A 576,716-nucleotide genomic window follows, 5' to 3' on the forward strand; every position below is an offset into this window, starting at 1 on the left:
TAATTACAGAGTAAAAAGAAAAGGGATGCTTAAAGGGATAGTTCACCCAAAAATACAAATTCTCTCATTTACTCACCACCATGCCATCCCAGATGTGTTAGACTTTCTTCTGTTGAACACAAAGATTTTTAGAAGAATATCTCAGCTCTGTTGGTACATTCAATGCAAGTGAATGGTGGTCAAAGATTAAGGTGGCATAAAGTAATCCATATGACTCCAGTGGTTGAATCCATGTCTTCAGAAGTTATATGATAAGTGTGGTTGAGAAACAGATCAATATTTAAGTCCTTTTTTACTATCAATCTCCACTTTCACTTTCATATTTGTCTTCACATTCTTTGTGCATTTCACCACCTACTGGGCAGGGAGGAAAATTCATATTAAAAATGACTTAAATATTGATGTTTCTCACCCACACCTATAATTTTGCTTCTGAAGATATGAATTAAACCACTGGAGTCGTATTCATATCTTTAATGCTACCTTTGTGTGCTTTTTGTCACCATTCACTTGCATTGTGAGGACCTACAGAAATAAAATATTCTCCTAAAAATCTTAGTTTGTGTTCTGCAGAAGAAAGAAAGTCATACACATCTGGGATGGCATGAGGGTGAGTAAACGATGAGAGAATTTTCATTTGAAGCACACAGCTATTCAACCACTGTACCAAATGCATACATTTATATGAATGTCAGCGGATATGTTAAAATGGTGCTATTTAAATATGAATCTCATCCAAATGTGTTTCCTACCTTTTTGGTTTTTTTTGCCTTGAAAACCTCTGATGACTCTTCTTTCAGTTATAGTTGTAGACCTGCCAGGACTATAATTTAAATGACCCTATCCTGTTAGACAAAAAAAAAAAAAAAAAAAAAAAAAAAAATAGTATAATTGTAACTGACAAGATAAGCAACATTTATGGCTAGTTCACATTTAAGATTCATGACGAGACAATTTTCAGCCACTGCAAACCCTGCTACATATTGCAGCAGTATTATACTTATAACACTGTGTAACACAATTTTTGTTCCTGGGTAGTAAGTGTTATTTCCTAATTGCTCATGCCTCAAAAGTATAGAAAATGGCTATTGTTCCCGACAAACTTTTTTTCTTTTTGACCAGGACAGTGATATTTCGAAATTTACCTATTTCCAATGAGAAAACAGGCAAATTTTTGTTTTTTCGTTCACATAAAGTCAGAAAAAAACAACATATGAATCCAAATTAACATGTATTTATAATAAAGTAATACAAAAATGACTACAAAAGATTTAGAAGTGAGTAGTTTTTTGAGATTTACGATTATACTGTAAATCACTTTCACGAATCAGCCCCCGAATGTACTCATCATAATTCAAGGCATCCAGCAAGGTCTTGATGCTGTTGTGATCCTCTTTGAGGTGCACCGAGTGTGCCAGGGGAAGAAATTTAAAATTTTAAAAATTAACAAATTTTATATCATAAAATTCTGAGCAACAGTTGTCCATCTTAACTTCCAGAGTTTTTTTGCAGTGCTCGCAGGTGAAATGAGGTGCCTAGGGTTTGTCTTGATCCCCGACAGGCATGCCGAAATATGCCTTGTAGGCCTCAAACATCTTAGCAGATGTTTCCACGGAGTACTTTTTCGCTCTTGTCTTGATGAATTGGCCGCAGATATAGCAAAATGCGTCTGCCGGATGCTTGCAGCCTCTTGATGCCATCTCAGAAAAATGCAGATATGTATCCATTTAGGCAGCTGGAACTAAACTGAACTGGTGGGCTTAAGGCCCCTGTATTTATACTACTATTTATATTACTGGAAAGTTCTATAAAGTTCTAGAAGTTACTTCAAGTTTACTAAGCACTGAATCTATCTGGAATGTTCTGGAAAATAGGTAAAAGCAAAAGTTTGTGGGGACGAATAGCCATTTTCTATACTTTTGAAGCATAAGCAATTAGGAAATAACACTTATTACCCAGGAACCCCCCCCCCCCCCACCCCCAAACCAACTTACACATATTGATATCAGGGTGTCTCCTTGAGGCAAACGAAAAATTATAATTCTCTTATCATTTATGCAGTCTTATGCCATGTCAAACTCATTTGACTTTCTTCAGGGGCCGGTTGCACCAGCTGTGCGTAAGTTAAAACTTAGCCTAGCTGTGGCGTAAATGGGCACTAAGTCACAATTTACGCACTACTAAATATTTGAGCTTTGCACCATTAAACTTAGGTAGAACGTAACCCTACGTATAAACTAAATATTTATGGCAGACCTGGAGTAACAAATGGAATAAAAACGCAGACTAATATTTTATGACATCAATGAGCTTATGTTTTGCGTGACAGGCATCAATCCTTTCGACATACATTATGATGTTGACATTTACACTCGTTTACATTTACGAGAGAGAAAAAAATACTTACGGTGCAGTTTTCAGGGTGTGTCGCCCGGTGTCAAGTTTCAACACATTCAAAATATATATAGGATATTAAAATGAAGAAATGTCTATTTTTCCAGCCTGTTGTGTAAGTATTTATTTATTGTCCCTGATTCATATTAGATACAGTTATTGAATATTGTTATTTACATAAGCTAAATATATCATTAATGAAATCTTGTTTTATTACGTATCGTACTTTGATGGGGATGTAATTTATTACAGCTGACAGTTATGTGAGCAAACAAGATTTGAAAAATTTCTGTTGCACTTTATTCTATTTTGAATACTATTATGATGCTAGTGATACTTTGTAATACAGCACTTTTTATACCACTGTCTCCTAAGATGATTCGCTTATGTTTTCCTCTCTTGTAAGTCGCTTTGGATAAAAGCATCTGCCAAATGAATAAATGTAAATGTAAATTGAAATTCACGGCTTATTTAACAGTTCTGTGTACAAATTTGTAGGCTGTTTATTGGATAGATACAGGTAAACATCATATTATGCGACTACACATCACTTTACGGAGAGCTTACGACCTACTAGATAAGTCTTGCCTTAAGAACAGATGGTGCAACCAAATTAAGCACGGACTTAACTACAAACTAACTAGTAGTTACTAAGCCCTTAGTGCGAACTTTACGTCCTAACTTACGTGAGATCTTGCGCCCAGCTGGTGCAACCCTACCCAGGAGAACACAAACAAAAAATGTTGAAGGATAAATGATGTGTGTTTGTCCATATAATGGAAGTCAGTGAGGTTAAAACATTTCAAGATCCATAAAGGCAGCATCAATGTAATCCATATGACTTTTTGGTTTGTGTTCCACAGAAGACAGAAAGTCATACGAGTTTGAGAAGGCATAAGGGGTGAGAAGGCCAAATGACAAGAGAAATAGCATTTTTGGGTGAACTACTGAAATCATTTGATTAAGCTGAAAAGTGAACATAAAGGTTTTCCTTTAAGACGAAGGGGTTCCCTATCTGTCACTCACTCGACGTTGGTGTCGATGTAGTGACACTAGGGGTCACTCTTGGGAGCCCGAGACACCTCTGGTCTTTGATAAAAGGCCAATGAAAATTGGCGAGTGGTATTTGCATGCCACTCCCCCGAACATATGGGTATAAAAGGAGCTGGTATGCAACCACTCATTCAGATTTTCTCTTCGGAGCCGAACGGTCATGCTCATTGAGCTGAATACTACTGTTCATTCACCTGCTGGATCTGACGGCGCATTTCAGCGGCTTCTCCCTCCTCTGCACTGGTGCACTGCAGAGAACGCCCCTGGGCGCTTCGGCAGAAAAACTAGAGAGTATATTTTCTGAAAGAGCATTTTTCCCCTCTAAAAGAGTATATATTTCTCTAAAAGAGCGCACACACGGAACGTCTTTTTAAAGACGCGTCTTTTTAAAGATGCTTTTCCGATTGTGTGTTATTCCTGGTTGTGCTCGTTATCTCTCGCCTTCTAACGGTCACGATCACTGTCTTTCGTGTCTGGGCACTGCTCACGCGGAGACAGCGTTCGTGGATGGTCACATTCTCATTGCGAGAATGTGTCCATGGCAACGTTGCGGTCGCGGCTCGCCTTCGTAAGGAAGCGAGCCACCCCAGAGGCTCCCGCCTCGGTCCTTTTACCCACGGGTTTGAGGCCAGCGCGGCTAGCACTGGGGGCGATTTGGGGACCCCAATGGGACCGCCTCCGCCGGGTATCCCCCCGCGGAACTCCCATCCCCCAGCACGCTCGTCTGCCCCGATCGGGCTTCCGGGTGAGTCCGCCGGCTCGTCTCACGGCGAGTTCGACCTCTTATTCGGAGCCCGCGAAAGTGATGAGCTCTCGAGCGCAGCATCGGAGAGCGGGCTCGTCCAGTCGGAAGCCTCGGCTGGGCTCCTCCCTTCGGGGTCGATCGCCCAGTCACAGGCTGACGCGGAGATGATGACATGCTTTCCCGGACAGCCGCGAGCGTCGGTTAGAGTGGATTTCACCGCTCTTCCCTGAACCCTCGCGGCTCTGTGATTGGTTCCTGGGCTCGCGGCGCCGCTCAAAGCCACGCCCCGCCCCGTTCCTTTCTTCCCGGAAGTGCATGAAGAGCTGACAAGATCGCGGGAGGCACCTTTTACTGCCCGGTCCCGATCTTTTCAGCTTCCCCGCTCTCACTACCCTCGATGGTGGGGCGGCCAAGGGTTATTCGGCAATCCCCCGGTGGATAAAGGCGCTCGCGGTGCACCTATGCCCGCAGAGCGCTGCCACCTGGCGTGGGTGCCCAAAGCCCCCGTCCAAGGCCTGTAGGTTTACGTCGTCTCTGACGGTCAAAGCCTACGGCGCTGCTGGACAAGCCGCCTCCGCCCTGCACGCCATGGCTCTCCTGCAAGTCTGCCAAGGCGCTAAAGGAACTGCACGAGGGTAGTTCCGCCCCGGGATTGATGCAGGAACTGCGCTCGACGACCGACCTCGCTCTCCGAGCGACGGAGGTCACGGCATGGTCTCCCGGGCGGACGATGGCCACACTAGTGGTCCAGGAGCGCCACCTTTGGCTCAACCTGGTCAAGATGGGTGAGGCCAACAGGACACGATCCCTTGCTGCCCCCATTTTCCAGGCGGGCCTATTCGGCGACACTGTCGAGGACTTTGCCCAGCAGTTCTCGATGGTAGAGCAGTAGATGGATGCTAGCCGGCTTGTCCTGCCCCGGCGTGGCTCAAGATCCCCCCATCTACTCATCGCCGAGGGCGTCCCCCTGCGGTGACTGCACCGGCTCCGCCGCAGCCCGCCCCTCCGGCCCGGCCCCGGCGTGGAGCCCACCGCAGGAAGCCGACGCCACCCGTCTCACAGCCGGCACCGAAGAACCCACGGAGGTCTTCGAAGCGCCCCTGAGACGGGCGACCCAGGGACAACGAAACCCGCTGCTCTGGAGCTGGTAAGCAGATCTTCTTTTTGTTACCTTTTGCATTTAATTGCGCTGCATGCCCAAGTGGCTGCAGTACTCAAGAGCTCCGCAAGAGTGGTTTCCTTGTTCCCTGGGTCACATATTCGGTGTGTACGGCTAGCATCACGACCACCGTCCACCACTCCATTTGGCAGGTTGGCGCTCCAGCGGCGGTCTCCCGCCCTGAGCGCCCAGCTGTGGCACAAATCCGCCCCCGATGTGACAGTCTCCACGGGTCATGAGGACAGGCCTCTTCCTCCCCCGTCCCAGGCTGTTCCGGGGGTGGTCACAAGGAGCCAGGTAAGTGCTTCGATGTCCTCTGACTCAGCACGGCCACGATGGGGTGTGGCACCTCAAGCTCCGCCCCGCCGCGAGGCCCCACCCGCCGGTACATCCGATGACGTTGTCCCTTTGGTCCCCCTTGTGCGGAACTCGGGTGCATGGCTTGCGCTTTCCAGTCCGTCGCGAGGGCTGGTCCGGACCGTCCGACTCGGCTGCACGATTCACTTCGCTGGGATCCGCCCAGGTCCAGCGGTGTCCACTTCACCTTGGTGAAAGATGGAAACGCTGCTACCTTGCGCGGAGATCGCTACCCTCCTACGGAAGGACGCGATAGAACCTGTCCCTCCAGCCGAGATGAAGAGGGGGTTTTACAGCCCCTACTTCATTGTACCGAAAAAAGGCGGTGGGTTGCGGCCAATCTTGGACCTGCGAGTACTGAACCGGGCCTTACACAGACTCCCGTTCAAGATGCTGACGCAAAGACGCATTCTAGCGAGCGTCCGGCATCAAGATTGGTTCGCGGCGGTAGACCCGAAGGATGCGTACTTTCACGTCTCGATCCTTCCTCGACACAGACCCTTCCTGCGGTTTGCGTTTGAGGGTCAGGCGTATCGGTACAAGTCCTCCTTTCGGCCTGTCCCTGTCTCCTCGCGTCTTTACGAAGATCGCAGAGGCTGCCCTTGCCCCGTTAAGGGAGGTGGGCATTCGCATTCTCAACTATCTCGACGACTGGCTAATCCTAGCTCACTCTCGAGACGGGTTATGCGCACACAGGGACCTGGTGCTCTCACACCTCAGCCGACTAGGGCTTCGGGTCAGCTGGGAAAAGAGCAAGCTCCTCCCGGTTCAGAGCATCTCTTTTCTCGGTTTGGAGTTGGACTCAGTCTCCTTGACGGCGCAGCTTATGAACAAGCGCGCCCAGTCGGTGCTGGCCTGTTTGAAGGCGTTCAAACAGAAAACAGCGGTTCCACTGAAACATTTTCAGAGGCTCCTGGGGCATATGGCGTCCTCGGCGGTGGCCACCCCGCTCGGGTTGTTGCATATGAGGCCGCTTCAGCACTGGCTCCAGACTCGAGTCCCGAGACGGGCATGGCGCCACGGGACACACCGCGTGGCCATTACGTCGGTCTGTCACCGTCTTTTCAGCCCTTGGACCGACCTCTCGTTTCCACGAGCAGGTGTTCCGCTAGAACTGGTCTCCAGGCGGGTCGTGGTCACGACAGACGCCTCCAAAATGGGCTGGGGCGCTGTTGGCAATGGGCACGCAGCTGCCGGCCTCTAGACGGGTCCGCAGCTGCGTTGGCACATCAACTGCCTCGAGTTACTGGCAATTCTGCTCGCCCTGTGGAGGTTCCGGCCGTTGATCCAGGGCAAGCACGTGCTAGTTCGGACAGACAGCACGGCAGCGGTAGCATATGTCAACCGCCAAGGCGGTCTGCGCTCCCGCTGTATGTCATAACTCGCCCGCCGTCTCCTCCAACGGAGTTAGCAGCACCAAGTCGCTGCAAGCCACTCACATCCCGGGCAACCTCAACACTTCGGCGGACGCGCCGTAACAACAGGTTACCCTCAAGGGAGAGTGGAGACTCCACCTTCAGGTGGTCCAGCTGATTTGGAGTCGATTCAGTCAGGCACAGGTGCACCTGTTCGCCTCCCAAGAATCCTCCCACTGCCCGCTCTGGTACGCCCTCACCGAGGCCTTCCTCGGCATAGACGCGCTGGCACAGCTGGTCCCCTGGCATTCGCAAATATGCGTTTTCCCCAGTGAGCCTGCTCGCACAGACCCTGTGCAAGGTCAGGGAGGACGAGGAGAAGGTCGTCCTGGTAAGCACCCTACTGGCCCGCCCAGACGTGGTGCTCGGACCTCACGCTCCTCGTGACAGCTCCCCCGGGCAAATTCCCCTGAGAAAGGCCCTTCTTTCTCAGGGAAGGGGCACCATCCGGCACCCGCGCCCAGACCTCTGGAATCTCCATGTCTGGCCCCTGGACGGGACGCGGAAGACCTAAGCCGTCTCCCACCTGCGGTGGTAGACACATTCACTCAGGCTAGGGCTCCCTCTACGAGGCGCCTGTATGCCTTTAAGTGGTGTCTGTTCGCTAAGTGGTGTTCTTCCCATCAGGAAGACCCCCAGAGGTGCGCAGTCAGATCAGTGCTTTCCTTCCTGCAAGAGAGGTTGGAAGGGAGGCTGTCCCCTTCCACCTTGAAGGTGTACGTTGCTGCCATAGCAGCACACCATGACGCAGTCGACGGTGAGTCCTTAGGGAAGCATGATCTGATCATCAGGTTCCTAAGAGGCGCCAGGAGGCTGAATCCCTCCAGGCCACGCCTTGTTCCCTCATCGGACCTCTGTAGTTTTTCAGGGTCTACAGAGAGCCCCCTTTGAGTTTTGCAGTCAGCCGGGCTTAAGGCACTCTCCTTGAAGACTGCCCTCCTGACTGCGCTCACTTCCATCAAGAGGGTAGGTGACCTGCAAGCGTTCTCTGTCAGCGAAATGTGCCTGGAGTTCGGTCCGGGCTATTCTCACGTGATCCTGAGACCCCCGACCGGGCTATGTGCCCAAGGTTCCCACCACTCCTTTTAGAGACCAGGTGGTGAACCTGCAAGCACTGCCCCAGGAGGAGGCAGACCCAGCCCTGGCGTTGCTGTGTCCGGTGCGCGCTTTGCGCATCTATTTGGATCGCACGCAGAGCTTTAGACTCTCTGAGCAGCTCTTTGTCTGCTTCGGTGCACAGCGGAAAGGAAGTGCTGTCTCCAAGCAGAGGATCGCCCACTGGCTCATTGACGCCATAACTATGGCATGTCTCGCCCAAAACATGCCGCCCCCGGTAGGGCTACGAGCCCATTCTACTCGTGGTGTAGCGGCTTCTTGGGCCCTGGCCAGAGGTGCCTCTCTAACAGACATTGCAGAGCAGCGGGCTGGGCAACACCCAACACCTTTGCAAGGTTCTACAACCTCCGGGTGGAACCGGTTTCGTCCCAGGTAGTGGCACGCAACACAAGCGGATAAGCCCGGGATAGCCGGCCGGGTGTATCGCTTGCACATAGCGCCTTCCACCTCCTTTTGAGCTGAAGACGTGCGCTGTTAATTCCCAGTAGTGTTCACAAAGGTTGTTCCCTGGTTGACTTCCTCCGAGCCCTGTGGCAGTCGAGTTTTCGGAGAGACTCGCTGCCGGCCCAGTACACGCGCTAACTAAGAGCCCGGTTCTGGGGTAGGTGCTCCACATGTGGCGGTTCCCTGTAAGGCTAACCCCATGCGATCTATATCTTCCGCTAGTTCGTTTCCCTACTGGCAAACTGCGTCTTCCTTGGGCAGAGCCCCTCAGTCTCCATGTTGTAGTAACTCCTCCCCCATTGGGTAGGATCTACCTTGAAGGCTCTCCACATGGTTGGAAAGACCATGTGATGTATTCTTCCACTTAAATATCCCCCCTCTCTTGGGGCGAGGTGTGGTCTCCGCGGTGTCCTCCCCTTGGGAGGGACACCCCCCGACTAGACCTGGCGGCCCAGTCGGATAATCCCCCTTCTTTTTTAGGGAGTGGAAAAAGAGAAGGGGAAAGAGGCCATGACTGGGTTAAGCCTGTCTCTATCTCTGGGTAGTCGACTTGTCCCCAAAAAGGGCCGTTCGACACTCATAACTGTGTTGGGGGAGGTTACGTGTCGACCTGGTGTGCTGGCTATGAGGCACACAGCAAGTCTGCCCACCACACACCGCCAGTTCACGTAACACAGTTCAGCCTTGTGGCGTTTTGTATAGGGACCCCTAGTGTCACTACATCGACACCAACGTCGAGTGAGTGACAGATAGGGAACGTCATGGTTACTGGTGTAACCTCCGTTCCCTGATGGAGGGAACGAGACGTTGGTCCCTCCTGCCACAACGCTGAACTACCCGCTGAAATGGCCGGACCTTATATCGGCTCCTCAGCGTAAAACCTGAATGAGTGGTTGCATACCAGCTCCTTTTATACCCGTATGTTCGGGGGAGTGGCATGCAAATACCACTCGCCAATTTTCATTGGCCTTTTATCAAAGACCAGAGGTGTCTCGGGCTCCCAAGAGTGACCCCTAGTGTCACTACATCGACACCAACGTCTCGTTCCCTCCATCAGGGAACGGAGGTTACACCAGTAACCATGACGTTCAATGAGACATTTGCACTGAAACATGTAGAAAAGCGATTTGCTTGTTGGCGTTACCCGTTGCCTGACAAATGTTTAATATACTGTAGATTTGCAAACAAAACGTAACGTAAGTTAACAACTTCTTTAAGCAAATAGAAACTTGAATACACAGAAAATTGATAGCAAAAAAAATAAAAAAATAAAAATAAAAACTGATTTCACACTATGTTTAAAGTAATTTACCTTTGAACTTTTTGGCAAAAACTTAATGTTGTCCACCATGAGCTCTCCTCATCCAAAATGGCAGCCAGCCCCAAATATGCTTGCTTAATATCACATTCTGCATCATGTGGTTTCCCATGGAATCTTAAAAAATTAGGCTGGATTTACTAAACTTCAGATTATTGTTGCTTCACTCAAAATAATAAGCAACATTTCTTTATTATTATGAGTACAGCATAATCTCAATATCTTGTGTCACAAATATAGCATATAATTAAGGAAAGCTGACAGCATTACGTTTTCAGTAAAATCTGTTTATTTTAATGAGCAATATTTGCTGAAGCAAGGAATCTTTTTTTTTTTTTTTTTCAGTGTATGTTTATTATGTAGTTGGCCACATGAGGCAACCTACTCCATGTGACAGCTTCTATTAGACTACTGATATGACTAGAATCTTCATCTTATGTGAATGTACATGAATTTTAAATAAAGTACCGTAAATTCATTTTTTGGAAAACTTTTTTTTAATGAGGAAAATATTTCTGAGTGCACCTTTACTTAATGTACTCTTACTCATATGTGACATGTCATGTGCTTTAGAAACTACATGTTAATAGTGTTGACAAAAAGTAAGGTGTTTGCAAGCTTCGGTGTGTCACTTGAAAGTGACTTTCTTTTCCACCTAAAAGCTTCAGTTCTAGTACTGGGGATGGAAGCCACTTGTATGTCTTTCCTGATATCATCTTTGTAACACAGTGATAGAGATGCTGTGAAGACCATTTTCCACAGGTACAGAAACAGTATCATGAAGAGACCTGATTTGCTTTTCTTTCTCGCCAACAGATGATGTCAGTACTTGTTTTTCTCTGGGACAAAATGTCGACACATTATGTGCTATTGTTGTCCCCTCAATAATTCACAATTCACATTCAGTCATCCTTCCCCAGTTTAAGAATCACCATCAGGCTCTCCTCCCCTCTCATCAGCATGAACTATTAGCCTTGTATGTAATTGTGATGAGGATGAGGGCGTGGCCAGGCCGTGAGGGTGCATGGCCGGTGCTGAGTCAACGATCAATGGGAGAGCAAGATAAAGGGTAGCCAGAGACGCCAGTTCGAGAGAGAGAGAGACACATGCAGCAGCTCTGTGTATGTGTGTTTGTGTGTGTGTGCGTGTGCGGTTTACATTGCCAGGTAGGGTTGCACCAGCTGTGCGTAAGGTCTCATGTAAGTTAGGACGTAAAGTTCACACTTAGGGCTTAGTAACTACTAGTTAGTTTGTAGTTAAGTCTGTGCTTAATTCGGTTGCACTGCCTCTTCTTAATGCAAGACTTAACTAGTAGGTCGTAAGCTCTATGTAAAGTAATGCGTAGTCACATAATATGACGTTTACCTGTATTGATCCAATAAACAGCCTTCAAATTTGTACACAGAAGTATTAAAAATCCGTGAACTTCAATTTAATCTTGTTATGGTTGATGTTCAAACCTTGTTTGCTCACATAACTGTCAGCTTTAATAAATTATATCCCCATTAAAATACGAAACATAATAAAAGTAGATTTGATAAACAGTATATTTGCCCTGTGTAAATAACAATATATAGGAACTGTATCTAAAATAAATAAGGGGTGATAAATAAATGCTAATACAACAGGCTGGAAAAACAGATATTTATTCATATGAATATCCTATTTGAATGTGTTGAAACTTGACACTGGGTGACGCACCCTAAAAACTGCACCGTTTGAACAGTTTCATGCTAAAGAGCAGCTTAAAAGTACGTTTTTTCTCTCTCTCGTAAATGTAAACGAGTGTAAATGTCAACATCATACTGTATGTCGAAATGATTGATGCCTGTCATGCAAAACATGAGCTCATTGATGTCATTAAATATCAGTCTGCTTTTTATTCCAACCGTTACTCCTTGTCGGAGTCTTCCGTAAATATTTACTTCATGCATAGGGTTACGTCCAGCCTAAATTTAATGGTGCAACACTCAAATATTTAGTAGTGCATAAATTGTGACTTAGTGCCCAATTACGCCATAACTAGGCTAAGTTGTAACTTACGTATAGCTGGTGCAACCGGCCCCCGGTTCCCGCCTTCTCCTTGCCCACCTTACCCATTACAGTAATGCATCAATAGCCTTAATTTCAAAGGAATAAGTGTAACAGAGTCAAACTTGAAATGTTGGGTTACATAAGCAACAAAGGCTTTTTATAATGTTGATGATTTTGGCAGTGCTTCTTTAGACCCTCAGAAAAAAAAGACCAGTAGTTTTACTATAGACAGTTCTTTCTTGCCACATGTGCGGGTAAACCAGCATTTTAGTTTCAGTTTGCGTACAGAACAGGTAAACTTAAATACAATTTTTTTTAATTAAACAAAATCAGCACTGACAAATGGCACTGTGAAGGAGCATTTATATGTACATTTTTAAATTTAATTCAATAGGACAATTAAGAACAAATGTTTTTGTCATGGTGTTTTATGAATAGTAAAACACCCAAAAATGAAAATTCTGTCATTTACTCACCCTCATGTTGTTCCGAACCCATATGTTTTTTGTTTTTTATTTGTTTTTTTTATGGAACACAAAAGGTGATGTTTAGTAGTCTCATTTACTATTTTCATTCCATTGTTTTAACATGTAATAAAAGTGAATGGAGATTGAGGCTAACATTCTGCCTAAAATCTCTTTTTGTGTTCCACAGTGTGAACTGCACTTTAAATACTCATTCAAAGGGCAGTTCTGGCACATTTAGCACCTGATTAAACTGGATTGTGAGTTGTTAATGAATAAAACATATAGTTGCACTAAAAATGAAAGCAAAAGTAGCACAACTGTTTTAGTGCATTTGCCCCATTGTGTTACATTTTCAACTGGTTTAAAAATGTCTAACAATTCCATATTGCTCTGTGTTGTGGTTATTAACCATGTCTACACTCTGCTGAGTGGTTGCATTTCCACCCCACACTTTAACCTGTGAGAATTCCAATTCCCCAAGAACAATAATGTGGAGGAAAAATCATCAGTGGGCTTGATGTGGAAAATGTTTTATTCTCTGGAGCTCAGACAGATGTGAATGCATAAATCTGCTTTAGTGCTTTGTATCTGCTAAGAATGCAATCATGCACAAAGACAACATAGAATTAAAAATATAAACACTTACCTCTTATTTGCAGTCAGGAGCATTGTCTGAGAGCTCCGGTTCTCGCTCTATAATTATTACAAATGTACATGTTAAATGGTTAAGTGATAATCAAATTCTAGTGAGTTTTATGCTTGCCTGCAAATAATGGCAGCTCAGGTTGTAGTGTGATGGAAAAGGCCATTAACACAAAACACTTTTTTTCCAAATTGACTGGTGGATGGACTACAAGTTGTATTGGCAGTGAAAATTATGAAATATTATATATGCAATGGACCTCATTAAAATTATATTACAGTTTTAACCTTTCTCGTGCTTTTGAGAAAGACCTTTCTCAAAGCAAACCTTTTTTTATGAACCTGAAGTGTACGCAAAATAAAGTTTTCAAGTTTCCACCCACATTGTAATCAAATTTAATACAGATAGCAAAGAGGAAATGTATGATGTTGCGGGGAAGATAGCAATTTTAGTAAGTTAATGGTTTAAAGATAAGGAGAAACTGCTACATTATTTCATTGCTATTACATTGTAGTTACACAGCATTGTTGAACAGCTCTAGAGACAAACGCAGCAAAAACAGTTCTGAATATCTGACCATCAATCTCTCTCAGCCTTATTTGCCTAGAAATTGCTCCTCTCTCCTTTCCTGTTTGAGATCATCTCTCTCAAGGCTGCCGTCTACTCCAACATATTGACGACTGGTTTGCCTCCCCAGACGAATGCATTAGTAATCTGCAGACGAGGCCATGTGGTGGAGGGGAAGAAAGCATCTCATTGCACTGTGCAAACATCAACAGGCATGTACAATATTCATTGACCTTATCAGAGTAGTGCTCATCAGGGCCTGGGCTCTTATGCCCCTTAGCCTGGCTCCAGCAATCCCGCTCTTCCATATTAGAGTGCTGGTGAGGCCTCCTTATCACCATGGCAATCTGCTGCTCATAAACAATGCAGCAGTCATGGGAGATCCAACTGGACCAGAGGAGACAGAGAGAATGAGGCATGTATAACATGGACTATGAAGCATGTAAGATTCTACACTCACTAATATACATGCACAGATCACATTGTCTGATCCTCAGACAAATCATCGAAAAGAAGGGACAATCTTGCATTATTCCTTTTTTGCTTTGATCCACATATGAAACCAGTTTGGAAGGCTATGTTCACACTGCAGCAGTATACAGTTGTCAGTTCTGTCTGGCATGTTTAATGGTTATGTCATACACAGTTTGGGTATGAAAAAGAGTGACAACTGCATTCTCCAGCTGAAGTGACTCAATACTGAATTTTTAGAGCAAGATCAATTGATATGTGTTGTATAAACATAACTGCAGTCAACATCTAAGTAGTTATCTGTCACATCATGTGTATGGCTGGGCAAGGCTTAGCCTTCCCCTGGCCAGTAAACTGTATCAGTTCCCCCACCTCATATAGCCTTCAAACTTTAACAAACATCTTAACATTTTACAAACTAGCGGGAAGGGAATGCTGACTCTAGATCAGTGGCCGTGACCAAATTCATCATAAAACGTAAATCGCTTGAGTTACTGCGTGGGTTGTCTTTATTTCTGAAAATGAAAATGTAACATTTTAAAACAAATATAAAATAACTTAGTGCAATTCTTACATTAATACATATTTATTAGATTATAGTTGCATTGAAACGAGTGTATCTGCATTTGTAACATTCCATTCCTTGCATCCATTCACATTTAAATCAATAGCCTAAGCGTCCAATCAAACTCGAAATGATCCAGCATGGAGATGACTGAACATATTTTCATCATTGTTCCTTGAGCTTGTGAAGAAGACTCTCTCCACTGGATTTTATTTTAATTTCCAAAACTTTAAATCAACTGCATGACACAAGCCTATACTGTAGGTGCGGGACCACTTTTAATAGCGTATACAGGTCCATGCTGCGATAGCAAAGAGTGCTTACTAAATAGTATTTAATTTGCTATTATGCCAATAAAATAAATTGTGCATATTCTGTATTCTGTAGCCTAATATTGAGTCGCTAAAATAATTAATAAAATGAGTAGCCTACTGGCATCAGTGTAAACAACAATAATTACCATTTATTCATATGGAAGTTTTTGTATGGAGTGTGAACATATACAGTTGGTAGTAGATGCCATTTAATAAAATATGTTGTCTTGAATGCAGGGGTTAAATTGAGATTTCAGAGGTGGTGAACCTTAAAATCGTGTGATTGCTGTTATAACATCCATTCAATTAAAAATATGAGTGTCTAAATATGTATATTCATAGGCCTGTATGTGTCACACTTTTAGTCTATCTCCCTCATGTCTTCCTAGGACTCTTATTTTGAAGTTTTCCCCTGGACTACATCTCCCATAGTTCACTTCCTTCATCACTTCCATCTGCTCCTCATCATCCTCACCTGTATTCCATTCCCTCATTTAGCTCCTTGTGTATAAATACCCTCTAGTTTTGTTCATTCGATTGTCAGTTCTTGAAGTGTTACGTTGTGTTGATGAAGTGTTACATTGTGTTGTTATTTTGTGATGTTAAGCTTTATAGTTTGTTGCACTCCAACGTTTGTTCCACTCCTGCGTTTACTATTAAAACATTGAAAAGTATCTACTCCTGCATCTCCTCTCTTTCACTCCAAGTACCCAACGTTACAGTATGGTATTTCATAGAATATATATATATTATAGCCACTTCCCATTTTGTGAAGCTCAACAACCTTTTGCCGCACATCAGAACTATATTCTTTAGACTAACCCACTGGCTATGTCTCATTTCGAAGGCTGCATGCTAGGTAGGACACGTCCTTTGAAGGCTGCAGTATACTGAGTGTCCTCCTTTAAACAAGCCTCGTTTAAACGAGACGGCCTTTGTAGGACAAATGGAAACGGAATGTAACATGGTTGCTATTACAGCAAGCCACTCTTTAACAAGCGTGAGCGAGAAGGGAACAAAGTCCCTCTGGAAGGGAATGCACGAGGTACATTTTAGGAGAGTTATAGTGATGGAAAGAGAAAAGAAAATAGATTTTACAGGTGTACTTTCAGTCTAATACTTTATTTTAATTATATATTAATATAATTATACATATTAATATATTCTGCACCCATCTACTGAGGTATTTCAACTTGGGAATTAACATTCCTTGCGTTTGAACATCATATTTACGGGCAAATTGGTGTCATTTGTTTTAGACATTTCCGTTGAAGCAAAGAATTGTGGTTTGTGAGTGCCCACAAAGGATACACCTCATGCATCCTCCGAATTCCCGTGAAAGAAGGTCACATTCAAAGGTTGCATTCGAAGTGTCCTATTCGCTTTTCTGAAACGAGACAGCCTCGATGACGTATTCGGCCGACAAATGCGATCTCCGGAGGACGCAGCCTTCCAAACGAGACACAGCCAATGTGATTGATGATTAAGGGAATTTGGCCTGTGTGTTACCTCATATTTATACCCCCTGTGAAACAGGAAGTAATGGCTGAACAATTTTATGTTCCTAGTCACCCAGGTGCACTAAAAATGTAAAATATGAATGGGAATATACTTCAGATATATTTTACTCATAAGAATTTCTAGGGGTGCCAATAATTATGACCAATGTGTTTGGAGAAAAATATTTATTTAATAATGAGATATTTCCCCAATTCAATTGGTTTACTTCAATTAAAGGCTAGATTTTTGTGAATTTTTTGAATGAGAGATCAAAAGTATAAACAACAAAGACATATTTTTCACAGCCTTCTTTGCTCATATTTACCAATGGTGCCAATATTTTTGGCCACTACTGTGTATGTATATATATATATATATTCTCACATGAATCTCTTTGACTGGGGTTCTGTTATATAATTTGTCTGTCATTATTTAACTTAATTGTGAACAGTTTTTGATTTAGTATTTTACATTAAATGACTAATATATATATATATATATATTATTGTTTTTATTTAAATAATGATGTCAGATGTATTTTATGCATTTTATAAAAATCAGATGACTCCTGAAAGAGATTCACTAAAGTACAGGGGTTTCAGTACAGCCACGCACATGGGACGCATCTGAGGGTGTGGCCATGACACCCTTTCCAAAAATGAAACAACAACAACAACAACAAAAAACAAACATTGCAGGTCAATGCACATGTGCAGAATAGCGCTTCTTCCCGCGGGCTTTTCAGATCAGCGATTGACGATGAAGTGTAAACTGTCGTGGAACAGCGATGGACAATCAAGGATAAAACAGGGATATCGGTAACAGAGGCAGACGATTTCGTTAAAGATGTGGTAGCATTTTAACATAAAAAACGAGTAATGATAAATCATCTGTTTTTACCATTTGTGATATATGCATATGAATGCAGCTAAATAGAGTGAACAGACATACTAAAAAGGACAATGTAGACTAAAGTACTGAACCACATTAATGAATATGCTCTGGTTGATGTTTCCCACCAGACTGGCTTCCGTCATCTTTTCAAATGTGTACATCTTCAGAAGAGTACATCACAGGCATAGTTTCCTCAGAAGAAGAGCTGAAAATCCTTCTGTAAAGGATTTCTAGAAAATCCTTCTTGACCACTTTGTATGAAATATGAGCAAGTAAAAACAAGGGAATGTGCAATGATAAGTATTAAATGCCTTTAATTTTCTTTTATTTATTATTTCCTGGTGACAGGTCTGATGACAGTCAAAAAAAACTAAAAGTGACTCCCCGATTTCTATGGAAAGTGGAAGACTATTCAGATCACATTCCTCTTTCTGTGAAGATTGATATATGCTTGCCAGCATGAAAAAAAAAAAAAAAAAAAAAAGACACCCAAAAGAGATGATTTGGTATGTTCCAAAGTCTTAACACATTTTCATGAGCTTAATGTATGTTGTGTGAAAGTGGCAAATTTACTACTAGACAAAAGTTTAGGCACACCTGTTTTTATTTTATTTTTATTAGTACTATTTTTTACATTTTAGATTAATATTGAAGACACAAATGGAAGTATAGAATTATGTAGTGACCAAAAAATAAATAAATAAATAAATAAATAAATAAAAATAAAAATAAAAAAATAAACAAATAAAAATTATGTACCCTTTGTCTAGATTCCAGCTCTGCACACACTGTTCATTCACAAGCAATGTAATGAGGCTCATCCTGATATGCATTTTAAACCTTGTTGACTACTTTTCCTAATCTATCTGGTGCAAATCCTCCATTTCGAAAAATGATTTAAAAAAAGTTTAGTTTTGTAAAGAATACAGTTAAAATACACTACAAAACAAATTTCAAGAGTTAATGTATAAACGTTTAGTTCGGAAGGTTTTTAAGAACACGTGAAACAAAATCAGTTAGCAGGGTACCCACGGTCATGGAAACCCTGGAAATATAAAGGAATTTTGAAATTGTGATTTCCAGGCTTTAATAAAAAATAAAAAAAAAAGCACAAAAAAAAAAAAAAAAAGCATGTCCTGTAGCGAATATGACATTTCAGGATATGCATTTCTCTGACAGGGCTTAACATTAAGTTTTCATGGTTGATGTCCCAGGCAGGTCAGTAGTTCATACATCAGTTATTTTAAATTTTCAGCACATTCTTACTGATGACTCTAAGAATAACAAAAATTATTCTCACAGTTTCAACAAATACTTAATTATGTTAGCCAGCTAGATAATGTTACCTTGGGGATAATTAAAAAATAAGCAGATTTTGCAACAAGTTCAACACATTATGGAAATCCATATGTTTATATTGGAAGACACAGAAACACATTTACAAGATCAACGAATGCAACACTTAGCAAAAACGCAGCAGTGACAGTTCCCTCAACCAGCCTAAAACTCTCAAACTAGCCCTGGGCTAGTGGTCCATACTAATTGTTGAGCCCTTTCTGAAATATTACATCAGCTAAATTGCTCTTTGTGAGTGTATTCACTTAAAAAAATATTTTTAAATACTCCTTAACCAGTAATCACAAATGACATAAAAATGTCATGGGAATTAATTTGTCAAAAGGTCAGTCAATTGTGTCCAAACTTTTGTCAGGTAGTAAAAATACTTCCAGAATTTATTGGATCCAATGTAAATGGGTGCTTAACTTTTGAGATAAAGTTGGAAGAATAAGTGAAAGAATAAAAAGCACATCTGCTATAGCATATATGCTATATGACAATGTTTGTTCAGTCCCAAATTAATATTTGTGGCCTGAATTAGTGCCTGGCCCTAGAAATAAAAAGTAGTTTAAGATTTATTGGCTCTCAATCTGCAGCATACTGAACGTGAATATATCAGCTGAAGAAGATTTCACATTCAAAGCAGCAAAAAAGTCGAATGCCCAGCAAAACTATATGTCAGATATATATTAAGGTAAATATGACATTGTCATGGACCATAATGAATGCACACAATATGTAATGTTATACATAGAGACAGGAATTACCCATATTTCAAAAGAGATTCAGGTGTGCCAAAACAAAGGTCAATTCTCATTTAAATTTGTGCACACTATTAAGGTCATTTCTAATATTTAATATTTAGAATACAAATATCTGCTCAACTTTGTGCAGTGGCTCTCAGATGGTTTTGCTTAAGGGCCCAGTTTATACATTTGACATCAAGTGGTGGTGTATCATCCTGACTACATTAGGTTACATCAACCAAAGTAATTTTAAGGGTACGATCATGGTAGGGGTGGGCGATATGACTAAAATCTTATGATATGAGTCATTTTATTTCACGATAATGATATATATCACGACATAGTTAAATTTTTCAGAAAATACAATAAAAATTGGTTTATATATTAAATATCCATATTGCAATGCATATTTTCCGATAATCCAGTCAGTGAATTAAATACTTTAAAAACTAAAATTAAACTTTCTCTAAACATAGTTTTAAAATCAATTATAATGCTAAATTATGTATAATGCCACATTTCAGTCTGGAGTTGTTGACCATGTCTGTTGTTGAGTCTCATGTGAAGTACTGACCACTGAACGATTCATAAACGCCACAAATATCATAGTTAAACTGAACTCTTTGATCATGTTTTATTTGTATAGCGGTTTTCACAATTGACATCATTTCAAAGTAACTTTACAGAAAATCAAGTTGTAAAGTCTTAGAAGTCTTACATTTTATATTTATCAGTTTCATTAAAAAAAAAACATTGTCAGAGATAAAGTTATTTGAAACATTTTGTCTTCCCTTTTAAAAGTTAATAAGCCTTATTTACTTTGCTTTTCTAAATATGCTCAATTATGTGGTTAGTTTCATTAGGGGTTCAAGCCCGAAGTGCTGAAACCCTATTGTATTTGTTAGGATTTTTTTATTACGGGTTCAAGCCGAAGGGCTGAAACCCTTTTGTATTTGTTAGGATTATTATTATTATTATTATTATTATTATTATTATTAGGGTTTGAAGCCCGAAATGTTGAAGCCCTATTGTATTGTTAGGATTTTTATTAATATTAGGGGTCAAGCACCGAAGGTGCATAGGCATCTATTGTGTTTGTTAGTGTTCTTTTTAGGGGCCAAGCACCAAAGGTGCCTAGGCACCTATTGTTTCTGTTAGTGTTCTTTTTATTATTATTATTAGGGGTTCAAGCCCGAAGGGCTGAAACCCTATTGTATTTGTTAGGATTTTTAGGGCCCAAGCACTGATAGTGCCTATTGTTCTTCTAAGGATTATTATTAGGGCCCAAGCACTGAAAGTGCAGAGACACTATTGTTCTTCTAAGGATTATGAATAGGGCCCAAGCACTGAAAGTGCGGAGGCCCTATTGTTCTTCTAAGGATTATTAGGTCCCAAGCACTGAAAGTGCAGAGACCCTATTGTTCTTCTAAGGATAATTTTTTTATTTAGGCCCAAGGCACTGAAAGTGCAGAGCCCATATTGTTCATCTAAGGATTATTATTATTATTATTATTATTAGGGGTTCAAGCCCAAAGGGCTGAAACCCTATTGTATTTGTTAGGATTTTTAGGGCCCTAGCACTGAAAGTGCGGAGACCCTATTGTTCTTCTAAGGATTATCATTAGGCTCCAAGCACTGAAAGTGCGTAGTAATTATTGTTCTTCTAAGGATTATTATTAGAGCCCAAGTACTGAAAGTGCGGAGGGTCTATTGTTCCTCTAAGGAGTATTAGGGCCCAAGCACTGAAAGTGCATAGGCTCTATTGTTCTTCTAAGGATTATTCTTTATTTAGGGCCAAGGCACTGAAAGTGCAGAAGCCATATTGTTCATCTAAGGATTATTATTAATATTATTAGGGCACAAGCACTGAAAGTATGGAGACCCTGTTGTTCTTCTAAGGATTCACTGTCTAAATAAATGAAGTACATTAACTAAAGGTTTTCGGTACTTTTAGGGTACTTAACATGCGTGAAAACCTTTGAAAGTTTGCACACACATCAGAGTTGTCAGCCATTAGGGCTGGGCAAAGTTGCAGGGGGGCTCTGTAGTGCCACCTAGAAGATGGGCATGATCGAGAGGTCTCTGTAGCACATCCTTTTTGAGCTACAGTTACCAAACTTTGTACACATATAGATCTCATCAAGCCAGACAACTTTCACGCTGACAGTCATAAGTTCCGCCCAACAGGAAGTCGGCCATTTTGGATTGTTTGAAAAATGCATGCTCTGGAATTTGAAATACTCCTCCTAGGGATTTCATGTTACAGGTACCAAATGTGGCCGACATCATGCCAAGACATTGACGATGCTAAATTGCGAACATATTTTTAACATATCGAATGGTGTTGCTATGGCGACATGATAAATTAACTTCAAAAAATGGGAGAAAGTAAGTACCCCATATCTTCTGTGTGCATCGTGTGATTTACATAAAAATTGAGCCAAATGTTTGGCCTTGCGGGCTGATTACATTGATGTGGCTATTGTGGGTAACGGTTGTAGTGCCACCAACTGGTGGAAGTGTGACACTTTTAACAGAATTTGAAATATCCCTCTTATGTTTACCTTAATTGCTTCAAATTTTGTTTGAAGTGTTGCCATGGCAACACACTTATTGTGTTTAACAAGCTGTCCCCAAAATGGACTTCTACACCAGACGGACACAACAAAAGCAAATCACTATCGTTAATGATGCTGTCTACACTTGATATGTTACTTGCGCCGAGCCGACAGTAAATGGATGCCCTGATCTATTTTGCGCTGTGTCTGCTGGCACTACTCCTGACAGCAAGAGAAATGGACCGGTTTAGAATGTTCTCTTCTATGCATCCAGTGTCAACAGGGTGTAATGTTCCATTCTTTCTGCATCACCTACTTTCATCAAAGTAATGTGTTCTTTTGTTTTTCAGTGGTGGTGTAGGGTCTATGTGCCACAAGGATTCTCTGTGGCAGTTACCACCAACAATGGAGCTGAGGCAATCAATAAATCATTGAAGAGCTTCTACCTCAAATTTTCTGGAACAGAAAGTCTTTCATCTCTGCTTGAAACTATGGTATGCGAGTTCATCCCAGAACAGTTGCTATCCTACAGTAGACTCAACTTCATCTACAGTAGTGAATACAAGACATACAATCCAGATATTCCAACATTCCTGAGAGACAGACCCAGGAGTTTTGTCAAACATTGCTTAAACAGTATCCAAGTGGCTTCCATCTATTCAAAAGAGCATGTGAAGGTACTTGGAAAGGAATCTTTTAAGGTAAAGAGTGAGACAACCTCTGCATGGTACAAAGTAGAACTTGGTGACTCTGAAAGGTACCCATCTTGTGATGTGTCCTCTTCAAAACAACGTTCTTACCATGCAAACATTTCTTTGCTGTTTTCAGGCACACTGACAAAACATGGGGAGACCTTAGTCCAGTGTACTGTCAAAGCCCATATATAACTCTGGATTTCAGTGCTGCTCTAACAAAAGATTCACAAATCACTGAAAACAGCACTCAAGAAGACCTTGCTACTGATTTTTGTGTAAGTCCTCTGCCTTGCCCAAGGAAGCAGACACTCAGCAGTGAGCCACAGTCAACTGGTATAGCAGCTGAACAGTGGCGTCTTCGCGAAGAGCTCAAACATTTACATGATGCCTCGTATATGTGCACTGACAAGGAGGCTATCCAGAATGCATCTTGTGTTGTTTCTTGACCATTGTGAAACACTCAAATCCTGTTTACCCAAGGATCATGGCCTTGTTCTCCAGCAGCAAAAAGCTGTCAAGCAAAAACTTAGGGCTTTACCAAGTCACTGTAAGAAGGCCAAACAAAAAAACTGTCAGAAAATGCAAAATGAGAGTGATGCCAGTTGCAAACTAAGGTTTGTTTTATTACAAAGAAATGGTAAAATATTAATGTAAATTAAAAAGTACTTTTTTGCACTTTTGTTATCTTGTAGCAACACAGTGCAATACAATGTTTGCCAAAGTGTACTTTTTGTAAATGATGTACTATTTACTTTCCTGTTTTTTTGACCTATGTCAACTTTTTGTCATGCCTTGTGTTGGTATTTGGTAACCTTTTAAAGTTCATTGCTGAAAATGGCTGTATGTGCTATACAAATGCTGTGTTTTCTCATGTTACTATGATGCTTCGTTTTATTTATTCTATTTCATATAATTCTGTTCATTTCCTTTTCAGAGGATGGGTATTTCCATAAAAAGTCAATAAAGACAGAGAGGACAGAAGACACAGAGATGGACAAAGACTTGCTTCAGGTAATATACAGTTACTATCCTATCATTAATGAATCTGTTAATAATGCATGAAATCAAAGTTGTTTGTGTCAGACTCCACTGCCACGTGTCACTGAGAGATGATGACAAACTATAGCCAGTGCTAGCCAGACATCACTTCAGTTTTTTGATGAACTGATGCCAACTCCAACTGTAAGACATCGGATACTTCATATGCCACTGCCTGAACCTTGGACTTAAGATGGACCCCACCGAACCTCACCAAAATGACCTGCAGGTTGAACTGCGATGCACCTCATTTATCTCTGCCTGCATCATCGGTGTCTATTGATGGACTACACATTTTTTTTGGGGGGGGGGGATTTTTCCCCTTTTTCTCCCAATTTTGGAATGCCCAATTCCCAATGCGCTGTCATGGTCACATAGTGATTCGCCTCAGTCCGGGTGGCGGAGGACGAATCCCAGTTGCCTCTGCGTCTGAGACAGTCAACCTGCGCATCTTATCACGTGGCTTGTTGAGCGCATTGCCACGGAGACATAGCGCGTGTGGAGGCTTCACACCATACACCGCGGCAACCACGCTCAATTCACCATGCGCCCCACCGAGAACAAACCACATTATAGCGACCACGAGGAGGTTACCCCATGTGACTCTACCCTCCCTAGCAACCGGGCCAATTTGGTTGCTTAAGAGACCTGGCTGGAGTCACTCAGCACGCCCTGGGATTCGAACTAGCGAACTCCAGGGGTGGTAGCCAGCGTATTTTACCACTGAGCTACCCAGGCCCCCGATGGACTACACTCTTGAAATGGAATATATAGACTATCATTTAATTGCCAACAAAAGCCTTCATCAGTCAACTAACAAAAGACAATGCATCAATGTGAACTTCTGCAGTTAATCCAGGATGGACTTCAAAGACATTAGTCATTAATCTTATAGTTCATAAAAAACGTTTTTTTTTTTTTTTTTTTTTTTTTTAAACACTGGACCTTAACACTTACTTAATTTACCAATTTAAAACCATGACTTGCACTGCACACCATTAACTAATACTGGCATTATATTCATGTTGTTTATCCAGAGGAGAACTGGCCCCCACAGAGAGCCTGGTTTCTCCCAAGGTTATTTTTCTCCATTAGCCAACATCTTATGGAGTTTTGTGTTCCTTGCCACAGTCGACTTCAGCTTGCTCACAATTGTATTGTTCTAAATACAATTATTATTTAATTATTTAATTTCTATACATATTTTACAATCATATTTAATCAAACTACACAATGATCACTGTAAGACATTTTAGATATTGCAGTTTCATTTTTTGTTAATGCATGATTTCCTGTAAAGCTGCTTTGAAACAATGTGTGTTGTGAAAAGCACTATACAAATAAATATGACTTGACTTGCTTTTCTCTTCAGCTAAAACAGGCATGTGGTGTGGATGTCTCTGTGGAAGAAACAAGGAAAGCAACCACATTGATACACACTGACAAAAGTTATCTTGTGAACTATAGTGAAAACTTACCCAGGTTAACAGAGGTGAACTAATATGTGATCGTGAAATAAAATAATGTGTTCTGCCAATGAAGTCTGACCACTGAGCAAGATTATTTTAGCTTGATTATTTGTATGTTGCAAATATGTACAGGACATGGCATCAAAGGCGTGACGTATTCTGGAAAAAGATAATCCGAACATGGTGAAAAGCACAGCTTTCAAACTATGCATTAGACAGAGCAACCTGGCAACGCTGGTGGAGGGTTGCTGGATCAGTGACATGGTAAGAATGAAAGTGGACATGAGATCAAAAATTACCCTAATTCACATTCTTTGGCTTATTTTGAATGATTGTTCAGTAACATTTTTGTTTTCTCAAAAAAAAAAAAAAAAAAAGAACGAAAGAAATGTTTGTGTTCACAATGAATCAAAATGTAATGTGCTTTATGTCTGAAGTGGCTTTCCTTTTTGGATGACTGCACAAATTGCGCTTACTTTTTCAACCCCTCCCCTCTGACCAACTTCCATCCCATTTAGGTACATGACTTTTCATGATCCAATCAATTCCTGATGGATAAAATCAGGTCCTGCTCTACATTTTTTTTCCTGTTTAAATAATTTTTTTCTTTCTTTCTTTTTTTTTTTTTTTTTCAGAAAAGTCAATTTATAGAAGTAAAATTGGTTGTAAATGGGTATTATTCACATTGACTTTAGTTCATCCAGCATACTTATTTTAGTATACTTGTCTTGCTTTTGATGGTGCAATAAATTGGGAAATAAAATTTGGCTAATAATTATTACTGATAATATTATGGCCAATAATCTTTATTATGGCCTACATTATAAATCTACACTGTTTTGCTCATTTGCATTAAAAGCCCACAGACATCAAAACGATGTACAGTAGAAATAAATTTGATGTATTGTGAACAGTTGAATTGGACAAAATAATCCCTGATTTATTATCTGTTTAAATATTGGTATTGGTCTGATTAATCTGATAATTTAAAACAGCTCTAATGTTGGCTGTCATGGATATATTATGTATCCCTAGTCATGAATATTTTTACTCATATGTTCTCAAGGTTATCAACTTCTATTTGTCCCTGCAAATGAAGAGGAGCAATGATCAGCAGGAAGGCATTAAGGTCTACTCTTTAAGCACATTCTTCTTCCCAAAGCTTCAGAGTGGTGACAGACAGACAGATTTTGCAGGCCATACAGCAGTAAAGATATGGACAAAAACATCAAAGTTTGTCTGTACATACTTTACATATCTAGTTCATGATTGCTCTCTCTTTCTATGTAGTGTGACATTCCACTCTTAAGAAAGGTGATGGTGTGGGAGATGATGATGTAAAGATGATATCCTGAGAAATCAAAAGCTGAAGTCCTGCCTTCACTTATTCTGCCTTTTGTCAACATTTGATCTTTCTATTTGAATAAAGTTGAATATGAACACCTAGTTGTCAGTTTGTTTCTTAGAATGGATCAACAGTGGAAACAAGTTAGTAAGTACCAAGGTTTAACTGCAGATTTTAGTTGTAATTCTCCTAGAACTTGTGTAAAGTCTGTGAGCTAATCAAAGTTAAGCAGGACTTTTGTAGCTGTATAATTTTATTCTAACATGAAACCCCTGTAAACACAGACAGGTATTTGATGTACATGTAATTCACTGGGAATGGGTATCTCACATGAAACCCCTGTAAATACAGACAGGTGTCACTTTATCAACTGACAAAATACATTTAGCTAATTACCTGTCTTTTTATTTTAGCTAAATAAGAAACAGGCAAATATCAGTGAAAGCAGGTGCAACACTTTTATTTATATTGGATTACATGAACAGATCTCTGGGGTGAAAAATATTTTTGGTGAATAGAGAAAGATCAGAGAATTGATGTTTCTGGAGAGTTCATCCACTCTTACTATTACTGCTTAATTCAACAATACTGTTTTCTTTTTTGAAAGTGTGATTGCGGATTTTTAAGTGTTCCAAGAATTCAAATGCTTATGACGTAAGACTCCTTTAAATGGCGCGAGTGTGTGATATTTCAGCGTGTGACTTTGAATTCATTTACTTTAACAAATTGACATTCAATTTCAACATCTGCTGCTATTAGTGGCAACAAACTGATTAAAGAAAACACCGTGATGGGTTATCCTCATACACTCCACATGATCGGTGACCTATGCAAATTCTGAATTAAGAGAACGCCTACTCCATGACATCACATTTGTTACGCTGTACTGGAACCCCTGGAAATAAGTGACTGTCACAGCTGGAACAAGTTTATCTTCTTCTTGCCCGAGGTAAGGCGTCATCTTGCCTTTGAACATGCTAAAGTATCCACTTATTTTACAATTTAAATGTAGGCTAAATGCACATTCATAAGGGGTATACAGTTTTGAAATAAACTAAGCAAAATTGCTACTGCATATTGATCTCAGAAATGGGTGAACAGTTGATCGGAGCCGGAATGTCTGAAATGTGTCAAACAAATACAGTGTCGGAGCATAAAATAAATAATATAGTCTGACAAACAAGTAAAGGTGCCAACCTTTGCAGGCCAATTTAAGCCCTGATTGAATGTATGGCTCCAGATGGCAATAACTGTACTTTAATTTATTATTATTATTATTATTATTATTATTATTATTATAATTATTATTATTAATTGTATTATTATTATTATAAGCCTATAATAAGCCCATTATTATAACTCAAAGTTTTTTCTCATAAAGTAAGGGGGGAGGGAAGGGGGGGGGGGCCCTTAACCTTACCCTTACCCTTACTATTACCCTGCAGTTCGTTCACCCTCACGTTCGCCTATATGTACAATGGCATGTCGCATACTCTTCGTGTTGCTGAATAACTAAAGTTAGGACTGTCAACAGGATATGGAATTAACCTTTTTGCCCACCAGACACAATGGCTGGTGAATTCCTAATTTTACCAGCCATTTTGATTTTTCATATACAGTCTCCTGAGACCCGAGTGTGACTGCTGTGTGCATTTTTCATTTCCCTTTTTGATTTGTAACTAGTAGCACCTAATAAACATGCAACAAACAAAAGTTCTAGAGAAAATAGTTTTCCTAAAAATTGATGGCAATATATATGTGGACAGTTGTGACATTTTAAATGCTATAGGAAGTACGATTTTTTTTTAAATCAAAATTGTTTATCATGTATCCAGGAGTGTTGGTTTTCATATTTTTTAGATGTTACAGACATTACATCAGAAATGGGCTTAATTAATTCTGATTCAGAGTAATGTCCAGCATCACCCAATCACTGCCAACCATGTTAAAATAAAATTATACATTATAAATTCTGAATCTATGTACTGATTACCATTATCCCATGTCTGCCAAACATCTTGGGTGGTCCAAACATCATCTGCAGCCTGAAACTGGACTTTTGATAGAAAGTTTGTACTGAATGCACTTACCTCCATAGAGAGCTATAGGATGCTTCCTTGCTCCCTATTAAGTGAATGACTTAACCTCCCGTGTTCTGTCTGTCTGCACTGGTCTCAGAATAGTTCAAAATGCACCTTATTGTCATCCTAACTCCATATAAAGCCCCTGAAAACAACATTTTTCAGCTTTTGGATGAACCCATTGATTCTCAATAATGCACTGTAAATATAGAATTTCTAAGGAGAAGATGCACTAAAGTACACATTAGTGTATATTGTGTTTAGCAATGTGGCGTTTTACAATGAATCGTTAATTTTAAAAATGGCATATCGGATGAAACTAGAGACTAATCTTTCGACTCAAAAAGGGTTCAATGTAAAAACTTAATTATGTTTCTTACCAGATGTAGTTTTGTTGGCTTTTCTCCCAAAGACCAACTGTGCTGTGGTCAGCGCCATGTTGTTTTGTCACATGACTCAGTACATCAAAAGTTTAACCCTTTACTGACAGTGTTTAAATTAATTTAAATTATGCGTTGCATATAGCAAAGCCAAAATACAATGTCCACGCATGTGTACGTGGGGTCGCACAAGGTTAAATTGTTTTTTCTACTATATGTATAAGCTATATATAGATATTAACATATATACTGTAGAACACAGTGGCGGGCCGTCCATTTAAAGTCTAGGCCTTCAGTATGATTCATGGCATTAAGAAAACAGTTTCACAATGAATAAGACACCCTATGCCTTTGGGAATCATACATTATGTTGCAGCTAACTAATAATACCAATTTACATTTTAAAACACGTCCACGCGCAAAAGCCAGAACCTGAAATGACACTTAAAGCTCAAGCAAGCCTAATTTTAACTGCAGCATGACTGTTTGTGAAATGAACGTCTCCCGAACAGACATTCAAAAATCATAATTTTTCATATGAATCTACCAAGGAGGTCTATAATACCTGGAAAAATCTATCTAATAATATTTGTGATTTAAATGTTGCTTGCAATAAATTTTGTTTCGTCAGGGTACATGGTTATGCTGCGTTCCATTCAAGTTGGATGAGGATATACCTACTTGATATCTCCGACCATAAATGCATTCCATTCCCCAATACTCGGAACTGCAATGCTCCCGTTAGCTTAGCAGGGGTTTGACTCTCATTAGAGATGTCTCCTAGCAACCCAACTGATAAACAATCCTGCAGCACTAGCATTTGTTCTTCAGGTGTACGATTATAAAAAGAGATTATAATTTACCACGTTTTATACACCTGTTTCTGCAGCAGGCATTTGTTAAACAAGCTTTAATATCATGCAATGTGGAAACAAACTAATTTATCGATATTATTTAATAAAGTGAATGTTTATTACTTTGTATATCTCCCTGAGTGTCGACATGTTTGTGTGACATCATGCCCCTGCATTTCGGCGAAATCAGAGTTGAGAATGTCTGCACGAGCCTACAAGTTGTAATTCTGACTTCAAGATGCATTCCATTGCACTTTTCCTAGTAGGAAGTTGAAAAATCAGACATCATTGAATGTAACGCAGCACTACTTTTCAAAACTTGATCCAACACTGAATGCTCAAGCAGCCTAATTTAAACTTAGAAAAACCCTGATGTTGCTATAACAATGCAAAAAGCACTTACCAATTTGCTTGAAGTGAAAATCAGTCCTCCTTTCCTGTTTAATAAATTAAGTAATCACACGGTCATGTAGAACATCTCGTGTTTTTAAATCCATAAGGATCTCTTTCTCAACGGCAATACCAGCAGTGATGACAGCCGAATCATCAGCATCTCGTGCTCTTCACTTTCAAATATTTTAGTTTTTTTCCGCTTTCAAATAACGTACATTGCATAAAGCGTGATTGCATCACTCAAGGCCAGCTAGAGGGCCTCGACCAAGACATATCCTAAAGACCACACACACCAAGAACAAATAAATCAAGCTGATTGGCTGATGAATCTGACAATCTGACATTAGACGCGCATTAATTTGGACTGTTGAAGGATTCTGAAGAAATTCTGATGGTCTGATGTGGTGGAGCTCAGACTCATGTGCTGCTTCGGATTCGGGCATGCAATTTGTGAAACAGTTGTCACACTTCACTTGTAAGCATCAAGGAATAAATTCTGACTGGATAAACTTTTCGTTTTTCTCTATTTGTTAAGTGATTAAAAATACATAGGAAAAAGGTGATCGAGAATGAAAGGATGAAAAATAGAAAGTTTTGCTTTTCAAAGCAGAAAAGGCTTTGCTGGCCCTGAGAATTCGCCACTGGTAGAACATGTATATATGAGCATATATAACACATAATGATACCATAATACTATCATTACCATAATGATGAATTTGCAACACACACATAGAGGCTAAAGATCAGAGTAAGCTCTAAAGAAAAACTTCTTGTTCAAGAACCATTTCTGAGGCTGAATTGATTTATGACAACACATGAAAATTCACCTGAAGTCCCAAAGTCGCTGCATGTCCTTTGATTTGTACAGTAATGTATACAGCCACAAATACCTGGAATAATTGAATTATAATGTCAAAATACAGTGAATCTGAGATTTGCCTTCACAATACATGTAAAACAGAAACAGATCTGTAGATAATAATGCAAACTAAACTTTAGGAGTTCCTGAGATGGTCAGAGATAATTTGCAGCATTCAACTTCACATGTACGACACTTTCCTTGCAAACTTAAAGAGAAGAAAGAGTAAAAACTCTCTCACGTGATTGTTCAGCGAGAAGCGCTCACGCTGTGAACGTGAGCGGCAGAGTGCCACTGAACCTCTGAAGAAACAGCTAATCAGACATACACAATGACAGCTTTTGCGAATCAGACATACGCAATCAGGGTTACTATCAGAAATAATTAATAATTATTTCTGTAGTTATTAATCAATATTTAAATTAATTAATTGGATCTAACTCATTAAAACCTCATATGGGACTCCAGTAAATGTAGTGTGCTACGTTTAGGAGCAAGTTTGGTTATTAGCAATAATTAATAATTATCAAAGATAATTATTAATTATTAAAATCAATAGAACATTGATGAGAATCAATGTTAGCTTTTTTTAATCCTTTAAATCAACAGTTATCAAAGATAATCGTTAATTGTTAACATCGATGAAACATTAAAATTAACACTAGCTCAAATTCAATCAAAGATAATTATCAATTATCAAAAATCAATAGAATATTAATAAGGATTAACACTGACGGGGCACCACCCTGAAATCAGGGACTAATAACCGAATATTAAAACAGTCTCAATATTAGATTGTTTTCTTAGGAAAATCGACATCCGAAGAATATCGATTTTCGAATAAAAAAACAATGAATGAAGGTTTGAATCCGAGCACTGACATCCCGTCAGCATGACACAGGCATATGCAAAACAAACTAAAACACTTCTCTTTGTAATATAAACAAAGATTATTTATGCAGTAATATCAATTAATAATTAATACAATGCAGTCAATAAACTTCCGACTTACAACTACAAACTAAACAGTGATATGATTAGATATGGAAATAAAATAATCCTATAACACATAAGGTGTGTGTGTGTCAGTGTGGTTAGTGTGAGAGAGAGAGAGAGAGAGAGATTATTCAGTGACAGCCCGAAAGCTGATTTCGCAATAGCTGGAGATAAAGCAGCCGCGTTCATCACTCAGAGACGCGGTTTTACGAGCGGGGCTCATAAAAGTCCCTTGTTATTTGACTCTTTAATGGATGAACTCAGTTGCTGTCTCACCCGCGATGGCGAAAATGCACAACAGTCCAATCTGGTTGGACCACAATACAGCAAACAAATTCGTGATAATTAATACCCTGAGTATTAATAATGAGTGGACATGGCGATCCGTAAACTGTACAAGCAAAAACCTTGAAACACAAGAATAACACGCTATAATATTCTATCTCTGCCCAGACGTAAACCTCTTACTTGAATCGCATGAGGACACAGGTAGAATGTGTTTTCCTCCGTCCTTTAACTTTGACCTTGTTCCTTGAGGCTCGGGTGATGACGGGCCGTTTCCTCGCGCTGTCGGCGGCCGGTACGGCTGTTGATTCTCGGCGGGCTGGCGGAGAACTCAGAAATGTCGACTTGATTGAAGATGGAAGAAATCTTTAATCTCTTCACTTCTGTAGGCCAACGGATGAAGATGTGAATTGCTCGGCGGTCTCCTTCGGATCCGTTAGTGTGTTCGGTCGAACACAGAGTAATCTCAACTCGTCCAGCGAGATGGAGATTGTATGGCTACAGTTTCAAGTTGGACATTACTTCCTTATGCCACGAGGTTGCACCGGAGAGCAGCAAAAAGCTACGTCCGTATTCGGTGAACGAAGTCGCCGGAAGCAACTTTGGAAGCATTTTCAGAATTATTTGAAGTCCGGATGATGTCATGTTTGAGGGACGTTCTGTTGTGTGCCTCATCCAATAGGAGTTGAGAGCTCAATCCTTTAGAGGGCAAGGCTTCATGGATCTGTAGTCTGTTTTGGACTCCCTTTGTTTGATTTTGGCGCGATTTTTATCAGTAAGATTTACGACTTAGAAGGAGGGTCTTGAGGAATGTTTTTGACTGTTAGGCCTGCCTTTGTCTTCTATCTGAATACATGAGGCCCAACAACAACTTTTCCTTCGTCCGTTTTTCAAAATACAGTCAAGTGTGTTTGTTCAAGTGCAAGTCTGTGTGTCTAAAGGCATTTCTTGTCATATATCACTCCGAGATGTCCAACAGGTCACCCGCCACAGTGGCGGGCAGATGACCAAAATTACCCAAAAAAGTGCCCACATGTGGCATGTGCTAATTTCATAACCTCGCTATCAAACTCTCTCAGGTTATGAAAATTGGCAGTGTATAGGGGTATTGTATGGTCTGAGATTGAGGCACAACTCTTGTTAAGTGTTTTGGTGGTGGAGAATGAAAAACATTAAGTTTTTGGCTGCATATCTGAGAAGATGAAAGCAGCTGGAGCTGCCTGAAATAGTTTAGACCAGGTCCATAACCACCATAGGTATTAAGGAGGACAGATGACAGATTCTTTAACTTTTACATTTGGTAACCTTCAAACTTGAATATTTTGTAACATCCTTGTTTCGAAATAAAAATGTAACCATGAAAGATGCAATATAAAGTCTTGATATTTAGTATTGTTATCTGTCAAGTAAATAATTTGCTAAATATACAGTAAGTGAAATGTTTCATGCTGTTACTTTATGTTTGTGTGTTTGTAATAAATAGTTTCTAATAAATAATTCTGACAGAGACTGAGAAATCAATCTGTTTGTCGAAATCTATTTGCATTCCAGTAGTCGTCAATCTCAGAGGAAATCCAGAGTGGCATCCAAACAAAGCTCCATGCTGAGCCATATCTGGGCTGTGGAACGTACATCACTGAACTCACACGTGTGATGTGTTCTGCTTCCCACACTCTTTCATGCCGCTCCGCCTTTAAAAGCTGCCCACATCAAAGTATAAGTGTGTAGCAGTGGCTGCCATAAACACTCTGATGAAACACTGCACAAAGCTAGATGATTCCACAGTGACTCTAATACCAGTTCTAACAGAAACTGTGCCTGCAGGAGAGTTCTTGTTTCCAGAACCTTTTCCTCTTTCTCTCTTCTTTCTCCCGTGACAGATGGATATGTGTGGTCTCTACTTTTAAGTTTCCTTTGTCTTTAGTGTTTTATTTTGCCTCATATATTTAATGGGACGCTCCGCTGTGCATCAGCCCTGACCTCACAGAAGTGCTGACTGGACAGTGATGGAGGGTTGACATGGGTCACCAATGCCTCTATCAGCATCTGACGCCTTTTGTCTGGCCAATGGATGGGAAGAACGAGAAAACAGAGAGCAGAACAGAAAGAATTGTGGCACAACACTAATTTTAATACCTTAAGTTACTCATTTGCCTGAGTAGTCAATGTCTCTTCACACAGATGGGCAGTTTCAGTAGTTGACCACAGTGTCAAGGAAAAAACGAATGACTCCGACAGAGAAGGAAAAATCAATCTGTTTGCAGTGAATTAATCTGCATTACCACTGCAGCAGATCCCACGGCAACCAGGAGGATCATCCATTATCTTTTGTGTGAGGGACTCTGTTATTCGCTAAGTAAAATAATGTATTGACTGTTAAAAGAAGCAGCGTGCATGGTTAGCACTACACTCAGAATACCGTAGCTAGCTGGTCTCACTCGGCGGACCAAGCGGATATTCGGCTTTCCTTCCTTTCGAACTACCCTGCTGAAATCGAAATCCCACTGCTCCAAGTGCATATGCTGACCACAGCTATTGGTTTATACATTATTTGTAGAAAACAGAAATTGGAAGAAAGGCACGCAGGTCAAACCCCATTTCTGGAGTGCTAAAATCTGCACATTACGTCCGCATTTCCTTAATTTGAATTGATCTGTCTCAAATATTTCCTTGCACGCTGAGAGGAAAAATGGGAAAAAACAGATGGCAAGAGGTAATAGACCCAACGCAATATCCTTTTAGTTCTGGATGGTTTATTTAGCGAGAACATTAATACTCAGGATTAGAATCATATTCAGAGAGGCCACAGTATGCAGGCAGATAGACATTTTCTACAGATCTATTGTGAATAAGTGACCAGCTTTCTCTGGCTCCACAGAAGTATGCAGCAATTACAATCTGAGTGGCTAGCATCAAGCTCTCTAAATGGCTTTTTTTTTTCATTATCCAGCTGAAAATGCTGTGTGTTTGAAATGAATAATTTAATTAACTGTGTTTGTAATTTAAATCGCTCAGACACTTGTGCCAATGAAAAGCCAAAGTGATGATATCGCCACATCACCACTAGAACCCTTAAGCCGTTAAATGCCAGTGACCTGAGAAAATTCATTTACTCTGTATTGCTACTACTAAAACATTAGTGCATCTCTTGTATTTACATGCTTTTTATTTGAACCTTCAGTGCTTCTAAATAATTAACAACCCGAGCTTAGTGTTCTCCACATCATTAATGCAGCCGCTCATTCATAATAAGCCGTTACTCAGTTCTGGACCGGTCCCTTTCGTCCATGTTTAATGGCTCAACTGCTCTCTGTCACACCCTCATTACCCCCCCCCGCATCTCTGATCTCCTGAATGGATGGCTAAATCACTCTCGAACAGCTTACGTCCTCCTGAAACCACATTCGGTTTTACATCCATTCCATTGAGGCTGGGAGATGGATGGGAGAGGAGCATTAAAATGCTGAGTTCAAGGCTTGCTCTCTTCCCCTCTCCCATCGAGTCCAGCAGTGGAAATCTAATTACAGAATCTGGACAGAGGTAAAGGGCCAATAATGAATGTTAATGTGCAGTATTTCAGCTGTACTGGCATTGTACGCCTCTCAACCATGTGTGCGTGTTTTTGCATGCATGTGTGTTTAGGGGGTTTTGTCTACGCCGTGGAGACCAAATATGGCCACAAGGATAGTAAAACTTGAAATAGCCTACATTTTATGGACCAGCCAATGGTAAACCGCTTAACCCTCCTATTGTCTGAAGAAACTGGACCCTCCTTTTGCCCTCTGGGTCATTGTTGAGCCATATTGAAAACTATTCAAAATACTTGAATACTTGATTACTGTACAACGCCACTAAAGACCCCCCTTAAAGAAAATCTGTTTTGTTGTGGTCCCAAAATGTTCAATGATTGGAAAAAAAAGACTACATTCCAGTGGCGGACTGGCCATTGGGAGAACCGGGACTTTTCCCGGTGGGCTGGCTGCGAAATGGGGCCGCATGGGGCTCCACATTATGCAGAATGCGCCACAAAACGGCGCTGCGATACGCGGAAGGGGGGCAGCGATATGCCTCGCTCAACAACTTTTGGGCCAGTTTCTATGTAAAATCCTGGGCCAAATTTTCTTCCTAGTCCGCCCATGCTACATTCTGAATATTAATGAATTAACATAATTTTAAAAGAATAAAAAAATAAAGTTAAAAAACTTGGCAAAGATGTCTCAATTTATGTTTATTTTAATAAACATACTAAACCTGTATGACTTTCTTTCTTCTGTGAACATAAAAGGAAATGTTTGGCAGGAATACAGTCTCAGTCACTATTCACTTTTATTGTATGGAAAAAGACACATTGTGCTGAACACCTCCTTTTGTGTTTCCCCAGAGAAAAAAAAGTCTTACAGGTTTGGAATGACATTAGAGTGGTAAAGTGTGCCAAAAGTTTTATTTTTTGATGGACTATCCCTTTTTTAAACATTAAATAATGTCCTAATGGGACTGTAAAAATGCAAAAAGTCTTGTTTGAGGGTTAGGTTTAGGGATAGGGGTAAAGGGCTAGAGGATTGGAAACAATAGAAGTCAATGGAGAGCAACTATCATGTATCGTGTCTTCAGAGAAATCCACCTTGTCTAGAATGACATGACAATGTGCCTGGCATTCGCCCTGGCACATCTGATGAAGGTCACACAGTGGCAGTGACAACAATGAATGCAGCCCCACTGATTTTGCTCTAAGTCAGGTGATTAAGAGAAGTTTAAATAAGGTTTGGCTTGGTTTGCAGTGGAGTCTGCAAAGTCGCTCTTTATGCAGAGAGCAGCAGTATTAAAGAGCTGTTCTGCAAATGTCCTCAGGGTCCTTTGTAAGGAATGATGAAAAATGAAAATGAATCTTTCATGAGATTTGGCGCAGTCAACTGGACCATATATTTTGTTGTGATTTGCAATAACAAAAGAGCAGAGTGACATTTTCCTGCCTTGCAGTGAAACTATTTATATTGTGATTAAAAAAAGGTATATAGATTTTCTTTGCCTTGTGTTGCTGAAGATCAAAGACCATTATAATGGCATGAGGCCTGATAAATGTCTTCAGTGGGTCAAAATGGCATTAACCTTTAGAAGCAGAGCAGTCCACATCTCCTCCCTTTCTTCTATGCAAATGCCATGAAACGACTGACTGAGAGCAACAGACACAAAGAGGCTAATTAAAGGAGGGAGGGGGAGACAATATGGAATTTCTGAGCGCTGTCAGAAAAGATGAATTTTTCATTCTGACAGTGTATGATGCTTGTAACACAGAGTTCAGGGCTTTGGTTGATGTACTGTAGCAGTACCATATGAAATGCTCTGCAGTGCCAATCAAATATAAAAAATGGTCCCGTAACTTTGCTTGCTACACCTTTATTTTTATATAGCCCTTCACCACCCCTCAAAAGACTATCGCTGAGTGTTAGAATGAGCAACAAACCTGGATTATTAAAGTTTATTATTTTGTATTTAGTTTCATTTCTATTTTATTTTCAATTTGCATTCAGTTTAGTTTGGTTTTTGTTAGTTTTTACTGATTGTTAATTTTAGTTTTTAAGTATTTCCTAGTTTCAGTTTTAGCTTTTCAGTATCTTATTTTTGTATTTTAGTTTAGTATTTTAGGGCTGCCAGTTAAAGCTTTAACTGATATCATTTAGATATATTTAATGGTGTTCAATTTCTCAGGGGCTTCTAGTGTCATTCATCTAGTGGCATGTTTAATATATGCAGGTTTTACTATATTACTAGGTATTACTGAAATTAAATAAATATTTAAATAAATAATAAAATACAAAATTAAATGATTAAAAACAATAAAATCACTAAATTAATCATATCACTAAATACATGTATAAATGTCCCTTGTATTTCATTTTAGCACCACTTTCATTGAAAATTAAAATGAAAAGGTATAAAACTCATGCTTAAATGAAAAACCAACCCTAAGATAATACTAAAATGAAAATGGACACAAACTAGTGCCAAAATAAAATACAAGGGGCATTTATTGATTTATTTAGTGATATAATGATGAATATAATGGTTTTGTATTTTTTTTTAATGATTTCATTATGTATTTAATTATTTATTTACATATTAACTACCATATTAAATACCAAATCATTTAATGATTTAATTTTGAGTAATTTAGCCCTCCATAAGCAGGTTATAGGATTCACATTAAAAAATATACTGTGTATTAAAAACTAAAGTTGATTTTTAGTTTAGTCATAAAATTATTTAAATTTTGTTTCAGTTTTTTCCAATTATGTTTTATGTTTGTTAGCAATTTTTTTTCTTTTAGTTTTCGTTAACAAAAACCACACAAGCAACAAATAAATAAAAATCAACATCGCTTAGTTCCTCTTCTAGGGTGATGTGAACAAAGACTACGAGAGTAAATTCAATATGTACATTTTGTTTCAATAATTTTAATATGTATTTTTTGTTGGAAGTCATTGAGTTTGTTCAAGAGACCAGTGAGGCATGTAAAAACCATTTCCCATTAATCCAGTGTCAGAAAAAGCCCCGGGCCGATAAGAGCTGACCTGCGGACCATAAATCCTCACTCTCCTCCAGCCGGACTCCATGTTTAGGCTAATTGCTCTGGCTGCATTATCACCCTCTGGCTTGAAGCTGACCACCCAAACAGCATTACTTTGAATCTTTTCCTTCTCGTATTGGATGTGAATCTACCGTGTGCCTTTTCCATGTGTGAGTGTGTTGTGTTACATGCATGGGTGGTTTGGCCCTGCACTCCAGCTCTTTATTTTGCTGACGGTGCAGTGTTGTGGAGATGGGGCTCCTTACCAGTGGGACAGTGGCAAAATTACTGCTGTCATTCCTGCATTGGCTGACTGGCGCTGAATTTGTGATGGTACAGAAAAATGATGTGATAGATTTATTCTCAGACAGTGTGCGCAGCCATTATGGTGCATACCAATCAGATAGCTTCTCAGTTTGAAGAATAAATCTGTCAATATGGCCTGTGCATAAATAAATGGCTTTTTAAATGCGTTTCAGTGTGGCCCACTATTTCTGCTGTCCAACATACATTTCTGTTGTTTGGCATAAGGGCATGGATGCATGAATATGAAATCAATAAAAGATATTTAAGTCCATGTAAACCCCCTAATATCTTATACAAAAACAACACCCCTTGTTCATTTTGTCTTATCTTATCCAGTGTAGCTAACCTAAATGGATGGAATTGCAATATCACTTGCCAAAAGACAGGACAGCTGAGAGCATTTTGAGGGAAATTGCCATCATTTTGCTCTCAACCCTTGCACATGGAAAGTGGAGGTCAGAGGAGTAATTTGTAGAAATTGGCAGACTCTGTCAGGTGCTGCTGTATATGCTGTATATGTTCCTCATACCAGCCAGAGGTAGCACCAACAAACCCTGCTTTATTGACTGCTGTGTTCTCCTTCCAGACTTGTATTTAACAATATGGGCTTGCTTTTTAAGTGCCATGTTCTCCTTGTTTGCATTAATTCTATTAGAAATTATGGAGACACCAATCTTTGGGGGGTGTCAACAAAGACAACAAACAGCACATCAACATAGGATGATGGTCTGATCTGACTTCTCTGCTAACTCTGGCACTATAAAAGATTAATTACCAATGAGCATCAAATGCTGTCTGAGCCAAGCCAGACAATTAAGAACCTCCCAACGTAATGATAGTGTCCAAAAGCATAATGCAAGAATCATGATCAACTTGTTCATCAATTCAGGAGTAAAAGGGGTTTCCAAGTAAGTGTGCATCATCTTTTGGCATACATGTTTGAGTGAGTGTTTGTTTACATGTGTGAGTATGTGCGTGTGGACAGGCAGTAATTTGGCTTTTATTCAAAGCCGACCACTTCCAATTCTAGCATGCTTCAGGGAACAAGGGAGAGAAATTACTTCATAGAACAATAACAGATGTAAGCAAGGGTATTGTTAAAGGTTCATCATGCACTAAAGAGGTTTGTGGCCCGCTGCACAGAGTGCTGATGCAGAGCGTGGAGCGAGTTGTGGTCGTTGCTCTGTGTTTAAAGAGCAGGCGACGAGTGCCTCAGGATAAACTCACAGCAGACTGACATCACTCAAAGCCAACACTGCCATTTCTCAACTGTGAGATGCATATTAGAGCTGAGGCTGGTCCACAGGGAAATGCACAGTATAATCTAATCTGCAACATTGAGCATATTCTGATATGGTTCAGTTCATGCATTTGTCTTGTTTAATGCAACATTTGTGTACGGTGCATCCATGTTAATATGTAGATTTAAATCCAAAGAAATGAGTGAGGGTTTACCGTGGGTTAAAAAATCCACATCCAATTATAGTAGGATCATATGATGTAGTATCGTACACATATGTGGCCTGAATGGGTAGTGTTGGGAACCGAGAATAAGAACCAGTTCCATTTAAAAAATAAATAAATAAATACTGGAACTGTATGAATTTTCATTCTTGAATGTGCATTTTTTCTGCTGATGTGGACATAACAGCATACTAAAATACTCTGACCATGTTCTTACTGCACTCTTTTTAGGGAATTTGACTTCCACTTGAAATGAACCAAGGACTGTTACCATGCTATGTAATGTTTAAATGGAAAGTTCACCCAAAAATGAAAATTCTCTCTTCGTTTACTCACCCTTATGCTATCCCAGTTGTGTATGACTTTCTTCTGCTGAACACAACGATTTTTAGAAGAATATTTTAGCTCTGTAGGTCCATACAATACAAGTGAATGGTGTCCAGAACTTTGAAGGTCCAAAAAGCACATAAAGGCAGCATAAAAGTAATCAGTTCGACTCCAGTGGTTAAATCCATGTATTCAGAAGCGATATGATATGTGTGGGTGAAAAACAGATCAATATTCAAATTTTTACTATAAATCTCCACTTTCACATTCTTCTTCTTTTGTTTTTAGCGATTCACATTTTTTGTGCATATCACCACCTACTGGGCAGAGAGGAGAATTTATAGTAAAAAAAAGGACTTAAATATTGACATTTTTCTCACCTCATATCTCATATCGCTTCTGAAGATTTGGATTTAACCACTGGAGTCGTATAGATGACTTTTATGCTGCCTTTATATGCTTTTTGGACCTTCAAAGTTCTGGGAACCACTCGCTTGCATTGTGAGGACCTACAGAGCTGAGAGATTCTTCTAAGTAAGGAAGTCATACACGTCTGGGATGGCATGAGGGTGAGTAAATGATGAAAGAATTTCTATTTTGGGGTGAACTATACATTTAAGGCTCCCAACACATGAATCAGGCAGTGCAGTTACTGAGTGGTTGTTCAGATGACAGTGTGTTGTTAAAGATAGGCCTATACATTACAAGCTTTGTTGTAATTAGTGGAATTAAAAAAAAAAAAAAAAAATACATGAATGAATGAAATACAGTATGTTAGCACGTTTTTGTTTGTTTAAATTCTTTGCTGCATATACTCTGTAGGTACAGTAGGACCAATTATTTGATTGAATTTATGCCCCTATAAAGTGTTTGAAAGGTAATTTAAAATTCTGTATAAATATGTCTTTTGCCAGAATTGTATTGCATTTATTTTTGATAAATTCCTAATGATTCCCATTTATATGAATGGGTCATATTTATATACAGTGGGGTTCAAAAGTTTAATCTATTCAAAATCTAATTTAAACCTGGAAATTAACAAAGTTTAAGACTTTTTTGTCTGTAAAATGAAGAAATTAAAAAAAAAAAAAAACATGAGACTCTGCACTTTCTAGGTCACTACTCACTATAGAGTATATGTGACACTGACCATAAAGCACACAAGATGCTCTTTGGAAAATTCTCATATCATGCTTGAATAACATGGATCATCACTCAATCTTGTGTAGTTCATGCCAGCTGGAGTACATGCTGTCATAGCACATACTGGACCAAAATCTAAGAAATTCTGAAATTGATGATAATATACACTATTTTAGAAAATTAGAGGCATTTTCACAAATGGGTGCAGACTTTTAAACCTCATTGTTTGCATTCCCTACATTTTCAGATATTTGTGAGCAAATATTGTGTCTGAAAACATCTTTAATGGAAGCTCAGGCAGCTGGTGGTTGGTATTTTCAAAGCTCTGACCACTGAACGTCATGATTACTGGTGTAACCTCCGTTCCCTGATGGAGGGAACGAGACGTTGGTGTCGATGTAGTGACACTAGGGGTCACTCTTGGGAGCCCGAGACACCTCTGGTCTTTGATAAAAGGCCAATGAAAATTGGCGAGTGGTATTTGCATGCCACTCCCCCAGACATACGGGTATAAAAGGAGCTGGTATGCAACCACTCATTCAGGTTTTATGCTGAGGAGCCGATATAAGGTCCGGCCATTTCAGCGGGTAGTTCAGCGTTGTGGCAGGAGGGACCAACGTCTTGTTCCCTCCATCAGGGAATGGAGGTTACACCAGTAACCATGACGTTCCCTATCTGTCACTCACTCGATGTTGGTGTCGATGTAGTGACACTAGGAGTCCCTATACAAAACGCCACAAGGCTGAATGGTGTTACGTGAACTGGCGGTGTGTGGTGGGCGGACTTGCTGTGTGCCTCATAGCCAGCAAACCAGGTTGACACGTAACCTCCCTCAACACAGTTATGAGTGTCGAACAGCCCTTTTTGGGGACAAGTCGACTACCCAAAGATAGAGACAGGCTTAACCCAGTCGTGGCCTCTTTTCCCCTTCTCTTTTTCCACTCCCTAAAAAAGAAGGGGGATTATCCGACTGGGCCGCCAGGTCTAGTCGGGGGGTGTCCCTCCCAAGGGGAGGACACCGCGGAGACCACACCTCGCCCCAAGAGAGGGGGGGAAAATGTCTTTCCAACCATGTGGAGAGCCTTCAAGGTAGATCCTGCCCAGTGGGGGAGGAGTTACTACAAACATGGAGACTGGGGCAGAGGGGCTCTGCCCAAGGAAGACGCAGTTTGCCAGCAGGGAAACGAACTAGCGGAAGATATAGATCGCATGGGGTTTAGCCTTACAGGGAACCACCACATGCGGAGCACCTACCCCAGAACAGGGCTCTTAGTTAGCGCGTGTACTGGGCCGACAGTGAGTCTCTCCGAAAACTCGACTGCCACAGGGCTCGGAGGAAGTCAACCAGGGAACACATTTTTTGAACACTACTGGGAATTAACGGCACACGTCTTCAGCTCAAAAGGAGGTAGATGGTGCTATGTGCAAGTGATACACCCGGCCGGCTATCCCGGGCTTATCCGCTTGTGTTGCGTGCCACTACCTGGGATGAAACCAGTTCCACCCGGAGGTTGTAGAACCTTGCAAAGGTGTTGGGTGTTGCCAAGCCCACTGCTCTGCAAATGTCTGTTGGAGAGGCACCTCTGGCCAGGGCCCAAGAAGCCGCTACACCACGGGTAGAATGGGCTCGTAGCCCTACCGGGGGCAGCATGTTTTGGGCGAGATATGCCATGGTTATGGCGTCAACAAGCCAGTGGGCAATCCTCTGCTTGGAGACAGCGCTTCCTTTCAGCTGTGCACCAAAGCAGACAAAGAGCTGCTCAGAGACTCTAAAGCTCTGCTTGCGATACAAATAGATGCGTAAAGCGTGCACCGGACACAGCAACGACAGGGCTGGATCTGCCTCCTCCTGGGGCAGCACTTGCAGGTTCACCACCTGGTCCCTAAAAGGAGTGGTGGGAACCTTGGGCACATAGCCTGGTCGGGGTCTCAGGATCACGTGAGAATAGCCCGGACCGAACTCCAGGCACGTTTCGCTGACAGAGAACGCTTGCAGGTCACCTACCCTCTTGATGGAAGTGAGCGCAGTCAGGAGGGCAGTCTTTAAGGAGAGTGCCTTAAGCTTGGCTGACTGCAAAGGCTCAAAGGGGGCTCTCTGTATACCCTGAAGAACTATGGAGAGATCCCATGAGGGAACGAGGGGTGGTCTGGAGGGATTCAGCCTCCTGGCGCCTCTTAGGAACCTGATGATCAGGTCGTGCTTCCCTAAGGACTTACCGTCAACTGCGTCGTGGTGTGCTGCTATGGCAGCAACGTACACCTTCAAGGTGGAAGGGGACAGCCTCCTTTCCAGCCTCTCCTGCAGGAAGGAAAGCACTGATCCGACTGCGCATCTCTGGGGGTCTTCGTGTCGAGAAGAACACCACTTAGCGAATAGACGGCACTTAAAGGCATACAGGCGCCTCGTAGAGGGGGCCCTAGCCTGAGTGATCATGTCTACCACCACGGGTGGTAGGCCACTTAGGTCTTCTGCATCCGTCCAGGGACCAGACATGGAGATTCCAGAGGTCTGGGCGCGGGAGCCAGAGGGTGCCCCGTCCCTGAGAAAGAAGGTCCTTCCTCAGGGGAATTTGCCAGGGGGAAGCTGTTGCGAGGAGCGTGAGGTCCGAGAACCACGTCTGGGTGGGCCAGTAGGGTGCTACCAGGATGACCTGCTCCTCGTCCTCCCTGACCTTGCACAGGGTCTGTGCAAGTAGGCGCACTGGGGGAAACGCATATTTGTGAATGCCAGGGGGCCAGCTGTGTGCCAGCGCGTCTATGCCGAGGGGAGCCTCGGTGAGGGCGTACCAGAGCGGGCAGTGGGAGGATTCTTGGGAGGCGAACAGGTCCACCTGTGCCCGACCGAATCGACTCCAAATCAGCTGGACCACCTGAGGGTGGAGTCTCCACTCTCCCCTGAGGGAAACCTGCCATGACAGCGTGTCCGCTGTAGTGTTGAGGTTGCCCGGGATGTGAGTGGCTCGCAGCGAATTGAGGTGCTGCTGACTCCGGAGGAGGAGACAGCGGGCGAGTTGTGACATACAGCGAGAGCGCAGACTGCCTTGGCGGTTGACATATGCTACCGCTGCCGTTCTGTCTGTCTGAACTGGCACGTGCTTGCCCTGGATCAACGGCCGGAACCTCCGCAGGGCGAGCAGAATTGCCAGTAACTCGAGGCAGTTGATGTGCCAACACAGTCGCGGACACGTCCAGAGGCCGGTGGCTGCGTGACCATTGCAAACAGCTCCCCAGCCCGTTTTGGAGGCGTCTGTCGTGACCACGACGCTCCTGGAGACCAGTTCTAGGGGAACACCTGCTCGTAGAAACGAGAGGTTGGTCCAAAGGCTGAAAAGACGGTGACAGACCGACGTAATGGCCACGCGGTGTGTCCCGTGGTGCCATGCCCGTCTCGGGACTCGAGTCTGGAGCCAGTGCTGAAGCGGCCTCATATGCATCAACCCAAGCGGGGTGGCCACCGCCGAGGATGCCATATGCCCCAGGAGCCTCTGAAAATGTTTCAGTGGAACCGCTGTTTTCTGTTTGAACACCTTCAAACAGGCCAGCACCGACTGGGCACGCTCGTTCGTAAGGCGCGCCATCAAGGAGACTGAGTCCAACTCCAAACTGAGAAAAGAGATGCTCTGAACCGGGAGGAGCTTGCTCTTTTGCCAGTTGACCCGAAGCCCTAGTCGGCTGAGGTGTGAAAGCACCAGGTCCCTGTGTGTGCATAACCCATCTCGAGAGTGAGCTAAGATTAGACAGTCGTTGAGATAGTTGAGAATGCGAATGCCCACCTCCCTTAACGGGGCAAGGGCAGCCTCTGCGATCTTCGTAAAGACGCGAGGAGACAGGGACAGGCCGAAAGGGAGGACTTTGTACTGATACGCCTGACCCTCGAACGCGAACCGCAGGAAGGGTGTGTGTCGAGGAAGGATCGAGACGTGAAAGTACGCATCCTTCGGGTCTACCGCCGCGAACCAATCTTGATGCCGGATGCTCGCTAGAATGCGTCTTTGCGTCAGCATCTTGAAAGGGAGTCTGTGTAAAGCCCGGTTCAGTACTTGCAGGTCCAAGATTGGCCACAACCCACCACCTTTTTTCGGTACAATGAAGTAGGGGCTGTAAAACCCTTTCTTCATCTCAGCTAGAGGGACAGGTTCTATCGCACCCTTCCGTAGGAGGGTAGCGATCTCCGCACGCAGGGTAACAGCGTTTTCGCCCTTGACCAAGGTGAAGTGTATACCGCTGAACCTGGGCGGGCGCCTGGTGAACTGAATCGTGTAGCCAAGTCGGACGGTCCGGACCAGCCACCGCGATGGATTGGGAAGCGCAAGCCATGCGTCCAAATTCCGCGTGAGGGGGACCAAGGGGACAACGTCGTCAGACGTATCGGCAGGTGGGGCCTCGCGGCGGGGCGGAGCGCGAGGTGCCACAGCATGTCGTGGCCGTGCTGAGTCTAGGGACATCGAAGCACTTACCTGGCTCCTTGTGACCACCCCCGGAACAGCCTGAGATGGGGAGGAAGAGGCCTGTCCTCGTAACCCGTGGAGGCTGCCACATCGGGGGCGGCTGTGTGCCACAGCTGGGCGCTCAGGGGCGGAAAGGGCACCGCTGGAGTGCTAATCCTGCAAGAAAAAGCCCGTGGACGGTAGTCCTGGTGACAACCGTACACACTGGGTATGTGACCCAGGGAGGAAGGAAGCCGCTCTTTTGCTGAACTGTTGGGTACTGCAGCCACTTGGGTGTGCGGCAAAATCAAACAAAAAGGCAACAATAGATTTTCCACCCAGTCCTCCACCGGGGGATGGAGTGGTCTTTCTACCAGCTCCACGTGAGTGGGTTCCCTCGTCCCTGGGTTGCCCGTCTCAGGGGCACTTCGAGGACCTCCGTGGGTTCTTTGGTGCCGGCTGTGAGACAGGTGGCGTCGGCTTCCTGTGGTGGGCTCCACGCCGGGGCTGGGCCGGAGGGGCAGGCTGCGGCGGAGCCGGTGCAGTCACCACAGGGGGACGCCCTTGGCGACGAGCAGATGGGGTGCAGGATCTTGAGCCGCGCTGGGGCAGGATGTGCCGGATTGCTTCCATCTGCTGCTTTACCGTCAAGAACTGCTGGGCAAAGTCCTCAACGGTGTCGCCGAATAGGCCCGCCTGGGAAATGGGGGTAGCAAGGAACCGTGTCTTGTTGGCCTCGCCCATCTCAACCAGGTTGAGCCACAGGTGGCGCTCCTGGACCACTAGTGTGGCCATCGTCCGCCCGAGAGTCCGCGCCGTGACCTTCGTTGCCCGGAGGGCGAGGTCGGTCGCCGAGCGCAGTTCCTGTATCAAATCTGGGGCGGAACTACCCTCGTGCAGTTCTTTCAGCACCTTGGCTTAGTGGACCGCAGGAGAGCCATGGCGTGCAGGGCAGAGGCGGCTTGTCCAGCAGCGCTGTAGGCCTTAGCCGTCAGGGACGACGTGAGCCTACAGGGCTTGGACGGGAACTTAGGGTGTCCACGCCAGGTGGCGGCGCTCTGTGGGCATAAGTGCACCGTGAGCGCCCTATCCACCAGGGGAATCGCCGTATAGCCCCTGGCCGCCCCGCCATTGAGGGCAGTGAGAGCGGGGGAACTGCGGAGTCGGGGTCGGGCAGTAAAAGGTGCCTCCCACGACTTCGTCAGCTCCTCATGCACCTCCAGGAAGAATGGCACTGGAGCGTGGTGCGGCTGTTTTGAGCGGTGCCGCGAGCCCAGAAACCAATCATCAAGCTGCGAGGTTTCAGGGGAGAGCGGAGGGTTCCACTCTAGCCCGATGCTCGCGGCCGCCCGGGAAAGCATGTCCGTCATTTCGGCATCGGCCTGTGACTGGGCGACCGTCCCCGAAGGGGGAAGCCCAGCTGAGGCTTCTGCGTCCGACTGGACAAGCCCGCTCTCCGATGCTGCGCTCGAGAGCTCATCATCTTCGTGGCCCCCAAACAAGAAGCCAGACTCGCCGTGCGATGAGCCGGCGAACTCATCCGGAAGCCCGATTGGGGCAGACGAGCGTGCTGGGGAATGGGAGGTCCGCGGGGGGATACCCAGCGGAGGCGATCCCATTGAGGTCCCCAAATCGCCCCCAGTGCTAGCCGCGCTGACCTCATACCCGTAGGTAGGAGGACCGAGGCGGGGAGCCGCTGGGTTGTCATGGTCATGTTCTCGCAGTGAGAACATGAACCATTCATAAATGCTGCCTCCGTATGGGTCACGCCCAGACACGAAAGACAGCGATCATGACCATCCGAAGTTGAGAGAAAACGACCGCAACCAGGAATAACACACGATCGGAAAGGCATCTTTAGAAAGACGCGTCTTTAAAAAGACGTTCCATGTGTGCGCTCTTTTAGAGAAATATACTCTTTTAGAGGGGAAAAACGCTCTTTCAGAAGATATACTCTCTAGTTTTTCTGCCGAAGCGCCCAGGGGCGTTCTCTGCAGTGCACCAGTGCAGAGGAGGGAGAAGCCACTGAAATGCGCCGTCAGATCCAGCAGATGTGAATGAACAGTGCTATTCAGCTCAATGAGCATGACCGTTTGGCTCCGAAGAGAAAATCTGAATGAGTGGTTGCATACCAGCTCCTTTTATACCCGTATATCTGGGGGAGTGGCATGCAAATACCACTCGCCAATTTTCATTGGCCTTTTATCAAAGGCCAGAGGTGTCTCGGGCTCCCAAGAGTGACCCCTAGTGTCACTACATCGACACCAACGTCGAGTGAGTGACAGATAGGGAACCATGTAACCTCTCTGTGAGCTCTGCCTTAGCTCTGTCCCAGATCACTCTCATCACTGAACTAGTTTCTAATCAATTAACTGGAAAAAGAATCACAGTCAGCAATGAAATCGACATGAAATTGTACCTACACATTTCTGCCCATGACTCCGGTCTGCATGTTCATGCCAAAATCAGCATTCACAGCTACTAGCCACCACTGCAGGATTTGGATCCACGCTTTCCCACACGTCGTTGCTTTTTAACTTTCATCTTGTGCATATTGTTGAATTAGATGTGCTCTGATCCATGCCATGACTAATGTAATAAGGTGGAGCCTGACACAAGAAAGAGAGGCATGATTAGATAAGCATTCAGAGCAACTGTACTGTGTCACACCCCGATACTCGATCTCAGCAGGAATCACGACTTGTGTGCCGTGACTATGAAGCGCCCCACCCTTTAATTTTTTTTCTTGATGTAACAGCTCATGAAATTGACACAAAACAGTGACAAGTGTGCTCACGAAATATGTGAAAGGGCCGTGAAGACATTACTCACTCGTGATGTCTTTATGCCCCAGTGCTTTGTAAGACATTCAGTTCCATTAGATGCAGGTCTGCCCTCGTAAAAGGACTTGGGTCTAATAGCACTGATAGGAAAGCTACGATTTACGCTGTTTATGTCACTGCCGCTGAAAGAGCGCTTAATTATTCACTGAGTTTTCAACTGCCAGGCGACTAAATGCTTGGCCAACTATGTGACAAACCACACACCAAATGATTATATACTAATGTATAATTATCTAACAGTGCCTACATGCAGTATACAGTGCTGTTTAAGTGTCCACATTGACAATCTGGGATTCAAAATCTAATTTAAACCTGAAAATAAACCAAACATTCAAAACCAAAAACATTATGACATAAAATGAATAAGAAATATATTTGATTCTGCACTATTTCTAGGTCACTAATCAAATGTAAGCATATTTGTGACAGTGATCATGTTAACTGCTTTGCACAAAAGGTCAGATTTTCTTGCACCCATTGAAGCACACAAGATGCTCTTTGCAATGTTTTCAAACCATGCTGGGATAACATGGATCATCAGGATTTGCACAAACCTGTGGAGTTCATGCCAGCTTGAATGTATGCTGCCAAGAAAAAGGTGAACATACAAAATATAATTCATATGGGGGTATTGTGGAAACATGAGGGCAGAGTGAGTTTGGTCCGTTTCAGAGAGTGTCTAAGAGGTACAGAATGTGTCAGTTTCTGAGGGAAAGTGGCAGACATTTATAGCTGTTGAGCGATTTATGTCAGGGACTGTGGGCTGCTTTGGGATAGCTAGGCTTCTCCAAAGCCTATGGGCATTTCAGTAATCAATGCAGTTAAAAAGGGAAGGATAAATGAGAGAAAAAATGAGGTAGCTAAAAAAAAAAGACCCTCACAACCGCAATCAAGTGACAAGTTTCATAAAGCTAGTTACTGAGATGTCATGGGGTGTACAGTGACAAAGCTCAGCCTAGATTTGTGTTTACTTTTCCATGTTCTTCTTTTTTAACTTTAAACTGATTTTCTTCTTAAGACGCTGAACTGACTCTGTCTTTCCCTCCGAACTGCCTACGCATGTTGACTCATTGCCTATGGCCAAACATTGACTCTACTCTGGGTTTGTGGCTTAAAAAAAAACACTTGTTTTGGAAAGTAAGCGAGATAGATTATAGTTAGTCAACTAGAAGATTATTAAAATATTTGTTGAAGGTTATCCTCTGGCCCTTAAAAACTCAGTTTTACACATGATTAGTGGATGCAACAAAAAGTCTGATTCTCTACTAAAGTCATTGTCCAGACAGATGGAAGTGCCACTCAGAGATGTCAGCATCACACCGCTAGACAGGGAGAAATGACTGATGGCAATTTAAATATTAGACAAGCACCCTGAATGTTTAACCATAATACTTTATTTGCTGCTCACATTTTATTAGCAATTAATTCTGCAAGGGAGCACAGCAACACAGGGTTGCCTCTAATGCATCGTTACTGATGTGTAAATTCTCTTTAATCTGAATAGCTTTATTAAAATGTCAGGGATGCTATTTTGTCTGACTTTGAAGTCCCGGGGTGGCATCCAGTCGGTTGGGGGGGGGGGTGTTAAGCTGTCTCCAAGATGCAAGCGGGGTCTGAGTTAAGCCGTCTCCAAGATGCAAGCGGGGTCTGAGTTGGGGTGGTAAAATAGAAGCTGAAAGTTTTTAATAGCAAAAATAGATAAACTGTATTTAGTTTCCTACGGTCTATTTTGTTAACCCTTAAATACATGGGAATTTCACCAAACACCCTTACATATTCGGGCCTTTAGAGACCCGGCACATACAGTATATCTATCACAAATGGATCTACAAAATGCCCAGATAGTGTCAAAATTTCAAAATATTTTCAAGACAATTAGAAAATAATAGAATAAAATATATTTTGATATATGTATATTTAAGTTTTATTTTTCACATATCCAAGAGAAAATAAAACAAATCAGGATGAATCTAGAACAGGATTCATTATTTTCACACTGAAATTTCCTGAGACACAACTGGCTGTCAAAAAAATATTGAGCTACACAGAAGAACACATAAGATACACATAAGCTACTCTCTCAGGCACTTACTGTGTATAAATAGATGATCAACTTTAATAGTCATATCAACTGTTCATGTGTTGTACTTGCTGTTGTTTACTTCCATGTTGTTTATTCATCAAAATAGCAATGTCAAATGTAAATCAAGTCAATCTCTGAAACAACAGTGCCAACCTGAGTAAGAAATAACATGTATAATATGTATCTGTACATGCAAATGGAATACTGATATATCACCATTGTTGTTAATTCATTGTTGCACAGGAAATCAAAGTGATATTGTATTTATTTGTATGAATATAGTACTAATTCCTCTTGTAATAAACAAAGAAATAGATATCCCGTGATAGTAATCTTATATAGATATGAAATAATCATAAAAATATAATTTATGGAAGTGCAAAAAAAAACAAAAAAACGACACTCTTTCATACCTAGGGTCTCCAATAACCCTATACATTTGGTACTTAAACTCTGGTGCATTTTTGGGATGCTGCACACTCACACTCAAATTGAAAAGATCACTATTCACACATATTTTGGACAATTTTTCAGAGAACCACTCAAATAATAATAATAAAAAAAGACTCTTATTCATAATATTGTATGTTTATAATCTAATGATAAGCAGAATAAAAAAAATGGACAATGTCCATTTTTTTGTTGGCCTAACTTTGTAAACATGTAATACTGGTTCTGTTCCCTCAACCTCACTTTGAAAGTGATTTTATTCCACTAGGTGGCAGAATGCACTAGAAAAGTTTTTTTTCTCTATCACATTCCATCACAATATACAGACCTGAAATGTAGGTGGCGCTCTAACGCATTTTAGCCCGCACAGGTGTGCTCGTCCATAGACATTTAGTATAATTTTCAGTTCAAGCACCGCCCTTGTTGTTTCATTAAATATCTAGTGCTCTGAGTGGACTATCATCAATAGACGAAAACATATTTTCTGATGATTTGTTTTGCATAATTTTCCTTCTGGATGGCATATTTTGTTCTGGATATAACAGATATAACATTGGATTATTCAGCCAATGGCTCATTTTTTAGAGAACTTCCTAAGGTAAAAGCAGATTAAATAAAGTTTTTATCTATTTGGGGCAACAAATTACAGCATCTATATTACATATTACAGCAGCAGTTATCGGGGCATAAAAGAGACATTTGTATTTGATGACTTACAGAAATCATATTTCAGTTCGGTTCGGTAGGCCTGTTCATTTCTTCATTAATTAAAAACCCGAACACGAAGTCCTACTTGAAAAACTGACTGAACCCAGCCCGAAACCCAATGGGTTCTCGGGTCCCATTGGGCCCGGTTTGGGTTGCAGACCTCTACTTAGCGATAAACAATGGCTTATTGTTTATTACAAACACACTGATAAATAAAAAAAATAAGAAATAAATGGTTTACTTATTCGTATTACTGCAGAGTGCAATACAGTTGGTGCTGCCACATCTTTTAGTAAAAGAAACATTGAAAAGCCTGCAGCATATTGTGAATGATTCACAAAAGGGTATGCTATAAAATGTGTTGAACAAACAAGTAATCGCGCAATGAAGCGATCAGACACGTCGTTAAAAATAAACTTAAGCCATTTATTCTGAACACTGGGATCCCTCTGTGCAGTTTCTCCACATCCAGGCACACAACAACATCTGATACTCGACATTCCCACCTGTCAGCAGTAACTTGAGCTATTCTCTCTCTAACAGAACACTCATGACAATGACGCATGTACATGCAAATGAGCAATGTCTTGTGATGTCATGAACACAGATTTCAAAATGAGATGTTTCAGCAGGGTGGTAAATATAAATGCTCTTTTTAGACAGTGGAGATTGTTTTGAGCTCTGAAACTTACAGTATGTTTTTTAAAGTACAGTTACCTTATATGTCTAAATATCAATGAAAATTTGATTCTCCATTTCATGACTGCTTAAAGCATATATAGGCCTAAATGGAAAATGTTTAGACTTCTGCTTTTGTTTATCATTTATTAACAACAATTACAGAACATTATCAATGTTTAACAACTTTTAATTTAAATAAACTTATGACAAACATCATACAACCCATTATAATACATTTTTGTGTAAATAAACTCCAGATGCTGTTTTGGCCAAGCATTGATCCCTCTTGTTTGAACAAGTGCTGTCTGTTACTGCTTGTGTCTTGCATCATTTCTGCATGGCAGGAGATGTGCGGAAGGAGAAGTAGTTCCTATCCTACGTAACTATTTGCTAGTATTTTATTTTTTTTTTTATTTCGAAGCTTGCGATATCTATTCATTTTCTTGCTAAATAAATAATAAAATCACTAGTTTAAAAAAAAAGAACTTTAGAATCGATATTTATATGTGAGGACTGATTCATTCGATACTACATCAGTATGGGCAGTGTCTTCTTTATGTCGAATATGTCGAAGCATCTGCACTGACCATTAAGCCACATTTTCGATATTATGTTTTTTATTTATTTTATTTTTTTTAGATTGATTAGAATGTAATACCAATTACTTAAATGTGACTGTATGCTAGTTATAATTCAAGCTCTCAGAAGTGTGACACCTGCAGCCAACATCCACCATCTATGACCTTGGAATTTCAGTAGCTTGAAGATGGATCTTGTTTCCATCACTTTCAGCCTGCGTGTGCATCCTTCATTTGCTGTCTAATTTTGACAAGACTATGAGGTGCGGGCCTTTGGCTGTCATGAGACATTATCTGTCACTCAAATGTGCTTGGACTCATTTCCTCTCTATATAGCTGGCTTTTGCTCTCTGTCTCTGATGACTTCATTAGATTTGGGCATCCTCTCTCAATCAAAACACCATACGGACATGTCAAGACTACAGTGCCACTCCCTTCCTGTTGTTTTTTCTGCTAAAATATATCCATCTTCTGACATAATCTCCAGCTTCTCTCAGGACATGGATCATCTGTGTTTGGTGGGCGATTTTTGATTTATAACACTTGTTAACCCATTCCTCTCCTGGCCTCTGGTCATTACGCTCACCTCATCTGTCCGGCACCTACACTCAGTCTGTTTGTGAACTCTCTTCCCCTCCTTGAGCCTTTTTGATTGCGGTGTTTAATGAGAGGCAGCCACCACAGAGAGAGAGAGACAGGAAATCCATAACCCAGAGAACAGTAAACCCTGCCAGCCATTAATCACTGACAGCAGCGCTACTCCATGGCCTTCACCGCTGACAAAACCCTCCCTTTTTTATCCTTCCTGGGAATGTGCACCAGTCCTGTATGCAACATGCAGCAGACTAGACACCCTTGGCCTGTTAAACACCCCACAACCAGTCAGCTTTACAAACATCCTCCACAACTAACCCATCCAATGCACATCTCTTAACCAACGCATCACAGACACACACAGCCCTGGAGGGACGTTCAAGCCCTGGTCCAGTCTTCAACAGTGAATGCAACTGACTCAGAGAGTTAGATCAATTCACTGAACTGTCCCTTAGCATGAGTCTCGGCATTCTATATGAACACAACTGATCCAGTAGACACCTCTGGAATGCCACTTGTGGCTGAATGTAGTTTAAAAGGTTCTAAATGTTGTGTAATGGTCTGAGATATATATATGTATGTACTCACTGAGCACTTTATTAGGAACACTATGGTCCTAATAAAGTGCCAGACGTGGTCTTCTGCTGTTGTAGCCCATCCGCCTCAAAGTTCAACGTGTAGTGCATTCTGAGATGGTATTCTGCACATTACAATTGTACATAGTGGTTATCTGAGTTACCATAGCCTTTGTCAGCTCGAGCCAGTCTGGCCATTCTCCACTGACCTCTCACCAACAATGCGTTTCTGTCTGCATGAATGCTGCTCACTCTATGTTTTTTGTTTTTCGCACCATTCTGAGTAAACTCTAGAGACTGTTGTGTGTGAAACTGCCAGGAGATCAGCAGTTCCAGAAATACTCAAACCAGCCCAACTGGCACCAGCAATCATGTCATGGTAGAAAAAACTGAGATCACATTTTTTTCCCATTCTGAATGTTGATGTTAACATTAACTGAAGCTTCTGACCCATATCTGCATGATTGTAAGCATTGCATTGCTGCCAAATGATATGGTGATTAGATAATAGCATGAATATGTACAGGTGTTCCTAATAAAGTGTTCAGTGTGTGTGTGTGTGTGTGTGTGTGTGTGTGTGTGTATATTATGTTGAGGAGTTCTGTGATTTTGGCCAGCCAGGTGAACTTTAACGAGGTCGCCCTCAAAGACATTTTTTGCTTTGGTTTAAGTGAGTCGATCTCCTACTTGATGCCTGGTGGTTGCAGTTCCCTCAGCCTGGTTCAATATATCGACCTCGCCCTACAGGTCATTGGTTCCACATTCACTGTGGGGGAGGCGGATGCCGAGCCAGAGTTCCACGACATGGCCGCCGCCGAGCCAGAGTTCCACGTCACAGCAACACCTCAGCCTGCTCCATGCCACGTCACAGCAACGCCTCAGCCTGCTCCATGCCACATCACAGCCACACCTGAGCAGTTGGACCTGGAGATGGTTCCCACCCTTATACCCACCCTTAGTTCTCCTGAGCAGGCAAGGGGAACTTTTGGCCCTCCGACCCCGCCTGGACCCTCTGAGCCCTGGATTTCACCTTAGCCTGTCGGTCCCTCGACATTGCCTCAGCTCTGCGTTCCCTCGGCTCCACTGCGGTCCTTCAGCCTGTCGGCTTTGCCGGGGTCCCTCGTCCCTCCGGCTCCTCCTTGGTCTGTCGGTCACCTGGCTCCGACTTGGCTCGCCGATCCTCTGGCTGAGCCTCATCCCTCCGATCTGTCAGCTCCACCGGGGACCTCCTTCCCTTCGGCTCCACCTTGGTCCTCAGTCCCACCGGCTCCACCTCAGTCTTCTGATCCCCCAGCTCCGCCTTGCTCCTCCGAGCCTCCAGCGCTGCCTTGGTCCTCCCTGCCATCGGCTCCACCCTGGCCCTTCGAGTCTTTGGCTACTCTCCGGGCATCAAGTTCCATGGCTCCGCCCCTCGAGCCTCTCATGGCTCCACCCCCCACGGACTCTGCCCTGGTCCCATGCCCCTCGCCCTTTCTCACCACGCCATGCCCCACACCTCAAGACACCCCCCCCCCCCACCACCCCAGCTCCCTATAGAACTTTGAATTTATGTCATGTTTTACGTGTTTTGTTTATGTGTTGGGGGATCGGGAGCCGCCCCTTAGTGGGGGATATGTCATGTGTATTTTGTTGATTCATGTCTTTTATTTTGAAATGTTTACTTCCTGTTTCCCTTATCATATGATTCCTGTTTTCCCTCTATGTTCATGTGTCATGTGTCATGTTTTCATTGGTTTCAATGGGGCAGACCATGGAAAATATGGAATCACTGTCATCGCCATAACCCAAGAAAACAGACAAGGTCAGTCTCATGAACATAGGCTAAATTTTTTGAAAATAGGCCAAATAATTCATGATTTTAGGCCACACTATAAGCAATAAAAGCTATTTTTCATATTTTCTTACCAGTATGTGGCACTGTTCTGAAACTGCTCAGGCACCATCAGGGCATGATGGCTGTCACATGTAACAAGTTTCGTTTTAATAGGCCAAAGCGTTGCCAAGATACAGCCTTGAGACCTGTTTGGTGTGCTCACAATGAAATTCACTGTTGATTGGCAATGGTGGCTATGTAGCTCAAGATATGTGACTGTGCACATGGTCAATGATGGAAAGTCTGACAAAGACGCTGCATGTCAATCGGACCAATGGTTCCGTAGTTAGAGCCATTTTCATGTTGTTTCTTGTTGTAGCGCCACCAAGTGGCCAAGCCCCGCAACTTTTTCAGTGTATTCTCAGATTGAGCCCTTATGTAAGTTTTTCAAATTTGGTGAAAATATCTAGTTCCGTTTAAGATTTACATCCATTTACGTAAAAGCAGAGACAGCTTTTAATTTCGTTGGCCTGTTTTTGGCACTTACAATCGAAATTTTGCCATGTTCCTTAATTCTTTAAAGAACTTGCTTAGAGAGATTTTACTGGTGGTGGTTTCGTTCTGATCGGACGAACGGCCTAGATGCAATTCGCTAAAGTAGTTTTTGGGACTTTTTTCAAAATGGCAAGAGGCCATAAGGTGAACCATTGCAAATGTGGTATCATTGTGCTCAGCAAGTCCTCACGAACATAACGAGACCAGTCTCGTTAAAATAGACCAACGTCTTCAAAAGTAATAAGCTCCTAAATTTATATAATTAAAATTTTTGGCCACTAGGTGGCGCCAGACCCAAACTTCTCAGGCACCTTCAGGGCATGGTGCTGATAACACATACAAAGTTTCGTAATGATACACCAATGCGTTCATAAAATACAGCATTTTATGACAAAATTAAAAATGGCCGACGCCAGAAATGGCCGACATGGGAAAATTGGGTATCGTTCGACTCGGTATGTCGCACTGAATCTAAAGAGACCAGGTTCATGATTTTTGGCCAAAGCGTTCAAGAGTTATAAGCCAAAAAATTATTTTGTCTCTAAGATTTACAGTTCAAAAGTTATTAGCGTAGACATGAGTGAAACTTTGACCTGTTGGTGGCGCTAAATGGTTTGAGCTTGACACTCCAAATTTGCTGTGTTATCAGTTTGACTGTCCTCTATCTGTGTGCAAAATTTCACAACTTTCCCACAAACAGTTCTATGGGCTGCCATAGACTTCCATGGCAGAAGAATAATAAGAAGAAGAAGAACACTAACAAACACAATAGGGGTCTTCGCCTTTTCAGGGCTTGACCCCTAATTAAATAATAAATCAATCTTTTACAACTTACATTACAAATCCCTACTTTACAACAGAGGTAATGGAGCTTCCCTCCGATTTGCCTAAATCTCACAGGTGCTCCACAGTCATGAGGAATGCTAATGGGGCTTGGAAGAATGTTACTTATAATTAGCTCATCTGTGCTGAGACACAAATAATCATGTCTCTTGAGATGCTTGACCCAAACTTTCAAAGACCTTTGAACCATGCAACAACACACAAGTGTTACACAACATGTGTCATTAGTTGATAAATTTACTGAAACTTCATTTGAGCATGTTTTTTTTATACATCTATAAACATGTATTTATTCTTCACCCTGTCATATTTATTCATAAATCTGTAAATACATATATATTTTTTCTTCCACAGTTTATTTGTACTGCTTCAAATCTGCTTAATCCTTTCACAATGGCCTACCTCACTGCAATACCTGTTCTTTGTACTTGCACAACATTATCTACTTATACATACTGCTGCATCACTTGTACATACAATAGCCATTAATTGTAAAAGGTCTGTTCTTATTGTTTCTGTGAAGCATTTTTATTATTGCCTGTGTTCACTGGTCATGAGTGTTAAGTGTCAACCTGTTAAGATTAAAGACCTTATATGTTAAATGTTTCCACGCTATCGATCAGGAGACTCTGTATTTTGTTTCTTTCCCTGCAACTCGTATATAAATTACAATAAATCATTTGACTTGAGTTGAAGATATCTTACATATCTTTCTGATACTATATATATATATATATATATATATATATATATATATATATATATATATATATATATATATATCGAATAATGCTGCTACATTACCTTACATCATATTACCTTACAATTTTTTAAACCAACTTGCACCCATTTAGAGACTGAAATGCTTTATGCGTACTGTACTTCCATTCCCTAACCTATTTTTCATCATACGAAAAGAGCTTAGATACTTTTAATCAGTCACAATCAAAGGAAAGTAGAAGTCAGCTAAAGAATAACTTTTGCTCTTTGTTCACAGTTCTAGCATAAGCAGTATCATTATGTAATCAGAGAGCTGGCATAGTAGAAAGGATGCCAGTCTTGTAGAAACAGGAAACATCTCCCCACTGCAGTCGCTGAGGGATCTCTGCCCAATCTGATTACTGCATTCGTCAACCTGCCACCCTGTTCTGCAAATGAACAAAGACAACATCATGTAAGACTCTGGCTTTTTCCTTCAGCATTGCTAGACAATTCCAAACAGATGTAAATCTACCCTCCCCCCTATATTCTACCTAAAACACAGAGAACACGTTCAAAAATAGCATGAGAGATTTCAATTCTGCTTATCTGATGGAAAGAAGACAAAGGTCTATATAAAAATCAAGCTCTAATGCATTGCATTACTGTACATATGCCACATCCTCAAAGGACTTTTGGTCACATCCCAGCGGGTGCGTAGCTTGGCCCTTAAAACCTGCAACTGTAGCTCAGTGTTTGTTGATTTTCCTATTACGAGACTGTCCTAGCTATTTATTTTTCAATTTGTTTTATTGCTGGTTCCTAAAGGATTAATTCAAGAGTAATTGTTGACAATGGTTCCTGAAGCCTGGACTTGGGCTTATACCAATATGTCTTGTAATACTCCAGTGAAAGTGCTATTGGGAGCTTACCAGTCTGGCATTCCTTAATAGAATTAATGGTGGTTCAAAATACATAGTTAATCGCAATTAATCACAGATTTTGAAAGTGCTGAAATTTGACACAATATATATTTATTTTCCTGTCAAAATGCATTTATTTCCATCTTAGGAAACAAAACAAAACAAAATGTAACAATCAGGATTGGGGAGTAACGAAATACATGTAACGGGATTACGTATTTAAAATACAAAATATAAGTAACTGTATTCCACAACAGTTACAATTTAAATAATTGGTATTTAGAATACAGTTACATTCAAAAAGTATTTTGATTACTGAAGAGATTACTTTGCATTTTATTGTCATTTGTTTCATTTAATATTTAGTCCTTTCAGATGGAAAAATGTATACATATAAATGATGCGATCCAAAGTGCATTTGAACAGCGGTGAAATACTTTCTTATGATGTGCTACATTCATACGAGCAGACAGAGAAATAAGTTTGGAGCACAAGAAACAGAAATAAACCTTGTGTAAATTGTCAGCTTTACGCTAAGCTAAAATGCTATTTCTAGCCATTTTACATGCACATGTTACCAGGCACGATCATATTTTTTATCAAGAAAATTCACGTTGGATCATAATTTCTTTTTTCTAGTAAGACCTTTGATATTAGGGCAAAAATCATATTCTTGATTTGATTTATCTTGTTTTAGAAACAACACTGAATAAGATATTATGGTTTTTCAGAGAATGTATTTTTAACATGTGTCTTACTATACTGGCAGAGTTTTTATAGTCAAAACAAGTGAAAAAATCTACCAGTGTATTCCAAAGTATTTAGAATACATTACCTTCCTTGAGTAATCTAATGAAATACATTATAAATGACATTTTACAGCATGTATTCTGTAATCTGTAGTGGAATACATTTCAAAAGTAACCCTCCCAACCCTGGTAACAATATAATGCTTTATTAACATCTTCCAAACAAAGCCTTCCACAGTATAAAGATAAAAATGCACTAAAATAGCACCAATTCAAGTAACATGAAACGTTTTCCAACGTCTAATTGGGAGTTTGACTAATTGAAATAACTAGTCTCCCCATAGGTTGCATATTCATTGCAATGGGCATTTAATCTCTTAAACTCTCATCCTCCACAATATTAATATGCCGGTAGACTGTGGCTATCTGCTTTCCTACAGCAATCGTGCAGCCGCATTCATAATTTGCATCAGGGTGGCAATGCCAGCGTCACTCCACATGAAAAGCGCTTGCAGACAAAATAGTCTCATTCTACGTTTTGGTGATAGACTTGACATGTTTCTGTTGTAATTTAAATGCACCTTACATGGGCTGAAAAATACTTGATTTCTATCATAAGTCCCATCTGGGCTTGTTTTGTACATCAGTAGCGTTCAGAGGTAATTTCCCCATCATTTTATCACTGACACTGAAGCGCTGTTGTGTGTGTGTGTGTGTGTGTGTGTGTGTGTGTGTGTGTGTGTTGTGAAGTGTGCGTCAATGTAATGACTCCGGGCTGACACATCGCAAAAGTTCCGTCCTTCAAACCAGTGTTTATGCTGGTTTATGCTGTATTAATGGTATATGCATTAATCACGATTAAGAAAAAGTAATGCATTAAACTTTAATTAATCGCATGCATTAACGTATTAATTCTGACAGCTCTAATTTTTACATTATCAAATGTCCTGAACTGATTAAATTCTCACACGTTTCAGGGTGCAAGTAGAGAAGTGTTGTAAATTCTTTCTTAGAAACTACTGATTATCCTGTAAATGGACTGCAGATAGGATTCTGTGTTATTCAGTTATTGTCGGTTGTCTTTGTGACTGATGTGCATGCCCACAAAAGATAAGAGTGTATTTCGAGCGGATATGAGCTCTTTTAAATTGAGATGTAATCAAGATTTTCATTTACATTGTAGTCCAAACCATGTCATCAAGGCAGTACCCATAGCAATGTTAAAACAGATTCCTCATAAATTAATAATATCCTGATTTTGAATGAGGACCACAATGCCAGTATTCAAAAGCAACATGATTTTAATCATACCATGAAGACAAATTAACAGCAGGGATCTAGTGTGGGCCTCTGTGACTCATTTTTTTGCATTTGACTGTTTGTGTTTACAATAATCAGACTTTCAGGAATTCTGTCTCATGTACCTTTAGAAGCCAGGAGTGTGAGGAGCATGAGGCTTTGGAAGAGGAAAGAACAGTCTGACTTGAATATGCCGCACATCTGTGGCAAAATAGTAAGGTTGTAAGTATGAAGTAGTTCACACTAAACATTTGGCATAGAAATATATAACTAAATGTAATGGTATGTGTTTTGTAATGATATGTGAGTGGAAGCCCCATTACAGTAAAATGCTATCTTATCATAATCTTGTATGGAGTAATGACTTTGAATTCTGAAAGTCTAAATGAGGAAATAATTACTTTGCTGAAATTGGAAAGAACTCTGGGGAACTCATAACATGGAATCAAGGCACAGTTCCACTAAAAGTTAATGGGATATTCAAAATATAATAAACAAAATAGTATATCTAAGTTACCATAATCATGAAGTTTCAATAAAAATGATAGCTTAAAACATTTCCCAGATGGCACAGAATTCCAAAACCTGATTTACTCTAACCTATTTCAAAAGAAACTGGTACGCTTGTAAATATTATCTTTTGTTTTTCCAACTAAAACAATGCATGCAACAATGATGATGCAGAAATGTATTTGAAAGAAAAACACAGAGCAAAGCTTTCTCATCACCCTCCCCAGAAAGCGTGGATGTCACCTCGTGCCTCAACATAAGCATCTAAGGAACTCGCACCTCACGTATTAAACAACCCCCAGTTTCACACGTCTAGCGATTGGGCCTGTTACCAATACGTTGTTTTGACGTGGAGGGACAAGTCATTGAACCGTGGAACTATTGAGTACAAAGCTGGAGGTTCCCAAGGGAGCTTTGGCCCACTTTTCTTGTCAAAAGATAATAGCTAACTGAGCAGAAGATGGGACATCGAACAGATTAGTCTCTGAATGTCCTGTTTAGTTTGCTTCTCTGAGTCTGAGCAATACTATACCCACAAGATGGTGCCCAAACTGCTATATACAGATGAATTTGAATAAATCAATATATATATATATATATATATATATATATATATATATATATATATATATATATATATATATATATATATATATATTAATAAATTAAAATATGTCAAATATTAAACAGTTTACTTGTTGACACACAGTATTTTAGCATGGAACTTGCCTTTATCATCAATATGGAACACATTAGAAAATGCATTTGGTATAATGAATTAACAATTAACATTATTTTATTACAATATTTATTAATCTTGGTTAATGTTAATTGGTAACACTTAACAATAAGGTTCTATTTGTTAACATTAGTAAATGTATTAGATATCATTAATTAACAATGAGCATTATTGTTTTACAACATTTATAATATAAGTTAATGTTAATTTATGAAAATATAATTGTTCATTAGTACATGTTAGTTCATAATGCATTGACTAAAGTTTACATATACGGTTTTTAATTTTAAAAATGTATATATGTTGATATTTAAACTACTAAGATTAATAAATGCTGCAGAAGGATTGTTTATTGGTAATTCATATTAACTAATGTAGTTAAGTAATTTTAACAAATAACCTTTTTGTAAAGTGTTACCTGTTAATATAAGTTCATGTAAGTTGCTAACACTAGCTAATGCATTATGAACTTACATGAACTTATATACTTATAACTTACATAACTTATATATATATATATATATATATATATAGTTATAGTTATGTATATGTTGAAATTAACCACCAAGATTAATGCTTGCTTTAAATGTAATGTTCCTTTTTAGTTCTTGTTAACTAATGTAGTTACCAATCTTAACGAATACAACCTTGTTCTAAATTGTTAACCAATCTCAGATATGTAAAACTATAAGCATTTTCATAATAACAATACAGTGTACAGTAACAATTTATATTACAGTGTCGACGTTACATATCGTGTTAGTGAAATGAATTAGCCTACATTGCAATACCAATTATTGCTTAATTGTTCAATTAAAAGCAGATGCACAAAATAAACTACACGAAGAACACGTAGTTCATTAAAACACTCCGTATTCACCTGATATTACCTAGGAACATATACATTGTAATGTAAAGTGCACTTTTTTTGTAATGACGCCGGACAGGATCTCTCGCGCAAGATCTGAATACCGTCTGATTATGGTCAGAAAGCGGATGAAGCCGTTGTTTCCCATCTGTATCTGGAGTTGCTAATACCGGTGAGCGCTGTCCAAGGTGCTGCAGCGCTCGCGCCCCGCCCGTCTCCATCAGACACTAACCGGGAGACACGTGACGCGATGTGCTGACAGTCCCTGGCAAAGCTCGCCTGAGAAACACATCGCACCTTGACTTGCACACAGAACAGGGAACGATATCTCTTCTTTTATACATTGACAAATGAAACCCTAACATTTACAAGGAAAAAATGCGTAAATATGAACATTTTAGTATTGAATCTTAATTGGTTGTTGGCTCCGTTCTGATTATTTATTTATTTATTTATTTATTTATTTTTAAAACCTATTGGGACTTTGGAGATCCGCATACGCAGTTTTATCGCTCCCATTTCTTCCGCTCATTCGACACCGATGCAGTGATTTTTTTTTCTTCTTATCAGACGAAAGCCTGAATCGATATGGAGGCAATCAACCAGGTCCATCGGTGAGGTTGACCTGTCAAGGGGCGCACAATGGTCCATTTCTCAAGGTAAAATGATAAAAAAAATCAAATCTACATTTAATTTGGAAACATATTTGAGGCGTTGTTCGCTGTGTTATGTTTGCTATTCACGCGCTCAATGCAGTCACGCGTAGGTGAGATGCTGCAGCTGGGCTTTGTTTCTGTTAAATTGTGCTTTCATTAGTGTTTTATTGCTGGCGTTTGCGCCATCTTAATTGATATTTGATGACTCCCTATATTTTTAGTCCTTACCATCATCGTATGGGTACAGGCGTAGCTACAAAAGAGGAACAAGGTGTCATTCTCTCTCACTGTGAATAGATGGTGCTTGATTATTGGTTATGCTTTGCGCATCTGAGTCATCTCCAATATTAATCAAGGGAAAGGAAAAAAAGCTAAATCGTTTTACTATTTTAAAGTTTAGATTTTAAAACGCAGGAGCGCACGTATATGCACCGTTGGATCCAGTTGTGAGATCCATTTAACTGTTAATCTTTTACGCGACGCTATTAGGGTGATACAGTGTATTGTTCCAGACCCCAGCTACTGATAGCAGGGTAATCGTTTCTCAAATACGGTATATAAGACTGCCTTCTGTACATTAATCGCGTATGATATGTTGTGTTAGATCCATCTATTAAAGGTGTCGGTTGTTATCTTGCTAAGTAGCCCCCGTATAAATCTGACAGTAAACACATAGGAATTCAAGCATGAAATGCTTGGTTGAGATCAGTTGACAGACAGCCCAGAGGCCAGACAATTGCAGTGTCATTAATGCTTAAGAGGCGCGAGATAAGCCCCCGCCCTGGGCTCATTTTTGGGAATGCAGGATTTGAACTGAGCGAGGTTCACTTAAATGAGATTTGCCCATTCCGCTGGCTCGATGCTGCTGGACGTTCGGACGTTTCGTCAGACACAGATCCTCTCTTATTAAATTACTGTAAAAACATGACTGCTAGGTCTAACTCGGCTACGTGGTTATGCAGCACCAGTAGCGTTTTATGATATTTAATTGGTCAAAAATACCCTTTCAAAATATAAAACAATAAAAAATAAAAAAATAATAAAATAAAATAAATAATAGCCTAAAAATTATATATTTACCTTGGTGTAAACACAATAATAGTAGATTTACTTTTTTCAAAATAAAGGTTCCAAAAAGGGTGTTTCACAGCAATGCCATAGAAGAACCGTTTTTGGTTCCCCAAAGGACCTTTCAGTGAAAGGTTCTCAAAAGAACCATTTTGAATAACCTTTTTCCAATCTAAAGAATCTTTTCCCATTACTAAATATAAGTTGTGCATTGGGAAGGTTCCATAGATGTTAACGGTTCTTTATGGAACCATGCGTGCTGATAAAGAACCTTTATTTTTAAGAATGGATATATATCATAGTGGTACTAAATGCACACCAAAAGGAAAAATAGCTTTTTTAAGATCACACAATGCATCAAGATCGAAAAAAAATATATATTTATTTTTATTGAATATTGATGGAGCAACATAATTTGTGTGAAAATAATTAATAACTGAAAGTTATTGTTTTGATTAAAATTCATTAAAAAAAAAAAAGTTGGTTAGGGAATCTTTTACCCCACATTTGGGGTAGAAGGCCCACACACTTGGGGTAAAAGGCCCCTATAGGGGGGTTAGATTGATATCAATAGTTATATTGATAAATTTGTCAACAAATGCAAATAATTTTGAGACAGCAAGAAGCTTTTTTTGAGGAACAAATAAAGATAATACTTAATACTATAACTACTTCAGAAAAGAGTGCACGATTTCCTGTTAATTTCAAACAGAAATGTTTTTTATAACATCTCAAGTGTTCTATAAAATGTTTTATCTCCATTGTTATTGGATAAGTCCATGTGAGCTTTCACTTATTAAAAAACTTTTGACCTTGAACAAAACTGAAAATCATAAATAAGTATTTTTTCTCAAAACATAAAAAAAAAAAAAAAAAATAGAGATAAAATTGCTTCTAAATCAATCTTTAGACACCACACGCAAAGATCTCATGTATCAGGAAATTTTTGCAGTGCATAGTGACAAACAGGTGTTTAGAAAAGTGCCGTTGACCTTTAGACCCGTTGTACCCTAATGTTTCAAAATGAGTATTTAAAGGGGGAAAACAATAATGGCACACCGTCTAATGGAATGCTTTGGATTCTAGAGGCCAGTTTTCTTTTTCTCAAAACATGCGCTGTAATCTTTGAGAATTACAGTGGAAAATGAGAATAAAAGAAAGAACTGTAATTGAAGATCAAAGAAATCAATATCACAGTGAAATCTGTTGTTCCAATATCACCGTGAGATTGTGGGTTTTTGAAATAATGATTGTGATGTGTGAATGCCATCTGTCTTTTAAAAAGAGGCCATCTCTTTTCATTTCTTTTCCTAATGAAGAAATTGAGATATTCTTTTCCAATTTTTTTTTTTTTTTTTCAGGTTATGGATCAATATGTCAAAACGGATGTGAATTGAAGGTTTGTGAACACTGAGGGCCCTATTCGGGCCTGCACGTTAACACTGCAAAGTTTGTATTTTTATCTACTTTCAGTTTAGTGCTGAGTATAGGCCTACACAATGACTTTTTTAACTAGACGTAAATGACCCTAAATTTAATGACACTCTACACCCCAGATGAACTCTATGCTTTAAAGCACCACACATGGCTGCAATTTATATAGATACTTTGATGACTCGGCCCCACTGTAGCACACCTGGATTCCACTGAAAGTTTTTAAAGTTAAATATTAGCCTTATTTTTTTTAGTAAACCATTGTTTTAGGCAAAATTTAATCACTTTATTGATCTGATTTGTATTCAGATTGTTCAGGTTACCTTTAACCTGAAAATAGTTGGCCGTAATACAGCCCTCTCCCTTTCTCAGTGAACAATGAATAAATTATCCCAAATGTATAGCAGTCCTGTATGCTATAGGTAGCTTTGTCACACTTTAGTAGCAGACAACTAAGAGAGCTGAACAACTGTAGTTTTTTTTATTAGTTCTGTTGTTAGTAACTTCCTTTCCTAATCACAATGAGCTTCTCAATGAGGAACGGCGCACATTTAATCTGGATAGGCCTGTTGGTTTGTTGCCTTGTTGATATGGGGGCTAGCATGGAGTTCACAGGTGCAGAAGGCCAGTGGGCGAGGTTTCCTATGTGGAATGCCTGCTGCGAGAGTGAAATGAGCTTCAACATGAAGACAAAAAGTGCTCATGGACTTTTAGTGTACTTTGACGATGAAGGATTCTGTGACTTCTTGGAACTGCTCATCCACAACGGTAGACTTAGTTTGCGTTTCTCCATCTTCTGCGCTGAGCCAGCAACAGTACTCTCTGACACTGCAGTCAATGACAGCCGCTGGCACGCTGTTACCTTGCGCAGGAATTTCAAAAACACTACACTAGTTGTGGATGAAGAAATCAAGTGGGTGGAGGTTAAGTCTAAAAGGAGGGACATGACAGTCTTCAGCCATTTATTCTTAGGAGGGATACCTCCTGAACTGCGATCTGTAGCACTACGCCTCACATCTTCAGCCATCAAAGATCAGGTCCCATACAAAGGATGGATAAACAATCTGAGAGTGAATGGTTCCGAGCCAGTGCTCGTTGGTAGTGAGGGAATCAACAGTGACATTTGCGAAGACGACCATATTTGCCTGAACGGAGGAGTCTGCAGTATCGTCAACGACAAGCCCATTTGCGACTGCTCTGAAACGGGATTCCAGGGAAAAGACTGCAGTGAAGGTAAGAGGCCTGGATTCGTCGTCTCCGTTGTTGAGGTGTTGAATTATCTTTACAAACATAGCCCTTTCACGTTTTTCTTTTGCACTAGTTCCTCAGAAGGAAGTGCATGCTACATCATGTCTGTTTCTGGCCTCCACTGTGGGCCCAGTACATTACATGATTAAATTACTGCTGATTTTGGTTAGAGAAAGCCATTGTTCTGAAGGAGAAGATTATTTAAATAGATTTTAGTGCCATCTATGGAGAGCGTCCACAAAAACCCATGTTTTTGATTACATGATGTCAGCATTGGCTCCTTGTTCCAGCCCCCTGGGAGGGTCAATCTCTTTTTTTATGCCAAATTAACTTAATAAACTCTTGACACTGCAATGGCATCACAATTACGTATGTAAATGTTCAGCTGAATACATGCATAGAAGCCCATGATTGAAGTGTCATGATTTGAATATCATTCTCCCTCTGAATTTAAGGGGTTGGATGCTCTAATTATGTAATTAGCCAGATGTTTCATAGAGTCAATGTAATGATCTAGGCAAAGTTGCAATTTCGATATCACAGAAAAATAATGATGTACTCAATATAGCATTCAGCAACCATTTGCTACACTATTACAAAGCATTTATTTATCTTGATTTTACAAGTAAACCTCCACTACTACACTTAAAATTATATTGTAACTAAAGAAGCGATTAACACTATTGACCATTTACTTCAATAAAGGGTGCTTATTCTGTTTATATCTTTTGAAAACAGATTTTTGTATACATATCACTTCAATCCAGATCTTCATGTAAAGTCTGTTTCCTTATTGAATATGTATGTTCTGGTTGGTTTTCTTGTTTGACTGACTCCCTTGGTGTCAAATTTCACTGTTTTATGTTCTTTCCATCTTTTTCTTCATTTTTACAATCGCCTATGTGAACTGATCTTGATGTTGATGTATATTGTCTGGGTTAGGCCTTAAAGAAACCATGTTGCCAAGGAAACTACATACCCACTGAGTAAATTTTGCCCTCCTAAGACAGTACATAGACAGTACATTTTACTGACAAATGTTCAAACTTGAAAAGAAGTGGGCATTGTGGTGTAGTGTTTGCTGGGATGTCAGCTATATGGATTGTCTAGTGAATCAGAGGTGGATTTGATGAGATTACGACAAAAGGGCAGGGCCCACAGATGCTCGGCAGCTTATTTAAAAGCAAGATTTGCCACTCTCTTGCTCCTGTGCTGGTAGCAATGCTCATCTCTACTTGGTGAGCCAGAAAAAAACCTGCCCACACAGCTCGGAATGGCCTCCATCACGCACTCCAGAATGACACATGAGGACATGTGGAGCCGGTGGAGGCCACGGGCCTTGTCGCTCTGAATCATTATTTATTTATCTAATATTGGAGGATCTCGAGTCTTGCAGTGTTATGCATTGGAGCTGGCTTTTTTTTTTTTTTTTTTTTGCAATTTCATATCAGACTAATTAGATTATTTTCTTGGTAAGTGAATAAATCAGATATTTAGATTTTCACCACATTAATTTGGAATTGGCTAGGTCTCTCACGTTGAACAGTAAACTAAATGTTAGCAGTATACAGTTATTGTCTGTGAAATTAAAGGAATAGTTCACCCAAAAAGGAAACTTCTGTCATAATTTACTCAAGCAATTTCAAACCCATATAAATCTCTTTCTTCCATCGAACACAAAAGCAGATGATTGACAGAATGTTAATTCTCAGTCACCTTTCACTTTAATCACATGGAGAAAAAAAAAAAAAGAAAAAAAGAAAAAATGCAATAACAGTGTATGTTGACAGAGGCAATCAATCCATAACTTTCTGCCCAATTGTGTTCCCAGGAACACTCAAAACATTGAGTCATTACCAAAATCATTACCCTTACTTAATTGAATTTGAGAGAGTTTTTACAAGCAATTTAATTTATTTTATTCAGATTAAGTCAGTTTCTTTCAGACAACATAATTTAGTTGGATTAGGTCAAATCAATGTACTATAGTAGTTTTAACTCAACTTTATTAGGTTCGTCAAACTACATTTATTAATGTTTAATTTAATTAATTTTCTTATGTTGGTAAAACTTAATTAATTGTATTAATCACTAGTATATGCCAGGTGAGCATATAAGGAAAGTGAAACTGTTGCACTGTCAACCAACAAAACAACACTCAAATCAAACGTCAGCATTACAGACACTTTTTAAATACCAATATATCAGAACATTAAACATAACAAATCTCCTCCTATTCTCATCTTGCTCAAAAATGCATAAAGTCACACTTATTTTCTGAATTTTTTTCATCCCATTCAGTCCCATGCAAATCATGCTGGGAAAAGGAAATCCCCTGCCCAGTTTCATCAATGCTACAAAAAGTATTAATGTAGTCCAAACTCAAATCAATTAAGTACTTAAATTTTTAATTTGATAGAATTAAATGAAATTAAGATGTGATGATAAAATGTCAACCTGCAAAATTCTTTTTTTTTTTTTTTTTTTTTTTTTTGTGAAGAACAAAAGTCATAATAGTTTTGGAACAAAAAAAATCCAGGGTCAGTGATATATATATTCGTTTTTTGTTTTGTTTTTTGTTTTTGTAAACTTTTATTTTATTAGATTAGGTGGGTTTTCCTACAAAACAGCATGGCAACAGCGCTCACAGCACAATGACCCCTCCCTCCCCTGTCAGAAATGGGCAGCTGACCTTTTAAAATTTTAACAATAACAAATCTCCAAATGGCAGCAGAAAGGACATGACTGCCATTACAAAGGCTTAATTCCTCAAATGAAACAGGGATACAGTGTAGTGTTCATTAAAACGACAGCATAGTTTTAAACTCCTCTTAGCCTAATTCTCTCCTTCCTTTATTAATGCAAATCTGGCACACAAAACTCCTGCTGAGGAGAAAGCAGGCTACTTCAACACATTCTGCATTAATACAGTCATTTTGTATGTTGTCAGCTTCATGACTGAGGTGATCTGTCAACTGACCACCAAAATCCTATGCCAATAAAATGTACTAGACTTGTTTTTCATTGAAAAATATTTGATTGCAGCACATTAAAATAGCTGATGTAAGAATTGCTAGCTTTTTCCTACATATCCTTTAGATACATGCATACATAAATACAGAACCTTTAGTGCTCACTATTCATGGAAAAATTCATTGTGGCATGCATGTGTGTACATGATTGCTGATTTAAGGGAGGAAAGGATGGCATGTGGATTAAATATGTCCTTTCTCTTTACACATCCACTCCGTCATTCTCTCGACAGGCAGTTGTGGTAATAACCTTCTTTAGCAAAGAAGGTGTGAGGCTCTCAGCGGGAAAGGCAGTGCACACTACAAAGAATAACAGTGCTACAGGTAATGAGATATTTTGCCCTGCTGGGGTTAGAGAAAGGGCCTTATTCTGTGTTATTATGGTTAATGCTCTGACAAGTCTGAACTGGAAAGCCATAAGGGTCTTACTTTGTATCAGCTTGGAGCCATAGATACCTTATCTTTAAGCTCTACTAACTGTATAATGTGCTCCATCTCCTTGGTTAAAGATGGCTGTAAGGGATCTGTAATTGACGGCCATATGGTTTTTGTATGCTTGAAGACAGCCAAAATCCCCCCCAAATCTACACCCATGCTTGGGGACTTTGATTGGAGAATTGGATTGTTTGGAAGGCTTGTTTACAACAGTGATTAGATTGTTTCACCTCATCTCTTATCTTTTGTGGTGGAGCTAACATTGCAAGAGTCAGTCCTTAGCTGTAGTTGTAATCAAAGCATTGTAGGTTTTCAGAGGTGCCATATTTTTACATTTGGCTTTTCTTTGTGGAGTTTAATGATTTAGTCATATACCCAGGCTTGTGCCTATTCAAATGAATGAGGGCAGTGTAGTGCGTTACAATATTTTGCTTTTTAATTGCCAATGGGCATTTACTAATGAAATAAAAGGCCTTAATTGAATACATACATGACTGATGTAATCATGGCACTAGGGACCTGTTTTAAAGATGACAAGATTTATAGTTTGAGGGTACGTTTACACGACAACAATGTACTAAAACCGGAAAAGTTTTCCTTTGCGTTTTTGAAAAGTTTCGGGTATAGACGACAACGTTGTCAAAATGATCCCCGTTCACACGGATCCGCAATTATGCATGCCAGGCCAGTAGTTGGCGATGTCACTTTGTAAAGAAACACTATGCACCTGCGCACATAAGCATTCTTCCACAGAGCGGTGAATACAAACAATGAAGATGGCGATCACTGGTCGTAGTATGCAGTAAATCTACACTTTGCTGGAGAAGCGTCAATAAACTTAAAATCTTGAGCAGCACAAACACAGTCCTGTAGTCCACCATTGTAGTTTTGAATGTCTCGCGCGTTGTTCTGAAGTACTTGCACGCATGCCTATAGACTGAACACGTAATACGCGTGCGCATGACGTCATCATTTTCACAAATTCGCATTTTTGTATGTTTACACGGAGATGATAACGGCATCGTTTTCAAAAACTTGCACTTTGAAACCCGTTTTCAAAAGTTTGCGTTTTCAGGCCCCAAAACGCTGTTGTCATGTAAACGAACAGCCAAAACACATAAAAGTTTTTTTTAGTTGAAAACGTTGTCGTGTAAACGGCCCCTGAGTCAAAAGATATGTATAAAATAGCTATTTATTTGCACTTGTAAACTCTGACAGTGTAGGTCAGATGCCAGAAATTGATTAAGTAATACTCTTCAGTATAAAATCTCTTGACTGTTGTAATAACAAAATGGGTTCACCCCATGGGTTCACCCCATGTTTGCAATCGACTTTCACCTTCCTTGATTTCACAATATTGCTTGATAATCTTGAATGAAGGGTGAGTCACCGTGTCAAATACACTGTATATTAAGAATTCCTCTATCAGTAGTGGATGAAGCCCTTTCCAGATGGACTAAGCTCTCTAATCTATCTGTAATGTAGATGACATGCTGTACAATGCTCCCTTTTGGGGAAATTTTAAACTAGATTTGGTGAAGAGGATTTAAATCCCCATCACTAGCACTGTGACAATACATCAATGAAGTAGCTTTATTTTAAGCAGGTTTTACAATTAGTTTCCTTGTTTTAGGGTATATTTATAATTTATGCTGCAACATTTTGGCAGAAATAGGCAAATGTGCCTCACAATAACCCTCTGGTGCATGGTGTCCACAACAGTAGACAGATCTTTAAAAGCCATTTCAACCATTCAGGGTATGATGTTACATCCCCACCACCATGGATGAGTACCTTTGACCCTTTTCCATACTTCTACACTTACCTTGCACTTTATAAGGAACACCTGTACACCCACTTATTCATGAGATTATCTAATCAGCCAATCGTGTGGCAGAAGTGCAATGCATAAAATTTAAATTTTTTTATTTTTTTTTACATTTTATGCATTTGGCAGATGATTTTATCCAAAGCGACTTATAGTGCCCTGATTACAGGGACAATCCCCCTGGAGCAACCTGGAGTTAAGTGCCTTGCTCAAGGACACAATGGTGGTGGCTGTGGGGATTGAAACAACAACCTTCCGCTTATCAGTTTAATGCTTTAGTCCACTACACCACCACCACTCCAATCATGCAGATATGTGTCATCAGCTTCAGTTAATGTTCACATCAACCATCAGAATGGGGAAAAAATGTGATCTCAGTGATTTCATCCGTGGCATGATTGTTGGTGCCAGACAGGCTGGTTTGAGTGTTTCTGTAACTGCTGATCTCCTGGGATTTTCACACACAACAGTCTCTAGAATTTACTCAGAATGGTGCTAAAAACAAAAAACATCCAGTGAGCAGCAGTTCTGCAGATGGAAATGCCTTGTTGATGAAAGAGGTCAACAGAGAATTGCCAGACTGCTTCGAGCTGACAGAAAGTCTACGGTAACTCCGATAACCACTCTGTACAATTGTAGTGAGCAGAATAGCAACTCAGAAAGCACAACACGTCCAACCTTGAGTGGACTACAACAGCAGAAGACCACATTGGGCACTTTATCTGCACCATTGTGTTCCTAATGAAGTGCTTAGTGAGTGAATATCACTGTCCTTTTCATATGTCACCTCAAGTTTAGTTATGACAGCATATATGGCGATGAAAGCGGTGATGCACCAAGTAAAAGGAGGATAACCATTCATTTCTATTTTAATGGACAGATGTGTAACTCAAAATTATTTAGGAAAAAATGGATGGTTATATTCTTGTTTTGATAATAAAAACATTAAGATATTTTTTCCTTTTTGACTGAAATATTAGTGCATCAGAGGGTTAATTCATTCTAGTTTGTGCTAATTTAATTGTTTTAGTCACATTTAAGGTTTTCTTTCATGTTAAGCATTTGTGGTGCGACATTTTAGTAGGAATGCAGTGGTTTCTGCTTGACTGCAGACATATATGCCTCAATACTTTAATTCTAGTTTACTGTGGTTTTCTTAGTCAAATGTAATTTGGATGTTACTTTAGGTGTTGCTTTTTGAATGTTACTTTCAAATGTTGTTAATGTTGTTTGGATGTTAATTTAAAAGTGTTAGATTGTTGTTAGAGTAATCGTTAACACTTTACAATAAGGTTCCATTTGTTAACATTAGTTAATAACAGTATGTAACATGGACTAACAATGAACAATACTTTTACAGCATTTATTATTCTTAGTTAATGTTAATTTCAACATATACTAATACATTTTTTAAATCAAACATTTTATTAGTTAACATTCGTTAATGAACTATGAACTAACATGAACTAAAAATGAACAATTGTATTTTTATTAACTAACATTAAAAAAGATTAATGAATGCTGTAAAATATATATATATTGTTAATTTTTTATTCATGATACCTAATGCATTAACTAATGTTAACAAATTGAAACTTATTGTAAAGTTTTACAGAGCAATCATTGTTTGAGGATACCTGTACCACACACATTCTCCCGGTTACAACCAAATGGTCATTATCATAGTTTATGATGTTTTATCCAATCGTTGTTGACAGCTACATCTTTACTGACTTTGCTGATGCGGCATGCCGTGCACAGCGGCACATATGCTCATTAGATGATCCCCTTTGGGTGTGCTCCACAGCAAATCTATGTATGTCTGTGTGTCTGAGAGTAACATACTTTGGCTTACTGAAAAACTGCTTTAAACGAGCATCTGGAGCTTCAGCCCTGTTTGCAAAGGGCTGCATGAGAGCGGGCGTCACATTGTATTTGCGCCCTGTGAATGTGTGTGTGTGTGTGTGTGTAGGTCATCCTCAATTTCTATCACTTATTCTCTGCCAAAATTGAGGCAGTGTGCAAGGCCAGCACTTAAAAGAAGCTGTCAGCTCGATGAAAGCTGCATGTCGCTGGCTCTGTGTGAGCTCTGCAGTGCTTAAGGAGAAGCTACATGATCCTGATCTGTCAGTTAGTGAAATGTAAATACAACCGATGTCCGGCCGTTCTGGCTCTTAGAACTACAAGGCTGTGTGTGTCCTCCTTTCAAATGTCTGCTGTGTCCACACACAGAGATATTTCTAAATTTCTTCCTTGTCCTGGCAGATTTAAAGGAGAGAATGTAATGAATATGTCTGTGCAATGCACAGGTTAGGTAGAAATACAAAATCAATAGAATGGGTCCTTTAAACTGCTGAAGAGCCTTACAGTAGCAGGGCCATAACAGCCATATATCATTATTATTTAGATTTGAGGTTGACCGATGTTGGTTTTGCAATGGTTGATGCTTAAATGATTACATTTGGACTCCCCCAGTCGTGAATATGTGGTTACATCCTTGCAGTACAGGTGGCCAGTTAGTATATTCTGATGGTTTATACAACCTAAACAGTTTAAAATCTGGTTTTGCCCTATTTTTTTTCACCCAGGCAAAGTTTTTTTTCTGTCAGTGGGATAAGTTTGCACATTTGTCATAGCAGTAGGGTTTGTCAGTCTCTTTATAAGCTGATAAGAAAGGATAGAAAATCACCTGCCATATATCACCGTGACACTAACAGCAAAATATTTCTTTGTCATATTTTCTGGCATGACATGCTTTTCTGTTTATCATTCTTTTTTATTATTATTCTTTTTTGTTTATTCATATATTCATCAGTTTTTTTGTTTTTGTGGCAGTAGTGGTGCATGCAATTTGTGTTCGGTCGGGTGGAGGAACCAGCTGCGGTAAGTCCTGGGTCATTATTTCCCTCAAGGTGCAAAACATGGAGGTAGGACTGGATGCTTTCACTTTAAGATAGCCAAGTCCATTTTAGGGGGTCTTGGGTGAGTTGATCCAGGGACTGAAACTGTCACCAGAAAAAGAGGTGTGTTGAATGAATGCATGAATGTGTAATTTCTCAAGGTAAGGTACTGCACCCTTTTTCAAAAATGAGTGCTGTTAAATGCAACAAAAAATAAATAATAAAAGGGGTAATTACATGCAAATGTGTGTATGAATTCAGGTATTGTATACTTAATTATTACTGACTTGAATGAATGAATTGTTTTCTCTTGGTAGGTTCATTTCATCTACTTGCATTTTTATTTCTAAACACTTGCATGCTTCACATAAACAGTACAGTAGCCTCCCTAATTTCCTCAACTACTTGCAACCATGAACGTCATCCAATAAAAAAAGTATTAATTAGAAATATAATTATCTGAACAGCGCTACAAAGCTATGGCCCATCTGAAGAATATTTCTTCATGTTTAAAAAAACATATTTTTGCTTGAAAGCAAGCAACATTTCAGTGCAAATTCTAGCTCTTAGGGGTACCACCCATTTCTCCTTGCCTTTAAGTTTACTTCTATTACTTAATTGTTTGCATGTTTGCGCATGCTCAGTGATAAAATGAAAAGAGTCAATTTCACTATGTGTTTTATCAGCTTTTGAATTACAGTACTTAATAAAGTGTTATCATCTCACACTATAGACTCAATGAGATAAGATCTTGATGAGGACAGAGGACACTTAAATCAAATAAACCCTCTGGTCTCTGCATTTTCCATGGTAATGAATTTTTGGCCTGGGCACAGGATGATAAGACGCATGGTAACCACGGTAATCCTCAAGGCTGGGCCAACTTCCAGTCTGCATGCTTCTTAATCAATGTCTCCTTCTCTCTCTCCACGCCTCGGCGCCCCTCCAGAAGAGGCCTATGTCGGAGGTGGGTAGAAGTTTTAACTCTCTGCCTATTTTCTTTTCATTCAACCCCTGTCCCTACTCATGTACTTCACTCTGTCTTCACATTTCAATCTGTTCTTTTATAAATATTCTGAATTTTGTTTTAATTTTGGAACTAAAACAGTAAGTGGAACTGGTCCTTTGCCAGTTTGAGACCGATGTACAACAAAGGTAAAAGGTATGCAACTTATTTTCCAGTTTTTATTACTGAGAGCAATAAGAAGTTGCCAACAAAAACATGGCTCAGTTCTGTGCACTCTACTAAGCAGAAACCATAGCAAAAGGAGTCTACCCTGTTTAAATGGCATCCACTTTAGAACATACTAAAGAATCAGACACATAATGAAGGTGGCCCCCATTATGAGAATTTAAAACCTCTTACTTCACCAAAATACTGTACATATAGACCTTGCTTTCATTGGTTTAACTCGATATACACTGAAAAAAATGACTAGTTCGATATATTTAATTTTTACGTTTTTGCACACAGTTAAAAAATCTACATAACTTTATGAAATAATGTAGATTAAAGTAAGTAAATTTAACTTAAACATTTGAGTAAATTCAGTAACTTTTACTTACGAATATGATATACATGGTACTTGAATTAACTCAGTAAAATGTCTTATCATTAATAAGACATATCACTAAATATCTTATTAGAACATGCTAAGTTTTGAATTACAAACAATTTTAATCATGTACCACATGACATATGGAAGCCTCCCACAGGGAAACTTAATGCATGCTATGTAGTCCATGAGTCAACTTCACTCTGCATTACTGTCAATATTAACAAGATATAGAGCTGCGGATGCAGAGCTCAACACTTGGTGCACAAAACACCATGACAGTGACAATCGACAAATAATTTTTATCATGAATGGGTATTTTGTGTAGAAAATGAACTTAAGACTGCACCAAACCAAAAGTTATCAACTGTATAAACAAAATTAACAATAAAAACAATGTACATATACTTGCAAACAGGGAAACCATGCAAGGCAATGGATTATTCAAGCCCAGCGCATGCTGGGAACACCAGCTTAGAAAGGTTAGGTAAAATGTACTTATTTTATTTACCAGTGAAACTTACTCAAATTAGCAAACAAATATTTACATTACTTTAGGATTAATACATGATGACACATTGTAAGAATAACAAACAATCATAAATAATATGTACTTATTAATTTTTATATGTTTAAATGTAGAGTTTACTTAATATTTTCAAGTTCACTCAAATTAACTTGTTCAGTGTAGATATTACTTAATCTTTTCTGCTATATTTACTACACCACAACATATATTTTATTTTCAGGGCATACTACATAATATTTGAGTGAACAAAATCAGTTATTTAGGTGTTACCACATTAAGTACATTTTGTAGGTTATTTGATAAAAAAATTATACAATAGAAGCATTTTTATGTACAGTGGAATGTCGCAAACACACTCACTGTAATGTATGCAATTGAAAATCCTGACAACCTTGAGGGTAAGTACTATTGACAATTTATATTTCACATTTCCCACTGACAGTTCAGAATACAGGATATAGCTCAGGCAAAATATATGTTCTCCATTTTGAGTCATCCTTTTGGAGGAATTGTATTTTTTATGTATAAACAAATGGGCGTGGCTCATTTGAATTTGCAGCTGATGGAACCTAAACAGACATGAAATGGGTAGTATTGATTTACAGTTTGCCCCATCTAAGAAGTTATAGTATTTGATGGATAGCCTTGTTTTTATTTATTTTTTTAATTGTATTTAAACATTTTTGTGACAAACCATTATTTGCATTCTTTATAAAACCATATGTATACCACACATAATTTTAAGATTCTGTCAACATATATGTATGTGTCCTGGTGTCCAGTCATGCTAATTATGCACTATGTTAAAATACCGTCATCTTCACCTTAGGGAAGGTTGACCAGACGGACCACATGTTTGATCTTTGGTGACAGCAAAGTGATTTTTTATAGATTTGTCTCTTTCAAGTGTGACCAATAAAGCATTGCAACCGCTTGGTTGAGGAAATGCTTTTTCAATGTTCCCTCAAACCCACACTCTTCCTCACCTCTTGACCCCCCCCCCCCTTCCCCCCACACTGCGGGCATCCTCCATTCAGACAATGCCCGCATGTCAATGTGACAGAAAACGTTCCCATGATCCCATTCTCTGTGCTGACTGTGCTCTTATCTTCCCTTAAGGTCTTGCACACCTGATGATGGGCGACCAAGGTATGACTTTTCTTTCTTAATCACCTTTTTGCCTCCATCAACCTCTCCCTCCTCCATCTTCTCTCTGCCTCTGTCTCACTGCCTTGTGCTGAATCTTCCTCACACCCCTTCACTGCTGGTAGGGATTTTCTTGGGCTGCGTTCTTTCCGGCTTGGCGTCAATGGATGGTTTGGTCTTTTCCATTACCCCCCCCCCCCCTTCTCTCTGTCTCTCTTTTATGTTTCAAATCCTCAAATTCCCTTCAACCCATCCATCATGCTTCTTCTTTTTCAGTTCTATTTTTTTTTTCTCTGTCATTCTCAACTGCCTGCTATGCCATCACTGCTTGCCAACTTCATTTTCATATAGAGGAAAAAAATACTTTCAACCGAGTGGATGATGTGAGTTACAGGGACATCTTTCAGGGGTTTGTTCGCTTTTTGTAAATGTGGTAGTCTGTATTCTCGGGATCCGAATCTGGAAAGCATTTGCCATCTGTTCGATATTCATGCATTCTCCCTAATCTCTCTCATCATCATGTTCTGGCATGCATTGCAACAGGAAGCTTCCATCTCCTCTGCCTGGCCTCTCTCTCTCTGTTTTCATAATGCATGAAGTCTCTTCGAACTAAACCTTTCATTTTCTGTCTCTGAATCTAACACACGGTCATGATTCTGACTGTTGCCTCTTTCCTCTCCTTTGTATTTCCCTGTGTCTCTCTGGACTTTCTCATCATGGAACCATTATATCAATATCATAGGGAAAAGAAAAGGTATATAATGTTTATTTCATACTATGTAATGATCTAGTTTAACTAGCTCTTTAAGCTGTCCATGTATATTCATGTATCTGTGGCTTTACACATCCATCTGTTTATTTGTGTGTTTGTGGATACTGAAGTCATACTGATTTTTGTATGTCACTGTGATCTTCCTACAAATATGAAGGGGCTGTAAGGTAGGTGTGATGTTATGAAAATGATTAAAAATCATTGTATGATGTGTTAGATATTGTAAAATATTGTTTTTCTGACCTAAAGTTCAGAAAGGAAATAGTACACTGATCAGCCACATATTAAAACCACCTGCCTAAAACTGTGTAGGTCCCTGTCGTGCCACCAAAACAGCGCCAACCCGCACTATTTTTCCCACCACAATTGTACGGAGCGGTTATCTGATTTACCGTAGACTTTGTCAGTTCGAACCAGTCTGGCCATTCTCTGCTGACTTCTCTCATCAACAAGGCATTTCCATCCACAGAACTGCCCCTCACTGGATGTTTTTTGTTTTTGGCACCATTCTGAGTAAATTCTAGAGACTGTTGTGTGTGAAAATCTCAGGAGATCAGCAGTTACAGAAATACTTAAACCAGCCCATCTGGCATCAACAATCATGCCGCGGTCCAAATCACTGAGATCACATTTTTTCCCCATTCTGATGGTTGATGTGAACATTAACTGAAGCTCCTGAACCGTATCTGCATGATTTAATGCACTGCACTGTTGCCACACGATTGGCTGACTATATAATCACATGGATGATTGTTGGTGCCAGGTGGGCTGGTTTGAGTACTTCTGTAGCTGCTGATCTCCTGGGATTTTCACGCACAACAGTCTCTAGAATGTACTCAGAATGGTGCCAAAAACAAAAAACATCCAGTAAGCAGCAGTTCTGTGGATGGAAATGCCTTGTTGATGAGAGAGGTCAACCGAGAATGGCCAGACTGATTCGAACTGACAAAATCTATGGTAACTCGGATAACCACTCTGTCCAATTGAGGTGAGAAGAATAGCGTCTCAGAATGGTTTTCTGTGATGCGGGTTGGCGCTGTTTTGGCGGCACGAGGGGGACCTACATAAAATTTTATATATATATATATATATATATATATATATATATATATATATATATATATATATATATTCTCCACAATAAAATATTTCGTCTACCATTAGTTGGTTACTTTATTAAAATTAACAACATGCACAAATTGTAGCACCAAGGACATCACTACTTTAATAACTGACATACATTTTATTTATAGAAAATGTCTACCATATTCACTCACACATATCTAAAGGCAACTAACCATAAGTGTTTTGTCATAATTTTCTTTAAATAACTGAGATTATGTCAAATAATCCACTAAAAGCAACCGTTATAGAAAGGCATATCTCAGAAATAGGCATATTAAAGTTCTCAACACAAAATCTGCATTAAATATTTACTGCATGAAGGACATTGACAAAAGCAAATGCAGATTTGAGACACTTTTACAAGCTCCAATAAAAAGCACTTAATAAAAAAAACGTGTTGTCAGATCATCACAAATAATCAGGTAAGAGCACTTCAAGTATTTGATTATAATGTTTGGATTTTATCACAACTTCCAATTCTGTCAGTTTTTATCTCTTTTACAACATTCCATATAGCCTTTACACACACTTTCAATTACATTTAGTAGCACTTTACTGCTATTTGATATTAAATTGCCATTTTGAAGAGCCCGGTGAGATCCAGCCAAGGTAAGTGTATGGCACCTGGCACTGTTACCACTGCAAACACTCACTTTCTGCTTCCGGCTCACAGACCACTGCATGCTGGTTTTCCACTGAACTATAAAAATGACAAGGGACTTCACACATAGACTGACTTGTTTACGCATCTTGGTTTGAAATATCATTGTTATGAGAGTGTGAACATGAGGAATCTGTGATTGGCGGAGCAGGTAGGTGTGCTTTCTATCTTCTCGCAGGTCTCTTGATTGTGAAAGGGTCATGCTCTTTAAGCCATCGACACCAGACCATCACACTATCCTGAATAGACTAATGCTCGCAGGAGATGCGGGGGCTTCAGTCTTCTCTTAGCTCATTTGAATACATTTTCAGTGGCATTTATATTTTCTCTCATTCCATTTTCTCATAGAAAATTGGTTTTCAGTTGTCTGTAAAATTGAATGAATTGGTGCGTGTGGCAGCTGACCTTGCCAGTGGGGTCACACTGGCTTTATCAAATGAATTTTGCATTGTGTTATTTTTCTGTGGGTATATGTTTGTGTGTACAGCAATGGAATGTATGTGTTGTTCAAGGACCACAGTTGTTATAGGGTAATGAAATTACATTTACATTTCTTGTTAAATTATATTCAGTTTATTGTTTGGGTAGCATCTGCCTAATTGCATGAATTTCGTTATATGCTTCAGTGAAGTCCTGAAATTATATTAAAACAATTACAACACAAATTTATTTCAGCCAAATTAATTACAAGGCAGCACATAATATAATCAGTTTTTCTTTTTTTTTTTTTTTTTTTTTGCTTTATGTTAACCATCACAATCCTTGTATTGGGATCTTCAATTCATCAAAATTTTACAACTCAATTATATAAATGTTTCAATATCTATTTTAACACTACCTTTATGTGCATGTTTATTTTAGATTAGAGAGCAGATCTAACTTTAGTGTCATATGCTGAGTACAAGTACAGAGCCAATTAAATAAAGTTTGCATCTAACCAAAAGTGCAAATAGCAATTTGTTATTACTTTAAATATTATTATATGAAGTATTATTAAGAATTAAGTATTATAGTCCAAGAGCAAATGTTATGAGGCACATTTGGTAGGAGGAGGCATGCTGTAAATAACAGAGTTTTAGTTGCAGTTTTAAATTTTAATTGGAATATGACTGATTTTGATAACTGAAATCATGAACAGAGGTTTTAGTATAAGCTGTACTGTTCTGTTTCTCCTTAAGTGCTTAAACTTGTGAAAATATTCTTAAGCAAAAAAAATAGGAAACACTCATCCATCTGCCTGCGATTTCACATTCTTGTCTTAGGATTCATCATAAAATTTTTGAGCTGGGTTTCACAAAGAGCCCTGCAAGATGTTACAAAAACAGTTCGACTAAAGAGCGGATTAGTTTCGTAAATTATATGCTAATACTGAGGAGAAAAGTTTGCACATTTAATAATAAAACATTGTGTAACATCTTATTACCATACCACTTATTTGATTGAGGTAATAATTGTAATTCTCTGATATGATAGTAAGTCATTTATTTAGAGACCTTTTAAGATAAAGGGCCAGTTTCGTTTGAACAGTGTCCTTGCTTTCAGCATTTGCGAACTCCGAGTCCTTTGAGTGAAGCAGACACCTTAAATAGAGTGTTTTATGTTTATATGTGTGTTTCCCTCTGGGAATGCATAAACCTATTTTATTTATTTATTTTTTTAATTGTAACATTAGCTGAAGCGAACATAAGTGCAAATATCTTATTAAAATATGTGCCGAACAGCATAGATGAAGTGTGTGTCTGTGAGATTGTGCTTGTCTGCTCTTTGCAGCTGTTTTACCGGTGGTGTTATGCTAAGTTGCTTTGGGGAGGATAAAAGAGGTGCAGTAATTCGGGTGGTGCATAGAAGGCCGGTGGGTTTAATTACTGTCATTTTGTACGAGGAGTCTGTGAAGCTGAATAGTTACTGCAGGCACTGTAAAGCCTGGTTCACAGGTGGGACTACACTGTATCCAAATCTGAATTCTTTAAGTCTAATTGACATAGCTGCATAAAAAAATGCCAACAGCTTGGGTATTTATAGTAAATCCTCTGGATTGTAACCTCCTGCACCTGTCTGAACAATATTATGGTAGAAGTGCAAAATTCTTTCTACTCAAGAGCAGTTTGTCATCTTAGTGCATTACCTTGATGCAAGCACAATAATGCAGCCAGCTTTAACAAACACAGGACTATGTTGCTATCATCTAATAAACAAACAAAAATGCTGTGCTAGCTGCTTACAGTATATTCTTTTTGTCTTCGCCAAGTAACACACCTCAGATAGCATCACTCACTTGTGTTATTGTCACAGATGACCCTGTGGCTGTGATAGGGAGAAGAAAGCCTGCTGTGACGTGTTGATCAATACGTATTTAAAATCCCATTACGCCTGCCGTTGCACATCGGATGCCTCGTTAATGTAATTACAAAAGTGGAACAGCCTCTTAAATTACTACAACCATAGCTCTGCTGACTTGCCATTGTCACATTTATTTATACACTGCGATGTATCAAATGTAGTGTAGAGAAAATAATGGAAGTAAGCGTTGGTGGAAAACAGGGTTCCTGTTGTGAAACTCCTGGTGGCAGCAATAAAATCTTACAAATTTGCTAGCTGAACCACAATGTCGATATTTTTATGTCAATAACTCCTCCCCACAGACACAGTTGATTAAAGATTTAAGGTTTGATTAAAGAAAGTTAATCTTCTCTGTTCAATGACCTTTGTAGAGCTGTTTGTATGAGACTGTGTACAGGTAAAAAAAAAAGAAAAAAAAAAAGTACAAATTCACCAACTTTATTATCTAATCGTAGCATAAGTGGCACAAGGTGACACATTCAAGATATAAGCACTTCCAATCTCCTAACAAATCTCTGCATCTTCTCATTAAACACTCACTGACACACACACACACAAAAAACTACTTTTTTAAAGTAAGAGAGATAGTATTTTAGGTATGCTGCCAGTTGTTACTGACGCTGCATTGTCTGAAATAAAAATAATAATAATAATTATAAAAATAAAAATAAATGTAAAGAAATAAAGAAAAGGAAGATTTTTTTTTTCAGAAAGAGGAATTTGTTGTGTTATTTATAGATATAATACTACCTCCAGACTGTTCATATCTATAAGACACCAGTCCTATGCTAGACCTTACCTCAAATTGGATGCACATTTCAGTCAAACACAGAGAGTTCACTTTGGATGATATTTCAATCTTGGGGAAAACATTAAAACATCAGTGTCAAGTGGCCACATTTTTGGTAACAGAAGAGTTTGGTTTGTGTGCTGGTATACTTCTCAGCTGCTTACTTTAGCTGGAAGCTGATTACCAGTCATTTAAATGGCAGAGGGGTTATTCTTTCTTAGCCATTTATGACACACTCTCCACATGTGCTTTATGCAGACCACTTAAGATTGAAACTAAGAATGGTGAAGGAGAAATAGGGATGATGCAAAAATCATAGCACACAAAATTCACAAGTGCTGTACTAGTGTTTTCAACAGATAATAAAACAATTTATGTTGGTGGTTATTTCACAACATTTATTCAATTGGAGCAGTCTGTAATGGAGGACAACTCATTTCATGGGGTTCAGAGGCATGGCTAACCCCATCATAGCAGCAGACATTTTAGGATTGTGTCTGGGCTAAAGGTGCTGAATACTCAGATGGTCAGATAACTGAATGATTTCACTGTCGCCATTTCTGTAGAGCCGATCATTGTTAATAAGATGATTTTCTCATTAAACTCCAATAATTAAATTAAAATGTAATCAGCAGATGTCATTCATGCATTTTTGGGATTGGGTTTTTCTTTGGGGAGGCAGACGGATTTCTTTATAGTTCAGTCTAGCCGTGGAGATACACTTTAATCTCGAATGCCATTATGCCAGACCAATTCAAGATATATTGCCCACCTCATCTAAATGGATTTAAACTGAGCACTGACATCAGTGGCCCCAATTTGCCAGTTTGCTTGCAGTGTACAGCAATCTATGAATATGATGTTCACCACTGATATTTAGAAAATCGTATAACATTTGCAGACAGCCCAGCTACAAGCTGCAATGCAAAAATTTTATTTTAATTAATTTTGTAGTATAACAAGTCTTTAGTTAAGAGGCTTTAGTCCTTGTTTTTCAGTTTACTTAAATTAAAGTGGATGTAACTTTTTCAGTGTTAAAATACGTTGTTCTATCCCAGCTTAATATGCCGAGACAACTATAAGTAAGCCATTCATATGTTAATTTTCTCGAAAACTGTAAGCACTATGTTTCTGTGGTGCTTTGATAATTGCTTTGTTTGTTTTGAGTGTCCCGCTTAGACCTGCCCCAACAACGTTACTCAACCAATGGCGTGAGTAAGGGGCAGGACTATCTCTTTGTTCAATCAATGGCATATATTATATGCCATATTATATATGGCATATAATATGGTGTTCAGCAAGCTGTTTTGAAAACAAAGTTTATTTTTGCAATTCCGTTTGGTGGCGCAGAAATTACACACTGCAGCTTTAAATTAAAGGTCTTTTTCCTCTTTCAGGAAGAAGTAAAGCATATATAAATGACACATGTATAAAGTAATTTAGCTGTGAGCCATGTCATAGCCGTCAAGTAATAGCTAGCAACATTTGGTTATTATACTGTATATAACTGCATGCATAATTATCTCTAATTGCATATTTATTTCAAGCAGTTTCATTCAGGTACACAGAGACCTAAATGACATCTCTGAACAGTGTGATAATACCAGATATTATAGCCATACATGTAACACTACAATGTGTTATATTGGAGTCATTAAGTAAAAAACAGGACAGAAAAGACTATATAATTAGGAGAAATAGATGGGCCCTGACTTTCTCTCCTTTTGAGTTAAAGCAATACTTTTATCTTGTTGAAGGAGAGGAACATACTGAGCATAATTTGCTAGAGCAATGTTTGTTGCTGGAAGTATTTTTCCATCAGGTCAAGCTATTTTGAAATACCCTCAAGGTGCGAGTGTGCTTGGAATCATTGTTGTGATGTGCCTGCCAGAATGTCATTACCAGCATTGGTAGTTGGGTTTTATCCTTGGCCAGTGCACTGCATGTTCATGTGTGCTGGTGTGAGCTGATCACTAATATACCTTTTGGAAGAAATGTAGGATACTGGCCTGTAAACATTTAACTGGTTGAACTATATCGCTTGTTTTCAACAGTGATTGTCTCTCTAGCTGCTAATAATCACATGATCACACAGAGAGTGTTTATGGGGAGTTAACACATAAAGTGGTAACACTTTACAATAAGGTTCCATTCGTTAACTAGTTAATGCATTAGGTATCATGAACTAACAATGAACAATATATTTTGAAAAGCATTTATTAATCTTTGTTAATGTTAGTTAATAAAAATAAAAAATGTCATTGTTTGTTCATGTTAGTTTATAGTGCATTAACTAATGATAACATATACAACTTTTGATTATAAAAATGTATTTATGTTGAAATGAACATTAAACAAGATTAATAAATGCTGTAAAAGTATTGTTCATTGTTAGTTCATGTTAACTAATGGAACCTTATTATAAAGTGCTACCCATAACTTGTTAATGTGATTTTCTTTTGATTTTTTTTTTATCAACATCAAGATTTTAGGTTAAAATGTATGAATGTAAAAGGGAAATTGTACATCTTAGGTCCTTTTTGCCCTCACTAGTTAATTTTAAATGATCCTGCAGTGCGACAAATTATTTTTTAACTCTCTGATGCATAAATTATTAAATTACAAAGGAAAAGAACATATCTTATTGCTTCTTTTTATGGAATAAAAAAATAATTTAATCATTCACATTTCATTTTTCACATGTATTTGGAGAGAGTCACACATCTGTCCATTAAAATAGAAGGCAATAGTAAATATTCCAGATTTATTTTGCCACATTGTCATGTTGTATTTATGTTGCCATAAATTTAAAAAAAAATGATGACATATAAACAGGTATCAGTCATATAGAATTATGGATAAGATTCAAAGGTAGGGTTGTCAAAATATCAGTAGCTGGTACCAATACTAGTGACATTTCTCAATTCTCGATACGAATTTCAATACCACAGCAAAAACTAATATAAACTCATTTGTTAAGTAAATGTTGTTTCATGTTCTCAAGTAATTATTAAAGATAAGTAAACAGCGTGTAATGAAATAAGAAGAAAGACACAGATTTTAAGCAATAGAACAAATAAAAACAATAGTACAAGCAGTGCTTGTAGTTGTTTAGGTAGGCCTCACTGCATTATCAAGTATTCAAGTAAATTTTTGAAATTGAAAAAAACAAAAAACAAAATAAAGAATTTAATGTAACATAAATCTGCTGAAATTACTGGTATAGTCTTCACAGAATGATTATTAGATATAATACATAGTTTTTTCAAGCTACTATAGTTATGCAGCAAAGAGCTTTGAGTGGTTTTCTCGTTTTCTTGTTAATTTTGTTTGATTAATATTAATAACATAAGAGACAGTAGGTGTACACTCAAAAAATAGCTTTTTGGTTGAACTTGATTCAAACGTGGACAGTGGTTCCACATGTTTAAATGAGTTTTCTTTACTTTAATGTTCTAAGCTATCTCAACACAAACACTTTACAGTATGTAGAAAGAACCTAGTTGAATTGGGTAAACCCAACAAAATTAGACGTCAATGTAACTCAAATAAATCTCTTATTTCTTTATGTGCTAACTAGTGAAAGATAATGTTAGCATGCTAAATACATGCTGGTTGGAAGCAATACAGAGTGTAGTTTAGTAACTATTCAGTGGTTAGCACAGCATTTGCTCAGTGAAGAAAGCAATAAATTTTATGTGAGCCATCTACCCGTCTTCATCGTTAGCTTAAGCTCCACTCTTCACCATAATGGTAACCCCCAAAACTCCAGCATAACAGAAACTCTTCTAAATCTCAACATAGCAAAACATTAAACACTAACAAGTATCCCCCTTTATTTTCATCTTGCACCAAACGCATAAAATACACTTCATTTGAACATTTACTCTCCCCATCGAGTCCCATTCAAAGCATCTTAGGAAATTGAAATCCCCTGCCCAGTTTCATTACTGCTACATTAACACCACAAAATGTATTTATGTAGTCCCAACTTAAATGGATTATGTAAACTTCCATTTTACATATTTAAATGGGTAGAACGCAATGAAATCAAGTTGTGACAAAATGTTCTAGAATTGTGTTGCTTTAGTCCATTTTAATAAAGTAAATTGAACAAGCAGCAAAAATCCTAATTTTGAGTGTATAGGCTGCATTTACACTGCAGGTCCTAATGCACAGATCTGATATTTCGATTCAAATCCGCTTTTTTGTCCCGCTGTTAACATTCAGTGGTCACATACATTTGACCATTTAGGTGCGTATCCGCATTAGCACGAACGCTTGCAGAGCACACATGCTCATAAACGTGCACAGAGAAAGAATCTGCCTGTCAGTCAAAGCGTGCGGATACCGAAATGAGTTAGAACTCTGTGCTATTGTTATTGCTGAAAGCTTGTATCGTTACATCTTTTACAATTTCATATTGACTTGGTACTGAAGTATTGGTACTTTTGACATCTTTAGTCAAAGGTAATCACTCCTTGAATTGTTAAGAACTGTCAATATTGTCATACAGTCATATGTTGTAATAGGTTCAAAGTATGTGTATATTTCATATAGTCTCTTAATTTGTTATACTGAATAACAATTATAAAAGAATTAGCAAAATGCTGTTTAAAATAGTTTTAGATGGTGGACATCATGTTACAGTTCAGGACATGTAGACTTCCCAAGAGAATATAATGTCATCTACCCTACATGCAACCTGAATAAGACATATCTGCCTTCACCTGGTCCTGCAGCCACAGGTCACTAACCAAAAGATAGACTTGCGTTTTTTAACTCTGCGTTAAAAATAAAAATTGAAAGTTGTTACAACCCTGTAAAGAAAGAGAAAACAAAAAAAGAAAGCAAAAAGAGAAATCATTGGCAACACAGATCAATACACAATGAACACAGAAAATCCCCAGGTGAGCAAGATGGTGATCAGACGTTGAATCAGTAGCCTGCAGTCAATAGATCCGAGTGACTGAGATGATGGAAAACTATCCCGGGCAGAAGAGTGAGGGCATTGTCCCTGAGGCATGGGGAGGGGAAGAGCATTAAGCCCTGAGCTGAGCTTGCATGACCGTTTCATTTTCAGCGGGAGTACATCCGACCTTGGTTATTTAAGATCAGCATAAATCTCTCTCGAGTAGAGCTGGCAGTATCTCACTCCCAGTTGTATCACTTATCTTCATTGAGCATCGTTTGCTAGCAGCCAAATTGTCAAGAGATTATTTTTTACTTTATTTATTCTTTTATACCTTAGAAGCAGATGTGATATTGTGATTTATTGTTGTTTCAGCAGGTTGGTGCCAGGAATAAATAAGAAAGCTTATCTAGATTCTAATTTCTGATAGAGCTCTTACAATGAAGCACTGTAGCTGCCTTGACCTTTGAAAGCGATTAAACAAGCAAATGGATGCATGCAGAAAATGAACCTTAAGCACAAACATGCACACGTTTTTATTTTAATTTATTTTAAACATAGCCACTGAAGTGATGGGTGATGACAGCTTGTGTATTGAAAATCTGTAAATATGCATGAGAAAGACTGCTAAACATTTTCCTCTTCACAGTCAGTGGATTGTGAAGAAAAATGTGGATTGTGTGACTCATATCTCATGAGTCATAAAGCTTATGCATTCATAGTCGTTCCTTTAAGTGCCATATGTGAACTTCAGATCTAGGCTGAATACGGCAAAAAATAAATAAATAAATAAATAAAACAGTCAGATCCCTGCGGTAAGTTGCCCTTAAAGGTTTGTGATGAAAACAGCCAGCCAGAGATTGACAGCTATTTTAATGAAATGATAAACGGCCCATTTTTGCCTCGCACAAAGTGCAAATCCGAGCTGTCCTCCTGAGGTAATTGTAATACCTTAATTAACAGAACACAAGAATGCATTAAAGGCCTCAGAAGGGAAAATGCATATTTAAATAACTCCGTTTAGCCCATTTTGATAAATTTAAAATTTCTCATACTGAAGGGATGTGGGGCACCCCTGTAGGAGAATGAGCTCTGCCATTTCCCCATTCCTCTTGACCTGCCAAATCTGTGGCGGCAGGGACCAGTCTGTCTCCCTTGGGGTGCTTGGCTACTCATTAATCTCCAACCTGCTGTCCCAAAGGGTGCAGAGTAATTGTTTAATAGTAGATACTGTGAGATCATGATTCTTTCCATTTGACATTTATGAGGTCATCAGTGCCTCTTTCATTAATACATTTATTTATTCGCATGATACAACTGACAAAGTAAAGTTTACAGATATCTAATGAAGCGCACAGCCAGCTGCACATAATAATGGTATTTGCTTGACATTTCTAATGAGGGTATAATTTACTAAACAAGGCAATTATATCACTGATATAATGATGGACTGTAATGATTGACACTGTGTGTACTTTAATAATAAACCGTTTACATACTCCAATAACATGTTTCTCCAAAGAAGAATGTTGTGTGTCTTGCCCTTGCTGATATTCCTTCTGTTTGCACAATTGGTTTGCTAATTATCTTGTAATGATATAATGGTTGCCACTCTATATGTCAACTCTAAAATTATGTTGCCATTTATATTTCTGACATGGCATTAAGCTCTCTGAATTTATTGTATTGAAGCATGTATTGCTAAATATACAGTAAATATACAAATATACTGCTAAATATTTCTGGACATGGACTGGCTGTAGTTAACCCCTTATTAAAATGGAACCTCTTGTCATTAAAACCTTCCAAGACAATTAAGCCAGAGCTCTGGCAGAGCTCAGGTTTCCTTTTAGGATGATTTTCCCACATCCTGCTTAATCGCTTCAGTCAAATAATGGATGCAGTCAGAACCACTGCAAAACCCAGTTCTCTTCATTCTGAAAGCACTGGTATTTCATGAATAACTTGTGAAAACCAAAACAGGGGAGATTGGGGAGTGTTTTAACATTTGTTTCAGCATCTGTAACTCAGTGGTTTTTGTGATATATTTCTCAAACTTGAATATACCAACCCAGTCTCATGACAAGGTGTAATAATTAGTAAGAGATGGCAAAATCATACATCGTAAACCCTAATAAGTTAGCAGAGCTCAAACCGTTTTAGACAATCTGTTACATAAATTAAAGTTAACAAACTCCCAATTTTAAGTTAATAGAACTTTCAGATTTTGATTTTGTTCTACACATGCATGTTAATTGCTCTTAACTTGAAATATTAAGTAAGTTAACTCATACATTTTAATGGTACTAAATGTTCAAATGGTACTTCAATTTAACACTTTGGCTGATTTAAAAATTACCATGTAAGCTCAACTTAAATACTAAGAACCTAACTATCTAGAACTAGCTGGTACAGTGAATGCTAGCATGCTGAAAGCATGCTAATTGGAAACACTTTGCTTTGATTAGCATAGCAATTTTTCAATGATTAAAGCAAAATACTGTAGAACTTATAAAAATAATACTATAAAAATCCTAAATTGTACCTGTCCTCAACCTAAGCTCAAGCTTCACTATTCACCATATAGGTAACCCCCAAAACATTAACATGACATAAACTCTTCTAAATAACTCAACAAAACATTAAACACTAACAAGTCTCACCCTTTACATTCATCTTGAACAAAGACACATTATATAACAATTAATTTTAACATTTACTCTTTCTGTCGAGTGCCATGAAAAGTATGCTGGGAAATAGAAATCCCCTGCCCAGTTTCAGTTAAATTTAATTTCCTGTAAATTTAAAGAGACAAGTTCATTAAACTTAAAACAAAATAAAACAATTCAGGTTCCTTAAAAGTTTTGGGAGCTCAAAAGAAAGAGAAAGTTCTAAATACTCATCAAGGCTCATTTATTTGAACAAATTTGTATAATTAAATTTTTCCCTACTCAAAACAATTAATTATTTTGTGCATTAGGGTTTACAGTGTACTATTTAATGAATGATGTTTCTGGTAACACTTTATAACAGTACATGAATAATCATGACTTAATAGCTGAATTAATAGTTATTTCTGCATTAATTAATGATGAGTTAAGGAATAGACTAAATTAACTACAACATAAGTCATATGAATTCATGCATTAATAATGGTCACCTTAATTACATTTTAGTACATGTTTGATAGTTAATGCATTAATTAACATTAGGAAATAAACTAAAACAAACAGGCTTTATAAGAAAGAATGTGAAGTACATCAACACTGAATTAAATGTGCAGAATTTAAAATGGTCATAATTTAAAAAATGTATAACTTTTAAAGTGACTTCAGGTTTGCCACAAACATCACTGGATGTCACAAGATTATTCTGCATAATTTACATGGATCATCCTTATCAAATGTTGAAACATTAAAAGAAGAGTTATCCCATCTTTTACTCACCCTCATGCCATTCCAGATACGTATGCCTTTGTTTCGTATGCAGAACACAAATGAAAATTTTTAGAAGAATATCTCAGCTCTGTAGGCCCATACAATGCATGAAGCAAGTGGATGGGGACCAAATTTTTGAAGTTCCAAAAAGCACATAAAACAGCATACAAGTAATCTGTATGACTCCAGTGGTTTAATACATGTCTTCGTAAATGATGCTATTGTTTTTGGTTGAGAATAAACCAAAATGTAACGTCCTGGTTACTTTCATAACCTCCATTCCCTGATGGAGGGAACGAGACGTTGTGTCGATGTATGGACACTAGGGGTCACTCTTGGGAGCCCAAAACACCTCTGATCTTTGAAAAAAGGCCAATGGGAATTGGCGAGTGGTATTTGCATACCACTCCCCCAAACAAACGGGTATAAAAGGAGCTGGTATGCAACCACTCATTCAGGTTTTGTGCTGAGGAGCCAAGACAAGATCCTGGCCATTTCAGCAGGTAGTCCAGCATTGTGGCAGGAGGGACACAACGTCTCGTTCCCTCCATCAGGGAACGGAAGTTACGAAAGTAACCAGGACGTTCCCTATCTGTCACTCACTCGACGTAGTGTCGATGTAGTGACACTAGGGGTCCTTATACGAAATGGCACAACTAGCTGAACTGTGTTACGTGAACTGGCAGTGCGAGACAGGCAGACCACTGTGTGCTTCGTAGCCAGTGCACCAGGCTGACACATAACCTCCCCCAACACTGTTATGAGCGTCGAATGGCCCTTCGGGGTCAAGTCAACTGCCCAAAAGATAGGGAAAGGCTAGCCCAGTCATGGCCTTTTATCCTCTTTTTTTTTTCTCTCCCCAAAAAAAGAGTGAAATTTGTTAACCGAGTGGGGCCAGCAGTGTCTATGTCGGGGGGGGGGGGGGGTATTTTGAATGGAAATACGTCACATGGTCTTGCCAAGCCTTGTCGGAAGTATGTCATGTGGAGAAGTCCCATGGTAGGTCCTACCCAATGGGGGAGGAGTATCTACAAACATGTTGACTGGGGCAGAGGGGCCTCTGCTCAAGGAAGATGCAGTTTACCAACAGGGAAACGAATTAGCAGAAGATATACGTCGCATGGGGTCACCTATGGGGAACCAATGCATGCGGAGCACCTACCCCAGTACAGGGCTTAGTTAGCACATGTACTGAGCCGGCAGCAAGTTTCTCCGCAAACTCGTCTGCCAAAGGGCTCGGAGGAAGTCATCCAGGGAACACACTTTGTGAACACTACTGGAAGTCAACAGCGCACGTCTTCAGCTCAGGGGAGGAGACGGCGGGTGAGTTGTGACATACAACGGGAGCGTAAACCGCCTTGACGGTTGATGTATGCCACCGTTGCCATGTTGTCTGTCCGAACTAACACATACTTGCCCTGGATCAAGTCCGAAACCTCCGCAGGGTGAGTAGAATTGCCAACAACTCGAGGCAGTTGATGTGCCAAAGTAGCCGCGGGCCCATCCAGGAGCCGGCGGATGCATGCCCATTGCATACAGCACCCCAGCCTGTTTTAGGGGCTTCTGTCGTAACCACGACGTGCCTGGAGACCTGCTCTAGGGGAACGCCTGCCCGTAGAAATGTGAGGTCGGTCCAAGGGCTGAAGAGGCGGCAACAGACCGGCGTGATGGCCACGCGATGTGTCCCGTGGCGCCATGCCCATCTCGGGACTCGAGTCTGGAGCCAGTGCTGAAGCGGTCTCATATGCATCAACCTGAGCGGAGTGGCCACCGCTGAGGATGCCATATGCCCCAGTAGCCTCTGAAACAGTTTCATTGGAACCGCTGTCTTCTGTTTGAACACTTTCAAACAGGTCAGCACCGACTGTGCGCGCTCGTTCGTGATGCGCGCCGTCATCGAGACCGAGTCGAACTCCAAGCCGAGAAAAGAGATGCTCTGAACTTGCTCGGGAGGAGCTTGCTCTTTTGCCAGTTGACCCGAAGCCCTAGTAGGCCGAGGTGCGAGAGCACTAGGTCCCTGTGCGCACACAACACATCCCGAGAGTGAGCTAGGATTAGCCAGTCGTCGAGATAGTTGAGGATGCGAATTCCCACTTCCCTTAAAGGGGCAAGGGCTGCCTCTGCGACCTTCGTGAAGACGCTAGGGGACAAGGACAGGCCGAAAGGGAGGACCTTGTACTGATACGCCCGACCCTCAAAAGCAAACCGCAGGAAGGGTGTGTGTTGAGGTAGAATCGGACGTGGAAGTATGCGTCCATCAGGTCTACCGCCACGAACCAATCTTGATGCCGGACACTCACTAGAATGCATTTTTGCATCAGCATCTTGAATGGGAGTCTGTGTAAAGCCCGGTTCAGTACTCGCAGGTCCAATATTGGCCGCAACCCACCGCCTTTCTTTGGTACAATGAAGTAGGGGCTGTAAAACCCCTTCTTCATCTTGGCCAGAGGGACAGGCTCTATCATAGCCTTCGATAGGAGGGTAGCGATTTCCACGCGCAAGGTAGCGGCATTCTCGCCCTTCACCGAGGGGCGGGGAGACCGCCACTGGAGCGCCAAACCTGCCGAAATGGAATGCTGGACGGTGGTCGTGATGACGGCCGTGCGCACCGGGTATGTGACCCAGGGAACAAGGAAATCGCTCTTTTTCTGAACTCTTGGGTACCGCAGCCACTTGGGCATGCGGCGAAATTAAATGAAAAGGTAACAAAAGATTCTCCTCCCGGCCCTCCACCGGGGGATGGAGTGGTCTGCTTACCAGCTCCAGAGCAGCGGGTTTCCTCGCCCCTGGTTCGCCCGTCTTAGGGGCGCTTCGAAGCCTTTCTCAGGTTTTTGGCGGCCGGCCGTGAGATGGGTGGCGTCTGCTTCCTGCAGTGGATTCCACGCCGGGGCCGGGCCACAGGGGCGGGCTGTGGTGGAGCCGGTGCAGTCACCTTAGGAGGACGCCCTTGGTGACGAGCAGACGGGGTGCAGTATCTTGAGCCACGCTGGGGCAGGATGTGTTGGATAGCTTCCGTCTGCTGCTTCACCGCCGAGAACTGCTGGGAAAAGTTCTCGACGGTGTCGCCGAACAGGCCAACCTGGGAAATGGGGGCAACAAGGAACCATGCCTTGTCGGCCTCTCCCATCACGACCAGGTTGAGCCAAAGGTGGTGCTCCTGGACCACCAAGGTGGACATCGCCTGCCCGAGAGACCGCGCCGTGACCTTTGTTGCCCGGAGGGCGAGATCGGTTGCCGAGCGCAGTTCCTGCATCAACCCCAGGGTGGAAATACCCTTGTGCAGTTCCTTTAGCGCCTTGGCTTGGTGGACTTGCAGGAGAGCCATGGAATGCAGGGCGGAGGCGGCTTGTCCAGCGGCACCGTAGGACTTGGCCATCAGGGATGACGTAAACCTACAGGCCCTGGACAGGAGCTTCGGGCGCCCCACCATCGAGGGTAGTGAGGGCGGGGGAGCTGAAAGATCAGGACCGGGCAGTAAAAGGTGCCTCCCACGACCTTGTCAGCTCCTCATGCACTTCCGGGAAGAAAGGAACTGGGGTGGGGCTGTGAGCGGCGCCGCGGGCCCAGGAACCAATTATTGAGCCACAAGGGTTCAGGGTAGAGTGGAGAGTGTAGGGTCCCACTCTAGCCCGACGCTCGCGGCTGCCAGGGAAAGCATGTCCGTCATCTCTGTGTCAGCCTGTGATTGGCCGACCGTACCCGAGGGGTACCCCTGCTTAGGCTTCTGCATCCGACTGGACGAGCCCGCTCTCCGATGCTGCGCTCGAGAGCTCATCACCTTCGCGGGCTCCGAACAAGAGGTCGAACTCGCCATGAGATGAGCCGGCGGACTCATCCAGAAACCCAATCGGAGCAGACGAGCGTGCTGGGGAATGGGAGGTCTGTGGGGGGATACCCAGCCAATGTGGTCCCATTGAGGTCCCCAAATCGCCCCCAGTGCTAGGCGCCCTGGCCTCATACCCGTAGGTAGAAGGACCGAGGCGGGGAGCCGCTGGGGTGGCTTGCTTTCTTACGAAGGCAAGCCGCAACTGCAACGTTGCCATGGTCATGTTCTCACAATGAGTACATGACCCATACATGAACGCTGTCTCCGTGTGGGTAGTGCCCAGACAAGAAAGACAGCGATCGTGACCGTCAGAAGGCGATAGATAACGACCGCAACCAGGAATATCACACAAACGGAAGGGCATCTTTAAAAAGACGTTCTGTGTGTGCCGCTCTTTTAGAGAAATATGCTCTATGCTTTTATTTGCTTTTAGAATATACTCTTTTATTTCTGCCGAAGTGCACAGGGGCATTCTCTGCAGTGCACCAGTGCAGAGGGGGAGAAGCCGCTGAAATGCGCCATCAGATCCAGCAGAGGTGAATGGACAGCCGTGATAATTCAGCTCAGTGAGCATCGACCGTTTGGCTCCGAAGAGAAAATCTGAATGAGTGGTTGCATACCAACTCCTTTTATACCCGTATGTTCAGGGGAATGGTATGCAAATACCACGCGCCAATTCCCATTGGCCTTTTTTCAAAGACCAGAGGTGTTTCGGGCTCCCAAGAGTGACCCCTAGTGTTACTACATCAACACAATGTCGAGTGAGTGACAGATAGGGAACTAATGTTTCACTGAACATCTTGCCATTGCAGTCTCTAGGCACAATCATGATTTCAAGTTCTATTACACTTTATAGTGCTTGACGCATGCACACAGTGCTGATAGCCAAGGGAATTTATTGTGAAAAAGGAGTTATATTTTGGTCTGATCTCACTGAATAGACAACTTTAGAAGACATGGATTAAACCACTGAAGTCATATGGATTACTTTAATGCTGCATTTATGTGCTTTTTGGAGCTTAAAAATGTTGGTCACTAATCACCATTTTATGGACCTACAGAGCTGAGATATTCTTCTAAAAATCTTTGTGTTCTGCAGAAGAAAAGAGAGTCACACACATCTGGAATCGCATGAGGGTGAATAAATGAGAGAAAAGTTTTGGGTGAACTTTTCCTTTAATGATTGCCACCAATAATTATTCTTAATAATAACTGATCTGAATCCCTTCTGTCTGATTCTCCATTCCTTTCCCCTCAAACTCACCCTACCACTGTCGGTCTTACCACTCAGTTTACTCGTCATTCATATGCAGGCCATGTCCGCATCCCAGCTTTAACGTCAAACCAAATGATGCTAAACAATATGTGATTTAACTGGGATGAATACTGGTGTAGTACATGTGTAGTTGATAGTAAGTTTATAATGTGCCCAATCAAGTAATGTCATGACATGCATTAACAAGTCATCTGTTGATGATAGCTCATGAGTAGTTAACAATGAGTTAATAATGATATGCCTGTCCAGGTAAAGTCATGACATGATGATGCATTAACAAGTCATGGATTCATGGGTAGCTAATAATGAGTTAGTAATGATACACATGCACTAAGGTAATCCTTACACTTTTGCACCAGTGAAAAGACCACGATTTTTTTAAAGATCTGCTTATTTGAAAATACAAATCCACCAGCATATATGACATTAAAAAACACAACATTTAAAACACCTTTAATGTGAAGAAAAAACAATACTGAAAGTCAAGTGTCAATCTTCCACCAAGATGCTTTAAATTAATGAAATCTCTTTTGAAACATATACAGACTCAAACATACCTGTTAAGACATACAAGACACTTTTAAATGATTTATAATGTGTGTTTTGTCTCTCTCTCTGTATCTCCTGTCAAATTGGAAATGCTCAAAATGCTAATGTTAGCACTTAATATGATAAATTCAAATAACAAAATTAATTCAAATACTGCACATAACATCATCAAAATTGATATTACGAACACTCTGATTTCAATCCTAATTCAATCTAACAAAACAACCAATAATTTTAGATTTAAAACGTCAGCATTTAAAATAGTGGCAAGCAGCCAGCCAGCTATGATGATGATGAGGAAGAAGATGATGATGATGATCCAATAATTCTCATAATTTTGAATTATGATTTTGAGTTCTGATGAAACTCACAATGTAACCAAGAAAGATATTGAGAAATATATATAACAAAAACAAATATTGATCCAGCAACAAAGACAACCTTTCTTGTTTCTATGGTCTGGATGACGAGTGAATTGAGTGGCAGGATGAGTATGAAATAAAAGGGATGAAGAATAATGTAAAATGGGTTGAGATCAAATTATTGTTGATCATAATAATTTTTGTGTTTTTCTACGTTTTTTATGTCCATTTAAAAAATGGCGGAATTATGCTGCGTCATTCAACGACGTTTGTGGCGAAACTGCAGACAGCAAATAGTATGAAATATATTTTAATTATGACAATATTAAATACAAATTTAATTAGAGTATAAATGTAATTAAGGTGGCTGTTATTAAAGTTATTAAAGCATGAATTCATATGAGTCATGTTGTAGTTAATCTTACCTTTCATCAAATAAAGTGGTAGATAGGAGGATAGCTACATTTTTATGCCTGTGTTATATCGATTTATAATTCTGTTTGCTGACTGGTTGGTCTCTGTGGGCATAAACCTTTTTGTATAAGTCGAGCCGTACAATATCTTACGATTTCGCATTTTGTACAAATTATTACATGTTACCATGAGACTATGTTAGATAAACAGTTATGTTTTAATTTATCTGCTAAAAATTTAAGTGGTATAGAAATCCAGCAAGATTTCCTTGGTCAACCATGGAAGATTCAACAGAAAGACCATGTGCAGTATAAATGCATAAAACATACTACAATTGAAAATCACCACTTGAAAGTCTTCAATAACCACCTCTTGAAAGTTTGTTTCTCAGGGACAGTTGCCAACTACACTAGCCCAGGAAATCGTTTAATACACCACAGTGTTTCCATTTCCAGTCTGCAGGTTCTGTTTTTGTGTTTTCTGTTCTTTTATATTTGCATCCTTCTCTGCTGTGATTTATGACCTAATGATCTTTGGCCCAGTTTCTCCAGAACAGAATGAGCACAAATTATTCCCATCCAAAACATCACATCCCCAGCCAGGGCTGATTTACTGCCCCCCTCTCTACACTAGACAAATGATCAGCCCCAGAGCCACTGTGGCGGTGAGCCCATCTTGTGTTTGCTATTAAAGATGTGATGGGCCATACATTTAGACTGAGACAGCCAATTCAAGAGGTCTCTCTGTTAAGTCAACCCAAATGAATTGGCCAGACAGTGGCACGTTGTTGCCTTCTCTTGACAGTCACAGTAAAATAGTGCTTCATTACAAAACTTGCAACTGTAGCTTTCGAAACGCAAACTTGCCATCACAGTTTCTAATGTAGCACATCTTTGATTAGTAAAAAACATCAACATTTTATTTTGTCTATAGAGAAGACAAGGAGGTGTATTTTTTCAATATTTATTTAACTAATTTTTGTTTTTAGCTTTTCTAATTAAAATGCTAAAAATAAAGCATCCATGTTTTCTTTTAGTGTGACAACCAACCCAGGACAGGAGAAGGTTGAAACAACAGCACTCATTGTACTAAACACTAATTTACTCAGTTTAGGGATAAACAGTAGTTAAGCCTATTGAGCTTGTTAACTAGCTTCTTAACTAAGTACAATGTTATGCTGGCAACCAGCATCCAAAACACAACATATTTACCCTCAGAAGGCCTTTGAGCATAATTTTATGATACAATGCCAGCGATACTACATACCTATTTATTCACCTTATTCTGCTTTTGTTCCCTTCACTAATGTTCTCCTTGAACTTTACACTCACTGGCAAGTGATAGATGCCTCTACCCTGTATATTTACCTTTTACAACTGTGCACTCCTGCTGTTATTGTTTTTATAGACAGAATATAATACACTTCTGTGTGTTTACGTGTAGCAATGTGCATATTTCACCCTAGTGAATGATATTAAGTTAATATGGTTTACTATCTTCTTCCAATTCTAGACATATTGATTTTGTTCTGTGCACTCTTAAGATCTATACAATAACCATCTATTAGCTTATTTTCGCTTCTGGAATCCCCTTTTTTTATTTTGGGTTGGAACATTCACAGTCAGCCAGATAGTGGGAAGATATGAAGCAAAGTTTTAGTGTGGGTTGTGTGTATAAAAGAGCTGTATGATACTCTAACAATACAAGACAAAAGATTTTAATAGAGAGGAGTTGTCCTGGTTACAAAAACGGTTTTAAACAATAGCCCGTGTTCTCCTTGTGACTGAAGAAAAGACTTGGTTACTGATGTCATACAGTGAATGGTTGCCTAGCAATGCTGAAGGAGCAGTTGTTTAGTTTGTTATTGAAGGCAGTACTATTAAAAGGGGGTAGCTAGTCATGTGCAAATGAAAAGCACTTTTGGATTTCTTCATAATCTTAGATATTTGGAGTCTCAGAGATGTAGTCATGTAAATGCTTGACAGAAATAAAGAACCTTGCATCTCTTGCTCCGTCTTTTTCCGTCTACTCGTGTATTCGCTGACAATGAGTCGAGGAGAGATTCTATGAAACAACTTGTATCTTTGTTTATTCTATTTCACAATTTGTCTGCTAATTGATTAAAAGGTGAATGCTGAAAGGTCTACCATGTTCTGGCTGCATTGCTTGGTCCGTCTGCCCTCTCGAAGTTCTAATTGCTTTTTAATTGAGTCTTTCCTCCTTTTAATTCATATCTCTGATTAATGCTTTTTAAAATGGAGGGCAAAGATTGTATAAGCAAGGCTGTTTTCTTTCATAAGATTTCCAATAATCCATATTCATGTCTGGTGTGGTGTTATGGTAATGAATTGGAGCTCTTTACGCTGTGTGGAAATGAGTTCTCTCTCTCTTCTTCGCTTCTCATGATAAGGACGAGCCATGCTGCGCTCGAGTTGAGAGCAAGCTCTGGAAGACATTTAGATTCCCACCACAAGAACAACCTGTCAAATTGGAAATATGGAAATATGACAGCTTATTGAATCTGAGGAAGTTTAATGAAGAATGATATTTGATAGGCAAAGCATTTTTGTCAAAAGCAATTATACAAATCATGCCTGTGCCAAGCCTAGCAAAACAGGCATGATTCCGATTTCTGTTTTGTGTGCATTCAAACCACAATTTTTAGCGAGAATCAGAGAAAGGGGGATGAAGAGAGCAAGCTGGCATCCACAGAATGTGCCAAAAAGCATCATTCCTTATACAGAAAGCACTTAGTGAACTGAGAAGAGGAAATGGGACCGAAGTCAAAAGAGCAACTTTGCTCTGTAGCCTTTGCTGGAACAGAGTAGGCCTCTTTCTAATATAACATGGCCAGCACTGACAAGGTTCATGTTGTGTTCTCTTCTCTTTTTCTCCTTTCTTTTAAATTGTGAATTAGCCTCTTGAAAACCAAGCTCTGCTGTAGTTGTTCAGCTCAGCTACCACTTGGAGTGGAAGAGAGCGAGCTTATACATCAAAACTGCAACGCTCGTCAAAGCTTTCAAATCTCAGTCTATTGGTCACTGGCTGTAATAATCTGCCACTTTTTACTCATTAATGCAATTACAGATGTCAGAAAACTTCAGTAAGATCTGAACTGGATGTATATTTACAAAAACATACCCTTTGAGGACTGGAAGCCGCTCTGCTGATGCAGTGTAATTACAAATGTGCCGCGGCCGATGTTTGCGTGAGTACGTACACATCTTAGGATGGCGGTTTAATCCCACTCTGTTCACCTCAAAAATAAGTGATTGTACAGTTCTACATGACCCATTCCTGATAATTCATTGGGGAAGGGGGCTAATTTGTCTTCCCAAATGTATTTAGTTTGTCATGGCTTTAACTAAATTGAAAGCAGAGAGGGGTGGCAGAGGTGTGGAAGAGGAAGAGAGGTAGAGAATGTATGTGCATATGTGCTAGAGAGAGAGGGAGAGGGTATCAGTTAAGGTGGCGCTGTTACTGCTGACAGACTCTGCTAAGGCTACTGGGATATTGCAGTCATTTTTAACTGCCACTGCGGCTGGAGGAGCCACAGGATGCAGAGCAGAGATGCCTGTGTTCTAGGCTATTAGGGACCTGGGCAACCACTGAGCCTAGGGGAGAAAACACTACACCTAGACACAGCCTGCAGCCAAAACACTGTGTGTGTGTGTGTGTGTGTGTGTGTGTGTGTGTGTGTGTGTGCCTATTCCTACAGCTGTTCATTATCGTGCTTGTGTACACAACACCTCAATATTTAATGTTTCTGTGATTGATTCATCTTCACCTCAGCACAGTCAATGCTGTGGGAGAGATGGGAGGTCACAGAACCTTCCATTCTTTTCCTTTACCTGCCAAGGATGTAATCCAAGGCTTTGGGATGTTGTCTCGCTTTACCATCCTCACTAGCTTTGTTATAATAGCGTAGAGCTGCAAGCTCATTTCCTGCGTTAAAATGGTCTGTGAGTGGCAGAGTATGGGAGGCCTGGCCTTACTGAGAGGTCTGTCAGCCGCATTAATAATAGAGGACTCAAATTGCTCAAACGAAGCTGCAGCAAAGAAAATCAATGTGGAAAATGATTGCTGGAAGCTACTCTGTAAAAAAGAAGACCTATAGTCTCATTGTTTGTCTCTCAACATTTTCAAACCTTGGCTTAACTATTGTGTTAAAATAGGGGCTCTGGCTATATACGGATACAAGTTCTCATTCACTAATAACTGTGTATGTAGAACAGATGAATAGATGGGTTACAATTATTTATCCTGAATTTAACTAACTTACTTCCAGAGATATAACAAGATATAACCTATTTTATTTGGTCAATCTAATTTTGTAGATCTTGGTGTAGACTGGGGGGGGGGGGGGGAGGTTTGCAGCATGAACCATTTACATATTTCCATTGATCATGGTATATATATTTGGGGGGGGGGGGTACTTGCTTGTTTTGATTATTGGGTTACCTCCCCCCATCCCCCCCTGGAATCTACGCCACTGCTAATTTTATTTTATCTTTTTCCATTGAATTAATTTATTTTGAATATATATGTGGGTAATAAAGTGATGTATTAACATTTATGTGCACATTTCATGTGTGTAGTGTAAATTGCCAATTGTGTTTAGGTATGCAATAATTAAGGTACTGCCCCATAAGCCCTGTTCTCACTCAGAAAGTTGAATCCACCATTTTTAGAGAAGCAGTTAATGCTGTTTTAAAAAGCGTGTAATTGCCGGTTTGGACCAAATTTGGAAAAAAATTACATCATAACACAGATTTGGGGAGTGCTAAGAGTGTTTAAACATTGTTTTTGTTGAAGTTGAGTTCAAAACTTATGTGTAAAAAGATGTTAATTAATGCTGTGTTGATAACTGATTAAGCTGAGTCACACACACAAACACTTGCTTAAACACTTGCTTTAATTAATGCATATTTTTAAAGAAATAAGAGTCTGTACATGAATATTTTTATGTTTAAACGTAATGGTTACTTTCATAACCTCCGTTCCCTGATGGAGGGAACGAGATGTTGTGTCGATGTAGTGACACTAGGGGTCACTCTTGGGAGCCCGAAACACCACTGATCTTTTGAAAAAAGGCCAATGAGAATTGGCGAGTGGAATTTGCATGCCACTCCCCCAGACATACGGGTATAAAAGGAGCTGGTATGCAACCACTCAATCAGGTTTTGTGCTGAGGAGCCGAGACAAGGTCCCGGCCATTTCAGCGGGTAGTTCAGTGTTGTGGCAAGAGGGACACAATGTCTCATTCCCTCCATCAGGGAACGGAGGTTACGAAAGTAACCATGACGTTCCCTATCTGTCATTCACTCGATGTTGTGTCGATGTAGTGACACAAGGGGTCCCTATACAAAACGCCACAACTTGCTGAACTGTGTTGCGTGAACTGGCGGTGTGTGATGGGCAGACTGCTGTGTGCCTCGTAGCCAGCACACCAGGCCATCACGTAACCTCCCCCAACGCTCTTATGGGCGTCGAACGGTCCATCAGGAACAAGTCGACTGCCCAACTATAGGGACACGCTAGCCCAGCCGAGGTCTCTTTCCCTCTTTTTTCTCCCCAAAAAGAGTGGAATTTTGTTAACAGACTGGGATCCGCGAGTGTCCACATCGGGGGGGTGTCACTCCCAAGGGGAAGACAGGAACTCTCAGGAAGTACTACAAGTACTTACCATATACTGCATCGTGATGAAATAGCGGCTACATACACCTTCAAGGTGGAGGGGGACAGCCACCCCTCCAACCTCTCCTGCAGGAAGGAAAGCACCGATCCAACTGCGCATATCTGGGGAAGAACACCACTTAGCGAACAGATGCCACTTCAAGGCATACAGACACCTCGTAGAGGGAGCCCTAGCCTGAGTGATCATGTCTACCACTGCGGGCGGTAGGGCACTTAAGTCCTCCACATCCCATCCAAGGGCCAGACGTGGAGATTCCGCATTTTCTCTTACGGAAAAAATGGTTCAAAATGAGCAAGCAGGAATGGCTCGAGAAAACCGAGACTGCTGAGTTTTTGTTATCAAATTGATCATTATAAGCTTTATCTCACTCACAATGCGTGGGAACCCCTGCCCGTAGAAATGCCAGGTCGGTCCAAGGGCTGAAGAGGCAGTGACAAATCGGTGTGATGGCCACGCTATGTGTCCCACGGAGCCATGCCCATCTTGGGACACAAGTCTGAAGCCAGTGCTGAAGCGGTTTCACATGCATCAATCCGAGCAGTGTGGCCACCGCTGAGGATGCCATATGCCCCAGGAGCCTCTGAAAAATTTCAGTAGAACCGCTGTCCTCCGTCTGAATGCCTTCAGACAGTTCAGCACCGACTGAGCATGTTCGTTCATGAGACACGCTGTCATCAAGACTGAGTCTAACTCCAGACCGAGAAAAGAGATGCTCTGAACCGTGGAGAGCTTGCTCTTTTCTCAGTTGACCCGAAGCCCCAGTCGGCTGTGGTATCGAAGCACGAGGTCCCTGTGTGCGCATAGCAACTCTCGAGAGTGAGCTAAGATCAGCTAGTCATCGAGACAGTTGAGAATGCGGATGCCCACTTCCCTTAGTGGGGCAAGGGCTGCCTCTGTGACCTTTGTGAAGATGTGAGGGGACCGGGACAGGCCGAAGGGGAGGACTTTGTACTGGTACACCCTGCCCTCAAAGGCAAACTGCAGGGAGGGTCTGTGTTGAGGTAGGACCGAGACGTGGAAGTACACGTCCTTCAGGTCTACCGCCGCGAACCAATCTAGATGTCGGACGCTCGCTAGAATGCGTTTTTGTGTCAGCATCTTGAACGGGAATCTGTGCGAGGCCCAGTTCAGTACTCGCAGTTCCAAGATTGGTCGCAACCCACCGCCTTTCTTTGGTACAATGAAGTAAGGGCTGTAGAACCCTTTCCTCATCTCGGCTGGAGGGACAGGCTCTATCACGCAGCCGAGAGTGGACATCGCCTGCCAGAGAGACCGTGCTGTGACCTTCGTCTCCCGGAGAGCGAGGTCGGTCGCCGAGCGCAGTTCCTGCATCAATCCTGGGTCAGAACTACCCTCGTGCAGTTCTTTTAGCGCCTTGGCTTGGTGTACTTGCAGGAGAGCCATGGCGTGTAGGGCGGAGGCGGCTTGTCCAGCGGCACCGTAGGCCTTAGCCATCAGAGATGACGTAAACCTACAGGCCTTGGATGGGAGCTTCGGGTGCCCACACCAGGTGGTGGCACTCTGCAGACACAAGTGCGCCACAAGCGCATTTTCCACCTAGGGGATCACCGAATACCCCCTGGCCGCTTCACCATCGAGGGTAGCGAGAGCGGGGGAGCTGAAAGATCGGGACCGGGCAGTAAAAGGTGCCTCCCACGACCTTGTCAGCTCCTCATGCACTTCCGGGAAGAATGGAACGGGGGCCCAGGAACCAATCGTCGAGCCACGAGGGTTCAGGGGAGAGTGGAGGGTTCCACTCTATTCCGACACTCGCGGCTGCCCAGGAAAGCATGTCCGTCATTTCCGTGTCGGCCTGAGACTGGGCGACCGTTCCCGAAGAAGGAAGCCCAGCCGAAGCCTCAGCGTCAGACCGGATGAGCCCGCTCTCCGATGCTGCACTCGATAACTCATCATCTTCTGGGGCACCAGACGATATGTCAAACCCGCCCTGAGACGAGCCGGCGATCTTTTCCGAGCACGCGATCGGGGCAAGCGAGCGTGCTGGGGAATGGGAGGTCCGTGGGGGGATACTCGGCGGAGGTGGTCCCATTGAGGTCCCCAAATCGCCCCCAGTGCTAACCGGCATGACCTCATACACGTAGGTAGAAGGAATGAGGCGGGGAGCCGCTGGGGTGGCTTGTTTTCTTATGAATGCAAGCCGCGACCGCAACGTTGCCATGGTCATGTTCTCGCAATGAGGACTTGTTCCATCCACGAATGATGTCTCCGCGTAGGCAGCGCCCAGACACGTAAGACAGCGATCGTGACCATCGGAAACGGAGAGATAATGACCGCAACCAGGAATAACACACAAACGGAAAGGCATCTTTAAAAAGACGCGTCTTTATAAAGACGTTCTGTGTGTGCCGCTCTTTCAGAAAGAAAATATACTCTTTTAGAATATACTCTTTTAAGTGCCCAGGGGCGTTCTCGGCAAACCACAGATGCAGAGGGGGAGAAGCCGCTGAAATGCGCCGTAAGATCCAGCAGAGAGAGGTGAATGAACTCGGCGGATGAATTCAGCTCAATGAATACAACCGCTCGGCTCTGAAGAGAAAATCTGAATGAGTGGTTGCATACCAGCTCCTTTTATACCCATATGTCTGGGGGAGTGGCATGCAAATTCCACTCACCAGTTCTCATTGGCCTTTTTTCAAAAGATCAGAGGTGTTTCGGGCTCCCAAGAGTGACCCCTAGTGTCACTACATCTACACAAGGTTGAGTGAGTGACAGATAGGGAACAGTTTATTTACGTTTTATAACGTAAACACTGTGAAGATGTTTTAATTGGGTTTACTGCCTACGATTGATTAAGAGTGACTCATGAGTCCATTTTGGATCTTTCCCATTCCATAAACCTGGAGTTGGATTGTTATACACGCCTTTCATATAGACCTAGACACACGTGTCTATTGGTTGCATTGTATGAAGAACCTATCCCAGATTGAGCTATAATGCATTTTTTTTTTACTCTGAGATAAGATTTATTGTCACTTAGTTATTCAATTTATAATAATAATAATAATGTGGGTTTAAATTGCTTTGGGCCTAAATGTTATGCTAAATTTGGAAGAAATTTTTTTTGCAAAAAGTGCAAACTTATTGATAATTGTGTGAAAATGTTCACACAACGGTTTTATGTAAAAATACATGTGTACGCAGTATTAGTTAATGAGACCCACTGATCTTGAAGAGGGGTAAATAATTCACCTTGGGCAGCTACTGTTGGCTTCTTGAACCTCTGAGATTCCCTTTTCAGATACAAATCTGAAAGAAAAAGCCAGTTGCTGTATATATTGCAATCACAACATATGGCGGATCCATTTATAGAAGACAGGAGTGCAATTGCTTTGAAGGTCTCAGAACCCTCCAGTTATTAACTCCAAATCCTCTGAAATTCTCTCTCTTGCCTTATGAGTTTCATCTCTACATGTATCGTTGTTTTAATGCTGTTATGGGCAAGTTACAGGAAAAGATTCTGACTCACCAAGATTTTCTTGTTTGAAGACCTTGTTGTCCTTTTCACTCTGGAGGTGAATCATAAGAAGTGTGTAGTGTGATGTATAAAAATGGTTGGTATGATTTTTCATAGGCTGACTGTTCATGTCAGCAGGAAGGAGAGGTCTGTGGGCTGCTGAAGCGGATTTCATCACAGGCTCCTGACTCCTACTTTTGTTGCCTAGACAAAAGCGCCTGACCAGAATTTTCTTGCAAGACGATGGCAATGATCATAATAAATTCTCTCAAAATGGCTGCCTCTTTATCATTCAGTGTTAATTCTAAATTCTCATTTTATGCAGTTAGTTCTCTTATGGAAAAAATGGTTCAAAATGAGCAAGCAGGAATGGCTCGAGAAAACCGAGACTGCTGAGTTTTTGTTATCAAATTGATCATTATAAGCTTTATCTCGCTCACAATGCGTCAGAGAAAACAAACGGTGCTGTCAGCCGCAGCACATCACCGATAATTCCTCGTCCCTTTTGCTCCATAAACAGTTGTTCCATCCACACCGACCTTGGTGAGAGAGATAAATAAGTGGAATTAATTTGTAGCTGGAGCGACAGGGAGGCGTAACGAAGAGCAGTGCCTGTTATTAATGTCCCTCCTGGCTCTGACCACACCCCCAAGGACCATAGGCACACTGCGAGGAGGTCAGGAGAGGGAGGGGTGGACCGGTCCAGTAGGCAGCATGGTGAAAAGGCTCTGGGTGATAGAATGTGCAAAGATGCCATGGAGAGCCTGAGGCAAAGACAGATGATCTGCCAGATTGACAGGAAATTAGACTGAAAGCTGGTAGATATGCCAACGGCGCTATCTCTCCGCAGAGTGCCGGCTTCGCGCTGTTCTGTTTTAGAGTGTTGTGTGGAAATCTTTTTGATAAGACCGGACTCATGATCCGCAAGGGTCTGTAACTAAGCATAAGGGGACGCATCAGTGTTTGCACGAAAAGTTATATGGTACGTAGGACAACCTTTTCTTTATTGTTTGGATTACAGATAAAAGCTTTACTGCAAAATGTTCCTTGCATCAGGCAAGTTGTAACATTAAGCTGAGCAATCTAGGCCTTGTTCCCGGTTCAGATAATTGAACCTGATGTGAGGTAGGGCAGTGTCGCGTAAATTGTGATTGACCTCGATAAATTTGAGGCAACCCTTGTGTGCGAGGGGAGGCCCAAGCAGAGACATTTCTATGCCAGCCAGTTTGCAGACCTGGTAATTAGGTTTAATTTCCTACCTTTATGGCTCGTCATTAAAATTAAGCCTCCCAGTAATGCATTTATTGCTCTTCTCAGGAATTGTAGATGTTCCAGCAAAAAGACGCCACTTAAGCAAGAATTTACATTTTAACGGTTGCCATTTTGGTGAAATGCCATGCACGCTCTTTGATTGTATGTATCTGTTTAAAAGAACATTGCTCCTGAATATGACCAGTTAGTGCAGTTACTGTATGGTAGTGAAGGCCCACACATGACCATCAGGACTGGCTTATGGTGAAGAGGATGGTTGGAGACAGAAATTATATCATTGCACCCACTTCTCTCAGAAGGAGGTATAAATCTTTATCCACTCTCAGAGGAAGTATTGTTTTGCACATACATTTCAAAGGATTACTCATTCCGGTAATTCAAGAAGAGACAGTGCATTATAGGGCTCCAGCAGGCCAAGTGATGATTAATTGCCGCTACTTTTGAAGATGCAGTGGGCATGGCTGCCTCACACTCATGTTTATATTTGGACCATGTCGTGATGGAATAGTTCACGCTCCCACTAAAACTTTGGCGATAAAAAAAACGAATTGTGATCTAAATTTCAGGGACATGTTTGAAAGTGAATTCATGCTTAGTTTTGCCAGGTTCTTTGTTCTTATATAAAAAGTGACTCGGTTATATACACTGAATGTGCAAAGAGTGCCCTGCTGAAAGTATAGTTTAGACCAGTGTGAATTTCCATGTTGGTCCAGGCTGGTTTATGCTGTTTGATGCTGGTAAAGCTGGTGGACCATCATAACCATGCTGTTTACCATCATAACTTAATTGGTGGAGCTGGTCAACCAAAACTGTGTTTCTGGTGAAGTTGGCTGAACAAGTCTCGCTGGTTAATCTATATAAAGGTATAGTTCATGAAAATTCTGTTGTCATTTACTTACCCTCATGTCTTTCCAAACCCTTATGACCCTTATGACTTTCATTGTATGACATAATGATGGTGACTGAGGCTGTCATTCTGCCTTACATCTACTTTTGTCTTTCACAGTGAATGAATAAATATAAATTTAAGAAGCCTGGTGGAGACACCAGAACACCAGCAAAACATGCTGGGGACCAGCATTCAAAACACAACACACAGTACTATATGCTGGTCTTTTCAGATAAGTATACTCTGTGCAAATTAAATAGAGAATTTTTTTATTTCCAGTACCACATCTATGAATAATTGGATGATGGATACTGTATTGGATTAACATGATAGGCTGTTTATGTATGTACAGCTTTTTATTTTTTTTATTTATTTATTTTTTCTCTCCAGTTTGGAATGACCAATTCCCAATGCTTAGAGCACATTTGTGCATAATTGGGCAGTCCTCGTGGTGGCGTAGTGACTCGCCTCAATCCGGGTCAATCCTATCACGTGGCTTGTTGAGTGCGTTACCGTGGAGACGTAGCATGTGTGGAGGTTTCACGCTGTTCTCCACGGCATCCACGCACAACTCACCACGTGCCCCACCGAGAGCGAGAACCACATTATAGTGACCACGAGGAAGTTACCCCATGTGACTCTACCCTCCCTAGCAACCGGGCCAATTTTGTTTGCTTAGGAGACCTGGCTGGAGTTACTCAGCACGCCCTGGATTCGAACTCACGACTCCAGGGGTAGTAGTCAGCGTCTTTACTCGCTGAGCTACCCAGGCCCCCTATGCATGTACAGCTTTTGTTGCTTAGTCTTTACAACCATAAATTTCTAGTACATTAATCCCTTTCTCCTCAATAGTTACTCTACGTAATGAGGGATGCATCTGAAATAAACTTTTGTTCAGATCCTCACGTATTGCTCGTACATCTGTTTCCTTTGTGAATGTTACCTTACCTGCAATGCCTTATGTGACACTATGGATCAATTCCAGACAACCTGGCAATTTGTCACAATAAAACAGTAAACTGAATGCAAGTCAAGGGATTGTATCTTGTATATTTATAACCCTTTTACTTTGGAGGGAAGAGAGATTCACTTCAGTACTCTCCCAAACTGTGCTGCGTTGATTTTTTTGTGAACTTGGCTGTGAGACTGAATTGGACTGAAGGTTAATATCTGGATAGTGCATACATTTGCATGCATTTGCATCCATTGACGGTAACGGGCCATCCATCTGGGTGTGGTTCAAGAGAGGGAGCAAAGGGTGATAGCCATGGACAGTGGGAGAGAAAGACAATGTGAATGAATCTGTGAGCATTCATATGAATGACCTCATAAGTGATTGATCATGTGCATGTGTAAGAGTGTGATCTCATAGGGTATTGTGTTACTGCAGACTGCCGTGCGTCACCTGTTCCATTCCAAAACTTAGTGATCTGCCTACCGAAGCAGCATTTTAAAGGATCATAGACACTCTCCTGATGCGAAAGCAGTTCCAAGGTAGGCAACTCAATTATGCTGTCTCCTAAGATACCTCGTTTTAAATTCTAAGGTAGAATTGCATGGATCCATCATGTAGAAAACAATCCCAGAATAAAATAAATCCATTAAGGTGGACGAAGCAAGAGAAATGTTGATTATAAAGAAACAGATATTTCATTCAATACTAAAAAGTAGGCTATTGATCAAAATTGTTCAGTGTAATTAGAATAGACTATTTTACCCAATGTTTGTGTGTGATGTTTATTTTTATGATATTAGAGAACTAAAATCAGGGGTTTTCAAGGGGGAGTGCGATTTTAATTTATCCAAAAACTCATGTCTTTTCAATTCATTCACCCAATGAGATTTATTCAGATTTGTTCACTGATGTGTTCAGTAGCCCTTTCTGTTGTTTATCTTTATGTCAGTGGGTGGCAACAAATGTGTGTAATCATTAAGTCATTGAATCATCGATTCAATTGATTTGTTAAAAGACATTTCCAGAGAGCCGTGTAATAACACTTCATAAAATACAGATACATCATGCTAAATAATAAAGCAGTGTGGCGGTGTATGTTCTGAGGTGCTGTAAATGACAGTTCAAAATCTGTGAAGGTAATACGACACTTACAAAATATACACCAGACTTTTAAAGATAATCTGGTTGACTTTCTTCACCATAAAGAGTCAGAGTTGGCAAACCAAAAACTAACAGTGACCAGCCAAACAACAGAGCGAAGCCATGTTTTCCATACTCATGTCAAAAGTAAGTACCGCTCATGTTTATTGACAGTGGACGATGATTTAAGACCGCGGACTGGCATGATGTGCTGTTAGAAACCTGCTCATAGTGAATAGCATGCAGAACTGTAGTTGTAATATTTAAATAGTATATAATGGGTAGTGGTCGACCAGTAAATCACAGAGGCTGATATTCAGAATTTTTTAATTATCGCATCGGCCAATACATTTTCCCATTTGGCCGATTTGTTTCTTGAGGGCGCTGAGAATCACCTGCTTGCATGTGAAGTGAGACATGTAAACGACCGGTCATGGTTCATTTTGTTGTTACGTGTCATCGTGTTACTAAAATAAGAGACCGGTGTGCAACACAGTCTCATTTAAATGGTCCGCATTTCAGAGCCGTGACAGACACGTTTGAGCTCATAATGTAAAAGTGCTCACCTGTTTCATTCTCCCTCTCTCTCCACAACAGTTCCTTGTGACTTTTAACTGTCCTGTTTAATGTTAAAAAGACAAATAAAAATAAAACTAATATCACATACCGTCTGCAAATATGTGCATATCTCGTTTAAACAGATGTAATAAACCAACCTCACACAACTTCAGCAGATCCAGCATCCTGTGGAACACCCATAAATCTTCCTCTGAAGCAGGTATTCTAGTAGTCTCTCCTCAACAGTTCCCTGTAACTTTTCTAATGATAAAAGGCAAATATCAATAAAACTTCTATTATATACCATCTTCAAATATGCAGATATCTCATTTATACAGATGTAATTCATGAACCTCATGAAAATCCAGCATTTTCTTCCCGTCGAGCACTCATCTAATACCTTCCTCTGAAGTGTTTATTCTATCAGCCAGAATCAAAACTTCAGGATCAGGATAAAAAGTTTGTCTTATTCACAAATCATGATGGTTACTCAGTGACAATCCAAGCAGTTGATCCAGGCCGTTTAAACTGTCAGGAGATTGCTGCTCGCGTTGGATCCGCACAAGCGCGTGAGTGCAACTTGAAAGTAAAAGTGCTTCACGTGTGCTATAAGTAAATGTCTTGTTCACTATGCACTGAATGTACAATTGATTCTGTAATTTTTTTTGAAAATGCGATTGCTAACATGGACATGCCATCCATGGTTGCTGGACTACTTTGTGTACTGTTATAAACAGAAATCAGAAGACATATTCCATTTAAAATAGAATATTATTTTTTTAGATTCATTTTGACAAAGTTAAAGTTTTGTGTGAGTAAATGTAGTGCTAAATAATAGTTTATTCATTTTTTTTTAGCGATTTTATGTTTGTTATTTACTATATTAAATTGTGTGATTATATCGGCATTGTACTGGCCTATTGGCCACCCTGCTCTCTGGATATCGGCATTGGCCATTAAAAAAACCCATATCGGTCGATCACTAGTAATGGGTGTTACCACACATTTCATTGTCAATGGATTTTGGGTGGAGGTGCATATTAGGCTCATCCTAGACAAATCAAGGAAGACGAATGTCCGAAAAGGTTGAAAACCCCTGTATTAGAGAATACCTAAGTGATGCCAAACTCAGTTGAAATCAAGTCTCCCTTGCACTTCAGTTTGATTGCAGACTTTGGTATTTTGGCAAATCTGAGCAGAATTTGAGACTTTGTTGGGGTTTTCTCTGAAACTCATGAGGAGACACATTTGAGATTAATTTTCTTTTAAGATTACTATTACTTTTTCTGAGAGAAAAATCTGAAAAGCAGGAGACTTAAGCAAGTCTCAATTTGTTCTCCATTTAAACTTATAGCTGTCTAGGAGAAACAATTGAGATACTCAAGGGATCACATCTGTGTTTTTTATTTCCTGTGGCTATGGGTATGTTGCCAGTAGGGCAGTTCACTATGAAACAGAGCCTGTGAATGAAAGTGGAATGGCAGACATAGAGTTTGATGCAGCACAGATGCTCATCTGATACTCACAGTGAACGAGTGAGAGAATGAACAAGGGAAGTGTAGAGTGGTTGAGGATAATGAAAGTGATGCTGGCCTAGTGACAGTGGGTGAGTGAGTGAATGGGTCATGGGCGTGATGTGTGCTGTGCTTGTGGTCACACCACCCTCCTTTGTCTCCGATGGGGGTCCTAGGTAGGCCCTGTCACCTGGCAACTCACTGAAATAGCCCTGGACAAGTCATGGGGGAAGAGGAGTACACTGTAATCAGGTTGCAAGGTCACAGTGAGAGAGGGAGAGAGAAAGAGTGAGAGAGGGAAATTCACCACTGCTGAATATAGAGATTCATGCTACTGGTTAAACTTCATTCATCAAGGTGTCTATTGAATGGGCATAGAGCAATGAGCAGGAAGTGGTAAAGGTTGTTGAAGCGTAGGGTGAATGGGAAGAAATCATGGCTTAGGAGAAGAGAAGCCCTCAGGAGTAATTGGATGGGGAAAAATTGGATGGGGAAAAAAAGATGTTCAGGACCAGTGGTGTCCAGTCCCCCCTTTTTTAGCATTAGACTGGACCCTGACAACAATTAATAATGTCAGGGACATGTACAGTGGGGTTGATCCTGAGGTGCCCCTCTGGGTGAAATCAATTATTTTACTTTTGTTCATTTATCAAGTGCTTTGAATGGGACTTATACATCATAAATGTATTATATGTGATTGTTTTGTGGTGTTTTAGTCTATGGGGTCCCATATGCCAGTGTTTAGGGTGTGAAATGAGTGTGTGTTGTGGTGCTTGCAATGCCATCAGTATTGTACATAGAATAGACTGGGAGGGTTGTCTATTGGCTCTAGGAAGAGAATGAAGTCAAAATTGACTTGCGAGTGGAATTAATTACAAACTTCAAGTCACTCTTGAGTAGAAATGTTGGAAACATTTTTTATTCACCACAGTCTAACCTTTTCTCCTCCCCTGATGAGATGCTGCTCTTTAATTAAGATAAATTAGACAGCGAAATATAGCAGAGAAACAGCCCATTCCCTTCCAATTTATTCATTTGTTTGGTTATTATTTTAACCCCAGCCTGTGACTGGGACTAACGAGCTATTGAAATACATTTGGGGAGGTGCCATGTTCGAGGTGGGGGGCAGGGAAGGATTCAGAGAGAAAACAAAGCGGAAAATGTGGGTTTAAATAATGATAAATCACCCTGACTGATAGAAGCGTAAGATTGCTTTTACTGATGGGAAGAGAAAATATTACGGCCTCTTCTCTGGGAAATTGAAAGGGTATAAATAAATTATATTATAAGAGAGGAAGGGAGGGAGTCAAAGAATATTGGAGAGAGAAAGTGGAAGAAAGTGAGAATGAGAGAGATATTGGAAGAGAGAGATGCAAACTGACATGGCCATTCTATGTTAAAAGGACATAGGAAGAAAGAGACAGAGATAGACAGATTAGCATGCTGATGATTGTAATATATACATATTAGTGCTATCAGTCGATTAAAAATGTACGCTATTAATCGCATAATTTTTCATTGTTAATCGTGATTAATCGCAGATTTTGAAAGTGCTGAAATTTGACTATATATACTTTTCTTGTGAAAATGCATTTGTTTATTTTTTTAGGAAAGAAAAAAAATATGTAACAATATAATGCTTTATTAACATTTTCCAAGCAAAGCCTTCCACAGTATAAAGAAGGCATGCATTAACGCATTAATTTTGACAGCTCTAATACGTATACATTTTATTTTGCATTTTTTTATTTTAGAGGGAAAAAAAAAAAAAAAAAAAATCGGAATTTCTTAGTATTTGCTATGACCTCATTTTGCTTTAATGACAGCATGCAGTTGAGCTGTAATCGAATCCACAATTTTGTGCCAAACCTGATGATATTTTATCCTTATCATTTAAGAGCATTCTGAAGAGCAACTTGTGTGCAAGGAATTCTGACCTTATGTACAAAGAAGTTAACATAGTCAGTGTCACACATTTTACAACATTTTTGTTTAGCGACCTAGAAATAGAAAAGTGTTTATGAGCGGACAATTGGCCTACTCGTGATTTGTATGAAAGTGAATAAAAGTCATTGCTGTTGTAGTGCCTCTAGTTTTTATTTCACCAGAAAACAGCAGCAATACAACAAACCACGTAAAAATAATTTTTCAAAAATATAGGTATAATATAGCCAGGGTTGGGAGGGTTACTTTTGAAATGTATTTCACTACAGATTACAGAATACATGCTCTAAAATGTCATTTGTAACGTATTCCGTTAGATTACTCAAGGTCAGTAACGTATTCTAAATACTTTGGATTACTTCTTCAGCACTGGTAGATTTTCTCACTTGTTTGATGACAAGTGAAAAAAATAGGATTGTGCCTGGTAACATGTGCATGTAAAATGGATAGAAATAGCATTTTAGCATAGTGTAAATTTGACAATTTACACAATGTTTATTTCTATTTCTTCTGCTCCAAACTTACTTCAAACGTACTTCTCTGTCTGCTCGTATGAATGTAACACATCGTAAGAGTGTTTCACCGCTGTTCAATGTAACGTTGTTGGAACTGCTGACAATGATGGCAATGACGAAGACGATGATGAGATGAAGAACCTAAGTGCAGTTTATTAAATATAACCAATAAACCCTAACTACAAACGTGAATCGTGAAACAAACATGGCTATGGCTATGGCTATGGCTATGGCTATGGCTATGGCTATGGCTATGGCTATGGCTATGGCTATGGCTATGGCTATGGCTATGGCTATGGCTATGGCGTACCAAACACATACCATCACATGCAATACTTGACAACTAGACAATGAAAACATGAGGGCTTAAATACAAGACATGGGAGAACATAAACCAATGAACAAACAGAACTCATAACAAGCTAATTAAACAATAACCCAATGAAAACATGACACAAGAACATGGAGGGAAAACAGAAATCACATGACAAGGGAAACAGGAACACATGACATGAACCAGGAACTAGAATTTCAAAATAAAAGACATGAATCAACACAATACACATGACATTCAAATGCACTTTGGATCACATCATTTATATGTATAAATGTTTTCCATCTGAAAGGACTAAATATTAAATGAAACAAATGACAATAAAATTCAAAATAATCTCTTCAGTAATCAAAATACTTTTTGAATGTAACTCTATTCTAAATACCAATGATTTAAATTGTAACTGTAGTGGAATACAGTTACTTATATTTTGTATTTTGGGTATGTAATCCCGTACATGTATTTCGTTACTCCCCAACCCTGTAAGGCATTCAACAAATGGTCTTCATATGAGATGGTATATGCTGTTACATTTGGAAGCACGCATCAATCCTGACATGCACTTTATATATTTTCCCAAGCATGCGATATATTTCCATGCATAACGTATTGGGCGTGTGGGGCATTTGCGCCATTGCGTTTTTCAGTGTAATTAAGTTCATAGTTCAGCTAAGATATGAGAGTGAGCATGTACGCACATCAAAAACAGTATTTGCTTTGCTTATTACATATGCATTTGAAACCCATACACTTTGGTATTGGTATACCACATTGCGATGTGCTGCCATTTCCAAAGCAACTGCATCTGTGTTTGAGGTGCGAACATGAATGGATAATGGGTTTCATTCATTACAGATAAAGGTAACTGAAGTTTCATCTCCATATTGTGTACAGATGTTGGTTGTGCTTTTTAAGTCATGATTGTGTTCAGGGCATTTTTGTCAGAGGTGCCAATCTTTTCATGTTTAGTGGGAAAATGATGGAACGCTTGGTCCTGGCTTTGTGGGATTTCTTAAGCTGACTGCAGAAGGAAAATGAAGGCTTGGGTAGAGCTGAGATATGAAAAATGCAACGTGGGCGGAAATGAATCCATGAAAAAAACATTGTGATGGAGGACGTGTGCGTGAGTGTGTTTGCAGCCAGCAATGCACATGGTGGCGAGTCTGCCATGATTGAAGTATTTTTTAATTTTGGATTTAGATACGATGTGGGTGTCTGGCTCTATCAGTATCCCCTCTGTTCCATTCGCTCCTTCTCTTCCTCCATCCGCCTCTCCCTTTATATCTCTCTGTGCCTTCACTTTCTCTCTTTCACATCTTCCTCTCTGCCCCCGTTTCCCCACTTTCTATTCCATATTCAATCAATTTTGCTTTCTGATAGACAGCAGTTGCTTTTGATCCTAAGCCTGTTATCTGTTTATACTATGTCCTCAACATGGTGGCTGATGAGATTTCAACACATTACTGTCAAACAGTCGCTGACAGCTTGCCGTCTGTAAGTGCGGTTATGTGTTTGTTGTCCACTGTGAGCACGATTGAGAGTATGATGCTGTTGGATTACTTTGTTTATACTGTATGATATCAGTGGCTTCAGGGTTTATTTACTTAGTCGACTGTACATAATGTTACTTTACCTCCGTCGAATGACTAAGATGATTATTACTTGCCTGCTGGGCTTCCAAACACTGCTCACATGAACGGAAACATGCTGTTTATGTAAATGCAAAGCTGTTCATTGCTTTTACAAGAGCAAGAATTTGTGAAAGTTGGGGTTGGGGTGTCAAAATATTGTGATATTTTAGCTCATGATACTGTATCGATATTCTCATGCCAAGAATCAATATTGTATTTATCACATGAATACTATTGGGGAAGAGGAGATTTTGTGAGAAGGCTTAACATCTCAGAATGAGCTAAGAATAAAATTGTTAAGCACTAAAGCATCCAATTCAGGTGAAAGTGAAATAAATGAGTGAAATAACGCAATATGTGGAAGTTTTAAATGATTATACATTAAAGAATCGCAGTATTATCGTACCTTGACCCAGATATCAAGATAATAGTATTGTATCAACATGCAGGTCCCTGCGAATTCCCACCCCTATTTTCTTGCAACTTGTTCAAATTCATGTTGGTTAGCTTATCGTTATGTATCTGTGCGCATTTAGAATGTGTGCTAATGGCAGACCATCTCTGCCACCTCTAAAAATAAGCTTGGCAGAAGCACAAGTGCATCAAACTGAATTGTGTATTCAGGAGGCACATCAATTAGTCATGATGGTCGAGGCTGCGAGAAGCATCCATCAAGATTTTGGGTATCACAGCTCTGACTCTCCTCCCTTTTCACTCCCCTTTCCTCTCACTTGCTGTCTCTTGCCAGACTCCCTCTCCATCTCCTCTTTTAGCTTCTCCCTCTATCTCTTTCTCTCTCCGTTCCCCACACCTCTTCTTTCTTGTTTTCATTTTACCTATCCATTTACCTATCTCTCCTCTCTTCATGTCAATCTCTTGACTATCACTAAATGATGCATTGCTGAGTCTGGGCAGGATGAGCACCAGCACTGATAAAGCAGTGTGCTGCCTCCGTTTCCTCCATCCTCCATTTTGATTCAGTAGAGCTATCCACGCAGATATGCACTGAGGCATGCACACCGACACAAGCCTGTGACTATACCAGCACACACACACAATCTGAGGTGCCGTGGTTGTCAAGCAACTTTAAATGTCTATCAGTCTTTCTCAGAAAGGCTCAGGCAAAGTCATCCTTAAAATAAAAGAAGATGAAAACGCACACTCATGTGACCATGCATAGAGCAAGATGGTGTGGATGGCTCTATTCCAAAACCTAGTGAGCAGCCCACATAGGCAGCAACTTTAGGCATCATAGGTGCGCTCCTCACACAAAGTATATTCTTAAAGTAGGTTCTTTTTAGCTTTCTAAAATACCTTCTTTTAGTCAGATTCTAAGGCAGAATCGCATACAGGTTTATACTTCACAGAAAAGAAAATGAGCTCAGTGAAAAAATCCATCCAAGATGGCGGATGAAGAGAGGGAGATGTTGATTATAAATATACCTGATTTTCATTTAATACTAAAAGGTATAAAAATAGTACTACAATCTAATTAAAAATGGACTAGTTTACCCACTATGTGCATATGCTATGCATTTTCGTGCTTATTAGAATATTGCATTGGTAGCTTAGCAACATGCTAATACCAAACTTGCTTCATGTAAAGAGTGCTTTTTGTATAATGCACAAAGTTGCAATCCAAATTGGTCACCTTTAAGGTTCCATTTCAAATAGGATGCTGCCTTGGAAGGCAGCTGCTTATTTAGACGGTAGACAGCAAGGCACCTAAATAGGTTTTGGAGCAGAGCCTTTGTGGAGATACAAACTGCCTTTTCCTTCATCATCGCAAATAAACAGTGGCATTTCAGGGTCATTATTTAGTGTAGGGCACAAACAATCACTTAATCAATTATTTAACCAATTTTTGAAACTGACGAATAATTATAATTCTGTCTGTCATTTTGACAGATAAAAAAGAAACAAGAAAAACATTTTAACCTAGTGCATCAGTTTTGACTTCACTCTTTGTCCCTCACATTCCCACTGTGCATGTGCCCTGTTTATTCCCTGGTATTAACATGCATATTAGATGCGTATTAACTGGCACCATCATCATTTACACCTGAAATTGTGCTTGTCTTTTGTGTTTAGATTTTGAATAGAGGGTATCTGATTTCATGTATCTGACCAGACTCAAACAAGGGGAGGCAAAAAATATATCATAAAAGCCTATCTACTGTCATGTATGTGCCATTATAATAGATACTACGACCCTCAATGCCCAAGTACTTATGAAATGAAAACAAGTATGACTGATAAAAATAGACCATGACAGAAATCCCTAATAATTTAATCTCAGCACAAAACACCACTAAGACGTGCACATCCACATCAAAAAAGCTCAAGTGACCATGAAAGTAAACCACAAATAGGCAAACCATCAAAGGGTGTGCGTATTATCTCACTAACTTGAATGAACAGCACAACAAAACTAATCAGAATGACAGACTCACAATATTTAGCAGTCATTGATATCTAATATAAACCAATGCACCAACAACACAACACCTCAATGCAATAGAATAAAATTCAATGAAATGATGAACAGTGCTTAACTAATCCAACCAACAGCACATTAGAAAACAATTAGCTTTTAAAACTTACCAGTGAAGTTCACTACGCAGGTCTGCAGTCAAGAGCATTAACTTCCGATGCTCATGTTAACAGCTGACATAAATATGATCAAAGCTTTTAATTGGCTCAGGGGCAAAGGCAAATTAGCCCCTCAGGCCATCATTAAATGCTCGTTACACATGCACGTGATGTTCTCCAGATCTCCGTTGATAAACATTGAGGACGAAGGGTTAACCCCACACATAGCAAATGAGAACGTTTAAATGGCTTTTACGCAACATACCTCAATAATAATAGAATTTCTCAAAAGAATATATACCTTTTTTCCTGTATAATGGACATAAAACACTTTTAGGTTATGGAAAATATATTATTTCTTAAAATAAATGTATGATAATACCATGCAATTTGCACAACAGCGCCACCTCTGGTGGGGCTTAGCCCCACTTGTCCCTAATGTAGAGACACATAAACAGATAAACAAATAATAGTAGAGACAAATAAACACTTAGACTGACTGTCTAATGGAGCCCTGTAGCTTTGGGTTGCTATAGAAACACTGGTACTTTCGAAGATGACCCAAATTAGTTTTCCAGCAGCCAAGCATGGATGTTCTCCCACCTGGGAGGGTGAAAGAAAGAAGGGAGATGAGGAGGAGAGAGCAGAATAGGTTAGTGAAAGAATATAATATACATTCACTGACATAGAGTTGAAATTTTGTTTGGTTTATTAAAAAATATTTTAAAGTAGGTTGTTTACACGGGACTACTCATATTAATAACAAGGATTATACCAGGCTGCTAGTAACAAAGATGTTGGCATTATTAGCATATACATATATATATACCTGTATATGTGCGCATTTCAGTTTTAACTTTTTATTTTTTGGGTCATGTCATATCTCGGCTAGGGCATATCACCACCACAGTTACCCCACCTCCAAAATCCCTATTATAAAATGGATATTTCCGGTTCAAAATTCTGATTAGATAAGCCAGGTTCAAAGCCATTGTAAAATTGCTATAAATGCACATCTGTGACTGCACTGTTGCTGCCTATGTAGAGCGTCACTTCTGAGGTTCCATTTCAGTTACGATGCTATGGTGCCGTTCACACTGAACACAGGTTTGTGTTCATTTGCACTCTTTTTTTTCCCATTGTTTTTCTATGTAAACAAGCTCTAAACGGATGTATTTGGCCGTTGAGCTGCATCCAGCTGTTTATTTTTTTATTTATTTTTTTTAGCATCTTGGGCAGGAGTGCCGTGTTTTTAGTCACCGTTTCTGGTAAAAAAAAAAAAAAAAAAGAATGTTGACTGTTAATAGCATGTCTCGAGAAACCTGTATTCTGTATTTTTATTTTATTTTTATTTTTTTTTAGCACAAGAACACATTTGGTCTGAATGGTCCCTTAGAATACAGCTACCTATGCATCCAGTTGAACAAACAAATGGAATGAATCAGAAGAGGGAGGCAGGAGGGGTTTAGACTGGAAAAAATAGACAGCAGAGGATGAAATCAGCAGGCGATAGACAGATGTGACTGGTGTACAGAGGAATGAAAGACACAGAAAAAAGCCTTGTGATTTGATATGGTATAGAATGTGTCAAAAAGGCATATGAAGGCAGAGATTAGGTTGTCTGTGAACACACTCCATCTTTAAAGGTCACTCTGAGGTGGTGGCGCTGACATCATTGGAGGCATTAAAACAGGAATGTTCAGAACTGTTAAAGCCTATTACAAGCCTACGGTCAGATTAGCCATACCGCACACCTCGCGCTAATCAGACCAGAAAATACAGCAAGGATTACATGCAAAACAAACTTCCCCCACAACAAAAGCAATTGTGAACATCGAATAACTTACTTAGAGCCTTCCCACAGCTTTTAACTTTGCAGAGTGAAACTTCAAGAGAATGAAAATTCTGTCATAATTTACTCATGTTCCAAACCTGTATGCATGGCCGGCCCATCCTACAGTCAAAACAGGTGGCCCATTAGGGCGAAAGCACTAACACGTGCAAAGTAAATGAACAAGTCATAAAATTAAGAAACATTGATGACTTTTATTTTGAAATTCTCCGCAGTACAAAGGTTTCTATCACGCACGCAGGAGAACTTGCAATGTGCGTAGACCTGATCATTTAACATAAAAATCACTATGACGGTGAAAACTAAAAACACATTTTTAAGTATAAAATAAGCTCTGAATAATCGCAAAAAGACAAATAACTGAAAGTTACAACAAATAAAATAACAGCAGTGTATCTAAAATCGTAAAGAAGTTAAGCAGTACACACTAAGCTGAATAATTTACTCATAACGCAAAGCATTGCTGAGAACTGGAGTATTTCCTTTTCACAGTATTATCAGACACAGATCGCACCTAGCTGAATAATGCACACGCCTGACAGAAACGCAGGAAATAAGTTATGAAAAATATTGAGGCTTATTTTGTGTAAAGGATAGCAGAAACAGCGCTTGACAAATCATTAGGGCTTTTCACATTTTCTAAAGGATAATCTGGTGAAGAAATTCAGACCCTGTCGATATACAGATGCAAAAATCTCACATAGAGTGAACATATGAGCAATTCATCTGGAAAATAACCAAACCATCCTATCTGCAAATATCTCTGCTCTCTAAGAGGTATGTGTTTATTCTTTACATTTGTTTACAAATATATATTTCGAGGTGTTGTGTTTATAGGCCCTGTTTAAAATATGTAATTTTATTTATACATAATCCCCCCTCCACCACCCACCCACCGCACCCCACATTGCTGTAGTTACCTGATTTTCCCTGATGTTTTAACTTTTATTCACTATTGCACACATTCTGGCCAACCTTTAGTTTTCATTGAATTTGTTGCTCTAAATAAACATTTACACATATTGAATTTCAAGCATTGTCAGCATTGTCCTATACTATTAAAACTATCTAAAACTATATTAAACAGCATTTTCTCATTTTGTTTTACTTTAATGAGCAACACTTATGGTTTTATTTCTTAACATTAAGTAACTACATTAGTTAACATGAACTAACAATGAACAATACTTAATAATCTTAGTTAATGTAAATTTCTACATATACTAGTCTATTTTTAACATTAAAATTTTATGAGTTAACATAAGTTAATACAATATGAACTAACATGAACAAACAATAAATAATTGTAGTTTTATAAATTGACATTAGCCAAGATTAATAAATGCTGTAAAACTGTATTATAAATTGTTAATAATACCTAATGCAAACCTTGACGTAAAATGTTACCCAGTAATTATCAGACTTGCAGTTTCCATAACCTCATATTAATAGAGACATTGGTTTATTTGTACTTTTAGAAAATGGTTGAAAGGCGATCAAAATAAGGCGATAAAATGGTGACTTGTCACAGCACCTAAAATACACATATTCCCTTATGCATGCATGTACATTTTAGCCAAAAAAAAAGGAAAAAAAAGCTATTGGACACATAATTTGTCATCTACTGAGCTATACAGTATAATGTTTCTTTCTTAGTGCTTTCTATTTAAAAAAATCTGCTCATCACGTTTGCAGTGGTTCTTTGATGTTTTAAAGTTATGACAATTTTTTCACCTGGGGGCCCATTTTCATGATTTCACCTAGGGCCCCACAAACCCCTGCCTGTGTGACTTTTTTTTTCTTCTGTTAAACACGAAAAGAGATGTTAGGCATAATGTTAGCTTCAGTCACCATGACTTGTGTTCTATGGAAGAAAGAAAGTCATATGGGTTATAACGACAAAAGGGTGAGTAAGTGATTTTTAAAGAATTAAAATGTTTTGGTAAACTCTTCCATTAACATCAGCCATCAAAGCCAAGGAAGCTTTAAAAGTTGTTGTCTGCTTTTGTATTAGGCTAACGTGTGTTCCATTATTGATTTAAGTATTTATAGACCAACCGTCTAAAGAAAACAGAATCACTGAAATTGATCCAGACATGTCAGTGGCTTGTCATGGGCCGAAGAATGTCACACCTGCTGAAAAGCAGGGCGAGGTAAAATCTAATAAGTCAATTAGCATGCAGGCCAATTTCTCAGTTGGACACATTCCTTCAGGTTCAAGAGAGAAGAATGTTGCCGAGCAACCGAGAAATGAATTAGTCGTTAGAGTCGTCCCTGGGTGTGTTTTGACACACATTTAATTCCTGACCTCTTTTTTTCACATCCATCTGTTTTAGTCCACACAACTGGTAAACAGTTGAAAGTCTGGCCCTTTGCACTTAATGAATTAATTGTATCTAATGTGAAAGAAATGCAACAGTAATGATCTACTTATAATGGCTCACCCATGTTTCTGGTTAGAATGTGTGCAGTTTGCAAGGTTTAAATAAAGCAATAAGCCATGAGAAAAAAGTGCTTTACAGTGATTTTAACATCGGTAAGTGGTGTTAAACACAACACATTGCTTATTGCTTTAATAAAGAGGTGGCAACATCAATATCATAAACTAATCAATGTTCAATAAACAGTTACATTTCCTATAAATAATTATCAGTCTTTTATAGTCATAAGTCTTTTGCCAAGTAATATAGTTCATGTTCAACTTGGTGCAATGATACAGAATGTGCAGTCACAGGTGTGCATTTATAACAACGGTTTCGAACGTGGATCTTCCAATCATACTTTAGAACCTGATCTATCTGTTTAATAATTGGAATTTTGGAGGTGTGAGAACTTTGTTAGTGATCCTGGTGCTGGTCTTGGTCCTGTTTAATTTGATCCTGCACCTTTTTAATTTGAAATTAAACTTATAGTCCTGAGACCTGAGAGTGACTGCTGAGTGACTTTTTGATTTGTAACTAGTAGCACCTAATAAACAAAAAACAAAACAAATAAACAAAAAAATATATATATATATATATATATATATATATATATATATATATATATATATATATATATATATATATATATATATATATATATATTAGCAAATAGTCTTCCTAAAAATGTATTGCAACATATGTGGACAGCTAGACTAAGTTATTACATTTCAAATAATACCAAGCTATAGAAATTGTATCAAATTGTTTTGAAACCTGCTATTTAACAAATGTAAGTAGTTGATGAGAATGTACATGACACTCTTCACTTGAAATTTTCATAATTCACAAAGAAAATTAAATATTATGTACATGTTAAGCCATCGCACCACTAATGTATACTTAAATGAAATCTGAATTTCAAACAGCTTTTATCTTGACCATGGCAAATAGAGCTGCAACTAACGATGATTTTGATAATTGATTAATCTAATGATTATTAGAACAATTAATCATTGGCAGGGGCAGTGGTAGCTCAGCAGTTAAGGCTCTGGGTTACTGATCAGAAGGTCGGGGGTTCAAGCCCCAGCACTGCCAAGATGCCACTGTTGGGCCCTTGAGCAAGGCCCTTGACCCTATCTGCTCCAGGGGTGCTGTATCATGGCTGACCCTGCACTCTGACCCCAGCCTAGCTGGGATATGTGAAAAAGAAGAATTTCACTGTATATGTGCAAATGTATAATGTGTGATGAATAAAGAAAATTATTAATAATCATGAGCTCTTAACCAATTATTCTGCTTGTGCCCTGACTTAAAAGGTTGTATTAAACATGCTTACTAACAATAAAGAGGACAAAATCATCTTTTAAAAATACCTGTAAATGTCATTCACTGAATTAAAAGGAGGAAAAAAGGAGTTTTAGATATTTATATTGGAAAACAATCCAAAACAAAAACAAATCAAAAATGTATTTTGTTGCAGTGTATAATGGGGCGAAGACTACCTCTCTCACTTTTTTGTTCACTTCAATCCATCTTTAACTCTCAAAAAAACAACAACTCTCTCTTATTAATAAAGCTGCATATTGCCAATTTTCTTCATGATAAGAAATGCACAGTAACATATATTATGATTCAATAAGTCGCGAGCCATCACGTTATAATCTAGCTGCATTAAGTGTGCACGTTCGATGGATGAGCGTCCCCGCGACAGAGTGTGCATCGGCCGGATGCAGTTTCAATCTCTCCCCCTTGGATCGGGACATTCGCGCAACTCATAGAAGAGGTGCTGACTGCACAGAGAAATACCAGTTTTGGAGTTTGTAGTTATTTACATGATCTGCTTCCATATTATTTGAATTTTAATAAAGCTATAACGTATTAAATATAACTACATTTAAGATGTAATGCCGGGGTGTTTCCTTTAAAGACACTCAACATGCAAGTTTTGCTTCAGAGGAGCGGCAGCACCAGCTCCACTTATTCCGCAACGAGAGTGCTTCTGTATTTACTTATTTGGTATTTTTGTATAATTCCCTCATACTTTGCAATCTACATCACCTGAAGCTGTTTGGAAAGTTTAGAGTGCATCTGGACTGTGAGCTGTGTAATTCTTCCTCTCCTCAGTCAGATGTGAACTACAGAGCTGCTCTCATGCATCATCATTAGAGTTTAATGTGATCTCATATTACGTTAAATGAGATCAAACGACTATACGACAACAAAAAAATGTGTTGACAATTTTTTATTGTCGACGTTGTCGATATTGTTGACTAATCGTTTCAGCCCTAATGGCAAAGTTAGCTGCACACAATAGAGACAAGGGAAGCTGCACGGTACAGATCTTCTGCTCCCTATTCGTTTCACGGGATCAAGACGATACCTGTTCACCATTGTCTTGTTTCAGTTTTCTTGGCATTTCTCCCAAAGACAAATTCTGCTGTGGTTGGCACCATGTTGTTTTGTCAAAAGTTTAAACATTTACTGACAGCATAGAGTCTTCTGAATTGAGATCAGTCAGTTTAAATTAATTTAAATTATGCATTGCATATAGAGAAGCAAAAATAAATGTCCATGCATGTGTACATGGGGTCACACAAGGTTATAATGTACAGGCATACGGTATATGTTTATAAGACCAAAATCTTTGTTACAGTACAGTATGTGTTGGTCTAGCCTGGTATAATCCTTGTTTTTAATATGATGATGCTGGGTTCAAAACCTGCTCGCTAGTACACATTTTTTAATAAAACAAGCAAAATTGCAACTGTATATCAGTGGATGTACAGTATATCTGGAAGTGGGTGCATTTGGTTGGATTTTATTTTTTGATTTCACTGGACCAGAGAGCGGGCTTTGGATGAGAAATAGAGCGCATCCAAGAGCTGTGTGCACTATAGAACAGTGCTGCTCTAGGCAAATGCTTCTGTCACTTACAGAGTCTGCCACTGACAAGAGGGAAGGATAATACTTACTGTAAAGAACTTTAAAGGTTTTTTTGAGCAAGTATTCTCATTAAATGGAGCTGCAATGTGTGTACTGTATCAAACAAAAACTGGAATGAAGCATATATGGAATGGGTTGTCAAACAAAACTGGCAGTTTTGATGATGGAATTTAGGTGATGGAACGCCATTCCGGACCTATTTAAATCCTGGCATATACTGCATATGATTCTCCAAGTATGTGGGTGTAGAGCGGCATGATTCTAGATAAATTGAGAATCAAATTTTTTTTGCTTAGAATAAAGATCACTATTCTCTCACGATTCTGAAGAAAAAAAATGCTTATGTGATTTACAATACCTGGACATAAGGGTACTAAACAAAGTAACGTAATGTACTAGAGGTTCTGACAAAATGTTCTCTACTTCAATCTATGCAAAAATGCAATAAAGTTGTAAATCAAATATATAAATTTTAAATGTCCTAAGTCCACAAGAAAGCGCAGCGAATACATTACAAACTAAACAGCACCTTGTTATTATTGCAAAATAAATAAATAAATTCAAAATAATAATTATGTTAAAAAAGTGCATAAAAAAAATAAATGAAATGATTTAGCCTGTTTCTCACATGCTAAGTAAAAAGCAAAACAAGCAGAAAAAAGCATTATTAACAGTTTTATGTCAACTTAGTTTTGCACTGGTAGGCAAATATGCACTAAAACACTGTTATTTTACTACTACTAATAAAAAATAAAAATTGTTATATATATATATATATATATATATATATATATATATATATATATATATATATATATATATATATATATTAACAGTTTAAATTAAAACAATGTGGCCTTCAATGTCTCTTGTAAAAATTGCTTCAAGCTTTTAAAGGAATTATTCAAGAGCCAGTAATTAAATGGATTACAGCGTAAACAGTGATATAAGTTTTTCAGCAACAGTAATTAAACATTAAAAAAATTATAATATAAAAACAGTAAAAAAGGTAATTTAATGCAAATGAAACTACTTGAATATCTGACACTCTTTACTGTGTGATAGATCTACATTATTACTGATTTGATGCAGTAAGAATGCCTGAAAGCCTATAATAGACAGCATGCAGCTTATATACATTTAGACATCACACAGATCTAACACTATGAAGAATTTGTTTGCTTATACAGTACTGTGCAAAAGTACTCAGTGGTGTGTGAGTGTGTGTGTGAATGGGTGAATGAATCACAGTGTAAAGCGCTTTGGAACCGCTAAGGTTAAAAAAGGCGCTATATAAGTGCAGACCATTTAAAAGTCTTAGGCACATAAGATGTTTCACAAGATGTTTTGCATTTGTCTTAAGATGGTTATTTATATCTTCAGCTTTAGTGTGTCAGTAGGAAATATAAATGTTATATAGTATAGTATAGTATAAATGACTCCCAAACATTACTTTTGCAAATAGAAAAGATTAGAATAGAAGAACAGGGAGCCCTGCAACAGATGTCATGGCCCCCACAAAGCCCCCCACTGAACATCATGTCAGTCTGAGATTACATAAAGAGACAGAAGCAGTTGAGACAGCCTAAATAGATAGAAGAACTGTGGTGAATTCTCCAAGAAGCTTGGAACATCCTATCTGCCAACAACCAAGAAAAACTGTGTCCAGGTGTACCTAGGAGAATTGGTGATTTTTTTTAAAGGCAAAGGTGGCCACACCGAATATTGATTTAGCTTTTTTATGTTTACTGGACATTGTATGACATTAAATGATAAATTAAAACTATTTATGTCATTATTTTTGGAGACATCCTCACTATGCAACTTTTTTCACAAGTGCCTAAAACTTTTGCACAGTACTGTACATTAACGTCTGTGTTTGCTTTAATATTTCGTCAAGACAGCGCAAATTTAATGCCATCTGTTTACACTCTTGTAATTCATTAACAGCTGTGTTTACATTAATATTGCCTAAAGAGGGGAATTTGATTAAGAACAGCGCAAAGTCTCATGCAGGAGCGCTGCATTCATCACGAGACACAAACGCATGGGCAGACACATGCATGTGAGCATTGGAAAGCAGCCGCCTGTAATCAAACAGCTCACGGGTAGCGAATTTAGTCAGATCTGGGTAATGTTGGTATTTTTTAGCATCGGTTGATGGCTATTAAAATATTGAATTGAGCAAAGATTCCGTGACACTCCTAGCTAATTGTGGCTGCACCCTGCAATTTGTAAACCACTATGCTGGACAAACGTCTTTGGCTGTTGCATTTTAGTTTATTCAGCGTCTCATGTAGGAGCTCTGTGTTTTGTAGATGCCATTTAAAGTTTAAAAGATCAACATTTAAACACGTCCTGAAGTGAATTACTCATTTATATTCGAACGCCTTACAAAGGCATACCACAGGAACGTTAATATACATTGCAGAATCATTGTCGTTTAGAAATGAGATTGCGTGGGTGACTGAATTGATATCGCAATCTTTTAACGATTAATCATGCAGCTCTAGTGTGGAGAAAGCAATGCTGATTCCCTGTAGTGGAGAGTGAGCCAACACAGTTATAAGTCTTGATGAATGTGAATGTGACCCGAACATGCCAAGAAAAAAAAAAGAAAAAAAAAAGAAAGAAGGCCACTCCATCCCTGCTGGAACTCTCTGGATATGTTAAACCCTTTATCTGTAGTGCACCATGAGCTGCGTAGGCCCCTCAGTGTGATATGTGTGCGAGTGTGTGCTTTGGATAAATATATTTGCCTTCATACTTTAGGAAGCGATGAGCTGATATCTATATTCACACAATGCAAGTGTCTATTTGAGATTTATGACTCACATGGACATGAAACTGATTTCTTCTAAAATGGGGGCACCTTGTGCAACCCCAACCTCACCAACATATGCAATCAAAGAGTGCAGTTAGTCTAGAAGGAAAAAGAGAGATAAACTCTTGGTGTTATGCTTTTAGATCTAAAGCAAAAGCTGTTATCCTCTTCTGTGCTGTGCGCTGTTTGCTGATATTAAACCTCTCATTAGATTCAAACACTTCCCCTTGAACACGATAAGCCCAAGGCAACACTTTCTAATTAGTTTATGTGGCCCGCTGGTGACTGAAATTGTTGTGTTCTTTTTCCTTTTTTGGCAACGAAGTGTCATTATCACTCGTGCTGATCTTTTTTGAAGCACTTGTGGCCTGGTTGGCTCCACTGTGTGTTGACGCACTTGTTAGTGAGAGGAATTGGCTTTGGAGGTATATCTAGGGGCTGGTAACAAAGTGGAGCATTGCTGATCACCAGCATACATTAAGTTTTCAATGCTTGTTCCCAGCATGAAACTGCCTTCTTAACTTGCTTAACCAGCAAAATTACCTTGATTAATCAGTTTCAACATAGAGGCTATGCTGGTCATCCTGCAAGTTTTGCTGATGAACTACATGGCTATGTTTGTGAACCATCTAGACAAGCATCAAACCAGCCCTATCCAGTGTTAACCAACCTGGACCAGCTTGGAAATTCATCCTGGTCTAAGTCCATCTTACATTTACATTTATGCATTTTGGCAGACGCTTTTATCCAAAGCAACTTACAGTGCCCTGATTACAGGGACAATCCCCCTGGAGCAACCTGGAGTTAAGTGCCTTGCTCAAGGACACAATGGTGGTGGCTGTGGGGATTGAACCAACAACCTTCTGCTTACCAGTTCAGTGCTTTAGTCCACTACACCACCACCACTCCATCTTTTCAGCAGGGGTGACAAAGGTCAGTTTCAAATCATGTTTTTTTTGGGCTGTCCAGAAGACCAAAATCTGCAAGCTACAAGCGAATACAGCTAAATTTCAACTGGAAGTGAAGAACAAGAGAACCCTTTACTGCTGAGCAGCTGCAGAACATTGACTGGGTGTCCCTTGTGAAGTCTCTGCCCTGACCTGACAGTCACGCTGGACGTCCACACTTGCACTGCAGTGCAGCATATGAGGCGGTGTGTAGGCGAGCAGCGACAGCGTTGGGGTTTGGAGGACCATTGGGGCAGCTACTTTTCCTAGCTGTGCTGACAGCTGGTCAATTGGCTTGCAAGAGCCGAGGTCGGTCTTGGCTTGCATGCAGAGTGGTCTCAGTGACCTTGGGCGTGCCCTGTGAGATTTGTTTTTTTGTGATGAATTAAATGTTTCCGGGTAGCTACTAAATATAAGGTTATCTAGCTGAGGTTAAGGTGAGGATTTGTTGAAGAATGTTGAGAATGACTTGTGATATTCTTTGAAGTACTAGTTAGAATGGGTAAAAAAAACGCAAGCATTCATTATGTTTCGCATTGTGTACCATCATTTTCTAGCAAAAGTGTGTTTTAAGAATTTATAGCTGTTATGGGATTACATTTATAGCAGTATCATTTTCAGCTATTATTGCTAATTATTTGTATTTATTGTAAAGAAAACAACATTTAATGGAAAAATTTTGGAGACATAAAAATACATTGCTAACATTTTTTGTTGCTGTCATTGTGGTGGGGCCAGTCGAATATGTTGGCAGAGCAAGGAGAAATCTCAACTACTGGCCTGACTGGACTAGCAGAATAGACCTTTACAGTTGAGCCTTGCGTTGTCTCACTCCAGAGCTTTTCTGTATCTCAACATATTTTTTTCTTTCGCCACATCAGAGATATTAGAGATTTTCCCATATCGCTCTCCCTTTTTTCACTCTCTCCCTTTTCTCCTCCATGCCCTACTGAGTCTGGGAGAGAATTTATCCTCCGGGAAGCCTGGCTCAGTGTCAACCTCCACATTCCTCCATAGCACTCCTGTTTACCTTTCAATGTGAGTTAATACTCTGTCTACACCATTAATCCCCAGCATAATAGGGAGCGTCCGCCAGCGTCCGCAGTGTTTACCAGGCTGCCGACATCTCCCCGAGATTGATTCACTGATGCTTTATGTCCAACAGTCTGATCTAATGACACGGCTGTAAAATCCCAGCATGGAAGGGCCATGGCTGCAGAAGCTAGTTGCTCTGAAGTTTGATCTTCTAGCCTGGGTTCATTCTTACATTTGTTTACTGTAATGCAGCATGTTTTAATATTAGGACCTGTTTAGCGCTTCCATGTTGTTAAGAGGGGGAGCGATTGTCACACGCAGACAGCTGATGTACTTTCATATTTTGTTTCTCACACGTTTGGCTCACTCTCTGCAGGATACTGACAAAAATGCACGTACATTTTCCTAAATGTGTATGTTTGTGTCTATGTGTGACAGAGAGAGAGAGAGAACATGTGTGGTTGTCTAAAATCACAATGACAGACAGCCGCAGGGATAAGTGTGTTGGTCTGTCAGACACACATTTGAGGTGTGTGTGTGTCTGTGTTTGTGTGTCTATAAATGGTCTTCTCTTTGGCGCTGAGAACTTCGATAAAAATAATCTCTTTCCATTTCTCCATGAAACTGGTTACCCCAATCCCTCTCAAACAAACTGCCAATTTGGGCCGTTGGGCCGTGTGACTCACGCACTACAAGCGCAGTCTGGGTCTAAATCTGGAGAGTCTGATAATGGACCAAGTTTGTCAGTCACATGCCCCACCATCCTCTGTATTTGCTGCATTTTTGTTACGATTCACCTACTTTTAGCATCTCTTCAATGAATACTATAGCTTTTTGTTTTGGATTATATTGACCAGTTTTTATAAATGATTATTTCTGTAGTATCATACATAAACTCTCTGAATACAAATTAGATTAGTTAAAAATAGATTAATTACAGTAACACTGTGTCCTAACTAGGCATGCAATAAGTTTCCAGCATGAAGAAGTCTGGTTATGTGTGGGAAGTGGGGCTACCAAGTTTGCCTTTACAGAAATATAAACCAAGCAATCGACAAAATTTGTTTTTTTATTATTATTTTTATTTAGCAATAAAAAAAAATAAACAAAATAATTATTGCCTTCGACATGTTCAGCATGTGACCACGCCAATAGGGCTGAGGATCGAGATTTCCAGATTGGATTTGATTCTGATTCACATGCTCTCAATTCGATTACATTTCAATTAGATTTGGTAAGATTACAATGAATTAATTTGGGTATATTTCAGTTAATGTCCATTTAGCTTACATATGAAAGCAATCTGAAAATGCGTAATACGAATTTCGACACCACAACAAAATACTAACTTATCTGAGAAAACATTGTTTTAAGTTTTCAAGTAATTATTCAAGGCAAGTAATAAGTAAGACAAAGAAACAAGTGACAAGCAATAGAACAAATACAACAAGAAAGAGTTTTTAACAGCAGTTAAAATATACAGCAGATCAATTATTCAAGTAAACATTCAGAAATTGAAAAAAGTAATGAAATGTCACATAAAACCACTTAAGTTACTGGACTTCACTGTATTATTATTATGCATGAATACATTTTAAAGCTACTAAAGTTATCCAGCCAAGATAGATGTTTTCTCGTTTTCTTATTATTGTTTGATTAATATTAACAGCATACTGTTCACATTAATAGCTCATTAATACCACATTACCACCACTCCGCAAGTACTCTTGGAGCACGTGCACATAAAGCACACACACATAAGCCTCCTGTCAGATGGTCAAACAGCGCATGGGTACCGAAATTAGTAAATAAAAAATAATCTTTAAGATTCTCATTAAAAAGGCTAGAACCACTTTATGCAAATAAACAGACACATATAAATGCATATATAAATGCACATACGACACATATAAATGCATATATAAATGCACATACGCATTTATATAAACATACATGTATATTCATGAACATACATATACATGAGGACATGTTTGTTGTTGATTGGGTTGATTGTTTTTATTATACATGCGTATTGCTGAATTTAAGGAAATTATATGAGGACCCAGTGTTAAATTCATCCTTTATCATGTCCTATTATGTGTTTTACTTAAAGTATATTTTAAGTTTAATTTACTATCAAAATAGCATAATAAACCCTTTTAAACTTTTATATATACACTACCGGTCAAAAGTTTTGAAACACTTAGTCATTCTTTATTATAATTTTTTTCACATTTTAGAATAAGAGTAAAGTCATCAAAACTATGGAATAACATAAATGGAACTATGGGAATTATGTTGTGACTAAACAAAATCCAAAATAAATCAAAACTGTGTTATATTTTAGCATCTTCAAAGTAGTCACCCTTTGCCTAGAATTTGCAGACATGTACACTTGACATTTTCTCAACCAGCTTCTTGAGGTATCAACCTGGGATGCTTTTTAAACAGTATTGAAGGAGTTCCCATCTATGTTGGGCACTTACTGGCTGCTTTTCTTTATTATTTGGTCCAAGTCATCAATTTAAAAAAAAATATATGTTTTTTTATTTTTTTTAATTACATTTTAGTTTTATAATGAAATAAATTAATATGGTGGCACAATTATATTTTTGTCTACAAAACTAATTTCAAACATTTAAGCATACGCCTTCAGATCAAAAGATTTATAAGATCATGAGAAACATTTCAGTCAAGTGTTTCAAAACTTTTGACCGGTAGTGTATACTGAGTGTACATTTATAACATTATGCTTTGTGTTATATTACCCTGGAATTATTTTTAAAAAACGAATTACCACAGCTGTGAGGGGGTTTCTATTACAGCTGCTGAGAGAGTGACAGTAAATTTTGCTTCTTCTCCCATCTGACTATTTTAATCCACCGCTTTCTGTTTTTTTTTTTTTTTCCCTCTTTGGGAAAGTCATTCAAACGTAATAGTGGATTTTTTCTTTTGGTCTTGAAGCAAATGGGTAAGTGAAAATAATATTTGCTGTGATCTCCCATTCACTCCCATTCACCACTGTCGAAGTTTACCCTGCAATCGTTTACTTCCGCATTCCAAAACCAGAGTGTGAAAAAGGTCTATTCACCAACTTGTTCATATTTAGCATAGTAGTGATAAAAATCTGTTATCACCTTTGGTGGGATGAAAATGGTGAATCTTAGATTTCTCTATCTCTCCCTTTTATTCTTTGAAGGACAATGTTGATCTTTGATAATGTACTATGATAAATGTCTGAGTTGCTCATTCTCCCCCCTTGCTAATATTAATGCAGTGATATTTGACTGACAGGCTGTCATGGTATTACACTTGCTGCTGCATGGTTCGCACGTCTGTGATGATTGCCGTCGAAATGACATGTTGAGATTTCCACATCAAGTGTTACTCAAGGTGGATGCCATTAAATCAGCCCCCCTTACCCCAACTCCTCCACCCCACATCTTGGCAGTGAAAACTTGCCTCAGGAGCCGCACCAAGATAATGGCTTTCCCATTACAAATACACCAATGTTTGTAAGACCGCTAACTTTACACAGACCTACAGGTACTGGGGTAGGAATTACATTTTCGTTCTTATTGGATACTATTTGAAGTATGCTGTGAGAGAGGACTTATATTTCTTTTCGCCCTGAAATCAGAAAGCAGTTTCTTTGGAGGCAAGTCAAATTCAACCAAGATTAATGTCAGATTTCGACTTGATCTTTGTCGAAGACCAATAACATGTCCATCCAACTGAAGTCTCAGATGTCTTTTAAACTCTGTTATATCTGAAAATGCATGGCTTTGGGTGTGTTGTATTTATTTATTTATTTTAGACATAGTAGACATGAGAGAACGGAAGAGCTGGAGAACTGTGGAAAAGGAGAGCGATTTTGTTAGCAGAGTAGCCATGCAGGATGAGATAAGTGAAGGGGGTCGTGCTCGTGTGTGTACCTTGAGCAGTGAAGCATGTGTTAGCTCAGTAGTCACTTTGGAAATGTGTGTGTTGCTGGGACTACGAGCTGGGTCACCTTCTGTCCCAAAGGATAGCTATGCAGTGCAGGTAGAGATGCAATGAGTTGGGTTTGGCAACTGCATCAAAGGTTTTGGTAACTGCTAGGCCACAATTCATGCTTTTCTTTCCTTTGTTAAAAATAAATATGTATATAAATACATACTTGGCAGCTGCGGTTGACAAATGCACCACAAAAAATACAGTGACCATGTTTCAGGCATTACGGGATGTCGTTTAGGTGCCTGTATATTTTACAGTTTACCATTTATAATAAATAAATTATATAATGTTCATATACCAAAACTACCGGTACAACAAGAAATCTGCTTTGCACTTGAAATGTACTTTTTAACCATTATAGTAACACAGGTGTTAAAAGGATCACCCAAAAATGAAAATTCTCTCATCATTTACTCACCCTCATGCCATCCCAGATGTTTATGACTTTAAGAATATGATTTTTAGAAGAATATTTCAGCTCTGTAGGTCCAGACAATGCAAGTGAATGATGACCAGAACTTTTAAGTTCCAAAAAGCACATAAAGGCAGCATTAAAGTAATCCATAAGACTCCAGTGGCTTAATCCATATCTTCAAAAGCGATATGATAGGTGTGGGTGAGAAATAGATTCATATTTATGTAATTCTTTGCTATAAATCTACACTTTCACTTTCTCATGTTTTTGGCAATTTGCATTCTTTGTGGATATAGCCACCTGCTGGGCAGGGAGGAGAATTTATAGTAAAAATGGACTTAAATGTTGATCTGTTTCTCACCCACACTTATCATATCGCTTCTGAAGATATGGATTTAACCACTGGAGTCTTGTGGATTACTTTTATGCTGCCTTTATATACTTTGTGGACCTTCTGCTCACCATTTACTTGCATTGTGTGGGACAACAGAGCTGAGATATTCTTCTAAAATACTTTGTGTTCTGCAGAATTAGGAAAATCATATACATCTGGGATGGAATGAGAGTTAGTAAATGAAAAGGGGATTTTTTGAACTATTCCTTTAAAACAAACATGATGACATAAATTTAATCAAGAGTGGTGCTTCCAAGAGCAATGGCCAGTAAATATGTGGAGACAGTGCACCTGGTCACCCACACAAACACAAAATGCCATCAGGGTAATACACCTGTCACTAAAATAATGCAAGAGATATTAATTAAACAACATAAAATGTAAAACACCCCAATGTACATTACTGATATAAAAAATAAGAAGAAACAAATATTTCAATAAAATATAATCAAATATCATGCAGGGAAATCTGGGAACGCCTAATTATTGTTTTTTTATTACTGTAATTTTGAAAATAGTTTACCATAAAAGTACATGCATATTGTCTTGTTAAACATAATAAACATTTTCACCATGAACTATAAGGTAAATCATACTTTTTACTTCTAATTTTTTGTTACAATATTTTACCATTAAATGCATGTATTAACTTGTTAAATAAAATATAATTCATCATGGTACACTGTAAGGTTACCATTTAACCAATTAACAGTTTTTACTGAAGCATTTATACATTCTTTTTTTTTTTTTTTTTTTTTTTAAATAATTAAAAAAAAAAAGTACACTGCATAAATATATGAAAATGCTGTTAATTTGATGGTAGTCACGTTAGTAATCCTCTTCTTCTTATAAAATGTAACTGTAATTTGATTACTTCCTTTTTAATGGATTCTCTTTATTTGTATCCTGATTACTAAATGCCTTTCCACATATTCCGTCACTCCCCAAGCCTGGTTGACAGCCATGCTGAGATGCTCCACAAATTACTTCAGTGAGCAATATAAAAAAAAAGAAATGAGATGGCTGAGAGAAAATTAAAGACAAGGAGGCAGAGACTGAGAGAATTAAAGACAGAGAAGCTCCAGTCTCTTCTTTAACTTATACTGTATAAATACATAAACACTTGAGGCATGAAATGAACAATTGGATATTTCAGAACGGACTAATTATGAAGATGAACTGAGGGTAGACGGAAGGGGAGCTTATCAGAGAACGGCAGGGTTGCTCCCTCAGCTCGTCTTGGGGTGTGTGCGTATTTACGGATCAGGAGTCATTCACTGTGTGTGTTTATGTCTGTGGATTTTTAGGAGGAGGAACTCAACGCCAAAGTAAGTCTGAGCCTCCACATAGGGAAGGTGTAGCTTTCATTGCCTCATGCTGGTGTTTAGTCTTCCTGCCAAGCTAAACAGTCATCTATTTATCCTTCCAGTACCTTAGTTTTTTTGCTTTTTCTGTCGCTGTGCTGTAGAGAATTTGATAAGCGTGGGGTTTATGAGGAGGCGACGCAGACCTGACCACAATTGCGTTGTTTGTCTCAGCTGGCGTTTGGATATGAAAGGAAGTTCTGTGCTCTAACTAAGTGCTTCATATCCACCATAAGGTGCTAGAACACTTTGATGTCTTCAGTTGGCAGAACGTTCCGTTGCGTTTGCTATGCAGTGTGGCTCGGTTGTTCTAAGAGAAGCTGTCCTATGTCCTGTCTTTGCTGTCATCCCACTCTATGGGAGGTCCATTAAATTCCCTTCTTTGATCTGGTAGGCACGGAGGGGAGCTTTTGCACAGAAAATGAATGGTTGCGTCTCCCTCCTCAACCTGCTCTTGTTTTTCCTTGTACTGACAATTACCATCAGGGTTTGCCAACACCCTCCACCCTCCCTCCCCAGTCTGAAGTTACTCCAGAGAATGGGAGGAGAGGGCAAATGTGTACTGTAAAGTGCACACTGATGTGTTAATCACATTACGGAGTGAGTTTGGGTTGGGCTGTCTCGCTGTGAAACAGTTTGTAGCGCTCCAGCGCAAACCATCAAGTCTTCCATCATGGATTTTAAAATGGCTACTGGGGGCGTCAGTCCCAAACGCACATTTTGTATTTAAAGAGAGAGAAGGGAAAGAGTAGCCAGACTAAACGGCAAAAGGTCTTTGAATTGCAGCTTATTCTGGCCATGAACCTCCTATGCAGACAGTAAGAGCTGTTTGAATGACACGTGAAGAGACCAGTCACAGTTTGTTTTGTGTCTATGTGCTGTTTAGGGTTTATATGAAATAGATTATACCATGACAATAGATCAGCTTAATATATATATATATATATATATATATATATATATATATATATATATATATATATATATATATATATATTAACAATGTCATTTCAGTCTCTGTGAAAACGTAAAAAAATAAAAAAATAAAAAAAAACTTGCTGGAAAATATACAGTTCAGAAAATAAGTACAGACAATTTCATAGACATAACAAAGAAAATGGTCATTGAAAAATAAAGTTGTCTGAGGTGTTAAAAATGAGAAATCTTTTAAAATCTACTTTATAACACATGTCTGAAGCTCAACAAAACAAATTAAATATATATAATAGGGCTGGGCGATATGACGATATATATCGTGGCGACGATATAAAGAGTCAGTCGACAGAGATTTTGCTGTATCGTGTATATTGCGATATGTAAATATCCATTTGCGCATTGTGACAGTGGGCATGCTTCACGTGAAACTGAAACCAGGCTCGAGCGGGGGATGAATTCACAGGTTATTTGCGCGTGCTGGTTTAAAGCCAGATTCACTAAAGGAATTATGCAGATCAGGCAACGGCGCAAACGCTCCCATAAACTCGTGGCTGATTCTTTGCTATTCTGATTTTGCGGGCTGATTCTGAGCGCTCTACAGTGGAGCAGTCCACCATGATCTGACTGACACATGCTGCCGGGACAGCATCACTGTGATTCAGACTCCTGAATCATCTCTTTAACATGCCGAGATGCGATTGACTACACCGCACATCTGTACGTCTTGATACAATTTTGCTAATGTGATCACAAGAAAAGTTAAGAAAATGAAGGGGAGCTTGTTATTAAAACAGGTGTGACATATGGGTCATAAAAGCTGACACAGTTTAGAAAAAAAATCATCTGCAAACTGTCACACATCGATAATCACTTGTGGTAATAAAACAATCTGTTTTAACACCTTAAAATGAAGCATGATAAAGAATATTATGAAAGCCAAAAGATGCACTCCACATTAATTCTGTCTTTTTTTTTTTTTTTTTTGCAAGAAATGTTTATAAATATATTTTATACTTATTTTCTGCAAGACGTGTTATTCTCATTGTGTATTTTTTTTACTAAAAGTTTGTAATATTTTCTTTGTTACTTTTGCTTTGAAAAGATCTTCAGTGTCTTGAGGAATGTTTATAATAAATCTGGTCAACAACATATCAGACTGAAATGTGTCAATGTGAAATTGTGTATTATGGTAAGGTTGATTTAAAACTGAGTGTTTATTTTATTTTTAACTTTGTTTGTCAAGTTCTAAATAAAGATACAATTATATAAGAGGAATTAGTTTTCATTTAAAAAGTATTTATTTCATTGACTAGATTTTCCAAACATAGGCATTACAATATGGTTATTTATTATGTTAACCGACATTTATTGGTTTTCCAGGAAAAAAAAAAAGACTATATATATCGTTATCGTGATCTAAAATTAATCATATAGTGATATACGATTTTGTTCATATCGTCCAACCCTAATATATATATGTACACATACACCGATCAGCCACAACACTAAAACCACCTGCCTAATATTGTGTAGGTCCCCCTCGTGCCGCCAAAACGGCACAAACCCGCATCTCAGAATAGCATTCCTTTTTTCTTTTTCTTTTTCTTCTTTCTTTTACTTTTTTTCTTTTCTCCCCTTTTCTCCCCAATTTGGCATGCCCAATTCCCAGTGCACTCTAGGTCCTCATGGTGGCGTAGTGACTCACCTCAATCCGGGTGGCGGAGGACGAACGTTAGTTAATGCACTATGAACTAACATAAACTGACAATGAACAATTGTATTTTTATTAACTAACATTAACAAAGATTAATAAATGCTGTAAATATATATTTACATATACATATAAATATATATATATTAATTGTTTGTTCATGATATATAATGCATTAACTGAATGTTAAAGAATGGAACCTTATTTGAAAGTGTTACCATTACTAAAAGAAGTAATGATAAAAAAAATTCTGCACTACTCATGCCAACATTTCTTTTTCCAAGAAATTCTGCTTTTAATGAGACAATTTTTTACTGTCTCCAGATGACTTTTGAAAACATGTTCATCATAGAAAAGGAGTATTTATGTAATTGTTGTAGCTTAATAGCTTAATGTGTCCAGACAATAAATAAATAAATAAATAAATAAAAATACATGTTATTAAAAAAAAAAAAAAAAAAAAAAAAAAAAAAAACAGTTCTAATTATGGACATCCATTTTAATTGCTACTAAGTGGCTGTCTTTCAAAGATTACATTTGACTAACCTGGCATACTTGCTAGGTTGTATCACTGTGGTACCTTGTGAAAACAACATTGTTTTCATACAGTCAGAAAAATAAAAATAAAAAAATAAAATAAAAAAAATTCTACAGTATGTGCCCTTAATCCCAGAAAATGCATTAAGACAGGCAATCATATTAGCTTACCAGATCAAGAAAGTTCTTTATACACTATAGGGTCAGTTAATAGACTGTGGATGGACTGTCTGAGGCTGACTATGGAAAAAGAGAGTAACCAAGCATCTCTTAGGCTTTTATTGAGAATGCTCTTTAATGGATGGTAGATTGACTGGTACATACACAGTTAAGTCAGCTTCATGAATGAAAGGAGAGAAGAAATGGTGGCAGCTCTTTGAGGGTCACAGTTGGGAGATACAGTACAAACGATGTGGTCACTCCATTAGTGGTTACCTTACACAAATCTGTGTGGGAGAGAGCTTAAAAATAGAGGATCAATAACCTACAATCTGACTGACGAAAGTGGAGATTCACACTTAAAGACAGACACACTCACTCTCACAGCAGAGAACTGCATTATATCATCATATTCAAGCTTCTAAAAATACCAGTGCTGAGAGGACAGCTTTCCACACAACGTCAAGCCGAGCTTATATTAGCGATCTAGAGAGATCTTAGATAATGACATTGATATGCAGTAGGGATGAGAGACCTCTATATACTGCTGTATGCTGGCTCTATATACATTGGCTTTGTTAGGAATGGCATACTAGGTTAGTACTTACTGAATGCTGCACAGTATATACTATATATTGCCTACTGTTTTTTGAAAATAGTAAGTGAAAGTGTTGTTCCATGATAAACGTTTCAAACTGAAGAATGCTACATTGTTGTCACATGACTTCAATACATGTAACATTTCCCCATAACGTTGGATGTTTAATCAGAGACTGTAGAGAATGAGACGGGTCACTGGTAGACTTATGAATGGGAAAATAATGCTTAATATGGCAAGTGTGGGATTGGAAGTCCCGCCCTTACAGTTTAAAAAAAGCCAATCAGTTTACTGATCAAGACATCCCCTGTCAGTTTTCACTGAGAACATTGAACCAGTCTGAAAAATTGTGTTTTATTTTTTTATTTTTTTATTTTTTTTTTTAGCTTGATCTGAGCTAAAAAGGTACAATTGATTATTTGATTGTTTTCAGACAATACAATTAAATAAAATCAGCAATAAAGCTGATTTGAAATATGTTATTTGTTTGAAATCTTGACCAACCACAGATGTTGGTGTTTCCCCATTGAAGTATAGAAAGGAGCTGTACTTGTATCCATAGAAAATAGCATCCCATGGGTGTTACAAACATAGCCACCAAACATAGTGACCTTCCTTAAAAGGACTTTGGTTTAATTCAGCAAGTGGCATCCAGTAATCATCTTGGAAATAAAATGGTAATTATGCATTTTAATAAAAAAAATTTTACTTAACATTTTACAGTCTGAATAAATAATTTGTTAAAACAGAGAAATGGAAATGGAAGGTCAAATCGAGTGCATTGCATTGTGGCATACTGTATTCAACACAGTAAGCTCTACTGTACACTGCTCACTTTTGCAAATGTTGTAGGTCATTCAGGTATTCTATGCAATACTTTTCTTATGCCTTGCACAAAATGCACACTATATACAACAGCAATAGTAAAAGTAGTTTTGTATTGTGCTTTTTCAAACGTACCTGGTCGGAAAGATCTATAATGAACGTGTATGTGGATTTGTGCGCATTGATTAGATACTGTATGAGCTAGTTCTGGCACGCATGTACTGTATGACATATTGCGTCCATGCTGGAGAGCTTCCACAAAGAGGTAGTGCTCTTAGAGCAGAGAATCTGAGCTCTCCTCCCTGTTGTTATTCAATATCAGCACAGACCCATGTATCCACATTTATGGTCCAGCGATAACATCAAATTACACTTATCCAGCACTGAGCACTGACTGAGTTTACAAAGAACACCTCTCTCATACTCTCTGTCTGTCTGTGGGAATGTTGTCGGTATCCCTCTGTCTGTGCATTACATGGCCACCTCTTGTTTTTCTCTTTAAGTAATAGTTCACCAAATGTTTTTATTTATTTTTGTAGTTCATACGACTTTTGTAGTTAAATTTAGAGCTTTGGTGGAAGGGAAGATTGTCAGTGAATAACAACATAAATTTTGGTCTGTTCCTCACACTAAGCTTCAGAAAAATTGGAATATAGCTTTTTTGTGATGTTGGAGCATGACAGACCCAGTCCCCATTTACTTTGATTATATGGAAAAGAGCTGCTAGGACATTCTTAGAAAATTCACCTTTTGTTTTCCACACAAGTGAGAAAGTTATTTGGGTTTGGAAGACACGACAGTGAGTAAATGATGACAGAATTGTCATTTTGGGGTGAACTATCCCTTTAAGCTCCTCTCTATCTCTCTCTCCTGATTTGACTTGTCTGTTTCTCAGTTTGGCTTATTTTTGTTCTACTTCTGTGCTCTCTGATGCTCTGCTGATCTCTCTTTCTCCCCAACTCCGTTTCTGTATGTTTATATCCATCTCTCACTCACCCTCTCCCCTGCTTCTCTCTCTTTCTCGCTCTTTCTCTCTCATAAATTTTGCTAATGGGGTGCTCTGAGGTCTTGTGTGCAGGGAGGGGAGGAATTGGCAGAACACTGGGACATATGGCAGGGACTGAGTGAGAGGGTTGGCTGCTGGTTTGATGCTCCAGAGAGGTTGTTGGCTTTGACAGGTCAGACAGGTCCCAGAGCATTGAGGAGGACTTTCCAAAATAAAAGCTTCCATACGGGTTTCTCACGAAGAAGAAAAAATAGCTGTGAAATAATTAACATTTAGTAAAATAATTTAACTTCAACATTTTACATATATATATAAACACTGTATTAAAATACTCAGTGTTTCCTGCTAGTGATGTCCCATTCGTGAACTAATCATTGTTTTGAGTCAGATCTTTTCAATGAATTTAGCGCAACCAATGTAATCTGATTCACGAACTAAGGACTCTTATGAGCTGGTTCTTTTTTAATGAATCTGTCCAACATCTCTCAAATCAATCTCAAACTCCTTAAAATCTGCCTTATTTAATAGTTTCTGTGTATTTCTTAGGCACTTAAAATGAAAGTGAATGGGGCCAATTTGTAAATATTAAAAACTCACTGTTTCAAAAGTATTGCCACAAGACCTTAACAATGTGTGTGTTAACATGATTTTAGTGTGATAAAATCGTTTACCATCCTTTCAAAGTTAAAACCAATTTTACATCTTCATGCTATGATGATGTAATGTCAAATGATTAAAACCCCAAATAATTAAAAAAATTACGATTTAAACAATTTTACAGCTCAAATAATACATACATTTTGACAGAAGAATTAATACAAGTGCTTTTATAAAATTATAAGCTTCACATTTCTGCCTTTAAACCCTCAAAAACTGGCCCCATTCACTTCCATTGTAATTGCTGTAAACTGAAACTTCATTTTCTGTTTTTTTTGTTGTTGTTGTTGTTGTTTTTGTTTTTGTTTTTTATAGAAACGGAGGGACAAATCTAAATGAATTTTTGTGGTAATCAACAGTATGACACAAATGCTATCGATTGAGCTTAACTTGTATTGAACACGGAAATATACACATTTGGAACTGAATTTTGCTTAAATACATGTAAAGAAAACATTTAAAATACAGTGTGCTTCCAGAGTATTGTTTTGTAAGTTTTGTAAGTATTGTTTTGTTTAGTATACAAATAGGCGTCTAGTACATCTAGTAAGAGAATTGTTAATGGGATCGTTAAGGAACTGGAATCATTGGAAGCAATTTACAATAAGGTTCTATTTGTTAACATTAGTAGATGCAACATGAAATTTTAAAGATACAATTGCACATTATTAGTTCATGTTTGTTTATAATGCATCAGCTAATGTTAACATATACAACATTTCAGTACGGTGACGCCATGCAAAGGGCAGACATGTGAGAGACAGCTCTGCGCACTTTGCTCATTTTTTCATGATATAATCCAGTGAAATTTGATACACCCAGTTACACATTTACTGTTTGAGGTAAACATGGCAAAGAAGTCAAAATCCTCATGCTCTGGAGACATTAAAAGACACTTATGGGTTCAAGATGAAACCCAGACAGGCCTGTGGACCGGGGACTCGATTTGGATGGTGCGGCGGGAGAAGGAATCCAGTGTCAACTGTCCAACATGTCGGTGATGTTGACGAAGGTACTTGCGGACTTGGAGGATCTCACTGTAATACGTCGATCGATTACAGCGATGGAAAAAAAATTCTCTGAGCTAGTCACAAGAGTGAAAGATGTTGAAAAATTAATCGATTATTTGGAGTCATCAGAGAGGGAATTAGCCGCTAATCCGCCCGCGACCAAAGTTGATTTGGAACGTGTTCTTGAAAAGCTTGAAGATCTTGAGAATAGAAGCCACAGGAATAACATTCGAGTTGTTGGAATTCCTGAGCATGAGGAGAGCAGAGATATGGTGAAATTCCTAGACGAGCTTTCCCGAGTCTGCTCGACATAACAGGCCACAAGCTGGAAATCGAGCGAGCTCACAGAGTCCCAGCTCACAGATCTGCTGAGGGAGGAAGGCCCCGATCGATTCTGGCCAAATTTTTGAGGTCATCCGATAAAGATCTTGTGTTGCGCCAGGCGAGGAGCAAAGGAAAGATTTCTTGGAAGAATTACAATATTTTCTTGTTCCCGGACTTTGCAAACTCGACATGAGTGAAACACGATCGGTTTAAGGAATGCAAGAAACTCTTACATCAGCGGAAGATCACTTTTGCTCTGATGTTTCCAGCCATACTGAGAATAAACACCAAGGACGGCAGCAAAGTATTTACATGTCCCAATCAGGCAATGTCTTTTATTGAAACAATGGGTGAGTAACCAATGGGTGTTTTTCTTGTGAGTGGATTGACTCACTATACATACTCTGGCTTTTGGAGGAAGCTGGGGGCCATTTTTGTTTCCTTTTTCATTGGCTCTGCCGAGCAGCTGGAGTTTGTTTTGTTTTGTGGATTAACACTTTTCCTTAAAGAGACTTTTGCTTTGACGGAAGATCACTTTTACAATGAACGGATGACCGCAAAATATCTACATGCCCACACAAAGGATGTCTTTTATAAAGTTGGCAGACTGTGTAAATCATGGGATATACTTTTATGCGGCCTCCAAATGAACTGACTCTTGAATATCCGAGGAACTGGGATGCGTGTTTCGTTTCCTTTTGTGCTGATTCCGCCTAGCGGTTGGAGCTTGTTTTGTTAAATAACACTTCTTCCGGACAGTTATGGATAAATCTGTCAGTTCCTTGTGCTTATGTCTCCTGTTGGCTGGAGTATGATTTGTGGAGTATTTTCGTGGGACATTGGAATGATTATGTCATCTGCTGCACTCATCAGCTGGCTCACTGAAGATTAGTTTGTCTGACCGAGGAAACTGAACGGCTTTATATCGGCTGGAATTTGTTTTGTGAAGGAACACACCTTTGAGACAGTTCTGTGAATGAGTCTACATGTTCTTTGTGTTTATTCTGCCCATTGGCTGGGGTTTGTTTTACAAAATATTTGATGTTATGTAATTTTGCTTTACAAATTTGTGAGGCAGAATTGAGCAATCCGATGGCAAAGTTGTCGCGGGGGCTCTCGTAGGCGTACATGGACTCTTTGAGTTTAAAGGGATTGACGCCGGTTGGCACTTTCGTGCGTGGGGTTAATGCGCACATTTTTGTTTCGGGGGGAAGTTCGGGGTTTTATTGTTGCATTGATATTGAAATGTGGTCTTCATAATTTAGTTTTTGGCACACTATTTATTTTTTCTCTTATATCAAAATGTCGAATGTTAATATGAGTGTACTATCTCTCTCCACATGGAATGTGAATGGGTTGGGGCACCCCATAAAAAGAAGGAAGGTTATTTCTTTTTTTAAACGTAAGAAATATGAAATAGTGTTTCTTCAAGAAACACATCTTTCCCCGCAGGAAGCTGAAAAATTTGGGAAGATATGGGGTGGACATGTTTTCTTTAGTGTTGGCTCAAGCAAGAGCAAGGGAGTCATTATATTGGTAAATAAACATTTACAATTCAAATGTCTCAAACAGTTTAATGATAAATTAGGAAGAGTCATTATTGTTTTAGCAGAAATTCAGGGGCAAAGTCTGATTTTGGCTAATATTTACGCACCTAACGCTGATGATCAGGGCTTTTTTATAGATCTTGAAGGGATGTTGCAAGCCACTGGCACCCCTCATGATATAATTTTGGGAGGAGACTTTAATCTTTTGATGGACTCAATCCTTGATCATAGTGAAGCAAATGTGTGTAAGCCCCCTAGAGCAACATTGATGCTTCATAGAATGTGTAAAAATCTTGGTCTTACGGATATTTGGAGACTTTTGAACCCATCCTGTAGGGACTATATTTTTTTTTCATCAGTCCATAAGATTTATTCTAGAATGGATTTTTTTTTTTATATCCAAATCCCTCATTTCATCTGTTGTTGATTGCTCAATTGGAAATATCTTCGTCTCAGATCACACCCTGGTGAGTTTAGAGGTGTTGCCACATATAGAGAAAAAGAAATCATATAGTTGGTGCCTTAATGTGTCCCTTTTGCAAAATCCTGATTTCCAACAAATGTTAAAGACAGAAATCAGTGTTTATATGGAGACCAACTGGTCCTCGGTATCCTCTGTGGGCGTGGCTTGAGAGGCACGTAAGGCGGTTCTTAGGGTTCAGATCATACAGTATGCCTCATTCATCAAAAAATCCAAAGCACGAGAACTCGTGGAGTTGGAAGGAAATATTAAAAGTGCAGAGGCAGAGCTGAAGCACCATATGTCATCTGATGGCCTCAGAGAATTGATTCGATTGAAATATAGATATAATACTATTTTGTCGCAGAAAGTGGAGTTTTGGTTATTCAGGGCATGACAGTCATACTTTGAGTCGGGGGACAAAGCAGGGAAGCTTTTGGCTAGATATATAAAGCAGAGAGAGTCTTTTTCTACCATTCCCTCAGTGAAATCTGCTGGTGGTGAAATTTTTACCTCAGCCATTGATATTAATAATGCCTTTAAATAATTCTATCTTGATCTTTATAGTTCCATGTCTTCATCTACTGATGAAGATATTAGAAACTTTGTGGAACAATTAGATCTTCCTAAACTGAAGACTGAGCAAAAAAATGCTCTTGATTCTGAGATATCCTTGGAGGAGCTTGACAAGGTAATTAAGTCCCTACCTACTGGCAAGGCTCCGGGGCCAGATGGTTTTGCTGCAGAATTTTTTTAGATCCTATGCTACAGAACTGGCTCCACTTTTGTTAGAAGTTTATATTGAATCATTAAAGAATGGAAAGCTTCCTCCAACCATGACACAAGCCCGGATCAGTCTGATTCTTAAAAAGGACAAAGATCCAAGCGAGTGTAAAAGTTACCATCTAATCTCACTGATCCAACTAGATGTACAAATTTTGTCAAAAATTTTGGCTAACCGATTAAGTAAGGTTATGATATCTCTTATACATATAGATCAGGTGGGGTTTATTCGGGGCCGCAGCTCTTCTGATAACATCAGGCGTCTCATCATGTGGTCAGTAGCGAATGATCAGTCTCCGGTCGCTGCCAACTCACTTGATGCTGAAAAGGCGTTTGATATGGTAGAATGGGATTATCTTTTTAAGATTTTGGAAATGTATGGGTTCGGGAGTACATTTATTGGTTGGATTAAGTTACTTTATAAACACCCTGTAGCAGCTGTACAAACAAATGGATTAATTTCAGATTATTTACTCTGAATAGGGGCACTCGGCAGGGTTGCCCTCTTTCCCCATTATTGTTCTGTCAGCAGCCGCGATAAGAGGATGATTTTCCAGGGGTGATTGCGGGAGGTGTGGCGCATAAGCTTCTGCTTTACGCAGATGATATTTTATTATTCGTCTCCAACCCCCAAGTTCTCAGGATACAAAGTCAGTTGGTCTAAATCCGAAGCTTTGGCTTTGACAGCGTACTGTCCAGTAACGGCCTTCCAGCTGGGCGTCTTCCAGTGGCCCAAACAGGGCATTAAGTATTTGGGAATTTTATTCCCAGCAAATTTGTCTGATTTAGTCAGAGTTAATTTTGATCCTTTAATAAAAAGGTTTTCCAATGATGTGGACAGGTGGGCTTCATTAAACTTATCGATGATTGGGAAGGTTAATGTAATTAAAATGAATTGTATTCCAAAATTCAACTACCTGTTACAATCTCTCCCTATAGATGTTGGAGGGCTCTCAGGGAGGGGCAGTGGAGGGAGATGTGTTGTTTTAAATGTGTACGTTGTAGCCTTTTTGTTTTTGAACATATACTTTTTTTTTTAAATGTATTTCTAAATATTTCCATCTGTTTTATTGTTTGTTTGTGTGTATTTGTCAATTGTATTTGACCACTGGGGTATCTGTTTGTGTTGGGTGGTGGGGTGGGGTGGTTAATTTTTGGGAGGAAGGGTTGTAAATAATATAATGTGATTCCAAATATTCTGTTATTTTTTATATATGTGTATATATATATATATATATATATATATATATATATATATATATATATTATATGTTATATGGAATCAATAAAAACTTTTAATAACAAAAAACATATACAACTTTTAATTTTTTAAAATGTATTAGTATATATTGAAATGAACATAAACCAAGATAAATAAGTGCTGAAAAAGTATTGTTTATTGTTACTTCATATTAACTAAAGTAGTAAACTAACGTTACAACTTCAATAAAACTTTAGTGTAAAGTGTTACTGAATCATTAATTGGAATCTGAATCAAAAATCACTGAGTTCCTTTTGATTCCCATCTCTTGTCTCGACCATGCATGGAGGGCCTCTCAATTTAATGTTGTGTCCTAGAAAATGCTGGGCGTATTAAAACTCTGAGCCTCCATTCCCAAGAATGTTCAAAAGTTGAGTTGAATTCATTAGGAGAGACAGAGATGCCTGTAGGACAGCAGGCGGTGTGTCTGTGTGATGCTGGTTTTTCTCCTCACATTAGCATAAGAAAGATTGTAATGAGGTGCTGTGGAGGTGGAGAGAGCAGTTTGAAGTCAGTTGTGACTTTGTACTGCATGTTCAACAGATTCACGGCTATTTTTTTGAGATATACATGTTTAAAGCATTTAGCTGGAGGTGTCTGGTCACAGCTGAAGATAGGAAGACATTTAATTGTGCCTGCTCTAAATGTTATAATCACTAACTTTTTCAGTCAATCTCAGAAGCATTAATGCTCATTTCATACCTCAAAAATACTCAGCATTATCATATTGCCATGAATTTCTTTATGAAAGATGTTAATGAAAGATTAAAGGACAAATATACACTCACAGAGCACAGAACACCTGTACACCTACTTATTCATGCGATCATCTAATCAGCCAATCGTGTGGCAGCAGTGCAATGCATAAAATCAAGCATATATGGGTCAGGAGCTTCACTTAATGTTCACATCAACCTTCAGAATGGGGAAAAAAATTTGATTTCAGTGATTTCGACCTAACATTCTGCCTAACATCTTCCTTTGTCTTGTAAAACATCCGAACATCATAAAGCACCCTACCCATCTTTGAATGGAATACCGCAACACAAAACTTCAAGTTATATTTTTACCAGACATGAACTCTTATCTGAATGAAAAAAGACTCAAATATAATTTATCTTCCAAAAATGGACTGCCATTTGTAGAAATGGTGATTTCAGACATAACAGCAACCACAATGTAACCGCCTCGATATCCGAAATAATGAGCCAGACAGGCTTTTGTATCCTCAGCCGTCTAATTCAATTCACAGACAGATTTATGATGTGAGGAATAATCAATCAAACAATAAATCAATATTAAACAAAACACATCAGTGGTCAGTCAAGTGTGAAGCTTCACTCTGTAGTGCTGCCTGAGAATAGCTTGACGGGTCTCGACTGCGTTACGAGATGGAGAAATTTTGATAACCAGCCTTATCAAAGGTTGGAGTGGCTAAGCAGGCAGAATAAACTTGTCACACATAATATAGTGCTCTGACAGAACGTTCAGGAAAAAAAATCACCACACAGACATATTAACTGGAATTATGGATGTAATAGTTCCTTGCTATCTGACTTAATATATTTGTATTATGTCAGCTGATGCCGTGAATGTACTTCAGGCACTTCTTAGTAGCTGGAAGAGCTTTCTACCAGTGTAACTAGGCCTCAGAGTCACTTTAATTGTATTGTGGCTGTCCACGGCCCATAGCCCCTGGTATATATTTAGCTTGGGTAATTGCAGTGTTATTATCTTCTGTTGTTGTCACTCCTGTTGTTTTTCTTGCTGTTGTTAGATTGAGCCTCGGCTGCGGCTTTAGAGCTGCTCTCATTAACTCACTATGCTATCATCTCCAGTGGCAAAACAAGCCGCCTGAATGAGTGCACTGCTCGCTGGGAGCCACTTAGACTCTCCTCTCCTCTCCTTCCCCTTATATGTGCATTGAGGTAAATATACAGTGGCCTTAAATGTATTTGGACACCTAAGCCACATTTGAAAATGTATGAATGTCACTGCATTGTATAACAGACTATGAAACCAAGTGACATACAATATATAGGCGAACATTCTGTCTAGCATCTCCTTTTGTGTTACACAGAAGAAAGCCATATGGGTTTGGAACAACATGAGAGTGAGTAAATGATGACAGAATGTTAATTGTTTGGGTGAATTATCTCTTTAAATATCCAAAGGTGTTCAAAAACTTTTTGAGGTCACTGTATGTGTTTTGGTGTAAATATATGTCACATACCTCATTGCATATTCAGCTCTTGCCTTTGTTAGAATAGGGTTAAATTTAAACCTGTGGAGGTGAGGTGAATATCTACACACAATAAACATACAATGCACGCATGCACACACACATACAGAGTGCAAATTGTTTGGGGATCTGCTGTGCCTGCAACGAATTAGAGTGGAAGACAATATTTTGCTCGAATCTTAAGGCCGGAGGCTCAGGGAAAGAAGGTGTGAAAAATGGAAAGATGGGAAGTGAGGACTGGTTATAAATGATAGAAAGGATGGATGTGTTTTGGAGAGAGGGGGAAAGGTGTGAATTCACATGCATGTAATGTGGGCTTGCTTAATTGCTTCTGCTTCTCTCCAGAATGCCTTGTAACTTCGGTGTTTTCAACAGCGCTTTGAAGGGAGTGTTTCCTAAGTGCTCTACTACAAAGCAACAAGGTTCTTTTTTTCGAAAAAGATGTGAAAAAATGTCAAAAGGAGTGGAAGAGCGACTTTAAAATCTGAATCAAAGATTCATCTAAGATTCAGATCTGACACAAAAGGTCTTTTTATAAGAACATATCATTTAATGCGGGCTGGGAAAGAAGTCTATCAAAAATGCTTAAAGATGCGGTGTGTAAATTAACGCAACCTGGTCTTAGAGAAACACGTTACTATATGTACTGTATGTCAATTTTAGCAAAATGATTTTATGTGGCTTGTTGTACATACAGTATAGCAACAGTTTTCTTGAAAAATGAACACTGGAGGCGCTAAAACAACAATTACTTTTATTCCCTTTCACACAAATCAAGAATAAAATTGAAGATTATCAGTTCATAAACACTTAAGCCCTGTTTCTCAAACAATGCTATCATGACATCGAAACACTTTTACTATAGTCCATGACTTGTAAGGCGATACATTTTATCATTTGCATTACATATCAACTGCATTTACAAGCTTGTTCAAGTATGATCAAATCGTGCAGTAGCTCAACTGCTAGAGTGTTGGACTTGCAAAGGACTGGGATATGAGTCCTGGTGAGCATGTGACTCGACATATAAGTCGAAAGTGTCATAGAGGCACCACAAAATGACACGGTTGCTTAAGTAATTGCATTTTTCACCTCACGTTTGCTTTTTCTGACACTGTCAGTTAGGTTTAGGGTAGGGAGGTTGGTTTTGCTGATTTAAAATCAGTGGACATTTGGCCTTGGAACTGCAGTGATGCGTTTAAGTAGCCACATACCCCCATTTTGCATGAGATCATGCTAAAATTGCCTCTAGTGAAACGTATCTGCAATAATATTGCCTGCCTTCCATTGGCCAAACAAACAGTCAGCCCCTTCCCAAACTCACACCATTGGTTGAGCTAATTTTGCTGTGTTGGGATGGTTGGTAAGCAATGTTTTTATAGTGCCACGTTGTTTATACTTTTCGACTGAAATTAACATACAAAAGGATTAGAGTATAGTTGCCTCTGCATCGGGAAAAAAAATCACACGCTTAACAAACTGTAGTGAGAGATATGTAAAAGCCCAAACGGTTTTGGTATTGGGAGAAATAGAGACATACAGAGAGCAAAAGAAAATCTGATTAAATATTGTGTTCCAGTTAGACACCGAGTGCGTCTCAGTCAGCTCCCCAGCTCCCTATGTCGTGAATCAGTATATCGTGAACACAAATTCGGGCACTGACAAAGGTGTTCATCCACTGAAAATTGGGACACTAATTACTTAATCACCTGCTACATGATTACGAACTTGCGCATTAAAACAGCTGGTATTAATCAACAACATCGCTGTATAAACGATACTGTCATGCATTTTCGTTGTAGATATTCAAACGTACAGTGCTATTACGAAAGATAAATGACATAAATTTAAATTGAACAACTCTAATATTTAAAAGATTGATGCCATGGTCATTATGGATGAAAGACATGCAAAAAAAAAAAAAAGAAAATAAGGCTTTGACATCATAATTTACACTTGTGCTCATCTGCTAAAGACTTACAAGACTTCAGAAGACATGATGACGTTTCCCATAAGGAAACATAGTGAGCAACGATGCTCCCTGGTTTTTACGGTGCATTCTGGGAATATGTAGGGAGTGTACGTTTCAGTGCACTGGAATGAATTTGTGATTGAGACAGCTCTTGAAATGGCCGACTCCCTGATCACTGCCCCTACTACTGAACTAGGGAGCTGACTGAGACACACACCCCATTTTTAAATGAAACACTAATAATATGTGTTCAAAAGTATACTGTCACATTCCTTGTGGCATCCATGTAGGGTTGGCATCCAGGGTATGGCCCTCCAGTGGTTTGCCTCCTATCTAAAAGATAAGACGTTTTCTGTAAATGTAGGGAATTTCACTTCTACATCAGCTCGTTTATCATGTGACATCCCTCAAGGGTCAATCTGAGATCTATCGCTAAAGCCATCATTTTCTTTCCAGCAAAGACCTGGAAATTGTGATCCACTCACTAATTTCATCAAGGTTAGACTATTGTAACTCATTGTACATTGGCCTCCCTCAAACTGCATTATCCCACTTACAGCTTGTTCAAAATTCAGCAGCTAGACTTCTTGACAGGGTCAAGAAAGAGGGATCACATTACACCTGTATTAGCGTCTCTACACTGGCTTCCCATAAAATTCAGGGTTGATTTTAAAATTCTGCTTTATGTTTACAAGGCACTATCTGGTCTCGCACACAAATACATCAGTAATCTTCTCATCCCTTACTCCCCCACCAGCGCACTCAGGTCTTCTCATCAACTTTTGAGGGTTTCTCATTGTCGCTATAGATCTAAGGGTAATCGTGCTTTCTAAGGTAGGTCCTAAACTCTAGAATAGTCTCCCTTACTATGTGAGGTCAGCTTCTTCAATAGCCATTTTTAAATCCTCTTTGAAAAGGTATTTATATTCTTTAGCATTTGAATATGACTTTTAATAGGTTAAATTAGGTAAATACTATTAGGTAATCTATGTATTTGTTATTATTATTTCTTTTTTGTATGTGTATAATTCTGTCATTGTATATTTATTTGATTGATTTGTAAAACACTTTGGGTCAACTTCTGTTGTTTTTAAATGTGCTCTATAAATAAAGGTTGACTTGACTTGGCTTGAACCAGACTAGTGTTGAAATAGTTTAACTTTTTCCTACATATTCATTTCCTGTTACTGTGAGCAAAATTCATAATTTCACCGGTGTTCACCTTATGAGAAAATCTAATCAATTTGACAGTTTAGCTGTTGCCTAGTCTCTTTTCAGTCTGACACCAAATGTTCACTGAGAAGTTGAAAAATCAGCCTGCTGTCATAGAAGTTTCTCATAAGTAGGAGACATATTCTACTTTTTTTTTTGCAATGTCATTTTGGTGTAATTTTACAAGGGCTTTATAAAGTTTTATGTTTGGCATAAATTATTAGTGTTGACTGTTTGTGAGTCATTATAGGCTTAGTTTCTACTGTGGCCCCATGTGATTTTGCTGAGGTATTATTGGAAAAGATGATGTGAAGCATAATAATAAAAATGAAAATAATTTTGTTCCAAACGCGTTTGACTGTCTTTGTCTCGTGAAACACAAAAGGAGAAATTTCAGTAATGTACTAGTCTGTCTTTTCCATTCAATAACATTGAATGGGGACGGAAGCTTTCAAGCTTCAAAAAGGACGCAAAAGGATCATAACAACTCGTGCGCTATATTCCAAGTCGTCGAAAGCCATTGCTTTGTGTAGTCTCTTAATATCTTACTATTTCCTTATTCTTAAATATCTGCATCATTGTTAAATATCATAATTTCATACTTAGTGAATGTCATGAAACACAGTCAGGTGGAATAAGATATGGGTATGTCTAAATGAGTTTGTAAGTTGGCTTTTGTTGAATAGAAAAATGTAATAATGTATTACCACCCCTGCAGTTTTGCTAATTAGACAGATTCTGTCATATTGCGTTTATCGTGTGCAGCTCAATGCAGGCAATTAAAGGTGACACTATTGTCAGATGTTCTTTTTTTACTTATTAATTGTTTTTTTTAATAACCCACTCTTACCAGGGGGCATCAAATAACAGCTTTCATTAAGCCCTCCTCACTGACAGTTTCATGGTGAGAGGGAAACATGAATTCTGCACCAATAGGAAAAGGTACTACTGCTTGTCTTCCTGTAGCATGGGAGTTCTCAATGCTTGGGTGACTTTGTGCTGTCGCCTGTAGCAGCTATATGCTAAAGAGCTCACAAATCATGATGCCCCAAAATCCCTGTCTAAATTTAAGCTAATGAAGAGGTGATTGCTCTATCAGTATACCTTGCTTCACACCACAGGTGCAAAGCTATTTTAAAGTCTACATGAAATCAAAATGAAAATTTGAAAATGGACAAATTTCATTTGATAACCAAAAATCACAAAACACACATAACAGAAAACATTATGGTATGTTAACAAACAGTAAACAAACAGAACTGTTGCTAACCTTTCTACAACATACACATTATGGTATGTTAACAAAGAGTAAACAAACAGAACTGTTGCTAACCTTTCTACAACATACACATTATGGATGTTACTATTGCCTTTGCTATGTCCTTAATCAATATGTAAATACATTAATGTTACTAACATTAAATGAATATTATGGGTTCACTACAAGTTAAGCTTGTTGAGTAATGTTGAGTACCACAAAAATAAATTTTGACTCGTCCATCCTTTTCTATTCTTTGTTTTTTCTTAAAAAAAAAAAAAAAAAGCAAAAATAGAGGTTACAGTGAGGCATTTACAATGGAAGTGAATGGAGCCAATTTTTGGAGGGTTTAAAGGCAGAAATGCGAAGCTTATAATTTTATAAAAGCACTTACATTAATTCTTCTGTTAAAACTCATGTATTATTTGAGCTGTAAAGTTGTTAAAATCATCATTTTTAACAGTATTTTTAGGGTTTGTTGACATTACATCGTCATGGTGACAAAGATGTAAAATTGGCTATAACTTTACACAGAAAAAGTTAGCAAGCGATTTTATCGCACTAAAATCATGCAAGTCTTGTGGCTATACTTTTGAAATAGTGAGTATTTTAACATTTATTGATTGGCCCCATTTAATTCCATTGTAAGTGCCTCACTGGAACCTAGATTTCTGCTTTTTGTTTTGTTTTGTTTTTTAAGAAAAGGAGGGACAAGTCAAAATAAATTTTTGTGGTAATCACTATCATGTCACAAATGCTGTCAATTGAGCTTAACTTGTATTGGACCCAGAAATTTCCTTTAATTCACCTTGGAGGAAATATGTCAGATGACAGCAATTGCTGAACTATTATTGGTCAGTAAAATTCTAAGGCTGGATTTCAGCGAATGGTCAGTTAACGCTATTTACTTTCATAATTCATGTTCCTGATCTTATTGTGTCCAATTTTATTGGTTCATATATTCCATAAGTTAAAATTTCTTTTCATAATATTTCATCAAAATGTAATAACTTGCATCCCCTCTAAATTCCTTTTTGACTGACATCATTCCGGATGGATAAAATCAAGTCCTGCCCTAAACAATTTTTTCATTGAATATCCTGTTCCATTTAGAAATACATCAGATTAGAGAAGTAAAATGAGATGTGAATGACATTTCATGTTGACTTTAATCTAAGCTGCCAGTAATACTTCAAGCCCAAATCAATATGGCAAAATACAGTTCCACTAAAGAAGCAGAGTGAGAGAGGTGGGTAGGAAAAAGATATCAGCTGCATCTTGATCTCCTGCACAGCTTCTAATAGACATGGGAGTGTCAGTTAACAGACACTCCCATGGAATATTAACAGAATAATATTCCAAAAAGGAGCTGGTGGTCAAACATGCATCTCAAAATGTGATGGCATCATACTGTAAGACAAATTAGACAGCATTCGATGTCATCGATTATACTAAGATCCTTCAAGAAAAGTATTAATCTTAACAGTTTGTGGGGCACATTTATGTCAGTGCTGATTGTTTTGTCACAATGTAAGCTTTACAAATAAGCTGTTATTAAAGGATGGGAAAGTGCAAACTATATTGAATGCAACAGTAAACCTGCAACCCTCAAGTACGCATTGTTACTAATTGCATATGTAAAGAGCCAAACCAATCATAAAAGAGCTCAATTACATATAGAAGTACATTGGCAGCCAAAAGTTTGGAATAATGTACAGATTTTGCTCTTATGGAAAGAAATTGGTACTTTTATTCACCAAAGTGGCATTCAACTGATCACAATGTATAGTCAGGACATTAATAACGTGAAAAATTACTATTACAATTTGAAAATGTACTACTTCAAAGAGTTCTCATCAAAAAATCCTCCACGTGCAGCAATGACAGCTTTGCAGATCCTCGGCATTCTAAGCTGTCAGTTGTGACATTTCATCCCACACTTCCTGTAGTACTAGTCATAGAAGTGGCTGTCTTGCTGGGCACTTCTCACACACCTTACAGTCTAGCTGATCCCACAAAAGCTCAATGGGGTTAAGATCCATAGCACTCTTTTCCAATTATCTGTTGTCCAATGTCTGTGTTTCTCTGAACACTCTAACTTTTGGTTTTTCTGTTTCAAAAGTGGCTTTTTCTTTGCAATTCCCATAAGGCCTGCACCCCTGAGTCTTCTCTTTACTGTTGAACATAAAACTGGTGTTGAATGGAGGCATCTGTTTCTCAAACTAGAGACTCTGATGTACTTATCCTCTTGTTTAGTTGTACATCTGGCCTTCCACATCTCTCTCTGTCCTTGTTAGAGCCAGTTGTCCTTTGTCTTTGAAGACTGTAGTGTACACCTTTGTATGAAATCTTCAGTTTTTTGGCAATTTCAAGCATTGTATAGCCTTGATTCCTCAAAACATTGATTGACTGATGAGTATCTAGAGAAAGCTGCTTCTTTTTTTTTTCTTTTTTTTGGTGGCATTTTTGACCTAATATTGACCTTAAGACATGCCAGTCGCATACTGTGGCAACTCAAAAACAAAGACAATGTTAAGCTTCATTTAATGAACCAAATAGCTTTCTACTGTGTTTGATATAATGGCAAGTGATTTTCTAGTACCAAATCAGCAATTTAGCATGATTACTCAAGGATTAGGTGTTGGAGTGATGGCTGCTGGAAATGGGGCCTGTCTAGATTTGATCAAAAATTACTTTTTTTATATAGTGATGGTGCTGTTTTTTACATCAGTAATGTCCTGACTATACTTTGTGATCAGTTGAATACCACTTTGGTGAATTAAAGTACCAATTTCCTTCCGAAACAGCAAAATCTGTACATTATTCCAAACTTTTGGCCGCCAGTGTATCGTAGCAGAAACATGTTCAATCCTAAGTGTCAGAGAAAGGGTAAAAAAAAATAGTCATGTAAAACTAAAACTACGACTGTTTTTGGTGCAAGGAACCTTGACTAATATTTTAAGTGGATTTCAGTGAAAAAAATAAAAAGATGAAAAGGTACAGGATATGGCCCCTTTAAAACTTAAAAAGAAATTATACAGTAGCCTCTTATGATGTTCTATCTTCTGTCGAGAGAAGGGGTGATTTGAGGGCACTTTTATCCAACAGATGTAGTTTAAAGCTGTCTTTAAATTAGTCTTTCTGGTTATTTGCTTATTATTTCACTTATTATTTTCCTAAGGGGGAGACAAGCATCCTTTTTAAAGAGTGATGACAGATCTGGTACCATTGATGATGGAAGATTTGATTTCCTGTAAGAATATTTGGAGAGAACAAATCTGATGAGAGACAGTGGAGTCACAATGGAGAATGATGCAATGAAAGACTGATAAAGCTTTGTTACTGGCTTTGGAATGGGAATTTGAAAGCCATTTTTTGGCTAACCTTCATATAAGAAGCTACTCTGGGCATTCACTTTATATATACCTGTGTGTGTGTGTGTGTGTGTGTGTGTGTGTGTGTGTGTGTGTGTGTGTGTGTGCTTGCAAATGGCTGCCTGCTGTTGTGACTCTGTGGGTGCCTTCCTGCACTGAGTCACATTATAGCTGACTCAGTGGTACAGAGAGGAGGTGGAAGAGAGCCAGATAAAGCACCACCCTTTGGCTCTGTGCATAACACACACACACACACACACTTTTTAAGCAAAGGCAAAAAGCTTGTTTAAAGGGATAGTTCACTCAAAAATGAAAATTATGTTGTCATGAAACACAAAAGGAAATGTTAGGCAGAATTTTTGTCCATTCACTTTCATTGTGTTTTTTCTGCATAAAATGGAAGTAAATGGTGACTGAGGCTGTCTGTCTCTAAAGTTCAGCCTAACAACTCATTTTGTGTTCCACAAAAGAAAGAAAGTTCTACAGGTTTGGAATAACGTGAGGGTGAGTAAATGATGACACAACTTTAATTTAACTATCCCTTTAGCTCACAGTGGACACTGTAAAAGAGATGATATCACCAGAGCTTATCTTGAGAATATTCTACATAATTCAGAAGCAAATGAGCTAGTCTTATGGTGTGTTAGGTTAATTGTGTTAAATATTCTGGTATTTATGGTAATTTGGTTCAGTCTTGCTGTAAATTGGCTGTTAAAGTTATTAATATTCCTGATTGTGAAGTGGAGCGCACTGTAACAATGTAATTGTATTCACCGGTGAGAAGGTACTGCAGAGATAGGATATCACACTTTATTAATGGCTGCCTCTTCAGTAAATATTTTAACCAAGTTCCCAAAATACACACGAATCTGGGTGATAGTCAGAGTTGTTTGTGCAAATGGGGGGTTGGGGGGGGGGGGGGTGTATGTGTGCATTTAGAGTGTATGTGTGTGTCTGGGTTCTGTGCCAGCACACTTACAGTAATGGATCTCACTGACTGATTTGGTAATTATGTCCTGATATGTGTGGCTGCTTTATTTATGGTCATCATTATCAAGGACCTTGGTTCTCATTTATGAGCAAGATGGCACTGACCTCAATCTAATAGGTGTGTGTGTGTGTGTGTGTGTGTGTGTACTAACAGCAACCATTCACTCTCAGATTCACTGTGGTAAATTCCTTCTACATTTGACCTCCTTTAGTTTGACATCCCTGTTAAAAAGACCAGCTTATGTTGGGTTTCGGATGCTGGCGTGCTGGTGTCACCACCCAGCTTCTTAACTAGCTTAACCAAGAAGTCTTCCATTGTCAACCTGCTTCATCAGAAAGATTATGCTGGTTGTCCAAGATTTATTGCTGGTGAACAGCATGGCTATGCTGGTCCACAAGCTAGACCAGCATAAACCAGCCTAGACCAGTATGGAAAATCAAGCTGGTCTTTTCAGCAGGGATGAGGCTGTCTTGTTTCCAGAAAGTGTGTGGGACCCAATGGACTGACAGTAAGTGATCTGCTCTATATTACTGTGTAGTATAGGGTTATATGTGCTGTTATATTAATATTTGCCCATCTTTTCAATAACTTACAGAATCTCATATTGCAAAGTATTGCCTTACTATGTATTTGGTGTTAATGCATTTTAATGTAACCCTCTGCACAGTCTGCTCCAGTCTTATCAGGCTTTAATGTCCTGTGTTTCTCCATGTTCTTATAGAGAGAGAGGAGTATGTGGCCACCTTCAAGGGTTCAGAGTATTTCTGTTACGACCTCTCCCCGAACCCCATCCAGAGCAGCAGTGATGAGATTACGCTCTCCTTCAAGACCCTGCAGCGCAACGGACTGATGCTCCACACCGGAAAGTCTGCAGACTATGTCAACCTGGCGCTGAAGAACGGCGCTGTCTCGCTGGTCATCAACCTGGGCTCTGGGGCCTTCGAGGCCCTGGTGGAGCCCGTCAATGGGAAATTTAATGACAATGCCTGGCATGATGTGAAGGTTACCAGGAACCTTCGTCAGGTAACCACGCAGAAAAGGCAGATGTCGAGATTGGATGGCATTCAGATTAGTAGCGCAATAATCATGAGCAACAACTCATAAACACTTTAATCAAGACCATTTAAACCATTTAAAGTAGTTTAAATCACTAATTGTCTATTGAAAGTTGTTGTATGACTAGATTGAATATGTAGTAAGACAAAGTTTTCTTATTGCATATTTAAATCCAAGATTTTGACACACTTTTAACTAGTGGTCGACCGATGTATCGCATAGGCCGATAAATCAGCCGATATTCAGAATTCTTTAATTATTGGCACTGGCCGATAAATGTTACCCATAGGCCGATTTGTTTCTTGAGGGTGCTGAGAATCACCTGCTTGCATGTGAAGCAACTGAGACATGTAAACGACCCATCACAGTTCATTTTGTTGTTACATGCCATCGTGTTACTACAATAATAGACAGGTGTGCAACACAGTGTCATTTAAACGGTCCGCATATCAGACGCGTTTGAGCTCATAATGTTAAAGTGCTCGTCTGTTTCATTCTCCCTGTCTCTCCTCAACAGTTCGCTGTAACTTTCTTGTCTAATGATAAAAAGGCTAATATCAATAAAACTAATATCATATACCATCTGAAAATATGTGCTTATCTCGTTTTAACAGATGTAATAAACCAATCTCACACAACTTCAGCAGATCCAGCATCCTGTGGAACGCTCATAAATGTTCCTCTGAAGCACGTATTCCATCAGCCAAAATCAAAAACTTAAGGATTAGGATAAAAAGTTCCGGTCAGTCCATAACAATCCAAGCAGGCGATCCAGGCCATTTAAACTCTCAGGAGAAGATTGCTGCTTGCGCTGGATTTGCACGAGCGTGTGAGTGCAACTTCAAAGTAAAAGCGCTTCACGTGTGCTATGAGTAAATAAATGTCTTATTCACTATGCACTGTATGTGCAACTGATTTGATTCAGTATTTTTTGAGAAAATGTGATTGCTAACGTGGACATGCCCTCCATGGTTGCTGGACTACTGTGTGTACTCAGGGGTTAAATTGGGATTTCGGAGGTGGGGGAACTCTAAAATCGGGTTATGTCGCAACACCCACAACACCCCCCCCACAACACCCCCCCCCCGCGTTTGGTATGTAATTCATTGAAGTTTTTTCTTTCAGATGAATCGATTTGACTGGGATTCTGTTTTAATGATTTGTCTATCATTATTTATGTCATTATTTAACTTAATTGTGAAAATACATAATTGTAGGGGTGTGCAGCGTAGCCATTATCTGTATTTATATCTGTATCTGTTCATATGACAAAACTATCTGTATCTGTCTCTTTATTCGTATAGAACTGTGTGTGGGCGGGGCTGAAACCGGAAAGTAGTTTTGTGTCAAAACTAAATGAAATAGCTATTTTTAAGTGTTACGCTTACATTTATAGTTTCTATTAATAAAATATGCCTTGTATGCAGGGTTGGGGAGTAACGAAATACATGTAACGGGAATACGTATTTAAAATACAAAATATAAGTAACTGTATTCCACTACAGTTACAATTTAAATCATTGGTAATTAGAATACAGTTACATTCAAAAAGTATTTTGATTACTGAAGAGATTACTTTGCATTTTATCGTCATTTGTTTCATTTAATATTTAGTCCTTTCAGATGGAAAACATTTATACATATAAATGATGCAATCTAAAGTGCATTTGAACAGCGGTGAAACACTTTCTTATGATGTGCTACATTCATACGAGCAGACAGAGAAGTAAGTTTGAAGTAAGTTTGGAGCAGAAGAAATAGAAATAAACCTTGTGTAAATTGTCAGCTTTACGCTAAGCTAAAATGCTATTTCTAGCCATTTTACATGCACATGTTATCAGGCACGATCATATTTTTTTATCAAGGAAATTCACATTGGATCATAATTTCTTTTTTTTCTAGTAAGACCTTTGATATTAGGGCAAAAATCGTATTCTTGATAATAATTTTTGTATTGTTTTCCTGTAAAAATATCTAAAAATCCTTAAAACACGATCAGTTTGATTGATCTTGTTTTAGAAACAACACTGCATAAGACATTTAAGTTTTTCAGAGAATGTATTTTTAACATGTGTATTTTGTCTTACTGTACTGGCAGAGTCAGTATAGTCAAAACAAGTGAAAAAATCTACCAGTGCTGAATAAGTAATCCAAAGTATTTAGAATACTTTACTGACCTTGAGTAATCTAACGAAATACATTACATTTGACAGCATGTATTCTGTAATCTGTAGTGGAATACATTTCAAAAGTAACCCTCCCAACCCTGCTTGTATATGCCTTTTCATAATAATAGCCTAATAATAATAATAATTATTATTATTATTATTATTTTATTCTTTTGTTTCTTCCAGATGAAGCTGAATTTGTAGGCTACATTAACTGTGGAATATGTTGTGGTTTTTCCTGGTATTTCAGATATTAATATCTACATGAAAATTCCGTTCATCTGTTCATGTATAACAACATTATTCTGAAGGCAGGAGGTGTCAAGCAAAATGTGAAATGTCAAGCACACATTTTGCAGTGAATAATAAATACAAATTCAAACATTAAAATAAATTAAAATCAAATCAATATAGCCTACAAACAGGTGAAAGTCCCGTTAATCTATCAGAAATTTTTACTATAGGACTCCATTATTTCGTTAAATAACAATAATATTAATAATAATAATAATGTTAAATTTTTATAGTGCCTTACCAGAGTTCAAGAACACTTAGCATTTTCAAATTTAGCACAGTTTAAAGAAGAAGAAGAAAAAATGACAGAGTTTCACTTTCTTCATTTTACATAAGGAGAAATAGTCCTAATAGATGAATACTCTATGGAGCATTTGAACCTTTATGGAGCATTTAAACTTTTTTTTGGAATAAAGTCTTAACCAGTTAATGACCTTAATCGCTGATGTGGATATAAATTAATGTGGTCAACTTTAAAAGACGGATAGACGAGCTCCGATGTGAAATCATCACTTCAGGTCAGGAATTTAACATCAAGCTCAGGTTTTGGCTATAAATAAATACATGGGAATCACATGTGAATCGTGTGATACATTAACATAGACATTTCAAGAAGTGGAAAGTGTACATGATGTCATATTTTAGTTAATGTTACACTTGACAAGCTCCAGATGTGAACAATTAACAGAGACCACAAACGGAGTCAAAACCGCAGCCATCCGATCTGAATTCACACCGTGCGCATTTTCATTCATAAGGTTTACACTTTAGAAATATTGGCTGCACAGATACATAAATTCTTTTTAATTTTGGATATGTTTATTTAAAATGTTGCTTTATCCTTGTGCTTTTTGGATAATCAGTCATACAAATATTTTTTTATATTATTCGGATGAATTCGTTATTCGTTTTGAATTCATTATTCGTGCCTTTCCGAATAAGGTATTCAGCTTCAGGGACATCCTTACATAATTACATGGAAAATTTGGTTAAGTAGATGACAAACATTTTTTTTTAAATGATATCACATGTATTTTATAAAAATCAAATGACAGCTGGGACAAGTTACCTTCTTGACAATATTACACGATTTCTATGAATCACGGTACAGAAGCAGAACGCGGTCTCATGCTTCTCTGATATTCTGCCTCTACCAGCATCCACAACTGACTAGAGGGAAGCATAATGAACTTGAAATATTTTTGAATAAGTACACTTGCTTAATAGAGACGGAATGTGTTAAGGGGATCAAACAAAAACCACATCAGAGAATACAATAAATGGGATGGATTGAAAAACAAGCATTATTTTTTCATTCTTTTTGGAATCGAAGGTGCCAGAACGCCGTTCCAGACTGTACCGGCCCAGTTGAACCCCTGTGTGTACTGTTGTTTCCTCCTTCTTAATATATTAACAATTTCTTACTAAAATTGGATGACTAAACAGAAATCAGAAGAAACTGCTATCTACCATTTAAAATACAATGTAATTTTTTTAGATTATTTTTTACAAAGTTAAAGTTTAGGGTGAAGTTGAGTATATATAGTGCTAAATAACAGTTTATTCATTTTTTTAGCAATTTTATGTTTATGTTATTTACTATATTAAATTGTGTGATATACCGGCATTGTATCAGCCTATCGGCCACCCTGCTCTCTGGATATCGCATCGCAATCGGCCATTTAAAAATCCCATATCGGTCGATCACTACTTTTAACATTTTAAATGAGAAATAGCGCTCATTTATATAAAATAGAGTTTGGGGAATAAAGCTCCCGATACTAAATTATTTATATAAAATGCATGAATTCAGCCTTTTCATGTTCACACATGAAGGACATGGGTGAATATACCCCTAACCCTGTTTCCGTTGACTAATATTTAAATGCACTTTCAGATACTTTAATATCTATATTTTACTGTCACTATTGGATATCGCCACCTCTCACTACATTACATCAGCACGTCATCTGTCAACACAGAACATGGTTGAAGTGTCAAGACTGGGAAAAGATCCCTGTGTGATATGAAGTGGAATAGGACAGGCAGTAAACATGAAAACTTGAGTGAAGTCAGCTGTGCGCCAAGAACAGGAAGAGACAGAGTAGACTAGAAGCGTCCCAGAGGAGAGCTTCAAGGTGCAGATGTTCTGTCTGCTTCTCTTTTCCTTCTCTTCTTTGGCCCTTTTTAAATGTTTACTAACCTGCTTTTGGGGAAAGAAACTAACCTTTCATCCATGGAATGTCTCATTTACTAACCTGTTACCTTTTACTAACGTGTAACGCTGATGTACTAACCTTGGCAAGAGACCATCTTTTTTGATTGAGGAACGGTGTTCTGTTCACAGTTTTTTAATTTCCTTTCTCCCCCCTTTTCCACAAAGCACTCAGGCATTGGACACGCTATGGTAAACAAACTACATTGTTCGGTAGATATCATTCTAATTGTTTCTTAGTTTGGGTTTGCCGTGTGTCTATTTTCCTTTTGTTTTGAATCGTAGACATCAATACTAAACAAAAAAAGGGGGAAAATGCGGTTGGTACTCTTAATGCTTACTTCCCCTGCCCTGCCCAAATTCCCCTTTTCTTTTTCTTATCATGACTTTGGTTTCCTCGGCTCTTTATGTCCCTTCCATGTTTTGTTTTTTTGTTTGTTTTTTTTTGTTTTTTTTTAGGTTATTTTGCATCTTCATTTTCTTTTCTTTCTTTTTTTCCTTCTTTTTTTTTTTTTTTTTTTTTTGCATAAGGTTTTGCTCACCAACTGGTCTCGGCTGGCTGGCTCTGAACCTTTCATTGGGCCAGCTAGCTTTGAGGCCCAGAATTCAGCATGGCCTGCATCCTGGCCACCCCGTTTACTAACACTTCTGCCCCATCAGTACATTTGAGGCTGGCGTGGGTGGCCGGTCATTTCGTCTGTGGTGTTTTTCTTTTATTTGTGTTTCCTTAATAATGTGAACATGCTTATGCATGCGGACACCTCTGCTGTGATTGGTCTCGTGTGCTGCGTTGTGTTTGTGTCCTTCTCCCTCCTCTTCTCTTTTTATTCATTCCTGTGCAATCAAATCTTGGAGAAGGAATTGTTCTCTCTAACCATTGTTTGCATGTGGAGAGGGAGGGATAATGAAGCATGCATCCATTCAACCAGATATGTGAGAGATGTGCCTCTAATTGCCTGTGCTTTCATTCCTAACCTTTTAGCACGCCGTGTTCTTTGTTTTACATCATATAAAATCATTGAAAACTGCTTAAACTACTCACATGCACTGGATTCAAGTGATACTAACTCTAACACACATATTACTAACACCATTTTTGTGTCTGCTGATTTACTTTTTCTGCTCTATTAGTGGCACCACTAACATTAAGGCTAATGTGCCACAGACCTCCTCAGCTCATCTAAGACATACTAGAACTGAAATATCCAACAAAAAACATAAATTTAGAAAGACAATAAGACAATAAGAATTCCTGAAACAGACATGAAAATGGGTTCACATTAAATCAGAGCTAATAAAAAGAGAAAATATAAATAAACATATACATAAATAAGAAGCATTCAAGGCAAAAACAAAACAATCAAGCATCCAAATCCTTACGAGGGGGACCAAAGCCCTGTAACAGCATTCAAGTTATATGTGAGTATAGCGTGTCCTTTCCCTGTGCTTTGTTGTCTAGGTTACAATATCCGTGGATGGAATTCTCACCACCACTGGATATACACAAGAGGACTACACCATGCTAGGCTCTGATGACTTTTTCTATGTCGGGGGTAGCCCCAGCACTGCCGATCTGCCCGGATCCCCCGTTAGCAACAACTTTATGGGCTGCCTGAAAGAGGTAAAGATCATACAACCCTATACACCTTGCTTTGTTTTTAAAAGACCAGAACAGCATCCCATATTACTTAAAATGTTAGTTCACCCAAAAATGTCATTCCAAACCCGTATGACTTTCTTTCTTGTGTGGAACAAGAAAGGAGATTTTGGGCAGAATGTAGGGGACTGACAGCCTCAGTCACCATTTACTTTCATTGTATGAAAAAAAAAAAAAAAAAAAAAACATGCAGTGAAAGTGAATGGTGTTCCAGGAAGGAAGAAAGGAAAGAAAGAAAGAAAGAAAGAAAGAAATAAAGAAAGAAAGTAAAACAGGTTAGGAACAACATGAGGGTGAGTAAATGATAACATATTTTTTTTGTTTGTTTGTTTTGTTTTTTTGTTTTTTTGAATAAACTCAAAAATTTAGTGACTCCCCAGAAGTGTCCTGAAAATATTCACTCCATTAAATAAATTGTATCCTAATGATGAGAAATCTCTATTGTAATTGAATTACCCTCCATTTATTTCATATCTTAGTTTTTTTTTTCTCTAATAGAGATGCCAATTTTGCAGTTACTTCTAAAGTCAACTATACCTTCTATTTTCAGCTAGTCTAATTATACAAAGCATTCTATGGAGCTCAGTAAACTCGCAAAATGTCACCTTACACAAACGTCAATGCAGCATTCACATGTACTTCTGCTGGTTTTATAATTTGTATTACTTACTTTTTTATACATATGGCTGATGTCAGCATTGTGCTGCTGTCTCATGAGCATTTTTTTATAAAAGGTGTCCCTGTTCACGTTATACATTGCACAGCTCTCTCTGGCCTATAAAAACTCTTACCACATACATCAACAACTGAGGGAATTATTTATCTGTCGCCACGGAACGAAGCACAATGGCATAGTTAAAATGCATTCTCTAATTAACATTGCTGATGAGCTTTCCTCACATCTGAAGTCTGTTAATTTGAAAATGGGTCACAGATTGTCAACAGTGACAGAACTTACAAATAAACAAGAGTGCAACAAATAGGATAAATAAGCATATAAAAACATTTTAGTTTATGGGGAAGTGAAAAGTCTGCCTAATGAAATAAACTATTATTGAGCAACATTTGATGGGTCTGATCTTTGAAACAGCACTACCCAAAGCCTCACATGCTCCCCTTATGATCTGTTCATGATCGTAATGCTCCTTAGAGGAAAACTGCGGAAAACATGTTGTCTCATTCGTCATCTTACTTCCTAGACTCGCATCCCTGTGGGAATGTGGTGTCCTCTGGTATGCCAGCTGGTGAAGTGAGGAAGTGCCAAGAAGTCATTTCTGTGTCTGATGCAGAAATGTTTGATGATTAACTGTGACGCTGTATAAACAGGGCAACGCCAAACCCCTCTTATCACAGGAAGTGAAATTGCAGACATTTTTGTTTTCTGTAAAGAAATATGCACATAGCTGGGTTCCCACTTTCATGGAAAACCTGAAAATATCAGGGAATTTTAAAATTGGGATTTCACTGTCTTGAAAAGCCTAAGCTGTGCTCAGCTCTGAAATATTTCACCAGTTAGAAATAAAAGGATGAAAGGGTTTTTTAAAAATCCTTATCCAGTAATCACACATATCAGATGAACTATTATTTCAACCAAACAGCCATTGTTGCCAAATAGATTTAAAATATTTAATGCTATAGGTTTTGAATCAATTAAATGAAATGGACAGTTTGAACTGATTTCATGGAAATCTAACCAACTCTTAAAGGGATAGTTCACCCAAATATGAAACAAACAAAAACATTTTTTTAGAAGAATATCTCAGCTCTGTAGGTCATTTTAATGAAAGTGAATGGTGACCAGACCTTTCAAGATCCAAAAATCACATAAAGGCAGCGTAAAAGTAATTAATTCAACTCAGTGGTTTAATATATGTTTTCTGAAATGATGCAATTACTTTGGGTGAGAAACAGATAAATATTTAAGTCCTTTTTTACCAGAAATATTCACTTTCACATAGTGAAAGTGGAGATTTATAGTAAAAAGGGTGAGTAAATTATGAAAGTATTAATTTTTTTGGTGACCTATTCCTTTAACACCATTTGTGCTACTGAGGTTTAAATGAAAGTCACTATTAAAACTTCTCTTTATACCCTCACAAGCTGTGAAACAAGAAGGGATCGCAAAACTAGTTTAATGGCATGCTTTTTAGGAAACTCGCTTATGTTGCTTAATGTAAATATATTGGGAATATTCAATATAATGCCCAGCCCTACTTGTGAAAATTGAAAATATGAATATATGACATATGGCATTAAAATGGGGAGAATAACAGTTTGTTATGAACTAAGGCTCTTGGTTGAAATTAAGCTGCTACAGCAGCTCTTAGTAATCCATTTATTAACCTAAGGTTTATCATGTCCTTTTTTACACAGACTACAGGTAAATCATGTTTTTAGACCGAGGCAGTAAATTATAATAATGCATCAGACAGTGTGCCTTTCTTAATGTAATTTGATCACTTTAGTGTATTTGCTCACAAATACAACAAGCACTAAAATGACAAAAAAGAAAGATGTAATTTTGTCAAATATGTGGATGTGATGAGTACTGGAACAGTGTAGACTCTCGCCACACGACCTCCCACCTTCATCTCAAAAGCAGTCCACAAGCAATCAGTCAGTGTCAAAACATGAAAGTGAAAGTTCCAAACTTGTGTACGCTGTGGACTGAAGCCGCGGTGCTTTAGCACTATTATTTCCACAGATTAACAGCAGGCCTAAGGTCTTTGACCTGTGTTAACAAACACGCTAGTGCTTTGGACTCATGAATAGCAATTCATACTAAGAGGTTTCTAAATGGATGTTCCATTTTGTTCATTCACAAATTAAATGGCAATAAAAGGATAACCATGGTTAAGCAGTGTTAGAATCACTTGGGTGTAGGGTTGAGATCCGAGAACCTTTAACAGGTCCTGATAATGCAAATTTCTACCGATGCAGACGGAACATCGTACTAAAACACTCTGACAGCGCAATTCAGCAGCAGCATGGTTCCTCTGAATCTACAGTGTAAAACACACAGTGCATCCAGTGTAGTTCGATTCCCGAACGAATGCCTTTTATGAGCCAGTTCTTTTTAATTTATGCACAACATACTGTTAAGGAACAGGAATTGTTAAAACGAATCTGAACTGGAATCATTAAGTTCCTTTCAATTCCCATCAAAACTGGGGGTTAGAAGGGGCCAAGACCCCCTTGTTCTTGTCATAATTTCCCTAGTTATCTCTAAACTCGGGCCATTAAGGGGCTTCAGAACCGCATGTTTGGTAGTGTTATTTAAATGTATTATACATCCATGATGATGGACTGAGATTTTAAAGTAATTATTAGAATGGAGTGACTATTTGCTCTAGGTGTAAATAACACCTGCCACACAGAGCGGCTATTTGGCGCTATAGCCGCTCCACACAGAGCGGCTGGTGGAAACACAGAAATTGAAGACAAACTGCACCCCTAGTGTCACTGCAGTGGAGTGAGGAATAACAATGGTGTGGATGTGGTTTTTCGTGCGGACGACCCAGGTTTGATTCTGCCTTTTGTCACACTTTTCCCAATCCTGTTTCCTGTCTCTTAATACACTCTTATTATTTCCTTTAATACTTATTCATAAAAATGAAAATAAAATGTTATTTCCTCGCAGTGATTTGGTCAAGGTGAAGGTCAGGAAGTTAAGAGAAATGTTTGATCTGTGTAAAATTAACCATGGTTTTATTATAATAATATTGTAGTAACCATGTTTTTTGGTGGAAGCCATAGTTTTAATGCAATTAGCCATGGTGTTAATATTGTAACCATGTTTAATTTTGTGGTTACTATGATTTTACTACAAAATACCATTGTGATACTATGGTAACTTTAACAAAACTGCATAAAATCATTCAGATACGGGTCAGGAGCTTCAGTTAATGTTCACATCAACCATCAGAATGAGGAAATATGTGCTCTCAGTGATTTGGAGTGTGGCATGATTGTTGGTGCCAGATGGGCTGGTTTGAGTATTTCTGTAACTGCTGATCTCCTGAGATTTGCACACACAACAGTCTCTGTGGACATAAATGCCTTGTTGATGAGAGAGGTCAACAGAGAATGGCCAGACTGATTCGAACTGACAAAGTCTACAGTAACTCAGATAACCGCTCTGTACAATTGTGGTGAGAAGAATATCATCTAACAATGCTATTCTGAGATGCGGCTTGGTGCCGTTTTGGCGGCACGAGGGGGACCTACACAATATTAGGCAGGTGGTTTTAATGTTGTGGCTGATCGGTGTATGTACACTGGCAGCCAGACGTTTGGAATAATGTACAGATTTTGCTGTTTTGGAAGGAAATTGGTACTTAAATTCACCAAAGTGGCATTCAACTGATCACAAAATATAGTCAGGACATTACTGATGTAAAAAACAGCACCGTCACTGTTTAAAAAAAAGGTAATTTTTGATCAAATCTAGACAGGCCCCATTTCCAGCAGCCATCACTCCAACACCTAATCCTTGAGTAATCATGTTAAATTGCTAATTTGGTACTAGAAAATCACTTGCCATTATATCAAACACAGTTGAAAGCTATTTGGTTTGTTAAATGAAGCTTAACATTGTCTTTGTCTTTGTTTTTGAGTTGCCACAGTATGCAATAAGGTGCATGTCTTAAAGTCAATATTAGGTCAAAAATGGCAAAAAAGAAACAGCTTTCTCTAGAAACTCATCAGTTAATCATTATTTTGAGGAACGAAGGCTATACAATGCTTGAAATTGCCAAAAAACTGAAAATGTCATACAAAGGTGTACACTACAGTCTTCAAAGACAAAGGACAACTGGCTCTAACAAGGACAGAAAGAGATGTGGAAGGCCAGATGTACAACTAAACAAGAGGATAAGTACACTAGTCTCTAGTTCCCCTTCTGTCACTCACTCGATGTTGTGTCGATGTAGTGACACTAGGGGTCACTGTTGAGAGCCCCGAACACCTCAGATCTTTGAGAAAAGGCCAATGAGAATTGGCGAGTGGAATTTGCATGCCACTCCCCCGGACACACTGGTATAAAAGGAGCTGGCTCGCAACCACTCATTCAGATTTTTTCTTCGGAGCCGAGCGGTTGTACTAACAGTGAGCTGAATACTACTGCTGTTCCATTCACCTCTTAAGAAGCGTATGCTGTTGGATATACGGCGCATTTCCAGCAGCTTTCTCTCCTTCTGCATGACGTGCAGATTTCACCCCTGGGCGCTTCGACAGCGCTAAAAGTGTGTATATTTCTGTTAAAGAGTATATTTTCTCTATTAGAGCACACACAGTGAAGCTGAACGTCTTTTTAAAGATGCATCTTTATAAAGATGCCTTTCCATCTTTGTGTGATTCCAGGATGTGGTCGCTATCTCTCCGCTTCCGACGGCCAAGGGCGCTACCTCACGTGTCTGGGCAGGGATCACACTGAGGCAGCGTTCGTGGATGGTTCATGTTCTCATTGCGAGAATATGACCATGGCAACGTTGCGGTCGCGGCTTTCCTTCTTCCGGGGGAAAGCCACTCTAGCCGCCGCCCCATGCCTCACCTTTTACCTCCGGGTATGAGGCCGGCCCGGCTGACGCTGGAGGTGATTTGGGGGCTTCAGTGGGTGTGGCTCCGCCGGGTAAATCCCCGTGGACCTCCCATTCCCCAGCATGCTCGTTTGCCCCCGGCGAGTTCCGAGAGGAGACCAGCTCTCCCCAGGGCCAGCTTAGTGTCCCTTTCGGAGCTCTGGAGCAGGATGAGCGTACTGGCGATGTCAGATGCTGAGGACTCAACTGGGCTGCCACCTTCGGGTCAGCCCGCCCAGTCTGAGGCTGACGGCGAGATGACCGCCATGCTTGCCCACGCCGGCGCGTGTATCGGGTTGGAATGGAACCTTCCACCCTCCCCTGAGCCCTCGTGGCTAGATGATTGGTTCCTGGGTTCGGGGCACTGCTCACAGCCACGACCCCCCCCCCAGTCCCTTTCTTCCCGGAAGTGCACGACGAGCTGACGAGGTCATGGAGGGCACCTTTTTCTGCCCGAAACCAACCTCCCAGCTCGTCCGCTCTCACTACCCTCGTTGGTGGGGCGGCCCACGGGTATACAGAAGTCCCTCAGGTGGATAAGGCGGTTGCGGTGCACCTGTGCCAGCAAAGCGCAGCCACCTGGCGGGATCGCCCGGCACACCCTTCCAAGGCCTGTAGGACGACGTCGTCTCTGACGGCCAAAGCCTACAGCGCTGCTGGTCAGGCCTCCTCTGCCCTGCATGCCATGGCCCTCCTGCAAGTACACCAGGCCAAGGCACTAAAGGAACTGCACGAGGGTAGTCCTGATCCTGATGTGATGCAGGAGCTGCGCTTGGTGACCGAGTTCCCCCTCTGGCGATGTCCACCCTCGTGGTCCAGGAATGTCACCTGTGGCCGAATCTGGTCGAGATGAGGGACGCGGACAAGGTTCGCTTTCTCAATGCCCCCATCTCCCAGATCGGCCTATTCGGTGACACCGTCGAGGACTTCGCCCAGCAGTTCTCGGTGGTGAGGGAGCAGATGGAGGCTATACAACACCCCGGCACGGCTCAAGATCCTGTATCCCGTCTGCTTGCCGAGGGCGTCCCCCTGCGGCGGCGAAAGCCCAGGTGGCTCCGCCTCAGCCCGAGCCCAGTTCTCGGCCCAAACGTAGAGCCCCCCCAGGAAGCTGACGCCCCCCGCCTCACGGGCCAGCACGAGGACATGGAAGGCTCCTAAGTGCCCATGAAATGGACAACCCAGGGAGCGAGATGTCTGCTGCAAACCCGGAGCTGGTATCCAGGCCACCCCATCCCCCGGTGGAGGGCCAGGAGGTAAATCCTTGGTTTCCTTTTCTTTTATGTTTGCCGCACACCGAACGGGCTGTGGTACCCACATTCTCAAAAGAGCAGTTTCCTCACTCCCTGGGTCACATAGCCAGTGTTTACGACCACCGTTATCATGGCAACCGGGCACTGAGCACCTGTGACTTAGACGCCGCGAATGCGGGCCCCCCGCCTTCCCGCGTCCGGTCGCACCACACTCACACCCACGGCCAGGTGGTTGTGACAGACTACGAGGACGGTCAAAAAGTCCCTCCTCCCCCGTCGCCTACCCCCCGATGCCGGGTACATAGAGCAAGGTAAGCGCTTTGAGGGTCCCCTCAGCGCAGCCATGAGTTCGAGACGAAGCGAGGCTCCACGACGTGGCATCCACTGCTCCCTTCCACCACGAGGCCCCACCCACAGGTACGTTAAACACGATCGTCCCCTTAGTGCCCCTTGCTCAGAGCTTGGACGGGTGGCTAGCGCTTTCCAACCCGTTGCGGTAGTTGGCCAGGACCATCCGACTCGGCTATGCGATTCAGTTCACCAGGCGCCTGCCCCATTCAGCGGCCGCCACCTTGCGTGCGGAGATTGCGGCCCTTCTGCGCAAGGGCGCGATAGAGCCTGTCCCTTTAGCTGAGATGAAGAAAGGGTTTTACAGCCCTTACTTCATCATACTGAAGAAAGGCGGTGGGTTGCGGCCAATCTTGGACATGCGAGTTCTGAACCGGACCTTGCACAGACTCCCGTTCAAAATGCTGACACCACAGCACATTTTGCCATGTGTCCAGCATCAAGATTGGTTCGCAGTGGTAGACCTGAAGGACGCATGCTTTCACGTCTCGGTTCTACCTCGACACAGACCCTTCCTACGGTTTGCTTTCAACAGCTGGGTGTATCAGTACAAGGTCCTCCCCTTCGGTCTGTCCCCTCTTCCTTCAGTGGAGGAATTCACAGCCGGAACCAGTATGTGTGCTAATATGCCCTTACTGAGGTAGGTGCTCCACAGGTGCCGGTTACTCTGGTAACCCCCTGTGATGTATTTTCTGCGGTATGGTCTCCCTGTCGGCAGACCTGCGTCTCCCTTCGACAGAGCCCTCTCTGTCCCGGTCACCGTGTTTGTAGAGCTCCAGCTGGCGCGGCCTGCTTCCATACTAGATACACCCCCCCCCCCCCCATGTGGGGAACTATACAGTACGACGTTTGTTGGGGCATTGGGGGAGGCTACGTGCAGACTGGTGCACCTGCTACTACGTACGCAGCAGCTTGCTTGCACCTGCACCCTAGTGTCACTACATCGACACAACGTCAAGTGAGTGACAGAAGGGGAACATCTTGGTTACTGTCGTAACCTCCGTTCCCTGATGGAGGGAATGAGACATTGTGTCCTTCCTGCCACAACGCTGTACTACCCGCTGAAATGGCCAGGACCCTGTCTCGGCTCCTCAGCACAAAACCTGAATGAGTGGTTGCGAGCCAGCTCCTTTTATACCCGTATGTCAGGGAGAGTGGCATGCAAATTCCACTCGCCAATTCTCATTGGCCTTTTCTCAAAGATCTGAGGTGTTCGGGGCTCTCAAGAGCGACCCCTAGTGTCACTACATCGACACAACGTCTCGTTCCCTCCATCAGGGAATGGAGGTTATGACAGTAACCGAGACATTTGAGAAATAGACGCTACACATTTCCTCAGCTGACAGCTTCATTGAATTCTACCCGTTCAACACCAGTTTTATGTACAACAGTAAAGAGAAGACTCAGGGGTGCAGGCGTTATGGGAAGAATTGTAAAGAAAAAGCCACTTTTGAAACGGTAAATCAAAAAGAAAAGGTTAGAGTGGGTAAAGAAACACAGACATTGGACAACAGATAATTGGAAAAGAGTGTTATGGATCTTAACCCCATTGAGCTTTTGTGGGATCAGCTAGACTGTAAAGTGCATGAGAAGTGCCCGACAAGACAAGTGCTACAGGAAGCGTGGTGAGAAATGTCACCTGAGCATCTGGACAATCTGACAGCTAGAATGCCAAGGATCTAGCTGACATTGCTGCACACAATCTCATTTTTTGATGAGAACTCTTTGAAGTAGTTTAAGAAGTTCTGAAAAATTGTTTCAAATTGTAATAGAAATTTTTCATGTTATTAATGTCCTTACTATGCATTATGATCAGTTGAATGCCACATTGGTGTATAATAGTACCAATTTCTTTCCATAAGATCAAAATCTGTACATTATTCCAAACTTTTGGCCACCAGTGTGTGTGTGTGTGTGTGTGTGTGTGTGTGTGTGTGTGTAATATATATATATATATATATATATATATATATATATATATATATATATATATATATATACTGTATAAATAATGGTGCATTACATGGATTATAGGTGTGTATGAGGTGTATAGAGGGCCTTTAGGTGAGTGTTTGTCCCGCATGTGTGTTGCTATTTATGCTGAGGTTGATTTATTCTGGCATTTAGAGCAGGGTATGCAAGAAGCCCATTCATCATTACTGTGTTTGTTTTAATGTGCCCCTCCTCTCAGGGGCATTTGGTCAGTGCTTTCCAGTCCCTGATCGCATCCTCCACCTGCTGTCCCTGCCCTTAACCTCTGATCTGTAATGCACGCTTCTCCGGCGGCCATGTTGTGCAGTGTTTTATCACAGATCGCTGCTGTTTTTCCCATGTGCGAGTTTATGAAGCAGGAAAAGTGAATGGGGAGGGGAATGTACACTCCTGTGGCCCATTAATGGCTGTAAAGGCTCTTGTGCCTGCCTGTGATTGGCATTTCTGAAGCATCATCAATAAGCTTTTATTGCATCCGCATACCATTATCTTCTTCCTGGCAAGAACTCAAATGAAATCGAAACTGAATTAAAAGAGGGTTTTTATGAACACTTCACAGTCTGCCGCTTGGGTTTAAATCACAGGGTTTTGGCCTTTTAGAGGAGAGAGTGAAAATGTTGTCCCCCACATTCTGAGAAGGCTGAAAAAATAATCAGCCTCTGCTGTTTGACGCCATTCAGATGTGAATGGGAAATTGATGCTGGCTAGCTTGCATGATTTAATACCCACTTCAGTGCAAGATAACTGTAGCATACAGGACTATCCTTTTGATTTCAAAATACAAATAATTGTGAATGTCAGGTGTAATTAATTTTTCTTTGACAAAGAATGCACAAAATGATAAATATAGCATGAGTCTGCTTGTGAAGAATCATTTGTGTGTGTGTGTGTGTGTGTGTGTGTGTGTGTTTTTAGAGTTTTAGAGTTTTTATTTTGAGTGAAAATGAAATTGCATAATTAAAATTAATTTCAGATTATTTTAAATTATTTTGTGTTTGAAAGAGCATCTTTGAATTTTATATTGAAATTGAATTTTGAAATTGAAATTCAATAAGCAAGGAAATCTGACCCTTAATACATTTAATATGTTAACATGGTCAGTGTCACAAATTTGCTTTTATTAGCCATTTGATTAGCCAACTAGAAACAGAATCTGATTTTTTTTTTTTTTTAATCCTTAAATCTTTAAATACATTTTAAAGAAAATGTGGTAACACTTTACATTATAGTGTTTCACAATTTAAAAAATTTAAAAATAATTAATTACAGTAAAAAAAGTATATTTACCAGCAGCTCCACAAAATAATTACACTTAAATTACATGTAGTTAGCATTAGAATTACTTAAAATACATAAAATGATAAAGTGTGACTGATGCTGGTTAACTATTTGTTCTCATGTCCTTTCCATTAAAGGTTGTGTACAAAAACAACGACGTAAGGCTCGAGCTGTCTCGACTGGCCAAGCTAGGTGACCCCAAGATGAAGGTGAGCGGTGTGGTGGCCTTCAAATGTGAGAATGTGGCTACTCTGGATCCTGTCACCTTCGAGACGCCAGAGTCATTCATAACTCTTGACAAGTGGTCAGCCAAAAAAGCTGGTTCCATCTCCTTTGATTTCCGCACCACTGAGCCCAACGGTCTGCTCCTCTTCAGCCATGGAAAACCCAAACCGCAGATGCAAAAAGACCCCAAGAGCCCCAAGACCTTGAAGGTGGATTTCTTCGCCATAGAGATGCTGGATGGCCATCTGTACCTTTTGCTCGACATGGGCTCGGGAACCACCAAAACCCATGCTGTCAACAAAAAGGTCAACGATGGGGAATGGTACCATGTGGACTTCCAGAGAGACGGAAGATCAGGTAGAATATTCTATAAGTGTGGTTACTGTGGCTACATTCAGAATAACAGAATACTGTTATCAGTCCTGTTATAGCGCACTAAATGCAGTTACGTACACATCATTCGGTTATAAACGTGTATGACAACCCCATTCATCATTTACTCACTCTCATGCCATCCCAGATGTGTATGACTTTCTTTCTTCTGCAGAACACAAATAACGATTTTTAGAATAACATCTCAGCTCTGTAGGTCCTCACAATGTAAGTGAATGGTGGCCAGAACTTTAATTGGACTCATTTATTACATTTAGACTTTCTGGTATTATGGACGTCGCCATCTTTGATATATACTATCGAGCTTCTCCTGACTGAGCTGTTGCATGAACAGGACAATTTGAAAGTCACACCAGTTAGAAAATACGATTGTCAATCCCAAACACTGACTGTATGAATGTAGCCTGCCCAGCTGTTTCTTTGCTCTATTGATGTATTTTTGATATGCTCAATCTATGGTTAGATTTTGGCTGGTTAGATTCAAGGTCTATGGAAATATTGACATAGCAGAGACAGCAGTGTTCTCTCACGCTTGCGTGAACACAGTCATAACCATGCCTTCTGGAGTGCGCGGTCAGGCAGACATTTCAATATGATCAGGACCCGCAATCCTTCCTATCTTACTCCTCTTTTCTCGCTCTGTCATCTCTGGCAGAGTTGCCATGGAAACCACATTTGGTTTCCCAAAGGAGAGAGCAAGTTAGTGCACAGCTCTGCCAAGTAAAGACATTTCATTCCTAAGTCTCCCACTATTCCCCTTCTCCTCGCACATCAATGCTGTTTGCTTGAAGTCCAAAGAGTGGCCTTTGGTACCAGTTCATTTTCTTGTTTCTGTGAAACACTGGAAAAAGTGCAAAAAATGTTCAATTGACCTGAAGTTGTTGCCTCTCATCTTCTCTCCCCAGATATAGAAACTCTGCTCACCTACATTAGTTCTGACATGCACTGTGAGATAGAGTTACGTGGAGAAAATTAAATGGCTTACGGAGCAATTATGAAATCAGATTTCTAAAGCAACAGTGTTTTTTTGTTTTTGTTTTTTTGCTTCATGGCAATGCAATATTGGGATTGAATACGGTTTAGTTAAAAAGCCCTTTTTTCCATGGTTTTAAAATATGTTTTTTATAAAACTGTAGATTCCATCCAAATAGTGCTCGGTTTGATCTAATTCTCCAGGCCTTATCAACACACCAATGCAATAAAGCCACTGTGAGTTCAGGCACATTTTGAAATTTGAAAGAGAGATTAAACCTTTTCTGTTATTGGTGTTTCATGAGAATCTGTAACACCACTGACAGATGGGAGCTTGCCTCTCAGGCCTGCAGAATTAGCTGTGTCACTCACCCGCCTGCATGAATTGGCTGCCTACACAAAGACAGTTTAATCATATATGGACACACTTCCTGGTGCAGAGAGCTGGTGGGCACGCTGGTGTTGTTGCTTGTATGTATGCGAACATACATGTTTATATATATATATATATATATCTGTATGTACATATGCACACGTGTGTGTCAGAGTAGGGTTTTTTTTCAAGGCGGCAAGGCAGGCAGTGCCTCAAAAATTAGTATGAGAAAATAATTGACAGTATTAAAAATAAACTGAGAAATACTGGGAAATATGAGATATAGAAAATATATCTATAATTTTTTCTTTATAAAAAAGTGTATAAAGAACTAATTTTTCTAAAGTACCACTGTGATTGGCTGATTAACATGTCAGTGGTATAATGCCCATCATGTTGAATGAATAGGTAACTATTTTAGAGCTATGGAACTACTTAGAATTGGTGAAAATAGATGGACTAATTACAAAGTAAATAACTTTCCCATTCGGCATCCCCACTTTTGGTCAAATCTGAATCAAAATTAACTTAAAATTACTGATGAAACAATGATTTTTAGTGAGCTGTTTCTTCATCAACTACATAGCTCAGTTAAATTAAAGCTGCAACTCAGCGCATGTGACCTACATTACATTTACAGCATTTACCGAAGATTTGTTTACTTATAGTCTGAAAAAACAGTTAGTTTAACATAAGAACTACAAAAAATATGCTTTTTACTGTATTAAAATAGCTAGTATATTTGAAGCAGTGTTAAAAAATGTGTAACATTTTACAATTATGTTGTATTTGTTAACATAATGCAATAGTTAACATGAACTGACAATAAACAACTATTTTACTTTTTACTGCATTAATCTTGGTTAATATATATTTCTTTATATATATATATATATATATATATATATATATATATATATATATATATATATATATATATATATATATATATATTTACATTAAAAGTTGAATATATTACCATTAGTTAATGATATATAAACTTACATGAATAATGAAACATTTTATTTTACATTAACCAAGATAAAAAAATAAAACTTTTTTTTTTAAATTGTTCTTTGTGAGTTCATAATAACTAATGCTTTAAGTGTGGAATAACTGAGGACTGGCTGTTGAATTACGGTATTGAAAAATATTGCGAGGTGGTAATGTGGCCACAACGCGAAGCGGAGTGACTGTTACACCTCGGGTGTGCATTATTTTGTGTGTGTTTGTGTGTGTGTGTGTGTGTGTGTTTGTGAGAGAGAGAGAGAGAGAGAGAGGGAGAGAGAGAGAGAGAGAGAGAGCATGCTCGGTTGGTGTAATTACCTTCATCTGCTGCGGCTCTCTTCAGCTGTGATTGACTGTAACATCGCTTCAAATCGCAAAGCTGTCAGTTTAACTGCACTTCTCAGTGGCAGGGTGGTTGTGTCCCCATTGTTGTATGTAGCTTTCCATTGCTAAACTGCTTTATTAAGTCTCGGTGATATGCTGACATTAAGGCTACATCCATATTAATCCAGATACATTTGAAAACTGCGTTTTCGTAACACTCTCCGAAAGTGTTTTCCAAAAGTTGGCACAACAACGGCGCTACAACATGGGCAGCCATCTTTATTGTTTTTGGTTGAATGGTTCACTGCATCACATGACAACAAATATGTCATCATCTTCATATGTCTCCTTTTCCCCTGTCCACACTACAATGCCAGGGAGAGCGTTTTCAATAAGCTAAATTTTTGCTGTCAAAAATGCAGTCTCAGTGTGGATGGAAGGTCAAAACGTAGAGAAAAAGATGCATTTTCAAACGAAAACATATTAGTGTGGACGTGGCCTAAGGCTCTGTGTGTTGCCCATGAGTGTCTATGTATCTGTGTATGAATGTGTGTGGGGGTGAGAGCGAAATAAAGAATGTGCTTTCTCCAGATATTAAAATACATTTAGGACATTATATAAATTGCTTGTCATTCTTATCTCGATTACGAAGCCAATGTCTTTGTTTTAGTTGGTTATTTTGCTGCGGTATCCTCTATAGCTCTTTGAAATAACTGATAATTAAGTGATATGGAACCGCAATGCGGTCAAGTCCTGGAACTACTTCATAGCCACCCGTTTACAGAAAAATAATTGCACACATTAGAAAGTCTGTCAACCAGAATCAAGATTCAACAGCCCCATGGTATAACTAATGTTAACAACCTTATTGTAAAGTGTTACCAAATTTTTTTTTAAACGCATAAACTTGTGACTTGGTTTTAATAAATAGCATGGTAGTATCAATATTCAAAAATATTATAGTAATGGTTGCTTGTCGATAAATGTGAAATAAATGGAGTTCCATATGCCTTTAACACAGAAGCACATCAATTGGAGCTGTAACATGGGATTCAAAGAATCCAAACATAAAGAGGAGACTTTGCTGCCTCATTTTAGTACTCCACGACACACTACTTATGTGCATACTTCTGTGTGCAAATAAAGTAAAGTATCTTGCCCAGCATTAGCAGTGCTATGTAATCACTGAGCACAGTAAATAGAAGTCGGGATGATAGAGAATGCTCATTACTGATGACCCGGGGGAGATGTTTGGCTTCTGTTTAGGGGTACAGTTGCCAAGTCCGCAATACAGGAAAAGATAATGTGTGTGTGTGCGCGAGCGTGAGAGAGGAGGAGAAATAGTGTCACTATGCCTCATCAAATCCACACAGACTTATTGCAGGCTTAGAGGAAAATGAAATTCTTATTTACTAACACTGTTACCATGTTACAAGTGGCATCTCTATGGTGATAGATCAAGTGGAATGGAACGAAGGACTAGTTTTTCTCTGTATTTGTTGAAACCGTTGGCAGGTAATGAGTTACACGGAGTATAATTTTACTTTACTGTGTCACAACATCTGGCCATTTAATATTTCACTTGTATCTTTGGATGTGCCTGTGAATAATGAGTCAAATACATGAGGCCATAATCGGTCTATGGAATCACATTTAATCTCTGGGAGAATCTTTCTGCCTCTTGCAGTGTGTGATGCAGAATTGAGCTCTAGCCCAGAGCTCTACATCACAGAACAATACTGCGGCCATTCATTCAATTCCCACAATAGCCATTAATTATGAAAATAAATCACAGATCTATGAACAAATACAGTTTTTACTGAACCTTGGCACAAATATAAATGCACACACAGACACACTAACAGTCCAACTGTTTTCTCCTGTGATCAATTCACAGCCGATCTTTAATGAAAATCCATAAATTCTTTGGGCAAAAAAAAAAGAAAAAAAAAAAGGTGTTTAGATTTCACAGTGCATGTAAAAGCACTTACTCTATCCAGCTTTATAGTTTAGAATAGCATTCACAGATTCACTTAAAGGGATAGTTCACCCAAAAATTATTTATTCAGATAAGTCATGTTGTTCCAGACCTGTATGACTTAGGCAGAATGACTAATGAGCCATTGTGGTATGGAAAAAGATGCATTGAAAATGAATGGTGACTGAGACAAATATTCTACCTAACATCTCCTTTTGTGTTCCATGGAAGAAAAAAAATTATAATATGGATTTGGAACAAAATGAGGGTGTGGATATGATGACAGAATTGTCATTTTTAAGTGAACTATCCCTTTAACATATTGCTTGCCAAACTTACGAAAATGGGGGTCACCTCGTGCTGTCCCCCTAATTTGCTTTTGTAAAACAGGCTGCTTTTTGTCGCTCCAGAAGAAAGACTCTGGCAGGTAAAAGGGCAGCATCTTTAATTCTAAGCTGCTTTTATTGAGTTTGGACTTTGTGTTGGACACTAATAAACAGGATTCAGCAGTGGCCAGCATTTTGTGTTAATCCCTGACTGTTCTTTCCTATCTTGCCAGTAAAGGATTTTCTTTTGTAACTGCCTTTTAGGCGTAAATTATGGCAGTGCATAATGGTGGAAAAGGAGAAGAAAAATTCTGAATTACGGGCTGCGTTTAAATGCCTGTTTGATGGAGTCTCCAAGAAAACAATGAGGGTAATTATAGAACTCATGAAAGTGTTTTAACATTATTAGAGTGAATGAAAGACTCTACTTACCTGAGAGCATCAGATATTTGTCATCATCTTTATATTAAGCTCTGTTCTTGTGCAAGTTGTAGGCTATTTTAGACGTAAACCATAAAACAGAGGGCGAAATTAAACATGCTTTCAAAGGCATACAAATCTTTTGCAAGATCTTTTTATAACTGAATCAGTCACAACCAATAAATTAGAAATGAATAGGACTGAAGGATTCATTTATTATTTGCCCTTTTGATAGTGATGACTATCCTATGAATCTGGCAGTAAAATTGTCTACTGTTGCTATGGAGACTGCTTGTTGAATCTTTGTCTTTGTATTATGGTTTGCACTGTATATTGAGACAGCTAAACGGAAGAAGAAATTTGCTATGTGCAAATAAGAATTTTAATATCTTAGTAATGTTTTTGCGACTGTGTGACCTTTCAACAATATGTGAAAAATATTTACATCATATAAGATCCCATTAAAATCCTATTTTTATGTACAGAGAACTAAGATATAAACATTATATAGATCCACTCAGATTTTTTTTTAAATTATATTATATTATATTATATTATATTAAAAAAACAATTCCAAGATAAGAAATCAAACACTAAATCAAAACTTGCTTACGTTTGACACCAACTTAATTAAACAAACAAATCAAGCTAGAATTCATCATTTCAAAAGACAGAAACCATTTGTGTATTCCATCAACACCAAATGAGTCTCCAATAAAATGATTGTGATAATTGTAACACACTGTAATAATTAAAAAAATAAAAAACACTATAATTTACAGTACATATTTCATGTATATATACTAATGTTTGTCAGTAAACAACACATCATAAGATTATGAAGCACAGACAGCCACCAGACTAAAATGTAAATATATTTGTCATATTTATAAAGCAATTGATGTAGAAAATACTAAATATTTTTAATTAACTTTAAAAACACTCCAAAAGAGACAGTTTTTAATTGCATGATAACATGAGTAATACACAATAGTACTTCAACTTCAGGTATACTTGCATAGGTGTGCTCACCTCGGTTGCTTTCTATGTATTCCTTATGAGCTAAAAGTAGCTCTTACATTCATACAGTACAGACGGGACCATCACAGACGTTTTGGAATATTGTGACCAAATCAGAGCAGAAAACAACAGGAAAACATTTGTAACAGGTCAATGTGCACAGTTTTGACAAATGATGACAAATCGCTACTCGGGAATCATCTTTCAAGCCTTAACATGAATATAAAGTAGCTACATAAACTCACAGTTACTGTATGTTGAGGAAACAGAAACAAAGACATTTTGATTTTTGCCCACACCGTCTATGTGCTCTGAATAAGTTTTATTAGAAAATAATAATGGATGAAGACAATTTCACTACGCTTATTGAGCCCATGAAATCAAAATCTGAGTTTTATGGCTTTTAGTCCATGCAGTGATAATTTTTTCACAGTTTTTTTGTTTTAGTCATAGTTTTAGTCATTTGAAGAAAATGTCCTTTAAAATTAGTCAGTATTTTGTCGTCTCATATTCATTAGTTTTAGTCCATTTAGTCTGATGAAAATTACATATAATTTTATTCAACGATAATAAAATCTTTTAGTTGATGACGATGTGCAAAATGGACAAAAACGTGTGTAAAACTGTAACAGACCAAACTTTAATAAAATATTCAAACATTTAGGGAAAACATTTATAAACATTTTCTAATTTAAAAATGTATCAAACATATATATAGCCTACTGTCCTTGAAAAAAACATGAGCTCCTAAAATAATAATGAATAGACTGAAGTATTAGCTACTTTTTAGAAGTTAGCCTTCTGTACTCTGAATTCTTCATGCTTTAGAGACTTACTAGTTTTCCGTGAAAGGATATTACATTGTGTGTAGCGTGTTTCTTATGGAAACAGTGTATTCACAACGCAAGCTACACAATGCAAATTGCTCATATTCTGACTAGAGTGTTGTTTAGTTCAAGTTCACCTGTTCACCTGTTCATTTGCTTCACTGTGGAGATGTAATTTGTTACAGTTGCAATCGAAATTATTCAACCCCCCCCCCCCCCCCAAGACAGTAAGGATTTACAAAAGTAAGTCATCAATCTGCAATGGCACTTATTTAAGTTTTAAAATTTAAGTTTATCATTGTAAGCAAAAAATGTATTCCTATGCAAAAAATGCAATTAAAAATAAGCTGTCTCAAAAGCTAATAGAGGAGATTATTTCATTACACAAGAAAGGTCATGGCTAAAAGTACATTTCCAAGGCACTTCAATTTCCAATAGACAAAGTAGGCAGCACCATTCATACATTTTTAAAATATGGTACAACAGCAACCTTCTTGGGGTGTGGAAGAAAGCAAAACTTCACCAAGGGAAATGTTGACTTGAATATTCAAGAAGTAATTAGGAAAGACCTGTGGAGTCCTGGAAGAAGGTTTTATAGACATATGACACTGAAAATGAGTTTTAGACCCATGGATCAGCAGTACATCTCGAGTAAGATGACAAGGTGATGACAAGAACAACACCATCCCCACAGTCAAGCATGGAGGTGGGTCAGTCCTGTTATGGGGGTGTTTTGTGGCTGCAGGAAACGGCTATCCTGACTATGTGACTGATAACATGGATTCTTTCAGGTATCAGGCCATTTTGGCATGAAAAATGTGATGCCTTCAGTGTGTAAATTGAAGCTCGGTGATCACTGGACTTTCCAGCAAGACAATAACACCAAGGAAACATCCAAGTTGTCCAAAATCTGGTTCAGGGATAGGTCGTGGAATGTCCTTAAATGGCCCTTTCAGTCCATCATTAAAATCCCATTGCAAACATTTGTTGGGATTTCAAGGAAGCAGTGGCAGCACAGAAACCAAAGAATGTCAATGAGCTGGAAGCTTTTGCCTCTCTATTCTAATAGAGAGGTGTCCGAAGCCTGAGAACACTTACATGAAACATTTATTTGCTGTTATTAAGGATAAAGGATGCTCCACAAATGACTGACTTTGGGGGTTGAATATTTTTGACATGACATTTGTGGAGAGAATTCATTATTTTTTATTTTAAAATTAACTAATCAATTAATTAAAACTCTTTGTTCTCAAAATCACCCAAATGTGTATTAAAAACTTACTTTGACTGTTTACTGAGGTTTTAGTTTATGTGTTTTAATTCACATCACCAGAATGTATTGCTGGTCAGGAGGGTTGAATAATTTAGATTGCAACTGTATATTACATATATGTTGTGGATATAGGCTACTATAGTGATTAAAATCATGTATAAATAGGATGCATTTGAATAAGGTATTTACCCCGTTTTGAAGCAGTTCATGTTGCCTGTCTTCAACTCATGCAGCTCAAGCGGGGAAATCCCCAATTATTAATGGGTTAGATGAATCTATATCTAATATCTTCTTCTGTATACAGATTCTATAGATGTTTCTACTCCTTTTCATATCTTGCACTGTTAATATCTTGCAGTATCATTTTTGTCTCGTCATATTTTCGTCAATAGTATGCTTTAATAAAAATAAAAAAAATATTGTCATTATGTGCATTTTCATCTCGTCTTCGTTAACGTTGACAACATTTTTGTCAGTGAATTTGTGGCGAGATTAACACTTAGTCCATGTCTATTAGCTTTGAAGCCATCTATATGCCACTTTACCCATAAATCTTGACAAAATTAACTTTTAGCATATATATATATATATATATGCAAATAAAATATCTTCTGGGAAAATAGATCAAAATTATTGATGACTCATCCTGCACTACACAGATATTAGTCCAATCAAAAGCTCTGTAGAATGAAAATGCCCCTCCCCCATTACCACCTATAATTTACTAGCAAGTAATATGTTTCAAGGCTGTCATAACCAAAGCCTATTGGCTTTTTAAAAAAAGGGATGAGCCCTTTGATATGTCCCTCACAAACTTCATGTTTCAATAGGAAACGAGGCTGTGTCTCGTTTTGAAGGCTGCGTGCTAGGTAGGATGCATCCTTTGAAGGCTGCAGTCTACCGAGTGTCCTCCTTTAAACAAGCCTCGTTTAAACGAGATGGCCTTCGTAGGACAAACGGAAACGGAATGTAACATGGTTGCTATGACAGCACACCACTCTTTAACAAGCGCGAGCGCTTTGAGTGAGAAGGGAACAAAGTCCCTCTGATAGGTAATGCATGAGGTACATTTTAGGAGAGTTATAATGATGAAAAGAGAAAAGAAAATAGATTTTACAGGTGTACTTCTAGTCTAATACTTTAATTATATATTAATATAATTATAAATATTATATACTCTGCACCCATCTACTGTGGTACTTCAATTTGGGAATTAACATTCCTTGCATTTGAACATCATATTTACGGGCAAATTTGCATTAATTTATTTTAGACATTTCCGTTGAAGCAAAGAATTGTGGGTTGTGAGTGCCCACGAAGGATACACCTCATGCATCCTCCGAATCCCCATGAAAGAAGGTCGCATTCGAAGGCTGCATTCGTAGTGTCCTACTCACTTTTCTGAAACGAGACAGCCTCTGCAGGACGCATCCTTCCAAACGAGACACAGCCATAGAAAAGGAAACTGCAATCGTCGCGCAATTTCATGGGGTCCTTAAACAGTTGTTGATCTGTTAAGAATGTGCAATTAGTATTGCTATTTTACTTTCAACTGAAATAACATCTGAAAATCAGTTTAACAAAATGTAATTTTCTCCTTATGGTCTTGTTTCAGGCACCATCTCTGTCAACTCCATCCGCACTCCCTACAATGCTCCTGGAGAGAGTGAGATCCTGGACCTGGATGACATACTCTACCTGGGCGGCCTGCCAGAGGACCGTGCTGGGCTGATCTTCCCCACTGAGGTGTGGACCGCTCTGCTGAACTATGGCTATGTGGGCTGTGTGCGAGATCTGTTCATGGACGGCCAGAGCAAGGACATCCGGCGAATAGCAGAGGTGCAGAGGGCGGTGGGGGTGAAGCCGTCCTGTTCTAAGGAACCTCCTAAGCAGTGTCTGAGTAATCCCTGCCTTAACAGCGGCACCTGCAGGGAGGGCTGGAACCGCTATGTGTGTGACTGCACTGGGACAGGCTATTTGGGTCGCTCCTGTGAGAGAGGTGAGCCACTGCTTGTATACGTAGAGTCTACAGTATGGTATCATTTTTACACCGGATCCTAACTAGGCAATAAAAATGAATGATGGACTTCTATTTTTGACGTGTTGAGTTGGCCAAACAACTTGGTCCAACATATCGTGAACCATAGTGGTCCAAACTCAGCCTTACTGCTCATACAGGCTGATTTTTTATTTTATATTATTGTAATTTGTTTACGCAGAATATATCCCAGATTAAGGTATAATGCACCACTTTTGTCACTCTCAAATAAGTAAAGATTTATTGTAGAGTCACTTAATTTTTCAATTTGTAAAAACAATGTAAAAAAATTGCTTTAACACATTCCATGTTTCTAAGAAGTTTGTGTCTGTGACTGGCGTGCTTGTGGCTTGAATTTGTTCTAAATTTTGTCCTAAATTTAGAAAAAATGTCAGTCAAACTTTTTGATGAATCACGATTTGTGCATGAAAACATTCGTAACAGGATTTAACACACAAATATGTGCATACTTACAGTTAGTGAATGGAGACCTTTTGCACTCATTCAGATGAATTATTTTGTCCGTTATGTTGCATGGAGGAGAGACAGTGAGTGTTGGGGAGAGCGGTATTCATAGCTGTCACCTCCTCAGCGCAGGAAAATTTCTCTCCTCTTTGTCAGTTCAGCCCTGATAAATGCAGCCAAGCTGACGTTACTGTTACTGTGGTAATTGTTTTTCTCTTCAGTCCATGTCATCTTCAGAGAAAGCCACTCAAGCATGGATTATGTTTTTGCCTTTTGTCTCCCACCCAAGCAGAATTTTAATTCTGTTGTTTTTCCAGATGAACAAAGCAGTGTTCACCCCCTCCCTACTAAAAAGGGAGTGAGCAAGTGCTGTTCCCTATCTGTCACTCACTCGAGGTTGTGTTGATGTAGTGACACTAGGGGTCACTCTTGGGAGCCCCAAACACCTCTGCTTTTTTGAAAAAAGGCCAATGAGAATTGGCGAGTGGAATTTGCATGCCAGAGTATATTCTAAAAGAGTATATTTTTATTCACAAAAAGAGCGGCACAAACACGGAATGTCTTTTTAAAGATGCCTTTCCATTTGTGTGTTATTCCTGGCTGCGGTCGTTATCTCTCCGCTTCTGATGGCCACGATTGCTGTCTTATGTGTCTGGGCACTGCCCACACGGAGACATCATTCGTGGATGAGTCATGTCCTCATTGCGAGAACATGACCATGATGCCCTGACCGAGGCACCCCTCGGTATAGATGCGCTGGCACATAGCTGGCCCCCTGGACTATGCAAATATGCGTTTCCCCCAGTGAGCCTACTTGCACAGATCCTGTGCAAGGTCAGGGAGGACGAGTATCAGGTCATCCTAGTAGCAACCTACTGGCCCACCCAGACGTGGTTCTCGGATCTCACGATCCTCGCGACAGCCCCCCCCCCCGACGAATTCCCCTGAGGAAGGACCTTCTTTCTCAGGGACTGGGCACGACCTTTGGAATCTCCACGTCTGGCCCCTGGACGGGACGCGGAAGACCTAAGTGGCCTACCACCCACGGTGGTAGACACGATCGCTCAGGCTAGGGCTCCATCTGCGAGGCGCCTGTATGCCTTGAAGTGGAATCTGTTCACTAAGTGGTATTCTTCCCGACGCGAAGACCCCCAGAGATGTGCAGTCGGATCGGTGCTTTCCTTCCTGCAGGAGAGGCTGGAGGGGCGGCTGTCCCCCTCCACCTTGAAGGTGTATGTAGTCGCTATTTCGGCTCATCACGATGCAGTAGATGGTAAGTACTTGGGGAAGCATGACTTGATCATCAGGATCCTGAGAGGCACTAGGAGGTTGAATCCCAGTCCTTTGGGGTCTACAGGGAGCTCCCTTTGAGCCCTTGGAGTCAGCTGAGCTTAAGGCACTCTCTTTGAAGACTGCCTTCCTGACTGCGCTGACTTCTATCAAAAGGGTAGGGGACCTGCAGGCATTCTCTGTCAGCGAATCGTGCCTGGAGTTCGGTCCGGGTTACTCTCACGTGATCCTGAGACCCCGACCGGGCTATGTGCCCAAGGTTCCCATGACCCCTTTTAGGGATCAGGTGGTGAACCTGCAAGCGCTGCCCCAAGAGGAGGCAGACACAGCCTTGGTGTTGCTGTGTCCGGTGTGAGCTTTGCACATCTATTTGGATTGCACACAGATCCTTAGAAGCTCCGAGCAGCTCTTTGTCTGCTTTGGTGGACAGCGGAAAGGAAGCGCTGTCTCCAAACAGAGGATCGCCCACTGGGTCATTGACGCCATCGCGATGGCATATCAGGCTCAGGGCGTGCCACCTCCTGCGGGGTTACGAGCCCATTCTACCAGGAGTGTGGCAGCCTCCTGGGCCCTGGCCAGTGGCGCCTCTTTGGCAGACATCTGCAGAGCAGCGGGCTGGGCAACACCCAACACCTTTTCTAAAATCTCCGGGTTGAGCCGGTCTCATCCCGTGTATTGGCAGGCACGAGCAGGTAAGTTCTGACAGCTGGCCAGGTGTACCGCTTGCGCATAACGCCTATCCCTTCCCTTGAGGTGAAGATGTGCACTCTTGGCTCCCAGTCGTGTTCACAGACTGTGATCCCTGGATGACTTTCCTCCTTAGCCCTCTGGCAGTTGAGTTTGCGGAGAAACTCACTGACCGGCCCAGTATGTGTGCTAATGAGCCCCTGTACTGAGGTAGGTGCTCCACATGTGCTGGTTCCCCGAAGGCGACCCCATGTGATATTTTCCGCAAAATTGTTTCCCTGTCGGCAAACTGCATTTTCCTTGGGCAGAGGCCCCTCTGCCCCCGGTCGCCATGCTCTGTAGAAACTCCTCCCCCTTCGGGTAGGACCTACCATGGCACCTCTCCACATGACATACTTCCGACAAGACTCGGTAAGACCATGTCACGTATTCTACTCAAAATACCCCCCCACCCCCCCCCCCCCGTCTTCCCCTTGGGAGGGACACCCCCTGACTCAGACATTATGGTTCCCAGTCAGTTAACAAATTCCACTCTTTTTGGGGAGAAAAGAGAGGGAAAGAGGCCTCGGCTGGGCTAGCCTGTCCCTATAGTTGGGCAGTCGACTTGTTCCTGATGGACCGTTTGACATCATAAGAGTGTTGGGGGAGGTTACGTGACGCCTGGTGTGCTACGAGGCACACAGTGTAACACGTAACACAGTTCAGATAGTTTTGGCATTTTGTATAGGGACCCCTAGTGTCACTACATCGACACAACATTGAGTGAGTGACAGATAGGGAATGTCCTGGTTACTTTCGTAACCTCCATTCCCTGTTGGAGGGAATGAGACGTTGTGTCCCTCTTGCCACAACGCTGAACTACCCGCTGAAGTGGCCGGGACCTGGTCTCAGCTCCTCAGCACAAAACCTGACTGAGTGGTTGCATACCAGCTCCTTTTATACCCGTATGTCCGGGAGAGTGGCATGCAAATTCCACTCGCCAATTCTCATTGGCCTTTTTTTAAAAAAGTAGAGGTGTTTGGGGCTCCCAAGAGTGACCCCTAGTGTCACTACATTGACACAACATCTCGTTCCCTCCATCAGGGAACAGAGGTTACGAAAGTAACCAGGACTTTCTCTCAGTCTGTGTCCAGCTATGCATCTCCAACCCTCAGAGGTTTCTCCATATACAGTTGAAGTCAGAAGTTTATATACACCATAGCCAAAATACATTTAAACTCATTTTTTCACAATTCCTGACATTTAAATGTAGAAAACATTCCCTGTCTTAGGTCAGTTAGGATCACTACTTTATTTTAAGAATGTGAAATGTCAGAATAATAGTATTAATAGCTTGTATTTCTTTCCTCACATTCCCAGTGGGTCAGACGTTTACATACACTTTGTTGGTATTTTGGTAGCATTGCCTTTAAATGGTTTTACTTCGGTCAAAGGTTTTGGGTAGCCTTCCACAAGGTTTTCACAGTAAGTTGCTTGAATTTTGGCCCATTCCTCCAGACAGAACTGGTGAAACTGAGTCAGGTTATGAGGCTTCCTTGCTCTCACACACTTTTTCAGTTCTGCCCACAAATTTTCTATCGGATTGAGGTCATGGCTTTGTGATGGTCACTCAGTACCTTGACTTTGTTGTCCAGAAGCCATTTTGCCACAACTTTGGAGGTATGCTTGGGGTCATTGTCCATTTGGAAGACCCATTTTGAGATGTTGCTTCTATATATCCACATAATTTTCCTTCCTCATGATGCCATTTATTTTGTGAAGTGCACCAGTCCCTCCTGCAGCAAAGCACTCCCACAACATGATGCAGCCAGCCACACGCTTCACGGTTGGGATGGCATTCTTTGGCTTGCAAGCCTCACCCTTTTTCCTCCAAACATAACGATGGTCATTATGGCCAAACAGTTCAATTTGTTTTTCATCAGACCAGAGAACATTTCTGCAAAAAGTTTTGGAGCAGTGGCTTCTTCCTTGCTGAACAGCCTTTCAGGTTATGTTGATATAAGACTCGTTTTACTGTGGATATAGATACTTGTCTACCTGTTTTCTCCAGCATCGTCACAAGGTCCTTTGCTGTTGTTCTGGGATTGATTTGCACTTTTAGCACCAAACTACGTTCATCTCTATGAGACAGAATGTGTCTCCTTCCTGAGCAGTATGATGTCTGCATGGTCCCATGGTGTTTATACTTGCATCCTATTGTTTGTACAGATGAACGTGGTACCTTCAGTTCCCTATCTGTCACTCACTCGACGTTGGTGTCGATGTAGTGACACTAGGGGTCACTCTTGGGAGCCCGAGACACCTCTGGTCTTTGATAAAAGGCCAATGAAAATTGGCGAGTGGTATTTGCATGCCACTCCCCCGAACATACGGGTATAAAAGGAGCTGGTATGCAACCACTCATTCAGATTTTCTCTTCAGAGCCGAACGGTCATGCTCATTGAGCTGAATACTACTGTCCATTCACCTGCTGGATCTGACGGCGCATTTCAGCGGCTTCTCCCTCCTCTGCACTGGTGCACTGCAGAGAATGCCCCTGGGCGCTTCGGCAGAAAAACTAGAGAGTATATTTTCTGAAAGAGCATTTTTCCCCTCTAAAAGAGTATATATTTCTCTAAAAGAGCGCACACACGGAACGTCTTTTTAAAGACGCGTTTTTTTAAAGATGCTTTTCCGATTGTGTGTTATTCCTGGTTGTGCTCGTTATCTCTCGCCTTCTAACGGTCACGATCACTGTCTTTCGTGTCTGGGCACTGCTCACGCGGAGACAGCGTTCGTGGATGGTCACATTCTCATTGCGAGAATGTGTCCATGGCAACGTTGCGGTCGCGGCTCGCCTTCGTAAGGAAGTGAGCCACCCCAGAGGCTCCCGCCTCGGTCCTTTTACCCACGGGTTTGAGGCCAGCGCGGCTAGCACTGGGGGCGATTTGGGGACCCCAATGGGACCGCCTCCGCCGGGTATCCCCCCGCGGAACTCCCATTCCCCAGCACGCTCGTCTGCCCCGATCGGGCTTCCGGGTGAGTCCGCCGGCTCGTCTCACGGCGAGTTCGACCTCTTATTCGGAGCCCGCGAAAGTGATGAGCTCTCGAGCGCAGCATCGGAGAGCGGGCTCGTCCAGTCGGAAGCCTCGGCTGGGCTCCTCCCTTCGGGGTCGATTGCCCAGTCACAGGCTGATGCGGAGATGACGACATGCTTTCCCGGACAGCCGCGAGCGTCGGTTAGAGTGGATTTCACCGCTCTTCCCTGAACCCTCGCGGCTCTGTGATTGGTTCCTGGGCTCGCGGCGCCGCTCAAAGCCACGCCCCGCCCCGTTCCTTTCTTCCCGGAAGTGCATGAAGTGCTGACAAGATCGCGGGAGGCACCTTTTACTGCCCGGTCCCGATCTTTTCAGCTTCCCCGCTCTCACTACCCTCGATGGTGGGGCGGCCAAGGGTTATTCGGCAATCCCCCGGTGGATAAAGGCGTTCGCGGTGCACCTATGCCCGCAGATCGCCGCCACCTGGCGTGGGTGCCCAAAGCCCCCGTCCAAGGCCTGTAGGTTTACGTCGTCTCTGACGGTCAAAGCCTACGGCGCTGCTGGACAAGCCGCCTCCGCCCTGCACGCCATGGCTCTCCTGCAAGTCTGCCAAGGCGCTAAAGGAACTGCACGAGGGTAGTTCCGCCCCGGGATTGATGCAGGAACTGCGCTCGACGACCGACCTCGCTCTCCGAGCGACGGAGGTCACGGCACGGTCTCCCGGGCGGACGATGGCCACACTGCTGGTCCAGGAGCGCCACCTTTTGCTCAACCTGGTCGAGATGGGTGAGGCCAACAGGACACGATCCCTTGCTGCCCCCATTTTCCAGGCGGGCCTATTCGGCGACACTGTCGAGGACTTTGCCCAGCAGTTCTCGATGGTAGAGCAGTAGATGGATGCTAGCCGGCTTGTCCTGCCCCGGCGTGGCTCAAGATCCCCCCATCTACTCATCGCCGAGGGCGTCCCCCTGCGGTGACTGCACCGGCTCCGCCGCAGCCCGCCCCTCCGGCCCGGCCCCGGCGTGGAGCCCACCGCAGGAAGCCGACACCACCCGTCTCACAGCCGGCACCGAAGAACCCACGGAGGTCTTCGAAGCGCCCCTGAGACGGGCGACCCAGGGACAACGAAACCCGCTGCTCTGGAGCTGGTAAGCAGATCTTTTTTTTGTTACCTTTTGCATTTAATTGCGCTGCATGCCCAAGTGGCTGCAGTACTCAAGAGCTCCGCAAGAGTGGTTTCCTTGTTCCCTGGGTCACATATTCGGTGTGTACGGCTGGCATCACGACCACCGTCCACCACTCCATTTGGCAGGTTGGCGCTCCAGCGGCGGTCTCCCGCCCTGAGCGCCCAGCTGTGGCACAAATCCGCCCCCGATGTGACAGTCTCCACGGGTCATGAGGACAGGCCTCTTCCTCCCCCGTCCCAGGCTGTTCCGGGGGTGGTCACAAGGAGCCAGGTAAGTGCTTCGATGTCCTCGGACTCAGCACGGCCACGATGGGGTGTGGCACCTCAAGCTCCGCCCCGCCGCGAGGCCCCACCCGCCGGTACATCCGATGACGTTGTCCCTTTGGTCCCCCTTGCGCGGAACTCGGGTGCATGGCTTGCGCTTTCCAGTCCGTTGCGAGGGCTGGTCCGGACCGTCCGACTCGGCTGCACGATTCACTTCGCTGGGCATCCGCCCAGGTCTAGCGGTGTCCACTTCACCTTGGTGAAAGATGGAAACGCTGCTACCTTGCGCGGAGATCGCTACCCTCCTACGGAAGGACGCGATAGAACCTGTCCCTCCAGCCGAGATGAAGAGGGGGTTTTATAGCCCCTACTTCATTGTACCGAAAAAAGGCGGTGGGTTGCAGCCAATCTTGGACCTGCGAGTACTGAACCGGGCCTTACACAGACTCCCGTTCAAGATGCTGACGCAAAGACGCATTCTAGCGAGCGTCCGGCATCAAGATTGGTTCGCGGCGGTAGACCCGAAGGATGCGTACTTTCACGTCTCGATCCTTCCTCGACACAGACCCTTCCTGCGGTTTGCGTTTGAGGGTCAGGCGTATCGGTACAAGTCCTCCCTTTCGGCCTGTCCCTGTCTCCTCGCGTCTTTACGAAGATCGCAGAGGCTGCCCTTGCCCCGTTAAGGGAGGTGGGCATTCGCATTCTCAACTATCTCGACGACTGGCTAATCCTAGCTCACTCTCGAGACGGGTTATGCGCACACAGGGACCTGGTGCTCTCACACCTCAGCCGACTAGGGCTTCGGGTCAGCTGGGAAAAGAGCAAGCTCCTCCCGGTTCAGAGCATCTCTTTTCTCGGTTTGGAGTTGGACTCAGTCTCCTTGACGGCGCACCTTATGAACGAGCGCGCCCAGTCGGTGCTGGCCTGTTTGAAGGCGTTCAAACAGAAAACAGCGGTTCCACTGAAACATTTTCAGAGGCTCCTGGGGCATATGGCATCCTCGGCGGTGGCCACCCCGCTCGGGTTGATGCATATGAGGCCGCTTCAGCACTGGCTCCAGACTCGAGTCCCGAGACGCGCATGGCGCCACGGGACACACCGCGTGGCCATTACGTCGGTCTGTCACCGTCTTTTCAGCCCTTGGACTGACCTCTCGTTTCCACGAGCAGGTGTTCCGCTAGAACTGGTCTCCAGGCGCGTCGTGGTCACGACAGACGCCTCCAAAATGGGCTGGGGCGCTGTTGGCAATGGGCACGCAGCTGCCGGCCTCTAGACGGGTCCGCAGCTGCGTTGGCACATCAACTGCCTCGGGTTACTGGCAATTCTGCTCGCCCTGCGGAGGTTCCGGCCGTTGATCCAGGGCAAGCACGTGCTAGTTCGGACAGACAGCACGGCAGCGGTAGCATATGTCAACCGCCAAGGCGGTCTGCGCTCCCGCTGTATGTCATAACTCGCCCGCCGTCTCCTCCAACGGAGTTAGCAGCACCAAGTCGCTGCAAGCCACTCACATCCCGGGCAACCTCAACACTTCGGCGGACGCGCCGTAACAACAGGTTACCCTCAAGGGAGAGTGGAGACTCCACCTTCAGGTGGTCCAGCTGATTTGGAGTCGATTCAGTCAGGCACAGGTGCACCTGTTCGCCTCCCAAGAATCCTCCCACTGCCCGCTCTGGTACGCCCTCACCGAGGCCTTCCTCGGCATAGACGCGCTGGCACAGCTGGTCCCCTGGCATTCGCAAATATGCGTTTTCCCCAGTGAGCCTGCTCGCACAGACCCTGTGCAAGGTCAGGGAGGACGAGGAGAAGGTCGTCCTGGTAAGCACCCTACTGGCCCGCCCAGACGTGGTGCTCGGACCTCACGCTCCTCGTGACAGCTCCCCCCGGGCAAATTCCCCTGAGAAAGGCCCTTCTTTCTCAGGGAAGGGGCACCATCCGGCACCCGCGCCCAGACCTCTGGAATCTCCATGTCTGGCCCCTGGACGGGACGCGGAAGACCTAAGCCATCTCCCACCTGCGGTGGTGGACACATTCACTCAGGCTAGGGCTCCCTCTACGAGGCGCCTGTATGCCTTTAAGTGGTGTCTGTTCGCTAAGTGGTGTTCTTCCCATCAGGAAGACCCCCAGAGGTGCGCAGTCAGATCAGTGCTTTCCTTCCTGCAAGAGAGGTTGGAAGGGAGGCTGTCCCCTTCCACCTTGAAGGTGTACGTTGCTGCCATAGCAGCACACCATGACGCAGTCGACGGTGAGTCCTTAGGGAAGCATGATCTGATCATCAGGTTCCTAAGAGGCGCCAGGAGGCTGAATCCCTCCAGGCCACTCCTTGTTCCCTCATCGGACCTCTGTAGTTTTTCAGGGTCTACAGAGAGCCCCCTTTGAGTTTTGCAGTCAGCCGAGCTTAAGGCACTCTCCTTGAAGACTGCCCTCCTGACTGCGCTCACTTCCATCAAGAGGGTAGGTGACCTGCAAGCGTTCTCTGTCAGCGAAATGTGCCTGGAGTTCGGTCCGGGCTATTCTCACGTGATCCTGAGACCCCCGACCGGGCTATGTGCCCAAGGTTCCCACCACTCCTTTTAGAGACCAGGTGGTGAACCTGCAAGCGCTGCCCCAGGAGGAGGCAGACCCAGCCCTGGCGTTGCTGTGTCCGGTGCGCGCTTTGCGCATCTATTTGGATCGCACGCAGAGCTTTAGACTCTCTGAGCAGCTCTTTGTCTGCTTCGGTGCACAGCGGAAAGGAAGTGCTGTCTCCAAGCAGAGGATCGCCCACTGGCTCATTGACGCCATAACTATGGCATGTCTCGCCCAAAACATGCCGCCCCCGGTAGGGCTACGAGCCCATTCTACTCGTGGTGTAGCGGCTTCTTGGGCCCTGGCCAGAGGTGCCTCTCTAACAGACATTGCAGAGCAGCGGGCTGGGCAACACCCAACACCTTTGCAAGGTTCTACAACCTCCGGGTGGAACCGGTTTCATCCCAGGTAGTGGCACGCAACACAAGCGGATAAGCCCGGGATAGCCGGCCGGGTGTATCGCTTGCACATAGCGCCTTCCACCTCCTTTTGAGCTGAAGACGTGCGCTGTTAATTCCCAGTAGTGTTCACAAAGGTTGTTCCCTGGTTGACTTCCTCCGAGCCCTGTGGCAGTCGAGTTTTCGGAGAGACTCGCTGCCGGCCCAGTACACGCGCTAACGAAGAGCCCGGTTCTGGGGTAGGTGCTCCGCATGTGGCGGTTCCCTGTAAGGCTAACCCCATGCGATCTATATCTTCCGCTAGTTCGTTTCCCTACTGGCAAACTGCGTCTTCCTTGGGCAGAGCCCCTCAGTCTCCATGTTGTAGTAACTCCTCCCCCATTGGGTAGGATCTACCTTGAAGGCTCTCCACATGGTTGGAAAGACCATGTGATGTATTCTTCCACTTAAATATCCCCCCTCTCTTGGGGCGAGGTGTGGTCTCCGCGGTGTCCTCCCCTTGGGAGGGACACCCCCCGACTAGACCTGGCGGCCCAGTCGGATAATCCCCCTTCTTTTTTAGGGAGTGGAAAAAGAGAAGGGGAAAGAGGCCATGACTGGGTTAAGCCTGTCTCTATCTCTGGGTAGTCGACTTGTCCCCAAAAAGGGCCGTTCGACACTCATAACTGTGTTGGGGGAGGTTACGTGTCGACCTGGTGTGCTGGCTATGAGGCACACAGCAAGTCTGCCCACCACACACCGCCAGTTCACGTAACACAGTTCAGCCTTGTGGCGTTTTGTATAGGGACCCCTAGTGTCACTACATCGACACCAACGTCGAGTGAGTGACAGATAGGGAACGTCATGGTTACTGGTGTAACCTCCATTCCCTGATGGAGGGAACGAGACGTTGGTCCCTCCTGCCACAACGCTGAACTACCCGCTGAAATGGCCGGACCTTATATCGGCTCCTCAGCGTAAAACCTGAATGAGTGGTTGCATACCAGCTCCTTTTATACCCGTATGTTCGGGGGAGTGGCATGCAAATACCACTCGCCAATTTTCATTGGCCTTTTATCAAAGACCAGAGGTGTCTCGGGCTCCCAAGAGTGACCCCTAGTGTCACTACATTGACACCAACGTCTCGTTCCCTCCATCAGGGAACGGAGGTTACACCAGTAACCATGACGGTATTTGGAAATTGCTCCCAAGGATGAACCAGACTTGTGGAGGTCCACAATTTTCTTTTTTTTTTTTTTTTTTTTGGTTTTTTTTTTTTTTGGTTTTGTTTATGAGGTCTTTTGATTTTCCCATGATGTCAAGCAAAGAGGCACTGAGTTTGAAGTTAGGCCTTAAAATACATCCACAAGTACACCTCCAATTGACCCCAATTAGCCAATTAGCCTATCAGAAGCTAATAGGCTAAATGCCTAAATGCTTGACATAATTTTCTGGAATTTTCCATGCTGCTTAAAGGGACAGTTAACTTAATGTATGTAAACTTTTCACCCACTGGAATTGTGAAAAAAAAAAAAAAAAAAAGTGAAACAATTAAAAGTGAAACAATCTGTCTGTAAACAATTTTTGGAAAAATTACTTGTGTCATGCACAAAGTAGATGTTCTAAACGACTTGCCAAAACAACAGTTTGCTAATATGAAATCTGTGGAGTGGTTAAAAAATGTGTTTTAATGACTTCAGCCTAAGTCTGTGTAAATGTCTGACTTCAACTGTAATCTGGCTGGCCTCTATAAAGTGCTTTAAGCTACACTGGCTAATTCTTTAATGGAAGAGCATCTCTCTTAAGCTTGTTGTTGTTGTCTGGACACAGATATCACCCTACAGCAAAGCCACAGCTGTGGGGAAATACAATCAATTATATTATTCACATTGTTGAAGCTCTGTGCAGGAATTATGGAAATTATCCGCTCAATTAACCCATCAAAGATGGGTGGCTTTGTCATTGCTGAAGCAAAGTTCGCCACAAACAGCTAGCAAGAGAATGGTGCCATTTTATAGGGCAGTGTTGCCTGCTGCTCTACAGCTGTACGTACTGTGCATACAATGAGTGATCACTTGGTAGTGCTATCATTACCTAGCTAATTCTTGCCGCTCACTTGATTCCTGATTTGTCTGCGCTCAACAATATAAACTCAAGAGACAATGCCTGATGCTTGCACCGCATCACGCCACAAGAAAGCTCCCAAGATTGCCTTTATTATAATAAATTGCTGTCTAAACTGGAAGTGCTGGTTGCAGCCACTCAAGTTACCTTTATTTTCCTGCTTCATCTGAAATTAAATTGATTTCATTTATAATTATATTATGTGTTGACTAATTGCTATGAAATTTATCAGAGGCGTATGGGGCAAGGTCTGGTTTGTGTTTGTACACCGAGATTAAATCCTGCAGATACTTAGGTTAATTAGGGATGTTGTTGAATAATCAATGGTCGGTTATTCATCATTAATAATTTGATCGATTAAGCTTATCAATCGTCGATTAATCAATTTCGGCAAAAAATGCACTCAGTAATCATGCGTTTAGTAATCATGCCAGCAGATAGAGAAAAGAATGTCTATACAGTCATCCGCTGCTAGAGGGTGCACTGCCACTTGCGAGCTGCATGTCACATCTTGTCAGCAACACTAAATAAAAAACACAGCGCATCCTTTACTTCATTACTCCTATAGATGAACATTACGTTAACTGCATAAACCGTGATGTGTTTTCAAGTTTTCTTCTACAGTAAGGAATTTTTCTCCGATGCAATGTTGATGTTTTCAAGCTTGCATTAGAACGGTTGGTCAGTCACAAATCAAAATTTGTATAAATAAAAATTTGATTGAAATTGCATCTTGTATGTTTTGAGTTTCAAGCTGTTCACCATGTACAGTTTATTGTTGTTATTGTTAATGATTAATCGATTTTCATTTATTAATGTTAGCAATTGTCGATTAAGAAAATTTCTTAAAATGTGCAACCCTAGTATTAACAGTTCCCTTCATATTCCACTGGCAGAAAACAGCTTTTTGCTCAATGGTGGAATGGAGAAATAATGTGAGATAGAGGCAGAGAGAAAGTTAGAGTCAGAGAGACAAAAAGGAGGCAAAGTGACAGATGGAGACAGGGTGAGTTAAGGTGAGCAAAAATAATAACACACTAAAAAAGATTCTGATGCTCTCTGAGCATGTAGTTATGTTCACAGTTGGGCCTGCCCTGTTGTGTGAGGTGAGATAAACTCTGTGCATAAATCCATTGCCATCCAGCAGCTCATAGTGCTTGACTTACTTGAACAAAGCGTCAAAGCAAAAACAAAAGCCTCAGAATAACATCTGGTCTAATTTCCTGTCATTTCTCCCCGGGTCCTGATGGGCTCTTACAGTGACTAAACTTAGTGCGTAACCTCTGTTTCTCCCTCAGTCCCTGATAGCTCTGCAAAGTAAACTTTATCCAAGGGACCAAGGTTTAACAGGTTAGCATGGGCTAGTAAGTCCCTGCTGGTAGATACCACAACTACACCATCTCAACACAAAGCATCTTTCTCCTTTGACAGCCATTCAAAATTGGTCGTGTGTTCTGGCATTATATAACATCTTAAATAGTTCATTATATTTTAGTATATATTCCCAGTACACCATTTTTTTTTTTTTTCTCTTAAATGCGTGAAAAGGGCTTGGGATTCTGCACATTTATGTGATGCCATCAGCCAATCAGCATTTTCAGGACGTAATTTTCCTGCGGTTCCACAGTAAATAGTAAAATGATTGGCTCCAAAATTTTGCGATTCCCATAACCAAAGATTTTAAAATCGTTGAACTTCAGGAATGCTAACAAATAGCTTTATATCCAGCTATTATAAACCTACAGTACTTGGTTTTATCCTACATCATTCATTTTGTTTAGAGAGGCAGGATGTTCTAGGTTTGAAGAGCCAAGCCGTAAATGACTTCACTTTTATTTCCCTCAGCCACACCTGGTTCATTGCACAGTTGGCAGGTCGTTCATGTTGATTCCCATGTCAGTATTTGTTTCATTACCCTGACTGCTGCATGCTTTTAGACTTCATGAGGTGTTGTGTTGCGTGCAGGAAAATTGTAACATGCATTTACGGTGAAGGTTCCATCAGAATACTGAAACTCACCACGAGCAAACCTGAATAATGTATGATGCCTCTGAGTCAACTCATCCTGTTTATCATGAGTGTTGAACATACATTTCCCTAATCCCCGTGGCAACCACAGCTCCTACTTGCTGCAGTATTCTGGTGGATATTGCTGGGCTCAGCGGGGGGGGGGGTTGTTGGTTGGGAAGGGGAGGGGGTGGAGGGTTAGTTCCAGTGATACAGTATACCTGACTCTCCGGATGTTGTGTACCGCACAAGGAAGAGTATTGCTTACTAAAGACAGAGAACATGCAAATCTGACATCACAATTCAGGGAGAGGGTCCATACAGATGTAGGCAGATTTGGTCTCTGTATGTGTATAAATAGTATGTATAAGAAAGCAATTTTTTTTGAAAATGTGTCCTGATTTGCAAATGTGCTGTTACAACTTTTAGTCGTGGTAGGCACTTATCTGGGCTATGCAATTTTGTGTTTGTTTTCTGATATACTGATCCTGTGCCCCACCTCTTAGTGTTGTTATTAGGATGCCATCCTAATTTGGATATTTGGAGTGGGCAACTAAAATAAATATGAAATAAAATTTGCCTGGAGAAAAAAAAAAAAAAGTGTTTTAAATGTACATAACAGTTCTGTCACAATGCAAAATAGTTCACTTGAATACATTTGCGTCACTTTGCTTTAAAAAGAAGTTAAGAATTAAATACAAAATAATGATTTGTTGGTCTAGAGGTAAACATTTTCCTTTGAGTGTCAGGAGGCCTGGGGTGTGAATCCAACGTAATGTAATACATTTAAATGAAAATAAATTGCAGCTGTATGTCAGTGGATGTATATCAGGAGCAGGAGTGTGCATTTAAATGTACCAGACTACAAAAGAGAGCTGTGCAGGAGAAAACATTATCGCTCTATTGCTAGATCACTATATCAAAATATTAAAAACTTCAAATTCCACTGCTGACATTTCCTCTTATTGTATCAGTACAGAAATAAAACATTTAAAACAACAACAACAGGCTGTCAGCATTCTTTTGAATGAAAAGACTGAGTCTACATTATGCGGGACTGTTAAGGTTCCCGACCACGCCTCTCCTTCACGCAACACTTAATCAGCCAATTATCAGTTAGAACAAAATATAAAGGCCAAACAAAGGCAAAACTTTAAATTGTACTTTTTTTATTATTATTATTATTGGGCCATTATTATTGTATTTTTTCAATAGATCGCACTTTTGGGTGGGCAATGCCCGCATGTAGCCATACCCATGGCTCCTCTTCTCCCCCTGTGCTTTCTCTACAATTATTAAAATGCAGTTTTAAACATTATTTATCATAAAAATCATTATATAAAAGCATTAGTTGTTTTCAAGAGAGAGTGGGCAGAGTGCTTTATGTGGGATTATGTGAGCGCATGATACAGTAGAAAGGGACAGGCAGAGAGGGATGAGGTATATTCCTGAGCATGCCTGTGAATGTCTCCATTTGCATGTGTTTGGTTGATCAGGACAGAGCACTAAATGAGAGTAGTAACAGATGGAGGGACAGATGGAGAGAGTGACCAGCCATGTACACTCCTTTCTACCTGCGGTCCTCCAGTTCCGTCTCTCCCATTAAAAACCAGGATAGCGACAGTTTGAGGAGCTTTTGTGACTGCAGTGCTTGTTGAAACAATATTGGCCCTTAATTGATATATCTTTGTCATTTGAAATCTTTGAGAAAATACACTAAAGCCTTTATAGCTGTTTCTTTTATGAACCATTTGATTATTACATTTTGAAAACTATGTGTATTTGTTTACCAAAGAGACAAAACTGTAAGTATACTTGAAATGTGTACAAAACTGTAAGTAAATTATTGTAGGGTATATTTCAATAGCAGTGAATGGGAGACCACAACAAATATTATTTTTGCATTATTATTTGCTCTTACTGCTAAAGAAAGTATCCACTGTTGCTGGACTTTCCAAAAGAGGAAAAAATAGAGAGAGAGATAGATTACGATAGTAAGAAGAGAAGTTCGCTAGATTTATGCTGCTAAATAAGAAACACGTTATTCAGTCACAGTCTGTAAAAAGGGTCCATTGTACATAATTTCCAATCAAGCTTTAATTTTGTCAAATTATGCAAAAAGTTAAAACATATTATTTGTGTGTATTTAGAGTACACCAAATAGTAGATATGAAATTAGCTTGACAAAGACAAAGTAGTCTGCCATTTTATATAAAAAAATAAAAAAAAATGTTTTTTATTTCCATCACTGTAATTTAAACCACAGATGTTATTAACCTCCTGAGACCCGAGCGTGACTGCAGTGTGTATTTTTAATTTCCCTTTTTGATTTGTAACTAGTAGCACTTACTAAACAAGCCAAAAAAATCAATAAAACATTTCTAGAGCAAATATTTTTCCTAAACAATTGTGTCCACATATGTGGACAGCGGGACTAAGTTGTAAAATTTTAAATAACACCAAGCTATAGAAAGTCTGATTTTTTTCATCAAATTGTTTATTCCAAGAGTGTTGGTTATTCATGTTTTTGAGACATTACAGACATTACAGTTGATTTTCTTTAAAGCTGAATAAATAATTCGGTAACACTTTAGATTACAGCCCACAATTTACAGCGTAAGTACACCGAATTTACAGCGTACCTTTTTGTAATAATAGCGTACCTATAAATTACTTACGTGTAGGTATAAGGGAACAATATGCAAAGTTTGGGGAATAAAGGTGTAACAACCTGGAAAATTACAAATAATTTATACTGTAAGTATTTTATAACTAAGGGGTAACTATTCTAATATTACGTGGTATGTATGACCTACTATGCTAAACAACAACCTTACGTGAAACAAGGGGGTAACAAGTACCACTTTAAATTACAGCCCACAGATGTTGTACTTACTCTGTAACTATGTGAAACAAGGGGGTATATTTGCCAGTAAATCAATTAATTTAGTTTTACTTGCCTTGAAACATGGAAGACCAAACTAAGTCAGATGCACTTTACTATCAAAACAACATATCAGCATGTTATAGGCTACTGAATATATGCAGTAAGATGCAAGTGTTGAGTTGTATCATGTTATATTTGTATTTTATTTCCTGGGAATAGCTGGAAAGAGGTAAGCTTGTTCTCCACTGCATTGCACCTTGATGGACTGCAATGCATTCAAACAGAATAGCAGAACAAGTTATTTGGTGTATGCAACACATTTTTATCTGGTAAGTAGCCTTGATTTAAATTTCTAAATAAAATCATATAGCAGAAACCTCCATCATGTATCCTGTAATAATAGAATATGTACCCTGTAGTTAAAAAAAAATACCTAGTCCTATATGTATAATATAATACATATTATTACAAAAAGGTATGCAGTGTATGTTCTTTCTAAATTGCTCCCAAATGATTGTTGTTTAGCATAGTAGGTCATATACCATGTAATATCTCCATCATGTCAAGTTAAGTCAAATCACATTTATTTATATAGTGCTTTATACTATAGGCTCCAGATTGTTTCAAAGCAGCTTCACAGTAATAAACAGAAAAATAACAGTAATGTTTCAAAATGCATCAATTATGAAAAATACTTCAATTTCAGCTATAAAGCAGCTCAAGACGGTAATGTAATTATTCAGCTCAATTCAGTTTAAATTTTGTGTTCTCATTCAATAATCTCAATACAGTTAGTTCGATAATATTTTCTGAATATTAAGTCATTTAAGCCCCCAATGAGCAAGCTAAAGGTGACAATGGCAAGAAACCAAAACTCCATCAGATGACAGTAGTGAAGAAAAAAAAAACTCATGTATCCTGTAATAATAGAGTATGTACCCCGTAGTTAATAAATACCTACAGTAGCCTATATGTGTAGGTACACTATTATTACAAAAATGTATGCTGTGTATGTTCTTGCTTAATTGCTCTCAAAGATTGTTTTATAGCATAGTATAAGGTCATATACCATGTAATATTAGAATAGTTACCCCTTAGTTATAAAATACTTACAGTATAAATTATTTGTAATTTTCCAGGTTGTTACCCTTTATTCCCCAAACTTTGCATATTGTTCCCTTATACCTACAAGTACGTACTGTGTAGTTATACTATTAATACAAAAAAGGTACGCTGTAAATTCGGTGTACTTACACTGTAAATTGTGGGCTGTAATCTAAAGCATTACCAATAATTCTTATTCAAAGTAATGTCCAGCAACATCCAATCACTGCCAACCATGTTAAAATAAAATGTAGCATTATAAAATTCTGAATATATGTACTGATTACCATTGACTTAAGTCAGTGATGAGTGGTCCAAACATCATCTGCAGCCTGAAACTGAACTTTTGGTCAGATTTTAGGATTGAATGCTCTTAGCTTCATAGAAAACTATAGGATGCTCTTTTGTTCCCTTGCTCCCTGTTTAGTGAATGACTTAACCTCCAGTGTGCTGTCTGCACACACAGTTAGAAATGCACCTTATTTTCATCCTAACTCCATATAAAGCCTCTGAAAGCAAAATTTTTCAGCTTTTGGATAAACCCATTTATTCTCAACGGTATAATGCACAGGAAATATATAGGAATGCATTTACTAATGTTAATGAATAGAATCGTATCGTACATTGATAAAATAAAATATAACAAAATGTAAAAGTGTTAGAGCTGAAAGTTATTCAAAATAACAAACATGTTTTTCTACTTTTGAGGAAATGCGGTGCCATTTTCCACATATGTGGACGATATTTTTATTGTGAAAAATGAACAGAATTTTTAAAGTGGCATATAAAACGAATCTAGAAACTCTACACTTTTACAACCAAACAGGTTTCAAAGAAAAAACTCTGAGATTTCTTACCAGAGGCACTTTTGTTAGCACTGCGTCTGTAGGAGCGCTTCAAGGAAATCTACGGCATGTTGTTATGTCACATGACTTGTGCGGCAGAAGTTTAACCATGAAATGACAGTCTAGAGTCTTGTAAACAGTATTCAGTCTGTTTTTATTCATTTAAACTATGCATTGCATATAGCAAAGCCAAAATACTACATTCACGCATGTGGATTCGGGATCACATGATGTTTAAACATAATACATATATTTGTGCTGTGGTGAAAAAATTACATTATGGTGGAAATGTTAATGATGGACTTCTCCTGTGATTAATGTATATACATATACTGTTTATACAATGTAAAAGTCCAAATGGCCAAAAGTTCCCATAGATGAAAAAACACCCTTATCTGAGTGTGTTAATTTGGGGTCAGCCGAGCTCTGCCGATCCTTCAATTCTGTAATTTCCCATTTTGTCATTCCCGTCTCCATGCTGTTTTCCTAGCATGTTTCTTCATTTAAGACCTCTATGGACCTCTGTGACGTGCAGAGAGCCTTGCTTCCATTATGTCCAGATTGGATGTGATATGTGTGCTGTCGGGCAGTGCAGATGCCATACTGCTGCGCTCTCCCACTGTGTGACTGAACAGCACTGTTTGAGGAGGCAATCAGGGTCTTTCTGAACCACTGGCCATCCCTCTCTTTTCATTATCCTCTCCCCTGGCATGAGACCGCTCCACTGGAGATGAGAGGGGGCTCGTTTGTCAACCTGTCATTATTTTGAGGCTGACTTCTTTGCGATGCGGGCCTCAGCGAGGAGGGGTAAAGATTGGGGTTTTGCATTATAGGCTACAGTGGGAGCTTCAGCTCAGGGGAGGTGGGTACCTGCTTGGTGGTGTAGCCCAAAGTCAACCTGAAACAACTTTTGAAACCCATTTTTCTTTCATACTAAGACATAATTCCGAATTAAACAGAAGATTTGAGAAAACATTTAGGCGAGGACTTGATTTTATCAATTGGGAATTGATTGGTTTGTGAAAAGTGGATGTTCAATTCCACAATGGAGCCAGACTTGAATGTGAGTTTGCAGTAGATTGTGAAATCTGGAAGCTGAAGCTCAAGTTCACCCTCGAGAGTCCACCTTAAAGGGATAGTTCACCCGGAAATGATAATTCTGTCAAAATTTACTCACCTTAATGTTGTTACAAACCTTTATGACTTTCTTTTCTCCATTGAACACAAAAGGGAATTTTAGTCTCAGTTGCCATTCACTTTTATTGTATGGAAAAAAAACGTTGTAATGTAAGTGCATGGTAACATTCTGCCTAATCTCCTTTTGTGTTCCACAGTGGCAAGAAAGTCTGGGTTTGAAACAGCATGAAGGTGAGTACAAGCAAAGTCTTTCTAGCAAGTCAGTCCACTGGCGGCCATTTTTGGAACAATCTCGTGTAGCTATTTTTCTATGTAAACAAGCGGCATGCAAGAGCAACTCTTCCACCTGAATGGAGAAAGACCAAAATCTCCAAAATGGTTGGTCAAGATTATGATCAAAAAACATTTCAAATCAGCAGTAAAATCTGACAACACTGGAATCATAAAATGAACTTCTTTATCTCAGATTAATTAAAAAAACGTCCTGGTTACTTGCGTAACCTCCATTCCCTGATGGAGGGAATGAGACGTTGTGTCGATGTAGTGACAATAGGGGTCACTCTTGGGAGCCCGAAACACCTCTAGTCTTTGATAAAAGGCCAATGAAAATTGGCGAGTGGTATTTGCATACCACTCCCCCAAACATTCGGGTATAATAGGAGCAGGTATGCAACCACTCATTCAGGTTTTGTGCTGAGGAGCTGAGACAAGGTCCCGGCCATTTCAGCGGGTAGTCCAGTGTTGTGGCAGGAGGGACACAACATCTCGTTCCCTCCATCAGGGAACGGAGGTTACGCAAGTAAGTGGAAATACATCACATGGTCTTGCCGAGCTTTGTTGGAAGTATGTCATGTGCAGAAGTCCCATGGTAGGTCCTACCCTGTGGGGGAGGAGTTTCTACAAACGTGGTGACTGGGATAGAGGGGCCTCTGCCCAAGGAAGATGCAGTTTGCCAACAGGGAAGCGAATTAGCAGAAGATATACATCGCATGGGGTTACCTATGGGGAACTAACACATGCGGACCACCTACCCCAGTACAGGGCTTAGTTAGCACATGTACTGAGCCGGTAGTGAGTTTCTCCGCAAACTCGTCTGTCACAGGGCTCGGAGGAAATCATCCAGGGAACACAGTTTGTGAACACTACTGGGAGTCAACAGCACATTTCTTCAGCTCAGGGGAGGTGAAAGGCGCTATGCGCAAGCGATACACCCGGCCAGCTGTCCCGGACTTAATTGCTTGTGCCTGCCACTACACGGGACGAAACCGGTTCCACCTGGAGATTGTAGAACCTCGCAAAGATGTTGGGTGTTACCCAGCCCGCTGCTCTGCAAATGTCTGTTAGCGAGGCGCCACTGGTCAAGGCCCAGGAGGCCGCCACACTCCTGGTAGAATGGGCTCGTAGCCCTGCCGGGGGCGGCACGTCCTGGGCGTGATATACCATAGTTATGGCGTCAATGAGCCAGTGGGCGATCCTCTGCTTGGAGACAGCGCTTCCTTTCCGCTGTCCACCAAAGCAGACAAAGAGCTGCTCATAGACTCTAAATCTCTGCGAGCGATCCAAATAGATTCGTAAAGCGCGCAACGGACACAGCAACATCAGGGCTGGGTCTGCCTCCTCCTGGAGGGGTCGTGGGAACCGTGGGCACATAGCCCGGTTGGGGTCTCAGGATCACGTGAGAGTAGCCCGGACCGAACTCCAGGCACGTTTCGCTGACAGAGAACACTTGTAGATCTCCGACCCTCTTGATGGAAGTGAGCGCAGTCAGGAGGGCAGCCTTCAAAGAGAGTGCCTTAAGCTCAGCTGACTGCAGGGGCTCAAAAGGGGCTCCCTGTAGACCCTAAAGAACTACAGAGAGGTCCCATGAGAGAATGAGGCGTGGTCTGAAGGGATTCAACCTCCTGGTGCCTCTCAGGAACCTGATGATCAGGTTGTGCTTCCCTAAGGACTTACCATCCACTGTGTCGTGGTGTGCCGCTATATTGGCTACATACACCTTCAAGGTGGAAGGGGACAGCCGCCCTTCCAACCTCTCCTACAGGAAGGAAAGCACCAATCTGACTGCGCATCTCTGGGGAAGAACACCGCTTAGCAAACAGATGCCGCTTCAAGGCATACAGGCACCTCGTAGAGGGGGCCCTAGCCTGGGTGATCGTGTCTACCACCACAGGTCTTCCACGTCCAGTCCAGGGGCCAGACATGGAGATTCCAGAGGTCTGGTCGCGGGTGCCAGATGGTGCCCCGTTCCTGAGAAAGAAGGTCCTTCCTCAGGGGACTTCACCGGCGGGGGCTGTCGTGAGTAGCGTGAGGTCCGAGAACCATGTCTGGGTGGGCCAGTAGGGTGCTACCAGGATGACCTGCTCCTTGTCCTCCCTGACCTTGCACAGGATCTGTGCAAGTAGGCTCACTGGGGGAAACGCATATTTGCGTAGTCCAGGGGGCCAGCTGTTTTTCAGCGTGTCTATACCGAGAGGTGCCTCAGTCAGAGCGTACCAGAGCAGGCAGTGGGAGTATTCGGGGGAAGCGAACAGGTCTAACTGTGCCTGCCTGAATCGACTCCAAATCAGCTGGACCACCTGAGGGTGGAGTCTCCACTCTCCCCTGAGGGTAACCTGTCGTGACAGCGCGTCCGCTGCAGTGTTGAAGTTGCCCGGGATGTGAGTGGCGACTTGAGGTGCTGCTGACTCCAGAGGAGGAGACAGCGGGCGAGTTGTGACATACAACGGGAGCGTAAACCGCCATGACAGTTGATGTATGCCACAGTTGCTGTGTTGTCTGTCCGATCTAACACATGCTTGCCCTGGATCAACGGCTGAAACCTCCGCAGGGAGAGCAGGAGACCTGCTCTAGGTGAACGCCTGCCTGTAGAAATGTGAGGTCGGTCCAAGGGCTGAAGAGGCGGTGACAGACCGGCACGATGGCCACATGATGTGTCCCGCCATGCCCATCTCGGGACTCGAGTCTGGAGCCAGTGCTGAAGCAGTCTCATATGCATCAACCCAAGTGGAGTGGCCACCGCTGAGGATGCCATATGCCCCAGGAGCCTCTGAAACAGTTTCAGTGGAACCACTCTCTTCTGTCTGAACGCCTTCAAACAGGTCAGCACCGACTGTGCGCGCTCGTTCGTGAAGCGTGCCGTCATCGAGACTGAGTCCAACTCCAAGCCAAGAAAAGAGATGCTCTGAACCGGGAGGAGCTTGCTCTTTCCCCAGTTGACCCGAAGCCCTATTTGGCTGAGGTGTGAGAGTACCCGGTCCCTGTGTGCACACAACATATCCCGAGAGTGAGCTAGGATTAGCCAATTGTAGAGATAGTTGAGGATGCGAATTCCCACTTCCCTTAATGGGGTAAGGGCTGCCTCTGTGACCTACGTGAAGACGCAAGGGGACAAGGACAGGCAGAAAGGGAGGACCTTGTACTGATACGCCTGGCCCTCGAATGCAAATCGCAGGAAGGGTCTGTGTCAGGGTAGAATCGAGACATGGAAGTACGCGTCCTTCAGGTCTACCACCACGAAACCAATCTTGATGCCGACGCTCGCTTGAATGCGTTTTTGCGTCAGCATCTTGAACGGGAGTCTGTGTAAAGCCCGTTTCAGTACTTGCAGGTCCAATATTGGCCACAACCCACCGCCTTTCTTCGGTACAATGAAGTAGGGTCTGTAAAACCCCTTCTTCATCTCGGCCAGAGGGACAGGCTCTATCACACCCTTCCATAGGAGGGTAGCAATCTCCGAGCGCAAGGTAGAGGCTTTCTCACCCTTCACTGAGGTGAAGTGGACGCCGCTGAACCTGGGCGGACGCCTGGTGAACTGAATCGCGTAGCCAAGTCGGACGGTCCGGACCAGCCATCACGACGTGTTGGAAAGTGCAAGCCACGCATCCAAGCTCCGGGCTAGGGGGACCAAGGGGACAATCTCGTCGGACGTACCGGTGGGTGGGGCCTTGCGGCGGGGCGGAGCCTGAGGTGCCACGCCGTGTTGTGGCCGTACTGAGTTCAAGGACATCGAAGCACTTACCTGGCTCCTTGTGACCACCCCCGGAACAGCCTGGGATGGGGGAGGAAGAGGTCCTCGTGACCCGTGGAGACCGTCATGTCATGTGTGGTTGCATACCAGCTCCTTTTATACCTGTATGTTCGGGGGAGTGGTATGCAAATACCACTCGCCAATTTTCATTGGCCTTTTATCAAAGACCAGAGGTGTTTCAGGCTCCCAAGAGTGACCCCTAGTGTCACTACATCGACACAACGTCGAGTGACAGATAGGGAACACAATTTTCCCAGGTTGTATAGCTACTGGACGTGCACTTTCTCGAGCTGATTGACAGGTTATGTCTGTATCTAAAAGGTGATTGGCTCTTTTACCTGTAAGGCGGGACTTCCTTTCTACATCAGTTGACCGTTGGGTGTTCTAACTTCTCCCGTTCATTTTAATAGAAGTGGCCCGTCTCTGCTAAACAGGCTCTGCTAAAAGATGGCAAAATTTTCATTTTTGGGTGAACTATTTCTTTACCAATTGTCAAAATGTTAGAAAGTCTGCATTACCTATAACAGTTGCCTAAAACAAAGCTTAAATAGCTATTTGACTCTAGGTTAACATTATTTCCGGTCTTGATGACATCAGCTGAAAATGAAAATTGTTTCAGAGCAGAGCAAGTTATTACATTTTGATTACAAAAAACAAATATTACTTATTTTTTAATAATGTGTTCTGTTGAATCTTGCACAATAAGACCAGGAAAATGTCTTTAGAAATTAAACACGATCTATTATTATTTCATGTTGACTTTTAAGATGTTAACTGAATGGTTGTAGGTTCAGTTCCCAAAAGGATTGGTTCATAAGGTACTACCATTGTAACCTGTACTAAGTCTACTGTTGGTTTGGATAATGGCATCAGCAATTTTAATATAGAAAATCTCCATCATGAAAGCTCAATTGTAGCAATGCATACACTGAAGAAGAATGGGACATAAAAGAACTTTGTGTTCGTACATGCAACCAAAGAGCTTGATAATTAGGAATACTGAATATAACATACAGAACTTCTCTGACAGACTTCAAAAATTGAGTACAGTATGTTACAACAACAACAATTAGTGTTTTGCAAGAGTTGAGAAACATGCAACATGACTGCAATATTGTTTCTAATGGCCTCATCCACTCGTAGACACACAGTGTTCTTCAGGAGTTGAAAGCACATCCCTTTGCTGATTAGTATGCATGCTGCCATACTTATGTTTCTTTCTTCATCTTGTTTTCCGCTGTCTCGCTCTCTCTGTTACTCTCTCGGGCTCAGCAATAGCGTAACAGCAACAACGGATGCTGCAACGAGACAGGCACAGAAATTACAGGGAGACTGTGTGTCTTTGTGTGTGTGAAGGAGAGCGTAGCCTAATTGGTGCTAGCTTGGAGCTAGCCCATCATCTCCACAGCTCCCTCACAAGTGAGTGATGTCTCTGTGCTGGTTCCATGCCAGATGTTTTCCTCTGGCTTAGAGGCCGGCCTTTGCACAGAGGCAGATGTGTCCAGCCTCCATTATGCAGCTAAATTATCAACAACAAGGATGGCCCACTGGCCTGGAGCTGGTGTGAGAGAGTTTAGGGCCAGTTGACGGTCATTTGCCCTACTGGGTCGGTGCTGCCTTGTCACAACATCTTGTCTGCTTTTATGCAAAGTGCGAGACTGATTTGTTATAGTCTTGAAAACATCCCTAAGAATGGAATGAAAATTACAAACCACCAGCGTTGGGAAGTAACTAAAAGTATCAACTCTTCTGTTGCCTCATTGTTTTTCATAGTATATGTTATCTAGTTTTTGCGAAAAAATACAGCTCTGATTCAATTATAAATTATATTGTCACAGTTATATATTTAAAATGACACTGGCTCCTTAAGTAGCATCAATATAGCTACTTTTTGTTAGCTGTCATGGTGTAACATAGTAGCTTTAAAATGTCCAGCTATTCTTTTAAATTAAAAACGTAGTAATTTATTTGTATAGAAAACTTTAGATTTCAAATATAGAGATAAATATTATGGGGCCCATTTTATATTAGGTATCTTAAACTACTTTGTACTTACATTAAAAAGCATTTGATACAATGTACTTATTGTATAAGTTTTTACATTGAACTTACATTTAAAGGGATAGTTCACCCAAAAATGAAAATTCTGTCATCATTTACTTACTTTCATGCCAGATGTGTATGACTGGCTGAACAAAAATGAAGATGTTCAGAAGAACATCTCAGCTCTGTAGGTCCTTTCAATGCAAGTGAATGGTGACCAGACCTTGCAGCTGGTGAGATTATACCAGTCGGTCTGAGACCTCAGCCATCTCTCATTGCAAACGAGATGCCTTGAGATCCTGACCACTAAACTTAATTGCTCAATAAAATAATTGTGATACGAATAAACTGATTAGAGAAACGGTAGGCGGTAAATAGAGATTCAGAAGCCCCTCAGCAGGAATACATTACATGGTGTCTTTATAAATACAGCTTCACAATAAAATGAACAAACAAAACTGGATGTATAATGACTCTTTTTTTATATATATAGCATTTATCTTCTGGTTAGAATGAGCAGCATTGTTGTGTAATCTCAGTGTCTGGCTGCAAAGCACTTTAGTAACTAGTCGTTTAGCTATCCCCATCAACCCTGGGCTTTATGAACAGCCACAGAGTTGGTGTCACTGCCCAACACTCTCATTTTTTAATGTTTCCTAACTCTCTCTCTCTCTCTCTCTCTCTCTCTCTCTCTCTCTCTCTCTCTCTCTCTCTCTGTCTCTCTCTGTCTCTCTCACACAGATGCCACCATCCTCAGTTATGATGGCAGTAAATTCATGAAGATCCAGTTGCCAGTAGTGATGCACACTGAGGCGGAGGACGTGTCGCTACGTTTCCGTTCTCAGCGTGCCTATGGTGTTCTCATGGCAACCACCTCCCGGAACTCTGCTGACACACTGAGACTGGAGCTGGACGGAGGGCGTGTCCGACTCACTGTCAATCTAGGTACAATAGCCAATTAGAGTGCTCAATTTAATAGTTAACACTACACTTGCAACTTACAGTATGTGACACACTGCATGGTATATTTACAAATAAAGTTGGTTCTATTCATGTAGTATTTTTACAACATCACTGGATTACAGTTAACTTTATCTGTCAATTATCTAAGTAAATATATTTTACAATGTAAGATTAATCTTCTGATCCCCTTTTGCAACTACAATTAATATTGTGCATGCACACACGTTTACCTAGCTATATGAAAATACCATAGATTTATATTGTTTTTATATAAAGCTAATTATAATTACTATAGATTTTTTTTTTTTTTTACTTTATACAGTATATGAATAATTTGTACCTTTTGAGGACATCCTCAGATGTCCGCAATAGGAGGTTTTGTCAGATTTAGCTAACATCCCCAATGTATAGCTAAGTAAAGACACACACTCACAGATATTAAAACATTTTTACTGTCTTTGTGCATTGAGGAGAAGGATGTAGAACCTTCAAAGGCCAGAGTCTGCGGCCAAGCGCTCACTCCCAGATGAGCACGCTGTAGACTTCCCTTCCAGAGAGTGCACACTCCCTGCCCTCTTCTGAAACACTCGTACTACACCTGCATAATACTATATATTCATACTGCAGTCTTCTCCTGCACGTGCCCCACTAGAGTGTTACACTTGTCATGACTATTGACAACCCATTGTTCCACACAGCACATTACCTTGTAATTGTTCCTGTCAAGTTCAAACAGGTACCTTAGCAGAGTAACCACAGGTGTAGTTCAATAAATTACCTATAGACATGTTCCACTGACGTTTGACAACCAGAAAGTGTCCAAGTACTTTTTGTCTTAATTTTGAACATCATATCTTTTGTTTTATCATTTTTGCTAAGACATTCGTAAATTTTTAAGTGTGGTTAAAGTGTCCAAATACTTTTTAACAAATGTCAAGCTTTCTCATCAGGCATCGTGACATGGACTCATGGATTTAACATGTCTACTTACATATAGCTTGTCTAAAACCTCCCTAGAAACCAGCGGTCCCTGCAGACTTCAACCTACACACCAACACATGCACAAACAGACATGCACCCACACAAACACCAATCATTCCTTCTGGCCCTCAGGGTACTGCACTCCCTGTTAGGGTGGACACACGTTGCTCTCTGGCTGTTAGCGGCCACGATTTTCACTGTGGTTGACGACACGCGACGAGCTCCAGCCTCATGGGAAAAAGATAGAGCTGGATTTGTGTAATGCTCTAAATTCCTCTCGGCCCTACACTCCATCATAACACACTCAAGGATGGGACAGCCCTGGCTGTGCACGAAAAATATCGATTCCCCATTCCAGAGGTACACTTTGCAAAAGATAGTAATGGGGAGAAGGCGACCTCCTGGGATTCAAGGGCTGATATTCATTATAGTAGCAACCAGAACAGAACAAAGGCAGCGGTTTTGTGCAGTGCATTTGGAAGTCTCAGAGGTAGTGTACATTTTAGTGTACTTAATACAGTTCACCTTGAGTTTAATTCTCAAGTCAAAATCATATGGGAAAATGATTTGGAATAGCAGTTATAACAGAAACAGCCTGAATGTTAATAAATGTGAACTGCAATAAGTAGAATTTCTTTAAAAGCAGGAGTTACAATATTAGTGACATTAATAGCAATAGTGTCTGTACATGGTCCTTTGGGACAGTGCTGTGAAACGAATTCCCACGCACACAAGACACACACACCTCATCCATGCTAGCTTTTCTTGAAGCTTCCCTGCTAGAGACCACCATACAACATGCTATTTCCATGTGTATTCATGTGCATTGGGTTCTTCTCACATGGAAGTAGGAAAAGTGAATTTCAAGTCGAGGGCTGTGAGTTTTTGGAGTGCTTTTATTTACAAGTGCATTCTGAATTCAGCTCTGCTCCCAGGATGCTCAGGCTTACTGTGGACATGCTCTGTGGTGCTCTGCTGCAACATGTCCATAAACACAAGATTTGTGTCACCTCTCTCTCTTATCTGCCAACTCTTTTCAGTTTCCAAATACTCATAGAACATGAGTCATTCTTTAATTCATCTGTTTTGACTCATTAAAGGGAAACTGTTTTTTTAAATGTGCATATCAGAGCATCAGAAGTGCCAATGGAGAGGACAGGCTGTCTCACTGGCACGATTTCTCTCTCCTTTCTGCTTCCCTCATTTTGTGAGCTAACCCAGGGAGGAAATTAATCAATTACCTCTGAATATTCAGTAGTTCTGAGACTCGTATGGAATTGGGTATAATCACATTTCAGTACATGCCAAATTTGCCTAATTCTAAATATATTATGGGACAGCGAATGCATGAATATTTATGAACACAGGAAGTCCACTCCACCTGGGCTTCATTATCTACATGCAGGAGGTAGAAAAGAAAGAGTTTAAAGATCTGGTCAGTGATACAGCCCCACTCCTGTCCACTCAGTTTGCGTGTCCGTCCCCAGTTTGTGGGCGATTTGTTGTAACTGATGTCTGCAGTCATAACCTTGAAGGATGAATTTACATCTTGTCTGTTCTCCCCCATCTAGACTGTATCAGGATTAACTGTACTACCAGTAAGTGACTCTTTCCCTCTCTTCCCTCATCCTCTCTCTCCTCTTTGCCTCTATGATACTGAATACAAGTGCCCTGTATATGTGTACTACTCATTTGTATGTATGTGTGTGTATGTGTGTGAGTGAGTGTGTTTAGAAGTGTAAAACATTGCAGTTATGAGGGCTCTGTGTTGTGGCCAGCAGGGCTTTGAGTGTTTGTTTGTTTTTTCAGTGTGCGAGCTGACTGTCAGGTAAGGCTAGTTTTCGCCTGTGGGCTGCAGGAGCCTTTGGGCTCCCTGGCAGCCATTTTCTAGGAATGTGAGAAATGGAGCTGACTGCAATGGGAGGAGAAGCGATTAAGTTTCTCACTCACAGATCACACTCCAGCTCACGCCATTTCCAATTACCCTCGCCCAGATCATTTCCTCAGAGACCCTCTCCTCAAATCCCCCCTCAGCCTCGAGCTTTCCAGCCAATGACTCTTTGTCTTTTCTTTTCCTTTTCTCATCTCACTGTTCCTTCATGGTCACTGCAGAAGGAGAGGAGGAAGTGTTTGTTTTTAAATGAAAGAGGAAAATGATATGAAAAATATATATATATATATATTTATTAACCAAAAATGTTACCCCCATGTTAACCCCCATGTTGTTTCAACCCAGTATTACTTTCTTCCATGAAACACAGAATGAAATCGTACACGGAATGTCTGTGCTGCTCTTTTCCTTGCAACCAAAGTGGATGATATTAAATGTCAAGCTCCAAAATGGACAAAAACAAGAAAGAAACATGAAAGTTGTCATATATTATAAATTCATAAAAGTAGTCAGTGCAACTGGTGCACTATATTCCAAGTCTCTAATGATCATTTATCACTTGCACTTGTATTAAATAAAAAATAGCAACTTTGGACTTGCTTCTCCAAGACTGACGTAATGTTTCACATTTTTTAAGCACATTTCTAAAAATTAGACTAAAGAAAATACGAACCCTTACAAAAATTGAGAGTTCATGGCAAATTTGTGGCAAACTTGCGGAAAATTGTCCATTGTTGCCAAAGCTTTACCACTGGTTCACCACTACCGTCGAAGAGCTGCAAACTTCTGGCAAACATTTGTGGCAAATCAAAAGCTCATTTGCATGTGAAAATAACAAGTGGCAAGAGTTTGCAGCTAGTTTAGATTTTTTGTAAGGGAATGGTTGCGTGTTTCTATCTACTATGTCATGAACAATATCTTGAGGGAGCCACCTTGTCATGATGGAGCAGCTGAAGACCTTCTTACTTTGGGGAGAGTTTTATTTGCGGGACTGGAACAATTGTACCCCGTTTTATTAAATGTTGCCAGGAGACGGCACAGAATAATTGCAATATATAATATAATGAGGGCTGTAATGGCTGCGATGTCCACGCGCCGCCAGCCTCCATTTACCTGGAAGTGCCTATACTCAAAACAGTTCTGGCGGATTGTGAGGACCCACTTTAAAGACCAGCTGTGGGTTAAACAGTTCCGAATGTCAAGGGCTATGTTCGACCTTGTGCCAAGATCTGTTCTTTCATTGTGCCAGTCACATCAAGCTATTGCACACTTATAACACGTGCACTAATGGTCAAAACACGTCGTTGTTTTGCAAGTTAGTGGTTCCATCACCTTAATGTGCATTTTAACTAATGAAAACATCCACCTCCTCCTAGCGCATTCAATTTTAAATGAATTTTGAGAGTTTATTTGCATGTCAAGCATTTCCATTCAGGATTTCTTATGCACAATTTCAAAATGTGCATAAAAATAGCTGGATGGAAACCCAGCTATTGACAACAAACTCCATTTTGCCTCACGTCACTTGACCAATAGGGGTCATTAGAATGGCAGGAAAGTAAGTAAATGATGACATTTTCAATTTTGTGTGAACTATACCTTTAGAAGGAGAAGAAATGTGATGAAACAGATAGGTGTTCTCCATCTCTGTGGGCTTCTCCAATATATTTTTCTCACCCCCTTTTTTTATTATTATTTCAGAGCTACAACATCTCCTGGCATCGATTTTTGAAAAGCCTCTGGGTAATTAATGGCAGTCTCAAAAGCCTCTTTCAAGAGTCTTTGTAGTGACTCATTATAGGATGTTATGTCCCCAAACTGCCATTGCTCATTCACATTCAAAGAATGAACGCAATGATCAGCTCACAAACTATCTGACTAATATGACTTTGCATCCAAATTTGACCTTCAAACAATTTGTGCTTTTCAGTGTTGCATAGTAACAGTGAATTGGTTTATTCACAAAAGTAGGCGAGCCTGAGTTTCTCATCCAATCAAAAGCTTCCAGAGATTTCAAGGATATTGGCTTTCATCAAAACATTTGAAAAAATGCTTTGTCCCTAAGTTTTACCTATTTTATTTTGTTTCACCACCCTTACAGGCGTTTTTAAGAGAGTTGTTTTTCTTTATTTTGTTGCGACCCTGAGCTCACTACATTGGCTAATTTGACAATGAGGCAGTCATCTGTGTTAACCTGAATGCCCAAGATAACAAAGCACCTGAGCTTCCTTTGGGGGGTTAGCTGCATTCTTTCCTCTACTACTTCCTCTGCATTGGAGCAGAACACACTCTCAGACACAGTAGTCTTTTAAACAGGCCAGTGATAGATAAAGCTAAAGATAAATTCAGTGGTTTGCATAAAGAAAGCATAGGAATGCATAGGAACTTCGATAAATATAATAACTCAAACTGTATCTCTGCACAGGTGGTAACTGGTATACATACATTTAATATATGGTTGGTATAACTTTTGTACATGTACACAGCTACATAGAGAGAGATCAACAACCACAACATATACCTGTGGTGTGTTCACACAGGATACGTTCTCGCTTTAAAAAAATAAAAAATAAATAAGCTATATTATACACTCAAAACACTCAAGGTGCTTTGTTTTTAACTATATACATTAGTGGAGAAAAAATAGACAAAACTGGCCATAGTTTGCCTAAAAATAAAAAACGACAATGTAAAAGCTCATGTAAAAGGTTTTATTGGGTACGGTCATAAACGGTTTGATCATAAATAAATCAGCAGACCTAGATTTATGCCTATTACACTGATTTCTCTCTGCATATAAACACCATTACCAACATTCTAACAGGTTGTCCAATGTGCGCAAGGGTTGTGTGCATGCCTGTGTACGTTTGGACATCTTATGAACAAACTCCAACATGATTATTTTAATAACACCTTGCGCTCAATCTTCGCAGAGACACGTTTACCGTTGACAAGTGGGAAGACATTTCAATGCAATCAGAACACACTTTCCCTGAATCAAGAGATTCATGTGAATTCAAAAGAACCTAATTTCTCTGAAACAACCTCCTCTATAAATATACAGCAGCATTGCCATTTACCGAAGCAGCCATGTTCATAAATATGCAGTAGCGATGCTCTTGTTTCATTTGTGATACAAATAGATCAGAGGACAGGGTGAGAAGCAATGGAGAGAGTGCTAGCCCTAAGAGCCTGAGAGAGCAAAACTCACTGTGTGTGTTTAAGCGTCCGAGCGTGTTGTTTGTTTTCTGTGTTTACTTTATAAGGTGTGGCTGACTGTACACGTTTCAGCCTTTTTTTCGATATTGTGGTCTTATCCTTTGAAAAAAGAGGTCCCTATTCAGATACCACAATTTCAACCCTAACCTGGCCTAATTTCTGAGCAATAGAGCAGATGGTCACATAATAATGTCCCCCTTCATTCCATCACGGCCTCAGTATCCCAGTTTGCCGCAGTGATGTTCAGCTCTGGGCAGGATGGCTGGCTTTGTTTGTGTACCACTGGGCATCAGACCCAAAACTTTTATCCCCCCAGATTGGCTCTTTAAATGATTTGTTGCTTTCTGATGAAGCCCCAATTTGTTTCCGAAAGTAAGCTATCCAGAGTCCTAAGAGTTCAAAGCAATGGCGTGCGTGCACAGACATCTGCAGGGACAGGGGCGAAAAGATTAAAAAGGCAGAATGAAATGTGCCATAATGTAAAATGTTATATATATAATTGTACATTATGGCACATTTCAGTCTGATGTTTTTGACCAATATTATTATTATTATGAAATTTCCTTAAGAAACTCGACATCTTCTCAAAACAATGCAACAAAGGAAATAATACCTTTGTAAAATATACCCAATGAAAATAAACACTTATTAGGCTCTTAATGATTTAACTCATCTCTATAGAGAAAATATGAATATCTGAATGCAAACATGGCTGGTTTGTTTCCTAATATCTAACATCATTCAAACAGAATTGTATTAAGGTGATGATATGTACTTTAAAAACCTGCATAACACACATTGGTTTTAGCTGTTTTCCTCGACAGTGTTGGTTAGAATTTCAGGCTGTCTAGCCGTTGGAGAGGTTTGAATTCCTACCTAGCGCTTTAAGGTAAAAAACTCAGTAGAATTCAAATGGGTCACGGAAGTTTTGAGGTTTGTGCTGCGATATCGAGAGAAACTGTATTGAGTATTGCAAGTGATCCCGCTCTGCGTCTCTGTAGCACAAATGGGAAGCCAGCTGCACTTGTGTGCACTTACATGCTCCAGAGTTAGCACGCACGGCAATCATGTGAAACAAAGCTGCACATGTCAGATGAGAAGTATTTAGAACACAAGATGAATATTATTGAATTTGCTTCGGAGGATGAATGTCGTTTAAATTGATTCTCCTCATCATCTTATCATTCACAGGGATATTAGGAACCAGCAGCTGCTCTTCCTTCCTGCTCCATTTCTCTGACAGAATGTGTACTGCGTATGTGTAACGTGAACAGAATGCTGTGCATATTTCTAGCCAAATTTCTAGCAGTTTATCATGTCTACTGGTATATCGCTCACCCCTATATACTGTATATATACAGTATATACTGAATATATACAGTATATAGTTCATTGTTAGTTCATGATACCTAATGCATTAACTAATGTTAACGTTCAACCTTAAGTGACTGCTACCTAATTTTGGTGCCATTAAGTTACTGGAACACCATCCTTACACCTATTCCTGGGAGAAACGCTGTAGCAAGTAGAATGGTTGAAAGTGGAGGTACAGTCATGGGCTCAAGCCATCAGACACTTACCTCCTCAAAGCACAACCTTGCTGATTGTGCTGGGTGTTTTTGGAATTGAAGGAGCAAAACAGCTCTGACTTGCCGATGTGTGAAACCCAATGTTACCGGGAGCTGTCAGGATTTTCCACATCTTCCTCACAGTTGGAAATCTACCCACACAGCAAGGAACCTTGAGAGATAATTCTACACTTCTGCATATGAACAGAGGAAGTTTTCGTGTGGGACCAAAAAAAAAAAGGTGTGAATGGCCCCATGAAAACCACAGGAACATATTCCACATTGCAAAACACCCAATAGTCAAAGCGAGTGCAAATATTTTCGATGAGTATCTAGTCACCTGCCGATAGAGTGGTTACAAGGCCGCCATGTAATAAACACATTAGAAATGGAAAAGTTTTGCACTGTCATCCCCTGCCGAGAGTTTACCTTTTAACACTACACACAGAATCATCAGGTTTCTTGTTTACATTCTGTTGTTTCAATTTACAAGTCACCCAGGAAGCAAACTGACATGTCATCATAATTTCCTGGGTTTATTCTAGGTGAACTATGATTCTTGGTTGTTAATTTATACATATGCTAATGCATTTTTTTCACAATACAATATAAATACATGAACTAACAATAACCAATAGTAAATACATTAATTACAGAAATGGTTCACCCAAAAATAAAAATTCTCTCATCATTTACTCACTCTCATGCCATCTCAGATGTATGACTTTCTATCTTCTGCTGAAAAAAAAACAAAGATTTTTAGAAGAATATCTCATCTCTGTACGTCCATGCAATGCAAATTAATGGTGACCAAAACTTTGAAGCTCCAAAAAGCACATAAATGCCTCAAAGTAATCCATAAGACTCCAATGTTTTAATCCAAGTCTTCTAAAACAATCCAATCGGTTTTGGGTGAGAACTGACCAAAATATAACTCCTTTTTCACTGTACATCTTGACAGCAGTCTCCTTGGCCATCATGATTTCAAGCTCGATTACACTTCCAAGCGCCATCTAGCTAGCGCTCTGCGCATACGTCAAGCACTAGGAAGTGTAATCGAGCTTGAAATCATGATCGTGCATAGAGACTGCAATGGCAAGATGTACAGTAAAAAGTGAGTTACATTTTGGTCTGTTCTCACACCTCCCCACACATACGTTTAGCTTCGGAAGACATGGATTTAACTCCTGGAGTCTTATGGATTGCTTTTATACTGCATTTATGTGCTTTTGTGAGCTTCAAAGTTTTGGTCACCATTCACTTGCATTGTATGGACCTGCAGAGCTGAAATATTCTTCTTAAAATCATTGTTTGTGTTCTGCATAAAACAGAAAGTTATACACATCTGGGATGGCATGAGGGTGAGTAAATGATTAGAAAATTTTCATTTTGGGGTTTACTATTCCTTTAACCTTAAAGAGAGTACTAAGATTTAAAAAATAAAAATAAAAAAAAAAATGTTCATTAACATATAGAACATTAATAAAGTGTGGCTATTTGGTAAATTTGTACATGAGAAAAGGATATGAGAGGCAGCCATTTTGTTTTTTCTTACATGCATGTACATGGATTTTAATTCAATTCAACCTTCGAAATATATATGCTTTATGGTAATATCTGTCTTCTTCTATCTTCTTTCATGACAAGGGTTATTTTGCTCCATGGACAAGGCTTCTAATTGTCTAAATCTATGACAAAAAGACAGATTCAGGCATTCTAAGATAAATTAGATGTTTTATTTAAGCTCCAGTGGAGAAACAGAAGCTGAGGCTTTACATGTTTGAACAGCCTGCTATTGGGCAGTCTCATCCCTGTTTTTTATCCTCATTAATTATCTGTGTCAGCCATAGCTACTCCTGTCAATTGCGTTTGTGTGTGTTTGTGAACGTTTTTCTTCCTCTTACACGAAGAACAAGCCGTTGCCAATTAGGGACTCTGCCTCCCCCCAGGGTGACAGTATGTTCAACTAAGAGTGCTGTCACATCAGCTCATGGGTTGTTAATGTGGTCTGAGTGTCAGCAAGATGAAAGATGTATATTTAGAATATAGTGGGGTCACTTGATGCTCTCGGCTATATCAGGCTATAGGTTGAGAGCAGCATTTTGGTTGGTTAGAGGTTTTCACATCAGGGGTCCATATTTTCACCTTGGCTCTATGATATGTACAGTCGCACCGTTGTAATGGATCGGCTGTTCGAATTTTGATGACCTTTAAATTGATTTCTATAAAACCTGCTATATGCAACAGATTGAAATGTGAGGTGCATTGGTTTAAGGTTGTGGTTTGATGTTGTGGTTATTTTTCATGGTGTGATGTGAAGTAATGTTTTAGCCTGCTCTGCTCTGTTAACCAACAGAAAGATAGACGATTTCCTTTCTTTCCTGAACTATAATTCCATCCAGATTGGGTATCACTAGTATTGGTTTTGCTCTCATGTCCTGTTGAGATGACTTTATATTTATGGGGTCCCAGAGACCTTATTGATGTACATTTAAAAATAATGACAATTTCAAAATTAAGCTCTTATTTTTCCTTCAATTTTTTAATAAGCTGCTCTGACTCTGACTAATCAAAAAAATGTTTCCCCAGAAATGTGACATCCATTCTAATAGCATTTCTGTGTGGGGTCAATGTGACCCAAGCAAAAAACATTGTAGTAAAATACAATTACAATTTACAAATTACAAAAAATAAATAAATAAACAACAGAAGTATATATATACACCGTGTGTGCACTATAGTTCAAATCAAAATCAAATCAAATCACTTTATTGTCACACAGCCATATACACAAGTGCAATGGTGTGTGAAATTCTTGGGTGCAGTTCCGATCAATATAGCAGTCGTGACAGTGATGAGACAGTACCAATTTACAAAAACATAAAATTAACACATCACAATTTAAAGTCTAATATACACATAATTACACACAACACAATATACAAATAATAACATACACTGTACAGTATACAATAAGCACTATATAGATACACATTATTCAATAAAATTAAAAAAGTATATATAGTAGTATATATAGAATGTACAGTAGGTTGTATTGTACTGTATTGACATTCAGGCTGTCGGTTGATAGTTAGAGAATCTTGTGAGAATCATTGCATTATTTAATGTGTCATATCTGATGTGTCAAACATAAGTAATGTAACAGTTTGTTTTTTTATGGAGGGCAATTGAAACATGGTATCAATTTGAACTTTTGTTCATAATCAGTTCTTGTAAGATTAGGAAAATTAATGAAGTATCAAACTGATAGTTCACCCAAAAATGAAAATTCTCTCATCATTTACTCACCCTCATGCCATCCCAGATGTGTATGACTTTCTTTCATCTGCTGAACAGAAAGATTTTTAGAAGAATATTTCAGCTCTGTAGGTCCATACAATACAAGTAAATGGTGACCAGAACTTTGAAGGTCCAAAAAGCACATAAAGGCAGCATAAATGTAATCCATACACCTCCAGTGGTTAAATCCATGTCTTCAGAAGTGATATGATTGGTGTGGGTGAGAAACAGATTAATCCATTAAATACTCCACTTTCACTTCCACATTCTTCTTGTGTTTTTGGCAATTCGTATTCTTTGTGCATATAGCTACCTACTGGGCAGGAGGAGAATTTAGAGTAAAAAAGTAATTTAATATCTAATCTTTTTCTCACCCACACCTATCATATCACTTCTGAAGACATGGATTTAACCACTGGAGGTGTATGGATTACATTTATGCTGCCTTTATGTGTTTTTGGGACCTTAAAAGTTCTGGCCACCATTCACTTGCATTGTATGGAGCTACAGAGCTGAGGTATTCTTCTAAAACTCTTTGTTTGTGTGCAGCAGAAGAAAGTCATACACATGTGGAATGGCATGAGGGTAAATGATGAGAGAATTTTCATTTTTGGGTGAACTATCCCTTTAAAATGGCTCTGGGGTCTCTGAGACCACAAATAGAACATGTTGGGTAAATATGTTAAACAAAACATTTTCAGTTATTTTAGTTCCCACTTTTACATATTACTTGTGAGCATTGGTGACTATTCAGTTCCAAAAGAGCTGACTTCCTCCGTTCTCAATATAAGAATACAGCCCTCTCTCAAAATGGCTGCCTGTACCTGCTTCACACTGTCTCTTTCTCAGCTCGATGAGCTAGATATGAGTGTATCTCATCTCTCCTGGCCGAGACTTTTTGTGTGCATGTGTGTGCGTGTGTGGTCTGCGTTCTCCTGCTAGCCCTGTCCTGTCAGATTGTTCTAGCCAGCCCCTGCCTGCCTCTGTCTTATTTAACTCTGCCCTCTCTCTCCACCCTGGGAGATGAGAATCAAAGTGACCGGACACATGCAACCATCTGCCCCAGTTCCATGGCAACGAGCTGCCCTCCCAGGCAGAGGGAGAGGCTTTTTGTCTTTGCTGCTTGTGAGTTTGTCTGAACACAACTCCCTAATAACGCCGTAGCAGACCTAGACCTTGCTAGTCTCTCCAATCCAGCTGTCCAATCACACACTGTCACCTTTTCACATATATCCTTTGCAGTAATGGTCAGAGGCTTAAAAAAGCACCTGTCATCTCTTGTATATTGCCTGAGGCTTAATGGTACTGCCCCTCTGTGTTACCTCTCAATGGTCGCTTTTTCTTAGATCAGAAATGTACTGCAGAGATCTTTCTTTAGGGGGAGCTGTTGAGCAATGTATTGCCTTACATGCTGTATCTTTTTTTCTTCCCTGCTGGCTCATGGCCGGCTGATCTGGATTCATAGTAATTGAGAGCAGGGAGGGATAGAAAATCGATTGGGAGCCTGGCAGTTCTTTAATGGCAACACTTTTTACCTGTTATCAAGTGAGATGGGCTGCAGGGGCCCCTGACAATGACACGCTACCCTCTTAGCGGTTGTCTGACTGATTAGGAGAGACAATGACATGTCAAAGAGAGAGAACGGCTGAAAATCACAAAGCCTCCAGGCTCCTCTTCACACTCTTTTGTCATCTGGTGGAAGCTCGATTGGAGCCCGGAGGTCTCGGGGCCTCCGTCAAATTCACAGCACATGTGCACGGGATAAGGGGAGGCTCTACAGGCGAGAAATTGCTTTCTCAACTAGAGTTTACAGTCTATAGTTTTTGGATATGCTTCCTAAACCACTCAGGAATTGTAAGGACGTGAGACGCATATGCAGCAGAACATCTCTTATTTAAACAGAAGCTGACTGGTGCCCTCAGTGGTGTTTGTCAGAAAAAAACAAAAACAAAGAATTGTTGCATGGCTCCATCTAGTGGCAGAAGTAGAGAAGATTTGTTCACTGTACCTTACAAATGCTAACCTGTAGGGGCTACTGAGTTGAATTTTGGGGAGATAATGTTTAGTTTATGCTAAGGAGTGATCACCATCCATTTTCATTGGATAGAAAAGAGTAGCTTTTTGCTCTTTGCATTTTGATTGTAAATCCTTTTGTGTTCCACAGGAAAAAGGTCTGAGTATGAGTCTCGAGCGACATGAGGGTGGGATAGATGAAGACAGAATTTTCAGTATAAATGATATGTAGAATGTGCAACTCAACTGGACTAACCAAATTTTAGACATATGAATGGGGGATTTCTGCCACAGCGTTTAGGATAATACGTTTACTAACAATCATCGTGTAAATTACCGTGAATTATAAAAGATAACTTTTTTTTTCTTTCTTTTTTTTTTAGGAAGTTGAGTTTGAATGGGCATGACACTTCTATATTCCATTAATCAGATTGGTTGGAATTAAAGACCCATAATTTATTGAATTTATTGTTGACTGACACAGGGAATCTAAAATGGTTTTAGCAATACTGCAGGATATGAAGAAAGATGTGTGAATGTGATGTGTAAAGTTGTGTGACAGAATAATTGAGTGAGCACATAATTTTTTCCTTCGCTCTTTCTTTATGAACCCTCTTCTTTCTTTATCTCTACATGCCTCTCAGTCACCTCTTTTTTAGTTTATCCCCTTTTTACACAACTCCTGTTCTCTTCATTCTCTCTCTCTCTCTCTCTCTCTCTCTCTCTCTCTCTCTCTCTCTCTCTCTCTCTCTCTCTCTCTCTCCCTGCCCTCTATGTTAATGGCTGTGTGGGACATGTTATAGGTAAAGGTCCAGAGACCATATTTTCGGGCCAGAACTTGAATGACAACGAATGGCACACAGTTCGTGTTGTCAGGAGAGGCAAAAGTTTGAAGCTAACAGTGGATGACCTGCAGCCCTCTGAAGGTACAGCACGTGCTCTCACTATATCCACAACCCAAATGTTCACACATAAAATGAAGAATCAAATGAAAAAGGCAGTACTTTTCACAATGTAATGCAATCATTTTTGGTTCCTTGCTGGGCTTACGGGCATGTATTCAGCACTTTAAAATAGACTTGCTATTTCTCTTAATGCTGATGCATTTGAGGTCAAACCACTGAAGGAACACATTATACTCACATAACCTTACTGATTTTAGAGTGAGAGAACTTCCTCATGGGAAGCTTGAAAAGAACTTTTTAAAATATTTAGGACTTCCTTTCCTCCCACTGGATCTCTCAAAAAGATCAAGTTGCCTTTTATTTCTACATGTTCTCTGAAATCCTTCCAAAATGTAAGAAATTGAAGAGGCTTTAGAATTTGCTTGTTAATAATGTTTATAAAAATCTCATTTTGTTGCATCAAATGTGACTCAGCGAACTTTTGCAATGCTGGCTGTGTCCGAAACTAAAAAATATGCTGCCTTCGTAGGAAGTATACTGAGGTAGGAGGGCACCAGAGTATGTCTGAACTCAATGTTTGTTTAACATCTTGTCTACTATGATGTCTTCATCTGGTTTTTGAAAGCAGCATAGATGTATCCTTGCTGCATATAATATTCTACAATCCAGTAAGTGCAGTTGGTGGAAGGAATAAAAATGGTGTTTGATGGAGCAGTTGAAAAAAGTAAATGAATTATTAAATGTCCATGTATTCAATCTTTCAAATTATGATTCCATTACTCACTTGAATTTGGTCTAGATTAGATCGTCAGATGTGACGTTATGGTACCTTGGAAACCAGTTTCCTTAGAATGTAAACCTTCATACAAAGATGATGTCTGTTAAGTCATTGACTAACTGGGCGGCTTTCGGTTTCGGCCACAGCCACTGTGTCATGTAACATAAAGTACCCTGCACTTCCTGTATTAAATGTGTCTTCGATTATTCGCCCTGGTAAGGTCAAATCACGGGGGACCACACGCAGCTTGAGTTCCACAATGTGGAAACTGGCATCGTCACAGAGAAGCGTTACATGCCTGCCGTGCCTTCCAACTTCATTGGACACCTGCAAGGCCTTTCCTTCAATGGCATGTCCTACATTGACCTGTGCAAGAATGGGGACATCGACTACTGTGAATTGAATGCCATGATCGGCTACAGGAGTATTGTGGCAGACCCTGTGACCTTCAAGTCTCGCTCTAGCTACGTGACCCTGCCCACCCTGCAGGCCTACTACTCCATGCACCTGTTCTTCCAGTTTAAAACTACCTCCCCAGATGGTCTCATCCTTTACAACAGAGGAGACGGCAATGACTTTATAGTGGTGGAGCTGGTTAAAGGGTGAGCCCCATTAACTTTTAATATGCTACGGTTGATTTGAATGGATATAATAATGTATAATAAATATTGTATGTGCTTGGATGATAATGAAAACATGTTGATGTCTTTCACTAATTGTCATCATAACTGTGTCCATGCAGATATCTTCATTATGTGTCAGATCTGGGGAATGGAGCTCACCTCATCAAAGGAAACTCCAACACACCTCTAAATGACAACCACTGGCACAATGTGATGATTTCACGAGATACAAACAACCTCCACACTGTCAAAATAGACACCAAAATCACCACACAGACTACCATGGGAGCCAAGAACCTGGATCTGAAAGGTACATGTGGTATTCTCTTTATGAGAATTATATTTTAGTTGTAGGGCAAAATTCATAATTTAAGAAATGGCTTCAGTTTAAATTGAATTGGCCCCACCCTGCAGGATGTTGAATTTGAATATGAATGTAATGGCAGCAAGAGGAATTTACTAAATTGCAATTCAAAGAAATTTAGTTAATGGCTGTAAGTGACAAACTTCACTTACAGCCATTATAATAATTTTATTGAATTTGAGTGTATTTTAATTGTACATCCTTAAATTTGAAGTCAAATTAGAATTTGGTATCCTGTTTGCTACCTCAATTCAAAATTAATTCAAATTCAGAAATTGAAATGCCATCTCAGATGTATATGACTTTTTTTCTTCTGCAGAACACAAATAAAGATATTTTGAATAATATCTCAGCTCTGTAGGTCCATACAATGCAAGTGAATGGTGGCCAGAACTTTGAAGCTCCAAAAATCACATAAAGTCAGTATAAAAGTTATCCATAAGACTCCAGTGGTTAAATCTATATCTTCTGAAGTGATATGGTAGGTGTGGGTGAGAAACAGATCAATATTTAATTGCTTTCTTACTATATATCTCCACCTTTGACCAGCCCCAACCAGTAGGTGGCGATATGAATGAAGAATGTAAATCGTCAAAAACAAAAGAAGAATGTGGAATTGAAAGTGAAAGTGGAGATTTATAGAAAAAAGGGCTTAAATATTTATCTGTTTCGCACCCACACCTGCCATACCACTTAAGAAGACATTGAATTTACCACTGGAGTCATATGGATTACTTTTATGCTGACCTTATGTGAAATATTCTTTTAAAAATCTTAATTTGTGTTCAGCAGAAGAAAGAGTCATGCACATCTGGGATGTCATGAGGGTAAGTAAATAATGAGAGAATTTTCATTTTTTGAGTGAACTATCCCTTTAAGAAAAGTATTCTATGTCACCCTGTGCCTAATTCTATTTTTTTATAATTTTTTTTTTTTTTTTTTTGCCATTTAAAGGTTCACTAAGTTTTTGCTTATTAAAAACGTTTTACACAAAGAAAAGTACATGTAAACAAAACAAGCAAACCAAACAATATAACAACAAACACAATATACTATACAGAGAATAATGGAGCCAGTCAACAGTATAGTCCAGAGTGATGGTATATCAGCAGGATTGCGATCCAACAGACAGTCCAAACAGAATGAATGCAAGTGAAAAAGATCAAATGTCCAAACAACAGGGATTCATGAAACAAACTGCTACGTCCTGCAGCTCTCACGACACAGATCATGGCTAAATGTTACACGGCGGTCAACGGCCGGCAGAGAGCTCGTGATCGAGTCACGGGTGCACAGTCACAGTCCAGTGCGCAACAATGCGCGAAAATTAGTTTGGATTAAATCCAAGAATGTCCATAATAGGGATGTGTGTATTATGAGAAAAACAGACTAAAAATAATAAAACAGAAGATAAAAAAAACATCTTCAGTGTAAAGCGGCAGTGTTTAATGAACAAACTTTCAGTATCCAGGACGATGGGGGTCAGTAAAGAGTGCAAAAAAACAAGTACTACTGGGACCGATGGGACGAGTAAGAGCCAATTAAATTCACCTTTAAAAGTATTGTTATTTAAACTCTTTGTTTATTGCAATAAACTATGGCACCAGCAGAGGGCAATGGTGTATATTTTCATGTGCTTTCACATAGCGTGCTCCCCTTACAGTTGAATTGAAAATAGATTGTCAGTTAGACCATAATATTTCCTGTCTCTACAGGTGATCTGTATGTGGGAGGTGTGGCCAAAGAAATGTATAAGGACTTGCCAAAGCTGGTGCATTCTAAAGAAGGCTTCCAAGGCTGCTTGGCATCTGTAGACCTGAACGGCCGTTTGCCAGACTTGCTGTCAGACGCACTGTCTAATGCTGGCCAGGTGGAGAGAGGATGTGAAGGTGAGGAAAACGGTAGGAATGGGATGGGAAGACACGGGGTTGGCTTACCGTATCCCTGCACTTGATGACTGCAGTCTCCACCCTTGTCTCATCTCATGCACTCATGTTCATTCTTTTTGCTTCCTGTTCTATTCACTGTTCTATTCACTCTCTACCTTGGCGGCTGTTGTTGTGTTTTTCCCCATGCTAGGCCATTTTTGAGCAGTTTTAAGGTCCTGTGTTCTTTTCCTCTTGTGGAAACTTTCAACTTAGTGAGCAAGTATGAAATATCACCTATATGACCATTGGTGGTACTAACATTATCAGAAGGCGGGCTAGCGGCAAAATATTTTTACAAATATTTTTAAATGCTTTACATAAAAATGTAAAAAAAAAAAAAGGACAATATACACTACCGGTCAAAAGTATTGAAACACTTGACTGAAATGCTTCTCATGATCTTAAAAATCTTTTGATCTGAAGGCGTATGCTTAAATGTTTGAAATTTGTTTTGTAGACAAAAATATAATTGTGCCACCATATTAATTTATTTCATTATAAAACTAAAATTTAATTATAATAAAAAATAATTGATGAAATGGATGACTTGGACCAAATAATAAAGAAAAGCAGCCAGTAAGTGCTCAACATAGATGGGAACTCCTTCAATACTGTTTAAAAAGCATCCCAGGGTGATACCTCAAGAAGCTGGTTGAGGAAATGTCAAGAGTACATGTCTGCAAATTCTAGGCAAAGGGTGACTACTTTGAAGATGCTAAAATATAACACAGTTTTGATTTATTTTGGATTTTGTTTAGTCACAACATAATTCCCATAGTTCCATTTATGTTATTCCATAGTTTTGATGACTTTACTATTATTCTAAAATGTGAAAAAAAAAAGAAAAACAATTTTTTTAATAAAGAATGAGTAAGTGTTTCAAAACTTTTGACCAGTAGTGTATATTTAGAGGAAAATATAAACAGATTTAAAATTTGAGTAATTGAAAATAAAAAATAAAAAAAATCATGAAATGAATTGTTTTATTCTATTGATAGCCCTAATATTATTCAATACCACATGATATTGGAATTATTTATCATATTGATAATACTACTTCGAATGTATAGTTTTCTTCTGTTTGTGTAGTTGTTTCTAGCTGCAAACTATAATCATACCAGTACTTAAAAAATTTTTTGTTAAGCTAAAGAAGAGAAGTGCACCAACTAAATTAGCAGTGCAGGTTGCATCTAAGGTTGAAATAGTGTTTGAGAGATTGAAAGGAGACCAGATGAGGACATGAGCACTAGTATTAGGCAGCATTAATGCCCACTAGAAGGAAGACATCAAATTCACATCAGCCCTTTGTAGTCGAGGAATCAAATCTGCACACTAAAGCCACTATACACATAATAATGGACATGTAAAATAACATGAATGCTCAATAGTTCCCATTAACAGTATATATATTAAAATAGACTGAAATGATTAAATTATATGGTAACACTTTACAGTAAGGTTCCCTTTGTTAACATTAGTTAACTCCATTAGTTAACTAACAATGAACAATACTTTTAAAGCATTTATTACTTAGTTCATGTTAATTCCAACATATACTAATATTTGTTTAGAATCAAAAGTTGTATTTGTTAACATTAGTTGAAGCACTATGAACGAACATGAACTAATAATGATAAATAGTATTTTTATTAACTAATATTAACAAAGATTAATAAATGCTGTAAACAATATACTGTTAATTGTTAGTTCATGATGCATTAACTAATGTTAACGAATGGAACCTTAATGTAAAGTGCTTCCAATTATATTAAATGAAATAGGTCATGCAGCAGCTTTTGTTAAGGCGCCTATATGCACTACAATAAGATAGTGGCACTCTAAAAATGAGCATAGACACACACATTTACACACTTTGTAGTAAGGCTAATTATAATCAATATAGACTAAACTTAACCCAAATACTAGCCCTACTTCTATAAGAAGATATATTTAGCTAAATTCAGTCATTTTGGCCCATAAATATGTGACCCAAAAGTACATACACACATATATTGTATAAATGGCATGTCTGCTATTCTGTTGCACATAAATCTTCAATGCCACTTAGGCATGTAAACATTGTATTACATTACATATGAATACATTTAAATACATCCTTTTGAGTGATGTTCAAAGCAAAGCTACGACACTGGCTTTTATCATATCTGTTCCCCATTTGTCTTTTTTTTCTATGTCTCTCATTGTCTCTCATTAACTCCACCTCTTTTCTTCCCCAAATCTCTCCAGCGCTCTGTCTGCCCTATTTTTTCCTTATTCTTCTCTCTTTTCCCTTACATTTTTAACTTAGTAATTTGTTACAGTCACAGTCATTCCAGTGCCTTTACTAACATCTTATATATTTTGTTTTCTTTTTCGTTTGGCTGACAAAAGTTGCATTGCTGAAAGCTGACTTGCAAGGTAGATAGATAAATGTGTGTTTAAACTGATGCCCCTTTTTTACCCCTCCTCCAGTGTGACAGTCTGATGTCATAGATCATATTTGCTCAGCAGCCAGTCTAGTAACTCCATCACCGTAAATACAAGCACTTTAAACACTCCTTGTATTTACAGCCCCGGCCTTAAAATGTCTCAAAGTGTCCTGTGTCATAGTTGTCCCTCACTTCCCTGCCACTTTTTTTTGCTTTGGAGCTTACATCTGTTTTTTCGTTTATTGGAGGCATGCACCCCCCTTCCCTTCTTCCGACAATGCCCCCCACCTACTGCATGCAGTCTAAACTCCTTCCACACAAAAGCGCCGGAAATAGTCTAAAGCTTTTATCCTCCAATAAGGGCTTTAAAACTGGATGGAATTTCCCAAACGCTTTGGCGATCTCTCCCGTGGATTCAAACACAGATTACTCTACTCAGATAGATAACACTCTGTTTAAGAGAAGACTCGTCGGGGGCGCGTGCCGGCTCTCTGTTTCCATGAGACTTTAAATGAGCTTTGCTCAGACAGATCAGGTGAGACAGCAGGAACAGAGCACATCTGTATCTCTCTCTCTCTGAGCCAGACTCACTTCACTTCCTGCTTTTCCTGAGTCATGTGGCAGAGTCACAAATGTGTGACTGACTGGCCAAATGGCTGAGTGATGGTGAGGAGGGAGCATTTGAGGTCCAAGGGCCTGTTTTACATGCCGGCTGATGTAATGAGAGAAATGAGAACAGAAGTGTTTCTGCAGGCTATAATACACCTGACCTGAGCCCCCCTCCCCCCAGTATGCTTCTGTAGACAGAACACAAAATGAGCTGTTCCAGACAGCCCCCATTTATCTTACAGCCCTGTGTCCTCAGGGAGTGCTGCTGCTTTAAACACACCTCAGCAATACCAGGAGCAGATGTTATTATCACAACAGAGCCCTGTATTATTACTACAGCCAAACACTGCAGATTACTGCCAATGCTACTCTTTCACCACAAATGCTGGGGGTGATGCTTGGATTGCACTTTAAAATCAAGTCACCTGTCCATTTTTAATGTCTTGATTAATGGCACGGTTTATGAATCTCATAATATAAAGATGTAATGGTTTGGACCTAGTTTATATTAGGTGTATTTAACTACTACGTGCAACCCTTCCTAACCCGTACACTAAACCCTAACCCAAATCTGAACCCTAACCCTACCCCTAAACCTACCCGTACCTCAACCTCAGTAGCATCAAATTTGAATCTTGTGAGAAATTTGCAGAACAAAATGTAGTTACACAATAAGTACATTGTAATATATATCTTAATGTTAGGACATAGTCATTGAATGTATAGTTCACCCAAAAATTAAAAAAATTCTCTCATCATTTACTCACCCTCAAAGCATCCCAGGTGTGTATGACTTTCTTTCTTCTGCTGAACACAATCAAACATTTTTTGAAGAATATCTCAGCTCTTTAGGTCCATACAATGAAAGTGAATGGGTACCAAAATTTTAAAGCTCCAATAAGAATCTACTGTAAAGGCAGTCTAAACATAATCCATTGGTTAAATCTATTATCTTCAAAAGTGATATGATAGGTGTGGGTGAGAAACTGATCAAAATTTAAGTCCTTTTTTACAATAAATATTCTTTCACTTCCACTTCCACATTCTTCTTCTTTTATTTTTGGCGATTCGCATTCTTCGTGCATATCGCCATCTACTGGGCAGGAGGAGAATTTATAGTAAAAAAGTATTAAATATCAGTCTTTTTCTAACCCACACCTATCATATCAATTCTGAAGACATGGATTTTACTACTGGAGTCATATGGATTTCTTTTATGCTGCCTTTTTGTGCTTTTTCAAGCTTAAAAAGTTTGGTACCCATTCACTTTGTAGGACCTACAGAGTGGAAATGTTCTTCTAAACATCTTCATTTGTGTTCAGTAGAAGAATGAAAGTCATACATATCTGGGATGGCATGAGCAGTGTTAATCTCGTCAATGGAATCACTGACAAAAACATTCATTGACAAAGGGTTTTTTGATTTCGTTAACGAAGACGAGACGAAAAAGGTGCATCATGACATAATTAAACAATTTTATTCAAGTATACTATTGACGAAAATATGACGAGATAAAAATGAATTTAACAGTGCAAGATATGAGAAGGTTATTAGATATGGATTCATCTAACCCATTAATAATTGGGGATTTCTTCACTTGAGCTGCATGAGTTGAACACAGGCAACATGAACCGCTTCAAAACGGGGTAAATACCTCATTCAAATGCATCCTGTTTATGCATGATTTTAATCACTATAGTAGCCTATATCCACAACATATATGTAATATAACAACTTACATCTCCACAGTGAAGCAAATGAACAGGTGAACTTGAACTAAACAACACTCTAGTCAGAATATGCATCATCTGCATTGCACAACTTGAGTTGTGAAAACACTGTTTCCGTAAGAAACACACTACACACAATGTAATATCCTTTCACGGAAAATTAATAAGTCTCTAAAGCATGAAGAATTCAGAGTACAGAAGGCTAACTTCTAAAATGTAGCTAATACTTCAATCTATTCATTATTATTTTAGGAGCTCATGTTTTTTTCACAACAAGGACAGTAGGCTATGTATATGTTTTATGTTTAAATTAGAAAATGTTTATAAATTTTTTCCATAAATGTTTGAATATTTTATTAAAGTTTGTTCTGTTACAGTTTTTTGTCCATTTTGCACATTGTCGTCAACTAAAAGATTTTATTTTAGTTTACTAAAATTATGTCATTTTTGTCAGACTAAAAATGACTAAAACGAACTAAAATATGAGACGACGAAATATTGACTAATTTTAAAGGACAAAAGACTAAAACTATGACTGAAACAAAAAACTGTGAAAAAAATTTACACTGGGCACGAGAGTGAGTAAATGATGAGAGAATTTAAATTTTTGGGTGAACGATCCCTTTAAAGACATCTAATATAAAGTGGGACCAATGATTTTTATACAACTGTTAGTTCCGGTCCTCTAATCTGATTGGACTAGCGCTGTTCCAAGAGTGCCTATATTTAGTATAACAGAAATGGGATGCTTCACTGTTTGTATCATTCCGCTTGTCTGTGTTTGTGGTGTTCCAGACAGGCTGTTAGTCTATGCAAACTATTTTTATTAGCACAACATAAATAGACAAAAAAAAAAAAAAAGAAAACACCTGGCCATATTATGTCAGTTACTCAATATTAACTTCTTGTTTATAGAACTGTTGTTTAAAAGCAGTATCGCACAATCAATGACATCACTCTTGCTTATATGGTATTGCTTAAATATGAGCTAAAACAGTACGAATTACACTTTATTTTGTGTAATCACACTGGAATTGAAAGCTATACAAAATGTCAATTTTCCTTCAACTGGCTTCCTTTTCCTTTACATTAGTTACGTTAATACATTTAACCTATTAAACACACATTTGTGCATTTTAATTTTCTTAGCCCACCTCAGATCCCTAAACAGTGTCAGAAAAAGATTAAATATTTAAAGTAGAAGATTTTGTCCTCATTGGTAGCTGGTTTTTCATCTTGATGGGGAGTGAACAGATGGGACGGTTCTGTGTGGCTGTTTCTGCTGCAATAAAAGCACTTCCTCTAGTGTGGATTTTATGTCATAAGGGGGCTATGAATTTATATACCCCTCTTCTGTCTCTTTTTTTTTTCCTCTTCTCTGTCATCTGTCTTTGCAGGACCAAGCACTACCTGTCAGGAGGACTCCTGCTCCAATCAGGGCGTGTGTCTGCAGCAGTGGGAGGGCTTCAGTTGCGACTGCAGCATGACATCATTTGGAGGACCGCTCTGCAATGACCGTGAGTCTATCACCTCTTCTGTTTTTCAGCTACTGTAGAAAAACACAAAACACTGATCCAGAAACCACCCAAACTAAATTCAGTGCCAGCAACTGTACTGCTGTCGTGTGGTATTCTTAAAACATTAGTCAATTAGTCAATAAACACATTTCCACCCATTCATACTCAATCCACACACACACACAATAATTCATGATACTTTTTTAAGTGAGATTAAAAGAGCCAAGATTCTGTCAATGCACCAAATGTCACATGTCATATTGATTTAAAATGGAATCTCAGTGATCATTAAGCCTGCTATACACTGTATGATTTTTACATTCCTATAGGATTGTTGCTTTTCAGACTGTGCGATATGAACGTAATGATATCACCATGGCACACTGTGCAATATTATGTCAGACTATACGATACACATTGTAGCCGACATCGAAAGTGACTCGTGTTACAGGAGGTTTGCGGAATAGAAGTGAAACGGTGAGATTTGCCCGCCCTGGAGGAAATGTTTTTTTTTTTTTTAAATCTGAAATTCAGGACATAAGCATCTCCGTTGCTCCAATACCACTCCATCATGAGCATAGGCTAACATATAAAAAGAAAGACAGATTTTGTCAAATAGGCCTATAATAAGACTGTTCACAAATACAGAAAATTACAGATGTTGAGAATGAACGTGAGTGCGGGAGGTAGCCTACATTAGGTAATGAGCTACCACAAGCAAAGATTCATTGTGGAAATAAAAAGACTTGTGGCCCGAAAAATTACAAATTTCTCCGTTCACACTGGAGAAAACAAAAAAGGTGGGTTATAGTATGTCTTTCTCCTTTTTTAGATTAGTAATCTATCTGCCACGCAAAATTTCAAAAATTAATATAGGCTGATAATATATCGCACTTGCAAATTCCCTATGGATAATGCACAAACATGACATAGATTTCTATAATTGTATCCAATTGTATCTGCTGATTTGGATTAAAACATCCCATAAATACTTACCAATATAAATTGTTCAAACTTTTTTTTTGTGGTGTGAATCTTAACTAAAGAAGTTTAGTTAAGACATTTAAAGTAAATTTATTAAAAGTAAAATAGTAATTAAAATAAAGTAAAGAAAATGCATGATAAATGTAAAGAAAAAAACGTGTTAAGAAAATTTAATCATTTATTTATTTTCGTTTTGTAAGCTCTGTATTTATTTAATTCAGGGAATTATACTTTCATATTGCTGAAGTGTTACACTTCTCTCCAAGTATTTTCTGCTTATTTATTTATTAAAATTTTTTATATAAAATGAAAAGAAGAAAAAAGCATTGAAAGAGCTTGAGTAGAGTGATAACTGGGCACAAATGTTGCTGTGGTGCAAACACGGAGCAGGTTTCTTTTCAAGTGAATTGGGGTGCGAGAGAGGAGCGGATTATCTCATCTGGCCGTCGTAATAGCAGTCACACTATACAGCTGTGATGCTAAATTTCTGACACTGCCAGAACTTCGTCAGAGGCTAAAGATCATTGCAAAGGCTATTAATCGGCTGTCGGTTAACATGTCACACTGAACATTGTAAGATTGCCAATTTTGCCCTACTACAACAGAAATATTTTAGGACTCCCGAAATTTGTCTCGGCAGAATCATGGCCAAAATCGTACAGTGTGCACCGGGCTTTAGAAAGTGTTCAGAAGGGAATGATAGCAAACTGCATACTGCACAGTATACTGCCCACTTTTTTTAGAAAGAGTATTTGAAACCATATACATTATGCAATGACAAACATTTTAAACATGTATATGTTACATTGTTGTCAAATGATCTCATTGCATTTTGTGTTTAATTCAGCAAATGCTGTCCAGTTATCATCTTGGAAATAAAAACTGCTATTTTGCATTTTAATCAAATTTTTGGTACTTTCTTAACTCTTGTCATTTTGGTAATTTTCGATAAAATTTGTTAAGATATTTTTTTTAAAAATCATGTCTGATATTATGTCTGGATTGTTTGTCGCAACGGAAATGGAATTTCAGTTTGAGTGCATTACATTTGTGGGGTAGAGTATGCAGTTCAGTCTTCAGTGTTGTATACTGCACATATTGGCAAATGTAGGAGTCATCCATGCATACAGAATATTTACATATTGTGCACACTATTATTTACTGCTCACTGCAAAAATAGTATGAGTTCACTCTAGTGGTAGACCACTAGAGGGTACTAGAGGATAGTGCATTACTGGAAATCTGTACTATGTCAGATTTCAGGAACAGCTGTCATGAAACATGGCTTAATAGACAGTTTCTCACAGATATAAATGATATTTAGAGGAAGCGTATTTTTATTTTTAGTTTATTTTTTTTATGCGCAAGTGTGTGTGGCCATTTTTGAATGGGTTTGTAATATTAAGCTGTCTGCACCCAAAGAGGACAATTGACTCAGATTTGGTCTGAAAGCCTCTGTGCTCTTGGCCTGTAAAAGTGCTGAGTGCCAGGAATCTGCAGCAGAAGGAAAGTCCTTGAGATGGTTTACGGAGAAGATCTATTACAGGCTCAAGCAATGCAAAGCTAATCCATTCTGCGGGTTTGCCAAACTGATAAGAGCCCGCCTTTGTTAAGGGAGAAGAAACCACATAGACGGCTTGCATTACATCATCCGGACCCCGCGCCTTGTTGTATACTATTCAGTGTGTGTTTTTATCTATTCAGAATAGCAGGCAGAAGATGGCAGAGGTTTTCTGCCGTCTTAGAATTATAAAGAAAAGCTTCCATTTTTCTCTGGTGCCTCTTTTCCCCCCATATCTAATGTGATAAACTCAACTGTAAATAAAATAAATTAGTGTAATCACACCTTTATTAATGTATATAAACCAATGAATTTATCATTGCAGAGAACATATCGATGCTTGCTCTTGCTACTAGGAGACAGATGGAATTAGGAAGCTGGGGGAATTCTCATTTTAGGGAGAATTTTATTGGACAAAACATTGTATACACCACTGAGTGCAAGATGAGTAATCAGTATTTTTGTTTTTTTGTTTAGTTTTTTCTGAAAGAGAAAGACTGTACATTCTAAATGTGTATATTTGCTAAAAGTTAGTCAACATTTCAACATTTAGGAGTATGCTAGCATATAGGTGGCCTCTAACAAAATACAAAAAGCTGCAAAGGCACAGTTTTGATTTCATAGGGTCTTTATTGTTCTTGCACAGTCAAACTGTATGCCCATACACACACACACACACACAGACTCATTTAGATGTGTTGAAGCCTGGTGATCAGTAGCCTGTGAAGGCAGTGCAGATGGAGAAAGGCTTTGTGCAAGCACAGTGGCCAAAGTAAATCCTGGGTGTTGGGCTCACAAACCGTGGACATGAACGTGGAGAGCCTCTCAACTGGAAGAAATGGTCTCCACCCTCATATTACACATTATTCCACCTCAAGTGTAGCACTGTATGCTAGGGTTATTATAGTTTTGAATATACAGTACAATATATATATATATATATATATATATATATATATATATATATATATATATATATATAGTGCATCCGGAAAGTATTCACAGCACTTCACTTTTTCCACATTTTGTTATGTTACAGCCTTATTCCAAAATGGATTCAATTCATTATTTTCCTCAAAATTCTACAAACAATACCCCATAATGACAACGTGAAAGAAGTTTGTTTGAAATCTTTGCAAATTTATTAAAAATAAAAAACGAAGGAAAAAAAAAAATCACATGTACATAAGTATTCACAGCCTTTGGCACCAATTACAGCCTCAAGTCCTTTTGAGTATGATGCTACAAGCTTGGCACACCTGTTTTTGGGCAGTTTCTCCCATTCTTCTTTGCAGGACCTCTCAAACTCCATCAGGTTGGATGGGGAGCATTGGTCCACAGCCATTTTCAGATCTCTCCAGAGATGTTCAATCGGGTTCAAGTCTGGGCTCTGGCTGGGCCACTCAAGGACATTCACAGAGTTGTCCCGTAGCCACTCTTATCTTGGCTGTGTGCTTAGGGTCGTTGTCCTGTTGGAAGATGAACCTTCGCCCTAGTCTGAGGTCCAGAGCGCTCTGGAGCAGGTTTTCATCAAGGATGTCTCTGTACATTGCTGCATTCATCTTTCCCTCGATCCTGACGAGTCTCCCAGTTCCTGCCGCTGAAAAACATCCCCACAGCATGATGATGCTGCCACCACCATGCTTCACTGTAGGGATGGTATTGGCCAGGTGATGAGCGGTGCCTGGTTTCCTCCAGACATGACGCTTGCCATTCAGGCCAAAGAGTTCAATCTTTGTTTCATCAGACCAGAGAATTTTGTTTCTCATGGTCTGAGAGTCCTTCAGGTGCCTTTTGGCAAACTCCAGGCAGGCTGTCATGTGCCTTTTACTGAGGAGTGGCTTCCGTCTGGCCACTCTACCATACAGGCCTGATTGGTGGAGTGCTGCAGAGATGGTTGTTCTTCTGGAAGGTTCTCCTCTCTCCACAGAGGAACGCTGGAGCTCTGTCAGAGTGACCATCGGGTTCTTGGTCACCTCCCTGACTAAGGCCCTTCTCCCCCGATCGCTCAGTTTGGCCGGGCGGCCAGCTCTAGGAAGAGTCCTGGTGGTTCCAAACTTCTTCCATTTACGGATGATGGAGGCCACTGTGCTCATTGGGACCTTCAATGCTGCAGAAATTGTTCTGTATCCTTCCCCAGATCTGTGCCTCAATACAATCCTGTCTCGGAGGTCTACAGACAATTCCTTGGACTTCATGGCTTGGTTTGTGCTCTGACATGCACTGTTAACTGTGGGACCTTATATAGACAGGTGTGTGCCTTCCAAATCATGTCCAATCAACTGAATTTACCACAGGTGGACTCCAATCAAGTTGTAGAAACATCTCAAGGATGATCAGTGGAAACAGGATGCACCTGAGCTCAATTTTGAGTGTCATGGCAAAGGCTGTGAATACTTATGTACGTGAATTTTTATTTTTTTATTTTTATTTATTTTTTTTTAATACATTTGCAAAGAGTTCAAACTTCTTTCACGTTGTCATTATGGGGTATTGTTTGTAGAATTTTGAGGAAAATAATGAATTTAATCCATTTTGGAATAAGGCTGTAACATAACAAAATGTGGAAAAAGTGAAGCGCTGTGAATATTTTCCGGATGCACAGTATATATATATATATATATATATATATATATATATATATATATATATACACACATTTCTATTTACTATTGACACACTAAAGCTGAAGATAAAAATAACCATCTTTTTTTTCTCCCTTTTTCTCCCGAATTTGGAATGCCCAATTCTCAATGCCCTCTTAAGTCCTCGTGGTGGCGTAGTGACTCGCCTTATTTTTGCAGTTGCCTCCACATCTGAGACTGTCAATCCATGCATCTTATCATGTGGCTTGTTGAGCGAGTTACCGCGGAGACATAGCACGTGTGGAGGCTTCACGCTATTCCCCGCAGCATCCACGCAAAACTCACTACACCCCCTACCGAGAGCAAACCACATTATAGCGACCACGAGGAGGTTACCCCATGTGACTCTACCCTCCCTAGCATCCGGGCCAATTTGGTTGCTTAGGAGACCTGGTTGGAGTCACTCAGCACGCCCTGGATTCAAACTCGCGAACTCCAGGGGTGGTAGTCAGTGTCAGTGTAGTCAGAGCTACCCAGGCCCCCATAAATATCCATCTTAAGACAAATGTTTTGTGAAACATCTTAAGTGCCTAAAACTTTTGCACATTACTGTATACACAGAATATATACGTAAGTACATATATTCAGTAAATAACTAGATAGAATATTTTTTTTATTTTTTTTCTAGACGAAGGTTCAATTGAAGTTAAGTAAATTAATTTCGACTTGTCCCTCCTTTTCTTAAAGAAAAAGAAAAATAAAGCAAAAATCAAGGTTACATTGAGGCACTTGCAATGGAAGTAAATGTGATTTTTGGAGAGTATAAAGGCAGAAATGTGATTCATATAATTTTGTAAAAGCACTTACATTAATTCTTCTGTTAAAACATGTATTATTTGAGCTGTAAAGTTGTTTAAATCTGCATTTTACGGCATTATGTCATCATAGCAACACAGTTGTAAAATTGGATATAACGTTACACAGAAAAGTTTAGTAAGCAATTTTATCACTCTAAAATCATGTTAACGTGCATATTTTGTATAACTTGTGGCTATACTTTTGAGTTACCTACCTGTAGATTGAGCTTACTTGTATTGAATCCAGAATATTCCTTTAACTAATATCATTTAAATGTTCAACACCTCTAAATTTCTCAGAGCTGCCAAGTGTTTTTGCTGTCAAGTCGCATTTTTATGTTTAATGACAGTGGTAATGACAATATATTGTGTTTCAGAAGCTAAAATTATTAAATGGTCATTTTTATTTAATTGAATTTGTTTTAGAGTTATAAGTATATTTTAGTTTATTTATTTATTTTTTAAATATGTTAGAGATATCTGATCGATACACAGATCACTGCAGAGTTGGGAGCATTCAAACCATCAGTCTCATCGACACATTGTGATCTGAGAGGAGATGCGGCTTGATTTGAGATGGTTATCAAAGAGCACTGCTGAATTATGTAATTAATGAGGAGAAATGCTTCTTCACAGACTGCTAAACTGATTTGCTCAGTATAAATACTATTAAAGAGACAGACCGCAGATAACAGCCGAAAGAATTACTCGATGATTAAAAATGACCACAGCTATAGAGATAACGTGCTTCTCATGTGAGAAATGTGAAATGAAATCTGATGCATCGCGCTATTCATGACGGAAACCCTCCCATCTGCTCTCAATCATTTTTAATTAGCTCTTGCTTATCGAAGATCTTTCTTCTAATAAACAACATCCCACCGGTTACTGGAGCATCATGACTTCCTGTAGTCAATAGATTGATGGGTTGGGGTGGGGGGGAAGAAAGAAAAATAGAGCACAGAAGCAAAAGAGTAAGAGGTTTATTTATTTGTTCTCATTTTCTCTTCTTACATCATTCCTCATTTCTTTATATATTTAAAAGAGGACAGCACTGCAGAACAATAGAACATTATAAAATTCAACACAATGCTGGAGCAGAACCGAAGAAAACAAAATATCCACTTATTTCTCCACTACTGTTTAAAATTGTTTTCCCTCTACACTGTGCAGAATGAAAGCACTAGTATTAAAACATTGGGGGTCACATTTTGAGGTCAGCTGAAAAAAAAATAGATTGGCTTAAACGTGACTGCCGAAGAATGGTGAGGGTCCTTGGAGAGCTCTGCTCAAAGCGACATCCCAGCTTTACCGTTAGATGGCAGTCTTGCAAACAGTAAAGGAAAACAAATTATCGCTTTGCAAGCTTGGTTTATTTTTGAAATGCAGTTTATTTCACTGAGAACAATTAGCTTGTTATGAATGCAGCAGAATGGTTCCCACATTAGCTATGTTTCCATCCAAGTTGCAAATGTAATTTATGCGAAACCATATTATCACAAAAACAATGTGCGAATAAAGTTGTGTTTTCATTCAAGGGTGTTCAAAAGGATGAAATTGTCACTTCTGGAGAAATTGTAGCCACTGTGAGTGTTTTTTTTTTGTGTGTGTGTGTTTTTTTTTAAAATAAAACACTGGCGGTTTAGAGCACGCAGACAAAACACTAAAGAACTTTGGGTGTTTCCCAATTCTAAGAAACCAGAGAATGGACTTGTGTTCTTATGAAGACCAGTCTTGCCAAGCTACCTCGGAAGTATGAAATCGGAATGACAGGAGGACGCAGAACGCATTCATTGCAAGCTTTGAGATGTGCTGCGATCTTCTTGTTGCACAATTAACCGTCACAGCACATTCGAATACAGTGAGAGAACTACTGGCATTATCACACCAGTGACAGTATTAATATCATCACACCAGTGAGTTTTTCCAGGACTGGTGACATGTTAAAAGAATAAAGTCTGTAAACACTTGTTTTCTCCATGTTTATTACTGTATTAAAATGATGCCCCAAAAAACAACAAATGTTGACGGAGTATAACGACTCACACGACAAGTAAGACTTTCGTAAGCTTACAGTGGGAAACTCTTGAGGAAAAAACAAAACAATAAATTTCCTTCTTCTGCCACGATAGCACCAAGTTCTTGCCCACAAGTCACCATCCGACGCATCCTCGATTTCAAGGACACATCCAGGTAATTTCCTGCATTCTCAGTATGTACTTGCGTTCTTGAGGATTGGAATCAAACTTCAGCAATGGATGATGAGGTAGAATGAGTCCACGACAACGTAAGAACCCAAAAGAATGCACATTGAGAAACAGCCACTGGCTGTGTCTCGTTTCAAAGGCTGCGTCCTCCGGAGGAAAAGCGAGTAGGACACTTTGAATGCAGCCTTCGAATGCGACCTTCTTTCATGGGAATTCGGAGGATGCATGAGTTGTATCCTTCGTGGGCACTCACAACCCATAATTCTTTGCTTCAGCGGAAATATCTAAAAAAAAATGACGCCAATTTGCCCATAAATATGATGTTCAAATGCAAGGAATGTTAATTCTCAAGTTGAAGTACCTCAGTAGATGGGTGCAGAGTATATAATATGTATAATCATATAATATATAATTAAAATAAAGTACTATAGACTAAAAGTACACCTGTAAAATCTATTTTTTTTCTTTCTTCATCATTTAACTCTCCTAAAATTTACCTCGTACATTCCCTTCCAAAGGAACTTTGTTCCCTTCTCACTGAAAGCGCTCGCGCTTGTTAAAGAGTGGCTGTCATAGCAACCACGGTATGTTCTGTTTCTATTTGTCCTACGAAGGTCGTCTCGTTTAAACGAGGCTTGTTTAAAGGAGGACGCTCGGTATACTGCTGCCTTCAAAGGATGCGTCCTACCTAGCACGCAGTCTTCAACACGAGACGTCTCATATTTGGAGCAACAGCGCATCACACACTTCTGCGTTCATTCATCCTTATGACTATACCATGCGGGTCTATACTATATTTTTCTAAAGTGTCAATAAACCTTCTCTTCCATACAGTTCAAGTCTGTTTTTGACTTATTTGCTCTGCAAACTCTTTGTAGGCTTTGGATTTTCTAGACACCGTTATTTTAGAATGACCAGAGCAACATTTCAGATTCAATGATTGGTACGCTGGTTAGTCCAGTAATGAACGAGTTTTTCAGTCACATGACCTTTTTGATGCACAACTTTTATTCCTAATAAATTCAATAGGAGTTTATTCAGTAAATGTGTTTCCATCATAGTTTATGCACATTTCTTCTTATTGAATAAAACACTTATCCACCTCAAGTGAGCGTATCATTTTTTTATGCACATTTTGGAGATTTATTTGCATCTTGGTGTTTCCATCCAGCAGTTTTTATGCGATATCCCAAAATGCGCATTAAAAAATGTTGATGGAAACATAGCTATTGTATTTGTAAACCTCTGGAGCTGTAATGTGATGTTTCATTATGCACAAAAGTGGTTGTTGGAAAAGTCACATTGATGAAATTGTCTTCCAAAACATAGCTGTTTCGGGTCCTGGTGGAGTGTGTCTTGGAGCCCCTGGCGGGGCAGATCTGATCACCCAGCTTTGTCAGCTTTAATTATACAGTGCTAACGATGTTGAAAGGAGGGAGAGGAAAAGATCTCCTTGTGTGAGCGGAGATGACACCAGTGTCACTTTTAGTACGTCTGCCTTCACACTCCAAATGGAGCCTCCATAGAGACGCACACCTGCAGACTTCCTAAGCCTACACACACAATGCGTTTATTATGTGAAACTTACCCTGTCACCCTAGAACTTTATTTTGTATGCTTTTTTTATTCTTACTTGTTAATTAAAAAACTGACGCATCATCAGAGGAACATTTGGGGTTTTACTGCTGACACACACTGCTGTTATCTCTGTCTAGTTATAACAGTAGGTGACTCATTTACCCACATTTACCTGTTCCACTTTCACACTAAATTCAATGAAACAAGCATTTGAATAATTAAAAATCACCATGCAGTTTTATTCAGATTACTAACCAGGTGTGATTCGACGATTTCAGTGATAAGCAATTTTATGTCCACACTGAAGGCGAAACTACACGACGTTGCACAATCACAGCCAATCAGAAGATGTTTGATGTTTAATGTACATTTATACCCGAACCAACGCCGCAAAATTAGAAGCAAGCAATGAACATACACTCACTGAGCACTTTATTAGGAACAGTATGGTCCTAATAAAGTGCCCGACGTAGTATTTTTCTGTTGTAGCCCATCCGCCTTAAGGTTCGATGTGTTGTGCATTCTGAGATCCTGTTCTGCTCACTACAATTGTACAGAGTGATTATCTGAGTTACCGTAGCCTTTCTGTCAGCTCCGTTGACCTCTCATCAACAAGGCGCTTTCGTCCGCAGAACTGCCGCGCACTGGATGTTTTTTGTTTCTGGCACCATTCTGAGTACACTCTAGAGACTGTTGTGTGTGAAAATCCCAGGACATCAGCAGTTACAGATATACTCAAACCAGCCCGTTCATCAACAATCATGCCACGGTCGAAATCACTGAAATCAAATTTTGTTCCCCATTCTAATGGTTGATGTGAACATTAACTGAAGCTCCTGACCCGTATCCGTATGATTTTATGCATTGCATTAAATAACTGCATGAATAAGTAGGTATACAGGTATTCCAAATAAAGTGCTCAGTAAGTGTATAGTGTGAATTGTCGCGATTGTGGCTGGTTAGAAAACAATTTGTATACCTTTTATCACTTGTTTCTTTATCACATTGCATCTGGTGAGGATATGGTGCAAGTCTTGTTTGCTCGAAGCTATTGTTGCATTGCTCTAATAATCAAAATAAAGCCAGACCACTGTTTCCAGTTCACTTCATCAAACTTGGTGCTGTCCGTGGTGCTGAAATGCACCCTAGTGATTGTCCTCCCTGTGAGAGAACTTGTTCAGCTAAACAATGGCCAAATAAGAAGGAGTACATCAAGGTTTGGCCAATTGGTGAAAGAGAGGGGGCCCATGCTCTCTAAATTCCAGTTGGGCACTTCCTGAGCCACCCCTCTGTCAAGGGGAGTCAGATGAGATATAGACAGAAAGAGAGAAAGATTAAGACGACGAGAGAAGAGACACCCCCTTCTACAGCTGCACGCGCCTCCCTGATGATAGAAGGGGGAGGGAGAGAGCAAAAGAGGAGGAAAACTCAAGCCAAGCTTCATCAATCTTTGCTTTCTCTGTTACTCATTCAGAGGGTCTTTTCCTCTGAGCATGTTTCTGATCCAAAGAGGACTACTTCGCTAAAAAGACTGAAAGATTGGAGACAAAGGAGTGGGAGAGAAAGAAGGTGGATCTTGCGACTTTGCATTTTCAGAAACTCTGACCACCCTTCATTACTTGAGGACCACTTGACCACTGTGCCCAACCCCCCCCCCCCCCCCCCCCGGTTCTTTCTTCCTGATCTCCTTTCGTGTGTCTGCTAATGTTTCCTCTGAGAGGCAGTGCGGTCTCAGCCAGCAGCAGCAGCAGTACTTGTGTGGTGTGTGTGAGAGAGAGAGTGTATTCGTCATTTGGGGAGGGGGAGAGGAGCTCTGTATTGAGTTAAATGCTGCAGCGGCAATCTCGTCTTGTGTGTGCCATCGCTTCTGGTAGTCTCTCTGTTCCTCTCCTATTCTCTAAGAGATGTAGCCTCATCTTCATGGGATACAGCTGGGATTCAAGCTATAGAGTGCATTGGCAAAGTCCAGGACTGCTGGGAGATCTATAACAAAGGCTACTCACTCTTTTCTCCAATACACCTACCATACTGGAGTACTGGTCCGGATTTTGTTGAGTCTTGCCTTTTTCTCATGAAGGATTTTATATTAGTTATGTCACAAAGAGAGGAATTTAAACCAGGATCTTATCCATCAGTATTCTTCTGAAGTTCCGCTGCTTTTTTGAATATATCTCAAAGAACTCTGTGGAAGTTCCCTTTCCATGTGGAATTTGGCACATGCTGTGGTTCTGCTTCTCTGTTAATCAGTGGTCTGTTGCATGGTTAGGGTCCGAGGCTTGAGCAGGACATGGGTTGCCAGGCGCTCTAAGGACACCCCTATTTGAAGTCCTTTCCTCCCTGTGCACTCTGGTAGCATGCTGAAGGGAGTGCTGCGTCTGTGGCCCGGCAGGGCTCCTGATGGTCTTGTTTCCATCCTGCTTCGCATCAGCCTGCGCCTGGCTCTCTGGCTGCTCCCGCTGGCTTTGGGGTCAGCACTGGCTCTGGCAGAGGGGCCCAGAGAGCTGTACGTACCTCAGCATATGCCTCATCACCTCGTGCCTGCCGCTAGATCCCACGCCCCCCTGCGGGCAGGACATGGTGCGTAGCATATTCGACTGCCACATTCAACATATCCCCAATGTGTCATTCCATAACCTCCATCATTCCTCCATTAGAAAGAGCATTTTTCTTTTAAACACCTTGTTATGCCTGATATGAATGTGTGGTTTAGTATAATAAATGGTTTGGAGAGGAAAAGAAAGAGATTACAGTATAATGCTCATGATTATCCACAGAGGTCTGTGAGTGTACTTGCGCAATTATGTAGTCAGAATGCAAATGTGATCTTTAAGAGCGTTTGTGAGCATTATGCACATACATTATGCAGGTACAAATGTTGAGAGTCTAGCATTGGCTGCACCACAATCCTTTAATGACCAGCAATTCAGCCTTGCATTACGCTGACTATGCTTGAACACACACAGTGGCTTTAATGTCCTTGTGTTATTTCTAGGGGCCATTTGAGGGGGCTGTGTTTATATTAGCACCTGTGCCAATCCCTTAACCTTTCCTGTTTAAAAGGCCACATTCTTGCGAGCTGACTCCAACTAACCTTTGACACGATCAAATTATATTCAGATTTCATCGACTGCACTATACCGTGTTATGTGTGTGTGTGTTTAATGCAGCGAACTGGCCAAATTGAATGTACTCGGTCTAGAAGGGACAGTGGACAGGCTTTTATGTGACTATTAGACCCCAGGGTCAGTCAGTGATTTCCACAGTACAACCCCCCACACCTTCTTTGAAACTCTATTACTGCACTGCCATTAAATCCCATTGGCTACCACTCCTGAGACCGGTATGCAGTATAAATTGAACACCTTCTGCTTTATTGCACCAATGTTTTCCCCCCAGTTTGTGTTCTAATGTTTCATTGCGGCTGGCTGTTTAAAACTATCAGGGCGATTTCCATGCTGTGTGTGCAGAGGGGCTTGAGCTGTCAGTATGTGATCCACTGCACTTATATAACGAGACCTGGCTGCCTCTCAGCATTATCTTCACATATTATGCTTTGATAAAAAAAAAAAAAAAAAAAAAAAAAACACACACTATTGAATAGAGGCAGGGGGATGTGAGTGGAAGCTTGTGAAGTGAGACAAGTCATTTATCATCCTTTCGGAGTGGCTTTTAGTTTTTCCCTCCCTCTTCTTCTCTGGCTCTTTGCCTCTCTCTATCACTCGTTCCTTCGGCCTTTGTCGTATCCTTTCTTTCCTCTCTTTCTTTATTTGTGTGTCTGTGTGTGTGTTTGTGTGTGTGACAAAGCTGGCGTCTCTAATGGCAGGGTGTGCTGAGATCACAGAGCCCCGCTGCTTGCATGCATCCCCCTAGGCATCGAGGCAGTGCATCAGGGTCCGTTCCCCCCCCTCACCCCCCCACCACCACTGGACTTCTTTCGACCAAGAATATTCTGCAACATTTTTCCCAGCAGATCATAATTCACAAGCTCAAATAATAATAATAATAGTCTAAAACCAAAGCTGCTTCCAGGCATGTGGCTACTACGGCATTTAAAGCACGAACAGACACCTCTCAGCCAAACTACAAATCTTCTAGTCCTACCTGCTTCCAGCTCTGTTTTATTATGCTACGATGAGGAGTTTAAAAACAGCAAGAGTTTTGTTGTTGCAGCAAAATTACCATTTTAAAACGATTAACAGTAGGTTATGTGGAGTGCATAAAAGTGTGTGTGTGTGCCCTAGTCTGTGTGCTCTAGTAAATGTACCCTCTCTCCGAAATGATTAGATATGAGGTGAAAATGAAAGCATAAGGCGAAGCAAATTATCAGAATTTACCCCGAGCTCCAGCGCAGTGTTTTAAAGTCAAGCCTATTGCTTTCCCCACTTTTCCTCTCTTTTTGCTGCGGTCTTGCACTTTTTCCTTCCTCTTTCTTCCTCAGTTATATTGCTAATATTAACAAACCTTTGCAGTTTCAGTTCATGTACATACAGTGGTGTGCAAAAGGCTGAGACCACCATTCCAGAATTGCTTAGTATTTGGTCTGTCCCCCTTTGGCTTTAAAGACAGCATGCACTCGAGGATCCTGGCATGTTATCCCAGCATGATTTGAGAACATTCCATAGAGCATTCTGTGTGCTTCATTGGAAGCTAAGTAATCTGAACTAATTCAAGCTAAGTAAACCTTTTGTACAAAGGAGTTAACATGGTCAACATGGTCACATATTTGCTTATTTGATTAGTAACTAAGAAATTGTGCAGAGTCTAAAATATTTCTAATTCATTTTATATCACAAAGTTTATTTTAAAATGTTAAAAATCCTAAAACTTTTTGTTTATTTCCAGGTTTAAATTACACTTTGAATCCCAGATTTTCAATGCATGGTCTCAGACTTTGGGCCCCACTGTAGGCTATATGCCACCCAGAAGCTACATCTTTTATTATTATTTTTAATGTGAGTTTGGAATAAGATTCTGTGTTAGACATTAATGTGATGCCAGCTCCATGCTTTCATTGCAGTAAATGAAATTAGCAAGAAAAGCTCATTCACACCAAATTATAAAGATGCTTACCCGAGTGCTGCATTGCTCTTTTGCACTGAAAGCTATACGTCACTGATAGCTATAAGTCTTCTCACACCTACAGAAAAATGTATCATCTGCAATTTCCAGTGTAGATCATCTGTGTAGAATATCACTCTTCCTCCCTCTTTGTATAAGTGAATGTGTGAGTGTATACATGCATGTCTCTCTCTCGCCCATCACTGCAAATCTGAGTTGAGTTTGAGTAAGAGAGCTCATCTCGCAATCTTTTTTTTTTCCCCTCTCTTTTTATGTCATAGCTGTGGTTTGAGAGGCCTGAATTGCTATAATGAGAGGATGGCATGGATTTGCTGGTGAATGGTGATGTGCCTGGTTAAATATGATACTCAGAGAGGCTGAGAATTTGGAGCGTAGGCTGTCCTGACCAAGAGGGAGATTGAGGGAATGGAAGGAGGCAAAGAGTTGAACAAAGTGGTAAAAGACTACATGTATTTGACAGTGATATTCCATTGGGATGATACAGTATCTCCAGCAGCAAACACAGTGAGACTGAGTAACTACACAATGTACACACACAAGTAAATTGTGTGTGTGTGTGCATGTGCATGTGTGTGTGTGTGTGTGTGTGTGTGTGTGTGTGTGTGTGTGTGTGTGAGTGTATATGAGAAAGACATATCCCCTTGATAGTATGGTGGTGATTGATTCTTTAAATGCTATACACTCTTTCAAGAGAACCTAGGGAGTTTAGGAGAGAGAGGGAGAGATAGAAAGAACAAAAGCTGTGATGTGTAATCTAAACCTAGTCAAGCCAAACCTCTTGAGAGATTTCTCATTATGTCACTGTAGCTCACACATGAGGCTCAGGGAGGTTTAGAGTGGACGTACTGACACACACATGCTCATATACCTGCAAAAATTATTACACACACTTCCGACTAATAAAAGAGTTATATGCTAATTCATCACTCTAGGCAGCTATTTCCGGCTTTCTTGCTTACTTTTTATTTGATTTCCTTTCTTCCTTTCTTTTATTTCCTTTCCTTTCATTTAATTTCATTTCTTTTCCTTCATTCCTTCCTTCCTTCTTTACTTCATTTTTTCTTTCTTTTCTTCCTTCATTTCCTTCCTTTTTTCTTTCTTTTCTACCTTCTTTCCCTTTCTTTCTTTTGCCCTTTCCCTTCCATACTTCCTTCCTTTCTTCCTTCCTTCATTTCTTTCTTTCTTCTCTCCTTCCTTCCTTCCTTCCTTCCCTTCTTCCTTCCTTCTTTACTTCCTTTTTTCTTTCTTTTCTACCTTCCTTTCCTTCCTTCTGTCCTTTCCCTTCCATACTTCCTTCCTTTCCTGTCCTTCCTTCCTTTATTTCTTTCTTTCTTCTGTCCTTTCTTCCTTCCTTCTTTAATTCCTTCATTTTTTTCTTTTCTACCTTCATTTCCTTCCTTCTGTCCTTTCCCCCTCCATCCATCCTTCCTTCCTTAATTTATTTCTTCTGTCCTTCCTTCCTTCCCTCTTTATTTCCTTCCTTTTTTCTTTCTTTTCTACCTTCATTTCCTTCCTTCCTTCTTTACTTCCTTCCTTTTTCTTTCTTTTCTACCTTCTTTCCCTTTCTTCCTTTTGTCCTTTCCCTTCCATACTTCCTTCCTTTCTTCCTTCCTTCATTTCTTTTGTTCTTCTCTCCTTCCTTCCTTCCTTCCTTCCTTCCCTTCTTCCTTCCTTTTTACTTACTTTTTTCTTTCTTTTCTACATTCCTTTCCTTCCTTCTGTCCTTTCCCTTCCATACTTCCTTTCCTGTCCTTCCTTTTCTTCCTTCCATCATTTCGTTCTTTCTCCTGTCCTTCCTTCCTTCTTTAATTCCTTCATTTTTTTCTTCTCTACCTTCATTTCCTTCCTTCTGTCCTTTCCCCCTCCATCCTTCCTTCCTTCCTTAATTTATTTCTTCTATCCTTCCTTCCTTCTTTATGTCCTTCCTTTTTTCTTTCTTTTCTACCTTCCTTTCCCTTCCAAACTTACTTTCTTTTCTTTCCTTCCTTTATTCATTCAATCATTTCTGTCTTCTGTCCTTCCTTCCCTTCATCCTTTTCGTCCTTCCTTCTTACCTTTCTTTCTATTTCCCTTTTTTTTCTTTCCTCACTGTTATTTATCCATTGCAAACACAAAATGCAAATCACAAACACAGATCAACGTGCATATACACTCGCAGGTGAATGCACACTCTCACACACCCTCGGCCTAAGCCTCATTGTCTCCTAAAGCCTTGGAGGTGCTCAGGAGTTGAAAGCTCGTTATAAAAACATAAAGCAAATCAAAACAACATCCACTGAAGTGCCACAGCAGACAGGCTTTCAGCCAACACAGCACTGACCGCTCATTCCCAGCTCTGCCCTAACTGGTTCAGGAAAGGTCAGCAGGAGAAATACCAGAGCTCTGCCATGACCACAAACCCCAGTGCCCCCTGCCTCTTTCACTCTTTAATGCTCTTTTTTCATGTATGAACTGCTGTTTTTTTTCTCCAGCAATGCCTCATTTCATCAACTAGCTCTGTAAAGCAGCAAAGAGTTAATCTGGTTTGTGTATGCATTTTAGTTGGTGTAATGCTAAAATATCCTCATAGGTAAATTGTACTGTAATAATGTGCTGTATAATGGGCTTCTTTCTATTTTTGTAGATGATTCAGTTTGTGCCAGGCTATTGTCCTTGAATTACACAAGAACTAAAATAAATCAGAAGACATTACATTTCACCACAGGTTTTATTGTATTAGTCCTTATTCATTTTGTTCCCTCAGGTTTAACAATAAAAACTGAAGAGTATATTAAAGAATGGAAAGGAAAATGTTTTGACAGGGCCAATGATGCATGTAAAAATCAAACCCATGAGGCATGCTGGAACTGAACAGTATTAGAGCTGTCTACGTGGACTCTCAACTGCGTCCTGAGTCTCCCACTGCCACATACCCCCAGAGCCTAATTTCTGCCAACCAAGAGCCCCCGTCACTCACCTGGGAGGATTCCTTCATAGGCAGACAATAAAACTTGCCATGCGCTGTGCTAGACCTATTATAAACATGATGGCTCATTTTGAAACCTGTGTTTAACATATATTCCTTCAAGGTCTAAGCAGCACCTTTTTTATAAGTACATTCCTCCTTCCTCCATTCCTTCCTTCTTTCTCCCTTCCTTCCTTCCTTCCTTCATTCTTCCTTTCTTTTTTCTTCCTTCCTTCCTTCCTTCGGTCAAAGTCTAGGCAGCACTTCCTTCCTTTTTCCCTTCCTTCCTTCCTTTCTGCCTTCCTTCCTTCCTTCCTTATTTCCATTCTTCCTTTCTTCCATCCTTCTTTCTTCTTTCCTTTCTTCATTCCTTCCATTCCTCCTTCCTTCCTTCCTTCCTTCCTTCCTTTCTTCCTTTCTTTCTTTCTTTCTTTCTTTCTTTCTTTCTTCCTTTTTTCTGGGCAGACAATAAAATTTCCACGTGCTGTGCTCGACCTACCATAAACATGACAACTCATTTTGAAGTCTGCGCCTAAAGTCAATTCCCATGGAGGGAAAGAGAGAGAAACTGCAGTCAAATTTGCAAACATCCTACTTGGTGTTTCCGCTGATGATAACGCCCATTTTACCATTGTCAAAGACTTACATGCACATTAATCTACATATCCGCATACTCTTAGGTTGGCCAGTGTTCCGCTTGAGCTGTTGCCTGTAATTACCCAGTTGGTGTGGAGATCTGTGGTGTCAGTCTGGTAATTGGAGCTGCAGTAATTCACTTTTTAATTGCCTGTTTATTATTGCAGAAGCCTTAGTTTTGTAGTTGCGGCACTGCTCACACTGTTTAATAAACAAATACGATACAATGTCACAGACTCATATTTCACGTAAACATTATAATTGCTTCACATAAAAAAACATCAACACACTCACACTAGCCCACACACACATACATGCCCATATTCTTCACAGCATAATGGAACAAAAAACTATTTTGTGACCATTACTTGCCAGATGGATGGGAAAAAACACAAAAATGGTGCATTTTGTACCACGTACAACATCTACCCAGATGATCATAGGTTCAGAGCAACACTGTCACTTGCAATACTCCCGAGACAGTACAGTACAGTACAGCATGTCATCTAGTTTTTGGCACTTTGAAATGTCATTTTGGGTTTGTTTATAGTTCTCTATGTGGGGTCTTCACTTTGGCTTCCTTTTATTTTGACAGCATTTTCATACCAGTGGGGTGCATGTGTGTTTTCATGCACGCATGTTTGTGTGTACACACTAGGATGTACGGAGCCCAACTCTATTGTGTGTGTGTGTGTGTGTTTGCCCATCGGGTGAATGACTCCAACCTTGCAGAGTCTGACTGATGTTCCTCATTCTAGCATGCAAGTAGGAGGTGGGCAACCCAACACAATGCACCATAATTTTAGACCAAACTGCTAAGGTCTTCACAATGCCTGTGTTTTCAGGCAAGAGGCATCTAGGGACATAAGGCGGAATAAAAAAGGAGCTCAATACATTCCCTCATCCAAGACACAAGCAGTAGGTTTTGTGTTTCTCAAGTGTTTATTGATGGAAAGTCAACTCAGCGGAGCTTATAAATATTGTGCTTTTCTGCAGGAAGATTTGTTTTGTATAAGCACCCAAGACAATGACGTATTGGATATCATTGATTTTACATTTAAACGTGGAAACAAGAAATCAGATGCTGGAATATGAATTGTTCCATCCTCAAAGCTTCTTTTTTTTTTTTTTTTTTACACAAGAAATGACTATTTTTGAAGAGAGAGGAATAGGATCAGAAAATGGTACAAGCTGGATTCAAACTCGTGTCTCAATACATTAGAGCAGTGTTACACAACCTTTATGTACCCCCACAGCCCAATCAGTATGGGTCAAGTACACCTTTTTCAACACAAAACCAGAAATGTGTAACTTTTAATATTATACTGGATATAATTAAGCATTAACATTAATATTATTAATGTCACTTTAAAAAAGCAATACTGTGAGTAAAAAAAAAGATACACCAAGTTGCACATTATTTATTTACTTAAAAATATTACAAAATCTTGAGATTAATCACAGATAGGTGTCGTTTTAATTTATTAATATTAAGTTTTAATTCCTGCTGACAGCACTAATATTTTTGTTGAAATTTCTGTTTTATAGGTTTAGCAAAGCAACATAAAAATCTTTCCAAGTACCATTTTGAGCCTGCTTAAAGGGATAGTTCACCCAAAAATTACAATTTTGTCATTTACGCACCCTCAAGTTGTTCCAAACCCACATGACTTTCTTCAGTAAACCACAAAAGGAGATGTTAGGTTAAATGTTAGCCTCAGTCACTATTTACTTTCATTGTAAGGGGAAAAAATGCAATGAAAGTGAATGGTGAATGAGGCTCTTTTTCCCCAACATATCCTTTTGTGTTCCACAGATAAAAAGAAGTCATACAGGTTTGGAACAACATGATGGTGATTAAATGATGGCATAATTAAATTTTGGGGGAAACTATCCCTTTAAAGGAATATAAAAGTTACAATACAATTTAAGCATAAACAACAGCATTTGTGGCATAATGTTGATTACCGCAAAACATCATTTCGACTCGTCCATCCTTTTGTTTAAAAAAGCAAAAATCAAAGTTACAGTGAGGCAGTTTTTGGTGGGTTTAAAGGCAGAAATGTTAAGCTTATAATTGTGTAAAAGCACACACATTTATTCTTCTATTAAAATTCAATTATTATTTAAGCTGTAAAGTTTAAATCATAATTTTACAGTCATTTTAGGGTTTTAGGGTTTGTTGAAATTATATTTTCATGGCAACAAAGTTGTAATAATGGCTATAACTTTACACAGAAAAGGTTAGTAATCAATTGTATCACCATAAAATCATGTTAACACACATTGTTTATGTCTGTGGCTATACTTTTGAAACATATTTTTATGTTTACGAATTGGCCCCATTTACTTTCATTGTAAGTGCCTTTCTGTAACCCAGATTTTTGCTTTTTTTAAAGAAAAGGAGGGGCAAGTCAAAATAAATTTTTGTGGTTATCAATATTATGCCACAAATGTTGTCGACTGAGCTTAACTTGTATTGAACCTGGAATATTCCTTTAAGTACCCCCTGTGGTATGCATGCCCCTGGCACAAGCGCTAACCATTAGGCCACCGCTCCAACATATCTAAAATTCATATACATTGTGCAAACAAAGAGTGAGTCTTAAACAAAAATAGTCTTTCAGCTTGTGTATAAGAGCAAAGAGGGATCTAGATGGAGCCTCTGAGGGCTTGGCAGAAGAAGAAGAAGCTGGTACGTAATTTAATTTCTCCAGCACATAAAGGAGATTATGGCTATGATGGGATTCCAGAGGGCCAGGTAATATCTATCTCATTAGAACAGCTCTCTCCAGCATTCAGACACAGCTTCACTGAGGGGCGGCAGTCTGCCCGCTCTCCTTTTGATTGTTCGTGTTACTTGACCTTAGAAGGCCATTGGAGTGGAAAGACCCGCATGGGTGTTAGGTAGCAATGGTCTTCTTTAAAACCCAGACCCAGCTGCCCACCCAGCCGACATGATGGAACATATTTAAGGGGTTAATGGTCTGGCTTGCACAAAGCACCTGCCTCATTGAACAGCATCAGAAAATAGACTTCAGAGAAGAGGTTTAACCTCGTTAGAGGGAGGGCAGCAAGCTCCTTAACCACATCAGGGATGGGAGTGAAAAATTCAGGCTAAGGGAGATAAGGAAAGAAAGAAAGAAAAGGGTGTTGTGGAGAAGCTCCCAAGTAGTTGGAATAAGAGCAGACTGCACACAGAATCCAGCAGATATATATTTGGGGAATTTTTGCCATTTCATTGATAGTGAAAGTGGAGAATTTCTGGGTGGAAAGGGGGAACAGGATCGAGCTATGACACAGACAAGATTCAAAACCACGTCTCCCATATGAGCACCATGTCTCAACGTATCTGGAGCATGTGTCGCTATGCCACGGCTCCAAGAATCTAGCAGATATTTAAACAGAATTATTACATGGCTTTCTGGAATATTTGATTCTAATTGGCCAATTGCAGCATTCTGTGGTCATTTCAACTCAAATCAGTGTGTCATGTCTATTTATTTTCTTAATTGGTAGGTGGCCATTTAAAAAGTGGAATAATGTACAGTTAGCTGGTCATTATCTCAAAGTAAACCTCATCAGGATGATACAAGATCTTGGGGGTTATTTTGCGATAATGACCATTTGATTGTACATGTAATGTAAATGTGTTGATTGCAGTAATTTGAACTTTTAGATGCACCCTCCACTAGACATTTGTGCCCAGAAATCTCTGCACAGCTTTACGATCCCCTTCCTGGCAATTCCATTCACTGACCCACAGCTGTAAATTGCCGTCATACTGAACGACAGATATGAGGTAGGCAGCTATAGAGCTTCGCACGGAACAGATTTCAACAGAGCCGAAATCCCATCCATTCACTCTTCCTATCTGCTTCTCATCCAGGCTGGCCTGTGCGCATATGTGTGTGTGAAAATCATCTGAGCCGTCTGAACCATCTGAGCCATGCTAATGAGCAAAACTCAGCTCCCTGTGTTTTGAACAAGACCCGACCGTCCAAGGACTCGTCACTGAAGCAAACTGGTTGCATGTTAGTTTGTGTCAGTGTTATTATAGTTTTTGATTTTTAATTTAGTTTTTATTTCTATTTTATATTCATTGTGCCATAACAGTTTAGTTTAGTTTTAGTTTTTCATTATTTTTCAGTTTGTCTGTTAGTTTTAGTTTTAGTTGAGTTTTAGTTTTCTCAGTGTTTTGTAGTTTCAGTTTAGTTTTTTTTTTTAGTTTTTTATTTTATTATTTTATTTTTTTTAGTATTATTTATGGATGCCAAAGCTGAGCGTTTACTGGTGTAATTTAAAAAGTGTAATATCATTTCAATTTTCAGGGCATTCTTGTGTTACCTTTATTTAGTGGTATTTTCATGTTTAATGTGGATTGTAAATTTTGCAAATTTTATAATATAGGGTGAATATGAGTAAAGTGACAAAGGACATTTAAGCTTGATCCACATTGTATCCATATGTATTTCCTTAAATGATTATAAATCATTACTAAACTAAACTTTGTGGAGCAAACAATTAAAGGTATAGTTCACGCAAAAATGAAAATTCTCTCATCATTTACTCACTGTCATGCCATCCCAGATGTGTATGACTTTATATCTTCTGCAGAACACAAATGAAGATTTTTAGAAGAATATTTCAGCTCTGTAGGTCCATACAATGCAAATCAATAGGGGCCAAAACTTTAAAGCTCCAAAAATCACATAAAGGCAGCATAAAAGTAATCTATACGACTCCAGTGGTTTAATCTATATCTTCAGAAGTGATATAATAGGTGTGGGTGAGAAACAGATCAATATTTAAGTCCTTTTTACAGTAAATCTTGACATCAGTTGTCTCCTTGGCAATCATGATTTCAAGCTCGATTTTATTTCACAGCACCATCTAGCACTCTGCGGACTCTACTAGTAAGTACTGTAGACTGCAATTGCAAAATGTGCAGTAAAAAAGGAGTTACATTTTGGTCTGTTCTTTCCCAAAACAGATTAGATCACTTCAGAAGACATTGATTAAACCACTTATGGATAATGTTTATATTGCCTTTATGTGTTTTTGGAGCTTCAGAGTTTTGGACCCTGTTGACTTGCATTGTACAGACCTACAGAGCTGAAATATTATTTAAAAATCTTCATTTGTGTTCTGCAGAAGAAAGAAAGTAATACGCATCTGGAATAGCATGAGGGTGAGTAAATGATGAGAGAATTTTCATTTTAGGGTGAACTATACCTTTATCTTTTTGAGGTTTTAAATTGATGATTTTACTTTGGGATGTGTGGCAGAGCTCATTTCATGACCATTGTTGGGAAAAGCAATGGTAAAGAGAATGACAGAAATTTTAGGTAAACCTTGTTAAGGTTATAAAAAAGTATGTTAACTTAATGTTATGAAATGAAAGTGTATATGAAAATATAAAAATGAATTCCAAATAGATGTAGATATTTTCTTGAGAATCGTTTTTCCTCTGTCCCACTTTACCAGTACTGCTTAAAAAAATCTGGGATTTGGTCAAAAGAGGGTCTTCAAAGGTTCTGCATCCTAGTATTGAAAATGTCTTAATTTTTGCTTTTGGCAAAGTTTGAAGACATCCTAAGCTTTCTTTAAAGGTTTAATCTTAGGTTATGTGCCGTTTAGATCATAATTCAAAGTGTCAAGAAATGAAAAATTTCCAAAAGTGTTCCACTTTGCCCATATCCACCCTAGTATAACAAAAACTAAAATGAATTTGAGATAATTTTTAATTTATTTTAGTGAGGTTTGGAGTTATGAATAAGTATTTTAGTAAATTTTTTTTTTTCAATAATTTCAGTTTTTATTTTTATTTTAGTTAACAAAAATTATTTTAGATAGTTTTCGTTTTTATTTTCGTTAACTATAGTAACACTGGTTTGTGTGTGAATCCGTGTGCTTTATGAACATTTGTGTAGCCGTGTGAGCGAATGTGCATTTATGTGCCCCGAGGGTGCTGTTTTCCAAGGGGGTCAGACTGATGGCTGACATGGTGTGAAAGAGTCTCATTGAGATGCGGTCAAGAGGTCCACCGAGAGCTCGCTGGTGAAAATCACACAGAGTGGAGCTAATGAACACAGCTCTGCAAATAGAGAAATGTGCCAGGAAATAACCCAGCCCTCCTAAATCAGCTATCAGCACTTTAACTAGGGCTCCGGTCTCCTCTGGGTTTTTCGCTGTGCTGCTTCACAGCCTGTCTTATCTGCATCTGGAGCTCAGAAACACAACAGCTGCACTCTGTGGAGAGGAGAGCATTGAAGTGTGCCTGACATCTCCCGAGGCTGTTATCTTGAGGTTGATGAGCTCTTTGCTCTGTGAACATTACCCTGGCTGCACCTGCCACAGATGTGGCGGTTTCACACATTTTACTATTGAAGTCACGGCTGATCAAAAGAGCGGGCGTAGTCTGCAATTAATGAGATCATCTCCATTAGGCTTGAGCATTTCTTTTTACCATTTTCTCTTTCTCTATCTCTCTCTCGACGCAAAAAGCAATGTCAATTTCCCCGAGAAACCTTCCTGCGGGCATTGAATCACAGTGACCCCTCTCACAGTCAGCTACCTGCTTCTGTCACTGTAATTAGCTCCATCAGGCATTAGCATGCGTCTCGCTGAGCAGGAATAGCTGTCTGATCTGTGGCGTGTTTGACCACCTTTGGCAGAATAAATGCAAGCAGAAGTAGGTGTTGCGCTGGGGGCTGCGGGGCTAGATTGATTGTCCGGTGTGTCGGCGGTTGAGGAGAGTGGCTGTAATCATCTCAATCAGCTCTGGGCTTGGATTGGGTATGTGCGTGTGTTGAGTGGTTGTAGCAAGAGCAACTCTGTTTAGCTCAAGCTTCAGCAGACACTGGTGCTCCTGGTGACATCAGAATACTGAGGGTCACACAAGGGCTATAATTTAGCCAATCAGGAAGCAGCAGGGGCTGTCTGGCACTCTGATGGGTTCATCAAGCTACTCCCGCGCTTTGTGTAATGGAGCAAAAGCCGCGGATGTGCACACACACATACAAACACAAAATGTAACTCAGAGGCTAAAAAGGTGAAAATACTTTATCACTTACATTTGCAGTGGCTGCAAAAGTTTTTGGACACCAAAGTTACACTTGAAATGCATGAATTCCATTGCATTATAGAACAAAATGTCAAACCCAGTGACTTCTGCAAGCAAATGATGCTAGATTTTTTCTTGTCATTTTTGTAATTTCTTTTCTCCACTTGGTATGAAGGGGATTTTTAGTGGATGTATAAAGTAATTTCCCCTCAAGTTCACACTGGTGTCTTAGCAGAGTAACCACAAGTATGTATATACACACTATGGTCCTAATAAAGTGCCCGACGTGGTCTTCTGCTTTTGTAGCCCATCCGCCTCAAAGTTCGATGTGTTGTGCATTCTGAGATGCTATTCTGCTCACTACAATTGTACAGAGTGGTTATCTGAGTTACTGTAACCTTTCTGTCAGCTCGAACCAGTCTGGCCATTCTCCGTTGAGAATCATCAACAAGGCGTTTCTGTCTTCAGAACTGCCGCTCACCGGATGTTTTGTTTTTGGCACCATTCTGAGTAAACTCTAGAGAATGTTGTGCATGAAAATCCAGGAGATCAGCAGTTACAGAAACACTTAAACTAGCCCGTCTGACACCAACAATCATGCCATGGTCAAAATTTCTGAGATCACATTTTTTCCCCATTCTGATGGTTGATGTGAACATTAGCTGAAGTTCTTGACCCATATCTGCATGATTTTATGCATTGCACTGCTGCTACATAATTGGCTGATTAGATAATTGCATGAATAAGTAGGTGTACAGGTGTTCCTAATAAAGTGTTCAGTGAGGGTGCACCACTAATATTTGACTTCTAGAAAGTGTTCAGACACTATTGTCTAAATTCTGAACAATACATCTTTTGTTTTATCATTCAAAACTTAACCAACTTTCTTTGTGAAACGTTTAGCTTGAAAAGTGTTCTTATTTCTTTAAAAATAAATTTCACTTACAGTACATTTTTAAGTGTGACTAAAGTGTCCAAAAGCTTTTTTAGCACACTGGATACACAACCACTTAATATTCTGTCTCCTTTTCTCTGCAGCGGGAACAACATACATATTTGGACGAGATGGAGGGCTTATTGTGTACACATGGCCACCCAATGACAGACCAAGCACACGAGCTGACCGGCTGGCTGTCGGCTTTAGCACCCAGCAGAAGGACGCAGTCCTGGTTAGGGTGGACAGCTCATCTGGCCTAGGAGATTACCTGCAGCTTCAGATTGTGAGTGAACAAACAAAAAAGCACACCATAGATTACACATTGTCACAGTCCCCATATCTAACATACACACATACTGTATAATTGGGTTCAAAAGTCTGAACCCACTAGTGAAAATCCTTCTTTTTGGCATTTTTCTAATTTAATACAAAATTTCCCTTTACAAATTATATTATCAGCATAAAAATTTGAGTGAAAAGTTGAATTTCAGAATTGTAAAATAATTTTTAAAACAATCATTACAAATTATGTTATCTGCATAATTTGGGTGAGACATTGAATTTCAGAAATTCTAAGTGTTTGGCATGATCCCCTTTTGGTTTTATGACAAGGTAAAACTTTACAATAAGTTTCCATTCGTTAACATTAGTTAATGCATTAGGTATCATGAACAAAAAATTAACAATATATTTTTTACATAATTTATTAATCTTTGTTAATGTTAGTTAATAAAAATACTATTGTTCATTGTTAGTTCATGTTAGTTCATAGTGCATTAACTAATGCTAGCATACACAACTTTTGATTTTAAAAATGTATTACTATATGTTAAAATTAGCATTAAGATAACAAATGCCTAATAAGTGTTGTTCATTGTTAGTTCATGTTAACTAATGATGTTAACTAATGTTAACAAATGGAACCTTATTGTAAAGTGTTACCAGTGACAACATGCCCTCCTGTCTGTGCAAAACCTGATGAGCCATATTATCCCAGCATGATCTGAGAATGTTCCAGAGAGCATCTTGTGTTCTTGAATGAAGTCAGAAATTCTGACCTTTCTTACAAATTGGTTAACATGGTCAGTGTCATGAATTGGCTTACATTTGATTTATGACCTTAAAATAGTTAAAAATCTTAGATGTCTTCATTTTTCTTCAAGTTTGATTTGAATTTCTAAAAAACTTTATTTCAAGGTTTAAATGAAGAAAAAAAAAAAAAAAAAATCAATGTGTTCAGTTTTTCCTGTGTTTTTCCAGACTTTTGGACCCTATTGTAGTGTCATCAAGTCTGAACTTGCTCAGACTTACACACACTCTCCTGAGACTGCCTGCTGTTCATTCATTGTCACATAAACCCCAGAGCAGAAGACACTCAGTTTTGTGCTCCTGAAGAGCCCAGTGAATGATCATTAGGTTAATCATAGTGTTCTATGCCTCCTCCCACACTCAAAGTGCTGGTCTGTTTTAGAAAGTTCCAGCGCCTCAGACTGCCCTCATGAATAAAATCTGTATAATGTTGAGAATAGAAGGCGCTACCAACCCTTGCTTTCAGAGGATGCTACTTGATAGAACCCGCGTTTCCTCTGACATGTTGTGCCGAGGAGTGGGAGGTGGAGGAGATGGAGGCAAGGGGGGACAGGAAAGTGTTTGGCACAGAGGTTCGGAGAGTTGTGTATTTTTCTTTTTCTTTTCGTTCGTTCTATTTTTTACGCCCACTCCTGCTGTAATCACAAACTTGATTCCCAGCAGAATCAGCGTGCTTTCTCAAGGGTGGCGTATCATGGTGTGACTGTTGCACGACTGCCTCGGCATATGCGTTCTGAGCGCAGTGAGGTAATGATTTCTCCAGCTGAGCCCTGCTCAGTTTACGATGCATGCTGGTGGCTGTATATTTCTTTAGCTACAGTGCCACAATGTGTGTGCTTCACTGAGGATGGGTCACGATGGTCGACTAGTTGACTAGTCGTCCCACAGCTTCAACTAGTTTTAGATTTTTTTCATATTTTATTTTTTTAAATATATATTTTACTGGAGGTGCTTTAGCATGCTAATAGTTTCAAAACAAGTTAAGCTCAATCAACAGCATGTTTGGCAGCATGTTGATTACTACACAAATAATTTCTTTACAAAAAAGGCAAAAATCGAGGTTGCAGCGGGGCACTTACAATGGAAATGAACGGGGCCAAGTTTTGAAGGGTTTATGTGAAGATTATAATTTATAAAAGCACTTACACAAGTTTTAACAGAAAAATTAATGTATTATTTCAGCTGTAAAGTTGTTTAAATCATCATTTTTATGATTATTTTAGGGATTTAGGGTTAGAGGGGCAGAATACATTTTTGTGGTAATCAACATTGTGCCACGAATTGAGCTTAATTTGTATTGAACTCGAAATTATCCTTTAAATGTAATAAATTACTTTGAGTTTAGATTATGCAGACAAAATGCTCTGACGAACTTGCTCAGCGGCAGATGTCTTACGTCTGGGAGCAAAAGCATGTCAGGTAGTTCTGGGAGGAAAAAGTAGTCAATAATTTTAATGACAAGCTTTTAACGTCCAGCATTTTAGAATAACCCGATTGACATTTCAGATGCAATGCGATGATACTGATGACATTCTCTAAGTGAATTATGTGTTTACATGGCTTTTTGAGGCAAAGACACAAGTTCTTTTGATGCATATCTATATCCCTATAAAAATTATATAGGAATATATTCAGTAAATGTGTTTCCATTGTAGTTCTTGCACATGTTTTCTGTTTTTGAGCACATTGCGTCAAGTTATAAACAGTTCAACCTTTAAAAACACATCAAAGATTCTTGCATCATGTTCCATTCCATTGTCATTCTGTCTCGCTTATTTTGAATGCATGAATTTGTTCTATGTGAACACCCCTTAAGGCCCACATTTGATTGGGGTCAGGTGAACTTGAAAATTATCCGCCCTAATTATGCAGGGCCTCCTTTATACCGATTTGTTTGGACTAGTCGATTTTGAAAATATGTAGTTTTGCACATCCCTAATACTCTCATTTTCACTTAAAGGAATATTTCATCCAAAAATGAATGCCAGATCCCAGATATGTATTACGTTCTTTCTTCTGCTGAACGCAAACAAAGATTTTGAGAAGAATATTTCAGCTCTGTAGGTCCTCATAATGCAAGTGAATGGGTACCAAATATTTGAAGCTCCAAATAGCACATAAAGTCAGTATAAAAGTAATCCATAAGACTCCAGTGTTTTAATTTATATCTTCAGAAGAGATATGATAAGTGTGGGTGAGAAATAGATAAATATTTAAGTCCTGTTTTACTATCAATTTCCACTTTCACTTTCGCATTCTTCTTTTGATTTTTTGTGCATATCGCCACCTACTGGGCAGGGAGAAGAATTTACAGTAAATAAGGACATAAATATTGATCAGTTTCTCACCCAGACCTATAATTTTGCTTCTGAAAATATGGATTTAACCACTGGAGTCATATGGATTACATTTATGCTGCCTTTATGTGCTTTTTGGAGCTTCAACGTTTTTATACTCATTATTTACTTGCATTGTATGGACATACAGAGCTGAAATATTCTTTTAAAAATCTTCAGTTGTGTTCAGCAGAAGAAAGAAAGTCACACATCTGGGATGGCATGAGGGAGAGGAAATGATGAGAGAATATTGTTTTTTTTTTTTTTTTTTTTTTGTGAACTATCCCTTTAACACAAAACTTTTTCTCCATAAAAAGCTAAATTAGAATTCTACGCCTTTAACGGTCAGATTTTGTTTGTATGCGTGTGTACATTTGAACTCTGCGCCCTATGTAAATATGCAGAACAGATACATGAATTCATTACATGTTATCGATCAGCAAAATAACCGTAAAGTAAGGGTGATAATGAATGCCCGTCAGACTGTGGTTATGATTCTACATGTCATATACATAGTTCATTCCTTATTAAAAATATTCTATTTGAAATGCAAGGTGGTAGGGAGCAATGATGTCTTCAAATGTGTCTTAAAATTAACTTGCTGAAGTTACATAAGACCCTATGTAACACTTTACATAATGCCTGTAATTAAGATTATCACAGATTATATATTTCCCTGTATTGGCATTACAAATAATCAGGCATCCATGACTGATATATGGCTTTTTGGCATAGGGATAGCAGGGAAATTAATGTCTTGATGCGATTAGCAGTGGATATCTAGGCTAATTCTAATGTGCGACTGGTGGAGTCTCTGCAGTGCCTAGTCTGCCATTTTTTATGTTTATTAAACTGGTGACTGCTAAGCCAACATAAAAGGTATTTAAGGAATGAATCAGCAAGTGTGTAGGAGGGTAAATTAGCTGTACCTACACCGCTAACACTCCATAAAGCAGTTAAAATCATTACAAATATCCACTACCATTTTTACCTCGTAATTGAAAAAAAAAAAAGAAATGATTTTTCCTTCCATTTGCGTGAATTATATTTGGATACAGACAAGATTAAGTGTGTCAGTATTGACATTCATGGCGAGACTGTTCGGTGATGTAACGGGATGTTTTGATAAACCTGTCTGTAGGCAGGGAGGGAAGATATTATTATCCGGAGACTGCCTTTCAGAAAGTGAATTAACTTAGGATCATTGACCATGTTAACGAGGGGGCCTTGATGTCCCGATTTTTCAAACTGGCAGTGGCGTCCCTCCCCCCACGTTCTGTGCTACTTATGACCCTAAACATTTGTGACAGAGTTCATTTAAATCTCATCATATAACCATCACTGGGGATTATCATTAGTCATCGTTCACCCCAAATCATTGAGCCATTGCTCATGCGGGGAGAGAGAGAGAGAGAGAGAGAGAGAGAGAGAGAGAGAGAGAGAGAGAGAGAGAGAGAACTGTAAGAAATGGTGATACAGGCACTAACAGCACTGCACAGAAAGAAAAAACATTCATACACATTCTTACACTTGCGTTTCAAGGGGTAATGGCCTATTAAAAACATTCCTTCTGCTGAAGATTAGTTTGCCAGCTGCTCGAACCCATGGCCAAATGCCCTATGGACTGCCTGGTTTCAGTGGCAGCCATGCAAAGCACTTTACTGTCAAGAGTCGCCAAGCAGGACAGGATTGAAGGAGAAATGGGTGATGTGTGTAAACGAGTCAAAGCCAAGTGATTATACCCCCGGGGTTTGGCCATATCATTAGCACATTCTGACCTCTCACACTCATCATGCCAAAAGAATGTATGTGTGTGTGTGTGTGTGTGTGTGAGTGTGTGGGCAGTCTAATGAGCACATCAGTCCATTTGAAGAATGGTGACGATCAGAGCTAACTCAGCAGTGAGAAGCACAGAGGTGTGAACAGTAGTACTGACAAGGGGATAGAAAGTGAGAGGTAGAAAGAAAGTGGTGAAAGATTTCAGCTCTCAGAATACACCTGTGCTTAGGTGTTGGCAATAGTGGAGCCAGCATTTCAGACATCTTAAAGGAATAGTACACCCAAAAAAGAAAATTCTGTCATTATTTGCTCACCTCATGTCGTTCCAAATCAGTATGACTTTCTTTCACAGAACACAAAAGGTGAATTTTTGATAAATATCCTGGCCACTCTTCTCCATAAAATGAACTTGAAAGGGGACTGGGACTGTCAAGCTCCACAATGACAAACAAAAATCATAAAAGTAGTCCAAACCACTCACACACTGTATTCTAAGACTTATTAAGCCATATGACAGCTTTGTGTGACAAACAGACTGAAATTTAAGTTGTAATTCACTAAAATCTTCCCCTCCACTATAGGCTTGAAATCAAATATGGCACCATTGCCATCAATGACATTTGGTTACAAGATTCATGAAAACAAATGCCATTTGGCATCAAATGTTACACCATTTTTGTCTTATATGCAATTAGGAAAGATTATCAACGAATAACTGATTAAATGTCAGTCTTTTCCTCACACAAAGCAATTGTATGGCTTCAGAAGTCTTATAATATAGCGATAAAGAAAGTCACACAGGTTTGGTACAACACGAGGGTAAGTAAAGGGTAGCCTCGCGTAGCCAGACATATTACTACGGCAAAGGTCTGGGGTCTATAGCAGCTTCAGTTGGCCAATAAACACCCATTTAGACAGGAAAAGCCATCTAACTGACATGTAAAGCGACCAATCACAGTTGGTTTTATCATTACGCAGTGTTTAGGGGAGGGGTTATTGGAGATGTATCATACCATAATAAAACACCGTCATGGGGGAACAAAATATTTTTTATAATGGTGCGTGAGTCTCCTCAAGCGAATGCACAGAAAATACATGGGAGAATAGCAGAAAATGTGTAGAGAGTCTAAGTACAGCATAGAAAACCTCATTATAGAGCATTTCACAGACATAACTAAGTAAACAAAGTAGAAAATACAGCTCTGCTCGTGGATATTTATTTACTTTCCACTACGTGCCTCAAATGAAACTCTGAATATCTCTAAAAGATTTGATGTCACTAACCTGGCAAACTTTGGCAAATTCTGTGGTTATTTTGTCCTCAAAAGTGCTCATTCTATCAATGCGGAACCTTGTGGACACAATTCGGCTTCCAGACAGACTGATAAAACATCCTGTGTGCGTCTACTCACGGAAGTTCCATCAAACCAGCAAATCAGATTTGCACTGAGTTGATCGAGAAAGTGTTTCTATAGCATCAGATGGTTAGACAAAGTAAAGGAGATAAAATTTCATTTTTGGGTGAACCATCCCTTTTAAATTAGGAAATTGTAATGGATCCCTATAAATTATCCAATTTTCTTTTTTCTGTTTGATATTACATTTTATATTAAATGTTTTCAGGCAAAATGAGTCAGGCTAGCTCATATGCTCACACATGCACACACACATGCATTTGGATAGAGGTGAAAGTGAAAGAGAGTGACAGATGCTGATTTTCTGCTTCACATGTGTCTGAGTGGGCAGGACATACCTAGTCAGAAATGAATGAGGTGTGACATGGCTCTGAGTGACAGCAAAGTGTCTGCTGTCCTCATACCGTCAGAGTGGACTAAGCCTGTCTCCGCCTAGCAGCTTGAGATGGAAACAGCCATGACTTTTGAAAAAATCTATTTTGCTTCTCAGTCAGAATCCAGTGACCCTTATTTCCTATATTTACTTACCCGCCAAATTTGAATATGTGTCATTCATGCCATTTGTCATTTTTTATACTGTCAAACTGTATTCCAGGTCATTATGCAGTTTACGAGCAGCGTACAGAACAGTTTGACTAGCCTCAGACGATTTATTGTTTAGTCTTCATCAGCCATTTTTCCCCGAATAAATGCGCCATATGGCAAACTGTGTCTTTGCTATCTTTAGTACCTGAAAGGATAAGCAGACAGATGGTGGTAGAAGTAAAAGACGAATATTTAAATTTATTCTTCAAAATAAGAGAGACAGGTGTTCTTTTAAACACCGTCTTTTTGCAAAATTCAGCCCACTCATTCCTTTGCTTTTTGTTAAAAATGTTTACCACGCTTTTTTTCTTCAGATTAGAGTCAGTGCATCAAAGAGTGTTTCTCAGATTGTACTATTGAAGCCCAGTGACAGTTGACAAGGATCACTGCAAAAATAGCAGTGCTTCAGCATGCTGTTGAATTTGCCGATTGTGATATGAAATGGTATTGTCTGTGAGAGATATTGTGTCTCGCTTTCAGGACGCTGTTTTTGTTTAGATTTTTCTCAGGCAGCTGAAGAAACTTAGAGAAGCTCAGCAATGCAGTGAGCAGACAATGAGCATAAGTTCTCAATGAGTCCTGGAGACAACGCACATAGAGTGCATTTGGTTTTTAAGGTTTGCGAGGAACTAGGACAGAGTGCTATTTTCAGTTTTCACAGAACTTGGAAAAGAATTATGTGCTGCCAAAAAGATTCATGATCTCACCAGATTCAGCCCTTACCAGAAGATAAAGCGAGATTGTGAAAGAATGCAAGCAATAGAGAGAGACAAAAAGAGAGTGAAAGAGGGGTTTAAACAATAAGAACTGCTTGCCAAAGTGGAATTATTATGCGGACCCAGCATTTTATCTTTCACCAAACCTGCAGTGCTTCAACATAAGGGCACACGAACTACGGAGCGTATCACACATACACTGTGTGATATTTTGATCTAATTTCAAACACAAGTTATTTATGAGGGCATATATTGCATGTCTGGGTGTTCTATCCAATTAAGTGCATCCCCTTGGTATTAGCCTGAGTATTACAGAGGGGCTCTTTATGTAAAGTGGCTGAGGTTTCCTGGATGCACCAGCTCATTTAAGCTGAATGCCATGGCAGATCAGCATCCCTGCTGTGGCGCACACACTCCGTCATACTCCATAAGCTTCTGCCTGCACCTTCCCTAAATAAGACACATCATTAGTGTCTTTTCTTGTCCTCTAGGTTTCTAGAGCAACCACCCCAACCCTTTGTGTATGTTTACCTCCTCTTCATGGAACATTTATTCTATTACAGTAATCATAGCTGTTGCATAGATTTATTTAATACTTGAGTAATAAAACAAATGCCGAACATACACAGAAATTGTATTGTATAGTTAGCAGCATGGGATGAAGCCCACTCCCTACTAACCACTTTTCACTGCTAATTTCTTTTTTAACATTTCTATTCTCAAGTTTAAAACAATTGTATTACTTCTGTGCATGGCGAGGGGAGATTGTCACAGTTCCAGTGTAGATGAAATGCTCTGTCAGTCGGGATGGCGCTGCAGTTGTCATCTAATTGCCTACAAGAAATGAGAAAACTCTAGAGAACTGTGTTACTATAACAACCTCCATTGAGTCTAATGAGAATCCTGTTGTAAGCTGGTGATGGACAGGGATGGCTGAGATGCAGCCATGTGGAACTGTGTGCTTAGACGGGCCCTCCCTTCAAATGATACCTGGTCACTTGCTTTAGGGATCATTTAGAGAACACCGAATACCAAGCATATCACCCAAAACATTTGTTGTTTTGTGGTAATCTGGGATTTGGTGTCACAGCTCAATTTTGCTTTCTCCTCCCATATGTTTAGTCCCTGAGGCATTGATAATGGATCCTTCTTTTCTTTTCTTTTTTTTTTTTCTTTTACAGAAAATACTGCAAAACTGGGACATGATCGCACCCGGGACTGAATGTAGGACGTAGGGTTCGCTGTGTAATACTGTATCTTTCTTAGACTAAAGTCATTAACTGAGCCTTACCTCTTGTTTAAATCAAAGATTTCTATTAGAACTGTAAGTGATAGTTCACCCAAAAATGCAAATTCTGTCATCATTAACTCACCTTCATGTTGTTCCAACCCTGTATGACTGACTTTCTTCTCTGTGGAACACAAAAGTAATTGTTCAGGAGAATGATAAGTCTCAGTCACAATACACTTACATTGTGTTAAAATAAAAAATATACAATGAAAGTAAATGGTGATTGAAGCTAAAATAGTGCCTATTATTTCCATTTGTGTTTCATGAAAGAAAGTCACTCAGGGTTGGAATAACATGAGGGGAGTAAATAATCATTCAGTATCATAATCATCCCTTTAAAGGAATAGTTCACCCAAACTGTCATTATTTACTCATTTCATGTTATTCCAAACCCTTATGCTGTTATTTTTTCCATGTAACACACAAAAACAAACATACACAAACTAATAAAATGTATACCTTTGGATAAAAGTATCTGCCAAATGCATAAATGTAAATGTAAAAAATATTTTTTAACTGAAATTTAAGTAATTATTCACTGATAATATTCACTTTCTCTACGGCTCTCTAATAACATTAAACATCATTGGTTCTTGAGTATCTCTTAACCAAATGTCATGATGTCAAACCTGCACCATAGTTGCCATATTTGATTTGAGAGCTGCATTTGAAGTGAAGATTATCAGTGAATAATTGATATTATTCACCGATTTTAAATTTCGGTCTGATCCTCACACAAAGCTATCGTATGGCTTTAGAACAATTACATTTTTACAATTTAGTGTACAATTTAGTGTCCTTTACGGAACTGGACAGCCTGTAGTCACCTTTAACTTCCATTATATGGTCAAGATTTATGTGAAGATTCTTTAAAAATTCTCTTTTTGTGTTCCACTGCAAAAACAACATCATACAAAACCAGAACGGCATGAGAATGAGTAAATATATGTATAATGATAGAAATTTAGATCTGGCGGTGAACTATTCCTTTAACCTCCATGAGAGCTAATGGAGAAGCTCTCTGACTGTAGGACAGACTCCCATTTTGCAAGATCCACCATTAGAATGTCCATAACACATTCTTAAATGTCCCCCTGGCCATGATGTGGTTGATTCAACCTTGTCATTTCAGTTTTCAAAAGACCTCCGATCCCCCAGCATAACCCTTATCAGGCTTGGTGTTGTTCCCTGCAGTCAAAGCCCCTGACTGAAGGATGAGGTCAGCTACCCAAAGGGACTGTCTGTATTGAAGGGTGAAAAAGAGGTCATTCTCCATTTAGAAGGGGGCGTAGCATGTCACAGCCCATTGGAGCACAGGCCAAGCTCTCACATCTTCTCTGACCAAAAAGCTAAAATGATGGGCAGGGAAAGGTAGAGATTGGCCCTGGAGAAAGGCTGTTAGAAAGAGCAAGGTGAAGAGGAGGGTGAAGGAGATGCTGCCCCATTGTTCTATCAGGAAGACTTGCAGACTTGAGTAAAGATTAAGATGACATTTATTTGATGAATATGAAACGGGAATGTAATGTCTCTCTTTGGCATAAGCTCCGTCTGGCGGTCCGAAGAGGTTGTACTCGGAACCGTCAGATCCTGCCGGAGATAGGAGGCAGGGGCGAGGAACCTACCCCCATGCAGGACAGGACTCAACTTGTGGCAGTGGGGTGGTGGAGGTTGCCGTGTTGGCACACTGAAACAGCAATGTGATAGATTTGAAGCAGACTTATAAAGCGATGGTTGACACATGATTGGCTAGGAGTTACCTAGTTAATGGTGCGATGATGTACAGCTGCGAGTCTTCCCGCTAAAACTACACTGCGCTTACATTTCCCAGTGATGGGCAGAGGATAGAGCAAACAGGCAGAATCTATCTTCATTATGGGATGTGAGAGGCAGAAGGAACATCCAGCTTTGGCCCAGCTGGAAATGACAACATTGTGTGTGTATGTGTGTGTGTGTGTGTGTGTGTGTGTGTGTGTGTGAGTGTGTGTGTGACAGAGAGAGAGAGAGAGCAAGAGAGAGACAGAAAGAGCTTTAGTGTAGCCAAACAAACACACAATCTGCTGGAAGAGTATAATGAATTCTGGTGTCAGGATTTGTCCTCTGCTTGCTCTATTCATAGAGATAGGTGTGAATTAGGGGTATTCACAAAGGGATATTCTCATATCAACCTCAGTTTTTGAGTTAACTAGGTAATCTGTGTGCGAATATGTTTAGGCATAAAGGTCACTGAAAATAGAATAGAGTGGGCATAGTTACTGTTTTATATAGAGAAATTAGTAAATATTATTACAAATTATTTTCTTGAGAAGTGAATCCCACCCATTGAGCTGTATCAGTGTTTAGGAAAGCATTAAATATTGAGGCCATCTAGTGGTGTGGGTGCTTACCACATGGAATGATCTCACGCTTACAGCCTGCATCTTAATGCGAAAGGAACATGCATAAATGAGGTTTTACACTGAAGATGACAAAAAACACGTCAGAAGAAAGATTAGATTCCATTCCAGTGATACTGTCACATATTATTCTGTATGACCAGCATATTGCCTCCAGGCGCTTATTTCATGGGGTAAAAATCTTAAAAGGTAATTTTTTTTTCCTGTGATTTCCTGTGATTCGATAATGTTATCTGCCTGTAGGCATGTTGAGAAACTTTTGAACATGAACCAGAATGAAAAAGTAGTATTATTTAGTTTAAAAGGCTTAATGTGTGACACAGTAAATTTTATTTTGACATCTGCAGCAATGGTGCCACCCCCTTTAAAATTACGGATTGCTGCTGGTAACGCTCTTTTGCCCTAAATGTGGCATGTGTGTGTTTGTCTTATGTCTTTTTTGGAGAAAAATAAGCCCATGCTTGTTTTAGCCTTATTTAGCATTGTTCATTACTTCCAATATATTTTATTTTATTAATTTATATAGTGTAATCCCTTCTATGTCATGCAGCTTTCCGGAATGCTTAATTCTGGTTGGTCAGTTGCAAGATTCCTCAATCAAATGTCTGTGTATAATAACTGTTGAATTGCACAATTGACTACAAAGGAGGCAGGATATTTCTTATATAGCAATGCTAGTTTCATGTTTCTCATAGAATGTGGTCTCTTTTTCAAATCAGCATTTCCTGTTCATGTTTTCATTTGTTTGGCAAGTAGCCATGTAATAATCACGATCGTGCACATTCAGCTGATTGTTGTCGCAAAATAAACCCTTTCGGGGTGATCACCAATTCATGGGTTATTTTGCGACTGTACATTATCCTTTACATATCACATACAGTAGCTGATGCAATTAAACATGCATAAAACATGCATTAAACACCATATAATATTATTAAATGTCTGAATCAAAACTGACTGTTGTAATTATAGTCCCATATAAACTTACAAAATATATATCAGGGTAAGTGTCTTTCTGGGATGGTGTAGAGTACACAGCTAAGAACCATGGTTTGGTAACTTGATGTGAAATATGTATTTAAATAATAGGTGTCATTAATGTTCCTTTTATTTGGCTACTATGAAAATTGTTAATACATTATTATTACTCTAAATAATGAACTAATTCTTAATATGCAATAAACTTAAGCATTGTATAGCTCATATGAGTGTAGTAATGTTCACGACACATTATCTTGTATTACCATGTATAGCCTACATAAAAATTAATGGTTATTTGTTTTATTTGTGTACTATTATGTGCTTTTCTGTATATACTGACATTTCTTTCTTACTTAGAAATATAAATTTAAATGATTTGAAATCACGAGAAAAAGGCACCTCCAACAGCAATAAAAGGCAAAACAAAAATCAAAACAAAAAAGAGCATCAAAAACTAGCAGGGGTGCGATAACATGCAGTATTTTCACAAAGTTTAATTGCATAAGTTACATTTAAATGTATATATATATATATATATATATATATATATATATATATATATTTACGTTTAGCAGGGAAATAAATTTACAGCACAAATTATGGTTACTCCAGGGAAGCTTGTGCATCAGCATTAGATGCTGGAAATGTTCTGCCCCTTACTTGAACAGAAAATATTATTGGTTAGCAAATATCCAATCGCATCTGAAATGAACGTTCTGATTGGTGGATCAACTTAGTTGGACTGTCTGTCTTGCCAGTGCCATCAGTTGCACTCTCAGAGCTCCGTGCGCGTTCAGAGAGAATCTCTGTACACTTATGTACATATATACAATTATACATAAACAATTTACTCAAGGGTGCTGCGGCATTACGTTAGTAGATTTAAAAAGTTCCGGGTCAAAAGCCTACTCGTTGTTCTGGCGACCATACTTATCATCACTTATTTCAGGTGGGCATACGCAAAATCCTAAGAAAGATAGGTGGGCATACGGCATATGCCTGCATATGCCCTAGACTACACTACTGGCGGTAAATCTTTCTGATGCATTGTGCCGTCTGGACAAATTGTGCACAGGCTGATAAACTATCACCTTGTTTTGGTCCTCAATAAATGTAGTACATTTGTTATGTTGCCATTTAAGATGGACTATAGCTGTCTCTTTACAAGGGATTTTATTAATAATCAAGAATTGTCTTGCACAAGTTTGCTAACACAGAATGATGCTCATTAAGTGTGATGTTCATGTGCTAAAATAAGCCAAAGCATAAAACTTGACCGCTTTATGTCTTTTTATATGTTAGTGGAGCAGATCAGAACAGAATGCTTGGGGCTGTGATGGAAATTTAAAGTCTCCTTCTTTTATCTCCCTCTCTCTTTCTTTCTTTCTTTCTCTCTCTCTCTCTGTATCTTCACAGGAAAAAGGCAATATCAAAGTGGTGTTCAATGTGGGCACTGATGACATAAACATTGAAGAAACCTCAAAGTTTGTAAATGATGGAAAGTACCACATAGTTCGCTTTACAAGAAGTGGCGGTAATGCCACCTTGCAGGTGGATGATCTGCCAGTCATAGAGCGCTACCCAACAGGTAAGAGCCCTCAGCCTTTATGTGTATGTTCACACATACACACAAACACACACATAATCTCAGTCATGCAGCTATGCACAGTGGGGACAATAAAAGGCTGGCAGACTTAAAAAAAAAAAAAAAAAAAAAGGCTGAATCAGAGGGTTAAGGACAAAATGCAGTCTGTGATTGTGGTTTCTCACAGTAAAAAAAAAAAAAAAAAAAAAAAAAAGGTAACCCTGGTATCCTTTCCAAATGTCAGCAGAGATGATTGCTCTTGGGGCTTTAGAAGGCTGAACATGTCAGAGCCAGTGTAATCAAATTCACCAGCCTCTCAGTCATCTGAAAAGCCCTGACAAAAGCTTGACAAGAGATCAGATGAGAAATAATCCTATTGCTCTCGTTTGTCAATCATGATGAAAAGAGGCGGCTGTATTAGTCTTTTATTTTGTCTTTTACTTCAAGCTCTTCTTAAACCATCACTTCTATTACAGAGATTCTTCAGGAACTTTAAATATTCTTTTCTTCTCAGGAACTGACATGAGAGAGTGTTGATACTAAATTTTGTCGAAGTATTAGATGACTGAAGCGTTAATGAAGCGCAGCAAATCTCACACTTCTTAGAGGTGGTACGAGGTCCTCTGTTGCTCAACATTGCAGTCCAGTGGGTCATTATTAAATTGGAAATGTAAAAGTGAGGATAAAGTGAGGATGTGATGGTCAATTCTACTTGTTGCAAAACACATAATAATTGCTCGCAAATGTTACTTAATATTCATTAAAATATTAAGGTAAGTATGATACTTCTCGCCAGCCAATGCAATGCATGCCAACAATGAGGAAATCAAAACTAGTCAGCAGCCAGCTAGCGAGCTAGTCTAACTATCGTCTAACTATTGTTAGTCCACTAGCAATCGTTAGCTAGATCACTTGCTAGCAAGCCAAAATGGAACATCATTCAGATTTGCCTTCAGTTAACATGAGGGAATAAAAGAGCACCAGCAAGGGGAAAATAGCACTAGCACTGGACATTAGCACTAGCGCTAGCAGTCTGGCTAGTATCGGTTGTTGGTGTTAGCAACTAGCAAATAATAGATTTTCTGTCATAGAGTAATTGTCACTGAGTGAGAAGTAATGGTGGCGATGGAAAAAGTAATAAAAAAAGGTGTTTGAAAAACTTTATTTAAGAAATAAAGAAAACTTTATATAAGAAAACTTATTTCCTACTGGGCAGGAGAAGGGAAGATGTTGGTGAAAAAACAAATGTTTCTAAGTAGTTGTACACCAAAATGTTCTTTGCATTCAGAATAGCTCCCTATAGATTTCAGCCTAATAGTGATACTTCACTGAATGGCCAATTTTTCATGTATTTTGTGTATTTTCAAGATACAAAATACAGTATTTTATTTTGATAACTTTTTTCCACACAGTATTTGGTATTTTATTTTGATACATTTAAACAAAAAATATATTTTGTATTTTTATTTTAAACACATTTTCATGTATTTGCGCCCATCACTGGTCATATACACTAATATGCTTCAGTTGCTTTCTGTGTATTCTTTATGAGTTAAAAGCAGCTTATACATTCATACAGATGGGAACATCACAGAAGTTTTGTAATTATGACAAAATCAGACCAGAAAACAACAGGAAAGCATTTGTATCTTCTGAATGAGAGGTGTTTACAGTGATGTATTGATAGGCTTGTATACTCATCAGTCAAACATCAGACTCTCTGGCGTATGGAGATTAATTGTGGATAAAATATATTTAAATGTCTGCAAAAGTCAAAATTGGCAATATTTGTGCTGACTTTAGACCTGTATACACTTTTTCTGGGAGCTGGCATGGATTAAAAGCAATTTTTTGATGTTTTTCTTGATATCATTTCATGGGTGTTTTTACATTCACCGCCACTGCATCCTCCTGCTGATGGTCACAAATATGTCAGCTGTGAGGAAAAAGTGATGTCACTGAAACAGGTCAATAAATAATACATATTGGAAGAAATGGAGACAGAGACAGGCAAGTCAACCACAGAGAGATAAAGTACTTTTTACCTTAGTCAAGACCCCCTCATTGTTTTGGTATAAACAAAGAATACAAATACCAGCAGCGTCTTTAATTTAGAGTGGAAGACAATTGCTTGTTAAAATAAAGCCATTCTAATGTGCCATTTTCTCTCAGCTTCCTGTTTCCATTGTATCGGTGTATTTAGAGAGCTGTGTGCATGATTATCTGAATACTAATGCATTTTATTTCCATGGCAGAATGGAAGAAACTTTTCCAATGAAATATTTAAAAAAAGAAAATTAGTCATGACCGCTTCATTTTAATCAGCGCTTGATTGACTCAGCTCCGCATTAGAAGAGATAATAAATGCATAGAATTTAAATTGACAACGAGTAAGAGGGAGAACAAAAAAACCAGCTTGTTTATCTTGAACAATTAGTCCTGTAACTATAGCTTGAGCATAGAACAAATCATGTGATTTTCCTCCCACTCTTACGGCCCTATATATATATATATATATATATATATATATATATATATATATATTAATTTTAAATACATGCAAAGTCAGAGGGCATAGCCATAAAGTTTTGGAATGTTTGTGCAAGCAAGCGCTAAGTCTAGGCGCAAGTGGATTTGGCAAAATTATGTGTGCAAAGTGCTAATGGGCTGGATCAAGTGTAATTTAATTCTGAGGTTCTTCTCCAGCACCATCTGCATCATATTATATAGTTCATTCCCTGTCAAGCACCATTGTTATAAATTAAGACAGCACATTCATCAGAAGTTTGTAGTGTAAATGGACTGTATGTAATGAATTAGAAGAATAGAAATATGGACTTGCATTCTTTTGTGCATTAACTGTGTCCCTGTTGAATGTCTGGCATATTTCTATGTTTCCATCCAAGCTGCAGATTGAATTAATGTGAAAAATCTGATTAACACAAGAACAAAGTGCGAATAATGCTGTGTTTCCATCCCATAGGTTCAAAAGAACAAAAGCATCACATTCAGGGAAATTGTACTTTAAAAAAAAAAAAAAAAAAAAAATATATATATATATATATATATATATATATATATATATATATATATATATATATATATATATATATATATATATAATACTTGCGTTTTATAGCATGCAGACAAAACACTGTAAAGAAATTTGTCTCATGTCTGGAAACAACAGTGCATAACACAGTTTTGGGATCGAAATGTGTGTGCGTTTCTCTGTCCTGTGACTTCACCGTGTGGATCTATAATATTTTTTTTCAAAAGTGTCAATATGCCTGCTCTGCGGCACAGTTCAAGTTTTTACTCAATTTATTTTTCTGTCCATCTGAATGAGATTTAAATGTACAAAAAACCTTAAACCCATCAAGAGAATACTTTCTATATTTTGTATAAAAAAATTGTGGATTGTTCAGTTCTGGAATGTTCCTGATTGCTGCCATGCAAAAATATACAGCAACTGTACGCACAAAATGTCCACAGCATGTCTATGTAGTCATGTGACAGGATGTTGATCCACTGCATGACAGGTCTAAATAAGAGATCAGGGCCTCCACCACCTGCCTGTGGTTTGGACTGGCAAGGAGTTCAATTGCGGTGTGGATGCTATCCTTGAAAATCATTGTGTATTACCTAGCATTATAAATGGATGCAGATCAGATATAAGATATTTATTTTCTTAATATAGATGTCTTAGCTGAGACAGGAAAGTCTATGACTTTACAAAGGTAGGATGTTCAGACTGTTAGCAAGCTAAGCTAACTAGGCAGTCATTTTCACTTTACTGAGAAGCCCGCTGATATAGGGAGATATAAAAAAGTATTCTTTGTCTTGGATTATTTAGATGTCTGAGCTGAAACAGGAAAGTGCATGAATATTTACAAAGGGAGGGTGTTCAGAACGTAGCAAGCTAAGCTAACTAGGCAGTCATTTTCACTTTACAGAGAGGCCCTCAGGCAACTGCCCCCTCATTTAAACAGAACATGACCACTGTGTTGTATGTGATGAGTGGGTGGGTGAGTGGGCATGCATGCGTGCGCATGTTTGTGTGCATTTAAGCAATCGTGCGCGCAGCTTGCCCTTAGTCATCCAGTCCATCCTCCTTCAAGAGCACCTATTGCTTTTTTATGTCTTGTTTCTTTTAAGCTATGATTTGAGACAAATTACTCCTTTCACTTTTGATTACTCTAGATGAAGTGCACCTAACTAGAACTAAATCACATTTAAACCTGACTGGACATAGAGAGAAAGAGAAAAGGAGACAATTTTAGAGAGAAAAAATACAAATGAAAGAAAGGGAAAGAGAAAAATAAAAGGGATCATAGTAATGGATTGGGTTTCAGCCTTCTTTCTGATCTCAGTAGAATATCAGCGCTCTTGTTCAACAGCAGACTTACATCCAAAATCATGCACTCCTTCTCTCCCTATGTGCAGCCCTGATGGGGACTTTTTCCCCTGTCCACGGGTGTTCTCCCACTGCAATCACCTATCAAAAACAGTATTGTGCTGTGTTTGAGAAGCAATTTAGTCATGCCATTTCAGTGTTGGTTACAAAATAAAGAGCTTTACCTTAAAGTGCAATCGACTTGAACAGCCGTACTCATTTGAATTGGACTTGGGAAAGAAATAGGAATATAAACAAATCTGAAATACTGTATGAAAATTCTGTCATCATTTATGATGATGTCATTCCAAACCTGTATGACTTAATTTCTCCTGCAGAACACAAAAAAAGAGACATTTTTGAAGAATGTTGTTTCTTTTGGAAAACAGCACAATAAAAGTATCATGAAAATACATTCTTAAAAAAATTCTCCTTTTGTGTTCCAAAAGGCATTTGAAGAAATTAGAATTCTGTTCTCTCACAGAATTTCTCACAATACAGCTTTTAGGCAGGCATGTTATTACTCATCTCTCGAATCTCATCAAGGAAACATTTTCATACATATTTTAAATGTACTTTAAACATAGAGAGAGAGAGAGAGAGAGAGAGAGAGCGAGACATGAGTACAGACTGATTTTTGATTGACAAATAACAAGTTAATAGCTCATTGGGTAAATCTGAGCAAGTCAGGTTCACACTGAATTTCCCATTGAAGGTAGGAGTTGTAATTACGAGTGGGCTGTAATGGGAGAGGAGTAAATGTTTTCAAATAATCTGAATTCATTTGAGCAAGCTGGCTCAACCTGGACATACTGCATAAACATCTACATTTATGGCCAAGGTCGTATGGTTCTCTCTGCAGGGAACTGTTTAGTGTCTAAATGTTTGCATATGTTTCATGGACATCTCTGAGGTCAAAGCTTTTGTCAGTGCAATTTCAAATTCACATGGGGAGCCCAAACTTATGTACAGTGACTGATTTCACATGCCTTAATGTTGAACTGATCATTTTCCTGTTGCTTTAATCCTTTGAGTGTTTTTCTGCTACTTTGATGTTTTTAAATGTATTGTGATCTGATAATGTGATATATATCTTTTAAAAATGACTGAAAATAGTTTAGATAGTAAATGTGGAGCTAAAATCAAATTGGTTGCAAAACGCTGGAATGCACTGTAATGTCAATATTTAGGTTAAAATGAGCTAGTTTTCATGTATAACTAGATGTAAAATCTGCTAAAAAGATTAAAAGGATTACTATTTTGTAAATGTATCATGTAAATGAGTTATATGATGTATAAACATTATTGAGTTTGGTTGATTTCTCTTAACATAAGAAGAGTAGGTGCATATTTAACATAGCACAGTGCTTATATTAAAATAGGGTTAATTTGTTTGCTTAAATTTTACAAGTTGAATGAAAAGCTTTATCATTCTTATGTATGCAACCTTGGTGTTCCAAATAAAAAAGAGAAAGAAAAGAAAGAAAAAAGAAAAAAACAGACAGTTGAGGCATATGTTTCACTGTAGCTTTTAATCTTTGACCTTTCAGATTTTTAACAATGAAATGTCTCTTTAAACTTTAAAGGCAACATTGATAACGAACGCCTGGCGATTGCTAGACAGCGAATCCCATATCGGCTTGGTCGAGTAGTTGACGAATGGCTACTCGACAAAGGTAAAAACACTGATTAAAATTTTAAATAAAAGATAATTTGATCATAAGCAAGTGATATTTTGTAACAAATAAACCATCTAAAACATAAATCCCCTGTATAACCAAGTTTAAAAATTAAACAAATGTAGTTTGTAATATTTGCACTGCACAGTTTAATAATGTGTTGTTATACTGTACTTGTAAACCTGTCAATCAGAGGTTAAAGGGACTGGTAATATACTGATAACTGAAGTTAGTTCAATCATTAACAAAATATGTTTACATCATTAAAATACTTAAATAATTTATTTTTGCAGCTGTAATAATCTAAATGACTAATTAAAGTATACGCCAATAGTCCAAATTATTTGAATTCATAGTGATGTACACACACTATTTAATTTACATATGCATATTTACTTTTCATGCTAAACATATTTCTTTTGGAAACTGCTAAAGTGCACAGTTAAAATCTCAAAGCAAATGTCTCTTAAATAGCGTCAATGATTATTGGCATCAGATATGAAGTCCCTTTAACAAGCAAATTAAACACACAAGAAGGGAAAAGACTTGAATGCATGCTGAAATGTATGTAACAAATTTAATCGTTTAAAGTTATTTGTTTTGAAATTTGATTGTTTTCTTGCTTTCCCTTTTCAATGGAATTTCTAACCATGATGAATCATTTGTACTGTGTCATGTAGCTGTAAAACCATTCTCCATATAAACCTTATTTCAGTCTAATTAATTTTAATTGCCATTGCCCTTGCTGAAAGGCAATCTCAGTCAAATGTACTAGACCTGTGAATACAAAGATTCACATCTATAGCCTTGAACGTCCTGCTAACTACTATACTCACAGATTAAAAGTAATTTTCTTACAGATAAGATTACATTTTGTGCTTTTCACGTGTAAAGAATGTTTTTCTCTTATCTTGGGATGTTTTTGATTGTCCTTTTAGCAAAGTCCCATTGATTTCTTGGGGGATCTAGCTTTCTCATCCCCTTCATTTATTTACTTTGTGCCAACAGCATTAAATTACAGTCGATAAATTACCAGAGTTGCTGTTAGCATTAGTGTAATTTATTGCTTTCATGATCCCTAGGGAAAATAAGGTTACAGTTATTATGTGTTTTTCCATCAGGACTTCCATCAGTTCAGTGTTCATGTGTGTGTGCGTGTTAGTGTGTGCATGTGTACAGGATGTGTGCATTTCTGCAGCGTGGGGGAGTGGGCTTTGAACCCTCTTGTATTTTCTGTAACGTTGTTTCCCTGCAGGTCGGCAGCTCACCATCTTCAACAGTCAGACCACCATAAAGATCGGAGGCTGGGAGAAGGGCAGTCGGCCTTTCCAGGGTCAGCTCTCAGGGCTTTACTACAATGGCCTCAAAGTGCTCAACATGGCCGCAGAGGGCGACCCCAATGTGCGTGTGGAGGGCAGTGCACGGCTGGTGGGAGATATGCCCTCCTCTTCTATTACTCCCCAGTCCAGTGCTTCCGCCACGGGCAACCGCTCAGAGACGTCACCCTCCATCACTGACATCACCACTACAACTGCATCCAACCGCCAGGGCAAGCAGACAACAACGCCACAGGTCAGTGGCCTTTGCATGAATCTGTTTTTTCAAATGCAATTTTTTAGATTCAATGTCCTGTGTAAGCTGTTGCTGGTTATTTAAAAAATGATTTCCCCCCCCGAATATGGAATATGGAAACTGGGGTCGGCAACCTATGGCACGTGTGCCAGCACTGGCACGTGGAGGGGTAATCACTGGCATGCCAGCAATGACGAGAGAGGAATAGACTATTTTATTTATATAAATTCCACACCTGCATTCCAATCTACATCTTGATGTAATCTTTCCTCATGATCGCAGTGTGTTTTTATGAGCTGAATGGGAGGCTAAACAAAACATTAAAATGTGACGAGACTGCAGTAGACCCAACAGACTCATGCAGCGTGTGCAATCCATTTGCAGGTAGCGCTTCACTTTCTGTTAATCGCACGAATAAATGCACCCGCTTTGCTTCGGCCAGACTGTGCAGATGACAGCCTACATTCCATGTTTCATTTGGTTTTTTTTTTGCTTTCAGAACAACATGTAATGCAATAAGAAAAACACCACTATTAATCCTTGAGATTTCCAACCCAGCATACAGGTACACCCTCCTTAAATCATAGTCACACTCAAAATTACTTTAAACGATTAAAAGAGAAAATATAACCCACATGGTGGAGTCTATTCAAAATAAAAATTTAAATCTTGAAATATAGTTTTAGGATTTTGCAGGTGTGATTCACCGAAAAGGGCTAAATAGTTGATCGGCTTGTGATGCGCGAATGGCTTGCACGCGCAGCGCGAGTCTCATCTCACTTTAATACTGTTTAGCCTCCCATTCAGCTCATGAAAACACACTGCGTGATTATGAGGAAGGATTAGGCTACATCAAGATGTAAAGTTGGAATGCAGGTGCGAAAAACGTCATATAAATAAAATAGCCTGCTCCTCTCTCGCTGTTGCTTGCGTGCTAGTGATTAAATGATTACAGTGACATAATATAAGAAATATTTATGATTCCACACAATTTCGTGATCAGTCATCAAATAAGCAAATTTGTGACATTAAATTTGTTAACTCATTACACAAAAGGACAGGTTTTCTTTCATTAAAGCACTTTAGATGCTCTGAAAATTCACATGCAGGATCATGATTATATCATAATCATCGGGTTTTGCACAGAATTTTCACTCAAACTGTTTAATATCATTTGTAATGAAAAATAAACGATTAAATTAGAAAAATGCAAAATAGAAACATTTTCACAAGGGGAAAATCGCATACATTTGGCGGCATAGCCATTGACCAGGAAAATAAAAAATGGTACTTCATGTCAAAAAGGTTGCCAACCCCTGAAATAGAATGATCAAAATCTCACAATATGACTGTGCCACCCAAATTACAGAGTTATTAGATTTGATGCTGCTGAGTCAAACTATGAGTGTCATTTCACAAATTGTTACTTTTTGAACAAAAAAATCTTCCTTTGAAATAAAGCATGACGACATGTGACACAAGGCAAAAAAAAAAAGCCTAATTCAGAACCAAATACTTTACAAATTAAGGTACTTCATCTCTTTTGATTATTTTCTTGTATTATTTGGAACCTGATGGATGCAAACCTAAAGATAAGGTTATTTATAACAAATGAATGCTAAATCTCACATGATATAACACAATACATTTAATATTATGAAATGAATAGTTCCGACTTTAAATTCTTATTGGATGAGTCACATTCGAAGATGTTGTAAAATAGCCAGTGTACAGAACATGGATATATCTGCCATGTTATAAACTATATAGCATTGGTAGAATCTCTACTGATAAAAACTAAGGCTGTCAAATAAAAATGTGAAATTTGAATATTTGTTGAATTTAAGAAAATGCATCTAAAAAAATTCATCATTACTGCGCGAGATGCTGCAAATCAGCAAGACACAACGCAACAGTCAAAGACGTCCGTCTGGCGCGTGCTAACATAGAAAAAGACGGATGCCTTTGGAGTGAACAGCCCCCAGAGGTGGCATTGGCAGTCATGTTTTGACAATGCCTTGCTCTCTTATTAGCGTCTTGCTGCGTAAGCGTAGGTGTGTACATGCAACTGTATTTAATGAAAAGCACTGTGGTACCGCTGGTATTATGAAGTTTGAGTCTGTGGTAGTACAATGGCACCTGTATAGGCTACTGTGCAACACTAACTTAAAATAGAACCGTCTTTTGAAGCGTTTCTTTTCTTGTTTTACTCAATATTTGAGGATATGAACTGACTAAATCACTTTAACAGCCAGATATGTTCTTTGGAACACATGGTGCTGATTGATTTATATTGATTTGTTGTGGCCTCTTGTGGACATAGGAGACAACGTTCATTTAAAAATTTAGAAGTCTTGTAGATTTTTCCCCCTAACTTAAATAATGGGTCTCATTTATGAAACACGAGCAGAACGGATTTTTGTGTCAGTCGTTCATAAAGCCGTTCTGTTGTAAATTCTTGGATTCAAGAAAGTTTTCGTATTTTCAAAATATTTGTTGGTACGAACAAAATTTACACCTTCTTCTGACAAGATGTAAGACATCTGAGACATCTGAACATTTTGTCTCCTTTCAGAAAAACTGCCATGACTACATATTGATAGAAGTGAAATTAAATAAGTTATGAAAACATAAACTAATAATTATAAAATAAATCGATAAATCGTGTTTAGTTGATAACATATGGTCAATGTTAATGCTGTTAAACTTAATAATAAACACAGTACAGTGGGAAAAATTAGAAAAAGCCCCACACACTGTCGTATAGCTTGCAAATCTTTATTAGCTTACAGAGTTTCATTCAAAGACCATCTTCAGGCATTCTATTTATTTTTCTGAAGATTCTTCTTGTTGCAAGGAAAATATATCACTGTTGCCATCATAAATTAGCCGAGAAGTTTCAGCAAAGATGCTGGCGATGCGCGCAACTGAACCAGATAAGGTGGTGAACATCCTCCTCCTGGCAAACATTTTTACAATAAAGTTTCATGTCAAAAACATATTCTTGACCTCTTGGACTATTCAATTCACAAAAGAACCTCTGACTGCAGCCAGAACATGCAATGACAATAAGTGTCTCACTTTCTAAATTTTACATTGTGATGCACTTCATTCATAAAAACGAGTTCATTACTATTCCACATAGATGTTAAACATATTCTCATTTACTAGCACATCATATACCTTCCCTACAGGACGTTTCCACAGGCGTGGATTAAGATAATTGTGAATGAACGTGCACACGTCCCCCTATTTACAAATGTTTGGAATTCACTAAAATACACACATTTAACTAATACATCTGGGGAGTTCGAACATTTGTTAATCCAGAGGAAAGTTTTCAGGAAGGTCCATTTTACGTGCAAATTACTCAGAATGTACTCATATATTTAAGAAAGTTTAATGAATGAGGCCCAAATTCTTTCAAATTAAAATATAATTTGAGCTGGATTCAGATTAGATCTGTTTCACAAAACCTTCTAGCAGTTTGCAGAATTCGAATATAATTTGAATTTTGGTAATATTTCAGTAAAAATTTCCAATTTTGCTTCTTAGCCCTGTTGACAGCCCTAGTTAAGACATTTCTACCGCTTTACAGTTTATACCATCATACCGCCCAGCTCTAATTGGTGCAGTCAGATTGAAGCAGACATGCTGTGTATTGTCTGGGCCATTATGTACTTGTTTAGTTCTGCGCTGTGACTGGCTGACTACATCCCTAATCTCTCTTTGCATTTCTCTCACATGCACTCTTTCAGTTTCACTTTTTCCATCCAAAACACTATACGTGGCATTTTCAATAAGTGGCCCAGACATCAACAAGGCTGGTTTAAACTCAGTGCTTTCTCAAGTAAAAGAGGTCTTGAGACCAAAACCAGGGCACTTAACGACAAGCCAATGGCTGGATAACATGTTATCGAACCAGTAAAGGGTTTTGGCCCAGTACAACTCAATTGCTTTCAGACATAAAGTGATTGGCTGCTTCTATTGTGGATGTGCTTTGGCTCAGGATAAGGGAGAGTGCTGGGGGCTGCTGGGAGACTAGACTAAGTCAATAAGCCTGTTTGAACAGAGAAAACCCACAAGCCAATGGAACAGGGCCATAAAGGGGAGTAATCAGTGGGGGAGGTCAACACCATGTAGGTGGACATGCTTTTCTCCTTTACAACTTGGATGGATCTCTCTCTCTCTCATGCTCTCAATTTAAAGGCATCATTCATGGCTCTGACAGTGAGTTCTAATTACAGCAGTGCTGTAATTACATGTCAGAGCAGGAGGCTGAGCAAGGTGATTGACAGGCTTGCCAAGGCCAGTGCTTGCCTCCTCATGCGGGACTTTATGCACAGTGATTTAGCCTCCACAACAATAAAATCATAATTTGATATGGTTAAAACTAATTCTTGTGCTATGTATTAAATTGCCTCCCTGTTCAAGGGCACTCCAGGCACGTTGTATGGAAGGGATAGTTGTGCAATAATAGGTATTGTTTGATCTATTACTGCTCGATCGTAATGCTGGCTTATCATGGCCTCATCTGTGGATCGCATTACAAAATGTGGGCTTGCAACCTCCACGCACTGCCGATGATGGTAAATGTTGCCATGGAAATATGAGACTCCTCTCTTCTCGGCACAGCAGTGTCTACACCACTCCCTAAATTTACGCCATCTGCTCTCCATTATAATCCATTACTTTTGTTCTTTCTTGCTTTCTTTCTTTCTTTCTTTTTTTTTCTGCACAGGGAAGATTTTATTTTACAAACGGTTAATACATTAATGGCTTGGAATTAAATAATTATCATAGAACGTCCTGGTTACTTTCATAACCTCCATTTCCTGATGGAGTGAACGAGACGATGTGTCGATGTAGTGACACTAGTGGTCACTCTTGGGAGCCCCAAACACCTCTGCTTTTTGAAAAAAGGCCAATGGGAATTGGCGAGTGGAATTTGCCTGCCACTTCCCCGGACATACGGGTATAAAAGGAGCTGATATGTAACCACTCATTCAGGTTTTGTGCTGAGGAGTCGAGACAAGGTCCCGGCCATTTCAGCGGGTAGCTTAGTGTTGTGGCAAGAGGGACACAACGTCTCGTTCCCTCCATCAGGGAACGGAGACTACGAAAGTAACCTGGACGTTCCCTATCTGTCACTCACTCGACGTTGTGTCGATGTAATGACACTATGGGTCCCTATACAAAACTCCACAACTAGCTGAACTGTGTTACGTGGACTGGCGGTGCGAGACGGGCAGACCACTGTGTGCCACATAGCCAGCGCACCAGGCCGTCACGTAACCTCCCCCAGTGCTCTTATGAGCGTCGAATGGTCCTTCGGGAACAAGTCGACTGCCCAACAAATAGGGACAGGCTAGCCCAGCCATGGCCTCTTTTCCTCTTTGTTTCTCCCCAAAAAGAGTGGAATTTGTTAACCGACTGGGGGCCATAAATGTCTACATCGGGGGGGTGTCACTCCCAAGGGAAGACACCGCGGAGACCACACCCCACCCAGATAAGGGGGGGGGGGGGTATTTTGAGTGGAAATATGTCACATGGTCTTACCGAGTCTTGTCGGAAGTATATCATATTGAGAAGTCGCATGGTAGGTCCTACCCGAGGGGAGAGGAGTTTCTACAAGCATGGTGACCGGGGGCAGAGGGGCCGCTGCCCAAGGAACATGCAGTTTACTGACAGGGAAATGATTTAGGGGAAGATATATCACATGGGGTCACCTATGAAACCAGCACATGTGGACCTACCCCAGTACAGGGCTTAGTTAGCACATGTACTGGGCCGGCAGTGAGTTTCTCCACAAACTCGTCTGCCACAGGGCTAAGGAGGAAAGTCATCCAGGGATCACAACTTGTGAACACGACTGGGAGTCAAAGGCGCACGTCTTCACCTCATGGGAGTGGAAAGGCACAATATGCAAGTGGTACACCCGGCCAGCTGTCCCTGAATTTACCTGTTCGGACCTGACAATGCATGGGACGAAACCGGCTCAACCCGGAGATTATAGAACCTTGCAAAGGTGTTGGGTGTCGCCCAGCCCGCTGCTCTGCAGATGTCTGCCAAAGAGGCGCCACTTGTCAGGGCCCAGGAGGCCGCTACACTCCTAGTAGAGTGGGCTCATAGCGCCACGAGGGGCCGATGTATCCTGAGCGTGATATGCCATCACGATGGCGTCAATGAGCCAGTGGGTGATCCTCTGTTTGGAGACAGCGCTTCCTTTCCGCTGTCCACCAAAGCAGACAAAGAGCTGCTCGGAGTTTCTAAAGCTCTGCATGCGATCCAAATAGATGTGTAAAGCACGCACCGGACACAGCAATGCCAAAGCTGGGTCTGCCTCCTCCTGGGGCAGTGCTTGCAGGTTCACCACCTGATCCCTAAACGGGGTCATGGGAACCTTGGGCACATAGCCCGGTCGGGGTCTCAGGATCACGTGAGAGTAGCCCGGACCGAACTCCAGGCACGTTTTGCTGACAGAGAACGTCTGCAGGTCCCCTACCCTCTTGATGGAAGTGAGCGCAGTCAGGAGGGCAGTCTTCAAAGAGAGTGCCTTAAGCTCAGCTGACTCCAGGGGCTCGAAGGGGGCTCCCCGTAGACCCCAAAGGACTACGGAGAGATTCCATGTGGGGATGAGATGCGGTCTGGAGGGATTCAACCTCCTAGCACCTCTCAGGAACCTGATGATCAGGTCGTGCTTCCCTAAGGACTTACCGTCCACTGTGCCATGGCGCACCGTCATCGAGACTGAGTCCAACTCCAAGCTGAGAAAAGAGATGCTCTGAACCGGGGAGAGCTTGCTCTTTTCCCAGTTGACCCGAAGCCCTAGACGGCTGAGGTGACTGAGCACCAGGTCCCTGTGTGCACACAGTAACTCTCGAGAGTGAGCTAGGATCAGCCAGTCGTCGAGGAAGTTGAGTATACGGACACCCACTTCCCTTAGCGGGGCAAGGGCTGCCTCTGCAACCTTCGTGAAGACACAAGGGGACAAGGACAGGCCAAAAGGGAGGACCTTGTACTGGTACGCCCAGCCCTCGAAAGCAAACCGCAGGAAGGGTATGTGTCGAGGTAAAACCGAGACGTGGAAGTATGCGTCCTTCAGGTCTACCGCCGCGAACCAATCTTGATGCCGGACGCTCGCTAAAATGCGTTTTTGCATCAGGATCTTGTACAGGAGTCTGTGCAAGGCCCGGTTTAGAACTCGCAGGTCCAAGATTGGCCGCAACCCACCGCCTTTCTTCGGTACGATGAAGTAAGGGCTGTAAAACCCTTTCTTCATCTCAGCTGGAGAAATCCCGGGTCAGAACTACCCTCGTGCAGTTCTCTTAGCGCCTTGGCTTGGTGCACTTGCAGGAGAGCCATGGCATGCAGGGCGGAGGCAGCCTGTCCAGCGGCACCTCAGGCCTTAGTTGCCAGAGACAACATAACCCTACAGGCGCTGGATGGGGGTCTCAGGCGGCCCCACCAGGTGGCGGCATTTGTGGGCACAGGTGCACCGCAACTGCCTTATCCACCTGGGGAATCGCCGAGTACCCCCTGGCAGCCCCACCATCAAAGGTAGTGAAAGGTGCCTGCCATGACCTCGTGAGCTCCTCATGCACTTCTGGGAAGAAAGGGACCGGGGCAGGGCGCGGCTGTGAGCGGCGCTCCGGGCCCAGGAACCAATCGTCAGGCTGCGAGGGTTCAGGGGGGTGGAGGGTTCCACTCCAGCCCGACACACACAGCCTCCTGGGCAAGCATGGCTGCCAGCTGCGCATCAGGCTGTGACTGGGCGACCACACCCAAAGGTGGGAGGCCAGTCGAGTCCTCAGCGTCAGACTGGACAGCCCACTTTCCGATGCTGCAATCGAGAGCTCATCCACTTTGTGAGCGCCGAAATGAGATCGCGAACTCGCCCTGAGACGAGCCATTGGTCTCATCCCAGCGGGATAAACAAGCGTACTGGGGAATAGGAGGTCCGTGGGGAGTTACCCGGTAGAGTGGCTCCCATTGGGGTCCCCAAAATGCCCCCAGTGCTAACCGACGCGGCCTCAAACCCGTAGGTAGAAGGACCGAGGCGGGGAGCCGCTGGGGTGGTCTTTCCCTCTAACGAAGGAAAACCGCGACCACAAGGTTGCCATGGTCACGCTCTCGCAGTGTGAACATGACCCATCCACGAACGCTGTCTCCGCAGCGCCCAAGCACGTAAGACCGCGATCGTGGCCATCAGAAGTGGAGAGGTAATGACCGCAACCAGGAAATACACACAAACGGAGAGGCATATTTGAAAAGACGCTCTCCGTTAATGCCACTCTTTTAAGAAGGGAAAATATACTCTTTTAGTAGGAAGAATATACTCTTTTAGCTGTTGAAGCGCCCAGGGGCATTTTCTGCACTTCACCAGTGCAAGAGGGGGAGAGGCCACTGTAATGCGCCGTAAATCCAACAGCTTTTTGAGGTGAATGGATCGGCAGAGTAATTCAGCTTGCTGAACACAACCACTCGGCTCCGAAGAGAAAATCTGAATGAGTTGTTGCATACCAGCTCCTTTTATACCTGTATGTCCGGGGGAGTGGCATGCAAATTCCACTCGCCAATTCCCATTGGAATGGGAATCACAGTGCAGAGGTGTTTGGGTCTCCCAAGAGTGACCCCTAGTGTCACTGCATCGACATAACGTTGAGTGAGTGACAGATAGGGAACAAGGAGAAGCATGCATGCAGATGGATTGTCTTGTAATGCAGCAAAATTTAGTGTAGTGTAAATATGGTCTGTGAATAATTTTGCAGACTTTGTGACTGCTTTTTCTTCTTAATAGCTTCAGATCTGCTCTGCGAGCATGCTTAATCTTCAGCTGATGTGTGGAGCTTGGATTATCCTCAGATAAACTGGTTTCACTATTGTCTGCAAGTAGCTCACAGCATGTAAGCTTTTTAAAGAATCGTTAATGATAGAAATCCAACGAGAGGAGAAGCATCGTGTTTTACTCTTTTCTGTTCAAACAGCAACCACAACAAACAATAAACTGAGGTCGTCTCAGAGGAGTCCAACTTGCTCACAGAAACACATGCATACGCCGTCTGCTGGTGACTGACAGATGAGATGTTTAATATTTCTATCAGAAGTTGATTTCCTTTGTGACTACCATGCGGTGCGACTGATGTTCAGAAGTGACAGCTTTTTTATTATCTTTTTTTATCCTCTGTCCCACTCTTTCTCTTTGTGTTTTCTTCTCCTAAAAACTATTTCTCTGCAATTTATCTGTTACATCATAATTTTCGTTGATATATGGCTGGTTATTATTGTTTTTTTGGTGCCATATTTCTAAAATCCCTGTACATCTGTAGCTGTTGTGTTCGGCTCTGTGGGAATTGGCATGCCACGAACCCTTGTGTTTATTCTGATCTACAGGGACGGCTCACCGCGTTGGGCCATCAGGCTATGTGCAGAGCTTTAAATAATAAATTAGCATTTCCTGTGTGAGCTGTGCATGTCATTAAACACCCTGGGGTATCTTTTAGATCTAGAGATGGGCAGAGGGCAGTGAAGCGCCACTTCTCTGCATAGTAAATGGCAGCGTGGGTGTGTGCCACATTAGAGTCATGCATTTCTAGATGCCCTGTGTTGGCGCTGAGTGGATTTGATTTCATCAGATGCAAAATAGGTCATATTTGTTCTCTTAGTGAAATTAAGTGAGAATTATTGTATTGTGTTTCCAGTACATGGTTTTGGTGTCATTACAAGTCAGTGCTTCCATATAAGAAAATACACAGTGCATGAAAGTGCATGTGAAAATTGTATGTTTGAAATTGTGTTTTTATTTAAATGAGACTGTAATGTCTCAATGATCTGAAGATCCAAAAAGGTTTGCATGAGGGTTAAGTGTAGAGATATGGGTAGGGTTAGGGTTAGCCTTACTATTGTAATCACAACTTTGGTTTTGAGTGATTTTAACATTAGAATTAAAGTTAAATTGAGGTCTGATATTTGATTTTGAGCCAAAGTTTGGTTCAAGTACAAAATTGGAGTCATACTGAATGTGACTGTAAAGGCTTTGACCAAATTTAAAACTAGGATTAAGGTTAGTCATAATATTATAGTTACAATTTTGGATTGGATTGAATTTAAAATTAGAATTTAAGCTTAATTGAAGTATAACATTAGAATTTCTGCTAGGGTTTGGCTGAAACCCCAGATTGAAGTCAAACTAAAAAATTAGTGTAAAGTTAAAGCTAGGGTTAGGGTTAGCCTTACTATTTTAATCACAACTTTGGTTTTGACTGATTTTACATTAGAGTTAAAACTTAACAGACCTTATTCACAGCAGCACCATCTTAGATGTTTGACTGGGATGACAAAAACGCTGTGAAGGACAGACGTTCTGTCTCTTCAGTGGGTTGTACAGTTGTTTAAAGTGTTTTTGGAATCGTTCCATTGATGTAACATTGAAAAAATATATTTCCAAGAAATTTCAGTAGACAAAAAACTCCTGACAACATGATTTGTGGAAGATTTGATGTGATCTAGGAGCTTTTTAATAGCTTTAAACAGTGCATGCCATTAACCGGGTTTCCATTCACAGATTTTTATGCGCATTTTGGGAGATCGCATAAAAACTGATGGATAGAAATACCAAGATGCAGAAAAAATCTCCAAAATTTGCATAACAAAATTTATACACTCACTTGAGGTGGAAAAACTTTTGGTAACACTTTATAATAACTTCACGGTATAAAGTTTTTGTAAAGCATTAGTTTGTAGTTAATTGATCATTTATAAATTATTGTTCCTACATTATTAATACATTAATAAGCTACATAAAATAGTATGTTATTTGTTTATATTCACCTTAGCAAATTATTTATTATTGTTTAATAAGTTCATATATAGGCAGTTTGATCGTTTTTTTTATCCTTAGTAAACAACTTGTTAATCATATCTAACTGATGTATTTTAGTTGATGCAAACCAGAGGTAAAGAAGTGTTTATGAGAATATAAAGAAAGCATAAATTCATAGTTAATAAAGATATAGCCTGCAATTTAATTTAATAAATATCAAGTTCTCTTGTGTTGCATGCTTCAAAGTGATGTGTGAAGGCGTTGACCCACTAAGAACATCACATTATGACTTCTGTAATCTGTGTATTAGATTACAGAAAGCGAAACGCTCATTTAATGCAAAGCGAGCAGCACATTCCAGACTATTTATTTAATGAAACTGCAGCCTCTAACGGTGTAACAATCAAATGACCATGTAGCAAACTACTTATCCAGAAGTGTGAAACTTCTGTCAAACAGACACAGAAACTGACACATTAGCTGTGTTTCCACTGTCAGAAACGATCAATGATCCATCAAAATAAAGTTTGGTTTAAATGGACGCATGAAATTGAAGAAATGATGACAAAAATATATTACTACTGCATAGTAAAAATGTAATATTCATTTTAATAATAATAATAATTATTATTATTATTATTATTACTCTTATTATTATTAGTGTTATTATTATAATAAATATTATTATTATTATTATTATTATTATATCAGGAATAATTATATTTAAGCAAATTTCACAAGCAAGTGTGCTGTTGTACTTAATGTACTGTAAGTTTTTAATATATATAGTGATTCTCTGTTGTGCTCACATTATTTGACCAAAAATAACTGTTTTTGATTCAGCTGTGAAGATGTTATTGATACACTTTATTTGATAAAATAATTGAATTTGATGAACTCTTTATGAATTAATTTGATTAGTCATATGTTTTATTTTTTTTAAAATGTATCTTTTAAACATGGAATTCAGAAAAAAATTAAATGGAAAACAGAATTTGGGAAAACAAAGCAAAAATTCATCTGGTCCAATTTTTATGCCTTTCAAACTTAAACATTTGCATTTACAATGTCGCTTGTACACTTCAGCAGCATAGTAAGGAAATTTACACTAATGAAGTTTATTAGGCACTGAATTGGCAAAATATCATTTAAAGTCAATAATATAAAGTTGCATGCTCTTCCTATTTTTCATCACTCTCATGTGACCGTGGTGACGTGCTGGCTGTTTCCAGAGCCCGCCACCACGGTCACATGACAGACTAGCAGGATTTTTGGACTTTCCTTCTGGAATCGGATTAAATTTAATGAAATATTTATAGTAGGTCCACTGGTGAAACTGAATTAAACAGTAATTTTAATTGGCAATAATAAGAACAAGTCTGCTCATAAAGCTTAATAGGATGGAAAATGCTAAAGTGACATTTGAGTGATTGGAGGATCTTTTTAATAAACTGTGGATTTTCCTCTCTCACTATTATTCCTGTACTTTTGTGTTGTGTCTGGGTTTTTTTTTTTTTTTTTTTTTTTTTTTTAAGCTTTAGTGTCTGTTTTGAGCCTTTGTGATTGAGATTCTGTGGAGATGGTTATTTCAGGGCCAAGTTTTCAGAGTAATGGATCATTAATAAATGTTTAATTAGGCATATACAGTTGTATAAATGCCTATTGAATTCATTAGTAATACAAGATGAGCGTCAAAAAAAGCCATGTGACTAAATATTTTATTCATAACTGGACTAACCTGCAGATCAATCATCGTATCTGAAATGTTGCTTTGGTCATCCTGAAGTAACTATGTCTAGAAATTCCAAAGCCTGCAAAGAGTTTGCAGAGCAAATATGTCAAATAAAAACTTGGTCAAAGAGCAGGATTATTGACACTTTAAATATATATATATATACAGGTGCATCTCAATAAATTAGAATGTCGTGGAAAAGTTCATTTATTTCAGTAATTCAACTCAAATTGTGAAACTTGTGTATTAAATAAATTCAATGCACACAGACTGAAGTAGTTTAAGTCTTTGGTTCTTTTAATTGTGATGATTTTGGCTCACATTTAACAAAAACCCACCAATTCACTATCTCAAAAAATTAGAATACATCATAAGACCAATAAAAAAAACATTTTTAGTGAATTGTTGGCCTTCTGGAAAGTATGTTCATTTACTGTACAAGTACTCAGTACTTGGTAGGGGCTCCTTTTGCTTTAATTACTGCCTCAATTCGGCGTGGCATGGAGGTGATCAGTTTGTGGCACTGCTGAGGTGGTATGGAAGCCCAGGTTTCTTTGACAGTGGCCTTCAGCTCATCTGCATTTTTTGGTCTCGTTTCTCATTTTCCTCTTGACAATACCCCATAGATTCTCTATGGGGTTCAGGTCTGGTGAGTTTGCTGGCCAGTCAAGCACACCAACACCATGGTCATTTAACCAACTTTTGGTGCTTTTGGCAGTGTGGGCAGGTGCCAAATCCTGCTGGAAAATGAAATCAGCATCTTTAAAAAGCTGGTCAGCAGAAGGAAGCATGAAGTGCTCCAAAATTTCTTGGTAAACGGGTGCAGTGACTTTGGTTTTCAAAAAACACAATGGACCAACACCAGCAGATGACATTGCACCCCACATCATCACAGACTGTGGAAACTTAACACTGGATTTCAAGCAACTTGGGCTATGAGCTTCTCCACCCTTCCTCCAGACTCTAGGACCTTGGTTTCCAAATGAAATACAAAACTTGCTCTCATCTGAAAAGAGGACTTTGGACCACTGGGCAGCAGTCCAGTTCTTCTTCTCCTTAGCCCAGGTAAGACGCCTCTGACGTTGTCTGTGGTTCAGGAGTGGCTTAACAAGAGGAATACGACAACTGTAGCCAAATTCCTTGACATGTCTGTGTGTGGTGGCTCTTGATGCCTTGACCCCAGCCTCAGTCCATTCCTTGTGAAGTTCACCCAAATTCTTAAATCGATTTTGCTTGACAATCATAAGGCTGCGGTTCTCTTGGTTGGTTGTGCATCTTTTTCCTCCACACTTTTTCCTTCCACTCAACTTTCTGTTAAAATGCTTGGATACAGCACTCTGTGAACAGCCAGCTTCTTTGGCAATGAATGTTTGTGGCTTACCCTCCTTGTGAAGGGTGTCAATGATTGTCTTCTGGACAACTGTCAGATCAGCAGTCTTCCCCATGATTGTGTAGCCTAGTGAACCAAACTGAGAGACCATTTTGAAGGCTCAGGAAACCTTTGCAGGTGTTTTGAGTTGATTAGCTGATTGGCATGTCACATATTCTAATTTTTTGAGATAGTGAATTGGTGGGTTTTTGTTAAATGTGAGCCAAAATCATCACAATTAAAAGAACCAAAGACTTAAACTACTTCAGTCTGTGTGCATTGAATTTATTTAATACACGAGTTTCACAATTTGAGTTGAATTACTGAAATAAATTAACTTTTCCACGACATTCTAATTTATTGAGATGCACCTGTATATATATATATATATATATATATATATATATATATATATATATATATATATATATATATATATATATATTATAGCTTAGCATGGCAAAAACATAAGAAAGGAGGAGCGCACACACATAGGGCTCCCAAAATTGTGTGACACGCTGTCGCTCCCAGACATGAGATAAGTTCTTCAATAGTGTTTTGTCTGCACTCTCTAAACCGCTAGTATTTTATCAATAAACAAGTCCCAGTGGCTATAATTTCTCCAGATGTGACGATTTTGTTTTTTTGAACACCATGAAATGGAAACATGGCTTTATTCTCAATTTAAAACAAAATAAAAAATTCTGTTTTTTTCTTCAATATTATAATTTTTCAAAAAAAAAAAAAAAAACATATTTGCAACTTGGATGGAAACATAGCTATTGAATAGACGGTAAGTCTATCCCTCACAGCCTTGTTTTCATTCCCATCAAAAATCAAAGACAGTGCTACTGTGAATAAGTTCTATAGAGGTCTGATTTGTTTTAATTCCCTAATTGGGATAAAATTTAAAATAATGGGTAGGCTATGACCAAAATTTAATCTAGAGCTAGGGTTAGGGGATAGAAAATGTCATATACTCAGTTTAAAAATAACAGAGATCAATAGAAAGTCAGCACAAATATAGAAAATCAAACATGTGTGTCTGTAGTATAGCTATGTCTTTCTAACCTACAGTAGCTATACTTTGGAGACAAAATTGTTGGAATATGTCTGGAGAAGTTAAAGAAATCTGACAAAACCTCCTTTTGGGAACAGCTTTAAATAAAAAGAAAATATATTTTTTTAATTTAGGTAAAAAAATAAAAAATAAAAATAAAAAAAATCTTATTGTAGTAAGGTTAGAGTTTGGGTTTGGTTTAGTCTGTAATAATTATAATGAGCTCTGAAATTAATTTTCCTTTGTGACTACCACCTGGGATGACTGATATTCTGATGTGGCATTTTATTTTTATTTTTATTAAGACATTCTAGTATCTAACGTAGCTATACTCTGGAGGGGAAAATTCGAAAAATGTCCCCAGAAGTTACCTAAGTCTGACAAAAAATGTATTGTATCACCCCATTTAAATGTGTACCATGTATTCCCAAAATATCATGGTTCAACATCACAAGCTTTTTCTCTTATGTGAACTCACATTTCATTCTGTTGCATCATAAGCGTAGGTCAGTGTTTATTACCAATGGATTTAAAATGGTCCAAATTCCAGCACTTTTTTTCCACCTCTGTTCAATTAATGGATCCTTTGACTTGCCCTGAATGCACTGTTGTCCTGGTGCTCATTTGAACTGACCACCTAAATCAGTCAATCAATATGATTGTTTGAGCTGGCAGGAAATGGGTAATAAAATGGACTGTGATAGCTCCCCTTCTCTCTCTCCCTCTCTCTCTCTCTGTCTCTCTCTCTCTCTCTCCCTCTTTCTCTCTTTCTGTCTCTGGAGGTGGTGGATATTACAAACAGTTATTAAACTAGTGCTTCTGGGTTATGATTACACTGTTTGTTAATTCACGAAGGACTTTTTCATGTCACTTGCGTTGTTTTCTGGAACGCTTCATGTTAAATCAGTGCTCCTGATATTTGTGTTTCGGCCTGTCATCTCTAATCTCTGACATCCCACAAGTGCTTGCAGATGAGACCCTGGCTTGGTTTTATATTTGGTCTTATGAATTCTGTCACATTCATAATTTATAGCTGTGTTTGGTGGCTGTGGACAATAGGGATGTTCAATACCACTTATTTTCTTTTTGATCTGATACCAGTAATTTAAAGTCCAGTATCGTCGATACCGATACCAGTACCGATACTTCTATTAAATAGTTTTTTTAATTTTATTTTTATTTCTTGGGTTAAAATGGGTAATTTAAAATGTTATTTTTAGTCATAATTCAAGTCATTATTTATTTATTTTACATTTGTGAGCCTAAACAGAAATTTATTAGACTTCTGTTTTGTTTACCCTTACAAAATTAACCATGGTTTCACTACAGTAACTATAGTTTAACCAAAGTATTTAGTTAAACCATAGTTACCACATAACTAACCATTACTACAACACTGCTGTAGTAAAACCATGGTGTAAAAAAAGAAAAAAACATGGTTACTGCAATATTACTTAAAACGTAAAACCATGATTAACAATTTTATTTTATTATTTATTAACAACAATAACCCACAAACTGATTATAAGAAATTTCACCTTTAGATATGTTGTTATTTTAGTGTGAATTTACTCCAGAAGCTGTTTCTCTGATTTTCTCTCATTACCTCTACAAGGCACTGACCTCTCTTGTTTTAACGAGCCTTGTGATGGCACAAGTGCTTGTCTGCTTGTGTCTTTCAGCATTTACGCATGTTAAGATGAGCAGAAGAAGAAATAGTTCCCATCCTGCACAAGTATTTGCATATATAGCCTAATCCTTTTTATTTCACTTTGAAGCTTATGACTATTGTTCATGTTCATGGTAACCAAATAATAATATCCCTAGTTTCTTTTTCTTTTTTATGTTAGAATCGATATTTTTGTGTGAGGATCGATATTTTTGATACAACATCAGTATCAGAAGTCTTGATACTTCAGGATCGATCCTCCCATCCCTAGTGGACAGATTTTGCAGTTGCGGGCAGACAAATAGACTCCAGTGGGACTGACCATGGGACGATAAAACAGACTAGAAAGGAGGCGCCTACTGCGTAGCTCTCTTCATCCTGTGTCTCTGCCCATGTTCCACCACTCCTTTTCTCTGTGGGTGAGAGTACATGCCCTATGCCCATATTTGAATTGGAGGTAAAAGGTGTTCATTGTGTTTTATGGTGGTAAGTTTAGCTGGCAGATAGGTTTAGATGGAGCAGAATAACCTGGATTCCCAGAGGAGGAGGAGGAGGAGGAGGGCTGTAGAGTCTAGAAGAGATGAAAAGATGGAGCTCTTCAGTGTTTCTCCATCCTGTTGCTCTGTGTTGTATAACATTCCCTTTCAATCCAAAGCAGCTTTGCTGTGGAGAGATATATTTTGAGAGTGTGTATACATGTGTTTGATGTTAGATTGTGGGTTGAGTCTCTGTGGAGTTTCATGGCAGGCCAGAAGGGGTGCCACCCCCTCCTCCTCTACACACACACACACACACACACACACATCAATCTCTTTAAAAAAAAAAAAAAAAAAAAAGATATAATAAAATGTCTCCAACCGAGCAAACCCTTAGCAACCTCAAGCTGATCGGGGTTCCTGATTGGCTGAAATTAGTCAAGTGATCGAGAAAGGCAGCCGTACCGTACCGTATTTTCACTTTCTCCCTTGCGTGCTCTCCCGCCTCTCTCCATGTGTATCTTTCTCATTTTCTCTCTCCTGCTCCTCTTCGTTCTCCCTCGCTTACGCCTTCTATCTCTCTCTCTCTCTCCAAGTCAGTAAAAGGCACTCATAGGCTCTCCTGATGCACAGACAATTTATCATCCCTATCTGCTTTCCAAAGTAGGACTTCTTCAGTCATCACTTTTGATCTGACAGAACGGACTTTATTTTACTGGTGTGGGGCGTTTTTATTGCTCTAAGGAGCAGTTACGGGGAGATCAGAGAGAGAGAGTGAGGACAAACTCTCACCTAAACAGAAAGAAAAAAACAGAAACAGACAAACGCAGCAGCTGTATAGAGGAAGCAGACAGTGTAGCCAGGCTGCCATGGATGCGAGATGGCATTGTTCCTCATCCCAGGTAGTCGATCTTTCTCACGGTCCTTCTCCAGCCATCATCGCATGCAGAGTTTTTGATGTTGTCATATCCATGCAGTGAAAGAGGCATGCACCATTTGTCTGCAGCACTCTGCACTTAGAGCGAGACAAAGAGGGAGAGAGATAGAGAGAGAATGGGGATTGGGGAGGGAGACAAGTTACGAAAAGGAAGAAAGAAAAGTTGCAGTGGTTTGTGAGTGTGCAAGAGGTCAACGTCATTTGTTGCTAATGTCCAGATCTGTTGCTTTGGGATTAGGATCCAGTGCACCAGGAACATGCTTCCAAAACCTTTTCCACCACTCTGCATTTGGCTTTGTTTGTAGCATACCAATTTCTTTACATCCTTAATTAGACGCTTCATTCATCCTTTTTGGACAGCCGTCACGAACCGCCCACCGATGCTGTCATTTGTGTGATCCTTTTTTAATTTGCATATAATTTTGTTCCCAACTCATTAAAAGTGTATAAAGATCCATCTATGCAGTAAAGTTTAACGCAATAAGAATTGCTGTGAACAATTGTTCTGTTCTCTCTCTCTCTCTCTCTCTCTCTCTCTCTCTCTCTCTCTTAGTTTAAGATCCAAAGCTTCAGTCTGAAACGGTGTGTTCTATCTGTAGGAAGTGTACAATCAAATTTATTTATACCCACGTGGATGACGCTTGGAGGTTTCTTGTAATGGCTTCTTGTGACTCACATGTCTTCTCAGTGTCAGTCAAAAATCATTCTGTTCATTCTAAATGTTTTTATGTTCAGTCTTGATGCATTTGCTCTTTTTTTATTTTATTTTTATACTAGATAATAAAATGTAATCGCTATTAATTGCATAATTTTTTTGCAGTTAATCGCGGTTAATCACAGATTTTGAAAGTGCTGAAATTTTACTCTATATATACTTTTTTAATGACAAAATGTATTTATTTCCTTTATAGAAAAAAAAAGCAATATGTAACAATATAATGCTTTAATAACATTTTCCAAACAAAGCCTTCCACAGTATAAAATAGAAATTCACTAAAATATCACCAAATATAGTATATATAGTCTAATTAGGAGGTTGACTAATTAAAAGAATTAGTCCCCATAGGTTAAGTATTCATTTCAATGGGCATGAAGTCTCTTAAACACTCATCCTCCTCAATATTAATCAGCCAGCAGATTGTGGCTATCTACTTTGCTGCAGCAATAGTGAAATCATGTTCACGATTCACTTCAGGGTGTCAAAGCCAGCATCAAGCGGCACTTTGAACTCCACATGAAAAGTGCTTGAGACAAAAGTGTCTCATTCTGTATTTTGATGATAGTTAAGACATGATGTGCTTCTGTGGTTACATAGGCTAAAAAAATACTTGATTTCTGTCACAAATCCCATCTGTGTTTGTGTTTGTTAGAAAAGCTTTCCTATCGCAAGAAAAGCTTTCCTTTTTGTTTAGTTTGTTAAGTAGAGATTGTTAGTGAGGTCTTATGATCAAGCAGTGTAATTTCAAGCTTTTGAATACACTGAATAATTTGAATCCATAAATAAGAAATGTTCTTAAATGATTTGTGAAGAATTGCACAGGAAGCCGTCTTGATTTTCATCTTCTGTGAAAGGTCCAGATTCTCCATTAGACGCCAGTAGAGGAACTAAGATATTCAACCCGTATCTCACATTGCATGTATTTTTAAGATCTTTTAAATCTTTCACAAGTTGAAGCTCCTGTACTTGATGTCTCAGTTTACTGGTAATTCAGTGCAGTGAGACCATGTGGATGCCCTTTGGGCTGCCTCTATATGTTCCTGTATGTGCTAGCAGTGTATTAGAAGGCATCTCTCCATTGTATTTCCTGTGAGTTTGAAAGTATTCTTATGAGAGAATACTGCAGTGCATCAGTAGCCATATTCATTGTAAGAGCTCTCTGTATTTTAAACACACAGCTCTCAGCAAAGTGAAGCTGCATTTAGCACCAGGACCTCTCTATGAATGTTCACACTTCATTAGCATGCCGCTAAGTTAGCTGGCAGACAATGATGTTTTTGTGCTTTCTCTCACTCTTTCTCTCTCTCTCTGCCTGAATATTGAAGGAAAAGAAAAACAGATAGCACAAAATCAATGGTTTGCTTTGCAGGTCCCAAGAGAGCCACCAAGGTGATTTTTTTTATTTTTATTTCCTATAATTTTTAAGAGGTTGAATCTCCTTGTCACCATGGCAACAACATCAGACGGCAGCACTGTTCTGACATATTCGTATTCGTAGTGTAATACTAGCATCTTCATGATTGAAAGAGATGGAGAGGGCGAGAAAGAGATCTGAGCATGCCAACCTCCGAACAGGCTGTAAAATTTATATTGGGTATTTTGAGTGGCACTGATTAAAGAACAGGGACATGAGAAATGATAAATCTGTTAGATGGAAATAGACATAACCGTTTTACATGACAGGCCTGTCAGACCTTGCTGCTTAAGGGTAAATTCTTACATAAAGTAATATGATTTAGGGGTGGAGGGGTCAGTGGGCCAGATCAGCCCTCTACTAATGCACTATAGGGTGCTTTACTGTCCCATTACTTATTATAAAGCATTTGAAGCACAAATAAAATTTTTGCTGTGAGACTATCTATGTTAGATACACTATTATCCCTGGAAATCTCAACTGTATCCAACAATTAAAATGGTAACACTTTACTTGATGCATTATGAACAAGAACTAACAATGAAAAGTGTATTGTTTTACAGCTTTTATTAATCTTGATTAATGTTAATTTATTGTTAGTTCTTGTTCGTTCATAATGCTTTAAGTAATGTTAACATATACACCTTTTCATTTAAGAAATGTATTAGAATTTTTTTAAATTAACCTTAAAAATGATTATTAAGTGTTGTAAACATATTGGTTATTGTTAATTAACAAATGTAGTTAAAGGTGCTGTAAGCATTTTATATATATATATATATATATATATATATATATATATATATATATATATATATATATATATATATATATATATATATATATATTTATTTTATGGAAAGGTATGCAAAAATACCATCAGGTTGACGCTACATGAGTGCAGAAGCAAGAACAACAACCCCCCCCCCTTTTATGGACCACTACTGAGAGGCCATAAAAGGCCCCCCCATTTTATGGACCACAGGCCTTTTGCACATGTTCATCTCCATGATGCACATATACACTTTCTCTTGTACACTATTTTTAATTTATGTTTATAATGTTTTCACATATGTATGTGTATACACTTTTACTTGTGCACTATTTGTAATTTAAGTTTTCTTAAATTATTGTTGTTGTGTTTTTTTTTTTTTTTGTTTTTTTGTTTTTTCTCTCCTCCTTATGTCCTGTTTAAAGTATGTCTGAGGTTGCTGGGAGGATTCACAGAGTAAGAATTTCATTGTACTGTGTAACACTGTTTCTTGTACATATGACAATAAACTCTCTTAACTCTTAATGCCATGTTGCTCATAACAGTTGTCAGTTGAAGGTGCTATTTTGCTGCTGTTGTTTTTGACCACCATTTCTGCTCATGTCGGTCTCAATAAAGCTCATTTGGTATCTTTGGAGTGTGGGGTTTTGGAAAAAAGGGGCTTGGCTAATCCAACGACTCAGTTTGACAGTTTGTGGAAATTCTAGAATGGCTAAAATTGCTTACAGCACCTTTAACTAATGTTAACGAATACAACCTTATAGTGTTACCATTAAAATCAAACAAAAATGTTATAATATTGACAATCTGTTTAATTAAATTAATATTCACTTGTGTGGTAAAAGCTAGTTTTAATTAGCTTTTTAGTGTGGATATATTTAATTATTGAAAAACTTATTTTGTGTGCATTTTTCCTCTATTACTAAAAATGTAACATTGCTTAAAATTGTGACACTCAAGAAGTAAGACCTTTCTACAGCATTACATTTCTCAGTTTTTACAAAAATTGTAGCTTTGACTGTAATAGTCAAGCTCAACCATTTAACCCTGTTACCCAAAGTAATCATACAAAAAAGACAAAACTAATATTTTTCTTCAACTACTACAAACCAACATTTGGTCCCAAACTAGCTGGCCACTTCCAAGTAATAGCTTAATTTAGGGTAGCAAAATCAATGTGTTTTCAAACAGAAACATATTAGTGTGGTTGTGGCCTAAATTTGTAACCCTATTACTTGCAACCCTGTTATCAATGCTGGCCTAGTTTTATTTAATTATTTTATTAATTCTTTAATCTTATACATTTTCTCCATTTCATTTGTATTGAATATTTATTGCTAGAAAATAACAACATTTTTCTTTATTTGTGTGAATTGCCTAATCCAGTGCATTTACAGTTGGCTCAGACAATCCTGCTTTTAGTCTGCATGGATCAGTCTGGCAGCTGCAAGGTAACTGGAGGATGAATGGAGGTGGAGCTGGAAAAGTGTGTGTTTTGTGAGCTTGTGAGGGTGTGTTAAATTTTGTGTTGAGGCAACTCCTTTCTCATTAGAGCACAGCTGGTTCCCCCTCTATGTTCACAGGTGAACTGAGCACTGTCTTTCTCTCTCTGCTCACCTGCCCATTCTGGCACCGTGTCACATCCCTTATTGTGCCTGTTGGCAGCACAGTAATTAAGAGCAAGCGAAACAGGGAGTCTGATACTGTGCATGAGGTGTGTGTGTGTGTGCAGAACATATGCAAATGATACTCTGATAGCACACCCACCGCTTCTAACATGCTGTACTGTAGTTATTCTGCGGGAAGAAAATGGACAGTCAACGCAGGCTGCTTGAGCCCCCGTCATCCGCCTCAGCACAGCTGTTGAGTGGGCAGTGGATGGAGGAGAATGGCGAGCTAGGGCAGATGGATGCTGAAGACTCTGTCTTAGTCATATGTGACTTTTCTAGATGCAGAAAGCAGCCTCACGCTCAAGTACTTGTGTAACAACACATCTGAGGACTTCGATTTGCGTTTTAACACTGTGCTGAAGGGCAGTATTTCCAAATGGGGAAAGAGAGTGAAAGGAATTCAAATTGAGTTCCTAACAAAGGTTTGGGTGGAACTTGTAGTAGTTATCCTCACTGTAAGTTACTAACAAAAAGTATCAAACTCAATTAAAGCTATTTAAAAGGGCAATATTTTTTTAAATATAACTATAAGCGATAATGTGTGAGACTGTACAATATTGTGGATAGAGTCATGACATTGTTAGGCACAGCGCAAAGCTATATTCACAATATGGCACAGGCTCGAGTGCCTTATTGCTTTAAAAAAATGGTTATCACATAATAAAAATATTAAGGGCGTGTTTATTAAAATGCAATAATTAAGGAAAATCATTAAATGCCAACCTTCTTTTAGCAAATGTAGTCTCTCACAACAGTAACAGAATGCTGCTATGGAACGAAAATAACGGTCAGCTATGGGTGCTGCACATTGATACAAATAGTAGCTTGGTGAAGAGGTCACAGCTGTGCTTTATCGTGAATAAAGCATGGCTATGGTCCAATCAGAAAGACCGGAACTATCCATTTTAGAATAAGATATAATTTATTGTTGTAATCAGTGCCGTATTTATGCAGCACAAAAACAAGGACAGCGTTAAACTTGAACAGATTATAAATGTACACTAAATGAAAGTAATATAGCTAGAAAACACCCTAACCTAAAGTATTTAAATGAGTTGAAAACATAGTGATGAAAAACAGCATTCAACTCAGTATTTTGTGAAGCTGTAAAGCTGCATTTGCAATACAGTGTGACAAAATCTACAATGTTGTGTTTTGGCACATGACACCACTACTCATTGGAAATAGAAGACTGTTACTGGAAAAACTAAACTGTTTTGAAAAATGCTAAACTAAAAAAAATTATTAAAGGTGCAATATGTAAGATTGACAACAAGCGTTTGAAATGGGTACTGCAGTCCAAATTCAAAATATTGGAGAGTTGCCTGCCCCGCCCTAGACTTGTAGCTCATGCGGGGTTGCCAGAAGGTTGACATGCAAATTAGCCAACTCAGCATCCGTTTTAAAGGATTTCCCTTTCTTTACTACACCTCTGGTCATGGTGGTTTTTAGATGGATGGCGAGGCTCTTTAGGTCGGGTGGAATCTCTTATCTCTGATCCAGTTCATTTGCTGGCTTCCATGTCTGCAGTACACAGTGTTGTTTACCTGCAAACTTGTTCATATCTGGCAACCCAGCGGTGTCAAAATACTATTGGTGAGTGGGCGGGATCACACAGGCCAAAACAGAAACAAAAATTCCAGCCCGGAATGGAAACTTCAAAGTAGAATATACTGGCTGTAGCATTGTTATTGGAGAAGCCAGTATTTCAACTTAGCATGTTTCCTAATTCTCTAATGACATATTATTGTCATTTTATGATTTAGCACAGTAAAAATATTACATATAGCACCTTTAAGTTAGTAGTGATGCTACTCGTTTCTCCCCAACAATAAGCAATTGTAAGGATCAGTGTTGGGTGTAATGTTGCATTCACGTCGTGTTGTAATTACTTTAATTACAAGATGGCAACTCGAAGGTTAAACTCTGAGCCATTCATGTCCTGGGAACTTGGAAGTTATCCGTTTCTACGACAAAATTTATTACGGCAAAACGGCTTTGTTGTTGATAACAACAAAATATTTAGCACTACATTAATTCACCTTGATGTGTTGTTACAAAATGTTTAAGAACAAAGAATACGTTCCAGGTAATGATGGCATAATAAGATGGCATATCAAACAGAAATGTGTGTTCACTACCTTTAACTGAGGACGCTGCTATATTATCTCTTTTTAAATGACGTCACAACTGTCAAATTAGAGCTTTCATAGAATTCTGAGATTATAACTTGTAATTACGACTTCTACGAAGACGTGAACGCTTTTTACAAGTCGCAATCTCGTAATTACGGTAATTCCGACATGACGTGAAAGCACAATAATTGACAAAGTAATTAGTTACTGTAATCTAATTACTTTTAGATATAAAAATTAGTGTAATGTATTACATTTAAAATGACTGTAATCAGATTACAGTTACTGACTTTCAATTAAAGTAATGACTTTTAAGTACATTACTTACTTGGGTTACAAGTATTTCTAAAACAATATAATTTATGTGTAATACAATTAAATGTCAAATCATGTGTTCATATGCACATCCATTTGTCTTTCTGTGATAACTGAAGGGTGTGCGACCATGAACGTGGAGAAAATATACATTATTTAGAATTTTTGGAGCAGAAAAACTAAAACTTAAAAGTAAAGTAATAAGTTATGTGATTACTTTTTCAATGAAGTAATCAGTAAAGTAATCTTATTGTAATTTTAGAGAAGTAGTTAGTAATTTTAGTGGATTACTTTTTTTAGTAATTTACCCAAAACTGGTGAGGATAAAGTTGCTTATCTCATTCCTTCAAACAATACCTCTGGCATCCCTCTTTCCCACCCTAATACATGCTTTCTCATCATAGATATGCCCAGTTAGGGAACACTGTGCTTAAGCTGTGCCTAATGCTCAAGCCTATACATTATTAAGAACATGCCAAACCTGTCTACCCATTCCCTCATCCATTTTATACATTACTTGTGAACTTAAAAAATGAGAGATGGAGCAACATGGAGCTCCAAGAATCTCCCTCCCTATATTATTATTCTTTCTATCTCAAGAGTCTGCCTGACAGTTTCCGCTCCCGGACTTTAAGCGAAGACTCTGTTGTCCTGCTGCAACACATTACCTCCATGTCTCCCAGCCTTCCAGCTGCAGCAGCAACAGCAGCACAAACCAGCCCTGTAACATCATGGATCTAAATTATTCACCCGCACTGACCTACTTGCAGGGTGTTTGAGAGCTGGGAGTTGAACAGGTATCGCTGCAAGGAAAATGGGAAACATGTGATTATGGCAACCACTTTGAAACAACTGTGCAGGGTTCCCTCCCACTCTCACTTTCTTCTTTCTCTCTCTCTTTCCGTGTAGTTCGTGTGGTCTGCATGGTTGTGATGATGGTGAAAGGTCCTTATTGGCGTGGGCATTGCCCCGCACCCTGTGGGCAGACTGTGTGAGCACAAAGAGACAAATCAATGTCTCTCCTCCCCACTCTCTTACACACACTCACTCAGCCAGCCCTGCATTTCTGTTAGGACAAACACAAATACATGTACACGTTTAGCCAGCTGGCGAGCGTATACACACTCTGGCTAATTGCGGATAGAGAGAGAGAGGTGTGAAGATTGGCACTAAATGGATGCCATCAAAGCGACGTCGTCAGATGGAATTTTGCAGTTGCACTGAGCGGAATGTAGAGCTTGCTACCTTTTTGCATAGTTGAAGGAGAATTCCGGAGCAGAGAGAAGTCCGGAGTTTTTAAACTGCAGTTGGATACCATCTTTTGAATTCCAACCGTGAAATCTAAACATGGCTTTCTTTCCTTTTGGAACCATCACAGGAGCAGAGGCAAGATTTCCTTCAGTATGTGGTGTTTTGTGTGTGTCTCAGCGCTGTGAGTTGTCACACTGCAGATTTGCTTCCTGTAGTTTTATTTCAGATTAAAAGGCATGTTTGATGAGATTATTTACCGGGTGGAAGGATTCAAGGGGGTTTGATGTTTCTCACAGCTTATGTTCTTGTGTGACTGTTGTTTTACAGCAAGAGCTGGCAAAATTGTGTTTGTCAGGGGATTTGTGTGATGTACAAATCTATATGTGTGTATGTGGGTTTGTGCTGCTATGATCGATATTTTGAAACGCTTTGATGTTGGAAGTCTCCGTAGCCTGTACTATAAGGTGATTTGATGTCACTTGTCTAAAAGTTGTGACCTTTGACAGTTAGGACACCTTTGATCACGGCTGTGAGTCAAAGCTCAGAGGACCTGTGAGAGTTGTCAGAGTGACAATCCATGAAGACTTTTCTTTTTCTCTTCTTACTTTTTATCTCTCTCAGCATGAGGCCTTAGATGACACAGCAGCCCTATAAAAGTGTAATGATGCCACAAGGAATTCTGACTAACTCTTGCTTTCCACCCCCTCCATCCCTTCTGTCTCTCTGTTACAGGATGATCTTCTGGTAGCATCAGCCGAATGTCCCAGCGATGATGAGGATATTGACCCATGCGACCCAAGTTCAGGTGGGTTAGGTTAGTCATCTTTCTTTTATATTATTACCGTCCATATGTGTTCTTTTTCTCCAAAGTTCTCACCATATTTTTCTTTGTTCTGTTTTGAAACCATCTCTTAAACATTATTTTTAGTATTTGATTATGTAAAAGTAAATGATTTTCTGTGTAGTGGCTGGTCATGGTAATTTTCTAATACCTCTATTTTGGGTGAAGCAATCAACCAATCTGAAATTTGACCAATTAAACTTTTTTTCATGAGTAAAAAAAAAAAAGAAAAACATTGTTTCATTTACCAAACAGCATAATTTCACCCAAGGCTCAGCCAAGCAGACACATTGTATAACATAAAATCAAATAATGTTTGCTACCTGAGCTGCCTTGTTGCTTATGTACCCATTTTTACTTACACAAGCTGTTTATATCAAAAGTTTTACTGTCACACTGCCACATTACCTCCTTTACCCTGTTTTGCAGTTCATATGCTGTAAATATACTGAAAATTTTAATTTTCTGTTCATCACAGAGGGAGTTTGCTGTTTAAATTATTATTATTATTATTTTTTTAATTGTTCATTATATTAAACAAAGTAAAAATTTTGCCTGAGCTGTCAAATTTTTGCATGTCACTTTGTTTTTGTTATGTAATTTTTAGCTCACCTATTTTGGCACTGTGGTCACATTGATTTCTCTTCCACCAATTAATCCATGTAAAACATGAATTATATATATCATTTTACCCATGATCCCTAGACTTCTTGAATTATTGTGTACCTGCTAAAGAGACGTGGTAAATTTTGTTAATGTATATTTTTGGAAAAGGCCAGTGAGAATGCTAGCGTCGTATATACAGCCTTTTCCATTTCTCCACTCAGCGGGCGCATCCTGGTTACTCAATCAACTGCACAAACCACTTTCGACATGAAAAATTAATCACAAAGGTTAACCCAATCTGGATTACTTCAGTTGGCTTGCAGCTGCAAGTGGCCCATGCATCAGTCATATTATACATGGGCAATGTGAGCAAATCATAAAACAATCCTGCTAATATGACAAGAAAAGGACATGGAAATTATAAGAAGTAGAAGTGTGAAATCTTGGCCAAAGCTGAGAGTTTATGCTTCTGATCAATTATGTTAGGAACTGTGACAGACTGATATACTGTATGTGTGCCAGGCCAATTAATCGGCCGATATTTAGCCATATTGTAATTTTTGGCATCAGCCAATAACTGTGCTTGATTGGTCGATTAACAGAAGTGATCATTTGGCCTTGTGTCAGTTTGAAATATATAGGCTGATACAGTAGCCTTGTCAATGAGTGTGCTTACATGCACAACAATATGCTGAAAACTATCAAAAATCAGCTTATTCTAACATCAAGACAACGCAAGAAAACTGGTGTTAAATAGTGCATGTAAACACACTCAGTGAATAATACAATATTTGTTTTAAAATGTAGTGAATTTTGACTACAAATTGTGTTGATTTACTTTCAGCAATTTTGTATATTTGCCATAAATTTTATATCGGCATTGAATCGGCCTTCGCCCACACTGCTCTTTAGATATGACCATTAAAAATATAAATGGGTCGACCACTAGTTATTGATTCTCAAAGGATTATTTGCACTTGGTCACTTCATTCGTTTATACTTTAATCAGATTCCTATCCAGTTGGATATGCACATTCCATTTACACTTGGCCACATAAATGTGTCTCCGCAAAATGAATATAAATCTGATCCTCAATCCTTGTGCTATATGCAAATAAACATGCTAATGCGGCCAGCGGATTTTTAAATTGTATTTTAATATTTGATTCCAAGTGATTTTTTTCTTTATTCTCAATTTCGTCAGCTAGCTGCATCAAATAAATGAAGAAAAAAGTTCTCTCTCTCCTACAATGTGGCTCTATTTCTTATTTTGTTATTATTTAATGTTTGCTCGAGCCCTATGCAAACAATCTGTAACTAGATACATTTACACTTGGCCAAGTTTCGTCTGGAATGCGTCTCAAACCACCTCCAGAGGTGGGTTTGAGTGATCGGATTGCTATCAGTCTCAAATGTGTCTTGGAGGGCATTTTTTTTTTTTTTTTTTTTTATGATCTTATAGCTATCCCATCAAATGCATGAAGTGATCAAGTGTAAATACCCCCAGAGTGTCCACTTTTCACACGAAAATTCTAAAAACAGATGTTTTGACAGAGGTTGCCACCCATAATTCCCTGCTGTACTTTGACATCATCTAATTTCCTGCACCTGCAATTCGCATGATTCAGACCTAAACTGCAAACGGCTTTATAACAGGTGTTGTTTTGCCGGGCGTTTATACCCTGCCTGCAGCCGTGCTGTCTCGCAGTTACTATCCCCTCTCCAAGAGACATAAATCAGAACAAACTATACCACACTCATCAGCCCACCACACCACTCTCTCTGCCCAGAAATAAATGGCCAGAAAATGAAGTTCACTCAGCGGTCACAGCACACAGAAAATATCATTCTGATCAATTTATCTGTGTCAGCCAGTGATGGTTTGACAAAGTGTGTTTGCACAAGCTGATTTTAGAGGTTTGCCCGTTCATACAGAAAGACATGCATCCGCAGAAAATGCATATATTGCTTCATTTAAGGCTGAGTGTGTCATTATTGTGGTTTATGTCCTGTTTACTGAAGGGACTGTATGGTGCTGTGTAACAGTTTCTCAGTGGGATATCTAATCATGTTAGGAGAGAAATCAATTTGGTGAAGAAATATTTATTTTTGCATTTCTTTCATGTTTTCCCTAGTTGCAATTATCCCATGTTACTAATTCCTTTCCTTAGTATTTGTTGTCAACTCAGAGCTGCATAATACTAATAACTGGTCTGAAAGTAGCAGAAACATTCAAATTGAGTAGCTAAGACTTGTGTAACTGTACTTTAAAGTAGGGATGTCCCAATACAGGTATCGTAATCGGTTCCGATAGCGCGTTCATGTACTTGTGCTTGTAAAAGTGCTCTGATACCAAAAACTGATACCATCAGACATACTAATGTCATTACGTAAACATTCAGCGCACTAATTAAAATCACATTATATCCTAGTGAGATTATTTTACCTTTTAGAGCTCCTTGACTCATACACTGAAAACACCATCATGAGCATCGCATGCTTTGTTTGTAGCAGATGACAGCGAGCAGAGTGCTAATTCACTTTGTAGCGTGAGGCACATACAGACTACATATTTATTTAATCAAATAGCAGCTTTTTGCGGTTTAATAATCACTTTGAGTCACATAGCAACCGGGTTTTCTGGATTGAGAAGCTACAGTCTTGAAACAAAAACACTTCAAAATAAAAGCTATGCCAAAAAAAAAGCACAATTTAAATGGAATAAAGATGGAAATAGATCACTACTGTATTGTTATGTAATATTCACTGTAATACTACTACTACTACTACTACTAATAATAATAATGATAAATTAATAGTAATTAACTTATATTGTAATATAGGTGATGTTCTGTATAGAAGCACTTAATTTGATAAAAATAATACAGTATTATGTTAAAAATTAATTATATTTTAATTTGATTAAAGTATTAATGAATTCATTTATTTAAACACCATTTTGATGATAACATTTAAATAAACTGTTGATATGGAATTTCAGACAAATAAAACAAAAAACAGGTACTGGACTCGGTATCGACAAGTACCAAAAAGGAAGTATCCGTATTCGTTCTCAAAAAAAATGGTATCAGGACATCCCTACTTTAAAGGTACACTCAGTAAATTTTTCCACCTTAAAAAAGGAGGCCTTTTACTCCCAGAGAAATTAATAGTAATTTTTTAAACATATGCATAAAATTATGAACACTCACATGAGATGAAGTCTCATATCATCATAAAAGCTGTTTTATTCTATATGGAGAGGGTCTCTTAATGGGGGCTGCCATGTTACGATCACATAACCAGCTGAATTCTACCTTAATCTCAGTAAATGCTCTGTTATTGGACACTTTCAGTCATGGAATAAATTAATCATGGCTGACTGTGAATAGTAAATTTCTACAATGGCATCGATAATTAAAAACTCTTGTTTTTGAATGATGCTGCATTCAGCCCCTAGATGTCTGTGTAAGTCCAAGACAACATATTAAAAAATGACTGAGTGCACCTTTAACTTTCATAATCAATTTGAAAAATGACTGAAACAAGCTATTTAACTCCAGTCCTGGAAGGCCATTGTTCAGTAGAGTTTAGTTCCAACCATACTCATATACACCTGCCTAGAATTTTCAGGTAGACTTTGATTAGCTTGTTCAGGTGTGTTTGATTAAGGTTGGAGCCCTCCTGGACCGGAGTTGAATAAAACTGGTATAGAGGTTTTTAATAGTGTAAATGATTCCCTGTGGCTTTAATAAATAATCTCTCTTTCCCCCTTCCTGTGTATCCACAGCTCACCCTCCGTTGCCTGAGGCGAAGGGTTACCCAAGCCCGGAGGTGATTCGGGAATCCAGCAGCACCACAGGCATGGTCGTAGGCATCGTCGCAGCAGCCGCTCTCTGCATCCTAATCCTACTCTACGCCATGTACAAATACAGGAACCGCGACGAGGGCTCATACCACGTGGATGAGAGCCGTAACTACATCAGTAACTCCGCGGCACAGCCCAACGGAGCTGCTGTCAAAGAGAAACCCATTGGTGTGCCAAAAAATAAAAAAGATAAAAAGAATAAGGACAAGGAGTACTACGTCTGATCTCACAGACATTATCCCCCTTCGCAATCCACCCACAAATCCTGTGCTCTGAACTCACATGCAAAGGGGAGATCAACCTGTGTATAGTAATTGAGAAAAAAAAGACAACACCGTCTTAGTTTTACCTAAGACATGATATACTGTTACTAAACAAGTGAAAACATACTTTATAACCAAGCACACAAGAACTTTACAAAGCTTAAAAGTGTGTACAAAATAAAATGGGCAGACAATAGACTGCGCAAGCACCCAGGACTTGGAGAGACTCCATGTAGTCGACCCAGCTGTGGATGGGGTAGGTCACGTCAGCCTTGTATGTTCGAGTGTATTGCTGAGAGACAAGGCCGCTGGTTAGAATTAAGTGTATTTCATATTATGTTTCCTGTATATGTATTGCTGGAAAAATTTTCCCTCTAAAGCCAGAAACACCATGAACATCTGCAACAATCCAAACAGACACTCATTTGATGGGGTTGGAAAAGGAATGAAGGACTTATCAATGAGATGCTACCTATGATTGTTAAATCAGCCAAAGTTTTTGACTCCCTTTTCTGATGGCAGTATTGCAAGTTGGGATACAAAAGGACCACTCTGTGTAGGATCAGAACTGATATCCATATGGCGGACAAATCCCCTGGTGTCAAAGAGAATTGTGGAGGCCTTAAATATCAATCCAAGTGTAAAGGGTGTAGGATTTTCTTCTATTTGTATGCTTGTCAAAAATAATGACAGATTACGCTGATGATGACGAGGAATACTGGGGCCATTTGGGATAGACTGAGAAGAACTTCATGCACGTAAAGTATCTTATTACATGTTTATATACGGTGCAAAGACTATCTGTGTGCTCTCTGGACTGTGGCTGAAGTGGTGTTTATAGCCTGTTATATAGATGATGCCAACTACAGTATACCTGCTCTTCAAACTTTTTTTTTTTTTAGAAAATACAAAGGCGAAAACCTCGAAAAACAGACAGATTAAATTAAATGTAAATGTGTTGCTATAGCGTTAGAACCGTTTCTGCCATTAGCTATAAAGATTTTATTTTCCCTCCTTTATGTTCATCTTCGACATCTCTGTTATTTTTGACATATTCCTTTTTTTTTTTCTTTGTATTTAATGTTACGTCAACATGAAAAGGCTCTGTCAGGTTCTGAAAAGCAAACAGACATGTGGAAAATGAAATAAGATTTTGGTCTGTTTAAGCAATATCCTCTTGCTTGTCTTAGTGACCAACCAAATTATGCATGGTATTTAGGACTCAACTTTAGATCAACAGAGAGACAATATCATAATCTCAAAGTAACAATGAATTCAGTCCCTGAAATTTGAGTATTGGGTAATAGCTTAAAAGATCACAAAGATAGAAAAGAACCCTTCAAACATGTTTGCAAGCATCCTCTCTGCTATCTTGTACAGTGCAGAATGTACAAGAGGTATAAAATATATGACATTCTGAATAAAATGTTTGCTTTTTGTTTTTTGTGTTTTTTATTTGTGTACAATTTTTCTATAAAACCTTCTTTTGTTTTTATTGTGACAATTCTTTGATGACCTCAAAGTGAAGATTTATTATGAAAAAATAGTTTTGAAAAATCAAATGAATAAATAAAATATTAAGACCTGAAAGAATTGGTTCGTTATTATTTACAGTGAAGACACATCTAATGCATGGCTTCAGAGTATACAACTTGCTTTGTTTATTATTTTTTTCTCCATCTGTTATAAAGATTCATACATTTCATAAAAGGATTGTATCATGTTGTGTTCAATTAAAGGTACAGCACTACCTTGTATAATTTTTATGTTTAAATCATAACACTTTATGATAAGGTTGTATTCGTTATCATTATCTATCCTAAACTGAACATTATGTATTCTGACCTAACAATCAACAATATGTTTACAGCGTTTATTAATTAAGGGTGGGCATTTCGAGTAATTCTGTTGTCAAGTACTCTAACCCATTAAAAAGCAAATAATTGAGTACTTGAAATTTAGAATTTAAGTTCAACTTTTGAACCTATTTCTCTTATGAAATACTGAGCATAAACAACAACTAGGTTAAAAAATTATACCCAAAAACATTTGCTCTTACACATAGAAACATACATTCCAAGTCTTCTGAAGTGATACTTTAAATAATGACAGAATTTTCATTTATGGGTCAACTATTCCTTGGCAGGCAAAAGCACAAAGGAAAGTCAATATGCGATCTTCGAGTAGTGTTTTTACTAGTTGAATATTTAAAGCTGAACGAGTACTCGATTAATCGATTACTCATAAACATCTCTATTATTAATCTTGGTTAATGTTAATTTCAACATATACATTTCTAAAATTAAAAGTTGTATATGTTAACATTAGTTAATGCATTATGAACTAACAATGAACAATTGTATTTTCACAAGTTAACTAGATTAATTTGTGCTTTAAAAAAAAATTGTTCATTGTTAGTTCATTATACATAATGCATTTACTAATGTTAACAAATAGAACCTTATTGCAAAGTGTTACTGTTTAATTCACAGCTAATGCTTGGCATCAGATATATGTTATAATGTTGCCAAGATTTGCTTAGTTTTTTATCACCAGCTGTGTTTTTAGTATTATTTGTTTCTTTGTTTTGTAATAATGTCCAGTTGACAAACAAAAGCTATACTACTTTAGACATATATTTCGTACATAAAGTCCTCCCAGGGAACCTTATGGGGCCAGTCATGCTGTGTGTACATTGAATAAGACCATCAATCCAGTATAACAATGAAAACACACAGTTACATTCTCTTTGTATTGAAGAACAAGATGTCATGATAAAAGCTCCTGGGCAGAAGTGCTGCAGCGTGGAGACTTGATCAGGGCGGTGCGCGCTTCAAGATAGTGCCTCTCTTTAATTTTCTGCACAGGAGGAGGCAAAGGAACAACTGGTGTGAAATAACTACCCCAACAGGGAGGCATGCACTGTAATTTATGATTCTTGAATTATTCACAACCGCCATAGACTTTTCATCAGTCCTCATTTCAACGCACTTTGCGGAGGGAGTGTTGGAGGGGAGGGGCAGATCGGTTGGAGGTTTGTCATGGTCGGCCTTGAGAATTCTTTCCTGCAATGCTTTTATTTAATTGTCATATATTCATAGACAGAAAAACCGAAATGTCAGAGAATATGCAGTATGTAGATGACATTCTGTCATCAAAAGATATGGTAACACAATAAGCTTGGATAGTTAACATTAAATATAGTATAGTTCCATATCGATTCAGTTCACTTGACATTGCAATGAACGCTATGGTGAAATTGCTTTTCCACAATCTAGTTGAAGCCCTTGTATCATAACACCAATCTTATGATTGGCAATTATGTTTGAGCCCTGCACCTTTTGGCATGCAATTGCCCTACATAAGCGGGCGCTCAAACATCATTTCTTCAGCATTTTCTTCCTTCAAGACCAACATTGTCTCGTCTTGAATACGCATCTGAATCAGTCCTCTCTTCGCCATCTACGGACACCCATCAGCAGACGGGAATCCCTGCAGACGCATCAGGATGTTCTTCACCTGACTCTCAGCTCCTGCAGTGAAAGATTGACCCGCCCCCTCTTGTGTTCCGGCGAAAAAGTCTCTCCGCCTTGCAGCCGGTTCGGGTTCTTCACTCACCGAGACATCTACCCGCTTCCCGCAGCATCCAAACAGGAGCTGTATCCTTTGATATATATATCTATATGTATATATATATATATATGGGTATATATATGTAATATTCCATCCAAGTGACGTAAAACACTCTATAAAAGAGCCGCTTGTGTGTACGCATCTATTTAAAGGTATCGTATCGCAAGTACATCGCTCTGTCAAACCAACATGAGAGCTGCGTTCGCTGCCTGGGCCACGCTAAAGCAGCTCTCATGGGGACAGACTGCCCTCACTGTGAGGACACGAGTCTCAAGACACTCCGCTCTAGGGTCGCCCTCGTTCTGAGGGACAATTCTGCCTCCCGCACCCTCCTGACTGCTTCCTCTGTGTTAAGTCTTGAGGGACCACATGAGGAAGCACGGTGGGGCCACGAGGTGGAGACGGAAGAACCAGAGGAGGATCTTGTGCCGGCGCAAGCCCCACAAGCCCCTCGATCTTCCTATGCAGCATCTTCGCCAGTGCAGTATGCACGAGACGATCTCCGGCCCTGTATGAATGAGCACGGTGTTGTTGTATTCGGTGGGTCTGATGATGATAATCATGCCATGTTCCTCCCAGCATCAGAGAATGGTCCATGGAGGATGTTGCATCCGCACTGGCCATTGATACAAGTTACTCAACGTCACTGCAGGGGCGGTCGAGGAGCTCAGCTGTCACCCCCTGTCGAGTTGGAAAATTCTCATCTGAATGAATCATTCCTGCACACCGTCCGCCGTCAAAAGACTGTGGTTTGGAAAGCAGTGTTGTTCTTCCCTGAGGTTCACACAGAGCTTACTGAGATCTGCCGCGCACCCAACTCTGTGCATGCCCAGATCGGAGGGTCTGCCATCCTCAAGCATATTTTAGTGCCTTTGTACTGTAATGCAAATAGCGCTGTCAGTCCCCAGCGGGAAGAATCCACTTGGAAATATAGCGTTTATAGGAATCTAGAGCTCCTGCCTTTTTCTATGACATTTCGACTCACACTTCCCCGCTATTCTCACCAGGAACGAGTCAGTTTTTATTGCAACGCTTCTTTGCATTGCTTGGATAGCGTGTGTACCTCGTAGCGGCTGCTCGACGCACGCTAAAAGCTGGAAAAGCTTGCCGTGATAACTGCAGATGATTGGTGTCTATTGTTAGCTCGCTCGAGCATTTACACTATTAGCACTGTGCACGGATGTGTAACGCGCTCTGAGTGAGAAGCTGCTGTCTGATAAGCGGTAGCTATCTGTGCCCTTTATACACACCCACTCGTGCATTTCGCGATCGTGTGGTGCGCTTCCAGGCATCTCAGAGAAAAATCAACCCACACTCCACACAAAATGCTCCCGTCTTATAAACGGCAGCTCCCTTCAACACACACGCGAAACTCGGCGCTCACCCGCACATTATGCGGTCGCGTGGTGCGCGTTACAGAACATTTCTCAGTGTGTTAAAAAAAAAAACAAAACGGTAGCGTGTGGTTATACTTTCCGGTTTATGATGCAGCCGCCTCGCTTCAACAGCATTCTATCCTCCACGTTACAGTGCAGGACATGCCCATTCTGCACTCAGAGTTAGTAAATCTCCTTGTGAGAGATGCAAAAGGGGTAGTTCCCCATAAGGTGCACAGAGAGAATGTCACAGCCGTTATTTTCTCATCAAAACCCAGAAAGATGGTGGCCTCCGGCCTATCTGCATCTGTGACATTTGAATTGAGTCCTCTTTGGGTTCTGTTCATAATGATCACATACAAACAATTCTCTCTCTTATGTTTACACGCTCATAAACCATACCTTAGTGTGCTTATTAACTTTGGCTCAGGCCATTCTTGAGAGTTTGCCTTGCTTCCCCATTTCACACACTGTGCACAACTGCTTCCCAATGGTGAGCGGCGTGCTATCACAATTAGTGTCAAAAATAAAGTGCCTGCTATCCCATTATGTGAATGCTAGGCGGGTATTCGATCCAATTCACACTCAGACCACCTTGCTTCAACAGCGTTTTGTCCTCAACGGTTCCCTAATGGGACATGTCTGTATTATGTGCAGAAATTCAAAATCTTGCAAAAGATGCGATAGAGATTGTTCCGAGCTGCCACGCCCGCAAAGGTTTTTACAGCTGCTACCGTTTTTTTCTGAAGAAAGGCTGCGGGCTTCGACTGATTTTAGATCTGAGACACTTGAACAGCACGCTTGCAAAACGCCCATTGAAATGTTAACTCAAAAAACAGATCTTATCGCACATCTACCCACAGGGCTGGTTTGTGTCAACAGATCTAAAGGACGAATTGTGCTGCATCACAGGCTGTTCTTGAGATTCGCGTTCAAGGGATGACATATCAATTATAAGTCCTTCCCTTCGGATTGTCTCTGGCCCTGCACACGTTCACGAAATGTGTCGATGCGGCACTCGCCCCTCTGAAGATGAACGGCGTGGGCATTTTTTTGTTTTTTACAGAGACTTAACTTTGTAATTAACATTTTTTATTGATTCAAAGAAAATAACACAACAGAGAAAACAAAACACATACACACCAAATCAACATTTAACTTTTAACCCTCACTAATATCCCTCCCCAAACACCAGCGCCAACCAACCCCAAAGAACTGAAGCTGTGGTCACATAAAATAACACACAAAAATTTAAAATTATAAAATAAAAAAATAAAAATATAATAAACATGCATAATTAAACTAAACTTCTCTCTCCTAATCCCTTCCCCGAGAGTCCCCCAAAACCGTCAAATACCTACCCCACTTCCTGAAAAACAAGTCCCCCAACCCCAGTCTTCTACCTGTCATCTCCTCAAAAGCCGCCACCCTTTCCATCTCCACACACCACTCTGGAAATGGTGGCACTCCGTCCAACTTCCAACCGCTTAAAATAATTTGTCTGCCAATCATCATGCTAGTCAGAACCCAATTTTTTATATATTTGTCCCCCAAATTTGTAACTGCCCCATCGCAAAATACAAAGTCTAGGGCAAAGTAAAATTTGAGTGCCCAAAATGTCACACAAATAATTCTGAACCTTTAACCAAAAATATTGGATCTTAACACATCCCCAAAAGACATGGGTTGTGTCTCCAACTTCTGATTGGCATTGCCAGCAGGTGGGTGTGACTTTAAGACCAAGCCTATATAATCTAGAGGGGTCCAATAAAATCTATGTAAAATCTTAAATTGCATAAGGCGAACCCTTGCATCTCTAGATGCAGACTTGACATTATTTTAGAATCCTAGTCCACACTCTTCCTCCAATACCAAGTTCAAATCTTTCTCCCATAATCTCTTGATAGAAGTTAAAGCTCCATCCCCCAGACTCTGAATTAGCAGGGAGTAATACACTGATGCCTCATGGCCTTTTCCAAAAGCAGTAATCACCTCTCCCAAAGTATCTGCCGCTTTAGGGGGGTGTTTGCTACTCCCAAAAACAGTACAGAGTATGTGGCGCAGCTGTAAATACCTATAAAACTGAGATCTAGGAATCCCAAAATGATGACCCAAATTCTCAAAAGATCTCAACACTCCACTCTCATACAGGTCGCCGAGTGTGGTAACCCCCTCACAATCCACTCAAGGGGACTTGTTGATACATCATTTGGGGTTCAGCTATATGCTTGAGGCAACATTTAAATAAATGTCCGAATTAAATACTCTGGCCACTCTTGTCCAAATCAATAACTTCTCTGGTTTGTTTGATAGAAAGGCTTTGCAATGTCAAAATAGGGGCAAGGGCTTCCTGTTCAATAGAAAACGTCCTGGTTTAGGTGATCCCTTTTTTTCCACTCCCTAAAAAAAGGGGTATTATCCCCCAAGGGGAGGACACCGCGGAGACCACACCTCGCCCAGAGAGAGGGGGGGTATTTAAGTGGAAATACATCACATGGTCTTGCCGAGCTATGTCGGAAGTATGCCATGTGGAGAAGTCCCATGTAGGTCCTACCCTATGGGGGAGGAGTTACTACAAGCATGGAGACTGGGGCAGAGGGGCCTCTGCCCAAGGAAGATGCAGTTTGCCAACAGGGAACGAATTAGCGGAAGATATACGTCGCATTGGGTTACCTATGGGGAACCACCACATGCGGAGCACCTACCCCAGTACAGGGCTTTAGTTAGCACGTGTACTGGGCCAGCAGCGAGTCTCTCCGAAAACTTGACTGCCAAAGGGCTCGGAGGAAGTCAACCAGGGAACACAGTTTGTGAACACTACTGGGAGTTAACGGTGCATGTCTTCAGCTCAGGGGAGGTGAAAGGTGGTATGTGCAAGTGATACACCCGGCCAGCTGTCCCGGACTTATCTGCTTGTGCGTGCCACTACACGGGACGAAACCGGTTCCACCAGGAGGTTGTAAAACCTCTGCAAAGGTGTTGGGTGTTGCCCAGCTCGCTGCTCTGCAAATGTCTGTTAGAGAGGCGCCTCTGGCCAAGGCCTAGGAGGCCGCAACACCCCTGGTAGAATGGGCTCGTAGCCCCACCGGGGGTGGCCTGTCCTGAGCGTGATATGCCATAGTTATGGCGTCAGTGAGCCAGTGGGCGGTCCTCTGCTTGGAGACAGCGCTTCCTTTCCGCTGTGCACCAAAGCAGACAAAGAGCTGCTTAGAGACTCCTAATAGATGCGTACAGCGCGCACCGGACACAGCACCCCTCCTGGGGCAGCACTTGCAGGTTCACCACCTGGTCCCTAAAAGGGGTCGTGGGAACCTTGGGCACATAGCCCGGTCGGGGTCTCAGGATCATGTGAGAGTAGCTTGGACCGAACTCCAGGCACGTTTTGCTGACAGAGAATGCTTGCAAGTCTCCTACCCTCTTGATGGAAGTGAGTGCAGTCAGGAAAGCAGTCTTCAAGGAGAGTGCCTTAAGCTCAGCTGACTGCAAAGGCTCAAAGGGGGCTCTCTGTAGACCCTGAAGAACTACAGAGAGGTCCCATGAGGGAACAAGGCGCGGTCTGAAGGGATTCAGCCTCCTAGCACCTCTTAGGAACCTGATGATCAGGTTGTGTTTCCCTAAGGACTTACCGTCCACTGTGTCGTGGTGTGCCGCTATAGCAGCTACATACACCTTCAAGGTGGAAGGGGACAGCCGCCCTTCCAACCTCTCCTGCAGGAAGGAAAGCACCGATCCGACTGCGCATCTCTGGGAGTCTTCCCGTCGGGAAGAACACCACTTAGTGAACAGACGCCACTTAAAGGCATACAGGTGCCTCGTAGAGGGGGCCCTAGCATGAGTGATCATGTCTACTACCGCGGGTGGTAGACTGCTTAGGTCTTCTGCGTCCCGTCCAGGGGCCAGACATGGAGATTCCAGAGGTCTGGTTGCGGGTGCCAGATGGTGCCCTGTCCCTGAGAAAGAAGGTCTTCCTCAGGGAAATTCGCCAAGGGGGCTGTCGCGAGGAGCGTGAGGTCTGAGAACCACCTCTGGGTGGGCCAGTAGGGTGCTACCAGGATGACCTGCTCTTCGTCCTCCCTTACCTTGCACAGGGAGTGTGCAAGTAGGCTCAATGGGGGAAACGTATATTTGCACAGTCCAGGTGGCCAGCTGAGTGTCAGCGCATCTATACCGAGAGGTGCCTCGGTCAGGGCGTATAAGAACGGGCAGTGGGAGGATTCCTGGGAGGCAAACAGGTCTACCTGTGCCTGTCCGAATCGACTCCAGATCAGCTGGACCACCTGAGGGCGGAGTCTCCACTCTCCCCTGAGGGTAGCCTGCCATGACAGTGCATCCGCTGCAGTGCTGAGGTCGTCCGGGATGTGAGTGGCTCGCAGCAACTTGAGGTGCTGCTGACTCCAGAGGAGGAGACGGCGGGCGAGTTGTGACATACAACGGGAGCGCAGACCGCCTTGACGGTTGACATATGCTACCGTTGCCATGTTGTCTGTCCGAACTAACACGTGCTTGCCCTGGATCAACGGCCGGAACCTCCACAGGGCGAACAGAATTGCCAGCAACTCAAGGCAGTTGATGTGCCAATGCAGCCGTGGGCCCATCCATAAGCCAGCGACTGCGTGCCCATTGCAAACAGCACCCCAGCCCGTTTTGGAGGCGTTTGTCATGACCACAACGCACCTGGAGACCTGCTCTAGGGGAACGCCTGCCCGTAGAAATGTGAAGTCAGTCCAAGGGCTGAAGAGATGGTGACAGATCGCCCTGATGGCCATGCGATGTGTCCCGCAGTGCCATGCCCATCTCAGGACTCGAGTCTGAAGCCAGTGCTGAAACGGTCTCATATGCATCAACCCGAGTGGAGTGGCCACCGCTGAGGATGCCATATGCCCCAGGAGCCTCTGAAAAAATTTCAGTGGAACCGCTGTTTTCTGTTTGAACGCCTTCAAACAGGTCAGTACCGACTGTGTGCGCTGGGTCAACGAGACTGAGTCCAACTCCAAACCGAGAAAAGAGATGCTCTGAACCGGGAGGAGCTTGCTCTTTTCCCAGTTGACCCGAAGCCCTAGTCGGCTGAGGTGCAAGAGCACCCTGTGTGCACACAACACATCCCGAGAGTGAGCTAGGATTAGCCAACCATTGGGATAGTTGAGGATGCGAATGTCCACTTCCCTTAGCGGGGCAAGGGCTGCCTCTGCGACCTTCGTGAAGACGTGAGTGAACAAGTACAGACCGAAAGGGAGGACCTTGTACTGATACGCCCGACCCTCGAATGCAAACCACAGGAAGGGTCTGTGTCGAGGTAGAATCGAGACGTGGAAGTACGCGTCCTTCAGATCTACCGCTGCAAACCAATCTTGATGCCGTACGCTCGCTAGAGTGCGTCTTTGTGTCAGCATCTAGGATGGGAGTCTGTGTAAAGCCCGGTTCAGTACTCGCAGGTCCAAGATTGGCCGCAACCCACCGCCTTTTTTTGGTACAATGAAGTAGGGGCTGTAAAACCCCTTCTTCATCTTGGCCGGAAGGACAATCTCGTCAGACGTACCGGCAGGTGGGGCCTCACGGTGGGGCGGAGCCTGTGGGTTGGCCGTCAGAGATGACGTAAACCTACAGGCCTTGGAGCTTAGGTGCACCACGAGCGAGCTTAGGTGCACTGCGAGCGCGGTTCATTTTAATAACATTAACCTTCCCAATCATCGATAAATGTAATGAAGCCCACCTGTCCACATCGCTCGAAAACCTTTTTATTAAAGGGTCAAAATTAACTCTAACTAAATCACACAGATTTGCTGGGAATAAAATACCAAATACTTAATGCCCTGTTTGGGCCACTGGAAGGTGCCCGGCTGGAAGGCCATTACTGGACAGTAAGCTGTCAGAGCCAAAGCTTTGGATTTAGACCAATTAACTTTGTACCCTGAGAACTTGGAAAAGGAATTAATAATTCTGTGGAGGCAATGCATAGATCTAGTAGGGTCTGAGACAAATAATAAAATATCATCTGCATAAAGCAGAAGCTTATGTGCCACACCTCCTGCCATCACCCCTGGAAAATCATCCTCCTTTCTTATTGCGGCTGCTAATGGTTCCAGGGCAAGACAGAACAATAATGGGGAAAGAGGGAAACCCTGCCGAGTGCCCCTATTAAGAGTAAAATAATCTGGAATGAATCCATTTGTTTGTACCATTGCTACAGGGTGTTTATAAAGAAACTTAATCCAACCAATAAATGTACTCCTGAACCCATACATTTCCAAAATCTTAAAAAGATAATCCCATTCTACCATATCAAATGCCTTTTTGGCATCAAGTGAGATGGCAGCGACCGGAGACTGATCATTTGCTACTGACCACATGATATTGATGAAACGCCTAATGTTATCAGAAGAGCTATGGACCGAATAAACCCCACCTGTTCTATATGTATAAGATGTCATAACTTTACTTAATCGGTTAGCCAAAATTTTTACATCTAGCTGGATCAGGGAAATTGGACTGTAACTTTTACACTCGCTTGGATCTTTGTCCTTCTAAGAATCAGACTGATCCGGGCTTGTGTCATGGTTGGGGTAAGCTTTCCATTCTTTAATGATTCCGTATAAACTTCTAACAAAAGTGGAGCCAATTCTGTAGCATAAGATCTAAAAAATTCAGCGGCAAAACCATCTGGCCCCGGAGCCTTGCCTGTAGGTAAGGCCTTAATTACCTCATCAAGCTCCTCCAAGGTTATCTCAGAATCAAGACTTTTGCTCAGTTGTCAATTTAGGGAGTTCTAATGGTTCCACAAAGTTTCTAATATCCTCATCAGTAGACGAAGACGTGGAACTATAAAGATCAAGATAGAACTCTTTAAAGGCATTATTAATATCAATGGCCAAGGTAAAAATTTCACCACCAGCAGATTTCACTGAGGGAATGGTAGAAAAAGACTTTCTCTGCTTTATATATCTAGCCAAAAACTTCCCTGCTTTGACCTCGACTCAAAGTATGACTGTCTTGCCCTGAATAACCAAAACTCCACTTTCCATGACAAAATAGTATTATATCTGTATTTCAGTCAGGTCAATTCTCTGAGGCCATCAGACGACATTTGGCGCTTCAGCTCTGCCTCTGCATTTTTAATATTCCCTTCCAACTCCACGAGTTCTCGTGCTTTGGATTTTTTGGTAAATGAGGCATAATGTATGATTCGACCCCTAAGATCCACCTTAAGTGCCTCCCAAGCCACGCCCACAGAAGGTACTGAGGACCAGTTGATCTCCATATAAACACTGATTTCAGTCTTTAACATTTGTTAGAAATTAGGATTTTGCAAAAAGGGATACATTAAAAGCACCAACTATATGATTTCTTTTTCTCCATATGTGGCAACATCTCTAAACTCACCAGGGCGTGATCTGAGACTAAGATGTTTCCAATTAAGCAATCCACAACAGATGAAATGAGGGACTTAGATATAAAAAAAAAAATCTATTCTAGAATAAATCTTATGGACTGATGAAAAAAATGTATAGTCCCTACCAGAGGGGTTCAGAAGTCTCCAAATATCTGCAAGACCAAGATTTTTACACATCCTGTGAAGCGTCAATGTTGCTCTAGTGGGCTTACACACTTTTGCTTCACTATGATTAAGGACTGAGTCCTTCAAAAGATTAAAGTCTCCTCCCAATATTATACCATGAGGGGTACCAGCGGCTTGCAACATCCCATCAAGATCAATTAAAAAGCCTGATCGTCAACGTTAGGTGTGTAAATATTAGCCAAAACCAACCTCTGCCCCTGAATTTCTGCTAAAACAATAATGATTCTCCCTAATTTATCTTTAATCTGTTTGAGAGATTTGAATTGTAGATGTTTACTTATCAATGTAATGACTCCCCTGCTCTTACTTAAGCCAGCACTAAAGAAAACCACCCCATATCTTCCCAGATTTTTCAGCTTCCTGCGAGGAAAGGTGTGTTTTTTGAAGAAACACTATATCACATTTCTTACGCTTAAGAAATGAAATAACCTTCCTTCTTTTTATGGGGTGCCCCAACCCATTCACATTCCATGTGAAGAAAGATAACTCACTCATATTAACATTTGACATTTTGATATAATAGAAAAAATAAATTGTGTGTCAAAAACAAGATTATACAGACCACATTCCAACATTAGTGCAACAATTAAACCCCGAACTTCCCCCAAATCCAAACAAACAGAAAAAATAAAAATGTGCGCATTAACCCTACGCACGACAGCACCAACCGGCGTCAAAACCTCTAAACTCAAAAGGTCCATGTACGCCAATGAGAGCCCCTGCAACAACTTTGCCATTGGATTGCTCAAGTCCGGTGCTTCTGCACAAATTCTGTGAGGCAAAATTACATAACAGAAAATACTTTGTAAAACAAACCTCAGCCAATAGGCAGAATAAACACAAAGAACATGTAGATTCATTCACAGAACTGTCTCAAAGGTGTGTTCCTCCACAAAACAAATTCCAGCCGATATAAAGCCATTCAGTTTCCTCGGACAGACAAACAAGCGTTCAGTGAGCTGGCTGTTTATGAGTGCCAAAGATGATGTAATCATTCCAATGTCCCGCAAAAATACTCCACAAAACAAATTCCAGCCAACAGGAGGCATAAGCACAAAGAACGAACATATTCATCCACAACTGTCCTGAAGCAGTGTTATTCCACAAAACAAACTCCAGCCGCTAGGCGGAACCAGCACAAAAAGAAACAAAGAGGTGTCCCGGTTCCTCAGATGGTCAAGAGTGTATTGAGCGAACCAAATTCACTCGGAGGCCACATAAAAAAATACACCATGACTTACTCAGTCAGTCAACTTTATAAAAGACATCCCTTGTGTGGGCATGCAGATACTTTGTGGCCATCCTCAGTATCCATCTCAATCTGGCTGGGAACTTCAGTGTAAAAGCGATCTTCCGTCCATGCAAAAGTTTCTTGAAGGAGTGTTATTCCACAAAACAAACTCCAGCCGCTAGGCAGAACCAACACAAACAGAATCAAAAACGGTGCCCAGCTTTCTCAGATAGCCAAGAGTAAGTACAGCGAGTTAATCTACTCTGGAGCTACATGAGAAACACCAAATGGCTTACTCACCCATTGTTTCTATGAAGGACAGAGCTTGCTTGGGACACGTAAATACTTTGCGGCCATCCTTAGTGTCTATTCTCGGTTTGGCCGGAAACATCAGTGCAAAAGTGATCTTCCATTGATGTAAGATTTTCTTACATTCCTTGAATCGATCGCGTTTCTCTTTTGTCAAATTCGCAAATTCCGGGAACAAGAAAATATTGTGATTCTTCCAAGAAAGCTTTCCTTTGGGGCCTGTCCCCCTCAGCAGATCTGCGTGCCGGGACCCTGTGAGCTCGCTCGATTTCCAGCTTATGGCCTGTTATGTCGAGCAGACTCGGGAAGAGCTCGTCTAGAAATTTCACCATATCTCTGCCTTCTTCATGCTCAGGAATTCCAACAATCCGTACGTTATTTCGTCGGCTCCTATTTTCCAAATGTTTATCTCAAAGAACAAATATGTAGCTGGGTGTATCGAATCTCACCGGATTATAACATGAAAATAATAAAAAAAACTAACAAAGTGCGCAGAGCTCGCATTTACACATCTGCTCCTTGTATGGCATCATGTCGGTGATGTGCTATGCGAGCTCAGGGACTTGATGCTTTACCATTTGAACAGCCTGGGAAATGTCAACTGGGAAAAAAGCACAATTTCTCCTATCCAACAAATCTCCTTTTTGGGGGTTCGACTTGACTCTTGGGTTTATGGCAGCAGCATCCGCCGTCATACTGTTAGGTCTTTTACACATGAGACCTCTACATTGCTGGCTCTAACACCATGTACCGTCACCATGACTCACTGCTGCCTGGCTGGCATCATGGACTGCTCCAAACCTTTATCAGCAGGGTGTGATGCTGGGTCAGGTTTTCAAATGAAAATTGGTGACCATGGATGCATCCAACATGGGTTGGGGCACACTGTATAATGGGCGCCCGGCTTTCGGCACTTGGAAAGCTTTCCATTCCGACATAGTGAATCATCACATTCTGATTCGGTCAGACAATATGTCAGTGGTGGCGGAGACATGAAAAAATACATTATGATCTAACAATGAACAATAGCATATTTATAAATGCTGTAAAAAATATTGTTCATTGTTAGTTCATGATGCAGTACCTAATACATTGTACAGTGTTACCAAAACAAAACATACCAATTTTAAGTAGCTTCGAAAATGTTTTTGTGAGAGATGTTTCTAAAGGTTAAGGTTGTTCAATTATAGGCATATGCTTCTGAGTTTGGGTGAAATAAAAATCTTTCCTACTGTGGCTTATATTTAATGAACGGTTCTCATTACCTGAGTCTAAAAATATATTCAATTAAATGTAGATATTTCTCATTCTTTATATTGGAGAGACAGTTTCCCATATGTTTTTAGTTCCAATATAGGACTCAAATGAGAATTTCTCATTTTCATTTAGTGTGTAAAAATAACATGCTAATGATATAAGAAATTATTTAATTCATTTTCTTGGATAAATTTAATTGCAGCTTTAAACAGTATATCTTAGCATATGTTTGAGTGCTTAAACCAGGCCATTTCAATAATTAATCTATAAAATCCTATAAATCCAGTAGCCAAATGTTGTTAAATTTAACACAACACAATGTATGTTATAATACAATAGATGGGCTGTCCTTTAGACAGTCATAGCCAGTATTTTGAGGGCAATTTGTCATGCCATTTTTTAAACTGAAAGAGGGAAAATTCACAAATCTGTAAAAGGGGATAGTATATAACATTGTGCGGATCTACTTCTTCAGTTATTTTTTACACTGAACAATTAAGTTTCTTATCGTTTTTAATGGAAAATGGTTTACAGGTGAATAAAATATGATTTATATAATACCACACTAGGAAATACTATTTTCACTCAAAATAATGACATTGGAAATTGAATGTGTGAAAATGGAGTAGTTGCAGACATTTCTAGATGTAGTTTAATTCCGATAAGGGCTCTAGCAAAGGAGTTCTTTAGAATACACACATCTATATTTCATAAACCTGGTGATGGACTTATATAAGATAGCTCTTTATTCTCCCATCTGTGAGCAGGCGAATTTCCCAAAGCACCCACAAATGAGAAATTGTAGATTTACCTAGGTGAAGATTCTAGTAGACTACTTATCTAACAATGTTTATGCAGGAAAAAATGGTGGAAATTTGTTTTTGCCAACAAAAAAGTTTAAAATATATTTTGTGCCTTTTAAAGATTCATGTTTAAAGGATCATGTGTTTAAAGGAAAATTAGTGGCTCTGTGGACAGCCAGTTGTTTGTGGAAATCATATATGTATTTTAATTGCCCCTAATATGCTCATACTGACTCAAAATCTGTTATCCAGTGATACAAAAAAGTCCATCACACCACTGTCTTTGTACTGACTTGACATCATTTCAGCACCTAACACATTGCTTTTTCCTTTTTACATCTTTGTACCATTGCAGTCTCAAGGCACGATCATCATTTCAAGCTCAATTACACTTCCTAGTGGTTGAGGCTAGATGGCACTAGTAAGTGTAATCAAGTTTAAAATCATGATCGCCAAGAAAACACTGTATGGACCTACAGAGCGGAGATATTCTTCTAAAAATCTTCATTAGTGTTCAGCAGAAGAAAGAAAGTCATACACATCTGGGATGGCATGAGGGTGAGTAAATGATGAGAGAATTTTATTTTTGGGTAAACTATTCATTTAAAATAAAGAAGTTGAATCTTGAAATATAATTAACTATATTTTTTTTCGATGTTTCCATGGATCGATGTTCAATACTTTATCCCAGTTTAATGTGCTGAGACAACTATAAGTAAGCCATTCATAGGTTCCTGTAGACTGTAAACACTAGTGCTTTCAAAAAATGTTCCTGTTTATTTGAATGGTCTGACATGTACATTTTTGGTTCATCCAACGGTGTGCGTTTGGGATAGGACTACCTGTTTGCACTAACAATGGGGAATGGGGGGCAGTAATAGTCTTTGAAAAATCACTTTGTATAATTTAGCATTTTCGTTTGGTGCCACTAGTGAGTCAGCATTTCCATCTCCTCATGCTGCCAGAACAAGGGACAAATTGCTAACAAGGGAATTCAGCAAAAACCCACAATTTATCATAGCTCTAATTTGACATGATTTTAGTTAATTGGGTACAATGCCAGAGGCAGGGTTTAACTTCAGGGACTGCCACAAATGGTGCAGCAGTATGGCTCCATGGGAATTGCTACTTTTATAGGTCATTCTTTATATTCACAAGCAAACTAAATCTAAGGCAGGTTAGGTCTGCCCATTCATGTTTGTCCAAAAATTTTGATGAGGGGATGAGATATTTCTTCAAACACAATACCCTTTATAGCGATTGATTGATTGCTTGATTGCTTGATTGATTGATTGATATTATATATTGGTTTAAAGTCAACATGAAATCAAAATTGACAATGCAGATTCCTGTTCTTATTGTGATTTATGCATTGGTGCATGTTAATAACAATTTTTTTTATAATAATAAATTCTGTCACCTTTAATGTTAATGTAATAACTTGCACTTCCTCTGAAACAATTTCCTTTTTCGCGTATGTCATGGCCATGAATGCTATTAAATAATATTAACCAATAGCTAAACTACTTTTTATACATTGTTTTAGCAAACTTGTAGTTCCATTCTAGTATGCATTTTTAATGATCCAATCAATTCCCGATTGAATTCATCGCATTACCAAAGTAAAATAGGTTGTGAACAGCAATTCATGTTAAATTTAAAGGTGCACTCAGTAATTTTTTTCATTATTAAAAAAGTTTTCTGCTTAAAAAAATGTAAAGTAATTTTGAAACATAAGGATAAAATCATGACTACTTACATAAGATGAAGACTCCAGTCATATCAGTAACCTTATAAAAACTGTTTTATTCTACATGGAGAGAGTCCCCCTCATCTGGGCTGCCACAGAATCACAAGACTGGTCGAATACTACCCGCTTAATCTCAGTAACCGCCCTGTTATGGGACACTTTCACTCTTGGATTAAATTAATCATGGCTGACTGTGAATAGTGAATTTCTACAAAGGCATCTGTAACTGAAAACTGTAAGTCCAAGATAACACAAAAAAAAGTTACTGAGTGCACCTTTAAGTTGTAAAATAGCAAAAACTGTTTAAATCATAATGGATATCCCCAACACATAAAGAGTGTGAAAGCTGAAGTGTGTTATTTCTGTGCCCTATAGCACCACCAAAAGGAATTGCAAAAATAATCATTGTTTTCAAACAGCTGCCAAAATGTCCCACCTGCTATTGACTGAACAAACAAATAGTCCTGACCCCAACTCACACCATTGGTTGAGACAATGTTGTGTCGGCTGGATGAGCTGCTCCAAACAAAAGAGGAATTTTTATAGCATCACAGAGACACAGTGTTGCGTGCAGTGAAAAAAAACATTAGTGTTCCATCTGAGACGAGACTAACCTTTGAAAATACATACACGAGACTGCCGAGTGCGTAGTGGATAGTGTAAGTGCAGTGTATAGTGTGTCGTTTGTGACACAGCTTTAGCTATTTTTTAATTCTTTGCTTAGCTCTGTTTAGTGACCCTATGAGGAATTTAAACTATTTATTTAGAAGCTGGTGACTGAGGCAATGATTTCTTGTTTGATAAACTTGGATAGTCTCAGCAGCAAGCATTATTTATCACAGGCTGCGTCTGCTATCTGACAGAGATAACAGATAACCCAACGGACAACTGTTTACATCTTTTGAAGAGAGAAAGGCACCATTGGAGATTTTGTTGCCTGCTCAGTGCATGAGTATAGCATAGATTATTATCACTCTCAGTGATATCAGTGGAGTAATTACAAAAAAAAAAAAAAAAATGATAGAAAATGATAATGTCACCCTCAGTAGGGGGAAAGGGTTCAGGATATATATACACTATATTGCCAAAAGTATTCGCTCATCTGCCTTTAGACGCATATGAACTTAAGTGACATCCCATTCTTAATCCATAGGGTTTAATATGACGTCGGCCCACCCTTTGCAGCTATAACAGCTTCAACTCTTCTGGGAAGGCTTTCCACAAGGTTTAGGAGTGTGTTTATGGGAATTTTTGACCATTCTTCCAGAAGCGCATTTGTGAGGTCAGACACTGATGTTGGACGAGAAGGCCTGGCTCGCAGTCTTCGCTCTAATTCATCCCAAAGGTGCTCTATTGGGTTGAGGTCAGGACTCTGTGCAGGCCAGTCAAGTTCTTCCACACCAAACTCGCTCATCCATGTCTTTATGGACCTTGCTTTGTGCACTGGTGTGCAGTCATGTTGGAACAGGAAGGGGCCATCCCCAAACTGTTCCCACAAAGTTGGGAGCATGGAATTGTCCAAAATCTCTTCGTATGCTGAAGCATTCAGAGTTCCTTTCACTGGAACTAAGGGGCCAAGCCCAGCTCCTGAAAAACAACCCCACACCATAATCCCCCCTCCACCAAACTTCACAGTTGGCACAATGCAGTCAGACAAGTACTGTTCTCCTGGCAACCGCCAAACCTAGACTCGTCCATCAGATTGCCAGATGGAGAAGCGTGATTCGTCACTCCAGAGAACGCGTCTCCACTGCTCTAGAGTCCAGTGGCGGCGTGCTTTACACCACTGCATCCAACGCTTTGCATTGCACTTGGTGATGTATGGCTTGGATGCAGCTGCTCGGCCATGGAAACCCATTCCATGAAGCTCTCTACGCACTGTTCTTGAGCTAATCTGAAGGCCACATGAACTTTGGAGGTCTGTAGCGATTGACTCTGCAGAAAGTTGGTGACCTCTGTGCACTATGCGCCTCAGCATCGCCTGAGTTGCTGTCATTCCCAATCGCTTCCACTTTGTTATAATACCACTGACAGTTGACTGTGGAATATTTAGTAGCGAGGAAATTTCACGACTGGACTTGTTGCACAGGTGGTATTCTATCACAGTACCATGGTGGAATTCACTGAGCTCCTGAGAGCGGCCCATTCTTTCACAAATGTTTGTAGAAGCAGTCTGCATGCCTAGGTGCTTCATTTTATACACCTGTGGCCATGGAAGTGATTGGAACACCTGAATTCAATTATTTGGATAGGTGAGCGAATACTTTTGGCAATATAGTGTATATATGGCTACCAAAAGTTTGGAATAATGTACAGATTTTGCTGTTTCGGAAGGAAATTGGTACTTTAATTCACCAAAGTGGCATTCAACTGATCACAAAGTATAGTCAGGACATTACTGATGTAAAAAACAGCACCATCACTATTTGAAAAAAGTCATATTTGATCAAATCTAGACAGGCCCCATTTCCAGCAGCCATCACCCCAACGCCTTATCCTTGAGTAATCATGCTAAATTGCTAATTTGGTACTAGAAAATCACTTGCCATTATATCAAACACTGCTGAAAGCTATTTGATTTGTTAAATGAAGCTTAACATTGTCTTTGTGTTTGTTTTTGAGTTGCCACAGTATGCAATAGCCTGGCATGTCTTAAGGTCAATATTAGGTCAAAAATGGCAAAAAAGAAACAGCTTTCTCTAGAAACTCATCAGTCAATCATTGTTTTGAGGAATGAAGGCTGTACAATGCTTGAAATTGCCAAAAAAAACTGAAGATTTCATACAAAGGTGTACACTACAGTCTTCAAAGACAAAGAACAACTGGCTCTAACAAGGACAGAAAGAGATGTGAAAGGCCAGATGTACAACTAAACAAGAAATATTTCTAGTTTGAGAAATAGACGCCTCACATGTCCTCAGCTGACAGCTTCATTGAATTCTACCTGCTCAACACCAGTTTCATGTACAACAGTAAAGAGAAGACTCAGGGGTGCAGGCCTTATGGGAAGAATTGTAAAGAAAAAGCCACTTTTGAAACAGAAAAACAAAAAGAAAATGTTAGAGTGGGCAAAGAAACACAGACATTGGACAACAGATAATTGGAAAAGAGTGTTATGGATCTTAACCCCATTGAGCTTTTGTGGGATCAGCTAGACAGTAAGGTGCGTGAGAAGTGCCCGTCAAGACAGCCACATCTATGGCAAATGCTACAGGAAGCGTGGGGTGAAATGTCACCCGAGTATCTGGACAAACTGACAGCTAGAATGCCGAGGATCTGCAAAGCTGTCATTGCTGCACGTGAAGGATTGTTTGATGAGAACTCTTTGAAGTAGTTTAAGAAGTTCTGAACATTTTTTTTCAAATTGTAATAGTAATTTTTCACATTATTAATGTCATGACTATACATTGTGATCAGTTGAATGCCACTTTGGTGAATAAAAGTACCAATTTCTTTCCATAAGAGCAAAATCTGTGCATTATTCCAAACTTTTGGCCACCAGTGTGTGTGTGTGTGTATATATATATATATATATATATATATATATATATATATATATATATATATACACACACACACACACACACACACTGATTAATGAAAACATTATGACCACCTGCCTAATATGCTGTTGGTTGGCTGTTGGATTGAGATCTGGGGAATTTGGAGGCCAGGGCAACACTTTGAACTCTTCATCATATTCTTCAAACCATTCCCAAACAATGTGTGCAGTGTGGCAGGGTGCAATATCCTGCTGAAAGAGGACACTGCCATCAGAATATACTATTGTCATGAAGGGGTGTGCCTGGTCTGCAACAATGTTTAGGTAGGTGGCACTTGTCAACTTGATGTCCACATGAATGGCCGGATCCAGGGTTTCCCAGCAGAACATTGCCCAAAGCATAACACTCCCTCCACCGGCTTGTCGTCTTCCCACAATGCATCCTGTTGCCATCATTTCCCCAGGTAAATGGCACACACATGCATGGCCGTCCACGTGATGTAAAAAGAAATGGGACTCAACGGACCAGAAGACCTTCTTTCAATGCTCCAAGGTCCAGTTCCGATGCTGGCGTGCCCATTTTTAGGCACTTTCGATGGTGAACAGGGGTAATCATAGGCACTCTGACCGGTCTGCAGCTACATAGCCCCATACGCTGCAGGGTGCGATGCACTGTGTGTTGTGACACATTCCTCCTCCAACTATCATTAAAATTTTCTATAACTTGTGCCACAGTAGACCTTCTGTCAGTTTGGACCAGACGGGATAGCCTTCGCTGCCTTTGCGCATCGATGGGCCTTGGGCGCGCAACACCCTGTTGCCGGTTTGTAGTTTGTCACTCCTCGGACCACTGTCGGTAGGTATTCACCACTGCTGACCCAGAGCACCCCACAAGCCTTGCTGTTTCAGAGATGATCTAACTCAGTCATCTAGACATAACAATTTGGCCCTTGTCAAAGTCACTCAGGTCTTTACTCTTGCCCATTTCTCCTGCATTCAGCACGCTGACTACGAGAACTGATTGTTCGCTTACCATCTATTCTACCCTGACCTTGACTTGCGGTCTTGTTAGGAGATGATCAACGTTATTCGCTTCACCTGTGAGGGGTCATAATGTTTTGGCTCATCAGTGTGTGTGTATGAAACAAAAATGTAACTGTTTGGCCATAATGACCATCGTTATGTTTGGAGGAAAAAGGGTGAGGCTTGCAAGCCGAAGAATACCATCCCAACCGTGAAGCATGGGGGCGGCAGCATCATGTTGTGGGGGTGCTTTGCTGCAGGAGGGACTGGTGCACTTCACTAAATAGATGGCATCATGAAGGAAAATTATGTGGATATATTGAAGCAACATCTCAGCCAGGAAGTTAAAGCTGGGTCGCAAATGGGTCTTCCAAATGGACAATGACCCCAAGCATACCTCCAAAGTTGTAGCAAAATGGCTTAAGGACAACAAAGTCAAGGTACTGGAGTGGCCATCACAAAGCCCGGACCTCAATCCAATACAAAATTTTTGGGCAGAACTGAAAAAGCATGTGCGAGCAAGGAAGCCTACAAACCTGACTGAGTTACCCAAGTTAAACAATTTAAAGGCAATGCTATCAAATACTAACAAAGTGTATGTAAACTTCTGACCCACTGGGAATGTGATGAAAGAAATAAAAGCTGAAATAAATAATTCTCTCTACTATTATTCTGAAATTTCACATTCTTAAAACAAAGTAGTAATCATAACTGACCTAAGACAGGGAATGTTTTCTACGATTAAATGTCAGGAATTGTGAAAAACTGACTTTAAATGTATTTGGCTAAGGTGTATGTGAACTTCTGACTTCAAATGTATATAGTGTATACACTACCGTTCAAAAGTTTGGGGTCACTTGCCTGAAATGTTTCTCATGATCTTAAAAACCTTTTGATCTGAAGGCGTGTGCTTAAATGTTTGAAATTAGTTTTGTATACAAAAATATAATTGTGCCAACATATTAATTCATTTAATTACAAATATAATTACATTACATTACATTACATTAATTACATTTAATTAAAAATAAAAAATAAAAGTTTTTGAAATGGATGACTTGGACCGAATAATTAAGAAAAGCAGCCACTAACTGCCCAGCATGTGGAAACTCCTTCAAAACTGTTTAAAAAGCATCCCAGGGTGATACCTCAAGAAGTTGGTTGAGAAAATGTCGAGTTCATTTCTGCAAAATCTAGGCAATGTGTGGCCACTTTGAAGATGCTAAAATATAACATAGTTTTGATTTATTTTGGATTTTTGTTTTTTGTCACAACATAATTCCCATGTTTCCATTTGTATTATTCCATAGTTTTGATGACTTTACTATTATTCTAAAATAAAATAAAAAATAAAAAATTAAAAAGAATGAGTAAGTTACCCTAAACTTTTGAATGGAAGTGTGTGTGTGTGTGTATATATATATATATATATATATATACACAAATTTATTTCCATAAGAGCAAAATCTGTACATTATTCCATATATACAGTTGTGCTCAAAAGTTTTCATACCCTGGCAGAAATTATTAAATTTTATGACTTTTATGAAAATATGACTGATCATGCAAAAAAGTCTTTTATTTAAGGATAGTGATCATATGAAGCCATTTATTATAACATAGTTGTTTGGCTCCTTTTTAAATCATAATGATAACATAAATCACCCAAATGGCCCTGATCAAAAGTTTACATACCCTTGAATGTTTGGCCTTGTTACAGACACACAAGGTGACACACACAGATTTAAATGGCAATTAAAGGTTAATTTCCCACACCTGTGGCTTTTTAAATAGTCAATGAGTTTGTTAGCTCTCATGGATGCACTGAGCAGTCTAGATACTGAGCCATGGGGAGCAGAAAAGAACTGTCAAAAGACCTGCATAACAATGTAATGGAACTTTATAAAGATGGAAAAGGATATAAAAAGATACCCAAAGCCTTGAAAATGCCAGTCAGTACTGTTCAGTCACTTATTAAGAAGTGGAAAATTCGGGGATCTCTTGATACCAAGCCAAGGTCAGGCATACCAAGAAAGATTTCAGCCACAACTGCCAGAAGAATTGTTCCGGATACAAAGAAAAACCCACAGGTAACCTCAGGAGAAATACAGGCTGCTCTGGAAAAAGATGGTGTGGTTGTTTCAAGGAGCAAAATACGACGATACTTGAACAAAAATGAGCTGCATAGTCGAGTTGCCAGAAAGAAGCCTTTACTGCGCCATGCCACAAAAAAGCCCGGTTACAATATGCCCGACAACACCTTGACACGCCTCACAGCTTCTGGCACACTGTAATTTGGAGTGACGAGACCAAAATAGAGCTTTGTTTGGAGAAGGGTCAACCAGGCCTATAGTGAAAAGAATACCATCTCCACTGTGAAGCATGGTGGTGGCTCACTGATGTTTTGGGGGTGTGTGAGCTCTAAAGGCACAGGGAATCTTGTGAAAACTGATGGCAAGATGAATGCAGCATGTTATCAGAAAATACTGGCAGACAATTTGCATTCTTCTGCACGAAAGCTGCGCATGGGACATACTTGGACTTTCCAGCACAACAATGACCCTAAGCACAAGGCCAAGTTGACCCTCCAGTGGTTACAGCAGAAAAAGGTGAAGGTTCTGGAGTGGCCATCACAGTCTCCTGACATTAATATCATCGAGCCACTCTGGGGAGATCTCAAACGTGCGGTTCTTTCAAGACGACCAAAGACTTTGCATGACCTGGAGGCATTTTGCCAAGACGAATGGGCAGCTATACCACCTGCAAGAATTTGGGGCCTCATAGACAACTATTACAAAAGACTGCATGCTGTCATTGATGCTAAAGGGGGCAATACACAGTATTAAGAACTAAGGGTATGCAGACTTTTGAACAGGGGTCATTTCATTTTTTTCTTTGTTGCCATTTTTTGTTTTATGATTGTGCCATTCTGTTATAACCTACAGTTGAATATGAATCGTGAAATGTGTTTTGCCTGCTCACTCATGTTTTCTTTAAAAATGGTACATATATTACCAATTCTCCAAGGGTATGCAATCTTTTGAGCACAACTGTATATATATATATATATATATATATATATATATATATATACACACCGATCAGCCACAACATTAAAACCACCTGCCTTATATTGTGTACGTCCCCCTCATACCGCCAAAACAGCGCCAGCCAGCATCTGAGATGCTATTCTTCTCTCCACAATTGTACAGAGCGGTTATCTGAGTTACCGTAGACTTTGTCAGTTCGAACCAGTGTGGCCATTCTCTGTTGACCTTTCTCATCAACAAGGCATTTCCGTCCACAGAATTGCCCCTCTTTTGATGTTTTTTGTTTTTAGCACCATTCTGAGTAAATTCTTAAGACTATTGTGTGTTAAAATCCCAGGAGATCAGCAGTTACAGAAATGCTCAAACCAGCCCATCTATGTCATTATCTAATCAGCCAATCGTGTGTGTGTGTGTGTGTATGTGTGTGTGTGTGTGTGTGTGTGTGTGTGTGTATATATATATATATACGTATATTCTCAATCAGGATTTTTGTCTTGTTTTACTGTAAAAATATTGGAACATTCTTAAAACAAAATACTGTACATGTATTTGAGTAGCAAAACTGTGTAAGATCGTAAGATAGGGAATTGTTTTTAAATAATGGACTATAGGACCTTAGTTTTCAACCAAAAACATATTAGTGTGATCGTGGCCTTAAAGTAGACTCCTTATTTATTTATTTATTTTTTAAATTGGAAAATGAAGCTGAGGAAGAAATGTACAGTTTAAACATAATATATTGGCAAACAAGGCAATTCAAAATTAATTATTAAGAAAATTATGTTTACAGTGCTTGAGTGTAAGTTTGTGTTGGCAGTTATATGTGTGAAATTTGTTTTCATGATACTATTTGAACGGTACATCAATATCACTTTTTTATCTAACTTCAGCCAGATTCATCTGTCATCCTCTTGGCAAATTTTATTTCCATATTTTTATTAGCTTGTTACAGGTGTCCCAGCCGCTGAATGATTGCTCTGGCTAGGGCGGAGGACAGGGAGAGTTAATGTTGAGGTGATCTTGAGTCCTGAAACACACACATTTAGGTAAAAATTTTTAGGCACAACACATCAAATCTGTCACCACTGCCGTAAGGAGAAATGATTTGAGTAGTTGGACAGGCCAATGTGGCAAAAAAAAATTAAGCTTCCGTATTACCATCATCACAAATTTTTGATATGAGAGCTGTGTAATTAACTGTGAAAAACCCCTTCTCTGTATAATTATGTTATAATTATGCTAAGGGGCACAAAGACGAGCTTGTCTTATCTTTCTTCCGCAGTTTTAAATAAAAAATAATAAAATATTCTGAACCCCAATGAATACAAATAACAGGTCACAATGTGATGTGCTACACCATTTGGCTGAAGTCTTCAAGAGCCAGTACATTATCAGACGAAAAAAAACAACAACTGACTTTGCTTTGCCTTACCTGTCAAATAAGAGAAAAAATTAGAAGTCTTCTACCTTCCTCTATCTCCTTCCCAGCTTGTTGACAGCTCTATAAATCATTATGAAATAATTGTGTGTTTTTAATTAAATATGAGGTGGTTGCTATCAGTATGCTGGGTTTTGGCACAAAGGCTTTGTGTGCTTTTGAGGATGTGAGTGTAAGACTCATCTGTGCTCCAGTGCACAAGGTGGGGACAATAACTCAGCCCTGGGGGGACAGCTATAGGCAGACTGGTGTAAATGCTGGCCCCTGGCTGGACGAGAAGGACCTTGGTGATGGCAGTGCTGTAATTGAATGCTCTGTGTATTGTGTTATTACAGTCTGCAGTGTCATATTTCATGCACGGCTGTGGTGGAGTGCATTGGAGTGGGGTTGATGTCCTTATTGGGGAGAGCTGTCTTGACTGGGGCTGTGTCTGTGAGACGGTCGAAAAGAAACCAAGAAGAGTAACAGAATGAATAGCATTAGAAAGAGCAGTCAGACAGACTGTGACTCATTCTCCATTTTAAACTTAGTCAACTGCAACCATATATCTCAGCAAAAGCAACATGGTCATCTATCAGGGATTTCTTCTCAGCCTTTGTATTGATGATAAACCTGGGCAAATGTACTGTAATTATTTAAAGCATGTAGATTAGATTGATGGATTAGATACTGCTTGCACAGATCCGGAAAAGGAAAGCCAGTTCAATGCTGGTACAGTAATTCCATTAAGTGTGTTACCTTGAAAGGACTAGGTCCCTTTTGTCCTTAAAAATTGATAAAATATAGAGTTTGGGACTCTTTCAGTGAGCCAGGGACTAATTAAGGAACCGTTAGAGCTCAGCAAGCTGTCAGTGTCTTTACATTAGAAATTCCTCAGGCTAAAATCACCCGGCAAAGGTTCAGCTGTGTCGAATCTTTAGAGTTTTCCCCATCAGAATATATTTCTTAAGATTAAAAGCATTGAACCTTCGGAATTATATGTTTAAGGGACCACTTGCTCCATGATTTTCTTTGGTCATTCTATATGAAGAGAATGATCTTGTTTGAGTATTATTGCATTGTAGGTGTACTGGAATGATTCATTTGTTTGATTTAAAATATAGTGCAGGGTAGGAGTAGAAGCAAAATATGCTGTTTGGCCTGTGAATAATTTTAGATTTTTTTCTGTCTAACATGATGTAAAATTAATCTTCTCACATTATGTCTGTTTATGCAGTGTGAACAAATAAATCACTTTGGTGCACTAAACTTGAAGCATCAAAAATGTCTTCCTCTCAAGAGCACAACATCCAGCCAGTTATATTCTGTCAAATGTGTTGCCATTGAAGGTAACCTTTATGATCGAATGGCTTTACCTTGGACAGTAAAAGGCAAAATGCAATTTAAAAATCAAAGTATGCGAGTAAGAAGGAGCCACACTTATGATTCAACCTTAGGTGTTGTGAATACTTACACAGTAAGCTTTTTCATCCCTAACCAAAGTTACCAATCTGATTTCAAAAATGGGCTGTACCATGGCAATGGCCTTGCAATCATAAACACTGCTTGATGCCTATGACATCGCCTGTCTTCCATACGATGCCCCATCTTCAAAGCTGGTTAGGATAGACCTATTACACCAGTGAAGAAAATAAAATAACACAATGCATGTTCACAAGATGGCCTACCAGCAGGGGCTCTGTACGGTTCCACTGTTGTCCTCTGATTGGATAGTCCTATCACTGCTGTTAGACTTTTCTAAACCAAATATGCCTTTTTAAGTAGAGGATTGAATGGTAAGTCGTCCCATCAAATTGCTTGAATCTAATAGTATTATAGGCTAAAAAGCAACGAGAGAATGTTTATATTGTTACTGATTCCACATCCCAGATGGTTTCATAATTAACTAAATGCATTTTTAAAGCCTAATGCAATGTAATTGTAGTGCCTTCGCAATGAAATTAGTCTAGAGTGTCCTATGTGTAAACAACAAACCATCCACACTGAACAGTGTCAATATATTTTCAATGGTTGTTATGCTGTTACTTGAATGGTGTTACTGAGCGCCCTGCTGGGTAGAACACTAATCATAAACTGAGATCTAGGGATCTCTCCAGCATGGAAATAGACACAAAGAGCTGGCTTCTTTTATCTGCAGCGCAAAAGAATTTCTTTTCATTTAGTCACGCTAGAAGCATGAAAGGCATGGCTAAAGTAGGACAGCATCATCTGTGACACATTTTCAGTATGTGAAAGTAGTTTTGCCAGGGGCTCAAACAAATTTACTGGAAGTTATGTGTATTTGTAGGTGTTATAGTAAAGGACAGATTCCTTAAAACCATGGCACCATCAGCATATACAGTAATTGATTCAGCACACTGGTCACAGATATGCAGTGTAAGGGCATTTCCATATTCATAGTTACACTAAATATAATATGCAAGAAACTGTACAAGAACCTGTTTTCTCAGTACTTAATGAGATTAACACTCTTAAATCTGTTCTTTGGAAAGGCAAAGACCATCCATCATTTTAAAGGAACAGTTCACCGAAAATGAAACTTCTGTGATCATTTACTCCCACCTGTTATTTTTTTTAAGGAAAATAAAGGTAGACTCTTTTAAGAATCATTACACAGCTTTTTTTTTCCTAAAATGATATATTTTTATGATTATTTCATATCTATATATCTATATATCACAGGATATCTATTTATTTATTTTTTACAAGAGAAAATAGTACTATATTCATACAAATAAATACTATATCACGTTGATTTTCTGTGCTACAATGGTAAATTATCAGTATCATTTTCTCATTATCTCACAGTATCTCATATGCATGTACATACATAATATACATGCTGTTTCTTACTAAAGGTGGTGCTGATGTGTCAGTGATTGACTTGATTTACATTTGACATTGCTATTTGATAAAGAAACAACATGGAAGTAAACTATAGCAAGTACAACACATGAACAGAATGATTGTCATTTGGGTGTAACTATTGAAATTATGTTAAGTTGTGCATCTACTTAGACTCAATAAGTACCTGAGGAAATACTTATGTGTATTTTATGTGTAGATTATGTGTTATGTGTAGCTCAGTATGTGCTTTACAGCCAGTTGCGTCTCATGAAATTTCTGTGTGCAAGTAATGAATCCTATTCCAGATTTGTCCTGATTTGTTGCATTATCTCTTTGATACATGAAAAATAAAACATCAAAATATAGAAATATATATATATATATATATATATATATATATATATATATATATATATATATATATATATATATATAATTTATTATTTTCTAATTGTCTTGAAAATATTTAGAAATGTATAGATAGATAGATAGATAGATGTGCCAGGTCTCTAAAGGCCTGAATATGTAAGAATGTTTGGTGAAATTCTAATTAATTTAAGGGTTAAATTGCTTCAGATGACTTGGAATATTGTGCACGAGTCGGACTGACAACTTTTATGATCCTTCTATAGTGCTTTTCCCCTCTTTTTTATTATTACGTTTATTATGAAATGAGGGTGAGTAAATAATGTCATTTTCTTGTGAGAAATTTTCATTTCTGGGTAAACTATTCCTTTTTCAGATTACTCTAAGGGGTTGTATTTTTATGCTATATTGGGCCATCCTAATTTACCCTCAGACACCAAAGAGAAAAGTTTTGAGATCAATGTGAGTGGATTGTATTTTCAGGAAAATGTAATAAAAATGAAAAAAAAAAAAAAAAAAAACCTGAGAAAGAGAGTTTCATTGATTTCTAAATCTTCTTTCAGGTGTTTCACAGGTCATAAAGTGACCTCTTCTATTTCCTCTGATGATGGCACAGCTGAGCCTCTGGGCTGTCTGTCTACCCAAGCACTGACCCTAGAGGAGACTGCAGAGCCCTGACATTTCTCTGGATGGAATAGTAATGGCACGGTGCCGGGAAACTGCCCTGGATTATAATACCTGCACATGTGTGGATTGACAATGAATACTTTTGATCAAGCCTTGCACTCAAAGTCCAAATCACTGTATGCATAAATGTTAGAGTAATATTTGGCATGTCAGAGATGTTCAAGTGAGCATTGTTATTTTGTTTGAATGTATTCTGCACTCTACTGGTACTGAGCAGAATAGACAATATGGCCAGCCCTGTTAAAAAGACTAGCATTAGGTTTTGAATGATGGTCCCATGGGATGCAGGCATTCCTTCCAGGCTTCATAACCAGCTTAACTGGCAAGCCTTCCTTGGTCAACCAGATTCATTTGAAAGGCAATGCTGGCTGACCAACATATTTTTCCAATCTGGTCTCACAGAATCATGTTACTTTACCTAAAATATTTCGAAGTAATTTTCATGTGCTTTGTACTTTGCACTTTCACACAAATCAAAACGGCATAATATCAGTTCATGAACACTTTTACTTTTGTTTAAAGGTGATAAATGTTAACATTTGCATTTCATAACCTATTATTAACAATCTTATTCAAGCACGATCAAGTTGCACAGTAGCACAACTGATCATCACACATTTGCATTTTATGACACTATCTGTGAAGACCAGACCCTCCAAGACCCAGACCCAGACCAAGACTAGACCCCTTGAGACCAAGACAAGACCCTCCAAGACCCAGACCAAGACTAGACCACTTGAGACCAAGACAAGACCCTCCAAGACCCAGACCAAGACTAGATCCATTGAGAACAAGACAAGACCCTCCAAGACCCAGACCAAGACCACGTTTATATGGTCTCTAGATGTCTTGAGACCAAGACCACAAGATCAAGACCCCACCTCTGGAAAATACCCCTGTTCATTAACAAATCAAAATATTGTAATATGATAATAAGAATTGAATTATTCATTGAAAACATGGCTGGTCTAAATTGCCTTGTGATGATAGCCATCACTAGTATGAAATCAAATATTATTTTACATTATTTTCATTTTAAAGAATTTGCAGATTGGTAGGCATGGTTATGTACTTTAATACTGTTATATGTTAAAATTCTCATTTTAAGAAAGTTAGCAGTCTAGCAAATGGGAAATAATATAAAAAACGTCAAAGACAATGGCTGTCTCATTTGGAAGGATGCGTCCTCCAGAGGTCGCGTCCTTTGCAGGCTGCAGTATACCGAGTGTCCTCCTTTAAACAAGTCTCGTTTAAACGAGACGGTCTTCGTAGGATGAATGGAAACGGAATGTAACATGGTTGCTATGACAGCATGCCACTCTTTAACAAGCGCGAGCGCTTTGAGTGAGAAGGGAACAAAGTCCCTCTGGAAGGGAATGCATGAGGTACATTTTAGGAGAGTTATAATGATGAAGAGAGAAAAGAAAATAGATTTTACAGGTGTACTTTTAGTCTAATACTTTATTTTAATTATATATTAATATAATTATACATATTACATACTCTGCACCCATCTACTGAGGTACAATACTTAAACTTGGAATTAACATTCCTTGCATTTGAACATCATATTTACGGGCAAATTGGCATTATTGTTTTTAGACATTTCCGTTGAAGCAAAGAATTGTGGGTTGTGAGTGTCCACGAAGGTTACACCTCATGCATCCTCCGAATTCCCATGAAAGAAGGTCGCATTCGAAGGCTGCATTCGAAGTGTCCTACTCGCTTTTCTGAAACGAGACAGCCTCGATGACGTATGCGGCCGTCAAATGCGACCTCTGCAGGATGCATCCTTCCAAACCAGACACAGCCAATGTGACTAACTTACATATTGAATGATGATGTTGTACCACGTGCTTCACTTATTAATGTGTGACATATTTTGCAGGTTGCTCTCCATTTCTTATTTTCAGAATCTTCTTCAAAATTTTCATATGCAAATTTGACCACTGCAGGCTCTGACATTTTCCAGACTGCTATATAGGAAAAACAGTCCAGTTTTACGAGATGCATTCATAATCCAAATATATATAAAATAATACAACTAAAGTGAAGTGACTTGAATTGGCTAGTGCACAACAATTGAAGTCTGCATGGCATTAGTCTGATTTTCACTGCATGTACACTATTAATAATTATGTATACTATTAAACTATTCAAACAACTATGCATAAAGTTATGCACTGAAAATAACAGTGAAGAAACAAAGCAAGAAAAATGCTGAAGTGAAATATTCGCAATAATTGAAAATCACATTTTGAAATTAGTCTGACTTCCCAAAAGCATGGTTAATTGAGAAATGTGTTTCATAAGCATTATTATTCTAACAAAATAATACTGTTTATTTTTTTTTTAAATCACAGACATGTCAGTTGAGCGCATAAATGCAACGACCAATCAGAGGCATTTAAGTCACCAGCTCAGCCGTTGCTCACAGACTGAGTTCTGTACATGCTTACTGCCGGACTCTCAAGCAAGGAGTATAAACGATGTAAATAAGAAATGTATTGTGCAATTACAACAGCTTTATTGATTATAATGAGAGTTTTGGGGAGAGTGCAGAACTCAGTGAGCTTGCATTTAACTGAAGTGATTGACAGCTTCAGTGATTATAAATGGAGCGCATTTTGCTCGCTTTCTGTATATAATTTAATCACAATTTAAATATGTTTTATCTCATGCTGCCAAGAAGAGGAACATTGTAAAGTTGTCCGTTTGGTCACTGTCTTAATTTAGGCTAGTAATGAATAAACAGAATGAACTAATTCAGGATTCGGTCTTCATCTACCGTCACAAAACAAACTGGGTTTCCTATCAGTTGTAACATTTAAAGGGTATGTTTATCTGTTGGTGTGTGTGTTTCCATGAAAATATCCAAGAAAAACCACCTGGTCCTTCGAGGTGTTAAACGACAGAATCACAAAAAGTGCATGTAGGTCTTGTATGCAAAATACAATGACACCAACATGACCCTCGGGGCATAATTTTAGTTAGACAGATAACTCCATATTGATGTGAGTGCTTCTGTGCACTTGAATGTCAGCCTCATTCACCATTCACTATCATTGAACCATTTTTTCCATTCATTTAAAGTGAATGGTGACTGAGGCTGTCAGTCTCTAACATTCGCCAAACATTTCCTTTTTGTGTTCAACAGAAAAATGAAAGTCATACGGGTTTGGAACAAACTTGTGAGGGTGAGAAAATTACTGAATTTTAATTTTTGGGTGAAAAAAAAAAAGCCATACTGTCTGAGCAACTAGACCAGCATAAACCAGTCTAGACCAGCATTGCAATTCATGCAATGGTGTTTTTGAGTTCTGAATTGTGAGTAAATGGCGTATTGTTCATCACAGTAGAGAAGCCCAGCAACAGCTCAATCTCTCTCACTGCCCTCATCGCTCCGTCGCGTGTCATCGGGCAGTGGGCGATGTCAGAGAAGCTGTCATTTGTTTTGTCCTGTCATAATTATTTCCTGGCTTCATGTTTCTTTTCCACTGTCACTCTCACTCACCATGACCATTAGTCATAGAGCCAATCATGCATTATCCTCATGCCATCAATCACCACGGTCCCACCCTCTCCGTACCAGCCGGTTGTGTAACAGCTGCTCTAATGCATCATGCAAGGGTCTCTGGGAGCAAAATGATAGAAAAAATGGGATGAAGTAAATAAGTGTGATTGTGTGTGGGTGTGTGTTTAAATGTGTGCAGGTTAGGACATGTGGCTCAGCAGGTAGGTTTGAATGTTAATGAATACTTTGACAGCTTTAGCTTGTGTTGTGAGTGCATGTGTATGCAGGGTTGGGAGGGTTACTTTTGTATTCCACTACAGATTACAGAATACAAGCTGTAAAATGTCATTTGTAACGTATTCCTTTAGATTACTCAAGGTCTAAATACTTTGGATTACTTCTTCAGCACTGGTAGATTTTTTCACTTGTTTTGACTATAAAAACTCTGCCAGTACAGTAAGACAAAATACATGTTAAAAATACATTCTCTGAAAAACCTAAATATATTATGCAATGTTGTTTCTAAAACAAGATAAATCAAATTTATATTTTTACATGAAAACAATACAAAAAGTATTATCAAGAATATGATTTTTGCCCAATTATCAAAGATCTTACTAGAAAAAAATAAATTATGATCCAACATGAATTTTCTTGATAAAAAAATATGATCGTGCCTGGTAACGTGTGCATGTAAAATGGCTAGAAATAGCATTTTAGCTTAGCGTAAAGCTGACAATTTACACAAGGTTTATTTCTATTTCTTGTGCTCCAAACTTACTTCAAACTTACTTCTCTGTCTGCTCGTATGAATGTAACACATCATAAGAAAGTGTTTCACTGCTGTTCAAATGCATTTTGGATCGCATCATTTATATGTATAAATGTTTTCCATCTGAAAGGACTAAATATTAAATGAACAAATGACAATAAAATGCAAAGTAATCTCTTCAGTAATCAAAATACTTTTTGAATGTAACTTTATTCTAATTACCAATGATTTAAATTGTAACTGTAGTGGAATACAGTTACGTATATTTTGTATTTTAAAAACGTAATCCTGTTACATGTATTCTGTTACTCCCCAACCCTGTGTGTATGCAGCCACGATGACGAATAGCACCACACATGTGTCTTTTACAGCGTGACATATTATTCATTAATTATCCTCAATAAACATTAAGCATTCTTGAATGGAAATTAGGCTGTGAAAATGGTCTGTCCTTCCACAAATTTCAATGCGTTTACCTTCCAGCCTTACTTTTGTTTTTGTTTGGTTATTTCACTTTGGAAGGTTTTTCCAGGACTGAATGGTCCTTGTTATGGTGACAGAGAGAATGCCTGAGTGAAATTCAGCTTCTTGCTCACTCCATGGGGAGTTTCGAGCTCATGTAGATTAAAAAATGGAGTTGGATTAAAGAATGAATCCTTTAGAAAGGAAAGGTGCGAGGCTTCCAGTGGCTGACTGTGGCGCTTTGAAGTCCGCCTCTCTCTAGAGGTTTAAGTGTGTGTTGGTGGGGATGTTCTGCAGTTGTTTGTTTGGATAAAAGGGCCGTGAGCCTCAAACACACGAGGAAAACAACAGTCAGGGTGGAATCACGCAATGGACGTTAAATTCTGGAATATTCCCTATCCTCACTCAATACTGGCAGATATTTTGAGAATAATGAAAAAAACTTGCTAGTGCTAAGAGAATATAATGATGCAGTTGCATGAGAAGACTCCACACATACCTAAAAAATCAGTAGTGAATGAACATGCTAATACACAAACTTTATAATCTCAGAGTCTAGAAAGTATTTTGTAAGTATGATCTTCGAACAGTAGTGACATCATACACAGGCTTTTGTATCAGGGATGAAACAGTATTTAACTATAGATGATCACTTCCAGTCAGGTGTTGACGAATGGACGAATTTACCCAAGTGCTCCCGGGACATAAATGCGATGGCACATGAACTGACGCGTGACAGACACACAACCAATGAGTCGAAGGAACGTGTCAACGCGTTTGTGTCACAGGAGCACTCGGGTAAATTCGTCCATTTGTCAACGCCTGAATGGAAGCGATCTTTTATAGTTAAAAAGTGCTTAAATATTGTGCTTTTTCACACACAAAGTGATCGATTCGCTTTAGAAGATATTAATGTCACCGCTGGAGACAGGATGGATTACTTTTATGCTGACTATCTGTGCTTTTTGGACCTACAAATATCTAATCAACATCCTCTCCCATTCTAAGGACCTACTGAGCATGGATCTTTTACTACAAATCTTCAAAAGTGTTTTGCAGAAAAAAGAAAGTCATACACATCTCAGATGGCATGAGGGTGAGTAAATTATCAGAGAATTTTCATTTTTGGGTGAACTATCCCTTTAACACGAGATGCTGAAAAAACGTCAAGCGCATGTTTACGTTGGAAAACAATTGAAAAAAGTGTTGATAAATGCAAAAACGCATTTGATGTAAACAGCCCCTTACACCGCCGCTCTGATTCAGTCAGCTCGTTTGTTCTTTTCTGTCTGCTGCGCATGATCAACAATCATAACCGTAGATTTTGAGCATGTGATATCGCAAGCTCGCAATTTTGATTCCTGTGTAAATGCCGCTGCCGCCACTGTTTTCTCTGCAGCAACATGAAGACATCCCTGCTTCTCTAGGAACAAGTTTATGCTAAATATAGATGTAAAAGTCTGGAAGAAACACTAAAAGTGGAGGCAGATGATCTAGGTGGCCGTAGTTAGAGATGGTGTGAGGAAATGTATTAGCACCTGAAACGTGAGAAATCAGAGATGTACTATGGCACTGTGACCAGAGATACCCTTTAAAGAAGCATTAGTCCTGAACAAACAATGAATGCCCAACTATAAATGGCATCAGCAGGTTGGTGAAACATAATTTTACATTTATTTATGTTTCAGAGCTTAAAGGGATAGTTTGTCCAAACATGAAAATTATACTCACCACCTTATTGTTACAAACCCATATGACTTTCTTTCTTTTTCTTAACACAAAGGGAGACATTATGAAAAAACTTTGTGCTCAGTGATGTCATACAATGACAGTTTATGGTGACTACCTCTTAATGGTTTAAAAGGACACAAAAGTATAATTCAAAAGTCAAATAGCTTATATTACTGTGTGCAATTCCTACCTTGTTCTGAAGGCATACGAAATCGAATGCCTTATTTAATAAAAATATTAATAAATAAAATAGGCTAATACAAAAATGTATTTGGACTTGTCCCTCCTTTTATTAATATAGGCTAAATATACTGTTTTTATTTTTGAAATTATAATCAAAGTGACAAGGTCTCAACAGGTGGCCCTTCAAATCATCTTTTTGTGGCCTGCGTGATGTCATCACATAAAATTATTGAATGTGTATGAATTTTGAGGTGTCAATTTTCTAGAGAATTTACGGTAATTCCCAGAATTCATAAACTGCTTAACCGTTATAGAGGAAAAGAAACGGCAAACGGAAAAAAATGAAATAATGAATTAAACTACACATCCGCGAATATAAATCTGATTATAAGCCACTTTATGTAACATAAGTGCGAAGTCAGTCTGCACGCGCGCATTGATAATAGTTTATGTGTGATCTCAGTCAATTTAAACATGAAGGCGCTGAGTCTCTCTTCCACAGCTGCTCGTCACTGCCATAGCACAAATAAACAGAGTGTCAGGTGATTAACTAACTCAGAGATATATGCTCGCCGTGAACAGTAATAACAGGGGGGAAAAAGGTAATCCTGCATTAACGGAGATGAGACATCTTCTCCCAAATGCGGAATTTTAAGTGATTTGTGTTACTTCCCTAAAATAACACTGAAAAGAGGGTAATAGATAGTAATGGAAATAAATGTGTGTGTGTGTGTGTGTGTGGCAGGTTTAAGTGGTTTACAGGACTTTTTTTAGGTTACAAACTGGTAATTACAAGGGTATTATGCTATAAATGTGGTGTATGAGGACATTTCTAGTGTCCCCATAATTTAAATCGCTTAAAAAACATACTAAACTAAGTTTTATTGAAAATGTAAAAATGCAGAAAATTTTTTGTGGGGGTTAGGTTTAGGGTTAGGGTTAGGAGATAGAATCGTCATGGTTACTGGTGTAACCTCCGTTCCCTGATGGAGGGAACGAGACGTTGGTGTCGATGTAGTGACACTAGGGGTCACTCTTGGGAGCCCGAGACACCTCTGGTCTTTGATAAAAGGCCAATGAAAATTGGCGAGTGGTATTTGCATGCCACTCCCCCGAACATACGGGTATAAAAGGAGCTGGTATGCAACCACTCATTCAGGTTTTACGCTGAGGAGCCGATATAAGGTCCGGCCATTTCAGCGGGTAGTTCAGCGTTGTGGCAGGAGGGACCAACGTCTCGTTCCCTCCATCAGGGAACGGAGGTTACACCAGTAACCATGACGTTCCCTATCTGTCACTCACTCGACGTTGGTGTCGATGTAGTGACACTAGGGGTCCCTATACAAAACGCCACAAGGCTGAACTGTGTTACGTGAACTGGCGGTGTGTGGTGGGCAGACTTGCTGTGTGCCTCATAGCCAGCACACCAGGTCGACACGTAACCTCCCCCAACACAGTTATGAGTGTCGAACGGCCCTTTTTGGGGACAAGTCGACTACCCAGAGATAGAGACAGGCTTAACCCAGTCATGGCCTCTTTCCCCTTCTCTTTTTCCACTCCCTAAAAAAGAAGGGGGATTATCCGACTGGGCCGCCAGGTCTAGTCGGGGGGTGTCCCTCCCAAGGGGAGGACACCGCGGAGACCACACCTCGCCCCAAGAGAGGGGGGATATTTAAGTGGAAAAATACATCACATGGTCTTTCCAACCATGTGGAGAGCCTTCAAGGTAGATCCTACCCAATGGGGGAGGAGTTACTACAACATGGAGACTGAGGGGCTCTGCCCAAGGAAGACGCAGTTTGCCAGTAGGGAAACGAACTAGCGGAAGATATAGATCGCATGGGGTTAGCCTTACAGGGAACCGCCACATGCGGAGCACCTACCCCAGAACCGGGCTCTTAGTTAGCGCGTGTACTGGGCCGGCAGCGAGTCTCTCCGAAAACTCGACTGCCACAGGGCTCGGAGGAAGTCAACCAGGGAACAACTTTTGTGAACACTACTGGGAATTAACAGCGCACGTCTTCAGCTCAAAAGGAGGTGGAAGGCGCTATGTGCAAGCGATACACCCAGCCGGCTATCCCGGGCTTATCCGCTTGTGTTGCGTGCCACTACCTGGGACCAAACCGGTTCCACCCGGAGGTTGTAGAACCTTGCAAAGGTGTTGGGTGTTGCCCAGCCCGCTGCTCTGCAATGTCTGTTAGAGAGGCACCTCTGGCCAGGGCCCAAGAAGCCGCTACACCACGGGTAGAATTGGCTCGTAGCCCTACTGGGGGCGGCATGTTTTGGGCGAGACATGCCATAGTTATGGCGTCAATGAGCCAGTGGGCGATCCTCTGCTTGGAGACAGCGCTTCCTTTCTGCTGTGCACCAAAGCAGACAAAGAGCTGCTCAGAGATTCTAAAGCTCTGCGTGCGATCCAAATAGATGCGTAAAGCGCGCACCGGACACAGCAACGACAGGGCTAGGTCTGCCTCCTCCTGGGGCAGCGCTTGCAGGTTCACCACCTGGTCTCTAAAAGGAGTGGTGGGAACCTTGGGCACATAGCCCGGTCGGGGGTCTCAGGATCACGTGAGAATAGCCCGGACCGAACTCCAGGCACATTTCGCTGACAGAGAACGCTTGCAGGTCACCTACCCTCTTGATGGAAGTGAGCACAGTCAGGAGGGCAGTCTTCAAGGAGAGTGCCTTAAGCCCGGCTGACTGCAAAACTCAAAGGGGGCTCTCTGTAGACCCTGAAAAACTACAGAGGTCCGATGAGGGAACAAGGTGTGGCCTGGAGGGATTCAGCCTCCTGGCGCCTCTTAGGAACCTGATGATCAGATCATGCTTCCCTAAGGACTCACCGTCGACTGCGTCATGGTGTGCTGCTATGGCAGCAACGTACACCTTCAAGGTGGAAGGGGACAGCCTCCCTTCCAACCTCTCTTGCAGGAAGGAAAGCACTGATCTGACTGCGCACCTCTGGGGGTCTTCCTGATGGGAAGAACACCACTTAGCGAACAGACACCACTTAAAGGCATACAGGTGCCTCATAGAGGGAGCCCTAGCCTGAGTGAACGTGTCTACCACCGCAGGTGGGAGACAGCTTAGGTCTTCCACGTCCCATCCAGGGGCCAGACATGGAGATTCCAGAGGTCTGGGCGCGGGTGCCGGATGATGCCCCTTCCCTGAGAAAGAAGGGCCTTTCTCAGGGGAATTTGCCCGGGGGGAGCTGTCACGAGGAGCGTGAGGTCCGAGCACCACGTCTGGGCGGGCCAGTAGGGTGCTTACCAGGACGACCTTCTCCTCTTCCTCCCTGACCTTGCACAGGGTCTGTGCAAGCAGGCTCACTGGGGAAAACGCATATTTGCGAATGCCAGGGGACCAGCTGTGTGCCAGCGCGTCTATGCCGAGGAAGGCCTCGGTGAGGGCGTACCAGAGCGGGCAGTGGGAGGATTCTTGGGAGGCGAACAGGTGCACCTGTGCCTGACTGAATCGACTCCAAATCAGCTGGACCACCTGAAGGTGGAGTCTCCACTCTCCCTTGAGGGTAACCTGTTGTTACGGCACGTCCGCCGAAGTGTTGAGGTTGCCCGGGATGTGAGTGGCTTGCAGCGACTTGGTGCTGCTAACTCCGTTGGAGGAGACGGCGGGCGAGTTATGACATACAGCGGGAGCGCAGACCGCCTTGGCGGTTGACATATGCTACCGCTGCCGTGCTGTCTGTCCGAACTAGCACGTGCTTGCCCTGGATCAACGGCCGGAACCTCCGCAGGGCGAGCAGAATTGCCAGTAACTCGAGGCAGTTGATGTGCCAACGCAGCTGCAGACCCGTCTAGAGGCCGGCGGCTGCGTGCCCGTTGCCAACAGCGCCCCAGCCCATTTTGGAGGCGTCTGTCGTGACCACGACGCGCCTGGAGACCAGTTCTAGCGGAACACCTGCTCGTGGAAACGAGAGGTCAGTCCAAGGGCTGAAAAGACGGTGACAGACCAACGTAATGGCCACGCGGTGTGTCCCGTGGCGCCATGCCCGTCTCGGGACTCGAGTCTGGAGCCAGTGCTGAAGCGGCCTCATATGCATCAACCCGAGCGGGGTGGCCACCGCCGAGGACGCCATATGCCCCAGGAGCCTCTGAAAATGTTTCAGTGGAACCGCTGTTTTCTGTTTGAACGCCTTCAAACAGGCCAGCACTGACTGGGCGCGCTCGTTCGTAAGGTGCGCCGTCAAGGAGACTGAGTCCAACTCCAAACCGAGAAAAGAGATGCTCTGAACCGGGAGGAGCTTGCTCTTTTCCCAGCTGACCCGAAGCCCTAGTCGGCTGAGGTGTGAGAGCACCAGGTCCCTGTGTGCGCATAACCCGTCTCGAGAGTGAGCTAGGATTAGCCAGTCGTGGAGATAGTTGAGAATGCGAATGCCCACCTCCCTTAACGGGGCAAGGGCAGCCTCTGCGATCTTCGTAAAGATGCGAGGAGACAGGGACAGGCCAAAAGGGAGGACTTGTACCGATACGCCTGACCCTCGAACGCAAACCGCAGGAAGGGTCTGTGTCGAGGAAGGATCGAGACGTGAAAGTACGTATCCTTCGGGTCTACCGCCGCGAACCAATCTTGATGCCGGACGCTCGCTAGAATGCGTCTTTGCGTCAGCATCTTGAACGGGAGTCTGTGTAAGGCCCGGTTCAGTACTCGCAGGTCCAAGATTGGCCGCAACCCACCGCCTTTTTTCGGTACAATGAAGTAGGGGCTGTAAAACCCCTTCTTCATCTCGGCTGGAGGGACAGGTTCTATCGCGTCCTTCCGTAGGAGGGTAGCGATCTCCGCGCAAGGTAGCAGCGTTTCCATCTTTCACCAAGGTGAAGTGGACACCGCTGGACCTGGGCGGATGCCCAGCGAAGTGAATCGTGCAGCCGAGTCGGACGGTCCGGACCAGCCCTCGTGACGGACTGGAAAGCGCAAGCCATGCACCCGAGTTCCGCGCAAGGGGGACCAAAGGGACAATGTCATCCGATGTACCGGCGGGTGGGGCCTCGCGGCGGGGCGGAGCTTGAGGTGCCACACCACATCGTGGCCGTGCTGAGTCCGAGGACATCGAAGCACTTACCTGGCTCCTTGTGACCACCCCCGGAACAGCCTGGGACGGGGGAGGAAGAGGCCTGTCCTCATAACCCGTGGAGACTGTCACATCGGGGGCGGATTTGTGCCACAGCTGGGCGCTGAGGGCGGGAGACCGCCGCTGGAGCGCCAACCTGCCAAATGGAGTGGTGGACGGTGGTCGTGATGCCAGCCGTACACACCGAATATGTGACCCAGGGAACAAGGAAACCACTCTTGCGGAGCTCTTGAGTACTGCAGCCACTTGGGCATGCAGCGCAATTAAATGCAAAAGGTAACAAAAAGATCTGCTTACCAGCTCCAGAGCAGCGGGTTTCGTTGTCCCTGGGTCGCCCGTCTCAGGGGCGCTTCGAAGACCTCCGTGGGTTCTTCGGTGCCGGCTGTGAGGCGGGTGGCGTCGGCTTCCTGCGGTGGGCTCCACGCCGGGGCCGGGCCGGAGGGGCGGGATGCGGTGGAGCCGGTGCAGTCACCGCAGGGGGACGCCCTCGGCGATGAGTAGATGGGGGGATCTTGAGCCACGCCGGGGCAGGACAAGCCGGCTAGCATCCATCTACTGCTCTACCATCGAGAACTGTTGGGCAAAGTCCTCGACAGTGTCGCCGAATAGGCCCGCCTGGAAAATGGGGGCAGCAAGGAATCGTGTCCTGTCGGCCTCACCCATCTCGACCAGGTTGAGCCAAAGGTGGCGCTCCTGGACCACTAGTGTGGCCATCGTCCGCCCGGGAGACCGCGCCGTGACCACCGTCGCTCGGAGAGCGAGGTCGGTCGCCGAGCGCAGTTCCTGCATCAATCCCGGGGCGGAACTACCCTCGTGCAGTTCCTTTAGCGCCTTGGCAGACTTGCAGGAGAGCCATGGCGTGCAGGGCGGAGGCGGCTTGTCCGGCAGCGCCGTAGGCTTTGACCGTCAGAGACGACGTAAACCTACAGGCCTTGGACGGGGGCTTTGGGCACCCGCGCCGGGTGGCGGCGCTCTGCGGGCATAGGTGCACCGCGAGCGCCTTTATCCACCGGGGGATTGCCGAATAACCCTTGGCCGCCCCACCATCGAGGGTAGTGAGAGCGGGGAAGCTGAAAAGATCGGGACCAGGCAGTAAAAGGTGCCTCCCGCGACCTTGTCAGCTCTTCATGCACTTCCGGGAAGAAAGGAACGGGGCGGGGCGTGGCTTTGAGCGGCGCCGCGAGCCCAGGAACCAATCACAGAGCCGCGAGGATTCAGGAAAGAGCAGTGAAATCCACTCTAACCGACGCTCGCGGCTGTCCGGGAAAGCATGTCGTCATCTCCGCATCAGCCTGTGACTGGGCGATCGACCCCGAAGGGAGGAGCCCAGCCGAGGCTTCCGACTGGACGAGCCCGCTCTCCGATGCTGCGCTCGAGAGCTCATCACTTTCGCGGGCTCCGAATAAGAGGTCGAACTCGCCGTGAGACGAGCCGGCGGACTCACCCGGAAGCCCGATCGGGGCAGACGAGCGTGCTGGGGAATGGGAGGTCCGCGGGGGGATACCCGGCAGAGGCGGTCCCATTGGGGTCCCCAAATCGCCCCCAGTGCTAGCCGCGCTGGCCTCAAACCCGTGGGTAAAAGGACCGAGGCGGGAGCCTCTGGGGTGGCTCGCTTCCTTACGAAGGCGAGCCGCGACCGCAACGTTGCCATGGACACATTCGCGCAATGAGAATGTGACCATCCACGAACGCTGTCTCCGCGTGAGCAGTTCCCAGACACGAAAGACAGTGATCGTGACCGTTAGAAGGCGAGAGATAACGAGCACAACCAGGAATAACACACAATCGGAAAAGCATCTTTAAAAAGACGCGTCTTTAAAAAGACGTTCCGTGTGTGCGCTCTTTTAGAGAAATGTATACTCTTTTAGAGGGGAAAAATGCTCTTTCAGAAAATATACTCTCTAGTTTTTCTGCCGAAGCGCCCAGGGGCGTTCTCTGCAGTGCACCAGTGCAGAGGAGGGAGAAGCCGCTGAAATGCGCCGTCAGATCCAGCAGGTGAATGAACAGTAGTATTCAGCTCAATGAGCACGACCATTCGGCTCCGAAGAGAAAATCTGAATGAGTGGTTGCATACCAGCTCCTTTTATACCCGTATGTTCGGGGGAGTGGCATGCAAATACCACTCGCCAATTTTCATTGGCCTTTTATCAAAGACCAGAGGTGTCTCGGGCTCCCAAGAGTGACCCCTAGTGTCACTACATCGACACCAACGTCGAGTGAGTGACAGATAGGGAACTATAGTTTGTACAGTATAAAAATCATTATGTCTATGGAGAGTCCTCAAAATGATACCAACGTGTGTGTGTTCACTAGGTGGCCAGTGAGTCCTGAAAAATTTTGACAGAACAGATCATCTTTTTATATATAGCAAAATGTACTCAAAATGTACATTTTAATTGTACATTGTAATTATTATTTTTTTTCTATTGCTTTTTTTTTTTGTTTTTTTTTTTTTTAGAATGGTGCATTCCGCAGAATTTTGTGGCCTACTTGTAAAAATGTGGATCTTTATCCATGGAAATTAATGTTTTATTTTACTTGTGTTAATTACATGTGTCCACGATGTATTAAATAAAATATTAAAATATTTTTTTAATAATAATAATAATAATAAAAAGAGTGCAGCCCTCGAGGCTAAAAGGAATCCTGCTTTCCGGCCCCCGGCTTTCCAAAGTTAAGTATCCCTGTTCTAGACCATTCAACCAAATAGAAAACACTTTTTCTCACTTGAGACAATGAAGTCAAGTGGTTACACAAACATCTGGGTAAACCTCAAGAGAACAAAGGGATGTTTGAACTGGAAAGGTGTCGCTGTCAAATGTCTTGCTTCTGTAGTTTTTCCAACAACACCACACTTCTATTTTTAAACAGCTTGAGGCTTAAAAGCGCAACTCTGTACTTTCCTAAAAGAGAATTTTAGATTCTTCTCTCCAGAGACAATTCTTTGAGAGAGATGTTTTGTGTTACTTCTGTGTGTGAGGACAGATTTTGCACAGCACAACTTCAAAAGTGAAGGCAGCTAACAACTCACGCAAAGCCCTCCATCTCGCACTCCATATAAGAGCCAGAGAAGAACAGAGACTTCAAGGGGGCAATTCAATGTGAGAGTCTGACATGGCAGACCATAAATTCAGCAAGAAACCTCTCCAGCTCATTGTTACACCTCAAACACCTCCAGCATAAATAGCCGACAGGGAGAGGTTATGAACGTCTAGCTGAATTTACAGCCTGGGAAGTTAGTGTGAAATAATGGTGTGATTTGCTGACTCATCTTAGTTGGGGGAAAAATATACATTACTTCCCTCCACTGGGAGAGGGACGAAACGACATCAGAACAAAAAGGAAACAATGAAAAAACACAAGTACAAAAGTCCAAAACTGTAACTGTTACATTGTAAATAAAGGTGAAAACAAAGAAACACAGAAATGGGGCCTGAGTAGCTCAGCGAGAAAAGGCGCTGACTACCACCCCATGGAGTTCGCGAGTTCGAATCCCAGGGTGTGATGAGTGACTCCAGCCAGGTCTCCTAAGCAACCAAATTGGCCTGGTTGCTAGGGAGGGTAGAGTCACATGGGGTAACCTCCTCGTGGTCGCTATAATGTGGTTCGCTCTCGGTGGAGCACGTGGTAAGTTGTGCGTGGATGCTGCGGGGAATAGCGTGAAGCCTCCACACACGCTCCGCGGTAACGCGCTCAACAAGCCACGTGATAAGATGAGCAGACTGACGGTAAACTGAGGCAACTGAGATTTGTCCTCCGCCACCTGGATTGAGGCGAGTCACTACGCCACCACGAGGACTTAGAATGCACTGGGAATTGGGCATTCCAAATTGGGGAGAAAAGGGGGAGAAAATCAAAAAAAAAAAGAAAAGAAAAGAAACACACACATAAGAGGGCACCCACAGTTTGACAGACAATGGACAGCATTTTGCAGAGTTCAAAAAATTATATTCTTACTAACCTTGTTTTGTTTTCCTGTTAAAAAAAAAAAAAAGAAGAAGAAGAAGAAGTAGAAGAAAATGTTTTCCTCTGAATCAAAAATTATTATTTTTTTGTATACCCCTTTGGCAAATATTTTATTATTATTATTATTTAAGCATGCACCTTTCTAAATTTAGTTAGATATAATTTTTGTAGCGCAGGTGTGTACCAAAACATTTAGCAGTAAAACAGTGGGGGGGAAAATCTAATGTACAGTTAAATAAAAAATAAAAAAGGAGGGGTGGGGGGGGGGGGTATTCTTGCATCTCAAATTCTATCGAAGAAGAGCTCAGGAAGTCCTGAAATATTAAGCACTTTATGTTTGCAGTTGCCTTGACCTCACCTAACCTTCATCATAAATTTATATGATTTATGTGTTCATTCAAGTCAGCTGCTGGAGATGCAATCTTGAGGTGCTTTTTAACCCTTCATGTTTCACAGAGAGAGCTTTTTCAGCATAACCCTTTCCCCATGACTAGTTTAAAGATGCTTAAAATTGATTGTTCATTATTGCAGAAGGTCAGTATTTGCCCAATAAGTGTTGATGAGGTTTTCACCTCTGGTCATTGATCTCAGAACACAGTGGCGCTAAAACTGCCTCCTCTAAATATACAGATCTTCACCTGGCTCCGCCATGATGCATAACCCACTGTGCATGTCATATAATCTTAACTTGCAGAAATTTACTAACGTAATCCTGTGTTTATGTTTGCATTTGAAATTGTGTTATCAAACAAGGACAAAACCTTGTCACCCTGTTTCCACAGCAACTGCCTTGTGACCTCAATAAAATAACTTTGTGCTTTAAAAAATGTTAAGTCCTTTTGCCTTATATTTAAATTTTTTACCAATGAAATCCAAAGACATATGTGTAATATACCCCTGATGTTGTTTTAACATTCTCATTCAACTCAGCCCATAGTTAGTATTCATTAAATGACAGAACAGCTCTCTGATCAAACAGGATTATTTGAAGTGCAGTCAAAGAGTAACACAAGCCTCCTTCAGGTAGAGGTAATGAATATGAAGGACTTGTGAAATGAAATGAAGGACATGGTAGAAACATCCAGCCATGACTTGGATTCTCAAAGCCTCTGCTAAAATCATAGTTCTGTCATCTTGTCACTGAGACAATGCTCAAACAATGCAGAGGTAAGAAAATTGATAACTAATAATATATAGATACAGTTGTGCTCAAAAGTTTGCATACCCTTGGAGAATTGGTAATATATGTACAATTTTTAAAGAAAACATGAGTGAGCAGGCAAAACACATTTATTTTATTTCTTATGGGATTCATATTCAACTGTAGGTTATAACAGAATGGCACAATCATAAAACAAAACATAGCAACAAAGAAAAAAAATGAAATGACCCCTGTTCAAAAGTCTGCATACCCTTAGTTCTTAATACTGTGTATTGCCCCCTTTAGCATCAATAACAGTGTGCAGTCTTTTGTAACAGTTGTCTATGAGGCCCCAAATTCTTGCAGGTGGTATAGCTGCCCATTCGTCATGGCAAAATGCCTCCAGGTCATGCAAAGTCTTTGGTCGTCTTGCATGAACCGCACATTTGAGATCTCCCCAGAGTGGCTCAGTGATATTAAAGTCAGGAGACTGTGATGGCCACTCCAGAACCTTCACCTTTTTCTGCTGTAACCACTGGAAGGTCAACTTGGCCTTGTGCTTAGGGTCATTGTCATACTGGAAAGTCCAAGAGTGTCCCATGCGCAGCTTTCGTGCAGAAGAATGCAAATTGTCTGCCAGTATTTTCTGATAACATGCTGCATTCATCTTGCCATCAGTTTTCACAAGATTCCCCGTGCCTTTAGAGCTCACACACCCCCAAAACATCAGTGAGCCATCACCATGCTTCACAGTAGGGATGGTATTCTTTTCACTATAGGCCTTGTTGACCCCTCTCCAAACATAGCGCTTATGGTTGTGACCATAAAGCTTTATTTTGGTCTCATCACTCCAAATTACAGTATGCCAGAAGCTGTGAGGCGTGTCAAGGTGTTGTCAGGCATATTGTAACCGGGCTTTTTTGTGGCACTGGCGCAGTAAAGGCTTCTTTCTGGCAACTCGACCATGCAGCTCATATTTGTTCAAGTATCATCGTATTGTGCTCCTTGAAACAACCACACCGTCTTTTTCCAGAGCAGCCTGTATTTCTCCTGAGGTTACCTGTGGGTTTTTCTTTGTATCCCGAACAATTCTTCTGGCAGCTGTGGCTGAAATCTTTCTTGGTCTACCTGACCTTGGCTTGGTATTAAGAGATCCCCGAATTTTCCACTTCTTAATAAGTGATTGAACAGTACTGACTGGCATTTTCAAGGCTTTGGATATCTTTTTATATCCTTTTCCATCTTTATAAATTTCCATTACCTTGTTACGCAGGTCTTTTGACAGTTCTTTTCTGCTCCCCATGGCTCAGTATCTAGCCTGCTCAGTGCATCCACGTGAGAGCTAACAAACTCATTGACTATTTATACACAGACACTAATTGCAATTTAAAAAGCCACAGGTGTGGGAAATTAACCTTTAATTGACATTTAAACCTGTGTGTGTCACCTTGTGTGTCTGTAACAAGGCCAAACATTCAAGGGTATTTAAACTTTTGATCAGGGCCATTTGAGTGATTTCTGTTATCAGTATGATTTAAAAAGGAGCCAAACAACTATGTGATAATAAATGGCTTCATATGATCACTATCCTTAAATAAAAGACATGATCAGTCATATTTTCTAAATCAATACCAAAATTTCACAATTTCTGCCAGGGTATGCAAACTTTTGAGCACAACTGTAACAATAAGGATATTATCTTAATTTCTACCTACCTTATATGCTTTATATCTGTTTGTGTGTCTAACTTTATATAGCATAGGTTATTACATGTTATTTTAATATTTTATTTTTAAGTTAAAGCTTTATTAGTCCCCACAAGGCAATTAAAAGTAGGACTATAAAAGTGCTTCTATACAGAAAGGACAAAGGATCATAAAATACTATAAACAAAGACATGACATACATATAACAACAAAGCACAACACTTACTAAATAAAATAAATAAAATGTTATCTTTTGCATAGTTGGAAAGCCTAAGGCATAAAGGTGAATATAGTGCTTGGTAGGACACCTTACACTACTGTGTGCCACCTTAGAGGCAACAATTCAAATTGACTGAAAAGGATGTATGCCATCTCCCATGATTCTGAGTCTTCCTTATCACCTGCTGTTCAAAGAACTGGGTTATACTACACAGGGGAATGCCAGTGATTTATGAACATTCCTTAATTATAGCTTAAAGGTAGCTTGTATTTTTCACAGAAAACCAACATATGAAAAAAAAAAAAAATAAAAAAAAAATAAAAAAGCAGATTGCAGTCAATGAATGAGCTATTTTTGTTATTAGTCATCAATCCAGTCACAATAATGTACAGGGTTGGGGAGTAATGGAAAACATGTAACGGGACTATATATTTACAAAACAATAAATTAGTAACTTTATTTCCACTATAGTTACAATTTAAATCATGTGTAATCAATATACAGTTATATTCAAAAAGTATTTTGATTACTGAAGAGATTACTTTGCATTTGATTGTCATTTGTTCCATTTAGTATCTAAGGCCCTATTTAAAGAGCACTAGCACTATGCCAAAGGTCCCTGTCGCTCTGTCGCTGGAAGTCGTTAGTTCTCTTTGAAAATGAATGAGATCTAGTCGCTTTGTCGCCGGAAGTCGATGCATGTGTGTGTACGGGGCTTAAGTCACACTGTACACGTAAAGTCAATGGGCATGGCCATGCCGTTTTTGGTATTTTCGTGCAAGCATGCTCCAAGCAAGTGGGTTTGGCGAAATTACGAACGCAAAGCGCTGATGGGTTTGGTCAAGTGCAATTTAATTCTGAGGTTCTTCTCCATCTGCGTCCAGTTATGTAGTTCATTCCCTGTCAAGCACCAGCGATATAAACAAAGACAGCACATTCATAAGACGTTGATAGTGTAAATGGGCTGTATGCAATGAAATATAGACTTGCGTTCTTTTCTGCATGAACTGCGTCCTTGTTGAATGTCAGGCTTCTATGACAGTGACATGTTCCTTTGATACGCGTTAAAAATATGGTTCTTATCAGGATTCCGTTCCTTTAAATTATAGAGAATGTAAATATAGACCTTTTTCACAGACTTTGATGACGCTTTTCCACCTTATTTAGCAGCGTAAATCTAGCAAACTTTTTTATATGATAATTTTTTTAAATATTGAGTGTAAGTTTTGTTATATTACCCTGGAATTAGTTTTAAAAACTGAATTACCACAGCTGCGAGTGGGTTTCTATTACAGCTGCTGAGAGAGATGTGGCATCCTCTTCCATCTGACTGTCTTAATCCACCGCTCTCTATTTTTTTTTTTTTTCTTCTTCTTCTGGAAAGTCATTCAAATGTAATAGTGTTTTTTTTTTTTCTTTTGCTCTTGCAGCAAATGGACAAGTGAAAATAATATTTGCTGTGGTCTCCCATTCACTCCCATTCATCGCTGTCGAAGTTTACCCTGCAAACGTTTACTTCCGCATTCCAAAACCCGGAGTGTGAAAAAGGTCTATTATTAATAATTTTTATCTACTGACACACAAATCATAGCTAATATTAATAGTGATTGTATCGGAAGGCACTTCACTTCTACCGGTCGATTTTGAAAATTTTTATTCATTTATTGAAACAAGAAAAAATTTAATCAAATCTATTTCTGCATTCAAATACTTCAAATGAAGCAAAAATATAATCAAAATAACGAAGCAGTCAAAAAAATAATACTAAATCCAAACATTTTATTCTTCCACCAGTCCTTTTTGCAGTTAAAAATCACTCTACGACAACATGTGGAAAAATACTAATACAAATTAGATCATAAATACAATTGTAAATAAAAACATAATAATAATAATTGAAAAATAATCCATGACCTAAAGATAGTTTAACATAAATATTTGTTTCCTAAAACGGCAGCAACAGTGATCATCTGGGACATAATTTGATGTTCCACTGTATTTTCAGAGTTTGGACACAAACTTTATTACCACCTGCTGGTGGAATCTTCAAACTGCAAATGCAGGAACTGAGTTTAGACTTGGCACTGCAAACAGACATGTTTTTGAAATGTCTAAGCGCATTGACCTATTTCTCAGCAAATTAACATATAATACACCCACAGTTTGCACGCATACACCCACAGGTAGCGCAAACACTCCCACCCATGCTCACTTGGTGCTTTGCACTGGCACGAAAATTGCACTTAGACTTAGCGCTCTCACGAAAATTGGATAAGACGTAGCGCATGGTCGTTGCGTTTAGCGCTGCACTTTGCGCACTCACGAAACAGAGCCCTTAGTCTATTTATTTGGAAAACATTTATCCATAAAAATTATGCGATCCAAAGAGCTTTTGAACAATGGTGAAACACTTTCCTAAGATGTGTAACATTCATACGAGCAGACAGAAAAGTACGTTTGAAGTAAGTTTGGGGCAGCAGAAATAGAAATAAACATGTGTCGTGTGAACATTCTAGCCATTTTACATGCACCTGTTACCAGGCATGACTATATTTTTTATCAAGAAAATCCATGTTATATCTTTTTTTCTCTCTCTCTCTCTCTCTAGTAAGACCTTTGATATTTGGGCAAAGATCTTATTCTTGGGGAGTCACGTGACACCATGCATCAGATGTGTGAACAGTGAGCTCTGCTAGTTTTAACACTTTTAATGACATAAACCGGTGAGATTCGATATACTCTGTTCTATAACTGTATTAGGAGGACAATATGTCAAAGAATTCAAAATCCTCGGGCTCTGGAGTCATGAAAAGACACTTACATGCTCAAGCTGACGCCCCCGAGCAGGCCGCGAGCCTGGGGGTCGACTTAGTCGGGGAAGTGCGGGAAATGCAGCGAGAGATGCTGAACATGTCAGCATGCTGATGAATGTCAATGCTGATTGGAGGATCTTGCTGTGATACGTCGATCGATCATTGCCATGGGGGTAAAATTCACTGAGGTGGTTACAAGTGTGGGGGATGTCAAGAAACGGATTGATTATCTGGCGTCATTGGAGAGGGAATTATCTGCTAATCCGCTAGTGACCAAGGTGGATTTTGAGCATGTCTGGGAGAAGTTGGAGGACATGGAGAACCATAGCTGGCGGAATAACTTCCGTATCATCGGAATTCCTGAGGACGAAGAGGGACAGGATGTGGTGAAATTCCTGGATGGGCTCCTTCCGAATCTGCTCAACATAGCAGGCCATAAGCTGGAAATCAAGCAAGCTCACAGGGTTCCTGCTAGGCAATCTGCGGAGGGAGGCAGGCCCAGATCAATTCTGGCCAAATTTCTGAGATCATCCGATAAAGATCTTCTCGATCGCGAGGCGAGGAGTAAAGGAAGGCTTTCTTGGAAAAGCCACAGCATTTTCTTGTTCCCAGACTTTGCGAATTCGACAAGAGAGAAACGTGATCGATTCAAGGAATGCAAGAAACTTTTACATCAACGGAAGTTCGCTTTTGCACTGATATTCCCAGCCAAATTGAGAATAGATGCTAAGGATGGCTGTAAAACATTCACATGCCCACAGCAAGTGATGTCCTTCATAAAGTCAATGGAGTAAATCATCTTGTGGTACTCACGTTGCAGCCGAGTGGACTGGCTCACTGAACATTCACTTGACTGTTAGAGGAAACTGGTTCCGCCTAGCGGCTGGAGTTTATTTTGTAGAGTAACATACTTTCAGGACAGTTTTATGGATCGACACACTCTATGTCAAAATGTCAAATGTTAATATGAGTGGATTGTCTCTCTCCATGTGGAATGTGAATGGGTTGGGGCACCCCATAAAAAGAAGGAAGGTTATTTCTCTTCTTAAGCATAAGAAATATGATATAGTGTTTCTTCAAGAAACGCATCTTTCCCCGCAGGAAGCTGAAAAATTTGGGAGAATATGGGGTGGGCATGTTTTCTTTAGTGTTGGCTCGAGTAAGAGCAGGGGAGTCATTACACTGACAAGTAAACATATACATTTCAAATGTCTCAAACAGATTAAAGATAAATTAGGAAGAGTCATTATTGTTTTAGCTGAAATTCAAGGGCAAAGTCTTATTTTGGCTAATATTTATGCACCTAACATTGATGATCAGGGCTTTTTTATGGATCTTGAAGGGATGTTGCAAGCCGCTGGCACCCCTCATGATATAATATTGGGAGGAGACTTTAATCATTTGATGGACTCAGTTCTTGACCATAGTGAAACAAACGTGTGCAAGCCCCCTAGAGCAATATTGACGCTTCACAGGATGTGTAAAAATCTTGGTCTTACAGATATTTGGAGACTTTTGAACCCATCTGGGAGGGACTATAAATTTTTTTCATTAGTCCATAAGATTGACTCTAGAATAGATTTTTTTATATCAAAGTCCTCATTTCATCAGTTGCTGATTGCTCAATTGGAAACATTTTAGGCTTAGATCACACCCTGGTGTGTTTAGAGGTGTTGCCACATATGGAGAAAAGGAAATCATATAGTTGGCACTTTAATGTATCCCTTTTGCAAAATCCTAAATTCCAACAAATGTTAAAGGCTGAAATCAGTGTCTATATGGAGACCAACTGGTCCTCAGTATGCTCTGTGGGCGTGGCTTGGGAGGCACTTAATGTGGTTCTTAGGGGCCGGATCATACAGTATGCTGCATTCACCAAAAAATCCAAAGCACAAGAACTCGTGGAATTGGAAGGGAATATTAAAAGTGCCGAGGCAGAGCTGAAGCACCAAATGTCATCTAATCACCTCAGAGAATTGAACCAATTGAAATAAAGATATAATACTATTTTGTCGCGGAAGGTGGAGTTTTGGCTATTCAGGGCAAGACAGTCATACTTTGAGTCAGGGGACAAGTCAGGAAAACGTCTGGCTAGATATATAAAACAGAGAGAGTCTTTTTCTACCATTCCCTCAGAAATCTGCTGGTGCTGAAATATTTACCTCGGTCATTGATATTAACAATGCTTTTAAAGAATTCTATCTTGATCTTTATAGTTCCATGTCTTCATCTACTGAAGAGGATATTAGAAACTTTGTGGAACCATTAGAACTTCCTAAACTGAAGGCTGAGCAAAAAAATTCTCTTGATCCTGAGATAACCTTGGAGGAGCTTGGCAAGGTAATTAAGGCTCTGGGTCCAGATGGCTTTGCCGCTGAATTTTTTAGATCTTATGCTACAGAACTGGCTCCACTTTTGCTAGAAGTTTATACAGAATCATTAAAGAATGGAAAGCTTCCTCCAACCATGACACAAGCCCGGATCAGTCTGATTCTTCAAAAGGACAAAGATCCAAGCGAGTGTAAGAGTTACTGTCCTATCCAGTTAGACATTAAAATATTGTCAAATATTTTGGCTAACCAAATAAGTAAAGTTATGACATCTCCTATACATATAGATCAGGTGGGGTTTATTTGGGGCCATAACTCTTCTGATAACATTAGGCGTTTCATTAATGTCATGTGGGCAGTGGCGAACGATCAGACTCCAGTCGACGCCGAAAAGGTGTTTGATATGGTAGAATGGGATTATCTTTTTAGGATTTTGTAAATGTATGGGTTCGGGTATACTTTTATTGGGTGGATTAAGTTACTTTATAGACACCTGGTAGCAGCGGTTCAAACGAATGGATTAATTTCAGATTATTTTACTCTGGATAGGGGCACCTGGCAGGGTTGCCGTCTTTCCCACTTATTGTTCTGTCTTGCCTTGGAACCATTAGCAGCCGCAATATGAAAGGAGGATGATTTTCCAGGGATGGTGAGGTGTGGCACATAAGCTTTTGCTTTATGCATATGATAATTTATTATTTGTCTCCAACAGTACTAGATCTATGCCTTGTCTGGAATTATTAACAGAATTGTTAATTCCTTGTCTATGTTCTCAGGATACAGAGTGAATTGTTCTAAATCCGAAGCTTTGGCTCTGACAGCATACTGCCCGGTAATGGCCCAAACAGGGCATAAAGTATTTGGGTATTTTATTCCAAGCAAATCTGTGTGATTTAGTTAGAGTTAATTTTGACCTTTTAATAAAAAGGTTTTCGAGCGATGTGAGCAGGTGGGCTTCATTACATTTATCTATGACTGGGAAGGTTAATGTTATTAAAATGAATTGTATTCCAAAATTCAACTACCTGCTACAATCTCTCCCCATAGATGTCCCCCTCTCTTATTTCAAGCAATTTGATAGCATTGCGAAGTCTTTCATTTGGAATGGTAAACATCCCAGATTACACTTCAATAAGTTACATAGGCCGATTGACAAAGGTGGGCTAGGCCTACCCAAGATTTTTTTATTTTATTATTATTATTATGCATTCGGTCTCAGACATTTGTCTCCTTGGTCGCTTCCACCTGAGAGAGCCCATCCCTGGTTTTGTATTGAACAGGAAGTTCTTGCCCCTATTTTGACATTGCAAAGCCTTTCTATCAAACTAACCGGAGAAGTTAAGTTACTCCCTGTTATTTTGCATTTGCACACAATATGGACAAAAATGTCCAGAGTGTTTAATTCAGACATTTATTTAAATGTTGCTTCGAGCATATGGCTAAACCCCAAATTATGTATTAATAAGTCCCCTTACTGCTGGACAGAGTGGATTGTGAGGGAGGTTTATATGCCAATCAGAAGATGGGGACACAACCCATGTTTTTTGGTGGTGTGTTAAGATCCAAGAATTTTGGTTGAGGGTTCAGAGTTTTATGTGTGCAGTATTGGGCACTCAAATTTCATTTTGCCCCAGTCTCTGTATTTTAGGCGACGGGGCGGTCATTAACATAGGGGATAAATGCATAAAAAATTGGGACCTAGCCAGTGTTATGATCGGCAGGCAGATCATTCTTAGAGGATGGAAGTCGGCTGGAGCGCCGTCTTTTCAAGAGTGGTGCACAGAGATGGGCAGGGTAGCGGCATTGGAAGAGATGTCATGTAGAAGGCTAGGAAACTTAGATTCGTTTAATAAAAAAATGGGGCTGCTATTTGGCCTTTTTGGAGGATTCTCAGGGAGGGGCAGTGGAGAGAGATTATTATTTTTTATACATTTTCTTTTTCTTTTCTTTTCTTTTTTTTTTTTTTGTGTGTGTGTTTGTGTAACACAAGTTTTGACCACAAGGATATTTGTTGAGGGTCAGGGTGAGGTTGGGGGTTGGGGATTGGGAAGGGGAAAGGGAATAATGGGGGTTATAGTTGATTCTATGAATATATGTTTTGCTTTTCTGTTTCAAGTGTGTGAATCAATAAAAAGTGTTAATTGGAAAAAAAAATCTTATCTGTATATCCTTAAAACAAGATCAATTTGCTTTTCTTGTTTTAGAAGCAACACTGCATAAGATATTTAGGCTTTTTTGCAAAGAATGTATTTTTAACATGTTTATTTTGTCTTACTGTACTGGCAGATTTTTTAGACAAAACAAGTGAAAAAACTCTACCACTGCTGTTGTAGTAATCCAAAGTATTTAGATTACGTTACTGACCTTGAGTAATCTAATGGTGTACATTACAATTTACATTTTACAGCATGTATTCTGTAATTTGTAGTGGAATACATTTTAAAAGTAACCCTCCCAACCCTGGCAATGTAACAACTATTACAAATTGTGAAAAATATGTGCTGCTTACACTATATCAGAAACATTGCACAATGACATGGCTCACTTGGGGGGTGAGGGGTGTTCGTGATTTGAGCTAAAGCAGCACAATATATGATACCTTTGTTGACAGATTTTATTTCTGATTTGAAATATGTAATGTCGTGGTAATCTTAACCAACCTTTTTTAAGATTTCAGTTTTCCACATTCAAGTAGATAAGAGCTGTAATATCAATAGTAAAGCTGCCTGGAGGCATTAAGAATATGTCCGCTGAGTGACCTGCTTTAAAGGGACTTAAGGCTATATCTTATAAGAAATGGAAGTGCAGCAGTAATTCTATCAGGAAGACTCAGTAGTATTACACCATTCATTCAATTAAGGCATTTCATCCAATCATAATTCAGCATCTGCTTTATAAGTTTCGCAGGTGTCGTTCATCGTTTGTTATGCACATGCACATTGGTTTCACTCACTCGCATGTGAGCAAAATACAATCTTCATTCATGCTGCTTTGCTTTTCAAGCAAACAATCGCTTCCTATTTTGATTATACATCATTGGTTTACTCACCTAGACGTTCACATTCATCTATGCAGCTGGTCTCAACAGCAAGTAAGGCAAGTCAAATGGTTTTTATCTTCTCTTGGGGGAACAATTGTCAAATACATCTAGCTAGTGGCTGTTGGGGTTTAGGTTTTCGCTATCAATTATCTCAATTCCCTCTTCATCATATATTCATATCAGTATGGCTTTTCAAGCTGCAAGGTTTCATTTTCAAGCGTACTTGGTGTGCGCCTATCTTTGTGTTGTTTGAGAAATGCTATGTTCCCTGTCTGTCACTCACTCGACATTGTTTCAATGTAGTGACACTAGGGGTTCGCTCTTGAGAGCCCCAATAACCTTTGATTTATTCAGAAAAGTCCAATGAAAATTGGCGAGTGGAATTTGCATGCCACTCTCCGCCCCAGACATTCGGGTATAAAAGGAGATGGCATGCACCACTCATTCAGATGTTTTCTTCGGAGCCGAGTGCATGTGTGTTTTTATCCCGTCACCTTGCTATCTCTGCTGGAATTACTGCGCATATCAGCGGTCACCCTCACATGGTCAAGTGTTGTGCTTCCTCTAGGCGCTTCGGCGGCTGAGTCCACAGGTGTTAAAAGAGTATTGCACAAACGATTGGCATCTTTTTAAAGATGTCCTTTCGCCGCTACTGGGTGTGGCCGTTATCTCTCCCCACCGGATGGCCACGAAATCTGTTTCAAGTGCTTGAGTCACCAGCATGCCAAGGCAGCTTTTGTGGAGGGGTCATGTTCTTACTGCGAGAATATGCCCATGAGAACGTTGCGGTCACCTTTCTCTTCCTTCTTCGTGAAGCAGAGAGCCACCACGGCTGCTTCCCGACCTGGTCCGTCCTGCGTTGAGACTCACAGGCGCCACAGGCGATCTGGATGTAGATATGGGAGCGTTTCCACTGGCTCAGTCCCCGTGGACCTCCCATCCCCCAGCACGCTCGTTCTGCCTGGTAGAGTTCACGAGCGAGGCAGGCGATCCACCTCAGGGCGGATTTAATATCTCGTTCGGGGCTTGCGACGAGGATGAGTTATCAGTCACAACATCGGAGGGTGGGCTTCTGCTTTCGGAAGTGGACGAATCTTGTGAGCTCCTGCTCAGGTTGAGGTGGACGCTGAATTGGCAGCCGTGCTTGCCCGGGCGGCCGCGAACATCAGGCTTAAATGGAACCCTCCGCCCTGCCCTGAGCGTTTGCAGCTGGATGATTGGTTTCTGGGTTCGGAACGCGACTCACGGCCGTGCCCCGCCCCAGTGCCCTTCTTCCCAGAAGTGCATGAGGAGCTCACGAAATCATGGAAGGCACCTTTCTCTGCCTGTACACGCTTCGCCGGCTCGTCCACCTTAACTACCCTCGACAGCAGAGCTTGTAAGTTTTCTTAGTCACTCGTGGCGAAGGCTTACAACGCCGCGGGTCAGGCAGCCTCCGCCCTGCACGCCATGGCCATCTTGCAGGTCCACCAGGCCAAGGTGTTTAAAGATCTGCACGAGGGTATGACCGACCCAGGTCTTATGCAGGAACTACGTACCATGACCAACCTCGCTCTACTGGCGACGAAAGTCATGGTGCGCACCCTGGGCCGGACGATGTCCACCTTGGTGGTCCAAGAGTGGCACCTGTGGCTCAACCTTGCAGAGATGCATGACGCCGAGAAGGTTCGCTTTCTCGATGTGCCCATCTCCCTAGGGCGACACTGTTGAGGACTTCGCCCATCAGTTCTTGACTGTGAAGAAGCAGACGGAGGCCATCAAACATATCTTGCCATGGTGCAGCTCAGCCACCTACAGGCCTCTGAAGTCCCACGCCCCATCTGCCTCTCACCAGGGCCATCCTCCTGTGGTGTTGGCCCCGGCTCCCCCACCATTGGAGCCCATATGCTGGTCTCTGAGAAGAAGATCCTCCCACAGGAAGGCAGCACCGCCTGCCCGTCAGCCGGCCACCAAGAACCCCAGACGGGCTTTGAAGCAGTCCTGAGACAGGCGACCCAGGGATGAGGCAACTCTCATTGACTAGCCTGACCCAGGGGTGCACACGGGCCCCTCGTAACATGCTGGGTGCCTTCTGGGCCCCGGCATCCAAATTGTCAATAAAAGAGCAGTTTTCACATTCCCTGGGTCATTCTCCAGTGCTCGCGATGGCCAGGCACTGGAAGTATTTCCGGTCAACGAGCGGGACACGAGTATCTCAAAATTCCCTTGTTTTCCGTTGAAAGAAAGCTGGCAAACAGGTAAATACGGTGGTTCTTGGTGTCGCTCGTCCGCCCCAGCCACCGGCCATTGTTGCGGGCTCGCGGGGCAGCACGCCTCCCCCGGAAAATCTTCCTGGTGGGGCGTCTGCCCTGCCTTGCCGTAAACCACCCACCCCGGGCGTGATAAATCCTATCGTCCCCCTGGTGCCGTTAGCACAGAGGCTGGGAGCCTGGTTAGCACTTTCCAGCCCGTCACGATGGCTCATCAGGACGATCCAGCTCGGCTACGTGATCCAGTTTGCCAGACAACCACCCAGGTCCTTCGGACAGAGGTCACCACCATTCTGGCGAAGGGAGCGATAGAACCCGTCCCCTTAGCCGAGTAGCACAAGGGCTTTTACAGCCCTTATTTTATCATGCCCAAGGGGGGGGGCTTGCGCCCAATCCTGGATCTGCGTGCCTTGAACAGAGCCTTACTCAGGCTTCCATTCAAGATATTTATGTAAAAGTGGATCCTAACGTTTCTACAACATCAGGATTGGTTCGCTGCCATTGACCTGAAGGACTCGTACTTTCACATATCGATCCTTCCTTGACACAGACCCTTTCTTCGGTTTGCTTTCGAGGGACGAGCATACCAGTACAAGGTCCTCCCTTCGGTCTGTCCCTGTCCCCTCGTGTCTTTACCAAAGTCGCAGAGGCGGCCCTGGCCCTGCTAAGGCAAAAGGGCATTTGCATCCTCAATTATCTCGACGACTGGCTGATCCTAACTCACTCGTGGGATCTGTTGTGTGCGCACAGGGACCTTGTGCTTCGGCACCTCGACCGACTGGGGCATCAGGTCAACTGGGAAAAGAGCAAGCTCTCCCCTGTGCAGAGCATCTCTTTTCTAGGTATGGAGTTGGACTCGGTCACCATGATGGCACGCCTTACGAACAAGCATGCACAGTCAGTGCTGGCCTGCCTGAGGACCTTCAGGCAGAAGGTAGCAGTCCCGGTGAAACAATTTCAGAGGCTCCTGGGGCATATGGCATCCTCGGCAGTGGTACTTCCCCTCAGGCTGATGCATATGAGACCGTCCAGCACTGGCTACAGACTCGAGTCCTGAGATGAGCATGGTGCCACGGCACCCAGCGCGTGACTATCACGCCACAGTGCCACCAAACTTTCAGACCTTGGTCAGATCTGGCATTTCTACGGGCAGGGGTTCCCTTAGAGCAGGTCTCGAGGCGCGTCATATCATGACAGATGCCTCAAATTCAGGGCAGGCAGTATCGGGGCTCTGGTCAGGGCCCTGCCTGCAATGGCACATCAACTGCCTAGAGTTGCTGGCGGTATCGCTGGCCCTGCGGAGGCTTCGACCATTGATTCAGGGTAAGCACATGTTGGTCCAGACGGACAACACAGCGACTGTGGCATACATAAACCGCCAGGGTGGCGTATGCTCTCACGTGATCCTGAGACCCTGGCCCGGTTACATGCCCAAAGTTCCCACCATTCCCTTCAGGGATTAGGTGGTGAACCTGCAAGCACTCCATTCAGAGGAGGAAGACCTAGCCTTGTCATTGCTGTGTACAGTTCATGCCCTGCGCATCTATCTGGACTGCACACAGAGCTTTAGACACTCGGAGCAGCTCTTTGTCTGCTTTGGAAGGCAGCAGAAGGGGAAAGCTGTTTCCAAACAAAGGTTGTCCCATTGGATTGTGGATACCATTTCACTGGCTTAACAATCACAAGAACTGCCGTGCCCTTTGGGAGTCCGGGCGCACTCCACCAGAGGTGTTGCATCTTCCTGGGCACTGGTGAGGGGCACCATATGCAGAGCAGTGGGTGGGGCTACACCCAATACCTTTGCGAGGTTCTACAAGCCCAGCTGAGGCCTCAACATCGGACTGGACGAGCCCGCTCTCCAATGCTGCGATCGACAACTCATCCTCTTCGCGAGCTCCGAATGAGAGCGCGAACTCACCCTAAGACGAGCCGGCGGGCTCATCCCAGAACCCGACCGGGGCAGATGAGCATGCTGGGGAATGGGAGGTCCGTGGGGGGTTTCCTAGCAGAGGTAGTACCATTGAAGTCTCCAAATCGCCCCCAGTGTTAACCGACGTGGCCTCATACCCGTAGGTAGAAGGACCGAGGCGGGGAGCCGCTGGGGTGGCTTCCCTTCTTACGAAAGAAAGCCGTGACCTCAACGTTGCCATAGTCATGTTCAGGCAATGAGGACCCATCCACGAATGATGTCTCCGTGTGGGCAGTGCCCAGACACGTAAGACAACGATCGCGGCTGTCAGAAGCGGAGAGGTAACAACCGCAACCAGGAATTATACACAAACGGAAAGGCATCTTTAAAAAGACACTCCCGTAAGTGCCACTCTTTTAGAAGGAGAAAATATACTCTTTTCAGAGAGAAGAATATACTCTTTCTGTCTGCCGAAGCACCCAGGGGCGTTCTCTGCACTGCACCAGTGCAGAGGGGGAGAAGCCGCTGAAATACTCCATAAATCCAGCAGATGAGGTGAATGAACTCGGCGGAAGAATTCAGCTTAATGAATAGATCCTCTCGGCTCCGAAGAGAAAATCTGAATGTACGAGCCAGCTCCTTTTATACCCGTATGTCTGGGGGAGTGGCATGCAAATTCCACTCGCCAAATCCCATTGGCCTTTTCTCAAAGATCAAAGGTGTTCGGGCTCCCAAGAGTGACCTCTAGTGTCACTACATCGACACAACGTCGAGTGGGTGACAGATAGGGAACACCTTGTTGGTAGAAGGCCAGCGCTGTCCATGGTGCTAGAGCAGCCAGACTGCGGTGAGTCACTGCGATGCGCATGCGCCCGAGGCTTCAGGCGCAAAGTGGAACATTGATTGAGCCAGTACTGTAGAGGTCTCATGTGTAACAGACCTAATGGTATGATGGCGGATGCTGCCTCCATAAAACCTTAGTAATAACCAATCGCTGAGGTAATGCACACCATTCATTTTTAATAGGGTGAGCGCCACATCGATAAATTTTGTGAACATGCAGGGAGCCAGAGACGGACTGAAATGAAGGACTTTAAATTGATACGCAGTTCCCTCTAATGTGAATCTAAAAAGTCGCCTGTAACGTGGTGCAATTGGTGCATGGAGTACGCATCCTTCAGATATGTTGACGCAAACCAGTCCTGAGGATGTATATGCGCTAAAATCTGTTTCTAATTTAACATTTTGAATGGGCACGTTGCGAGCACGCGATTCAGGCACCTCAGAACTAGAATGGGCTGAAGTCCACTGTCCTTCTCCAGAACGAGGAAATAACAGCTTTAAATCCTTCTGTGTGTCGCAGTCTGGGGCAGACTCTATATCACATTTTTTGCAAGGAGACTGTGAACCTCTGCGCGCAACACCAGCACATCCTGTGGTCGGACCACAGATTGCAAAGCGCCGATGAAGCAAGGTGAAAACTGAATCAAATGACCATACTCCATTGTTTTAAACACCCAGTCTGACACGCCCGTGATGGCTTGCCACATATTTGCGCAGCGGGACAGCAGGCTTATTAATTAATCTGAAACAACCTCTATCACATTCTTTGCATGAAGGTTGTGTATTTTAGCTCGTAACACCGGCGCGTCTTTGGACAGAACCGTGGAAGACAGAACACTGTTGAAATGGGGAGGCCGATGTGCAAATTGGATAGTATAACCATGTTCAATCATTTTTAGCACCCAGTCGGAAATGCCCATAAGAGCTCGCCACGCATCCGTGTAACAGGACAGAGGGCAATTTGGTTCATTCATTGTATGATATAATGCGCCGCTCACCACTGGGAAGTGGTTATGCATAATGTGTGAGCTTTGAAGTGGGAAAGCTCTGTATTGAAAAAGTGTGAGGGTCTAGTGCATGTGCAGCTAATGCTGTACTCTTTTTTGCATTCTTTATTGCATGTGATTGAATGTGAGACACAGAAACAACATTTTGAACAACAATATTCCTTTCCCAACAAACAGCAGTGAGGAAGAGGAGAACAGCATTGTGTGTAAGGAGTGCTTTTGCTGCTTGGGGGGCACTCGCCAGATGCAGCGAGAGACATAACATCATCATCCCCCGCATCAGAACTTCCAAACGTGATGAGGTTGTGCGTTCCTGCAGAGGGTTGAAGCTCGTCATGCACATACTGTATCGGCATATACACAGTATATGGGCATATGCCGGCACGAGGTCCACCTCAAAATCATCCTCCTCGACCTCGCGGTGGAAGGGCGCAGGAGGATGAATTGTCCCTCAGAACAAGGGCGATTCGCGAGCGAAGCATCTTGAGACTCATGCCCTCACAGTGAGGGCAGTCTTTCTCTATGAGAGCTGTCTCTGCATGGGCGCAGCCCAGACAGTGAATGCAGCTCTCATGCTGATCTGACGGCAGGATGTGTCCCTCACATAAGGAACACTTACGGAATGACATCTTTAAAAACACACGAACACGTAAGTGGCTTGTTTATATATATATATATATATATATATATATATATATATATATATATTAATATATACAGTGTATATAAACTCAGCAAAAAAAGAAATGTCCTCTCAATTTCAACTGCTTTTATTTTCAGCAAACTTAACATGTGTAAATATTTGTATGAACATAAAAAGATTCAACAACTGAGACATAAACTGAACAAGTTTCACAGACATGTGACTAACAGGAATGGAATAATATGTCCCTGAACAAATGGGGGGTCAAAATCAAAAGTAACAGTCAGTATCTGGTGTGGCCACCAGCTGCATTAAGTACTGCAGTGCATTTCCTCATGGACTGCATGAGATTTGCCAGTTCTTGCTGTGAGATGTTACCCCACTCTTCCACCAAGGCACTTGCAAGTTCCCAGAAATTTCTGGGGGGAATGGCCCTAGCCCTCATCCTCTGATCCAACAGGTCCCAGACATGCTCAATGGGACTGAGATCCAAGCTCTTCGCTGGCCATGGCAGAACACTGACATTCCTATCTTACAGGAAATCATGCACAGAACGAGCAGGATGGCTGGTGGCATTGTCATGCTGGAGGGTCATGTCAGGATGAGCCTGCAGGAAGGGTACCACATGAGGGAGAAGGATGTCTTCCCTGTATCTCACAGCGTTGAAATTGCCTGCAATGACAACAAGCTCAGTCCGATGATGCTGTGACACACCACCCCAGACCATGACGGACCCTCCACCTCCAAATCGATCCCGCTCCAGAGTACAGGCCTCGGTGTAACGCTCATTCCTTCAATGATAAATGTGAGTCCGACCATCACTCTTGGTGAGACAAAACTGTGACTCTTCAGTGAAGAGCACTTTTTGCCAGTCCTGTCTTGTCCAGTGAAGGTGGGTTTGTGCCCATAGGCGATGTTGTTGCCGGTGATGTCTGGTGAGGACCTGCCTTACAACAGGCCTACAAGCCCTCAGTCCAGCCTCTCTCAGCCTATTGCGGACAGTCTGAGCACTGATGGAGGGATTGTGCGTTCCTGGTGAAACTCGGGCAGTTGTTGTTGCCATCCTGTACCTGTCCCGCAGGTGTGATATTCAGATGTACCGATCCTGTGCAGGTGTTGTTACACGTGGTCTGCCACTGCGAGGACGATCAGCTGTCCTTCCTGTCTCCCTGTATCGCTGTCTTAGGCGTCTCACAATACGGACATTGCAATTTATTGCCCTGGCCACATCTGCAGTCCTCATGCCTCCATACAGCATGCCTAAGGAATGTTCACGCAGATGAGCAGGGACCCTGGGTATCTTTCTTTTGGTGTTTTTCAGAGTCAGTAGAAAAGTCTCTTAAGTGTCCTAAGTTTTTATAACTCTGACCTTAATTGCCTACCGTCTGTAAGCTGTTAGTGTCTTAATGACCGTTCCACAGGTGCATGTTCATTAATTGTTTATGCTTCATTGAACAAGAATGGAAAACACTGTATAAACACTTTACAATAAAGACCTGTAAAATTATTTGGATTTTTACAATAATACAGTGTCCTGAAAAAGGGACATTTCTTTTTTTTTTTTTATTGCTGAGTTTTTATATATATACACACAATATCAACAATAGCTTATAAGGATACAAAACTCCTGCCAAAGCGCTGCAGGGAATCAGGATGCTGAAGCGGCCCATTCACCAGCGAAGCATCAAGCGGTGAGGCGTAGTAAATGTTCACCTGAACACTGCAGGGGAGCAGAGAGTCGCTGATTTGTGTATATCGACGGCGAAGTAGTAGAAGTCTTCTAGATGAATCGCTGTCTTGAAGGAAGAAAATTCTGAGGAATGGTGTTTGCGCGCCTGCTTTTATACTGGTCAGCTTCGCGCCTAAAAGGTTGGGCTTAAACACCATAGCCAATACTGCCGTTATTGTAGAAAGGTTTCAACTAGGTTGTGTAGAAGGACACTCCCCATAGCGTCAGCTTAGTGACATATTGTCAAGTGTACTGAATTGTAAGGGAACTTCATCCTCTGCATACGATGTCTTGGTGTTGTCCCTATGAGATTAAAAACGGATTGTGGAACAGAGAATGGGACATTGGCCACTATACAGTGCACTTTCTATCACAACCATACAGACTACTATGCAGGCTCAGGAAGCCACATGTATGGTTCTTCAGTTAGCAATCAACACATAGAGTCATGGTGGTCCATCTTTAGAAAAGGAAGGTATGTTTTTTTTATAATTTATGCACTGACCATACCGTCCTGGTTACTTACGTAACCTTCGTTCCCTGATGGAGGGAACGTGACGTTGTGTCGATGTAGTGACACTAGGGGTCACTCTTGGGAGCCCGAAACACCTCTGGTCTTTGATAAAAGGCCAATGAAAATTGGTGAGTGGTATTTGCATGCCACTCCCCCGGACATATGGGTATAAAAGGAGCTGGTATGCAGCCACTCATTCAGGTTTTATGCTGAGGAGCTGAGACAAGGTCTAGCCATTTCAGCGGGTAGTTCAGCATTGTGGCAGGAGAGACACAACGTCTTGTTCCCTCCATCAGGGAACGGAGGTTACGCAAGTAACCAGGACGTTCCCTATCTGTCACTCACTCGACGTTGTGTCGATGTAGTGACACTAGGGGTCCCTATTCAAAACGCTGCAACTGGCTGAACTGTGTTACGTGAACTGGCGGTGTGTGATGGGCAGACGACTGTGTGACTCATAGCCAGCACACCAGGCCGACACGTAACCTCCCCCAACATAGTTATGAGTGTCGAACGGCCCTTTGGGGACAAGTCGACTACCCAAAAGATAGAGACAGGCTAACCCAGTCGTGGCCTCTTTTCCCCTTCTTTTTTTCCACTCCCTAAAAAACAAGGGGGATTATCTGACTGGGTCGCCAGGTTTGTCGGGGGGTGTCCCTCCCAAGGGGAGGACACCGCGGAGACCACACCTCGCCCAAAGAGGGGGGGGATATTTAAGTGGAAAAATACGTCACATGGCCTTGCCGACCATGTGGAGAGTCTCATGGTAGATCCTACCCAATGGGGGAGGAGTTACTACAAACATGGAGACTGTGGCAGAGGGGGCTCTTCCCAAGGAAAATGCAGTTTGCCAACAGGGAAATGAATTAGCGGAAGATATACATTGCATGGGGTTACCTTACAGGGAACCGCCACATGCAGAGCACCTACCCCATAACAGGACTCTTAGTTAGCACGTGTACTGGGCTGGCAGCGAGTCTCTTAGAAAACTCGACTGCCACAGGGCTCAGAGGAAGTCAACCAGGGAACATAGTTTGTGAACACTACTGGGAATTAATGGTGCACCTCTTCAGCTCAGAGGAGGTGAAAGGCGCTATGTGCAAGCGATACACCCTGCCAGCTATCCCAGGCTTATCCGCTTGTATTGCATGCCACTACCTGGGATGAAACCAGTTCCACCCGGAGGTTGTAGAACCTTGCAAAGGTGTTGGGTGTTGCCCAGCCCGCTGCTCTGCAAATGTTTGTTAGAGAGGCACCCCTGGCCAGGGCCCAGGAGGCCGCTACACCCCTGGTAGAATGGGCTCGTAGCCCTACCGGGGGCAGCACGTCCTGGGCGTGATATGCCATAGCTATGGCATCAATGAGCCAGTGGGCGATCCTCTGCTTGGAGACAGCGCTTCCTTTCCGCTGTGCACCAAAGCAGACGAAGAGCTGCTCAGAGATCCTAAAGCTCTGTGTGCGATCCAAATAGATGCGTAAAGCGCGCACCGGACACAGCAATGACAGGGCTGGGTCTGCCTCCTCCTGGAGCAGCACTCGCAGGTTCACCACTTGGTCCCTAAAAGGGGTCATGGGAACCTTGGGCACATAGCCCGGTCGGGGTCTCAGGATCAAGTGTGAGTAGCCCGAACCGAACTCCAGGCATGTTTCATTGACAGAGAACGCTTGCAGGTCTCCTACCCTCTTGATGGAAGTGAGCGCAGTCAAGAGGGCAGTCTTCAAGGAGAGTGCCTTAAGCTCAGCTGACTGCAAAGGCTCAAAGGGGGCTCTCTGTAGACCCTGAAGAACTGCAGAGAGGTCCCATGAGGGATCGAGGCGCGGTCTGGAGGGGTTCAGCCTCCTAGTGCCTCTCAGGAACCTGATGATCAGGTCGTGCTTCCCTAAGGACTTACTGTCCACTGTGTCGTGGTGTGCTGCTATAGCAGCAATGTACACCTTCAAGGTGGAAGGGGACAGCCACCCTTCCAACCTCTCCTGCAGGAAGGAAAGCACCGATTTGACTGCGCATCTCTGGGGGTCTTCCCGTCGGGAAGAACACCACTTAGTGAACAGACGTCACTTAAAGGCATACAGGTGCCTCATAGGGGGGGCCCTAGCCTGAGTGATCATGTCTACCACTGCGGGTGGTAGACTGCTTAGGTCTTCCACGTCCCGTCCAGGGGCCAGACATGGAGATTCCAGAGGTCTGGTCGTGGGTGCCAGATGGTGCCCCGTCCCTGAGAAAGAAGGTCCTTCCTCAGGGGAATTCACCGGGGGGAGGGGCTGGGCCGAGGAGTGTGAGGTCCGAGAACCACGTCTGGGTGGGCCAGTATGGTGCTACCAGGACGACCTGCTCCTAATCCTCCCTGATCTTGCACAGAGTCTGTGCGAGTAGGCTCACTGGGGGAAACGCATATTTGCATAGGCTAGGAAGCCAGCTGAGCGCCAGCGTGTCTTTGCCGAGGGGTGCCTCGGTCAGGGCGTACCAGAGCGGGCAGTGGGAGGATTCTTGGGAGGCAAACAGGTCTACCTGTGCCTGTCCGAATCGACTCCAAATCAGCTGGACCACCTGAGGGTGGAGTCTCCACTCTCCCCTGAGGGTAACCTGCCATGACAGCACGTCCGCTGTAGTATTGAGGTCACCCGGGATGTGAGTGGCTCGCAGTGACTTGAAGTGCTGCTGACTCCAGAGGAGGAGACGGCAGGCGAATTGTGACATACAACGAGAGCACAGACCACCTTGGTGGTTGACATATGCTACCGTTGCCGTGTTGTCTGTCCGAACTAACATGTGCTTGCCCTGGATCAATGGCCAGAACCTCCGCAGGGCGAGCAGATTTGTTAACAACTTGAGGCAGTTGATGTGCCAACGCAGTTGCGGACCCGTCCATGAGCCGGCGGCTGCGTGCCCGTTGCAAACAATGCCTGAGCCCGTTTTGGAGGTGCCTGGAGACCTGCTCTAGGGAAACACCTGCCCGTAGAAACGAGAGGTCGGTTCAAGGGCTGAAAAGACGGTGACAGACCGGCGTGATGACCATGCGATGTGTCCCGCGGTGCCATGCCCATCTCGGGACTCGAGTCTGAAGCCAGTGCTGAAGTGGTCTCATATGCATCAACCCGAGGATGCCATATACCCCAGGAGCCTCTGAAAGAGTTTCAGTGGAACCGCTGTTTTCTGTTTGAATGCCTTCAAACAGGCCAGCACCGACTGTGCGCGCTCGAGTCCAACGCCAAACCGAGAAAAGAGATGCTCTGAACCGGGAGGAGCTTGCTCTTTTCCCAGTTGAGAGCTCCAAGTCCCTGTGTGCACACAACATGTCCCAAGAGTGAGCTAGGATTAGCCAATCGTCGAGATAGTTGAGAATGCGAATGCCTACTTCCCTTAACGGGGCAAGAGCTGCCTCTGCGACCTTCGTGAAGACACGAGGGGACAAGGACAGGCCGAAAGGGAAGACCTTGTACTGATACGCCTGACCCTCGAATGCAAACCACAGGAAGGGTCTGTGTCGAGGTAGAATCGAGACGTGAAAGTACACGTCCTTCAGGTCTACCGCCGCGAACCAATCTTGATGCCGGACGCTCGCCAGAGTGCGTTTTTGCGTCAGCATCTTGAATGGGAGTCTGTGTAAAGCCTGGTTCAGTACTTGCAGGTCCAAGATTGGCCGCAATCCACCGCCTTTTTTCGGTACGATGAAGTAGGGGCTGTAAAACCCCTTCTTCATCTCGGCCGGAGGGACAGGTTCTATCGCACCCTTCTGTAGGAGGGTAGCAATCTCCGCGCGCAAGGTAGCAACATTTTTGTCTTTCACCAAGGTGAAGTGGATACCGCTGAACCTGGGTGGACGCCTCGAACTGAATCGCGTAGCCGAGTCGGACGGTCCGGACCAGCCATCGTGACGGATTGGAAAGCGCAAGCCATGCATCCAAGTTCCGTGCAAGGGGACCAAAGTGACAACGCCGTCGGACGTACCGGCAGGTGGGGCCTCGCAGCGGGGCAGAGCTAGAGGTGCCACACCATGTCGTGGCCATGCTGAGTCTAGGGACATCGAAGCACTTACCTGACTCCTTGTGACCACCCCCGGAACAGCCTGGGATGGGGGAGGAAGAGGCCTGTCCTCACAACCCATGGAGAAATATCGGGGGTGGATGTGTGCCACAGCTGGGCATGCAGGGGCGGGGAGACCGCCGCTGGAGCGCAAATCCTGCAAGGGAAACCCAGTGGACGATGGTCGTGATGACGACCATGCATACTGGGTATGTGACCCAGGGAAGGAGGAAACCGCTCTTTTGCTGAACTGTTGGGTACCGCAGCCACTTGGCGAAATCAAATAAAAAGGGAACAAAAGATTCTCCACCTGGCCCTCCACCGGGGGACGGAGTGGTCTTACTACCAGCTCCAATGCAGTGGGTTTCATCAACCATGGGTCACCTGTCTCAAGAGCGCTTTGTCGACCTTCGTGGGTTCTTGGCAGCCGGCCGTGAGACGGGTGGCATCTGCTTCCTGCGGTGGGCTCCACGCTGGGGCTGGGCCGAAGGGGCGGGCTGCGGCAGAGCCGATGCAGTCACCGCAGGGGGACGCCCTTGGCGACGAGCAGACGGGATGCAGGATCTTGAGCCGCGCCGGGGCACGATATGCCGGGAACTGCTAGGAAAAGTCCTTGACGGTGTCGCCGAATAGACCAGCCTGGGAAATCGGGGCGGCAAGGAACCGTGTCTTGTCGGCCTCACCCATCTCGACTAGGTTGAGCCAAAGGTGGCGCTCCTGGACCACTAATGTGGACATCGTCTGCCCGAGAGACCGGGCCGTGACCTTCGTTGCTCGGAGAGCGAGGTCGATCGCCGAGTGCAGTTCCTGCATTAGATCTGGGGCGGAACTACCCTCGTGCAGTTCTTTTAGCGCTTGGTGGACCTGCAGGAGATCTATGGCATGCAGGGCAGAGGCGGCTTGTCCAGCAGCGCTGTAGGCTTTGGCCGTCAGGGACGACGTGAACCTACAGGGCTTGGACGAGAGCTTTGGGCGTCCACGCCAGTTGGCGGCGCTCTGCGGGCATAGGTGCACCGCGAGCGCCTTATCCACCGGGGGAATCACTGTATAGACCCTGGCCACCCCACCATCGAGGGTAGTGAGGGCGGGGGAACTAAGAAATCAGGACCGGCAGTGAAAGGTGCCTCCCATGATTATATCAGCTCCTCGTGCTCTTCCAGGAAGAAAGGCACTGGAGCGGGGCGTGTCTGCTTTGAGCGGCGCCGCGAGCCCAGGAACCAATCATCGAGCCACGAGGGTTCAGGGGAGAGCGGAGGGTTCCACTCTAGCCCGACGCTTGCAGCTGCCTGGGAAAGCATATCCATCATCTCTGCATCAGCCTGTGACTGGGCAATCGACCCCGAAGGGGGGAGCCCAGCTGAGGCTTCTGCGTCCGACTGGACAAGCCCGCTCTCTGATGCTGCGCTCGCGGGCTCCGAACAAGAGGTCGAACTCACCGTGAGATGAGCCGGCGGACTCATCCAGAAGCCCAATCGGGGCAGATGAGCGTGCTGGGGAATGGGAGGTCCGCGGGGGGATACCCGGCGGAGGTGATCCCATTGAAGTCCCCAAATCGCCCCCAGTGCTAGCAGCGCTGGCCTCAAACCTGTAGGTAGAAGGATCGAGGCGGGGAGCCGCTGGGGTCATATTCTCTCCTTGAGAACATGAACCATCCACGAACGCTGCCTCCATGTGTGTCGCGCCCAGACACGAAAGACAGCGATCGTGACCATCTGAAGTTGAGAGGTATCGAACGCAACCAGGAATAACACACAATCGGAAAGGCATCTTTAAAAAGACGTGTCTTTAAAAAGACGTTCTGTGTGTGCTGCTCTTTTAGAGAAATATACTCTTTCAGAAAAATATACTCTCTTTTTTCTGCCGAAGCACCCAGGGGCATTCTCTGCAGTGCATCAGAGCAGAGGAGGGAGAAGCTGCTGAAATGAACAGTCGTGAGAATTCAGCTCAATGAGCATGATCGTTCGGCTCCGAAGAGAAAATCTGAATGAGTGGTTGCATACCAGCTCCTTTTATATCCGTATGTCCGGGAGAGTGGCATGCAAATACCACTCACCAATTTTCATTAGCCTTTTATCAAAGACCAGAGGCGTTTCGGGCTCCCAAGAGTGACCCCTAGTGTCACTACATCGACACAGCGTCGAGTGAGTGACAGATAGAGAAATTTATTTATAAAGTTTAGCCCAAAAGGTTTACATACTCCTAGTCATTCAAACAAAACTTATTTACATTATACACTATTTATGTTATTATTTTTAAATGATCTTTTATGTAAATAAAGTATTTACCCTAACTGACTTAACACAGGAAATGTATGGTCACATGATATGTGTATAGTGGAAAATTGGATTTGAATGCTTTTAGCCTAGGTTTATGTAACTTTTGGCCTCAACTGTACCCTTGTTTCACTATTATAATGCAGTACTTATTACACTGCTGTACATAATTGTCACAATTAGAATAAATCCTACTCATAATAACATGTAAAAAAGAAAGTCATTGCAACACAATAATTATGAATATGGACTTATGCTGTTCTAGGGCACAGTTTTGGCTTGAACTCTTTGGGGACCTCAGAAATGCAAGACACTTTAATGGCAGCAATGAAGACCAATGTCATATTCGATTCTGCTTTCACAATATTCCGCAGACTGACTTGTAGACCTCTTGAACAAGCACAGGATACAGCCCTCCAGACTTTCATTATGCCCTGGGGGGCGTATCAAATGAATTGTACCATCTACCACACAGGTGACCAAAGGTCCTACTGTATAGGAATTGTATTGCCCAAAAGTGACTTAATACTAAGCTGAATCAGAATACTGCCGTTAATTTCTTATAATATGTTGACAAACCTTTTCTTAAGTTACTTTTGTTGAGATGCTGTGCAATGCCTTAAGTCTGTTTTCAAAATTGACATAGAATTGTTTGTGTATTATTACCCATCTGACCCACACTGAATGCTAAATACAACTTTTTGCAGGTTTGGATCTAGGGACTGTGGCTTTGCAGTTGAAGAACAGAGTTAAGGGCTTTCCTAGAGTCAAGGCTGTCAACTGAAATCTGGCAACAGAAACATTCAGGAGTATCTAGAATTTGTAATGGAATAAAATCAATTACAGTGGCCTGAGAACAGGGAAGAAGCATTACAGCTTTACTTCAGGATGAAGGAAATAGCAGGTCTCTTAAGTATGAGAATTCTGCAAAACAGAAGTACAAGCCACTGAGTTGGGATGGGACGAAAGTGTTCTTTCAAAAGAAAAGAAAAAAATAAATGCAAAACTCATAATGCAACAACTTTTGAAAAACTGATTTGTGACATGGTGAGGATTTTACAATTTATCTTCAACGGTATTATTTAATTGCATACAAAGAGTAGTACTGGGATGGTATTCCTTCAAAAGCGCAAAATATGCTTGCAGAACATGAACAATTTACTAACTAACATACTGTGGATATTACATTTATTTAAATGCATCCAAAACCTGGAGAATTTTGAATTCCAAAATCCATGCATCACAAAAAGACTGTAGGAATCTAAACGTTGTAACTTAAGTGTGTTTGCACATGTAATTGCCATTGGGAAAGGTTTAGTGTCAAGAAACACTATGCGTGGTGGTGATATTCCAGCAGGTGGAAGTGATGTCAGGCCGGTAGCAAACAACACGTTCTGCAGTGACACCTCAGTCTGGTGTTCTACAAGAATGAAAAAGAAAAAAAAAACAAGTATATTGTTATGGACTTAAACTTTTCAACACTGCTAGAAACGACTAAAAAGTATCACCATAAATATAGATTTACACGAAGTCACAGAAAATTTCTGTATGCAAACGAAAAACAAACCTACACAGTCGAGGAGATAATCTGACCAGAAACAAAGCGTCTTTGATTCTTCTTGCCTCTGGTTACTTCCTGCTGGACTGAGTTCTGCTGTGAAGAGGTTTTCCAAGTCACTTGCTGTAAGCTTGTTCTCAATGTGGCAGAGGAAAGATGACAGAACACCAGGATGCTGCTGAAGTGCTGTCAAAAACTGCAGGGTGGCTAGTTCATCTTTGAATCTAGCAAAGCAGACATATAGTTAAGTGATTAACTGAACTGTATGAAATGTGATAATATTGTTCCTACATTTAATTGTTTAGACAGATTTGTTTAGAATTGTTTAACAGTATGTAGTCCGAAATGCTTTGAGGACTAATGAAATTTTGACAGTATTATATTTTTACACTTTATCACCAAAGTATGTGGACAACCCCTACTAATTAACAAGTCTGATTACTCCATTAATTCCAGTGAAGACAAATCATAATACAACTCTATACAACAGCATTGTGTGCTTTTTAAAAAAAAAAAAAAAATGCAATTGTTTTATTTTTTTTATTTTTTTGTGCTTTCAAATTTGTGCTAAAATCATAACATTAAGATTTGTCCTCAGAAATTACTAGAACAGCCAAACCTCTTAATCAGAAGCAGTGTAGAAGAAGTGTCCACATACTCGGAGTGTAAGTTTATAGTCTTGCCTTTCAATGACACTGTGGTTTCTGTGAATCACATATCACTTGACATATTCCACAATTGTATGTTTTTCCTCAATGCCCTTCACATGTCGAAAGCAACCAGCAGTTTGAAGCATGGTGCTGTTCTGCATTACTAGTTACTGTAGTGACTCCAAAGTGACTGCAGATTGAATCTGAACAAATAATCAAAAGAAATGAGTAGGTCGAATCTGTTTTGGTCCTTACTATATAAGTTTTCCTTCCTGAAAATGAACTAATTAATTCAAATATTTAACATGGCTTTGTCAAGCACTTTGTACTGACAATAATTCTGAAATGCTGGGGTAATTTATATCCGAGTAAACTTTCCACAAATCACCTCATGGATGTCTATTATCCTACCTCCTGTAGAACTTTTACTATACCCTCATCTTTGATGTCTTTTAAAGTGCTGCTGAAAACAATGTGGTTTACCAGGTCTTTTGAAAGAAAATGGGGCCCTGGTCCTCCATGCACTATTGACACAGCAATCATTTTCCCTGCCATGAAATATTCATACTCCCTGACAGCTGTCACAGAAAGTGAAGCAAAATCACTCCCTGAATATGATAGTCTCACTGTATATATTTGTTACACTGACATAAAAAAATTCTGCCTAAACCATTACAAACATTTAACATGGAATACATACCAGTTGAATTGTACACCAGGTAGCGGCTCTCTGGAGGTCCATCAAAAATGGCCAGATTTTTCAGGTAGCTCATCAGCAGAGAGAGAAGTTCCCGTCTTGGTCCACCAGTATCGATACACTCTTCAAATGTGCCAGCATCATCACTGAACTTCACTAACATGTCTTTGTATTCTATGTATGAAACACGTTTATATCCTCTGACAGCTCCATCCAATACATTGGATCTGGTTATGTTGAACCTGCTTACTCTTTTTCTATCAATGGCAAGGGCCAGATTTGAAATGATGTCAGGAGCTGTTAAACTGCTTTGTTCCACAAGAAAATGAAAAGCAATGGCAAGTTGGCAAGATGACTAACCAGACTTGACACATTTCAATTTGTTTCTCATGATCTTAAAAAAATGTTTGATTTACATACTAATGCTTAAGTGTGTGAAATACGTTTTAAAAAAAATAATAATAATAAGCGTGCCTACATATGCATTTATTTATAAAAAAAATTTTTTTTTTTTTTTTTTAAGGGATGAATAGTGAATATTTGAGGGCTTAAATAGTGAAGCAGCCAACAAGGGCACAGCATACATGGAAACTTCTTCAAAAGAGTGGCTATTTTGAGGAATTTAAAATGTAAGATAGTTTTGACTTGTATATATATATACAATTTTATTGAGATATAAATTGGTCCCTACATAATTCCCATCATTTCAATTCTTTTATTACAAAGTTTTTACTTTTTTATTTTTCTAAAAGGTAAAAAATATTAATAATTACAAATGAGTAGGTGTGTCCAATTTTTTGACTGGCAATGTATTTTCCACTCATCTCATTGTAGCTTACTCAGTTGGTTTTGGGAGGTCAAGACACCGTGCTGTAGCTGCAATCGCATCATCCTCTTCTAGAATCACAGGCGCATACAGGTCTACATATTCTCTATAAGCAGGGTACAAATACTGTTTACAAATACACACTCCATACTCCCAACAAATAAAGAAAATATTAAACAAACAAACTTGTAACAAGTGTTCTCTGTTGTAACAGCCTGAAGTACCTGGATGGTCATCCTCTGAATCTGAGAGTACTATCTATAAACAGAATTCAGTCTTGATCAATAGCTGTATTTTTTTAGAAAGTGTCATTTTTTAAAGCAGCAATGATGAATCCTTAAAACAGATCAACAGCATTGCACAACATACAGTTATTTTTCAGACATCTGATTGTAACAAATAGCTTGTATATATCTTAGAGTTTCTTATAGGTGTAGTGTCTTGCTTGAAAGCATGGTTTTAGTACAGCTGTTTGACTCAGGGATCATCTTGATCAAGCAGATGGGTTCAAAGAACTATTACCACTAACCTCTGCTCCTGCAGATCTTTGAGATTGTTCCACAGCACATTCACTATGCAAGCAATAAGGATTAAGAAGATGTTAATATATTTACAGCCAGACAAGTTAATAGAGCACTTCCTTAAGTTTTTAATATAAACAATGAATGTGACAGAAAAAATACACATGCTTTGTTGCACCTTTTTACTGAAGCTGAACCATCACAACAGAAAAAAAAAAAAAAAGTTTGCTTACATTTTATCACCCACTGTAGTTTTTGGTGTAATTTCACACTCTGGTGTTTCTGGCTGCAGGTAGTTTTTAGATAATTAGTTCTTGATTTACAAATTGAGCTATAATATAGTGTTCATCATCTTCCGTATATCACTTTGGCATAGAATTCTCACCAATGTGTCATCCAGGTTGAATTCAACAGTACTCCATCTTTTATGACAACCTCTGTGTCAAATCACAGGACAATTCATGTTACGTAAGTTGGCTTATACAAATACATAATAAATAAATTCTGCCAAACTAACCTTCAAAGTCTTTTGTTCTGCAAATAATCAAATTAATCCTTGCATATGTCTTCCCAATTTCTGATTTGTACTCTTTCAGTGTGAAAGGTCTCTGTGTCCCTGGAACATTAATGACTTCAGAGCCATCTGGGTAGAGCAGCATGTATGATCCCTTCTCCATGTCCTTATTAAAATCTGTCGATGAATAATCTGCTGATGATTAAAAAGATTAAAAACTGTCCAATTTCTAACTATTAACAAGACAGGGCATTTACATTCACTGAGCAGCCTAAAACTGAAGATAATCAGTAACTAGCTAGTTGGATACCTGGACCAGTCGCCATCATCTCGGTTGCAATCTCTTCATGCTTTGTCTTTTTCAAAACATTGAGAGACTTTCCACATGAACTGCAAAACCTAGGAAAAATGTCTTGGTTACGAACATAACCTCGAAATGGGGAGTGTCCTTCTACTCAACCTAGTTGAAACCTCTCTACAATGCAGTGGCGATTTTAGGGGGTGGCCTGTGGTGGCCTGGGCCACCCCTGAAATCTCATTGGCCACCCTGTGGCCACCCAGAACTGATTGGTAGTTCATCATGTTCATCAACACAAGAACAAAAAACCAATAGAAACACCTGTCAATCAAAGATGACATCTCAGGTCATTTCTTGATTTAGAGCCACACTGACCCAGGGTCAGTTTTATATTTCTGACCATTATAGTAGTTGTGGGACTGAAGCTGTGTGAGCTGATCTTTGATCAGTGGGGGAGGGGCAGGCCGCAGGTGACCAGGCAGGTGCCGCGGGTTGCGGGCAGCGAGCGCCAGGTCTGGAGTATAATGGTCGGTCAGAAGCACGAAGCTGACACGAGCTAGCGTCTACCTCCATCTTCCAATAAGTTGATGACGTCGATTTGTGGTAAAAAAAAAAGCTGTTATTTGAGAGGTATGTTCATCTAATCTAACGTTTAATTTATCCCGAATTTCCATGTGAATGTGAAAAAATTTTTTCATTGTTACAGTAGCTAGGTTAAAGAGTAAGCTAGACCCTACACCACATTCAGCATGTTATCTTTATATTGACATGAAATCTGAAATGCCATGTTTTCTGATTTAATGTGTAAAGGTGTGTAAAGCATTTTACAGATGTATATGTTCAATAGCTAAAGTTATATATATGGCTAACCTGTGTGTGAAATGGAAAGGTTTGTGCTGTGACTGTAATTTAAATCTTTACATGAGTTATTTATGAGCTCTTTATGTGTATTATTGGTCAGTCAGACCAATAAAATCTTCAAAGTTTTTATACCTTATTTGACATTTTAAATATGCAGAAGCAGGGCAAATTGCACTTAAATGCTGCAAATGATTTGACTAACTATTTTATTTGGTAATATTCAAAGTAATTGAAGCTATCAGAACATGTGGAAAATAAACCTGAGTAGGCACTGTAAATAGAGTTTTGTTTTTTACTGTATTCAGAGCTCAATCTGCAATTTTGGGGTTTCCAGACAGACACCTATAAGCCCTCGTAGCCAATTTCACACACTGATTTGTACCCAATTTAACAATATTTCTGCTGGACAGTGCAGTTATAGCTAATAAATGAATGAATAATTGATTGAATGATTGATTGAATTGTGCCTCAATCAGTTATCACCTGTACTTGTATCTTTATATGATTACACACTATACCTGATGTTATAAGCAGATTAATTCTCTACAATGAGTATAGCTCTTAAAAATGTGTAACTGACTTTTCCTAAACAATTACTGATTTAAAAATGGATGTTATGTTAAAATAACCTGAGATTCCCAGAAACTGTAACAGGTTAAAATAGAACAGGAATAGAAAACTGTCAAATGTCAAAACAACAGTCTGATATTGAACACAAACAATTCAGTGAATGCTAACATGAGTTTAAGAATTCATTTATTCTACATGTGTGGATGCTGAAGCAAAGCAATGCGATATTTACACATTTTGATCATGTGCCATTCATAAAGGTTCGCCCGGTATCGCCACCCCACACTAGGTCTGTGCCACATCTTGGCCACCCCAGTAAAAATGTCCTGGATACGCCACTGCTACAATGATGCCAATTCTAATATTGGGTATGGTGTTTGAGCCCCGCCCTTTTAGAAGCGAAGATGTCCGTTATAAAAGCGGGCGCGCAAACACCATTCCTCAGAATTTTCTGACTGAGGGACAAAGAGCGCATTGCTCGCACCTCAAAGAACTCTGAGTCTTGTAGTGTGGCCAGTTTACGCAATGTCTCTTTCCCCTCATCTCAGGGAACCAAGGTTACATACGTAATTGAGATGTTCCCTTATGACTCAGTACACTTGACATTGCGTCGCTAAGCTGACGCATATGGGGAACAGAGTTTCATCACACCGCACTACACAACATAACCTTTCAGTGAGGAAACATGATGCTGCAGTCCCGCGGGACATGAGCACGCCGCAAGTGAATGACCCTCATGGTCAGCCAGGAGGGGAAGACTCAGAATATATATATATATATATATGATCTATGGTCATATAATATGGATTAACCCCTTCACAAACCCAGTCGCAAAGGAAGTTTATTTATAATGAAGTGCCTATAACTTTGAGAACACAATGGTCCAAATGCAGGCGTATATGTAAAGTGACAGGGAGCCCGTACTTAAAAAGAGGGGCATAAGTATATATTTGGCCAATAAAATAGCAAACGCTCTAGACAGGGAGGACTCTAGTTGAGTGTACTTTAACACTAACTGGGCAATTTGCACCCTGCAACTTGTAAGCCAGGGTGACTGTATCAATGATCCAGTGAGAAAGTCTTTGGTTGGAGACAGACATTCCTTTTGTGCATCCTCCATATCAAACAAAGAGCACAAAGTGTGCACTCAACGTATGTGTATAGCGCTCGCAAAGGGCATAACAAATGCAAGAACTGTTCCTCATCTGTATTAAATGGAGGAGGTAAAAAGTCTTGAAGGTGAACCACCTGCGCTATGAAGGGTGTGGTTATAACCTTAGACACATAACCTTTTCTGGATTTGACAGTGGTTTTGAAAGACCCGGACCAAACTCCAGACATGAATTGTCAACTGACAGTGCTTGCAAATCACCAACCCATATTTCTGAGTCCAAAGCCAGCAGTGATGCGTTCTTAAGAGAAAGCACATGCAATTCAACATAGTCCAGAGGCTCGAAGGGAGGCCCAGCAAGTACTTTTAGGATCAACTTAGGTCTCAAGTCGGGGCTGTAGCCGGGTGAAGGGGATTTAGCTGCCCCCTAGGAATTATGATTAAATCATGTTTTCCTATAGAGGTGCTGGTTTCAGGTGCGTGATATGCAGATATAATTGCCACATAAACTTTGAGCATAGACGGAATGAGCCCAGTGTCCGATTGCTTTTAAGAAATGTACGAATTTCAGATATGGTGCAGTTCACTGGGTCTTTGCCATGTGAAAAGCAACAATTAGTAAACACATTCCATTTCAGTGCGTAAAGGTGTCTCATGGATGGTGCTGTAGCCTGCAATATGGTGTTCATAACAGACCAAGCCAATTCTGGCTTGTCCGCTATGCTAAGGCCACATGTGTAGGCTTCGCAGCTCTGGCTGGGGATGCCAAACCGTGCCTTGTGTTTGAGAAAGAAGATCTTTCTTCAGCGGTATTTCCCATGAAGGCCCGTCCAGTATTTCTACCATCTCCAGAATCCAGGACTGATTGGGCCATTTCGGCGCAATTAACTGAACTGTTTCCATGTCCAATCGGACTTTGCTGATGACAGAATGAAGGAGGCGCATCGGGGGAAATGCATACTTGCGTTTCGCCGGCCATACGTGGGCCAGCGCGTCATGGCAACATATATAGGCCACTACTGTTGTGTTTTCCGAATGAATCAGAATGTGGTGATTCACAATATCGGAATGAAAGCTCTCAAAGCTAGAAAGCCAGCCAGAAGCTCTAGGCGGTTGACATGTCAAGGTCATTTCACACCTGTCCAGATGTCTATTACACACAGTGCCCCAACCTGTGTTGGATGCATTTGTGGTCAGCACTTTCCTGCTGAAAGCTTGACTCAGTATAACACCCTGCTGGTAGAAGGCAGGTGCTGTCCATGGTGCTAGAGCAGCCAGACAGTGGCAAGTCACTGCGATGCTCATGAAAATGAAATGACTTCAGTGGTAATGTTTTTTTCAGTTTGAACTGAAACAGACACAGAAGAATGGTCTGTACACACTTGTTAGGGAGGTGCACAAGCATGAACTCCTAAAAAGGAGATTTACTGGCTTGGGAAAAGTGTGCTTTTTCCCAGTTGACATTAGACCAGATTTTCCATATGGTAAAGCAGAAAGTCTCTGTGTTCACTCCATAGTACCTCTGATTGGCTAGTAATAACCAATCGCTGAGGTAATTACACATTTTCCCACATCACGCATTTGTTTCCTGAAGCATCAATGGGGAGTAAATGTTCGCTGGAACACTACATGGTGTTTGCGTGCCCGCTTTTATAACGGACAGCTTCGTGCCTAAAGGGGGGGGTGGGGCTCAAACACCATAGCCAATATTAGAATTGGAGTTATTGTAGAAAGATTTCAACTAGGTCATGTAGAAGGACACTCCCCAATGTCAAGTGTACTGAGTTGTCAGGCGTTGTGTTTTCTGACTTGTTTTGTTTCCGGAATTGTTTTTGTGTTTTCTGATTTGTTCTTTTGTTTTCAAATTTGTCATTGTGTTTTCTGATTTGTTGCTGTATCTCTGAATTGTTATTTTGTTTTTTTGGATTTGTCGTTGTGTTTTCTGATGTTATTTTTTTGCTTTTGTTTTGTTTTGCACCTCTTGGCCACCATTAAATAGTCATGAAACTCCCTTCCAAGGCATTTTTCTATGTTTCTTCCTTATAAAATAATTAGAATGTTTTGATTTTATTGTCTGCTCATTTTAGATAATATTTAAATTTTAAATTCCTGATATCCCTTTCCCCTTTTCATCTAGTATAGCACTTCATGACATTTACAGATTGTGTCTATTTTCCAGATATACAGGTGCATCTCAATAAATTAGAATGTCGTGGAAAAGTTCATTTATTTCAGTAATTCAACTCAAATTGTGAAACTCGTGTATTAAATAAATTCAATGCACACAGACTGAAGTAGTTTAAGTCTTTGGTTCTTTTAATTGTGATGATTTTGGCTCACATTTAACAAAAACCCACCAATTCACTATCTCAAAAAATTAGAATATGGTGACATGCCAATCAGCTAATCAACTCAAAACACCTGCAAAGATTTCCTGAGCCTTCAAAATGGTCTCTCAGTTTGGTTCACTAGGCTACACAATAATGGGGAAGACTGCTGATCTGACAGTTGTCCAGAAGACAATCATTGACACCCTTCACAAGGAGGGTAAGCCACAAACATTCATTGCCAAAGAAGCTGGCTGTTCACAGAGTGCTGTATCCAAGCATGTTAACAGAAAGTTGAGTGGAAGGGAAAAGTGTGGGAGAAAAAGATGCACAACCGACCGAGAGAACCACAGCCTTATGATTGTCCAGCAAAATCGATTCAAGAATTTGGGTGAACTTCACAAGGAATGGACTGAGGCTGGGGTCAAGGCATCAAGAGCCAGCACACACAGACGTGTCAAGGAATTTGGCTACAGTTGTCGTATCCACTCCTGAACCACAGACAACGTCAGAGGCGTCTTACCTGGGCTAAGGAGAAGAAGAACTGGACTGTTGCCCAGTGGTCCAAAGTCCTCTTTTCAGATGAGAGCAAGTTTTGTATTTCATTTGGAAACCAAGGTCCTAGAGTCTGGAGGAAGGGTGGAGAAGCTCATAGCCCAAGTTGCTTGAAGTCCAGTGTTAAGTTTCCACAGTCTGTGATGATTTGGGGTGCAATGTCATCTGCTGGTGTTGGTCCATTGTGTTTTTTGAAAACCAAAGTCACTGCACCCGTTTACCAAGAAATTTTGGAGCACTTCAGGCTTCCTTCTGCTGACCAGCTTTTTAAAGATGCTGATTTCATTTTCCAGCAGGATTTGGCACCTGCCCACACTGCCAAAAGCACCAAAAGTTGGTTAAATGACCATGGTGTTGGTGTGCTTGACTGGCCAGCACACTCACCAGACCTGAACCCCATAGAGAATCTATGGGGTATTGTCAAGAGGAAAATGAGAAACAAGAGACCAAAAAATGCAGATGAGCTGAAGGCCACTGTCAAAGAAACCTGGGCTTCCATACCACCTAAGCAGTGCCACAAACTGATTACCTCCATGCCACGCCGAATTGAGGCAGTAATTAAAGCAAAAGGAGCCCTTACCAAGTATTGAGTACATATACAGTAAATGAACATACTTTCCAGAAGGCCAACAATTCACTAAAAATGTTTTTTTTATTGGTCTTATGATGTATTCTAATATTTTGAGATAGTGAATTGGTGGGTTTTTGTTAAATGTGAGCAAAATCATCACAATTAAAAGAACCAAAGACTTAAACTACTTCAGTCTGTGTGCACTGAATTTATTTAATACACGAGTTTCACAATTTGAGTTGAATTACTGAAATAAATGAACTTTTCCACGACATTCTAATTTATTGAGATGCACCTGTATGTTCTGGTAAACTTAGTCCTTTCAGTTGTGCTAACCTAATAATTGTATTCAACTATTGCATGGTTCATTATGTGTCATTGGTGTTTATTGCTAAGGTCCATGTGTGAGAGTTTTGCAAATTATTTAAATAGTATATTCATTCTTTTGACTGGAGTTGTTGTGATGTTTTTGACATCATATAATTATCTTTTGGAGAATTTGTCATTGGCATTAGACATGGTGTTGTTTTGAGAGTTTTACCCTCAGCTTCTGTGGGTGTACACTGAATTATAATTTTAATATTCTTAAATTGGGCAGTCATCTATTTTGAGTATGACCTGGCTAATTTGGCTAATACATCTAATAACCCTTTAACAGGGTTGCCTTTCATTATTGATACTGGAATTGTTCTCTAAGCTTCTGTACTTGGTTCTGTTCTGACAGCGCATTAAACGTTTCTATTAAATGGTTCTACAACACATGCTTTGTTAGCATAATTAAGTGATGGTATTTTTGTTCTGTGTAGTTTTTCACTGTTCTGGGATAGTGCTCTTTTGAAGCAAATACCTTATATTTAGTCAATTAAGCTTCACACGACATAAATCAATGTGTGTTGGTTTTTGACACAGACTTTGACAAAGCTTAGGAATCAACATCTCATCGTTACTTACATATGTGCCCTCTTGATCTGCTTCATGTGGCATTCATCAATTCTTCGACCTTTCAGTCATCTAAAGTTTTCAAGTTCAAGTTTAAAAATACAGTATAGACAAAGTGTTGTACATTAAGATCAAACAAAACAACACAATGTTATCATAATACACATACAAAAATAAAAAAATAAAAATTCCAATCATTAAAACCAAATTTCAAAACATAAAAATGACCATTAAATTTCAAAGGCCAAAGACAACAGATGAGTCTGAGGTGGGTTTTAAACATATTAATTGAAGTGGAGGACCTAACAGACAGTGGTAAACTATTCCACAGCTTCTACTAAGCAGCACAGTGATCCAAATGCGGCATATGCAGCGTGTCTTTCTGCCCGTGAACTAGCATCCCAAGACACCGCAACTGTGCTGTGTTTTCTGTCTTCTATTTGATTATTATTTAGCCGTTACTTCTGTGGTCCCCGTCAGGTAGTAACATTTTAGTAGCAGGTAAGTGAAGATATTTGTGACTGGTTATTTTTGTTCAAATATAAATTAATAAATAATAATGGTAAGCATAGTTGTCTTTGCAGAGTATTGCAAAAGCAATGCTAACCAATCCGTAGGGTTAGAAGCTTAGCAAGCCTTAGCGATCCAAGTTTGGCAAGCTTAGCAGTGCAAATTCCAGTGGTATTGCTTTTTTGCAAGGGTTCAAAATGGGTAGTATGTTTTTGCTAGTATTTTTGGATATTTCACAACAATGCCTGCCCTATTCAGGGCTCAGACGCATAGCTAAACATTGGTTATCTTTTTCAATGGTATTGCACAAATAACGTCTGCCCTATTCAGGGCTCAGACACGTCACAAGCATTGTTATCCTTTTCAAGGGTGTTGCACTAACAATGACTGCCCTGTCAGGGCTCGAATACATAGCTAAGCATCAGTTATCCTTTTCAAGGGTATTGCACAACAAATGCTCACCCTATTCAGGGCTCAGACGAGTAAAATGCTTTGGTTATCCTTTTCAATGGTATTACACGATCAAAGCTTGCCCTACGCTGGGCTCAGGGACATCCTAAGCATTGTTTATCCTTTTCAAGGGTATTTCACAAACAATGCTCCCCCTCCCCCCACAAAAAATTAAAATACATAAATCATAATTTAAAAAATAAATCAATTAAATTGCATCGAAGTGTCACCTATTTTTCACAGGGTATGTGCAGGACTCTCACTTTATCAAGGAGTGCACACAAGTATCAAGCATCCTTTGCACAATCTTAACATCAATGCTCATCCTTTCGCTAGGGCCAGCAATTCACACAAGCTAGTGTATGCTTCTGTAGAATGTCACACTATGTACACTTTCGTAGGTTAATGTGTATTTAATCATATCCTGTGTTATGTTTCATACAATTATTTCTTCTTTTTCAGGTTATCTTCACCTTCTGAACACATTGTTTGTCATTTGGGTTGTTTTTTGTTTTTTTTTATTAATTTTGGGGGTTTAATTTTAATTAGTCCTAAATTCCTGTTGGGGTAAGTTCCTCTCCCCTGTCGTCATCATCTTCCGGCAGGATCTGACGGTTCGAGCAAAAATCTGAACGCTGAACCGTAGGATGGGGCTTATGCCAAATGGAAATATTCTACCCCGTATCATGATTATTCTTATTTATTCAGTCTTTCTGGTAGAAATGGAAGTGCAGCAGTAATTATGCCAGGAAGACTCAGTAGTATTACACCATTCATTCAATTAATGCATCTCATCCAATCATAATTCAGCATCTGCTTTATAAGTTTCGTAGGTGTCGTTCATCGTTTGTCATGCCCATTTGTTTCAACCCCATCCACCCCTTCACCACCAGTTTAGGTCCTGTCCTACCATAGGGGTAAGTACCTCTCCCCTGTCATCATCATCTTCCGGCAGGATCGAGCGGTTCGAGCAAAAATCTGAATGCTGAACCATAGGATGGGGCTTATGCCAAAGAAAAATCTTCTACACCATATCATGATTAAACCCCATTCACAACAGTTTTCACTTTTGTAATGTGACGTATTTCGTGAATGTAAGTCATGTAAATGTAGGATAGGACTTTATATTATCCATCAAAAATTGATTTGATCATGAAAATGGTATTTCCATACCAGAAAGGAGCATTTACCTAAACTGAAGTTTGCTAAAAAAATAAATTAAAAAAATGCCTAAATAGCTTTTTGGCTATAAGTTAATGTTATCCAATAGCCTGTAGTCTAGTTGATGTCAACAGAAAAGGAACGTTGTTTCAGAGTAAGAAAAATGTAATACATTTTAATGAAAAATTACTGTGACAAAAAAAATTAAAAATAAGATTGGAATACTTTGTTCTAATGAATCGTTCTCATTAAAGTGACAGAATACCAGTGACATGCAATAGGAAAGTACACCATATAGCTAAAAGTATGTGGACACCCGAACACCACACCCATATATGTTTGCTGAACATTTAATTTCAAAATCAAAATCATTAATCCCTCTGTTTGCTGCTATAACCGCCTCCACTCTTCTGGGAAAGCTTTCCACTATATGTTGTAACATGGCTGTGGGGATTTTTCTTCCATTCAAACACAAGAGTGAGGTTAGGCACTGATGTTGCGCATTGGGATATGGCTCACATTCCAATTCATCCCCAAAGGTGTTCAAAGTGGCTCAGGTCTAGGCTTTGTGCAGGCAAGATCGTGCACAGGTGACCAAGATCGTTGACCTCACTATGTGCACAGGGGCATTGTCATGCTGCAACAGAACAGGACACACCCCTAAACTGTTGCCACAATGTTTGAAGCACATCATTTGGAAGAATGGAATTGTATGGAGTAGCATTGAGCTTTGTTCTCACAGAAACTACTGGAATAGCCAAACTCGTTAATTAGAAGGGGGTTGTCCACATACATTTGACCATATAGTGTAAATAAAGTCTTTAAAACTATCAAGAGAAAAAACTGTGGAGTTACAATCTACATGAGATTACTATAACCTCATGAGATTACTTTAAAATTATCCCAGCTCCATGCAAGAGAGCAGCGCTGGTACCCTGACTTGGCAAAATGTCAGTGTTTTGTCCTCAGGAGAGACGAGGATAGCATCCTACTTTGTCCTCTCCTCTCGAAACTGAACGCTTGGTTTGCTCCTGGATGTGGTACGTTAATGAGGTTGATGGGTTTGATTGTAGTGAGAGAGGAAAAAGAGGGAGAGAGAAGGAGGACTGCTGGAGCATGAAGGTGAATGTCGCTCAGAAGAATTTACTGCTTCCTCCTTTCATAATACAATAATATACTTCTTGAAAAAATAACTGGGTTTGTTTAACTTCACCAGCCCAAGACATAACATGTTTTGCAGTATGTCATCTGCTGATGTAAACAACTGCAGAAACAGACATTGTTAGAAAGTTTTATTCTACGGATCCAAGTTTGCTGTGCTCCTTTAATGTCAGGCCATGACAATACTTACAACAGCATGCACAGCATTCCTACCTGTTATTCTATGACTTTCTTAGGTATGAGCAATGGAAAACGTTTGTGCTCCGTGTGTCAAAAAATAACAGCCTGAATTACATCATTTTCAATCATTTAAAGGTGCACTGAATGTTTTATTTTCCTAATTTAAAAAATGTTTTATCCTTAAAGAAATAAAAAGTACTATTTGAAATCATGTACACTCACATGAGATGAATACTACTGAAGTCAAATCAGTAGCCCTAATAGAAGCAGTTTTATTTCATTTATTTTATGTTTGTCTCTTGAGGGTCGACACGTTGAGATCACATGACCAGCACGAATTCTAATTGATAAACTGTATCTCGGTAACCCCCTATTATCTGAAACCTTCATTTGTAAAATAAATGAATCATGGCAAACTATGCATTTATCAAGGGTATCGTTAAAAATGCTGTAAGGTATGCAAAAAACTTTCCAACTCCATGAAAGATATTAATGAAATAAGGGTCATGAAATATCTCTCCAGTCTCTGTGACAGTACTAGACTCTGTAAACAGCAAACAAAAATGTGTCCGCGGGCTGCGGTCTCTGACGCTTTCTGCCTGTCAATCATTTTGCGTGTTCTCATAGTATTGTAGTACTGTAACGAATAATTGAGGCTTTATGCCATTTTTTATGTCATATTGTTAATTACAGTTGTCAGTTGAGGGCGCTATTTTGCTGCTGTTGTTTTTGATAATTGTTTCTGCTCTGTGTCGGTCTCAATGAAGCTCATTTGGTATCTTTGGAGGGAAGTTCATTTGGTATCTTTGGAGGGAAGTGTTTTGGAAAGAGGTGATGTGGCTAAACCAGCGGCTCAGCTTGTGAAAATTCCAGAATGGCTAAAATCGCTTACAGCAACATTTTGTGAAAACATTTTATTTTGTGTGATGTTGCACTCGTGCTGCTAGGTGTCAGTATAACTTTAAGAAGACTGCCATATTACAACATAAAATAAAAATTACTGAGAGCACCTTTAAAAATGTTGACTTGTTCAACAATTTCACATATATATAATTTAATGTAGTGTTAAATAGATTAATGAATCATAATACAAAAGACTTTCCAGTGTTCTACTGGGGACAACTGAAAATGCCAAAAGGCACAGAAGTACATTACCATGCTGGTTTTGGACAAGATGCATTATGTTTAGATATTGAGGGGAAAAAAAGTTATAAAAACCTTCATTATCCCTAAGCCCTTATACACCTGCGCCCTTGGCGCATTTTGCTCCTGCCAATGAAAGAGTGTGAAGAGAATCAAGTAGCTGTCAGAACGTATCTTATCATGTCTCCACAGAAAGACACAATATGTCTCTACTGATGGTCTTGAAAACAGAATGAAATCTGCAAGATTTTATTTCTCAGAACAGTTCAGACCAGATCAGACAGTGTATATGTGGTCATGGATTATAGAATTCTGATGTATTAGTGGCATATTCACATTTGCATTTATTTTATCACATGCTGTTTTACCACTGCGACTTACAATAAAATTTGTGTGTGCAATATTATTATTTTTTTATTTTTTTATTTTTTTTAACCCCATTATCAGATGCTACATCTTTTGGTGCTCTGGTATCCAGGGAAGCAAACACAAAATTGAAGATCTCATCAGCAAGGGAGCACATCACTAGTAATGCAGAATGCTGTAGCCTATGCTGTGTGTAGGCAAATAGCACAGGGCTCCAGGCAGATATGCATTGGGCTATGAACATCCTGATCACAGCTTGCAGCTGGCTTAAAGCTCAGTACAACATACAGAGGTTACTTCCTGTGAGGGCAAATGCTGAAAGGTTATTCCATTTCATACATATAGATTGGTGGGGGGGGGGGGGGGTTCCACATTCAAAATGTATATTTTGTAATATCTTCACATAAAGGACTTTCTAATCATAATAAACCTTAACTTTAATAGCTAGCTATAAAAGACCTATGGACTTAGGTTTAATGCACGCCAACAATCATGAACATTTGCATGAATGTAGGTTAAAATGAATAGGTTAGTACAGCATTCCAAGAGCAACCACACATCTTATAGATAGTGTCTTCTGGTAAGACCCAATATTTGCTTTTATGGTTCTCTCCTGACCCCTGGTGACATTTTGTGTGTAATGACAATAAAAAGCACAATTTACAATAAAGTTGTACACATTAACATTAGTTAACACAATATTTAACATGAGCTAACAATGAACAATGCAGTACATTTACATCATTCATTTATTTTGTTCATTATAATGTTAATTTCTACATATATGTATAAAGTTGTATAAATTAACATTAATACATTATGATTTGATAATAAATAAAAGCTTTGAAGTATTGTTTGTGATATCTAATGCAATAGCCAATTCTGTCAAATTCCAAACCTGGAGGATGTTACAAACAGTTTGACTTTCATTCTTTTATTGAACACAAAAGGAGATGTTAGGCAGGATGACAGCCTCAGTCACCATCAGTGTCAGGAATGAACTCTCCTGGATTTGATTTACAGGGGCATTTTTTACCTTTTATGAGGGCCTTTTTTATTATTATTATTTGTTTATGACAATTAAATTCATTAATACAAATTCTCAAGATTGAGATTTATTACCTTAAGATTTATTACCTCTAACCCTAAGAATTAAATCAACATCAACTCATATTTTATGCCATAATATGTATAACTAGGACTATAATATAATATTAAGAATAACAATGCAATGAAAGTGAGTGGTGACTGAGACTGCCTAACATCTACAGAGTGTTCCACAGAAAAAAGAATGCCATATGGGTTTGGAAAAATATAAGCATAATCATATGCAAAGTTTAGTTTGTTTAAAGTCTTACTTGACAAGTCCAGAAAAATGTAGGAAATACATTTTTGTTGTTCTCTGTGTGAATGGAAAAAAAAGTTGTCAGTTGTGCTCACAGAAGCTCTTTTGTGTCCTTTTGTACTCTGATGTGTATTCACCTGGGGTTGATGAGACAGGAGCGGTCCACTGATTGCCTAACCCAACTAGCTATTTTTAGCACATTCATTGTCCTTATCATCAAGGTAAAATAAGGATGTTGCTGAGAGTGCTTAATTGCATATTTCAAAGAGATGCAGTGACACAGTCTCACTCTCTCTATCTCCCTCTCTCCCATTTCTCTTGCGCTTTTAAGACTGAAGTAATGAAATAATTAATAATTATATTAAATTTAGTTTGCTATAAATTCTAATTATTTTCTAGCATTACAGAATAATTGTGTGTTTTAAAATGCATCTGAAGCTCCAGTTGTATTGTGGGAATCACATCTTATATTAAAAGTTCATAATTATAATTTACTGTAACTGGTGCTCAAAGGATGTCAGGTTAAAAAAAAAAATCCAACATTAATTTGTCTGTTGTTTTAAAAACAGAATTTTAGAAATAACATGGGGGGAAAATCCCTCCCCACTCTAACCAGTGTTCAAGGTTATCCATTTATTCAAAGTGGTTTACAAAGCCCACAGTTTAACAGCTCTCTGGCATGGCTGCATTGCAATCATAGTTCTCCCAGCACTTTTTAACACTAGGATACATAGTAGCAGTAAAGGAAGGAGCAGCAATTAAAACTCAACATTGATTTTCTTTCCACTAGAGCAGATTTTTTTCAATAAGTTTGCCAGCAAAGGTGTACTTCTATGCCATTCTACACTTTCTAATAGCATTTGATTGAATAGCTATAAAGACCTGCTGTATTTATTTATTTTTTATAATTGTGTTCAAAATCTTACACAAAAAAATGTGAGATATTAAATGTTCCATTCATAGAAATAGTGTGCGTGTGTGTGTGTGTGGGCAGGTTTAAGTGGTTTACGAGGACATTTTTTAGGTTACAAACTGGTAATTACAAGGGTATAATGCTATAAATGTGGTTTATGAGGACATTTCTAGTGTCCCCATATTCAAATTGCTTAAAAAACTTTTTTTGAAAATGTAAATATGCAGAAAGTTTTTTGTGAGGGTTAGGTTTAGGGGTAGGGTTATGGTTAGGGGATAGAATCTATAGTTCGTACAGTATAAAAATCATTATGTCTATGGAGAGTCCTCATAAGGATAGCCACACCAACATGTGTGTGTGTGTGTGTGTGTGTGTGTGTGTGTGTGTGTGTGTGTGTGTGTGTGTGTGTGTTGTCAGCTTCTGAGGTAGTGAAAAGAAGGAACATGCAGTCTATTACTATCATACTTACACATGTTAGAGTTTAAGACTAAACAGCTCAGGTCATTCCCTTCACAAGCAGCTGAGTGAGACCAGCACTCACATGCCAAGTAACATCAGTCACTCCCTCTAATGCCTTTTCCAACATTGACATATTAATTTAGCCTTAGCATGCCAAAAACTGGGACTAAATCTTTTTAAACACAGGTACAAATGTGAAAGGAAAAATAAATCAGTTTACCAAGCATTTCAAACAGCATTTCCAAAAAACAGCATCAATAGTAACTTTTCCATGAATACTGCCACAGGTAGACTGTTTGTATGTAGCCTTCCTGGGACTTTCTGAGTTTAAAAAGGATGGGGAGGACCACATGCAGTGTTTCATTCCCTGTAGGAAAGGATGAGAGGAGGAGAGAAATAAGCATCTGAGGGGAGGAATGAACAAAATATTTGTTTGTTATCAGTGGACCTCTTTCTCAAGGTCTCCCTTGGCTCTGCAGAACTTCTGACACAACACGCCTCTTAGGAAGAGGTTCAGCCTCCCAGCTGCTTCACAAGAACACACCAGTGCAATCAGAAGACACTATACAAACAGACCTGAGCAAAGTCAACGGCATCCCTTACCTGAGTATTACCGGAGCCCAGGAGCACTGTTTTGGAATGCCAAACTAGTAGGCATCTAAATTCACAAACACTTCTAAAACAACTTCCACCTAAGAGGAGAAACTAGAAGTCTGGTCATCTGTTTTATTAAAAGAGAAGATGATACAGAGGATGGTCTCATTGATGATGCTGTGCTGTTGCCTTGGTTGGTCCATGCCACACACAGATGGCATGTATGCTGGATCTCATTTCTGCTCATTCAATGGTACCACTCGCTTTTTCTTGTGTCTGGGCAACAAGATTCATGAGATGCCAAGAAATATTCCAACAAATACCACATTTGTGTGAGTATAAATACAACTACATTATCTAAATGAGGAAAAATTATAGACTTCTGTTGTTTTCAAATAAAGTGAATTATAAATACTACAGAATAACACTAACCCTAAAATATTTTATTTAGAATAAAATTAATCCTCCTTTTGTCAGATGTATTGCACTTCTGGAGACAGATTTATCCACAAATATAGCTATGTATACACACACACACACACACACACACACACACACACAATCAGTGTTGGGTGTAATCTGATTTCAAAGTTATTTGCTACTGTAATCTAATTGTTTTTAAGTTTAAAGTAGTGTAATACATTACATTTTAAATTCATGTAATCTGATTACAGTTACTGACTTTCAATTGAGTTAATTACTTTAAAGTACATTACTTAGGTTAAACATATTTCATTTTTTCTTTTTTTATCCCCATTTCTCCCAATTTGGAATGCCCAACTCCTACTACTTAGTAGGTCCTAGTGGTGGCGCAGTTACTCACCTCAATCTGGGTGGCGGAGGACAAGTATCAGTTGCCTCCGCTTCTGAGACCGTCAATCCACGCATCTTATCACGTGGCTCATCTTGCATGACACCGTAGAGACTCTGCATGTGGAGGCTCATGCTACCCTCCGCAATCCACGCACAATTTACCAAGCGCCCCATTGAGAGCGAGAACCACTAATCGTGACCACAAGGAGGTTACCCCATGTGACTCTATCCTCCTTAGCAACCGGGCCAATTTGGTTAATTAGGAGACCTGGCTGGAGTCACTCAGCATATCCTGGATTCGAAATCACGACTCCAGGGGTGGTAGTCAGTGTCAATGCTCGCTGAGCTACCCAGGCCCCCGGTTAAACATATTTCTTTTTTTTCTTTTTTCTTTGATTTCCTCCACAATTTGGAATGCCCAATTCCAAGTGCGCTCTAGGTCCTCGTGGTGGCGTAGTGACTCGCCTCATTCCGGGTGGCGGAGGACGAATCTCAGTTGCCTCCGCATCTGAGACCGTCAATCCGCGCATCTTATCACTTGGCTTGTTGAGCGTGTTACCACGGAGACATAGCGTGTGTGGAGGCTTCACGCTATTCTCAGCAGCATCCACGCACAACTCACCACGCGCCCCACCGAGAGCGAGAATCACATTATAGCAACCACGAGGAGGTTACCCCATGTGACTCTACCCTCCCTAGCAACTGGGCCAATTTGGTTGCTTAGGAGACCTGGCTGGAGTCACTCAGTACGCCCTGGATTCGAACTCACGACTCCAGGGGTGGTAGTTAGCGTCTTTACTCGCTGAGCTACCCAGGCCTCCTGGTTAAACATATTTGTAAAATAATATTATTTATGTAGAATACATTTCAAACATGAACTATTAATATGTCATTTATTACATACATAATATGTAATATATATTTTTGTGTTTCTGTAATAGCTGAGGGGTATGTAAACAAGGACAAGCAAACAAGGAGTTTGTTTTTCGTTAAGCAGAAAAACAAACTTTTCAGTGTTTAAGTGTGTTATAAAGTAACTTAAAAGTAATGTTATAAGTAATGTGATTGCTTTTTATATAGTAATCAGTAAAGTAATTTGATTACAATTTTAGGTTTAGATACATATTTAATTAATTTGTCGTGGATTACTTTTTTGAGTAACTTACCCAACACTCCATACAATATACAACATACATGCAATTAAAACAATGTAGAAATACACATTGAATGACTGTGGGATACCAATATTTTGAGGCTTGCCTAGATGTTTTGGGTGATGTACTAAGTGTATGGTACAATACAAATAAGAATTATGCTTACAGCATTTTTAATGACATTGTTATTGTCTCAGAGCTTGTTATTGTGGTTTTGGAGTAGCAAAATGTGATCGACAAGGAATAAATGTTTCTGTTGTGTTTCCATAATCTCAAGGCTATAGTTCCTCGCACAACTCTCAAGCCCGACACGGGGGAGTATGTTTTGATATCAGATATTTTTCATGCATTGCATGAAGTCATGCTCTATTTTAGTAAGCTCATTTGAGAGAGAAAGAGAGAGAGAGAGAGAGAGAGAGAGATATATAAACGTGAAGAATCATTTTACTTCGCGAGCAGGTTAATCTTTGATTGTGTATCTGTTTGGATCCAGCTGCCAGCCACTTTGGATAAGACGCCCAGCTGGATCTTGCTCCACTGTCTCACCCTGACTAGGCCTCTTTGTTCTAAGCCTCAGTATGCCTGTCTACACTTTAAATACAGTTTAGCTAATTTCAGCCATTCTGGAAAGAGTCCCAAAAGCTTTGCAGCTTGTGTGTCTCAGCTTACCAGACTGTCTACTTGCCATAGCAGGAACAAACAGTCCTCTGCTTGATAGGAATTCTGCAGATGTTTCCTCTCATTATAATATCTTTACTGGAAACATCAAGGCAACTTTATTTGAAACATTGCTTTTCTTCGTGTGCAATGTGTTCTTGAGTCTAAAATAGATGACAAACTGAGTTCATTTACTTATGGGTTTACTATACTTATTCTTTGAGTTTACAAGTTGAAAGCTAGTAGGTAAAACTGAAACACAAGCAAAGAATTTTACATTTAATTAATATACCAAAATTATCAACCTTTCAGTGGCTCCCATTACTTAAAAGCATTTCATTACAGCAGGATACTTCCTTCTTGATTCCCTACCACCTTTTATAAGAGGAAAAAAGATAGTTATCATACAACAGAAAAGGGAGGGGAGTGTGCGAGTCTGGGACAAATACGTAACAAGAATCAAAACTGTCAGTCAAACTACAGTATGAAGGGTTGGGGAGTACAAGTAATACTTGTAAGGGGAATATGTATTTAAAATACAAAATATAAGTAACTGTATTCCACTACAGTTACAATTTAAATCATTGGTAATTAGAATACAGTTACATTCAAAAAGTATTTTGATTACTGAAGAGATTACTTTGCATTTTATTGTCATTTGTTTCATTTAATATTTAGTCCTTTCAGATGGAAAACATTTATACATATAAATGATGCGATCCAAAGTGCATTTGAACAGTGGTGAAACACTTTCTTAAGATGTGTTACATTCATACGAGCAGACAGAGAAGTAAGTTTGAAGTAAGTTTGGAGCAGAAGAAATAGAAATAAACATTGTGTAAATTGTTAGCTTTATGCTAAGATAAAATGCTATTTCTAGCCATTTTACATGCACATGTTACCAGGGACGATCATATTCTTTATCAAGAAAATTCACGTTGGATCATAATTTCTTTTTTTCTAGTAAGACCTTTGATATTAGGGCAAAAATCGTATTCTTGATAATAATTTGTTTATTGTTTTCCTGTAAAAATATCTAAAAATCATTAAAACAAGATCAATTTGATTAAACTTAATCATAAGATATTTAGGTTTTTCAGAGAATGTATTTTTAACATGTGTATTTTGTCTTACTGTACTGGCAGAGTTTTTATAGTCAAAACAAGTGAAAAAATCTACCAGTGCTGAAGAAGTAATCCAAAGTATTTAGAATATGTTACTGACCTTGAGTAATCTAACAAAATACAGGTGCATCTCAAAAAATTTGAATATCGTGGAAAAGTTTATTTTTTTCCCCTTAATTTAATTCAAAAAGTGTAACTTTCATATATTCTAGATTCATTACACATCAAGTGAAATATTTCAAGCCTTTTTTTGTTTTAATCTTGATGATTACGGCTTACAGCTCATGGAAATCAAAAATCCAGTATCTCAAAATATTAGAATAAAGAATTTATAATACAGAAATGTTGACCTTCTGAAAAGTATGTTAATTTATGCACTCAATACTTGGTCGGGGCTCCTTTTGCAACTTTTCCATGATATTCACATTTTTTTAGATGCACCTGTACATTACAAATTACATTTTACATAATGTATTCTGTAATCTGTAGTGGAATACATTTCAATAGTAACCCTCCTAACCCTGACAGTATGTAACAAAAAATGGCAAACTAACAGATTTTGATGTTCTTCTCTTGTATCAGTGCCCCATTTATGTCCAGCGTGTTTTGTGTACAAGGTTAATGTGCTGTCTGCATCTGTGAGGGAATACATGAATGAATATCCACTGACAGAACACACAAATGCTAATGGCAGAGTGCAATGACAATTTCACATAAAGCTAGTTAGTAACAGATCTCTTATTGCTTCCTTTAAATACTGGTAATTATGTTTCTATTTTTGATTCTTGAAAGCCCTGGTTTGTATCAAAATGAGGTCTCATTCTTTTTACTCTAACATTCATGAAAACACATTAGATTCCCAGAGTAAAAGAAAAGGAAACCAGTGTGTAAATTCAAAAAGCACACACGCTACACATACTACTCTGAATTTCAGCTAGTGTTTCTGCTTGGTGTCACAGCTGTGGAACTAAAATGAAATGATTAAACATTGCCGAACTGAAGACAACAAAATAAAAAATAAATGAAACACCCATATCTGAAATAGCTATGCCAGCTTTTATGTGTGATTGTTCATAATACCACATTCATCTGAATAGGCTGTGATATTTATAACTACACAATATTGACAAATGTGATGGCAAATCACTTCTCTTCTATTTAGGGAGATCAAACTGACTCAGATCGGTGTGTTGCGACGAGCAGCCCTCTCTGAACTACATGAGCTGAAGAGAATGTGAGTGCTAAGCATGAAGGTCACAGAGCTGTTTACTATTAAATTGTGAATGTGTATATTCAGGAAGGATCAGCATGGAGATTGCAAAACCTGAGTGCTGTCCCCATCAAAAGCACATAAAGTTGCAATAAAAAAAAACCAAGAAAATTGTGGATTTTATGCTCACAACCTCTTGATTCATGATAGATTTTGGCTTAATGCAAAACCTCATGTAAACAAATGATATTTAGTCTTGATTGAATATGTTTAGACTTTGATATGGAACATGATGTTTAACAGTGACCCAAAACAAAAAATGTATCACAGGAAAATACTGCGAAACCCAAGAGAGAGAAATTTACATGTGTGATCCGTTATTGTGAGAGTCTTTTGAGATAATATTTTTTAATGTGTAGTGATTTGATTCTACCTATGTCAGCACATATGTACACATGGATAAATTTAGCATGTAAATTAAGATTTTGGTATCAAATTAATAGTACTGTAAACAAACAGTATTGTAAAGTACACATTAGGTATATTAACTGATCACAATAATGTCTGCTGTTATGAAATTATTATGCTTTCTTCTCCTTAGAGTGGTGTCGGAGAATGGTGCCCTTGAGGGAATTGAAGCCTTTGCCTTCTCCAACCTGACGGAGCTACAGGAAATGTAAGTTGAAGCACTTAACAGAGGATATTCTCATTTCTGTTATTACATCCAATCATGTTGCTTCTTGTCAACATATTCGAATTTCGCATTTACAAAATTTTTTATATAAAAATTGAAGTCCTATGAGTAAATTCTGAAGCAAAAAGTTAAAGGAATAGTTCACCTGAAAATGAAGATTCTCTCATTATTCACTTGATGTCATCCCAGATGTGTATGGCTTTCTTCAGTAGAACACAAATTAAGATTTTTAGAAGAAGAAAGAGCTCTGTCAGGTCCATATAATAGAAGTACAGGGGTGCCAGCTCTTTGACGGTCCAAAAGTCACATTAAGGCAGCATAAAAGCAATCCACATGACTCCAATCGATCAATGAATGTCTTCTGAAGTGAATTGATAGGTTTATGGAAGAAACAAGTCGATAATTAAAAAGTTTTTAACTTTAAATCGCCACTTCCAACCAGGGCTCTGATGCCGTTTGAAATGGCCGAACTCTCGCGTGACATACGTTCTTCTGTTGTAAATAAGCGCTGCTTCCGAATTCTTGCATGAACTCGACGCGCTTACGTCAGCTGCTGGCAGGAAGTGCTTTTTAAAAGTTAATAACGTTTTAATTATCGATTTATTTTTTTACACAAACGTATCGATTTTCTTCAGATGACATTAATTGATCGACTGTAGTCATGTGGATTACTTTATTGCTGCCTAAATATGACTTTTGGACCATCAAAATGCTAGCACCCATGTACTTCTATTATAAGGACCTGACAGAGTTCTATCTTATTCTAAAAATCATCATTTGTGTTCTGCTGAAGAAAGACAGTCATACACATTTGGGATGGCATCAGGGTAAGTGAATAATGAGAGAATTTTCATTTTTGGGTGAACTATTCCTTTAAGCAATAACACACAAGCCTGGAAATCACAGCTGTACTGACATATAGTATAAGAGTGTGATTGCAAGTGTGATATTACTTTCATACAACAGCTCTATAAAAAAGAAACTTGAATTTTAGACATAACAAGGCCAGTTATTTTGTTGATCTTTGCTCTGTAACTAAATAGTTTCAAAAGAAGCCAAAGCTGGATCAACTGTTGCATGTCGAAAACAGTGACATATTTCAGTGCAGTTATAAGAAATATCAGCACTCTTGGTCCAATCAAATTAGAGAACCAGAAATAACTGCTGTAAAGAACAAATTAATTAAAATTATTTATTTGTTTGTTTGACCAGAACTATTACAAAATCGAAAAATCTTGTCATTCACAAGGATGCCTTCTGGAGACTTCCAAAACTGCGGTATCTGTGAGTTATTTTCTTCCAGGCCTTCATTGCTTATCCAATAGAACTCTGAATCATTCTGGTCTCATGCTGTTGTAAATCAAGCCAAAGGGTGTATATTCCCACATGTTGCAGCCTACCATTGAATTATCCTAAGGGTCATGAAAGACCTCAGTTAAAGCAGAATGGCCTAAACATAGGTCAATATCCATATCAAATGTATCTTACAGGAAACTAAGTCTTCAGATACAAAGGCAAAATACAAATGCCTCCTTGACATATTACATTCGTTAATCTTGTTGCCCTGTATGCATCTGTGTGTTCCACCAGGTCTATATCCAACACTGGTCTTAAAATCTTACCAGATTTCTCCAAGATCAACTCTGCTGTTCTTGAATTTCTGCTGTAAGTCTCTGTGCATGCTTTATCACTGGGGGTCTGAGTTTTACTCTTGTTCAGATGCTTAAACAAAAGAAAACAAAACTTATATTCTGTAAATATTAAGTCACAAAAAGTTGCACTACTTTGTACAACTGATCTACAGTATGTTTAATTTTGACTGATCCAAGTTGTTTGCATTTTTCAAAATTTATATTGTAGCGATCTACAAGATAACATGCACATAGAGAGGATTCCTAGTAATGCTTTCCTCGGATTGACCAGTGCCACCATAACTGAGCTGTAAGTATATACTGGATGTGTATGAGTATGTATGTGATTATTCCCAATACTTAAATTTTAAAAGAGTCTTTCTTCAACTATGGGCACTTTTGGTCCTTTGGTTCTCCCTTTAACCTCCTGAGACCCGAGCTTGAATGATGTGTGCATTTTCCATTTCCCTTTTTAATTTGTAACTAGTAGCACCTAATAAACATGCAAAAAAAAAAAAAAAAACATTTAAAAAATGTAAAACATTCGAGAGCAAGTCGTTTTCCTAAAAGTTGATTTCCACATATTTGGACAGTAGGACTAAGTTGTGAAATTTTAAATAATACCATTAATATCAAATTGTTTGTTATGTTTCCATGAGTGTTGGTTATTCATGTTTTTGAGATGTTACAGACATTACATTAGAAATTAGCATAATTAATTCTGATTCAAAGTAATTGCCAGCATCATCCAATCACTGCCAACCATGTTAAAATAAAATTATACATTATAAATTCTGAATCTATGTACTGATTACCATTATACCATGTCTGCCAAACATGCTGAGTGGTCCAAACATCATCTGCAGCCTGAAACTGGACTTTTGATAGGAAGTTTGGATTGAATGCACTTAGCTGCATAGAGAGCTACAGGATGCTCCCTTGCTCCCTATTTAGTGAATGACTTAACCTTCAGTGTGCTGTCTGTCTTCACTGGTCTCAGAACAATTCAAAATGCACTTTATTGTCATCTTAACTCCATATAAAGCCTCTGAAAGCAACTTTTTTCAGCTTTTGGATGAACCCATTGATTCTCAATAATGCACTGTAAATATAGAATTTCTAAGAAAAAAATGCACTCAAGTACACATTAGCGTACATTGAGTTTAGCAGCGTGGCATTTCGCACTAAATCGCTCATTTAAAAAATGGCATATCGGATGAAACTTGAGACTAATTTTTTGACTCAAAAAGGTTTCAATGTAAAAACTTAATTATGTTTCTTACTAGATGTAGTTTTGTTGGCATTTCTCCCAAAGACAACCTCCGCTGTGGTCGGTGCCATGTTGTTTTGTCACATGACTCCGTGCGTCGAAATCTTAACAGTCCAGAGTCTTCTGAACTGAGATCAGTCAGTTTAAACAAATGTAAATTATACGTTGTGTATAGCGAAGCCAAAATACAATGTACATGTATGTGTACGCGGAGTCGCATGAGCTTAAAACACTTCTCCCACTCCCTACAGTCTAGAATAAATACTGGACTAGTTACATTTGTCTATTAACAATGTCCAACAGTGAATGCATATGCATTACAGTAGAATTTTCATCAAGCATGCTCTTCACTGTATAAGTGGCAAAATTGTTGGTTGTGATGGAAATTATGCTACGTAATTGAAAATAAATTATATAACTAATTTTCACTCAATAAATATCGAATTGGTTTGTTTATACAGCTCTATGTTTCGATTATCATAGTTTTTCAAATGTAATAGTGTTATGATGGATTTTTATATTTTTTATGAAAATCTAATAAAATATGAGAAGGTCTGGGACAAGAGTAAAAAAATCAAATGTACACATAAATGGGCTTTTGAAAATGAAAAGTGATTAAGGCATGGTAGAAATTGTACTAAACAATTTTAAATGTGACCTTCATATGACAAAAAGAAAAGTTGGCATCTGTTAGTTTAATAGTAAACAACCCCTGGGACATAAAAGCACTTGTAGTTAATGAAACACCCATAAGATTTTAAAAAAGTTAGTGTTAGGGTATATGTTATGTATAAAGTTAAAGAAATTTCCTGTTCCCCAGTCTAACAGTGTATTCTCACAGGAGATTGACAAAGAATGGTATACGTGAGTTAGACAGCTATGCATTCAATGGCACCAAAATTGAAAAACTGTAAGTTCATTACATCTTTGATATATTATTTCCTCATTTTTTCCCAAATTTTTCATCTCTCATAAAACATCTAATCTCTCTTCCTCCCTTTTTTCCCTCTCACAGCTTTCTCATGGGAAACCAGCAGCTGAGTCGGGTCCACAGTCACGCCTTTATAGGAGCCGAAGGCCCCATCGTTCTGTAAGCATGAACAACTCTCACTTTCAACAACAATACAACTCAGCAGCTGGAGCACCACACACCCACTCCATTTCCTTAAATTCAGGACAAGCTCTTACATTAATCACAGTAACCTGTGTTGTGCACAATTAACTCCACTACACTATTAACAGATTGCTTGTTAAACAATTTCATGGGATGTTTCTCAACATGGTTTTTAACAGTGCTATTTTGTGTAACTAATATTTGTGTGTACAATTATACACTAGCAACCTTGTGTGAATGCACAAAATTGTGTGACATTATGACAGTGACAAATGTGTTGACATTTCTAAGGAAGTCTGTAATACCTGGAGAAAGCTATCCATTCCCATTCATCTCGATAGTAGTTTCTTGGCTTGATACTTGCCAAGGAGGTCTAACATCTATCCATTATTTATCTCAATGGCTGTTCCTTGGCTGTCCCCAGAAATATGCAACCTGGATGCTGCTATTATTGTTTAATGGGGACTCTGTTCCAGAAATATTTTTATTTGAGCCAATCATCTGAGCAGTGCATGCTATGTGACTGATCAATCAGAATTAGAAATGCAGCTGACAGGGAAAAACAAATCAATTTCATGCTGTGGAAAAAAGGTCACTAGTTAACCAATTTACTTCTTGCTTGCATATATATATATATATATATATATATATATATATATATATATATATACACACACACACACACACACACACACACTGGCAGCCAAAGGTTTGGAATAATGTACAGATTTTGCTCTTATGGTAAGAAATGGGTAATTTAATTCACCAAAGTGGCATTCAACTGATCACAATGTATAGGCAGGACATTAATAACATGAAAAATTACTATTAAAATTTAAAAAAAAAAAAAGAAAAAGTTCAGAACTTCTTAAACTACTTCAAAGAGTTCTCATCAAAAGATCCTCCATGTGCAGCAATGACAACTTTGCAGATCCGTGGCATTCTAGCTGTCAATTTGTCCAGATGCTCAGGTGACATTTCACCTCACGCTTCCTGTAGCACTTGCCATAGATGTGGCTTGTCATTAGCTGATCCCACAAAAGCTCAATGGGGTTAAGATCCATAACACTCTTTTCCAATTATCTGTTGTCCAATGTCTGTTTCTTTGCCCACTCTAACCTTTTCTTTTTCCTGTTTCAAAGGCAGCTTTTTCTTTGAAATTCTTCCCATAAGGCCTTCTCTTTACTGTTGTACATGAAACTGGTGTTGAGCGGATAGAATTCAATGAAGCTATCAGCTGAGGACATGTGAGGTGTCCATTTCTCAAACTAGAGACTCTGATGTACTTATCCTCTTGTTTAGTTGTACATCTGGCCTTCCACATCTCTTTCTGTCCTTGTTTGAGCCAGTTGTCCTTTGTCTTTGAAGACGGTAGTGTACACCTTTGTATGAAATCTTCAGTTTTTTGCTGAAGCAATTGTAATTTCAAGCATTGTATAGCCTTCATTCCTCAAAACAATGACTGACTGATGAGTTTCTAGAGAAAGCTGTTTCTTTTTGGCCATTTTTGACCTAATATTGACCTTAAGACATGCCAGTCTATTGCATACTGTGGCAACTCCAAAACAAACATAAAGACAATGTTAAGCTTCATTTAAAAAACCAAATAGCTTTCAACTGTGTTTGATAAAATGGCAAGTGATTTTCTAGTATCAAATTAGCAATTTAACATGATTACTCAAGGAAAAGGTGTTGGAGTGATGGCTGCTGGAAATGGGGCCTGTCTAGATTTGATCAAAAATTACTTTTTTCAAATAGTGATGGTGCTGTTTTTTACATCAGTAATGTCCTGACTATACTTTGTGATCAGTTGAATGCCACTTTGTTGAATTAAAGTACCAATTTCCTTCCGAAACAGCAAAATCTGTACATTATTCCAAACTTTTATGTATATATATATACACACACACACACACACACACACACACACACACACGCAGTTGTGGCCAAAAATATTGGCACCCTTGGTAAATATGAGCAAAGAAGTCTGTGGAAAAAAATAATCTGCATTGTTTATCCTTTTGATCTTTCATTAAAAAAATTAACAAAAATCTAACCTTTAATTATTAAATAAATATTTTTCTCGTGTTGGCCACAATTATTGGCACCCCTAGAAATTATTATGAGTAAAATATATCTGAAGTATCTTCTCATTCATATTTTACATTTTTTAGTGCACCTGGGTGAGTAGGAATATGAAATTGTTCAGCCATGACTTCCTGTTTCATAGGGGTATAAATAAGAGGCCAGATTCACTTAATCATCATATCACAGTGGGTTAGACTAAAGAATATAGTTCTACACAGAGATTAAGTACCCCCCAATGCTCATGGTTAAATGTGGTGCTGTATCTTTAATGTTGTGGGGCTGTTTTTTTGCCAGAGGTCCTGGACATCTTGTTCGGATACATGGCATCATGGACTCTATCAAATACCAACAGATAAAAAAATCAAAACCTGGCTGCCTCTGCCAGAAAGCTTACACCGGCAACAGGGTGTTGGGCGCCCAAGGGTCATCGATGAGCAAGGGAAACAAAGGCAATCCCATCTGGTCTGAACCGACAGAAGGTCTACCGTGGCACAAGTCACAGAAAATTTGAATGATTGTTACAGGAGGAATGTGTCACAACACACAGTGCATCGCACTCTGCTGCGTATGAGGCTGCATAGCTGCAGACCCTGTCCACCATCGAAAGCACCTACAATGGGCACGTGAGCTTCAGAACTGGACCATTGAGCAGTGGAAGAAGGTTGGCTGGTCTGATGAGTCCTGTTTTCTTTTACATCACATGGATGTCTGTGTACGTGTGCACCATCTATATGGGGAAGTGATGGCACCAGGATGCACTGTGGGAAGACGATAATCCAGTGGAGGGACTGTGATGCTCTGATCAATGTTTTACTGGGAAACCGTAGGTCCGGCCATTCATGTGGACATAAATTTGACACGTGACACCTACCTATTGTTGCAGACCAGGTACACCCCTTAAATTCAGTGGTATTCCCTGATGGCAGTGGCCTCTTTCAGCAGGATAATGCACCCTGACCCAATGCACACATTGTTCGGGAAAGGTTTGAGGAGCATGATGAATAGTTCATGGTGTTGCCCTGGCCTCCAAATTCCCCAGATCTCAATCCGACTGAGCATCTGTGGGATGTGCTGGATCAACAAGTCCGATCCACGGCGGCTCCACCTCGCAACTTACAGGACTTGAAGAATCTGGCTAATGTCTTGGTGCCAGATACTACAGTATATCTTCAGGGTTCTTGTAGAGTCCGACTGGGTTTGGATGTAAAAACTGACTTAAATATTGATCTGTTTCCCACCCACACCTATCATATCACTTCTGAAGATTTAACCACTGGAGTCTAATGGATAACTTTTATGCTGCCTTTATGTGCTTTTTTGGAGCTTTACATTGTGAGGACCTACAGAGCTGATATATTCTTCTTAAAATCTTTGTTTTCAGCAGAAGAGAGAAAGTCATACACATCTGAGATGGCATGAGAGTGGGTAAATGAGTGATTTTTATTTTTGGGTGAACCATCCCTTTAAGCGTATCTGAGGCTTAGACAAAATTTAGTGGTTCCTTTAAGTTTTAGTTTCAGTAATATTTAAAGATTTTCAATACATGACACCTCACAGATATGACATTTAAACTTTTAATGTAAAGTATAGTTTATTCTGATATTTCATCAAAGGATGGCCCAAAACGTATCCATAGAGGTCTGGACTAAGCCCTAAATATCCACTAAACCTTATTCATGAAACTTTTGTAAATATAGGAGTAACTTTGAAGTAATTTACACATAAAATGGACCTTCGTGAAAACTTTCCACCTGATTCACAAACGCTTCGTACCTCCCAGAATTCATAGTATATAGTGTGTATGTTAGTGAATTCCAAACATTCGTTAATAGTGTTTGTGTTTATTCACAATTATCATAATCCACGCCCATGAAAACGTCATATAAAAGGAAGGCATCAGACTCGCTAGTAAATGCTGTTAACATCTATGCAGAACAGTAATGAAATCAATTTTATGAATAAAGTGCATTCACATCGTAAAATGTTTATTTAGCAAGCACAATAGTAAAGACGTTGACTACCAGGGCGTGCTGAGTGACTCCAGTCAGGCTTCCTAAGCAATTGGCCCGGATGCTGGGGTGTGTAGGGTCACGTTGGGTTAACCTCCTCATGGTCGTGAAGTCTCCACACGCGCTAGATCTCCGCGTTAACGCGCTCAACAAGCCACGTGATAAAATGCGCGTATTGGCGTCTCAGACGTGGAAGCAACTGAGATTCGTTCTCTGCCACCCGGATTGAGGTGTCACTACGCCACCACAAGGACCTAGAGTGCATTGGGAATTGGGCATGCCAAATTGGGGAGAAAAAGGGGAGGAAAGGGGAGAAAATCCTATTTGACATGAGTGTAAAAAAATTCAGTTCATGCCGGGAGGAGGATGACCACCACTATTAACCTTCTTTGGTTTAGTTCGCAGCATACTGCTAGCATCATTTGTGAAAATTCTCGGGTAAATCATGATGGTAACAGTGGGGTCATTCCTATGTTCCCAGGGTGCTATGTTCCCCATATTTATAGGGTCCTATGTTCCCAGGTCCTACAGTGCTATGGAAAAGTATTTGCCCCATCCTGATTTCTTCTGTTTTTGTGTATATCTCATACTAAATTGTTTCAAATATTCAAACAAAATCAACATAACACAATCTGAGTAAACACAAAATACAGGTTTTAAATGATAATGTTATTTATTGAGCAAAAAAGTTATCCAATACCAACTAGGCCTATGTGAAAAAGTATTTTCCCTTAGTTACTAAATCCCCAAATCAATGAAACTGCATTCATAATGGGGTTCAGCTGGACTAGACACACCCAGTCCTGATTATTGCTAACACCTAAAAATAACTTTTTTAGTTGCATGAAGTTGCCTAAAGGTCTCACTCAGTAGCACACTATGCCAAGGTTGAAAGAAATTCCAGAAATGAGGAGGAAAAAGGTGACTGAAATAAGGCTCTGGGACTCCAAGGAACCACAGTGAGCGCCATTATCTACAAATGGAGAAAACTTGGCACAGTAGTGAACCTTCCCAGAAGTGGCCGACCTTCCTAAATTCCTCCAAGTGTACAGTGACGACTCATCAAGGAAGTAACAAAAAAGCCAAGGACAACATCCAAGGAACTGCAGAACTTTTTTGCATCAATAAAGGTCACTGTTCATGACTCCACTATCAGAAAGACACTGGCCAAAAAGGCCATACATGGAAGAGTGACGAGGCGAAAAACACTGCTAACCCAGAAGAACATTAAGGCTCATCTGAATTTTGCAAAAACACACCTTGATGATCCTCAAAGCTTTTGGGAGAATGTTCTGTGGACTGATGAGTCGAAAGTGGAACTGTTTGGAAGACAGGGGTCTCGTTACATCTGCCGTAAATCAAACACAGAATACCACAAAAAGAACATCATACCTACGGTCAAGCATGGTGGTGGTAGTGTGATGGTGTGGGGATGCTTTGCTGCTTCAGGGCCAGGGCAACTTGCAATAATTGAGGGAAACATGAATTCTGCTCTCTCTGATGAATACTGATAAAAAAAATCCTAAAGGAGAACATCCAGTCATCAGTCCGTGAGTTGAAGCTCAAACACAACCGGATTATGCAGCAAGACAATAATTCTTTTGATGCTTTCAAAAGAAGCAAAATTAAAGTTTTGGAGTGGCCTATTCAAAATCCTGACTTGAAACCGATTGAGATGCTGTGGCAGGACCTTAAATGGACAGTTCATGCTCAAAAACCCTCCAATGTGGCTGAACTAAAGCAGTTCTGCAAAGAAGAGAGAAGCCAAAATTCCACCACAGCGTTGTGAAAGACTGATCTCCAGTTATCAGAAGTGTTTGGTTGCAGTTTTTGCTGCTAAAGGTGCACAAACAGCTATAAAGTTTAAGGGGGCAGTTCGTTTTTCACATGGGTGTTATAGGTGTTGGATAACTTTTTTTGCTTCAATAAAACAAGTATACATTTGAAAACGTGTATTTTGTTTTTACTCAGGTTGCCTTTGTTTTGTTATCTCGTTGGAAGATCTAAAACAATTTAGTATGAAAAATACACAAAAATCGAAGAAATCAGGGAGGGGCAAATACTTTTCCACAGCACTGTATGTTCCCCAGTTTGGAATAATGTACAGATTTTGCTGTTTCGGAAGGAAATTGGTATAATTCACCAAAGTGGCATTCAACTGATCACAAAGTATAGTCAGGACATTACTGATGTAAAAAACAGCACCATCACTATTTGAAAAAAGTCATTTTTGATCAAATCTAGACAGGCCCCATTTCCAGCAGCCATCACTCCAACACCTTATCCTTGAGTAATCATGCTAAATTGCTAATTTAGTACTAGAAACAGATAATTAGAAAAGAGTGTTTTGGATCTTAACCCCATTGAGCTTTTGTGGGATCAACTAAGGTGTGTAAGGTGTGTGAGAAGTGCCCGACAAGACTCTATGGCAAGTGCTACAGGAAGTGTGGAGTGAAATGTCACTTGAGTATCTGGACAAACTGACAGCTAGAATGCCAAAGATCTGCAAAGCTGTCATTGCTGCAAGTGGAGGATTTTTTTTTATCAAATTGTAATAGTAATTTTGATTAATAGTACACGCTATTAAGGTCCTGACTGTACATTGTGATCAGTTGAATACCACTTTGGTGAATAAAAGTACCAATTTCTTTCCATAAGAGCAAAATCTGTACATTATTCCAAACCTTTGGCCGCCAGTGTATATGGCACATAATGAACACATGACAAAGGGTCCTATGTTCATTACTTATTTAATTTAACTTCTATCAAAATGTAGTCATGACAGTTTGCCTGAAAGAACACAACACTTTTTGATGTCTTACATACAATTTACACATGGTCGGGAGCAGGTGAAAATTTCGTTCATATTAAGGTTTTGAAAATACGAAAACTTTCATGAATCCGCGAATTGACGTAAGAACGGCTTTACAAATGATTTGCAACAAAATTGTGTTCTGCTCGTGTTTCATGAATGAGGCCCTCTGAACCTAGAACTGCCCCTGTGCTAGCATATACAGTACATAGACATGGAGTAAAAGCCACATAATTTCAATGGGGTCTTTTAGCAAGCAATCATTTTATGTACACTGCAAATGTATATTTAAATGGCAATTCTGTGATGTTTTGGAATTCAACAAGCAAAGCACAACAAATGTAGTGCAAAAATGGTTTATTTGCAACAAAGTGGCAATTAAAATGTGGTAAATCTGCAGTAAACAAAACAATTTTCTGCACATTAGTGCCAGAAGTTTGCTTCAACAGTAGTGGTAAACATGCAGCAAAACTTTGGCAACAATGGACAATTTGCCACTTGCAACACTTCTATGGCAAACCTGTGGCAACAGTGAAGAGTTTGGCGCAAAGCTCATTTGGATTTGAAAATACTGAGTGGCAAATTTGCAGCATGTTTGCCACAAGGGTTTGCCATAACTCTAGATTTTCGTAAGGGATCCTGCATTTTGTATGACATCGGAATGGCTGTTGTCATTACAGGGATATCTCACGTACTGCAGTCCACACCCTGCCGGAAAGCATGCTGAGGACACTCAAGCTCCTGACGGCCATCTCTGTCTACTCTCTCAGGAGGCTTCCTAGCCTGGAGCTGTTTACTGACCTCACGCAGGCCAACCTGACCTACCCCAGCCACTGCTGTGCCTTCAAAAACTTCAAGAAGTACAAGTAAGTTACACACAAGTTAACATTCCAAACCAAGCAAGCTAATAAGTCGCTGCACACTCAAAAATTGTTTCTGTGTTCACATAGGTCTGTAAAGAATCAAATGTGTAACGATCCTGGTGCCCTCCACCTGGAGCCATATTTTTTCGAAGACTACTGTAAAGATGTGATTGAAGTGACGTGCTTCCCCAAACCAGACGCATTCAACCCCTGTGAGGATATCATGGGCTTTACTTTCCTACGAGTTCTTATTTGGTTTATCAGTGTGCTGGCCATCGTGGGCAATTGCGCTGTTCTCCTGGTGCTCCTCACCAGCCACTACAAACGGACTGTTCCTAGGTTTCTAATGTGCCATCTGGCTTTCGCAGACCTTTGCATGGGTGTTTACCTGTTGATTATCGCCATCAAGGACATCCAAACCCAGTCGGACTACTACAATTATGGTATCGATTGGCAGACAGGAGCAGGGTGCCATGTGGCAGGCTTCTTCACTGTATTCTCCAGCGAACTATCCGTCTACACTCTGACTGCCATCACACTTGAGCGCTGGTACACCATCACTTATGCCATGGAGCTGGAACGCCAGCTCCGTCTGCATCATGCCTGCACAGTTATGGCTGCAGGCTGGCTTTTTGCCCTGCTCACTGCTCTAATGCCCATATTGGGAGTGAGTAGCTACAGCAAGACCAGCATCTGCCTGCCAATGGATGTGGAAACTGTGCTCTCACAGTGTTACGTGGTGCTGTTGCTCCTCCTCAATGTAGCTGCTTTTCTGGTTGTTTGCGTCTGTTACCTGCGCATCTACCTGACCGTCCGCAATCCTGCCTTTGTTCCTGCCAATGCGGACATGCGCATAGCCAAACGTATGGCAGTGCTTATATTTACGGACTTTCTGTGCATGGCGCCCATCTCTTTCTTTGCCATTTCTGCAGCCTTAAAACTACCACTTATCACCGTCTCTCATGCCAAATTCTTGCTGGTGTTCTTTTACCCCATAAATTCCTGCTCGAACCCTTTTCTCTATGCGTTCTTCACCAGGACCTTCAAAAGGGATTTCTTCATTCTGACTAGCCGATTTGGCTGCTTTAAAACCCGTGCCCAAATTTACCGCACAGAGATCTCTTCATGGCAAAATGGAGCCATGGTGCCTTCACCTAAGACTAGTGATGGAACACTGTACTCCCTGGTGCACATGGCCCAAGTGCACTGATCCATAATCCAGGTGTGACCAGCTGAGGTTTTATGCTGCTTGTCCCAGCAGGCAAAATGAGGAAAAATAAGGAATAGAATGGAATCCTGCTGTGGACACAGATTGCTGATATGAAATTCTGGAAGGTTTTTACAGCGTGAAATAAGGTAATGTTAGGCATCTCGTTCCAATGGAAATTATATTGCGAACAAGTGCTTGTCCTCTCCTAAAAGATTCAGATCTCATTAGAAGTACTACTTACACCATTCACAAGATGCTGCTTGATTGACATTTGACATGTCCTGCATGAATTAGTGTACGAAATTAAGAATTGGTAGTATGTATAATGTAGATCTCCTAATCTTTCAATTATCATGTAGCACTACATATTATATAAGATGCCTTCTATAGTGTTATTGTCTCTCTCCAGTAACTGTACAAAAGTGTTTTGTCCAATTTAAACAGTTCATCTAAAATGTTTTCATAATTTTCTCACCCTCATGTTGTTCCAAACCTGCATGACTTTCTTTTTTCCATAGAACACAAAAGGAGTTGTTAAACAGAATGTTAGGGAATGATGGCATCAGTCACCATTCACTTTCATTGCATCTTTTTTCCATACAACGAAAGTGAATGGTCACCGAGTCTGAACAACATTATGCCTAATATCTCTTTTCTGTTCCATACAGAAAAGAAAGTAATAGATCATCATGAGGGTTACTAAATGAGAGTAAATTGTCACTTTTGGGTGAACTATCCCTTTAAGGCTTGTAACAAAGCAGTCCACTGCACTGTAACTGATCGCTTAATGCAGTATCTGGTTGCAGAGGGACAACCCACTGAATAAGGCATTCATATATGATTTTTAATGTGCTTAACCATGAGTGTGTTTGTAGATGTGTTTATTTTTTAACTTGGTAATCATATAATTAAAATCAGATTACAATATCAAAACCGCCAAGTCTGATGAAACGGTTTTAAAAAGGGAGGGGATTGTCTATTGCATTAAGTTCTCATGCGTCTTTAAACTGAGAAGACATTTATAGCCCTTGCCGTCACCCCCTTATCGCAAATATTCCAGTCCTTTAGCAGAGGAATGGTCTGTTCAAGGTCACAATAACCTCGCTGGCCAACCACAGTATGAGAGAGGTCAATAGAACATGCAAGAGAGAGTTAACCGGAATGGAATTATGGTTCATCTGATGGATCACAGTTTCTTCCATTTCTACAGTTTTCTTTAGAATCCTACAGTATATCTTGCTCATATAAATTCACATACCCCATGCAGAATTTGCAAGAAGCTTGTTTTGTACTGCCCAAACGAAGCTATTTGACATAAATATTTACATATACGGCACAAAACAAAATAATAACTGGAATAAAACAAATTATCCTGTTCAAAAGTTTACATACACTTAGCTCTTAATATCATGCGTTGCTTCCTCGAGCATCAATGACTGTTTGTGATAGTTGTGCATGAATCCTTTGTTTGTCTTGTGGAATATATTTGTATATCTAGTATGTAGCTTCTTCAGAACAGTACTAAATAAAAAAAAAGACAATGTTTATCTTCTTTTTTTTTTTTTTAACGTCTTATAGATTCTGCAAGGGGTATGTAAACTTATGAGCACGACTTTGAAGCACAACTCTGTTCACAACTATTCAAGCCTGTTCTCTTCATTCTGTTCTTATCTTTGCACCTGCCATAATGTTTAAGCACTGAGACAGAGAGCTGTTGTTCTGCTGAAGTTTTTTAGGCAGTGATGTTTGCCTCAATGTTTGAGGGAAAGGGTGGGAGTGGTCTTGTGTGTGACAGTTGCAGCAGCTGTTCTACACGGCACCCTGAACTCAAACCTTACATGGGCTGAGGAAGACCAAAAAGAAGAGGAATCTGCTATGAAGATATGGCTCATGTATCAAGGCCAGGAGTTCAATGCTGCAAGTCAAGGGAACAGTGGACAGCGAGAAAGCCACACACAGAGAAGGCAGAGGGCAGGAGAGTTGCACTCATTGTAACGTGTGGAACATTTATGTTAATTTCCTCACTTTAAGGAGATAATCATTACTTAAAAAAAAAACAAATGCATGCCTGTGTTCAACCATACTTCGCTCCCATCTACAAAAAGTACCATCCTTTTATTATAGTGGATTTATTACACTTTCACATTCTTCTTTTGTTTTTGGCGATTCACATTTTTTGTGCATATCACCACCTTCTGGACATGGTGAAGAATTTATAGTAAAAAAAGGACCTAAAAATATATCTGTTTCTCACACACACTTATCATATCACTTCTAAACATATGCATTGAACCACTGGAGTTTTATGGATTACTTTTATGCTGCCTTTATGTGCTTTTGGAGCTTCAAAATAACCCATTCACTTCCACTGTATGGACCTACAGAGCTGAAATATTCTTCTAAATATTTTTTTGTGTTCAGCATAAGAAAGTCAGTCATACACACCTGGGATGGCATGAGGGCGAGTAAATGACGAGAGAATTTAAATTTTTGTGTGAACTATCCCTTTAAAGTAAGGTCAACAAATTCAACCTTATTGTAAAGAGTAAACAATCAACCTTAATTAGACACAATGTATAAAACAAAAAAATAACAGGGCTACAAATTCTTCCAGTTATAAAAGTGTACCATGTACCATGCTCGTGGAAAGTGCGAACACGGTACATAATAGCAAATTCAGTTCAAAAACAGGTCAGGTTTTTCTTCAAGCAAATATAAATTGTCTATGAACGCTGTCCACCACCGGATAGCGCTATAATCCACCAAAAGCATGAAGAATGAAATATGGTCCTGAAAAACCTATTAAAAAAGCAATTAAAAACACACCTTTAGTTAAATTGACAAACACTAAATCATTAAAAGAAAGAACTCTTTTATTCTTGAATACCATATATAATGCAATAATTGCATATCTTTGCCAAAAATAAACTTTATAAACCTTTTATTAACAGAGGTTAGCTTACAAAATCAAAAATCAGGTTCAGCCTGCCACACATACATGGCATAAGAACATGACAAAATTGATTGGGGAAGTGGCAATTCAGTTAGTGGACTATATCTCAATAATAATAGCAATAGTAATAATTAATAGGCATTTACTTTCAGAATTGGCCTCAATTTCCAAAACTACAGCTTGGTCCCCCTCCTCCCTGCATTAATACTTGCATTCTGTTTTAACACTATGTACAGCTGGGGGGAGAGGGATGTGAATTGGCAGCCATGGTTAAAGTGACAGGGAAAGAGCTTCACGAGGATAGGCAGTTTTAAGGTAATCAACTCAAAGAACTCAGGAAGTTCTAGTATGCCAGTGTCAATGGCAAATGGCAGTTATATTTCACTATTTCACATGCTTGGGTATATAAAATCCTAATGTAGCCTCAAACAAACACTAAAAAGATTCAGGGTTACAGAGTATACACACGTTTTGTGAGCAGCAATTTTGGCGATCTCAAAGGGAACAAAAACCACAGCGTGACAGGTTAAACATGGCTGAGAGTTCTTAGTTCACATTCAGCCATGCTTTTACTGTTTTCCTGGAAAAATTCAGCTGGTTCTCCCATCACTTTTAAGCTCCTTGAGAAAAGCAACTCAAATATAATTTCCACTTTCTGATGACTTTCTCCCATAATCAGCCCCTATCAGCGAGCTGCAGCTCTCCTTGCAGGTTATTTTGTGCAGTTCATTGTCTCCGGTTTCCTTTCAAGCCCTGGGAACTCTATTGAGGTCTGGAGCAGCAAAAGCAGCAGTGGGAAGTGGTGAATCACACAGCTCCCCCTACTGGAGAGCATCGTCACACAGGTTGCACCAAGAACAACAAGACAATAGCCTGATTTGGGTAAAGGTGATACTTATGGCACCAAAATGTCAAGGAGAAGGGGGAAGAGAGAGGGGTTTGAATATCTTGCAGTAGAGGTAAAGATGTTCTTGTTTTGATTGGTCTTTTTTTTTTTTTTTTTGCTCCAAAAGCAAGCAATATGTGCTCCAAAAACAAGCAATATGTGCATGCATTTACTGTCGCCATTTACTCGCCCTTATGTTGTTCAAACCCTGTATGACTTTCTTCCACAAATAACAAAATGAGACATTTAGATTACAACTGAATGTGAGCCTCAGTCACATTTACTTTCATTGCATGGAAGAAAAAAAATGCAATGAATATGAATGGGGACTGAGATTAACATTCTAAAGAAAGTAAGTCTTATGGCTTTGAAACAACATAAGGGTGAGTAAATGTTGACAAAGTTTTCATTTTTGGATGAACTATCACTTTAATCAAGTGAGTGCACATGAAATGGCACAACACCCGATTATGCACATCAGTAGTAGCATTGTAGAAACACAAAAAGAGGTTTCTTTCAAGCTGTTCTCCAGTCTTTTCCAGGGCAGAATAGCTATAGTGGTCAGGTTGGGGAAGCAAAACTGATCCAATCAGAATGCACAGGAGTCGTCACATGGGTTTGACATCATAACTGCAGCAGCAAAAGGCTCCCAGGGGCATGTCATCACCACCACACAGGATATAAACCAGCAGTACAATAATAAAAATAACTACAGGTATTTAGGTCAACTAATTATTGCATTTCTCTTTTTCCTCTATGACGAAGAAGCCCGAGACGTCTTGGGAGCTTGTAAAATCCATGCATTCATTCATTCTATAAATAAGTTTGTGTTGATTTAGAGGTGGAAGCATGCAAATCTTCTATGTTTGAAGCTTTTTTCCAGTCTTTTTTTAAGCGATTAACATCTTCAAACCCTTGTCCTGATAAACTCAAATCATGTGGGCTGTTCATTTGAATCTTTTTTTTTTCTTTTTCTGTACAATAAAACATGTCAGTATGGCTTTTCTCTCCCATGTTTGTATTGCCATATTTGATGAGTGGACCAGGACATACTCCCAGATTAAAAACAAAAGGAAAGAAAAACCTCAACAATTACAAACAAGAAGGAAGATACACCAAACCAGAAGAGAGAGGTTGGGCAGGCCACAGGATAAAGTCACAGAATAGGGGTGAGGTTACAGGGTCTCATTTCCTACTAAGTTTCCTGCTCTTGCGTCTTGAGGTAACTAGACTGGTGCGAATACCAGCCAGGTGTAGGAGCGAGCCAGCTGCCTCCTTTAGCTCCTCATCCACCTCGGGCCGAGATTCTCTCCTGCACCTCTTCCCTGATAGCGAACCCTGCAGCGAACTGCATGGCCATCGGGCCCAACCTCCTCTCTCCTGCTCATGGTGCGAACCCAGGCTGAAGTTGACTGGTTGTGAAGGAGACATCTGGTGAGGGTGGGGCGGGGCAGGGGTGCTGCTGTAGGTGTGATCCTGCTTCGGATCCCGACTCACAACCACCAAATCCCTTTTGGACAGATCTATGGGGCCCTCTTGGTCATCTGGGACAAATTAATGATATGCAGAGTGATAGCTGATGAGTACAGACAGTCTTTGTATTGACTGGGGATGTCAAAAATACCAGTACTTCTATACCAAGATGATACTGAAATAAAAACAGTAACAATACCAGATTTTCTACCATATCAGTAGTACCAAGGACTGACTAAATTCGGAACCTATGCATTGATTTGACTGATAGGCCACTACTTTTGAACCATCGCATGTGTATTTACAAGCGTGCTCTGTAAAGAGTTCTCGTGGTGATACGGCTGTGCGCATGAACAGTCAAATGCACATCTCTGCAACATATTAATGCAGACACCATTGGCAATAGCTTAAGTGAATGTAAACAGAGAGAATAAAATTAGATGTGTGAACATTTTCAAATTTGTTCATCAGGCCTTTGCTACTATGTTGTTATGTCTCATGTTGTCAATATTAATAAAAAAATAACAAGAAGATTGAGAAACACTCATTGTTCTTATTTTCTTTGTTCCTCATTATTAAAGCTAGGGTGTGCAATCTTTTCCAGAAACATTTTTTGTTATACTGGTTGAAAGTTTCTTCACATCCTGATATCAATCAATAATTTAAGTGGTCTAAATGTAAATATATATATATATATATATATATATATATATATATATATATATATATATATATATATATATATATATATATATATATATATATATATATATATATATATATATATATATATATATATATATATATATATATATATATATATCTTCTGTGGAAGGGACAGGACTAAAAAATGATCGACAAATCATTGCATTTGGTCCGAATGTAATGATAGGATGTTCTTCCTGTCTGTCAATCTATATTTGCATACTGCCGCGCAACTTGTTCGCGCAGAATCACATGTCATCAGCACGGGTTCCTTGACGCCGTGAAGAGCGAGCGCGAGAATGGAAGGCGAACCGCAGCTACCTTATGTTCCTCCTGAACCACCAGTAAAAGGAAACAAGAAAAGAAAGACCGTGTTAGAAACTTCTACAATGAAAAAACGTCTGGATCAAGAGCGTGCTAAAAGCAGAATTAACATTGCCGTTGCTTTTCCACGCTGGAGGCAACTGCGGGACTCAAAGGGTCTGAAAAATGACGCCATGGTTGCTTGTCTTTTGGACAGGTAATTACATGGTTTGATTTGTTTTTGATATATTTTGTTAATGTAATGAAGCATTTAGCTCATGTAGTTTGTAGTATGTAGTGATAGAGGAGGCATGGCTTTGGAGACACCTCTGAAGCGAGGGCGGGCTCTATGCTTTCAAAGCTAGCTTGCTAACTGATAGCCTCACTGGATTACACACCCTAGCTTTAACTAAAACTTGAAGCATTGTTTAACTGAAAAATACTTGAAGTTTACCTGACATTGTTGTAATTTAATTTATGAATATTGGTAATAATCACATTTTAGTTTTTGCTGTGGTATTGAAACTGGTATCGAGAATTGTGAAATTTTACTGGTATTAGCACTATTGAAATTTTTGTATTGTGATCCATGTTAGGATAAATTACTCAAAAAGTAATCTGCTAAAAATTACAGATTACTTCTATCAAATTGAAACCCGATTACTTTACTGATTACTCAATAGTAAAAGTAATCATATTACTAATTACATTACTTTAAAGTTACTTTCTAAAACACAAAAATAATTTATATTACTATTATATTATAATAAGTCTATATTTCCTCCTATATCTCTTCGCACACAAGTCATATACTAAGCACTACATGTTCCTCTCTTGCAGTGACTTGTTAGGGGGCACATACCCTTCAGCTATAACAGGAACACAAACATAATAAAAATGTATATTTTAAATGTATTCAACTTAATATGATTTTTGAAATATATGTAACCCTAGTAAAGTAATTAAAAAAGTCAGTAACTGTAATCTGATTACAATAATTAAAAATGTAAAGCAATACACTACTATCTGACTTAAAAGTAATTAGATTATAGTAAATAAATACTTTGTAATCTGATTACACCCAACACTGACTGTGACATCCCTGGTACTGAGATTATGTAAAGAGATGTCCAAATGTATGTCTGATTAAAATAAACCAGATGTAACGTGGATAAAAAGAGGAGAGAATAAAAGGGGAAGGACGAAACATGAGAAGTGGGTGTATGATAGTGGTCTCTTACATGAGTCAATGTTCTGCTCAGAGGCAGACTTTAACAGCATCATGGCAGTGGCAGCATCAAAATCACATTCTGTAAAGAGAAAGACACGTTTGATGCACACAGGTATTGACTACTGGTGTGCATCTTCACGTGTATGTGTGTTTAAGTGAATGAGTCACATCCACCCAGGAGAGAAAAAGTCTCTCTCTCTCTCTCTCTTATTTTAAAGTATCAGTGCCTTGGTTGTCAAGGTTACCAAATACAGGAAAGAGATAGCATCTCTGTGCACAGTGTAGACCGCACAAGTAAGAGGTGAGTGGAACAACAGAAGCTGAGATGAGTGACAGGCTTTAATGTCTGCTTATGGTGTGTAAACGATGTGACCATGTTATGGAGTTTCTGAACAGAACTGATGAAGTCTACTAACCTTTAAGGGCACAGCCCTGCTCTGATGTGAAGAGGTGATGAGGAGGAGACGAGGCACTATAGAGGAGAAAAAAAAAAGAACATTTAAGACTAATAGAGCCCGTCCACTTTTTCAGCCGTCTTATTCCGGAAGTAATTTTCCCATTCATTTTTTCCATATTGATTTAATAATGTATTTCATAAAAGAGTTCTAAACCATGAACCAAACCAACCAGCTCCGAAGGTAAATCACATCATTACATACTTTGATTTGAAGCAAAAAATTATCTGGAAAATCGGACAAAAAGACAAAGGTGCAAGACTGCGCAGGGATAGTTCACCCAAAAATGAAAATTCTCTCATTATTTACCCAGTCTTATGCCATCCCTTTCTTTCTTCTGCTGAACACAAACGAAGATTTTTAGAAGAATATCTCAGCTCCGTAGGTCCATAAAATGCAAGTGAATGGTGGCCAGAAATTTGAAGGTCCATAAAGCATATAAAGGCAGCATAAAATACCCCATAAGACTCCAGTGGTTTAATTTATATCTCCAGAGCGATATGATAGGTGTGGGTGAGAAACGGATCAATATTTAAGTCCTTATTTACTATAAATATTCACTTCCACAATCTACCTGTGTTTTTGGCAATTCACATTCTTCTTGAATATCGCCATCTACTGGGCAGGAAGGAGAATTTATAGTAAAAAAGAACTTAAATATTTATCAGTTTCTCACCCACACTTATCATATTACTTTAACAGGATTTTTAAAAAAATGAAGTTGAAATAATGTGGACTGATGGCTTCAACAGAAGCATATACCATTGATAAACAACATCAGAGCTCAAGGTAGGTCTGTCTTTGAAAGTTTATAAGTTATAGTTCAAAATCAATTCGCCTATTGAGAAAATTAATGGGCAATTTTACTTCCGGGACCAGATTTTTTGTGGCCCATTAGATATGGTTATGGATGGTATGACCAAAAATGTTTATCACGGTACAAGTAATTTTATATCATGGTACCAGTATATAACACAGTTATTTTTGCTGGAAAATGTTTAATATATTACATAACCATGTAGATAATGCCTATTTTTGGCAATGCAAGGAATTACATACTGGAAAGTGCAAAAACTGCAGCTTCACATTATGTAAAAATTTAATTAAAAACCAAAGATTCAAAACAGTCATTTAATAGTAGTTTGAAGCCACTGTAAAATAGCCAACCTACAGGTCAACAAAGCTGTCTACACTAGGAGTGCTCAACTGTAATAGTTTTCTGCTTCATGTTAGCTTTTGAAAATCGTAACATGTATATACGGCAGTGTAAATGGTATAGCAGGATCTCTACCATCACATGGTACACAGTGCACGTCATACTGCCCAGCCCTACTGTGGGTTGAATATTTCATTGGGTGGACATCATGAAATATTAGTTAGCAGTAAACAGACATTGTTCACTTAAAATACTAATTTAAGCCTTGATAAATGGCAGAATGATCAAAAATTCTATGCATCAAATCCCCACACATTAGACATAATCAGGGCAGTGTTGATACCTGGGAGGGGAGGCAGGAGGAGTGCAGAAGGCATGTGCATTTGGGAAGTGCTGCTTCTTCAGGGCTTGCATCAGCATGGGCCGGAACTCAGGGTGAACACACCACAGAGAGCCTTTCCCATTGGCCTAGAAGAAACAGAACAGGGAGGAGATAGAACCACAAGAAACAAGCATGATCTCAGCATGGTACTGTGAGGACCAGGCTCAGGTTAAAAGAAAACAGGGCCACACCATCTGTCTGTCTTCACACTACAGATATGGCTCTTACACTGTACATTCATGAGCACATCACAGAATAGCTGCAAAATGATAATTTGTGGACAAAACTAGAATAACCCCATGGGAAGGATGCAGAATGTCAGCACCTAGTATCTACTCTATTTGAGTGGGGGTATTTTGTGTGTGTTTGAATAGAGTGCTCATCACCCTTTGTCTGAGGTGTGGTCCTGCAGGGGAATATGACCTTGACTCACTTCACTAGCCATGTTCATAAACAGGAAAGAGGAAACATTGCCATGGCAACAGACACCAGGCTGAGACATATGAAACCCACAGATTCACACACAATGTCTCACAACATTGAATGGAACATACCATCCTCACCGTTCCATAAATCAATTTGCCCTCTATGGGTCATGTACAAGAAATGAAAACATCTGCCTTGCTCAGTTTAACTGGCTGTGTTCCCTGCTTTGAACACATTAGCGTTTAAAAAGCCCTAAACCAACAACCCTTTTGACAACCCTGTTAGCACACTGAAGTCAACCTGCACTCCTTCATACACTGACCCAGTTAATTAAATGTCTGGGCTAATGCTCTGCAGCAATGTTGTGTGAATCGCTCTTGCGAAAAAGATGTTGTTCCAATTTATACAACTGATAGTTCTGGTACTCTTATTTAATTGAACAAGTGGTGTTGCAAGAGTAATTATATTTAGTATAACACCACTGGAACGCTTCACTTGGTGAGTAAATTATGACAGAATTTGCAATTTTGGGAGTACTATCCCTTTAAGTATACCACATGGGACTATCCATTTTGTGTTCTTACCTTTCCTATGCTTCGCTCTACTTTGCGGAAGCACTTGTTCAGGGAGAGGTTGTGGCGCACCGAGTTCTTCCAGCCAGTGGGGGCACTAGAGAAATATGGAAAATGTTTGAGGATCCAGCCATAGATGTCCTTCACAGGAAGAGATTTGCTGGGTGACTGCTCGATAGCCATGTATATCAGTAAGGAGAAAGATAATGGAGGCTTTGACTTGTGTGGATCTCTCTCACTTCCTGCACTCCCTGCTGAGATGGATGAAGTGGATAAGGTGGTGTTACTGTGTAGTGACCCACCACAACCCTCAATGTCAAACAGTGGGCTTTTGTTGGATTGTGCCTCGGGTCCGCCGAGAGTGAAGTTCTGCAGCAAGTTCTCATGAAGCCAATTCAGGTTGGTTAGCTCATCGTCTTCTGACTCGCCTCCTACGACACTCAGCGCTCCAGCTCGACCGATCTGGTCCAGACTGGTAGCCATGGGGCTGGACGCACTCTCTGCTTCAGGGAGAGTCCCTGCTCCACACACTCCCTGCGCTCCAGGCGATTCGGCTTTTTTATCTGGAGACATCCCGATTATTGGACCCATCAAACCAGGAGGGTCTGTGGAGACAAAGTGTAATCAGCTTACTTTAATGATTACTTCATCTAAAAAGTAATCACATTACTAATTATTTTACTTTTTAAAGTTACATTCTAAATCACTTTTCCTAGAAAAGTTTTTGGTTTTCCACTCAAAATGTCTATATTTTCTCCTCTTTCATTGTCGCACACCCTTCAGCTGTCACAGTAACGCTAACAGACGTACATATGAATTCATATTTTAAATGTATTATACATATTAATTTAGCACAAGTAATGTACTTAAAAGTAATTACTTTAAAGTCAGTAACTGTAATCTGCTTATAATAATTTCAAATGTAATCAATACACTACTTTCTGACTTAAAGTAATTAGATTACAGTAGTTAATTACTTGTAATCGAATACACCCAACACTGCATCTAAGCCATACCTGAAAACATTTAAACAGTGGCTCGTGGGACTATCAAAACATTGCTGTGTTTGTTTGAGAATTCTACCCAACAGAGTAAACTCACAGCAATCAATTAATGGTGTGACTTTGTGGTGGGACTAAATGTTCATCTTACCAAGGGAATATGAGGGGAGTGTTTGGCTAAATAAGAGATGTGAAAAACTTCATGTTTTTAAAATTGTCTAGTTGGTGGGTTGTTTACTCCAGGTTTTGTTTTTAATAAATATATTATAAACGCAACATGTTCTTTGCAATATTAAATAATTATATTTCTCATTGCACAAAAAGAAAGCCAAAAGAAATTATTCAGATATTATGTGGATAATATTTACTTGATTTCCTTAATTTGACAGCATCTTTTTAGCCCACTATTAGATTAATGTTTTCAATTCAACTGAAATGTCTTTAGAAAGCAAAATTATATAATTGTCAATTTAGGCTAATGTTTTTTTTTTATTCTGTTTTTTTTTACACTTTTCGTAGTTTGGTGCGAAAAGTGCAAATCAATCCCAGAACAACAGCAAAGGACCTTGTGAAGATGCTGGAGGAAACAGGTAGACAAGTATCTATATCCACAGTAAAACGTGTCCTATATCAACATAACCTGAAAGGCTGCTCAGCAAGGAAGAAGCCACTGCTCCAAAACCACCATAAAAAAGTCAGACTAGTTTGCAAATGCACATGGGGACAAAAATCTTACTTTCTGGGGAAATTTCCTCTGGTCTGATGAAACAAAAATGGAACTTTTTAGCCATTATGATCATCGTTATGTTTGGAGGAAAAAGGGTGAGGCTTGCAAGCCGAAGAACACCATCCCAACGGTGAAGCATGAGGGTGGCAACATCATGTTGTGGGGTTGCTTTGCTGCAGGAGGGACTGGTGCACTTCACAAAATATATGGCATCACGAGGAAGGAAAATTATGTGGATATATTGAAGCAACATCTCAAGATATCAGCCATGAAGAAAGCTCGGTCACAAATGGGTCTTCCAAATGGACAATAACCCCAAGCATACCTCCAAAGTTGTGGCAAAATGGCTTAAGGACAACTGAAAAAGCATGTGCGAGCAAAGAGGCCTACAAACCTGACTCAGTTACACCAGTTCTGTCTGGAGAAGTGGGCAAAAATTCCAGTAACATATTGTGAGAAGCTTGTGGAAGGCTACCTAAAACGTTTGACCCAAGTTAAACAATTTAAAGGCAATGCAACCAAATACTAACAAAGTGTATGTAAACTTCTGACCCACTGGGAATGTGATGAAAGAAATAAAAGCTGAAATAAATAATTCTCTCTACTATTTCTTAAAAAATTTTAAATAGTGATCCTAACTGACCTAAGCCAGGGAATGTTTTCTATGACTAAATGTCAGGAATTGTGAAAAACTGAGTTTAAATGTATTTGGATAAGATGTATGTAAACTTCTGACTTCAACTCTATGTCTCTAAATTCATCCCCTTTAAAGCACCACTTTTAAATATATTAAAGAGCACCTATTATGATTTTTAAACGTGCCTAATTTTGTTTTAAAGGTCTCATACAAAAGATTTACATGCATCCAAGGTAAAAAAAACACTTTAATTTGCTCATAATTTAAATTGCAGCATTACCTTTTTTCCCAGTGTCAAAAACGACTCGTTCAATGATCCGTTCTAAAGGATTCATTCTAAACTCTCTACACTCTGCTCTGATTGGTCAGATGTCTCAGTCTGTTGTGATTGGTCTACCGCTTATTGTAGTGTTTGAGTCAAACGGTCAAAGCTGTTTGTGAGCAGCCAATGAAAAGCAGAGGTGGGTTTTTCTGTTACAAAATTACGTAGGTTAGAACAGGAAGTAAGTCTGGAATTACTAACGACTCGTTTCAGGTGTTCAGAATCGGTTCTTTCTTTTGGGAGTCAATAACTCCATTTGTCGTGCACTTTGATTTTTGAAACTTTGCAGACTTTTTTTTACATTCACAAACAGCTATATAACACACTACATGAAAGGTAATATTTGAAAAACCATAATACAGGTGCATCTCAATAAATTAGAATGTTGTGGAAAAGTTCATTTATTTCAGTAATTCAACTCAAATTGTGAAACTAGTGTATTAAATAAATTCAATGCACACAGACTGAAGTAGTTTAAGTCTTTGGTTCTTTTAATTGTGATGATTTTGGCTCACATTTAACAAAAACCCACCAATTCACTATCTCAAAAAATTAGAATACATCAGAAGACCAATAAAAAAAAAACATTTTTAGTGAATTGTTGGCCTTCTGGAAAGTATGTTCATTTACTGTATATGTACTCAATACTTGGTAGGGGCTCCTTTTGCTTTAATTACTGCCTCAATTCGGCGTGGCATGGAGGTGATCAGTTTGTGGCACTGCTGAGGTGGTATGGAAGCCCAGGTTTCTTAGACAGTGGCCTTCAGCTCATCTGCATTTTTTTGGTCTCTTGTTTCTCATTTTCCTCTTGACAATACCCCATAGATTCTCTATGGGGTTCAGGTCTGGTGAGTTTGCTGGCCAGTCAAGCACACCAACACCATGGTCATTTAACCAACTTTTGGTGCTTTTGGCAGTGTGGGCAGGTGCCAAATCCTGCTGGAAAATGAAATCAGCATCTTTAAAAAGCTGGTCAGCAGAAGGAAGTAAGCGGGTGCAGTGACTTTGGTTTTCAAAAAACACAATGGACCAACACCAGCAGATGACACTGCACCCCAAATCATCACAGACTGTGGAAACTTAACACTGGACTTCAAGCAACTTGGGCTATGAGCTTCTCCACCCTTCCTCCAGACTCTAGGACCTTGGTTTCCAAATGAAATACAAAACTTGCTCTCATCTGAAAAGAGGACTTTGGACCACTGGGCAACAGTCCAGTTTTTCTTCTCCTTAGCCCAGGTAAGACACCTCTGATGTTGTCTGTGGTTCAGGAGTGGCTTAACAAGAGGAATACGACAACTGTAGCCAAATTCCTTGACACGTCTGTGTGTGGTTGATGCCTTGACCCCAGCCTCAGTCCATTCCTTGTGAAGTTCACCTAAATTCTTGAATCGATTTTGCTTGACAATCCTCATAAGGCTGCGGTTCTCTCGGTTGGTTGTGCATCTTTTTCTTCCACACTTTTTCCTTCCACTCAACTTTCTGTTAACATGCTTGGATACAGCACTCTGTGAACAGCCAGCTTCTTTGGCAATGAATGTTTGTGGCTTACCCTCCTTGTGAAGGGTGTCAATGATTGTCTTCTGGACAACTGTCAGATCAGCAGTCTTCCCCATGATTGTGTAGCCTAGTGAACCAAACTGAGAGACCATTTTGAAGGCTCAGAAACCTTTGCAGGTGTTTTGAGTTGATTCTCTGATTGGCATGTCACCATATTCTAATTTTTTGAGATAGTGAATTGGTGGGTTTTTGTTAAATGTGAGCCAAAATCATCACAATTAAAAGAACCAAAGACTTAAACTACTTCAGTCTGTGTGCACTGAATTTATTTAATACACGAGTTTCACAATTTGAGTTGAATTACTGAAATAAATGAACTTTTCCACGACATTCTAATTTATTGAGATGCACCTGTAGGTGCTCTTTAAAGAAAAAAAAAAAGAAGGCAAATAAATTTAGATAATCTCACATGTAAACCATCCTGACACATCCCTACTTTAAATATAACTAAAGTTGTCAAATTGCTGTGATCGAGGCGAACATAAATAATAAGAATTTCAAATATTCTTATACTGTATAGTATAATAATAGTAACTGCATTAGGAGACATCAATGTTTAATATCTTTTCAATTTTCTTATTTCTATGCATTCGGATCTCTGAATCTGCATCATCTTTCCTCTTTCTCTTGGAAGAATTAAGAGGCCCTTGAGGGCACTCATAGAACAGAGTTAAGGGCCTCTTAGGTGTCTACTCAAGTGTCTAAGAGAACCCTGACCCTCTTCTTCAACCACACCAGAACAACTGCAGTGCGTACTTTAGGGTTCTTAAACTCAATGCTGGTCTGTTATCAGCGTCGTGGCTTAAGACAAAGACGGAGAGGATAAGTGATATTCAGCTCTGACCCCTTCATTTGAGTGCCAGGGGCCCGGCATGGTGGCCCCAAAAGCCTGGAGAAACAAGAAGCCCTCCAAGCACAGGAAATTAACTCAGAGAGACCAATCAGAAAGCTACTCTGCTGCAGACTAAGTGACTTCCTTTTATGGACAGCCACGAAAAGCACACAGAATATTGATAAATAAATCATCTGCTCAAGTCAAAGAGGGCTGAGTGCCTAGGAGAGTGAACGTTTCTCTGACCACTATTATACCCACTGCCATGGAAACCATACAGCACATCAATAAATAAATAATCCCATAAAGTGCTGCTCTGAATCATTCTCTCTCCCACTCTGGAGAATAGAGTGGAGCGCGCAGGGAGGGGGTTCCTCTTCCCCTTTCTTTCTGACTGTTCGAAAACACCCCAGACACAAATAAAACGTGTTCCTGTTCATATGGGTACTGTGATAATAGGTGCTGACAAAACCTTACTTGATAAAACTAAGCTGAAACCAAACAATCTGTCTCCCTTGTCCACATCATTAGACCCCTGTTGTGTATTGCCGAACATGCCGTTCTGTTTTTACAATAACGTCCTCTTTGATTGTCTTTCTCCATGGGCACTGAAAGACAGGTACGGTAGCAGCATCTCCTCCAAAGCACATCTTGCTCCAGCCAGAGACCTGATCTCTGCACACAGGGCGGCTCTCATTAGCAAGACAAATCTAACTGCCTCCAACAAGCTCATCAGCCCATCTCCACACCCTCCATCTCCACAGACACATAATGCTAATGATGGCACTCCACCGCTCTTAACCACTTCAAACACAAATACACAAAATTAACCCACAAGTTTGTCTATACAACTGCCCCTTTTAATTCATATTGGCTGGGGGGGGGGGGAATCACACAGCTAGGCTGTATGGGAAAGCTGTGCCATTTAAAGTAGCTTTTATACACTCAAAAATTAAGACAACCTTATATTACTTAATAGCAGGGCTGTCACGATTATGAAATTTGGCTGATTACTTGTCAAAAAAATGTATTGCGATTATGCCGATTAATTGTCTGTTTTAGGGCTTTCGCGATTGTGACGATTAATTGTCTTACAAATTGTATGACAATTTGTATAGAAAGGTGTATGTGTGCTTCATTTTAAGAATTCACCTATTTATATTTGACTTGAAATGATACAATAAAATAGAACTATAAGATTTCCTTCAAAGTTTTTAATACTTACGAATGAAATGAAAAATAATATTTTAAATATCAGAATATTTCCAGATAATTAAAATATGTCTCTTTTTAGTCAACTGTAGTCAACTTTAGTGTTGATCCATTTTACATTTACACTGTTGTTTTTGGAACCCAGCCAACCTAATTAGCTATTGTATTGTATTGTACTGTATTGTATTGTATTATATGAAATAGTAAAATATTTTTGTCCTAAATTTTTCACTTTCAAAAGTTATTTTAAGACTCTCAGATTAAACCCACCATTTCTCATGAAGGAAGACATTAGAGATTCAGTGTGTATATAAAAATGTGTGTTTACTGACTAATTTCCATCAAAGTTTGATAAAGGATTCATTCAGTATCGAACCGTTGATGTTTGCATTAGCAAGAAAAGTACAGGATAGCGGGAAGAGCATATGCATCTGCCATAAAATTGTTGGAGATGGAGATCGGGGGCCTGGGTATCTCAGCAAGTAAAGACGCTGACTACCACCCCTGGAGTCACGAGTTCAAAATCATGGCAGAGTAGTGGCGCGCGCCAAAGACAGATGTAGAAACAAAGAAGCGAGTTAAGTGCATACACTAAAGTCAAGTGCACAAACACGACTGTTTGCAGACCAGCTGTATCAAATACATGACCATTTGCACCCGAATGAAACTACGATCCTGAAATTCTCACAAATCCACGCAAATAGCAATGGGAGAGTTTATTCATGATAACAAGCCAACAAACAACATGAAAGACGAGCTCGCACCCATTATTGCACTGATTTGCACACAACGGGGGAAAACACAGAAGAAAATAATGACGAGGCAGCGGTTAGGGAGATGTTGGTGATGTTTTCATTTAATTATTTTTTTTAATGCTTTTCTCTACTCTTGTGCGCTCTCCATTTCATTGGCTTCTGCTTTATTGCCGGTCATTGCCGGTCACTTGCTTGTCAGAACAGTTCGCACACCTCTTGATAAAGGTTTGAAATCCATCGTAGCTTTTGCGACAGGGTCATGCGATCTTCTACTTACAGAGCAAACAGATGGAATAGTGCATACGAGACGCTTGATAAATTTATGAAGCAACAACTGCGCTATTTAAACCGCTTTACTATTACCTGTGCAGGTGAGGAGAGGAGAAGCTGACAGCTGCACTCTCATAGAAGCAGATATCTCTCTCATCCTGGACCAGCAACTTCCAGTTGTGGTTAAAAATTAAAATGAATAGCATGGCATAGATTAATTTTAAATAATAATTAAATACTATTAAATTATCTATAATGCTTAAAAATAAAAAAAATTATATAATCAGTTGAAGTAATAGTAGTTTTGATGGAGAATCAATAATTTTTTTTTCTAAAGAAAGAAACTGAAAAACTGACTATAGAACCATTTATTTCATCTTGTGGATGTTCCATGTTTTGTTCACAGCTCATACTGAATGTAAAAGGCCAGTTTATGTAATGTGACTCATTCTGATTTTTTAAAACAGCTGTTAAATAAAAAGCTGAAAGGGAAAAAAGACAGTAAAAAGAAATTGAAGGACAAGATGCATCGTGATGCATCGAGAATCGTTTTATAATCTAATCGTTACCCTTTGAATCGTAATCGAATCGAATCGTGAGGCCAGTGCAGATTCCAACCTCTAGTCTCCGCGGTAACGCGCTCAACAAGCCACATGATAAGATGTGTGGATTGATGTCTCAGACGCGAAGGCAACTGAGATTCATCCTCCGACACCTGGATTGAGGAAAGTCACTACGCCACCACGAGGACCTAGAGCACATTGAGCATACCAAATTGGGGAGAAAAGGGGAGAGGGGATAAAGGGGTTTGCTAAATGTTTAAGCTAGGGATGTGCAAAATTACCAATTTTCACAATGTACTAGTCAGTCAGTTATTTAAAAGACTAGACAACTAGTCTGTGTAAAGGCTCAGTTATGTCCACGTGACCCCGATCAGATGTCTTTTAGAGGGATATACGGACACTAAGTGCAGCACTTCAAAATGGTGAATAACAGATATTCAACAAATGAATAGGCTAAATAACTATAACATCTTATTGCACAAAACTATCAAAGTAAGAAAAGTAAGAAAGCATTCAACACAGAGCGGCACAAAACCACTTATGCGCATCCTGAATACTTCAGGGCGAACCTCGCTGCGCATTCAAAAGCGCAAAGCTGCAAGATAATATTACAGGTACATAACTAGTTCACGACATCAAACCTTTTTTACTGCAACTATTTATTTAAGCACTCTCAGACAGAATCATCAGCAAAACACTTTAATCTCTCCACAGCACCTCACAAATATGGGAATATTACTCACAGCAGAGGATTTAACAGTGATTTTGACATTTCTGTCCTGATTCCTGTAGCTGTTGGAATTGGTCTGTCAAGCATCAGTCCTGACACGAGGGCTCCCAGTGCATCTCCATCACTGTGTGAGAGCTGATCTAAAAGCTTAGCAGGAACGTCACCTAACGGCATTAGAAAGCTGCTGGAGATTAACTACTTTTTATTCTTCCCTGTATTATCCAGAATTCAGGTATTGTCCTTGATGTCGAGGAGACATCTGACAGAGACTAATGGATTTATTTCCAGTCACAATAAGTTCTGAGAAACTCTGATTTTTTTTGTTTTTTGTTTTTTTACAAAGACCTATACAGTACAAAGACCTTGTTGTTGTTAAGTTTGATAGGGGCTCCTTTTTTCTACAATTCTGAATCACGTTTCAAAGCTAAAGCTACTTAAACACATTCATATGCACGGGTTCTGGAATCTTGAAAGCTGTAATCCACAAAAGTAAAGACCGTATGAACAATACCAGAGTTTGTTTCATGTCACCATTTTAAATATATATACTGTATAAAAAAATTAAAAAAAATGTATTTCATCTTTTTCAAAAGTTTCATCTCTAATGAGTGTGCGCATAACAAATGCTTGCAATGCTTTGCTTTTTCTATGATTGTGCAAAAATACATATTTTCATACTCAAGTAGTTGCCTGATAGAAAACATCGACTAATCAACAGAAGCCCTGTAGCTGAATAGCGGCGCTTCTAGGGGGCTTTTACAAAAGATGTGTTCCTTATGTAAAACAGCTGGATGAAGCACAAGGAAATGGAACAAAACACAATGGTCCTGAGACACATTTTTAACTCTACACGGTGTTGGAAAAAATATAATGCATTAATACCCATCCATAGCTTTTTTAATACAATAATGAGAGTGGAAAAAGAAAAAATATTTCACAAAAAGAATGTATAGAAACCCTAAAGTGGCTTTCACGTGACTCGTGTCGGGGCGTCCATGCATCACTCAATGGCACAAGAAATGTAGTGCAGATAACATCTTGTTTTGATTTTAAAATGATATGCCATCTGAATTGTCCGGTAATCATTGGCTGTCGCTTCAAAAGGTTAGCAGCAACGGGGTCAAAGTTGAAATTGTTTGAACTTTGAGCGCTGCATTACAAGGCTTGATGAAAGTGGATAATGCTGAAGATGAAGCTTCACTCCATAGAGCTCAATTTATTCAACAACACTGACACGAGCCATAAAAGAGCTGCAGTTTTGCTGTAGTATTATTGCATGATGTTCGACTAGTCATCCAACAGCTGACTAGCGGGGTCGACTACTAACATTAATATTTTTAGTGGTGGGGGTTTCAATGGGAGATGCACTTCTCAAATTAACTAAGATACACAACTTCTTGGAGAGCGTTTTTGCATGATGATAACTTGCTGTGCTTAACAGTGATAAACAGTGAGCACAGTAAAACCCTCTGCAAGAAGTTCCGTCTCTTTAATGCTTTAGGTTTAGTTCTCTTATTCGCTGTTGTTACAGCAAAGCGTCGAATCAACAATACATTTCAAGACAATCAATATCAGATGTGAGTAATGTTTCCATATTTGTAAGGTGCTGTGGAGAGATTAAAGTCTTTTGCTGATTGTCTGTCTGACATTGCTTAAATAAAAAGTTGCAGTAAAAAGGTTTAAACTAATGTCATGAACTAGATATGTACCCACAATATTATCTTTCAGCTTTGCACTTTTGAATGCGGGCTACGATGAAGCACATCATTCTGTTTCGGGATGTGCATAAATGGTTTTGTGCGCTCTGTATTGGAGCCGTTCTTATTTCTTACTATTCTTACTTTTATAGTTTTGTGCGATATGATGTTAAAATTATTTGGCCTATTCATTACTTGAATACCCAGCAGTCTCCATGTTGAAGTGCTGCACTTAGCGTCCGTATATCCCTCTGAAACGTCTGAAAAACGTATAACCAACCTCTGACTGGGGTCAGGTGAACATAATGGAGCCTAGATATTCATTATCCTTAACACCGACTAGTTGTCAAAAATCCGTCTGACTAGTTGATTATGAAAATTAGTAGTTTTGCACATCTCTATTTCATGTAGGCCTAAACAAAAAGTGCCTACAAATCAATAAGATATCAGCAAGATTTATTCCAGGATCCATTTCTTAGAGGTTTACATGGTGGTGGCATGTATGCATTCATACACAAAAGCCCCCACGCCATTTCCACAGCATGCTGACTGGACTTCCCCCTGTGTCACTGTCACACCCAACAGTCTCAATTAAACACACCCTGTTTATTCACACAGGAGTGACCAACACAATGGAGGCCATTGTAACCACAATGACACAGGGGCAAACTATCCTCATCAAGGCAGTGCCTAACATTAGCATCACTGTCAATGGGCAGAGGGGCCCTATAATGCCTGCCGGCTGCTCTACGGACTTAAATCTTTCAGAAAGAAGGCGAGGGATCCTAAACTAGAAGGAGGGGGACAGACTTAAACTAAGAACACATGGTCGAGTTGGGGGTTGGGGTGGGCACAAAGTGTGACATAGCCCAGGCAAATGAGGGTAGAAAAGCTCACATTTGCAACTGAAATCCAGAGCAGTCGCCTATATTTGATTACCACGCCCCAGTGTCACCATGTAGCCATGGCAACCACAGCGTTATAGCCTCTTGGGGATGTGAGTTGCGCCTCCTGGTATAACGTTGAGGGCATAAGGCACAAAAAGAGGCTAACAGCAGATGAAAAATATGTGCAGCTGGACATATAATGAGAGGATGGAAGAAGGAGGGGTCACTGAACAAAAGCATTGTCGTTACAGGGCGCATAAAAACGTGGACATAAGTTTAATTTGTTTTGTTTTTCAATTGAGTTAAGATGTTTTACCAAAAAACAACAACACATTAAGAACTCTGTATATTATTTTATAGTCATCAAACATGCTGTGCCACTCATCCAGGCAAGGTTGCCAAAATTTGTGGTTTTACTAACAAGACATATCTATACTATTCTTTAACTGACACCCTAGTTTAATGAAAATGAAGAAACTGATCGGCCAGTTGTGCAATTGTGACCTGCTAGTTTTTGTTGTCATACACCAAAACATTTGCAGCATTTATAATTTCTTCCCTGGGTTGGAAGCCTTTGCGGGTTTTGAGTGTTGTTTAAACTTGTTGTCAGCTTCTTAACACTTTACATTGTCATGCAATCCTCATCAAACTTGAGCTTGTAAACTAAGTTGAAAGCTTGATGGCAGTCATAAATGCAGCAAAAAGAAGGAATATGGGGATTGAAAAGTCTTTTAATTTGTACTGTAGTAGAAATAGACACTTTTTGTGGACAGACAAACATTATGGATTGCAACACAGTCTGCACAATTAATTTGTACCAGTCACATGGCATATTGGCCTGGTATGGATGAAAACCTTAAGATAAGCTGAAAACAAGGAATGTTTTCTGTTCACATGCCTTTATAGGAATCATGTGAATAACTAACAATACATTGACCCACGATGTCTTCAAACTCTGTATAAACTAGGGGTGTAACGGTTCTCGGTAAAAAAAACTAACCATATGGTTCGCCACCAACGGTTCAGGAAACATTGGCATCGCGGTTCACCTCAAGTATATTGACACATTTGGAGCACAAGGTTTTGCGAAGAAAATAAAGTGTCAAATAGACACGCACAGTTACAAGCTCTGCATATGCACCTGAATGGATCTGTAGATGGATACGCTCCACCTGTGTTTCACGTGGGTCAGCTTTATGACATCACTCTTCTGCAAGCATTGTGTGTGGTTGAAAATCGCAAGTGGGGAAAACGAGCCGCTGGTAGAGAAGCCCGCTGCATTTTTCAGGTTTTCTGTCTGGAAACAGCAATGGTCAAAAACGTTTACAAAACAGGCACTGTTTGCAGACATCGCTCGACTAGGGATGCACCGATACCACTTTTTCTCTTCCGATCCGATTCTGATATTGGAAATCTCAGTATCAGCCGATACCAATCCCGATCCGTTACCAGTGTTGTTGTTTTTTGCATAATCAGTTTAGAATATCTTTACATTATTGTGTGGAACTAATTGGGTGTGCTCTGTTATATGTAAAGAAACACAAACCTCTAACTGCACATTATTTCAATATAAATGTATAGCTTATTAAGAAAAACTTTGTTAACTAGTATACTGGATAATGTAGCAGCAAAATTAACAGTAATTCCAGTAGAAGTCATCAGTAGAAAAGAAGCCGTTTTTTTTTTTTCAACTTGTATCTGGACTTTAAAGGATTCAGATCTCTTTTTTTGTTCAATTTAGTTGTAAGATATCAGCTCATTTTCATTCACACAGTTATTTTTTGGAACCCATTCAACTTAAATATTATTATAATTTGTAAACAAATGATAATAATAATAATATATATTAATATATCTCAATCGCGCACCTTTAACTTTTAAACCCTCGCGCTTTTATTTTGACATTCTAAATTCTCCAGGAAGTCCTGTGTCTCTGTTTGTAGGCAAGTTCCCATTAGTTTAATTAGCTTCTTATTCAAATTCTGGTAAAAAAGCACCTCCAGTGCCGTTCTAAATGCATATTATAAGTGAACCGAACTATTGAGCATCTACATCTGAGATGTTGTTCGTGAGTAACACTCAAATATTGCGCACCGCGTGAAGGCTAAAAATAGCTGCGAGTGTGTGTAAACAGAGCAGCGCCATTCACTGACACGCTGGAGCTGCGCGTGCATTTTATATATTTACTTATTAAACACAGCCTTTTGTGATTCACACATTTGATGTCTTCAAGCGGATTTGAATAAAATGCACGAGTCATATGAACTACTTTAATTGTGTTTTTATGGTTCTTTTATGTCATTTTTTGAGCTTGACAGTAACGAACATGACTAACACACAGTATCGAATTTGGATCGGGCTCATCGGACCAATACCCGATCTATTTAAAAACATCAGTATCGGAGCCGATCCAGGTATCAGATCGGTGCATCCCTACGCTCGACACTAGTGCTGTATACAGATAATACATCGATATATGATCATTTATGCCAAAATCACCAGGGAAAGAAACTGCACCAATGAAAATTCACGGTTCTCGATACCAATTTTGGTACCACAGCAAAAATATGCTAATATGACAATGTGGTATTGAACACCCGATTAGACTATTTAAAAAGTTACATTTCACTGTAAATAATAAATTTAAAGAAATCCATGTTTCCTTCAAGTATTTCTCAATCAAGGATGCATTGTTTAAGTGTTTTTAAGTAGCGCTCTACTGAAATCTATTTTATTCTTTACCAAATCATGCTTTCCTTTTTGTTATTATTATTAGTAGTAGTAGTATTTTTCAGAACTCCAAGATTTAATCTCATCATGAAAATGGTGTCTAATCAATTCATTCTTAAAATTTTAATAAGTGAAAATATAACTTTTCAACATGTCATTGCATTTTTTTGCCAAACATTTATTCAACAGCAGTTTGCTTGTGATATATTGCTTAATTATTATTATTATTATCATCATCATCATTACAGTGAATATTACATTTTACTATACAGTTGTAATATATTTCTGTCACAATTTCTTCAATTTTAGGGCTGTAGCTTATATTTTGAAACATGCTTTTATTATGACGTGTATTTTTGCCGGAAGCTTCACTTTCCGAAAAAACAGTTTGCGACTGAAATCTCATCACTTTACACTGGCCTTTCAGACTGACAAATGAAATGTAGGACACCGTTTTGGAGTGTTTGTATTTTGTGTTTTAGATTACTGGTGTTTGTGTATGAGGTAATTTTTAAATGTTATGTTTTAAATTGTATTACTGTGAAGCCCTTTGGTCAACTCTGTTGTTTTAAATGCTATATAAATAAATCTGAGTTTAGATTAAAGCGCAAATGCTGTGATTTAATTATATAAATTAATAATTTACATGTGCTGAGTGGTTCACAGTATATTAGTGCTCTGCTCTGTCATCTGATACAACGTGTCATCAATGATTCTCAATATGTATGTGCAGTCGGATTTATGCATTAATTCAAAGTACGCAGCTCTTCCACACTAAGATTGCAGCCTTTAGCTGTTTAATAAATCACACTAGGGCATGTCACGATTTTAATTTGATTAACTGTCCATTTCAGTGTAAGGAGTAACAGAACACGTGCTCCAAATTAGCATTTTAAAGCTGTCATGTGTCAGTCAAACTGCATGCTGTTACCGGAATGAGACGGTGCTCGGTACTACCGGTACTGCAGAAAAACTGGTATCGTTGCATCTTTTTATTTTAGTATCGACTTGGTACCGAAGTACTGGTACTTTTGACAACACTAATCCATGCATATGTTTTCTTTTTTTTTATTTTATTTTTACCTCATATTCTTTCATCAAAATGTAATAACTCGATCTTCCGGTGAAACGACAGACTTCTCTCCGGGGATGTATGCAGGAATTCTCCAATCATTTAGTCCGCTTAAACCCTGCCCCTTTCTTATAAATACCACAACCTTGTGTAGAGTTGAACGAAGAGTCAACTGCATGGTGGTGAAGATGGCAAGGTGTATTTTCATCTGTTTTCCTTCAAAACTATCGTTCCTTAACCCAAACTTCCTTGGTTATGGGTCAGCTGGCTTGAATTTACATTTTGAATGAGGAGGAATAACAGCGAATTCGCAGTTGTGTAAGAGACATTTCACGCCTGAATTGCTGAGGTGATCACTAATGAATACAACACTTCGATGCCGCTGGAGTTTATATTTGTGAATGCAGTTATCTTGGGATGCACAGCACGAGTAAGTGTTTTTCCCCTTTATATTTAGTGTATTGTGATTTAAAACGTTAAAATAGGGTTATATTTTACTCACTCCTTTTTCAATGGCTACAGTCTCTTCGTAAGCAAAGATTATGATGTGCTTGTGTGTTTTTGTTGTCAGTTTGATAATAAATGTGTTGAGATTGCCACTCAATTTCACCGATAACCGGCCCTGACTCGAGCAGCATGGTGGAGGGGGTGTGTATGTCCACTGCAAACTCACATTCAGATCTGCGTCTATTCCGCTATGCATTGGCCATATTTTTACAATCCAATCAACAACCAATGGATAAACTCAACTCTCTGCCCTACATTTTTTTCTTGTTCGATAAGCTATTTCATTTGGAAATACGTCACAATACAGAAGTCGGTCGCAACTTTCGTGAGATTTGCGAATTTAATCTGTTTAAATGGGATTTTGCAGATGGTATATGATACACATTTGCCTTTTTATTATTAGACAAGACAGTTAAAGGTTACAGAGAACTGTTTAAAAGAGAGAGAGAGAGAATGAAACACCTGAGCACTTTAAACATCATAAGCTCATGCGCAATCCTCTGATAGGAGGTTTAAATGACACTGTTGCACGCCAGTCTATTAATGTGGTAACACGATGTAGCACCAAAACAAACTGTGATTGGTCGATTACATGTCTCGGCTCCTTCACGTGCAATCGGGCGATTCTCGGCACAGTCAGGACTTAAGAAACAATCTGACAAATTGGAAAATGTATTGGCCTATGCCAATAATTTAAAAATACCAAATATCGGCCGATTTAACGGATTCGGCGATATATACTGGTCGACCACTACTCACAAACCTTTGTCAAAGCAATACAAAAAATGTCTAATATTTTAGACCCTAAAAGACATTCCAACCTGGCTGATCCTTGCTGCCAAAACAGTGACTTAAAATCATATATTCTGCATTTCCTCATCCTTTGTGCGACAGCAACTCCATACAGCCAAGAGCCAGATCTTATTTGTCATTGTGAAAGTCATAATGAGACTAATTAATTTCCCGTTTAATGCCAAGAGAAAAGCAATAAGCAAGGAATCATTTGCTGTGCCCTACAAAAGCCCTCCAGAGAACAGCACTGCACAGATACTACTGCCACTAACAACATTAGCACAGGATTCAGTATTAATAAAGTCTCTTTGGGCAATTCTGAATTCTGTACACTGTGGATGCAGCTAATCACAGAAATGGGGCCATTCTGTTTGTTATTTTGGCAAAGCAACACAATATGTCAACCATGTGAACAACAGAGCGCACAAACAGACACGCTATTTACTACTGCCTACGCATGATGACCTGCATGCGACCACAGTCTAAAGTGCAAAAGTATACAGCACAACTAAATAATGTGCTCATGTGACAGGCTGAGCATAAGCTGTGTACTCGTCCCTTTCCCCGTCCCCCCAAGTATAGCTATGCGCTCTCTCTCTCTGACCACGTGTCAGTGTCACTCACATATATTATCTACCGCCGGAAATAATGAGTGCACGTCCGCATCAGAACATCCCATTCCATCGAGTCACGAGCAAAACTGGCAGGCAAACATTCGGTTTCGATCTCAACGAATAATGAATTGCCCACGGACACTGTGGATAGCCACAACCCCTAATATAGGCAATACAAAACAAGAGAAAATAAAAGCCCCCAACCTCAGATCTCATGTTACATAGTTGCCCTGGATTCTCACTATACTCGCCACAAAATGAATATATTTGTAACATTTGACTATAACCTTTAGAATTACTTGTTAAGGGTTACAGTCGGGCGCATTCGATAAGCGTTCTATTCGAATGTTTTTAAAATGTTGAATTAGAAATTCGACGCACTTTTGCACGCACTAGCATTGTAAATGTAATGTTCAAAATATGAATGACTGCCGTGTGTTCTAAAACTTCCGCAAATAATGTCACAAGAATGTTGACCAGTCTCGAGGATCTTCAGTTAGCGACAAGCTACAGTAATGCGTGGCTTTACAGCAAAGCTTCACTGCGAGCTTTTGTCCATCCAGTGGAGTTAGAGTAGTAAATGGCACACGTAAGGAAATCCCTGGATATTTGTCTGGTTTCAAATATTCATTTTGGAAAAGTGTAAGCATGTGTCTGACTAAAGGTCTCGTGTCAGCTCGACGGCAAGACGCGTGCATTTCACTCAACTAAGTTAGCTAGCAAGATCACATAGTCTAAAATGTTTATCATTTTCTTCAGGAAATAAAATAGACGGCGAAATGTTCTATCTATTCCAAAGCGGAATGTTTCGTTCAAAAAATATCAATGTAAACACCAAAATTAGGGAGGTCAGTGGCTTAATATTGGCTAGGTTTTATCGCGAGACACGTTTCATACTTGTCATCTGGTTAAAAATGTGATGACAAATAATATTTCCTTTCAAACACCTTTGAACAACAAATGTTATATATAATTTCGAAAAGCGTGTACTTACATTCGTGCATTATACTGTCACGTACGACGACAAAAACTCCCGTGCTTTCATGCAGTAGCCTTTCGCTCGCGCTGTGTCAAAAGATCAGCAGCTGCTTCCTCCATCCACACAGCGCGGAGATCACGCCGCACGGCAACGCTTCCGTACCCCCCCTGCAGTCGCCAAGGCAACAGGGCCACTTCAGCCAATCACACCCCCTCCTCTCCGATATCCCCCTGACAACTGCCGCATCGCAGTAGCACTTTTTTTTTTTTTTTTTTGCAAACCTAAGCAGTTGCGTTCAGCATGCGCTCCGCGTTGCACCACGTTCTTCATTCGTTCTTGAGATGTATGTGACGAAAGAGCTCGGCGCTCGGAGACTCGTGATTTCAAACGAATTCAATCACTCAGTGTAGACTAAATTCAGTCGAATTTTTCACGTCATATTTTCATTGAGCTTTTTCTTCATATTCGAAGGCTTTACAACTTAGACTGTTTTTGACCACCAACCAGCTTACGTTGGAAACGAGGTCAGATGTTGTTGCGTCATATAGCGAGGGAGTCCTGGCTGGAGGCTTGACGTCCAATCGCAGGCTATTTCACGATGTGAAGTAGTAGAGGTACTTAACGAAAACATATCAGACAAACTTACATAACTATGATGCTCCAGAGAAATAAAACAGGCAACGGAAAGTAGTTGTATGTAGGATGACAACAATTGTATTATAATACCATTAATATACCTTTAATTTGTTCTCTTATGCATGTTTAATCTATAAATAAAAATGCTAGTAAAAAAGCCTTTTAAATAATCTAATCAAACAATTAGAAAGAGGCAAAAGTGTCCTGTCTGTAGCTACTGTTTATGCATATCCCATGCATGCTGCTTCCCAATCACATGATTGATTTATGGCATTGAGGTGGGCTGGAGGAGAGGTCTGTAAATGTGTTCAGCAGAGGGCAGTGAGGGCACAGCTAGGAGGAAAAATGGTATGGTAACTTCATTTTCAAGGCTCACACACATGTAGGTTTAAGGTTTTATTTAATGTATTAAGGTTTATGTGATTATATTAGGGTTTCATTTGATTCTCTCAAGTTACCATCTCACTATGTCAAGCTCTGTTTTTCAGAGTAAAGACATTAAAGGGGTCATGACATACTCTTTTATCTGTCTATCTATCTATCTATCTATCTATCTATCTATCTATCTATCTATATTATCTTCCCTGAGGTCCACTGATAATGTTAAAGTTTTTTTTTTTTTTTTTTTTTTCACCAAAACAGTCATAATTTAATAATGTATGATCAGTTTCCACCCTGTCTCTGGTCCTCTGTATGAAATGCTCGGTTTTGGCCTAAGTGCCTCCTTTAAACTTCAACGTAAACGCCCACTGTTATGATTGGCTAACATCATGCAGCCCCTCAATTACAACCATATTTAAACTCAATCAACTCAATCTGAAGAGAATGAACAAAGCTCCACAACATTATAAAACTAAATGTCAGGGTTTACACATAATGCACATCCAACACATCGAATCTGAATATATTAAACCGTTCACTCAAGCACGGCAACAACATAAACTGTCAAACAATCATGATATTTGAAATATTCATGAATGAAAGGGTTTTGTAATCGGGTTTAATAGTGTTTTTAACTGCCTTATCCTTCAATAACAGTTCCTTTGCAAAGCTTGAATCGTACATATTATGACTGGTTCACAAACAAATATGAGCCGAAAAAATGCACATACATAGTTCAAAGTATGATGAACTAGACGTGCGCACATACAGTATCATCCTGCACTGAGGCGCACTTCGCCTGATTCGCATCAAAAATGGTCAAAGATGTCCATCTAGTGCATGTTTACATACACCAACAATTAAAAATAGCACATATGGGAGCAAGAATGCATCCTTGAACGGCAAGATGCACAACAGCTGATGAAACACAATGGTGTCTCCTTTTTAGAGTTGTAACTTGACACTGCTTCTTTTAAAAAGGTCAAAGACAGTTGTCTGGTGCCTGTTTATATACAAAAATTATTCTGAATAGTCCAGATGGGTCCTCTTTGGTGTTCAGGAATAGTAAGTAGGCCACACTAGGCCTGTCTGTCCTGCTCTCTCTCTGTTAATGAACTGAGTGCCAGTGGAAGGGGGCCAAGGGTGCAATGATTTAAATTAGGCATTGATGTTGTTGCTGTAGAGGCGGTCATGAATTAAAGAGCCCCCTAGTTATGTAGGGAAGTCACGGAAGTAGAGAACTAGGCGTTTTTGAAGCTTGGTTTTAATAAATGCATTTATTGCATTGGGAATTAAGTTTTGAGTACTGAAATTTACAGTATGTATTTATGGTAGAATGACCTTTTCTATGTCAAAATATCAAGGAAAGTTTGATTCGTTATGAGATGACCCCTTTAAAGAGTGCCTATGAGCTGTAATGTGTACCACACCTAAGTATGTTCTATCTTTTTACCACAGGGTTAATCCCAAATTGTTAAAAAACTGGTCATCCACATAGAAAATTATTTATATCTGATTTATCTGAAATAATATTATTTAAGCTGTAGACATTGACAATTTTGTTCTTCTTTTAGGCATTTCTGTACACATACTATGGATAAATGGTAAGCAGAGTGCATAAATAATATACATCTGATATGCACAGTTGAATATCCAATCCAGTCCAATTCTGCAAATTTCCACACATAAGCAGTTTAAGACCACGGGTATGTGCAAACACTACGAACTTCCATTTATCTGGCCTCAAAAGTGTGAACTGCCTACCAACCATACATCCAAAATCTTTTAGTCATGCTATATCTAATTAGCGTAAGCACAATACAGGTTTTAGGTATATTTGACAGTATTAGATGGAAAAGCTGCCAATTTGTGAGTGACCCAAACCTCAATTGTGTGCTACTAACCGAATGAGTACTCTCTCAAAAATAATATTCCCACCATACCATCTAAATAACTTTTTAAGAATAGAAACAAAAGAGGGTTTGTTTCTTTGAATCTTATAATCTACAAACAAGTCTTAACTGTTTAATAGATTTAGGCCACAGCCTAAACAACCTTTGAACATAGATTGTTGTCCTTGTTAAGAGTTACAGTCGTGGCAAGCTTACATTTCAAAACATACATACTTTGAATACATTATCTCATATGCTTGAGAAACCAAAACTGGCAGTATCAAAAAACAATTACTTGAACAAAGTGTCAGCATGCCACAAAAAATCAAGGCAATGCAGTTTAGGTTTCTGCCCATTCACACTAGCTCTGATAGACTCTTGTTGAGGTGGATTGTCCATAGGTGGCCCATATTTACCCAGGAATTGATAAAAGCAAAGGTTTTATGATTTGAGTCACTAATGACCTAATCTTATCAAACTAAATAAACACACTGCTGTCAAAGTCTCCTACAGCACAAGCCGCTGCTTTGAGAACACTGCTTATGATATTTGCACGTTATGTGGAGTACTTGGTGCTTTAGATTATTACAAGGCGACACCTACAATCAGGGTGGGTTTTGTCTTATAATAACTGTAATCACATCATGTTGAACAAGCTCTTGAAGGTAGTATACTATTTTGCTGACAAGATGTTAGGGGGTTTCATAGCTTTATGGACAGGAAGGGAGGCTACATCCTCTCTACATACCCAATGCATTCCCAAGAATCAACAAAATCAAACACAACCAGCTTTGATCTAATAAAGTTTATTTTCTTAAAAATGACCAGTTTCTGTTCTTTTCTAGGAAATTAAACCCTTTTTAAATTCATACTAGCAACTACATAATGGTTATTGAAGACTTCACAATATATTAAGTCTAGATGTTATGGTACACATGCATAAAATTCAGGCTGCATGAGAAGCCACAGTCACTACATTACACATAGATGGAGTTGGAGGGGCAAAAAGACAATGGGGTGTAGAGATACTTGTCTCAGCTTTAAAGAGGCCAGAGGCCTCCAATATAACCAACTCCAGCGAGGCTTATAAAAAATCTATATCGTACAGGCACAAGTAAGGCCATGGGCCCAAAAGAATGCAGTTAAACTTAAAAAGCTGAAAAGTGAGGTTCATATTCTACTACAATGTGGACACTTAGACGAAAAGTCTCTAGGATTGTTTTAAATTATATATATAATTTTTTTTTTACATCCGGCTCAAGATTAATGGTCAAACATGTTTCACAATTCTTTGGGCCCTTGGTTAACACTTCCAACTGCTTGGAGATTATAGCTCCAAATTTTTAGAAAGGGAATTATGAGAGAGAAATGCAACAGGGAAAAATAACCCTTTTTCTAATAATGGCAGCAACAAAGGTGATGCAAACCCTCCTGAACATGCACAACTGTAAGCTGAACACAAGTTCCACACATCAGTCAGTCACTTAAAAGTTAACTTAAAAGAGGTCACCTCATTAGGACAAAAAATTAAATAAAATAAAAAATGCTGGAGAACAATTTAGTGTTAGTTTTCTGATCTTTCTTTGTTATTCCTCTTTCACAGAAAGAACGTATATGCTGAGACATGAGTACGATTACAGTGAGCCTAATGTGTGCTAACAAAAATATTAATAACAATAATAATATATAATAAAATAAGACATTCAAATACAGTAAGTTTTTTTTTTTTTTTTTGCCTGAAAATACAAAACTACATGAGAAAGCATTAAAATCATATTTGTAGACCAGGATAACATATTAACATATTTTAAAAAAGCAAGTGCTAATCACATTGTTGTTTTTTTTTTTTTGGTTAATTTTTTTTTATATCATACATATTTCAGCAAATCTGCTGTCAAAAACAGTTATGGAGGAAGCCATAGTAGTATGACTATGCCTCTAATCCGAGAAACCGCTATCTATAGCTCCTAGTGGCCCTGGTCGCGGTCAGGTCTGTATGTAAACTGCAGCAGAACTCTTCTTGAATCTCCATCTAGCACTGAAGTAGCACAGGGCAGGCACACAGCATAGAGCTATGCAGTTGGAAGGACCGAAGAAAGTTTACTCCCCTCCCAATCTCAATACCACTGTGGCGCCGACCTCCATAATCTTCAGAATCCTGAGTCAACATATTGCTTCACAATATTTTACTCTTCCAAATGTTCCATTGTTCTCCCAACCATCATTTCTTTGTACGCTGAAAGTGAAGAGAATAGCACTCCTTGCATCCATTTGCATTCAGTTAGCAATATACAGGAGTCTGCATCCAGTACTGAGGCAGCTTTACACAGTTACAGAGTTCTGCATTTTATCTTTCCATAGATAGTTTCTCTTAAAATGATTCATTCCATGTCTGACATTTTAGTTATCCAAACACACTTTGCACACTTGGTCTCTCTGGCCCAGAAATGGCAGGCGCTGTGGATTTGTAGGCAGGTAACAAAGACCAGGGTGCTGTGATGGAAGACGAGTTCAATCTCAGTTGTGCTGTAACGTGTTGGATTCTATGGGAGGTGCGGAGTCATACAGAGTGTCTGTGTCATGGGTCGGCTCTCCAGCCAATGTGCAAGGATTGGACAATGTACCTGCGCCACAGTCACAAAAAAACCTAGACAGGGCAGATTATAAAAAGGATAAGAGCAGATTAACCTATTGTGTCCACTAAATTTTACAGAATTTGTAATTCGACTGCAACTATGGCTAGACTTAGTTTTATTATACTAAAAGGATAAAAAAAAAAAAAACCTAATTATATATATGTTTATACATCACTTGAGAAAAAAAAAGATGACCACAACATTGCCTTATTTAAAGGATGTTCACCCAAAAATGAAAATTCTCTCATGATTGACTCACCTTTCTCAGATGTGCATGTCTTTGCTTCAGCAGAACCAAAATGAAGATTTTTATAAGCACATTCCAGCTCTGTTTGTCCATACAATGAAAGTGAATGGGTGCCATGATGCTGTTGGCTGTTTGACGGTCCAAAATGCATATTTAGGCAGCATAAAAGTAATCTACACGACTCTAGTCAATCAATGAATGTCTTCTGAAGCAAATAGATAGGTTTGTGTAAAAAAATAAATAATTAAAACTTCATTAACTTTTTAAAAAAACGCTTCCTGGTACCAGTCGACCCATCACAGAGCTATCACGTGACGCAAGCACAATGGTGCGTTCACACGAGAAGTAAGAAGCGCGTGCTTTGTATACAACAGAGAAACGAACATCACGTGAGAGTTAGGTCATTTCAAACAGCAATAAAGCGCTGGCCGGAAGCAACGATTTAAAGTTACAAATGTTTTAATTATCAATTTGTTTGTTACACAAACTCATTGATTTGCTTCAGAAGACATTCATTGATTGACTGGAGTCATGTGGATTACTTTTATGCTGCCTAAATATGCCTTTTTGACTGCCAAACAGCCAGCAGCCTCACGGCACCCATTCACTTTCATTGTATGGACAAACAGACCTGAAATGTGCTTATAAAAATCTTCATTTCGGTTCTGCTGAAGAAGGAAAGACACATATCTGGGATGGCTTTAAGGTGAGTAAATCATGAGAATGATCATTACTGGGTGAACAGTCCTTTAAACAACTTTGAACCACGGTTAGTAGCGCTGGGTGTTGATACAGATTCATATTTGATTCATATTTGTTATAATGTCACTTTTGCTTACATAAATTCTCTCCCCATTAATGCTGTTAATTATATAGGGGACCTTCGAACTAGGTACATTATGAAAATATTAATTTTACTAATTATGTTTTATTAGTTTTTCATCATTTGTCACATTTTGGCTTTTTAAAATGAAAAAATCCATGTATTCAATTAATAAATAAGATAAGATATTGCATATATAATTTTTTGTTACGTTTATTGTTTAATTGCATAATTTGTACTATTTACACTGATATGTTCAACAAGTGCTAAAAGTGGTACTGTCTCTTAAACAAGGCCGGCATTTCTTTAAAGAGCTTCTATAAATGAGCGCATGTTAACGAGAGACTCGATTGGCTTTCACTCATTTGTGCCATGCATGATTAGAGGTTTATTTTTGATCAACAACTGACTGTATAGAACATAAAGGGTATTAAATGAGACATTATTCAATGACGAATGGGTCGTCTGGATCTCGTCTTTGGACACATTACACAGACCAACTTTTACTCTCAACATGCAGTGAAAGGATCTCACTGCTGAATACTCCACTATACCACACAATTACTGGTGAGTGAAATGTAAACATTTACCAGCCAGTTGCCAAATATATACATTATAAATCGCATAACACAAAATTTTGTTGCAAATGCAAGTGATTTCCTCTCATTGTAGAAGAGGGTTGCGCAAGGAGTAAAAGATCAATCTTGGGATTTAAGAGTCGATATCGAGATCGTTCAAATGCAAATTGGATGCATCAGGAAATCAATATTTTTACCCACCCTTAGCAGTTAGATGCAAAGAGATTAGCATGAAGCTAATGCACACTGACCTATCATGCCGTATAAACTCCACATCGTGCCCTTGGTGGCACTTCTTAATACAATTCACACAAATTGCATTTCGGTCTGTTGTGTTACAGGTGTGACACCTAAGACCAGAGAATGGAACAGAGTGAAATACTGCAATTTCTATTGGTTTTCAAAGCAGACTATATTCAGTTGCCTGGCTTCGATTACCTGTAGAAATCGTGCATGGGGTAGCTGGTGTAACTGGAAATCTTGTACAGACACTGACCTCTGCTTACAGCCTTTTCTATGGCATCTTGATTGTTCATGATTTTATTATCTAGAGAGATTTGAAACACATTTACATTAAGGGACATGTTATAAAAAGAAAGTAAGAAAGTCAGTCAGCTGAGTGTCAGTGATGTTGACCTTTCATTGTAACGTTGACACCAGAGGCTAGAAATAAGCCTCCAAATCTATTGTTGAATATTTGATTGCCTTCCAAAGTTGCTGTGGCATGGTTTGTGATTTCAATGCCTACAGGGGGAGAAAGAGAGATTGCCTGGATGAATAGATCATGGCACAAACTACACAAATCCAATTTCCAATGGATACCAAAACTCCACAATATGTTTCTTTGATAAATAATCAATAAATAGATCTTTATTACTGCACAATTTAACATTAAGAGGGACATTAGACAATTACTTCATCACAGTGCATTGAAGACCACCGCTGTGGCAGCACTTACGCACCACAGTCCTAAACCTTCTACTGACCTGCAGCAAAACCGTCAAATATCCGGTTCTTCCGCAGCACCGGGTGGCTGTTTGTGCTAATGAGAACACCAGCCTGTGCGTTCCTGAAGATGTCATTTTCTTCCAACAACCCTGAACATGAATATGCAGACACTGCTATTAGTTTCATCAGGAACACTGTGATAATGAATAAACATTCACATGAAATAGGTACATGCAATAGGTGGATGCATCAATTACATTAAAGGGGTTGCTTCTTTGACAAAGATTAAACCTTGTTGATTAGTTCAAGTCTATCCTTGATCGATGTCTAGGAATCTGCTCTGATTTTAATTCTACTATATATCAGCCTCATCGAGTGTAGCATTTCCTGTACTTTACACAAACAAAGAGATCTTCCTCTCCATTCTTACCCCTCCCACCATTGAATATGCAAATGCCCCCATCCCGACCATCGTGGATCTTATTCCTGCGCAGCGTGGGGTTGCTGTCCGTCTTAATCCACACCCCCGCCATGGCATTATCAAAGATCTCATTGTCCTCGATGAAGCCCAGCCCTGATAACAGACCACCGCATCCCATTAAATATAAACAACAATAAGCAGAGACCCTTGCCTCTCTCATAACTGGGTAGCAATAGTAGAAATCTGTTGAAAGTATTTATAATTGCTTTCACATTTAAATGCATAATGGCAATAATATTGGAAAATAGAAGGATTATTCAGAAACAAGATTCATGAGAAGTGAAATACAAATGAAGACAGAGAAAGCAGATACAGAAATTACCCGAGTTGTAAACAAGGATGCCTCCATTTTGCCCACCCCAAATTTTGTTTCTTCTGATTTTTGGATTGCTTCCAGTTCTTTGTTTAAAAAAAAAAAAAAAAAAAAAGAGGAAAACAAAAAATAACAATCCTGTACAATGCATTCCAAAACAATTATCCAATATGAAAATACATTACAATTTTTACCTTCAAAGGTCTTGAAAAACTATTTGTTCTCCCGATACTCCTTGAGGGAGCAGAAATTCAATTACTTCCTTCCTACCTGATCTGGACTCCAGAGTACATGTGATTGTAGATATCATTATCTTCCAGTACTCCGTGCCCATTGTCATAGAAATACACCCCAACCTTTTAAGAGAGATAATAATATTAACTTTAGGACAGGGAAGAATGAAGCCAAGATTAGATCCAAGTCTCAAACCTGTTTGCCGCTGTGTATCCTGTTCCTCCTGAGCACTGGCGTGCTTCCTGTAGTCACCCACACGCCTGCCAGAGTGTTGCTGTAAACCTCATTCTCCTCTATTACACCCTGGCCCTTTTCATGCTATAGACATCCACAGAAAAATCGACAGAACAGACATAATTAGGCTGTGACCAGACTAGGGATGTAGATGTTTAACAGATCAACCAGCATTAACAATTTGTGTGACTAATACTATTGGTTAAAAAAAAGATTATTGTTGTACAATAAACAACAAATGTGACCTAAATTGAAGTCAGGGTGCAATATTGCATAACATTGCATAATATTGGGCCATTTCATCCATTCTGATGGTAATCCCTAGTTTTTTTGATTTTTATTTATCGATAATCTGATCGCATCTTTTGTAACTGATTGAGGTGGAATACAGTTAAATGTTTTTGGAGCCTAATTACATAAAACAGTTAAAAAAATGTGTTACTCCCCAAGCCTGTTAGATGTTAGGCTTATTGGTTAACCGAATAATAATAAAAATGGTCTGTGCTTATACTTTGCCAAAACGTGCATGTTTATGCAATGTACAGTTGTGCTCAAAAGTTTGCATACCCTGGCAGAAATTGTGAAATTTTGGCATTGATTTTGAAAATATGACTGATCATGCAAAAAAACTTTTATTTAAGGATAGTGATCATATGAAGCCATTTATCATCACAGTTGTTTGGCTCCTTTTTAAATCATAATGATAACAGAAATCACCCAAATGGCCCTGATCAAAAGTTTACATACCCTTGAATTTTTGGCCTCGTTACAGACACACAAGGTGACACACACAGGTTTAAATGGCAATTAAAAGGTTAATTTCCCACACCTGTGGCTTTTTAAATTGCAATTAGTGTCTGTGTATAAATAGTCAATGAGTTTGTTAGCTCTCACGTGGATGCACTGAGCAGGCTAGATACTGAGCCATGGGGAGCAGAAAAGAACTGTCAAAAGACCTGCGTAACAAGGTAATGGAACTTTATAAAGATGGAAAAGGATATAAAAAGATATCCAAAGCCTTGAAAATGCCAGTCAGTACTGTTCAATCACTTATTAAGAAGTGGAACATTCGGGGATCTCTTGATACCAAGCCAAGGTCAGGTAGACCAAGAAAGATTTCAGCCACAACTGCCAGAAGAATTGTTCGGGATACAAAGAAAAACCCACAGGTAACCTCAGGAGAAATACAGGCTGCTCTGGAAAAAGACGGTGTGGTTGTTTGTCATATTTTCAAAATCAATGCCAAAATTTCACAGTTTCTGCCAGGGTATGCAAACTTTTGAGCACAACTGTACATTGTGTGCACTTTATTTTTCTGTTCACAATCCTTTCTGTATTATGATCGGTGCTGAAGAAGTCAACAAATTAGGCTAATGCGCATGCTTACCACATAGATTCCTCCATGCTGCCCGTCATGGATCTTGTTGTGTCTTACTATAGGACAGCTGTTTGTTCTGATCTGAATGCCAGCCAGGGCATTTCCATAAATATCATTTCCCTCAATGAGGCCCCTCCCATCACCAAATATGTAAACGCCTCCTTGGTTGCCATTGAAGATAGCATTTCCCCTAAAATAAGAGCAGACAGCTCATTTTAAAGGTAATCAACAAGACAGCATGATATCCACAATTCACAGTGTGCGGCGTTCTTAATTTATATAATATTCAAGACATGAAAAATAATTATTTACATCTTTAAAAACACCATTTTTGATTTAAAACAATATGGTATGTAAACTGAATATCCACAAACAGTCAGTGGGGGCAAGGAAGACTGACCTTATTGTTGGGTCACTATTGGAGGTGATCCACACTCCTGCAAAGTTATTGGCATAGATTTTATTTTCTATAAACTGGCCACGGCCCTTCTCATGTACGTAGATGCCGCCCGTTTGGCCGTGGTGGATCTCACATCGTACCACTGTTGGGTTAGCGTATGCTTTCACCTCAAACCCTGCAATCCTGTTCCTATGGATATTACAGCTCTCAAAGTAGCCCTGCAGAGGGAGGCAGAGAGACAGAAATCAGCTTACGAAGTACTGGCCAGAATAAATTGTCTCAGTGCGTGAACAGATGTTTGACGTAATTACCATGCCATGGTCAAAGGTAAACACTCCTACATCTCTGCCGTGGTGAATATGATTACGTCTGATGATAGGATTGCCATGGTTTTTTACCCAGATGCCCGCAAGCGCATTGTTTGAGATTTCATTATCTTCATAAATACCCTGCAACACGAAAGCACACAGTTAAGTTTTAGAAAAATTCTTTAAAATACAAGAAACAATATACAGCATATGCAGATTGTATACAGTGATTAATAATAAATCCAGCTGTCAGTAGATCATGTAATAGACCGAGACCCTGTTTACACCTGGTAATCAAGATATAGTTCACCTAAAAACGAAAATTGTCTCTTCACTCACCCTAATGTTATCCCAGATCCGTAAAACTTTCTTCTGCGGAATAGAGACGAAGATTTTTAGAAGAATATTTCAGCACTGTAGATCCTCAAAATGCAAGTGAATGGGCACCAAAATTTTAAACTCCAAAATGCACATAAACGTGCATAAAAACAAGTAATCCATATGACTCCAAGTGGTTAAACCTATGATGTGTGGGTGAGAAATAGATCGATATTTATGTCCGTTTTTACTATATATTCTCACTGCCCAGTAGGTGGCGATATGCAAATCATCAAAAACAAAGTGGAGATTGATCAAAAAAAAAAAAGGACTTGAATATTGATCCGTTTCTCACCCACACATATCACATCGCTTCAGACGACATGGATTTAACCATTGGAGTCTTTTATGCTGCCTTTATGTCCTTTTAGAGCTTCAAACTTGTGGTCACCATTCACTTGCATTGTATTCTTCTAAAAACCTGTGTTTTGCATCTGGGATGGCATGAGTATGAGTAAATGATGAGAAGTTTAATTTTGTATGAACTATTCCTTTAAGATGTGTTTCGAGTGATCCAATCACAAGGTGTCGTTGAGAAATACAGGTGTAAGCGGGGTCCGAAATTTTTTGTGATCGGATCACAAAAGCACGTGGGAGGTAGTCAAAAACACGTGACCATATCACATTTGAGGTGTAAACGCTAAATAGTCCTGAATGTGTCCTGGACAGCAGCACAACCCCTCACCTGTCAATCAACCAATGCGGCAAAACAAACGTTTGAACTTTGCAGGTTACATGCTGCTTTAAAAGGAAATAACTGTCTGATTGAAAAATTTGAAAAAGCAAATAAATATACAAGCCCGAGAATTTCACGGATCTTCTTCAGTGTGTCTAATATCAACACGCAGTAACACAGATTACCACACATATCTGAAACTCAGCTAACAAAAGGTACTCCACTAAAACAGCGGATAATTGGGGCCTGGGTAGCTCAGCGAGTAAAGACGCTGACTACCACCCCTGGAGTCGCGAGTTCGATTCCAGGGCGTGCTGAGTGACTCCAGCGAGGTCTCCTAAGCAACCAAATTGGCCCGGTTGCTAGGGAAGGTAGAGTCACATGGGGTAACCTCCTCGTGGTCGCAATAACGTGGTTCGCTCTCGGTGGGGCGCGTGGTGAGTTGTGCGTGGATGCCGCGGAGAATAGCGTGAAGCCTCCACACACACTGTCTCTGCGGTAAGGTGCTCAACAAGCCACACAATAAGATGCGCGGATTGACTGTCTCAGACGCGGAGGTAACTGAGATTTGCTTAGCTGGGATATGTGAAAAAAAGAATTTCACTGTATATGTGCAAATGTATAATGTGTTATTGTACAAATAAACACTGAATGTTCCTACTTGGGCATGATCAGTGATGTACAGCCCAACGTTTTCACAATCGCTGATGTTGCAGTGTTTGATGGTAGGACCGGCACCTTGACCACTTACACACACAGCAGATCCCACTGTGTGGACAGACAGAGAGAGAGACTTAGAAAACAAAACTTATTCAAAAATCACCCCATTAACAATTCCTGTACTTCAACTGGTAGGGTGCTCCCACTTAAAAGATTTTGTATCATAATATATCCTGACATCACACTAATCTGGGTAGCCAGGCATCATGGACAAATATTTCCTAAATGCTTTATGTCATGATATTTATGCCACAAAGGGGACATGGTTGATTGTCAATTCAAATCATTTTTATTTATAAATTGCTTTTCACAACATAGTTTCAAAGCAGCTACACAGACAATTAATGTCTGTAATGTCTTAGTCATTATTGTGCGGTTTGATAAAAACGTGATTGTAGATAGTCTAAATGGAATGTACCTGTGCAGGTGCTGCGGATGACACAGTGGTCGATGTTAGGACTGCAGTTAACCGTGATCTCCAAACAGTGGTGAGCATTATGGTGCTGGGCTGATTTATCATCAGGGTTGAACTGAGGGTAAAATAATACAAAGGCTCAAGAAACATTTTTGCTGCAATCTCTTATCAAAGCATCATGGTTTTAAGTGAATTAGAAAAGAGCCAGCAGCACTATCAAATAGATGCCTTGCAATGATTTACAAATGCAATCTAGAGAGGACCAAACAGAGAAGATAATGTGCAATGAGAAATAATCTAAATATATAAATAAAATCTAAAATACAAATGGACAAATCTGTTAAGACTTACCCTGATAGTCATGTAGCCCACATACGCATCTTCAGATCCCTCCATAAACACAAACGTTGAATCTCTAGTGTTTTCGATGACAACCTTGTCAGCTACCTTCCCTGAGGCTGAAATGGATGAAAACAGGGGTGTTTATGATTGTAGTACAAGGATGTAAAGTTAAAAGTGAAAGGCTGAAAAGTGAGAAAAGCATTAGGTCCAAAAAAATAAATTAATAATAATAATATACAGGGTCGTCAAGTTCACCTGCACCAATCATTATGATGGGGGACTCAATGTAGATCCATTCATCTGTGTAAATGCCAGAATGGACAAATATCAGGCCATCAAAATGGGCCTCCTGCACCCCTCCCAGTGCATCCTCAATGGTGTCGTAATACTGCAAACCATAAGAACATTGCAATTACAGTGGAGCTGAAAATTGTTTAAAGCATGTACTTTATTTTGTTCATACTTTACAGAAATGAAACAGCTTCAAGAAATTCCTTATACGTCGAAGGACCATACCAGCATATTCTCTCTGCCTTTATATCTAGCTGGATTACTATAAAAGTGTTCTGCAAATCCAGGCTTTACATGTGCTCCTTTATACTGTGGAAAAAAATTAAAGCAAAGGCTTAAAAATGACTCAATGAACATTTACCACAATCTATTGAATCACATTTTAGGCCCCGTTTACAACTGGTATTAACAAGTCTCTGGTGAGTTGAGCAAGTGCTCAAAGTTGTCAGCTGTGATTGGATCATCCAAGACATAAATTAATACCAGACATAATAGGGGTCTTAGGGTAAAAATGTTTCAAAATGTCATAAAATAACTGTGACAAATCCAAAACAAAAGCCATCACACTGGAAAAATCCTACATACACATGGTCACCCATACACAGTTTTACAAAACACAAAAGCAAGCTCATACCAACTGCTGAAAGCTCTCCTTCCATGGGTTAGGCTGCTCATATTCTTCTGGGTTAATTTGGTAGAACTTTCCCGGCTCTGGATGCATCATAGGTCGTGTGTATTCAAACACCTCCATGTACAGTCTCTTCCTATGAAACAAACAGACAAAACCAATGTTAACATTAAACTTCTGCGATCAGTATCATCTGAAGCAATTCTAATCACCTTCCATTAACAGAACATTTTGCTGGTGGATAACCATTCTGTGCAAGTAATTTACACTCATGTAAGCTGCAAAAAGCCCCAAGAGCCAATTAATCTTAACCAACATCTTTGCATTTGTCTGCTAGCAGTGTTTAGATGTTAAACTCCTCTTCCAATGAAAATTATTGTATTTTATTCCTATGTCCTTTACAAACTTTTTTTTGCAATATTAGTGTTATCTACAGTCATGATCAACAAAAATCATGGACACTGCTAAAATGTGCACGTTATACTGTTTAGTAGGGCTTGCAATTAATCGCAGTAAATTTGTGATAAGCATGTGCACTAGCTGCCAATGGTTGTTCACATCAAGTTCAAGGCATTGAAGCTCACTTACAGAACAGCCACTGGTTCCACACCCCCCTATCTACACTCACTGCTTCAATTCTATGTGCCCTCTAGAAGCTGCCACTTTCTCTTTCACCGTTCCTCGCTGGTAGAACAACCTTCCGAACTGCACCAGGGCAGCTGATTATCTAACTTCTTTCAAGAAACATCTAAGACGCATCTCTTTCATGAGCACTTGACCCAATTCTACTAATGCACTAATAACTGTCTTCTTCCTAAAAAATATATATATAAATAAATTCTCACTCCATACTTTTACCACTGTCTCACACCTTCCTCTCTACATATACTACTTTGAGCAATTTAAAACTTTATATTGCCGCACTTCATGTTATTGCCTCTGTAGGATGGATCACTTTTGCTGTATTCCTCACTTGTAAGTTGCTTTGGATAAAAGTCTCTGCTAAATAAATAAATGTAAATGTATCATTTATGAACAAGGAAAAAACATATGAACAATGTGATTTTTTTTTTTTTTTTTGGTCCTCATTGCACAACCCTACTGTTTAGTGATATTATGGACAAAAATCAAGCATGTCCTCAGTGCATATTGCCATCTGTTTGTCTATAGAGCAAACAGTGCCCGCCCACTTTTTTCAGCTTTGTCGGTTCCGAAGTATTTCCCCATTCATTTTTCCCACTGACTTTCCGAAAAATCCTTAAGTTTTAAACCATGAACCAAACAAACCAGCTACGAGGTGAATCACAACATTACAAACTTTGATTTGAAGCAAAAAAAAGTATTTTAAAATTGAAAAAAAAAAAAAGACTGTGTACCTCCCGCCTTTCATGAGGGCACAAACTACAATCCCATGAAGCATTGCAAATGGTGTCATTGTTTTTTATTCAATGTAAATATATAAAACTTTTGAATTTAGGTTGTTGATTATAAGTATAGAAACAATATATTTTACGTTTATTGCAAAATATTCTGATATGTACAAATAGATAAGTAGTTTAAGGGTGAAGAGGCACCGACTCGATCATTCACAGTGCATCGTGGGAGTGGGTGGTCACTCTGAGGCACGTTTCTCTGATTGGTGGATCATTCTCTGCTGTACCATAGGTACTGTAGTTGTTTCCATGAATTCAGTTATCAAACACGAAAACAATGAAGTTGAAATAATGCAGACGGATGACTTCAACAGAAGCATATACCATCTATGAACAACCCTGGAGCTCAAGGTAGGTCTGTCTTTAAAGGTTTATCGCTATCGTTGAAAATTAATTAGTCTATGGAAATATGAAATGGTTTTTTTTTACTTCCGGAACCAGACCATTGCGCTCTGTTGGATCATTAATACCCCCAAGCCTCCTCAGACCATCACAATCTCCTTATAAAAACTCCACTACAATTATGGGAAACAGTCTGTGCGTCTGCAAACCAATAAAATATATCACAAAATTCTCACCAGAGGATGGGGTCATTTGCAAGCTCACTGAATCGCTTGCATACGCAGGCAGCCTGGCACAGGTCCTGCTCCAGCAGGTAGGAGAAGATCTTTAAAACGACTTCATCTGGAAGCTTCTCTTGGAGATACTGCTCTGCAGGGGCGGCTGAAGTGAAGACAACAGGAGAACAAATTTAAACTACACTGCTTGCAGAGCACACAATAATAACAAAACATCAGTCTTTTGATAAGAAAAGCTACATTTAACATTACAATGCCCATACCCGAGTTTTCGAGACCACATATGAAAAACAAATTATACATTCTCACCTGGCAAGTCTTGGGATTTTCCTGATACTCTTGCACGTTTCGCTCTGTGACCAAAATTTTCTGTGGCTGAAGTGGAGGCTCCCTGCAAGCATAAATAACATCAGACACATTAACTTTTAACTACATTTCTTGGGTGAAAAAGATGTCAAAAGACAGATCAAAGTGCAGGCTAAACATGATTAGCATGAGTCTTTACCTCCATACTGCTTTTTGTGGGGCACACGGTTCTTTTAGGCAACAGGGATTTTCTGCGGAGTTGGTATGGACTGTTTTGAGCTCCTGGACCAGATTCTTCTGCAACCATATCTGCAGGGATGTCCTCATCTACAGAAACACAACAAGGGGAAAAAAAGCTTCATTCAAGACATATCTCAACCTGTCCTAAAAAAGTTCAGTTCCATGTTTCACCACACACTCCTGAGTCTTGACATCCATACGTGCCTGTAGGAACAAAGGTATGAACTTTGAGAGCACCCTAAGCAGTTCACCTAAGAGCCAACGGGAAGCCCACAAAAAAGGTGCTAAGTGTATCGGTGGTTATAGAGTAGGGCATGTATGTAAAAATAGATCTACTCGCACAAGGTAAACAGCCAGCAACTAAAAACAAAATCAATGGCCTTTTCCAATAGCATTGCAGTACAGATAACAACTTCCACCCATCAGTTGGTGAGAACATTACACATCTGTACACAGAGGTGGGTAGAGTAGCCAAAAACTGTACTCAAGTAAAAGTGCAATTACTTAAAAAAAAAAAAAATTACTCAAGTAGAAGTACTAACATAAATAATTACTTGAGTAAGAGTAAGAAAGTATCCAATTAAGAGTACTTAAATAGTGAGTAACTCGTTACTTTCACAAGTGACATAATGGCTGTTAACTCCCCTATATTCCATTACATAATACACATTTAACATTCATTACAGAATTTTTATTATTATTATAATTATTAATGGAAATTCTGTCATTATTCACCATCATGTTGTTCCAAACCCCGTATGACTTTCTTCCATGCAACACAATTAGATTTTAGACAGAATGTTTGCCTGAGTCACCATTTACTTTCAGTCCATTTTTTGAAAGTGAATGGTGACTGAGACTGTCCGTCTCTAATGGGGCTTTTCCACTGCATGGTACAGCTCGACTCGACTCTGCTCGCTTTTTGGGGGTTTTCCACTGTGGATAGTACCTGGTACTTTTTTTTTTTAGTACTACCTCGGTCGAGGTTCCAAGCGAGCCAATACTATGTGACATCAAAACCCTGCAGATCACTGATTGGATTTGTGACACAGGACATCAAACCGCTAGTTTTAAAGTTAGCAACAGTGACAGCAGTATCATTTGTTCACGTGACTTTCAAATTGTTAAAAGAAATGTCTGTGCGCAAAACCACGCCGTGGTCAAAAAACGAGATGCAGACGTTCCTCTTGTTAGCGACGAACGAAACGATGCGAAACAAAAAAGTCTTTCAGTAAGTGTCTCAGCTGTTGGCCGCACATGGCTACCACCGGACCTACCAAAAGTGTAGGGAAAAGTTTAAAAAAAACTTAAGTGACTATAGAACTATCAAGGATCACAACAGCCGGAGTGGTTAAAACAGAAGAAAGTGGAAGTGGTTCCACCAAATGGATGCTATCTATGGCAATAGACCGGCAAGCAATGGGAGGGAGAGTGCCCTGGACTCGGCGTTGTTGAAGTCCACAATGGAGGATGGTACATTGTTACATTAACTCTATATTCTGCTTGAAAGCTTCACTTTATTTAGTTGACCATCTACTGGAAAGCTTGCCTCTAAAACAACCAGGCCAATTTAACTGTTACACTTGTGTAAAATCACCATGCAACAACTGCTTTATGCAGCACAATGAGCTAGTAGCTAACAGCTAGCGGTCGTGTTATTGTTTATGGTCAGTAATGTTTGTGTCGCGTTTAAGATGATGTCACGGCAGTAGAGGCGGCGCATCTATGACGATCAGCCTATAATCCCATCCACGTTGAGGCGGCACTAAACTGCAGTGGAAAAGCAAGCTTAGAAAAGTAAAGCGAGCAGAGTCAAGTCGAACCGTAACGTGCAGTGGAAAAGTGCCATAACATTCTGTCTAACATCTTTTGGCTTCCACAGAAAACAGAAGGTCACACAGGTTCGGAACAACATGAGGGTAGGGAAATGATGACAGAATATTAAATTATGGCTGTGCTATTTCTTTAAAGGGACAGTTCACCCAAAAATTCTCTCATCATTTACTCACCCTCATACCATCACAGATGTGTATGACTTCCTTTCTCCTGCAGAGCACAAATTATGATTTTTAGAAGAATATTTCAGCTCTGCAGGTCAGTACAATGCACATGAATGGGTGCCAAAATTTTGATGCTCCAAAAAGCAAATAAAGGAATCATAAAAGTAATCCATATGACTCCAGTAGTACAATTCATTTCTTCAGAAGTGATATGATAGGTGTGGGTGAAAATGAAACAGGTCAATATCCATTTTTTGCTAGAAGTTCTTCTCCCTGCCCATCATGGGGCAATATGCAGAGAAGAATGTGAATCACCAAAAACACCAGCAGCATGTGATCTGTTTCTCATCCATACCCATCACATCGCTTCTGAAGATATTGATTTATCAACTGGAGTCTTATGGATTACTTTTATGCTGACTTAAGTGATTTTTTTTTTTTTTAGCTTTAAAATGTTGGCACCCATTCACTTGCATTCACATCCAAGCAAGCCAAGCCGATACTAAATGTGACGTCAAAACCCTGCAGATCACTGATTGGATTTGCGACACGGGACATCAACCCGCTAGTTTTAAAGTTAGCAACAGCGACAGCAGTATCATTTGTTCACGTGACTTTCGAATTGTAAAAATAAATTTTTACACCACGCCGGTCAATAAACGTGGTGCAGACGTTCCTCTCGTTAGCGACGAAAGAAACGACGCGAAACAAAAATGTCTTTCAGGAAGTGTCTCGGCTGTTGGCCACACACGGCTACCATCGGACCTACCAACAGTGTAAAAAAAAACGTAAGTGACTACAGAACCATCAAGGACCACAACAGCCAGAGTGGTTAAAACAGAAGAAAGTGGTTCGACCAAATGGACGCTGTTTTTTGGGGGGGTTTTTTTAGCTTTAAAATGTTGGCACCCATTCAAAGAGCAGAGAAATTCTTCTAAAAATCTTCATTTAAGTTCAGCAGATGAAAGAAAGTCATACACATCTGTCATGAGCGTGAGTACATATGAGAATTTAAATTTTTGGGTGAACTATCCCTTTAAGGGCTCTTGTCAGATCTAGATGAATTTGTCAATAAGAAGAGTGATTTGGATTATTACAGTGAAAACTTGAACAATGTCACACAGGGACATTATACAGTATATAATGCTGAAATATAAACCAAAGCAAGATCATGCTTTATTAATGCCTACTTTCACTATTTCATAGCTTTTAGTTGTTAGTTCAGTGTAATTACAGTTTTCAGTGTCAAAAGAACTTAGATCATTAGTTCTGTACCGCTCCCTAAACGCAGAGTACGCAGCCAGCATAGGGCCCGTAACCCCGGTCACGCAACACACTTCACAATACGATCTCCACACATCTGCACATCTCACGCACTTGACTCACAGAAATGCTGTCAGTTCGTGCTCCAGTTGTCAATCACATGAATGGCAGGGCAAAAGGCATTTACACTTAACTTGGATGTTTTCATGGATTTATACAGTTAATCAGCCTGCAGCTGCCATAGTTTCCAGTACACCCGCGAGGCCATGGGTTAAATGTGTAATTACTGCTCATGACATGTGGGATGCAGGACAAAGCGCACTGATATATTGCTGCAGATTTAAAAATGTACACTTAAAAACTGATGTCACAAGAGCCCATATTTACAGAATCACACTGAAAATGACCATCACCATGACACAGAAAAGCCCGCGTTATCATTATAGCCACAGCTTTCCACAGCATGCTGCCTTAAGTTGGAGCTGCAACTGTAATCTTGAAATATCTGCTTGTCTTGGTGTTAATGAAGGCATTGCATGACGAAACTATTCTTTTTTCACTGTGCGGAGTGAAGAAAGTGTTTCACTTAGTTAGAAGAACATGATGTAACCCAGTAATGTAACGACAGAAACGCCACCCATTGTAACTAAGTAAATGTTAAAAAAAAATTCCTTAGAAATGTACTTGAGTGAGAGTAAAAAGTACCCACTTTTAAACCTACTCTAAAAGTAATTTTTTCCTCCAAAAAGTTACTCAAGTAAATGTAACGGAGTAAATGTAGCACGGTACTACCCACCTCTGTCTGTACAAAAGGTTGAATCTTGATCCAGGTAAGGAACAACAGCTGCATTTTGTATGCTGCCCTTTCTTCAACTACCAATATCAGCAAGTGCCCTACCTGTTCATCTGTTTGTGTGTGCGAGTACCCTACCTACCTGTCAATACCTGATGTACTGATCACCTGAGAGGCTTACAGTCTGTCCTTTCCTACTGCACAATTGGTACCTGGAGACAACATCCAAAAGTGAAAGATGAGACAAGTAGCTAAAGCTTGACTCTGAACGGGCACGAATTTTGTGCCAACTCACAATTGACTGCCCCATTGGTAAAAATCACTGTATAGATGACAAGACAGAGAGACGTCAAAAGTGCATCAGGTTAAACAAAAACATAACACTAAACTGTTCAAAGGGTGCTGTTTACATGACTCCGATATCTCTCTTTCTCCCTGTCTGCCTATATATGCATCTAATCAGCATATGTGTTTAAGAAAAAAGAAAAAAACAGTAAGTCATGGAGAAGATACTCTTCCTCTTTGCCTGTTCAGCTCTGAGAAACAGGAAAATTGTATGACATTTATTTATACCGCTAAGTGTAATCCTCCACCTTTAAAAGTAAAATACTTTATGCACCCTTATCAAAAAGGTCCAATTACAGATTAACGTGTTTGCAAAGGGTGCCTACACATGATCCTCACTTGTTTAGATGCATAATTAACCTTATTACATTTTAAGGGAGCGAAAATAAATGTACTGTACACTCTCAGGTTAATACATTAAGGCTGGTGTTCCCATTGATGTAAACTATGATTGCAAACATATTACATCAAATGTTTTATCTAACACACAAAATGCAATCTATTCCACTACTGGTTTTAAAACGAATAAGGCCCATAAAATGCTTGATGAGCATAAAACAGATACTTATCTATGAAAACCTGATGTATTTTCACACTTTATCAATAGATTTACCAAAGAGGAGCTAAAAGCCTATCGGGGAGACAAAGGTTTCTGATTGATCACCGCAGATGCACCTCCACTAGCACAAACCGGACCATCTAAAACCTGCAACAAAAACAATCCAAGCAAACATTACCTATGTTATGACTTACAAATTACCCACATATCTCGAACAAACAGTCAAGACAGCCCATTTAATCCCGTTTGCTCGCTGCGAGTCCAACTGCGCAGCTATTCAGATTAGCTAGTGTTGCTACATAGCAGTGTGTAAACACAGTGTAACTTCAAAGCTACTGCCACTACTGCATTCAAAGTTGACAAAAATCAAACCGAACGCTCTACCTTTGCTCAACATATTAATGCCGTTAAGTAACCAACTGGCGTGTTAGTGTTTGGCGTCAATGGATACACTGCTGTGTGTCAGAGACATTATCAATGGCAGCCCACACAGGATACTAGCAGCTACGCAGCGCAGATTTTCCTGTCTATATCCACTTCCCACGTCTCTCTTTTAACTAAAAGCCAAGAGAGGGGGATTTTAACTGATATAAATATACTTCTACCCGGCCATTTTGTTTCCAGGCTTAACGCAAACGCGGAACGGTGACAAAGTATGTAAAAGCTAACTGAATACGGTTCTGGCTCGTGAAGCCCAAACAAAGCGCGGCCTGGCCTGTGTTTATGAGCCTCGACGTTTTCCACACAAGCTCATGTAATCGGGCCGTTAGGCTCTCGGCTGACAGTGTAGGGTCTGATAGAGAAAGTACCGTGCACGACACGGCACTACATTGAAGCGTTGTTGGATTAAAGCTCCCAATCTCACCTCTTTCTGCGTTGTTTCTTTCCGGCTGCACCGGGCGCGGCCTCGACACTCGCCTGGGTCTCCTGCTGCTCGCTCTGACGGAGTTCATTTGGCGAGGTGACTTTACCCAGAAAAATACACTTCCCTCGGACCTTATCGCGTTGTTTTTACCATGAACACAAATCTCTGGTCTGAAACAAGTCAAATCACACGTCTACACCGAAAGGACTCCAATTCGGGGCAGTTTTTCTTATTCGGGGTGTTGTTGGTGTTTTTCGGACAGCTCCCCCCTGTGCTGAGCTCCGTGTCGCTCTCTCTCTCTCTTTAACAGGAGGAGCCATTAACACGTACACGAAGAACATGCACAAGGGGGCACTGCTGTCATTCAGCAAGAGTAACATTTATAGTTAACGCTTTACAATACGGTTCCATTTGTAAACATTAGTTAACATGAACAATGAAAATTACTTTTACTGCATTTATTAATCTTGGTTAATGTTCATTGCAACATATAGTAATACATTTTTAAAATCAAAAGTTGTATATGTTATCATTAGTTAATGAACTATGAACTAACATAAACAATTGTATTTTTAATATCTAACATTATCAAAGATTAATAAATGCTGCAAAAATATATTGTTCATTGTCAGTTCATGACACCTATAAAATGAGCTAATGTTAACAAATGGAAACTTATTGTAAAGTGTTACCCATTTACGGTATAAAGTATACATTGCTTTTAATTATGGAGCCTCCAATCTGGATAAAAGATCAGTTTCAACGTGTAAAAAGAGATGACTACCCTTAAGTTGAGTTTTGGATGACATTTGAATGGTATCAACCATAAAGAAGGCTTCAAAAATGAGTTCATTTGAAAGAATTACACTTACAAACCTCATCACATTATAATCATTCATCAAAATTAAGGTCTGTTTAAGCTTTTCATAAAGCTGTTTTAGTAATCAGTGCAACAGGCAGATTTAATACCCATATAAAGGTGACTGTCAAATCATTTATAAATATATATTTATATATGTGTATGACTTTTTTCTGCTGAACACAAATGAAGATTTTTAGAAGAATGTTTTTTAGCTCTGTAGGTCCATACAATGCAAGTAAATGAGTACCAAAAATGTGAATGTCCAAAAAGCACAAAGGCAGCGTAAAAGTAATTCATAAGACTCCATTTGTTAACTCTGTGTCTTCAGGAGCGACATGATAGCTGTGGGTGAGAATCAGATCAATGTTTTTTACTATAAATTCTCCTCCCTGCCCAGTAGGTAGCGATGCACAAAGAATCCAAATCACCACAAAAAAGTGGTGATTGGTAGTAAAAAAAAGACACAAAAATATTTATCTGATTCTCACTGATCTCACATCACTTCTGAAGATATGTATTTAACCACTGGAGTCTTTTATGCTGCCTTTATGTCCTTTTGGAGCTTCTTGGTACCCATTCACTTGCATTGTATGGACCTAAAGAGCTGAGATATTCTTCTAAAAATCTTTGTGCGTTCAGTAGAAGAAAAAAAGTCATACACATTTGAGATAGCATGAGGGTGAGTAAATGATGAGTGAATGTTCATTTTTGGATGAGCTATCCCTTTAAGTTTCAACAGTTTCACACGTTCTCCAATTCATCCATTAGATGGCGACATTACATCACCAACCAAAATCCTAGTAAATTAAAATTGAATTGTTCAAATTAATACATTTAATTAAATTTAATTTAATTGTCAAAACCTTATGCCTTTTTACCTGGATCACTAAAGATGATAAGCAGAATTAGCCTCCATCACCATTCACTTTCATTGCATCTTTTTCCATTAAATGAAATTGAATGGTGACTGAGGCAAATATTCTGCCTAACAACTCCTTTTGTCATACTGGTTTGAAACAACATTGGGGTGAGTAAATGAAGACAATTTAGTTTTCAGCAAACTATCCCTTTAACAGACAATACACACAAAACACACATACTGTTTTTAGAAAATGTTTACTCTGAAAAAGGATTTGAGTACAGAATATTCAACAATGTGAAAAGAAAATGAAAAGAAAGAGATGGCTTTCAAATGAAAAATGTTTCTAATCTACTATAGATTATATGCATTTACATTTTACCTTAAACAGTTTTACACAAAAGCTTTTGTCCACTTAGGGGCCGTTTACACAACAACGTTTTCAGCTAAAAACTGAAAACTTTTTATGTGTTTTGGCTGTTCGTTTACACGACAACGGCATTTTGGGGCCTGGAAATGCAAACTTTTGAAAACGGGTTTCAAAGTGCAAGTTTTTGAAAACGATGCCGTTATCGTCTCCGTGTAAACGTACAAAAACGGGAATTTGTGAAAACGATGACGTCATGCGCACGCGTATTACGTGTTCAGTCTATAGCGCGCGAGACATTCAAAAGTACAATGGCGGACTACAGGACTGTGTTGGTGCTGCTCAAGATTTTGAGTTTATTGACGCTTCTCCAGCAAAGTGCAGATTTACTGCATCACTACTACGACCAGCGATCACCATCTTCATTGTTTGTATTCACCGCTCTGTGGAAGAATGCTTATGTGCGCAGGCGCGTAGTGTTTCTTTACAAAGTGACATCGCCATCTACTGACCTGGCATGCATAATACAATGTTTTTAGTCGTTTTTGCGGATCCGTGTGAACGGGGATCGTTTTGACAATGTTGTCTTCTATACGTGAAACTTTTCAAAAACGTAAAGGAAAAACTTTTCCGTTTTTAGTACATCGTTGTCGTGTAAACGTACCCTTAGACAAAGATATCCCTCAGGCTAAGGCTGGTTTTAATTTGACAGAACGTGACACTATCTCATTAACAAAGATGTTGTTTTGGCCGATGACCTCTGCCCTCAGTTTATGTAGCTCTTCTTTGACAGCTTCATCAGTCATGCCATCAACATGCATGATTTAACCTTAGCCAGGAAAGCTTCAATGATCTTCTCTCCATCCTATGAGTAAGATGACAGGACAACAAATTATTTTATAAAATGTGAGTGAGCTGCAGAGCAGATGCAAACACATGCCTTTCAACAAGACATCTCACCTGTTTCTTGAGGCAGCGCTTCTTGGCTTCAGGTCCATTCTCTGTCCCCTCTTCCTCGGCTCTGGAGATATCCTGGAACTCCTCAAGCTCCAAAGCCTTCTCCCGTGCATTAGCAATTACATGCTCGGGGAAGTTAGCAAGCTCTGCCACATGAATCCCAAAGCTCTGGTCACACACACATAAGTCAAACTGAGACGGGTCAGCATAAATTGAAGAGGAGCGTCCTAATACCAACAATACGACAGTTAGTTCCAGTTTACAGGCTCTAATTTGATTGGACAAGTGGTGTTCCAAGATTATTTATATTTCTTAACCCTTTAAGCTCGGATGGGCCCGCCGGCAGGCAAATCAGAAGTGTTCCGTTTTGATAATTTATTAAATACTTTGCACTCTATGTATTATTGTGATCAGTAAAAACATAAAACTCATCAAATGGCCATGTGTCATATTTTGTTGGAAAGCTTTCAAAGAGTAGAATACAACCATCTATTTGTTTTACTCAGACAAACATATAACGAGTAATAGCTAAGTATGTCTTTGACGTTATGTTTCATGTGAACAGGTGTTGCTTATATGCCTCGCTTTTGCTTATAACTTCACGAAATATAAACAGAACATAAAATATATGCCATTACTTAGAGGCGGCGATTATCTTTCAAATGAGCCCACACACAAGGTAATCGGATGCATAGATCATTAGATAATTGACACGAAGCACAATGTGCACAGCATCTGGCATGTTGCAATCTGACTGAAAACACGTTAGCTTTCCTGTATCAGATGACATCATCTGAAATGATGTAGCATCATGGAACACTAAACCAAACAGACTGGGTTCAGTTCGGTGCAAAAATCATCCGTATTTGGCTAGAGAGACATGTGATTGGTGACTGTTATATTTGGCCACTAGGAGATGGTGCCAAGTACACGACACAGACTCAATGATGACTCAAATGGCACAGAATTAAACTCATTCTGTGAAATCTCATTAATAAAATCATGTCTGCATGCTATGAAACCTTTAGTCATTGTTGTGTTTGCATGTGTATTTAGTTCTTATGTACAATTATGTTTTATTGGTTTGGAGAGGCTTTTGGACATTTGGAGACGTTTTTGTACACTAGGATAAAACATTTTATAACTATAACTTTTGATTGCTTTGTTGAATCAACATAATTTTACTCAGTCACAGTTGACCTGATTGGGAATAAAACAAAAGCAGTTTTTCAGAGCCACCTTATTTACACCCAGAAATATTAAATTTCGTCCCCCGCCACCCGGACCGAGGCGAATCACTACGTGACCACGAGGACTTAAAAGCACATTGGGAATTGGGCATTCCAAATTGGAAGGAAAAAAACAAACAAAAAAACAACATTTTATTCATTTACAATGATACCAAAACTTGACCCTCGTTTTTTATTTGAGATTTTTTGTCAAGTTATAAGCCTTTAATTTTGGGTATGCCACTGAAACAGGAAATCTTTAAAAACATCCTTAGAGCTTAAAGGGTTAAAACACAACTGGAATGTTTCATCACACTGTATCACTCCACTTGTCTGTGTTCACAGTCTTCCAGGCTGTCAGTTTGAAGTGTTTGGCAAAACACTTTGGTTGATCTTGCATTGGCTACTTTTGGAACTATTTTCGTAGGCGGAGCTAAATTAAACAAGATAACCGTAAGTATTGTGTATAATATACAAGTTTCTCAATACTTAATTCTTGTACTGAATATCAGCACACTGCGATTCACCCGTTGGCAGAAGGGCACTTTTCCTTATGGCTGAATCAGAGCTGTGCTGATATTCAGAACAAGTGTGATATGGCTTAAATAACACACCAGGCACACTGGAAAACAACATAAGAACACTTGAGTTCTGAAAATTACTTCTCTGAAGTGCTTGGATAATCTTTGCTGGAAAGGCACAAACCTTTTTTCACCTTGTAGAGCATTGTGAGAGTGCTGTCTGTGGTCAGGGCAATGACATGGTGGTTACGGACAGTGGGCACTTGCTGTGTCAATGACGTCAGCTCAAGGAAGTGAGTGGCGAACAGACAGAAGGACCTGAGGTGGGTGGCAATGTACTCTGAGATTGCCCATGCCAGACCAAAGCCATCATATGTGGATGTGCCTCTCCCCAGTTCATCAATAATGATGAGACAATACTCTGTGGCTGATCTAAAGAGCAGTAAGTAACCAGCAATAAAAACACAAAATATTATATTTAGAATTATCACTAATATGTAAACGGCACAGGGAACAATATGCAAAGATTATAAATAGGGCTGTAAAACTGATTCAAAATTTGAAATACAACATGATGTTCCGATTAATAAAATTGATGCACTTAATTGCATATACCAATATTTGCTGAGAACAGTCCCAAAATGAAGATCATTCAAAGAAATGGTCCTACATTATTGTGGCATAGGGGTGAGCGATATGACCAAAATCCTATACAACTATACGGTAATTTAATATCACGATAATGATATATAACACTATTTAGGCTGTCTCAGTTGCTTTTGTCTCTTTATGTAATCTCAGACTGACTCAATGTTCATTGGGGGACTCTGTGGGGGCAATGCCATCTCTTGCAGAGCACCCTGTTCTTCTATTCTAAACTTTTCTATTTGCAAATGTAATGTTTGTGAGTCTAACATTTATATTTCCTATTGCTACACTAAAGCTGAAGATATAAATAACCATCTTAAGACAAATGTTTTTGTGAAACATCTTAAGTGCCTAAAACTTCTGCACAGTACTGTACACGCGCACATGTATACATTGTACAAAGCCAAACAAATTCCACACCACAGAGGACGCACTTTTTCCTTCATAATCTCCTCTCATCTTCTCATTCAAATGAATCCGAGGGACGAGCAGTCGCTCCGCCTTCCTCCATTTATCCGGCAGAGTGTGTAATACATGCGTTATGTGCAGTACACATTTCTCGTATGGCAATTTTGCATTACCGCAATAGAGACAATAAACCAAAATGTGTACCGGTTGGCAAATTTCTACCGGTTTATGATGTCTACCAGTATATCGCCAACCCCTATTGTGACAGATGAGTAAATCATAGAATATACATTACAAAAAGTGGCTTTTCGAAGTCTAAATCTTGTTTGTAGTATTTCAATTAAAACAGAAATAAACATCACTGTTAAAAAAAAGATAATCACTGGCCAACAGTCAATAGAAATTTGAGTTTGTTAAGGTAATTAAGGTAGATTCAACAATGCATTCTTGGTATTCCATCTGTGCTATTTTTCAATTGTTGGTCTATATAAACAAGTGCTAAACAAATGTCTTTGACAATTGCAGTCTGTCTAGCCATTCAGATACAAGCTAACTGTTACTTAAAAAAAAATACAAATCTGAATTAATTGTACTAAATGAACGCACCACACCAACCCCAAATTAAATCAAAATGCATAAAAATATCAATGTGTGCTGGAAACACAAACTGAATTTGTAAAATATTTCACCTTGTTAAAGGTGTGTTAAATAAGTTGATCACCCAAAAATTACAATTCTTTCATCATTTACTCAGCATTATGCCATCTCAAACTGATATGGCTTTTTCTTCTGTGGAACACAAATTAAGATATTTTGAAGGAGATCTGATGTGAATATATGCATAAAATGAAGGTCAATGGGACAAACACTTCCAAGCTCCAAGAAAGACATAAAGGCAGCATAAAGGTAAGCATTAATCCATGTCTTCTGAAGTGATAAGATCGGTTTTGGGTGAGAACAGACAAAAGCATAACTCCTTTTTTACTATAAATTTTGCCATCTGTAGTCTCCTTGGTGCAATCCCGATTTGAAGCTTGATTACACTTCCTTGCGGTTGGTCTGTTCTCATATCATATCACTTCAGAAGACATGGATCAAACCACTTGAGTGGTATGGAATACCTTTATGCTGCCTTTATGCCCTTTTTAGAGTTTGAAGGTTTTGGACACCACTGACCTGCATTGTATGGATATATTTACATCATATCTCCAAAATATCTTCATTTGTGTTCCATGGTAGAAAGAAAGTCATACAAGTTTGAGATGAAATAAGTGTGAGTAAATGATAAGAGAATGGGCATTTTTGGGTGAAATATTCCTTTAAACATGGTTGGAGTAGAAAAGGTTTTATAAACATGAGTTCTGACCGGAGGATAGCAGCAGTCTCCAGCATTTCTGCCATAAAGGTGGACAATCCTTTGATCTTGCTGTCCCCTGCACCCACTTGACTTGCCACCCATATTTGGACCTAAACAGAACATTTTGGGGAAACAAATAAAAGGCTTTTATGGCATTTTACCATATGGATTATGGAGTTATGCATTTATATACCCTTATCTTTAATTTAGTGGTTGAATATTCATCACCCACAAGCAAATTTTTAAAATCCCTTTATCCACTTTGAGCTTACCTGTGATGATATGAAACATCTCCTCACCCCTTGAAAAAGTGATATCATTCATAATGAAAGCCACATCATCTTGGGCTTCAACACAGGAGTGTCTTGCTGCCTTCAGAATGAGTCTGCCTGATCCTTTCTCTAGTATTCTGGGCCTTACGTAAGGCATTGGACCAGCATGGGACACCACAGCAAAGCTCACCACTGCATCCAGATGAGCAATCATCTCATTCAGTGTCTGCACTGAGTCCACATAGCCTAAGGTACAGAAAACAGGGATTTTAGAATATTATAACAGTTAGTTGCAGCCCTCTAATCCAGGGTTTCTCAAATGGAGGTTCGTGAGGGAAGATGTTGCGTAAAAAATAAATTCCATTTATCAAATTTTTAAAACATTGAGGGATAATATTAAATGTTGCAGGGTGGCTTGAAACACTTAAAATATAAAGTATAATTAAAAAAAATAAATAAATACATAAACAGAATGTTTCTTTTGCCAAAATTTTGTCCCCTCACCCCAGGTAATAATTGTTGTTGCTATGGCCCAGGCTTATTTACTTCCTATAAAAAGTCATTTTTAACTATTGAAAATATACATTTTGGCAATATTATAACAAGATTACAAATGTACATACACAAATGGAATGACATACATTTTTTAATTACCAGGGGGAAGTAAAAAAACAGATAAAAATAGACCATGACGAAAACTTTACAAATGTATTTGTAGTGGAACCTCTGATTGGGACAGAAATGCCAATGGTGAATTAAATTAAATACAATGTACACAGCTTGGTCAAAAAAAAAAAAAAAAAAAAGTTGCATATTCTAATATTTTGTTGGACCTCCTTGAGCTTTGATTATGGCGCACATTAGTCGTGCCCTTGATTCGACAACCTTATGCAAGGTCACAACATTTATTTCCGTCCAGACTGAGTTGCATTGATTTTTGCCGAGATCTTGTATTGATGATGGGAGGGTCGAACCACTCCATAAAGTCTTCTCCAGCACATCCCAAAGACTTTCAATGAGGTTAAGGTCAGGACTCTGTGGCCAATTCAAGTGTGAAAATGATTCGTCATGCTCCCTGAACCACTCTTTCACAATCTGAGCCCAACGAATCTTGGCATTGTCATCCTGTATTATGCATGTGCTGTCAGGGAAGAAAAAATCCATTGATGGGATAACCTGGTCATTCAGTACATTCAGGTAGCCGACTTTATTTTATTGCTGCATAACATTGCTGAGCCTAGACCTGACCAACTGAAGCAACCCCAGATCATAACACTGCCTCCAGAGGCTTGTACAGCGCTTCATGCGCTTCCCTTCTTACTCTGACACACCCATCGCTTTGGAATAGGGTAAATCTGGACTCATCAGACCACATGACCTTTTTCCATTGCTCCGCAGTCCAATCTTTATGCTCCCTAGCAAATTGAAGTCGTTTTTTCCAATTAGCCTCACTAACAAGTTGCTTTCTTTTGGCCACACAGCTGTTTAGTCCCAATCCTGTAGATTCTTGTCACATTGTGTGTGTGGAAATGCTCTTACTTTCACTATTAAACATAGCTGTGAATTCTTTTCGATGAATTCACAGCGTGTGGATTTTTTTCGATGTGACTTCAAGAGTTTTAGTGATCTCCCATCACAATCATTCAAGATTTTTTCCAACCACATTTCTTCCTCAAAAGCTGACGGTTCACCACTATCCTTCCAGGTTTTAATAATGCATTGGACAGGGGGCCTGGGTAGCTCAGTGAGTGAAGACACTGAATACCACCCCGCGAGTTCGAATCCAGGGCGTGCTGAGTGACTCCAGCCAGGCTTCCTAAGCAACCAAATTGGCCCTGTTGCTAGGGAGGGTAGAGTCACATGGGATAACCTCCTCGTGGTTGCTATAATGTGGTTCGCTCTCGGTGGGGCGCGTGGCAAGTTGTGCGTGGACGCTGCAGAGAATAGCGTGAAGCCTCCGCTGTAACGTGCTCAACAAGCCACGTTATAAGATGCGTGGGTTGACTCGCTCAGACGCGGAGGCAACTGAGATACATCCTCTGCCAGCCGGATTGAGGCGAGTCACTACACCACAGGGACTTAGAGTGCATTGGGAATTGGGCATGCCAAATTGGGGGGAAAAAATTAAATGTAAAAAAATAATGCGTTGGACAGTTCTTAACCCAATTCCAGTGATTTTAGCAATCTTCTTAGTTGTTTTCTTTGCTTGATGCAGGCCAATAATTTGCCCCTTCTGAAACACAGTAATATCTTTTTCATGACCACAGGATACGTCTTCCGACATGGTTGTTTAAGAAATGAGAATCTACACATGGCATCAGTTTGGTTTAAAAGAATTGTTGCCAGCAGAAACATATTAATCACTGCAATAATGATCCAAACATAGGCTCTTAAGTATCTGCTTATTTAAATCCAAACGGCAACTTTTTTTTTTTTTTTTTTTTTTGGCCAGGCAGTGTATAATTATGAAAAATAACAATAATGTATTCAATTTTTATTAAAATATAAAAATAATGCAAGTAAGTGCAAAGACTTTAAAATAAGCATAACATTATAAAAGAATAATATAAGGGTCCATCATGTAAATAATTTAGGTCAAAGGGGTTCAGCTGAGAAGTTTGGGAACCCCTGCTCTAATCTGACTGGCCAAATTAAAGAACATCCAAATCTTAAAACAGGGTTGCTGCTGAGTTCTTAAAATCAAATTTAAGACTTTAAAAGACCTTATTCAACACCTGAACAAATACAATTATTACCGTATACCCATACCAAAACAAACCAACACAATCTCAAAATAAATCATGTATCACGGACTCTTACTTAAAACAGGCAGGGGCCCACATTCAACATGGCCTTAACATTGCTTTTCAGTAAAACAGGGTAGGCTATATGCAAGTTTAAAATACTCAAGACAAGTTTTCCACACATATATCACATTAAAATTGGTTTACGTACCATTATATAAACAATATATAAAGTCAGAGATGAGATCATTGAGGGGAGAGATGAATGCTGCATGCAGGAGGACCTGATGTTGCCCTGTTAACAGATTAAAACAGTGTCACATTTAAAAAGTGTCATCACTTCACAAAAAACTAATTAGAATGCTTCTAAGTCATAACAGCTAAAGTTTTGCTTACCACCATTTCTCTTCAAAGCCAACACCAGACCCGGCAGTTGCCCCACAGCTTGGTAGATCCTCCTCCTTGGTAGAACAGTCCTGTAAATTAGAGCTCTGACGCTGGAACTTTTTCGCCATCTGGTTGAGGTCTGGAAAACAGCGGAGAAGATCTTCTTGGCAACGCTTCCTCAGCTCACAGTCTTCCACAAAAGTCTCCACAAGGTCCAGTCTGTGCAAAATGCCCAAAAACATATAAGATCAAATTGTAAACATGCAAACACCCACAAGATACATAAACCAAAACAAATAAAAAGCTACAGAGTACAATGATGGCAAATTGTGGTTCAAACTATAATTTAGTTTCATAATCAAACATATTCATACTGATATTCATAATTTTGTACCACAGTGGTCAATTTAATAGGTATTAAGACAAGAAAACCATACCAGTCCTCATATGAAATATCCTATAGAGTAAAACAGGCTGGATTAAATGAATAAGATATCTTAATGTCAAGGCTTAAAGGCACTTAGCAATGAATCAAAGGCCTCACTTTTCTTCTATCTTGTTTTTGTCTATGAGAGGCTGTTTGATCCACTGGTTAACCAACCGCTGTCCTTATGGGGTACGACATTTGTTTAAAAGGCCTGCCAGTGAGTGAGTGCCAGTAGTATCATCAGAGGAACCCTGAGAAATCAGAGAGGATGAAAATATATCACTCACAACTCACAAAAATGATTTGCTGTTGAAATTCTGAATTTCTCATATTCAAACTTTTTTTTTTGTGCTTGTTTCTTAATGACCCCTGACCTGGAAGAGATTCAGGGCCTGCACAGCAGCATTATCGAGCCGCATGTACTGGTTGAGGTCAAAAGTGGTAATCTTGAAGGAACCAAAATTGGCTTCATCTGAGAGGAGCTCCAAGTATTTGATGACTGCTTCCAAGCAAGATATTGCAATCTGTAAAAAAGCAAAAACCTAAATAAATCTCCTAATCACTGTGCTGTCATACTCAACTCAAAACAACTAATTTACTTTGACGAGAGTTTCTTAAAAGTATTAAAGAGCACCTATTATGATTTTTAAACGTGCCTAATTTTGTTTTAAAGGTCTCATACAATAGATTTACATGCATCCAAGGTCAAGAAACACTTTAATTTGCTCATAATTTAAATTGCAGCATTACCTTTTTTTCCCAGTGTCAAAAACGACTCCAATGATCCATTCTAAAGGATTCATTCTAAACTCCTCCTTTCAGAGAGCCTACTCTGCTCTGATTGGTCAGATGTCTCAGTCTATTGTGATTGGTCTACCACTTAGTGTAGTGTTTGAGGGCGGGTCAAAGCTGTTCGCGAGCAGCCAATGAAAACCAGAGGCGGGCTTTTTGTTACCAAATTACATAGGTTAGTACAGGAAGTAAGTCTGGAATTAATAACGACTCATTTCAGATGTTCAGAATCGGTTTTCTTTTGGGAATCAATAACTCCATTTGTCATGCACTTTGATTTTTGAAACTTTGCAGACTTTTTTACATTCACAAACAGCTATATAACACACTACATGAAAGGTAATATTTGAAAAAACACAATAGGTGCTCTTTAAAGGTTTCATGACACGCCTTTTAAAAAAAATATTTTAATAAGTTCCTTGAGGTTCACTTATAATACTAGTAAAGTTTTTTGCAAAACATTTACATCATGGTTAAATTGCTAATCAAGAGCCCGAAACTTGTTTCTCCATCTCTGGAAGGGCAGCAGTGGACACTGTCTCTCCCTTTTGGGCCTTTAGCAGCCGATTCAGATCCTGCACAATGTCTTTGGTTGTAAAATCTGATTTCTTTCTGTCTGTGAGAAGAATGCCTCCACACTGTACCACCTGAATTTTGAACAACAAGCATGTATTCATAGAATAATTGTGGTCACAGAATCTCAAGATACTCAAGAATCTGTCTGAGATTTCCAAGGTCTCCACATGCATCTCCTCCAGAAAGCACACACTCTTTGGGCCCGATTTGCACCAGCAGAGCTTCCAGATTTGAGTACTGATTGTTGTCTGGGCATTCACACACACCAAGATTCCTGAGGGTACTGTCCACATACCCAACACCGACAACACGCTGTCCATCACCTCCAGTGCCAAGACGCACCCCCAGAACACAAACAGTTCCCTCCCCAGGTCCTCCTCCACTGCCAAATAAAATCTCTTCAAACTGGGTCAGATTTCCTGGCGACGCCTGTGATGCAAAAAAAGATTAAATGGAAATTATGAACAGGGGATAGATTTAAGTAAATGACATTAAGACAGAAAGAACAAAGAACCTTAAAAGATATTTGCCAGTCATGATCTTTGCTGCTCTTACTAGCATTCCTGTAAACTTCCACACGGTATTGTCTCACCAACAGCAGGTCCCTCACGAATGACTCGAAGTTCATCTTACTGAGGACCACACTCTCCAACCGCCTATTCCCTGTGTTTAAGAAATGCACATCATTTTACATTTGCAAGCTACCACCAATCATGACATGGTGATAGATTCCATTACAAGCCCTGTTTATGTCCGATGTGTATTGCCTTTATTGTGTATTGCGCATTGAATTCTGTATATTTATCCTGTATGCAATGTTATATCATCAATAAATGATTGATATAGCATGTTAACTGCAGAGTAGAGAAGGACAAAGAACCAGGGAACCTGGATAACAAGCTATGGCATTAAGCAGTCTACCTAGCGATTAGTTTCAGAATTTAACACTGCCAACCTGATCCCAGGTTTTTGATGATTCCGTTCGTCTTGAAAATCTCATCCATTTTGAGATGCACTGTCCATAGACAGATTGTGTTTAGGCTACACCGCCATGCTGGAAACTCCCGCCACGAACAAGCAATCATGGACGGTCAATGCAAAAAAAAAAAAAAAAAAAAAAAAAAAAAAAATTCTTCTTCTTCTTCTTCTTGTGTGGGTTTGCTGGCGGGTTGCAAACCAACTGAATTTGGTGCACGCTGCCACCTACTGTGCTGGAGCTGTTCAGCCGTGACGTCGATTTGTAGGGAACCCGGAAGAGAATTCGCCATGGGTTCCCTCGGGATTTTCCAATGGGTTTTTATAATGGGGTTTTTGAACTCATGAGAAAAATAAGGTCTGTGGTAAACATTACTTGACGATACGTGGACGTTTTGTTCTACAACATAAATTACACACAGTCATACCTCAAACGTGAATTTTGAAGCCTCCGTGCATTTTTTTTTTTTTTTTTAAAGTATGTAATTCAATATGGGTTCAAAATTCACGTTTGAGATATGACAGTGTGTAATTTATGTTGTAGAACAAAACGTCCACGTATCGTCAAGTAATGTTTACCACTGACCTTATTTTAAGTTAAAAAGTTCAAAAACCCATTATAAAATATAATAATTCCCATAGGAAAATCCAGAGGGAACCCATGGCGAATTCTCTTCCAGGTTTTTGTACTACAAGCTGAACAGCTCTATTAAAGGATGATTTCCTATATTCTGTTTGAAGTCCCCATGAAATGCCTTGATGAGTGCAATTCGATTTGATGCTTTGACATATTTCCTACTGGAACAGTAAGTGGGGGTGGGAAATGTAGAACGACTCGTCCCATATTTTTTTTTTTTTTTTTGTATTTTTTTTTTTTTTGTATTCCCTTTTCTACCCAATTTTGGAATGCCCAATTCCCACTACTTACTAGGTCCTCATGGTGGCATGGTTACTTACCTTAATCCGGGTGGTGGAGGACAAGTCTCAGTTTCCTCCGCTTCTGAGACAGTCAATCCGCACATCTTATCACGTGACTCATCTTGCATGACATCGTGGAGGCTCATGCTACTCTCTGCAATCCACGCACAACTTACCACGCACCCCATTGAGAGCGAGAACCACTTAATCGTGACCACAAGGAGGTTACCCCATGTGACTCTACCCTCCCTAGCGACCGGGCCAATTTGGTTGCTTAGGAGACCTGGCTGGAGTCACTCAGCACACCCTGTATTCGAACTCGCAACTCCAGGGGTGGTAGTCAGCGTCAATACTCGCTGAGCTACCAAGGCCCCGACTCATCCCATTTTTAAAAACAGCCAATAGGCTTTAGTTTACAGCCACACACACATACACACACATTCCACAATGCTGCTCATGTCAGAGCTGCTTACCAGCAAAACTTGAGAAGCGATCTCAATACCAGCCAGCTTTTCAAAAGACTCGAAAACCAGACGAGGATCTAACTGACAACCAGAGCTGGCCCATCCTACAGGCGGCCCCAGTGTGGCTGAGGGGCCCCATGAATACGTAAGGACAATAAACAATTCATAATAACATTTACAGACATCACTAACATTTATTTTGAATTTGACTTTGCCTTGTGGTGCCTTGGCATAATTACAAACTTTATGTGCAACACACGTGGACCAGATTATTTGACATACAAATCACAATGACGGTGAAAACTAAAAACAACATATTAAATACAAGATGAGCTCTGAATAATCACCAAATGACAAATAACTAAGAGTTACAATAAATAAAATAACAGAAGTGTGAATAAAATCATCAAACAGTAAAGCAATGAGTAGTACACAGTAATTTGCACAATTTATTCATAATGCAAAGCATTGCTGGGTATTTGAGTGCTGATTTTTTTCACAGTATTATCAGACACGGATCGCACCTAGCTGAATAACACGCACGCCTGACAGAAACGCAGGAAGTTATGAAAAATATTGCTTTGTTGCTATTTGAGTCTTTGAGGCTTATTTTGTGTAAAGGATAGCAGAAACTGCACTTGACAAATCATTAGGGCTTTTCACATTTTCTCAAGAATAGTCTGCTGGGGAAGGAATTCAGACACTGCCGATATAAAGACGCAGAAAACTCACACAGAGTGAAAATATAAGCAATTAATCTGCAAAATAGCCAAACTATATTATCTGCAAAGATCTGCTCTGTTACAGGTATGTCTTTATACTTTATATATATTTATATTTGTTTATTTTTTAATATGTTCTTTGAGGCGTTATGTTTTTAGGCCCTGTTTAAAATATGTACAGTAATTTTATTTTAAATGTAGACTTGTCACAGCACCTAAAATACACACTTTCCCTCATACATTAATGTACATTTTAACCTAACATCTTCATGTTAGGAAAAAAAAGGTTATTGGACATTTTATTTATCATCTACTGAACTATGGAGTGCTTATTTTGTTAGTGCTTTCTCTTAAAAAAAAAAAAAATCTACCAATCATGTTTGCAGTGGTTCTATAGATGTTTTAAAGCTGGGCCCCACAAACCCACGGGCCAGCCCTGCTGATGACATTATTATTTTTTTTTTATTTCTCCCCTTTTCTCCCCAGTTTGGGAATGCCCAATTCCCAATGCGCTCTAAGTCCTTGTGGTGGTGTAGTGACCCACCTCAGTCTGGGTGGCGGAGGACGAATCTCAGTTGCCTTTGCGTCTGAGACCGTCAATCCGTGCATCTTATCACGTGGCTTGTTGAGCGCATTACCACGGAGATGTAGCGCATGTGGAGGCCCACGCTATTCTCTGTGGCATCCATGCACAACTCACCGCGAGCCCTGTGACTCTACCTTCCCTAGCAACCGGGCCAATTTGGTTGCTTAGGAGACCTGGCTGGAGTCACTTAGCATGCCCTGGATTCGACTCCAGGGGTGGTAGTCAGCGTCAATACTTGCTGAGCTACCCAGGCCCCCCTGCTGACAACATTAAAGGTGCTGTAAGTGATTTTTTTAATGGAAAAGTATGCAAAAAAAAATTCCAACTCCCTTAAAGATATTAATGAAATAAGTGTCCTGAGATATCTCACTGGTCTCAGTTACAGCTGTAGACTTTGTAAACAGCAAACAAAAATGTGTCCGCGGACGCTTTTCACCTGTCAGTCATTTTTCTCATTCCCATTTGAAGCATCATTAAGGCTATGATATAATGTTTGTCAGTTGAGGGCGCTATTGTGTCACTGTTAAATTGACACAGGAACAAACAATGCTGCTGTTTTGCTCGTTTTTTGTCTCAAAATTATCTTTGGAGGGTGTGGTTTTGGAATAAGGGGGCGTGGCTAATTCAACAGCTCAAGTGAAAGCTTCAGAAGTCTAAAATCGCTTACAGCACCTTTAATCCATAACCTGCCCACAAACGCACATAGCACATCACTGTCTTTGGTCACGACGAGGTGAGAGCCATTGTGCAAGTCCAATGCAGATGAATGAGAAAAAAACAAGTAAATGATCATATATTCATGTTCTGATTCACAATACAGAGTAAAGAAAACTTACTCGAGCTGTACATCCCAAGAAACTTCCGGCTGCACAAAAAATATAAATAAACTCCAGCAACTTTCCTTACGTCTGACTCCCACGATGGCGCGTTCTGTTCAGAAGAGATCATCCCTGTAGGGGGGAAGTCACCCACTGGCCCAAGGACGGTATCCAATGGCGTGGCTGAAGGTCTCCTGCGTGTTCTGTCTTATCGTGCGCGACATTAAATAATACTTACTATTATTTGATTTGAGTTCCATGTTTTTTTATTAATCTTATTAATTATTTTCTTTATTTCATCTGACTACAATTATGAAAAACCTCGTTGATGTATCTATGCTCTGAATTTTAGTAATTCTCTCTTCTAGACTGCATTTGTTACTTCAATGTTATTTGGGTCCTGTGCTGGTCAGACACAGGTCCTTTAACTACAAATTCATCAGTTTCAGATATTAGTAAGTTTTAGACTAAGTCCTTATAGGTTCTCGGCTTTATCCATTTAGTCTTATTTGGCTAAGTTCTATAATAGATTCTCGGTTTACCGTTTAGCCCCAGTCAATTAAGTCCTGTTTTACAGGTTCTCGGTCCTACATTTAGTATTCCCATTTAATTCTACTTGGTTAAGTTCTATTATAGATTCTCGGTTTACCGTTTAACCCCAGTCAATTAAGTCCTGTTTTACAGGTTCTCAGTCCTACATTTAGTATTTCCATTTAATTCTACTTTGCTAAGTTCTATAATAGGTTCTCGGTTTACCATTTAGCCTCTTACATACTTAACTAATGGGTTAAGCCAACTCTGACCATAGATTTGTAGTTAACAAGAAATATACTATAAAACAGTCCTTCAGAATGAATCATAATAACAATTTATTTACCAGGTAATAGTAATACATTCAAACAATCCAATTAAAATAATAAATCAAACTCAAAGCTATCAGTGAACAAAACATAATAATATATTTAAAGTTGTATTCCATTCAAACATTTACCAAACATAATACAAATTGCAATTACCTGGTAGTGAAAAAACTACATGCAAACGACGAAGCATGGGAGATCTGATTTACAGATTCCCCGAGCTTCTCTGCCATCCTTCCTTAAGTACCGAACGATTCCATTGTTATTTCAGATGAGTGTGTTTGATGTTATTTAGGATTTGGTTTACAATTTAGGGAGTTGTAAGTCGACCTTTGATTGAGTAGGTTGTTTGATGTTCACAAAGAATACACCTAATCTGCATACAGCATCTGGTCTCTGTGTGAGACTTGAGAGGGGCATGCCCCAGATAGAATACTGTATTTTATTAAGTTCTGAAATCTTACTTGTGATTTGACTTTGCTGAAAGGGAACGAGACCGTTTTACCAGTTGCACTGAGACCTCTTGAATGATACCAAACATGTATGATCAGAAAACCTTTTACATTACAGAACAGGATAAGTCATAACTTAGTTTTTAGTGTCCTTAAAGTGACCTAAGGTGAGAGAGAGAGAGCAGATGTGAGTGTGATTTGCGTTTTATGGTCCCCAATCAGTGGGGTGTGTTTTCTCAGGTGGAGATGCTCCACTGTGTGAGAGTTTTATGATGTTGGTTCTTGCAGAGTTCTTTGACTTTCCCGGAAGTGATGCAGATAATTTTTGTGACAATCTTACATCCCTATGCCCTATTCCCTTCGAAGACAAGTACCTCCACTGTGAGAGCTTCAGATGGCTGAAAGGTAATAACGTTCAGTCAGAACTCACTTTTTAAGCAATTCTTATTGGAAAATCTGTTTGGAATGACCCTACAGCATGGTTTGTGCTCCCTTCGAAGTGCCCTGCGAAGGCATGATCAGCAACAGTTATAACACTGCCATATGCGCTGAACAGTTTTAGTGGAAGGGTGTGTTCTCGTTCTAGAAAGCATTAGTTTGGACTTTACAGTTTTGCTTTGTCTTCCACAGTAATGGCTGTTCTCCCTTCTCCTAGTACTGGGATATTATTAGACCTATAGACTCCGGTCGTCTTCTTTAACACACTCCACACATCCCCCAGCTGTGTCTCTCTTCCTTTTAAAGAGACGAATGTTTGCCAGTATTTCTTTTTAGCCTGTTTAATAATTCTCATTGCCTGTGCTCTTTTCCTCTGCTAGCTAAGGAGGGATTCAGGTACTAAAGTTCTTCTCAGCACTCTAAAAGATTCCTTTCTACTTTTAGGTGCTGCAACCTATTCTTCCACCAAGGAACAACCTTCCTCCTTCCACTACCCTTTGATTTAGGAATTGACTCCTCTGCTGCTCTAATTATGACAGAAGTTAATTTATCAGTGCAGCTATCTATATTTTCATCAATATTAAAATTAATCAATCCCTCAATACATATTTCATTTAATTACACCCAGTCAGCTTTTTCGAATTTCCACTTTGTTTGTTTTATTAATGTTCTCTTAATCATTTACCTACTCTACTTATTATGGAGAAGTGATCCCTCCCAATATAGTGCACTCCCAGGATTCAGTACTTCATATTGAGATTTCATGAGACGCAACTGGCTATCAAACACATATTGAGCAAAACATTACACATAAGCTACACATAAACTTCAAATGCTTTGTCACCACAAGTAAAGAAGACCAAGAAAATCTGCAGGATAATGAAACAGAGCAGAGAGTTATACCAAAGTCTTTCTAGCAAGTAGGTCCACTGTCGGCCATCTTTGGAACACTCTCGGGAGGCTGTTTCCAGTCATGACAGTGCAGCTCCTATCTACTTTAAAACGTTTGGTCAAGATTACAATCAAAGAACATATTTCAAATCAGCAAAAAAATCTGACAATACTGAAATCATAAATTGTGATTCTTTACTTCATATTACGCATAAAATTATTTAAAAAAATAAATACAAAAAAATGCAATTTTCCTGGCATATAGCTAATGCGCATTCACGTTCTAGAGTTGATTGACAGGTGATGTCTGTATCTAAAAGGTGACTGGCTTTTTTTAATGTAAGTCGGGTCTTCCTTTCTACATCCGTTGACCATTGGGTGCTCAGAGCTTCTTGGTTGAGCATTCCGATTTCTCCCATTCATTTTAATAGAAGTGGTCCATCTCTGGTAAATAATCTCTGGTAATACTACACTGACTTTTCAAAACATCAGCATTTTTCAAATATAAATATGTTCACAAAAATCAACAATGTCAAATTCCAATGAACATGAGTTTATTAAAAGTGACACTATACTTTTTGGAACTGCATCAAGAACAATAGCAAATCCCTTTGGTTCAATGTGTAAATTTGTTTTAAATAAATTCAGTAACAATTTGTTATATCACTGAAGATATGTTGTAACTATGTTGTATCAGATAAAGCACAGAAAATTATGATAAATTCACTATGACATTTTTTTTCAAGTTAATGTTTAAAACTGTATTAAAAAGGACACTGACTGCTATTATTATTAATAATAATATTATTATAGCTAATAAGCTAATCATTTTCAGTTTAGTAAGCTGTAGCTCTGACTCTATAAATTCATACAAATACTCTGCCTCTGTGGATGTGGCTTAGCAAAAAACATAAGCAAATTCTGGTTACCACAGTTACCCATTTTTTTCTAAGGAGCAATGAAAGATCCGAGAAGCAACTTTGCAACATTATGCTTTTACATTATATTATGCAACATTGTGTATTTATTTTTTATAATATTTATTTATTTGCACAAGGGAGGGCTGAAATGTTAAATAATTAACAGCCTAACTGCTTTAAGAAGAAAAAAGCATGTTTTTCTAATTACTGGTGCATAAAGCCATTATGTAGACAAACTGCAAAAGGGCCAGTTGAAGGCATGTATTTACACAATCAATTTCTTATTATTTTATTTTGCACTCTTTAAAGGTATTTTGTCAAGAGATGCAATGCTCAATAAAATCCTTGCAGATATCAGACATTCGGACCAATTTTTTGCCATGCAACATCTTGATGTTTGCAAATACATACATTAAAGAAAGAAACCCTTTCACATTTGTCACATTGCTGTCAAGAAGCTTTAAATGGGACTGTTTTTATTCAAATATCAGCATCAGTCAATGATGACACACAGAACTGTAATTGTTTACTGTAACACGCAAACATAGCTGTCATAATCAACAGGATGGTTTGATGTGTATGGGTCATAGTTAAATTGATTGAAAATAGTTGTTTTGCATGTGGAGAGTTAATCACAGATCAGTGAGATCCCATTTCATGATTGTAATTTGTTTAATTCATTTGGACAAAATAACCATCCATTCTGGATGAAACAGTAATTAAAGGACCGATCAGTTGAGCCCTCACTCTGAGCTTCAGTCAAACAAATGGACTTCTGTAAGCCAAGGCAAATTGCTGAAAACAATCATAGTTTGTAGCTTGCTTTGGCTTAGCAGGTCACTATTAGTTACACCTTAACATCTAATTATTCATGTGATTATCTAATCAGCCAAATGTGTGGCAGCAGTGCAGTGCATAAAATCATGCCATTATGGGTCTGGAGCTTCAGATAATGTTCACATCAACCATCAGAATGGGGGGGGAAATATGATCTCAGTGATTTAGACCATGGCATGATTGTTGGTGACAGATGGGCTGGTTTGAGCATTTCTGTAACTGCTGATCTCCTGGGATTTTCGCGCACAACAGTCTCTAGAGTGTAAAGAGAATGGTGTGAAAAACAAAACTTCTAACGAGCAGCAGTTCTGTGGGTGAAAAGGTTTTTTAATGACAGAGGTTAGAAGAGAATGGCCAGACTGGTCCAAGCTGACAGGAAAGTGACAGTAACCCAACAGTTGTATGCAGAAAAGCATTTCTGAACATACAACACGTCGAACATTAAGCCGGATGGGCTACAGCAGCAGAAGACACATCCAAGTACCAGTACTGTCAGCTTAGAACAGGAAACTGAGGCTGCAGTGGGCACAGGCTCACCAAAACTGGATAGTAGACGATTGGAAAAACATCACCGGATCTGACAAATCTGGATTTCTGCTGAGGTACACAAATGGTAGGCCAATGCAGCCTCAGTTTTCTATTCTTGGCTGACAGACGTGGAACCCAAATGTGGTCTTCTGCTGTTGTAGCCCATTTGCCACAAAGTTCGATATGTGCTCACTACAATTGTACAGAGGGATTATCTGAGTTGCCGTAGCCTTTCTGTCAGCTTGAACCAGTCTGGCCATTCTCCGTTGACCTCTCATCAACAAGGCATTTTCGTCCACAGAACTGCCGCTCACTGGATGTTTTTTGGTTTTGGCACCATTCTGAGTAAACTCTAGAGACGGTTGTGTGTGAAAATCCCAGGAGATCAGCAGTTACAGAAATACTCAAACCAGCTCGTCTGGCACCAACAATCATGCCACAGTCGAAATCACTCAGATCTAAATTTTTCCCCATTCTGATGGTTGATGTGAACATTAACTAAAGCTCCAGGTCCCTATCTACATGATTTTATGCACTGCACTGCTGCCACACATTTGGCTAATTAGATAATCACATGAATAAGTGGATGTACAGCTGTACCTAATAAAGTGGCCGGTGAGTGTATATTTATCAAATGGAAGCTTTACCACCAAAGAACAAATTTAAATTTCTATATTTTGCTATGTTTACTACACTGGCATGTATGTTACATGACATTAGAATTTTGTCTAAACCAAATAATATGATCTGTGATTGTGGACAGTGACATCTGGCCCTGGGTTTACACTCTTTATTTCAGCAGCTCTCCTAATCCATTGGATGATATGAGGCTGGTTATCTAGTGTTATGGAGGAGGGGAGTTAATCCTCATACTTAAAGCATGTTCAATGAAGGATTTATCCCTAGAAATGTGACTCTGTGCACTGGTAAATTGCTATCATGCTATCAATATTGTTCAACACCAGTGTTGGGTAAATTACTTAAAATAGTATCCTACTAGAAACTACTAATTATTTATCTAAAATTGTAATCAGATTACTTTACAGATTATTTCATTGAAAAGTAATAACATTACTAACTACTTTTAAGTTGCTTTCTAAAACACTTTTCCACTCAACAAATTCAAAATAATGTCTATATTCTTGTTCATTGTTACACACAAGTCATACACTCAGCACCTCACATTTCTCCTTCATAATGTCTCTTTATGGGGTCATAATTCATGTATTCTACATAAATAATATATTAGAAATAACCATAACCCTATAATGTACTTAAAGATATAAAATTAATTGAAAGTCAGTAACTGTTATCTGATTACAAGAAAGTTCAATAAAATTCATTACACTACTTTTTTTTTTACTAAAAAATAATTAGATTACAGTAACCAATTACTTTGTAATTGGATAACACCCAACACTCTTTAACGCATTCGAGGATGGAATAGACTGCTTTCTCTCTCAAAATAAACACTCTGTGCCATTCTTTTGTAATGGATGGATCATATGACATGAATATTTACGTTACATTTATTCATTTAGCAGACGCTTTTATCCAAAGCAATATACAAATGAGAATAATACAAGTAGAAGTAATTAATCCACGAAAGAGCACTGCACAATACAAATTGTACTACAATACGAAATTTCTGTAGTACCAGAGTAATACAACTACAACAATGTAAAATGCAAGGGTTAAGTATCAAATGTGGTCCAGGTTCAAAATTCTAGAACATTTGTTAAAAAGGGTTAAGAGATGTTGGAGGCAATGGAAGCCAAACTAAAGTGCAGGACTTGCAATATCGAGTAGGCGCCACTTGGTGTCATAACTGAGTTGGTGAGGCTAGAATAGAATGAAAAGCGATCCATCTCTGCAGGGATTCAGCATGAAAGGCTCCTTACTTAACAGCCATTTAAGCTATGGGCCTCTCTAAAGTACTGTACCTTCACTTAATTTACTGAATGAAGAGATCTGGGAATTGGCTGTGGCAAAGTTTTGAACTGTATTATAACCCCATCGAATACACACAAAGCAGCCAGTGCTGTGTATATTTGTCTACAATATGCGTGTGCATACACACAAACATAAAACAAATAACCTTGCAGTCGTTCCAGTAAAACAAGTCAACTTTTCGAAGTTGAGAAAACAGGGCAAAGGACAAACCAATGCTGTCATGTCAGTATTATCACATCTGTTTCATCAGTACTCTTGCCTCATTCTGCATTTATTTCACACCTCTGTTTATATGTGTTTCCTGACCTTAAAGGTATAGTTCACCCAAAAATGAAAATTCTCTAATCATTTACTCACCCTCATGCCATCCCAGATGTGTATGACTTTCTGTCTTCTGCAGAACACAAACAAAGATTTTTAGAAGAATATCTCAACTCTGTGGGTCCATACATCCGAAAAGTATTCACAGCGCTTCACTTTTTCCACATTTTGTTATGTTACAGCCTTATTCCAAAATGGATTAAATTCATTATTTTCCTCAAAATTCTACAAACAATACCCCATAATGACAACGTGAAAGAAGTTTGTTTGAAATCTTTGCAAATTAAAAAAAATAAATAAATAAATAAATAAATAAATAAAATCACATGTACAGAAGTATTCACAGCCTTTGCCAAGACACTCAAAATTGAGCTCAGGTGCATCCTGTTTCCACTGATCATCCTTGAAATATTTCTGCAACTTGATTGGAGTCCACTTGTGGTAAATTCAGTTGATTGGACATGATTTGGAAAGGCACACACCTGTCTATATAAGGTCCCACAGTTAACAGTGCATGTCAGAGCACAAACCAAGCCATGAAGTCCAAGGAATTGTCTGTAGACCTCCGAGACAGGATTGTATCGAGGCACAGATCTGGGGAAGGTACAGAAAAATTTCTGCAGCATTGAAGGTCCTAATGAGCACAGTAGCCTCCATCATCCGTAAATAGAAGAAGTTTAGAACCACCAGGACTCTTCCTAGAGCTGGCCGCCCAGCCAAACTGAACGATCGGGGGAAAAGGGCCTTAGTCAGGGAGGTGACCAAGAACCCGATGGTCACTCTGACAGAGCTCCAGTGTTTCTCTGTGGAGAGAGGAGAACCTTCCAGAAGAACCATCTCTGCAGCACTCCACCAATCAGGCCTGTATGGTAGAGTGGCCAGACGGAAGCCACTCCTCAGTAAAAGGCACATGACAGCCTGCCTGGAGTTTGCCAAAAGGCACCTGAAGGACTCTCAGACCATGAGAAACAAAGATTGAACTCTTTGGCCTGAATGGCAAGTGTCATGCCTGGTGGAAACCAGGCACCGCTCATCACCTGGCCAATACCATCCCTACAGTGAAGCATGGTGGTGGCAGCATCATGCTGTGGGGATGTTTTTCAGTGGCAGGAACTGGGAGACTAGTCAGGATCGAGGGAAAGATGAATGCAGCAATGTACAGAGACATCCTTGATGAAAACCTGCTCCAGAGCGCTCTGGACCTCAGACTGGGGCGAAGGTTCATCTTCCAACAGGACAACGACCCTAAGCACACAGCCAAGATAACAAAGGAGTGGCTCCGGGACAACTCCGTGAATGTCCTTGAGTGGCCCAGCCAGAGCCCAGAATTGAACCCGATTGAACCTCTCTGGAGAGATCTGAAAATGGCTGTGCACTGATGCTCCCCATCCAACCTGATGGAGCTTGAGAGGTCCTGCAAAGAAGAATGGGAGAAACTTCCCAAAAATAGGTGTGCCAAGCTTGTAGCATCATACTCAAAAAGACTTGAGGCTGTAATTGGTGCCAAAGGTGTTTCAACAAAGTATTGAGCAAAGGCTGTGAATACTTCTGTACATGTGTTTTTTTTTTTGTTTTTTTTATAAATTTGCAAAGATTTCAAACAAACTTCTTTCACGTTGTCATTATGGGGTATTGTTTGTAGAATTTTAAGGAAAATAATGAATTTAATCCATTTTGGAATAAGGCTGTAACATAGCAAAATGTGGAAAAAGTGAAGCACTGTGAATACTTTCCGGATGCACTGTAAATAGTGACCAAAACTTTTAAGCTCCAAAAAGCACATAAAGGCAGTATAAAATTAATTCATAATAATCCAGTGGTATAATCCATGTATTCTAAAGCAATCCAACTGGTTTGAGATGAGAACAGACCAAAAATCTCCTTCAATAAATCTTGACATCAGCAGTCTCCTTGGCGATCATGATTTCAGGCTTGATTACACTTCCTAGCGCCATCTAGCACTCTGTGCATGCGTCAAGCACTAGGAAGTGTAATCGAGCTTGAAATCATGATTGTGCCTAGAGACTGCAATGGCAAAATGTACAGTGAAAAGGGAGTTTTTGGTCTGTTCTCACCCAAAACCAATTAGATTGCTTCTGAAGACATGGATTAAACCACCGGAGTCATATGAATTACTTTTATGCTGCCTTTATGTGCTTTTTGGAGTGTCTTGCATTGTGTGGAACTACAGAGCTCAGATATTTTTCCAAAAATCTTTTTTTTGTGTGTGTGTGTGTGTGTGTGTTCAGCAGAAGATAGAAAGTCATACACATCTGGGATGGCATGAGGTTAGTAAATGATGACACAATTTTTTATTTTTGGGTGAACTATCCCTTTAAGATGACATTTCCATTTTCTGTATTCAACATCTCATGTTTTTTACAAACTTCTGTAGTGTGAGTGCTGGTCCAAAGAGCTTTTTCACTCTGGTGATAACAGAGAGTAAGGTGAGATGTGTGCAGTGTGTTCAGTGGAAAACTGAGTGGGTGGTGACTGACTAAACTAATGTCTTTACCTTAGAAAGGATTTAATCAGGTTCATAAACAAAACTGTGTTTGGCTAAAACCATAAAAATGTTTTCATTTGTTTAGTTGACACTGTGTACAAAGGGACTTACACCAAGTACAGTATATGTATGTACAGAATATGCTTGCCAAGCAGGTGGAGATCAACTTTAAACAAACCCATCTGAGAACTTGTGAAGAACAGGTCTATCCCAGTGCTGAGAGCAGGGCTGATATCTGTTGTAGTGCTGCTGGTGTTGGTGAGAGTGTGTTTGTTCTCTGCAGTGGTCTTTCGTAGTGGGTTGGCCTGCTTTAATGGGGGTGGCAGCCTTCTGCAGTGCTCTGGACTGCGGCCAGATGCAATGGTCTGACTGTTACTGCTGTGACAGGGCAGAACTGGGAGCCTCTGCAGAGGATTAAATCATCACTATCTGGACAGGCACAATTCAGGCAGGACCTCTGTTGAATTGAAAGATCTGTATTTAAAGGAGTAATCCCAGTTTAATACAAGTGAAGCTCAGTTTTCATCATTTGTGTCAGAATGTTGATTATCACAAAAAATAATTTCGACTTGTCCCTCCTTTTCCTAAAAAAAAAGCCAATATCTCTGTTACAATGAGGCACCTACAATGGAAGTGAATGGGGCCAATCTCTAAATGTTAAAATACTCACTGTTTCAAAAGTATAGCCACAAGACGTAAACAATATGCATGTTAACATTATTTTGTTGTGTTAAAATCGCTTACTTACGTTGTCTGTGTAAAGTTACATCCTATTTCGCAACTTTGTTGCCATGACGCTGTAAACCCTGTAATCCCACAAAAAACTTTACAGCTCAAATAATACACAAGTTTTAGTAGAAGTATTAATGTAAGTGCTTTTATAAAATTATAAGCTTCACATTTCTGCCTTTAAACCCTCCAAAAATTGGCCCCATTCACTTCCATTGTAAGAGCCTCACTGTAACCATGATTTCCTTTTATTAACGAGTCTACATTATTTTTGTGGTAATCAATATTATGCCACAAATGCTGTCAAATGAGTTTAGCTTGTATTGAACCTGGAATATTCCTTTAATTATAGTTCATACTTAGTTAATACTTATTTAGAATGACAATCAGTGTCAGTGTAAATATGCAGACACAATGTTGTTTTTATTTTAATAAGCAACAATAATAGTGTTGATAACTGTATATAATCTTATAAAGGGTTAGTTTACCCAAAAATGAAAATTCTGCCATAATTTACTCACCTTTGTGTTGTTCCAAACCTGTATGACTTCCTTTCTTCTGTGGAACATAAAAGGAAATGTAAGGCAGAATGTTATGGACTGACAGCCTCAGTCACCATTGCCTTGCATCTTTTTTCCATACCATATGTGAATGGTGACTGAGGCTGGCAGTCTTTAACAAAGCCTACTGCCTATAAAATCTCCTTAAGAAATATGAGTTTAGAACTGTATTAGGGTGATTTGAATGATGATAGGATTTTCAAGTTTGGCAGAGATGGATCAACACAAAAGACAAAAAGGAGAAATATTAATAATATTATTAATAATAAAAAGATTTCTTGACCATAACACATGAGATCATGGACGAGCCCACAAATATCTTAAGCAGTTTACTTTATTTTGGTCATATCTATGCAAAATGTAGCACAATTGTTGTTATTTCTGAAATGGCATTTCAGTAACTTGGCCATCTTTAAGTACTTAACAGAGTGTCTGTGTTTGTGAGAACAGCAGTTCCCTATCTGTCACTCACTCGACGTTGTGTTGATGTAGTGACACTAGGGGGTCACTCTTGGGAGCCCCAAACAACTCTGCTTTTTTGAAAAAAGGCCAATGAGAATTGGCGAGTGGAATTTGCATGCCACTCCTCCGGACATACGGGTATAAAAGAGCTTATGAACCCACTGAACCCACGCGGCTCGACGATCGGTTCCTGGGCACGGGCGCTGCCCACGGCCGTGCCCCGCCCCCGTTCCTTTCTTCCCGGAAGTGCATGAGGAGCTGACAAGATTGTGGGAGGCACCTTTTACTGCACGGTCCCAGTCTTTCTGCTCCCCCACTCTTGCTACCCTCGATGGCGGAGTGGCCAGGGGGTATTCGGTGACCCCCAGGTGAATAAGGCGCTCGTGATGCACTTGTGTCTGCAGAGCACTGTCACCTGGCGTGGGCACCCGAGACTCCCGTCCAGGGCCTGTAGGTTTACATCGTCCCTGACAGCTAGAGCTTACGGTGCCACTGGACAATTCGGCTTCGCCCTGCATGCCATGGCTCTCCTGCAAGTACACCAAGCCAAGGCGCTAAAAGAACTGCACGAGGGTAGTTCTGACCCGGGATTGATGCAGGAACTGTGCTTGGCGACCGACCTCGCTCTCCGGGTGACGAAGTTCAAGGCGCGGTCTCTCAGGCAGGTGATGTCCACCCTGGTGGTCCAGGAGCGCCACCTTTGGCTAAACTTGGTCGAGATGGGAGAGGCGGACAAGGCACGGTTCCTTGACGCCCCCATTTCCCAGGTTGGCCTGTTTGGCGACGCCGTCGAGGACTTTTCCCTGCAGTTCTCGGCGGTGAAGAAGCAGATGGAGGTTTTACAACATATCCTGCCCCAGCGCGGCTTAAGACCCCGCACCTTGTCTGCTCATCGCCAAGGGCGTCCTTCTACAACAACAACATAGGCTCCGCCGCAGCCCGCCCCCGTGGCCCGGCTCCGGCGTGTAGCCCTGTCTCGCGGCCGGCTGCAAAGAACCCGAGGAAGGCTTCAAAGCACCCCCGAGATTGGCGACCCAGGGGCGAGGAGACCCACTTCTCTGGGTCTGGTCGACAGACCACTCCATCCCCCGGTGGAGGGCCGGGAGGAGATTCTTTTGTCGCCGCATGCCCAGGAGGCTGCGGCACCCAAAAGCCTGACAAAAGAATGGTTCCCTCATCTCCTGGGTCACATATATGGTGCGCACGGCCGTCGTCACGACCACCATCCACCATCCCATTTTGGCAGGTATGGCGCTCCAGCGGCGGACCCCCTGCCCCTGTGCACCCAGATGTGGCACAAACACGCCCACACGGGATTGGTACAGTGGACTACGGGGATGAGATTCCTCCTCCCCCCTCCTCAGCCAATCTTATGCTGGGCGGCAGGAACCAGGTAAGTGCTTTGATGTCCCTGGACTCAGCACGGCCATGGGGCTTGAGTCCCCTCGACGTGGCACCTCGAGCTCCGCCCGCCGCGAGGCCCCTCCCGCTGGTACGTCCGACACGATCATTCCCTTGGTCCCCCTCGCCCGGAGTTTGGGCGTATGGCTTGCGCTTTCCAACCCGTCGCGATGGCTGACCCGGACCATACGACTCGGCTATGTGATTCAGTTCGCCGGGCGCCTGCCCAGGTTCAGTGGCGTCCGCTTCACCTCGGTGAAGGGCGAGAACGCCGCTACCTTGCGTGCGGAGATCGCCACCCTTCTGTGAAAGGCCGCAATAGAGCCTGTCCCTCCAGCCAAGATGAAGAAAGGGTTCTACAGCCCTTACTTCATCGTACCGAAGAAAGGCGGTGGGTTGCAACCAATCCTGGACCTGTGAGTACTGAACCGGGCTTTGCACAGACTCCCATTCAAGATGCTGACGCAAAAAAGCATTCTAGCGAGCGTCTGGCATCAAGATTGGTTCGTGGCAGTAGACCTGAAGGACATGTACTTTCACGCCTCGGTCTTACCATGACACAGACCCTTCCTGCGGTTTGCCTTCGAAGGCCAGGCGTACCAGTACAAGGTACTCCCCTTCGGTCTGTCCCTGTCCCCTCGCGTATTCACGAAGGTCGCAGAGGCTGCCCTTGCCCCGCTAAGGGAAGTGGGCATCCGCATCCTCAACTATCTCGATGACTGGCTAATCCTAGCTCACTCTCGAGAGTTGCTGTGCGCACACAGGGAGCTCGTGCTCCGGCACCTCAGCCGACTGGGGCTTCGGGTCAACTGGGAAAAGAGCAAGCTCTCCCCGGTTCAGAGCATCTCTTTTCTCGGTCTGGAGTTGGACTCAGTCTCGATGACAGCGTGCCTCAAAAACGAGCATGCACAGTCGTTGCTGAACTGTCTGAAGGCGTTCAGACGGAGAGCAGCGGTTCCACTGAAACTTTTTCAGAGGCTCCTGGGGCATATGGCATCCTCAGCGGCAGCCACACCTCTTGGGTTGATGAATATGAGACCGCTTCAGCACTGGCTTCAGACTCGGGTCCCGAGATGGGCATGGCGCCCTGGGACACATCGCGTGGCCATCACGCTGATCTATCGCCACCTCTTCAGCTCTTGGACCGACCTTGCATTTCTATGGGCAGGGGTTCCCCTAGAGCAAGTCTCCAGGCATGTCGTGGTTACAACAGACGCCTCCAAGATGGGCTGGGGCACCGTATGCAAAGGGTACGCTGCCGCCGGCTCCTGCACTAGTCCGCGGCTACGCTGGCACATCAACTGCCTAGAGTTTTTGGCAGTACTGCTCGCCCTGCGGAGGTTTTGGCCGTCGATCCAGGGCAAGCACGTGTTGGTCCGGACGGACAACACAGCATCGGTAGCGTACATCAACCACCAAGGCGGTCTACGCTCCCACTGCATATCACAACTTGCCCGCCATCTCCTCCTCTGGAGTCAGCAGCGCCTCAAGTCGCTATGAGCCACTCACATCCCGGGCGACCTCAACACCACAACGGATGTGCTGTCATGTCAGGTTACCCTCAGGGGAGAGTGGGGACTCCACCCTCAGGTGGTCCAGCTGATTTGGAGTCGATTTGGTCGAGCACAGGTAGATCTGTTTGCTTCCCAGGAATCCTCTCACTGCCCGCTTTGGTACGCCCTGACCGAGGCACCCCTCGGTATAGATGCGCTGGCACACAGCTGGCCCCCTGGACAACGCAAATATGTGTTTCCCCCAGTGAGCCTACTTGCACAGACCCTGTGCAAGGTCAGGGAGGATGAGGAGCAGGTCATCCTAGTAGCACCCTACTGGCCCACCCAGATGTGGTTCTCGGATCTCACACTCCTCGCGAAAGGGCGAATTCCCCTGAGGAAGGACCTTCTTTCTCAGGGATGGGGCACCATCTGGCACCCGCGCCCAGACCTATGGAATCTCCATGTCTGGCCCCTGGACGGGATGCAGAAGACCTAAGTGGCCTACCACCCGCAGTGGTAGACATGATCACTCAGGCTAGAGCTCCCTCTAAGAGGCGCCTGTATGCCTTGAAGTGCCGTCTGTTCGCTAAGTGGTGTTCTTCCCGACGCGAAGACCCCCAGAGATGCGCAGTTGGATCAGTGCTTTCCTTCCTGCAGGAGAGGCTGGAGGGGCGGCTGTCCCCCTCCACCCTGAAGGTGTATGTAGCCGCTATTTCGGTGCATCATGATGCAGTAGATGGTAAGTATTTGGGGAAGCACGACTTGATCATCAGGTTCCTGAGAGGCGCTAGGAGGTTGAATCCTTCCAGACCGCGCCTCGTCCCCTCATGGGACCTCTCTGTAGTCCTTCGGGGTCTACAGGGAGCTCCCTTTGAGCCCTTGGAGTCAGCTGAGCTTAAGGCACTCTCTTTGAAGACAGCCCTCCTGACTGCGCTCACTTCCATCAAAAGGATAGGGGACCTGCAGGCGTTCTCTGTCAGTGAATCGTGCCTGGAGTTCAGTCGGGTTACTCTCACGTGATCCTGAGACCCCGACCGGGCTATGTGACCAAGGTTCCCACGACTCCTTTTAGGGATCAGGTGGTGAACCTGCAAGTGCTGCCCCAGGAGGAGGCAGACCCAGCCTTGGCATTGCTGTGTCCAGTGCGAGCTTTACGCATCTATTTGGATCGCACGCAGAGCCTTAGAAGCTCCGAGCAGCTCTTTGTTTGCTTTGGTGGACAGCAGAAAGGAAGCGCTGTCTCCAAACAGAGGATCACCCACTGGGTCATCGACGCCATCACGATGGCATATCAGGCTCAGGACGTGCCACCCCCTGCGGGGTTACGAGCCCACACCACCAGGAGTGTGGTGGTCTCCCTGTTTGGGTAGGACCTACCATGGGACCTCTCCACATGGCATACTTCCAACAAGACTCGGTAAGACCATGTGACGTATCCACTCAAAATCCCCCCCCCCTTTTTGGGCGGGGTGTGGTCTCCGTGGTGTCTTCCCCTTGGGAGGGACACCCCCCCCCGATGCAGACACTTATGGCTCCCAGTCAGTTAACAAATTCCACTCTTTTTGGGGAGAAATGAGAGGGAAAAGAGGCCTCGGCTGGGCTAGCCTGTCCCTATATTTGGGCAGTCGACTTGTTCCTGATGGACCGTTCGACGCTCATAAGAGCGTTGGGGGAGGTTACGTGATGGCCTGGTGCGCTGGCTACGAGGCACACAGCAGTCTGCCCGTCACACACTGCCAGCTCACGCAACACAGTTCAGCTAGTTGTGGCGTTTTGTATAGGGACCCCTAGTGTCACTATATCGACACAACGTCGAGTGAGTGACAGATAGGGAACGTCCTGATTACTTTCGTAACCTCCGTTCCCTAATGGAGGGAACAAGACTTTGTGTCCCTCTTGCCACAACGCTGAACTACCCGCTGAAATGGCCGGGACCTGGTCTCGGCTCCTCAGCACAAAACCTAAATGAGTGGTTGCATACCAGCTCCTTTTATACCCGTATGTCCGGGGGAGTGGCATGCAAATTCCACTCGCCATTTCTCATTGGCCTTTTTTTTAAAAAGCAGAGGTATTTGGGGCTCCCAAGAGTGACCCCTAGTGTAATTACATCGACACAACGTCTCGTTCCCTCCATCAGGGAACGGAGGTTACGAAAGTAACCAGGACGTTATTTTTCAAGCCATGTCTTGCATATCAGATGTCAAAAACTGGGCGGTCTGGGACACAAAATAAAAGAGAGTCTAAGTTTCTGGTAAAGGAATGTTGTGAATATGTAGTGCTAATGTTAACAAATACAAGGACATCCTCTAATAATTAATGACAGTACACTAAAAATACAGTTGGTTCTGCAGCCCACATGTACAGCTTTGTGTTAATTATTTGGAGGGTTTGGTGATGTCAAATAGGCCTCACTAAATACGTGGTTAAATATTAATGCTGTACTGTATGTGAAACTCAAGCCTCAGCTTTACTTGTATTACAGGTAACATTTTATAATGTCTGAGACACACAACAATGCGGAACAAGAATGTTTTTGATGAATTAAGATATCATATGTAAAAATATTTGCATAAAAATATATCGATTTCCTGTTCCATTTTTTGTCTCCTTTATCAAGTCATGTACTAAGGTCACCACTTTTTTATTTACCATCACTTCAATACATTGCTTTGCGGCAATGACTTGAAAGGATTTATAGTGGTCATTGCCATAGCATCGGTTAGCTTGCACTTTAACCCCCTATATTTGTGCATTTTATTTGCAGCAATAAAAGCCATCTGTCAATAAATATATGACATAATTTATGTTCTTTGTAGATAGAAAATCAGTACTTCTAAATCAGTTCCTATTCAGTTCTGCAGTAATGTATTATTTGGATTTTATTACTGAATAAATTGTTGTATTATAGTTCCTTATATTGCTTTCTTTGTAGGTATGTTGTGCAAACATAAAAAACAATGTGGACTGAAATCAGTTTCGGAGTACTGTACATTATCTAATAGGTGTGTTACAGTATATTAAATTTGAATTATGAAAACTAAGCACCAAAAACATTTCATAATTAAACTTTTTTTTTAATTACAGATCTCTGAAAGCTCTTGATGTTAATAAAAGTACAAATTTTCTTTCCATTTAATTCTGATTTATTTATTATAGATTATGTGAATTAAAATCCCTTTTTTAAATCGGCTTTACCACCTAAAGCTTATCTGTTACAAGTCAAGATTCAAGCCACTGTGAATTCCATAGTGACTTTTGTAAACAAAATCTGATTCTGCCAAAACAATTCTGTTGTAAGATTTGTATTTATTTATTTTGCACTAACTGTTGGAGTAATTGTCCCATAATGCCAATTAATCAACTTTGTTGTACTAATGTTGTCAGTAAGCATTAATTGGAAGAGTATGAAGCATCTTCATTCCATTCCTGAATTAAAGAGCGGATTGCTGGTTGTTAGTCCCGACTACCATGTATCTTTTACATTTTGTTTGCCCAACTTCCATAACTGCTGCGTTAACCTTTTAACTAAATTATTTCTTGCTGTCATTCAAAAAAGAGAGAGGGAAACAGATGGAAATTCAGAGACAATCTCAGTCACATTCTTATCCCGTAATGCACAGCTTTACCAACACAAGAGACATATACAGACACACACGTGCATACAACCACACACAGATCTATGTTGAGAAACCAGAGCCTGGTGTTGCATAGTCTGCCAGTGCACAGTACAAAGCCTCAATGTGCATTAAGAAAGAATAGGTCTTCAGTTTCATGGCCCTCACTCTGAGTAAACACCCGAGTGGTCAGGGGCTCTTTATACCAGTGATTATCAACCATCTGTGTCTCACATGGCTTTTTATGTCCTCAGTTACCCATTCACAGACACTGGCATCTTATTACTAACGTTCTTGCCGTAGTTAAAGGCAATACCAACATATTTAGTTTTCCTGCACTCAATTTACTAGATTAAATATTAAGCCATATTCACATCTGTACCATAATTATATTTGATGTCATGACATCACAATATCAGTGGTTTTTGTGTAGTGCTCATGTTCATTTCTCTGTAATTCATAGTAACCTACACTCACTGAACACTTTATTAGTGCCCGACGTGGTCTTCTGCTGTTGTAGCCCATCCGCCTCAAGGTTCGATATGCTGTGCATTCTGAGATGCTATTCTGCTCACTTCAATTGTACAGAGTGGTTATCTGAGTTACTGTAGCCATTATGTCAGCTCGAACCAGTCTGGCCATTCTTTGTTGATTTCTGTCCACAGAACTGCCGCTCACTGAATGTTTTTTGTTTTTGGCACCATTCTGAGTCAACTCTAGAGACTGTTGTGTATGAAAATCCCAGGAGATCAGCAGTTACAGAAATACTCAAACTAGCCCATCTGGCACCAACAATCATGCCACTGTTGAAATTACTTAATCACATTTTTCCCATTCTGATGGTTAATGTGAACATTAACTGAAGCTCCTGACCCATATCTGCTTGATTTTATGCACTGCACTGCTGCCACATGTTTGGCTGATTAGATAATTGCATGAATAAGTAGGTGTACAGGTGTTCTTAATAAAGTACTCAGTGAGTGTATATCAAAAGTTCATAACAATTAAATAAAAGTGAAGGAGATTAGTTTACTTATTTATTAAACTAACATATTTATTATTATTTCCTGTAATTATATTTTTTCAAGAATGGGGGGATTTTAGTAGTCATGTCTGTGCTATTTTAACAGAAATGCATGACTTGCCTGGGTTCAGTAAATAGTATTTAACCCTTTACAAATGCCATTCCCCTTGCTTTTTTATATAAATTCCTTTTTATAAAGATGCCACTTCACAACTGAAATGTTGTTCAATACAACATTTAACAATTTAAATAAAAGCATTGCATAAAAACAATTACTGGTATGTTGTGTAGGCCTAGAAAGGTGGATGAAATCTTACAGACATTACAGTGTTTTAAGATACCAGACACCCTTCTGTGCTTCCAGACAGTGTGGAAACTCTTAGGTAACCTGAAAGAGGCATAAACACACATGTTGCATATGTTGTGGGTATAACCAATGTATGATTCACTCTTTCCCCAGGTTTTACAAGCTCTGGAAAGGCAAGTATGCAGGAACCACCCAAGTTCACGTTGTACTGTTTTAGGCGGATCTGTTTTCTTGAAAGGAAGCTTGATTCAATCATCTCTCTTTTGAGGAGCAGTGGTTAGGTATGAGTGGGGTACAGAGGCATGAAAATACACCTAGGGAAAATAATGAAACTCATGAACCAACAGCAATGACAGCAAACAAAACGGGATATTTATCACATTCACAATACAGAGGATGGTTCACTCAAATGATAATCAGTTGCTCCTGCTGCTCCTCTGGTATGAAAAAGCCTCAGCCCCCACAGCAACAGTCTGTCTTCTCTTCCAGAGACAGGTGGCCTGCGAGGAGGGAGCTAAGGCAGTCAAGCATTGAGGAGCTGGGTAGGAGCTTGAGTAGGCCTTGATAAATAAGCCAGGGTCTGGTTGACTGCATCAGTACTTTTGGTGCTATTGTTGCTAACCTTTTGTCCCAGTCTTATTATTCAAGCTCTTTTCTTTACAGTACGAGCTTACTGGTTTGTCTTGCCTATTATTTTCTTTGTTTTATGATAACAAAGGCAGATATGTGACTTACATAACCTCTTGAAGAGAAAATATTATTCAGATATTTCATAAAAAGCTTGTTATGGTAAAACCACAAAGCACTGGGCAAGATGGAATTCCTTCATAAAAATTCCACAGTGACAGAGCAACATAGTTCCATTAAAATTGTACAACTTCCATTGGTTTACACATCTCAAAACAGATAAAAGATTAATTAGACTGTTCTGAGAAGAAGTTCTGTGCATCCAAACAAATCAGTATCTTGTACATTATGTGCAAAAACTACATAGTGTCAGAAAATATTTGTGCTGGAGATATTTTGTAAATATTTGGCCCACATGAATCTATTTAAAGATTTCAAGTATATATTTTGCATGATGTTCGGTGTTATGTAATTTACTAAATTAATTGGTTTACAATCACACTCATTTAACATAAGACTTGAGAGCTTAAACCGGGTTCAGTACAAGTTCATCTCAATCGGCAGCATTTGTGGCATAATGTTGATTACCAAAAAAAATTATTTTGACTCGTCCCTTCTTTTCTTAAAAAAAAAGAAGAAGGAAAAAATCAAGGTTACAGTGAGGCACTTACAATGAAAGTGAAAGGGGACAATTTTTGGAGAGTTTGGAGAAATGTGAAGCTTATAATTTTATAAAGGTACTGACATTCATTCTTCTGTTAAAACTTGTGTATATTTAAGCCTGAAAGTTGTTTAAATCGTCGTTTTTGGGTTTTAGCATTTACGGCATTACGTGGTCATGGCAACTAAGTAGTAAAATTGGATGTAACTTTACACAGAAAAGATTAGCAAGCGATTGTATCCCATAAAAAATAAAGTTAAAACACATATTGTTTATATTTTATGGCAATACTTGTGAAAAAAGTGAGTAATTTTAATGTTTACAGATTGGCCCCCATTCTCTTCCATTGTAAGTGACTCACTGTAACCTCACTGGGGCCAATTTTTGGAGGGTTTAAAGACCAAAATGTGAAGCTTATAATTTTATAAAGGCACTCACATTAATTCTTCTGTTAAATCTCATGTATTATTTGAGCTTTAAAGTTGTTTTAATCATTATTGTTAACATCTTGCAGCTATACTTTTGAAATAGTGAGTATTTTAACATTTACGAATTGGCCCCATTCACTTCCATTGTAAGTGCCTCACTGTAACTCAGATTTATGCTTCTTCTTCTTTTTAATTTTATTTTTTTTAAGAAAAGGAGGATCAAGTTGAAATACATTTTTGTGATAATCAACATTATGCCACAAATGCTGTTGACTGAGTTTAACTTGTATTGAACCCAGAATATTCCTTTAAGAATTTAAAAAGTAATGTTCGCAAAAGAGAATAAATGAGGAAAAACACAAACCTGTGTGCATTTAACCAGCACATTAGAACTATAATTTTGCCCCCTAAAGCTGGCATTCACTTCGGCTCAGGTGATTCCCTATTTCAGCTCAGTTGCATGGCATTTATAATCGGCCAAACGTTACAGCGTGTGACCAGGGAGTGACGCATTGCAGGTACAAACGAACCAATCAGAGTCATCCGCACAAACTGAAATGCGTACAGTATCCTTCCGCCATCAGATAGTTCGCCTGTATGTTTGCGTCTACATACAATGTTGGGAGACTAACAGTCCACTTTTTTTTCCTCGGAGAATGATATATATCACGTTTTCTCGAGCTTAGTTTAGTTTACTGGAATAATATTGCAGAATTTCCGACGCACCTACAGGGAGAATGTAGTGCGGTTGGCGGATGGATACAGGAAGATGGGAGGCGTTTATGTACGACCGTTAAGGCGGGTCTATACCAATACTCCGACCACCATTTGTGATTCTCTCGCGGAGACGGAAGGAGGTAGAGAAACAGAAGAAAATGGTGAGTTCACACTAATATCTCTAATAAATGTATTATTAACAATGGGCATGCGTTAATGAAACGACGTCTGAAGTAAACATATATTCGCATGGTTAGGGTTAGAGTTAGATAAAGCGATTCAGACTCATCTGCATTCTTTTGCCGAAATGTACCGCCAAATTTACGACTACAGTGGATGGAGTGAATGAGGGAATATATCCGCCGCACCGCATCTCTTACAGAAGTCTCTTTCTTCGTTTTTAATTAGCTTTATTTTAATCATATCCTGCTCTGGTTCTTTTAATATCAGTGGCTAAAACAAAGAAAGACACAAAGAAAGTATCACTAAACTTTAGGGCTTCGACTTGAGTCCATTAACTCTAAGTACATATGTTAAATTGATATTAGTCATCACTAAACATGTTTATTATGTTCAGCCAGTCACACTTGACAGCCTTTAACGGACACTGCTACTAATTCCAATTCGCGCTGAGTTTGAATTGAAAGTCTCGTGTTTGGTTTTATAGTTGTCGTTAAGTTGACTGGGCAACACTAAAACGTCACATGTGAGCCACAAAAGGCTTGGTTAAGAAAAGAAGCTGGTCAAACCAGAAAAGCAAATTGGTTCATTTCGGGTTTTGTGAATTTGCATAAATTTGTGGAGGATTTATTTATACCCATTTTCCTTTCCCCGACGCCGTTCTTGAATCATTTTAAGGATATTAAAGTTCAGCATAACACATGTGTTGCTCGTGTATCTATTTATGTTACATTTTTTATGTCATTTTATTAACGCAGTTAACTTATTTGCTTATTCTGGCATGTTAACGCCATACACACAGCACACTCTTACTGGGTTACTCGATCATTGTGGCACAGTGTTATAACAATGTAATGGTTTATTGCTATCTGAGATGACTGTCTACAGTGCCACTTGGGGATAGTTCAACAAATATCGTGAATCTGTAAGGTGGTTCGATGAGTTGCTGTTGTTAGGAGTGTCTATTATCGCCACAATAGTGGGACTTTATTCTTTCGTGCTGCTCTAACCTGTGTAGGGAGATAATCTGAGGTTTTTGTTTGGCGCCGTATCAATACCATAAACCCACGTGCTGTATAATATGGAATGATTTCAGAGTGTATAATCTGCTTTTGATAGGCATGCTTTACTAATACCGTTGTTATTTCTTCCATCCCCAGGCTGATCAACTCACAGAGGAGCAAATCGCTGGTAAGGTGCTATGTTTGTTTTGCAGTGGCACATGATATTTTACAATAGCCCTGTCTGTTCTGCCAGCTCATATCTCAGTGGGTTATCGTTGCTTTTCTTGCCTTTTAAGGTGGGCTCTTAGTAAAATCTGTGTATGCATGGTTGGGTTGTGCCTCTACTAGACTATGATATCACTTCCTAGAATCTGTAGTGAAATAAGTGGCTGCTGGAATAACTTTAGCCTTTTCACTATAGTGTTTTTCCCCTCTTGTAGGAAATAGCAAGCAGCCTAAGTTGGACCTGCTTTGGATAATATTCTGCATGTTTGAAAGGAAACCTTTCCATCCTCTTGCGCCATGATTTTTGTGTTTGTTATACAGGAGAGTTGGTTGGGCATCTGTAATGTCTAATGGAATATCAAAGGAAGTAAATAGACTTATCTGGATGATGATGCCACAGTACAGAGGGGAGTTTCTATTGTCCTGCAGTGTTCAGACCACTGGGCAAATACACTGCGGTTTCACTTGTCACTATGGCTTTGTCCTTATTATGCCTGCAAGGATCAATTCTCATAATCTACACTGATCAGTTACACAGTGCTGAATGATGGGTTTGCCTACGGAACCCTTTAAGGACAGTGCCGGAATTTTCTTTTCTGAAATAGTTTTGTGTTCCCTCAAAAAAAAATGTACCATGGTTATACTACAGTAACCTTATTTTAACCTCAATATTCATAGTAAAACCATAGTAATAATACAGGAAAATGAAAACTATGGTAAAAATAATAATTGTGTGTTTTTTATGTTTTTATTATGAATACCATGGTATTTGTCATAAAACCATTGTAACCTCAAGAATTACCATGGTTAATCTATAGTAAAACCATGGTTACTATATGGATACAATATACTGTATTAAAGCCATGATTTCTGCCAAAAAAAAAAAAAAATGGTTAATTAACTTACTTTTAATAGTTACTACAATATTACTATAGTAAAACCAAGGTTTCTGCCAAAAACCAAAACATGGTTTGTCTACAGCATTCATAATTACTGCAATATTATTGTAGAAAAATGATTTCCGCCAAAAACTGTGGTTACTACAGTCTACAATATTACTGTATTAAAATCATAGTTAAACTATGGTATGTGTATTGTAAAACCATATTAACCACAAAATTATGATTTTTATTACCATAGTTTTAGATTTCCTATATTATCACTATAGTTTCACTATGAATAGCATAGTTAAAAGATGGTTAATGTAGCAAAACTATGGTAAATGTATTGCTAGGGCACGCAAAACTTAATGCGAGTGAATGCAAAACTATTTCCAACACAAAAAAAAAATCCTGTCTTCTAAGGGCTCAGTATTTGTCTCATGTCTCTTCCTGTGCCCTCTTATAAAATTCTATCTTTGCAATTTAACCAAGAAGGTACTAAGAGCATCTACGCTGAGTAAACGCCATTACTTTGTAAGAGGCATGTAACTTTTCTCTTTACTACTGGAACTCAACAGATCTGATTGAACGCTGTGCTATTTAAAGGATAGTTAACCAGAAAATTAAAATTCTCTCATCATTTACTCACCCATGCCATCCCAGATGTGTATGACTTTCTTCTGCTGAACACAAGGATTTAAAGAGAATGTTTCAGCTCTGTCGATCCATACAATGCAAGCGAACGGGTCCAAAACTTCGAAGCTCCAAAAAGCACACAAAGTCAGCATGAAAGTAATCCATATGACTCCAGTGGTTTAACCCATGTCTTTTGAAACTATCCAATCAGTTTTGGGTGAGAACAGACCAAAATTGAACTCCCTTTTCACTATAAATCTTTACATTTGCAGTCTCCTTGGCGATCATTATTTCAAGCTCGATTCCACTTCCTAGTGCTTGATGCATGCACAGAGCGCTAGATGGTGCTAGATCGTGCCTAGAGACTGCAGTGGCAAGATGTACAGTGAAAAAGGAGTTATATTTTGGTATGTTCTCACCCAAAATCGATTACATCGCTTCTGAAGATATAGATTTAACCACTGGAGTCTTATGGATTACTTTTATGCTGACTTTGTGTTTTTAAGAGCTTACATTTTTGGTCACCATTCACTTGCACTGTATGGACCTACAGAGCTGAGATATTCTTCTAAAAATCTTTGTGTTCTGCAGAAGATAGAAAGTCATACATATCTGGGATGGCATGAGGGTGAGTAAATGAAATGATGAGAGAATTTTCATTTTTGGGTGAACTATCCCTTTAAGTGGTACCGCAAGAAGACAATACATGTGGTCAATGTTGTCTTGGTTCTTTTTTTTTTGTGTGTCTTCTCATCTGTGAAGTCATTGTTGTTTGTTTGTGTCTTGGCAACAGACAACAATATAATACATTCTAGCTACTTCTAAGGAGATTAGCTTTGGGTACTGTTTTTAGGAAAGTGAAAATTTGTATTTTATTTGACTTGAAGTATATTGTTTGTATAGTATAGGATCAAGCACGTTTCTGCAGCCATGCAGAGTCATAATGCTCATAAGCAGTTAATTATGCAAGAAGCTTGACAGCAAGGAGCAGAAGGACTTTGCCTTATCCGCTTTGATTATTAGTAGAATGAAAGTGTTTCAGGAAATACAAATACTAAAAGAGATGTGTATGAAATATTCGAGGGGGAGGAAATGCATTTTTAAGTAAAAAAGAACTGTTTCAAACACTGATTTGTCTCCACTCAGAGTTCAAAGAGGCTTTCTCGCTATTTGACAAAGATGGTGATGGCACCATCACAACCAAAGAGCTGGGCACTGTCATGCGCTCCCTTGGCCAGAACCCTACAGAGGCGGAGCTGCAGGATATGATCAATGAGGTGGATGCAGATGGTGAGGACACATTTTTGCTGCTACATTAGCCATCAGCATGCTGTTAACTCGTACGAGTAGAACTTAAAGCCATTTTCCTGAAATGTTTTTGTCAGAATTTAATCATTTACACTAGGATCATTAAAAGTGCTGTGTCTCTTGTCTGACTGCATACTTTGATCTCCATTAAACAGGTAATGGAACAATAGACTTCCCTGAGTTCCTGACAATGATGGCAAGAAAGATGAAGGACACTGACAGTGAAGAGGAGATCAGAGAAGCTTTCCGTGTCTTTGATAAGGTAAGGCTTCTGTGCACTTAAAGTATCATGAAACCCCCCTGGTTCAGCACCAGTCTTTCACTTCTCAGGCTGTGTGAAAATATGGAAAGAAAAAATATATATACACTGGTGGCCAAAAGTTTGTAATAATGTACAGATTTTGCTCTTATGGAAAGAAATTGGTACTTTTATTCACTAAAGTGGCATTCAACTGATCACAATGTATAATCAGGACATTAATAACTTGAAAAAAATAATATTACAATTTGAAAAAAAAATTCAGAACTTCTTAAACTACTTCAAAGAGTTCTCATCAAAAAATCCTCCATGTGCAGTAATGACAGCTTTGCAGATCCTTGGCATTCTAGCCGTTTGTCCAGATTCTCAGGTAACATTTCACCCCACGCTTCCTGTAGCATTTGCCATAGATGTGGCTGTCTTGTTGGGCACTTCTCACGCACCTTACAGTCTAGCTGATCCCGTAAAAGCTCAATGGGGTTAAGATCCATAACACTCTTTTCCAATTTCTGTTGTCCAATGTCTGTGTTTCTTTGCCCACTCTAACCTTTTCTTTTAGTTTTTCTGTTTCAAAAGTGGCTTTTTTTTTTTTTTTTTTTTTTTTGCAATTCTTCCCATAAGGCCTGCACCCCTGAGTCTTCTCTTTACTGTTGTACATGAAACTGGTGTTGAGCGGGTAGAATTCAATGAAGCTGTCAGCTGAGGACATGTGAGGCGTCTATTTCTCGAACTAGAGACTCTGATGTACTTATCCTCTTGTTTAGTTGTACATCTGGCCTTCCACATCTCTTTCTGTCCTTGTTAGAGCCAGTTGTCCTATGTCTTTGAAGACTGTTGCGTACACCTTTGTATGAAATCTTCCATTTTTTGGCAATTTCAAGCACTGTATATCCTTCATTCCTCAAAACAATTATTGACTGACGAGTTTCTAGAGAAAGCTGTTTCTTTTTTGCCATTTTTGACCTAATATTGACCTTAAGACGTGCCAGTCTATTGCATATATTGCATATAACTCAAAAACAAACACAATGTTAAGCTTCATTTAACAAACCAAATAGCTTTCAACTGTTTATGATATAATGGCAAGTGATTTTCTAGTACCAAATTAGCAATTTAACATGATTACTCAAGGATAAGGTGTTGGAGTGATGGCTGCTGGAAATGGGGCCTGTCTAGATTTGATAAAATATGACTTTTTTCAAATAGTGATGGTGCTGTTTTTTACATCAGTAATGTCCTGACTATACTTTGTGATCAGTTGAATGTCACTTTGTTGAATTAAAGTACCAATTTTCTTCCGAAACAGCAAAATCTGTACATTTTTCCAAACTTTTGGCCGCCAGTGTACATTAAAGTGCTCCAAGTTTGATAGAACAGTTTGCAAGTTTGATAGAACTGTGACCCTGTAACTTCCGCATGATGTAAAGGAAACCTAAAAGAGAGTTGACATGACTTTGAGATTTAGATTTTCATCATTGTCTTTTGTTTTTGAACAAACCATTGTGCTATCCTTTCCATGAACAGATGCATGGAGAAGATGCGATGGAATATGCGCTCATGTTTGGAGCACGAGTAGCAGAACTTAGGCCATCAAACGTTCTCTCTCCGTTCCAGTTATCGACTGCGGTCCATTCTGACAAGTGATTCTGATCTCATCACGGTTTTCTGTGTAAAAGGCCTCTCTCATATCTGGGCCAGAAACCAATGTCACGTCTGCATGTGATTTTAAGTTCTCCGCTCTTATGCAATCTCACCACGGAGCCGATTTCATATCTTTTTTGCGATTGTTGTTAAACTTGTGGTGGCCATGAATCGCTGTCACATCCACTTGTGATTTTGTAATGCTAGGCTTGTGATTGTATGGAAGCGTTCATACTCCTGAATAATGTGAAGAAACGCTCAAAATTGTTTGACGTATTAGTGTACTCAACTACCAACCAACAGATTTTATGCATATTTTATGACGTTGCTACAAGTTTCGTTTTTAAACCGGAAGAACGAAATGCTCCAAAAATAAAAAAATAACCACGTTACCCTTAACAATAAACATAATGAGTGCTATAATTGTTTTCAATTGTGCAACCAAGATTTGTTTTGGTGTTTCATTGCCCTTTAACAGCACCTCTGAAGAACTGTATCTCTTAATTCAGCTTTGCTGGGAACATTCTGAGACTTTAAATTATTTGAATGTACCATTGTTTGCTGGTCTTTGTCAGGACGGAAATGGATATATCAGTGCTGCTGAGCTGCGCCATGTGATGACAAACTTGGGGGAGAAGTTAACAGATGAGGAGGTGGATGAAATGATTAGAGAAGCAGACATTGATGGAGATGGTCAGGTCAATTATGAAGGTGAGCCTAAGAATCCATATAAAATCGTCCATTGGTTTGGAGCTTTTTTTAACTGTGACCCATAAAGTGGTGCTTATATTCTCTCTCTCTCTCTCTCTCTCTCTCTCTCTCTCTCTCTCCTCCCCCCCCCTTTCTTTTTTACAGAATTTGTACAGATGATGACAGCGAAGTGAAGGCCTTGTACAGAATTTCTTGTATAAAATGATTTGCCTTTTCTTGTTTGTAATTTCTGTAAAATGATTAATTTTAATTTACCCCATCCTCTCCTGCTGTCCAAAGGATCTGCATGTATACTAAAAGATTTGCGTGCTCATACCTTCCCCAACTCTTAATCATTGTAAACAATCCTGTTGGAAGGAGCAGTTATGGGACCAGGTGAATTAGGCACAGAGACCGGCTATGCACAGGTCCCTTCCCCCCCCCCCCGTTGCTGCCAGCTCACCTGATGAGTGGCGGCATCAAGGGTCCAGCTGACTGAGAGGCATTTCACTATCATTTTTAGCATGATTTTTTATTATTATGTGAAGGAGCAACTCTGAATGGACAATGGACTGAGTAGAAATAGAAATGGAAAAGGTCCTCAGCATTGCACTATTGCAACATATTTGAATTAAATACTAACGGGTTTATCGCCGGGTACTCATACACTCTAATCTTTTTGTATTGCTTCTGTTTCTTATTATGCTTTTTAATAAGTCACTTTTTTTTTTTTTTTTTAACTGCTTATGGCACGGCCATGCCTCAGAATCCATTCCAAGTTGTATATTTGTTTTCCAATAAAATTTTCAATTTACCCAAAAACTGCCTTCCCCCACCATCTTTGAAATGACAACCATGCCTACTTGAAATAGAGAGGTTATGCGAAGCATTTTCTGACATGAGTGTCACTGCTATTAAACTGCATTTAAAATTGTTAGTCCACTCTCATGTAGATTGTTTATGAGCTTTCCTCCTGTGACATTCTGATGATGTTACCCACTTACATTGACTTCAATGGTTAAGTAAAACTTTGTCAAAGAACAAAATTGTGCAATTTTTAGAACGTTAGTCATGTTTAAAATTCCAGAGGGAGACGAGTTCTCTGACCAATCTATTTGCCTTACCATGACTGTACTGTTTACAAGATTGAGAATAACAGACCTCAAACCACTTACGAGTGAAATATTCACACATAAGTGGCTTAGTCTGCTGTCTTAAATTACATTTATAATACACTTATAAACTATTCAAGAGTAGGCTCTGGAAATCCATCCAATTTAGATCTGCAGCAGGCCAATTCTGGTCCACCTGACAAGCAGGATGCTCAAAGGACTATAATTCTACTCTGACCACTGCAATCTCCTTAAAAGGGGTTGAAATGTTGCCAGGCTTCCCATTGTTGGATGTAAAACAGATTGTGTAGCTGCAAGGCTGAAATGCAAGCACTGCCTGAGGGTTTCATTGTAAACAGGCTGTGCATAAATGGTGCTGGGTGATGGGGCCTTTGAAGTAATCAAGTGTAGGTAACAACGAGTTTGAGGAATGGGCAAAGGCTCATTCACAATGCAAACAAATGCGAAGCAACTGATGGAGACCAATGAGGCATAAGCGGCTTGCTGTATCGAGGGAGATGTGCGTGCATCTCATCTTGGGGAACTATTTACCACCATGCTGAGCTTTCTGACGTGTAATATTCATGTTCCATCACGTTTCTTAGCAACAGTGAATTCACGGGTAGCTGCTCTTTCCCTTTTCCAGTAGGCTCTGAAGGATCATCGGGAGTTGAGTAGTGCTCCCATGTTCAGGTCATGTAACTATGCAACTAGACGGGATGGAGATGTGGTGCTCTGTGGAGGCAGAGTAAAAAAAGGCAAGACTGCATATTTGTTACCTGCCTTAAAAGGATAGTTCACCCAAAAATGATAATTCTCTCATCATTTACTCACCCTAATGCTGTCTCCCAAACTCAAATGACTTTCGCTTGGGGAAGATTCTGTCTGTATTAGAAATTAAAAGGCACCACAGACAGAGTCCACTTGACAACAGTCATGGGACCTTGTGATATTGCTGCAATCTAGGCTAAGAATAGCTCTTCACTTTCTTATTGTCATGATATCATGCACCTTCTCACTGCACTATTAAAGATGGCTCGTACAACTTTTGAAATCCTCTCCTTATGTCCTCGCCAATTCTTATGGTGTTCTAGATTGCAATGGGAAAGAAGAACAGAAATTTAAAATTAGGTTCTGAGAAGCAGGAAAAAAAAGCTATTTTAAAGTGCAATACCTCTATGCTTGGCTCATTTACCACTGGCAACATTTAGCTAGGGGAAATTCCAAATCATCCCTTTAACGGGAAAGAAGCTCATGCTCTCCACAGCTGTGTCAGGTGAGGGAGGTATTTAATACCAAATATTAATCTCTTGTCATTTTAATTTTCCTCTGTTGTGGGAATGCATCAGCCGCAAAGGGCAGTTCTCAAGCAGTCTGCTCATCCGGTGCTCTTGTTGTTGCCATCGTTATGCTATCACTCAGCAAGGACACAATGCCAGCCATTCTCAGAATGTGTCAGCCACCACATGTACAGCCTCCCGTACCACATTGACACTTAATAAGATCATCTTTCTCCCCTGGCCCTGGCTGTCCACCCTCTCTGTGCGTGGTTTGGCTATTGCAATGGCCATTATCACATGTTGCTGATGGATATGTGTGTGTGAGCGCACAGCTGCTCCTGTTGTTGCGCCATGATAAATGGGAAGGGGTGTTTAATGGGCCCCTGTGCACTCTTGTGGTGGTTATTTTTCAATCCTGGGTTCATGCAAGGCATGGGGCATCACACCTCATGGGCCCAGACTGTACCAAAAACAAGCCAAAAACAGAACTCAGGAGGACACCAATGAGAAAAAAACGTTATATCCTATGAATAGTGCTGTTGGTCAGTTCAGAAGCCTTTTCCTCAGAGAAGAAATTAAGGCTTTAATTTATCAAAACAAAATCCAGTTGCCTAGAAGCCTGGGGTTTGATTAGCCTCCTTGTATGGCAGCCAAATCCAATTCAGATCTCAGCCTGGTTGGCAACTGGTCATAAAGAAGGAATTTTAATGGGGTTAGTGCTTGGCAGCCACCGTTCACAACAGGTCTCCATAGTCAAGGTTTGGATTGGTCGGTTTTACTGCATGCACCAAAATTAACACCTCCTCCTCTCTGCCCCTTTTGCCACTAAAGGGATTGAGTGACTCCTTCCTCAGGAGTCCAATGACATGTAATGTCTGTAACCAGATTACCAAGAGCAGTGTAATGTAATTTAAGCACACAAACACACACACACTCAATATTCACACTTTTGAAATAGAATTATCTTTAGAAGCCCCATTAGATGACTGGTTATGTGAAGCCTAATGCAGAAACAGTGGGGTCATAAAAATAAATAATGGGTTTTTTAAATTTATTTTTTAATTTTTTATTAATGGTGGCTCATTTTTCTGTCTAGAAAGACACACTGTTGATACAAGCAACATGCGCTATTTCTGCCCACCTTCCAGCAAATGCCAGGGAGGGGGTGGTTAGAGATAGAGAGAGATCGGAGTGGGAGGTGGAAGTTGCTGAAAATAGTGGAAAGCAATTAGAATATCACAAAGTTCAACCCAAAAACTGGTGAGATTATTTAAACAAAAGAGCTGTGTTCTGAGATGAGCATACAGAGAAAGCAAGAAATAGAGGAGATAGACGCAAAGAAAGAATGAGACAGAGAGTTAAATGGGGGAGGGGAATTGTTACATTAGTGTAATGTAACTCGCAAGGATTTGAAGCCGGGAGGAGTGGTTCATTTATGGCACAACGACACAAAGAACTCTTTTCAGGAAAAAAAAAAAAAAAGTCACAGGCTAAGATTATGTCAAGAGTCACTCAGAATAATTGTGAAGGTGAAGCCAACCATGCTGGAAACAGAGATAACTCGAATAAACCTAAAGAATAAAAGAGGAAAGTGGGTTCAAGTGCTAGTGCGGTTTTGTTGGGTTGCGGTTTGTCTTTGTAATCTCCTTTTCCAAGAGCAAGAGACAGCACAAGGGCTAAAACTACATTACTGTGCTAAATACCTGTGCTACATTTATTTAGTACTCATATGATTTTGCCTGCTGAAAGGTAGTGAATTAAAATGTCACCTGAATTCTATCTTATGCTATTGACCCATACCACACTTAAGCTGTCCGCTTAAGATGCCTTGGGACCCAACTCTTTACTACTGTATTTTTTTATTTTTTTATTTTTTTTTTCAAGCTAGTGATTTAAAAGTCAATGCAAGCAAGACATTCAATTCAAACTAATCCCTGGTGAACTGCTTGAAGAAAATATGTATTTTCTTGTTTTAATAATGAGATCTATTTACATTAACCTCCTGAGCATTATGTTTTGTCTTAGCTATAGGCTATACATAATTTAATTTAATTTATACCGACTGATCTCAGGTCAGGGGACTCTGGGCTGTCATTAAAAGATTACACTTTCGACACACAGAGTCATGTGACAAAACAACAGCGCCGATCTCAGCTGAGTGAGAAATGGCAGCAAAACTACATCTGGTAAGAAACCTCCTTAAGTTTTTACATTAAAACCTGTCTGTGTCAAAAGAATAGAGTCTCTAGTTTCATCTGATATGCCATTTTAAAAATTTAATACATTTTTCAGGAAACGGCACACTGACAAACACAATGACCATGTACGTGGACTATTTTCCTTAAAATATCCTATGCTGTATTTACCGTGCATTATCACAATGAAGATCAATGGATGCATCCAAAAGCTGGAAAATGTTGCTTTCAGAGGCTGTATACGAAGTTAGGATGAAAATAAAATACATTTCAAACTGTTCTGAGACCAGTACAGACAGACAGCACACTGAAGTCATTCCCTAATTAGGGAGCAAGGGAGCATCCTGTAGCTCTCTATGCAGCCAAGTGCATTCACTCCTAACATCCAGTCAAAAGTTCAGTTTCAGGCTGCAGATGATATTTGAACCACTCAACATGTATGGCAAACATGGGACAATGGTAATCCGTACATAGATTCAGGATTTTTCATGTAAAATGTTATTTTAACATGGTTGGCAGTGATTGGATGGCCATTAATTTGAATCAAAATTATTTATGCTAATTTTTGATGTAATGTCTGTTTTGTCTCAAAAACATGAATAACCAACAGTCCTAGAAACATAATAAACAATTTGATAATAAAAAAAAAAAATGTATTTAAAAATTCACAACTTAGTCCCACTGTCCACATCAGACATCATCAATTTTTAGGAACACTATCTGGTCTAAAAAAAAAAAAAAAAAAAAAAAAAAAAATATATATATATATATATATATATATATATATATATATATATATTTTTTTTTTTTTAGACCAGATAGTGTTCCTAAAAATGGGTCGAGTAAAAAAATTAATAAAATAAAATAATATATATATATATATATATATATATATATATATATATATATATATATATATATATATATATATTTGTTTTTTTTGTTTTTTTTTAATTATTTATTTATTTATTTATTTTCAATGTTTCTTAGGGGCTACTTGTTACAAATCAAAAAGGAGAATGGAAAATGCACACAGCAGTCACACTCGGGTCTCAGGAGTTTATAGGGATAGTTCTAATAAAATTGAAAATGTTGTAACACTTAACATTAAAGTTCCCTTTGTTAACTGTTTATAAAATGATTCATTTATGAATTTTATGTCATTATAATTTACAAATGCATTATAAATAATTTATATGTGATTATAAGAAGATGAATAGAAAGAGTGACTTTCATGCAATACTTGCCAAATAGTGAGCATTTTAACTTATAAATGCTTAATAAATACACTTATTCATATTCAAATTAAAAACATAAAATCCTCCAATTCATGATTTGTCACAATGCAACAAAGATTGATTACTAAAGTGCCAATAGGTGCCCCTTTGAATCATGTTGTTATAACCACATATGAATGATTTATAATGTATTTGTAAATAAGTTATTGGTAATTAATGAACCCCTTTATAATACTCACCCTCATGTCATTCCAAACCCATATGACTTTCTTTCTTCATTGGAACAAAAAAAAAGGATGTTACGTAGAATGTTAGCCTCAGTCACCGTTCAATTTCATTGTACTGAAAAAAGAACAACATGATGGTGAGTAGATGATGACAATTTTCATTTTTAAGTGAACTATCCCTTTAAGATGCCAGTGATGTGATTGGTCAGTGTACAGTAGTATGTACTGTATATGGCTCCTGTACAGTGGGCTATACTGCTGAGCAATGCCAAGGCTGTGAGTTCATGTCCAATCTGATAAATGCTTATAATCGGGTACCTATGCCACTAGCCCAAGGGTTATAAATTCAGGTCCACTGAGTGACTTATTAAGGTCACAGTTCTGCCCTATTTCCAATGTGCCCTTGAGCTATGCACTTATCGTCATGTTGCTCCAGGAGGACAGTTCCTGTGGTTAGCTTTGTGTAAGTTGCTTTGGATAAAAAGCTTCTAGTGAATGACATGTAGCACTAATATCATCCTTGGAGTGTTTCTCATTATTACCAGAGCAATACTGTATTGTATTAGAACAACTTTTGGCTGATGAGAAAGAGAAGTAGCCAATGGGATGTCTCTAAACAGCCCATACATAATGGCTGACATAAATTTGGATCAAAGCAATATCACTTTTATTACCATCAGTATATACTTCAACCATCCTGAACACAAAATGTGAGCCATGAGAACAATTTGTGTTGAGTTTTACGATGTGTACTTATTTGTCATGTGCTTTTTGCTCATCCCTATGGCTGGGCAAAGATTGGCATTAAAACCAAGCTGCCTTACCGTGGCCCTTTTCATCTTGTGGCACAGGTGAAATTCCAGCATCTGTACAGAAAGAACTTTAGTGCCCTTGCAGTGTAATTGGGGCACCACAATGTGAACCTGAAATGGCATAAGCGGAAAAACAAAGATGTTTTACCAACAATTTATGACCCAATTGGATGTAATAGGTATGACAGAGAATATCTTTCATTATTGAACGACAATAGATGTTAGTGATCTTTAATCAGCAATCTACAAAGGTTTGATATTGAGTTTTATGTGTTTCTTTCCAGGGCCAGACTAATGGTCAGACTAATGTAATCATGTATACAGTAATCCATTTAAAGTCATTCTCTGAATGCTCAGCAGGGAGGCTGCACAGTCTCATGTCTCCTGATGGCCTTGACTTCTCTAATTGATCCACAACAACAGTAAGACACACTGATCAATGGGCAAACCACATCTGGCACATGCTATTGTACTCCTGCAATATAGCCAAATGTTAATCATGTAAGGATAATTCAATTTCATAGCTCAGTTCCAGTACTCATCAGAAGTAATAATAGCACAGAGAAATTAAGTTAATTCTCAATTGCTTGAATCATGAATCTTTTGTTTATGATATCTCATAAAGGCATCAAACGGAACAATTTACATTCAGATAGATGTAGTTATTAAGATGTAAATAATAACTTTTGGACTCTTTGGCTGGTAAAATTATTTTGAGTGACCATTGTTTCTCCCCTAAAAAGGCAAAATGCAGTAACTATGCTAACACTGAAACAGAAAAATGGCTTCAAAGTTACCTGGTTTTAATGTGCATTTTGTAGAACTGCAATTTTCACGCATCATTTGGTCTGAAACTGTGCAAAGTGAGCCAACCAGTCTGTCACAGGACAGATGATAGTATAAGAGACCCAATTTAAAAAATGTGCATTTGTATTCATGCTTTATTGTGGCAACCATTAAAGATTGAGAATGACCCATATTTAAAATAGTGTCATGATAACAAATCGATCCAATACAGTCATTAGATTTTAGCTAGCCTCCTATCCAACACTTTTGAGAAAGGAAACGTCTGTGAACAAATTTTGTTACTCATTACATATTTATTTATAAAATTCAAATGACTAATGTATGTCAATAACCTGTAATACGATTACCTCGTCTCGTCCAAACCCCAATGTTTTCTTTGGGTTAGGGGTTAAATTTAGGAAAAACCTTGATGTTATTTTTGGGGTACACAAAAGTTATTTTCCAATTAAAATCATGGTTTGGTTTAGGGTTTGGGTAAGGGGTTAGACATTATGGTTAGGTTTAACATTGTTTGTTGGTTCGTTTTTTTTTTTTTCTCTATGGGAGTAAAAGTTGTATGTTTTTGTACGAGCCAACTTGCTCAAATTCTTACGATTTCACCATTTTGTACTAACTTTACGACTTGTAATGAGACTGGGTTGCACATATTTGTAGTTGTTAGAGACATTAGGTGGAGGACAATTCACTAATGTTCAGCTGGGCATGACTTATTTAATGAGGAATCATTTAATGTCAGATTTGCCATTATTAAGACATGGACTTCATTTGATAAAAGCTTGTGCTCAAATATAATTCTTGTATAATTTCTGATTGCATCATGCACAGACTTGCAAACAGCTATAACCCAGTGTAAATGATGGTGTTTGGGTTAGACCAGCTCTGTGAAGGGTTTGGCTTTCTGTCTCTTGAAAGAGAGCTCTGTTTTTGAAACAATTGGGTTTTGTAATACAAGGCCTTCCTTCAAAGGATCACTAATGACAAAATCCAAAGAACTAGCAATCTGCCCAGTATCCATGCACTGGGTAATCTTCTGATCCAGTGAGCTTGCAATGATAGGTGTCTAATCTTGAACATATGCTTCTTACTACGATTAAAACACCCACATCTAGAGGCAAGTGCATTGGTATGCACATAGTTACATGCACACCATGCGCATGCTAATGAAAATGTGATCCCTTGAAATCTCTTTTCAAACATCCCTGAAGCAAAAGAAATGAAAAGTCCTAGTGAATAGGCTTGACAAATGCAGTTTTCATTTGTGTGTTGCATTTACTATTAAAACAGGAAGTCAAGACATATACAAGGGCTCATCCCTTCATTTTGTTTATTTACGTTACAGCCATGAACATTGATTTGTTACTTGCAATAGACATGACCTTAAAGCCATAGAGTCTTTAAATAAACAATAACTTGGACAGAAGGCAGAAAAATTAAAAACTAACAATTAAAAGCATATTTCACCCTCAGAATCATCCTGGAGCTACACTACAAAGAGACTTTTGAAGAATCATAGATTCTTTGCAATCACTTATCACATACAATACTTAATATTATACTAATGAATAACAGACGAATTACAGTGAATATGAAACTGTATGTGATTATGAAACTGTACAGATCTGAGCTATGAAAGAAGGTCACATTTGAATTATCCATGGCCTGGATCCCCACCTGTGCTTTTTTTCAGTGACTTCCCAGATGAGATGGCCCTGACAGGGCCTCAGTAATGGAGTCAGACCCAAGTGCCCCAGTATCCATTTCCTCTAACGACACGGGCTCCCCTGGATGGACCACACTGCACGATTGAATGACTCTTGAAACTTTGATGAGCTTGAATGCTCCACAGACAAAGAGGGAGTGTTGTTTGTCTAATAGAGCTACTAGGAAGAAGCTGGGTCAGCCATGGGGCATGGATAAAACCTGTTATTTGAAGACAATCCAGTGCTTATGCCTCCATGAAAACAGAGGATAATGGGAAAGCTGTGGTTTATGCCAAAATACATGCAGATTTATTAGGGCTGTGAACAGGGTCAACCCCATGTTCACCTGTGAAGAACAGGATAATTGTAGGCCTACATGTCTGTCCTGTTGTCTATTCATATTAGAAACATGTGGAATAAATTCATTGGCCCTTTATGAATGTTTATGTATCTGTGTAAAATGAATATACAGAGCAAGGCATAGTTCACATGCATTCGCAATAAAGCATATTAAGATGAGACACATTACTTAGAAATGCCAAAGATACAGCCTTAAAAAACACATTTCAGTCACATGACTTTAAAATTAATATCAATACTGTGGAAACTACTTTTAAAATGTCATTTGCCAAGCTATAATATTTCATATTAATGTAGTTAAACTACAGTCAAGCTACCCTTTTGAAAAAGCAGTTAGCTTATCTCGACCAAAAACTGCAGTTTCGAAGCAGTAATAAAATGTCAATAGCCATTTTTCCACTATCGGGCCAGTGCGAGCCAAGGCTATCAACTGGCCAGCCGGGGCCAATAGCCTTGGACCTCGAGCCGTGAAACCAAAATCGATCTGCATTCCCACCATCGGGCCAATAGCCCCATAGCGTTGCCCTAAAACCCGCCCTTAATACGCCGCCCATTTCGCAAGCAAGAGGGAATCTCAAGCTGAGGTATTATATTATCTAATTATCTATAATATCGAGTTTATATCATATGTAAACATTACCTAGCTAGCAAGATAGCATTGACAACTCACTGACTGTAACTGCCATGGTGTCCCGAGTGGTCTCTCCACTAACAGCGGGACAATTGTCCCAGTACACCGTCCATGATCTCAAACCATGGAAAGTTCATTGTGCATTTTAACAGAGTAGTACTGTGCCCGCATTTTTTTATTTTTCCCGAACCTGTACCATAAAACATTAAACAGTAACAAGTATCCCACTTTATATACATCTTGCACTAAAACACATAAAATAACACTTAACATCATTTTAACATTTACTCTCCCTATTGTGTCCCATGCAAAGCATGCTGGGAAATGGAAATCCCCTACCCAGTTTCATCAATGCTGACCACTTGTGATCAGATCACCATAAATGCATCCTAATACCAGGTGAAAACACGGACTCAGATTTACAACTCATCCTCATTAAGGAGAGAAAGGAAGGTGGGCTGATTATAGAGGCAGTAGAGAAGGAGAGGAGAGAAGAGGCAAGAATGGGGGAGGGGAGGATGAAGTCTTACATGAATTCCCTTTTTACAGGCCTATGGAATAAAAGAACCACTTGAGAGAGAGAGAACAAGTATACATCACAAGTGATGGTATAGACTGACATTCCCACCGACAGGGAACATGATTACATCCCCCATCTTAGGCAGCCCTCTCTGAGGGATCTTAAGGGTTCTGCTGGGATCAACGGTGTGGGATACAACAGAATAGGATAAGTGGATTAGACATTGACACTGCCTCTGGGAGTCCTCACCTTACATGCCCTATGTGAGAAAGAGATTTTCACAATTTTTACACACCACTGGTTCCCCTGGAAAGCAGGCATCTCTGCTGGAGCATATTTATCTTGTCAGGTTGTAGCCAAGGATTCAATACTGTAATTGCGCAATTGACAGGAATGTTACCTCACCAATGGAATTTAATTACAACCCCCAGAGAGTCAAAGTCTCTTAACAGGTAATTGAAAAATGCAGGGACAGTAAGTCAAGCTCAGGCATGCCTAGGTCAGGAAATTCCTGCGCAATGAAGAAATACTGAAAAGCTGAGAATAGATTAAATTGTTAGAGAGGGTATTCACAATAGCATATCATGCACTGTGTTGTGCAACAACAACAACAAAAAAGGCAGGGAGACACATGCAGATTTAGGGGCCATTCAGACCAAACATTTTCTTTTCTCTAAAAAAAGCAAGATGCAGCGCAACGAATAGAAAAGAACCAGACTGATCTCACTGTGAATTCGGCAACAGTATGCCAAATGTTATTTAGATGAAACTGTTCTGTGCTTACCGAAAATCGAACTACTGCCCCCAGTGGCTGAAGCTGGAAGTGTTTTTTTCAGGTAAATTGTTCAGAGTGGTGCCAAAAGCGAGTTGTTTTTTTGTTTTAAACTGTGTAATACAGTCAACATGAATATATATTTTGTTAACCATATCCCCTAACCTAAACCCTAAACCTAACTGTCAGTGGTGTAAAAATCTAATCTTAGAGGAAAAATGCAACCAGTGAATCGCACTTACTATTAATTAGGTAAACATGATTACTTCCTGGTGTTCATGGGACCAGAACTCTTAGGCTGCCCACACAATCAGTTGTGCCACAGGAAAAGGTAAACACACTAAAATGAATGCAAAGATGTCTGATGGGAGATGACGCTTGTCAGTCAAGGCCCAGATATTCTTTATACGAAATCTGCCCAAATTAAGATATGCCTCTGTGATAAGTTACTTGTTCAGGTAGGAAGGAGGAAGCGGGAGCTGGATAAACAATCCATGTAAGTTTCTTTATTTACACTCCTCTCCTGGCTTCCCTTTCCACAGATATCACTCTGCCATGCCTACATCACCACATACCCCCATCGCCCGACTCAGGCCAGGGAGCCATCCGGTCTGTCACTTACTCCCCCCCCCCGCCAATTTTTGAAGAGGAAATCCACAACAGCCATCTGTGCCCCCGGCCTGTGGACCACCTCGAACTTAAAAGGCTGGAGAACCAGATACCAATGGGTGATCCACGCATTGGCATCCATCATGCGATGGAGCCACTGGAATGGGGCGTGGTCGAAACAGAGGGTGAAAGCATGCTCCAACAGATAGTACTGGAGGGTGAGGGCCGCCCATTTGATGTCCAACCACTCCTTCTCTATCGTGCTGTACTTAGTCTCCCTCAGTGAGAGCTTGCGACTAATGTACAGCACGGGATGCTCCTCCCCCTCCACCTTCTGGGACAGTACCGCTCCCAACCCCCTGTCCGATGCATCCATCTGCAATATAAAGGGGAGAGATAAGTCAGGATAGTGCAATAACGGCCCGCCGCAAAGTGCAGCTTTCATCAGCGTGAATGCCTGCTGACACAGCTCCATCCACTGGACCATCCACTGATCAGTCAGCAGGCTGGTGACAGTCGAATATTTAGGCACAAACCTACGATAATATCCAGCCAGCCCCAGGAACTGTCTCATCTCCTTTTTGGTCTTAGGTCTTGGGCAGGCTGCAATCGCTGCGTTCTTATCAGTTTGGGGCCACACCTGTCCATGACCCAAGTGGAAGCCCAGATACTGTACTTTCACCTGCACAATTTCGCACTTCTTTGGGTTTGCTGTAAGTCCAGCTCGTCTCAATGACCTCAGGACAGCCCTCAGATGCTGCAAGTGCCGCTGACAATAATTACTGTAAATAATGATGTTGTCGAGATAGGCAGCGGCGTAAGAAGCGTGCTGTCTGAGGATTCGGTCCATGAGCCGCTGAAATGCAGCTGGGGCCCCAAACAAACCAAACGGAAGCATCACGATTTGGTGTCATCCAAACGGTGTGGAAAATGGCATCTTTTCACGGGACATAGGAGTTAAGGGGATCTGCCAACATCCCTTCGTTAAATCCAGTGTCGAATAAAAGCGATCCGTGCCTAACCAATCGAGCAGTTCATCAATCCGAGGCATCAAGTACGCATCAAATTTAGTCACTGTGGGATTTAGGACACTGTGTGGATTACCCCCATATCCAGTATGGCCTTTAATTCTTCCCGAACCACTTTTTTTTGTGCTTGGATAATCGTAGGGACGACTACGTACCACTACCCCTAGGGTCATCTCGATATGGTGATTTGTACGATGGGAGGCGAGAACACATCGGAAAATTCTCCTTGCAACCTGGAACCTCCGTGAGCAATACAAGGACTTTATCTCCCGGTGTAAATTCCCATAGCCGAGTACCCCTATTATACAGCCAGCTTTGACCTTCTTGAGCCTGGAGCAAATTCTTCTGTGTTAATTGCCCCAGTGTGTGGAATTTTGCTCTCAGGTCAAGAACGTATTGAATTTCGCTTTTGCTGTTTGAAGGTCCCTCCTCCCAATTTTCCCGTAGGACATAGAGCATGCCGCACGGTTGACACCCGTTCAATAATTCAAATGGGGAGAACTCCATGGAGGCTTGCGGGACCTCTCGTATGGCAAATAATAGAGGACCACTTGCATAGCTTGTTAGCGCATTAGTGTCATGAATTCAGAATCATAACAAGACAAACATTTTTTACAGCATATATTGCTTTAAATCATCATCAAGTGGTTAAAACAACTTCTTTTACTGATCTAGTGTGAATTCTACTCATACAATGAGGCATGAGGTCATTGATAACACATTTTAATGTCACACTAGTTAAGGTTTTACATGTAGTGTCCTCATATTTAAATGCTCCTCTAAATGCCTCCTACAGTGGTGTGGCAGATGATCGCGAACAGTATATTGTTGAGAGGGTATTCACAATAGCATATCATGCACTGTGTTGTGCAACAACAACAACAAAAAAGGCAGGGAGACACATGCAGATTTAGGGGCCATTCAGACCAAACATGTTCTTTCGCTAAAAAAAGCAAGATGCAGCGCAACGAATAGAAAAGAACCAGACTGATCTCACTGTGAATTCGGCAACAGTATGCCAAATGTTATTTAGATGAAACTGTTCTGTGCTTACCGAAAATCGAACTATTGCCCCCAGTGGCTGAAGCTGGAAGTGTTTTTTTCAGGTAAATTGTTCAGAGTGGTGCCAAAAGCGAGTTGTTTTTTTGTTTTAAACTGTGTAATACAGTCAACATGAATATATATTTTGTTAACCATATCCCCTAACCTAAACCCTAAACCTAACTGTCAGTGGTGTAAAAATCTAATCTTAGAGGAAAAATGCAACCAGTGAATCGCACTTACTATTAATTAGGTAAACATGATTACTTCCTGGTGTTCATGGGACCAGAACTCTTAGGCTGCCCACACAATCAGTTGTGCCACAGGAAAAGGTAAACACACTAAAATGAATGCAAAGATGTCTGATGGGAGATGACGCTTGTCAGTCAAGGCCCAGATATTCTTTATACGAAATCTGCCCAAATTAAGATATGCCTCTGTGATAAGTTACTTGTTCAGGTAGGAAGGAGGAAGCGGGAGCTGGATAAACAATCCATGTAAGTTTCTTTATCATATTTAAATGCTCCTCTAAATGCCTCCTACAGTGGTGTGGCAGATGATCGTGAACAGTATATTGTTGCCCAGCTGTTTAGAACTTCTTTTTACCCCTGAAGAACACAGAAGAACTTCTCCAGAAGTATACCAGGGCCTTAACTCAGAAGAATGGGATCGATGTCATGGTACTGGAATGTTCAGTATCAACATGTCAACTTGCCGTGTGATCATGTTTGACGAGAGCCTTATCAAATTATAATATATACACTATATTGCCAAAAGTATTCGCTCACCCATCCAAATAATTGAATTCAGGTGTTCCAATCACTGCCATGGCCACAGGTGTATAAAATGAAGCACCTAGGCATGCAGACTGCTTCTACAAACATTTGTGAAAGAATGGGCCGCTCTCAGGAGCTCAGTGAATTCCAGCATGGTACTGTGATAGGATGCCACCTGTGCAACAAGTCCAGTCGTGAAATTTCCTCGCTACTAAATATTCCACAGTCAACTGTCAGTGGTATTATAACAAAGTGGAAGCGATTGGGAATGACAGCAACTCAGCCACGAAGTGGTAGGCCACGTAAAATGACAGAGCGGGGTCAGCGGATGCTGAGGCGCATAGTGCGCAGAGGTCGCCAACTTTCTGCAGAGTCAATGGCTACAGACCTCCAAAGTTCATGTGGCCTTCAGATTAGCTCAAGAACAGTGCATAGAGAGCTTCATGGAATGAGTTTCCATGGCCGAGCAGCTGCATCCAAGCCATACATCACCAAGTGCAATGCAAAGCGTCGGATGCAGTGGTGTAAAGCACGCCACCACTGGACTCTAGAGCAGTGGAGACGCGTTCTCTGGAGTGACGAATCACGCTTCTCCATCTGGCAATCTGATGGACGAGTCTGGGTTTGGCGGTTGTCAGGAGAACGGTACTTGTCTGACTGCATTGTGCCAACTGTGAAGTTTGGTGGAGGGGGATTATGGTGTGGGGTTGTTTTTCAGGAGCTGGGCTTGGCCCCTTAGTTCCAGTGAAAGGAACTCTGAATGCTTCAGCATACCAAAAGATTTTGGACAATTCCATGCTCCCAAATTTGTGGGAACAGTTTGGGGATGGCCCCTTCCTGTTCCAACATGAGTGCACACCAGTGCACAAAGCAAGGTCCATAAAGACATGGATGAGCGAGTTTGGTGTGGAAGAACTTGACTGTCCTGCACAGAGTCCTGACCTCAACCCGATAGAGCACCTTTGGGATGAATTAGAGCGAAGACTGCGAGCCAGGCCTTCTCATCCAACATCAGTGTCTGACCTCACAAATGTGCTTCTGGAAGAATGGTCAAAAATTCCCATAAACACACTCCTAAACCTTGTGGAAAGCCTTCCCAGAAGAGTTGAAGCTGTTATAGCTGCAAAGGGTGGGCCGACGTCATATTAAACCCTATGGATTAATAATGGGATGTCACTTAAGTTCATATGCGTCTAAAGGCAGATGAGCGAATACTTTTGGCAATATAGTGTATATACTGTATATACACTTCCGTTCAAAAGTTTGGGGTCACTTGCCTGAAATGTTTCTCATGATCTTAAAAACCTTTTGATCTGAAGGCGTATGCTTAAATGTTTGAAATTAGTTTTGTAGACAAAAATATAATTGTGCCAACATATTAATTTATTTGATTACAAAACTAAAATTTTATAAAAAAAATAAAATAAAAAAAAGTTTTTGAAATGGATGACTTGGACCGAATAATTAAGAAAAGCAGCCACTAGGGGACCTGGGTAGCTCAGTGGTAAAATATGCTGGCTACCACCCCTGGAGTTCGCTAGTTCGAATCCCAGGGCATCTGAGTGACTCCAGCCAGGTCTCCTAAGCAACCAAACTGGCCCGGTTGCTAGGGAGGGTAGAGTTACATGGGGTAAACTCCTCGTGGCCGCAATAATGTGGTTCGTTCTCTGTGGGGCGCGTGGTGAGTTGAGCGTTGTTGCCGCGGTGGATGGCGTAAAGCCTCCACATGCACTATGTCTCCGTGGCAACGCGCTCAACAAGCCATGTGATAAGATGCACAGGTTGACAGTCTCAGACATGGAGGCAACTGGGATTCATCCTCCACCACCCGGACTGAGGCGAATCACTACGCAGTCATGAGGACTTAAAAAAAACCATTGGGAATTGGGCATTCCAAATTGGGAGAAAAAGGAAAAAAAAAAAAAAGAAAAGCAGCCACTAAGTGCCCAGCATATAGATGGGAACTCCTTCAATACTGTTTAAAAAGCATCCCAGGGTGATATCTCAAGAAGCTGGTTGAGAAAATGCCTGTACATGTCTGCAAATTCTAGGAAAAGTGTGGCCACTTTGAAGATGCTAAAATATAACATAGTTTTTGGATTCTTTTAGTCACAACATAATTCCCATATTTCCATTTCTATTATTCCATAGTTGTGATGACTTTACTATTATTCTAAAATGTAGATTTTATTATTATTATATCTATTATTATTCAGGCCCACAGGCATCTTTACCATAAACTACAGTATATGATAACAACATACAAATAAAGTTCAGACATGAGACTGGTCTGAAAACATGCTTGAGGCCTTGAAGTGACACAGCTATGGCTATCAGAACATTTGAGTGATATTTAGTGACATACATTTGACATCTATTTACTGCACCAGACATATTGGTGTGACCATTTTAATCTGTGCTATAAAGGACAGCACAGTCATTAAGTTAATAACTGGGACCTCAATGATACAAATACTAAGACGTACCAGACACTGTCACTTACACAGCGTGGTTCTGCTTCCTTTCCATCTAATTAAAATATAACGCTTTGTCAAATGTCTGACATGTATGTGTTTGAAAATGGTGGTGTATATTTTTAAACCAAGGTAGTTACATAAATCTTAACACAAAGAATGAGATTTCAATGCCGATCTTTTCTGACTGCCCCAATCCCAGTCTTTCTCCATCCTCTTCCGCTCTCTTCTCTTTCATCCTCCATTTCTTTATGTGCATCCCCAGCGAGTCCGTTATTCCAATAAAATAAATATTAAATTATTCACACTGCAATTGTGTAGCTATGCCCTCAGGTCTGCATCACACTAATGGAGATGGCAGGCTGCTTTTACCTTAGAGTAAAAACAGATGAGCAACACCCCCTTTAGTCTCAAATCCATCCAGGCTTCTCACGAAATAACTTCTTCCTGTCCCGGGATTCTCATTTAAACTCTGGGTATTGATTCATTCTGTGTTCTGCTCTCTTCCTATTTGATGTCTGTGAATCACTGATTGACCCAGAGCGGAGATAGCACACTAAAGGTCTGACTGAAGCCCAGCTGAGGCCCTTGAATTACAGGAACTCAAATGTACACAGCCTTTGCTGCCTTTTATTGATATGAACCTTTAGGTCAAATTGGTTTCCTTCAGTTCCTGTATGGTGTATACAGGTGAAGTTAGAAGTTTACATACACTTAGGTTGAAGTCATTAAAACTCATTTTTTTAACCACTCCACAGATTTAATATTAGCAAACTATAGTTTTGGCAAGTCGTTTAGGACATCTGCATGACACAAGTAATTTTTCCAACATTTGTTTACAGACAGATTGTTTCACATTTAATGGACTATATCACAATTCCAGTGGGTCAGAAGTTTACATACACTAAGTTAACTGTGCCTTTAAGCAGCTTGGAAAATTCCAGAAAATTATGTCAAGCCTTTGGACAATTAGCCAATTAACTCCTGATAGGAGGTGTACTGAATTAGAGGTGTACCTGTGGATGTATTTTAAGGCCTACTCTGTGCCACTTTGATTGACATCATGAGAAAATCAAAAGAAATCAGCCAAGACCTTAGAAAAAAAAAACTGAGGACCTTCACAAGTCTGGTTCATCCTTGGGAGCAATTTCCAAATGCCTGAAGCTACCACATTCATCTGTACAAACAATAGTACTCAAGTATAAACACCATGGGACCACGCAGCCATCTCAGGAAAGAGACGCATTCTGTCTCTTAGAGATGAACATAGTTTGGTGTGAAAAGTGCAAATCAATCCCAGAACAACAGCAAAGGACCTTGTGAAGACGCTGGAGGAAACAGGTAGACAAGTATCTATATCCACAGTAAAACGTGTCCTATATCGACATATCCTGAAAAGCTGTTCAGCAAGGAAGAATCCACTGCTCCAAAACTGCCATAAAAAAGCCAGACTACAGTTTGCAAGTGCACATGGGGACAAAGATTTTACTTTTTGGAGAAATGTCCTCTGGTCTAATGAAACAAAATTTAACTGTTTGGCCATAATGACCATCGTTATGTTTGGAGGAAAAAGGGTGAGGCTTGCAAGCCGAAGAACACTATCCCAACCATGAAGCATGGGGGTGGCAGCATCATGTTGTGAGGGTGCTTTGCTGCAGGAGGGACTGGTGCACTTCACAAAATAGATGGCATCATGAAGAAGGAAAATTCTGTGGCTATATTGAAGAAACATCTCAAGACATCAGCCAGGACGTTAAAGCTCGGTTGCAAATGGGTCTTCCAAATGGACAATGACACCAAGAATAACTACAAAGTTGTGGCAAAATGGCTTAAAGACAACAAAGTCAAGGTATTTGAGGGCCATCACACAGCCCTGACCTCAATCTGTAGCATGTGCGAGCAAGGAGGCCTACAAACCTGACTCAGTTACACCTGTTCTGTCTGGAGGAATGGGCCAAAATTCCAGCAACTTATTGTGAGAAGCTTGTGAAAGGCTACCCAAAACGTTTGACCCAAGTTAAACAATTTAAAGGCAATGCTACCTAATACTAACAAAGTGTATGTAAACTTCTGACCCACTGGGAATGTGATGAAAGAAATAAAATCTGAAATACATCATTCTCTCTACTATTATTCTGACATTTCACATTCTTAAAATAAAGTAGAGATCCTAACTGACTTAAGACAGGGAATGTTTTCTAAAATTAAATATCAGAACTTGTGAAAAACTGAGTTTAAATGTATTTGGCTAAGATGTATGTAAAATTCTGACTTCAACTGTAGCAGGTGGCCAATGTTTACCTTGTTTCTGTAATATCGTGTGTGACTGTAATGATGACATTTTTGTTAATGTTAATTACATTTTTCTGTTTTTGGAGAAGATGGGATTATTCTTGCACTTACACTCACCGAGTACTTTATTAGGAACACCTGTACACCTATTTATTCATGCGATTATCTAATCAGCCAATCGTGTGGCAGCAGTGCAGTGCATAAAATCAAGCAGATATGGGTCAGGTGCTTCAGTTAATGTTCACATCAACCATCAGAATGGGGAAAAAATGTGTTGTCAGTGATTTCGGTGCCAAACGGTGTAGTTTGAATATTTCTGTAATTGCTGATCTCCTGGGATTTTCACACACAACAGTCTCTAGAGTTTACTCAGAATGGTGTCAAAAACAAAAAACATCCATTGAGCAGCAGTTCTGAGGACAGAAACGCCTGGTTGATAAGAGAGGAAGGCTACAGTAACTCAGATAATGTCTTTAAAATCATGCAAGGAAAAGTTGTTGTAATTGAAGAATCACCCATTTAAACACAGACAGAAACACACACATATGTGTGTGTGTGTGTGTGTGTGTGTGTTGGAGGGAGGTTGTGAGTAAATGGTTTTTCTGAGATAATTTTCTGACCTCATTAGCCAATAACTATGCACTCACACAAAACAAGCATTAAACTTACACTTCAGACTTGTAAGAAACAGCAACAAATGGGACTTTCTGTGAAGTATGAATAAAAAGCATGTTTGAGGAGATACCAGAAAAAATAACCTTTCTTAGTGTTGAAATAGTAGGTACAGTATGTGTACACAATTAATACAATTAATGCTGCCCTTTACATTCTCTCTAACACACACACACACACACACACACACATACTCTAGATGACGTAACCCACTGAAATAATGAGAACAACATTCTATTTTTATTTTGCTGCATTTGAGGTGTTTCAGGGCGAAGTAACAGCCATTTCAATATTTTGTATGATATTTAGGCTATGTATTACTTTATATGTAATTTAGATTTTATGAATGCAAATTGTACAGATCTCTGTAGCTGCACCTAACCAACCATTTTTCAGGATCAAAGAATATATAATTTCTCAAATGTATTCCCGTTCAATGAGAATATTCTCTTTCACTAGATCTATTCTATTTGAAGCTGCAATGGAACCTTGGCTGACCTTAAAATGAACTCCACATGAAATCAGACAGTACACTTATCTATTCTGTCTGTGTGTGAGAAGGAAGTGATGACACTTTTATGTATGTGCAGGAATAAAAGCAGGTCAGAAGTGCTTTGACCTCATCTACAGGTGCATCTCAATAAATTAGAATGTCGTGGAAAAGTTCATTTCAGTAATTCAACTCAAATTGTGAAACTTGTGTATTAAATAAATTCAATGCACACAGACTGAAGTAGTTCAAGTCTTTGGTTCTTTTAATTGTGATGATTTTGGCTCACATTTAACAAAAACCCACCAATTCACTCTCTCAAAAAATTAGAATATGGTGACATGCCAATCAGCTAATCAACTCAAAACACCTGCAAAGGTTTCCTGAGCCTTCAAAATGGTCTCTCGGTTTGGTTCACTAGGCTACACAATCATGGGGAAGACTGCTGATCTGACAGTTGTCCAGAAGACAATCACTGACACCCTTCACAAGGAGGGTAAGCCACAAACATTCATTGCCAAAGAAGCTGGCTGTTCAAAGAGTGCTGTATCCAAGCACGTTAACAGAAAGTTGAGTGGAAGGAAAAAGTGTGGAAGAAACCAACCGAGAGAACCGCAGCCTTATGAGGATTGTCAAGCAAAATCGATTCAAGAATTTGGGTGAACTTCACAAGGAATGGACTGAGGCTTGGGTCAAGGCATCAAGAGCCACCACACACAGACGTGTCAAGGAATTTGGCTACAGTTGTCGTATTCCTCTTGTTAAGCCACTCCTGAACCACAGACAATGTCAGAGGCGTCTTACCTGGGCTAAGGAGAAGAAGAACTGGACTGTTGCCCAGTGGTCCAAAGTCCTCTTTTCAGATGAGAGCAAGTTTTGTATTTCATTTGGAAACCAAGGTCCTAGAGTCTGGAGGAAGGGTGGAGAAGCTCATAGCCCAAGTTGCTTGAAGTCCAGTGTTAAGTTTCCACAGTCTGTGATGATTTGGGGTGCAATGTCATCTGCTGGTGTTGGTCCATTGTGTTTTTTGATTACCAAAGTCACTGCACCCGTTTACCAAGAAATTTTGGAGCACTTCACACTTCCTTCTGCTGACCAGCTTTTTAAAGATGCTGATTTCATTTTCCAGCAGGATTTGGCACCTGCCCACACTGCCAAAAGCACCAAAAGTTGGTTAAATGACCATGGTGTTGGTGTGCTTGACTGGCCAGCAAACTCACCAGACCTGAACCCCATAGAGAATCTATGGGGTATTGTCAACAGGAAAATGAGAAACAAGAGACCAAAAAATGCAGGTGAGCTGAAGGCCACTGTCAAAGAAACCTGGGCTTCCATACCACCTCAGCAGTGCCACAAACTGATCACCTCCATGCTACGCCGAATTGAGGCAGTAATTAAAGCAAAAGGAGCCCCTACCAAGTATTGAGTACATATACAGTAAATTAACATACTTTCTAGAAGGCCAACAATTCACTGAAAATGTTTTTTTTATTGGTCTTTTGATGTATTCTAATTTTTTGAGATAGTGAATTGGTGGGTTTTTGTTAAATGTGAGCCAAAATCATCACAATTAAAAGAATCAAAGACTTAAACTACTTCAGTCTGTGTGCATTGAATTTATTTAATACACGAGTTTCACAATTTGAGTTGAATTACTGAAATAAATGAACTTTTCCACGACATTCTAATTTATTGAGATGCACCTGTACATCTACACCCATCTGGCCCTTATCTCCTCACACTGCAGCATTGGCTTAATTGGACAAGAGATGACACCGGCAACAACCAAAACAACCGGGGTCACAACCTATCACGGAGAGGGAGGAGGATCAGGAGAGTCAGGAACTGCAGTGTTTACTATGCATGAAGATACATGCTAACCTGGGCTAACCTTAACACAGCTATATTTGTACATTACAAACTAAGTGAAACTCGTGTAGAAAAATGCATGAGAAAGAATAATAAAGAAAATGAATGTAGAACTTAAGTACTTTAGAATAAAATGGATTGTTCCTGTTATGCAGTACCTTTTGTACTCTGTAATTTTTAATAAATGAGTATGCTTGTGTTGTTATTTAAAGAAGAATTTCTATAAACGTTTGTTCCAGATTTTCAGAAAAATCCACTTAAACTTTATGAATTATAGCTTGATTATTTGCACAATTGAAGAAAATGGTTCCAACATGCATAACAATAGTTTTGTTCCTTGATTAATGAGATGAAAATTAATACTGAGGGCATAGGAAAAAATATATAAATTGACAAAGTAAAACAATATTCCATAGAAAGCATATTTTTTTTTACTCATTTCAATTATAGAAAGGAAAAAAGGAAAAAGTACTTGGAATATTTATTTAAATTTCTTTTTATTTTAGACTTTAGTGCATAGTAGTAAATTACATAATATGATTTCAATCTTTAAAACTGTGAGTTTAATATTGAAAGGGGTCATGACATGCCTTTATTATTATTATTATTATTATTATTATTATTATTATTATTATAATTTCTTTGCGGGCCACTTATAATATTAGTAAAGTTTTTTTTTTTTTTTTTTTTGCACAAAAAACATTCATATATTTGTAAAACATGATCATTTTCCACCCTCATTCTGACCCTCTGTCTTAAATGCTCTGTTCTGGTCCTGCCTCTCATTTGACAGATTTGACAGTATATGCCCACTGTTGTGATTGGCTCTCTGCTCTTGATTGACCTGCTCTCTCTACTTGCCATCTCACTGCTCACCACTGCTGGGCGGGGCTATGGAAGTGTTTAAAGGTAAAGTAGGCGTTGATGTGTTGTTGTGGAGGTGGTAGACATCACAATGTGGAGGAAGTAGAGAATGAGTCATTTTAGCAGCTTGGTTTCAACAAATGTATCATTACAATATAGTACAATGATCTCAAATACATTAAAAGATCAAGGACATTTTGATTTCTCATGTCATGACCCCTTAAATACAAAATATTCAGACATATTTGTTGGGGACATGAAAATGTACTACATAGTAGGAATGACCTGCACACTGACAACAATTTTATTGGTACAGAGAGCCAGTAAATAATACAGAGGTTGAAGCAAGGGCAATGAGTGCATCTGTGCAGTCCTAGCACACAGCCCTGCCCATGCTGAATTTCTCAGCCTTCCTCTCTCTGATACTTTAATTGGTGCAGAGACCACATGGGCGTTCTTTGGGTGCCTCTCATGCCCGTCAGTCTCCAGGAAGTCAATGGGAGTTTGGTTGGATCAACAAATGCCAGTGTTAAAATCACTTGGCAGCATAAAAAGGGCACTGAGAGCTCCCCTAGCCAAAATTTCATTGAACAATTTGGGTCAGCAGAGCTCAATGTGTTTATACATCTTCCTGTGAAGCGTTGACTCAGACCGAGACATTCTCTCTCGACACAATGATACATCTCCTCCCCACTAGACAGTCATTTCAACCATTATAAATGTTGCCTTTTTTCTGGCTGTCCTCTCTCTGTCTCTCTCTCTCTCTCTCTCTCTCTCTCTCTCTCTCTCTCTCTCTCTCTCTCTCTCTCTCTCTCTCTGGAATTAATTAGTATGCTTGAGGTCTCCTGAAGGGCCCAAGGCACATGTTTTGGGAATTTATAAAAAGTATACTTGCTCCATCTAATCAGGGACAAACACACAACAATCAAGAAAACAAAAAGAGGAAATAGTCATGGTTTCATATTCATAGTTTCTCAAAGTAGAGAACTCAAATCATGAAAGTCTGCTCCTGAAGAGGCCTTCCCAAACCAACAACAAAACACAAAAATACTGTATAAACAATTCTAACTTTTTTTAATCAAAGTAAGAGAGGCCAGCACTTAGTTATATGATGTTGTACACTCTTCTAGTACATCAGAGTAAAACATCCAGGGAATTATGAGTCTCCAGGGAATCCTCATTGTACCTCTGTTTCTATCTCTTCCCTTGGATTTGGGAGAAGGGTCTTGGGAGATGGTGAAATGGGCTGAAGTGCATTGATGAGCAGAAGAGAAAAATGCTCTCATTCCTCCAGTATTCTTCCCCAGAAGATATATAACATATAACATATAGTTTTTAGTTATGCTTTCTAAGGCTTTTAACAAACCACTAACCCTAAGAATTCAAATTCATCATGTAACATGTACCATGCACCATTTGTACCTCAATGGCATACCTCAAATTGTGAGGAATGCTGAAAAAAGGTGTACTATTACTTTTCAAAGAGACTAATGATTCTCACCTCAGGGACGATAAGGCCAGAAACCAACTTTACACAAGTATGCAAATGCAGACCTGGGTGCTTGGCCAGTGCGTTGTCTGATTGACCATACTGACATGCGCTGTTGTGTTACTGTGGCAGCAAGGCCGTAACCAGGGTTTGAAAATTAGTGAGGTCCGGGGTGGGGTGTCAAGTGTTGTACCAAAATTACAATTATGTTTTTACCAATGACGTTGTGAAAAATAACCAATGAATGAAATAGCATAGCCTTCATCATGTCAAGTGTTCACATATTCTGTCTGTACTACAGATGGCGTACTAGTGTAGTGTGCTACTGTTTTCGAACGTTTCAGATAATATCATGATGATCATCAGGGCTGGAATAGGACTCCTTAGTGCCCCTGGGCATAAAGATACAGAGTTTTCTTATAGAAGATATATGGAATCGTGCTATTTTCCATGTTTTCCAAAGTCAAACAATAGCTGTGTGTGCGGAATGAACCGAAATTGCGAAAAATTGTTTCCTTTGAGACACAAAACTTTCTTCTTCCAGGGGGCGCTTGATGGCTCAGAAAACCGAATCCTCCATTGATCTGCATTCAAATCTCAGGACTTTTTAAAATCTATTTGGAGACATTTTTACACTGGATAGTATTTTTTAACTAAAACCGATAATCGCAATGATTCGTACCTGTGGATGGAAACCTGGGGCAGCAGTATCTATACAATCATTTCTTAAACTCCTTATCCATCCAGTAATAATAAACGACTGTTATTGGTCCATCCTGACCAGCGCTGGGAAAAGTAACAGGTGCCAATTGACAGTGCCGTCAATGTGCTTCTTTAGCAGGAATCTGGACCTCTGGACAGTAATTTACTGCTGATTAATGATATTAAAACTTTTTGAATAAATATTGAATTAAAGATTCAATGCACTGTATCGTGAACGTAAGATATTAACTAATTTCAGGCAATTAAAAAATTGCAGTCGCGTGTTGTTCAGTTATAGCTTAAAATTGTATTTTTGAATATGAAAAATTTACCGAAGTCAGGACCTCGGTGACCTCAAAGCTGGTAACAGCCATGTGTGGCGGTAACAAACCATAATACTCAAAGGGGCGATAGAGTTATCTTTAAAAGTGTGTCCCATAAAACCAGATGTGTTATTATTCAAGTAAGTTGCTATAAATATATTTACTTCAACCAACTTGCTCAGCAATATTCTCTTCAAATGGTTGCTTCACCATTACAATAATTCACTAGTTGAAGAGGACAGTTCACACTACTGTCTGCTATAGCACCCCTTGTGGCAATGCTGAGAATGCAATACATACTTGCATTAAGTTATGACTTGCAGTCTGACATATTTTGGAATGCAAAAACACACAAAATCGAGCTTAAATAGCTAGAAGCATCTGCGTTCAAGTATTTGCGCAAAGTGGCCAAAAATTCACAGAGACTATGGGTGAGTTCTTTTGAATAGGGCTAGTAATCAACCACCTAGCAACCACTGGGAACACCCTAGCAACCACATAGCAATGCACTAAAACTCTCTCAGATAACCTTAGCAACAGCATATCAACGCCTTGACAACCACCAACAACACCACTCCACTCACGTTTTCTTTAGAAACAGAAACAAAAAACTAGTTAATAAATTTGCGACATAGATGCTAATTATTACTGCATTTATTATATAAAAGGCATGGGTATGCTTATTTTCATTATTTATCATACAGACACAGTCACTCAAGCACACTTTAATGCTTTCATTGCACTCATCATGACATAGCTCCATTTCAGTCATTTCCTGGAGCGGAGGGATAGATTGGGAAGAGAGTGACAAAACAGACCAATGCATGTTTGAAAGAGAGAGAGAGAGAGAGAGAGAGAGAGAGAGAGAGAGAGAGAGAGAGAGAGAGAGAGGGAGGGAGAAAGAGAGATGGTGAAGGGTAATGAGAGGAAGCAGTGGATCGATGCTCTAGTCTGATGGTTTGCACTTAGCCAGTTAGTGGTTTTTGGACACACAGCCATTAATGAGCCATGTCTGTCCTCACCTTAACCACACACAAACACAATAAGAGTGAATGTGGCTCTTAACTTGACAATGCACACACCTATAAACACATATTAGATTCATACAGTATATGCACTAAAACACTCCCTTAAATGCACTTACACAAGCGCCTAAAAGTGGCCATCTCAAAATCTCTTGATGAATGAAGCCAGGGTTATTATAGTTTTAATATTGAATTAATTTTTAAGTTCTATATTATTTTCAGTTTTCCCTTTCACTTTAGTTTAGATTAGACTGTTAGTTGTATTTTTTTCCATAACTTCTAATTTTATCTTTTCAGTATATTTCATTTTAAATTTAGTTTTAGTATTTTAGGACTGCCAAAGTTTGTTACATATATATAACGCTGCTAATTTTTTCATGGCTAGTGTTATCGCTATTTAGTGACATTTTCATTTTTAATGAAGGAAGATTGTAAAGGTTTCAAATATACTGTGTATCAAAAACTAAAACAAAAATCAAACTGATCACACTGTGAATTCGGCGAAAGGAGGTCAAAAGTTCTGCTGCTGAAATTGATCTGTGCTTACTGAAATTCGATCCTGAAGCTGGAAGTGTTGTTGACCCCTACCAGGTGCAAGGGTGTAGATTTGGCCTGAAAATGGGGAAAATTGGTTGCAGCGGGAAGCATTTACCCATGTTTCCAATGATCATGAAATAAATAATGGGGGGTTTGTACTTGCTTTTGATTTTTGCAGGGGTTACCTGTCCCCCCCCCCCCCAAGCTTATTTTATGAACCCTCCCCCCTAACTCAAACCCCAACCATAAAGCTAAAATGTTTATTTTAGAGCTAAAATGCAACCTCTGAATCACACTCACCTTTGGTTATGTGAACACGATTACTTTCTGGTTTCCATGGGACCAGACTGCAGGTCTTCTAGAGTACTTGCACTATGCATTATCAGTAGTGCCACAGGGAAAGGGGAACACATTGTAACTATGTAAAAATATTTAATGGGGGATGGCGCTAGTCAGTAATTCAGGAGATGGCGCTTGTCAGTAATTCGACATAATAGGGTCGATTTCAGGGTACATGAACACTCGGAAACAACATGCTGATTTCCTGTGTGGTCATGTTACATTACTTTGTGGTTTTAATTTATTTGAGCCATTTTTTAAGTTGTACAAATGAATATTAGTTTATTTTCAGTTTCTATAATTATAGTAGTTTTTATTTGTATTTACTTGGTGTGACTCCACCAGCAGAATAAGTTTGGGCAGAAATGAATTGTGTTAGGACTGCTCCAAACCTCCTTCCTAGCCCCCACCCCATCGGTGAGTCACTCTACGCCCTCACTCTCATTTCACTCAGCTGCTTTATTGAGCAGTCACATGGATATACATATACCAGCAGGCTCTTGTTTACCAGAAGAAAACGAGTGCCTCATGCAAATCAACTGGGCTCATTTTAACACACCTTTCAGGATGTCTATTTTGTCTCATTTATTGTATTCAGTATTCAAATCCCCCACATTTGATTTACAATATGGAAATCACCCAAGCCAGTGTTTCGCTGAACTGATTCTGCCCAGATTTGAGCACAGCTTATGTATCAGCCTGTATTTCTGCATTCAAAGAGTGAATCGTCACTCACTAGTAATAACCTCTCTCTCTCTCTCTCTCCTCTCTCTCTCTCTCTCTCTCTCTCTCTCTCACACACACACACACACACACACACATGTTGGTGCAGCTATCATTATGAGGACTCTCCACAGACATAATGATTTTTATACTGTTCAAACTATAGATTCTATCCCCTAACCCTAACCCTACCCCTAAACCTAACCCTCACAAAAAACTTTCTGCATTTTTTAATTTTCAATAAAACATTGTTTAGTATGTTTTAAGTGATTTGAATTATGAGGACACTAGAAATGTCCTCATAAACCACATTTATAGCATAATACCCTTGTGATTACCAGTTTGTAACCTATAAAAATGTCCTCGTAAAACCACTTAAACCTGCCCCCCCCCCCCCCCACACACACACACATTTACTTAGCTATCTAACCCTACTACTAACCCACACCCTAACCCTACTCCTAAAAGAAAACTTTTTGCATTTTTGTCAACAAAAAACAAAAAACAAAAAAAAAAAAAAAAGAAAGAAAGAAAAGAAAAGAGAGAGAGAGAGAAAAAAAAGAAAGATGCACACACACAACAAACACTTCCTTAAATAAGGTATGCAAACACAGACTTGGCCTGATCTCCAATGAACATTCAACAAACAATGAAAAAACACAATGTTCACAATAACACACAGGTGAACAGGTAAAACACTCTTGCAATGACAAGTGCTTTATTTATTTATTATTAATTTATTATTATTATTATTTAAATAAATAAATTGTATGTATGTATGCATGTATGTATGTATGTATGTATGTATTATTATTATTATTATTATTATTATTATTATTATTACTTTTATCATTGTTATGTGAGTCTGGTGGCAAGTGATGTTTAAATAGAATTTATTTTTATTATTATTATTAATTAATTGTATGTGATTCTCACCTTCACCTGAGCCCGTAAAGCAGGTTTTGATTGATGTTTGAGAGATACAGCTATACTCACTGAGGTATAAACAAAATGAAGTTCTGAAATTATTTTTTGACATTATGGATCAAAAAAACATTACAATTTACTTACATAAGAATAAAGCTAATTACAGCCTTGCTGAGAGTCTTTTGAGAGCAGTATGTTCTCTCTGGTTTGTACCCAGAAAGAACAGGGCCTTTATGTGCTACTTAAAGAACTCTCAGCTGACTCATCAGCTTCAATCCAGGTGAAGCACAAACAAGTGTGAACATGACTCAATCTGCTGTACTACTAGTACACTGCAATTATGGAAGAGCGTGAGGTTCAAGCCTAAATATTAATCCATCCCTCCCAACACCCTGCTTCCTTCCTCCAACGCTGTAGACTTTTCTCACATGAACTCTTTGCCTGTTTCATTGATGAAGGTTCTGCTTGTGATAAAGAAGACAGAGAGTGTCCAGAGGATTCAGCAGAATCGAACACCCTCCAGCCATTTCCACACTCTGCAGATCACTCTGGTTAAGTTGTGAATGGGACAGAAGGTGTTCATGAATTTAGGGCAAGGCTTATGCCTTACAGCGAGGTAAACGAACAGTTCCATAACTAAAAATAAAAATTAATAAAAACTTGGAATTTAATTTATTATAGAGGTCTGACTTGGTGGGCTGATCCCATGTTTACAATAAACAAACAATACATAATAAGTTTGAAAGATATACACTGGCGGCCAAAAGTTTGGAATAATGTACAGATTTTGCTGTTTCGGAAGGAAATTGGTACTTTAATTCACCAAAGTGACTTTCAACTGATCACAAAGTATAGTCAGGATATTACTGATGTAACAAAAACAGCAAATAGCAAACAGCTGTTTGAAAAAAAGTCATATTTGATCAAATCTAGACAGGCCCCATTTCCAGCAGCCATCACTCCAACACCTTATCCTTGAGTAATTATGCTAAATTGCTAATTTGGTACTAGAAAATCACTTGCCATTATATCAAACACAGTTGAAAGCTATTTGGTTCATTAAATGAAGCTTAACATTGTCTTTGTTTGTTTTTAAGTTGCCACAGTATGCAATAGACTGGCATGTCTTAAGGTCAATATTAGGTCAAAAATGGCAAAAAAAAAAAAACAGCTTTCTCTAGAAACTCGTCAGTCAGTCATTGTTTTGAGGAATGAAGGCTATACAATGCTTGAAATTGCCAAAAAACTGAAGATTTCATACATAGGTGTACACTACAGTCTTCAAAGACAAAGGACAACTGGCTTTAACAAGGACAGAAAGAGATGTGGCAGGCCAGATGTACAACTAAACAAGAGGATAAGTACATCAGAGTCTCTAGTTTGAGAAATAGATGCCTTGCATATCCTCAGCTGACAGCTTCATTGAATTCTACCCACTCAACACCAGTTTCATGTACAACAGTAAAGAGAAGACTCAGGGGTGCAGGCCTTATGGGAAGAATTGTAAAGAAAAAGCCACTTTTGAAACAGAAAAACAAAAAGAAAAGGTTAGCGTGGGCAAAGAAACACAGATATTGGACAACAGATAATTGGAAAAGAGTGTTATGGATCTTAACCCCATTGAGCTTTTGTGGGATCAGCTAGACTGTAAGGTGCGTGAGAAGTGCCCAACAGGTGCTACAGGAAGTGTGGGGTGAAATGACACCTGAGTATCTGGACAAACTGACAGCTAGAATGCCAAGGATCTGCAAAGCTGTCATTGCTGCACGCGGAGGATTTTTTGATGAGAACTCTTTGAAGTAGTTTAAGAAGTTCTGAACTTTTTTTTTTCAAATTGTAATAGTGATTTTTCACGTTATTAATGTCCTGCCTATAGATAGCTAAGTAAGAAGAGGCGCTGATGAGCCTTCTTCACAACGACTTCAGTGTGGATGGACAATGTGAGTTCCTCAGTGATGTGGACACCCAGGAACTTGAAGCTGCTGACTCTCTCCACTGGTGCTCCATTGATGGTGATGGGACTGTGTTCTCTGTCTTTTCTTCTGAAGTCCACCACAAGCTCCTTTGTCTTACTGACGTTGAGGTAGAGGTTGTGCTCCTGACACCAGTGTGTCAGAGTGTGCACCTCCTCTCTGTAGGCTGTTTCATCATTGTCAGTGATCAGACCTACCACCGTCGTGTCATCAGCAAATTTAATGATGGCATTGGAGCTATGTGTTGCCACACAGTCATGTGTATACAGGGAATACAGGAGTGGGCTGAGAACACAGCACTGTGGGGCTCCAGTGTTGAGGGTCAGTGAGGAGGAGATGTTGCTGCCAATTCTAACCACCTTGCGTCTGCTTGACAGGAAGTCCAGGATCCAGCTGCACAGCGAGCTGTTTAAGCCCAGAGCCCAGAGTTTCTCATCTAGCTTGGAGGGCACTATGGTGTTGAATGCTGAGCTGTAGTCTACAAACAGCATTCTTACATAAGTGTCCTTTTTTTCCAGGTGGGAGAGAGCAGTGTGTATTGTAGATGCAATGGCATCATCAGTGGAGCGGTTGTTGTGGTAAGCAAACTGCAGCGGGTCAAGAGAGAGAGGCAATACAGAGCAGATGTAATCTCTGATTAGTCTCTCAAAGCATTTGGTGATGATGGGGGTCAGAGCAACAGGACGCTAGTCATTTAAGCAAGTGATTTTTGATTGTTTTGGAACAGGCACAATGGTGGATGTTTTAAAGCATGTGGGGACTCCAGACAAAGAGAGGGAAAGGTTGAAAATGTCCGTAAAAACACCAGCCAGCTGGTTCGCGCACGCTCTGATGACGTGGCCCAGAATGCCGTCTGGGCCTGCGGCTTTGCGGATATTCACCCGTCTGAAGGATCGGGTTACATCCGCTACAGAGACGGAGAGTGAACTAACCTCTGTAGCTTCAGCCGCGAGAGCTCTCTCCGCGAGGGCGGTGTTATTTCCCTCGAAACGAGCATAAAAAGTATTTAGCTCATCCGGGAGAGAGGCAGCGGTGTTCATGGCGGAGTTTTTATTCCCTTTAAAGTCCGTGATGATGTTAATTCCCTGCCACATGCTTCTAGAGTTGGTGGTGTTAAACTGTCCTTCAATCTTGCTCCTGTACTGGCGTTTTGCGGTTCTGATAGTTTTTCGGAGGGCATAACTGGCTTGTTTATGCTCCTCCACGTTCCCGGAATTAAAAGCGGAGGTCTGCACATTAAGTGCCGCGCGAACATCGCTATTAATCCAAGGTTTCTGATTCGGATAGATCCGTATTGTTCTGGTCGGAACCACGTCCTCTAAGCACGTTCTGATGAAACACATTACGCTATCAGCGTAAAGTTCGATGTCGTCATCAGAGGCGGACCGGAACATCTCCCAGTCCGTGTGATCAAAACAGTCCTGTAGCGTAGAGTCTGATTGGTCCGACCAGCACTGGATCGTTCTGAGGGTGGGTGCTTCCTGTTTCAATTTCTGCCTGTAAGCGGGCAGAAGCAGAATGGAAGAGTGGTCCGATTTGCCAAATGGTGGGCGGGGGAGGGATTTGTAGCCATCCCGGAAGGGAGAGTAGCAATGGTCCAAAACCCGGTCCCCTCACATTAACATCCTGAGACCCAAGCATGACTGCTGTGTGCATTTGCTATTTCCATTTGTGATTTGTGACTTGTAGCACCTAATAAACATGCAAATAAATAAATAAATTCTAGAGCAAATAGTTTTCCTAAAAAAATATGGCAACATGCAGTATTTGGACAGTGGGACAAATTGTGAAATTTTGAATAATACCAAGCTATAGAAAGTCAGATTTTGTTTATCAAATTGTTGGTTATTCATGTTTTTGAGATGTTACAGACATTACAACAGAAATTAGCATAATTAATTCTGATTCAAAGTAATAGCCAGCATCATCCAATCGTTGCAAACCATGTTAAAATAAAATTATACATTATAAATTCTGAAAAACACGTTGAGTTGTCCAAACATCATCTGCAGCCTGAAACTGAACTTTTGATGGAATGTTAGGAGTTAATGCACTTGGCTGCATAGGAAAGCTATAGGATGCTCCCTTGCTCCCCTAATTAGGGAATGACTTAACCTCAAGTGTGCTGTCTGTTTGCACTGGTCCCAGAAAAGTATATATCTATATATATCTATATCTATATAAAGCCTCTGAAAACAAAATGTTTCAGCTTTTGGATGAACCATTGATTCTCAATGTGATAATGCACAGTTAATATAGGATTTCTAAGGGAAAAATGTGCTAAAGTACACATTAGTGCACACTGTGTTTAGCAGCATGGCGTTTCACAATAAATCACTCAAATAAAAAAATAAAAAAATAAAAAAATGGCATATCTGATGAAATTAGAGACTAATCTTTTGACTCCAACAGGTTTCAATTTAATTAGGTTTCTTACCAGATGTAGTTCTGTTGCCGTTTCTCCCAAAGACAAACTCTGTACGTCGAAAGTTTAACCCTTTACTGACAGCACAGAGTCTTCTGTACTGAGCTCAGTCGGTTTAAATGAATTTTAATTATTCGTTGCGTATAGCGCAGCCAAAAAACACCAACCATGCATGTGTATGTGGGGTCGCACGTGGTAACAAAATGTATGAATGTCATTATATTACATAACATCAAACCAATATCAAAATATCAAACCAAGTGGCATATGTAAACAAATAATGTTAAACATTTTCTCAGAACTACCTTTACTTTTGTTAGTCTATTTTTGCAGGTACTCTCAGCCAACTGGTCCAAGGTGATTTTTAGTGCATGTACAAAGTCTATTCCTCTCATACTCCCGAACAGTATACATATTGTTATATCTTCTGGTTAATCATTTATAACTTGTTATAAAATGTTTTGTTGGATAGTGTGCTTGTGCTTTCTTTAAAATAAACATTACCAGGTTTGATATGTATATCTATGGTTGGTCTCTTGGTAATAGTTTCAAGGGGCCATTAAACCACTCCCATTGATGGGCGGAGAACAGCAACTGGTCCTCTCCACTCAACAGCACAGGCCCCACCTGCCCCAATAACCAGGAATAGCCCAGTGTGACCAGCATGAGGGTGGGCATGTCCTCTCCTTACACTGCCTCACCCCTCACCATAAGAGTATATAAATACACTTACTGCAAACATACTGTGATGCACATCTTCAGAACGCACACACACACTAATTTCTGAACTCCCATATGTCATGAAACGTGGGTTTGGTATCAACCTCATGTGTAAACTCAAGTGTTGCTTTTCTGTCACATGAGCACACCCCCCTACAGATATCAGGAGATGACAGCTGAACCAGATGATGTTGTTCCATTTCATGACTCTTTAGTCATCACTTTTATGTTTGGTGCCATGATAAATGTTTTGGACAACCTCTATGTGGTCATCAGAACTTTTAACTCCTTTAGTTTAAATACAAAATAACAGACACAAAAGTAAGGAGCCTTCACATGGAGATTCAGAGACATGCATACAGTTGCAGTCCAGTCTTATGTCCAGTGTTAGGGGTAATGCATTACAAGTAACGCATTACGTAATCAGATTACTTTTTTCGAGTAACGAGTTAAGTAACGCACTATTTTTTTTATTTTAGACCATAACATTGGAGTTACTTTTTAAATAAAGTGACACATTGCTTTTGTACACCTCTACTTTCCCTATATTAAGTGAAATCAGGAGGAAAAGTGTGCAAACTTTGGGGAGGAGACGTAGTGCATGATGGGCATTGTAGTTCTATAGAATGTGAGGCCAGAGACGAGTCACTTCTATTTAAATTAATGGGAGAAATTGGAATGCCCAACCAGGAAGCTCTGGCACCCAAAGGTCAATGGATGTAGAAAAGAAGTCCCGCCTTGCAGGTAAAAGAGCCAATCATCTTTCAACTCATTAACACGCATGCGCATTAGCTATACAAGCCGGGAAAATTGCATGTTTTTGCGTAATATGAGGTCAACATTCGGTTAAGTGAAATGCAATTGATTCATGTGTTAATACACACTGCATAAAAGAAAAAACATCAGTAAAAGCGTTTAGGCAGAGGGATTGCTCCGTGAGAGAGAGCTCCCCGTAACTGGGAGAATGAAAAGAGAAAAGCTGACTCTGGATTAGTGGCTCCGAGCAAAGTTCTACATCGATTGTATATGCAGAGAAAATGTCTTAGTTTCTCAAAAGATTCTACTTTTTTTTTTTAATAATAAACAAGTATTTTGATTCATGAATCAAACCGTTTCAATGACATTTTGGTAGCATTAAAAATGACTCCACTGAAGTAGTATCAACATGCGCCTTTGAATTTGTATGCGAACAACTAGTGGTGTCTGTACGCACCGTGGATCAACTCAAAACAAGCGTGCACTGAGATGACTTTACACTACACGACTTTACTGAGATGCCAAGTTTACACTACACGATTTTAGCCCTGAATTTCCACTCACTGACAGTTAATGGAGATCGCCGACAAAAACCCAAAATCAGAGGCAAATCGGTGCTCGCTGACGCGAGCGACGATCGCTATGTGTGAATTTTCAAAGACGCGATCTGAGAGATGTGCCGATGTGTCGCAGATGTCCGAGAGATATTTAGCAGGTTAAATATCTAGACCTGTCTGTGACTCCAAGTCCTGCAGTGTGAAATGTGTTTTGATGTGTCATTCGCAGCAGCTCCTTGAACCCAGTATTATGCATTTGTATGGTGAGCACAATAATATTGTTTCTATTAGAATAAAGTGGCTTAAATAGAGTTTCTATCAGAATAAATTTGTATACACATAAGCTTTTCAATTATCTGAAATTAAAACAAAGCACAAACACACCAGCAGACATCTACCTGCATTCATTGCAAAATTATTTATTTACCTCCAACTCTCTCCGCAGAACAGACCATCCTTGCTGCCCACGTCTCCCCAACCATTCTCTCCTCCATAATCTTTTCTTTTTCTTTTTTTTGGTTTTTCGCTGCAAATCAGCGCACAAACAACTTGGATCGCAAGCTTCTTGCGGACCACCATTTTTAGAGGGAAGAACTCCAGTCTCATGCGAGAACTGTCTTACGCGTGATCTTATGTACTTTCCTGTATCACTTCTCGTGTGCGTTTTGTTGTGAAACGTAGTTTGGAGACCAGACAGAGTTGTTGGGAATGTGTGACCCCCTGTCACCAATCCCTCGTGTATTGTGCAAACCACAGCAACTTCAAAAGACCCCATTATCAAATAAAAAATAAAAAAAATCAAATCACATTTATTGTCACACAGCCATATACACAAGTGCAATGGTGTGTGAAATTCTTGGGTGCAGTTCCGATCAATATAGCAGTCGTGACAGTGATGAGACGTATACCAATTTACAATAACATCAAATTAACACAACACAATTTAAAGTCTAATATACACATAATTACACACAACACAATATACAAATAATAACATACACTGTACAGTATACAATACGCACAATATAGATACAGATTATTCAATAAAAATAAAAAAGTATATATATAGTAGTATATATAGACAGACAGTTGTGTAGTGTGTGGGCAACATTAAGTGAAAAATATTATTTTATTATCAGACACATTCCTTGAACATGTTAGGCTGGAATTCCCCTCTGAATTTTATCCTTTTTATATTTGAAAAACATCTTAAGTTGACTCTGATACTGTCGATGGGCACAGCACATGATGACATATATGATGCAGGTTCAAGTGTTGGACTTTGCTGCTTTAGGTTAAGACAGTGGTTATCCTTCATTATTCACATTGGCTGCCATGTTGATGGAAAAACAAATCATGCATATTCATGTTATTGATTCTTTCTTATAAATATGACATGAAGACCTACTTTCTAAATACTGTTTATTTACTATATTGTTTTGACATGAGTGTTGTACAGTAGCTAGCATGACCTGTAATGTCTCTTGTATGCAATGCATGGCTTATTTGTATGGAATGCATAGCAGAAGAGAAAGTGGCTGTGAGAAAAAGGTAATGTAAAAATAACGCAAAAGTAACGTAACGCTTTACTTTCCATAAAAAAATCAAATGTTTTATTTAGTTATTTTTTTAAGGAGTAATGCAATATTCTAATGAGTTACTTATAAAAGTAATGTTACCCAACACTGCTTGTGTCTTGTTATTTAAAGACAACCTAACAGCAGCTCTCATTTAGTGCATTCAGCTGGACACATGTCAGACGTAGAGAACATTGCTTAACCAACAGGAACAATGTCTCATATCCATGGCAATGATTTTCACCACTATTAACAGCTATAGGGGTTACATAACTGTGTCATGCAGTGTTGGATTTTGGATGCAGGACCACAATATTCTTAGACCCCATGAAATCACTTGACAAGCACAGTTTTCTTGCCTGTGTTGACTAATTCAAACAGGACATTTGGGCAGGATACATCAGAGGGATTGTCAAGTTTTTTAAATAGACAATAGGTTTTAGTTACGTCACAGCTAAGGACCATGATTTGTTACTTACTAGTCAGTTAATACATTGTCCTTATAGAAAGCATTTGATTGGGATAAAATTCTATGAAGTGCAACTTGATTCATCAATAATTTTTATCTGTTTTCCCAGAAGAGAAAGATTCTTCATTTTAAATGTGTCATTTGTGCTAAAAGTCAATTGTGTCAGTGTTTTGGAGTGCACTAGCATATACACTCACTGAGCACCTTAGTAGGAACACCTGTACACGTACTTTTTCATGCAATTATCTAATCAGCTAATCGTGTGGCAGCAGTGCAATAAAATCATGCAGATATGGGTCAGGAGCTTCAGTTAATGCTCACATCAACCATCAGAATGGGAAAAAAATGTGATCTCAGCTATTTCGACCGTGGCATGTTTGTTGGTGCCAGACGGGCTGGTTTGAGTATTTCTGTAACTGCAGATCTCCTGGGATTTTCATGGACAACAGTCAGACAACAGTGACATCCATACTGGTTCAAGCTGACAGAAAGTCTACGGTAACTCAGGTAACCACTCTGTACAATTGTAGTGAGCAGAATAGCATCTCAGAATGCAGAATACGTCGAACTGTGAGGCGGATGGGCAACAACAGCAGAAGACGATGTCAGGTCTTAATAAAGTGCTCAGTGAGTGTAGATGTCCTCAAATCTAACACACACAGACTAAAAGCCACAAAACTCTCATTTTTTATTTCATGAGGTCTTTAAAGCTGAAGTGTGTCATTTCTGCAACACTGTAGCATCACCAAGCGGTAATGAAAAAATTATCACTGTTTTCAAACTCCAGAAAACTCCCCTCATCTTCCAGTGGTTGTACAAACAGATAGTCCCGCCCTAAAATGTAGATGTGTTAGACTTGACGGGTCACTCAAAAAAAAAAAAAAAAAAAAAATGAAAACATTTTAATAGTGCCATAAAGCAACAGTGTTACACTTTTGATTAAATAAACCTCTAAATAGCTTACTTATACTTTGAATATTAAGCAGTAATACGAAAACATAAAACAAAAAAACATACAAAATTACAAACCAGTAACCAACATAAAAGTTTACTCTTTTTAACATTACATTAACTACATAAGTCATCGTAATTTAGTGGTAACAGTGCCAGTACACATTCACACATTTACATTTATGGTTACATATTACATACATATTTGTGTATTCTGTTTGCTTTTGACCCAATTAGAGGCTTCTCTCAATCTTTGAACCAATCCGATCCATCCTTGAGCTAGGAATCCCTGTTGCCCTAGCAACTGTGAGGTCACTGAAACAGACGGGGGTGCTTGGTCGTAAGGTTGTGAAATGCAGTATTTTTCCCTTGACAGTACAGCTGTTGTGCAAGTTTGATGCATGCATGCATTCATTAGTAGAAATCAATTGAGGCAGATGTTCCAAGCTTAGCTTTCCACTATTACTACATCACCTTGAAAAACAATATTTCCCTTCCTGTTTCATGCTCCATAAAAGAGTGTGTGTGTGCAGGGGTGCTTTTAGGATTTTTTTGGCCCCCTGACCACTTTGCATTCTGGGCACTTATCTTATCGCAACCAGTAAAAAAAAAAATTTTCTCATAAAAATGATGATTATTAATAAAAGTAAACAAAAGCTTGATTGCACATTCAATAAGTGACATATAAAAAATAAATGTAAGTTTGAATAGTTCGTTAAAATAGCTTAATGTATTTAATTAACATGGATGTTTGATCATGTCATTTTAGTGAGTTGGAACTGTGCTTCAAATGGAAATGTGGTCATTTTATGTGTTAAATGTTGATTTAAGTAATCCCTTGGAATATCTAAAGGCGTCTTGGTTACTGATGTAACCTCTGTTCCCTGATGGAGGGAACGAGACATTGTGTCGATATAGTGACACTAGGGGTTCGCTCTTGAAAGCCCCAATCACCTTTGCTTTATTCAGAAAAGGCCAATGAAAATTGGCAAGTGGAATTTGCATGCCACTCTCCGCCCCGGACATACAGGTATTAAAGGAGATGGCGTGCACCACTCATTCAGAGTTGTGCTGAGGAGCCGAGAGAGAGTCCCCGCCATGTCAGTGGTCAGTTCAGCTCTGCGGCAGGAGGGACACAGTGTCTCGTTCTCACTTGACGTTGTGTCGATGTAGTGACACTAGGGGTTCCTATACGAAACGCCGAAGGCACTGAACTGTGTCACGAGGTACGGAGGAGAGGACACGGGCAGGCTGCTGCGTGCCTCGCAGCGAGCACTCGACCACGTCGTGACATTCCAGCGAGTTAGGTGAGGCGTCTCCCTGGTCCTGATAAGGGTGGGAGGAGGCACTTACCCAAGGAGGCTACAGGCGGTGGCCTTTCCTGATTTTTGAATTAAGCAATTTCCCGCTGAGCACCTGCTTGAATAGCACTGGGGAAGTGCTCTTCCCTCTCCAGGAGGGAGAGCACTATGGAGACCACATCCTACTGGAGGGAGGTTAACATGTGGAGAATACCTCACATGGACTTACTGACGGGGAAGTTCACATATGGAATGATGCCACTGGGGAGGACCCTATCTACGGAGAGGGTACACAGCAAAAGTGGCTGAGGCAGAGCAGAGCTCTGATGAGGGGAAACACAGGGTTCACCTGAAGGGAACCGAACAGTGGAAACGCATCATATGGGATTACTGAGGGGGAATCACCACGTGTGGAGCACTGAGCCCAAGTACACGGGCTCACCTGAAAAGGGGCATACCACGAGTACTGGGCCTGGTGGCGTTACTCCTCCGCCAAGTTCACCATCGAATAGTGCTTAAAGAATTAAAGAGGCATCCAGTGTTCACCAGTTGCAGGGAACTGTTGTGGACAAGATAGCGCACATTATCACCTTAAAAAAGGGGAAAGGCACAATGCAAGCGATACACCCGACCGGCAGCCTGGCCTACCTGTTGTCACCCCGTAACACTCGGGTCGAAACTGGTTCTATGCGCAGGTTGCAGAACCTCGCAAAGGTATTGGGTGTAGCCCAACCCGCTGCTCTGCATATGTCTGCTAGAGAAGCGCCCCTAGCCAGTGCCCAGGAGGATGCAACACCTCTGGTGGAGTGCACCCAGACTCCCAAAGGGCACGGCAGGCCTTGTGATTGGTAAGCCAGAGAAATGACATCCACAATCCAATGGGGCAACCTTGTTTAGAGACAGCTTTCCCCTTCTGCTGCCCTACAAAGCAGACAAAGAGCTGCTCCGAGCATCTAAAGCTCTGCATGCGGTCCAGATAGACCGGTTCTATCGCTCCCTTCGCCAGAAGGGTGGCGACCTCCACCCGAAGGACCGAGGCATCTTCGCACCACGGTGGAGAGAATGCCACTGAACCTGTGTGGTCGTCTGGCGAACTGGATCGCGTAGCCAAGCCGGATCGTCCTGATGAGCCATCGCGACGGGATGGAAAGTGCTAACCAGGCTTCCAGCCTCTGCGCTAACGGCACCAGGGGGACGATAGGATTTATCACGCCCAGGGTGGGTGGTTCGTGGTGAGGCAGAGCAGACGCCCCACGGGGAAGATCGTATGGGGGAGGCGTGCTGCCCTGTGAGCCCACAACGGTGGCCGGTGGCTGTGGCGGGCAAGCGGTCACAAGAACCAACGTACTTACCTGTTTGCTGGCTTTCCTTCGACGGAAAACAAGGGAATGTGATATACTCACGTCCCACACGTTGACCGGTAAGACTTCCAGCACCTGGCCATTGCGAGCATTGGAGAATGGCCCAGGGAATGAGGAAACTGCTCTTTTACTGACAAACTGGGTGCCAGGGCCCAGAAGGCATCCGTGCCGAGGCGAGCCTTGGACAGGGAGTACCAAAGGGTGCAGTGAGAGGACTCTTGGGAGGCGAACAGGTCCACCTGCGCCTCTCCGAATCTCTCCCAAATTAGCTGGACTGCGTGAGGGTGGAATCTCCATTCTCCGCGGTGCGTTACCTGTCGTGAGAGCGCATCCGCTGCACGGTTGAGGACACCCGGAAGGTGAGTGGTGGCTTGCAGAGACTTCAACGTCTGCTGACTCCAAAGGAGGAGGCGGCGGGCGAGTTGCAAGATGCCACGTGAGCATACGCCGCCTTGGCGGTTTATGTACATCACAGTCGCTGTGTTGTCCATCCGGACCAACACGTGCTTGCCCTGAATCAACGGCGAAGCCTCCGCAGGGCCAGCGATACTGCCAGCAACTCTAGGAAGTTGATGTGCCATTGCAGGCAGGGCCTCTCCAGAGCCACGATAAAGCCTGCCCGTTGCACACGGCGCCCCAGCCCGAATTTGAGTCATCCGTCGTGACCGCGACACACTTAGAGACCTGCTCTAAGGGAACCCCTGCCCGTAGAAATGCCAGATCTGACCAAGGGCTGAAAGTTTGGCGGCACCGTGCTGTGGCACCATGCCCACCTCGGGACTCGAGTCTGTAGCCAGTGCTGGAGCGGTCTCATATGCATTAACCTGAGGGGAAGTACCGCCGCTGAGGATGCCATATGCCCCAGGAGCCTCTGAAATTGTTTCACCATTACCACTACCTTCTGCCTGAAGGTTCTCAGGCAGGCCAGCTCTGACTGTGCATGCTCGTTCGTAAGGCGTGCCATCATGGTGACCGAGTCCAGCTCCATTCCGAGAAAAGAGATGCTCTGTGCAGGAGAGAGCTTGCTCTTTTCCCAGTTTACCTGAAGCCCCAGTCGGTCAAGGTGCCAAAGCACAAGGTCCCTGTGCGCACACAATAGATCTCCTGAGTGAGCTAGGATCAGCCAGTCATCGAGATAATTGAAGATGCAAATGCCCCTTTCCCTTAGCGGGGCCAGGGCCGCCTCTGCGACTTTGGTAAAGACGCGAGGGGACAGGGACAGACCAAAAGGGAGGACCTTGTACTGGTATGCTCCTCCCTCCAAGGCAATCCGAAGAAAGGGTCTGTGTCGAGGAAGGATCGATATGTGAAAGTACGCATCCTTCAGGTCGATGTTCATGAACCAATCCCGATGTCGTACAGATGTTAGGATGCACTTCTGCGTCAACATCTTGAATGGAAGCCTGTGTAAGGCTCTATTCAAGGCACACAGATCCAGGATTGGGCACAACCCCCCCTCTCTTGGGCACAATAAAATAAGGGCTGTAAAAGCCCTTGTGCGACTCGGCTAAGGGAATGGGTTCTATCGCTCCCTTCGC

The 576,716-nt window shown here is 40.0% G+C and overlaps 5 protein-coding genes and 1 pseudogene across 26 annotated transcripts; 3 read left to right on the plus strand and 3 right to left on the minus strand.

The window, feature by feature from the left end:
* Positions 1–64,513: 64,513 nt before the first annotated feature.
* On the plus strand, positions 64,514–325,720 carry LOC127423416 (neurexin-1a). 15 transcript variants are annotated; one of them, XM_051667679.1, is made up of 22 exons: positions 64,514–64,894; positions 67,321–68,626; positions 77,786–77,803; positions 80,041–80,070; positions 164,826–165,127; positions 170,006–170,029; positions 171,297–171,458; positions 182,076–182,520; positions 192,693–193,076; positions 219,882–220,085; positions 222,656–222,682; positions 233,879–234,001; positions 234,979–235,360; positions 235,501–235,691; positions 237,461–237,646; positions 243,839–243,958; positions 270,494–270,675; positions 284,394–284,565; positions 290,545–290,634; positions 291,893–292,209; positions 319,282–319,363; positions 323,787–325,720. In XM_051667679.1, the coding sequence occupies exons 2-22, from the start codon at positions 67,915–67,917 to the stop codon at positions 324,086–324,088; spliced, it is 4,455 nt and encodes a 1,484-aa protein (XP_051523639.1). In that variant the 5' UTR covers positions 64,514–64,894; positions 67,321–67,914; the 3' UTR covers positions 324,089–325,720. The 15 variants fall into 15 exon arrangements, with proteins under 15 accessions (XP_051523639.1, XP_051523640.1, XP_051523641.1 ...); XM_051667680.1 differs by having other exon boundaries at positions 319,282–319,354; XM_051667681.1 differs by having other exon boundaries at positions 237,461–237,634.
* Positions 325,721–413,995: 88,275 nt separating this feature from the next.
* LOC127423423 (forkhead box protein N2-like) lies at positions 413,996–464,869 on the minus strand. Of its 8 annotated transcripts, none has more exons than XR_007894315.1 (7): positions 464,504–464,863; positions 446,614–447,206; positions 445,565–445,689; positions 444,027–444,082; positions 443,621–443,689; positions 424,685–424,784; positions 424,056–424,474 (listed from the first exon to the last, which is right to left on the minus strand). XR_007894315.1 is itself a non-coding variant. In XM_051667706.1 (7 exons), the coding sequence occupies exons 3-7, from the start codon at positions 447,190–447,192 to the stop codon at positions 441,084–441,086; spliced, it is 1,188 nt and encodes a 395-aa protein (XP_051523666.1). In that variant the 5' UTR covers positions 447,193–447,206; positions 458,936–459,091; positions 464,504–464,864; the 3' UTR covers positions 438,912–441,083. The 8 variants fall into 8 exon arrangements, 7 of the variants coding, with proteins under 7 accessions (XP_051523667.1, XP_051523670.1, XP_051523668.1 ...); XM_051667706.1 differs by lacking the exons at positions 424,056–424,474; positions 424,685–424,784 and adding exons at positions 438,912–441,442; positions 458,936–459,091 and having other exon boundaries at positions 464,504–464,864; XM_051667707.1 differs by lacking the exons at positions 424,056–424,474; positions 424,685–424,784 and adding an exon at positions 413,996–417,183 and having other exon boundaries at positions 464,504–464,869.
* Positions 417,207–438,474, plus strand: LOC127423420 (follicle-stimulating hormone receptor-like). The gene is made up of 10 exons (XM_051667701.1): positions 417,207–417,742; positions 422,321–422,392; positions 422,970–423,044; positions 424,275–424,346; positions 424,653–424,727; positions 424,923–425,003; positions 426,805–426,873; positions 426,979–427,053; positions 434,667–434,852; positions 434,937–438,474. The coding sequence occupies exons 1-10, from the start codon at positions 417,558–417,560 to the stop codon at positions 436,057–436,059; spliced, it is 2,013 nt and encodes a 670-aa protein (XP_051523661.1). The 5' UTR covers positions 417,207–417,557; the 3' UTR covers positions 436,060–438,474.
* A 4,085-nt stretch (positions 464,870–468,954) lies between the features above and the next one.
* On the minus strand, positions 468,955–488,122 carry LOC127423418 (F-box only protein 11-like). Its single transcript, XM_051667695.1, has 22 exons — positions 487,810–488,122; positions 481,944–482,071; positions 481,748–481,829; positions 481,439–481,583; positions 479,434–479,563; positions 479,025–479,108; positions 478,764–478,896; positions 478,518–478,624; positions 478,170–478,281; positions 477,693–477,799; positions 475,981–476,118; positions 475,670–475,887; positions 475,279–475,459; positions 473,853–473,975; positions 473,694–473,779; positions 473,433–473,509; positions 473,060–473,203; positions 472,668–472,778; positions 472,318–472,425; positions 472,120–472,228; positions 471,933–472,031; positions 468,955–470,044 (listed from the first exon to the last, which is right to left on the minus strand). The coding sequence occupies exons 1-22, from the start codon at positions 487,895–487,897 to the stop codon at positions 469,915–469,917; spliced, it is 2,640 nt and encodes an 879-aa protein (XP_051523655.1). The 5' UTR covers positions 487,898–488,122; the 3' UTR covers positions 468,955–469,914.
* Positions 488,123–489,777: 1,655 nt separating this feature from the next.
* LOC127423432 (DNA mismatch repair protein Msh2-like) lies at positions 489,778–501,303 on the minus strand (annotated as a pseudogene).
* A 25,170-nt stretch (positions 501,304–526,473) lies between these two features.
* calm2b (calmodulin 2b, (phosphorylase kinase, delta)) lies at positions 526,474–534,076 on the plus strand. Its single transcript, XM_051667721.1, has 6 exons — positions 526,474–526,591; positions 527,771–527,801; positions 530,503–530,646; positions 530,820–530,926; positions 533,140–533,275; positions 533,420–534,076. The coding sequence occupies exons 1-6, from the start codon at positions 526,589–526,591 to the stop codon at positions 533,446–533,448; spliced, it is 450 nt and encodes a 149-aa protein (XP_051523681.1). The 5' UTR covers positions 526,474–526,588; the 3' UTR covers positions 533,449–534,076.
* The last annotated feature ends 42,640 nt before the right edge of the window (positions 534,077–576,716 follow it).

The sequence above is a fragment of the Myxocyprinus asiaticus genome, chromosome 32 (genome assembly GCF_019703515.2).
Source record: "Myxocyprinus asiaticus isolate MX2 ecotype Aquarium Trade chromosome 32, UBuf_Myxa_2, whole genome shotgun sequence".
In the NCBI taxonomy this organism is placed as follows: Eukaryota; Metazoa; Chordata; class Actinopteri; order Cypriniformes; family Catostomidae; genus Myxocyprinus; species Myxocyprinus asiaticus.

What these genes read in the sequence shown, in the direction of transcription:
- LOC127423416 (XM_051667679.1), top strand. Translation starts at nt 67,915, where the DNA reads ATGAGCTTCTCAATGAGGAACGGCGCACATTTAATCTGGATAGGCCTG. An exon ending in GTGGTGGAGCTGGTTAAAGG is followed by an intron (nt 235,361 to 235,500) that starts GTGAGCCCCATT and finishes GTGTCCATGCAG; the next exon opens with ATATCTTCATTATGTGTCAG. An exon ending in AGCAGACAACAACGCCACAG is followed by an intron (nt 292,210 to 319,281) that starts GTCAGTGGCCTT and finishes TCTCTGTTACAG; the next exon opens with GATGATCTTCTGGTAGCATC.
- LOC127423420 (XM_051667701.1), top strand. Translation starts at nt 417,558, where the DNA reads ATGATACAGAGGATGGTCTCATTGATGATGCTGTGCTGTTGCCTTGGT. An exon ending in CTACATGAGCTGAAGAGAAT is followed by an intron (nt 422,393 to 422,969) that starts GTGAGTGCTAAG and finishes TCTTCTCCTTAG; the next exon opens with AGTGGTGTCGGAGAATGGTG. An exon ending in AAAAACTTCAAGAAGTACAA is followed by an intron (nt 434,853 to 434,936) that starts GTAAGTTACACA and finishes GTGTTCACATAG; the next exon opens with GTCTGTAAAGAATCAAATGT.
- LOC127423423 (XM_051667705.1), bottom strand. An exon ending in CCTCCTGCCTCCCCTCCCAG is followed by an intron (nt 444,083 to 445,564) that starts GTATCAACACTG and finishes TCTCCTCTATAG; the next exon opens with TGCCTCGTCTCCTCCTCATC. An exon ending in TGAGCAGAACATTGACTCAT is followed by an intron (nt 441,443 to 443,620) that starts GTAAGAGACCAC and finishes AATTTGTCCCAG; the next exon opens with ATGACCAAGAGGGCCCCATA.
- LOC127423418 (XM_051667695.1), bottom strand. Translation starts at nt 487,897, where the DNA reads ATGAACTCCGTCAGAGCGAGCAGCAGGAGACCCAGGCGAGTGTCGAGG. An exon ending in CATCATAATGATTGGTGCAG is followed by an intron (nt 478,625 to 478,763) that starts GTGAACTTGACG and finishes CATCCATTTCAG; the next exon opens with CCTCAGGGAAGGTAGCTGAC. An exon ending in GGATACACAGCGGCAAACAG is followed by an intron (nt 473,780 to 473,852) that starts GTTTGAGACTTG and finishes CTCTCTTAAAAG; the next exon opens with GTTGGGGTGTATTTCTATGA.
- calm2b (XM_051667721.1), top strand. An exon ending in CAATGAGGTGGATGCAGATG is followed by an intron (nt 530,647 to 530,819) that starts GTGAGGACACAT and finishes TCCATTAAACAG; the next exon opens with GTAATGGAACAATAGACTTC. An exon ending in CTTTCCGTGTCTTTGATAAG is followed by an intron (nt 530,927 to 533,139) that starts GTAAGGCTTCTG and finishes GGTCTTTGTCAG; the next exon opens with GACGGAAATGGATATATCAG.